At 38.0% G+C, this 576,716-nt stretch overlaps 19 protein-coding genes, 2 long non-coding RNA genes and 1 other non-coding gene across 44 annotated transcripts in view; 11 read left to right on the top strand and 11 right to left on the bottom strand.

Moving 5' to 3' along the window:
* Window positions 1-22,195: 22,195 nt before the first annotated feature.
* LOC131997852 (uncharacterized) lies at window positions 22,196-24,021 on the top strand (the record flags this gene model as incomplete). Its single annotated transcript, XM_059369683.1, has 2 exons — window positions 22,196-23,626; window positions 23,711-24,021. Coding segments are annotated over 2 exons (1,584 nt in total), but the record flags the coding sequence as incomplete, so codon positions are not given.
* Window positions 24,022-88,778: 64,757 nt separating this feature from the next.
* On the bottom strand, window positions 88,779-138,342 carry LOC106086972 (kalirin). 2 transcript variants are annotated; one of them, XM_059370555.1, is made up of 7 exons: window positions 137,680-138,342; window positions 136,977-137,192; window positions 131,264-131,597; window positions 89,877-89,963; window positions 89,702-89,806; window positions 89,488-89,622; window positions 88,779-89,430 (listed from the first exon to the last, which is right to left on the bottom strand). In XM_059370555.1, the coding sequence occupies exons 1-7, from the start codon at window positions 138,030-138,032 to the stop codon at window positions 88,936-88,938; spliced, it is 1,725 nt and encodes a 574-aa protein (XP_059226538.1). In that variant the 5' UTR covers window positions 138,033-138,342; the 3' UTR covers window positions 88,779-88,935. The 2 variants fall into 2 exon arrangements, with proteins under 2 accessions (XP_059226538.1, XP_059226539.1); XM_059370556.1 differs by lacking the exon at window positions 136,977-137,192.
* Window positions 138,343-150,665: 12,323 nt separating this feature from the next.
* Window positions 150,666-166,698, bottom strand: LOC106084320 (triple functional domain protein). Of its 2 annotated transcripts, none has more exons than XM_013247907.2 (9): window positions 166,417-166,698; window positions 166,228-166,311; window positions 165,977-166,168; window positions 160,291-160,383; window positions 159,892-160,210; window positions 159,747-159,833; window positions 152,276-152,380; window positions 152,062-152,208; window positions 150,666-151,667 (listed from the first exon to the last, which is right to left on the bottom strand). In XM_013247907.2, the coding sequence occupies exons 1-9, from the start codon at window positions 166,626-166,628 to the stop codon at window positions 150,924-150,926; spliced, it is 1,983 nt and encodes a 660-aa protein (XP_013103361.2). In that variant the 5' UTR covers window positions 166,629-166,698; the 3' UTR covers window positions 150,666-150,923. The 2 variants fall into 2 exon arrangements, with proteins under 2 accessions (XP_013103361.2, XP_013103360.2); XM_013247906.2 differs by having other exon boundaries at window positions 159,892-160,213; window positions 166,417-166,696.
* A 5,595-nt stretch (window positions 166,699-172,293) lies between these two features.
* Window positions 172,294-196,691, bottom strand: LOC106084321 (kalirin). Its single transcript, XM_013247910.2, has 11 exons — window positions 196,025-196,691; window positions 190,849-191,061; window positions 190,596-190,793; window positions 186,937-186,974; window positions 186,674-186,872; window positions 181,954-182,031; window positions 181,574-181,877; window positions 181,425-181,511; window positions 181,264-181,368; window positions 172,829-172,966; window positions 172,294-172,765 (listed from the first exon to the last, which is right to left on the bottom strand). Exons 1-11 carry the CDS (start codon window positions 196,666-196,668, stop codon window positions 172,316-172,318), a joined length of 2,454 nt encoding a protein of 817 aa, XP_013103364.2. The 5' UTR covers window positions 196,669-196,691; the 3' UTR covers window positions 172,294-172,315.
* A 7,246-nt stretch (window positions 196,692-203,937) lies between these two features.
* On the bottom strand, window positions 203,938-243,723 carry LOC106084344 (guanine nucleotide exchange factor DBS). 3 transcript variants are annotated; one of them, XM_013247960.2, is made up of 8 exons: window positions 243,628-243,723; window positions 218,652-219,715; window positions 208,702-208,794; window positions 208,326-208,629; window positions 208,021-208,107; window positions 207,844-207,948; window positions 204,656-204,799; window positions 203,938-204,589 (listed from the first exon to the last, which is right to left on the bottom strand). In XM_013247960.2, exons 2-8 carry the CDS (start codon window positions 219,662-219,664, stop codon window positions 204,074-204,076), a joined length of 2,262 nt encoding a protein of 753 aa, XP_013103414.2. In that variant the 5' UTR covers window positions 219,665-219,715; window positions 243,628-243,723; the 3' UTR covers window positions 203,938-204,073. The 3 variants fall into 3 exon arrangements, with proteins under 3 accessions (XP_013103414.2, XP_013103413.2, XP_013103415.2); XM_013247959.2 differs by lacking the exon at window positions 243,628-243,723 and adding an exon at window positions 226,443-226,610; XM_013247961.2 differs by lacking the exon at window positions 243,628-243,723 and adding an exon at window positions 226,454-226,610.
* Window positions 243,724-270,203: 26,480 nt separating this feature from the next.
* On the top strand, window positions 270,204-289,782 carry LOC106084338 (glutathione S-transferase). 2 transcript variants are annotated; one of them, XM_013247949.2, is made up of 5 exons: window positions 270,204-270,325; window positions 285,711-285,957; window positions 286,081-286,248; window positions 286,315-286,457; window positions 287,922-289,782. In XM_013247949.2, exons 2-5 carry the CDS (start codon window positions 285,720-285,722, stop codon window positions 288,087-288,089), a joined length of 717 nt encoding a protein of 238 aa, XP_013103403.1. In that variant the 5' UTR covers window positions 270,204-270,325; window positions 285,711-285,719; the 3' UTR covers window positions 288,090-289,782. The 2 variants fall into 2 exon arrangements, with proteins under 2 accessions (XP_013103403.1, XP_059224946.1); XM_059368963.1 differs by lacking the exon at window positions 270,204-270,325 and adding an exon at window positions 270,975-271,061.
* A 3,294-nt stretch (window positions 289,783-293,076) lies between these two features.
* On the top strand, window positions 293,077-298,314 carry LOC131997851 (uncharacterized). The gene has a single exon (XM_059369681.1). It carries the CDS (start codon window positions 293,077-293,079, stop codon window positions 298,312-298,314), a length of 5,238 nt encoding a protein of 1,745 aa, XP_059225664.1.
* Window positions 298,315-298,885: 571 nt separating this feature from the next.
* On the top strand, window positions 298,886-308,235 carry LOC106084328 (putative helicase mov-10-B.1). 3 transcript variants are annotated; one of them, XM_013247929.2, is made up of 9 exons: window positions 298,886-299,113; window positions 299,217-299,374; window positions 300,515-300,798; window positions 300,859-301,129; window positions 301,440-301,873; window positions 303,804-303,916; window positions 303,990-304,718; window positions 307,247-307,626; window positions 307,688-308,235. In XM_013247929.2, the coding sequence occupies exons 2-9, from the start codon at window positions 299,288-299,290 to the stop codon at window positions 307,871-307,873; spliced, it is 2,484 nt and encodes an 827-aa protein (XP_013103383.2). In that variant the 5' UTR covers window positions 298,886-299,113; window positions 299,217-299,287; the 3' UTR covers window positions 307,874-308,235. The 3 variants fall into 3 exon arrangements, with proteins under 3 accessions (XP_013103383.2, XP_059224616.1, XP_059224617.1); XM_059368633.1 differs by having other exon boundaries at window positions 298,886-299,374; XM_059368634.1 differs by having other exon boundaries at window positions 298,886-299,374; window positions 307,670-307,758.
* A 3,852-nt stretch (window positions 308,236-312,087) lies between these two features.
* LOC106084330 (DET1 homolog) lies at window positions 312,088-315,079 on the bottom strand. Its single transcript, XM_059368636.1, has 3 exons — window positions 314,066-315,079; window positions 312,815-313,131; window positions 312,088-312,744 (listed from the first exon to the last, which is right to left on the bottom strand). The coding sequence occupies exons 1-3, from the start codon at window positions 315,005-315,007 to the stop codon at window positions 312,348-312,350; spliced, it is 1,656 nt and encodes a 551-aa protein (XP_059224619.1). The 5' UTR covers window positions 315,008-315,079; the 3' UTR covers window positions 312,088-312,347.
* A 296-nt stretch (window positions 315,080-315,375) lies between these two features.
* On the top strand, window positions 315,376-553,326 carry LOC106084327 (general transcription factor 3C polypeptide 3). The gene is made up of 5 exons (XM_013247924.2): window positions 315,376-318,370; window positions 362,800-362,876; window positions 441,906-441,939; window positions 536,303-536,391; window positions 553,249-553,326. Exon 1 carries the CDS (start codon window positions 315,485-315,487, stop codon window positions 318,329-318,331), a length of 2,847 nt encoding a protein of 948 aa, XP_013103378.2. The 5' UTR covers window positions 315,376-315,484; the 3' UTR covers window positions 318,332-318,370; window positions 362,800-362,876; window positions 441,906-441,939; window positions 536,303-536,391; window positions 553,249-553,326.
* Window positions 321,206-322,400, bottom strand: LOC106084332 (uncharacterized). Its single transcript, XM_013247932.2, has 2 exons — window positions 321,497-322,400; window positions 321,206-321,428 (listed from the first exon to the last, which is right to left on the bottom strand). The coding sequence occupies exons 1-2, from the start codon at window positions 322,318-322,320 to the stop codon at window positions 321,260-321,262; spliced, it is 993 nt and encodes a 330-aa protein (XP_013103386.2). The 5' UTR covers window positions 322,321-322,400; the 3' UTR covers window positions 321,206-321,259.
* Window positions 327,051-525,252, bottom strand: LOC106084326 (mucin-2). Of its 8 annotated transcripts, none has more exons than XM_013247917.2 (10): window positions 524,214-525,252; window positions 440,393-441,937; window positions 432,187-432,201; window positions 359,692-359,996; window positions 357,758-358,134; window positions 354,701-354,847; window positions 353,615-354,270; window positions 343,774-346,183; window positions 338,106-338,795; window positions 332,365-333,804 (listed from the first exon to the last, which is right to left on the bottom strand). In XM_013247917.2, the coding sequence occupies exons 2-10, from the start codon at window positions 440,694-440,696 to the stop codon at window positions 333,201-333,203; spliced, it is 5,508 nt and encodes a 1,835-aa protein (XP_013103371.2). In that variant the 5' UTR covers window positions 440,697-441,937; window positions 524,214-525,252; the 3' UTR covers window positions 332,365-333,200. The 8 variants fall into 8 exon arrangements, with proteins under 8 accessions (XP_059224614.1, XP_013103371.2, XP_013103372.2 ...); XM_013247918.2 differs by lacking the exon at window positions 524,214-525,252 and adding an exon at window positions 448,113-448,414; XM_059368631.1 differs by lacking the exons at window positions 432,187-432,201; window positions 440,393-441,937; window positions 524,214-525,252 and adding exons at window positions 327,051-327,207; window positions 388,516-389,291 and having other exon boundaries at window positions 333,505-333,804.
* Window positions 356,052-356,990, bottom strand: LOC106084335 (uncharacterized). The gene is made up of 2 exons (XR_001220798.2): window positions 356,723-356,990; window positions 356,052-356,573 (listed from the first exon to the last, which is right to left on the bottom strand). It is a non-coding gene; the product is annotated as an uncharacterized LOC106084335 (long non-coding RNA).
* On the bottom strand, window positions 378,754-379,544 carry LOC106084334 (uncharacterized). Its single transcript, XR_001220797.2, has 2 exons — window positions 379,262-379,544; window positions 378,754-379,204 (listed from the first exon to the last, which is right to left on the bottom strand). It is a non-coding gene; the product is annotated as an uncharacterized LOC106084334 (long non-coding RNA).
* Window positions 407,442-407,523, top strand: Trnal-aag (transfer RNA leucine (anticodon AAG)). The gene has a single exon. It is a non-coding gene; the product is annotated as a tRNA-Leu (tRNA).
* LOC131997612 (putative nuclease HARBI1) lies at window positions 499,606-501,176 on the top strand. 3 transcript variants are annotated; one of them, XM_059368640.1, is made up of 4 exons: window positions 499,606-499,955; window positions 500,030-500,453; window positions 500,513-500,657; window positions 500,715-501,176. In XM_059368640.1, exons 1-4 carry the CDS (start codon window positions 499,831-499,833, stop codon window positions 501,098-501,100), a joined length of 1,080 nt encoding a protein of 359 aa, XP_059224623.1. In that variant the 5' UTR covers window positions 499,606-499,830; the 3' UTR covers window positions 501,101-501,176. The 3 variants fall into 3 exon arrangements, with proteins under 3 accessions (XP_059224623.1, XP_059224622.1, XP_059224620.1); XM_059368639.1 differs by having other exon boundaries at window positions 500,012-500,450; XM_059368637.1 differs by having other exon boundaries at window positions 500,012-500,453.
* Window positions 501,075-502,550, bottom strand: LOC131997613 (uncharacterized). The gene is made up of 2 exons (XM_059368642.1): window positions 502,055-502,550; window positions 501,075-501,998 (listed from the first exon to the last, which is right to left on the bottom strand). Exons 1-2 carry the CDS (start codon window positions 502,066-502,068, stop codon window positions 501,221-501,223), a joined length of 792 nt encoding a protein of 263 aa, XP_059224625.1. The 5' UTR covers window positions 502,069-502,550; the 3' UTR covers window positions 501,075-501,220.
* On the bottom strand, window positions 526,710-538,854 carry LOC106084329 (sphingosine-1-phosphate lyase). Of its 2 annotated transcripts, none has more exons than XM_013247930.2 (8): window positions 538,641-538,854; window positions 538,190-538,498; window positions 530,446-530,870; window positions 530,143-530,379; window positions 529,847-530,056; window positions 529,543-529,781; window positions 529,339-529,485; window positions 526,710-527,112 (listed from the first exon to the last, which is right to left on the bottom strand). In XM_013247930.2, exons 2-8 carry the CDS (start codon window positions 538,359-538,361, stop codon window positions 526,887-526,889), a joined length of 1,656 nt encoding a protein of 551 aa, XP_013103384.1. In that variant the 5' UTR covers window positions 538,362-538,498; window positions 538,641-538,854; the 3' UTR covers window positions 526,710-526,886. The 2 variants fall into 2 exon arrangements, with proteins under 2 accessions (XP_013103384.1, XP_059224618.1); XM_059368635.1 differs by lacking the exon at window positions 538,641-538,854 and adding an exon at window positions 538,569-538,587.
* LOC106084333 (enoyl-CoA hydratase domain-containing protein 3, mitochondrial) lies at window positions 540,550-554,336 on the top strand. Of its 3 annotated transcripts, XM_059368641.1 has the most exons (5): window positions 540,550-540,789; window positions 541,010-541,509; window positions 541,572-541,860; window positions 541,923-541,939; window positions 550,921-551,223. In XM_059368641.1, the coding sequence occupies exons 1-5, from the start codon at window positions 540,760-540,762 to the stop codon at window positions 550,991-550,993; spliced, it is 909 nt and encodes a 302-aa protein (XP_059224624.1). In that variant the 5' UTR covers window positions 540,550-540,759; the 3' UTR covers window positions 550,994-551,223. The 3 variants fall into 3 exon arrangements, with proteins under 3 accessions (XP_059224624.1, XP_013103391.2, XP_013103390.2); XM_013247937.2 differs by lacking the exons at window positions 541,010-541,509; window positions 541,572-541,860; window positions 541,923-541,939; window positions 550,921-551,223 and adding exons at window positions 553,271-553,847; window positions 553,911-554,074; window positions 554,133-554,336 and having other exon boundaries at window positions 540,567-540,789; XM_013247936.2 differs by lacking the exons at window positions 540,550-540,789; window positions 541,010-541,509; window positions 541,572-541,860; window positions 541,923-541,939; window positions 550,921-551,223 and adding exons at window positions 553,099-553,206; window positions 553,271-553,847; window positions 553,911-554,074; window positions 554,133-554,336.
* On the top strand, window positions 544,191-548,854 carry LOC131997614 (uncharacterized). 4 transcript variants are annotated; one of them, XM_059368644.1, is made up of 4 exons: window positions 544,191-544,262; window positions 545,633-546,620; window positions 548,217-548,313; window positions 548,377-548,852. In XM_059368644.1, exons 2-4 carry the CDS (start codon window positions 546,215-546,217, stop codon window positions 548,498-548,500), a joined length of 627 nt encoding a protein of 208 aa, XP_059224627.1. In that variant the 5' UTR covers window positions 544,191-544,262; window positions 545,633-546,214; the 3' UTR covers window positions 548,501-548,852. The 4 variants fall into 4 exon arrangements, with proteins under 4 accessions (XP_059224627.1, XP_059224629.1, XP_059224628.1 ...); XM_059368646.1 differs by lacking the exon at window positions 544,191-544,262 and adding an exon at window positions 544,384-544,718 and having other exon boundaries at window positions 545,633-545,739; window positions 548,377-548,854; XM_059368645.1 differs by lacking the exon at window positions 544,191-544,262 and having other exon boundaries at window positions 544,740-546,459; window positions 546,517-546,620; window positions 548,377-548,854.
* A 4,800-nt stretch (window positions 554,337-559,136) lies between the features above and the next one.
* LOC106084343 (putative helicase mov-10-B.1) lies at window positions 559,137-571,030 on the top strand. Its single transcript, XM_013247958.2, has 15 exons — window positions 559,137-559,294; window positions 561,074-561,193; window positions 561,390-561,553; window positions 565,422-565,650; window positions 565,727-565,934; window positions 566,002-566,296; window positions 566,376-566,437; window positions 566,523-566,796; window positions 566,858-567,240; window positions 567,304-567,416; window positions 568,233-568,934; window positions 568,988-569,093; window positions 569,149-569,425; window positions 569,500-569,863; window positions 570,404-571,030. The coding sequence occupies exons 2-15, from the start codon at window positions 561,100-561,102 to the stop codon at window positions 570,685-570,687; spliced, it is 3,555 nt and encodes a 1,184-aa protein (XP_013103412.2). The 5' UTR covers window positions 559,137-559,294; window positions 561,074-561,099; the 3' UTR covers window positions 570,688-571,030.
* Window positions 571,031-574,862: 3,832 nt separating this feature from the next.
* The window catches only part of LOC106084336 (uncharacterized), a 23,046-nt gene continuing 21,192 nt past the window's right edge, over window positions 574,863-576,716 (top strand). The window contains exons 1-2 of the mRNA XM_013247938.2: window positions 574,863-575,140; window positions 575,221-575,384. Of these exons, the coding sequence (XP_013103392.2) occupies window positions 575,047-575,140; window positions 575,221-575,384 (258 nt within the window). The 5' untranslated portion in view covers window positions 574,863-575,046. The remainder of the gene's footprint in view (window positions 575,141-575,220; window positions 575,385-576,716) is intronic.

Here is a 576,716-nt window from a genome sequence, read left to right as displayed (position 1 = left end):
CTATACTAGTTTAGACACATGATTAGGGAGTTACAAGCATTTTAAGTTCACAAAATTTGAGAAATTTTGAGAGTGATGATATTAAAGGAGTTACAAGAATTTTAAGTTATCAGCTGCATGTGCCATTGTTTTTTAAGGAGTTACAAGAATTTTAAGTTATCAACTGCATGTCCCATTGAGGAACAGCGGGGAGAATTCTCTCATATCTATGAGGGCTGTCCGATTCAAGCGTTAGCTTATAGCTAAAGGATTCCGAAAGGCGTGATGCCCGGTCGCAAACTCTTTGTTGAGAAGCCCTCACAAATGCGCGCAGTATTGGTGGGACTTTCACGCCAGGATTCAAGGTCTCCCATAAATGGGCAATGCTTTCCCTTAGGGTTAGGTTTTGACACGCCGAAACTCACGCAGGGATATATCTACAGCTCCACTCACCTGCGAAGAAATTGAAGCCGTTCTGGTCTCACTCAAAAACGTCAAGTCCGGCAGCCCTGATAACATACCTGTTGAACTGTTGCGGTATGGGACACACCTCATAGCTCAAGCGATCACCCCAATAATCATAAAGGTCTAGGATACAAAGGCTGTCCCCTCGGAATGCCAGAAATGGGATCATGAGCACAATCCCTAAGAAGGGTTGTTGTTGTAACCACATTGGATGTGGCGATACTCGTCAAGCTCCTGTAAATGAGCAAGCCTGTTCCGGTCCAAAGGATCGATCGCGGTGGGAAAAGGGTGGCCATTGGTTTTTTTAAGGCGCCAATAACTCGCCTTATCATTTCGAGCATCATAGTATTTGTTCAGCGTCAAAGTCACACCAATCGTCAAAGAATTTGAATAGGGTTAGATACCTTACAAATCTTGCCAGCATTAAGTAAACTAAGGCTACTAAATCTGTACTTTACCTAAAGTAATATTAAAGCATATTTTCAAATTAACAACTAAGTCGGTTAGTCTGCAAAGATGCTTTAAAGGTTTTAATATACACTCTGCCCACTTAAGTATCTCCGCAGATACTCCAAGGTGTCTAATATGATTTCATCATTGTGGCCAACATTACTTTGACTTTTTAATAGCCGCTTTCATTCACAGCTTTTTATTTAATCTGTAACGACATAATTTCCCCATTATTAATGCAGACAATATGACTAGTCTAAACTCCCTGAGTGCCAAAGGCAATGGCGGGCGCAATCAAAAACCAGTGGCAGAGGCATTAAAATGTGAAAAAAAACATACAATTTCATACTAATTAACAGCAAATTAATTTTCTAAGGATAGTTAAACAGAGCTTAAGCTTAACGGAGTAATTTAATGTCATAAATCCTTAAGGATTCTTTATGCCAAGAGACGACAACAGCAGCAACAACTGCTGAGGCATCAGTGAATAGCTAGGGTAGCTGTAATTGAGGCAAACGCCATAAACTCAACTAAAACTGAATGAATGACCACTAAAATGGGCGATTTTAAGTTTAGTGAACAGGTAAGAAATAAAATGAATATTCTTGCACTCAACCTAAGACACTATGCCACGCAAATGTCTGCCACAAAAATCCTTAAGTAGATGACACTTAGAGCTTGGGACTTTTTATATCAAGCACCATTGTAGGGGATGGGCATACTTAGATAGACATTGTGTTTGAAACACCTTGATTCAATGGGGAACCTCAGAACATTTTTTACACTTCTAAAGGGATGGTTCTGGAAGATTGAAGAAGTTCCGAATGATTCGGTGCCGTTATGTCAACTTGCTGATCATCATCTTCATGACCAGCTATTGATTGCAATATTATTGCATAGTTTTTATTCAATCACATGATCTCGTTATTATACGTGAGCACCATTTTATTATTACTCTTAATCTGGTTTTTGTTCTTAAATTATTTGTAATAAGTAAGAAATATGAAGACATGCTCCATTCTATCGCTTATTACCTTCTATCTGCATTATAAAGGGTGATTTTTTAACACCTATAGGAAAGTTTTTCAAAAAAAAAAACAAACAAAAGTTGGATATCATCTCACGGCAGCGCTCACCATTCACACTTACGTTACGATTCGCATCATCTTTGAAGAAGTACGGTCCAATGATGCCACCAGCCCATAAACCGAACCAAATTGTGGCCTTTGATTTAGATGAATTGGTAGCTTTCGCAATGCTTCTGGCTGATCTTCACTCCGAAATCGACAATTCTCTCTCTTATATTTTCGAGTTATTTATTGGCATGCTCCATTCTATCGCTCGAGAGTTGAACCCTCTAGCCAATAAGTGGCGCCTGCTTATTGTCGGACGGCGTCTTCGGTTTCCTCAAAATTTTTTCATAGGTTTGGTTTTATTCTTTAACGACGGGTGGCCACCGTAGCGCAGAGGTTAGAAAGTCCGCCTATAATGCTGAACGCCTGGTTTCGAATCCTGGCGGATACATCAGAAAAAAATTTTCAGCGGTTGTTTTCCTCTCCTAATACTGGCAACATTTGTGAGGTACTATGCAATGTACAAAGTTCTCTCCAAGGATGTGTAGCTCTGCGGTACGCCGTTTGGACTCGGCTATAAAAAGGAGACCCCTTATCATGGAGCCTGGTTTCGAATCCTGGCGGAAACATCAGAAAAAATTTTCAGCGGTTGTTTTCCCCTTCGAATACTGGCAACATTTGTGAGGTACTATGCAATGTACAAAGTTCTCTCCAAGGATGTGTAGCTCTGCGGTACGCCGTTTGGACTCGGCTATAAAAAGGAGACCCCTTATCATGGAGCCTGGTTTCGAATCCTGGCGGAAACATCAGAAAAAATTTTCAGCGGTTGTTTTCCTCTCCTAATACTGGCAACATTTGTGAGGTACTATGCAATGTACAAAGTTCTCTCCAAGGATGTGTAGCTCTGCGGCACGCCGTTCGGACTCGGCTATAAAAAGGAGACCCCTTATCATTAAACCTGGTTTCGAATCCTGGCGGAAACATCAGAAACAATTTCAGCGGTTGTTTTTCTCTCCTAATACTGGCAACATTTGTGAGGTACTATGCCATGTACAAAGTTCTCTCCAAGGATGTGTCGCACTGCGGTACGCCGTTTGGACTCGGCTATAAAAAGGAGACCCCTTATCATGGAGCCTGGTTTCGAATCCTGGCGGAAACATCAGAAAAAATTTTCAGCGGTTGTTTTCCCCTTCGAATGCTGGCAACATTTGTGAGGTACTATGCCATGTACAAAGTTCCCTCCAAGGATGTGTCGCACTGCGGCACACCGTTTGGACTCGACTATAAAAAGGAGACCCTTTTCATTAAGCTTAAACTAGAATCGGACTGCACTCATTGATATATGACAAATTTGCCTCTGTTCCTTAGTGGAATGTTAATGGGCAATATTTGCATTGTTTAATGACGAGTTTTTTTTTCTGGTTGCTGGGGATTTTGTTCGCGGGGCCAGAGTCCGTCACGGTTATTTATTTGTTGGGACTGAGAGAGAAGACGGTAAAAAAAATTTGGAGAAAAAATATTATTTAAAACTCGACTAATTCTCAGGGAAGCTTAATCTAGGTTGGATTGCAGCGAGGCGCACCACTCACTCACTCTTTGGCCACGGCTCGACGCTGTCGTGGGAAATCCTTCGGCTACTTGGTGAGATTCTCCGGGGTATAATTCACTGGCGGCAAAGCACGATAAGATCGTGGGCACTCGGTACTCACTGCGGCGTCACAGGCGGCAAGGCACTGTGTCGGTCACTCCCGAAGGCGGTAGCACTGGTGGTAAGCCGCTGAGGGGTCGCGGTATCTCGATATACCCGGCGGCGAGGCACTGTACGATCGCGGTGACTTGGTTTTGGTATAGTACACGGTAGTGTCAAGGGCGGCAAGACACTGTTTCATTCATATACGGCGGCAAAGCACGGTTAATTCACGGTCACTGGGTATTCACGGCAGCGACGGGCGGCAAGGCACCGTTTATTCACTCATGACAGCGGCACTTATTATACACGGCAGTGTCAGGGGCGGCAAGACACGGTGTCATTCATATACGACGGCCGCAAAGCACTGTTAATTCACGGTCACTGGGAAGTCTGTAACTCACGCGACAAGGCAACGTGTCATTCGTTCACTAAGGTGGCGGGGCACTGTTAAGTAACGGCGGCGATTCACTGTAGCACACGGTTACTTATTATTCTCGGCAGTGTCACGGGCTGCAAGACACGGTGTCATTCATATACGAAGGCGGCAAAGCACTGTTAATTCATGGCCACTGAGAAGTCACGGCGGCGAGGCATTGTAGCGCACGCTACACACATGTCATTCGTTCACGACGGTGGCAGGGCACTGTTAATTCACGGCGACGATTCACTGTACCACACGGTCACTTGTTATTCACGGCGTCATGACGGGCGACAAGCAACCTTGATATTTATTCACGACGGCGGCAAGGCACTGCTAAGATATGGTCACCGAGTAGTCACGGGTAACAAGACACTGTGGGTACACGCTGACTTTGTATTCACGGCACTATGCTTACACGAAACTTAATGACGGCAGCTAGGAGCGTTGTAAGCAAGGTCTCTAGGCGGTTTCACTGGTGGTAAGGTAAGACACTTCATACCCAAGACTAAGACACTTCTTACACACACTCTGCTTAGTCCAACGTGTTGTCGCTTCCGAAGACTACGATTGGAAGGCCCCTTCCACTGGCGGTTGCAGGCTGCCAAACCGCGTTGTAACCACGGTCACTAGGCGGTTTCACGGGAGGCAGGGCAAGACACTTCATACCCAAGACCAAGACACTTTATACCCACACTCTACTTACCCCAACGTTTTGTCGCTTACGAAGACTATGATTGAAAGACCCTTTCCACTGGCGGCTGCCGCCTTTTATACCCAGAACAAAACAACTCTCTAGCTTATTGCTGCGTGCAACTTTTCTTATTTTCCGAAAACAACTTTCTAACCTATATTATGGTTATTGGTTGTTTTGATCAGTTTTCGAAAATAACTCCCTAGTCTCCATGGTTGTTTGTGCTGGCTAGAATATCCTCGTGGAGTAGTGTGGGGAAGTTGTTGTTGGCTAACGGTAACATATTTTCGCCAAGAGTCGTACGTTGATAATGCCAAATGACCTAAATGACTCCGCTGATGGGGCAGCTGACTTCAACGGATTCTCAAACCAAACCTTTGATGTCTTTTCCTTGCGAAAAATTAATTTTTTGTTAGATTTTCATCAATTTTGTTGAATTTTCGGAATTAACCTTCGCGTTGGTTAAGGAGATATGGCCATTTTAAGTTTTCCTTGAAAAAAATTAATTTTACGCCAAGTGTCGTACGTTGATAATGCCAAATGACCTAAATGGCTCCGCTGATGGGGCAGCTGACTTCAACGGATTCTCAAACCAAACCTTTGATGTCTTTTCCTTGCGAAAAATTGATTTTTTGATAGATTTTCATCAATTTTGTTGAATTTTCGGAATTAACCTTCGTGTTGGTTAAGGAGATACGGCCATTTAAAGTTTTCCTTAAAAAAAAAAAATATTTTGGTAGATTTTTATAATTTTTTTTGGAATCACGAACACGATTCTTTTACTCTGCGAAGCTTAGTTAAGGAGATATGGCTATTTTAAGTTTTCCTAAAGAAAAATTAATTTTCTTTGTCGATTTTCATAAATTTTTTTTGATTTTTGGAAGTGATCACGAATTAACCTTCTTTTTGCTCTGCGAGGCTTAGTTAAAGAGATATGGCCATTTAAAGTTCTCTTTGAGAAAAATTAATTTTGTTGTCGATTTTTGTCAATTTTTGGATGTGATCAGGAATTCACCTTCCATTTTCTCTACGGGGCTTTTTTAAGGAGCTTCCTTTTGCTCTACGAGGCTTAGTTAAGGAGATATGGCCATTTTAAGTTTTCCTTGGGAAAAATTCATGTTTTGGTCCATTTTGATAAATTTTTGTAAGTGATCACGAATTAATATTCCTTTTGCTCTATGAGGCTTAGTTAGGGAGATATGCCCATTTTATATTTTTTCTTGGGAAAAATTATTTTTTTAGTCGATTTTCGTAAATTCCTAGAAGTGGTCACTTTCCTTTTGTTCTATGAGGCTTTGTTAAGGAGATATGGCCATTTGAAGCTTTCCTTGGGAAAATTGATTTTTTGGTCGATTTTCATATACTTTTTGAATTTTCAGAAGTGATCACGAAGTAACCTTCCTTTTGCTATGCGAGGCTTAGTTAAGGAGATATGACCATTTAAGGTTTTCCTTGGGAAAAATTCATGTTTTGGTGGATTTTTATCAATTTTTGTAAGTGATCAAGAATTAACATTCCTTTTGCTCTATGAGGCTTAGTTAAGGAGATATGCCCATTTTAAGTTTTCTTAGGGAAAAAATATTTTTTTTTGTAAATTTTCTCAAATTTTTTGAATTTTTGGAAGTGATCACAAATTAACCTGGTTAGATGTTCTGATGCCTGCAGGTTATGCTATTTGTCATAGCAGATCATGTGTGACTTTAGCCAGTTGTCCCATTATATCCTTATAAAGTGCTAGCAACATGCCAGGGCTTTGCTGCACTATTTCTTCCTATTCCTCTGCAGCCACATTTAGTGCATAAGTGCTTTTCTACAGGCGTCTTCTCTCATCCCAATATGTTCGCTTCTTCAAGTTATCCTCACAGCGAGATCCTGGTTACTGTCGTCCATAGTGTAGTACACATAACATTCGTTCTGACCGCATTAGCAACAATTTTAACATTTACCTTCTTTGTTTACTGCCCACATCCTCTTAGGACAATAAACCGAATGCGAATAAATGGTCGAGAGTAAAACTTGGAAATATAATTAAAAGGCTGTAAAAAGAAGGCAAATAAATTCTAACCTGCCAGACTTGGGCAGAGACCAGAAACTTCATAGCCATAGATTGAAGTGAACAAATTTCCTTGTTTTTTATTGCATTTTTGGATTACAGGGAAGACTTCGTGGAGAAAATTCAGCTGGCATATAGACGTCAAATCATTAATGCCTTCACAACGATGCTGCCACAGCTACTGCCACTGTCAACATTAAAAATATTGCCAAAATGGAAATAAAAGCTAAAATCTAGAGAATTAACAAGCCTTGAAATGTCTTTGGAGCTTAACAAACAAAATGCAACTTTATTTGTTTCTTTTCATTTTGGCAAAGGCTAAAGATTTTTGCTCTCATTTCATCTATAGCTGCCTGGTGAAATGAGTTGTGCTGTTGCTGTGGTAATCCAAAGGCATGTTAAAAAGAAAACAAAAAATTTATGACTTTTAACGCCACATAGTAGACATAAAGAAATTGAAATTTTTATTTGATATTAGAGCAGCAGACAACTCCACAACCAACATAACTTTTGTTATGTAATGGAACAAGGACTTCATATTGTGGACTTCATAAAAGAAGAGCAGAGCTGACGTTAGGGATTATTGGCAACATAAACTGGGGTAGAACATATCGCCACTGGATGTTACGATGTAATATAGGTACTGAAAAAAGTTTACAAAAATGGCTTTCTGCTCGGCGAAACTCTCGTCAAAGATCTTTTGTTTCCTTTCCAATTCGGGTTTCTTCACAAACCAAATCAAATCTCCAAGAACATTTTGTAGCATCTTGTGTTTGTTCTCTATATCGTCGATTTTGTCATAGGCGACAGCCAATGACAGCCTTGGCTTCTTGTCCACGGGCTTTCTGCTTGGCTAAACTCTCGTCAAAGATCTTTTGTTTCCTTCCAATTCGGTTTTCTTCAAATTGACGCACGCGTTTAGACTCTTTTCTTTTGGTACCTCCGCCTTTGTCTGAATGTCCCTATCACAACGTAGCGCAGAGGTTAACATGTCCGCCTATGACGCTGAACGCCTGGGTTCTAATCCTGGCAGTAACATCAGAAAAATTTTCAGCGGTGGTTATCCCCTCCTAATGCTGGCGATATTCGTGAGGTACTTTGCCATGTAAAAACTTCTCTTCAAAGAGTTGTTGCTCTGCTGCACGCCGTTCGGACTCGGATATAAAAAGGAGGTCCCTTATCATTGAGTTTACCAAGAGGCGCGTGATGACGGGGCCTCCCTTTTATAGCCGAGTCCGAACGGCATGCCGCATTACGACACCTCTTTGAAGACAAGTTTTACATGGCATGGTACCTCACAAATGTTGCCAGCTTTAAGAGGGGAAAACTACAGATGAAATTTTTTTCTGGTGGTCTCGCCAGCGTCATAGGCGGACATGCTACGGTGGAGAACGTATTTCTGAACACAAAAATCGCCCTCGGCTGTCGAAGATATCTCAACAAGATGGCTGAACAGTTCAAAATTCACCTGTTCTGGGTACCGGGCCACGGAGATATCCCAGGGAATTGTAAAGCGTACGAGCTTGCGAGAGTAGGAACTACTCTACACATTTCAGGGATACTGGAATCTGTGGGTATACCCCTAGCGTCATGTATGCTATGTTTTCAGGACCAGGTCCGAAGGACATCGAATGATAGATGGTCACATGGAGAGGGCTGTGAGCGTTCCAAAACCATGTGGTCTAATCTGGACTTGAAGAGGTCTACTGCTTTGCTGTCATTGGCTAGAACAGATGACTCAGTCATTGTGTCCTTCATGACAGGTCGCGGTCTAATAGGAGAACATGCTGACAGACTGAAGGTTACCAGCAACGACTTTTGCAGCAGATGTGAAGACATCGAAGAAGAAGAGACTTCTGTGTGCGTGTCCCGCACTAGCAGTCAGAAGGAGTTTCACTTTAGATTCTCTTTTTTTTTTTTGAGAATCTGTCTGATATCGGGGATGTGAACATTCGCAAGTTATTGGTTTTTTTAAAGCGATCTGAATGGTTCAACGGTAGGAATTAGAAGGCATCTTTCTTCTTCTGTTCCTTTGGTATCACAATGGACGAGTCTGAGTCTGATGGCGGACTGCCACTTAAACCCAACCTAACCTAACCTAACGTAAACATTGTCCCATATACCATTCAGTCAAGTCAGCGTCACTTAACTGACCGAGAATTGTAATTCGAATCCTCAAAATTTCTTGCTTAGTGTAATGTGTGTGGGTCAGCCTAAGCGACTTTCTATAGGCAAGAATAGGCAATGTTGAATGAATCCCTCAGGAAATAAGGATTTTAGCATAAGTGAAACTATGATCAGGTAAGCGTATAAATACTCGATGCTTGATCAATAATAAAGCAGATCTTGTTCTGACACCAAAGGAGAAACAGCATTTGCTTGAAATTGCTTTTCTTAGTGCAAATACAAACTGGCTCCATGGCAAGGCAAGTGTCAGCAAAACTTTCTCGGTCTGTGGCGTTAATAAAGCGCCAGCAAATAATATTAGTCAGGTTCTGATAGGCAAAAGGGATAAAAAGTGAGGGTTCAACTCAATGTTGAGTTGTAATATCCTATTCATATTCGCTATGTGGTTCCCTTACATTCTGCTGGCCCGGCAAGTGATCCATCGGAGCATTTTCATTGAGGGAGCCTATGCAACACTAAAGTGGGGGTGTGGGAACTGCACTCCTTCATTATTCCACATTTAGTGCATTATTCCATCTATCTCCTACCGGGTTCATTGCAAGTGTCCTGCCAATGCAAGTGTCCTGCAAATATTGGGTTGCCCAAAAAGTAATTGCGGATTTTTCATATAGTCGGCGTTGACAATTTTTTTCACAGCTTGTGACTTTGTAATTGCATTCTTCCTTCTGTCAGTTATCAGCTGTTACTTTTAGCTTGCTTTGGAAAAAAAGTATATTTGATTAAAGTTCATTTTAAGTTTTATTAAAAATGCATTTACTTTCTTTTAAAAAATCCGCAATTACTTTTTGGGCAACTCAATATTACTATTGAAACCAATGGACTTCCCCTGGTCCATGAAACCACCAAGGACTTCTAGACCCTCTCAAACCCCCTTCTACCTTTTTATCATTTAAGATAAGCTACTCGGTTATGGATCATAAAACTTTACTCTTCCACCATTACCATTGTCTGCTGCAGAAATAAAAACGTTGCCCATCATTTAGCCCTTTCTTCTACCTCATGGTGGTGCTGCAGCAATGACAACAAGTGAAATGGCCATTTATACCAATAGATTTTTTATTTTACAATGCCATAAATAAACATGTGGCCATAAAAAATGTTTCAAAGGTTAAAAACTGGCACAATTTTCAATGTTTTCCCAATGTGTTTTATTGTGGTTGATATCTATTGCGAGAGTAAGCAAGTGAAGTAAAGGCTGAAAAAGGAGGTGTGGAGTTGGTAAGAGGTGTACAAGTTTGTGGTGTTATTGGTTAATAGAATTCATAAGACTCATATGGACTTGTTGGGGCTTTCTACAACCGTCTCCCCCCCCATCCTTTTGACTTTGTCATCGTAGATTTAGGCATTGCAGATGGATAGGGCGATAGCGTCAGCATCAGTATCATCGTCAGCGCTTTGTGAATTGGAGTGATCCATGTTTTGTGGCTACAAATGGCACCTCAAGTAACACGCGTTAGAGTCGTAAACTTAAGTCCTTCGCAAATATCCTTGCTAATCCCTTGGGATTTTTTCGGTTAAGGAGAATAATCGTAAAACGCCAACCAAAATACTCATATAACCACATGTGGGTGTGTGTTGGTGAATGCCTAGACAACTCAGGGGTGGGTAAAGGAAATCAAGAACCATAAGGCCTTTAGGAGAATGAATATGAAGATAGATTGGATTTGAATACGAATACTTTAGATTTTAGAAAATTTTTAAGAAAATTCAATTTAGATGAATTTTTTAATATGAAGGGTGTCTACATTCTCAGACACAGAAAACGCCTTCAAGTTGGGATTCAATTGCAGCGATGCACCTTAATCCTCGGTGGCCACTCTGGATATTACTGCGCAAGAAAGCATACCCACTACCCTGCTTCGGACAACACAGATTATCTGCCCTGCCAGCGCAACTCCGAAGGTTTTCCCAAGCTCTAGGAAAGGTTCTAGAGCTTCGAAGCTGCCCTGCCAGCGCAACTCCGAAGGTTTTCCCAAGCTCTAGGAAAAGTTCTAGAACTTCGAAACTCTAGAGGTTCTCCGAAGCTCTAGGAAAGTGCAAAAAGGCTCTCAGAAAGATGAGACAGGCCATTGTTCGACAGAAGAATATTAAATGGACGTCAAAACCCGATTTTCTGGGACAAAGGAACTCCTCCATATCGTCGGAAACTATGGGCAAATATGGGAAATGGGAAATACAGCCGAGTCGGGAAAAAAACCTAGAAGAGCAAAGCTGACAGATAAGGAGAGAAAGCGCAGCTCCTAAGGTTCTCCGAAGCTCTAGGAAAGGTTCTAGAAGCTTTAGAGGTTCTCCGAAACTCTAGGAAAGTGCAAAAATGCTCTCAGAAAGATGAGACAGGCCATTGTTCGACAGAAGAATATTAGCATGAACGTCCAAAACTGATTTTTGGGGGCAGAGGATTTCCTGGATATCGTTGGAAACTATGGGCAGAAACTAAAATACAGCCGAGTCGGGAAGAAAAACTAGAAGGGCAAAGCTGATAGAAGGGAAGAGCATCGAGCCTAAACAGTTTCGTAGGAACTGTATCACATACGCAATGTAGTTCTTATCAATTCCTAGGAGATAACAAGTTTGGCGATATGCCCAGCTGAATTTAGTTCTGAAATAGTTTAGTCTTATGAGTTACCACATGTGGGGTTTGGTGATGTTTGGGCGCACGGTGTGTGTACATTAGAAGAAATGACTGAATCTTAAGGTATATTTTAAAATTCAGCTGTGTTAGTTTGGGGTCGTCTTTAAGTGTATCTTTAAATAGGCATATCGCTGCGTATGTGACCGTATGCAAATTGCAAATTTTGCCCATGAACATTCTACCAAGGAACAGGGGCAAACTTCTCACATATCAATGAGTGCAGTCGAATTCAAGTTTAAGTTCCATGATAAGGGGCCTCCTTTTTATAGCCAAATCCGAACGGCATGCCGAAGTGCGACACCACTTTGGAGAGAAGTTTTACATGGCATAGTACCTCACAAATGTTGAAAGCATTAGGAGGGAAAAACCACCGCTGAAAATTTTTTCTGATGATCTCGCCAGGATTCGAACCCAGGCGTTCAGCGTCATAGGCGGACATGCTGACCTCTGCGTATGACCGTATAGGTCAGTTTATTTGTACATATAGTTTTAGTTTTAAACCGAGACGCTTCTTTTCCTTCCGCCCTTTCCAAGTGTAGCAGAAGTTATGCATATTTTGGTGACCCCGGAGTGATAGGGACGTTTAGCTATCCAGCCCGACCTATAGGGGCTTCGGTATGAACAGGGAGGATGCACAAAACTACCCGCGAAACAGAATGAGAGGTAAGAGAACTACGGCTCGGAAAGACTCCAAGGAGAAAAAGCAATGCGTAAAGGACGATCTTAAGTTGTCATAATTAAACTAGCAGAGTTTCATAGTTATGCCTACTTGCTAAGATGTCTGAACCACTTTTCCCTATCAAGCAGCCGGAGTTCGGAATAAATATGTGTGTGAGAGGCGGGTATGTCATCGAGAACGTGGATAGATTTGCAACCTCTCTTGCGAGCAAATCCACCTTCCCGTTACCTTTCATATCCTTGAGACCAGGGACCCAACACAGGGCCACCCTATGATGCTCGAGTAGTTCCTCCAGAGAGTGACGACATCGATACAGTGCTTGCACCGTTAAGTGCCTTTAGTGCCGCCTGACTATCGCTAAATATGCAAATATCTGACCGGTCGATGTTCCTTTACAACACTAACTCCGCAGCCATGATCCGGTGAGAGACGGATTCCACGCAGTGGATTCCAACACCGGTTCCACTATCTATCTTGGATTCATCTGTAAAGATTTTGAAATCGCCAAGCCTGACCCGCCCTTTCTGCCACTCTGCCAAGGTAGGTGGTAGCACAGGCAGCCCGCTGTCCACAATATCCACTCTCGTCAGCTTATGCATGTCAACCATAACCCCGTCGAGTAAACCTGTGTGCCTGGGCGCCAACCTCCGAAGGTTATCAAGTTGTGACAGTCTTAATAGTTCCCTGGCCTTAACAGTGCCCAGGACCTGGTCGTAATAGTATTCATAGCCCCACTTGCAAATCTCGAAGCCACCCTATTCACCCTATCCAGATCCCACCAATATGCAGCGTACTAAGCCATCAGACGTGGCATCCATAGCCGGTCAGAGCCGGTCGTACCACCGCTGAGTACAGCCAGTACATTAATCCAGACTGCAGACCCCATCTATTCCCAACGAGGCTCTGGAATGAGAGCTGCGACAGTCTTCCTTATCCTAGCCTCCCTATTCAAGCCCCAATTTAACTCAGTATCCAGAATAACCTCAAGTAAATTAGTCGTCCTGGATAGTTCCTTGTGAACACTAACTAAGTCTTCCAGCGTAAGCGCATACCTTGACCCCTAGAGTCTTCAATGGAGAAGTAATCCCACTCGGTGGAACGCCCCTGGTCGCATTCACCTTCACCGAAATGGCTCCAACACTGACCGTACTCTGCCTATGCATACGCATACTTATTATCCACCCCCCAATACCATCTTCTACACCCGCATTCCCCAGAGCCGCCTCTATGGCAGACGGATGAACATTATGAAAAGCCCCTTCAATATCCAGAAACGCCGCCAACGCGAAGTCCTTAAACTCAAGAGTTCGCTCCAGATGATGCTTGACACTATGAAAAGCAGTATCAACAGACCTTCCCCGTGTTGTCACCTGAAAAGCAATCTCCTCCTAGCCTGTCCCTTATGTGAAAGTCTAGAATTCTCTCTAAATTCTTAACGAATAAGTAAGAGGGACTAATCGGCCTTAAATCCTTGGCTGCACTCCATTGCAGCTTACCCATCTTCGGTGTAAATACCAATCTAAAACTCCTCCCTCCATAAGGGCTAATACGAGTACCTGATTTAATCCGACGTACCTGCCGGCCAGGTAGTCAAAGCCCACCTGTAATATGTTAGGATAGATACTATCTGGACAGGGAGACTTAATGGGTCCAAATATGTCCTATGCGCAATGAACATTCTAATGGTACACCAAATCCTCTAACAAGGCGTCTAAGCCATCGTCTTTACCGCCTTTGGTACCCTTTCATCCAGACCCGCAGGACCGCATTCAGGAAAGTATGTCTCCAACAAATGAGTCAATGTATCGTGGGGCGATTCGGTTCAATCCCCATGTGGCCTTTGCAAATTGCGCGTAAACGTGGCATTCTTTATCATAAATTTCCCAAGGCTCGAAGTGTCTTTGACACTCGACAACTCCTCTATCAACCTAATAAAGTCCGTTGTCAATTCTTTCTTATAGACCTACCGTAACTCCCTATAGACCTACCGTAACTCCCTGCTGCCACTGCCTCTGGCCACATAGATTGCCTAGAAGATGATACTAAGACTATAGCTATATGCATTCCGAGCAGCAGTACTATTCAGCAGATAAAAATTGGGAAGGGTAAAGGATTCATGTGGGTTGAAGATAGTAGACTTTATGATCCTTAATTCTTACCCTTCCTTTAGCGACGCTATTGAAGAGTTCCAATGCAATCGTGATACTATCGAAGATGCATAGTCCTATGTTTTCTGTAACTATACTGATCACCTTCTTACTATTCCTCAGCACAAGCTTTGTCGCGAATATAAACTCCCTATAGGAGTCGCCCTTGCTTCCATCGCCCTTACAACCGTCTGCCTTAATCCGATCTGGCAGTTGCTCATCGGTCGTACATAGAGTCGAAGTTAGTTAATCTCCCTCTTACTAGAGCTGGCAAAATATCAATAATCGCAACATTCGATATTTCTAATAATAAATATCGATAGTATCGATACTATCGTTAGTTTCCCATTACCAATATTTCAACAAAAACGAGAAGCAAAAATCAGGATATCGATTTAATATCAATGCACAGACCGAATAAAACCTTAATAAAGGCAGTTTGAAGTACTGATAGAAATCATGGTAAAAAATTTTAGCCGAATAGGATGAAAATTGCGCCCTCTAATATCGATAAACTTCCGGATCGCCTAGTTTTGTTAAATTTTGTAAAAAAAGTAACTTCGCCGATTTTATCGAAAAAAAAATATCAATCGATGTTCAGACAAAAAATCGATATTATCCATAGTGACATCGGTATTTTGCCAGCTCTACCTCTTACACTCTCAGACCGTTAAGGCCGAGACAGAATGAGCGCGTTGACTTTGCTTTTGAGCTACGTACAAATCCCAAAAAAGCAACGCGAAAAGTTAAAAAATATTCAAATTTGATGCTTGAAAGCGAGCATTATTCTGTTCTGCCACACGTAAGTAGTGTTTTTAAACGCCAAAGTAAAAAAATTGTTTAACGTTTGCGAATGGATTTGTTGACATTTGTTTGCAGAGTTGCTTTTGTCAACGCGACGCTTCTCAACGCGCTCATTCTGTTTAGGTCATTAGGGCACCAATAAATAAAGATACGTAAGGCTTCAAAGTCTAAACCCAATCAAAGCGTCAAGAGTCAGCGTCAACTTGTTGTACAAGCATTTCATATGGCCCTCTCATATCGCTGGCCTCTGACGCTAGCGTCAATGGTTTTTTCCCCATATGAAATGAAACAAATTGACGCCGACTCTTGACCCTTTGATTGGGTTTTGACTCCAATTTTCCACTTCGATCTATTCATGTCCATCCAACTGCCCTTTAAAGGCCTCACACAGAATGCCCCCCTCCGTCCCTGCAATACTTTCCGATATGCCAACCAAAAATTTCCTTTGAATGTTTCTATTTTGAGTTTGACAGCGGATATATTTTTTGACAGCATGGCATACAAGTGATGTTGATGGTGGTTGGTAAGTCATGTTGGCAATGGACAAGGCTAGGATTTGCGAGCTTGTGGTCATAAAAATGTTTCTACTTCCTCTACGCTTGGCCTATAAAACATTGTCAATTATGTTTTGCGACCTTATTCAATAAATTATTTAGAATGTAATTTGTACGCGCGAGTTACGACACCCACCTTATTGTCTCCACCAAAACCAGTTACGACACCCACCTTATTATCTCCACCAAAACCACCGAGAACGTTAACCTATTGATTTAGGTCATAATTAACGCTGAATAACCAATAAATATATTTGTCTCATATAACCAATATCATTGTTAGCAATAAGAACACCAACTAATTAATAAGAAATTGTTTTGTAACTTTTATTGTATAATTCCAAGAAATCTAGCTTTTACTTTAATCATCATTTATTATATTGTAACTTAGTTTTCTTTAAGATTTAAAATGAAAATAAAAATTATTCTTTGTTCAGACTTCAAATTGCAAAGAGTTATTTTTTTTTTTTTTTTAACCACGGAGGTTCCACCATCCTTATCTGGCGCAGTCGGCAGTTCAGTGGACAATCTCGTTGTCCCTTGGAGGAAACACGAAAACACACATCAAGCCAACAACGAGATAGTGGGTATCAACCCTTTATCCACTGGAACCTAGGAGGACACAACAAATCACAACATGACGAAATCAACAAGGAGAACGAGCATCACTAACTTCCTGATCGGGCTTATGTAAGTGTTTGTGTGTGTGTGGAAAAGAAAATAATAAAAAAAAAAAAAAAAAAAAATAAATAAAAATGGAACTAAGATTATTTTAAGTAAATTAAGAAAAATATAATATCAAAAAAAAAAAAAAAAAAAAAAAAAAAAAAAAAAAAATCGGAATAGTTGTGAAAAACTCTAAAGAAACATCTTTACCTTTTAAACGCAATTTGAAGGTTAATTTTTTTTTTCTGTACCAACCTTTAGAACAGTGTCGAAGGTATATCGACAAAACAAAAAAAAAAAAAAGAAAAAGAAGAATTTGTGTGGTCAGACCGAGAAGTGAAAGTCGATCCTTGTCATAGACCTTGAATGATCATCATTGGCTTATTCGACAGGAGTACAGAAGGAATATCTGTATAGTGGCACCCACTACTCAATAGTCCACAAATTTCTTCTATTAGATAGAAGAAGAGATAGACAAAATATAAGTTTTTTCCCCTCTCTCTCGAATATATATAAGCGAACAAACTGTGAAATCAAGAAATATCGGTACTTATGCCCGACAAAAAGAATCAGAAACAGAAACTTCGATTTATCCCTTATAAATTGAGAAAATTTACTAGCCTAACCTCCATCGCCGGAAGAGACAGTGAATCCCTCGCAGAGGATCCGGACGAAGGTATTGACAAAAGTAACCAGACCCTCACAAATTCTAACAGTACTATTGACGGAGGTGATTTGACCACTTTTGAAGGTAGCTCGTGTTCCATTTTAGATCAAATGAATCAATCGACGCAACCAACTCAAGGCCCGGCAACCAATCAGGTCGAGATTTTCAACTCACTGAGAATCCCCGACGCGATTAAGGATTTGCCTAAATTCGACGGAAACCAAAAACTCCTGTACGAATTCCTCAATAACGTTGAGGAGATCCTATTATATATACGTGGCACGGACAACACTCCGTATGGCCAGATTTTACTAAGGGCCATACGAAACAAAATTGAGGGACAGGCCAATGAGGTCCTCAATATGTACGGAACTCCACTCATTTGGGATGACATAAAGAATAACCTCATACTTCACTACTCAGACAAACGGACTGAGACATCCCTAATAAGAGACTTACACAATGTCAGGCAGTATAATAAGGCTATCGAGCCATTCTACAGAGAGATTATAGAAATTCAATCTTCTCTTTGTAATAACATACTTATTCATGAAAAAGACCCTGGAGTAATAAACGCAAAGAAATCCCTCTATTCCGAGATGTGTTTAAACTCTTTCCTTAGTGGCCTAAATGAACCACTTGGATCTAGGGTAAGAGCGATGCAACCGCGTTCACTGGCTGAGGCATTATCTTGTTGTGTCAAGGAGCAGAATATATCATACCAGAGGGCACCACAGACAAATAGGGTCGGATACCATACACAGTACAGACCGTATGAGAACCGTTTTCAACAGAACAGGAATCGCAATCAGAATTGGCAACGAAATCAGGATTACGGGAATACTAGACACTTGCCTCCAGTGGACAAGCGACCCCAATCAAACCAGTTCGACCGAAATTTCACCCCTCAGGTCCATTTTAATAGAAACAGGAATCAGTATCTTCCAAACAGCTCGAGATACCAACCTTATGAGCCCAGGCATTTGAACCACGACATACCAAGAATAAAAGCGAGTCCTAGCCAACAGACTAGATTTAATCCAAATCTGAATTTCCATGAGACAACCACATCCAACAATTATCGGCAGCTAGATAAGTACCTAGACAACGACCCAAACAATTTCGTAGAAAATCAAAACTTACACCGACGGCAGGAATTTATCAACAACGGGCACAATAATAACGAGCCAACCAATATTGAGGACGCTGGAAATTTTTTCAGATCAGCCTCCAACAGCCAATTGGTTACATAAATCCAACTAAACACCCGTCGACCTTACCATACGTTTCCATCCTTCTACCCTGCGGCAAACCTTTGAAATTTCTCCTAGACACGGGAGCATCCTCTTCTTTTATAAACCCCGAATATGTCTCGCCAAAGGAACAAATTCAGTGCGACCCCGTAACTATTACTACTGTCTTTAAAAGTTACCAAATAGATAAACAGGTAGACCTGCCAATATTTCCAGAGTTCAACCAAACAGGATCCCTTAAATTCCTCATTTTTAGATTTCATAATTTCTTCGACGGACTTTTGGGCATGGATGCACTTCTTTTACTCAAAGCCAAAATTGACCTTGCGAATAGAACCTTAATTACCGGAAACGCTGTCAACAATATCAGTTTCAAGACAAATCAATCTACCGAAATTAAAGAAATTCAAGCTAAATCTAAAACCCTGATAAAATTGCCTATCAATGAGCAGAATGGCACTGTCTACATTAATCCCATTGAATTAGCACCAAAGCTTTTCGTTAGCTCTGGTCTGTACAATGTCGAGAACGGGTACAGCTCTATCGAAATAACAAACTTATCTGACGGAGACCAGATATTTATGTTAGACGCCCCATTGGTGGCGAGACGGTATGACGAGACCGACTTTATAGAACTGAATAATTTCAACTTGGCAATTAGTAATGATGGCGAGGACGAACTCGATCATCCTTCCGGACCTCACCTGAACGACTTATTGAGAACAAGTCACCTTAATAGCGAAGAACGAAAGAAACTCTTAAAAGTATGTACAGAATACAGTGACCTTATTTATAGGGAAGGGGAGCCACTTTCGTTTACAAGTAAAATAAGACACAAGATAGTCACTAGTGATGATATCCCCATATACACGAAGTCGTACAGATACCCATACGTGCACAAGCAGGAGATTCAGACTCAGATAAATAAGATGTTAGAACAAGGGATTATTCAACATAGCTACTCACCCTGGAGCTCTCCAATCTGGATAGTCCCTAAGAAGATAGACATCCATGGTAATAGGAAATGGAGATTGGTGATAGACTATAGAAAAGTCAACGACAAGACTATATCTGACAGATATCCAATACCAAATATAAATGAGATATTGGATAAACTGGGCAGATGCATGTACTTCACCACCCTTGATCTAGCTAGCGGTTTCCACCAGATTGAGATGGACCCTAGACATATTCAGAAAACGGCATTTACCGTGGAAAATGGGCACTATGAGTTTACTAGAATGCCTTTCGGGCTAAAAAATGCCCCAAGCACTTTCCAACGGGTAATGGACAATATCCTAAAAGATCTCATAGGGAAGGTATGCCTTGTATACCTAGATGATATAATCATATATTCCACTTCACTACAAGAACACCTGGAGGGTATAACGCAGGTATTCAGAAGACTTAGGGAAGCCAATTTTAAGATCCAAATGGATAAATGTGAGTTTCTTAGAAAGGAGATCTCCTTCCTGGGGCACATTATAAATTCTGAAGGTATAAAACCCAATCCGGCGAAGATCGATGCCATAAAAAATTTTCCATTACCTAAGACACGTACGGAAATTAAGGCATTCCTTGGACTCGTGGGTTACTATCGCAAATTTATTAAAGATTTGGCCAAACTCACTAAACCACTCACCCAATGCCTGAAAAAGGGAGCAACCATCCAGATAGACCAGAAGTATAGCGAGGCATTTGAGACATGTAAAAATTTACTGATGAACGATCCCATCCTTCAGCATCCCGACTTTACTAAACCCTTCATTCTCACAACAGACGCTAGCAATATTGCATTGGGAGCTGTTTTGTCACAGGGTAATATAGGTAGAGACAAGCCAATTTGTTTCGCGAGCCGCACCCTCTCACAGAGCGAATGCAATTATTCGACAATAGAAAGGGAATTACTGGCAATAGTTTGGGCAGTGAAGTATTTCCGCCCGTACCTTTTTGGAAGAAAGTTCAAAATTTTTACAGATCACAGACCCCTCACCTGGGTAATGAACCTGAAAGAACCAAACTCCAAATTGATTAGATGGCGACTAAAATTGGAGGAATACGACTATGAGATTGTCTATAAAAAAGGGAAGCTTAACACGAACGCTGATGCTCTTAGTCGAGTAAAGATAAATGAACCATTGGAAGAAAATAGACAAGAACTTTTCAACAACACAAGCACAATTCATAGCGCGGACGAAAATTTGAATGACGGTATTCCCATTTCAGAGAGACCTTTAAATGAATTCAACCTACAGGTGATTTTCGAAAGGGATCGCACAGGGTCACCCATGACCATAGAGAACATTTTTAGGAATAGACAGAGGAGAATTTTGCGTAGAGAGCAGTTCAACGAAGGAATCATGCTAGACATATTTAAGGAATACTTTCCCCCCAATAAGCAGACGGCTATTTACACGAATGATGAAATCTTTGCAATAGTACAGTTGACTTATTCCAAATATTTTTCACAAGCTAAGACATTCCGTCTCATTAGGTGTACCGAAATTCTTGAGGACATAATGACTGAGGAGAAACAAGAGGAAATAATTCGCGACTACCACGAACGATCGAATCATAGAGGCATAAATGAGACATTGTCTCACCTTAAGAGGAAATATTATTTCTTAAATATGAAAGATAAGATCACCAAAACACTGAACCATTGCGAGAAGTGTAAGACCTTTAAATATGATAGGAATCCCCCAAAACTGAAATTTTTAGTTCCAGAAACACCATTAAAACCCCTGGAAATACTTCATATCGATCTCTACAGTATTAACAATAATCAAATACTGACTGTCATAGACAAATGTTCCAAATTTGCTTGCGGATACGCACTTAGTTGCAGGAATAGTATTACGGTTCTTAAAGCATTCAAGAATTTTATTAGTTCCTTTGGTATACCCAAAATGGTTGTCTGTGACCAAGGCTCCGAATTCGTTGCAAACATCTTCAAAGATTTCTGCAGACAATTCCAAATAGAATTACACTTTACATCTTTCCAACAGACTAGCAGTAATTCACCTGTAGAAAGGTTACACTCCACACTTACTGAAATATACAGACTAATACTATCTAAGAGAAAGGAAAAGGGATTCTCAACAGAACACGAGGAAATACTGTCTGAAACATTGATAACGTACAATAACGCTATTCATTCCACGACCAAACACACACCCTACGAGTTATTTTTTGGACGACCATACAAATTCATGAAGACATTAAATTTTTCAAACGAACATGACTATTTAACGAAACTAAATACTTTCCTTGACGAACTATACCCCGAAATTCAAAAACATGTCCGAGACACAACAAAGACAAGAATCGAAAACCTGAATGATTCTAGAGAGGATCCTGAAGACGTCACTGATGGCCAAATCGTTTTCAGGAAAGAATCAAGAAGAAACAAATTGACGCCTAGATATTCAAAGCAAACAGTTGAAAAAGATGGCAAATTTACCATTCTTACTAAAGGGCAAAAGAAATTACATAAATGTAGATTAAGGAAACAACATAAAAAATAAAAAAAAAAAAAAAAAAAAAATAAATAAATAAATAAATAAATAAATAAATAAGTAAAAACTAAAATTTTAATTGTATCAAGAATTATTATAGCCTTTGCAAAAAGAAAAAGAAATGTCCTATACTATTACTACATGTTTAGTACATAAATAAACAAATAAACAATAATTCAGTAAATTAATATGAATATATACTAGGGATAGAACATTGACCAGAACTACCCTCACGCTCTCCTCACACAAACTAACACTAATCTTTCACTTTTAGAATTCCTTCAATTCAGGCACAAATAATCGAGGTACACAACTTGCCAACACACCAAAGCATTTTACCACTGCGTTTAGGCCCCGCAAGATTCGTCACAAATCTCAACAGCTTTATTCACATCATTAATCTTGAAAACTACAAAACAAACATTGACGTTATAGAATACAATCTTGACCTTTTCGAGAAACATATATTTGAACCTAACATCGTAAGAATAACTAAGCTAAAACTTGCAGAATTAAAGACCAAGTTTTTAGCATTATACCCAATTAAAAGACAGAGAAGAGGGCTAATAAATGGACTAGGTTCCGTGATTAAATTCATAACGGGTAACATGGATGACCAAGACGCTAGAACAATAAATCAACAGATAGAAAACATTTACTCAAACCTAAACAACGTTACATATACACTTTCACACGAACATTCAATCAACTTTAAAATGATTGAAAGATTCAATAACATAACATCCCACATAAATAACGAACAGCACACAATAGAAAGATACATGTTGAGCACAACTAACAAAATAAAACAGGAAGAGGACATACTATTACAAACACAATACCTCAACCAGATAAACTACAACATCGACCTTCTAACACACCACTTAACAAACATAGCTGAGGCAGTAGTTCTGTCAAAACTAAATATAATTTCAAGATTCCTCCTCAGCCCGGAAGAACTCGAAAACATAGAAGTCAAATTAAAACAAAAAAATATTGAAGTCAGATCTATCGAAAATATTTATGAAATGCTAGGCATGCAAGCCTACTACAATGAAACAAATATCATTTTTAATATTCTTGTACCGAATGTCTCTGAAGAAGACTATTTTCTATACCACATAATTCCTTTACCAATAAACATAACTAAGTTAATAATAACAGAACCATATATATTGTTTAATGAAAATTCCACACACCATCACAAAACACTTTGCCCATCGATCGAAGGAACATATTATTGCGGTATACCGATCCGACAGGAAGAAACCAAATACTCGTTATGTATTGGAAACTTAATAAACAATAAAGAAGCAAATTGCCCAATTAGTGACGTTGGAAAAAGGGAATCGATCACACAAGTGGAACAAAACCTAATACTTTTTATTCACTCACCAGAGACACTAATAAATTCTACTTGCAGTATCAAAACTCTCACAGTAAAAGACACAGCCCTTGTGCGTTTCCAGAACTGTGACGTCTCAATAAATGGTATAACATACCACGATGATACCGATGCATATTGGGATCAACTCCACATACCCCCGTTACCAAACAGCAACATTTCCGTAAACTCCACAATCGAAATACTTAGTCTTCAAAAACTCGAGGATTTCAACTTTCTAACCAACAACAGAATTAGCAACCTGGAAATAACCACTACAACAGTTCACTCAGTCACAACAACAACAACATTAGTATGCACAATAGTAGTCATTACCATACTCACCATTGTCATTAAACGAAAAAATACGTACAAACACCACTTTCCACCTCCACAGCCTATCACTCCGACCACAACATCTTCATTGTGGCCGTCGCTCTATCTTAAGGGGGGAGGAGTTACGACACCCACCTTATTGTCTCCACCAAAACCAGTTACGACACCCACCTTATTATCTCCACCAAAACCACCGAGAACGTTAACCTATTGATTTAGGTCATAATTAACGCTGAATAACCAATAAATATATTTGTCTCATATAACCAATATCATTGTTAGCAATAAGAACACCAACTAATTAATAAGAAATTGTTTTGTAACTTTTATTGTATAATTCCAAGAAATCTAGCTTTTACTTTAATCATCATTTATTATATTGTAACTTAGTTTTCTTTAAGATTTAAAATGAAAATAAAAATTATTCTTTGTTCAGACTTCAAATTGCAAAGAGTTATTTTTTTTTTTTTTTTAACCACGGAGGTTCCACCATCCTTATCTCGCGTTCAATTTACGATCCCAAATCGACATCTAAACATTGAAAGGGATGAGAGACATCGAAAATCGACTTTGACATCGATGTGGTCGCAACAGCCAACATATCGCCGAAGGAAGGTATTTCCTAAAAAGTTGAGTTATTCCATTTAATGACTTTTTCACTGGGGGGTGGATGGGTGCACATTGGTTGATTGAGGGAGGTGTTTATCAAACATCGATTAGATAGATTACATTTTTTTGGGTGTTTGCTTGGTTTAAGAAACCTATGTTTAATCCCTAGGGAGTGCTAAAACCACAATCAATCAATGGTATATTAAAAAATGTTATTACTTTTATGGTTTCGCGCCAGGAGAAGCAATTTTTTGATGTTGGCAGTTGTAGGGGCCACAAAGTAAAAGAAGTCAAAGTCACGTTTAAACAATGCTTTGGGATACATTATTTTGAAAATATATCTTATTAACAAATTGTTGTTGGGTTTATGAACTTTTTGGTGGAAGGGTTAAATTTCTTATTTTTTTTTTAGGGAAACAAATTTTTTACCACCACCACCAGGGAAGACAACATAGTGCTTTTCGTACAAGATTTAGTGCTGTTTAAGTCATCAAAAACCCGAATAGGTACCATATAGTGCGAAACGCCAAAAGGTACTAAATGAACACTTTTTGTATTTCTAGTTAGTACTTTTTACCCCTTTTATAAATTTGAGATTTTTGGTGTGGCTTTTTGTCACAGGGAGCATTATACTTATTTAGATCACCGAAAACCTGAAAAGGTACCGTATATGTAGTGCCAAATGAAAACAAGTAAAAGCGTGCTAAGTTCGGCCGCGCCGAATCTTGTGAACCCACCACCATGGATTCTGCTAAAATATGGGAGCTATATCTGGTTACAGACCAATTTGGATCGTACTTGGCACAGTTGTTGAGAGTCATAACAGAACACTTTGTGCAAAATTTCAGCCAAATCTGATGAAAACTGAGGCTTCCAGGAGCTCAAGAAGTCAAATCGGGAGATGGGTTTTTAAGGGAGCTATATCAGGTTTTAGAGCGATTCAGAGCGTAATTGGAACAGTTGTTGAGAGTCATAACATAACACTATGTGCAAAATTTCAGCCAAATCTGATAAAAACTGAGGCTCCCAGTAGCTCAAGAAGTCAAATCAGAAGATCGGTTTATATGGGAGCTATATCAGATTATAGACCGATTTGAATAGTACTTGGCACAGTTGTTGGAAGTTATAACAAAACACTACGTCCAAAATTAAATTTCAGCCAAATCGGATAAAAATTACGGCTTCCGGCGGCTCAGGAAATCAAATCGGGAGTTCGGTTTATATGGGAGCTATATCAGGTTATCGACCCATTTGGACCATACGTTACACAGTTGTTGGAAGTGATAACGAAACACTACATGCAAAATTTCAGCCAAATCGGATGAAAATTGAGGCTTTCACGGGCTCAAGATGTGAAATCGGGAGATCGGGTTATATGGGAATTATATCAGGTTCTCGACCGATTTGAACAGTACTTGGCACAGTTGTTGGAAGTGATAACAGAACACTATGTGCAAGATTTCAGCCAAATCAAATGAAAACTGAGGCTTCCACGGGCTCAAGAAATCAAATCGAGAGATTGGTTTATATGGGAGCTATATCTGATTATACACAAATTATGACCGTACTTGGCACAGTTGTTGGAAGTCATAATAGAACACCATTTGCAAACTTTCAGCCGTATCGGATGAAAACTATGGCTTGCAGAAGCTCAAGAAGTCAAGTCGGGAGATCGGTTTATATGGGAGCTATATCAGGTTATAGACCGAGTTGAACAGTACTTGGCACAGTTGTTGGAAGTGATAACAGAACACTATGTGCAAAATTTCAGCCAAATCGGGCAAAAATTGCGGCTTGTAAGGGCTCAAGAAGTTAAATCGGGAGAGCGGTTTATATGGGAGCTATATCCATATCTTAACCGATATGGCCCATTTTCAATCCCCAATGACCTACATCATTACTAATTATCTGTGCCAAATTTCAGGCGACTACCTTTACGCGTTCCACCACTATCGTGATTTCGACAGACGAAAGGACGGACATGGCTAGTTCGACTCCGAATGTCGAGACGATCAAGAATATACTTTTTTATGGGGTCCTAGAACAATATTTCGAGGTGTTACAAACAGAATGACTAGAGTACTATACCCCCATCCTATGGTGGTTGGTATAAAAAGGTACTGAGGGGTCACTTTTTTCATTTTTAGTTTGTGCTTTTTATCCTTTTTGGAAATTTCCAGTTTTTTGGTGACGCTTTTTGTTACAGGAACCATTATACTAGCCTATTTCATTTCACCTAAATTTTGCTACAAACATTCCATTAAGGAATAGGATATACTTCTCTCATATCAATCAGAGCAGTCCGTTTAAAGTTTTGGTCCAATGATCGGAGACCATTTTTTTCCTAAGTCCGAACGGCGTGCTGCTCTACAACACGACGTATGAATGTCTAAAATGGCTCAATGCATCTCCAATGAGACGAAAGCCCCTATTGAATGAAGGGAATCCCACAATTAAGGTCTACCCGGAAATTGATCTACGCGTTCTGACGTTTCAACCAAATTAACTGCTGGACGATCAAATTTGATATATGCGTTCTGACGGGTCAACCAAATCAACAGCTGGACGACCAAAACATTTGATGGTGACGCCTCTATATTTTGCCTTAAATTGTACTCTCGTTGCGTTCTTTTTGGAATTTAAACGAATTCCAAGAACAATTCCAATGCAAAGCCACGATTTTTCGTTAAAACGATAGTGAACCTATTGGCAAAATGTTCAAAAAATCAATTTAGTGCTTTTTTGGTATTTTTTCACAAAATTTTACTCTTTCTTACCCTTTTTACAATTTTTATAACGCTTTTTCCTGGTAAGTTGTTGGCATCACTGTTTGCCTCCCGTTATGATGTTGGCTATTTTTCTATATAACCAAAACAAAAACATTTAGCAGCAGTTTCAAGCTTCTTTATTATTTTCTTCACATAATTTTACTTTTTCTTACCCTTTTCACAATTTTTGTAACGCTTTTTGTTGGTAAATTGTTGGCATCACTGTTTGCCACTCGTTATAGAGTTGACAATTTCTCTATATAACCAAAACAAATACATTTAACAGCAGTTTAGTGCTATTTCAGTATTTTCTTTACAACATTTTTCTCTCTCCTATCCATTTTATAATTTTTGTAACGCTTTTTGTGGCAAATTGTTGGCATCACTGTTTGCCACCCGTTATAGAGTTGACAATTTCTCTATACAACCACAACAATTACATTTAACAGAAGCCTTCAATGCTATTGACTTTGTCTTTTTGGTATTTCTGGAAGGTTTCACAGTTTTCCCCTTCCTTTAGCACTAAAACTGAGAGTGTGTTTGCTTTTGTCCCAATTAGATTTGTTTTTGTTGCATTTTGCCCCTCTTTCAATTGTTGTTGTTTCCTCCTTCAAAAGTTTCATCTCATTAGCCTGCTTGCTAGTTGTACTCTCATTAAACTTTAAATTCACCTCAAGACTACTAATGCACTTTGTTTTTGCCATTGCTTTGGCTTAGTTTTCCTCCTCTTTTTAAAGCGATCGGTCGTCTTTTGTAAGTGCTAAAGAAAAATCTAAGATAACCATAAAATAATATCAAGAAGTAATAAAATTTTGTGATTATTCGCGTTATTAAACATTTCTTTGTACAACTGTGTCTTTTGTTTGTGGCAAAAATGTGCATAAATGTGTTAATTTCTGCTAAATCTATTTCATGTGTTTTTTTTGTTGAGTGGTGAATGTTGATGGTTTGTCTTGCTTTAACGCATGTTAGTGGTGAGAAAATAAATGTGAGTGAATGACTTTTGTATGCATGTGAGTACGAGTATACCCCAAAATGAGTGTGGGGAAATGTGTTTGAAGGTGGTAGCACAACTCAAGCAAAAACAAGTGTTGGTTTGTTTTTTACCTGGAACAACGAAAATTGCTAATTAGTGGAACGAAAGGAAACTGCTACAATGGAATGGATTTGGAGTTGAAAACCATAAGGAATTAAGGTAAGTGCAATAATATGTAGGTATTTATAAATTGTCTTACATATATACATAGCTACTTGACTTTTATTTACCAAACATTAAATGAAATAGGTAATTAAATTTAGGGCAAAGATTTGGTTGAAACTATTATTGTCTTATAAAGCATGAATCTACATAGAGGGCCCCGCATACACACACACACGCGCGCAGTGTTTACTTCTCAACATCAATTGCACGGCAGTGGTTGTACGTAAGGATTGACTCGATGGATTTCTTCATCGGCAAGGGCTGCGGCCTGAGTGTACAACACACTGCTACAACAACAGCAACAACAACTGCTTAACATTAGATGTGCGTAATTTGCTCAGCGGGCTTTTGCATGCATTTGTGCAAGCGAACTTTTCATTTTGAAATTTAACCCATTAACACCTGACTCTCATTTCCTATGAACGATTTTGGCAAAAACTAAGATATTCATTAAACAGACCATTTAGGTACATTGACGTAGTAATTATTTAATTTTTTTAACAAAACAATTTGAAAAATATTAAAAAAAATCGACTAAAATGCAGTTTAAGGGGAAAATCGGAAAAAAATCTAAATTTTTGCATAACCCCCTAAAATCACAACAGTAGCACGAATATGAAGTCCGTTTTTGGAGGCTCAGGGCAGGGAGGCTCCCAAACGGGCCTCCCCCACCCCATCAAGCGAAATAACACCGAATATAGGCAATATGGTACTCAAATTAAAGGAAATTTCGCGTAGAATACGAATACAATGGAAAAAGTTAAAAAAATATCTTACTCCTATGTTAAAGGGGAGAGTTTAGGAAATGGGAGTACTATTTTGCCGTAAACAAGTGAAATGATGCCGAATATAGGCAATATGGTACTCAAATTAAATGACATGTTTTGCAGGATATGAATAATGACAACGAAAAGCAAAAAAAGTGCCAACCAGGTTTTGGGGAAGTGAACGTTTTGAAATTGAAATCATATTTTGCATATAACATATATTGTTAACCGGCCAAGGATTTTTAAGGGTTAATTTTTTAAGAGCCATAGGAAAGTTTTTCAATGAAAAACACATAAAATTCAGAAAAATGTATGACATCTTTATTTGAATCGATTGTTCGGTACAGATAATTTAGTTTTTGACGATTATTTCATGCAAATCTTCACCATGACTGCGCCTCAAATGGCCCATCCGCTTACTCCCATTTCGGCATTTTGGCCGGTATCGCACGAATAAATGCTTCAATGTTGTCTTCCAATGCGTGAATGGAGGCGGGTTTGTCAGTATAGACATGAGCTTTAACAAAGCTCTACAAAAAATAGTCTAAAAGCGTTAAATCGCAAGATCTAGGCGGCCAATTGACCGGTCTCAAACGTGAAATAAAATGTTGACCAAACTCGCTTCTCAATAAGTCCATTGTTACGCGTGCTGAGTTGCATGTGGCAACGTTTTGTTGAAACCACGATAACGGTCACCATTCACAGTTACGTTACGATTCCCATCATCGTTGAAGAAGTACGGTCCAATGATGGCACCGCCCATACACCGCACCAAACTGTGACTTTTTCTGAATGCATTGGTAGCTCTTGCAATGCTTCGGTCTAATCTTCACTCCAAAATCAAGAATTCTGCTTATTTACCCAAATTGCTAGAAATGAGCTTCGTCGCTTAATGGAAGAAGGGCGCGATGAACTTTCTTATCAGAGCACGCGTTTTGATAACAAAATCAAATAATTTGCAAGGGTTTTTCGTTTTTAAGATGATTCATGGTTAAATTATAGACCAAACTGAAGATATTTGACAGTGAAACAAAACACGAAACATGCGTGAGCTGTTTAAACCAGTGTTGCCAAAAATATAATAACGGTAGTTTGGTTTTTAATGACATCAATTAATTGACATCAATCGAAAGAAATATATTTTTCAGAGAAGCGACGAATATATATGAAAATTAATTTAATCCTAAAAGGAAAGCAACGAAAATGTGAAACTACGAAGAAGAAGCATAAACACAGCAACTTGTTGTTGGTTTTTTTTTCTAAAGCATTCGTTATGGGTGTCAATGCACAGCCATAGGTGGGAGTATTAGTGGTGAGAGTAAGAGAAACAAATGGTGCGAGAAAGAGAGTATCACTATTTAGGTGAGGGTGTTGTAGGGGTGGCATGTACGTGGCCCTAAAGACTTGTTGTTGTTTGTATGTTCTAAAGATTTGTTGTTGTTTGTACGGTCGTATGCAGTAGGTGAGTGCCACTTATTGTATAAAAGTGAAAATTTAAAAGAGAGCCGGTCAGTCAAAGTAACTCAAAGTAATCACGTTAAAATAGCTCTCAATTGCGATGGTTTTAGAAGTATGGTATCAACCAAACATTAAAACATGGATTCATATTTCAGTGAGCCTTAACCCCAAAAGGGCTTAACAGACCTGTAGCCTAATTATGACAATATGGGGTTCGAATTCAAGATATTTGAGAGCAGTGTACGAATTTGATATTAAACTTTTTGGGCCAAGTATCTCAAGGGACGTCTATCTTGTTATCAAATAAAAGGGTTTTAGGAGTAGAGTACGTATTGACATGGGGCATATAAAGTCAAGTATCTGAGCATCGACCTCTCCTTAAAATACTTATAAATGGACCTTTAACGCGATCATGACATTTTGATTTTAATTAAAGTCATTTAGAAGTGAGAACATAAGCATTTTAGATCACGTATGAGTCGAGTGCGAATTCGAGTAGTGGTTTACCATTAGCCATAACAAATTATTAGAATGTAAACCCAGGGCTTGGAAAATTTAACCCAAAGAAATATATTTTCTGATATCAGCAAATACTCTTTGCTGATTTTATAATAAAATATTTTAACATTGCAGGAAACAGTTTCAAATTTTGAACTTCTAAACAATAGTTAACGCATTTCTTTCATATTTGTGTGCATTTGTTTTAATTTTAGGCGTACAAATTTGGTTTAAAAGCTTGAATATGATTTTGCTACATATTTGGTTTTAGAAAATTTGATAAAATTGGGTTTTAAAACTCACAAAAATTAAAAGATTAGGTAAAATATACAACTACTCAAAGCATTAATGACATTTAACATTTGAAAATAGCAAAAGATGTTTGCTGTTTTTGCAAAAAATTGTTACTTTCCCATTGCCAGCAGATTATTTTATGTTACGCCGAAAATTTTTAATTTTCATCATCAACAAAAATTTTCGGCGTAACATAAAATAGTCTGCTGGCAATGGGAAAGTAACAATTTTTTGCAAAAACAGCAAACATCTTTTGCTATTTTCAAATGTTAAATGTCATTAATGCTTTGAGTAGTTGTATATTTTACCTAATCTTTTAATTTTTGTGAGTTTTAAAACCCAATTTTATCAAATTTTCTTTTCAAGATGCAAGCATGAACCCTAGAAGCTTAGATTACAAATATAAGGAAAATTTTGTTTTGTGTATTGTAAAAGAGGGCACTTAAAAAAATCGAGTGATTTTTATACCCTATTAATATTAATACCTTGAATCATAATTCAGGGTAAATTTTCCAAATTTGAGTCCTCCAAACCAATGAGAAGTTGTAACTCACACAAAAATACCCAGTTCCAGATTAAAAGGTACTCACGATAATAAAAGTCTTAGAGGGGACTGACTCTTAACTCCACGCGGTTATCCCTGGGTATACACATTTTTATACCTTCCACCATGGGATAGGGGTATACTAATTTCGTCAAAGACCCCATAAAATATATATATACTTGATCGTCATGACATTTTAAATTGATTTAGCCATGTCCGTCCGTCCGTCTGTCTGTCGAAAGCACGCTAACTTTCGAAGGAGTAAAGCTACGCGCTTGAAATTTTGCACAAATACTTCTTATTAGTCAGTTGGGATAGCAAATGGGCCAAATCGGCCCATATTTTGATATATCTGCCATATAAACTCATCTTGGGACTTGACCTCATGAGCTTCTAGAAGGCGCAATTCTTATCCGCTTTGGCTGAAATTTAGAATGAAAAGTTTTGTTATGACTTTCAACAACTGTGTGAAGAATGATCGAAACGAGTCCATAGCTGCCATATAGATATAGCTGTCATACAAACCGATCTCCCGATTAGACTTCTTGAGCTTCTAGAGGGCTCAATTCTTATCCGACTTCGCACATATCGTTGTAGTATGACTTTCAACAACTGTTTCAAGTATGGTCTAAATAAGTCCATAACCTCATATAGCTGCCGTTTAACCGATCTCCCGATTGGACTTCTTGAGCTTCTAGAGGACGCAATTCTTATCCGATTTAGATGAAATTTTGCACATATTGTTTTGGTATGAGTTCAAACAACTGTTCTATGTATGGTCTAAATCATTCCATAACCTGATATTGCTGCCTTATAAACCGATCTCCCGATTGAACTTCTTAAGCTTCTAGAGGACGCAATTATTATCCGATTTGGATGAAATTTTGCACATGTCGTTTTGGTATGACTTCCAATAGCTGTGCTAAGTATGGTTTAAATCAGTTCTTAACCTGATATAGTTGCCATATAAACCGATCTGAGCCTCTTGAGGGCGCAATTGTTATTCAATTTGCCTGAAATTTTCGAGGTGATATTTTTCTACGAATTGTACGGCATGATAAGTACGGTCCATTTCGGTCAATAACTTCATATAGCTCATATATATTTGATAAAGTAATTCAAAGAACTGGACAAATGCGATCTATGGTGGAGGGTATATAAGATTCGTCCCGACGGAACTTAGCACGATTTTACTTGTTTTCAATTACTTTGACGCTCAATGAAATCGATTAGAGAGCAGCCAACGGCGGTCACCTGAGATGGAAAATTACTTCAAATTGTGATACGTGCACTCGGTTAAGCAAAAACAACCATTTTGAGAGCTTACAAATTGAGCAAATGGAAAACTTTTCTCGTCAGATAACATGATGTTTGGAAAATTCACAACTTTAGTGAAAGCGCAACAACATCTTTGCTTTTTCGAGTCCAACTTTTTTCGTTTTGGTGTAGCATTGTGTGCCATTTTGAATTTGTAAGGCTTTACCTTCCGCTCGTTTTCCAGTATATGTTCTTTCGGGGGTTATTTTCAGATCTTTAGCCATTTGATTGCATTTTGTTGAATTCGAACTCCCACTTGCCGAAACTTTTCACAATCATTCCGATACACAACCATTTTATCCACTTTGTGGTGTTTGAGTTCGCCAACAGCAAATAGTTGTGAATTTTCAGCCTAATATACATTTCTCTGAAGACAAATTTTTCAATCAAATTTTCTTTTAGAGAAAAAATTCAACAATTTCTGTAAGATAATTTTTAATAAAATTTTTCCCCCAAAGACATAATTTCTGACAAAATTTTCATCAATGACAAAATTTTTAGTTGTTTTTAATTGTAAGCATAATGTTATTTATGCTTTTTATACCCTCCACCATAAGATGGGGGGTATACTAATTTCGTCATTCTGATTGTAACTACTCGAAATATTCGTCTGAGACCCTATAAAGTATATATATTCTTGATCGTCGTGAAATTTTATGTCGATCTAGCCATGTCCGTCCGTCTGTCCGTCCGTCCGTCCGTCCGTCCGTCCGTCCGTCTGTCTGTCGAAAGCACGCTAACTTCCGAAGGAGTAAAGCTAGCCGCTTGAAATTTTGCACAAATACTTCTTATTAGTGTAGGTCGGTTGGTATTGTAAATGGGCCATATCGGTCCATGTTTTGATATAGCTGCCATATAAACCGATCTTGGGTCTTGACTTCTTGAGCCTCTAGAGTGCGCAATTCTTATCCGATTGGGATGAAATTTTGCACGACGTGTTTTGTTATGATATCCAACAACTGTGCCAAGTATGGCTCAAATCGATCCATAACCTGATATAGCTGCCATATAAACCGATCTTGGGTCTTGACTTCTTGAGCCTCTAGAGTGCGCAATTCTTATCCGTTTGGGATGAAATTTTGCACGACGTATTTTGTTATGATATCCAACAACTGTGCCAAGTATGGTTCAAATCGGTCCATGTTTTGATATAGCTGCCATATAAACCGATCTTGGGTCTTGACTTCTTGAGCCTCTAGAGTGCGCAATTCTTATCCGATTGGGATGAAATTTTGCACGACGTGTTTTGTTATGATATCCAACAACTGTGCCAAGTATGGCTCAAATCGGTTCATAATCTGGTATAGCTGCCATATAAACCGATCTTGGGTCTTGACTTCTTGAGGCTCTAGAGTGAGCAATTCTTATCCGATTAGAATGAAATTTTGCACCACGTGTTTTTTTATGATATCCAACAACTGTGCCAAGTATGAGTCAAATCGGTCCATAACCTGAAGTAGCTGCCATATAAACCGATCTTGGGTCTTGACTTCTTGGGCCTCTAGAGATCGCAATTCTTATCCGATTTGCCTGAAATTTTGTACGACGGATCCTCTCATGACCATGAACATACGTGTTTATTATGGTCTGAATCGGTCTATAGCCCGATACAGCTCCCATATAAATCGATCTCTCTATTTTACTTTTTGAGCCCCCAAAGGGCGCAATTCTTATTCGAATTGGCTGACATTTAACACAGGTCTCCAACATATAATTTAATTGTGGTCTGAACCGGATCATATCTTGATATTGCTCTAATAGCAGAGAAAATCTTTTCTTATATCATTTTTTGCCTAAGAAGAGATGCCGGGAAAAGAACTCGACAAATGCGATCCATGGTGGAGGGTATATAAGATTCGGCCCGGCCGAACTTAGCACGCTTTTACTTGTTTTTAAATACAACCTTTAAATAAAATTTTTTAATAAGGCAAAATTCATATCAACTTTCAGGACCCCAGAAACGTGGTCCTGAAAGTTGATATGAATTTCGTGCTCTACTCTCAAATGCCTTTCATTTAAGTCCCATATTGCCACGATTAGTAAATACGTATGTTCGATTTAGCGGGTTTTTCGGAGGTCCCCCATTCACTTAGCCCTTAAAAAAAATATCAGCATCGTGTTCTACTCTAATATACCATACCATTTATTTAATCCTTTTTTGGGGAAGCGGAGGTGGGGTTCAATTTTATGCTCTACTCCCTCATACCTTCCATTTGAGACCCACACTGATCTGGTCGCCAAATATGTCCGGATGGACCCCCAGAAACTTGGATCCACCTGTGGATATCAGATTCGTATTCTACTCGCAAATACCTTTCATTTGAGTCCCATATTACCATGAACCGTAAATATGTCCGATTTAGGGGTGTTTTGGGAGTTGGTGGTCCCCCAAACACTTGGTCTGACAATTTTATATCCGATAAGTTTTCTAATCTTAAATATCTTTCATTTGATTCCCATATTGTCGTGATTGGTGTATATATATTTGTTAAGTTTTGGGAGTGGGGCGATTCCCTAGGTACCCCATCCGAAATGTAGATACCCATTTTTTGTTTTAGGCACAAAAAATTTGGTTGAAATCGCACCACCCATCCCCGAGATCTGGCTTTTTTGAAAATTACCTTTCCTTGACCTTTCCTTTCCAACAATTTAAACTTTTTCTTTATTTCTTTCTCCCATGTGAATATAGCCCCCTTGTTCTCAATGAAATATTTTGAAAAATTAAATTTACATACTGTCCATCAAGCTGAACATTTACACAACAAATTATCCTTTTGAAAGTCCCCATGATTTCAACTCTAATTTGTATTTTATATGACCATAATCTTTGTTTGTTTATCTTTGATGATGAAGCTCAAAACTCTGGTCAACTTTGTGACACTCAACACAACAAAAAAGGATGTTTGTCGTTCAGTGATGGTCATACGAATTTGTCAGGATTTATTTTCAGTTATGTTCTCTCCTTTTTTTTTGCTTTTATTCTATGCTGTAGCATAGTAGCAGTGATGATGTTATGTTGGTGATTATGATGATACTGCCTTCGATGGCAATGCTGATAAAGTCATATTTACCTATAAATTTATGTTGTTTATTATTATCATGAATAACAACAACAACCAAGTGCAAATGATAACATCATAATACCTATAATTTGAAGTTTATACATTTTGTGTGTGTGCGTATGTGTGTGCATTTAGGATTTTGTCGATTATGATGATGGCGATATATGATATGGGTTGATGATTGCACAAGAGAAAGAGAACTTCGGGTAATGTTGTAGTAAATTAAATGGTAATTAAGGAACAAAAATAGTAAAGTTAAAATTCATACATTTTGTTTTAAGAGGAACGAAACACACAAAATGCTTTACCTAGCTGGTCCAATACTAGGTGGTAGTGTTCAAATATGAATTCAATATTTCTAAAAAAAATTTGTGTAAAGAAAAAAATTTGGAATATATCTTTCTGCAGCTATCAAACCCCGAAAATTTGTTTGGGCATATATTAGACTCTATCTTCTTTTTACCAGTAGCTTAGATTTTTGACCACTTTAGGTGAAGTTAAATATTTTTAGTTCAGAAAGGGGACCAATTTCTAAGAAATCTATCTATATACGCATATAAAGGGTGATTTTTTAGCTCTTATCTTTTAGAAAACACTGGTTTATACAGCTCGCGCACGTTTCATGTTTTCTTTCACTGTCAAACATCTTCAGTTTGGTCTCTAATTTAACCATGAATCGTCTTACAAACGAACAACGCTTGCAAATTATTGAATTGTATTATCAAAATGCAAGCTCCGTTAAGAAAGCTCATCGGGCGCTTCTTCCATTTTATGGAGGAAGCTCATTTTTGGCTCAATAGGTAGGTGAATAAGCAGAACTGTCGATTTTGGACTGAAAATCCGCCAGAAGCATTGTAAAGTCAGTTTGGTGCGGTTTATGGGCTGGTGGCATCATTGGACCGTACTTCTGCGAAGATGATGCAAATCATAACGCAACTGTGAATGGTGAGCGCTAACGTAAAATGATATTTGCCCAAAATGCAAGAGCTTGACTTGCATGACATTTGGTTTAAACAAGACGATGCCACATGCCACAGAGCACGCGTAACAATTGACTTATTGGGAGGCGAGATCGGTGAACGTTTAATTGCACGTTCGGGACCGATCAATTGGCCGTCTATATTGTGCGATTTAAAGCCTTTAGACTGGTTTTTTGGGTCTTTGTTAAAGCTCATTTCTATACAGACGCATGGGAAGACAACATTTAATCATTTATTCGTGAGATACCGGTCGAAATGTTGGAAAGAGTATGCCAAAATTGGACTAAGCGTGTGGTCATGGTCAACATTTGAATGAAATCATCTTTAACCATTAAATTAAAAAATAAAGATTTCATGCAATTTTCTGAATTTAATGTGTTTTTTTTTTGAAAAGCTTTCCTATAGCTCTTAAAAAATCACCTTTAGTATATAAAACTAGCTGTACTCAGCCCGCTTTGATGCGCCTTCATTAGCACCACGCGAAAAATAAGTTTCTTACTTACTACCATATGTATCTCAACAATACAAGTTATTTATCTACTACCAAATACCTTTTATTGAACCCCATATAGCCATGATTGACAAATATTCACATTTTGGAAGGCGTTTTGGGGGGTAGGCAACCTCCTATCACTTTAACCTTATGTCTAATACCATATTCGTAATGTACACTCATAGGTCACCGTATCGCAGAGTTTGGCATATCCGCCTATGACGCTGAACGCCTGGCTTTGAATCCTGGCCACCACCAGAAAGAATTTTTAGATGGCAACATTTTTGAGTTACTATGCCATTTAAGGCTTCTCTCCAAAAAGGTGTCGCACTGCGGCATGCCGTTCGGACTCGGTTATAAAAAGGAGGCCCCTTATCATTGCACTTATATCCCCCTTATCATTGCACTTAATCGGACTGCATTCATTGACATGTGAGAAGTTTGCCCCTGTTCCTTAGTGAAATGTTCATAGGCAAAATTTGCAGTTTACTCCCATATACTTTTTATTTGAGTCCCATATTGTCATAATCGTCTTATATGCCCACTTGTGACGGTTTCGGTTTTGGGGCGGCCCCTTAGTCTACCCTTGAATACCTTTCATTTACGACCCATATTGTCCCGATCGGTCCACTTTGATTTTAGGCGATACTTTTGGGGCGTTTTTGAGCTTGGGGCGTTGCCCTAGGTACTTGGATTCAGTTTTACTCTTAGGGCGACGCCATAGATATTTGGATTCAATGACACCATATTCGTTTTTTACTCCCAAAAACCTTTCATTTGAGTCCCATATTATCCTGAACGGTCCATTTAGATTTTTGGCGGTACTTTTGGGACGGTTTTGGGCTGGGGACGGCTTTCTTGATATTTGGTCCAATTATTAAATATTATATTCTTACTTTACTCCCAAATTCCTTTCATATGAGTCCCATTTTGTTCCGATCGGTCCACCTAAAATTTGGAGCGCAACATTTGGGACGGTTTTGGTCCCAATTTTTAATACCGTATTCGTAATCAACTTTTTTTTTATTTATTTTTTGAGTCCCATATTGTCTCAATCGGTAAATATGTCCTGCTGGGGGGTTTTGGAGTGTTAGACCCTCAGACTCCACGGAATACATCTTTACATCAGATTTGTACTCTGCTTTTATATACCTTTCATTTGATACCCATATTACCCAAAGCGGTAAGTGTCCCGATGGGTGGTGTTTTTGGGGGTGGGGGACCCCCCGAACACTAAGGGTGAAATTTTTATACCAACTTCGTACTCTACTCTTAAACACCTTTCATTTGATATCCATAATGTCCCAATCGGTAAACATGGTGGGGTTCGGGTGGGTTTTGGGATGGGGCGTCCCCCCAGGTTATTTGACCCAAAAACTGTAAACCAATTTCGTGTTTTTGGGGTACCAGAATATGGCAAAAAAATATCGCTTAGATCGGTGCAACAATGTGCAATGGTGATAAGGGGAGGGTCCGTTCCCCCTCCGGATATCAAACAAGTAAAAGCGTGCTAAGTTCGGCCGGGCCGAATCTTATATACCCTCCACCATGGATCGCATTTGTCGAGTTCTTTTCCCGGCATCTCTTCTTAGGCAAAAAAAGGATATAAAAAAAGATTTGCTCTGCTATTAGAGCGATATCAAGATATGGACCACAATTAAATTATATGTTGGAGACCTGTGTAAAATGTCAGCCAATTCGAATAAGAATTGCGCCCTTTGTGGGCTCAAGAAGTAAAATAGAGAGATCGATTTATATGGGAGCTGTATCGGGCTATATACCGATTCAGACCATAATAAACACGTATGTGAATGGTCATGAGAGAATCCGTCGTACAAAATTTCAGGCAAATCGGATAATAATTGCGACCTCTAGAGGCTCAAGAAGTCAAGACCCAAGATCGGTTTATATGACAGCTATATAAGGTTATGGACCGATTTGAACTATACTTGACACAGTTGTTGGATATCGTAACGAAACACGTCGCGCAAAATTTCATTCCAATCGGATAAGAATTGCGCACTCTAGAGGCTCAAGAAGTCAAGACCCCAGATCGGTTTATATGGCAGCTATATGAGGTTATGAACCGATTTGAACCATACTTGGCACAGTTGTTGGATATAATAACAAAACATGTCGTGCAAAATTTCATTCCAATCGGATAAGAATTGCGCACTCTAGAGGCTCAAGAAGTCAAGACCCAAGATCGGTTTATATGGCAGCTATATCAGGTTATAGACCGATTTGAACCATACTTGGCACAGTTGTTGGATATCATAGCAAAACACGTCGTACAAAATTTCATCCCAATCGGATAAGAATTGCGCACTATAGAGGCTCAAGAAGTCAAGATCCCAGATCGGTTTATATGGCAGCTATATCAGGTTATGAACCGATTTGAACCATACTTGGCACAGTCGTTGGATATCATAACAAAACACGTCGTGCAAAATGTCATCCCAATCGGATAAGAATTGCGCACTCTAGAGGCTCAAGAAGTCAAGACCCAAGATCGGTTTATATGGCAGCTATATCAGGTTATGAACCGATTTGAACCATACTTGGCACAGTTGTTTAGGATCATAACAAAACACGTCGTGCAAAATTTCATCGCAATCGGATAAGAATTGCGCACTCTAGAGGCTCAAGAAGTCAAGACCCAAGATCGGTTTATATGGCAGCTATATCAAAACATGGACCGATATGGCCCATTTACAATACCAACCGACCTACACTAATAAGAAGTATTTGTGCAAAATTTCAAGCGGCTAGCTTTACTCCTTCGGAAGTTAGCGTGCTTTCGACAGACAGACGGACGGACGGACGGACGGACGGACGGACGGACGGACGGACGGACGGACGGACAGACGGACGGACATGGCTAGATCGACATAAAATTTCACGACGATCAAGAATATATATACTTTATGGGGTCTCAGACGAATATTTCGAGTAGTTACAATCAGAATGACGAAATTAGTATACCCCCCATCTTATGGTGGAGGGTATAAAAATGTAATGACCTATTTCCACCGGTGACTCAAGCTCTACCATCTGTGAACATTTCATAAAAATCGGCTGTTTTTAAGTCTATATATGCCCATAAAAGGCGCAAATATCACATCGATTTTGGCACAGTGGTATATTATAGGCTTTTCGGCATGCGTGCCCAATATGGTTCATATTGCTTTTTATCTGGGTATAGCATACATACCGATCTCCGGATTTCAGGTCTTGGGCCCATAAAAGGCGCATTTATTACCCGATTTCGCTGACTATACCTGACATATTGACCGATCTTCTGATTCCCATAAAAGGCGCATTTATCATCCGATTTCGCTAAAATTTGGCACAGTGATATATGTTACGCTTTCCAGCATTAAGGTCTTGGGTCCATAATAGGCGCATTTATCATCCGATTTCGCTGAAATTTGCCACAGTGGTCTATGCTAGTATTTTCGTCATGCGTGCCCAATATGGTTGATATCGGTCTATATATGGATACAGCAAATGCACCGAACTCCGGATTTAAAGTCTTTGACCCATAAAAGTCGCATTTATTACCCGATTTCGCTGAAGTTTAGCACAGTGAGTTGTTTTAGGCTCTGCGATATACGTGTTCAATATGGCATTTTTCTTTCCATATTTGGATATAGCTGCCATATATGCCGATGTCCCGATTTAAGGAATTGGGCCCAAACTTTTCTGGGGGCACCCCCGAGAGACATTTCTACACTATGCCGATCTCCCTATGTAAGGTTTTGGGCCCATAAAGAACGCATTTATAATCTGATTTCGCTGAAATTTTACACAGTGCGCTGCATTAGGCTTCTCGACATTCGTACCGAGTATAGTCAAGATCGGGCTAGATTCGGATATGGTTGCGAAATAGACCGATCTCCCTATTAAAGGTCTTGGGCTCATAAAGGGCGGATTTATTATCAGAATCCATTGAAATTTGGCACAATAAGTGGGCTTTTCGTCATCCATGCAGATTTTGCTGAAATTAGGCACAGCGACCTAAGTTAGAGTTTTCGACATCTGCGCCGTATATGGTTGATATCGGTCTATATTAAGATATTGCTGTCATATATTCCGATCACCTGATTTAAGGTTTTGGACCCATAAAAAGCGCATTTATTATCTGATTCCGCTGCAATTTGTCACAGTGACCTATGTAAGGCTTCTCGACATATGTAAGGCTTCTCGTCATCCTTGGGCCCATAAAAGCTGCGATTATTACCCGATTTTGCTGAAATTTGTCACAGTGTGGTAGGCACTTTTATACGATAAAAAGTGCTTTTAAGGAATTCGCCAGAGAGGTCTCTGTTTAGACTATTACAGCTTAACCTGCTAAGGAAAACTCCAGTTAGCCATACCCGTATACTGGATAGCATATTGAAAGAACTGCAGACGGACTAACAAGTAGGGACGGAAACAATAGAGCGCCGACTATATATTATGACACCGACTCTGACGGAATACGTGATGACTGCCGCATTTTTCAGGCAGAGGTCTTTGCGATAACTAAGGCGGCAAAGATTATCCAGAGGTAAAGATCGATCTAACACCTGTATCTACAGCTTTAGTCAAGAGGTATTGAAGGTTTTAGTTGGCACGAGTATAAGATCTAAAGTTTTGGGTCGCTGTCGAGAGGTCTTAAATTGTCTTCAGGGGAATACTAATCTGGCTTTATGCTAGGTTCCCTGACATAAGGATATCATTGGAAATGAGAAGGCGGGATCTGGTGCAAGCCTTGCTCTTGTGTCAATATTGGATGTATTCCCACCACTATCGATAATTTTCCATGGAATTAAGGAGCATTATAAGGATACATGCTTAAATCTCTGGCAGTCATTAGCCGGATTTGAACAAACAAAACTTCTGTGGAACGAACGCTCGTAGTCGAACATAGATAGTAGAGTATGGTTATCGGAATTATAACAGGACATAATAAGTTATATAAACATATATCTCGTATTGACATCAGATATGTTGACATCTAGCGGTGGTGTCATGGGATCGACGCCACGGATGACGTTATTTGTAATTGTATCCACCTGAAATTTTGAGAGCAGTTGCATCCGACAATTGTGTTCCAGAGTAAACAAAATAGCCAATTTGAAAGATATTGATTTGGGTACTCTTTATATTAAGCCATCGATATATACTTTATAGGGTTACAAATGTATATTTTGATATGTTGCAAATGGAACTACAAAATGGTGGATATAAAAACATGTACCGCATTCTTGGCTTGTAAAACATTTGGTAGGTTTTGATGGCGTCTGGTAGGATTTTTCTTAAATTTAGGTAGGAAATAATTTTCTTGAGTGGCATTACAGATAGTGACTTATATTAGGCTTTTCGACATCCGCGCCATGTATGGTTTAGATTGGTCTATGTTTGGATATTGCTGCCATAAAGGCCAATATTCTGGATTACTTGACCAGTGAATTGTGTTCACTAGAGGTCCGTACCAATTCCATCCGATATGGGACCTTATTTCGATATAGCTGCTATAGGTTCATAAATGAAGCATTTTTCACTGGACTATGATGAAACTTGGTTAACATATATACCCGATGTGGAGGGTATTCCAAGTACGGTCTGACTGAAATTAATGCCTTTTTACTTGTTTTTACTAGGGTGTCACAATAGGTCGGACCGAATTCCGGGTGAATTCGCCTTTCGGGCTGGGCTACCCATTCAACCTAAACTTAGATAAAAATTTGCACATATTTTCGGAAATCGAATAGAACATCTTCTACCAACTTTTGGAAAGATTCGAGCTAAAATGGGGAAACTATGGCCATAACTGGATGCTTCAACTGATAAATTAGTTTAAGTGCCAGCAAAATATTGCAAATATTTTAAGAAAACTTTAAAATTATTCCTGCAAAAGCACATGAAGTCTGTTTCATCTTAATATTGAGAGTGTTTGCTGCAATAAACACTTAATTATTTTGATTTATTTCATTTTCTTACCCTTATCTTGAACAAATTAAGAAATGATTTACAATTCAATTCGTTTGAATGCAGACACTCATTCATTCACTCACACACTCACCTGATGTGAAGGAATATGTTGCTTTTGGTGAGAAATTATTCGGTACATACCTATCTTGATTTTCCCCCTGGATCTTCCCCCCCACATAAAGCTGCTATTGAAGCAATGGCAAAACAACCTTAGAATAGACAGGGAGGGAGGATAAGACTTGGAAGACTTATGATGCTGGTATTCTTAAAAATCCCTATGATGATTATATATGATGAGAATATAAGAGATGCACACATACACGCATATAAGCATGCATACACAAACACCCAAATATTTTGTTGACAAATGACAAAATAAAATTGTGTTTAACATATTTTGGATGTAAGACAAGATAATGCCATACATCATACATGGCAAACGCACGCACACACACACAATGATAGACAACCAGTGATCCTAGCAAACACACATCAACAACCACACACACACACTCACCTACAATAACCTGCCTTGAAATGTGGATTTAGAGAATATGCAATAACCAGCCAAAGAGAAATGGAAGGGAAGACCAGTTATACAGTGTACCACGAAAATTTTGATCATATCTAGAAGTTAAAAAAGCTTCAATTAAAATAAAAGCAAACCAAAATATAACTACTTTTCGTCCAACCTTTCGAAATTACCCACCTTAAATCTTGTTTTCAGTTCTATTATTTTTATACTTTTTTCTTTGAGCCACTGTACTTCCACTTGTTCATACATTGCCTTACAATGAATGAATAAAAGAAAGATCGATGTTGTCTTGTGATGAGCATGTGGGAAAAGCGGGGGCGTTTGCCTGGATTGAGGAATTAACATAAGCAAAGTCAAGGTATTAAATTGATTTATTATTTGACAAAACATGTTTTAAACCTACAGAACCCTCAGCAAAAGCATTAACAACACAAGTGAGACAACATCAAAATATAAATGAGGATTTTTACAATACATCAAGGCATGTCTAACATCCCCCTACTAGGGGGGAATAACAATTTAGTCGTACATGATTTTTGACAACCCCATGCTAATGCTGTACATTTAAATTTGGGATATTTTTTTCCCAAAATAGATTTGTAGGTATTTGATCATTATTAAGCATCAGATTTTTTTTTTCAACAATAAGCAGAGGAATGATTTACATGACGGGTCTTGCCATGAACTGGAGTATGCGACTTAATGGAGGCATGCATGATATGAGAAGAAAACTTTAAATTCTAACCACATTCATATATTCACCTGTACTTTTAAATAACAAAATAGGAACACTGCAAAACTATGGCAAAAATTTCTTTAAATATATATAAGGGAGATAGTTTACTTTAATTGGCTATTACTGAAAATTTATACCTCAAGCTGAATGTAGAATTGTTGTCCTAGAGCCTGGACCTTCTGCGCTTCTTCTTTAATCTCTGACACTCACTTTCAAAGTGTCGCTCTTCACTTGATCACTCTATCGGTGTCTTTCTCTTCCCCTTTTGCATATTCTATTGGGTTGCCCAAAAAGTAATTGCGGATTTTTTAAAAGAAAGTAAATGCATTTTTAATAAAACTTAGAATGAACTTTAATCAAATATACTTTTTTTACACTTTTTTTCTAAAGCAAGCTAAAAGTAACTGCTGATAACTGACAGAAGAAAGAATGCAATTACAGAGTCACAAGCTGTGAAAAAATTTGTCAATGCCGACTATATGAAAAATCCGCAATTACTTTTTGGGCAACCCAATATTATGGTCGCCTTCAAAAGTCTACGTTGCTAGAGCTTCTTCATCCAATCTGACAACTTGACCCAGCCAACGCAACTTTTGTATTTTGATGCGTTGAACTATGCTAGGACGCACAGTGAGAGAAAATCTAAATAAACTAGTAAAAATATTCCATGTAGGAACGGATAAAGATATCTCCTACAAAATCGGAATGTTTAAAGCGGAGGTTTTAACGAGATTGTGTGGCAAATTTCAAGGCCCTAGGTTGTCCGAGGTGCCAAAAGGCGCATTTTCCGAATATTTTTCCTATATTCCCGAAGCCATTGGAGATATTAAAGACCTTAAGCAGACTTTTTGGAGGAATTTTTGAGCTCTATCCAGCAACAAATTGGAAATCGGACCACAAACGAAGATTTGGCAGGCCCAACAAATTGTAGAAATATCGAGGTTACCAACTTTTTGGCAGTCCCAACAAATTGTAGAAATACCGAGGTTACCAACTTTTGGGGCTTGCATTTGAGGCGCATTTTCCGAATATTTTTTCTATATTCCCGAAGCCATTGGAGATATAGTAGAACCAAGGAAACTTTTTGGAGGAATTTTAGAGCACAATCCTGCAAAAAATTGGAAATCGGACCACAAATGAAGATTTTGTTGAAATACCGAGATGACCAACTTTAGGGGCCTGCCGAAAGGGCCCGGACAAACTAGGGACAACCTTGAAATTTTGCACACTATCTCGCTAACTCCTCCGCTAAAACTTTTCCAGATTTCAAAGTGATATCTCCACCCGTTCTGACATGTCACATTTTTAACTAGTTTTTGTTTTGGATTTTCTCCCACTGTGCGACTATATTCTCCATTAATGCAGACTGGTGCATATATTCTACGAAGGATATTTCTCTTAAACACTTCAAGTACTGCCTCCTCTGCTTTCGCAAGTACCCATCCTTAGGAGCCATACAACAGCAAGGGTAGTATCAGTGTCTTGTATTGTGCAATTTTCGTCTGTGAAAAGCTGGCTTGACTCCTCAACTGCTTGCTTAATCCAAAGTAGCATCTGTTAGCCAATATTATCCTTCGATCTATTGTAAAACTGGTGTTATTTGTTTCGGTTACGGAGGTGCGGAGTTCGATAAAGTTGCTGACCATCTCAAAGTTGTAGTTCTCAACTTTCTCCATTTTCTTTATCGGCTCGGGATAACAGGGCTTTGTAGGAGTTGATATCATTCACTTTGTCTTATCTCAATTTACTGCCAGACCCACTTTCGTTGATTCTTTTTCAATACTTTCAAAGGCTGCACTTGCTTCTTCTGGTGACCGACCCATAATATTAATATCGTTGGTATAGGCGAAAAGCATATTTGCCCTTGTGAGTAGTGTGCCATTCCTATTCACACCTGCTTCTCGTATAATCTTCTCCAGCAGAATATTAAAGAGATCACAAGATGATAGTCTATGTTCTTGTCTGAAGCCTCGTTTGGTATTGAACTTTTCGAAGAGGTTCTTTTCTATTTTAATTGAGGAGGGTGTGTCAGCAGGCGTTATACTGCAAATCGTTTCAGTTTTACAGAAAAACCAAACTCTGACATGGCTTAAAATAACTTTGAACCTATAGGGCTATCGAAGGCGACTTTGTAGTTAACGGAAAGATAGTAGGTGTTGATTTGATTTGATTTTCCAGGATTTGGTACATTGTAAATAACTACCATAATCGGGCCCAATTATCTCGGCGACTTTAGGATTTAATCTTTAACACTGTAGGCTCGAGAGTATCTTGTATGCGATGGGGAGGAGACTTATTCCTCTGTAGTTGACACATTCCGTCTTGTCTCCTTTCTTGTGTACGGGACATAGTATGCTGAGGTTCCAATTATCGGGTATGCGTTCTTCTAGCCAGATCGCGCAGACAATCTGACGCATGCACCTTATCAGCTTGGTGCCTCCCGGTCTTAAATAGTTAAGCCGGCAACCCATCGACTCCTGCCGCTTTGTTGTTCTTCAGCCGGGACACTGCTATTGAAAACATTCTATACCATCATCAGGGATTTGTTCTGCGGTATCCTCTTCGCCGCCATTATCGGACACTAGAAGTTGGGAAAAATGTTCTTTCTATAACCCAAGTACATTATCTGCATCAATTATCAAGTTGCATTCTTTGTCCCTACGGGAGGGTGTGCCAACATCGGACACTACAAATACAACAAATACATATTTTGCCCACGAACATTCCAAGGAACAGGGGCAAACTTCTCACATATCAATGAGTGCAGTCCGATTCAAGTTTAAGATCAATGATAAGGGACCTCTTTTTTATAGCCGAGTCCGAACGGCGTGCCGCAGTGCGACACCTTTTGTGAGAGAAGTTTTACATGGCATAGTACCTCACAAATGTTGCCAGCATTAGGAGGGGAAAACCACCGCTTAACATTTTTTCTGAGGGTCTCGCCAGAATTCGAACCCAGGCGTTCAGCGTAATAAGCGAACATGCTAATCTCTGCGCTACGGTGGCCTCCCATCATCGGACACTAGCAGCTAGAAAAAACACTATTTTTATCAGTTACCAAATTTCCTTTCCTTCTTCTTCGTTTTTATACCCTCCACCATAAGATGGGGGGTATACTAATTTCGTCATTCTGATTGTAACTACTCGAAATATTCGTCTGAGACCCCATAAAGTATATATATTCTTGATCGTCGTGAAATTTTATGTCGATCTAGCCATGTCCGTCCGTCTGTCCGTCCGTCCGTCCGTCCGTCCGTCCGTCTGTCTGTCGAAAACACGCTAACTTCCGAAGGAGTAAAGCTAGCCGCTTGAAATTTTGCACAAATACTTCTTATTAGTGTAGGTCGGTTGGTATTGTAAATGGGCCATATCGGTCCATGTTTTGATATAGCTGCCATATAAACCGATCTTGGGTCTTGACTTCTTGAGCCTCTAGAGTGCGCAATTCTTATCCGATTGCGATGAAATTTTGCACGACGTGTTTTGTTATGATCCTAAACAACTGTGCCAAGTATGGTTCAAATCGGTTCATAACCTGATATAGCTGCCATATAAACCGATCTGGGGTCTTGACTTCTTGAGCCTCTAGAGTGCGCAATTCTTATCCGATTGGAATGAAATTTTGCGCGACGTGTTTCGTTACGATATCCAACAACTGTGTCAAGTATAGTTCAAATCGGTCCATAACCTTATATAGCTGTCATATAAACCGATCTTGGGTCTTGACTTCTTGAGCCTCTAGAGGTCGCAATTATTATCCGATTTGCCTGAAATTTTGTACGACGGATTCTCTCATGACCATTCACATACGTGTTTATTATGGTCTGAATCGGTATATAGCCCGATACAGCTCCCATATAAATCGATCTCTCTATTTTACTTCTTGAGCCCACAAAGGGCGCAATTCTTATTCGAATTGGCTGACATTTTACACAGGTCTCCAACATATAATTTAATTGTGGTCCATATCTTGATATCGCTCTAATAGCAGAGCAAATCTTTTTTTATATCCTTTTTTTGCCTAAGAAGAGATGCCGGGAAAAGAACTCGACAAATGCGATCCATGGTGGAGGGTATATAAGATTCGGCCCGGCCGAACTTAGCACGCTTTTACTTGTTTTTAAGTAATCTCTTCAAGTTTTCAGGGTGATGGGCTGCTAACCAGACGGCCCAACCCATCTTTTTTATCATTTTACAGGTGAACTCGTGACACATTGTAGCTCATTACCGGATAGGCCTGGATTTTGCTCCGTCAAAACCTGTCAGAACGGTGCGTGGTTTCCAACATCCCCAAGTCACCTATACTCACGTCTTTAATTGGGAACAATTAAAAGCATGCTAAGTTTGGCCGGGCCGAATCTTGGGCACCCACCACCATAGATTCCACTAAAAATTTACCCTTATTAACTGAGATTTTATTTGAATTATTTTGGTCTCAAGAAGTCATATCGGGATATCGGAACTTAGGGAGGCCTATATCACCATATGGGTCTCAAGAAGTCATATTGGGATATCGGTACTTAGGGAGGCCTATATCACCATATTGACCGATTCGGATTAAACTTGACACTAAGATAGAGGTTTGGGTCAAATACTTAGTAGTGATCTTAATTGGAAGTGCCACATTCAGGAGCGTAGTGAGAAGGCTCACAGATTTTGGGCACTACCTAGGCTTGAAATGGGGCCTAAATCCAAAAATAGCCACTGACTCTACAGAAGCCTAATTATACCAATACTTATTTACGCCTCAGTACTTTGGTGGATTGCTATCGAGAAAAAGTGCAAAGTTAGGACCATACAACGAGTTCAGAGAACATGTTGTCTTGGCATAGACGATGCGATGAGGACCACGCCCACTAAGGCACTGGAAACTATTCTAGATATCCGACCCATTGACATACAGATTAAATGTGAGGCAACCACTGCGGCTATGAGACTGAAGCGATGGGAGAATGGAATGAGGATGGGTGCAGATCATACCATCGCGGTATAATCGAGGCGACGATAGGAAACCTGGAAGGAAGGGAAGAGGTTTCCGTTTGGATACCTGAGATGACACTTAAGGGCGAAAGCGAGATACTGCTGCCAGCGGCATTGGTATTGCCATCTGGTAGATTAGGCCTGGGGGTTTACATTGAGAACACATGGATTGAGATCTGTTGCGATTGCCTGACCATAATACGGTCCTGCAGGCGTAGATCCGGGCTATCACAGAATGTGTGAGGTAGTGTGGAATTAACCAGGGCTGCAGAGTCGATCAAATTTGACTTGACTTCAACACCAGGAAAATTGCTCGACTTCGATTCCGAGCACTTTAAAATGCTATGGTTTTATACCCACACCGTAGAATAGGGGTATGCAAATCTCGCCATTTCGTTGGAAAAATTTATAGTGCGATATATGAACTTAACCCGGCTGTGGACAAAAAAAGAATCTGTGCCAAGTTTTAGCTCAATAACTCTATCAGCAGACAGCCAGACAGATAGACGGGAAGACAGACGGATAACCATGGCTGGATCGTTTTAGATTTTTACAACGATCAAGAATATATATATACTTTATAGAGTCGGAAAATGATATTTCCAACATCTTTGCAAAGTATCGTTCAAATCCGTCTATAACCTGATATAACTGCCATATAAACCGATCTTCAGATTTGACTTCTAGAGCCTCTAGAAAGCGCAGTTACCATAAAAATTTGCACATGATATTCTGGTATGACTTTAATCAACTGCACCATGTATAGTTAAAATCGGCTCATAACCTGATATAGCTGCCATATAATAAAATCTCCCAATTGGACTCCTGAGCCTCTGGAGAACGCAATTCTTATACGATTTGGCTGAAACTTTGCACGCGTTGTTTTGGTCTGACTTCCAAAAATTATGGTGTAAACCTGTTCATACATTGATATAGCTGCTATATAAGCCGATCTCCTGATTAGACTTCTTGAGCTTCAAGAGGGTGCAATCCTTATCCGATTTGGCTGAAATTTTGTAAGTAGTGTATTGTGTTTTACTATCAGCAACTGTGCCAAGTATGGACAAAATTGGTTCAAAACCTGTATCCGAAGTGTATTCAAGGTTAAAGACTTATTATTGGGTTGCCCAAAAAGTAATTGCGGATTTTTCATATAGTCGGTGTTGACAAATTTGTTCACAGCTTGTGACTCTATAATTGCATTCTTTCTTCTGTCAGTTATCAGCTGTTACTTTTAGCTTGCTTAAGAAAAAAGTGTAAAAAAGTATATTTGATTAAAGTTCATTCTAAGTTTTATTAAAAATGCATTTACTTTCTTTTAAAAAATCCGCAATTACTTTTTGGGCAACCCAATATCTGCCATATAAACCGATCTTCAGATTTGACTTCTAGAGCCTCTAGAAAGCACAGTTACCATAAAAATTTGCACATGATATTCTGGTATGACTTTAATCAAAATCGGCTCATAACCTGATATAGCTGCCATATAATGAAATATCCCGATTGGACTTCTTGAGCCTCTGGAGAGCGCAATTCTTTTACGATTTGACTGAAACTTTGCACGCGTCGTTTTGGTCTGACTTCCAAAAATTATGGTGTAAACCTGTTCATAAACTAATATAGGTGCTATATAAGCCGATCTCCTGATTAGACTTCTTGAGCTTCAAGAGGGTGCAATTCTTATCCTATTTGGTTGAAATTTTGTAAGAAGCGTATTGTTTTTTACTTTCAGTAACTGTGCCAAGTATGGTCAAAATTGGTTCAATACCGGTATCCAAAGTGTATCCAAGGTTAAAGACTTATTATTGGGTTGCCCAAAAAGTAATTGCGGATTTTTCATATAGTCGGCGTTGACAAATTTTTTCACAGCTTGTGACTCTGTAATTGGATTCTTTCTTCTGTCAGTTATCAGCTGTTACTTTTAGCTTGCTTTAGAAAAAAAGTGTAAAAAAGTATATTTGATTAAAGTTCATTCTAAGTTTTATTAAAAATGCATTTACTTTCTTTAAAAAAAAATCCGCAATTACTTTTTGGGCAACCCAATACTTTTCTCACGATACCTGTTATTCATCTGCTGCATATCTACTGACTCCAGGGTTGCCATGTATGTCACATTCTTGGCTTCAGAAGTATTTTTAAAGAGCTTTGGGCGCACCATGGGTTTCTGGGGGGTGCTTTTGGAAGGCTTTTCGATAACGTGAAACCTGGTTGTAGAGAACTGATCAGAAACATTACAAAACCCAATCCTCATTACAAATTCGGTAAGGCAATCATTAAGTTATCATCCCCCATTTCATAAAAAATTTAATATCATAGTTTCCTTCTCCTACCCTCCATTATCTAACCTTACTGACAAAATGACTCCTCAATCATAGTTGTGCCATATATGGAAACATTTTCTTTTCTCACTCCTATTGTTTTGTATTTTTAAGGATTTTCTACAATAATTTGTTGATTTTATTGTGGCTTCCATCCAGGATATTTGCTATGTCAAATTAAGCATACTTACCATAACATACAAGGACTCATGGTAGGCATATTTAAAGTTTTCCCAAGTACACATTTAAGAGATCATTATTTCAAATTTTCGCTCTAAAATATGTCTAAGCTTAAGTTTTGTTTTTGTGTGTGTGTGTGTGTGTGTGCGTGAGTGCCAATGGGACAAACAAATTCAAATTTTAAACACGTTTAGATGAAGCATGAAAGAAAAAAACAGTAATAACCGTAAAGCAACAGTGTGTTCATGGTTAAAAATTTCAAGGAAGGAAAAACAAAGGCAAAAAAGGACTGTTACGGCTATTTAAATTCGAGGGGAAAACTGTTTACACCAGTTGTGAAGTTTTTTGTTTCCCTATATATGTATTTTTTTGGATTCCTTTATTTGTCTGCTATGCTTCCTTAAAGTCTTATAGAAAAAAAAAAAACACAATAAACAACCAATATTATTGGCACAGTGTTTCATATCTATATCGGGTAAATAAAAATTAAAGTTTTGCGCTTTGTTTGTTCGGAATAGACTCAAAAACGGCTAAATCGATTTTTATGAAATTTTCACAGTTGCTGGAGCTAACCCCCCGGTGAAAACATGGTACTTCATTTTGTGATATCCGCAAGGAGCGCGGACCCTTCCCCGTAACCACAATTTAGAAAAGTACAGATCTTGGAGATGGTTGCATCGATTTAAGCGAAATTTTTTATGATTTTCCCATGAAAATTCCACTAAGGAACAGGGCAAACTTCTCACATATCAATGGGTGCAGTCCGATTCGAGTTTTGAGCTCAATGATAAGGAGCCTCCTTTTTATAGCCGAGTCCGAACGGAGTGCCGCAGTGCGACACCTCTTTGGAGAGAAGTTTTATTGGGTTGCCCAAAAAGTAATTGCGGATTTTTCATATAGTCGGTGTTGACAAATTTTTTCACAGCTTGTGACTTTGTAATTGCATTCTTTCTTCTGTCAGTTATCAGCTGTAGTAGCTGTCAGTAAAAAAAGTATATTTGATTAAAGTTCATTCTATGGCATAGTACCTCACAAATGTTGCCAGCATTAGGAGTCGAAAGCCACTATTGAAAATTGTTTTCTGATGGTCTCGCTAGGATTCGAACCCAGGCGTTCAGCGTCATAGGCGGATATGCTAACCTCTATGCCATATGGTAACCCAAAAACACAAAATGTCAAAAAACTTTGGGGTCAAATAAACGTGGGGAACGCTCTACCCAAACGCCCCCCATATGGACATGTATACCGTTTGGGACAATATTAGTATCAAATGAAAGGTATTTAAGAGTAAAGTTCCAACTTTAAATAACGATTGAACCCCACCTGTCTAAGGGCCTGCCACGTCCAAAAAAATCGTCCAAAAATTACGTGTTTACCCATTGGGACAATATGGGTATCAAATGAAGGGTAATTGGAAGAGGAATACGAAACTATGAAAATTTAAACTCAAGTCATAAGGGGTCCGCACCTCCGCAAAAATCACCCCCAAACGGACATGTGGGCCGATCGGGACAATATGGGATTCAAACGAAAGGTATTTAAGAGTAGAATTCCTAACTAATATAAAATTTTTGCATTTATTCGCAATCACTTTTGGTTGTAGCGAAGCACACGGGGCCAGATAGCATGACACTGGACAACTTTTGTCCAAATCGGACAAAAGTTGCTGCTTCCTGGGTCTGCAGACGTGAAATTGAGAGATCGGTTTATATGGGAGCTATATCAGGTTATAAACTGATATGGACTGACCATGGACAAATGTTTAAAGCCGCAATGGAACTCTGTGTGAAAATTTTCGCTGAATCAGAGAAAGATTGCGGCTTTCAGGGGCTCCAGACGTGAAATCGGAAGATCGGTTGGATTGTACCTGGCACAGTTATTGGAAGTCATAATGAAATACTACATGCAAAATTTCAGCCAAATTGGACAAAACTTACAACTGCCAAGGTCTATATCAGGTTTGAAGGTTTGTTTGAAGTCGCAACAGAACACTACGTACAAAATTGTAGCCCAATCGGATAACAATTACAACTTGTAGGGGCTCAAGAAGTCAAGTCGAACGAAGACTTTATATGGGAGCTTTATACAAACCGATATGGCCCATTTCCAATCCAAAATAATCTGGATAATTAAGATGTATCTGTGCAAAATTGCAAGCGGCTAGCTTTATCCTTTCGATCGCTATCGTGATTTCGACAAAGGAACGAACATTTCAAGATCGACTCAGAACATCAAGACGATCAAGAATATATATGCACTTTATGAGGTCGCAGATCACTATTTTCCGGTGTTAGGTTAGGTTGAAAAGAGGGTGTGGATATTATTCCGCCCCATGGACATACACCTTAGCCAGTAATCGGCTTGCGGTGCGCTCTGAATACTAAAATAGTAACCTTGAATTCAGCTTTACTTACAAATAAAGCGACATAGTACCTCACAAGCTCCCACAAGCCAATCTCCTGATTACACTTCAAGAGCCTCTAGGAAAAGCTCTGCCGCACCGATTTTTCGTAACCGACCTCATAGTCCTATGTGTCCTTTTTACTTCCTTTCAGTAATAGCCTCGTCTTCTCACGATCTGGATCTACCCATAGGATTTTCGTCGTCCTTACGACCTTTGGAATGAGCGCACGATGAACTTTCTTTACAGAGTACGCATTTTGATAATAAAATTCAATAATTTGCCAGCGTTGTTCGTTTGTAAGACGATTTATGGTTAAATTATAGACCAAACTGAAGATGTTTGACAGTGAAACAAAACAGGAAACGTGCATGAGCTGTTTAAACCAGTGTTGCCAATAGGCTAATAGCTTTAAAATCACCCTTTATTATCTATGTATTTGGAATACTGTGCTTTAAATGCGAAAAAGAGCTCCTGGTCATGTCTTGACTTGTTTTTCCCTCCTAATCTCTGTTTATTCCTTTAGGCTTCGATACGGAGAGCATGGGTGGGTATAAACAAATTTTCGGCTCAAGTCTCCCCTTTAACCTGGAATTCTCCTAAGGCATTGACATTCTTCTTCATTACATGTTTCCTTATAGATTTTACAAAGAAAACATTTTTTGAACACTCCAAGTACTACTTCGTATGCTATGGCAAACACAAAGTTTTACCTTGTATGCAATAACCCTCTAATCTTAATAAACAACAGGGTTGACCATCGATTTTATGGCGAAATTGCAAATTGAACACTCCAAATACTATCTCGCATGTTGTAGTAAAAGCACAACCTCGTATACTACAAAATTCCCCATGAATATTTCATTAAGAAGTAGGGGATACCTTTCTCATATCAATGAGTGCAGACCGATTAAAGTTTAAACTCATCGAAAAGGGGCTTTCTATTTTATGCCGAGTTCAAAAGGCGTGCCGCATAGCAATACCACGTGGTTGCAAAGTTTTAACATGGCAGGATACCTAACAAATGTAGCCAGCATCTTTCTGAATGTTTACGCCGGGATTTGAAACCAGGCGTTCATCGTCATAGGTGGTCATGATAACCTCTGTGCCACTTTGGCAAACACCATAGAATCTTAAAAAGTCTGGTTTTGGGTACTACCGCGAATGCTATAACCAACCAACCTTAAAAAAATCGAACTTTTTCTATCTGAAAGTTTTCAATATTCACCGACTTTCGATTCTCGGTTTATATTATCTATGGATTTGAAATACTGTGCTTCCAGAGTCAGAGGGAGCTTCTTGACATGTCTTGACTTGTTTTGCCCCTCTAAATCTCTGTCTATTCCTTTAGGCCGTTTTATGGTGAACGTTTTTACGCACGTTTTTTAAATTACTTACACATCAGCATAGTATAAATTATCAAATTTACTATACATTACGTACACCTACACAGTAGCACACGCACACACACAGATACAATCACAGAGGCTAAAAACAAACATCAGCGTCTAAAGAGCACATGCAAACATATAAATGGTCGAAGTCCTTTGATAGACATACTAACACATACTCATATTGGCATATTGTTTGGCTGGAGTAGGCCTATGTTGTTTACCCATCAACGTGAAGCAATAGAGGAGTGAGCTTTATCTAACATCCTAGCTACATATGGAATCCTGAAAGGGTGTCCGGGTGTATGGGTGCATGTGTGTGCTTCGTTTCTAATGTCTATAAAAGCTTCCTTTTGTTTTATGTTGGGCAATATTGGAGCAGTGAATACCACTTATCTGATAACACATTTTAGCAGTTCCATCTAAGTGTTCATTTGTTTTCCTTTGCTTTGCTTTTTCTGATCCTTGTTGCTATACTTGGTTTGTTTTTTCTTTTCCTTTGAAGAACGTTTATTGTTAACCTTAGACCCCCACCAGTTATTTTTGTTTCACATTTCACATCCACCTCACTTCCCACCTCAATTGAAGGTTGAATTGAAGTCATGCATAAGGTTGAGGGTTAGATCACGGTACACAAAATGTGGAGAGAAACCGAAAAAAAAAACAATCTGATTATTTTATTAGAGGCCAATGTGTCTTGTTGCATACGACGTATGTATGTTGCCTATGTATGAGTAAATTTGGGTGTGTGTGATTTGTAGCATTTAATGTGGATAAGTATAAACTTGTCACTGAGCACTATACTACATACTTCCCATACACTTAAATTTTTGTGAGGAAACTTTCTAGGATTTTTATGAAACAACCGGAGGAAGAGGAGGAATTTGAACCCGACCGCTACGCAGACGATGTTATAATACTTCTTAGAGGTAAGGATCCAAACGAGCTATGCAGAAAGGCCGAAAAGGTCTTGCATATGGCATATGACTGGGCTATACCCAGAGGTCTCAATGTTAATCCAGAGAAGACTGAAATATGCCTGTTCACAAGGAAGTCGAAGGACTTTCTAGGATTTTTATGAAAAAACCGAAAGAGGAGGTGGGATTTGAACCCGTCTGCTACGCAGACGATGTTATAATACTTCTAAGGGGTAAAGATCCAAACCAGCTATGCAAAGGGGCCGAAAAGGTCTTGCATATGGCATATGACTGGGCTAGACCCGGAGGTCTCAATGTTAATCCAGAGAAGACTGAAATATGCCTGTTCACGAGGAAAACGAAGATGGGCCAATTTAACGCACCACGTTTCCTCAATAAGACGATTTCGATATCTGACAAGGTCAAATACTTGGGTGTGATCTTGGATAGGAAACTGAATTGGAAGTGTCATATTCAGGAGCGTACTGAGAAGGCTCACAGATATTGGGCATTATGTAGACGGGCCGAAGGCTCGAAATGGGGCCCAAATCCTAGGATAGTCCTCTGGCTTTGCAGGAGCCTGATTAGACCAATACTTGCTTACGCCTCAGTAGTTTGGTGGACTGCTGTGGTGAAAAAGTGCTACATAAGGACCATACAACAGGTCCAGAGAACATGTTGTCTTGGCATAGGCAGAGCGATGAGGACCACGCCCACTAGGGCACTGGAGACTATTCTAGATATCCGACCCATTGACATACAGATTAAGTGTGAGGCAGCCACTGCGGCTATGAGACTTAAGGCGATGGGAGAATGGATTGAGGATGGGAGCAACTCATACCATCGCGGTATAATCGAGGCAACGATAGGAAACCTGGAAGGAAGGGAAGGTAAGGGAAGGTTTCCGATCGGATACCTGAGATGAACGGAACCCTAGTATTGCCATCTGGAAGATCATGTTACAAGGATAGATCAAAGCTAGAGGACAGAGTGGGCCTGGGGGTCTATGAGACTAAGTGGGTGGGCCTGGGGGTTTACATTGAGAACTCAGGGACTGAGATCGGTGTTAGACTGCCTGACCATAATACGGTCCTGCAAGCGGAGATCCGGACGATCACGGAATGTGTGAAGTGGTGTGGTGCTAACGCGAGGACGTCGATTGTGAACATCTCTACTGGCAGTAAAATTGCCATAAAGGCAGTAACAACCAGGACGGTAAGGTCACGAACAGTCTTGCAGTGTAAGAAGGAGATTAATGCCTTCTCTGAGGATGGGAAAATCCGCATCGTTTGGGTGCCGGGCCATAACGGAGTAAGGGGAAATGGAAGGGCAGACAATTTGGCGGTGAAGGCCAGCGGACTGCCGTCAATAAACTTGGTTAACCCGAAGCCTTTCGGATCGACGCACTCCGAGTTAAGGGAGTGGGCGACGAATGCGCATGCAACATTGTGGAACAGCGAAACGGTCGGTAGGACGACGAAAATCCTATGGGGGGATCCAGATCGTGAGAAGACGAGGCTATTACTGAAAGGAAGCCAGAAGGAGGTCAGTAAAGCTATTGGTATCATAACGGGACGCATAGGACTGCGAGCAAAAAAATGTAAATTTTGCCTATGAACATTCCACTAAGGAACAGGGCAAACTTCTCACATATCAATGAGTGCAGTCCGATGCAAGTTTAAGCTGAATGATAAGGGTCCTCCTTTTCATAGCCGAGGCCGAACGGCGTGCCGCAGTTCGACACCTCTTTGAAGAGAAGTTTTACATGGCGTAGTACCTCACAAATGTTGCCAGCGTAAGGATGGGAAAACCACCGCTGAAAATTTTTTCATTTCATTTATGTAAAAACGGTGCAGCAAGTTATAGCATGTGTAAGGCATGCGGGGAAGATGATGAGACTTTGAAGCATTTCCTTTGTCATTGCCCGGCTTTCGCGTCCAACAGAAAACTGTAGGTAATATCAGACATGAACCCACTTAGGGGAATGGTATTGAAAACAATTAAGAATTTTGTAAGTAGCACGGAATTCCTAACTTAAAATTTTTTTTTAAGAGGTTACGTTATAGTTTTTAGAGCGCACAATAAGCCGATTACTGGCTTAGGTGTATAGTGGCATGGGGTGGATTAGTATATGCACCCTCTTTTCAACCTAACCTATGAAACAACCGAGGCCTAAAAAAAAATTTTGACGAATATTTTGAAATGATCAAACAATATTCATACCAAGTTAAAGGACCACATATTTTTGTGTGAAAATTGAAAATTTATATTCGCATCCGAAGGAAGGGGAATATTAATTTTGTCATTCTGTGTCGAAATATTAATTACCGATCCCATAAAGTATATATGCATATTCTTGATCGTCGTAAAAATCTAAGACAATCTGGCCAAGTCCGCCCGTCGGTCGGTGGAAATCTCGGAACAGTCTTTAAAAAAATGATAATATTGAACTGAAACTTTGCACGGACCCTTTTTTAATAGTTTCCACCATATGATGACGGAATGACGATGTTAGCATATCTCCACTAACATCGTCATTCCGTTTGTAACTCATCGAAATAATAATCTGAGACCCATTTTTTAGTTATGCCCGTCCGTCTGTCTGTCTGTCGAAAGCAAACATACTTTTAGAGGAGTAAAGCTAGGCACTTCATGACCAATGAGAAAGCCTCACGGTCCAATGTCCAGAGGCTTTAGATGTAGAAATAAATTTAGTGCATCAGATGGTGTCGTCCTCAGTGCTGGTCAAACAAGCCATTCTTTGGATCCGGTTGAGTATTGAACAGTAGGTGGACTTTTGAAGCGCCGTCCACCAGACCACAACACCATATAGCATTATTGGTGTGACAACTGCAGCATATACCCAATGCATGACGCGCGGTCTTAACCCCCCAAATTTTGCCAATGGCTCTCTTGCAGGTGTATAGGGCAAGAGTGACCTATCTGGCCCTTTCCAAAATGTTGGATTTCAAGTTCAATTTTCTGTCCTTGCAATCTGTCCGACTTGGCTGAAATTTTGCACAATGACTTTGTCTTTCGGTCCATAGCCGGTCCATATCGTCCAAAACCTGAAATATTGGGTTGCCCAAAAAGTAATTGCGGATTTTTTAAAAGAAAGTAAATGCATTTTTAATAAAACTTAGAATGAACTTTAATCAAATATACTTTTTTTACACTTTTTTTCCAAAGCAAGCTAAAAGTAACAGCTGATAACTGACAGAAAAAAGAAAGCAATTACAGAGTCACAAGCTGTGAAAAAATGTGTCAACGCCGACTATATGAAAAATCCGCAATTACTTTTTGGGCAACCCAATAGCATAAGCATTTTTATCCATTATCCTTTGTTTGTCTATAAAGAGATACCGGGCAAAGAACTTGACAAATGCGATCTATGGTGGAGGGTATAGAAGATTCGGTCCTGCCGAATTTAGCACGCTTTTACTGGACATCCTGAGTCGATCTAGCCATGTCCGTCCATCCGTCTGTCGAAATCACAGTAGCCTTCGAACGAATAAAGATATCCTCTTGAAAATTTTTTACAGATACTTCTTATCGATAGATTTGGATATACCCCCCATATATACCGAACCCCAGTTTAGACTTCGTGAGCCCCTATAGATTTTTTTCTTCAGATTTATTTGAATTGACTTTTAATATCAGTGCCGAGTACGATTCGAATCGGTCTATAAACTGATACAGCTCCCATATAAACAGATACCCAGTTTTGACTTCTTCGGGCCTTAGAGACCTCAATTTTCATCCGATTTGGCTGAAATTTTGCACAAGGACTTGAGTTCTGACTTCCAATATCAGTGTTGAGTACGATCGGTAAGATATAGTCCCCATAAAAACCTATACCAAAATTTGACTTCTTGAGCCCCTAGTAGCGTTAGTTTTCATCCGGTTTGCCTGAAATTTGGCTGAAATCTAGCACAAGAACTTCTTTGTTGATTTTCAACATTAGTGCCGAGTATGATCCGAATCGGCCTGTAAACCAATATATCCCCCATACAAACCGATCCTCGGATTTGACTTCTTGAGCCCCTAAAAGCCTCACTTTTCATCCTATTTGGCAGAAATTTGACACAAAGACTTTTGCTATGACTTTCAGCGTCTGTGCGAACTATGATCCGAATCGGTCTATGTACTAATATAGCCCCCCACATAAACCGATACCAGGATTTGACTTCTTGAGCCCCAAGAATCCTAAATTCTCATTCGATTTGGCTGAAATTCGGAAAAAAGACCATTCATGACAAGTATGATCCAAATCGGAATTTGACTATCTGAGCGCCTTGAAGCCTTAATTTTCACATGATTTGGTTGAATTTGACACAAAGACTTCTGCTGTGACTTCCAGCGTCTGTGCCAAATCGAGTATCAATCGTATCGGTCTTTACTAGCTGGCTTGGTGTGCTTTGTTACATCCATAAGGGTTTGCTGCTCCTTTTTGACATGGTCCAAACTTGAAAGTTATTTATATATTCGTATTTAACTCGTATAATTTTGGGTTTTGGGCCACCAGCCTGGGAATACAACTCAACCTTTTATATAAATTTTGTATTAAATTCTCAAGTGCCTTTCGTTTGAATGCCATACTGTCCCGATCGATCTACACGTCCGTATGGTGGTGATTTATGGGGTGGGGCGGCCCCCCCACCACTGAGACTTGACACCAAATTATTAAACGTGTTTCTTATTTCACTTCCAATGCAGTCCGGCCGAACTTAGCACGCTTTTAATTTTGAGGTGTTTGCGTTGGTTTTGGCAAACACTCATCATACCACCGCATATGCAAGAGGCTCATGAGCATTTGTATTTGCGGTAGTAGTTTTACCATAGACTTCGCTAGTTTGCTTCATAGAGCTACATATAGTACAGTACTGTAAAAGCCGTTTGCGTTAATTAGAGTTGAATGTTTGCGTTAGTTGTGTTGATTCAAAAAAATAGAGAAACATTGCACCACAAATGCGATACACCCATATCTTTGGCCCATAAAAGGTGCATTTAGCTTCCGATTTCGCTGAAATTTGGCACAGTGACCTATTGAAAACTTTTTGACATCCGTGCAACATATGGTTCAGATCGGTATCTATTTGGACAAAGCCTCTAACACCTCTTTGGAGAGAAGTTTTACATGGCATAGTACTTTTTAGAGCTTTTAGTGAAGTGGGGTGCTCCCCCAATCACTAAGCCCTGAAAATATATCAGCAACGTGGTCTATTCTCAATATATGAACCCCATTTTGCCATTGGTCTCAAAATTGGATATCAAATTCCTTTTCTAATCTCAAATACCGTTCACTTAAAACCCTTATTGAAAAAACCAGCAAATATGTGCGGTTTGGGGTATGGGCCCTAAAAACTATGAATATCCAGCCCCACTGTCTTGAAGACCCAAATTGTCTTGGTGAGCAAATACGTCCTACTTGGGGGTTGTTATGGTGGTGGGACGTCCCCTAGACAGTTGATCCCGAATGTTGATGTCAGATTCATGGTCTACTCCCAAATACCCCTCATTTGAGCTTCATTTTTCGATAGTCGGCAAACATGACCTGTTTCGGGGTGTTTTGGGGGATGGGGCGGCCGTTAAGGAACTTGGCTTTGAAAATATATTTCAGATTCGTGTTCTACCATAAAATACCTCTTATTTGAGCCTCATATTGCAAGGGTCAGCAAATACTTTCTATTTGGGTGGTGTTATGGAGTGGGGTGGCCCCATCAACACTTTTCCCGAACATTGATATCAGATTCGTGCTTTACTTCCAGAGACCTTTCATTTGAGCCCCATATTGTTATGGTCGTAAATTTGTCTTCTTTGGGGGATGTTCTCTGGGATGGGCGGCCCCTCAAACGTGGTCCCACATCTGGATATCAGATTCGTATTCTACAATCAAATACCTTTTATTTAAACTCCATATTGTCATGGTCAGTAAATAAGTCCTGTTCAGGGGGTGTTTTGGGATCAGATTCGTATTTTACTCGCACATACCTTTCATTTAAGTCCCATATTGTCATGGTTGGTAAATATGTCCGATTTAGTCCGACAATTGGATAGCAGATACGTTTTCTAATCTTAAATACCTTTCATTTGAGTCCCATATTGTCGTGATTGGTGTATATTTATATTTGGTAGGTTTTGGGGTGGGACGCCCTCCCTAGGTGCTCCATCCGAAATTGGAAACCAAATTTTTGTTTGTGGATTGCTATAAGGGAGCACACAAAATTTCGCCTAAATCGCACCACCCATCTCCGAGATCTGGGGTTTCTGAAAATTAGGGTAAGGGGGGAGGGTTCGCTCCCCCTTAAGATATCAAAAAATTTAGTACACTATTTTCGCCATTGGATCATTATGCACCATCAGTGAAAATTTCAAGAAAATCGGTTCAATCGTTTTTGAGTCTATAAGGAACAAACAAACAAACCTACAAACTAACACAAATTGATTTTTATATATAAGAAGGTTACTTTACTTACTTATGTTTTAAGAGGCTTGTAAACTATAAAATTAACTGTCGCTTAAACAAATATCATGTAGCTATTACATCTAGTTTTAAAGATTTACCAGTGCCAGCTAATCTGTGCTATCGCGATTTCGGATACACTCTCTACATTTTAGAATTTTTCAGATTTTTCCTTGAAATATATTCTTGTAGCCAACAATTTTATCATCATATCCCCTAAAATCATCCAACCCTAAATCTCACTGTTGCAAACCCCATGCGAACTGGGAGCCTACACCAACACAGTCCTTGAATCATTTCACAAATCCTTGTCAATTCATACTCATGCTTGACACTAGAAATAATACTGGTCCACCAACGCTTCTAGGGCCAAATACTCATACAGACAACGAACGCCACTACTACCACTGCCCCCAACGGCTGAAATGGTGAATTCACAAATGTGTGAGTATGTGAAAATATCTACGATGACAACTGATAATGGATCGAATTATTTGAAGGAAAACATGTTTTCAAATAGCAAAAAGGAACATTTGAAAGGAACCAAAGACCAAAGACTCATACTTATGGATGTACTAATGTGCATACTTACACTTGCTTTAACCCTCACGCTCGCACAGAGCGAAGCACAAAAAATTGCTCCAAGAGAAAAGTTAACAAAAAACGTTCAAGGCATTCACAATTATTTGGTGTAACCCAGCAAAGGCAATAGTTAGGGTAAAAAATTGTTTAACGAAGAGAGAAGAAATTTGAACGAGAATTCTCTATAACATGGAAAATGTTTTATATATCCAAACTAGCATCCCGGTGGTCCGCTTCGCTACCCCCAACTTCCAAAAACCCAAGTTTTTACTATAATGAAGTTTTGTAATAATTTCGTATGAAATTTCAGATATCTGCCCCTTCTTTAAAGAAAGTACCAAATTGAGGAAGGCTTGCAGATACGCTAAGATCAGTAACAAAACAATCTGCGCCAAATTTTGTGCAGATCGGTTGAAAATGGTAGTTACTATGGTCATTAAAGTGCAAATCGGGCGATACATATATATGGGAGCTTTATATGAATCCGAACCGATTTTGATGAAATCTTGCAGATATATATTAAGATAAGTAAAAAATCAATCCGCGCCAAATATTGTGGAGATCGCTTGAAAGTTGTAGTTAGTACAGACATTTAAGTGCAAATCGGGCGATACATATATATGGGAGTTATATCAAAATCTGAACCGAATTGATTAAATCTTGCTGATATGTTAAGATCAGTAACAAAACAATCCGCGTGAAATAAGCTATATCGTACTATTTTGCACTTTTTGGTACCAAAATGTACGAATTGACGAATTGTGAATATATAATTTAGTTACCCATTATATATTCTCTTCTTGTACCTACACGCCAAATTCCAGACTTCTAGCTTAATCTGTAACGAAAGTACCAAATTGTACGAGTTATGAATAGATTATTAGTCACCCATGATATTTTTTCTAGTTGTATCTGCATGCCAAATTCTAAACCTTTAGCTCCATCTTTAGAGAAAGTACCAAATTGTAGCAATTTTGTTGAATTTTTAATAGATCATGTAGACACCAACCATATATTTCTTAGATGTACCTAAATGCCAAATTTCAGACCTCTAGATCCATCAATGAAGAAGGTACCAAATGGTACCAATTTTGGTACCAAAATCTGTGAATGGTGAATAGATTATTTAGACAATCATCGTTTATTTCTTAGTTGTACTTACATGCCAAATTTCAGACCTCTTGCTCCATTTGAACAGAAAGTACCAAATGGTACCATAGTTGTATCTACACGCCAAATTTCAGACCTCAAGCTCAATCTGAACCGAAAGTACAAAATAGTACCAATTTGATACCCAAAAGTACGAATTTTGAATAGATCATTTATTCATCCATCATCTAGCTCCAGCTATAAATAAAGTTATACCAAATTGTACCAATTTTGGTACCAAAATAATCGAATTGTGAAAAAATTATTTAGTCGCCCATCATATATTTCTAAGTTTTACCTACATACGAAATTTCAGGCCTCTATCTCGATGTGCACAGAAAGTACCAAATGGTACTAATATTGGTACCAAAATGTACGAATTGTAAAAATATCATAGACACCCATCATATTTATCCTAGTAGTGCCTGCATGCCAAATTTCAGACCTCCAGCTCCATCTGCCTTGAATGCAGCAAATGGTTCGAATTTTGGTACCAAAATATTCGAATTGTGAAAAAAAAAATATTTAGTCGCCCATCATATATTTCAAAGTTTTCCCTAAATGCGAAATTTCAGGCCTCTATCTCCATCTGCAAAGAAAGTACCAAATGGTACCAATATAGGTACCAAAATATATTGGTACTAAAATATTCGAAAAAATTATTTAGTCGCCCACCATATATTTCTAAGTTTTATCTACGTGCGAAATTTCAGGCCTCTATCTCCATCTGCACAGAAAGTACCTAATGGCACCAATATTGGTACCAAAATGTACGTATTGTAAAAAAATCATAGCCACCCATCATATATATCCTAGTAGTACCTGTATGCCAAATTTCAGACCTCCAGCTCCATCTGCCTTGAATGCAGCAAATGGTTCGAATTTTGGTACCAAAATATTCGAATTGTGAAAAAAAAAATATTTAGTCGCCCATCATATATTTCAAAGTTTTCCCTAAATGCGAAATTTCAGGCCTCTATCTCCATCTGCAAAGAAAGTACCAAATGGTACCAATATAGGTACCAAAATGTACGAATTGTAAAAAAAAAATCATAGCCACCCATCACATTTATCCTAGTAGTACCTGCATGCCAAATTTCACATCTCCAACTCCATCTGCCTTGAATGCAGCAAATGGTTCGAATTTTGGTACCAAAATATTCGAATTGTGAAAAAAATATTTAGTCGCCCACTATATATTTCTAAGTTTTACCTACGTGCGAAATTTCAGACCTCTATCTCGATTTGCGCAGAAAGTACAAATATTGGTACCAAAATGTACGAATTGTAAAACAAATCATAGACACCCATCATATATATCCTAGTTGTAGCTGCATGCCAAATTTCAGATCTCCAACTCCATCTGCCTTGAATGCAGCAAATGGTTCGAATTTTAGTACCAAAATGTACGAAGTTTGAACAGATAATTTAGTAACCCATCATTTATTTCCTAGTTGTACCTACATGCCAAGTTTCAGACCTCTAGCTCTATCTGTAAAATAAAGTGCCAAATGGTACCAAATGCGGTACTGACCTACGTCTTTTTTCCCATTACCAGTGCTATTTTTATCAGTTTTTCTTTTCACCCTCATCCCTTTGCAGCAGATGTCTTTTAAATTGTCTTAAATTTCAAAATTCTACATTTATCCAATCCCTCCTGTACAAAGTTCACCTATTTTGTACTATTTTCAGTACCTAAATGTAAAAATTTTCAAAATGTCTTGTAGTCACCCAATTAAGGTTGCCATAGTATAACTAAGTTTCAAATTTCACAGCTCAAGTTCAATTTACAAAGAAAGTACCAAAAAGTACCAATTGCGGTACTAAAAGTACTATCTCCCCCACTTCTGGTACGATTTTCCAAATTTTTTTATAAAATCTTATTTATGCGAGACGCTCTTTAATTTGAGCCCAGGATCATAATTCTAGCCCTTTCCGTTCGCGCTGGGCAAAAATGTACCATTTCGTACTTTTATGTACTTTTTAATACCTAAAGGCACTAATATCACCAAATCCAGCCTTATCCCGTGCCTATGACCCAAGACCAACATTCGTGCAAAAAATGATTCTAGCTTTAGCCGTTTGGGCTGGGCGATGATCAGTCAGTCAGTCAATCAGTCAGTCAGTCAATCAGTCAGTCAGTCAGTCAATCAGTCAGTCAGTCAGTCAGTCAGTCTGTCAGTCAGTCAATCAGGCAGTCAATCAGTCAGTCAATCAGTCAGTCAATCAGTCAGTCAATCAGTCAGTCAATCAGTCAGTCAATCAGTCAGTAAATCAGCCAGTCAATCAGCCAGTCAATCAGTCAGTCAATCAGTCAGTCAATCAGTCAGTCAATCAGTCAGTCAATCAGTCAGTCAATCAGTCAGTCGATCAGTCAGTCAATCAGTCAGTCATTCAGTCAGTCAATCAGCCAGTCAAACAGTCTGTCAATGCCTGTTTTTGACAAAAGAGTTGCGCATTTTAAGACTTCAAGACAAAAATATTGAGAAATTCGTCCATATGGTCCAACGTGTAATATATTCGGCTAGAATAATGAGGGGTTTAGAACAAACTGCAATGCCTGATCAGACTGACTAGTCAGTCAGTCAGTCAATCAGTCAGTCAATCAGCCAGTCAATTAGTCAGTCAATCAGTCAGTCAATCAGTCAGTCAATCAGTCAGTCAGTCAGTCAGTCAATCAGTCAGTCAAACAGTCTGTCAATGCCTGTTTTTGACAAAAGAGTTGCGCATTTTAAGACTTCAAGACAAAAAAATTGAGAAATTCGTCCATATGGTCCAATGTGTAATATATTCGGCTAGAATAATGAGGGGTTTAGAACAAACTGCAATGCCTGATGTCTTATCATTATTTATTCCAAAATGTTCACTGGGTTATGCGCTAATGCCATAATACACATACCCTACAGCTTCACACATGTGGAATCAGAAAAAAAGAACAACGACGTATAATACAATTACCATGCTGAGAACTTAACACAAGAAAAATAGAACTTTTGGCATTTGACACCCAATCCAAAAATGAGGAGGAGTAGAAATGCTGTCGTGCTTACACAAATGAAAAATGCCTCTTAAGAAGCTCCATTCATAAACACACACACACACATACACTCAAACAACAGCCTCCATATGACACTCATGGAGAACAACAAAACAAATGAAAATGCAGAAAATTGTGGGATACTTGTACAAACATATCCACTAACACACACACTCAAACTCACTCACACATACATACATATCAAGGCAATTGCTGTAGAACGAAAAAAGAAATTGTCAAGCCTTCCGGTAAACAGTAAAGGAACGTCATAGGAATACTTTATGTTTAGGCCCAAGAAGACGAAGACAAACTCCAAGAATTTCGAGTTGGATTGTGGGCCTGTCGATGCCATTGTCGCTTGATTTCACTGCTGACACTGGCGACTAGGGCGGTGGGGCTTCAATGTAACCCAGTCCTTTAGCTTCGGCTGTGGGCTTGTGGTGTATGTTCGAGAATGATTACGTTTTTCAACAGCCCCTGATGTGCTTCAGCGCACATTCGCTGACAACAACAAAGTTGAAATCACGTATGATAAAATGTCGAGAAAAAAAAACAAGAAATTTATAAATGATGTACGAAAAAGAAATTTCTTCTTCATTTTAGACAAGAAGCCCTGAAGGATGTTGGCATTTACATAGACAGTAGGGATATCTATGGAAGTAAAGCCTTCTTTAGAATGCTGTCTTTTGTTTGCCTCTCAAAATCTAAGAAAAAAGTGTTTTTTTTTCCCAACATATGTTCATGTGTCGAACAAACTAATGGAAGGATCTAAATGAAAGGACATAAAATAAATAGATGCATGAATGAATTGTTGTATGAAACATTAAATTTTCTGTGTTGAAAATAATGAACATTTAAAGGATAATATTATTCTATTGCCAAACTGGTTAAGGATTGTATTTGGAAAGAAAATTTGGTGTAAATGTATTAAATATTTGAAAAAATATATTTTTTAATAAAAAAAAAGTAAAAGCGTGCTAAGTTCGGCCGGGCCGAATCTTGGGAACCCACCACCATGGATTCTGCTACAAATTTATAGAAAAAAATTTAGTTGAAGGGCATGATTTTATTCTACATACCAAACTTCTGTCAAACCAGCAAAAATTAAAGCTTCTAGGAACCGAACAAGGACGAAGCTTTTACTGAAAGAATAAAAGAAGGAGGTCAGTATAGCTTTTGGTGTCATAGCGGGACCCATAGGACTTCGAGCTCACTTGTGCAAAATCGGTGCGGCAAGTGATGGCTTGTGGGAAGGTGATGAGACGTTGGAGCATTTCCTATGCCATTGTCCGGCTTTCGCAGCTAACAGACACCGGTACTTAGGTAGGGACACCATCGAACGAAACTCTTTTATTTAATTTATAAAATTTTCATTTTGCTAGGAAATTTTGTCAAAATTTCATTTTAAGAGACATTTTGTAAAAATCTCATGTCAACAAAATTTTCGAAAGAAATCAAATCTAGACAAAACAAAATTTGGCAAATGAAATGAAATGTGAAAATTTTTTTTGGAAATGAAATTTTTACAAAATTTTTATTGAAAATAAAATTTTACATAACCTCATGTGTATAGAAAATTTTGTCAAAAGTTAATTTTTTACAGGATTTTTTTTTTAATACCTACCACCGAAGGATGGGGGAGGGTGGTCGTAAAAATCTAAGACGATCTAGCCATGTTCGTCCGTCTGCCCTTTTGTCTGTTGAAATTACGCAACAGTCTTTTAAAATAGAGATATTGAGCTGAAACTTTGCACAGATTCTTATTTTGTTCGTAGGCAGGTTAAGTTCGAAGATGGGCTATATCGGACTTTATCTTGATATAGCCCCCATATAGACCGATCCGCCAATTTAGGGTCTTAGGCCCATAAAAGCCACATTTATTATCCGATTTCGCTGAAATTTGGGACAGTCAGTTGTATTATGCCCTCCGACATCCTTCTTCATTTTGGTCCCGATCGGTCCATGTTTAGATATAGCTGCCATATAAACAAATCTCTAGATTTAAGGTCTTGGGCCCATAAAAGGCGCATTTATTGTCCAATTGTGCCAAAATTTGGGAAAGTTAGTTGTATTAAACCCTTCGATATCGTTCTTTAATTTGGCCCAGATCGATTCAGATTTCCATATAGCTGCCATATAGACCGATCACCCGATTTAGGATCTTCGGCCCATAAAAGGTGTATTTATTGTCCGATTTCGCCGAAATTTGGGACAGTGAGTTGTGCTAGGCCCTTCGACATCGTTCTTTAGTTTGGCTCAGATCGGTTCAGATTTGGATATAGCTGCCATATAGACCGAGCTCTCGATTTAAGGTTTTCGGCCCAAAAAAGCCGCATTTATTGTCCTATGTCGCGGAAATTTGGGTCAGTGAGTTGTGTTAGACCCTTCGACATCGTTCTTCATTTTGGTCCAGATCGGTTCGGATTTGGATATAGCTGCCATATAGACCGACCTCTCGATTTAAGGTTTTGGGCCTATAAAAGGCGTATTTATTGTCCGATGTCACCGAAATTTGGGACAGTGGGTTGTGTTAGGTCATTTAACATCTGTCTGCAATTTGACCCAGATCGGTTCAGATTTGGATATAGCTGCCATATAGACCGATCTCTCGATTTAAGGTTTTGGGCCCGTAAAAGACGCATTTATTGTCTGATGTCGCCACAGTTTGGAACAGTGAGTAGGGTTAGGCCCTATGACACCCCTCTTCAATTTGGACGAGATCGGTCCAGATCTGGATATAGCTTCCATATAAACCGGTCTCTTGATTTAAGGTTTTCGGCCCAAAAAAAGGCGCATTTATTGTCCGATGTCGCCGAAATTTGGATCAGTGAGTTGTGTTAGGCCATTTAACATCTGTCTGCAATTTGGCCCAGATCGGTCCAGATTTGGATATAAAGGGTGATTTTTTTGAGGTTAGGATTTTCATGCATTAGTATTTGACAGATCACGTGGGATTTCAGACATGGTGTCAAAGAGAAAGATGCTCAGTATGCTTTGACATTTCATCATGAATAGACTTACTAACGAGCAACGCTTGCAAATCATTGAATTTTATTACCAAAATCAGTGTTCGGTTCGAAATGTGTTCATTCACCGTAACGTTGCGTCCAACAGCATCTTTGAAAAAATACGGTCCAATGATTCCACCAGCGTACAAACCACACCAAACAGTGCATTTTTCGGGATGCATGGGCAGTTCTTGAACGGCTTCTGGTTGCTCTTCACTCCAAATGCGGCAATTTTGCTTATTTACGTAGCCATTCAACCAGAAATGAGCCTCATCGCTGAACAAAATTTGTCAAAATTTGAACACATTTCGAACCGAACACTGATTTTGGTAATAAAATTCAATGATTTGCAAGCGTTGCTCGTTAGTAAGTCTATTCATGATGAAATGTCAAAGCATACTGAGCATCTTTCTCTTTGACACCATGTCTCAAATCCCACGTGATCTGTCAAATACTAATGCATGAAAATCCTAACCTCAAAAAAATCACCCTTTAGCTGCCATATAGACCGGTCTCTTGATTTAAGGTTTTGAGCCCTTAAAAGGCGCACATATAGTCCGATTTCACCGAAATTAGGGACAGTGAAAGTTCGGCCCGGTCGACCTTAACCCCTTTTGACTTTATTTTCAATAGAAAATTTTGTCATATCTTTTCTAGAAGAAATTCGGTCAAAATCTTATCTCTAAGGATTTTTTTTTTCAAAATATCATTTTCTTAGAAAATTTTGTCAGATTTCATTTCCATCGAAAATTTTGTCTAAATTTAATTTCTAACGAGAATTTAGTTGAAAATTTTAATCAAAGGAAATAAGTCGTTCTGGCTTCTACATTTGGGAATCAACGGCGTTCAGTCTTCTCTATGGATTTCCAAGAAATCCAGTATAAAAATGAAACTAAAATTGATTTTAAATTTACAGCCATCTAAGATGATATGAAAGCAAAAAGGGTGTTGGGTGTAAGGGAAGACAACAAGACCAAATGATGTTCAGCAGGATAACAATAAAAATAAACAGCTGTCATTCGATGACAGTTCAGTTAAGGCCAAACGATATTTGCAGACAGTCAAACTAATGATTTTTTCCCACTGACTGCCAACCAATGCCGCCAAAATGACAACCACATTCCTGGCCACCATAAACCACCACCAGCTAGGCAGCCAGCAGCAATAGAGCAGTCAGCAACAATTGTTATTGCCACCCGGACTACAAGATGATGGCGATAAATGGCAATGGCAAAAGAATGAAAGGAAATTTAAATTGTATTTAACCTCTTAAGATGGAGTAGGGCTAATAAATCCTTTTTGCCTTTTGCCAAAGGAAGAGTGAAAGGCTTCTTGGCGGTGTCTAATGCATACAGGTGATGTCCCCTATGAATTGCCTTTCACCACACATGCATGCATCTATGTGTTGTGCCAAAGTCATTGCGGATCGTTTTTCGCATTCCGTTGTATGACATTAGTTTTCTGTCGTCAACCCGGTTGGCTTTGGCGACAAAGTCATGATGTTACTCCTATAAGGTACTTCTAGGGGGAATTGGTGGTAGGTGGTGTTTGGAATATGTCATGGACACATGTACCTACCAGCGACAGAGATCATATATCTTATTTAAAAAGTGGTGTGACTAAAGTAAGATGCAGTCTTAAGTGCTGTAAAGCAGAGGCGCCAACAAAACCTCGTTTGTAACGCTACAATTAATCATCTAGAAAGGCAGCTGCATATATGGTTATGCAGGTCTTTTTCAACCAGAAAAACTTTTCCTTTAAGCGAGAAAAAAACATGAGAGGACAATAGTTTTTTGTTTTCTCCGCAAGTATGTGAAACTACGCCCCTGAATTCGCACATTATATATTAAAAAAAAGAATCCAAAATTGAAATTCTCCATTCGAACCAATAGCGCACAAGCTTTTCGATACATTTGCAACTATGAACTCCAACCACACCATTCCACAACATGCTGAACATACAACCCAGCATTTGGCTTGATGCCTTATTACTGTGTCTCGAATGCTAGGAAAACTTATGTTTTCCAAATCTATGATTGCTGAGATGGATAAAAAGTGAAGAAAACAGAGAGATGGCGAGAGGGAGACGGATGGGGATGGGGAACAATACAAATTACTTTAACGACAGTGCACAAATGCAATTTTCTCCCTACAAGTCACATCATTCACACACTCACATGTGATGGTGAAGTTACTATTGCACCAAGAGAAATATTCCCATAAAACTAATGCCCTTTGTGAAAAATAATGCCCAGGTTATAATGTGTCTTTCAACATAGCCAGGACTTGTACAAATGTCTTGAAATGTAAAGGATACTACATGCCAAGAATATCTATAATGCTTTATATGTCTTTGATTCAAATGAAGGGGGTTATTGTTGGTGGTCTTTCACCATGGAAAAGACTGAGAGAGATGGGGAATTTAAAGGCATCACTGCTACCTATAGAAGATATTTATGGTGATGGCTTTGCCAATGCCATATGTTGACAGTGCAAGTTAGGCAACGTTCTTTTTTAATGTCATAGTAATCGATTGTTACTTACAATAGTAGCAGCCTTATGCGTCCGCTGTTTTCTAACAGAGGATTACTTTGAGCGACGGAGGCAAGTAGTTTACAGGAAACTTCTCACATATCAATGAGTGCAGTCCGTTTCAAATTTAAGCTCAATGATAAGGGGCTTCGTTTTTATAACCGAATCGGAACGTCGTGTCGCAGTGTGACACCTCCTTGGGGAGAAGTTTTTACATGGCATAGTACCTCACAAATGCCGCCAGCATAAGGAGAGGAAAACCAACGCTGAAAAATGTTTTCTGATGGTATCGCCACGATTCGAACTCAAGCGTTCAGCGTCATAGGCGGATATGCTAAACTCTACGCTACGGTAGCCTTTGAACGCTGCATATATGGCAGCTATATTCATATGTGAACCTATTTCTATGAAATTCACCATTAATGTCGATAGTTATAAGAAAATCCCTCCTGCCAAATTGCGAGAGAATCGGTTAACAAATTACCACATTATTGGAATATTGGTCCAAATCGGACGAACATATATATGGGAGGTAGACCTAAATCTGAAGTGGTTTCGAGCACACTTCTCAGATAATGTGGCAGATATATATATATAAGGCAGGGTAATATATATATATATATATATATATAAGGCAGGTATATCTAAATCTGAACCGATTTTCATGAAACTCAACTCGAATGTCGAGAGTCAAGAGAAAATTCTTCCTGCATACGAGAGAATCGCTTAACAAATGACCATTTTATTGCAATATTACTGCAAATCGGACGAACATATGTTTGGCAACTATATCTAAATCTGAACCGATTTCGAGCAAACTTCTTTGGCAGTCGTTGAGGAAAGCGTTGTACAAAGTTTTCGCAAGATGGGTCAATAAATACGCTTGCAGTGGCTATGGGAGTGAAAATCGGGCGATGGATATACATGAGAGCTATATCTAAATCTGAACCGATTTCTATGAAATTAACCACTAACGTCGAAAGTCATAAGACCATTGACCATTTAATTCGAATATATTTCTCAAAATCGGATGAACATATATATGGGAGCTATATCTAATTCTGAACCGATTTGGAGCAAACTTCTCAGATAATGTGATAGTCGTCGAGAAAAGAGTTGTACAAAATTTTGGAAAAATTGCTCAAAAAATTAGCTTGCAGTGGCCCTAGAACTGAAAATCGGGGCATACATACATATGAGAGCTATATCTAAATCTGAACCGATTTTCATGAAATTCAACTTTAATATCGAGAGTCAAGAGAAAATCCTTCCTGCAAAATTACAAGAAAATCGGTTAACAAATGACCATCTTATTGCAATATTACTGCAAATCGGACGAACATATATATGGGAGCTATATCTAAATCTGAACCGATTTCTATGAAAATCGCCAGTAATGTCGAGTGTCAAGAGAAAATCCTTCCTGACAAATTTCAAGAGAATCGGTTAACAAATGACAATTTTATTGCATTTTTGCTGCAAATCGGACGAACATATATATGGAAGCTATACCTAAATCTGAACCAATTTCGAGCAAACTTACTGTGTTAGTAGTTGAGGAAGCGTCGTGCAAAGTTTTGTGAAGATTGGTCAATAAATGCGCTTGCTGTGACTCTAGAAATTAAAATCGGGCGATACATATATATGAGAGCTATATCTGAATCTGAACCGATTCCTATGAAATTCACCAGTAATGTCCAGAGTCATAAGAAAATCCTTCCTGCCAAAATTCAAAAGAACCGGTTAACAAATGATCATTTTATTGCAATATTACTGCAAATCGGACAAACATATATATGGGAGCTATATCTAAATCTGAACCGATTTGGAGCAAAATTCTCAGATACTGTGGCAGTCTTCGAGGAAAGCCTTGTGCAAAATTTTGGCGAGATGGATCAATAAATTCGCTTGCTGTGACTCTAGAAATTAAAATCGGGCAATACATATATATTACAGCTATATCTAAATCTGAACCGATTCCTATGAAATTCACCAGTAATGTTCAGAGTTATAAGAAAATCCTTCCTGCCAAATTTCAAGAGAATCGGTTAGCAAATAATCATTTTTAACCATTATTACAGCAAATTGGACGAACATATATAGGGGAGCTATAATCAAATCTGAACCGATTTTTTCAATTTCATTAGGCTTCGTCTCTAAGCCGATAAACATGCCTGTAAGAAATTTTAAGACGATCGGATGAAAACTGCCACCTGTACTTTGTACACAAATGACATGGACAGACAGACAGACACAGAGACGGACATAGCTAAATCGATTCAGAAAGTGATTCTGAGTCGATCGGTATACTTATCAATGGGTCTATCTCTCTTCCTTCTGGGTGTTTCACAAACAAATTCACTAAGTTATAATACCCTTTACGACAGTAGTGTGTAGGGTATAAATAAATGACTTATCATAAGTTCTTTTGTTTAAACCCAGAATAACTTCTGCCATGAGGTGAATGGAAAAAATTCCCTTAGCAAGAAAATTTTAATGAAATTTCTCAAAACACCAACAATATTAACAAAATTTTCCATGGTACACAAATTTTAAAATAAGTTCCTATAGAAAAGAAATTTCGACAAAATTTCCTATAGAATTGAAATTTTGACAAAATTTCCTATAGAAATGAAATTTTGACAAAATTTCCTATAGAAATGAAATTTTGACAAAATTTCCTATAGAAATGAAATTTTGACAAAATTTCCTATAGAAATGAAATTTTGACAAAATTTCCTACAGAAATGAAATTTTGACAAAATTTCCTATAGAAATGAAATTTTAACAAAATTTCCTATAGAAATGAAATTTTGACAAAATTTCCTATAGAAATGAAATTTTGACAAAATTTCCTATAGAAATGAAATTTTGACAAAATTTCCTATAGAAATGAAATTTTGACAAAATTTCCTATAGAAATGAAATTTTGACAAAATTTCCTATAGAAATGAAATTTTGACAAAATTTCCAATAGAAATGAAATTTTGACAAAATTTCCTATAGAAATGAAATTTTGACAAAATTTCCCATAGAAATGAAATTTTGACAAAATTTCCCATAGAAATGAAATTTTGGTAAAATTTCCCATAGCAATTAAATTTTGACAAAATTTCCTATAGAAATGAAATTTTGACAAATTTTCCTATAGAAATGGAATTTTGACAAAATTTCCTATAGAAAAGAAATTTTGTCAAAATTTCCTATAGAAATGAAATTTTGACAAAATTTCCTAAAGAAATGAAATTTTGACAAAATTTCCTATAGAAATGAAATTTTGACAAAATTTCCTATAAAAATGAAATTTTGACCAACTTTCCTATAGAAATGAAATTTTGACAAAATTTCCTATAGAAATGAAATTTTGACAAAATTCCACATAGAAATGAAATTTTGACAAAATTTCCTATAGAAATGAAATTTTGACAAAATTTCCTATAGAAATGAAATTTTGACAAAATTCCCCATAGAAATGAAATTTTGACAAAATTTCCTATAGAAATGAAATTTTGACAAAATTTCCTATAGAAATGAAATTTTGACAAAATTTCCTATAGAAATGAAATTTTGACAAAATTTCCTATAAAATGAAATTTTGACAAAATTTCCTATAGAAATGAAATTTTGACAAAATTTCCTATAGAAATGAAATTTTGACAAAATTTCCCATAGAAATGAAATTTTGACAAAATTTCCCATAGAAATGAAATTTTGACAAAATTTCCCATAGAAATTAAATTTTGACAAAATTTCCTATAGAAATGAAATTTTGACAAATTTTCCTATAGAAATGGAATTTTGACAAAATTTCCTATAGAAAAGAAATTTCGACAAAATTTCCTATAGAATTGAAATTTTGACAAAATTTCCTATAGAAATGAAATTTTGACAAAATTTCCTATAGAAATGAAATGTTGACAATATTAATCTGCCCCATACAGATATTAATCTGCCCATGCCACTATAGACATACATCTAAGCCAGTAATCGGCTTGTTGTGCGCTCTAAAAACTGAAAAGTAACCTTGAAAAAGAAAATCTTAGCCAGGAAATCAGTTTTTCTTACAAAATCCTAAATTGTATTTAATACCACTCCACTAAGTTAGTTCGTGGTCGGGTATAGTGTTCCCACCTAAGTATCGGTGTCTGTTGGCCGCGAAAACCGGGCAATAACATAGGAAATGCTCCAACGTCTCATCATCTTCCCCACATGCCCTACACATGCAATCACTTGCCGCACCGATTTTGCAGAAGTGAGCTCGTAGTCGTATGTGTCCCGTTATGACACAAAAAGCTATACTGACCTCCTTCTTACTTCCCTTCAGTAATAGCCTCGTTCTTTCACGATCTGTATCGCCCCATATGATTTTTGTCATCCTACCGATTGTTTTGCTGTTCCTGAGTGTTACACGCCCACGCCCTTAAATCGGACTGCGTCGATCCGAAAGGCTTTAGGGTAACCAAGTTTATCGACGGCAGTTCCCTGGCCTTCACTGCCAAATCGTCTGCCCTTCCATTCCCCCTTACTCCGGTATGGCCCGGACCCAAACGATGTGGTAAGGCAGTCTAAAGCAGATCTGCGTCTCTGGGTTATCAATGTAGACCCCCAGGCCCACTCTGCACTCTAGCTTTGATTCATCCGTGTAACATGATCTTCCAGATGACAATACTAGGGTTCCGTCAATCCAAGACTGTGCCGCTGGCACCAGTGCCTTAAGGTTTATCTCAGGTATCCGATCGGAAACCTCTTACCTTCCTTCCAGTTTTCCTTTCGTCGCCTCGATTATACCGCGAAGCTTTGAACTGAGCTGTTCCTTAATCCTTAATCCATTCTCCCATCGCCTTAAGTCTCATAGGCGCCGTGGCTGCCTCACAATTAATCTGTATGTCAATGGGCCGGATAGCTAGAATAGTCTCCAGTGCCATAGTGTGCGTGGTCCTCATTGCACCGCCTATGCCAGACAACATGTTCTCTGGACCTGTTGTATGGTCCTTATGTTGCACTTTTTCTCCAAAGCGGTTTACCAAACCACTGAGGCATAAGTAAGTATTGGTCAAATCAGGCTTTTGTAGACCCAGTGGACTATCCTTGGATTCAGGCCCCATTTCGTGCCTAAGGCCCGCCTTCATAGTGCCCAACATCTGTGAGCCTTCTTAGTACGCTCCTGAATGTAGCACTTCCAATTAAGTTTCCTATCCAAGATCACTCCTGATCTGACCTTGTCGAAATTGTTTTATTGAAGAAACGTGGCGCGTTAAATTGGCCCACTTTCGTCTTCCTCGTGAACAGGCATATTTCTGTCTTCTCTGGGTTAACATTGAGACCTCCGGGTCTAGCCCAGTCCTAGGCCATATGCAATACCTTTTCGGCCCTTCTGTATAGCTGGTTTGGATCTTTACTCCTAAGGAGTATTATAACATCGACTGCATAGCAGAGGTATTCAAATCCCTCCTCAGCCAATGGCTCCATATGGCGTACCCTGTTACTTTTTCTCCCTTGTATGTATGTCATGGGACCCGCAATTTATCCACCTGTTCCTTAGCATATGGTTTATCCAGTCTCTAAGGACATGGTTCACCCGGTACTGATGTAAGGATTGTATCAATGTGTCGGTTCGCACGTTGTTAAACGCCCCCTCGACGTCAATGCAAATCGCCAATGTGTACGTATTGGCATCGAAGGATTCGTCTATTTTATGCACAACTTCGTGCAGGGCAGTCTCCACCGACCTTACTTTAACAAAGGCATGCTGTTTGTATTTAAGCAGTTCGCTGGATGTCCTACTCTTTATCATGGTATACACAATGCGTTCCATGGTTTTGAGTAGAAGGGACGTAAGACTTATAGGCCTTTGGTGTCACATAACTTGCCTTGTCGGTCTTTGGTATAAACACCACCCTTGCCTACTGCCAGACTTTCGGAGTATATGCAAGTCCTAGGCACGCTTTGAAAATATTGGCCAGATAGTCGGCTTCCTTTTGTAGTAACGCCGGAAATATTCCATCTGGTCTGGGTGACTTAAATGGTTTGAAGCTCCTCATGGCTAACTTGACCATAAATTCCGTTATCATAAACCTTCGATCAACCAAGATTGCGGTGTTCTAGGATGGGGGCTTAAACGCCTATCCCTCAATCAAGTATGTATATGTCTTCGCCGGATATCGCCTCGGAACCATCCCGTGCAGTCCATTAATCATAGGTGACCTCATAGAGGTATCTTCGCAAGATCACCGAGTTCTCAGAAGAACTGCCTCTCAAAAAAGAGAGCCTGCGTTCCTGCATATCCTGACTTGAAAAAAGAAAGTGCTCCAAAGTTTCCTCCCCATGTTCAACTAGATAACTCCCCTCCGGCCACCTTTTCCCGGGAAGTATTTCTTAGGAGGCGGACTAGACTTAGTGGAGGGATGAATACACGCTAGTTATCCATAACGAGATGTTGCTGTAGTGGCGCGAACGAGCGATTTGGTGCTGCGCATGACGTGGCGTTTGCCCATTGTTGGTTCCCGTAGCTGTTGTGGTTGTATTCGGTCATCCGTGAGTGTGGCCGCGGTGATTGTGAGTTCCATGTTGATGCAGATATGTGTGGGGTAGCCCGTGAGGGCTGCCGTGTCCTGTTTGTGGTTGTGTATATCGTCCTGTTGTATGTTTGATGCATACTTTTGTATGCTGGCTTGAGGTCGGCTTAGGGCGATTCTTCTCATCCAGTTGACCAGTCCGGAACTGTTTGGGGTTTAACTGGTAGTAGTCTTTAAAGGCTACGTAGACTGACCGGAGACTTTAATCTGGTACCACGGGTGTCAGGAGCCCCTGAAATTTCGGTTTCAGCCTGACAATGGTGAGGCCCCAGTAGGGAGCAACGTGATGGCTGTGGTTTGTACCCAAATCGCGGGTAGAGCATAAGCTCGGCATGGAGTTGCGTTTTCAACCGGGTGCCGTGACCCATAGATCGGAAGGAGTTTTAGGTAGTGCTCCGCTCCTAACCAAGGAGGTGAACACGTCCAAATACGTGGGATCAAATTGGTACTCATGTGTGGATTACCACATGTGGGGCCGTTGGTAGATGCATTGTATTCACCCTTGGGCCTCGCAGGTTTGGGCCGTGATGGCAGGCATCTGCGTTAAACCATGACATTCGTGTCCACATAAATCCTGAGTTTTGAGGGTGGTAATTCCTTTACCTGGATTGCTGCTCCTCATCCTCATCGAGGACCCATGCGTGCCACCATGCGGCCTATGGCACAGTGTTCGGTTATGACCTCTGTTTAGGTACTCTTCGACTTCTTATCGAACGCCAGAAACTCCCTCGTCCTCCTCCGGTCTATGAAAGGCTAGAGCACCGTAGCGGTCGGGCAACTATCCGTTGAGTCTCATCTTGCCACCAACGCTGCTCTGGTCATCTTATATACTATGTTCAGTAGCTCGACAAATGGCACATAATGAAGACCGGTGACTGTTTCGCCCGTCACAGACGAATCCCTCTTGGCGCATTAGTCGGTCCCCTCTTTTCCTGGAATATCTTCATGTCCGGGAACCCATATCAGCAGCACAACGTGGACTCAGAACCTATCCAGGGACTTCAAACAATCTGCCACACACCTCGACCCCAAGGCCCTGAGCGCCGCCATACTGTCCACATAAATCCTGAGTTTTAGGGCGGTAATTCCTTTAGCGGGATTGCTCCTCCTCATCCTCATCGAGGACCCATACATGCCACCATGCGGCCTATGGCACAGTGTTCGGTTATGACCTCTGTTTAGGTACTCATCGACCTCTTACCATCCACTGAGTCTCAACCATCCGCTGAGTCCCATCTTGCCTCCAATGATGCTCTAGTCATCTCCTGTACCATGTTCAGCGACTCGACAAATGGCGCGAAGGCAAGTCCAGTGACTTTTTTGCCCGGCGCAGAAGATTCCCTCTTGGTGCATTAGTTGGTCCCCTCTTTTCCTGAAATATCTTCATGTCCTGGAACCCATGTCAGCGGCACAACGTGGGCTCAGAACCTATCCAAGGACTTCAAACAATCTGCCACACACCTCGACCCAAAGACCTTGAGAGCAGCCATACTATCCACATAAATTCTGAGTTTTGAGGGCGGTAATTCCTTTACCTGGATTGCTCCTCCTCATCCTCATCGAATACCCATGCGTGCCACCATGCGGCCTATGGCACAGTGTTCGGTTATGACCTCTGTTTAGGTACTCATCGAACGTCAGCAACTCCCTCGTCCTCCTCCGATCGATGACAGGCTAGAGTACCTTAGAGGTCCTGCAACCATCCGCTGAGTCTCATCTTGCAGCGACGCTGCTCTGGTCATCTCATGTACTATGTTTAGTAGCTCGACAAATGGCACGTAGGCAAGTCCAGTGACTGTTATGCCCCTTCTTTTCCTAGAATCCCTTCATGTACGGGAATATCTTCATGTCTGGGGAACCCATATCAGCAACACAACGTGGACTCAGAACCTATCCAAGGACTTCAAAGAATCTGCCACACACCTCGACCCCAAGGCCTTGAGAGCAGCCATACTGTCCACATAAATCCTACATTTTGAGGGCGGTAATTCCTTTAGCGGGATTGCTCCTCCTCATCCTCATCGAGGACCCATGCGTGCCACCGTGCGGCCTATGACACAGTGGCCGCCAAAGTCTACTCCTTCTGTAGGAGAGACGTCTTTACTTCCTGTACCACCTCGTGAAGGGCTGTCTTCACTGACCTGCCTTTAATAGCACGTAGGCATGACCGTTGACTTTTTCGCCCGCCGCAGACGAACGCCTCTTGGCGCATTAGTCGGCCCCCTCTTTGTCTGGAATCCCTTAATATCCGGGAACTCATGTCAGTTTCACAACGTGGACTCCGAGCCTATCCAGAGACTCCAAACAATCTGCCTCACACCTCGACCCTGAACCCGAGGCCTTCAGCGAACCATACTGTCCACATAAATTCTGAGTTTTGAGGGCGGTAATTCCCTTACTCTTGCTGTTATTGACACAGTAGTAGACCCCTAGGCCAGTCCCTGACTCCATTTTGGAGCTATTAGTAAATTTCACCATCTTATCTTGCTCAAGCTCAGCATTTGCCCTCGATTCGTCTCTCCTTTAGAACTAAAGATTTTTCAAAATTTCCTATAGAACTGAAATTTTACCAAAATTTGAAATTCAGAAATTTTCCCAAAATTTTTTATAATAATAAAAATTTTACTACAAGATTTTCTATGAAAATGAATTTTTTCTTTATTGGTTTATTTTTGTTGGCTTGTTAAACGCAATGAGCCTGCATTCCTTAAATTTTTATTTGTTTAAATGCCTTAACAGAAACAAATATTCAAGTATATTTTCTTTATATCTTGCTGAAGCAATAAAGCCTCAAGGAAAATATTGTCTGCTAACAAAGGCTCGAACAACAGAGTCAAGGAACAAGAGACGCACACACTCATGGTCACACAAAGTGCATGGGCCCACACGAAATGTCCTTATGTGCTTGAATTATACAGCTCGAAAGAAAAGGAGAGGGAGGAGCGTGGGATAGTTTGCAATTGGGGTATGTGTACTTAACGTACAGCTTCTTTGAATATGAAATTTTTTTTTCGTATGCAAAAAGGACTGTCCTTTTTTAAGCCAATCCCTTACCATGCATTCATTCTCTCTGCTGTGCTAGGATATGTCTTGGCTTAAAGGATGCTATTCTTGCGCTTCGTTGATTTTCTGGCATGGTCGCTTCTTTTTTGGCCTTCTCTCTCTCTTCATCAGTCTATGTGTGCCCATTTTAACTGCTAATTCAAAAGAAGAAGGCAATTTATCATAGGAAAATATTTGACAATAAAGACAAGTAAAGATAATGATGTTATATAAACTCATACTTATGGACTTGTGCCATAAGCCCTGGCACGAATTTCATATGACATACGTGAGTGTGTGTGTGTGTGTGTGTGTAAGTGTGTGTTGTTTGCAAACGATGGCCAAATGCAATGATGTTGTTAGAGGATGTTTGTTAGTGACAAACACATACGCACTCACTCACATCCCTTGCCATGATGGAAGATGGCAAGAAGCTTATTTTACGCTTCAAATACCATATGTAAGCAGCAACCATTCAAGACCGACCATGATGTATCTGTGTGTGTTGCTCTGAATGGGTCTGGCTGCTGCCATAATGCAATCTGGACGGAAGTGCAGCAGGGAATATAAATAATAATGATGCCAGCCCAACACTGTGTTGAGAAGTTGAGGAACTGTTTGGGTGTGATACTTGCCTCTCCCCAAAAAGGACATCTCTAATGAGAATAACCAAACTCTCGTACAAAGAATGTAACTCACAAACTGAATGATACCAAAATAACCTTTCTAGAGATTTTATATGATTTTACTAAACCTCTGAATGTTGCCAAATCATAATGATGCATAACCATCTTGAAAGTCTAGAAGGGGAGGAAATAGGACATGAAAGTAACAAAATGGAGGGATTCATAAAAGCAAGGGCCTTTTTCTAAAAATATTTGTCAAAATTTCCTACAGTAAAATAAGATCGAATTAAAAAATTCAATAAAAAAAACACAATTTCACAAAACTAAAAAATTAGGTTGGGTTAAGTTCACTCGGAGGCAAGTTTGGCCCATTGTGGTACCCTAGAAAGAACCTGTGGGTCCTCGGACAAGAGTTTATACAGGAATAATAGAAGAACATGAGGAATGAAGAACCCAACCGGGGGTGGAGAACGTTCATCCCCACGCAAGTACGGATGTACCTACGCCGGAGCCTATGGCACTACCCGTCAGAACCAGTGTTCCGGCAAAAAAACCTCAGGAGACCTACCATAGGTACGTCAGCAAGTTCACTCAGATCCCAGAAGACACGGCTCCCCAGAAAGGAGAGTATACGTCCCTGCAGATCCGAACATTAGCACAGCAAGTGCTCGTTAGTCTCGTCCTCATCCCATCGAGGGCCCATGCGCGCCGCCATGCGGCCTATGGCACGATGCCCGGTTATGGTACTCATCGACCTCTTATCGAACGCCAGCAATTCCCTCGTCCTCCTCTGATTGATGACAGGCTAAAGCGCCTTTGCAGTCCGGCAACCATCCACCGAGTCACATTTTGCCACCGACGCTGCTCTGGCCATTTCATCTGCCATGTTCAATAGCTCGACAAATGGCATTTAGGCAAGACCGGTGACGCCACACATCTTGACCCCCACCTTGAGCGCCGCCATGCTGTCCACATAAATTCTTAGCTTTGAGGGCTGTAAATCTCTTACCAAAATTTCTCTTGGGACGACTGTAATGACACACTCGTCCGGAAATCTCAGAGACATACCGATATTGAGTGCGTCAGAGTACATACCCAATCCAGTCCCTTACTCTATCTTAGAGCCATCGGTGTAGATAGAGGTCTCATTCTCCTTAAGTTCACCATTTGCTCTCGATTCATCCCAGACTGCAGACTCAGACATGAATACAGCAAGTGTTCGATAGTTTCCGCCTCAGCCTCATCGAGGACCCATGGACGCCGCCTTGCCACCTTTAGCACGATGCTTGGTTATGACCCCTGTTAAGGTACACATCGACCTCTTATCGAATGCCAGCAACTCACTCGTCCTCCTCTGATCGATGACAGGCTAGAGCGCCTTTGCAGTCCGGCAACCATCCACGGAGTCACATCTTGCCGCCGACGCCGCCCTGGCCATTCCCTCTACTGTGTTCAGTACCTCGGCAAATGGCACAAGACCGGTGACTGGCCCGCCCGGCTCAGGCGAACCCCTCCTGGCGCACTCGTCCGCCCTCACATTTTCTGGAACCCCTGATATTCAGGAACCCATGTCAGCGTCACATCGCGTCACCGGAGCCTATCCAGGGACTCCAAACAATCCGCCTAACATCTCGACCTCATCTTCCTCGACCCCAATCCCTTGAGCGCCCCCATACTGCACAGACCTCTGCCTGAAAGTTCGGCCACTCGTCCGACAGTCTTAGAGACATATTGATATTGAGTGCGTCAGAATAGATCCCCAATACAGTCCTGACTCCATCTTGGAGCCATCGGTGTAGATCGAGGTCTCATTCTCTTGCATCCCTCCCAGGAAACCGCGAATACCCTCACCCCAGTCTGCACTGGGGCCGGGTAGTCGGAGATCCTCCTCAGTCTACTATCCCGAACCAGTCCCTGACTCCATTTTGGAGCCATCGGTGTAGATCGAGGTCTCATTCTCTTCCATTCATCCCTCCCAGGAAAATGAATAGCGAATGTTCTCACCCCAGTCCGCAATGGTGCCATGTAGTCTGAGATCCTCATTAGTCTACCATGCGCATCCATAGCACCCAGAATCGAAATGTGGCCGCAATCATACTCCTTCAGTATGCCGAGCTCCCTCAGCCTAGACACGACCTAGGCGGCGCAGTTCCGAATATAGGCCTCAATGGGCTGCAGATCCAGCATCGCTTTCAGGCGGATCTTAGTGCCCCTGCGACGCCGACGCTGGCCAATCTCTCGATCTTCTCGAACTCCCTCCTACATGTCCTCTTCTCCATGACCTTCCACCATACCAGTGTTCCATAGGACAGCATTGGTCTCACCGTGGGGGGTAACCCCCAATAAATAATCTTGGGGGTTCCCCCCACTTCCTACCGCACATCCTCCTGCAGGAGTAAAAAGCGCACAGTGCCTTACGGCTTCTTTCCTCGGTATTCCTCTTCCCGGACAGTTTCGAATCGAGGACTATGCCAAGGTATTTCGCCTTCTTCGAAAGCCGCAGGATGACCCTGCCCAAGGGTGGGAGTCTGACCTCCAGTCTCTTACATCTACGCGTGAAGAGCGCCAGCTCCGCCTTCCTTAGGTTAGGTTGTAGACACATTTCTGGTAGCCCAACGCAAAAATCTTCTCAGGGACCCTTCCATGATCTCGCTCATCGTCGACAGAAACCTGCCTCGGAACGGCAGCACGACGTCGTCCGCATGAGGTCCGAGGTCCAACAGGATTTCATTAATCACGAGGTTGCATAGAATCGGCGATAACACCCCACCTTTAGGGCGTTCCTCTGGTCACCCGCAGACAGCCGCAGGGTGATCCCGTTCAAGAATAGAAGTCTGAATTCCGGTCTCTTATATCTACGTTTGAAGAACACCAACTCCGTCCACCGTTATTTGGTCCTCAACCCATTTCAGGGACCTTTCGATGATCTCGCTGATCGTCGACAGAGACCTGCCTCGGATCAGCAGCACGACGTCGTCCTCATAAACCATTATCCTCGTGCCATCTCCACCGAGATCCAACAGGATTTCATTAATCACAAGTTTCCATAGAATCGGCGAGAACACCCCTCCTTTGGGGCGTTCCTCTGGTCACCCGCCTTCTGACCACACTATCTCTCAGGTTCGCATTAATAATCCTGCTATAAAGCATATTATTGGTCCACTGGAGATTATGGGGCGAATCCTCGTGCGGTCCAGTGCGGCGCCTATCGATCTCAACTCCACATTATTTAAGGCCCCCTCAACATCCTAAAAGGTCGCCAAAGTCTACTCCTTCTGTAAGAGAGACGTCATGACTTTCTGTACCACCTAGCGAAGAGCCGTCTCTACCAACCTGCCTTTGAGGTATGCGTTTTATGCCCCATTAAAGTTTTTCGGCATCAGTCTCCCTCTCACCTTCAGGTCAATCAGTCTTTTCAGTGTTTTCAGCAAAAACGAGGACAGACTTATAGGCCTATAATCCTTCGTTGTACTATGGTTTATTCTTTCCGCCTTGGGGATAAAGACCAGCTTGATTTCCCTCCATGACCTTGGTATGTAGGGTCATGCCAGGTTCGCTCGGAAAATCCGCTCAAGGCAGGGCAGGGTGATTTCAAGAGACTTCCGCAGCAGTGGCGGGATAATTCCGTAAGATCCGGCCAACTTAATTGGCCGGAAAGTACAGACTGCCCACACTATCTTATTCCCGTCAACGATGTCCCTGATGAGGTCGTCCTTGTTTTTGTTGTTGTTGTAGCCACGTTTGCATGTGGAGGTGGCGATCCTCGTCAAGCTTTTATAGGCGAGCAACCACGTTCCGGTCTATAGGACCGATCGCCGTGGGAACATGATGGTCATTGGTTATTTAAAGGGGCGAATAACTCGCCTTGTCGTATCGAGCATCATAGGCGCTCAGTATTTAAGCCACAGCCGGTGCCACTTGGCCTCACACAGAGACTCTCCACTCAATACCGTGATTGTCTGCCACTGCAGTTGCAGCTACTCCGTATAGAGCATTCCACTATTCGCAATCTGTGGACGCGCCCGGTAGCTCAATAAAAACAAAATTTGGCAAAATTCTAAAATGAAATTTTGTCCAAATTTCCGAAAGAAATTAAATGTTGACAAAATTTCCTACCAAAGGAACTTTTAACAAAATTTTCCAAAGAAATTAAATTTTGCCACAAAAAAGGAATTTTGCAACAAAATGGCTATTCTGCCTACAAAAAGGAATTTTTCGCATGTCCAAATGGACATGGGAAATTTTTTCAAAATTTTTTTTCTAAGAGTTTGAGTTTTTAACAAAATTTCCCTAAAATTGAATTTTGAATACATTTGCCATGTAATGAAAAATTTGTCAAAATTTCCTTTCCTAGACAAGAAATTTAAAATGAATTTCCCATACAACGGTAACATTGCTAAAATTTCTTATCGAACGGAAATTTAAACAAAATTATCCAAAGAAAATAAATTTTGAAAAAATTTTCTATGGAACGGAACAACAAATTTTCCTACAAAACAAATTTTTTTAATTCAAAATATTTTCAAAGGCCCTTCATGTGGAAACCCTTTCGAAGTACATCTCCCTTTGTGGTAGCTTGAATAAAAAAATTGCATAAAGGACATATTGGCTTAACAAGCCATAAAATTAGCCCACACTGATTAAACACCCACACAATATCTTGAAAATACATTAAAAATCCATTTGATTTAATCTTACGCAATAAGTATGACAATGTAATTTCTAATAATTTAAACTGAGTTTTGAGTACATAGAACTTAGAGTATAAAGCAAATGAAAAATATGAAACAAAAAAATCAATAATTACAAAATAAAAGACAAGATAACTGCTGCTACTCCATGCCCTACAAATACTGCCATATAAACCAAATGGCAAAAACGGCAGCCAGTACCAAATCCATGGGCAGTGAGAATTTACCACGCTGTGATTCTTCAATGCGGGCATTTTCAAATATTTTGCGGGCACTGCGTATCCATTGGGTTACCGAAATGGCTTCAGGTGCCGCGAACTCATATTCTTCCTTGATGGAATTATCACGGGAATTTTTGCCACTACCCCCGCTACTGCTGGTGGAGGACAGCGGTGATGATCTGTCTATGGAGCCAGCTCCAGAGGCAGCTTTTAAGAGCAGCGATACACTTTTGGAAGAATTCAGTTTCAATTCTATGCTACGCCAACTGTAGTGATTGCGATAGGCCAAACGGCGTTTACGTATCTCTACACAGACCAAGAATTGATCGAATAGAAACACCTTGGCTTTGAACTTTTTGCGAGAACGGCAACTGTAGGCTTCAAATTCGGTGGAACGACGAAATGCGCCAAAGAGATGAGGTGTAAGCTGAGAATGATATGTTGATTAGAAGAATTTTAAAATGTTATAACAAACCATACTTACCTCGGCAGGCAGTTCATCTATATTGAAAACTTCTTCGGATTGATTAACTACTTCTAAGAGTCTGCGCAGGCGAGTTTCTAATTTACAAACTGAAACCAAAACAGGTTTGCAGTTTATGCCACTTTTGTAGAATTCCTAAGGAAGGTGAAAAATGTTAGTTCATGCATGTAATCATTATTAGGAAATGTATGTTAAGAAAAAGTCTTAATCTTACTGAAATGAATTGCTGCAATAGTAGTGGATATCTAGTCAGTCTTTGTATAGGTTGCACCAAAAAACTATCAATTCCCAGACGATCATTGATTTCAATCTGATAATTCTGTGGAATATTTTTGACCAAAAAAAAAATCTAAATATTTGTTTTTCATAAAATTAAGTTCAACACTTACTTGAAACCATTCCCGATTGTCTTTGCGCAGCTGCATTGATGTCTTTTTGTGCATCGTAAATGTTACATAGCAATAGAAATTGTTCTTCTAAAATGAAATGAAAAGATGAAAGAATTATTGAAGATGTAGAGCACCAAGTAAAGTCTAATCATTTATTGATAAAGGCATAAAAATTGGAAAAAAATTGTCAAAAATTAGTTGCTTTGTGGACTTCCAAAAAGGGTCGAAGATGCATAATAAATTCTCACAAGTAAAAGCGTGCAAAGTTCGGCCGGGACGAATCTTATGTACCCTTCTCGAGTTCTTTTCCTGGTATCTCTTTTAAGGCAAATAAAAGTTAAAAGAAAAGAATTGCTATGCTTCTGGTGATATATAAGTTATGGTTCGTTGCGGACCATAATTGAATTTTGGAAACCATAGCAGAAGTCATTGTGTAAAATTTCAGCCTATTCAAATAAGAGTTACACCACTTAGTGGCTGAAGAAGTAAAAGAAGAAGATCGGTTTAAACGGGAGCTATATCAGGCTATAGACCGATTCCGACCATATTTGACACGTATGTTGAAGGTCATGGGAGAAGTCGATTTACAAAATTTCGTCAAAATTGGATGATAATTGCGACCTCTAGAGGCTCAAGAATACAAGATCACAGATTGGTTTATATGGCAGCTATATCAGGTTTGGGACCGATTTTAACCATACTCAGCACAGTTCTTGGAAATCATAACAAAACACGTCATGTAAAATTTCAGCCAAATCGGATAGGAATTGCGTCCTCTAGAAGTTCAAGAAGTCAAGACCCCAGGACGGTTTATATGACATATCAGGCTATGGACCGATTTTAACCATATATAGCACAGTTGTTGAAAGTCATAACTAAACACGTAATGCTAAATTTTAGCCAAATCGTATGAGAATTGTGCTCTGTAGTGGCTCAAAGAGTCAAGATTCAAGATCGGTTTATATGTCAGCTATATCAGGTTATTGGACAGTTTTTTTAAATCATAACAGAGACGTCATGGAACTTTTCAGCTAAATCGCATAGGAATTGCGTCCTCTAAAGGCTCAGGAAATCAAGACCCCAGATCGGTTTATATTGCAGCTATATCAGGTTATGGACCGATTTCAACCATACTTAGCTCAGTTTTTCGAAGTCATAACGAAGCACTTCATGCAAAATTTTAGCCTAATCGGATAGGAATTACGCCCTCTAGTGGCTCAAGAAGACAAGACCCCAGATCGGTTTATATGGCAGCTATGGACCGATTTCAACCATACTTAGCGCTGTTGTTGGAAATCATATCAAAACACATCAAAAAGCTAAATTTAAGCCAAATCGGATAGGAATTGCGCCCTCTAGTGTCTAGTGAAGTCAAAATCCAAGATCGGTTCAAATGGCAGCTATGTCAAAACATGGACCGATATGGACCAATTACAATCCCAACTGACCTACACTAATAAGAAGTATTTGTTCAAAATTTCAAGCGGCTCGCTTTACTCCTTCGAAAGTTAGCGTGCTTTCAACAAACACACGGACATGGCTAGATCGACTTAGAATGTCATGACGATTAGGAATATATTGGGTTGCCCAAAAAGTAATTGCGGATTTTTTAAAAGAAAGTAAATGCATTTTTAATAAAACTTAGAATGAACTTTGATCAAATATACTTTTTTTACACTTTTTTTCTAAAGCGAGCTAAAAGTAACAGCTGATAACTGACAGAAGAAAGAATGCAATTACAGAGTCACAAGCTGTGAAAAATTTGTCAACGCCGACTATATGAAAAATCCGCAATTACTTTTTGGGCAACCCAATATATACTTTATGTGTCCTAGATCAATATTTCGAGGTGTTACACACGGAGGCCACCGTAGTGCAGAGGTTAGCATATCCGCCTATTACGCTGAACGCCTAGGTTCGAATCCTGGCGTGACCATCAGAAAAAATTGTCAGCGTTCGTTTTCCCCTCCTAATGCTGGCAACGTTTGAGAGGTACTACGCCATGTAAAACTCCTCTCCAAAGAGGTGTCGCAATGCGGCACGCCCTTCGGACTCGGCTATAAAAAGGAGGCCCCTTATCATTGAGCCTAAACTTGTATCAGACTCCACTCATTGATATGTGAGAAGTTTTCCTCTTTTCCTTTGTAGAATGTTCAGGGGCAAAATTTGCATTTACACTCCGAATGACTAGATTAGTATACCCCCATCCTATGGTGGTGGGTATAACAATGCTGACACATTCTCCTTAAAACGTTCCGCACAAAAGTTCTAATTATTGCACCTATCCTTCATGCACGTAGATCGTTCTGTAGTATCCCTTGTTCTTTAATGCTTAGTAGTGGCCATTTGTCACTGAAGGCCATCGTTGCGATAGTTTAGCATGATCGCTTATGACTCTAAACGCATGGGTTCGAATCCTGGTGAGAATATCAGAAAAATTATCTGCGATGGTTATCCTCACGCTGACAACGCTGACAAAATTTTTTAGTTATTCAGTCTCAAAATCTTCGCTGAGGTTAAACTTGAATCGGAAAGTATTCACCGATCTTTAATGCAATTTGGCATGACAATTGCAAACACCATTCCTTACTTATCTATCACCTGAATTGATAAGCAATAAATGGCACACCATTGTCAGCCCTTATATCAATGTCTTTATCCCCTACTCACTTTAAAGGTATACTTCTCACACCCTCTGTTAGTAAAGACTTACGTCTCCCCAACAATCCTGATGCACACCTCCCCAACAATCGACACACAGTTCCTGAACTACAATAGAATGATCGAGTAACCAATGCTTTGCATAAGCTAAACAAGTGGTAACCCAAAACCAATTAATATAAGCTCCCTCGTTGTTTACCCAGCAATCGGGTCAATGTATTGGGTTGCCCAAAAAGTAATTGCGGATTTTTTAAAAGAAAGTAAATGCATTTTTAATAAAACTTAGAATGAACTTTAATCAAATATACTTTTTTACATCTTTTTTCTAAAGCAAGCTAAAATTAACAGATGGTAACTGACAGAAGAAAGAATGCAATTACAGAGTCACAAGCTGTGAAAAAATTTGTCAACGCCGACTATATGAAAAATCCGCAATTACTTTTTGGGCAACCCAATACCTTAACGACCTTACTACCAAAAGAGTGGTTTCCAATTATTGAATGTGGGGGCACATTCAAATACGTGGAAAGGACCCATTTTTAAAAAGAAGAGTTTGGCCTCGCTTTGCGCAGATCTTTTTTGAAATGCTCTTAATTGAAATATTTCACAAAAACAATATCCCCACAACTGTGTTAACATGTTTTGCATTTTATGACTTGAAAGTATCTATTCCCTGATACCAATACTGCATTGCTATATGAATAAGTGTATCCATTGCTATACAAATGCCTTATTTTTGTTTTGTAAACTAAGCGTCAGCATTAATACGTGATAATTGTTCAATATTTTAATGACCGCCTGAGTAAGTGACAAAGTACACAAAACAATAACAAAAGCAACAAATGCGAATAAATAGAATTTTAATGAAATGGTGCAAGTGCTCGGACAAGTGTTTTCAAAGCATTTCAAAATATTCGGAAATATATTCCAAAAAAAAAATTAATTCTTTTCCTATTGTTGTATCGTTCGAACAAATCAATTCAATGCTGTATGGTCAGACACATGGCATGATGGAAACGAAACAAATTAATTTGTTAATGTGTCAACTGATTTGCCACATTTATGGAGTTAATTCATTTTGGCTTTTGACAGACATAAAGTTTTAACGTTTTATTACTCCTCCTCTTCAATAAGCATATCATAATCTTTGCTAATGTTTTTTTGGTGTTATTTGTTGTTATTCTACAGATACCATAAAAGCCACAGCAGACAGTGTCTGTTATTATTAAGGCATTGGGTCTTCATTTGACTATTTTGTTGTCATACCAATTAAAGCCGTCTTGCCTATATGACGTCATTTATGGCGTTTCGTTTTCATTTTAGTTGTGAACAGACTGTGCGAGTAAACCCTCAAATTACGAGATTTTTTTTTATCAAAAACAATTTGTTTAACGGCCATTATTCCGTTTGTTTTTGTTGTTTTTTAGCTTAGAAATATTTGTTTTTTTTATAGGAAGAGTGGAAAAAATCAAACCGGAATATTATTGTTTGGAATGCATTAATCAATTTTGTTTTTAATTTGATTTCCATTCCCCCTTGAACGGCCATAGATTTCAAGTTATTTTGCTTGGGCTCATGGCAAAGTTCTTGAATCAAAGGTTAAGTAAAGCAACCACAGCAATGGGCAAATGGTCCATTACAACTGAAACAATTCAATTGAGGGGAATATTTATTAAAATTAGAGAAAATATTAAACATATTGTAACATTTTGCTTTTTTAGTTATGCTGGATCTATGAATTACCAGTAAGGAAGGGCAAAAGTCGGGCGGGCAAAAATCTGACGAACATATATATAGGAGCTATATCTAAATCTGAACCGATTTGGAGCAAACTTCTCAGATATTGTGGTAGTCGGCGAGGAAAGCGTTCAAAATGCTGGCAAGATTGGTCCAAAAATGCCATTGCGGTGACTCTTGGAGTAAAAATCGGCATATATGGCAGCTATATCTAGATCTGAACCGATTTCTATGAAATTCGCCATAATGTCTATGGTCATAAGAAAATTCTTCCTGCCAAATTACGAGATAGTCGGTTAACAAATGACCATTTTATTTCAATATTTCTCAAAATCGCACGAACATATATATGGGAGCTATATCGAAATCTGAACCGATTTGGAGAACACTTCTAAAAATATTGTGAATGTTTTCTAACAAAGCGTTGTGCAAAATTTTGGCAAGATTGATCAATAAATGCACTTGCAGTGGCTCTAGAAGTAAAAATCGGCGATATATATGTATGTCAGCTATATCTAAATCTCAGCCGATTTCCATGAAATTCACTAGTAATGTCGGGAGTCAAGAGAAAATCCTTCCTGCCAAATTTCGAGAGAATCGGTTTACAAATGAGCAGTTTATTGCAATATTTCTCAAAATCGGACGAAGATATATATGAGAGCTATATCTAAATCTAAACCTATTTGGAGCAAACTTCTCAGATATTAAGGTAGTTGTCGAGAAAAGCGTTGTATAAGATTTTGGCAAGATTAATCGATAAATGCGCTTGCAGCGGCTCTAAAAGTGAAAATCGGGCGATATACATATATGGCAGCTATATCAAAATCTGAACCGATTTCTATGAAATACACCAGTAATGTCCAGAGTCATAAGAAAATCCTTCCTGCCAAATTTCAAGAGAATCCGTTAACAAATGAACGCTTTATCGCAATATTTCTCAAAATCGGACTAACATATATATGGGAGCTATAACTAAATTTGAACCGATATGGAGTAAACTTCTCAGATATTGTGGTAGTTGTCGAGGCAAGCGTTTTACAAAGTTTTGGCAAGATTGATCAATAAATGTGCTTGCAGTGGCTCTAGAAGTGCAATTTGGGAGATATACATATATGGCAGCTATATCCAAATCTGAACCGATTTCTATGAAATTCACCAGTAATGTCGTGAGTCAAGAGAAAATCCTTCCTGCCAAATTTCGAGAGAATCGGTTTACAAATGAGCAGTTTATTGCAATATTTCTCAAAATCGGACGAACATATATATGGGAGCTATATCTTAATATAAACCGATTTGGAGCAAACTTCTCAGATATTAAGGTAGTTGTCGAGAAAAGCGTTGTATAAGATTTTGGCAAGATTAATCGATAAATGCGCTTGCAGCGGCTCTAACAGTGAAAATCGGGCGATATACATATATGGCAGCTATATCAAAATCTGAACCGATTTCTATGAAATACACCAGTAATGTCCAGAGTCATAAGAAAATCCTTCCTGCCAAATTTCCAGAGAATCGGTTAACAAATGAACACTTTATTGCTATTTTTCTCATAATCGGACGAACATATATATGGCAGCTTTATCTAAATCTGAACCGATTTCTATGAAATCTACCAGTAATGTATATGGTTATAGGAAAGTCCCTCCTGCCAAATTACGAGATAATCGGTTAAAAAATGAGCACTTTATTGCTATATTTCTCAAAATCAGACGAACATATATGTATGTCAGCTATACCTAAATCTGAACCGACTTTTATGAAATTCACCAGTAATGTCGTGAGTCAAGAGCAAATCCTTCCTGTCAAATTTCGAGAGAATGGGTTAACAAATGACCATTTTATTTCAATATTACTGCAAATCTGACGAACATATATATGGGAACTATGTCCAAATCTGAACCGATTTTTTCCAATTTCAATAGACATCGTCTCTAGGCCGAAAAACATACCTGCATCTAATTTCAAAACGATTGGATGAAAGCTTCGACCTGTAGTTTGAACACAAATTAAGATGGACAGACGGACAAACAGACTGACAGACAGACTGACAGACTTACAGACTGACAGACATACAGACTGACAGACAGACTGACAAACTGACAGACTGACAGGCTGACAGATTGACAGACAGATTGACAGACAGACAGACAGACAGACAGACAGACAGACAGACAGACTGACTGACTGACTGACTGACTGACTGACTGACTGACTGACTGACTGACTGACTGACTGACTGACTGACTGACAGACTGACTGACTGACTGACAGGCAGACTGACAGAAAGACTGACAGACAGACTGACAAACTGACAGACTGACAGACTAACAGACTGACAGACAGACTGACAGACTGAATCGAATCAGAAAGTGATTCTGAGTCGATTGGTATACTTATTAATGCGTCTATCTCTCTTCCTTCTGGGTATTACAAACAAATGCATTAAGTTATAATGCCCTGTACCACAGTAGTGGTGTAGGGTATAAAAATCTACCATTGATCTTAGAAAATGTTGCGGAAAATTCTTTTATAAAACCAAAGTCACAGGAGCACCATAGGACTGAGACCTATTTATGGCTGAATTAAGAAAATGCAAGTTCGAGCTGAAAAGTAACAGATCCGAATTCTGCAGCTTCGTGGAGAATATATCCAATATTTTAGGCTATGAACGATCCTAGCCTCCCTACATAGTACAGTAGTACAATTTCTCATGAGGAGATAGTTCAACTACTCTTGGTTACACATTTTCAGAAAAACCCGCTAAGGGAGTTTTAAATTACATTACATCAGCCCTGGAATCTGCAAATTCACAAAGATGACGCAACAGAAGGTGGCAGGTGGACGGAACCGTCTCCCATGATCTAGTTTCATGTTTCAATTTTCAGGTGGTATTTTTTTCCTAAACTCCTTTTATTTGATTCCCAGATTGGCAGAAACAGGCTTTATATCCCTTTCAGGAGATTTGGCGGCCCTTGAGATACTTGGCTAAAACTTTTTCAATTTGTACTTTCTTCTCAAATATCTTGAATTTGAACGCCATATTGTCAAAATTAGGTTATTTGTCCTTGTTTGGTTATAGTACTTGTCTAGGTTATAGAACTTGTTATAGTACTTGTCTCCTGGCTGCTTTGCTTGACAAGAAATTGAGCTTTTACTGCTAGATTTTGGTAAGGGCAAGAAAGTCAACTATAAACCGCGTGTCATGCACTGACTGTATACTGCCGTTGTCCGACCTGTAATGCTATATGGTATTGTGGTCTGGTGGACGGCCCTTTAAAAACCGATTTCAAAGCATAACTTGTCTGTGCATCGCTTTCCCTCTAAGGACGACACCATCTGATGTGTGCATAGGGTTACGAAGTCTGCCCGGAGACTTCAAGCTGATACCACGGGTGTGCGAAGCCTCTGCAATTTCCTGACAACGGTGATGACTCAGTGAAGAGTAACATGGTGGCTGTGGTTTGTACCCAACTCGCGGGTAGGGCACAAGCTTGGCATAGAGTTGCATTTTCAACCGGTTGCCATGACCCATAGATCGGAAGGAGTTTTAGGTAGTGCTGAACACGTTCAAATAAGTGGTATAACTGGTACTCAAAGGCGTTGGTAGAAGCATTGTATTCTCCCTTGGGCCTCGTAAGTTTGTGCCTGACGACAGGTTTGCTCTAAATAGTCAAAATTTGTGAGAGCAAATATATACCTTAAGAATAGAAACAATTCTTCACATTAATGTACCAACACTTTATTATATTCTTGCATCAATAACACCATTGAATATAAACTTCATACTTCACCTGAAGTCAATCCCATTAACTGCATTCTTTATATCGATTAGTGTGACATGCGAGGCATGTTAATATAGTGACATGATAAGTGTTTGAACAATTATTCTTGGAAATAATTTTAGCAGCTATCTGGAATTTGATTTGCCTGAACCATTTATCCATTATGACATCACAGTAACCAAAGAAATATCTTGTCTAGTTGGCAAATATAAAGGGTGGTTAAAATTTAAGGGCCGGTGTTGATTTTGAATAACTTTAACGGGTTTCTCGGTTGTGTTTCTATTTCTATGATTCAAATTGTGAAATCAAATGAAAAACTTGACATTTAGATGTGGTTCACATTCAATATCGGCCGTTGAAGTTTAACCATCCTTTTACTTGAGTTACAATTTCTGAACAGAATCTTTGTGAATGTGTGTTTCTGTTGGAGAAGAAGAATAAAGAAGAATGAGTTAATGAATAATGAAAATCATTCAACATGTCGCTTGATTTTTCAACCAATCCTCGAATTTTATTGCCTGTTCTATGATACTATAAACGTTTATTTTCATATGGTCGAGTATATTTCAGCCATGTTTTGTAATATATGGAAATACGTGTGTTAAGATAACAGATTTATGGCTAAATTCATATGTGTCATTTTGCCATGCAATGAATGCAATTGCCCCTTCTAGGCAAATTGCGACATAATCCAAATGCAGCAAGAGAAAAAAGTGTGGTAGGTTGTATCGAATGAAGAACATAAACATTTATACCTTTATACACTAGTATATGCAATCATGATAGTATTGAGATATGTTAATTTTATAGCAAATAAGCAAAACCATTGACAATATGACAGTGCAACTGTATCAAACTCGTTTTCAGCTGGTAATGGCTGATTTTTAATGCAAACATTTTGGCCAAAAGGGCTGGAATATGGTAAAGGGGAAAATTGAAGAGAACTAAATTACCCAGAAAACTTTGTGAATACTTGCAAAGGCTCTGTGAAAACTCAATTTTTTGTATATTCATCAGTAATACGTGTCGGATATATCAGCAGATTTTGTATTGAAACAGCAGATTTTGTTAGTTGACAAAGTGGACGGTGATGTTTGATCAGAGAGATCACTTTTTGAGTATTTCTCTTAAAAATTATTCAAAATTATTTCCTGTTGCATGAATGAATGAACTTTTGCCTATTAATGACTAAAATAACGTTCATTCCATTTCGATTTTAAAACAGCTCACGTACAAACCACTTTGAAATTATATTTTTGTGAAAAAATGTGGGCTAGGTTAAGTTGAAAAGAGAGTGAAGATATAAATCCGCCCCATGCCACTATGGACATACATACCTCTAAAACGAAAATTTTAAGTTGGGAATTACGTGCTACTTACAAAAATGTTTTCAACACCACTGCCCTAAGTTGGTTAATGCCTGGTAATGTGTCCCCACCTAAGTGCCGGTATCTGTTATTAGCGAAAGCCGGACAATGACAAAGGAAATGCTCCAACGTCTCATCATCTTCCCTGCATGCCCTACACATGATATCACTTGCCGCACCGATTTTACATAAGTGACCTTGTAGTCCTATGTGTCCCATCATGATACCAATAGCTATACTGACCTCTTTCTTACTTCCTTTCAGTAATAACCTCGTCTTCTCACGATCCGGATCCCTCCATAGTATTTTCGCCGTTTTACCGACCGTTTCGCTGTTCCACAATGTTACATGCACATCGACTGCTTCGACCCGAAAGGCTTCGGGTTTACCAAGTTTATTGAAGGCAGTCCTCTGGCTTTCACCGCCAAACCGTCTGCCCTTTCATTTCCCTCTACTCCGTTATGGCCCGGCACGAAAACGATGCGGATTATGCCATCCTCAGAGAAGGCGTTAAAATCCTTCTTACACTGCAAGACTGTTTGTGACCTTACCGTCCTGGTTGTTATTGCCCTAACGGCAATTTTACTATCGGTAAAGATATTCAACCGAAAGGCTTCGGGTTAACCAAGTCTATTGACGGCAGTCCTTCGCCCTTCACCGCAAAATCGTCTGCCCCTTCATTCCCCCTTACTCAATTATGGCCTGGCGCACAAACGATGCGGATTTTGCCATCCTCAGAGAAGGCGTTAATCTCCTTCTTACACTGCAAGACTATTCGTGACCTTGCCGTTCTTCTTAATATTGCCCTTATGGCCATTGTACTGTCCGTAAATATGTTCACACTTGACATCCTCGCGTTAGCATCACACCGCTTCATGCATTCCGTGATCGCCCGGATCTCCGCCTGCAGGACCGTATTATGGTCAGGCAGTCTAAAACAGATGTCAGTCCCTGGGTTTTCAATATACACTCCCAGACCCACTCTGTCCTCTAGCTTTGATCCATCTGTGTAACATGACCTTCCATGTGGCAATACTAGGGTTCCGTCAGTCCAAGACTGTTGCGATGGCAGCAGTGCCTCGCACTCGACTTCAAGGTTTATCTCAGGTATCCGATCGAAAACCTCTTACCTTCCTTCCAGGTTTCCTATCGTCGCCTCGATTATACCGCGAGCTGCTCCCATCCTCAATCCATTCTCCCATCGCCTTAAGTCTCATAGCCGCAGTGGCTTCCTCACACTTAATCTGTTTGTCAATGGGTCGGATATCTAGAATATTCTCCTCGCTCCGCCTATGCTTAGACAACATGTTCTCTGAAGCTGTTGTATGGTCCTTATGTTGCACTTTTTCTGCAAAGCAGTCCACCAAACTACTTAGGCGTAAGTAAGTATTGGTTTTTTCACGCTCATGTAGAGTCAAATGAAAGGTATTCAAGAGTAGAGTATGAATTTCGTATTAAAAATTCGGTTCCAGTAACTGGGGGGCCGCCCCAACCCTTAAACTCCCTAAAATAGGTTTATTGGACGAACATGACAATATGGGACTCAAATGAAAGGTATTCGGGAGAGGATTGCGAATATGGTTAGGAGGGAGAAATAGGCTTTATAATGTTTTGATTTCGAAAGGGGGCGGACCCTCCCCCGTTACCCCAAAACACCACCCAAAATCAAAAGTGGACGATCGGGACAATATGGGTATCAAATGAAAGGTATTGGCAAATAGAATACGAATATGGTATTAAAAATTGGGTCCATGTACCCAGCAAGTCGCCCTTACCCCAATAATCCTTCAACCAGACAAATTGAACCTTCATATCAATATGGGGCTCAAATGAAAGAAATTCGGGAGTAGATTACGAATTTGGCATATAAAATCAGATTGAAGTATAGGGGGTCACACCAATCCTCTAGAAAAATGGGCATATTAACCAATTATGAGTATATGGGACTCGGTTTGGTTATTTGTACCGCAGACTCAAAAACCACTAAACCGATTTTATTAAAACTTTTACAGGTTGTGTAGGTTGGTCTAAAAGAAAACATGGCCTAAATAATTTTCTGATATCAGATGGGGGCGGACCCTCCCCCATACCCCAAAAGCACTACTCAAAACCAAAAGTTGGCCGATGAGCACAATATGAATATCAAAGCAAAGGTATTAGAGACTAGAAAACGAATATTGTATTCAAATATTGGATCCAAGTACCCAGCGGGCCGCCCCAACCCCAAAACTCATACAAGCAGATATATTCGACGTTCATGTCAATATGGGACTCAAATAAAAAGTATTTGGTAGTAGATTACAAATATGGCATATAAAATTAGGTCCAAGTAATTGAAGATTGCCCCACCTCCAAATACCGCCAAATGGCCATATTAGCCGACTATGGCAATATGGAACTCTAATGAATAGTATTTGGGAATAGATTACGAATATGAATTGTTGTTGGAAGTCATAATAAAACACCTCATGCAAAATTTCAGCCAAATCGGATGAGAATGCGCGCTATATTGGCTGATGAAGTCAAGATCCAAGATCGGCTTATATGACAGCTATACCCGATTATGAACCGATTTGAATCATACTTAACACAGTTGTTGAAAGTGATACCAAAACACTAATTTCAGCAAAATTAAACGAGAATTGCGCCCTCTATATTATTTTTATATGGCAGCTATATCAAAACATGGACCGATTTGGTCCATTTAGAAGCCCAACCGACCTACACTCACAAAAAGTATTTGTGCAAAATTTCAAGCGGCTAGCTTTACTGCAAATCGGACGAACATATATGTGGGAGCTATTGGTTGGCCAAAAAGTAATTGCAGATTTTTTAAAAGAAAGTAAATTTATTTTTAATAAAACTTAGAATGAACTTTAATCAAATATACTTTTTTTACACTTTTTTTCTAAAGCAAGTTAAAAGTTACAGCTGATAACTGACAGTAGAAAGAATGCAATTACAGAGTCACGAGCTGTGAAAAAATTTGTCAATGCCGACTATATGAAAAATCCGCAATTACTTTTTGGGCAACCCAATATATCCAAATCTGAACCGATTTTTCCCAATTTCAATTGGCTTCGTTTCTAGGCCGAAAAACATGCCCATACCAAATTTAAAGACGATCGGATGAAAATTGCGAACTGTAGTTTGTACACAAAGAGGCCACCGTAGCGCAGAGGTTAGCATGTGCGCCTATGACGCTGAAAGCCTGGGTTCGAATCCTGGCGAGAACATCATAAAATTTTTCAGCGGTGGTTATCCCCTCCTAATAGTGGCTACATTTGGGAGGTATTGTACCATTTGGTATGGCAGCCATGTAAAAATTTCTTCACAAAGAGGTGTCGCACTTAGGCACGCCGTTCGGACTCGGCTATAAAAAGGAGGCCCTTTATCATAGAGTTTAAACTTGAATCGGACTGCACTCATTGATATGTGAGAAGTTTGCCCCTGTTCCTTAATGGAATGTTCATGAGCAAATCTGCATTTTGCCACAAGTGCCTGGGTGGCCGTTCCACCCCCAAAATACCCTGTAAACAGGATATATTTACCAAAGTGGCAAGATAGGACTCAAAAGAATGGCATTTGGGAGTAGAGTAAAAGGGACCTTTGGTTATAGCCAAGTCCGAATGGCGTGCCGCAGTGCGACACCCTCAAAAGACATATGAGAGTTAAAGAAGGCGCAGCGGAGCGGGCCCTGTTCGGCTAGTCCTAAATAAAAAATCATCATATGAGGTTGTAAAAAAATCTTCACCCTAGTATACATATTGGGTTGCCCAAAAAGTAATTGTCGGTAATATAGTAGTAATATAATCGGCGTTGACCAATTTTTTCAACGGCTTGTGACTCTGTAATTGCATTCTTTCTTCTGTCAGTTATCAGCTGTTAATTTTAGCTTGCTTTAGAAAAAATGTGCGCGAAATTTTGTTTACATTTGTTTGTTTGGCTTCAATTTTAATATGGGTACCACATGTATTGAAAGAAATTCATTTAACAAACCGAATCAACGCTTGTGATATGCACCTTAAACGAAATGAATTCGATCCGTTTTTAAAACGAATCATAACTGGAGATGAAAAATGGATTGTTTACAACAACGTTAGTCGAAAACGATCATGGTCCAAGCATGATGAACAAGCTCAAACCACTTCAAAGGCTGATATCCACCAAAAGAAGGTTATGCTGTCTGTTTGGTGGGATTGGAAGGGTGTGGTATATTTTGAGCTGCTTCCAAGGAACCAAACGATCAATTCGGATGTTTACTGTCAACAATTGGACAAATTGAATACAGCCATCAAGGAGAAGCGACCAGAATTGGTCAATCGTAAAGGTGTCATATTCCACCAGGACAACGCTAGACCACACACATCTTTGGTCACTCGCCAAAAACTGAGTGAGTTTGGATGGGAACTTTTGAGACATCCACCATATAGCCCTGACCTTGCACCATCAGACTACCATTTATTTCGATCTTTGCAGAACTCCTTAAATGGTAAAACTTTCGGCAATGATGAGGCTATAAAATTGCACTTGGTTCAGTTTTTTGCAGATAAAGTCCAGAAGTTCTATGAGCGTGGAATACTAAATTTGCCAGGAAGAAGGCAAAAGGTTATCGAACAAAATGGCAATTATATATCTGATTAAAGTTCATTCTAAGTTTTATTAAAAATGCATTTACTTTCTTTTAAAAAATCCGCAATTACTTTTTAGGCAACCCAATATATGACACTTATATAAAATGTTTACCAATTTCAACCATATTCAGTAAACATCATAGTTATCATAAGTCTAACTCAAAGCTCCCTCATTAGAATCCTCCGTCAACTGTATAAAAAGGGTAACTAATGGAGTTCTGCTTAATAATAACTTAAGGCACCAGACCAGCAAATCAAAAAAATATATAATTTTTTTTTCTAAACTTTACTTTATCACTCATTGTATCGCACCATTTGAATGTGTTGCCAAACATGTTCCAAAAAAATCAAATTGATCGCAAAAATCCCCTCCAACAAACAATTGCCAATTAATTGTGCTCAGAGTGGTATAGAAATCGTTCAAAATTGTGTACGCTGGGTAATTGTTATTCTAACAGCATCAGGTAGTTGTCAAGTATGCATGCATTCAGTGTACCATAGCTTGTGACTTTTTTTGTCGAAGTTGAAAAACTATGAAAATATTTAAATTTTAAACAAAAACCCAAATGAAAAAAAAAAAAACCCATTTCAATGGAGACAAAAACCAAATTGTTAGCATGATACACCTAACAATGATGTAACTTAAAATTCAATTGGATTTTATATCATGAATGGATTTTAATGAACACAGCCTGGGAAAAATTAATGTTAACAGTTGATTGTTTTCAGTTTTTTTTCTTCTTTTTACTGCATTATATTTGAGTCTCTTTTTAAAAAGGCAAATTGTTGTTATTATTTGAATGTTTTAAAAGCAATGCTTATTGTGTTTTATTAACTCGATTAATGCGTAATCACGTATTGAATATATGTTGAGGTATGATATTTTTTGCCAGTGCTTTTCTCTTTAAAACAAAAAAATCTTTGCATTGAGCTACAGTTTTTTTTTTTTTTTTTGTAAAATTTTCAATCACACCTAGTTTTATAAACCCCACTTCATTGAATAACCCAATTTGCTCAACCCATAAGCCATGTGAGTTGAATTTTTAAGCATTTCTGTTGAATTATGTATAAATTATCAAAACAAAATCAACAAACAAAACCTCTTTTTGACATTTTGGCAAATTTATGAGCCGTGCTCTTTTGTGCAAAATTTAGTGTTTTAGCAAAAAAACCAAAGAGAAACAACTATTTTAACACTTTGCCCATGATGAATATGAGTACGGAATTCATAATTGTAACATTTTGGTTTTTGATGAATTTGATACCATTTTAAAAATAGCCTTGTCGAGGTTATTGTTTATTAATTTCAGCACATTTCACTTGATATTAGAGAAAGTCTATAAATCAAGACATGCCTCAATATTTCCTTAGTTATGGCCGCTGGCTGATGAGTAATGAAACACAAAGTTGCTTGAAACAAAAAGTAAAGGGTTATTTGTTTAGAGATGCACTTTCTATCTTACTAAATTGACTATCATAGACCCTCAAAATCCATTTCCATGCGACCTGATCTGCGTCATTCATTTTTTATACCCACCACCATAGGATTGGGGTATACTAATCTATTCATTCCTTTTGTTACAACTCGAAATATTGATCAAGGACCTCAGAAAGTATACACATTGGGTTGCCTAAAAAGTAATTGCGGATTTTTTAAAAGAAAGTAAATGCATTTTTGATAAAACTTTGAATGAACTTTAATCAAATATATAATTGCCATTTTGTTCGATAACCTTTTGCCTTCTTCCTGGCAAATTTAGTATTCCACGCTCATAGAACTTCTGGACTTTATCTGCAAAAAACTGAACCAAGTGCGATTTTATAGCCTCATCATTGCCAAAAGTTTTACCATTTAAGGTAAATGGTAGTCCGATGGTGCAAGGTCAGAGCTATATGGTGGATGCATCAAAAGTTCCCAGCCAAGCTCACTCAGTTTTTGGCGATTGACCAAAGATGTGTGTGGTCTAGCGTTGTCCTGGTGGAATATGACACCTTTACGATTGACCAATTCTGGTCGCTTCTCCTTGATGGCTGTATTCAATTTGTCCAAATGTTGACAGTAAACATCCGAATTAATCGTTTGGTTCCTTGGAAGCAGCTCAAAATATACCACACCCTTCCAATCCCACCAAACAGACAGCATAACCTTCTTTTGGTGGATATCAGCCTTTGAAGTGGTTTGAGCTGGTTCACCATGCTTGGACCATGATCGTTTTCGACTAACGTTGTTGTAATCAATCCATTTTTCATCTCCAGTTATGATTCGTTTTAAAAACGGATCGAATTCTTTGCGTTTAAGGTGCATATCACAAGCGTTGATTCGGTTTGTTAAATGAATTTCTTTCAATACATGTGGTACCCATATTAAAATTGACGCCAAACAAACAAATGTAAACAAAATTGCGCGCAGTTTTTTTCAATAGCAAGCTAAAAGTAACAGCTGATAACTGACAGAAGAAAGAATGCAATTACAGAGTCACAAGCCGTTGAAGAAATTTGTCAACGCCGACTATATTACTACTATATTACCGACAATTACTTTTTGGGCAACCCAATATTATTGATCGTCTCGACGTTCTAAGTCGATCGAGCCATGCACGTCCATTCGTCTCTCGAAATCACGATAGCGGTCAAAGGCGTAAAGCTAGCCGCTAGAAATTTTGCACAGATTCTTACTATTACGTAGATTGTTGGGGATTGCAAATGGGCCATATCGGTTCAGATGTAGGTACAGCTGCCATATAAATCCATCTCTCGATTTGGCTTTTAAAGCAAATGGAAACCGCAATTTTCGTCCGATTTGGCTAATTTCGCGTAAGTACGGTGTTTGGTGGTAAGAACGGTCCAAATCGGTCTATAACCTGATATAGCTCCCATATGAACCGATTTCCCGATTTGACTTCTTGAGTCCATACAAGCCGCAATTTTTTGTCAGCTTTAGCTGAAATTTTGCATATAGTGTTCTGTTATGACCTCCAATAAATTTGGTAAGTACGGTCCATATCGGCCAAGAACCTGATATAGCTCCCATATAAACCGACCTCCCGATTTGATTCTTGATCCCCTAGAAGTGGCAATTTTTGTCCAATTTGGCTCAATGATAGGGGACGTCCATTTTGTAGCCGAGTCCGAACTGCGAGCCCCAGTGCGACACCTCTTTGCGGAGAAGTTTTTACATGGCTGCCATTCCAAATGGTAGAGTAGTTCCAAAATGTCGCCAGCATTAGGAGGGGATAAGCACCGCTTAAAATTTTCTTGATGTTCTCGCCAGGATTTGAACCCATGCGTTTAGCGTCATAGGCGAACATGCTAACCTCTGCACTACGGTGGACTCCGGAGCCGGAGTTTAGTACGAATACTAAATGTCTCCGATTTCCTTCAGCCGCACATAATTTGCCTATCTTCCACTCTGTGGTTGAAGGATTGGGGCTACAATCCTTAATGGACACGTATGTTGAAGGTCATGGGAGAAGCCGTTGTATAAAATTTCAGAAAAACCATACTTAGCAAAGTTGTTGGAAGTCATAACAAAGCACTTCATGCAAATGTTCAGCGTAATCGCATGAGAGTTGCGCCCTCTAGTGGCTCAAGAAGTCAAGATCCCAGATCGGTTTATATGGCAGCTATATCAGGTTATGTACCGATTTAAACCATACTAAGCACAGTTATTGGAAGTGATAAGAGAACACCTTGTGCAACAGATCAACCAAATCGGATGAGAGTTGCGCCCTCTAGTGGCTCAAGAAGTCAAGACCCCAGATCGGTTTATATGGCAGCTATATCAGGTTATATACCGATTTGAACCATACTAAGCACAGTTATTGGAAGTGATAGCAGAACACCTTGTGCAAAAGTTCATCCAAATCGGATGAGAGTTGCGCCCCCTAGTGGCTCATGAAGTCAAAATCCCAGATCGGTTCATATAGCAGCTATATCAGGTTATATACCGATTTGAACCATACTAATCACAGTTATTGGAAAGTGATAACAGAACACCTTGTGCAAAAGTTCAGCCAAATCGGATGAGAATTGCGCCCTCTAGAGGTTCAAGAAGTCAAGATCCCAGATCGGTTTATATGGCAGCTATATCAGGTTATGTACCGATTTGAACCATACTAAGCACGGTTATTGGAAGTGACCACAAAACACCTTGGGCTAAATTTTAGCCAAATCGGATGAAAGTTGCGCCCTCTATTGGCTGAAGAAATCAAGACCCCAGGACAGTTTATATGACAACTATATCAGGTTATAGACCGATTTCAACCATACTTAGCAAAGTTGTTGGAAGTCATAACAAAGCACTTTATGCAAAAGTAATCGCATTAGAATTGCGCCCTCTAGTGGCTCAAGAAGTCAAGATTGAAGATCGGTTTATATGGCAACTATATCAGGTTATAGATTGATTTAAACCATACTTAGCACAGTTATTGGAAGTCATAACAAACAACTTCGTGCAAAATTTCAGCCAAATCGGATGAGAGTTGCAACCTCTATTGGCTGAAGAAGTCAAGACCCCAGGACAGTTTTTATGACGGTTATAGACCGATTTCAACCATACTAAATAAAGTTGTTGGAAGTCATAACAAAGCACTTCATGCTAAATTTCTGCCAAATCGGATGAGAATTGCGCCCTCTAGTGGCTCAAGAACTCAAGATTCAAGATCCGTTTATATGGCAATTTTATATAGGCCAATTTGAACCAGTTATTGAAAGTCATAACAAACATCTACTTACTTACTTTAATTGGCTATGACAGAATATTTGATCCATTAGCCGAACGTAGAATAGCGTTCCAAGTGCCTCGATCTTCTGCGCTCATACTAAAATCTCTGACACCAAGTTTCGAGGTGTCTCTCACTACTTTATCTTTCCATAGGACTTTTGGTCTTCCCGGTTTGCGTGTACAACCGTGTTTGCCTTCAAAAGACTTCTTTGCTGGAGGTTCTTCATCCATTCTAATAACATGACCTCGCCAACGCAGCCGTTGTATTTTGATGCGTGTAACTATGCTATCGTCGTCATGCAGCTCGTGGTTCATACGTCGCCTATATTCTCCAATAACGCAAACTGGTCCATATATTTTACAAAGAATCTTTCTCTCAAATACTCCAAGTACTGCCTCATCTGCTTTCACAAGTACCCATTGTTTCAGAACCATATAACAGCACGGGTTGTATCAGTGTCTTGCATAGTGTAATCTTCGTCTGTCGAGAGGTGGCCTTGTTTCTAAACTGCTTACTTAGACCAAAGTAGCATCTGTTTGCAAGAATTATTCTTCGCTTAATCTCAAAACTGGTGTCATTCGTTTCGATTAAGACGGTGCCGAAGTAGATAAAATTACTGATTGTCTCAAAGTTGTGGTTCCCAACTTTCTCCATTTTCTTTATCTGCTCGGTTGTGCAAGGCTTTTTGGAAGTTGAAACCATCCATTTCGTCTTATCTCCATTTACTGCCAGACCCATTTCCACTGACTCTCTTTCGATTCTTTCAAAGACTGCAGTTACTACTTCCGGTGACCGACCTATGATATCGATATCGTCGGCATAGGCGAGTAGCATGTGATTAGTGTGCCATATCTATTCACTTCTGCATCTCGTATAATCTTCTCCAGCAGCATATTAAAGAGATCACACGATAGGCTGTCTCCTTGTCTGAAACCTCGTTTGGTATTAAATGGTTTGGAGAGTTTCTTTCCTATTCTTACTGAGGAACGTGTATCAACAAGTGTCATCCTGCAGAGTCATATTAATTTTGCAGACATGGCTTGAAATACCTTTGAACGTAAAGGGGTATGGAAAGCGGCTTTGAAGTCAACAAAGAAATGGTAGGCGTTGATTTGTCCTTCTCGGGTATTTTCCAGGATTTGGCGCAGTGTGAATGGTATCGAAGGCGGCTTTGTAGTCAACAAAGAGATGGTAGGTGTTGACTTGTCCTTCTCGGGTCTTTTCCAGGATTTGGCGTTGTGTGAATATCTGGTCCAGGGTGGGTTTATCTGATCTAAAGCCGCATATGTGTACATTGATAATCTTTCACACAGTACGCTCGAGAGTATCTTGTATGCGATGGGGAGGAGACTTATTCCTCTATAGTTGGCAAATTCCGTCTTGTCTCCTTTCTTGTGTACGGGACATAGTAGGCTGAGGTTTCAATCATCGGGTATGCATTCTTCTAGCCAGATTGCGCAGATAAGCTGATGCATAGGCCTTATCGGCGTGTCGCCTCCGGTCTTAAATAGATCAGCGGGTAACCCGTCGGCTCCTGCTGCCTTGTTGTTCTGTAGTCGATTCACTGCTACTTGGAGCTCATTCTGACTGGAAGGTTAACATTCTATTCCATCATCAGGGATTGGTTTGCCGCCAACGTCGGACACTAGCAGCTGGTTAAAATGTTCTTTCCATATCCTCAGCATGTTATCAGTGTCAACAATAACAAACATCTTTGTGCGAAATTTCTGCCAAATCGGATAAGAATTGCGCTCTTTAGATGCCATGGATCCGCAGGGGGATATTTTCCTTCTTGATCAAATCAAGTTTTGATAAAATTTCTCAGTAAACGTAGTTTTGTCTAACTAAATTTGTCTAAATTAAATTTTGAAAAATATTTCATAAAAAAAATCAATTTGACAAATTCATTGCATGACTACTATTGACTTCCAATAGCTAATTAAGACTCATTTCCTGGCAAAGTACATATCACCCGCTTTTATTTTGAATGGAAAATCTCATATTACCATACAACCACCCCCATAACTTTTATAAGCCAATGATTCATATGCGTTACTTTGGCCATTTCCTTTATCATTAAACTGGGCCAGTATTACAGGATTACTTACCATAAAATACAAATTTCTACACACCCTTATATTTCGCAAGCGACTCCATGATTTTTTTTTTTTTTTTTTTGGCTTACTGACCATCAACAACGACTTATTATCACTTATGGTTAGTGAGAAAATATTAAACAATAAGTAAATTTAAAACGATTAACATTAATTTATGTGATCTCAACTTCTATGGAATGCCCAGACACATTTTTTATTTATTTTTTTTTTCTTTCTTTTTTCATATTTCAGATCAATTATTGCTTTTTTTTTTTGTTCAAGTAAGTATTCACGAAAACATTTTTAGATATTGGGTAACCAAAATGTTCTCCTTCTGTGAAGATTTTTTTTTTCTTTTTCTATGCAAAATAAAAATGCCTCAAATCTTAAGTTTTGACATCATTGTGAAATTCCTGGAAATGATTTGAAATTGTATCTGCAAACATTTGTCCGCAGGCAAAATAACATCGTTGAATCTTTTAAATGGTTAGGCTTATATTTCGTATTGGACACTCGGCTATGGGTAATAAATTTGTAGAGCCTTAGAACGTTGATACTCAAATCGACACAGTGGGCAATTTTCTAAATGTTTTCTTTCATTCTTGCCAGTTGAAGTGGTGTTGATGTCATATGGAAATATTTACTTTTTTAAGGCTTTTGTTGTTATCTATGAAAATAATATACCATCATTTCCATTTATCTTGACAGAGTTAAGTTTTTTTGCTTTTTGGACTCTAATGGAATTGTTATCTGTTAATAGAATAATATGTGGAACATATTTCGACATTGATTGTGAGTGATTGTAGTTTGCTAATGAAGAAAAATAATCATAGCAAAAAAATATGAAAAATATGTTACAATAAACCAGTAGGGAAAGGCAAAATTCGGACGGAGCCGATTTTATAATACCCTACACCTACCCTTTAAATACAAATGTAGGACTATATCTAATTCTGAACCAATTTTAATGGACCTCGGCGGATGTATTTAGATGGGTTATTGGAATTGCTGTATCAAATTTCGAGCAAAGCAAATATGTTCAAAATGTAATAACTACGGTTGACAAATGACGGGAGATGGAAGCTATATCTAAATCTGATCCGATTTCGATCAAACCTTAGGGATATTGTGGAATTCGTCGAGGAAAACGTTGTACAAAATTTTGGGAAGATATGTCAATAAATGCGCTCGCATTGGGTTTAGGAGTAAAAATCGGGCGATATATATTTATGTGAGCTATAACTAAATCTAAACAGATTTCTATGAAATTCACCCGCAATATCGAGAGTCATAAGAAAATCCTTCCTACCAAATTTCCAGAGAATCGGTTAACAAATGACCATTTTATTGGTGTATTACTGCAAATCGGACGAACATATAAGTGGGAGCTATATGCAAATCTGAACCGATTTCTGTGAAATTTACCAGTAATATCGAGAGTCATAAGAAAATCCTTCCTAACAAATTGCGAGAGTATCGGTTCTCAAATGACCATTTTATTGCTATATTGCTGCAAATCGGACTAACTTATATAAGGGAGCTATATCCAAATCTGATAATATTCACTTTTAACATCGAGAGGCATAAGAAAATCCTTCCTGTCAAATTTCGACAGAATCGGTTAACAAATGACAATTTTATTGCAGTATTACTGCAAATCGGACGAACATATATATGGAAGCTATATGCAAATCTGAACCGATTTCTATGAAATTTACCAGTAATATCGAGAGTCATAAGAAAATCCTTCCTATCAAATTGCGAGAGTATCGGTCAACAAATGACCATTTTATTGCTGTATTACTGCAAATCGGACGAACATATATGGGAGCTATATGCAAATCTGAACCGATTTCTATAAAATTTACCAGTCATATCGGAAGTCATAAGAAAATCCTTCCTGCCAAATTTCGAGAGAATCGGTTGACAAATAACCATTTTATTGCTGTATTACTGCAAATCGGACAAACTTATATATAGGAGCTATATCCAAATCTGAATCGATTTCTATGAAATTCACCAGTTATATTGGGAGTTATAAGAAAATCCTTTCTGCCAAATTCCGAGAGAATCGGTTGACAAATGACCATTTTATTGCTGTATTACTGCAAATCGGACGAACATATATATGGGAGCTATATCCAAATCTGAACCGATTTCTATAAAATTCACCAGTCATATTGGGAGTCATAAGAAAATCCTTCTTGCCAAATTTTGAGAGAATCGGTTGACACATGACCATTTTATTGCTGTATTACTGCAAATCGGACGAACATATGTATGGAAGCTATATCCACATCTTAACCGATTTTTTCCAATTTCCATAGGCTTCGTCTCTAGGCCGAAAAACATGCCCACACTAAATTTGAAGACGATCGGATGAAAATTGCGACCTGTATTTTGTACACAAATTAACATGGACAGACAGACAGACGGACACACAGACGGACAGACAGACAGACAGACGGACATAGCTAAATCGAATCAGAAAGTGATTCTTAGTCGATCGGTATACTTATCAATGAGTCTATCTCTCTTCCTTTTGGGTGTTACAAACTAATTCACTAAGTTATAATACCCTGTACCACAGTAGTGGTGTAGGGTATAAAAATTTACTTTTTGGCGGAAATTTATGAGAGTTTCTGCTGGTTGAAATCTTATACAACCTCCATGGTTAAAAAGTTCTCTAAACACTGTCTTTCACCACATATTGGATGCCATTACATCGATACGGAATTGCACAATTCAAATCTTCAAGAAATCAAATCGAAAGAGCGATTCATATGATAATTACTAGCGTAGTCCCAAAAGTACTCGCCATAACAAAAAAAACACAACAAAATTGGGAAAATTTGTCTAAATTTCTCCACAAAATCTCCTTTCAGCTCGATACACTTTTTCCCGCAATATTCAATAGCTTCGGTAGTCAGTTTGTAGTAAGAACTGTTCAAATGCAAAAATGCAAATTTTGCCCATGAACATTCCATTAAGGAACAGGGGCAAACTTCTCACATATCAATGAATGCAGTCCGACTCAAGTTTAAGCTCAATGATACGGGGCCTTCTTTTTATAGCCGAGTTCGAACGGTGTTCTGCAGTGCGACACCACTTTGGAAAGAAGTTTTACATGGCATAGTACCTCACAAATATTACTAGCATTAGGAAGGGAAAACCACCGCTGACATTTTTTTCTGATGGTCTCGCCAGGATTCGAACCCAGGCGTTCAGCGTCATAGGCGGACATGCTAACCTCTGCGCTACGGTGGCCTCCAGGAATACGAGCTCATTTATGTAAAAACGGTGTATCAAGTGATAGCATGTGTAGGGCATGCAGAAAAGATGATGAGACCTTGGAGCATTTCGTTTCGCGTCTAACAGATACCGGCACTTAGGTGGAGACACAATATCAGACATGAACCAACTTTGGGGAGTGGTATTGAAAACAATTAAGGATTTTGTAAGTTGCACTGAATTCCTAACTTAAAATTTTCCTTTATAGTTTTTTTTTCCTTTTATAGTTTTTAGAGCGCACAACAAGCCGATTACTGGCTTAGGTGTATGTCCATAGTGGCATGGGGCGGATTAATATCTGCACCCTCTTTTCAACCTAACCTAACCTACTGGTTATATAATAGATACTATTGTCCATATTGAAAACCACCTCCTAGCCATTCTTTAAATATTAGTTCAATACATAGAAAAAGCTTCACATCTTTATTATTATTAAATAAGTCCGACGCTTGTTGGTGTCTGGTACAACTCACATAAACCCATTGTGTTCTATCCCCACTTCTGTTCAAATTGATTGTTTCATTGTTGAAAACTTCTAGCAAACTTCAAAACACAGGGTACATTCTTCGCTTCCTGATACATCAACAGAATATAATAAGTTATGAACGTCATTGTACGTTCTTTGAGATAGCATGAGAATTTTTATTATAATTGATGCTAGTTGTGTTGAATGATTTTGACGAATACTTTGTGGGATCAATAACTTATTGTGACTGAAATAAAATTTTATCTTTATAACTTCCACCACACTGGACTGAAATGTCTACAATGAGTCTGATTGTAGACTGCCACTGTTGCTTAGCCTCCATCATAGAATGGGGGGATATACTAGTTTCGACTTTCGGTTGGCAATACTCTGAAATATTAGTCAAAGGCCAATAGAAAGAAGAAGTAAAAACGTGCTAAGTTCGGCCAGGCCAAATCTTGGGAACCCACCACCATGGATTCTGTTAAAAATTCATACAAAATAAATCTAGTTGAAGGACATTATTTTATTCTACATACCCACCACCATAGAATGAGGGGTTTACTAATATTTCGAGGTGTTACAAACGAAATGGCTAGATTTGTATGCCCCCATCCGATGGTGATGGGTATAAAAAATCTTGATCTTCGCCGATGTCATGACATTTTAAGTCTCTTTTGTCATGTCCACCCTATATGCCCACCACCATAGAATGAGGGGTTTACTAATCTAGTCATTCCGTTTGTAAAACCTCGAAATATTAACCTAAACAGATATTTCTTATCGATGAAGGTCGTTGGGGATTGCATGGACTATGTCGTTTCATATTTAGATATAAACCGATTTCCAGTTTTCATTTCTCCTTAGAGACCCCAATTTTCATCCAATTCGGCACAAGGACTTGGGTTCTGACTTCAAATATCAGTGCCGTGTATGCCCCCATATAAACCGATCACAAGTTTTGACTTCTTGAGCCCCTTGAGGTCCCAATTTTCATCTGATTTGAATGATATTAGGCATAAGGACTTATGTTCTGACTTCCAACATCAGTGCCGAGTATAATTCGAATCGGTCTATGAACTAATAAAGCCCCCCCCCACAAACTGATCCCAGATTTGATATCTTGGATCCCTTAAGAACTTAGTTTTCATCTTTGAATGAAAGTTTCATGATTGAAACTTGGCCCACGAACTTCCGTTACGACTTCCGATATCCGTGCAAAATATGCTCTGAATCCGGCAATAAACTGGTATACCCCCATATAAACCGATTGTCGGATATGACTTCTTGAGCTCCTAGAACCCTCAATTTTTATCTAATATGGCGGCAACTTTGGCCCAAACACTTCCATTCTGACTTCCAACATCAGTGCCGAGTATGATTCGAATCGTATTATACTCTTCAATACGTTTCATTTGATACCCATATTGTCCCGATCGGTCCACTTTCGATTTTGGGTGGTGTTTTTGGGTAACTTGGTAGGGTCCGCCCCCTTCCGATATCAACAAATTATTAAAGCCTATTTCTCCTTCCTGACCATATTCGCAATCTACACCCGAATGCTTTTCATTTGAGTCCCATATTGTCATGATCGTTGAATAAACCTATCTTACAGAGTTTTGGGGTTGGGGCGGCCCCCCAGTTACTTGGACCCAATTTTTAATATGAAACTCGTACTCTACTCCTGAATACCTTTCGTTTAAGTTCCATATTGTCGCGATCGGTACACTTTTAATTTGTGGTAGTACTTTTGGGGTAAGGAGGAGCGTCCGTCCTTCCGATATCAAAATATTATATAGCCTATGTTCCCTCCCGGACCAACCTACACAATCTGTAAAAATTTCAGGGTAATCGGTTCACCCGTTTTTGAGTCTATGCAGAACAAACAAACAAACACAAATTCATTTTTATACCCACCACCATAGGATGAGGGTATACAAATTTAGTCGTTTGTAAAACCTCGAAGTATTGATCTAGGTCCCTAAAAAGTAGATATATTCTTGATCCTCTCGACATACTGAGTCGAACTAGCCATTTCCGTCCGTCCGACTGTCACAATGACGATAGTGGTCGAACTCGAAAAGCTAGTCGTTTGGAATTTGGCACAGATACTTTATATCGATGTTGGTCGATGTGGGGATTGGAAGTGGGCCATATAGGTTCAGATTTTGATATAGCTTCCATATAAACCGATCTCCCGATTGGAACTCTTGAGGCCCTGCAAGCCGCAATTGTTTTTCAATTTAGCTGAAATTTTGCACGTAGTCCGTTATAACTTTCAACAACTGTGCCAAATACGGTCCAAACTGGTCAAGAACCTGATATAGCTCCCATATAAACCGATCTCCGATTTGACTTCTTAAGCCCTTGGAAGCCGCAATTATTGTCCGATTTGGCTGAAATTTTGTATATAGTGTTCGGTTACGACTTCTAACAACTGTACCAAGTATGGTTTAAATCGGTCACGAACCGGATATAGCTCCCATATAAACCGACCTCCCGATTTTACTTCTTGAGCTCTTGGAAGCCCCATTTTTGACTTCTTGAGCCCCTGGAAGACTAAATTTTCATCCGATTTAGCTGAAATTTTGTACATATCCTTCTGCTATAACTTCCAACAACTGTGCTAAGTACGGTCCAAATCGGTCAAGAACCTGATATAGCTCCCGTATAAACCGACCCCCCGATTTGACTTCTTGAGCCCTTGGAAGTCGCAATTCTTGTCCGATTTGGCTAAAACTTTGTATATAGTGTTCGGTTATGACTTCTAACAGCTATACCAAATACGGTCCAAATCGGTGTATAATCTGATATAGCTCCATATAAACCGATTTCCCGATTTGACTTCTTGAGACCTTGGAAGCCGCAATTTTTGTCCGATTTGGCTGAAATTTAGTATGTAGTGTTCTGTTATGACTTCCAACAACTGTACCAAGTTTGGTCCAAATCGGTCACGAACCGGATATAGCTCCCATATAAACCGATCTCCGATTTGACTTCTTGAGCCCTTGGAAGCCGCAATTATTGTCCGATTTGGCTGAAATTTTGTATATAGTGTTCGGTTACGACTTCTAACAACTGTTTCAAGTATGGTTTAAATCGGTCAAGAACTTGATATAGCTCCCATATAAACCGACCTCCCGATTTTACTTCTTGAGCTCTTGGAAGCCCCATTTTTGACTTCTTGAGCCCCTGGAAGACTAAATTTTCATCCGATTTAGCTGAAATTTTGTACATATCCTTCTGCTATGACTTCCAACAACTGTGCTAAGTACGGTCCAAATCGGTCAAGAACCTGATATAGCTCCCATATAAACCGACCTCCCGATTTGGCTTCTTGAGCCCTTGGAAGCCGCAATTTTTGTCCGATTTGGCTGAAACTTTGTACATAGTGTTCGGTTACGACTTCCAACAACTGTGTTAAGTACGGTCCAAATCGGTTAAGAACTTGATATAGCTCCCATATAGACCGACCTCCCGATTTTAATTCTTGAGCTTTAGGAAGCCGCAATTTTGACTTCTTGAGCCCCTGCAAGCCTCAATTTTCATCCGACTTGGCTGAAATTTTGTATATGGCGTTCTGTTATGACTTCCAATAACTGTTTCAATTACGGTCCAAATCGGTCAAGAACCTGATATAGCTCACGTATAAACCGACCCCCCGATTTGACTTCTTGAGCCCTTGGAAGTCGCAATTTTTGTCCGATTTGGCTGAAACTTTGTACATAGTGTTCGGTTACGACTTCCAACAACTGTACCAAGTATGGTTTAAATCGGTGAAGAACCTGATATAGCCCCCAAATATACCGAACTCCCGATTTGACTTCTTGAGACCTTGGAAGCCACAATGTTTGTCCGATTTGGCTGAAATTTTGTTCATGCTGTTCTGTTACTGCTTCCAACATATGTGTCAAGTACGGTCCATATCGGCCAAGAGTCTGATATAGCTCCCAACGATCTCCCGATCTGACTTCTTGAGCCCTTAGAAGCCGCGATTTTTAAACGATTTGGCTGAAATTTTGCATATGTTATGACTCTTAAGGTCCAATTTGGCCAATAACCAGATATAGCTCCCATATTTTAGCAGAATCCATGGTGGTGGCTTCTCAAGATTCGGTCCGGCCAAACTCAACACGCTTTCACTTGTTGTATATAATATTGGGTTGCCCAAAAAGTAATTGCGGATTTTTTAAAAGAAAGTAAATGCATTTTTAATAAAACTTAGAATGAACTTTAATCAAATATACTTTTTTTACGCTTTTTTCTAAAGCAAGCTAAAAGTCATAGCTGATGACTGACAGAAGAAAGAGTGCAATTACAGAGTCACAAGCTGTCAAAAAAATTTGTCAACGCCGACTATATGAAAAATCCGCAATTACTTTTTGGGCAACCCAATATTTCGACCCCTCCTATTGTAAACTCGATTACCTACATTCATACAGATTATTTTTTTTTTTCAAAAGGTAGTCCAAAGTTCTACGCAAAAAACGATTTCTCATTCTCTTAGGAGGACAGCAATATCCCACATTATTATAACTTAAAATATGGCGTTTTTCCCCACTTTATTTTGTTTATACACTCAAGGGGATCACGCAACCCTCACAAAATAATTTTAGTTGAGATGCCAAACAAATTGAGGATCTAAAAAAATGCATATGACGTGCCAAATACAATGAATACAAATATGAAAACATTTATGAAATTGACTTTTAAATGTCTAAATTTGACAAAACGCAAAAATAAAGACAATGAATGAAGCACAGCGAAAAAAATGTCATTTATCAATTTGTTAGTCTAACCGTCAAGAGCCAAGGCGCAAATGCTTAAGAAAACACAAGCAATCAAGGTTTATTTGATTCGATTTTTCGAGCATAATTCTTTTAGATTTTTTGTTAATTTGTTTCTTGTGACTCATGCCGAAAAAGAAAAAAAAACGAAACGAACGGAAGGTGGCCAAGATTATCAACATGCATATGCCACTGAGTTATGAGGAATATATGAGGAAAAATTAAAAAATAATAAATAAAAACATTTGCAGATGTTTGGGAAACAAAAATAATTAAAAAAGAAAATTTAATATAAAAGAAAACCAGGTGGTTTGTGGATAACCCAACAAACAAAATGGCTATAAATCAATATAATTTTTTTTTAAGTTTTCATAACTTTTGGTAAAAAAGGATTTTATTTACTAAAACAAAAGTTGTATTTCATCTTTACCACTTTTATTCTCTCAATGTCTTTCTAAATTGCTGAAAAAACTTTTATTACTTAAGTGCTTAAATTGCTTTTGTGCCCCCTTCCTCCACACCCCTGTGCCATTAAGATCTCCTCAATTTACTTTGTCATTAATTTTTATTAATTCTGACATTCTTTTCTTTTTGTTTAAATTTTGATGGATTTTTGGCGCACCCTTAAATCATAAAAATGATGTGAGGGAAGCAAGACAATGCTTCTTATAAAAACGTGATTTTTTTTTTGTACATTTCCGAGACACAACGACATCAGATAGTGTCTGTAAATATGACAACATAAATTTAAGCATATAAGCTCTTATATGCCCCTGAACCTCCCTAAACTATGACGAATTTATGTTAGCCAGTATATCAAATGGCTGTGAAAACAAACAATGGCCTACACCAAATAACTTATAGACCATTTATAAAAGCCAACAGTGGCCTGCTTTTTAAAATATTTTGATTTCGGTGTATTTGGAAAAATTCTTTATGCTCTTTTTATGGAAAGCAATCGTAATTGGTGAAATAAAAAACAAAAACACATTTAAATGTGAAAAGAATTCATTGAACTCAAATGATGTTAGACACCTGTTGTATTTTCCTATGATTCCCCTTACAATGCTACCTATAATCGAATGTTTACAGAAAAAGGTGTTGAGACTGCTAATGACAAGTGACTATTGGTGTGGGCTGGGGAATACCCGATAATTGTTTATCGTTTAGAAGGAAAATTTTAAAGAAAAAATTATCAATTTCATTTCATAAGGTAGTGTTTTTCGCTTCTATAGCGAATTTTGTCAAAATTTCATTTCTATAGGAAATTTTGTCAAAATTTCATTGCTATTGGAAATTTTGTCAAAATTTCACTTCTATAGGAAATTTTGTCAGTATATCATTTCCATGCGAAAATTTTGTCAAAATTTCTTTTCTATGGGAAATTTTGTCAAAATTTCATTTCTATAGGAAATTTTGTCAAAATTTCATTTCTATAGGAAATTTTGTCAAAATTTCATTTCTATAGGAAATTTTGTCAAAATTTAATTTCTATGGGAAATTTTGTCAAAATTTAATTTCTATAGGAAATTTTGTCAAAATTTAATTTCTATAGGAAATTTTGTCAAAATTTCATTTCTATAGGAAATTTTGTCAAAATTTCATTTCTATAGGAAATTTTGTCAAAATTTCATTTCTATAGGAAATTTGTCAAAATTTCATTTCTATAAAAAATTTTGTCAAAATTTCATTTCTATAGGAAGTTTTGTCAAAGCTTCATTTCGATAGGAAATTTTGTAAAAATTTAATTTTTATAGAAAATTTCGACAAAATTCCATTTCTATAGGATATTTTGTCAAAATTTCATTTCTATAGGAAATTTTGTCAAAATTTCATTTCTATGGGAAATTTTGTCGAAATTTAATTTCTATAGGAAATTTTGTCCAAATTTCATTTCTATGGGAAATTTTGTCGAAATTTAATTTCTATGGGAAATTTTGTCAAAATTTTATTTCTATAGGAAATTTTGTCAAAATTTTATTTCTATAGGAAATTTTGCCAAAATTTCATTTCTATGGTAAATTTTGTCAAAATTTCATTTCTATAGGAAATTTTGTCAAAATTTCATTTCTATAGGAAATTTTGTCAAAATTTCATTTCTATAGGAAATTTTGTCAAAATTTCATTTCTATAGGAAATTTTGTCAAAATTTCATTTCTATAGGAAATTTGTCAAAATTTCATTTCTATAAAAAATTTTGTCAAAATTTCATTTCTATAGGAAGTTTTGTCAAAGCTTCATTTCGATAGGAAATTTTGTAAAAATTTAATTTTTATAGAAAATTTCGACAAAATTCCATTTCTATAGGATATTTTGTCAAAATTTCATTTCTATAGGAAATTTTGTCAAAATTTCATTTCTATGGGAAATTTTGTCGAAATTTAATTTCTATAGGAAATTTTGTCCAAATTTCATTTCTATGGGAAATTTTGTCGAAATTTAATTTCTATGGGAAATTTTGTCAAAATTTCATTTCTATAGGAAATTTTGTCAAAATTTTATTTCTATAGGAAATTTTGCCAAAATTTCATTTCTATGGGAAATTTTGTCAAAATTTCATTTCTATAGGAAATTTTGTCAAAATTTCATTTCTATAGGAAATTTTGTCAAAATTTCATTTCTACGAGAAATTTTTTGAAAATATTATTTCTATAGGAAATTTTGTCAAAATTTAATTTCTATGGAAAATTTTATCAAAATTTAATTTCTATAGGAAATTTTGTCAAAATTTAATTTCTATAGGAAATTTTGTCAAAATTTCATTTCTATAGGAAATTTTGTCAAAATTTCATTTCTATAGGAAATTTTGTCAAAATTTCATTTCTATAGGAAATTTTGTCAAAATTTCATTTCTATTGGAAATTTGTCAAAATTTCATTTCTATAAAAAATTTTGTCAAAATTTCATTTCTATAGGAAGTTTTGTCAAAGCTTCATTTCGATAGGAAATTTTGTAAAAATTTAATTTTTATAGAAAATTTCGACAAAATTCCATTTCTATAGGATATTTTGTCAAAATTTCATTTCTATAGGAAATTTTGTCAAAATTTCATTTCTATGGGAAATTTTGTCGAAATTTAATTTCTATAGGAAATTTTGTCCAAATTTCATTTCTATGGGAAATTTTGTCGAAATTTAATTTCTATGGGAAATTTTGTCAAAATTTCATTTCTATAGGAAATTTTGTCAAAATTTAATTTCTATGGGAAATTTTGTCAAAATTTCATTTCTATAGGAAATTTTGTCAAAATTTCATTTCTATAGGAAATTTTGTCAAAATTTCATTTCTATAGGAAATTTTGTCAAAATTTCATTTCTATAGGAAATTCTGTCAAAATTTCATTTCTATAGGAAAATTTGTCAAAATTTCATTTCTATAGGAAGTTTTGTCAAAGCTTCATTTCGATAGGAAATTTTGTAAAAATTTAATTTTTATAGAAAATTTCGACAAAATTCCATTTCTATAGGATATTTTGTCAAAATTTCATTTCTATAGGAAATTTTGTCAAAATTTCATTTCTATGGGAAATTTTGTCGAAATTTAATTTCTATAGGAAATTTTGTCAAAATTTCATTTCTATGGGAAATTTTGTCGAAATTTAATTTCTATGGGAAATTTTGTCAAAATTTCATTTCTATAGGAAATTTTGTCAAAATTTTATTTCTATAGGAAATTTTGCCAAAATTTCATTTCTATGGGAAATTTTGTCAAAATTTCATTTCTATAGGAAATTTTGTCAAAATTTCATTTCTATAGGAAATTTTGTCAAAATTTCATTTCTATAGGAAATTTTGTCAAAATTTCATTTCTATAGGAAATTTTGTCAAAATTTAATTTCTACGAGAAATTTTTTGAAAATATTATTTCTATAGGAAATTTTGTCAAAATTTCATTTCTATGGGAAATTTTGTCGAAATTTAATTTCTATGGGAAATTTTGTCAAAATTTCATTTCTATAGGAAATTTTGTCAAAATTTCATTTCTATAGGAAATTTTGTCAAAATTTCATTTCTATAGGAAATTTTGTCAAAATTTCATTTCTATAGGAAATTTTGTTAAAATTTCATTTCTATAGGACTTTATCAAAACCGATATTCTCATGGGGATTTTGGGAGCGTGAAAGGCCCCAGTGTGGTAGTTGGTGGCTTTAATGGGTCGTATGGTGGATGTTGGGAGATGGGGAAGAAATATTTCACCTCTTCTGATCTTCTCAATATCGATACTACCTACATCAGACCGAGGATAGAATATAAACATCATGGACAGAAGCTCCAAAATCATCCTTGGAGTTACTTGACCGGGTTCAACGGAGAACGATGGTGTTGATTGGGGACAGTAGGATATCCAACTCTATTGCTTCCCTTGAACATCATCGGAATATGGGTAGCGTTGTATTGCTCTATCGTTATTTTCATGGCATGTGTTCTAGGGATATTCGTCTTCTTATCCCTGACGTTACGATGTTCACCAGGAATACAAGACTTGCCAGGAACTCACACCCGTTTGTAATCCATTGGCCAGTCGACCGGACCATGCATTACCGAGAAAATTCATTTTTCGCTCGAACTATTCGTATGTGGAATCGACTTTCAGCTAATGTCTTTCCCACCGACATTGACGTTCAGAAATTTAAGAGTAATATCAATAAACACTACTCCCTCTTTCCGCCCTCCAACCCTTAACTTTCCTAATTGTCAACGCAATGCACTGCTTATATAGGAGACATCCCCTGCGTGTTGATTACCTGAAAAAAAAACTACCCCCTACCCATTGACACTTTTCCCGAATGTTAATATCAGAATCGTGCTCTACTCCCAAAGACCTTTCATTTGAGCTCCATATTGCCATGGTTGGTAAGTTTTTCCCTTTTGGATGGTGTTTTGGGGGGCCGCCCCGAAACCCTTGGTCCCAAATTTGGATACCATATTCGTATTCTACTCTTAAACTTCTTTTATTTGAGCCCCGTATTGTCTTGGTCGATAAACATGTCCGATTTAGGGTGTTTTCGGACTTGGGTGGTCCACTTACACTTGGTCCTAAAATTGGATATCGTTTTCTACTCTTAAATACCTTTCATTTGAGTCCCATATTGTCGAGATCGGCTAACATTTAATTTTCGGTCGCACTATTGTGGTAAGGGGAGGGTCCGCACCCCCGAAGCCGAAAGGCTTTGGGCGAACCAAGTTTATTGACGGCGATCCTCTGGCCTTCACTGCCAAATCGTCTGCTCTGTCATTCCCTCTTACACCGTTATGGCCCGGCAACCAAACGATGCGAATTTTGCCATCCTTAGAAAAGGCGTTAATCTCCTTCTTACACTGCAAGAGTGTTCGTGACCTTACCGTCCTGGTTGTTATTGCCCTTATGGCCATTTTACTGTCCGTAAAGATGTTCACACTAGACGTCTTCAGGTTAGCACAACACCACCACAAGCATTCCCTGATCGCCCCGATCTCCGCCTGCAGGGCCGTATTATGGTCAGGCAGTCTAAAACAAATCTCAGTCCTTGAGTGCTTAATGTAAACCCCCAGGTCCACTCTGTCCTCTAGCTTTGATTGATCTGTGTAACATGGATCTTCAGATGGCAATAGTAGAGTTCCGTCAATCTAATACTGTGCATCTGGCAGCTGTGCCTCGCACTCGCCCTCAAGGATTGTTGTAGGTATCCAATCGGAAACTTCTTCCATTTCTTCCTGGTTTCCTAATGTCGCCTCGTTTATACCGCGATGGTATGACCTGCTCCCAAACTCTCATCACCTTAAGTTTCATAGCCACAGTGGCTGCCTCACACTTAATTTGAATGTCTGTGGGCTGGATATCTAGAATACTCTTCAGTGGCCTGGTGGGTGTGGTCGTCATCGCTCCGCCTATGCCATGTTCTCTGAATTTGTTGTATTATATTTACGATGCATTTTTTCTCCATAGCAATCCACCAAACTTCCGAGGCGTAAGTAAATATCGGTCTAATCACGCTCCTGTAGAGCCAGTGAACTGTCCTCGGATTCAGGCACCATTTGGTGCCTAATATCTGTGAGCTTTCTCGATACGCTCCTGAATGTGGTTCAGTTTCCAGTCGAAGATCACTCCTAAGTACTTGACCTTATCAACCATCGAAATCGTTCTAATGACCCTCATCCTATGTTGTAGGATGTAGTTTCCATTGAAACTAATCCCTGAATTTAACTTCTTATGCTTCTAATAAAAGCCTTAATTTTCGTCACAATTTCCTGAAAATTGGTTCCACTTCATGAGCCTCAAAAATTTTAAGCACAACTCATCGTAGTGTGTATTGAAGATTGGGTCTATTTCATTTCAGTATTATAATTTAGTTTTGAATTAAATTTTTTTGACTTCCTAATACCATATTTCTTTTTTCTCTCAGTGTAATTTTTCAAATAACTTTTTTATTTCTCGTTGCCAATAGAAGATAAGTAATCGAAAGTAATTCAAAAAGTTTGCAATGATAACTTATATCAGACATTATACTTGAGATTAAATCTTCTTTATTTTGCTTAATAATGGAAACCACTTAAGAAAGCTCTTGATAATGACCATAACCACAAAGTGTTGGATTTATTGAATGCTTATGGATTTGTACAAAATTTTTTATCATCTATGCAATAAGCGGAGATTTAGGTTTATCTTTGATCTTCTACGTAGATATCGAAAAGAGAGCCACCCTGAACAGATCCATTGATACAGTCATGAAAGCAGCCCTTCATGTCAGACGACTCCGCTGCTACGAAGAGAAGGTTTTCAACACTGATAGTGCAAACAAAAACAGCTAAAAACGTGTAAAGTTCAGCCGAATCTTGGGTACCCACCATCATGGAATCCGCTAAAATTTACCCTTATTAACTGAATTATTTTGGTCTCCAGAAGTCATATCGGGACTTAGCGTGGCCTATATCACCATATTGACCGATCCCGATAAAATTTGTCATGGGTGTTGTAAGTCATACGATAGGGTTTTGCCCCAAATTTCAGCCCAATCAGGTGAAAATTTAGGCTTCTAAGGGCCCAAAAAGTCAAATCCGGGGATCGGTTTATATTGGGGCTTTATCTGTTTATAGACCTATTCGGTAAATACATGGCATGGATGTTGGAAGTCATGACTCAAGTCTTTGTTCCAAATTTCAGCCAAATTGGACGAAAATACAGGCTTCTAAGGGCTCAAAAAGTCATATCCGGGGATCGGTTTATATGGGGGCTATATCTGTTTTTAGACCGATTTGTATCATACTTGGCATGTATGTTGGAAGTCATAAATCAAGTTTTTGTTCCAAATTTAAGCCAAATCGGACGAAAATACAGGCTTCTAAGGTCTCAATAAGTTAAATCCGGGGATCGGGTTATATGAGGGCTATATCTGTTTATAGACCGATTCGGATCATATTTGGCATGGTTGTTGAAAGTTATAACACAAGTCTTTGATTCAAATTTCAGTCACATCGGATGAAAATTGAGGCTTTTAAGGGCTCAGGAAGTCAAATCCGGGGATAGGTTTATATGGGGGCTACATCTGTTTATGGATTGATTCGGATCTTACTTAGCATGGATGTAGAAAGTCAAAATTTAAGTCCTTGTTTAGAATTTTAGCCAAATCGAATGAAAATTGAGACTTCTAGAGGCCCAAGTAGTCAAATCCGGGAATCGGTTTATATGGTGGCTGTATCCAAATCTGAATCGATGTGGCCCATTTGCAATCCTCAACGACTTACATCACTTATGGCCAGATAGTAACCCACTTATGTCAGGGTTGGCTAAGCTTATAACCCCGACATAAGTGGGTTACTATCTGGCCATAAACTCTGGTTCTAGGGGACTTTAATGCGCATCACATTTTATGGCATTCTCCCCTAGGTAACGACCAGCGTGGCATAGCTTTGACAGAGCAGATTGAAGGTTCCACATTTTGCACAGGGAATGAGGAGGCCACCATAGCACAGAGGTTAGCATGTAAAACTTCTCTCCAAAAAGGTGTCGCACTGCGGCACGCCGTTCGGACTCGGCTATAAAAAGGAGGCTCCTTATCAATGAGCTTAAACTTGAATCGGACTGCACTCATTAATATGTGAGAAGTTTGCCTCGTTCCTTAGTACAATGTTCATGGGCAAATTTGCATTGCAATGAGAATGCCCTCATTAAGATTACGAGGAGATGAAGCAGCTCGCCAGACATTTCCATTGCATCCCCTGATCTCCAGAGTGACGTATTCTGGCAAGCCGTCATCTCCTTGGGGTCAGACCACCTCCCCATAGTTCTAACCATCGACCGACCTCGTACAATCGTCCGCATATGATATGATCTCTATGCCGTCTGAAGGAGGTAGAATGGAGGATAGCTAGAGGCTAAACAGTGCGGGAGATATCAACCCGCCTTGGGGAACTCCCTATTTTACCCTACGGTGCTTCGACTTCTTATCCCTAAATTCCACAAATGATTGGCGACCACACAGATAATTCGCGACTCAGCGTTTCAGGCCTGGCTGGAGGGACGTGTTGGCGATGTCCTCAAATAGTTTGTCATAGCTGTCCGTGTCGAATGCCTTCGATAGGTCCAGTGCCACGAGAACCGTCCTATCACATCGCCTGGGCAGATTGAAGCAGTTGTTGTGCTCTGCAGTCTTCGAAATCCAGTTTGATGCTCGACGAATGGAAATTCTCCTACGAGTTTCGGGAGTATTAACGCCTCAAACGTCTTTGCTATTGGCGCGAGAAGGTAGATCGATCTGTACGACTCCCCCAGACTCGGGTCCCTTCCAGGCTTCAGAAGAGGGATAACTCTGCCCATTTTCCACACATCGGGAACTATAAGAGTGTTCAAGGACAGTTTGAAAGAAACCTTGTTGACCACGTAGGAAGCAATTGGCCAGCCTGTGGTAAGTTATGGTCTCGTCAGCTCTGTGACACGCAGTGGAATAATATTCGGATCTGTCAGAATGCCGCCCTCCGAACTGCGAAGGGCTGTTTCCTCAGTTCTCATATGGACCACCTCCATCAGGAGACAAAGATCCTACCAGTGCGAAGACATACTTACTTGCCGTCTAAACAATACCTTTCGGGCTGTTATCGCAGAAACCATCCAAATCATCGTCTTGTGGATAGACATCCTCCGCCCAGAAGACTTAAGGTAGATCTGCATGATCTAGAGCTTGAGGTTCAGCGCTACAATAGAGAACCTATAGATCAAGCGGCATATCAAGCGGGTCTAGGCAACATTCATGCGGACACGGTAGCAGATGCGGGTGAATGTAGTCCTTGGAGAACGACCGCCTCCCATTGCAAGAAATTGACCTCCCCCGGCAAACCAAAGTAGTTCTGGCTCAATTACGCTCCGGCAGGTGCAGCCGCCTCAACTCTTACAGAGCATAGATTGATGCCGAGGTGCAAGATGTAAGTCCCCATTGTAACCAGGGACCACACGATATACGTTACCTGTTTAACTGCCCAAACAGACCCCTCGACGCAGACCCAGATCCGTGTGGACGCAACCCATCTTAGTCGCAGAGTTCCTGGATCTGAAAATTCAACTGAATCAAGCAGACGAAAGATAGAAAACAAAAAACTGCTACAACAACAGCACCAACATATCTGGAAAGAGGACCGCAGGTACCGCAGAAATAAGATATGCGGGGCGAACCAAAAAGTTAGTACAAGCAGTTAGTGTCCCGCTGGCACGGATACGAATTCGAATAGAGTCGACAGCGGATAAGCCAAAACAAATGGCCAACCGTGGCACTCGCAGATCACCAAAAGATTTACCATAAAAAAACCGACCTAGAGGATTGCTGGTAGCCCCAACACTAGGTACTGATGTGATGGTCCAATACTCCATCCGTCTGAAAATCACGATAACGGAAACATCAACAAGAAATAAAGGAACTGACAGCCCCTAATGACGACCTACGGATTCAGAACGTTAGAACTCTCTCCATGCCTGAACATTTTACTATTGTTCGTATTTTTTTACAATATTTTTAATATACTCCAATTGTGAATAAAGGGTGCTTTTTTAAAAGCTATAGGAAAGTTTTTCAGTGAAACACATAAAATTTAGAAAAATGCATGAAATTTGTATTTAAATCGATAATACGGCCCATATAATTTAATGTTTAAAGATTATTTCATGCAAATGTTGACCGTGACTGCGCCTCAAATGTTCCACCCGCTTAGTCCAATTTTGGCATACTCGAATAAATGTTTCCATATTGTTTTCCAATGCTTCAATTGATGCGGGCTTGTCTTTATAGACATGAGCTTTAACATAAGCCCACAAAATATGGTCTAAAGGCGTTAAATCGCACGATCTAGGCAGCCAATTGACCGGTCCCGAAAGTGAAATAAAATTTTTACCGAACATTGACAATATGTCCATTGATACGCATGCTTTGTGGCATGTGGCTCCGTTTTGTTGAAACCACATGTCATGCAAGTCAAGCTCTTGCATTTCGGACAAAAAAAAAACTTGAATATCATCTCACGGTAGCGCTCATCATTCAGAGTTACTTTACGATTCTCATTATCTTTGAAGAAGTACGGTCCAATGATGCCACTAGCCCATAAACCGCCCTAAACTGTGACTTGACTTTTTCTGGATGTATTGGTAGCTCTTGCAATGCTACTGGCTGATCTTCACTCCAAAATCGACAGTTCTGCTTATTCACCTACCCATTGAGCCAAAAATGAGCTTCGTCGTTAAGATGAAAGAAGCGCCCGATGAACTTTCTTAACAGAGCACGCATTTTGATAATAAAATTCAATAGTTTGCAAGCATTGTTCGTTTGTAAGACGATTCATGGTTGAATTGAAGATGTTTGACAGTGAAACAAAACACGAAACGTGCGTGAGCTGTTTAGACTAGTCTTGTCTATAAGATAAGAGCTAAAAAATCACCCTTTACAACCGTAATGGCTAGATTAGTATACCCCCCATTCTGTGTTGGTGGGTATTTAAAGTTGATAACAATTTAATTCAAACAACTTTGGGACTTCCCATCTTTATCGCAGAATTAAATGAAAAATAATAAATCGTTCACTATTTTTAGATGTTATCGTCACGAAAGTAGCGAACAACGGATTTTTCATATAGTCGGCGTTGACAAATTTTTTCACAGCTTGTGACTCTGTAATTGCATTCTTTCTTCTGTCAGTTATCAGTTGTTACTTTTAGCTTGCTTTAGAAAAAAGTGTAAAAAAAGTATATTTGATTAAAGTTCATTCTAAGTTTTATTAAAAATGCATTTACTTTATTTTAAAAAATCCGCAATTACTTTTTGGGCAACCCAATATATGTTGCCAGCAGGGAAATGTCTGAGAGAAACATCTAATGCAATAAAAAAATTCTATTTCAGATAAATCTCTCCTTTTTAATGAATTAATTAATTTCAGTAGTCAACCATAATTCTTCGAAAGTAGAAATCTAGCCGCTTTCGTCAATGATGATTTCAGTTTTCTTTCATTAACACCTTGACAGCTACCTTAAAGTGTTTGGCGGTGACGTATAAGGCAGACATTCGATCATTAGCATAGAACAAAAACCAAATGTAGAAGAACAACAAAATTGAAATATCACAAATATCTTGGGAAAACAACAACAACAAATTGGTTCCAACAAAATCTTGTTAGCTAAGCATTGCCAAAAAAAAGCATAACTCAGAATGGTTTTTTTTTTCTTCAATAATTTTCAAAATTAAATGCAAATTTTCACATATTGGCAATGTGAGCTCTTGAAATTAGCAACAGGTGTTTGAAATTATTAAAATAAACATAAGCATCTCTAAAGACAAACAAATAAAATATCAGAAAATAAACAACATGTGTTGCATCAATGAATAGACTTACCTCAATATATGAGCTCATCTCATCAAACATGGTCTTCAAGTCCCTCTGATTACCCAGCATCAAAGGCAGAATTTGTTTCTCATGCAAGTCCAGAATTTCTCCAATATTGCCCAACAGCTGTTGCTGTATACCTACACCCTTTAGGGTTTCTGGCAATTTGTCATATTTGTCCAAGTTGCCATAGTTCTCCATGCCCCTTTTCAAATTGTTTATATAATTGCCCTCGGTCTGCAATAGTTCATCGATAATGTAGCTGATTTTACGCGACGAATAGATTTCGGTATGATCGCAAGGTAGGAGATTTTCCAAAGAGATGGTATCCTCATCTTCATGGCTGTATGTTTTGTGGAAAAAGAAGAGCGAAAGTTGAGAAGAGATAAGGTAAAAAGGCATTTTAGAACAAGAATGATGCAACATCGATATTGTTTGTATAAATGGGAAACAAGATGACTTGTTATGTTGAGGTGACCAAAAGGTTATCTTCTAAATAACAACAACTTAATATAGAATAAAGTCGAGCAAAGCCTACCTGTTGATACACTGCACCAAAGAGAATGTAAGTGCAGTATCGTTTAGAGGATGTTAGGGGGAAAAAGCGGGCTAAGATCGGTCGGCCGAATCTTGGCAACCCACCACCATGGATTCTGCAAAAATATGGGAGCAATATCTAGTTACAGAACGAATGGGACCGTACTTGGCGCAGTTGTTGAGAGTCATAACAGAACACAATATGCAAAATTTCATCCAAATCGGAAGAAGTCAAATCTGGAGATTGGTTTATATGGGAGCTATATCATGTTATTGGCCGATTTGAACCTTACTTGGCAAAGTTGTTGAAAGTCATAATAGAACACCATGTTCAAAATTTCAGCCAAATCGGACAAAAAATGCGACGTCTAGGGGATCAAGAAGTGAAATCAGGAGATCGGTTTATATGGGAGCTATATCAGGTTATAGACCGATTTGAACAGTACATGGCTGCGTTGCTGGGAGTCATAACAGAATACTATGTGCAAAATTTCAGCCAAATCGGATGAAAATTGAGGCTTCCAGGGGCTCAAGAAGCCAAATCGGGAGATAGGTTTATATGGGAGCTATATCAGGTTAAAAACCGATTAGGACCGTTCTTGGCAAAGTTGTTAAAAGTCATAATAGAACACCATGTGCAAAATTTCAGCCAAATCGGATGAAAATTAAGGCTTCCAGGGGCTCAAGAAGTCAAATCGGGAGATCGGTTTATATGGGAGCTATGTCAGTTTCTTAACCGCTTTAGATCGTACTTGGCTCAGTTGTTGGGAGTCATAAGAAAACACCACATGCAAAATTTTAGCCAAGTCGGAATAAAATTGTGGCTTCCAAGGGCTGAAGAAATCAAATCGGGGGATCGGTTTATATGGGAGCTATATCAGGTTCTTGACCGAATTGGACCGTAATTGGGACCGGTTTACAATCCTCAACGACCTACATCGATATTAAGTATTTGTGCAAAATTTCAAGCGGCTAGCTTTACGGTCGACCTTTATTGTGATTTCGACAGATGGACGGACGGGCGAATATTTCGAGTTGTTGCCAACGGAGTGACTAGATTAGTATACCCCCATCCTATGGTGGTGGGTATACAAATAGTGCCAAGGGTTTAAGATGTCTAATCGGCGATTGGTTTATATGGAAGCTATATCAGATTATTGAGCGAGTTGGACCGACTTCGCTGAAATTAGAAACAGCGAGTTGTTTTAAGCCTGGGGCTGAATTTTGGTTGTGGTTGTCTTTGCGAATATCTTTTGGAAGTTGTATAAATGGCTTCGAACACTAGACAACGGCAACGGCTCCTGTTGCTGCTCCGTGTGCCCATCTTCGAATCCCATATATGTTTGCTACAGATAAGCATAATAAAAAGACTTTTATGCAAAATGTAGTGTCGCACAATGCAAAATTGTATTGAACTTTTGGCTTTTGAAAAATAATCTCGAGATTAAGATGTCTTCAAAGAGATTTCGCTGAAATTTGGTGCTCAAAAAAAATTCATTTAAATTCAGTCTCTGGAAAAAATTTTATTGATTTTTTTTTTTTGTCAAAATGTTGTCTTTAGAAAAAATTGAATAAAAATGTTGTCTAAAGAAAACTTTTAAAAAAAATTTTGTCATCCCATGCTGAAGTTTTGTCATTAGAGAAAGTTACGCTGAAATTTTGTCTTCAGAAAAATTCCGTTCAAATTTGTTTACAAAACATTTCATTTCATTTCAATTTTGTCCTTAAGAAAAATAATTTTAAGGCGGCCCTGGCCTCAGCAAAATGTTGTCTTTGTAGAATATTATATATGTATAAAATTTTGTCATTTTAAAAAATTTTACTAAAATTTTTTGTTTGTGGGGGTGATCTTCCAATTTAGGGTCTTAATCCCATAAAAAGCGGATTTGTTGCCCCATTTCGCTGCAACTGTGATTTGTATTAGAGTTCTCGGCACCTGAATCAAATATGATCCAGACCAGTGCCCTTTTGCATTTTACTATGAATATGGTAGAGGAGTTGTTATAAAAGAGTACGACTATTTTATCTATGGTGGGTAGTATCCAAAGTTCAGCCCGGCCAAACTTAATGTTTTTTTACTCATTTCGTTTCGATGGGTCGTTAGGGAGTCCGTTTTAACAATTCTTTTGTTTCTCAGAGTAATTCTTACGTTTGTTCCGTATAGACTCAAAAACGGCTAAAGCGATTACCTTGAAATTTTCACAGAGACATAGGCTATATAATTTTTTGATATCGGAAGGGGGCGGACTCTCCCCCTTACCCGAAAAGTACTTCCCAAAAATAAAAGTGTACCGATCGGGACAATATGGGACTCAAATGAAAGGTATTCAGGAGTAGAGAACGAATTTCATATTAAAATTTGGATTCAAGTAACAGGGGGCCGCCCCAAACCCAAAACCCCCTAAAATAGGTTTTTTGGACGATCATGACTCAAATGAATGGTATTCGGGAGTAGATTGCGAATATGGTCAGGAGGGAAAAATAGGCTTTATAATTTGTTGATTTCGGAAGGGGGCAGACCCTCCCCTTTAACCAAAAACACCACCCAAAATCAAAAGTCAACGGAAAGAGACAATATGGATATCAAATGAAAGGTATTGAAGAGTAGAATACGAATATGGTATTAAAAAATGGGTCCAAGTACTCAGGACAAATTGGTCGATCATATCAATATGGAGTATAAATGAAAGGTATTCGGGAGTAGATTACGAATCTGGAATTGGAAAATCAGATCGAAGTGTAGGGTGTCAATGGGCATATGACCCATCATGGCTATATGAGACTCGGTTTGTTTGTTTGTTCTGTAGAATCAAAAAGGGAAACAAAGGTTATATCATTTTTAGATATAGGATGTTAGCTGACCCTCCTCCTTACACCAAAAACGCCATCCAAAACCAAAAGTGGACCAATAGGCACAATATGGGTTTCAAATAAAAGGTATTGGAGACTAGAAAACGAAAATCGTATTAAAATTTTGGGTCCAAGTACCCAGTTCATGTTGATATGGGTTTCAAACGAGAAGTATTCGACAGTAGATTGTAAATATGTCATCAAAAATTAGGTCCAAGTTATGGGAGGTCGCCTTACCCCCAGGTACCTCCATATCAGCCGACCATCGCTATATGGGATTCAAATGAAAGATATTTGAGAGACGATTAGAATGTGACATTAAAATTTGCGTTCAAGTCAAGGTGGCGCTTTTCCTCCTTAAAATATGTCAAATAGGTTATTTGACCCATTATGGCAATATGGGATTCAAATGAAAGGTATTTGAGAGTAGAAAACTAATTTGATATCTAATTTTGGGGGGTACGCCCTAAATTACCCCTTAAACTTAACTTTATTTCCGACTATAGCAATATGGAGCTCAAATCAACGGTATTTGGGAGTAAAGAACGAATTTGATATCTTTTTTTCAGGGCAAAGTGCCGGTGGCGGCCCAGAAGCAAAACACCCTCCAAACGGTTTAAACTTACCGACTGTGACAATATGGGTGTGGACACGAATTTGATATCGAAATGTCTCTCTTACAAATCACTTCTTATTCCTCTAGTTTCAAAAATACTAGATCTCGGAGATTGGTAATACGATTCGTTCGAATTTTTTTGCACTCTAACAGTCACCAAAAAAAAAACATAGTTTCTATTGTTGGGGACGGGTGCCGCAGGGGCCGCCCAAAAGCCGCCAAATTGATATATAGACCAATCACTACAATATAGAGTCATGTGTTTGGGGAGCCGCCCCACCCCAAAATACCTCCCTATTATATAAAAGCTCTTTGGGGTGGAAATTTATTGATTTTCGCGAAATTTATATTCATTTTCGGGACAAAGACCCTGGGGTCCACACCACCGTCAAACACAACTTATTTACCGTTCATGCCATTATGAGACTCATATGAAATGTTTCTGAAACTAGAGCACGAGTTTCTGAAACTAGTTCTGAAAGTAGAGTTCTGTTTGTAACACCAGTCCATGTTTTGATATAGCTGTCATACAAACCGATCTTGGGTCTTGACTTCTTGAGCCTCTAGAGGTCGCAATTCTCATTCGATTTGAATGAAATTTCGTACATAGTGTTTTGATATCACTTCCAACAACTGTGCTAAGTATGGTTTAAATCGGTCTATAACCTGATATAGCTGCCATATAAACCGATCTTCGGTCTTGACTTCTTGAGCCTCTAGAGGGCGCAATTCGTGTCCGATTTTACTGAAATTTTGCACGAAGTATGGTCCTAATCGGTCCATAACCTGATATAGCTGCCATATAAACCGATCTTGGGTCTTGACTTCTTGAGCCTCTAGAGAGCGCAATTCTCATCCGATTTGGCACAAATGTTGTACAGCGGCTCCTCCCATGGCCTTCAACATACGTATTCAATATGGTCGGAATCGATCTATAGCTTGATACAGCTCCCATATAAATCGATCTCCCGATTTCGCTTCTTGAGCCCCGAATCGGACTATAACTTGATATAGCTGCTCCTCCGTTCTTATTCATTATATTTGTTTGCCTAAAAACTCGACAGATGCGATCATGATGGGGGGTATATACAATAAGATTCGGCCCTGCCGAAAAATTAGAAAACATTTTTTTTATAGAAATCATATTCGATGGTATCCCAAAGCTTGGCCAACCTAAAATTATCGGCTTTTTTTCGCGCTTTTAATTAATTTTAATATTTAATCATATGGTCACCTCATTTCCTGTCGCTTAAGTGAAATGTGAAGTCTAAATAATGCTTATTGAAGCCATATAAGTGTTTGTATATAAATCCCATTTAGGACAATTGTATTTAAAAAAAATCTAATTAACAAATAATCATGCAAATAATATTAAAAAAAAAAAGCTTTCAAAACCAATAAGGCATATAAATATATACAAATACATATAGGGTTGCCTTAAAAGTAATTGCGGATTTTTCATATAGTCGGCGTTGACAAACTTTTTCACAGCTTGTGACTCTGTAATTGCATTCTCTCTTCTGTCAGTTATCAGCTGTTACTTTTAGCTTGCTTTAGAGAAAAAGTGTAAAAAAATTATATTTGATTAAAGTTCATTCTAAGTTTTATTAAAAATGCATTTACTTTCTGTTAAAAAATCCGCAATTACTTTTTGGGCAACCCAATAAAAATAAATACTCACAATTAATGAACAAAGATGTAAAATAAATCAAAACTTACTATTCATCACTCAAGTTATCGGGATAACAGGATGTTATGGCGGTGGCAAAACTGGGTAGGCTTATGCCGGTATTACCATTGAAGATGCTGCCCACCGAATGACGGAGTGACAATGTGGCATATTGCGAGGATGGAGCTGATGGCAATGCTGATGAGGATGACGACAATGATGCGGACGATACTAAAGTGGTGGCAGACGCTGAACTAGATGAACCGCTGAAGATGAAAACGGACGATCATTCAAGAACAAACACAAAAAAAAACAAAAAGAAAACACAAAAATGTTTGTCAAACAAAAGCAATAATCAACAAAATTTGGCATATCATAATAACAACAACTCCAAGACATTGTTTGTTGTGGTGTCATAATAATCCACGGTTTTTGAATGTCACTTCATGTTATCTAATCAAAGTAAAGCAGGTTTTGTTTTTTTTTTTACTTTTGATGTTGAAACAAAAAAAAAAAAAAAGAACAAAAAATAAATCAAGCATGCAAGTATTCCCAAATAACTTTTTTATTATTTTCTATTGCTTTTTTATAGACATTCCAAAATTTGTTTAATGATTGTCTATTATCATCATCATCATCATCACCAAACACATGTTAACAATTAAAATAGACTGAACTGCTTATTTAAATGTGTAGTCATTTTTGGTTGATGGTTGTATTTTTTGTTTGCATTATCAAAAATTTGACACATACTTTTCACATTGTTCACTCTGTTGTTTTTGCAATTTGCCATTTGTTGAGGCAGCCACCGCTGCTGTTGGTGTGCCCGGTGGCGTTGCTGTTGATGTTCTATCAAAACTTGCCGCCGCCGCTGCCGTGCCCCCCATCAACGATGGGGAGGCCACTGACTTGGTAGTAGCATCATTTATTTTTAAAGATTTTGTCACATTGTCATCACTGACCAGCGATTTATCGATGCAATCAATGCCCTTGCTCTCTTGCAAGGACCATAGAGCATTTAAAATTTGCACTACTACCACCACGATGACCGTAAAGCCCACGGTGATCAAATCAAACCAGGTTAAATTTATTAAACCGTATAACATTTTGTTATTATTTAGGTTTTCTTTTTTGATTTTTTTTTTGCTTTTTTTATACCATAAATTCTTATTTTAAACTTTTCACGTTTTCTGTTGTTATTTTCGAATTTTACGATTTGTCAAATCACATTTTTCCAAGTGTGGGAATTTACTGTTGTTATTAGTAAAAATTTTTATGTTTTTTTGCCATTAACAAATGCTTTTGTGTATTTTAATCACTCGCATCTTATTTTATTATGATTTTTTGTAAAAATTTATCGATTTATTTTGGTTTTCAAAACACCCGCGCCATTATGTTTTCAACACTAACTCGCCAAGTCAACTGGCTGACTATTAGCGATCTCAAACATTTGGTTTAGAAAAAAAGCTTTTTTTGTTGATTATCAAGAGAATAATGGAAAGCTTACCAGTGTATCGGAAACAAACAGAGCAGTGCATGTTTAAGAGAACAGCTCAAAGATAATACTCTTAAAAGGCAGAAAAATAACCCGCTAAATTTAAATTTCATTATTTTGGCATAATTTCGAATAGAAACAAAATGTTGACAAAATATGCCATAGAAAAGAAATTCTGACAAAAAATCTTAATATAAGGAAATTTAAAAAAATGTATCCCTTAAAAGAGAAAAATTTAAAAAAAAAAAATTCCCATAAAAAGGAAATTCTGACAAAATTAACATAAACAAGTAAAAGCGTGCTAAGTTCGGCCGGGCCGAATCTTATATACCCTCCACCATGGATCGCATTTGTCGAGTTCTTTTCCCGGCATCTCTTCATAGGCAAAAAAGGATATAAGAAAAGAGTTGCTCTGCTTTTAGAGCGATATCAAGATATGGTCCGGTTTGGACCACAATTAAATTATGTGTTGGAGACCTGTGTAAAATGTCAGCCAATTCGAATAGAATTGCGCCCTTTAGGGGCTCAAGAAGTAAAATAGAGAGATCGATTTATATGGGAGCTGTATCGGGCTATAGACCGATTCAGACCATAATAAACACGTATGTTAATGGTCATGAGAGGATCCGTCGTACAAAATTTCAGGCAAATCGGATAAGAATTGCGCCCTCTAGATGCTCAAGAAGTCAAGACCCAAGATCGGTTTATATGGCAGCTATATCAGGTTACGAACCGATTTGAACCATACGGGGCACAGTTGTTGGATATCATAACAAAACACGTCGTGCAAAATTTCATTGCAATCGGATAAGAATTGCGCACTCTAGAGGCTCAAGAAGTCAAGACCCAAGATCGGTTTATATGGCAGCTATATCAGGTTATGCACCGATTTAAAACATACTTGGCACAGTTGTTGGATATCATAACAAAGTACTTCGTGCCAAAATTCATTCAAATCGGATAAGAATTGCGCCCTCTAGAGGCTCAAGAAGTCAAGACCCAAGATCGGTTTATATGACAGCTATATCAGGTTATGGACCGATTTGAACCATACTTAGCACAGTTGTTGGATATCATAACAAAACACGTCGTGCGAAATTTCATTCTAATCGGATAAGAATTGCGCACTCTAGAGGCTCAAGAAGTCAAGACCCAAGATCGGTTTATATGACAGCTATATCAGGTTATGGACCGATTTGAACCATACTTAGCACAGTTGTTGGATATCATGACAAAACACGTCGTGCGAAATTTCATTCCAATTGGATAAGAATTGCGCACTCTAGAGGCTCAAGAAGTCAAGATCCAAGATCGGTTTATATGACAGGTATATAAGGTCATGGACCGATTTGAACCATACTAGGCACAGTTATTGGATATCATAACAAAACACGTTGTGCAAAATTTCATTCCAATCGGATAAGAATTGCGCCCTCTAGAGGCTCAAGAAGTCAAGACCCAAGATCGGTTTATATGGCAGCTATATCAAAACATGGAACGATATGGCCCATTTACAATACCAACCGACCTACACTAATAAGAAGTATTTGTGCAAAATTTCAAGCGGCTAGCTTTACTCCTTCGGAAGTTAGCGTGCTTTCGACAGAAAGACGGACGGACAGACGGACGGACAGACGGACGGACATGGCTAGATCGACATAAAATGTCACGACGATCAAGAATATATATACTTTATGGGGTCTCAGACGAATATTTCGAGTAGTTACAAACAGAATGACGAAATTAGTATACCCCCCATCCTATGGTGGAGGGTATAACAAGTAAAAGCGTCCTGAGTTCGTCCGGGCCGAATCTTGGGAACCCACCACCAACGATTCTGCTGAAATATGGGAGCTATATCTGGTTATAGACCGAATTGAACCGTACTTTGGCAGTTGTGGAGAGTCATAAGAGAACACTATGTGCAAAATTTGGGCCAAATCGGACAAAAATTGCGGCTTCCAGGGGCTCAAGAAGTCAAATCGGAAGATCGGTTTTTGTGGGAGCTATATCCGATTATAGACCGATTTGGATCGCACTTGGCACAGTTGTTGGAAGACATAACAAAACACCATGAGCAAAATTTCAGCCAAATTGGACAAATATTGCGGCTTCCAGGGGCTCGAGAAGTCAAATCGGGAGATTATATGGGAGCTATATCAGGTTATAGACCGATTTGAACCGTACATGACACAGTTGTGGGAAAACATGCAGAACACTATATGCAAAATTTCAGTTAAAGTGGACAAAAATTGCGGCTTCCAGGGGCTCAAGAAGTCATATCGGGAGATCGGTTTATATGGGAGCTTTATCAGTTTATACACCTAACATAAATCACTTTGTCTAATTTCAGCGAAATCGGACAATAAATGCGCCTTTTATAGGCCCAAGACCTTAAATCGAGAGATCGGTCTATATGGCAGCTATATTCTAAACCGATCTGGCCCAAATTGCAGAAAGAAGTCGAAGAGCCTGACACAACTCACTGTCCAAAATTTCGGCGACATCGGACAATAAATGCTCTTTTTTTGGGACCAAGACCTTAAATCGAGAGATCGGTTTATATGGCAGCTATATCCAAATCTAAACCGATCTGGGCCAAATTGAAGAAAAATTTTGGGGGGCCTAACGCCACTCGCTGTTCCAATATTCTCCGAAATCGAACAATAAATGCGTCTTTTATGGGCCCAAAACCTTAAATCGAGTAATCGGTCTATATGACATCTATATACAAATCTGGACCAATCGGGGTAAAATTGAAGAAGGTTGTCGACTGGCCTAACACAACTCACTGTCCCAAATTTTAACAAAATTGGATAATAACTGTGGCTTTTATAGGCCTAAGACCCTAAATCGTGGGATCGGTCTATATAGGGACTATATCAAGATATAGTCCGATATAGCCCGTCTTCGAACTTAACCTGCTTATGAAGAGTCTGTGTAAGGTTTCAGCTCAACATCTCTAGTTTTAAAGACTGTTGCGTAATTTCAACAGACAGACGAACGGACGTGTCTAGATCGTCTTAGATTTTTACTACGATCAAGAATATATATACTTTATAGGGTCGGAAATGGATATTTCGATGTGTTGCAAACGGAATGACAAAATGAATATACCCCCATCCATATAAAAATTGGCACAAATGGCTATAGAAATGAATATTGAAAAAAAAAATTCAATACATAAGAACTTTGGCAAGATTTTTTATAGGCGGACCCTCCCCCCTTACCCTAATTTTCAGAAACACCAGATCACGTTGATGGTTGGTGCGATTTAAGATTTAAGCGAAATTTTGTGTGCTCTCTTATAGCACCCTAAAAAAAATATGGTATCCAAATTTCAGATGGGGTATCTAGGGGGGCCGCCCCGTATCTGATATCCAATTGTCGGACCAAGTGTTATGGCGGACCACCTCAAACCCTAAATCGGACATTTATACCGACCATAGCAATATGGGACTCAAAGGAAAGGTATTTGCGAGTAGAATACGAATCTGATATCCAAATGTGGGACCAAGTTTCTAGGGGTCCACCCCTTCTTCAAAACACCCTCCGAACAGGGGTTATTCACAGACCATGGCAATATGGGGCTTAAATAGCAGGTATTTAAGTGTAGAGTACGAATCTGTTATCCAAATGTGGGGCTAAGTTTTTGGGGGCCGCACCTCCCAAAAGAGAACAAATTTGCGACCATAGCAATATGGGGCTCAAATGAAAGGTCTTTTGGAGTAAAGCACGAATTTGATATCAATATTCGAGAAAAAGTGTCTATGGGCTCACCCCACCCCCATAACAACACCCATATAGGGCGTATTTGCTGACCATTCCAATATGGGGCTGTTATGAGAGGTATTTGAGAGTAGAGCACGAATCTGACATATATTTTCAGGGCCAAGTCACTGAACGGCCGCCCCATCCCCCAAAACACTCCCCATGAGAGTAGACCAGACCAAAATTCGGGACCAACTGCCTAGGGGACGTCCCACTCTCATAACAACCCCCAATAGGAACGTATTTGCTCACCTATAGTATCGAAATTTTAACAAAATTTACGATAGTATCGAAATTTTGACAAAGTTTCCTATAGAAATAAGATTTTGACAAAATTTCCTATAGCAATGAAATTTGGACAAAAATTTCTATAAAAATGGAACAAAACACTCCCCATCAGAGTAGACCAGACCAAAATTCGGGACCAACTGCCTAGGAGACGTCCCACTCCCATAACAACCCTCAATAGGAACGTATTTGCTCACCTATAGTATCGAAATTTTGACAAAATTTCTGATAGTATCGAAAGTTTCCTATAGAAATGAAATTTTGACAAAATTTCCTATAGAAATGAAATTTTGATACAATTTCCTATAGACATGAAATATTGAAAAAATTTCCTATAAAAATTAAATTTGGCAAAAATGTTCCCTTTGAAATCATAATTTCCTATAGAAATAAAATTTTGACAAATTTTCCTATAGAAATTAAATTTTGACAAAATTTGCTATAGCCATGAAATTTTGACAAAATTTCCTATAGAAATGATTTTTTGACAATATTCTTAAAAAGTGAAATTTCCTAAGTCCAATAATGTATCGAAATTTTCTTTGAATTGTCATTTTATCATATTGCCTTTTGATTAACAATGAAGGCAAACCGATTAACACGTCATCATCATTCAAAATCAATTAGCATTCACAGCCAAAACCAAATCGAATGAATTCTCTACACACATGGGCAACAGCAAAAGCAGATTCCCAATAAATGATCGACAACATTGCCCATAAAATTTTCCCCCAAAAAAGAAAAATGTAATCAATTTAAATAAAAGTGAATGAAGCATGTTGCTCCCCACGGCAGGCTAGTGAGGGAGAAAGACAGACAAGCCCCATATCAAGCAGACGCTACTCTAAAACCATTGATGATGATCATTTTGAATGGATCCAATTCGCTTCACAATAGGATTTCACACTTGTTACACTTGGCCTCCCCAATGTGCGCAGCCATCAAACCGCTGAGCTTTAGATTAAGCAGGGAAATTCTTTTATTTACTTTAAATTTTTAGTGGCGGGTCACGATTGACTAAATATCAACAATGACAAAAAATGCACTCTGTGTATTGTAATTAGTTTTTAGTATTTGTTAAACAGTTTAACAAACTTTTGAAAAAAAAAAAAAATGGACAACCTTTAAATTATTTTTATATTCTGTTGCCAGAAATGATGTCACACACTGATGTGTGTCTGTAATTTTTAAATTGACGACTGCAAAAAAGAATTTTACTCACATTGTCCCATATGACTTTTAATGTTAATCTTTTGTTCTTAGTTTTTGTGCTTGGCAAAAAATAATGCCGGGGCGTACACTTCAATGAGGAGTACAAAAATAATGAGTTTTGTAGTTGCATTAAAGATTTTGAAAAACTGTCATGCCGTTTGCACTGCCTTAATGAGTTAAGTTTAAGCTCTTTGGCCTTAGACAATTGAAGATATTCCTGTTTCGGTCAAGGACACAAAGGAGTAAAACAATTCGTAATTTAGGTGACCAAGACCATAAGTATCACTGTAAGGCAGTAAGAAGAATAAATCTTCAAATGAATCTCTATTTCCTCTCTTTCAAATTTGAACACCAAGCTTCATTATATCATTCTCCACTTGACCTTACATCGAAAACATGTATGGTGTTGTTGTTATTGCAGATTAGTGTATTCTATCTTTCGTCTGCATGATTCTGTTGAGTGTTATGGTCCAGGAACTCGGCGACTAAGATGGAGTGCGTCCACAGGGATCTGGATCTTAGAATAGAAGGTCTGGTTGGGCAGTTAAACAGATGACGTGTATCGTGTGGTCTTTGGCTACAATCGGGACATACATCTTGATCGAGAACACGAAGGAGGAAAACTATTCGTAACTAGGGTGACTAAGACCATATGTATGATTGTAAGGCCGTTAGAAGAATACATCCTCAAATGAATCTCTCTCATAAGCTTCTTTTCCAAATTTGAACTCAAAGCTTCATTATATCATTCTCCACTTGACCTTACATCGACAATGTATATGGTGTTGTTGTTGCAGTTTGTTGTGTTCTATCTTTCTTTTCTCATCAGATCAGTATACATTGAGCACAGGTGTGCCACAAGGCTCTGTCCTTTCCCCTTCCCTTAGTGGGTATAGGGGGTATAAACTCCACCATAGGATGGGGGTATACTAATTTCGTCATTCTGTTTGTATCACCTCGAAATATGCGTCTTAGACCCCATTAAGTATATATGTTCTTGATCGTCATGACATTTTAAGTCGAACTAGCCATGTCCGTCCGTCTGTCCGTCCATCCGTCCGTCCGTCTGTCTGTCGAAAGCATGCTTACTTTTGATGGAGTAGAGCTAGGCGCTCGAAATTTTGCGCAAATACTTAGTGTAGGTCGGTTGGGATTGTAAATGGACCAGATCGGTCCATGTTTTAATATAGCTGCCATACAAACCGATCTTGGGTCTTGAATTCTTGAGCCTCTAGAGGGCGCAATTCTCGTCCGATTTTATTGAAATTTCGCACGTGGTGTTTTGAAATCACTTCCAACAACTGTGTTAAGTATTGTTCAAATCGGTCTATAACCTGATATAGCTATATAAACCGATCTTGGGTCTTAACTTCTTGAGCCTCTAGAGGGCGCAATTCATACAAACCGATCTTGGGTCTTGACTTCTTGAGCCTCTAGAGGGCGCAATTCTCGTTCGATTTGACTAAAATTTTGCACGTGGTGTTTTGAAATCACTTCCAACAACTGAGCGAAGTATGGTTCAAATCGGTCTATAACCTGATATAGCTGCCATATAAACCGATCTTGGGTCTTAACTTCTTGAGCCTCTATAGGGCGCAATTCTCGTCCGATTTTATTGAAATTTTGCACATAGTGTTTTGATATCACTTCCAACAACTGTGCGAAGTATAGTTCATATCGGTTCATAACCTGATATGGCTGCCATATAAACCGATCTTGGGTCTTGACGTCTTGAGCCTCTAAAGGGCGCAATTCTCGTCCGATTGGACTAAAATTTTGCACATAGTGTTTTGATATCACTTCCGACAACTGTGCTATGTATGGTCCTAATCGGTCCATAACCTGATATAGCTGCCATATAAACCGATCTTGGGTCTTGACTTCTTGAACCTCTAGAGAGCGCAATTCTCATCCGATTTGGCAAAAATTTTGTACAACGGCAATATGGTCAGAATCGATCTATAGCTTGATACAGCTCCCATTTAAACCGATATCCCGATTTCGCTTCTTGAGCCCCGAATCGGATATAACTGCTTCTCCGTCCTTATTCATTATACCTTGTTTGCCTAAAAACAGATACTGCGCAAAGAACTCGACAGATGCGACCATGGTGGAGGGTATATAAGATTCGACTTGGCAGATAGTAACCCACTTATGTCGGGATTGTAAGCTTGGCTATTAATTGGGAAACAGCTTCCAACCGGCGGTAAGTACACGTTGTATTGCTCTATCTCGGCAGTACCAAACCTGACTGCTACCCTCATTCACTCCATATAGGAGTCACTACCGCTAGGCGCAGGCGAGATGGGTCTATATTGCTCGGAATGGTGTATCACGTAGGTCAATTCCCCACCTCCATTTCTTGAGCGATCCTTACGTAGCACATTGTAACCGTGACAACTTTGCAAGCTGCAGGTGTTGGTCAGCTTTGTCTCCTGGATCGCTGCGACCAATATATCTTTCCGACCGTTGCAGTTTAGTTGCAAAAATGATACACTTCCCGGAACTGGCCTGGCAATATTGGGGCTGGGGTGCTGCTGTTGCGTATATTGCCGCACGGGGAGGTCGGGGGGTCATATAGTCTGACGACGGGGACTCCGAAGTCGACGATGACGGCGCTTGTGATCCACTTGCTGGCTATGTTAGCACAGCACCTTGCTATATATTCTGTGCGACTATACTCCCGAAGTGACATAAGGCCATAGCAAGATCGGAAATGTACCCACTCCATGCTCCGATTACACCTCACCGACACCGACTGATGATGGAGGCGGTTCTGCAAAACCGAACACAACCAGGATCCGGGAGCAGAAGCGTGTGGAGAAGGAATTCCGGGACTTGCCCCTCTCGTGACGAAAAAAAGACGAACACGTACACTAAGGGAGGCCACCGTAGCGCAGAGGTTAACGTGTCCGCCTATGACGCTGAGTGCCTGGGTTCGAATCCTGGCGAGACCATCAGAAAAAAATTTCAGCTGTGGTTTTCCCTTCCTAATGCTGGCAACATTTGTGAGGTACTATGCCATGTAAAACTTCTCTCCAAAGAGGTGTCGCACTGCGGCACGCCGTTCGGACTCGGCTTTAAAAAGTAGCTTAAAACTTGAATCGGACTGCACTCATTGATATGTGAAAAAATTGCCCCTGTTCCTTAGTGGAATGTTCATGGGCAAAAGTTGCAAATTGTACGTACACTAAGGGTGTCTATGGTGTTTTCTGCCTGCGTAAACCATACGATGTGTATTCATTGACTGTCTGGCTGCAGTATGTTCTTGTATTCCTCACCATCACCTAGCCAACGTAGGCGTTGTATTTTAAAACCAACTTATGAACGAAAAGGGTTAAGTTTTTTTAAACTTTACTAAGAAACCATTGTATCGCGTTTATCATTCTACAAGTTTGTAAACTTTAATTTTCAAGTTTCTTACAGTTAGCAAAACAAGTCTAGTTCCTAGCCTCCAACCAGCAACTACATCACAATTTCATCATCTCTCGATCGACTTTGATTTTATCACAAAACATATTTGAAAAATTGCTACTATTAATCTTTTTATTGTTATAAAATTATTAGCCCCGTTGAAATTGCAGTAATTAATCAAAAACACTCCGCCTTCTATTTGTTTTAAATTTGCATTTCTTGCTCATACTCTGGCAAGCCAAGCCAATTTCTAGTCTACTAAATCTCACGAGTGATGTAAACAAAATCACTTTTGAAAGTAAAAGTGTTCCACTGGCACTGTTTGCTATTGAAATTCCTACATCTTAGCCATGCGTCCATGACCATCCATGCAGATGGACATAAATTTTGGAGAATTTTCCAAGTCATTTAGCAAATATAAACAAACATGGTAATCCTAAAAGATGTTGTCTTGTTTTGCAACTAAGTAAGGAAGCTTATGTATGGTATTAGAAATATTCTTTAGAAAAAACTGAAAACAAAAACAAGCCTCTTTTCATAATTCTATGAACTTATGTAACCATAGAGTTTTTATAAAGAAAAAAATATTGAAAAAGTTTTCTAGAGAAATTAAATATTGACTAAATCCTTCATAAAAAATACAGATCGTTGTGGAAAAAAAAAATAAAAAAAAAAAAATTATGGAAAAATATATAATTTTTCAAGTTTTTTTCCTGTTTGTTTCTCTTTCGAGACGAGCTGGATGATCGAAGATGCAAATGGAAAAGAAAAGCCAAAGATAGCAACACACACCAACCACTATGGGACGCGTTTCGTCTTTGGTTAGAAGACTTTTAAACCATCACACCTAATACGGTTGAAAAGTCTTCTAACCAAAGACGAAACTCGTCCCATAGTGGTTGGTGTGTGTTGCTATCTTTGGCTTTTCTTTTCCATTTGCATCTTCGATCATCCAGCTCGTCTCGAAAGAGAAACAAACAGGAAAAAAACTTGAAAAATTATATATTTTTCCATAATTTTTTTTTTTTTATTTTTTTTTTCCACAACGATCTGTATTTTTTATGAAGGATTTAGTCAATATTTAATTTCTCTAGAAAACTTTTTCAATTTTTTTTTCTTTATAAAAACTCTTTGGTTACATAAGTTCATAGAATTATGAAAAGAGGCTTGTTTTTGTTTTCAATTTTTTCTAAAGAATATTTCTAATACCATACATAAGCTTCCTTACTTAGTTGCAAAACAAGACAACATCGGACAAAAATTGCTGCTTCCAGGGGCTCAATAAGTTAAATCTGGAGATCGGTTTATATGGGAGCTATGTCAGGTTTTAGACCGATTCGGACCGTACTTTGCAGTTATTGAAAGCCATAACAGGACACTACGTGCAAAATTTAAGCCAAATCGGACAAAAATTGAAGCTTCCAGGGGCTGAAGAAGCCAAATGGGGAGATCGGCTCATATGGGAGCTATATCTAAATCTGAACCGATATGACCCATTTGCAATCCCCGACGACCTACATCAATACTAAGTATCTGTGCAAAATTTCAAGCTTCTAGCTTTACGCGTTCGACCGCTATCGTGGTTTTAACAGACAAACGAACGGACGGACAAGGCAATATCGACTCAGAACGTCGAGACGATCAAGAATATATATACTGTATGGAATCTCAAACGAATATTTGGAGCTATAACAAACGGTATGACCAGATAAGTATATTCCTATAGGCGGAACCGATTGCCTTCAAAGATAGAGTAGGTTGGTCTGGAAACAAACATAGGCTATATAATTTTTGGATATCGGAAGGGGAGTGGACCCTCCCCCTAACCCCAAAAGTACTAACCAAAAAAAAAAAAAAAAGGGGACCGATCAGGACTGTATGGAGGGTATGCAGGAGTAGACTACGAAATTCATATTAAAAATTGGTTCCAAGTAACTGGGGGGCCGCCCCAACCCCAAAACCGTTAAAATAGGTTTATTGGACGATCATGACAATATGGGACTCAAAAGAAAGTTATTCGGGAGTAGATTGCGTACATGGGCAAGAGGGAGGAACAGGCTTTATAATTTGTTGATATTGGAAGAGGGCGGATCCTTCCCCGTTACCCCAAAAACACCTCCCAAAATCAAAAGTGGACCGTTATGACAATATGGATATCAAATAGAAGGTATTGAAGAGTAGAATGCGAATATAGTATTAAAAATTGGATCCAAGTATCCAGGAAGTCACCCTAACCCCAAAATTTCTAAAAGCTGACAAATTGATCGTTCATATCACTATGGTACTTAAATGAAAGTTATTTTGGAGTAAATTATGAATCTGGCATATAAAATCAGTTCCAAGTATAGGGGGTCACCCCATCCCCCCAAAAACGCCCTAAATGCGCATATTAGCCATTCACGTCTATATGGCACTTGGTTGTTTGTTTGTTCCGTATAGAATCAAAATCGGATGAACCGATTTTCTTGAAATTTTCACAGATTGTGTAGGTCTTTGTGAGAGGAAACATAGGTTATATAATCTTCCTACATCGTATTCCTTATCCCAAAAATACCACACAAAATCTTGACAATATGGGACTTAAATGAAAGTTATTCGGGAGTTGATTGCGTACATGGACTGGAGGGAGGAACAGGCTTTATAATTTGTTAATATCGGAAGGGGCGGACCCTCCCCCGTTACCACAAAGGAACCACCCAAAGTCCAAAGTGGACCGATCGGAACAATATGGGCATCAAATTGGAAAATAGAATATGAATAGGAAAGTAGAATACCAAAGTCAAAAGTGGACCGATCGGAACAATATGGGCATCAAATTGGAAAGTAGAATACGAATATGGTCTTAAAAACTGAGACTAAATACCAAACGGGCCGCACCAACTCCAAAACTCCCCCAAACGGACATATTGGACGTTCATGTCAACATGGGACTCCAATGAAAGGCATTCGGGAGTAAATTACGAATATCGCAAACAAATTAAGTCCAGGTGATGGGTGGTTTGCCCAACCCCAAAAACATCCCAAATGGGCATATTAGCCAACCATGGCTATATGGGACTCAAATGAAAGCAATTTGGGAGTAGATTAGGAAAATGCCATTTAAATTTGTGGTAAGGTATCTAGGTGGCGCTTAACCTCCTTAAATCACCTCAAAGAGGTTATTTGGCCCATCATGACAATTTGGGACTCAAATTAAATCACCTCAAATAAGTTATTTGGCCCATCATGACAATTTGGGACTCAAATAAAAGGCATTTGAGAGTAGAAAAAGAATGCAGTTTTGGGGTTTGTGGGTAAACCCTAACGCACTCCCTTAACTGAACTTATTTGCCGAACGTATCAATATGGCGCCTAAATGAAAGATTTTTGGTAGTAAAGAACGCATTTCATACCTATTTTTAGGGCAAAGTTGCGGAGTGTCTGTCAGTCCCAGCCCCAAAAACCGCTCCAACCCATACATATTAATCGACCATTTTATTTCTATAGATTTACTATAGAAATAAAAACCCGAAAAAATTTCCTATACAAATGAAGTTTTGACTATGGGAAAAACAAAAACTTGACAACATTACAAAAAGAATTACATTTATTTACAGTTTATCAGCTTACATTATCGAACAACAGTTACTCTCAATGTAAAATTCATGTACAACAGCAAAAAAGCTTTCACTTTGCAAAACACTGAATGAAAAAAGCACACTCTTGATCATTTTAAAAAAAGGTAATGCCAATGCAGCGTTTAAAATCTCATCGTAAACATTTTTTTACCACTGTTGACTAGATTTCTTTACTTTACACCTATGATCTATAATAACTGTTATATAATATGTTCCTGTTCCATTTCATCATTAGCCTCTAGGATGTGCTCCAACTCTTTGGAATTTTCAGCCAAACGCATCATTTTCATTCTGAAGTGTTGCGAAATTTGTTCATGAATCAAATTCATCCAGACTTTGATCAGTTTCGGTTTACCCATAAAATCGCACTCCTGCTGGTGGCGGCGATCATAGAACAAGGTGAAGGATTCATCTGTGGGCGATATGCCCAAATGATCGAAGGGATAGGTACCACGCAGTATTAGGCGTTCACGTTTGCTCTCGGCATAGGTAATGCATTCGGGGAATAGAAACACCCGCGCCAAATATTTTCGATTCATAGTATGATCGAAAATACGAAACTCACTAACCTTCTGGTAGCCTATGGGAATGTATTGTTCACTTTTATCATCCAGTGTTCCCATAGATTCAATATCACTCGCACCACTTCGATCTGTGGTGATGACTTCGTGCAGCATTTTGACCCAAATTTCCACTTGCTCTGCATTTGTGGCTAGAAAATTGCATTTGTTTTCATATCGAGGACCGGTGTACAAAGTGAAGCCATTATCAATTATGCCAATTTTCACTGTATCGCAGTAATATTTTCGTTTGAAGTGCAAAATTTTTTCCACAATTTTTGTCACAATCAAACAGTTGTCGAACAGAAAAACTTTGCCATTGTAACTCCGCCAACGGCCATAATCGTGAACTTCAAATTTGCCCACCCTACGGAAGGTAGTTAACTGTAAATGAAAAGATTTGAAAAAATTTAATAAAAAAAATATATATTGTACATATGTGTTGTACATATGTATTGTACATATGTATTGAACAAATGTATAGAACAAATGTGTTGTACATATGTATTTAATAAATGTATTGTACGTATGTATTGTACACCCTTAAATCGGACATACATATTTAGCGATATGGTAAAAATATGTATTGCATATTGTAGATATGTATGTATTGTAAATATGTCTTGTATATATGTGATGTACATATGTGTTGTACATATGTATTGTACATATGTGTTGTACATATGTTTGTTACATATGTATGGTAACTATGTATTGTACATATGTATTGTACATACGTTTTGTACATATGCATTGCATTGTACTACACACAACTTACAATATTTTCTATATCTTCACAATCCTCTATGTCATTAACACATTCAGATTCATTAATGGTTGTCAAGAGATTCCTTAGCTTTGTTTCTAAGCGACAGCAGGTAGTGAGCAAGGCTTTGGTTTGACTATTTTGAGTTTTAAAAAGAGTCTGAAAGTTTTTAAGAAAAAGACAGATGTTAATGAACATTTATAGGGATTTGGTTCGTTTTACTCACCGAAATGCATTGTGTTATAAGCAAAGGATAGCGGGCTAATCTCTGTATTGGCTTCAAAAGAAAACTGCCAATACCCAAACGATCTCCAAATTCTTTACCTAATTTCTGAAAAAAAAAAAATTAAATGAAAATAAAAAAAAAAAAATTAAAAAAATTCTTAAATTTTTTATAAAAATAAAATTTTTACATTTTCAAAAAAAAAAATTATAACATTTTCCATAGATATACAATTTTCACTACTCTTGTATATAAAATTCAATTTGTGTTTGTTTGTTCCGAACAGACTCAGAAACGACTGAACCGATTACCTTGAAATTTTCACAGATTTTGTTGGTTGGTCCGGAAGGAAACATAGGCTATATGATTTTTAATATCGGAAGGGGGGCGGACGCTCCCCCTTACCCCAAAAGTAGTACCCAAAAATAAAAGTGTACCGATCAGGACACTATGGGACTCAAATGAAGTGTATTCGGGAGTAGAATACAAATTTTATATGAAAATTTGGGTCGAAGTACCTAGGGGGCCGCCCAAATCCCAAAACCCCTTCAAGTAGGCATATAGGAAGATAATGACAATATGGGACTCGAATGAAAGGTATTCGGGTGTGGATTATGAATATGGTCAGGAAGAAGGAATAGGCTATATAATTTGTTGATATTGGAAGGGTGCGGACCCCTCCCGGTTACCCCAAAAACACCACCCAAAATTAACCGATGTCCTAGGGGGCCGCCCCAATACCAAAACCCCTTCAAGTAGGCATATTGGAAGATAATGACAATATGGGACTCGAATGAAAGGTATTCGGGTGTGGATTATGAATATGGTCAGGAAGAAGGAATAGGCTATATAATTTGTTGATATTGGAAGGGTGCGTACCCTTCCCGGTTACCCCAAAAACACCACCCAAAATCAACCGATGACCGATCGGGATAATATGGGTATCAAATGAAAGGTATTGGAGAGTAGAATACGAATATTGTATTAAAAGTTGGGTTTAAGGAAACCACGGGCCACTCCAACTCCAAAAGTTCCCCAAACAAACATATTAGACGAAGATATCAATGTGAGTCTCAAATGAGAGGTATTCGGGAGAAGATTACGAATATGACATACAAAATTATGTCTGAGTATTTGCGGGTCGCTCCTTCCCCAAAAGGACCCCCAAATAGGTATTTTACTCGATCGATGCTAAAAAAGACTCAAGTGAAAGGTATTGGAGATTTAATTAGGAACATGACATTAAACTTTGTGTTCAAGAATCTAGGTGGCGCTTTACCTCCAATAAACGCCTCCAATAGATTATTTGACCAACTAAAGCAATGTGGGATCAAATGATAGATATTTTTGAGTAGAGTGTGTTATTCAAATATATGCTCAAGTGGCAAAGAGAGTGTGGTGCACAATCCTCATAAAGACACCCTCCACCAAACGGCTGCATACACCAATCATGACAATATGGGGTTAAATTAAAGGTATAAGGTTATGGACTACGAATCTGATATCTTCATTCTGCTCATATATCTGGCGGACCAACTCACACCAAAACAGTCGATCAATAGTAATGGCCCAACAGGACACTGTGTGATTTAATTAATATGTAAATGCATATTTTGCTCATGAAAATTCCATAAAGGAACAGAGAAAAACTTCTCACATATCAATGAGTGCAGAGTTCAATTCAAGCTCAATGATAAGGACATACTTTTTATAGCCGAGTCCGAACGGCATGCCGCAGTGCGACACCTCTATGGGGAGTGCGACACTTACATGGGATAGTACGTCACAAATGTTGCCAGCATTAGGAGGGGAATACTAAAGAAAATGGTTTAATATGAAAATTTGATTTGATTAAAAAAAAAAACTTAATGATGACTATATAATATGTAGTCATATAGTCATTTATAGACAACTACCACATGATGATCATTGTTATAGGCGTTAAGCTACTCCAAGCGAGTGGTAGCAATAACATTTAAATTAACGCCATCTACTGGCCGTTTTCAAATGGCTTTAGTTGATCCGATTGAAAACAGCCAGTAAATGTAGATGATTTGGAGAAGCCAACATGATCAGAAAGAGGACAAAGTGGTCAAAATTTATTTATCTTTGTTATGACTTCGTTGCGGTTATTTGCGGTATCATTTTTTACTTTCTCACTCTAAGAAGGGTTTTAACAATAATTTTCAAAAAGCACCAGAACTTGGATATGGGTAGGGGCGATTTAAGCGCAATTTTGTTGCCCCACTTACATTAAACTAAATTTAAAAATTTGGTATCAGAATCGCCAAGGAGGGCCACCCACCCCCAAAACCTGCCAAATGGATTTATGGACGAATCACTACAATATGGGTATAAAATGCTGAAGACTCTTGAGAGGTTGATTCCCTGGGATATGTCTGTGGCCCGGCACCTAGAACAGGTGAATTTTGAATTGTTCAGCCATCTCGTTGAAAGATCTGCGACAATCGAGGGCTGTCTGAGAAGATCGTCGTAATGACATTATATCTTAGCCATTCCACCACTTCCTTAATTGCAAGGATCTTCGCTTAATACACAATACAGTGGTCGGGTAACCTTTTCGATATGACCAGTTCTAGATATTTAGAATACACACCAAAGCCCACCTGTTCGTTTAGTTTGGAACTATCCGAATAGAAGTCTAGGTAACTTCTGTTACCAGCGATATCGTAGTTCCAATCGATTCTTTCAAGAGTAGTGGTACAGTAATTTTTATTAAAAAGCGGCTCAGGTAGGGTGAAATCCACACTACCTGTAACATCGGATATTGTATCAAAGATAACACAGTGTCCATAGCCGCCACATGACCAATGAGAAAGCTTCCTTAACCTTACGGCAGTGGTCGCTGCAATTTGGGTAGCCACAATGTCCAGAGGCATTAGAGTATTAAATCCAGTGCATCAGATGGTGTCATCCTCAGTGCGGCTGTGATGCACAAACGAGCCATCCTTTGGATCTGGTTAAGTATTGAGCAGTAGGTGGATTTTTAAAGTGCCGTCCACCAGACCATAACACCATATAGCATTATATGTCTGACAACTACAGTATATACCCAATGCATGACACGCGGTCTAAATCCCTAACTTTTGCCAATGACTCTCTTGCTGGTGTATAGAGCGAGAGTTGCCTTTCTTGCCCTTTCCAAAACCTGTCTGATTTAGCAGATGTGAACATTCGAAAGTTACTGGGATTTTTAAAGCGATCTGGATGGTTCAACGGTATGAACTAGAAGGCATTTTCCTTCTTCTGATCCTGTGGTATCATAATGGACGAAAACGTCTAAGTGAGTCTGATGACAGACTGCCACTTAAACCTAACCTAGTCCTTTGAGATCAAGTCTCTGGGTATCCAACACACCAATAAACAGGACTTTTACTGGGGTTTAAATTAGAAAACTCAAAGAAAAATTGGAATGCATTTTCAACTGAAATTGGCAGACATTTCTAAATTTAGAGTAAATTTCTCCAACATAGGGTCTGGCTCAGCTAGTATTATATATAAAAATCAATTTGTGTTTGTTTATCGGTTTGTCTGAATGTTCCGTAAATTTCAAATTTTGCCCATGAACATTCCACTAAGGAACAGGGGCAAACTTCTCACATATCTGTAAGTGCATCGACATACATCACCAAATACATTTTTTGGCGTTATGGCCGGTACCCGAATAGAGCAACTTTTTTCTCTGAATTGATTAGCTAGATTCTATCCACAATTCGCATAAGAGCCAAATTTACATACGAGACAAATTCGCATAAGAGCCAAATTCGCATAAGAGCCAAATTCGCATAGGAGCTAAATTCGCATAAGGGCCAATATTACCCAAGTTATATAAATGTCAATTCCCGGGCAGAAGACAAACACGATTTTACTACCACCCGAGAAAACATTTATCCTCAGCCCTGATCATGATATCAGAATCGAGCCTGGTCGGTCCCAAAAGCTAGCCTTCACAAGTCAATGTTTGATAATAAAAAGAAGCTAATAGATTTTGTCGCATCAGATTTTCGTATACACCAGACTATATGGTCTTGCGCCGATCAGACCACAAAAAAATTAAATTAAAAAAAAAGCAAAAGCCCGCTAGGTTCGGCCGGGCCAAATCTTGGGAACCCACCGCCATGGATTCTGCTAAAAGTTTATACAGTTGTAGCGCATAATTTTATTGTACATACCAAACTTCTGTCAAACCAGCAAAAATTAAAGCTTCTGGGAACCGAACAAGGATGCTCGAGAGACCTGTTTACATGGAAGCTATATCAGGTTAAAGACCGAATCGGACCGTACTTGGCACAGTTGTTGGAAGTCATAAATTGAGGCTTTCAGGGTCTCAAGAAGTCAAACCTGGAGAGCGGTTTATATGGGAGCTATATCAGGTTATAGACCGATTAAGACCGTACTTATCACAGTTGTTGAAAGTCGTAAGAAAACTCCACATGCAAAGTTTCAGCCAAATCAGCCAAAAATTACAGCTTGTAAGGGCTCAAGAACCTAAATCGGGAGATCGGTTTATAAGGGAGCTATATCAGGGTATAGACCGATTTGGACCATACTTGGCACAGTTGTTGGAAGTCATAACAGAACACTGCGTGTATGCAGTTATAACAGAACACTGCTTGCTACAGCCAAATCGGACAAAAACTGGACCTTATAGGGGCTCCAGAAGTGTAATCGGGAGATCGGTTTATATGGGAGCCATATCTAAATCTGAACCGATATGTCCCTAACGACCTACATCAATATTATGTATTTGTGCAAAACTTCAAGCAGCTAGCTTTAAGCGTTCGACCGCTAACGTGATTTCAACAGATGGACGGACGGACATGGCTAGACCGATTAAAGACATCGAGACGATCAAGAATATAGGTCTTAGGCAAATATTTCGAGGTGTTACAAACGGAATGACTAGACTAGTATACCCCTATGCTATGGTGGTGGGTGTAAAAAACTGGAGTGCACTTTTTGTGTTCAGTAACCTACAATATATGGGGAAATCGGTCTATATGGCAAATGGGAAATTTTGAAATTTGCCAAAGAACATTCCATTAAGGAACAGGGACACACTTCTCACATTTCAATGAGTGCTCGATTCAATTTTTTAGCCCAATGATAAGGGACCTCTTTTTTTAATAGTCGATTTCGAACGGCGTGCCGCAGAGCGACACCTCTTTGGGGAGAAGTTTTTACATGGCAAAGTACCTCACAATTGTCGCCAGCATTAGGAGGGGATTACCACCGCTGAAAATTTGTATAATGTTCCTGCAAGGATTCGAACCCAGGCGTTCAGCGTCATAGGCGGCCATGCTGACCTCTGCGCTTCGGTGGCCTCCGTCAATATGGCAACTATATCAAAATATGGTCCGATCTGAACAACATTCCACAAAAAGGTGTAGAGGTCTACCAAAACTCACTGTGCAAAAAAAAATGCTCGTTTTAAGGGCTCAACATTCTTTATTGGGAGATCAGTCTATATGGCAGCTTTGTCGAAATATGGGACGATCTGGACCACATCTCGCAAGAATGGATAGGGGTCTACCAAAGCTCACTCGGATGAAAAATACTCCTCTTATGGGCTCCACTCTCGTTATCGAGGGATCGGTCCAAATGGCAGCTTTATCTTACACACACACACACACACATTTATCCACATATCACAGGAATGGGTAGGGGTCTACCAAAGGTCACTGTGCCAAATTTTATCGAAATGGGATGAAAAATGGCCTCCACACTCTGCATCGGGAGATCGGTCTAGAAGGCAGCTTTATCGAAATATGGGACGATCTGGACCAAATCTCACAGGAATTAGGGCTGGAATGGATAAGCTCACTGTGCCAAATTTCATCGAATTTGGATGAACAATGTTTCTCTTATGGGCTCAATACTCTAAACTGGGAGATCGATCTTTATGACAGCTATATCCAAATATTGTCCGATCTCCACCACATCTCACAGTAATGGATAGGGGTCTACCAAAGCTCACTCGGATGAAAAATACTCCTCTTATGGGCTTCACACTCGTTATCGAGGGATCGGTCCAAATGGCAGCTTTATTTTACAAACACACACACACACACTTATCCACATATCACAGGAATGGATAGGGGTCTACCAAAGGTCACTGTGCCAAATTTTTATCGAAATGGGATGAAAAATGGCCTCCACACTCTGTATCGTGAGATTGGTCTATATGGCAGCCATATCCAATTATGGTCCGATCTAGACCACATCTCCCAGGAATGGGAGAAGAGGTCTAACAAAGGTCACTTAGACAATTTCATTGAAATCGAATGAAAAATGCTCCTCTTATGGGCTCCATACTCTGTATCGTGAGATCGGTCTATATCGGCAGCTATATTTAAATAAGGTCCGATCTGGACAACGTTCAACAAAAAGGTGTAAAGGATGAGAAATGCTCCTTTTAAAAGCTCAACACTCTATATCGGGAGATCGGTCTATATGGCAGCTATATCCAAATATATTGCGATCTGCACCACATTTGACAGGAATGGGTGAAGGTCTTCTAAAACTCGCTGTGCCAAATTCCATTAAAATCGGGTAATAAATGGATATTTTATGGCGTTAATACCCTATATAGGGAGGTCGAGCGGTCGGTCTATATGGCAGCTATATCTAAATCTAAACATGGGTTAAAAAATTAGCAATTTATTGCCTCAAGAATTTAAGTCAAGAGATCAGTCCATAAAGCGGCTATATAAAGGGTGATTTTTTTGAGGTTAGGATTTTCATGCATTAGTATTTGACAGATCACGTGGGATTTCAGACATGGTGTCAAAGAGAAAGATGCTCAGTATGCTTTGACATTTCATCATGAATAGACTTACTAACGAGCAACGCTTGCAAATCATTGAATTTTATTACCAAAATCAGTGTTCGGTTCGAAATGTGTTCATTCACCGTAACGTTGCGTCCAACAGCATCTTTGAAAAAATACGGTCCAATGATTCCACCAGCGTACAAACCACACCAAACAGTGCATTTTTCGGGATGCATGGGCAGTTCTTGAACGGCTTCTGGTTGCTCTTCACTCCAAATGCGGCAATTTTGCTTATTTACGTAGCCATTCAACCAGAAATGAGCCTCATCGCTGAACAAAATTTGTCGATAAAAAAGCGGATTTTCTGCCAACTTTTCTAGGGCCCATTCACTGAAAATGATTTGCAAGCGTTGCTCGTTAGTAAGTCTATTCATGATGAAATGTCAAAGCATACTGAGCATCTTTCTCTTTGACACCATGTCTGAAATCCCACGTGATCTGTCAAATACTAATGCATGAAAATCCTAACCTCAAAAAAATCACCCTTTATGACTAAAGTCTTATTTTATGAGATCAGAAATCAGTTTTATATACTAAGAATTAGAAATTATAAAAAATGGAAGAAAATGTTTTCAGTTACTAAAATATCTGCAAATTTAGAGACATTTGCGTTTTACATACCTGAAAATATGTTTTGTGCTTGCCCACCAAATCCATACCCCTACGTTTGTTTATAGTGTAGATAACATAAATATGAAATTGATTATCCTAAAATTAATGCTCATTAAAGTTTTTCCATTTAATCATTGTTGTAAGGCGATCTTACCTTAATTAATTGCAATAATTCATTGAAAATTTGCTCCCCATTTAGGCGGTTGGTTTCAAGCATTGGCAGAATATGACTACGATGGAGCTCCTTAATTTGCTCTATATTACCCAGCAATTCAAATTCTTTCCCCCTCAGTTCTTGGGGTAAATCGAGCCTTTCAAATATATCGCTGTAGTTATTTAAGCCACCACATAGACTCTCCACATAGGCTTTTTCTGTCTCAATAAATTCATCTAATATAGGTTGAATAGCGGGTAGAATGGATTCCAATATGGGCTGAGTTGATTCATTAGTACTCAGTTTTTTATTTTCATTACTTCTGTTTCGAAAATAAATTGTAAATCACTTAAAAATATGGCTGTGGTTATAAAAGATAATGGCTCTAGCATTACTTACTCATTGGCGGGGCAGATGGGTAGTGAAGTGCGACTATTGTGTACAACAATTGGCTGGGATTTTGCGTTGGTTTGGGAACGCTGCACAGTTTTTCTAAAGGGCAAGAAAAATAAACAACAAATTTTAATTTTAACAAAGAAATGAGAAGGTATGAACCTGACTGGGGTAAGGCCCAACCTTTTATACCCTACACCACATAGCTCTTAGAAGTGTTTATAAACGCCATACTTTAAAATGATAACAATTTCTGGAAATTACCCGCTGGAGAATTCCCTGCCCTGATAAAAATTATTTTATTATATTCATCATCCAAAACGTGGACAATTTTTTTCATATCGAAGCTTGTTTAGATGTTCACAAAGAGGTGAATAACCAATTTTAACAAAGAAATGAGAACGTATGAACTAAACTGGGAATAGGCCCAATTTTTGATAATCTACACCCCACCGCTCTTAGAAATTTTTATAGACCTCATTCTTTAAAATGATAACAATGTCTTTTAATTCTCGGCTGGAGAATTCCCTGCCCTGATAAACATTATATTCATCTAAAAACATTGGAATTTTCTTTCATATCGAAGCTTGTTTTGGTGTGATCACAAAGAGGGTAATAACCACAGATTTCAAGTATTTCCAAAGACATAACAGAAAACGGCGTGCAATATTTTAATTTAGCCCTTTAGAGGCTTTACGAGTCAAATCAACGGATTGGTTTATAAATGAGCTACATCAGGCTACATGGTAAGGAACATACTTGGAACTTCTGTTATGTCAATGGATTGTGATCCTGGTAACCGAGTTGGCAACATTTCGAAAAGCCCAACATAGGTTATTATGCCAAATTTCAGCAAAATCGCAAAATAAATGAGACTTTTATGGACTCAAAACCTTAAAACGGGAGTTTGGTCTCTATGGTAGCTAAATCCAAATATAAACCAATGGAGGCCATTTTGAATGCAGATGTCGAAGGACCTAACACAGCACATTGTGCAAAATTACAGCGAAATATAGCAGCTATATCCAGATATAGTCCAATAAGGACCATATAGGGCAAGAATAGCGAGAAGCCTAACAAAGTTCTCTGTGCTAAATTTCAGCGAAATTGGGCCCACTACCTTAAATCGAGAGATCGGTCTACATGACAGCTATAACCAAACATAGCCCGATTTTGACAATACTCGTTACGAATATCAAGTAGCCTAACGCAACAGGTTGTATCAAATTTCAGCAAAATTGAATAATAAATGCACCTTAAATCGCAAGTTCGGTCTATTTGGCAGCTATATCCAAATATGGAAAGATTGACACCATATTGAACACAGATATCGAAGAGCCTAGCACAGCTCACTGTGTCAAATTGGGTAATAAATACACCTTTTATGGGCTCAAAACCTTAAATCGGGGGACTAGTATCTGATCTAAACCAAATATGGCACAGAACTTGAAAAGCCTAGCATAGCCAAATTTCAGCGAAATCGCATATTAAATGAGTTTTTTATGGCCTCAAGACATTAAATCGGGAGATCGGTCTCTATGGCAACTACAATATATCCTCTAATAGACCGATAGGAGCCTTATTGAAATCGCATATCGAAGAGCCTAATACAGCTCACCGTGCCAAAATTCAGCGAAATTGGGTAGTAAACACAGATTTTATGGGCCCAAGAACTAAAATCAGAAAATCCGTATATATGGCAGCTATATCCAAATATAAACCGATCTGAATAATATAAGGCCCAGATTCCGAGAAGCCTAACATAGTTCTCTGTGTCGAATTTCAGCGAAATCGGATAATAAATAAGCCTTTTTTAAGCCCAAGACTTTGAATCGGGGGATCGGTCTATATGGTAGATATATCCAAATATAGCCCGATCTTGACCACACAAATTTCGAGGAACCTAACACAATACATTGTGCGAATTTCAGTGAAATCTAATAAAAAATGTCCCTTTTACGGACCCCAGATATTAAATCGGGAGATCGGTCTGTATAGCTGTTATATCCAATTATGGAAAAATCCGGGAAATATTGAACAGGTATATTGTGGAGCCTTACACACTTCACTGTGCCAAATTTTAGCGAAATCGGGTAATAGATGTGCCCAAGACCTTATATCGGGAGATCGGTCTATATGACAGATATATCGAAATGTAGCCCGATCATGGATTTCAGCGAAATCGGATAACAAATGCGGCTTTTACGGGCCCAAGATCTTAAATCCGGAGATCAGTCTATTTGACAGCTATATCCAAATTTAGAACGATGTGACCCATATGAAACATGGATGTCGAGAAGCCTAACATAAGTCAAATTGCAAATTTGCCCATGAACATTCCACTAAGGAACTGGGGGAAACTTCTCACATATCAATGAGTGCTGACCGATTTAAATTCTAAGCTCAATGTTAGGGGGCCTCTTTTTTGTAACAGAGTTCGAACGGCGTGCGGCACCTCTTTAGGGTTTTGCATTACGCTTTCAACATGGCATAGTACCTCACAAATGTCGCCAGCATTATGAGGGGATAATCACCGCTGATAATTTTTTTGACTGATTCGGATCATACTCGGCACTGATGTCGGAAATCAGAACGGAAGTTCTTGTGCCAAATTTCAGCCAAATCGGGTGAAAGCTATGACGTCAAATCTCGGAATCTATTTATATGGGGGGTAGACCAGTTCATTGTTCGATACGAATTATACTCGACAACGATGTCATATCAGAAGTTCTTGTGCCAAGTTTCAACCAAATCGGATGAAAGCTGAGGATTTTTGAGGCTCAAGAAGTCAATTCCGTATGTATGAGGATAAAATGATATTTATGTACCGATTCTGATCATACTCGGCACTGATGACGCAAGTCAGAACGGAAGTCTTTGTACAAAATTTCAGCCATATCGGGTGAAAATTGAAGTCCCTAGGGGCTCGAGAAGTCAAAACTGGGAATCGGGTTAAATTGGACCTATATCTGTTTATAGACTGGTTCCGATCATACATGGCATAGATATTGAAAGTAATAACTAAAGTCTTTGTTCCAAATTTCAGCCAATTGAGGCTTCTAAGGGCTCAAGAAGTCAAATCCGGTAATCTGTTTATATGGGGGTTATACCAGTTTATTGACTGGATCGTACAATCGTAGAAGTCATAACAGAAGTTATTGTGGCAAGTTTCAACCCAATCGGATGAAAGTTGAGGATTTTAGAGGCTCCAGAATTCAATTCCCTGGAGCGGTTTGTATGAGGGCTATATCATTTTTTATATATCGCTTCTGATCATTTTCGTCACTGATTTTGGAAGTCAGAACGGAAGATCTTGTGCCAAATTTCAGCCAAATCGAACAAAAACTAAGGCTTCTATGGGCTCAAGATTTCAAATCCGGGTATCGGTTGGTATGGGAGCTATATCAGCTTGTAGACCGATTTGGATCATACTCAGCAATGATGTCGCAAGTCAGAACAGAAGTCTTTGTGCCAAATTTCAGCCAAATCGGATGAAAACTAAGGTTTGTAGGAATTCAAGAAGTCAAATCCGGGAATCTGTTTATGTGGAGTTTATTGACCGGCTATATAATTTGATATACCGATTCCACTTAATATCGATGTAAGTCGTTGGGGTTTGCAAATCGGCCATATCGGTTCGGATTTGGATATAGCTCCCATATAAACCGATCTCCCGATTTGACTTCTTGAGCTCCTGGAAGCCGCAATTTTTGTCCGATTTGAAATTTTGCACGTAGTGTTCTCTAATGATTTTCAACAATTGTGCCAGGTGTGGCTCCAATCGGTCTATAACCTGATTTAGCTCCCATATAAACCGATCTTCCGATCAGACCCCTTGAGCCCCAAATTTTGTCCGATTTGCCTTAAATTTTGCATACGGTGTTGTATTACGACTTCCAACAATTGTGCCAAATACGGTCCAAATCAGTCTATAACCTGATATAGCTTCCATGTACATCGGTCTCTCGTTCATCGTTATTCGGTTCCTAGAAGCTTCAATTTTTTGCTGGTTTGACAGAAGTTTAGTATGTAGAATATAATTATGCCCTTCAATTAAATTTATTTTGTATAAATTTTTGGCAGAATCTATGGTGGTGGGTTCCCAAGATTAGGCCCGGTCGAACTTGGCACGCTTTTACTTGTTTTTTCTGTGTATGGTGGTGGGTAAATTTAATGCTCACTTTAAGGGCTCAAGAAGTAAAAACTAGGAATGGTTTTTTATGGCACAGTTTTTGGAAGTTATTACAAAACACTTCATGCTAAATTTCAGTCAAATCGGATAATAATTGCGCCCTTTAGCTGTTTAAGAAGTCTAGATCCGAGATCGGTTTATATGGGAGCCATATCAGGTTATGAACCGATTTGAACTATACTTGGCACAGTTGTCGAAAGTCATAACAAAACACTTCATGCTAGATTTCAGCCAAATTGGATAATAAGTGCGCCCTCTAGCGGTTTAAGAATTCAAGATCCGAAATCGGTTTGTATGGGAGCTAGAGCTATATCAGCTTATGAACCGATTTGGGCCATACTTGGCACAGTTGTTGGAAGTCATAACAAAACACTTCATGCTAAATTTCAGCCATATTGGTTAATAATTGCGCACTCTAGCGGTTTATGAAATCAAGATTTGAGATCAGTTCATAAGGGAGCTATATCAGCTTATGAACCGATTTGGACCATACTTGGGACAGTTGTTGAAAGTCATAACAAAACACTTCATGCCAAATTTCAGCCAAATTGGATAATAATTGCGCCCTCTAGCGGTTAAAGAAATCAAGATTTGAGATCGGTTTATAAGGGAGCTATATCAGGTTATAAACCGATTTGAACCATACTTTGCACAGTTGTTGAAAATCATATTACGCCCTCTAGCGGTTTAAGAATTCAAGATCCGAGATCGGTTTATATGGGAGCCATATCAGGTTTTGAACAACAACAAACAAAACAATTCATGCAAAATTTCAGCCAAATTGGATAATAATTGCGCCCTCTAGCGGTTTAAGAAATCAAGATTTGAGATCGGTTTATATGGGAGCCATATCAGGTTTTGAACAATTTTGGACCACACATGACACAGTTGTTGAAAGTTAAAACAAAACAATTCATGCAAAATTTCAGCCAAATTGGATAATAATTGCGCCCTCTAGCGGCTCAAGAAGTCAAGATCTGAGATCGGTTAATATGGGAGCTATATCAGTTAATGAACTATACTTGGCACAGTTGCCTGAAGTTAAAACAAAACACTTCGCGCAAAATGTCAGTCAAATCGGAAAATAGTTGCGCCCTCCAGCGGCTCAAGACGTCTAGATACGGGATCAGTTTATATGGCAGCCATATAAAATCATGGATCGATATGGTCCATTTACAATCCCCACCGACCTATGCTAATAGAAAGTATTCGTACAAAAATTTCAAGCGCCTAGTTTTATTCCTTCAAAAATTATCATGCTTTCGACAGACGAACGGACAGGGCTAAATCAATTTAGAATATCAAGACGATCAAGAATATATATGCTTTGTTGGGTCTCAGATCACCATTTCGATGTGTTACAAACGGAATGACGAAATTAGTATATGGTAGAGGGTGCAGAAATGTAATCCATGGTGAAGGGTATATAAAATTTAACCCATCTGATAACCTTACTTATACTTTATTTATTTTCTTATACCAATTCTCCAATTTACTTACCTCTTTCTTAATGAAGCTCTGCGCAGTGTAGCAAAAGCATTCCTAAAGCCAAAAATGGAATTTGGTTTCTTTATTTCTTCTGATGTCGTCGTTGATTCATGTGACTCATCGCCTTCAGTAATCCGCAAAAGTTTTATATCTTCCGGTGCATAGTTTTCAATTGATGAGCTTTCATCTTGTTGAATAGCAGAACTGATAAAGAGAAATGGGATATAGATAATCTTTCAAATAGATGTAGAATTTGTTCATACCTACTGGCAATGGTGGTACAAGGGTAATCTTCTTCCATGGGTTGTACGGGTTGTTGCAAAGTATTGATGGGAATACAAAAACAACTAACATAAAATAAAACAACAAAACCATAGTGCCGTTTAATAAAATTGCTTTATTTGTAAAATTTTCTATCACTTTGTATAAATTTTTCCCTTTTTTTAACTTACCTATTTTCCATTTCAATTGATTGCCTACGTGCCGTTTCAATTATTAATTTTCTCCTTCTCTGAAATTCATTAGCTTCCTCTGCCATTTCATCACAGTTCATATTCATTCGATCTTGGCCAATATCTGTCTCCTTTTCTAAACATCTTGAGCTGTTTGCTAAACCTAAATTTTCTGTTTTGGATGTGTGTAAACTTTCGGCTTGCAAATCCATTTCAGCCGTTCAGCCTTCTACTACAAAGACTTTCAACTACCGAATGAGCCAGTTTTCTATTAATTGCCCATGAGAGAGTGCAGATATCATTTGTGAACTACACAGCGCTTATCGGTTATATTCTACTTTTATATTTCAACCGCTTTAGCAGAATTTTATCAGATAACCATAGTGAGTTTCTCTTGACAGAGATAAAAATACCCTTCAACGCAATTATTTTTATGCAATAATGAACAATAAGGGCTCTTGCCTTGATAAAGATGAATTTTGGATTACATGTGTATGACGGGTTACCTTTTTAACCGATTTCGATGACTACGTGTAGTCAAATGAAATATAAAGGGTGATTTTTTATGACATATAGGAAAGTTTAAGAAAAAAAAGAAAAACACAGGTAAAAAAGCTATAAGTTAGGCCGGGCCGAAATCGGATAATAAATGTGGCTTTTACAGGGCCAAGACCTTAAATCGGGAGATCGGCCTATATGGCAGCTATATCCAAATCCGAACCGATCTGGACCAAATTGAAGTGGGATGTCGAAGGGTCTAACTCAACTCGCTATCCCAAATTTCGGCGAAATCGGATAATAAATGTGGCTTTTACAGGGCCAAGACCTTAAATCGGGAGATCGGCCTATATGACAGCTATATCCAAATTCCAACCGATCTGGACCAAATTGAAGTGGGATGTCGAAGGGTCTAACTCAACTCACTATCCCAAATCTCGGCAAAATCGGACAATAAATGCCCCTTTTATAGGCCCAAGACCTTAAATCGAGAGATCGGTCTATATTGCACCTATATCCAAATCCGAACCGATCTGGGCCAAATTGAAGTGGGATGTCGAAGGGCCTAACTCAACTCACTGTGTCAAATCTCGGCAAAATCGGACAAGAAATAAGCCTTTTATGGGTATAAGACATTAAATCGAGATATCGGTCTATATGGCAGCTATATCCAAATCAGAACCGATCTGAGCCGAATCACAGAAATATGTCGAAGGCCCTAACACAACTCACTATCCCAAATTTCAGCGACATCGGACAATAAATGCTCCTTTTATGGGCCCAAAACCTTAAATCGAGAGATCGGTCTATATGGCAGCTATATTTAAATCTGCGCCGATCTGGGCCAAATTGAAGAAGGATGTCGTAGAGTCTAACACAACTCATTGTGCCAAATTTCAGAGAAATCGGACAATAAATAAGCCTTTTATGGGTCCAAGACCTTAAATCGAGAGATCGTTCTATAAGACAGCTATATCCAAATCTGGACCGATCTAGGCCAAAATCGAAGAAGGATGTCGTAGAGTCTAACACAACTCACTGTGCCAAATTTCAGCGAAATCGGACAATAAATAAGCCTTTTATGGGTCCAAGACCTTAAATCGAGAGATCGGTCTATATGGCAGCTATATCCTAATCTGCACCGATCTAGGCCAAATTAAAGGAGGATGTTGGTTGACCTAACATATACCAAATTTCAGCAAAATCGGATAATAAATGTGGCTTTTATGAGCCTAAGACCTATATAGGCGCCATATCAAGATATAGTCCGATATAGCCCCTCTTCGAACTTGAACTGCTTATCGACAAAAAAGGAACCTGTGCAAGGTTTCAGCTCAATATCTCTATTTTAAAAGACTGTAGCGTGATTTCAACAGACAGATGGACGGACATGGCTAGATTGTCGTAGATTTATACGACGACCCGAAATATATATAAAGGGTGATTTTTTTGAGGTTAGGATTTTCATGCATTAGTATTTGACAGATCACGTGGGATTTCAGACATGGTGTCAAAGAGAAAGATGCTCAGTATGCTTTGACATTTCATCATGAATAGACTTACTAACGAGCAACGCTTGCAAATCATTGAATTTTATTACCAAAATCAGTGTTCGGTTCGAAATGTGTTCAAATTTTGACAAATTTTGTTCAGCGATGAGGCTCATTTCTGGTTGAATGGCTACGTAAATAAGCAAAATTGCCGCATTTGGAGTGAAGAGCAACCAGAAGCCGTTCAAGAACTGCCCATGCATCCCGAAAAATGCACTGTTTGGTGTGGTTTGTACGCTGGTGGAATCATTGGACCGTATTTTTTCAAAGATGCTGTTGGACGCAACGTTACGGTGAATGAACACATTTCGAACCGAACACTGATTTTGGTAATAAAATTCAATGATTTGCAAGCGTTGCTCGTTAGTAAGTCTATTCATGATGAAATGTCAAAGCATACTGAACATCTTTCTCTTTGACACCATGTCTGAAATCCCACGTGATCTGTCAAATACTAATGCATGAAAATCCTAACCTCAAAAAAATCACCCTTTATTTCATAGGGTCGCAAATGGATATTTCGATGTGTTGCAAACGGAATGACAAAATGAATATACCCTCATCCTTCCGGGGTGGGTATAAAAATACCTAAAATGCAGAAAAATTCATGAAATCTATTTGAATCGATAGTACGGTCCATAAAATTAAATGTTTGGAGATCATTTCATGCAAATGATGACCGTGACTGCGCCTTAAATGTTCCATCCGCTTAGTCCAATTTTGGCATACTCTTTTCAACATTTCGGCTGGTATAACAACAATAAATGCCTCAATAAATGCTTGTCTGAATAGACATGAGCTTTAACATTGCCCCACAAAAAATAATCTAAAGGCGTTAAATCGCACAATCTAGGCGGCCATTTGACCGATCCCGAACGTGAAGTAAAATGTTCACCGACCTCGCCTCTCAATAAGTCCATTGTAACGCGTGTGGCACCGTCTTGTTGAAACCATATGTCATGCAAGACAAGCTCTTGCATTTTGGGCAAAAAAAAATTTGGATGTCATCTCCCGGTAGGGATCACCATTTACAGTTACGTTACGATTCACACCATCTTTGAAGAAGTACGGTCCAATGATGTCACCAGCCCATAAACCGTATCAAACTGTGACTTTTTCTGGATGAATTGGTAGCTCTTGCAATGCTTCTGGCAGATCTTCACTCAAAAATCGGCAATTCTGGTTATTTACATACCCATTGAGCCAAAAATTAGCTTTGTCGCTGAAGAAGAAGAAGCTCGCGATGAACTTACTTAACAAAATTCAATAATTTGCAAGCGTTGTTCGTTTGTAAGACGATTTATGGTTAAATTTAGACTGAAGATGAAGTTGTTCGACAGTGAAACAAAACACGAAACGAAACGTGCGTGAGCTGTATAAACTAGTGTTGCCAAAAAGATAATAGCTAAAAAATCACCCTTTATTTCGTTTTAATTTTTTTAAGTGGTTTATATTTCACTCTCCGAAAAATTCTCTAAGATTGTAGTAAATAAGTCAAAAACGGAATCAAAGCGTCTTAAGGAAGCCTCCCCTTCCGAGTTGGGACTTCTATATAAAAATTCTAAGAAAAGTACTTGTGTTGCAATCTCAAATGGAATTAAATTTTGGATATTTTGAGCCCAAATGTTGCTGCCTATGGAACACTATATCATTACGTACATATAGCACAAGGCCTCTGTGGCGGATGAAAAGAGACAGAGTGTGATGGAATGTGAAAATCCTGTGGATCAGAATATTCACCCACCTGGTTTTCACATAAAGCGTGGACATGAGGTCGATGATAATGAAAATGAGACTATACCGCGAAAAATTTCGAACCTAACCCTCGTATGTTAGCAAAAAGTATTCTTAACTCACCAAAAATTGTGCTAATTAGAAACGTTATAAGTGTGTAAAGTGCATTCAAACCTATTCTCTTATCGTGAATACCCCTACTGTTTAGTGTTATGCCTTAAAGCGCGGCATGACACGACAAGAAAGTAAGAGTGTTAACCACTGCACACGAAGAGGGAATGGAAAGGGGAACGAATCGGTTTTCAATCTGATATAGCTCCCATATAAACCAATCTCCCGATCTGACTTCTTAAGCCCTTTCAAGCTGTAGTTTTTGTTCGATTTGGATTAAATTTTGCACATAGCGTTCTGTTATGACTTCCAACAACTGTGCAAAGTCCGGTCCAAATCAGTCTATAAATTTATATAGCTCCCTCATAAACCGATCTCCTGAGTTGACTTCTTGAAGCCTCATGAGATCATGAGTTCAAAATTCCGCGTCGGCAAAATTATTACAATTGTCTTTAAGAGTAATAGTAGAGAGAGTGACAGAGAAAAACCCGAGAGCAGCAGTAGACAATGAAAATGAAACAACCGCCACACCGAGCAGGCACCCGTTTGCTGAGTTGTTTAATGCTTTTTGTTTGTTTACGAAAAATATTGTTCTTATACCCTTTACCATAGGATGGGGGTATACTAATTTCGTCATTATGTTTGTAACTCCTCGAAATGTTAATCTAAGACCCCATAAAGCACATATATTCTTGATCGTCCTGATATTTTAAGTCGATCTTGCCGTGTCCGTCCGTCTGTCTGTCAAAAGCACATACAAACTTTTGAAGGAGTAAAGCTAGGCACTTGAAAGTTTGCACAAATACTTCTTATTAGTGTAGGACGGTTGGGATTTTAAATGGGTCATATCGGTCCATGTTTTGTTATAGCTGCCATATAAATCGATCTTGACTTCTTGAGCCACTAGAGGGCGCATTTCGAATCCGATTTGGCTGAAATTTTGCATGAGGTGTTTTGTTATGGTTTCCAACAACTTTGGAAAGTGTGGTTGAAATCGGTCCATAAACTGGTGTAGCTTCCATATAAACCTATCTTGGGCCTTGACTTCTTGAGCCTCTAGAGGGCGCAATTATTATCCGATTTGGCTGAAATTTTGCATGGCATCTTTTATTATAACTTCCAACTAATGTACTCAGTATGGTTCAAATCGATCCATAAACTGGTGTAGCTTCCATATAAACCTATCTTGGGCCTTGAATTCTTGAGCCACTAGAGGGCGTAATTCTTATCCTACATGGCTGAAATTTTGCATGAAGTGTTTTGTTATGACTGCTAACAATTGTGCCAAATATGTTTCAAATCGGTGTATAACCTGATATAGGTGCCCTATAAACCGATCTGCAATCTTGACTTTTTGAGCCTCTAAAGAGCGCAATTATTATCCGATTTGGCTGAAATTTTGAACAACGGCTTCTCCCATTGCCTTCAACATACATGTCAAATATGGTCTAACTTCGTCTATCTCCTGATACAGCTCCCATATAAACCGATCTCCCTATTTTACTTCTTTAGCCCCTACATGATTCAGTTCTTACTCAAATTGGCTGAAATTTCACACAATGACTCGTACTGTGGTCTTCAACATTCAATTCGATTATGGTGCGAATTAGACCATAATTTAATGTAGCTCCAATAGCATAGCAATTATTTTTTTTTATCCTTTATTGGCCTAAAAGGAGATGCCGGAAAAAGAACTCGATAAAGGCGATCCATGGTGGAGGGTATATAAGATTCATCTTGGCCAAACAGCAAGCTTTTACTTGTTTTGTCATATATTGACGTGCAAAGAGTGCTTTTCAACAATACGTTTTTACTTTTGGTTATTGAGACTCTAAATGAATTGTTGCAGAAAAATTAACAAATTTTGTCGTCGTTTTTTCGACAAAAGTTGTTGGTTTGACTAATGATGGATGAATAAAAGAAATTCCAAGCCTTTTATTTATTTTATTACTTATTTTATTTCTATTCCTTTTTCTTCCTAATTACCGTACATCAATTAAATCACCCTAAGAAAATGTCTCAATATCTGTGCTAAAACGATTCGAATCGCGGAAGAGTAACAAATTTGCTGCTGGTTTTATTCGCATTTGTGATACTTCGCCATTTTTTCTCATATGCAGTTGTTTGATTCTCATGCGCTCTTCGCTAGCATATGCCGAGATTATGTCCAATATCAACTGCTGCCACTGCTTGATAAGCAAGTGATCGCCCATAAAATCACATTCTTGTTGCTTGCGTTTGTTGTAGAAGAGTGTAAAACTTTTCGATTGCGTACTTATGCCTAAATGCTCTCGGGGATAACGACCACGAAATACCACTTCCTTTCGTTTTATCTCTGTATAGATAATGCATTTGTCATAGGCGAAAACCTTGGAACGATAGCTGCGTTTGAGATGATGATCATGGACATTGAATTCACCAACATTGCGAAATTTTCCTTGAAAGAAAATGTTAAACTGAAAAGGAGCAAAGGTTTAGGAAAATTGGTTTTTGGTAGTATTTTGGCAAGCATAGCCTACCTCATGAGTTTCATTGAGACAAGCTAGGTCGTTGATAACCTCCGAATTGTTAATGGCACTTAAGAGATCCTGAAATTTTTTATCCAAGCGGCAACAAGAATCGATAACTGGCTTCAATGGATACTTATCGAAAAGTTTCTACAATGATAGCAATGATATGAGAGGCTTTACTTATTGTAGTACCAAGAATGAGTTCTTGTCCAATGTCCGCTGCTTGTTATATTGTTTTGTATACCTAAATGTGTCTCTAAACTTGTAGGTATACAGAACGAGATCCCAAGCAGCGAACAATCTCACAAGCATAAGTGAACAATGCAAACGATTGTTTAGCTGTAGAGAAATAAACTGCTGTGTTTTATTATAACCACCACTATAGGATGGGGGTATACTTGTCTTGTTATTCCGTTTGTAACACCTAGAAATATTGATCTAAGAACCCATAAAGTATATATATTTTTGATCGTGATCTAGTCATGTTCATGTCCGTCCGTCGGTCTGTCGAAATCACGATAGAGGTCGAACGCGTAAAGCTAGCCGCTTGATGTAGGTCATTGGGGATTAGAAATGGGCCATATCGGTTCAGATTGAGACATAGCTCCCATATAAACCGGTCTCCCCATGTGATTTCTTGGGCTCCTGGAAACGCATTTTTGTCTGATTTGGCTGAAATATTACATGTAGTGCTCCGTTATAACTTTCAACAACTGTGCCAAGCGCGGTCCAAATCGGTCTATAATCTGATATAGCTCCCACATAAACCGATCTTCCGATTTGACTTCTTGAGCCCTTACGAGCCGCAAGTTTTGTCCTATTTGGCTGAAATTTCGCACACACTGTTCCGTTATGCCTTCTAACAACTGTGCCAAGTTCGGTCTGTAACCTGATATAGCTCCCAAATAAACCGATCTCACGATTTGGCTAGCCCCTGGAAGCCATAATTTCTGTCCGATTTGGCCCATATAAACCGATCTCCCGATTTGACTTCTTCAGCCCTTACTTGCCGCAAGTTTTGTCCGATTTGGCTGAAATTTCGCACATTCTGTTCGGTTATGCCTTCCGACAACTGTGCCAAGTATGGTCTAAATCGTAAAAACCGATCTCACGATTTGACTTCTTGATCCCCTGGAAGCCATAATTTTTGTCCGATTTTTGCTGAAATTTTGCATGTCTTGTTCCGGTATGACCAGTAACTGTGTCAAGCACGGTTCAGATAGGTCTATAACCTTATATAGCTCCCATATAAACCGATCTCCCGATTTGACTTCTTCAGCCCCGGTCTCTCGATCATTCTTGTTCGATTCCTAGAAGCTCTCATTGTTTATGGTTTGACAGAAGTCGAATAAAATTATGCCCTTCAACTAAATTTATTTCGAATTAGCGAACTTTTACTTGTTTTTCTCCTATCCGGTGCAAGCCAGATGTTCCACATAGTATTTCAGTGTAAAATTGTACTGGATTGTTATGGTTATCTTGTGATAACAGATAATAATAATTGCACTATATAGTACTGAAATAAAACACAGCAAACTCCTGCCTTCTCATTATGGTGACATTTTATGGGCCCTTAATACGATGTGAGCCACCGTCTGAGTCAGCATGAGATTAACGAAAGAAAACCATTGTTCTGACCTCCCATGAATGTGCTTCTCCTGATATAGTCAAAGCATTCATGGTTGCTGGCATTGGACGCTTATTGGAGGAAATGCAGATCATGCAATTTGAGTCGGGGAAATGGAATTAAAAAGTAATCATTGTGCAATTACGAGGGCTGCTATTAAGTTTCTGGCCTAGGCAAGTCAGCACGTTTTGACGCACGAAAATCCTTTGTGTTGTTAACAGTGATTTGAGAAAAGTTTTTTGACAAAAAAAAGGAATTAACTCGTGATCATTTTCGTCTGAACATTTTTCACAACTTTCGGGGTGATAATTCACGCCAAGAGTGCATTGACGAAACACCATTCTGTAGTACTGTAAGAAACTGCAATCACATTGCAGCCCGTTGTACATACCGGATTGAACCTATGAAGTCCTTCATCAGCAAGGGCTGTCACCTCAGCGTACGTGTTCGTCCATTTTTCATTATACAATAGCAGAGGCACATCCCGCAGTGCCATCTCCGCACGCTTCTGGTCCCTGCCGGAATTGAAAAGAATCTCGGACCCTGGTTCTGTTCGGTTTGCCAGAACCGCCTCCATCATGACTCGGTGTCGGTGAGGTATAACCGATGCATGGAGTGGGTGCATTTCCGATATTGCTCTGGCCTTTTGAAAAGAATCTCGGACCCTGGTTCTGTTCGGTTTGCCAGAACCGCCTCCATCATCGCTCGGTGTCGGTGAGGTATAACCGATGCATGGAGTGGGTGCATTTCCGATCTTGCTCTGGCACTTTGTCTGGCCTTCGAGAGTATAGTCGCATTGAATATGTTGCAAGGTGCTGTGCTGACATAGACAGCAGTGGGTCACGTGTTGTCGACGTTGCCTTCAGCGTTCTCGTCGTCAGACTATGCGACTCCCCGACCTCTCCCGTGCGGCAATATACGCAACAGCAGCACCCCATTCTCAATATTGCCCGGGCAGTGCCTGGAAGTGTATCATTCTTACAATTGAATTGCAATGGACTTCGAGGCAAGATCGACGAGATAGTAGATTTTATGAGTCGGAAGAACATATTGGTTGCAGCTATCCCGGACACAAAGCTCTGCAACACCTGCAGGCCATACAGTTGTCACGGATACAAGTTGCTTCGTAAGGATCGCTTAAGTAGTGGGTGTGCCGGATTGGTCTTTGTGATACACCATTCCGTGCAGTATAGACCCATCTGGCCTGCGCCTGGTGCTAGTGACGTCTACATGGACTGTATGGGGGTAGCACTCAAGTCCGACACTGCCGAGATAGAACAACACAACGCGTACATACCGCCTGTGGATAGTTGTGTCCCAATAAATGTCCAAGTTTACAGGCCCGACATTAATGGCCTTCTGTCTGACCATAATCGCCCAGTTCTAGGAGACTTTAATGCGTACCACGTTTCATGACATACTCCTCTAGGTAAAGACCAGTGGGGCATAGCATCGGCTGAACAGATTGAATGAGGATGCCCCCACTCGGATTGAGAGGAGGTGCAGCAGCTCGCCAAACATTCCCATTGCATTGCCTGATCTCCTGAGTGATGTATACTGGCAAGCCGTCATATATTTGGGATCAGTTCACCTCTCCGTATTTCTCACAATCGGCCGACCACCCAATTTCATAACCTCTGAGCGGCGGGTTTATCAAGCAGAAGAAGGTCGATTGTACACCAAACGCCGGTTCCGTGAACTGACACTCCCCCCAAATGTGCCGAAAGGAAATTCCGAGACATAATAAACGCAGCAGCCGGTCGAATACCCCAAGTGCGGCCCAATTTCTCGGTGCAGCTAGTGGTACTCGCAGACGGGTGTGGTGATATTCGTTGCACGGACCCTTTAAACCCCCCGACCTGAATCTGCAGATACACAGAGTAGTTAAAGAACATAAGCGGAGTTTTTGGCTGGACCACTTGGAGCAATGTAACTTAGGTACCGGTGTAAGCAAGCTATGGTCTACTGTTAAGTCATTCTCGAACACCGGTAGAAGGGATGACAGAAACTCTGTCACTTTTAGCAACGTAACTGTGACTGATACGAAGGCATGCGCCTGGTTGTTCAACCGTCTAGTTATTGAGCATCCCGAGAGAGCCATTCCTCGTATCAGTGGTCTCAGAGCCGATGGACATCCATCACGATTTACTGTGGACGAAGTTACAAATGTCATCTTTGGCGCCAAATCATCGAAGGCGTTGGGCTCTGCCAGAATCTCTGGTAGAGTTGGAAGAGTAAGAGGGAATTGTACAGGCCTATCTCCCTTCTTCCAGCAGTAGTCAAGACGATTGAGAGACTACTCCTCCGAGCCTCGTTGGAGAATTTCCATTCGTCGAGCATCAGCATGGATTTCGAAGACTGTCATCACCGCACACAGTTGCCATGACTTCTATCAGCCCAGGCCATGTGATAGGACAGTCCTGTCAAAGGCATTCGACACAATAAGCCAGCCAAACTGTATCTACCATGCCAACACTTCCCTCCAGCCAGACCTGAAAGGCTGGGTCGCGAATTATCTGTTAGGTCGCCAGAAATTTGTGGAGTTTAAAGATATAGCAGAAAATTATATGAAAGATCACGAATATTCGATTGATCTAATAATGATTAAACGAGTGTACACCCTAACAAACACCTTGCGTGACAATCGCTCAAGAAATAACTCTTGTCGATTAGTGCTAAGAAATTTTGAATACAAATACGATGGTGGTGCTTCAAACTAAGTTAACAAAATCGTCATCTAAATATAATAGTTCATCTATGCGTATAAGCCCGAGACAAAACAACAATCGTCCGTGTGGGTCCTCAAAGATAAACCAAATCCAAACAAAAATTGGAAGAAGCACTTCGAAGCAAATGATCGCCTGTTTCTTCGGAAAACTGGTCATGAGGCGACTGTGCCGCTTGAGCAATGTATGACGGTCAATTCCGAATGGTTCGCCACAAGAGAAGATCGGCTCATAGATCGGCTCCAATGAGCATCTTTTTGACGAAACTTCGAATTGTTGAATCATACGCTGTACAGCCCTGACTTGGCTCCCAATAACTTATTTTCCACACATTAAGATAAAAATGCATGGTCAACGATTTTCGTCGTCAGAAAATGATGTTGAAGCGCAGAGGTTAGCATGTCTGCCTATGACGCTGAACGCCTGAGTTCGAATCCTGGTGAGTCCATCAGAAAAAATTTTGAGCGGTGGTTTTCCCGTCTTAGTGCTGGCAACATTTGTGAGGTACTATGCCATGTAAAACTTGTCTCCAAAGAGGTGTCGCAAAAGGAGGCCGCTTATCATTGAGCTTAAACTTGAATCGGACTGCACTCATTGATATATGAGAAGTTTGCCCCTGTTCCTTAGTGAAATGGTCATGGGCAAAATTTGCATTTTTCGATAATATTTGTCAAATTGCTTAACTTTAGCAGTCCCCGTACGCTGTATGCGAAGATAAGCTATTTTGTACTATTTTGCTCTTTTTGGCACCGAAGTGTCCCAGGTTAGATTGAAAAGAGGGTGCAGATATTAATCCGCCTCATGACACTATGGACTTACACCTAAGCCAGGATCACTTAGTCACCCATTATATATTTCCTTTTTTTACCTATATGCCAAATTTCAGACCTCTAGCTCCATCTGAACAAAAAGTACAAAATGGTACCGATTTTGGTACCAAAATGTACGAATTTTGAATTTAAATGGTGAATTTGAATGGTGGCAACTTTGGTACCAAAATGTACGTATTGTAAAAAGCACATATCCACCCATCCTATTTTTCCTAGTGGTACCTCTATGCTAAATTTCAGACCTCTAGCTCCATTTGTGAAGAAAGAACCAAATAATACCAATTTTGGAACCAAGATGTACGTCTTTTGAATAGATTATTTAGTCACCCATCACAAATTTCCAAATTGTACGTACATGCCTAATTTCAAACTTCTAGCTACATCTGTAAAGAAACTACCAAATAGTACTAATTTCGGTACTAAACGTACTTTTTCTTATTTACCAGTACTATTTTTCCATTTTTTATCTTTTCACCCTCATCCAGATGTCTTTCAAGTAAAATTTCAAAAATCTACCTTTATCCATCCTCCTTGAACAAAGTTCACCCATTTCGTACCTTTTTATACCCTCCACCATAAGATGGGGGGTATACTAATTTCGTCATTCTGATTGTAACTACTCGAAATATTCGTCTGAGACCCCATAAAGTATATATATTCTTGATCGTCGTGAAATTTTATGTCGATCTAGCCATGTCCGTCCGTCTGTCCGTCCGTCCGTCCGTCCGTCCGTCCGTCTGTCTGTCGAAAGCACGCTAACTTCCGAAGGAGTAAAGCTAGCCGCTTGAAATTTTGCACAAATACTTCTTATTAGTGTAGGTCGGTTGGTATTGTAAATGGGCCATATCGGTCCATGTTTTGATATAGCTGCCATATAAACCGATCTTGGGTCTTGAGTTCTTGAGCCTCTAGAGTGCGTAATTCTTATCCGATTGGGATGAAATTTTGCACGAAGTGTTTTGTTATGATATCCAACAACTGTACCAAGTATAGTTCAAATCGGTCCATAACCTGATATAGCTGCCATATAAACCGATCTTGGGTCTTGACTTCTTGAGCCTCTAGAGTGCGCAATTCTTATCCGATTGGAATGAAATTTTGCACGACGTGTTTTGTTATGATATCCAACAACTGTGCCAAGTATGGTTCAAATCGGTTCATAACCTGATATAGCTGCCATATAAACCGATCTTGGGTCTTGACTTCTTGAGCCTCTAGCGTGCACAATTCTTATCCGATCAGAATGAAATTGTGCACGACGTGTTTTGTTATGATATCCAACAACTGTGCCAAGTATGGTTCAAATCGGCCCATAACCTGATATAGCTGCTATATAAACCGATCTTGGGTCTTGACTTCTTGAGCCTCTAGAGGGCCCAATTCTTATCCGAATGGAATGGAATTTCGCACGACGTGTTTTGTTATGATACCCAACAACTGTGCCAAGTATGGTTTAAATCGGTCCATAACCTGATATAGCTGCCATATAAACCGATCTTGGGTCTTGACTTCTTGAGCCTCTAGAGGGCACAATTCTTATCCGATTTGAATGAATTTTTGCACGAAGTATTTCGTTATAATATCCAACAACTGTGCCAAGTATGGTTGAAATCGGTCCATAACCTGATATAGCTGTCATATAAACTGATCTGGGGATTTGACTTCTTGAGCTTTTAGATGGCGCAATTCCTATCCGATTTGGCTGAAATTTTGCATGACGTATTTTATTTTTACTTTCAACAACTGTGTCAAATAAGGTTCAAATCGGTTCATAACCTGATATAGCTGCCATATAAACCGATCTGGGATCTTGACTTCTTGACCCCTAGAGGTCGCAATTATTATCCGATATGCCAGAAATTTTGTACGACGGATCCTCTCATGACCATCAACAAACGTGTTTATAATGGTCTGAATCGTTCTATAGCCCGATACAGATCCCATATAAATCGTTCTCTCTATTTTACTTCGTGAGCCCCAATGGACGCAATTCTTATACGAATTGGCTTAAATTTTACACAGGTCTCCAACATATAATTTAATTGTGGTCCGAACCGGACCATATCTTGATATCGTTTTAATAGCAGAGCAACTCTTTTCTTATATCCTTTTTTGCCTAAGAAGATATGCCAGGAAAGAACTCGACAAATGCGATCCATGGTGGAGGGTATATAAGATTCGGCCCGGCCGAACTTAGCACGCTTTTACTTGTTGGTACTTTTTTAGTACCTAAATGTACTAATTTAAAAAAAAAAAAAACTCTTATAGTTACCCAATTAATGTTGCCGCAGTATACCAAAGTTCCAAAATTCAGAGCTCTTGTTCAATTTACAAAGAAGTACCATATAGTACCGATTGCGGTACTAAACGTGCTATTTCTCCCACTTCTGGTACGATTTTCCCGAAACTTTTTAACCAAACCATACTTTTTCGTGACGCTCTTTAATTTGAGCCCAAGAATATAATTGTAGGCTTTCCGTTCGAACTGGGAAATTATGTGCCATTTCGTACTTTTTGAAACTTTTTTGTACCTAAACGTGCGAATATCACCAAACCCAGCCTTATTTAGTGCCTACGACCCAAGTCTAACATTCATGTGAAATTTCATGATTCTGGCTTTATCCGTTTGGGTTGGGCGATGATCAGTCAGTCAGTCAGTCAGTCAGTCAGTCAGTCAGTCAGTCAGTCAGTCAGTCAGTCAGTCAGTCAGTCAGTCAGTCAGTCAGTCAGTCAGTCAGTCAGTCAGTCAGTCAGTCAGTCAGTCAGTCAGTCAGTCAGTCAGTCAGTCAGTCAGTCAGTCAGTCAGTCAGTCAGTCAGTCAGTCAGTCAGTCAGTCAGTCAGTCAGTCAGTCAGTCAGTCAGTCAGTCAGTCAGTCAGTCAGTCAGTCAGTCAGTCAGTCAGTCAGTCAGTCAGTCAGTCAGTCAGTCAGTCAGTCAGTCAGTCAGTCAGTCAGTCAGTCAGTCTGTCTGTCTGTCTGTCTGTCTGTCTGTCTGTCTGTCAGTCTGATATTGTTATTTACGCTTATAATGCTGGCGATATTTGTGGGGTACTATACCATATTAAAACTTCTCTCCCTTCCGGCTCGACTATGAAATCGACGTCCCTTTTCATTGACCTTAAGACAGCTCTCATTGATATGTGAGAAGTTTACCCCTGTTGCTTAATGCAATTTTCATGGGGAAATTTGCATTTTCATATTCGCCTATGTTGACCATTTTGGACGATGGGTAAATCCTAAAATAAGAATTTTTCTGACTTACTTTTATAAACTCCTTAAGTAACAAAGGGTAACGAGCTATACGTTGTATGGGTTGCAGAATAAAGCTGTTTATTCCAAGCGTATCATTGCATTCTGTCTGTAAAGTCTGTCAAGAAAAGGAGAATTAAAATTTTACCCATTTTAGACTTTAAGTCTCCTCACCTTGAAATACTTTTTAAAACCATCACACAACTCCAAAGATTTTTGATTATTTATGGCATACAGGACATAGCAATAGAAACAGTTTTGCTAAAAGAAAAAAAAAATGCATTTGAAAATGTAATTTTAAAACTCACCTCCTCACAACACACCTCTATGAATATTTGAAATTCATCAAAGAGCTGTTTCAAATCACCACGATTCCTTTGCAGCATGGGTAAGAACTCATCGCGATGGAATTCAGCAATTTGCTCCATGTTACAGAAGAGAACATATTTTTTGCCCTTAAGTGCCAGGGGCAAATCTTTTCGTTCAAATAAGCTACCATAATTTTTGAGGCCATCCCACAGAGATTCCACATAAGTCTCTTCGGTTTTAATCAATTCATCCAGTATGGGTTGTATACTCTTCTGACCTTTGGCATACATTTCCTGGTGGTCTTCTTCTTCAACGTCACTGTGACACATGGCAAAAAGAAAAGGAAGCATATAAAATCATTGGGACTGGAAGAAGGTAGAATTACCCTCCTTACCTCTGTGGAGGCCTTAATGAGATGTATTTCTCTCCTCGAATCCGAACAGTTTGTGCAGCTGTCAATGAGGCATAGTTTCTGAAAATTTAAAAATTTTATGTTATTAACATTTTAATATTGAGGCTCATAGATTTATAGTTATAAAGGATGCAAATACTTTGGTTCGTCTCAAGAATCAAGAAATGTTAGCTATCTCCTTAGAAGGAGAAGAGCTAGACCCATTGATACGTATACCGATCGGCTTAGAATCACTTCCTGATTTAGCTATGTACGTCGGTTCGTCTGTCTGTCCATGTATTTTTGTGATCAAGTTACAGGTCGCATTTTTTGTCCGATTGTCCTGAAATTTTGCACAAGTCTCTTTTTTGGTCCAAGGACGAACGCTATTGATTTTGAACCAAATAGTTTCAGATTTAGATATAGCTCCCACGTATATCTTTCATCCGATATGGCCTTTTAAGGCTGTAGAATTTTGGTCCGATCTTTACAAAATTTGTCAAGGGGTGTTTTATTCAACGTCCTCACATGTGTGCAAAATTTCATAGAAATCGGTTCAGATTTACATATAATTCCCATATATATCTTTCATTCAATATGGCCTCTTAAGGCTGTAGAAGCCACAATTTTGGTCCGATCTTTACAAAATTTGTCAAGGGGTGTTTTATTCAACCTCCTCACATGTGTGCAAAATTTCATAAAAACCGGTTCAAATTTAGATATAGCTCCCATATATATCTTCCATCCGATATGGCCTTTTAAGACTGTAGAAGCCAAGATTTTGGTCCGAGCATTACAAAATTTGGCAAGGGGTGTTTTATTCAACGTCCTCATATATGGGCGAAATTTCATAAAAATCGATTCAAATTTAGATATAGCTCCCATATATATCTTTCATCCGATATGGCCTTTTAAGACTGTAGAAGCCACGATTTTGGTCCAAGCATTACAAAATTTAACAAGGGGTGTTTTATTCAACGGCCTCATATGTGGGCGAAATTTCATAAAAATCGGTTCAAATTTAGATATAGCTCCCGTATATAACTTTCATCCGACATGGCCTCTTAGGGCTGTAGAAGCCATAATTTTGGTCCAAGCATTACAAAATTTAACAAGGGGTATTTTATTCAACGTCCTCATATGTGTGCAAAATTTCGCCAAAATCGGTTGAGATTTAGATATAGCTCCCGTATATAACTTTCATCCGATATGGAGTTTTATGGCTATAGCAGCCACAATTTTGGTCGAATCTTTACAAAATTTTGAACGAAGTGTTTTTTTAGAAGTTTCAATACGACTGCATTTCATTCATTATTCCATTTAATTTCATTTTTTAACAAGTAAAAGCGTGCTAAGTTCGGCCGGGCCGAATCTTATATATCTTCCACCATGAATCGCATTTGTCGAGTTCTTTTCCCGGCATCTCTTCTTAGGCAAAACAGGATAAAATTAAATTATTATGTTGTAAATTATATGTTGGAGACCTGTGTAAAATGTCAGCCAATTCGAATTAGAATTGCGACCTTTGGGGGCTCAAGAAGTAAAATAGAGAGATCGATGTATATGGGACATGTATCGGGCTATAGACCGATGCAGACCATAATAAACACGTATGTTGATGGTCATGAGAGAATCCGTCGTACAAAATTTCAGGCAAATCGGATAATAATTGCGACCTGTAGAGGCTCAAGAAGTCAAGATCCCAGATCGGTTTATATGACAGCTATATCAGGTTATGAACCGATTTGAACCATACATGGCACAGTTGTTGGATATCATGCCAAAATTCATTCAAATCGGATAAGAATTGCGCCCTCTAGAGGCTCAAGAAGTCAAGACCCAAGATCGGTTTATATGGCAGCTATATCAGGTTATAAACCGATTTCAACCATACTTGGCACAGTTGTTGGATATCATAGCAAAACACGTCGTGCCAAAATTCATTCAAATCGGATAAGAATTGCGCCCTCTGGAGGCTCAAGAAGTCAAGACCCAAGATCTGTTTATATGGCAGCTATATCAGGTTACGAACCGATTCGAACAATACTGGGCACAGTTGTTGGATATCATAACAAAACACATCGTGCAAAATTTCATTCCAATCGGATAAGAATTGCGCACTCTAGAGGCTCAAGAAGTCAAGACCCAAGATCGGTTTATATGGCGGCTATATCAAAACATGGACCGATATGGCCCATTTACAATACCAACCGACCTACACTAATAAGAAGTATTTGTGCAAAATTTCAAGCGGCTAGCTTTACTCCTTCGGAAGTTAGCGTGCTTTCGACAGACAGACGGACGGACGGACAGGCGGACGGACATGGCTAGATCGACATAAAATGTCACGACGATCAAGAATATATATACTTTATGGGGTCTCAGACGAATATTTCGAGTAGTTACAAACAGAATGACGAAATTAGTATACCCCCATCCTATGGTGGAGGGTATAAAAATCGGTTCAAATTTAGATATAGCACCCATCTATATATCTTTTATCCGATATGTTTCAAATTTCATCGAAAAAGGATGACGAATGCTCCTTTTATAGGCTCAATACCCTATATCGGCAGATCGGTCTATATGGCAGCTATATCCAAATATGATCCGATCTGAACCATATTTCACAAGAATGGATAGAATTCTACCAAATGCATTTGTGCCAAATTTCATCGAAATCGGATGAAAAAGGTTCCTTATATAGACTAATAACACTATATAAGGAGATCGGTCTATATAGCAGCTATATCCAAATATGATCCGATCTGAACCACATTTCACAAGAATGGGTAGGAGTCTACCAAAAGTATCTGTGCCAAATTTCATCGAAATCGGATGAAAAATGATTCTTTTATGGCCTTAATACCCTATATCGACAGATTAAATTCGAGTATGGGCTATATTGACCTATATCTTGATAAAGCTCCCATATAGACCGATCCGTTGATTTAAGGTTTTATGCCTATTAAATACGCATTTGTTACACGATTTGACTGAAATTTGTTACAGCGACTTATGGTAAGACACTCGCAATGCATACCGAGTATGGTTTAGAGCTGACTATATTATGATATAGATGTGATCATAAAATAATTTTATTCCTCCCCCTCCCTCTCCCAGAATTTTAAAATTTACGTTGTATTCGACACAATTACGGGGTTTAGAACCCCCCAATCTGGCCTACGGAGTATGGCTCTCGTCTATTAAACCGAAGTCGGAGAGCGGTTCGGAGTCGGAGCAAGGGTGTTCAACCCCGAACGAAACTCCGACTTCGACTCCGACCTCACAAACTCGACTCCGACCTCACAAACTCGACTCCGACCTCACAAACTCGATTCCGACCTCACAAACTCGACTCCGGTCGACTCCACAGCTCTGTCCCCAAGAAAATGGGCTGGTGATGCTAATGGCAGCGATAAATGCCGCTATCCCAATTAAAGGTCTTAGAACCGTAGAAATTTGGCACAATGAGTTGTCTTAGGGTCTCAACATCGAATGTGGGTTAGGTTAGGTTAGGTTGAAAATAGGGTGCGGATATCAATCCGTCCCATGCCATTATGGGCATACACCTAACCAGTAATCGGCTTGTTGTGCGCTCAAAATAATAAAAAGTATCTTCGAAAAAGAAAATTTTCCGCTTATAAAATCCTTCATTGTTTTCCATACCACGTCCCAAAGTTGGTTTATATGTTGTATTGTGACCCCACCTAAGTGCCGGTATCTGTTAACCGCGAAAGTCGGGCAACGACATAAGAAATGCTTCAACTCCTCATCATCTTCCCCACATGCCCTACACATGCTGTCACATGCCGCACCGATTTTGCATAAGTGAAGTCGGAGGCCACCGTAGCGTAGAGGTTATCATGTCCGCCTATGACGCCTGGGTTCGAATCCATCAGAAAAAATTCGTTCGCGAGACCATTCAAAAAAATTTTCAACGGTGGTTTTCCCCTCCTAATGCTGGCAACATTTGTGAGGTACTATGCCATGTAAAACTTCTCTCCAAAGAGATGTCACACTGCGACATGCCGTTCGGACTCGGCTATAAAAACGGAGTCCCTTATCATTGAGCTTAAACTTGAATTGGACTGCACTCATTGATATGTGCGAAGTTTGCCCGTGTTCCTTAGTGGAATGTTCAAAATTGCATTTTGCATTTTGAAGTCGTAGTGCTATGTGCCCTGTTATGATACCACATGCTTTGCTAACCTCCACCTTACTTCCTTTCACTAATATCCTCATATTCTCACATTCCGTATTTCCCATACACCAATCCCCGGGTTTAAGGTTTTTTACCCACAAATTTCATATTTATTAACCGATTTTGCTGAAATCTAATACGGTGACTAATATTTGACCCCTACACTTCCTTCCTGAGTTTATTTATTTTCTGATTTCACTGAATTTTCGAACAATGGGTCGAACTTTTAATACCCAACACCCCATTTATGAAACCGCAGCAGCTATATCGAAATATTGTCCCATCTAGTCCAAATCCACGTCCATGCTGGATTTGGCTTAGATGGGACTTAGTATTGATACATCTGTTACAGTTTCATAAATGGGGCGTTGGGTTATCAAAGTTCGACCCAGCCGAACTTAATGCCCTTCTACTTGTTATTGCTATACTGTTCAAATACTATCACCCCTACTTGAAATTTCCCACACTCTAGATTGGCTATTGTAGTGTGTCATTTATCATAAATTTATATAAACTTACCTGGTCAATTCCTTATTGTTGCGTTTTATTAGAACTTCCACTCTCTCCGGACTGCTATCAAAAGCGGAGTTTTCATCCTTGAGCAAAGCCAATGATTTATTTATTGGTTTTGCCAAAACATTCATTTCATTTGAAACATTATCGCTTGGAATTTCATCCGTCTTGGGTGATATGTCATTATCATTTTGTGGCGGTATTGCTGAAGAAGTAAAAGTATTGTTGTTGGAATATAGAAACGCAATAATGGATAATATGGATAATACCTTCAAAGAAGTCCTTCTGACTCGTTGAATACAAAGAGCTAGAAAAAAATATAATAATCAATTAACGAATAACACAACTTGGCAGAGAAGTTCAATATGGCTGTAAAAATTAATAAATAAGTGAATGACCACTGTTGTTACGCTGGGATTTGACCTCATGTGTTCAGCGTCACAAGCAAACAAGTGTGACAAGACAATAGAATAATGACTGCGCCAACTACATGATATAACAAGTAAAAGTGTTCTAAGTTCTGCCAGGACGAATCTTATGTTCCCTCCACCATAGATCGCATTAGACGAGTTCTATTTCCGGTACCTTTTTTTAGGCAAACAAAGGATGAAAGAAAAAAATGGCTTTGCTATGGGAGCTATATTATGTTATGGTCCGATTAGGACCATAATTGTATTGAATGGTGGAGGCCATAGTAGAAGTCATTGTGAAAAGAATTGAGCCATTTAGGGGTTTAAGAAGTAAAATGCAGAGATCGGTTTATATGGGAGCTGTATCAAGCTATAAACCGATTCAGACCATATTTGACATGTATGTTGAAGGTCATGGGAAAATCCGTTGTACAAAATTTTAGCAATATCGGATAATAATTGCGCACCCTAGTGGCTCAAGAAATCAAGATCCCAGATCGGTTTATATCGCAGCTATATCCGATTATTATCCGATTTGAACCATATTCGGCACAATTGCTACAAGTCATAACATAACACGTCATGCAAAGTTTCATCCAAATCGGATAAGAATCAAGTCAAGATCCCAGATCGGTTCATATGGCAGCTATATCAGGCTATGGACCGATTTGAACCGCATTTTGCACAGTTGTTGCAAGTCTCAACAAAACACGCCATGCAAAATTTCGGATAAAAATTTCGCCCCCTAAGCTCCAGAATTCAAGATCCAAGATCGGTTTATATGACAGCTATATAATGTTATGAACCGATTTCAATCGTATTCGGCACAGTTGTTGGAAGTTAAAACAAACTACATCAGGTACAATTTCAGCCAAGTCGCATGGAAATTGCGCCCTCTAGTGGCTCAAGAAGTCAAGATCCAAGATCGGTTTATATGGCAAGTATATCAGGTTATAGACCGATTTGAACCATACTAAGCACAGTTGTGGGAAGTCATAAGAACTGCGCCCTCTAGAGGCTCCAGAAATTAAGAACCCTAATCGGTTTATATGACAGCTATATCAGGTTATGGAGCGATGTGAACCTTTCTTGGTACAGTTTTTGGAAGTTATAAAAAACACCTCATACAAAATTTCAGCACAATTGGATAAGAATTGCGCCCTCTAGAGGCTCAAGAAGTCAAGATCCCAGATCGGTTCATATGGCAGCTATATCAGGTTATGGACCGCTTTCAATCACACTTAGCAAGCACTGTTGTTGAAAGTCATAACAAAACACTTCGTGCAAAATTTAAGCCAAATCGGATAAGAATTGCGCCCTCTAGTGGCTCAAGAAGTCAAAATTTAAGATCGGTTTATATGGCAACTATATCTGGATATGAACCGATATGATCCATATTCAGCGCAGTTGTTGGAAGTTAAAACAAACTACATCATGCAAAATTTCAGCCAAATCGGGAAAGAATTGCGCTCTCTAGTGGCTCAAAAAGTCAAGGTCCAAGATCGGTTTATATGACAGATATATCAGGTTGTGGACCTATTTGAACCATATTTTGCACAGTTGTTGCAAGTCTCTTCAGTCAAATCGGATAAAAATTTCGCCCCCTAGGCTCAAGAATTCAAGATCGTTTTATATGACAGCTAAATATATCAAAACATGGACCGATGTGGCCCAATTACAATCCCAACTGACCTACACTAAGAAGAAGTATTTGTACAAAATTTCAAGTGGCTAGCTTTACTTCTTTGAAAGTTAGCTTGCTTCCGACAGACAGACGGACGGACATGGCTAGATCGACTTAAAATGTAATGACGGTCAGGAATATTTACGCGGGTTGCCATTTTTATATTTCGTTATGGGACAACCCTTGTGGTACAATCTTCCAAATGACAGCTCTATCGTAAAGCTTGACATTTTTGAGGTAAGGATTCCCTCAGATCCTGAATCCATACTTGCTACTGTAATCCAATCTTTCAACCACCCCAGAAATGCAAGGGCGAACTGAGAAAGTTTCAGAACAAATCCTGGTCAGGCCTCTGGGCTAAGGAAAGTCCTATACGCAGATTTCTCAATGAGTTGGCTGAACAGTTCAAAATTCACTTGTCTGAGTGCCGAGCCACAGAGATATCAGAGAGAATTGTAAAGCGGAAGAGCTTGCGAAACTAGGAACTACCCTACACTTTCCAGGGATTCTGGAATCTGTCGGTATGTCGCTAGCGATATTTAAGCTAAGTTTTCAGGACCAGGCCCACGGGACAACGAATGATAGATGGTCACAAAAAGCGGGCTGTGAGTATTCCAAAACTATGTGGCCTAATCTTGACTTGAAGAGGTCTACTGTTTTGCTGTTGCTGGCTAGAACCGACGACAGGTCACTGCCTAATCGGAAAACATGCGGACAGACTGAAGGTTGCCAGCAACGACTTTTGCAGAAGTTGTCGAGGACGTCGAGGAAGAAGACACTATAGAACTCTTTCTGCGTGTGTTTCCTGCACTGATAGTCAGAAGGAGTTCCACGCTGGTTTCTCATTTCTTTGAGAGCCTGTTTGATTTGACGGTTGTAAATTCGCTCCCGTATAAATGTTCGTCCGATTTTAAGAAATATTTGCAAGAATATGTTCATTAGTTAACAGATTCTTTCAAAACTTAGCAGAATGGATTTTTCTATGATTCTCGCCATTACTGGTGAATTTTATAGAAATCGGTTCAGATTTAGATATAGCTACCATATATGTATATCGTCCTATTTTCACTTTTAGATCCACTACAAGCACATTTATTGACCAATCTTGCCAAAATTTTGTACAACGCTTTCCTCGACTACTTCTACATTATATATAGAGTTTAGTCGAAATCGGCTCAGATTTAGATATAGTTTCCATATATATGTTCGTCCGATTTTGAGAAATATTGCAAGAATGTGTTCATTTGTTAACAGATTCTCTCAAAACTTAGCAGAATGGATTTTCCTATGATTCTCGCCATTACTGGTGAATTTTATAGAAATCGGTTCAGATTTAGATATAGCTGCCATATACGTATATCGCCCGATTTTCACTTCTACAGCCAACGCAAGCGCATTTATTGACCAATCTTGCCAACATTTTATACAACGCTTTGCTCGACGACTACCACAAAATCTAGAAAGTTTAGTTGAACTCGGTTCAGATTTAGATATAGCTCCGATATATATATTCGTCAGATTTTGGATTCGGCACGGCCGAATTTAACGTGCTTTTACTTGTTTCTGTCCGCAAACTATTGGGTTGCCCAAAAAGTAATTGCGGATTTTTCATATAGTCGGCGTTGACAAATTTTTTCACAGCTTGTGACTCTGTAATTGCATTCTTTCTTCTGTCAGTTATCAGCTGTTACTTTTAGCTTGCTTTAGAAAAAAAGTGTAAAAAAAGTATATTTGATTAAAGTTCATTGTAAGTTTTATTAAAAGTGCATTTACTTTCTTTTAAAAAATCCGCAATTACTTTTTGGGCAACCCAATAGAAGACTTATAGGCTTACCTTGAATTAACCTGAGAGAATCGATGTTTATTTTCATTCTCATTTTCACTTTCAATTAAATGCTTTCTCTCCTCCTCAAAATGTTGTTCATCATCCATTGACAATAAAGTTTTAAAAGTTGGTGTTAAGAAAGATTTGTTCGCAATTGGTTTAACTTGAGCTAAGGGCAGATTATCATTACTACGATCATACTGTAAACTATATAAAAATATTTTAAATCAAAAGTTAAGCAGGATTTTTCACAAAAACTTACTCTGAAGAATTTCTAGATTTTTGTTCAAGAATAGCTGCTACCACCTCAGAAATAGCTTGTAATGCATTTGAATCATGTGATGAAGTCCATTCTTTTGCCTTCTTGCTGTCTTGTATACAGCTTGCAGTTGGGCTTTGTAAACTAGGATTTATCGCTTCTGTAGTTGAGTGATTATCTGCCTCACCAAAGTTATCATCAGGTGCATTGTTGAAGCTACTCCATTTGATTTAGTAAAGAAATAACAAAACATAATACTATGTTCAGACCAAAGCTGTTTTAAGTAAACGTCTCGTTTTCCCCTTAATAATGCTCTGAAAACGATACGCTTTTTTTTCTTTACAATTTATAAAGGCAAAACGACTCGTTTGCTACAAAAACGAGTCATTTAAAGAATGTGATTTCAAATAAATGCATAAATTGTGCTACATATATACAGCCCTGGATAATGTCAAAAAATAAAAATCCAATTTTGTCCAAAATAAGTAAAAAGGCGTTAAGTTCGGCCGGGCCTAACTGTGGATATCCACCACTTTGGGTATATATGTAAACCAACTTTCGTCAAGGTCCGGTGAAGAATGCATACCTTATGCCCCATAGCAGCTATATTGAAATATGTTCCGATTTGGATCAAACACTAATAATTCATTGCTCAATTGCGTATAACAAAATATTGGTCATTTTAGTAGCTAAATCTAAAAATAAATGGATCTGAACCATATACGACACGGATGTCGAAAAGCCTAACATAAGTCAATATGTCGAATTTCAGTAAAATCGCACAATAAAAGCGCCTTTAATGGCCCCAAAGCCTTAAATCGAGAGATCGGTCTATATGGCAGCTATATCCAAATCTGGACCGATCTAAGATAAATTGAAGAATAATGTCGAAGGGCCTAACACAACACACTGTCCCTAATTTCGGCGACATCGGACAATAAATGCGCTTTTTATGGGCCCAAAACTGTAAATCGAGAGATCAGTTTATATGGCAGCTATATGCAAATTTTGATCGATCTAGGCCAAATTGCAAAAATATGTCGAGGGGCTCAACTTAACTCACTGTCCCATATTTCGGCGACATCGGACAATAAATGCGCTTATTATGGGCCCAAAACCTTAAATCAAGAGTACGGTCTAGATGGCAGCTATATCCAAATCTGAACCAATCTGGGCCAAATTGAAGAAGGATGTCTAAAGGCCTAACACAACTTACCGTCCCAAATTTCAGCAAGATCGGACAATAAATGTGGCTTTTATGGGCCTAAGACCCTTAATCGACGGATCGGTCTATATGGCAGCTATGTCCAAATCAGGACCGATCTGAGTCGAATTGAAGAAAGATGTCGAAAGGCCTAACACAACTCACTGTCCCAAATTTCAGCAAGATCGGACAATAAATGTGGCTTTTATGGGCCAAAGACCCTAAATCGACGGATCTGGGTCAATTTGAAAAAAAAAATATCGAAGGGCCTAATGCAACACACTGTCCCAAATTTCATCAAAATCGGATAATAAATGTGGCTTTTATGGGTCCAAGACCCTAAATCGGCTGATCGGTCTATTTGGCAGCTATATCCAAATCTGGACAGTTCTGTGCCAGATTGAAGAAGGGTGGCGAAGTGCCTAACTCAACTCACTGTCCCAAATTTCATCAAAATCGGATAATAAATGTGGCTTTTATGGGCCTAAGACCCTAAATCGGCGGATCGGTCTTTATAAGTGCTATGTCAAGATATAATCCGATATAGCCCATCTTCGAGCTTAACTTCCTTATGGGCAAAACAAGAATCTGTGCAAAGTTTCAGCTCATTAGCTCTATTTTTAAAGACTGTAGCGTGATTTCAACAGACAGACGGACGGACAGACGGGCGGACATGGCTAGATCGTCTTAGATTTTTACGCTGATCAAGAATATATACTTTATAGGATCGGAAATGGATATTTCGGCTTTTTGCAAATGGAATGACAAAATGAAAGTCGCCCCACGACGCCATCGGCCTATCGCAGAACAAACGAATGCCCGAAATCCAAATACCTAGAGTTCCCGTCTCTCTCAGTCAGAAAACTGTACTCAACGCAACGCCCTCCACAAGTGCAAAGGTCTCAGATCAAATATGACATTCAGTGCTACTCTTGGAGCACTATTCGTCGCCCCCTATATCAGCACCGACACAATAGCCTATACTTTCTCCATCATCAACACTATCGCAAGAAGGTTTATTAATAACTTATTTACTCACAGCGTGAATGGGACATATATACTCTGAAATCCTGGCAGCAGGCAAGGGTGGTATTTATACCCAAGCCCGGCAAAACAAGTTATGCGACACTAAAGGCCTACAGACCTATAAACCTTACGTACTTTCTACTCAAAAACATGGAATGTATTGTGGACACTATGATGACGAGATATCCAGCGAACAAAGAGCATGCCTATGTCAAGGGAAGGTCGGTGGAGACTGGAGATATATACATCTGGATGCTCTACGTGTGACAGCGAAATTGGCTTTCGAAAGTGGTGTAGGCGTAAATCCAAGACAGAAGTAGGTCTTTTCAGCAGGAAATACAATTTACTTACAGTGGCATCTGTCTCCTTGGGAGGAGAGAATGTTGTTTTGCCGGACACATAATTGAACTTCAAATCCAACATTTTGCAAAAGGCAATAAAGTCAACTCTTGCCCTATACGCCTGCAGGAGGGCTATTGGTAAAAGTTGGGGTTTTTAAACCGCGTGTCATGCATTGGGTATATAATACAGTTGTCAAACCTATAATGCTATATGGTGTTGTGCTCTGGTGGACGGTCCTTCAAATGTCCACTGCTCAATACTTAACCGGATCCAAAGGATGGCTTGTTTGTGCATCACAACCGCACTGAGGACGACATCTGAAGCACTGAATTTAATACTACATCTTATGCCTCTGGACATTGTGGCTAGTCAAATTGTAGTGACCACTGCCGGAGGCCACTGTAGCGCAGAGGTTAGCATGTCCGCTGCACGCCTAGGTTTAAATCCTGGCGAGACCATCATAAAATTTTTAACGGTGGTTATCCCCTCCTAATGCTGGCAACATTCGTGAGGTACTATATCATGTAAAAAGTTCTCCGCAAAAGAGGTGTCGCACTGCGGCACGCCGTTCGTACTCGGAGATCCCTTATCACTGAGCTTAAACTTGAATCGGACTGCACTCATTGATATGTGAGAAGTTTGCCCCTGTTCCTTAATGGAATGTTCATGGGCAAATTTGCATTTGCATTTACTGTCGGGTGTTTAAGGAAGCCTTCTCATTGGTCATGTGGCGGTTACGGACACTGTATTATCCTTGATACAATATCTGATGTTCCAGGCAGTGTGGATTACACCGTATCTACGATATCAGTGGTAATAAAAGTTACATAGACTTATACGTATGGTTCCAAACTAAACGACCAGATGGGCTTTGGGGTGTACTCTAAAGATCTAGAACTGGTCATATCGAAAAGGTTACCCAACCACTGCATTGTGGAATGTTGTGGAATGGTTAAGATAAAATGTCATAACGACGATTGGCATAAATATCTTCTCAGACAGTCAGGCAGCCATCAAATCCCTGGAGAACTTATTTCTGAACACAAAAACTTCCCTCGACTGTCGCAGATCTCTCAACGAGATGGCTGAACAGTTCAACATTCACCTGTTATGGACGCCGGGCCACAGAAATATCCCAGGGAATTGTAAAGCGAACGAGCTTGCGAAACTAGGAACTACCCTACACATGCAATTTTCAAAATATCTCAACTAATGTGAACGGCTGAGAATGGTGACATAGCGTAATACCAACCAAAGCTATTTTGAGCAAACGACTCGTTTTCCTTTTATAATGCCCTGGAAACGACTTGTTTTCCCCTTACAATTTATAAGGGAAAACGACTCGTTTGCCACAACAACGAGTCATAGGATATGTTTAACTAGCCTATGGGGCGAATTATTTATGTAAAATACTGTTATATAAAACATTGTAAGATATCATAAAATTTAATTGATGTTTAGCTACATTTTCCGCACAAAAAAAATAAATCTTAACAATAGTGCCTCATAACATTTTGTCTTGAAGTGTGAAAAAAATGCAATTTTTCTCAAATATCTCAACTAGTGTGAACGGTTGAGAATGTTGACATAGCATAATACCATGTTCCAACCTAAGCTGTTTTGAGCAAACAACTCGTTTTCCCTTTATAATGCTCTGGAAACAACTCGTTTTTCCTTTACAATTTATAAGGGCAAAACGACTCGTTTGCCACAACAACGAGTCATAGGATATGTTTAACTAGTCTATGGGGCGAATGACTTATGTAAAGTACTTTTATGTAAAACATTGTGAGATGTCACAAAATTTAGTTGATGTTTAGCAACATTTTCCGAACAATCGAAGTCAGCGCTAGGCTTAAAGCAAGAAAAAATAATTCTTAACAATAGTGCATCATAACATTTTGTCTTGGAGTGTGAAAAAAATGCATTTTTTCTCAAATATCTGAACTAGTGTGAACGGTTGAGAATGTTGACATAGCATAGTACCATGTTCCGACCAAAGCTGTTTTGAGCAAACAACTCGTTTTCCCTTTATAATGCTCTGGAAACAACTCGTTTTTCCTTTACAATTTATAAGGGCAAAACGACTCGTTTGCCACAACAACGAGTCATAGGATATGTTTAACTAGTCTATGGGGCGAATGACTTATGTAAAGTACTTTTATGTAAAACATTGTGAGATGTCACAAAATTTAGTTGATGTTTAGCAACATTTTCCGAACAATCGAAGTCGGCGTTAGGCTTAAAGCAAGAAAAAATAAATCTTAACAATTGTGCCTCATAACATTTTGTCTTGGAGTGTGAAAAAAATGCAATTTTTCTCAAATATCTCAACTAGTGTGAACGGTTGAGAATGTTGACATAGCATAGTACCATGTTCCGACCAAAACTGCAATGTTGACATAGCAAACGTCTCGTTTTCCCTTTATAATGCTCTAAAAACAACATGTTTTTCCTTTACAATTTATAAGGGCAATACGACTCGTTTGCCCCAAAAACGTGTCCTAAGATATATTTAACTAGTCTATGGGGCGAATGATTTATGTAAAATACTTTAAAGTAAATCATACGCCACCCAGTCTTTTGTTGCTATTGTATAATACTTACGGTGAAATATATGCTATTTTGGGAGTGGCACAACTATTCTCAGATTCCTTTTGCAGCAAGGCGATGGTCTGCTGTTTGGTAAAATCATTTTTACGCGTTACTTCAGCATACAATCTTTCCCTTTGTTGAACTCTGGCTTGCAGAAAAATGTCCTCACTACTTGCATGTTTGGCCGTCTCTTTATGACCCATATGCCATTTGGATACAAATTTTCTTATTTCATATTCCGGTTTGCGTCCTGGCCTGTGCAGTTTTCTTGGTTTTCTCTCTTCCGCATTAATGTTCTCAAAGAGCAGTAATTTCTGTTTAACACCCCATAGAGCGGGTTCAGGTGTGCCGGGAGAATTTTCATTAGTTTCACTGGTATCCTCTAGCAGAAGTGGAGTACTGGAAAATCTACTTTTATAAGTCCTAAATGAAGGTGCCTCTTTGGTTTCTTTTAAATCTATAGGGCAATCTAAAAGGTCGCTATTAGAAGTAGATATGTTGCGAATAATGATTTCATCGTTTGCTGGGAGTTCTTTTGTAGTTCTATTAGTTATCGTCAAATCATCATTTATGGCACTCCATCGTCGCTGATTTGACTCATATTTTGCAAAGGTACGATCTCTTTGGAATACATGGCGAGGTTTATTATTAGACATTTTAATGTTTGGAAATCAGTTTAAATAACCTGAAATTGGAAGAGCAGAATATCTTAAAATGAGAAGGTAAGGATTAAAGTAAGGCAAGGACGATTATAAGTCGGACATCCCCACACCACAGTGGATTTTTGCAGCAAAGATATTGGAAAATTATTTTGCCCGAATTTCAGGTTTGCCGTTTTTATTATTGTTGGCTGTTTTCGGTGTCTTTCATTATTTGGCTTTATTTTTTTAACCAATTAGCACAACATTTTTGTTTTATTGTTTACCACCTTAGTATACAAAATTTTTTTTTTTAATTATTTTATCAAATCAACAACAACAATTTATATCAGTATATTTCATTTTTTTGTTTCTATTCCACATCTAATAGTTTCTTTAGATTGATTTAGACACATATAAACAAAACCTTCGGTACTATGTATTGCTTCAAAAACCAATTGTAAAATGCAATGTGTTTTGTTTAACAAAAAATGGTGAAAAAAAAAACTGATACGAACGTTTATTTACTTTGATATGACGGTTTTCAGAATTGTTTCGTTATCACAAAATATTTGCCGTTACTCCTATGTTTGTCCTATATGTGCTGGTGTATGAAAAACGCCCCAACAATTTAAGTTTCTCACGGCTATAAAACTTTTCAATTCTTCGGCGAGTTCGTAACACCTTCAGGGTTGTTCCTTATTGTGCGAATTTTAAAATACGACTAATGCCGAATGTGAAGAAATCGATTCTAAGCTGAATATTATCTATCATTTATAAACAATGTTATCTTGGTCGTTATCGTAAGCATTTGAAATGAGGTATAAAGTGATTGGGGAAGACCCTACAAGTTTTATTGGTATTTATTATCAACTAGCTGAATCGGGCCCGCTCCGCTGCTCCTTCTTGTACTCTATATGGAACAAAATTATGCTTTGAATATGTATTTTCGACACTTACAGAGCCCTTAGTGAAATACCAGACTCCGAAAGTAGTATATGTATATCGCTTGACTTACAGTATAAGAATAGAAATGCCTTTATCTGAGTCCTTTAAGATCTGATCTCGGAGGGTTTAGGGTCATTAACGTTTGGATGTTTGATATACTCTATTCTTAAAAGTCGTCATTTCAGCCCAATATTGTCATGATGTCCAATTTGGGGGTTTTGGTCCCCTGGCACTTGACCCGAAAAAATATCAGCAACGTGCTCAAATACCATTTCTTTAACCCCCATATTGCCATTGCCATTTAAAAGGAGTTTATGAGGTGAGGCATCCTCAAACACTAGGCACCAAAATTTGTACTCCTTGGGGGTGTTTTGGAAAAGGGGCTGTGCCCCAAATACCTGGTCCCACATTTGGATATCAAATTCGTTTTCTATTCTCAAATACCTTTATATGTGAGCCCCACATTGACGTGGTCGGTAAATATGCCCGATTTAAGGGTGTTTTGGGGAGTGCGATGGTCCCCTCAATCACTTAGCCCTGAGAATATATCAGCATCGTTCTCTACTCTCAAATATCATTTATTTGAACCACATATAAACGTTGGCCTCAAAATTAGATATCAAATTCGTTTTCTAATCTCAAATACCTTTCATTTAACCCCTTATTGCAAAAGTCAGCAAATATATCCGGTTTGGGCTATGGCCCCCTAAATACTATCAATATCGACATCCACTCCCTTTAATATCCAAATTGTCATGATGAGCAAATCCATCTCAAATCCATCTCCCCTAGGCAGTTGGTCCCGAATTTTGATATAAGAATCGTGGACAACTCTCAAATACCGTTAATTAGAACCCCAAATTTTTATAGTCGCAAAAATGACCGGTTTGGGGAGTGTTTTGGGGGATGGGCGGCCGTTCAGTGACTTATCCCTGAAAATATATTTCAGATTCGTGTTCTACTCTAAAATACCTCTTATTACAGCTCCATATTGGAATGGTCAGCAAATACGTCCTATATGGGTGGTGTTATGGGGGTAGGGTGGCCCCATAGACACTTTTGCCCGAATATTGATATCAGATTCCTGCTTTACTCCCAAAGACCTTTCATTTGAGCCCCTCATTGTTATGGTCATAAATGTGCCCTCTTTTGGTTGTGTTTTTGGTAGGGGCGGCCCCCTAAACACTTGACCCCACATTTGGATATCAGATTCGTATTCTACCCTCAACTCCAAATCCAAATTTTGCCCATGAACATTCCACTAAGAAACAGGGGCAAACCTCTCACATATCAATGAGTGCAGTCCGATTCAAGTTTAAGCTCAATGATATGCCGAGTCTGAAGGGCGTGCAACAGTGCAATACCTCTTTGGAGAGAAGTTTTACATGGCATAGTACCTCAGAAATGTTGCCAGCATTAGTAGGGGAAAAAAACTGCTGAAAATTTGTTCCGATGGTCTCGCCACGATTCGAACCCGGGCGTTCAGCGTCATAGGCGGACATGCTAACCTCTGCGCTACACTCAACTACCTTGTATTTAAGCCACATATTGCCATGGTCTGTAAATAAGTCCTGTTTGGGGGTTGTTTTGGGGAATGGGTGGACCCCTAGAAACTTGGTTCCACATTTAGATATCAGATTCGTATTCTACTCCCAAATACCTTTCATTTGAGTCCCATATTGTCGTGATTCGTCCAAATATATATTTGGTAGGTTTTGGGGTGGGGCAGCCCCCCTAGGTAACCCATCCGAAATTAAGATACCAAATTTTTAATTTTAGGGCATTATAAGAGAGCACACAAAATTTCTCTTAAATCGCACCACCCATCACCGAGATCTGGTTTTTTTGAAAATTAGAGTAAGCGGGAGGAACCGCCAGAAGCGTGCGGAGAAGGCACTCCGGCTGCCATGGGATTGCTTATGCATTAATTTCGTTTTTATACCCTCCACTATGGTATGGGGGTATATTAATTGGTCATTTTGTTTGTAACTCCTCGAAATATTTGTCTGAGACCCTACAAAGTATATATATTCTTGATCGTCATGATATTTTAAGTCGATCCAGCCATGTCCGTGCGTCTGTCTGTCGAAAGCAGGGTAACATTCGACGAAGTAAAGCTGGCCACTTGAAATTTTGAACAAATACTTCTTATAAGAGTAGGTCAGTTGGGATTGTCACTGGGCCATATCGGTCCATACTTTGATATAGCTGCCATATGAACCGATTTGATATCTTTATTTCTTGAGCCACTAGCGGTTGCAATTCTTATCCAATTTGGCTGAAATTTAGCATGATGTAGTCGTTTTAACTTCCAATAACTGTGCTTAGTATGGTTCAAATCGGTCCATTGCCTGATATAGCTGCCATATAAACCGATTTGGGATCTTGATTTCTTGAGCCTCTAAAGGGCGCACTTATCCGATTTGACTGATATTTTGCATGATGTAGTTTGTTTTCACTTCCAACAACTGTGGCGAATGTGGTCCAAATCGGTCCATAGCCTGATATGGCCGTCATATAAACCGATCATGGATCTTGACTTCTTTAATTTGTAATTTTTTGTAATTTGTAATTTATTGACACCCGCACAACAAGAACGCATGTTCTTATGATTATAGTACGGGAAATTAATCCTTTTAAAGTTACAATGTTAGACAAAGTATAAATAAATAAATGTAAAAAAAAGAAAAAAAAAATCAAATATAATAAGCTTGAAACTAACAAAATATAAATAGGATGTTAATTTGAGTAATAAATCAGAAATAAGAAAAATATTGGTATACAATTATTTACCGCTCACAAATCAAAATTAACACTTGACATATTTATTTTTAACAAGACTTATCTAGAATCCCTAAAGTGATCTAGTAATTTACCTTTAAATGTTACAACGTTACTGATGGTTTGAAGGTCGTGCGGGAGAGAGTTCCAGAGCTGAACGGCGAATATAAATAGATGCCATTGAGAGACTAAGCTACGGTGTATCATTGGAATCAATTTGTTTCCTCGGTTCGACCTTGCAAATCTGATTCTCTCAAATAAATGAGATGGTGCCTGTGTATATATTATCCTATGTAAAAAGGTCAATGACCTCATGAGCAAAACATCACGAAATGATACACCATATAAGGATCTGGAGAAACGGAAAGTGGAGTCTCGTCGACGAAGACCATATACATAGCGTACCACACTGTTGAAGAAAGTATCGATCTTACGACTGCTTCGAGAATCACAGTTTGCAAATAGCTCACAACCGTAGAGTAGGCTAGGTATAATATATGACTTTGCCAAAAGTATTCTTACCCAAAGAGGAGTAAGTTGTTGAGTGGACCAAAGCGAGCGAAGCTTTGAATACCCTTGACCAACAGCAGCATTAATATGGTCTGTCCACGACAAGGTACTGTTGAAAGTCACCCCCAGGTTCTTTGCACGAGCCACGATCTCTAACCTCTCATTAGCAACAACAACAACAGGATCGCAAGTGAAACGTGAAACCCTTGTCTTAATAACCATGCACTTCGACTTGAGAGGATTAAGGCACAAGCCATTAGCATTTGCCCATTCATAAATTCTGGATAGGTCATGGTTCAGCATCCTGACATGGTCGTCTAAGCATTCCTTCGTGCTACTTATATAGACCTGCACATCATCAGCATACATGTGGGTCTTACAAAATGAGAGCTGGTCTGGCAGGTCGTTGCTATATAAAGAAAATAGAATAGGACCCAAGATTGAACCCTGGGGCACTCCTCGAATAACAGGCAAGGGGCTAGAAACTGATGACTTCGAAACCACGGATTGGGTACGATTGGAGAGATATGACATGATTAAACGAACAGACGAAGACGAGAAATGAAACAGGTTTTTTAATTTTGCTGCCAACATAGTGTGATCGACCGTATCGAATGCCTTTGAATGGTCGAGGAGAACAAGCAAATTCAATTCGTCATTCTCCAAGTTACTCCTGATATCCTCCACCACATCTGCTAGAGCACTTATACAACTACGTCCGGGACGGAAACCTGACTGCTTCTCATATAAAAGAGAGTTCTCATTTATATACGAAAATATCTGTCTATACATTATCTTCTCAAAGACTTTGGACAGAAAACACAAAATGGAGATGGGCCGAAACTCCCTACAATTCTTGGGTAAGGGTATAACTTTAGCGTACTTCCATGCCACCGGAAATGAACTTCTGGTCAAAATGCTGTTAAAAATGTGGGTAATGTATGGCAAAATAAATGGTAATAGTACCTTGAGAAATCTTGGTTCAATGCCGTCGAATCCAACTGCATTTGACTTCACCATGGAGAAACCAAGTACCACATCGTTCTGTTCTATACCCGAAAATTCAAAACCTTCACTGTGACGATCCCCAAGAGTCAACTCAAAGTCATAGAAACTAGGATCTATGGGGTTTGTTGGAATATTGGTGAAAGTAGCATTAAGCTGGTCCACATCCACATCAGTGATGTTATCGGGGGATCTGCGACCGATACCAATGTCGTGAATGGTCTTCCAGGTCTTCCTCGAACCGATCGCAGAGGTAAAACGTCTGAGGTAGTAATTGATCTTGGCAGCTCTTATCAACTTATTGACACGGGATCTGTTGGAGCGATATTCCTCTCGTAGGTGCGACGTCCTAAAACGTTTCCATCTACGGTATGCAGTGTTTCGGGACTCAATTGCAACACGAATATCTGCCGAAAACCAAGGTTTAGTCTTCGAACAAATTTGTCTCATTTTGATCGGGAGCACAAAATCTTGGACAGCGCACACATTTCTTGTGCCACTAGAGTGTGCAATTCTCATCCGATTCGGATTCGTCATGAAATTTTGCATGACGTGTTGTGTTATGACTTGCAACAACTGTGCCGAATATGGTTTAAATCGGTCTATAATCTGATATAGCTGCCATATAAACCGATCTGGGATCTTGACTTCTTGAGCCTCTAGAGGGCGCCATTATTATCCGATTTGGCTGAAATTTTGTACAACGGCTTTTCCCATGACCTCCAACATACACGTCAAATATGGTCTGAATCGGTTTATGGCCTGATACAGCTACCATATGAACCGATCTCTCGATTTTACTTCTTGATCCACCACAGGGCTCAATTCGTATTCGAATTGGCTGAAATTTAAAAAATGAATCGGACCATAACTTGATATAGCTCCCCTAGCATAGCAATTCTTTTCTGTTGTCCTTTGTTTGCCTTAAAAGGGATATCGGGAAAAGAACTCGACAAATGGGAGGGTACGTAAGATTCGGCCCGCCCAAACTTAGCACGCTTTTACCTCTTCTGTTCTTATTTGCTGTCTTGTATCTATGTTTTCTCTATCATTTTATACCCACCACCATAAGATTGTGGGTATATTCATTTGGTCATTCCGTTTGTAACACACCGAAATATCCGATTTCGCTGAAATTTGGAACAGAGTTGTATGAAGACTGCCAACATCTGTGCCGAAAATGGTCCATTGGGCTGTATTTAGGTATAGCTGCCATAGAGACCAATCTCCACCATTAGGGCCTAAAGACAATAAAAGGCTCATTTATACTCCGATTTTGCCAAATATAGTGCAGATCGGACCATATTTACATATGACCGTCATATATTGTATACCGATCATCCGAATTAGTGCTTAATCACATTAACGATGCACTTTTTACCCGATTTCACTCAAATTTCGAACTGTTACAAGTAAATAGCTTCTCGGTACCTGAACCAACCTAGCTTTTACCTAATCTTGTTTGGTAATGCCAAGAGAAAGGAAATAGGATTGTACGATTCTCCCTTGCTCAAATTATTTTAGTTAAATATTTTATTTAAACTTCTAAAGTCCAAGTCTAGAAGGGACCGAAATGGTCTATAATCTGAGATTTGCTCCTATATAAATTGACCGCCCGATTTTATTTCCGACTTTCAGAGAATTTTTCATCATCACCTCCCATTTAGGCATAAGTGATCTGGTGATGGATTTGCCAAATTCTCCAGACTTATTTTTTTTAATAAAAAATTAAAAAATTTATAAAAATTATTTTTTTATTTTATTTTTTTTTTTATTTACTATTTTTTATTGACAGAATATTTTAACCTATTTTTAATTATTTTTTTTTTAGTTAATGGAATATTTGGCATTATTTTGTTTTCTTCACTGCTTAATTTGTGATATATGTACATAAATTATATAACAATCAAAATAACTATTCAATTGTGACTAATACTTAATACCAACTTAAAATATTATTTAAAATCAAATTATAACAATAAAAATAAAAATAAAACAAAAAGACTTGCAACAATAAAAAAAAGAATGGCTTTTTACAAAAAAACAAATACAACATTTATATAAATAAAATACTACTTAGATAGTAAATACTACCAACTATGCCTAACTTTATCGTTGTCCTCAATATTCGGCAGTATAACCACCACTGTGCTCAGCAGCAATCCCAGCACTTGACCATTTAGGATGTGGCATACCAGGTGGTACGATTGGCAGCAACTGGCTCATCAACCTCTGCCTTGGGCACAACCCACATATTGCCAATGCCACTGTCTGTGCTAAAGCGATTTGAATCACGAAATAGTGATAGATTAGCAGGTTTCGGATGTATGTGATCTTCGCCTTGTTCGAGGGCTAGCTTCTCCTTAAAGCGTTTGCGTTCTTCCTTGGCATACAAGGTCATCATTTCTCGTATCAACTCCAGCCATTGCTCTATGAGCGTTTGATCAGCCGAAAAATCGCATTCCTGCATTTTGCGTTGCTCATAGAACAGTGTAAAGGAATTCGTTTTTGGTGTTATGCCTATATGTTCGCAAGGATAACGACCATGAAAGATCAATTGCTTCCCCTTGATTTCGGTGTAGATAATGCATTTGTCGAACATGAATACCTTGGAGCGATAGCTGCGCTTAAGCGTATGATCATGCACATGGAATTCACTGACTTTACGGAATTTCCCTTGATAGGCGGTATTAAACTAAGGAGAAGGAAAGTGGATATGGTATTACGATTGGATTTCAAAAGGGATTTTTAAAAATCTCACCTCATGTGTTTCACTTAGGCATACAATATCATTGATAATCTCCGATTCATTGATGGTGGTTAAGAGAGTTCTCAATTTTTTCTCCAAACGACAGCAGGACTCAATTACGGGTTTCAAAATGAAGTCACGATTCTTGAATAATGTCTGAAATACAGAGAGAAAACAAACAATACATCAATACGGAATTCAATGCATAAAACCAAAAGAATTCTACAAATAGTGATTTTTCTACAACTTTCAGTACAATGGTTGGGGATATCCTCTTTGCAAATTTTCCCACAGACATTCTTTTAAGAAAGAGGGGGCAAACTTCACACATATCAATGAGTGCGATCCGATTTAAGTTTTAAGCTTAAAGATAAAGCAGTTCCTCTTTTTTGTCGAGTCCGAATGGCATGCTGCAGTGCGACACCTCTTTGTGGAGAAGTTTTCACTGCCATGCCATTTTTTTACCCACCACCATAGGATGCACAGTGGGAGAAAATCAAAAAAAAAAAAAAAAAAATATTAAAAAACAAGTTATAGTCCGATTCGGACCATAAATGAATTGAATGGTGATAACATCTTTGCAAATCTTTCCACAGTCATCCCTTTAAGGAACAAGAGGCAAACTTCACACATATCAATGAGTGCGATCCGATTTAAGTTTTAAGCTTAAAGATAAAGCAGTTCCTGTTTATTGTCGAGTCCGGATGGCATGCTGCAGTGCGAAATCTCTTTGCAAAGAAGTTTTTAGAAGGCTGCCATGCCTTTTTCATATCCACCACCATAGGATGCACAGTGAGAGAAAATTAAAAAAAAATAGTAAAAAACAATCGAATCGGACTATTCGGACCATAAATGAATTGAATGCTGAACACTGTAGAAGTCATTGTGTAATATTTCAGTCCACTCGGATAAGAATTGCGCCCTCCAGGGAGGGGCTCAAGAAGCAAAATCGAGAGATCGGTTTATATGGGACCTGTATCAGGCTATATATCGATTCAGACCATATTGCACACTTATGTTGAAGGTCATGGGAGAAGGCGTTGAACAAAATGTGAGCTAAATCGGAGGAAAATTGCTCTCTCTAGAAGCTCAAGAAGTCAAGATCCCAGATCGGTTTATATTGCAGCTATATCAGGTTATCTACCGATTTGCGCCATACCCATCACAGTTTTTGGAAGTCAACACACCTCATGCAAAATTTTTGCCAAATCATATAAGAATTCCGCCCTCTAGCGGCTCAAGCAGTCAAGATCCATTGTCGGTTTACATGGCACCTATAACAGGTTATAAACCGATTTGGACCATACTTCGCACAAATATTGGAAGTGATACCAAAACACCACGTGCAAAATTACAGCCAAATCGGATAAGAATTGCGCCTTCTAAAAGCTCAAGAAATCAAGACCCAAGATCGGTTTTTATGGCAGCTATATCAGGTTACGAACCGATTTGAACGATACTTAGCACAGTTATTGGAAGTGATATCAAAACACTACGTGCAAATTTTCAGTGAAATCCGACGAGAATTGCACCCTCTCGAGGCTCAAAAAATCAAGACAAAAGAAGAAGTCAATTAGGGAGATCGGTTTATATGGGAGCTATATCAGAAGCTATATCAAAATATTATGTACAAAATTTCAGTTAAATCGGAAAAAACTGCGGCTGCCAGGGGCTCAAGAAGTCAAATCGGGAGATCGGTTTATATGGGAGTTATATCGGGTTAACTACGATTTAGATCGTACTTGGCGCAGTTGTCGAAAGTCATAACAGAACATTCAAGATTTCAGTCAAATCGGATGAAAATTTCGTCTTCTAGCGGGTTAAAGAAGTAAAATCGGGAGATCTGGAGCTATATCAGGTTATATACCGATTTGGAACGTACTTGGCGCAGAAGTTGAAATTCATAACAAAACACAACATGCAAAATTTCAAAATCGGTCAAAAATTGCGACTTGACTTTCAACAACTGTTTCAAATACAGTTAAAATCGGTCAAAAACTTGATATAGCTCCCATATAAACCGATCTCCCGATTTGACTTCTTGAGCCCCTGGCAGCCGCAGTTTTTTCCGATTTAACTGAAATTTTGTTTATAATATTTTCTGATATAGCTCCCATATAAACCGATCTCCCGAATTGACTTCTTCAGCCCTTCAAAGCTTAAGTTTTCATTCGATTTGGCTAAAATTTTGCACATAGTGTTCTGTTGTGACTTCCAACAACTCTGCCCAGTACGTTTTAAATCAGTCAAGAACCTGATATAGCTCCCACATAAACCGATCTCCCGATTTGACTTCTTGGGGTCTTCAAAGCCTCAATTTTCATCCGATTTGACTGAAATTTTGAACATAGTGTTTTGTTGTGAATTCCAACAACTCTGCCAAGTGCGGTCCAAATTGTTCTATAACCAGATATAGCTCCCATATTGAAGCAGAATCCATGGTGGTGGGTTTCCAAGATTGGACCCGGCCGAACTTAGCGCGCTTTTTCTTATTCAAATTGCTAACTTCAGGTGAAAATTTCTTCCGGAGGTGTCTAAAAATCTTTTAAGCTGACCTCATACTTTGTGATTTACAAAGAGATTTGTTAACCGAGTTTTAACTTATATACAGATTCAAATTGCTAACAAAATTTACAATATTTTTTTATGTTTGCATCATGTTTTGGAATCCGATTCCTCAATCAAAAGTTATGCGGGTTAGAAATCAAACAATTTTTTTAAATTTAGAATTGTGAGTCTTATATGGGCTTGCTTAACAATTTTGATTTCTAACCCTTATCCGTTTAACAAATCTCTCTTTGCAAATCACAAATTAGGAGATCAGCCTACAAGATTTTTAGACACCCTTGGTGGAAATTTTCGCCTGACTGTCTCATATATAACCTGTTTGCGTCTATAGATCGGACATTCAGAATTGTATTCATTATCATGGTAGGCCTGGTTCTCATTGTCCTATCTATGCCAAGAGTCATTGTCTCTAAACCAGTTGTAAGGTCGTTATGTTGCACTTTTTCTCCATTGCTGCCCACGCTACTTTTTATTGGTCTTATCAACCTAACAGAATGCGCAACAAGTGAGAGCCCTCTTAATATGCTTCTGCATGTGAAACTTTCCTTGACACTTTCAGTTTTCTATCAGTTACTCAACAGTACCGAAATCTCTTACATAATGGCCAGCTTAACATTTTCGTTTTCACTTACCGTTATAAACTGCGTCAACAGCAAAGGATAACGAGCCATGCGTTGAATGGGTTGCACCAGAAAACTGTTAATGCCCAATTTATCATCTAATTCTGTTTGGATCCCCTGTGTCGTCAATTAACAAAAATTACAAATTAATATTAAATAAAAAAATTAAATTTTTCTATAAAAACTTACCTTAAAGTAATTCTTATAAATATCACATAATTTCAAGGAACTCTGTTTGTTCATTGTATACAAAACATAGCCATAAAAATAATTTTGCTGAAATATTATAAAAAAAAATCAGTTGACTTAATAATTTTCCCAAATATAGATTTTCTGTGTTTTACTTTAGTGCAAATCACGATAAATCGTTTACTCTTATCTGTTATCGCAAGTTATCGATAACTATCCACGACAACTTTGCCGTGAAATTCTACCCAAAACATCTGCCTTACATTGGCTAGCACTAAAATAAAACACAGCAAATGCCAACTTACCTCTATGTAGTATAGAAATTCATCAAATAAACGTTTCAAATCATGACGATTTCTATGCAACATGGGTAAAAACTCATCACGATGAAATTCGGCCAATTGCTCCACATTGCCAAAGAGGATGTATTTCATGCCCCTCAAGCCCATGGGCAGATCCTTGTGTTCGAATATATTGCCATAGTTTCTTATGCCCGTCCAGAGATTCTCTACATAGCTCTCTTCGGTCTTTATCAACTCATCCAATATGGGCTGTATGCAGCCGTAGCCCTTATCACGTAGCTCAATTTGCTCCTCATCATCGGCATCACTGCGAGAGGAGATTCAAATGAAAATTTATTATGGACCAGGATAACAAAAACAGAAATCTTATAACACTTACGTCAATGTAGAACGTAATGAGTTGTATTTTTCTCCACGTACACGCAGAGTTTGTGAGCCAGCAATTTCGGTCAAGGGGCGGGAACGGAAATTTCTGAAAAATAAATGAAAATTAATATCATAACCTATATAATGACATCAAAGGGGCTTAAGTTTAGAAACAAGTCAAACACAATATTTATAATAGAAGGTACCCGGTAAATTTCCCAATGACTTGCGAATGTTCACATCCGCTAAATCAGACAGGTTCTCAAAGAAATGAGAACCTAAAGTGAAACTCCTTCTAACTGCTAGTGCGGGACACACACACAGAAAGTGTTCTACAGTCTCTTCGTTCTCGATGTCCCTACAGCTTCTGCAAAAGTCGTTGCAGGCAACCTTTAGTCTGTCAGCTTGACAGTGACCTGTCATGACGGACCCAATGACTGAGACGTCTGTTCTAGCCAATGACAGCAAAGCTGTAGACCTCTTTAAGTCTAAATTAGGACACATAGTTGTGGAATGCTCTAAGCCCCCTCTTTGTGATCATCTATAATTCGTTGCCCTTCGGGCCTGGTCCTGAAAACTTAGCTTACATATCGCTAGAGGCATACCCACAGATTCCAGAGTCCCTGGATGTGTGTTAGATAGTTCCTAGTCTCACAAGCTCATCTGCTTTAGAATTCCCTGGGTTATCTCTGTGGCCCGTCACCCAGAACAGGTGAATTTTGAACTGTTCAGCAATCTCGTTGAGAGATCTGCGACAGTCGAGGGCGGTTTTTATGTTCAGAAATAGATTCTCCAGGGATTTAATGCCTGGCTGTCTGAGAAGATATTTATGCCAATCATCTTAATGATATTATATCTTAGCCATTCCACCACTTCCTTAATTGCAAGGATCTCTGCTTGATACACACTGCAGTGGTCGGGTAACCTCCTCGATATGACCAATTCAAGATCTTTAGAGTACACCCCGAAACCCACCTGGTTGTTAAGTTTTGAACCATCCGTACAGAAGTCTATGTAACTTCTGTTACCAGGGATATCGTAGTGCCAATCAGAAAAAGTGGTACACGAATGTCGAGTTTAACGCAGATACCTGCCATCACGGCCCAAACCTGCGAGGCCCTAGGGAGAATACAATGCGTCTACCAACGCCCCCACATGAGTACCAATTTGATCCCACGTATTTGGACGTGTTTACCTCCTTGGTTAGGAGCGCAGCACTACCTAAAACTCCTTCCGATCTATAGGTCACGGCAACCGGTTGAAAACGCAACTCCATGCCGATCTTATGCTCTACCCGCGATTTGGGTACAAACCACAGCCACCACGTTGCTCCCTACTGGGGCCTCACCATTGTCAGGCTGGAACCGAAGTTCCAGGGGCTCCTGACACCCGTGGTACCAGATTAAAGCCTCGGTCAGACTTCGTAGCCTTAAAAGACTACTACCAGTTGAACCCCAAACAGTTCCGGACTGGTCACCTGGATGACCACAAGCCAGCATACAAAAGAATGCATCAAACATACAACAGGACGATATACACAAACAGGACACGGCAGCGCTCACAGGCTACGCCACACATATCTGCATCAACATGGGACTTTACAACCAACGCGGCCACCCTAACGGCTGACCAAACACAACCACAACAACTATGGGAACCAACGATAGGCAAACGCCGCTGCATCAACATGGGCAAGGCAGGTGCCAGGCCATGTCATGCCCAGCACCAAATCACTCAGTCGCACCAGCACAGCAACACCTCGTTATGGATAGCTAGTGTGTATTCATACCTTCACAAAGTCTAATCCGCCTCCTAAGAAATACTTCCCGGGAAAAGGTGGACAGCCTTGCAACAGTTATCTCGTCTTTAAGGGCCCTATTGAAATCCCACACCCACATTAAATCTCTAATGTCTGTATAGTACGGGGTGTAATTCACCTGGAACATCGGATATTGTATCAAGGATAACACAGTGTCCGTAGCCGCTACATGACCAATGAGAAAGCTCTCTTAACCTCACGGCAGTGGTCGCTGCAATTTGGGTAGCCACAATATTCAGAGGCATAAGATGTAGCCATCAGTGCATCAGATGGTGTTGTCCTCAGTGCACAAACAAGTATTGAGCAGTAGGTGGATTTTTGAAGCGCCGTCCACCAGACCACAACACCATATAACATAATAGGTCTGACAACTGCAGTATATACCCAATGCATGACACGCAGTCTAAATCCCCAACTTTTGCCAATGGCTCTCTTGCAGGTGTATAGGGCAAGAGTTGCATTTCTTGCCCTTTCCAAAATGTTGGATTTGAAGTTCAATTTCCTGTCCAACAAAACACCCAGGTATTTTACGCTTTCTATAAATGGGACATTCTTCACACCCAAGGAGACAGGTTCCACTGTAGGCAACTTGTATCTCCTGCTGAAAAGAACTACTTCTGTCTTGCACGCATTTATACCCAGACCACTTTCGGTAACCCACTTTGCTGTTGCACGTAGAGCTTCCTGAAGTATATCTCTTAGAGTGCGGGAAACTTTCCTCTAACCGCAATAACCACATCATCAGCATAGGCGACCACTTTTATGCCTTTTTTCTTCCAGAGACAATTATATATTGTTAATGGCTATTTTCCAAAGTAGAGGAGACAATACACCCATCTTTTTAGATCCACAGATCCCAAGCCTGCCGTAGTGCATCTTTTAGTAAGTAAGTTATTAACAAACTTTCATACGGTAAAGTTGATGCCTAGAAACTCCAACTCCTTCAAGATTGACGTCGGTTTTGCATTATTGAAAGCACCTTCAATGTCAAGAAATGCTACCATTGTATATTCTTTGACAGCGAGAGAACCCTCGATGTAGCCGAATAGCTCGTGAAGGGCTGCTTTAGTGAATTTGCCTTCAATATACGCATGCTCCTGCCGCGACAAACGATCTCCAGGGATCTTTGCCCTAAGATATGTTTCTCTCAACCTCTCAAGAGTCTTCACCATAAAGGATGACAGACTAATAGGACGAATATCTTTCGCCTTCGTGTGGTAGCGTTTTCCTGCTTTCGAAATGAAAATGACCTTCGTGTCCCTTGATATATAATATTAATATAATATTCGATTCTACTGTCTAGGGTCCCTCATTTTAGTTCTCTACTGTCCCAATCTCTCCTTATGTCCTGTTGGCGGATTTTTTGGGGGCTAGCGATCCCCTCCATGTATTTTGAGCAAATATTTTATTTCAAATTCGTTTTCTTCTTTCAACTACCTTTCATTTGATATACATACTGTCCCAATCGGCAAGCAAGTCCGTTTGGGTGGGGCGTTCCCCCTAGTAACTTAACCTCAAAATTGTTTTAAAAAATTTGTAAACAAATTTTCACTTAAATTGGAGCACAAATCTCTGAGATGTGACGTGTTTGAAAATTGTCTTAAGAGGTAGGATCTTTGCGATTTATCTTGGGACCATAAAACGAACATTTTTCATAAAATTTCGAACAAATCTGGGATAGATTTACCTAAACCTTACCTTACCTTACGTAAGGTTAAAAGAAGGCTATGGAAACCACAATTTTTGTCCGATTTGGCTGAAATTTTGCCCATGGTGTTCTGTTATGACTTCCCATACCTGTGTCATGTACAGTCCAAATCGGTCAAGAACCTGATATAGCTCCCATATAAATCGATTTCCCGATTTGACTTCTTGAGCCCCTGGAAGCCGCAATTTTTGTCCGATTTACCTGAAATTTTGCACATAGTATTCTGTTATGACTCCCAACAATGGAGCTAAGTACTGTTCAAATCGGTCCATAACCTGATAGAGCTCCTATATAAACCGATCACCCGATATGACTTCTTAAGCCCCTGGAAGCCTCAATTTTCATCCGATTTGGTTGAAAATTTGCATGCGGTGTTCTATTTTGCATTTCAACATATGTGCCAAGTACGGTTTAAATCTGTGTATAACATAATATAGATCCCATATAGACCGATCTCTTGATTGGACTTCTTGAGCCCTTATAGCCGCGATTTATATCCGATTTGGCTGAAATTTTGCATATAGTGTTCTGTTCTCAACAACTGCGCCAAGTACGGTCCAATTAGGTCTATAACTAGATATAGCTCCCATATTTTAGCAGAATCCATGATATTGGGTTCCCAGAGTTGGCCCGGCCGAACTTAGCACGCGATTAATTGTTTCTGCTGTTCTCGCCAGGATTCGAACCCAGGCGTTCAGTGTTGTTATAAGCGGACATGCTAACATCTGTTCTGGGCTGGCCTTCTGCCTTACATTTATCCCATACAACATTATATTGGCCCATATGTCAAGGCTAACTTCAAAACTTGCACTTGAACTTCCCAATTGGGCTATCAACTTGTGTCAAATTTTATGGCCACAAATACTCTTGCCCAACTCTAGAGTTAAAAACCATCACATGCCTACATTCTTAAGATATTTTATCTACGTCATAAATGTTTGTGGTAACTTTAATTTATTTCAGTCCCATAATATGAATCATAAAGAAGAAAACTGCAGCCGATAGGCGGGGAAGTATGCGTTCGTGGTAATAATTAAAAAATAGAAAGAATCTCTATCAACAAAAGGAAATCTTATCTGGTTTTTTTATAAAATTTCAGGGGATTCACTTGTCCTTATCAGTGCCATATACATATATTGGCCATTCAATCAAAGAAAATAGACAAACCTTAGACGTCTCAAGGCAACATTGTTTTGTTACGTAGTTGAATTTTTCTGAAGTTTTAGCCAAATGGCTGCGTCCCTTGATAAACAGTTTATGACAGTCTATACGAAGATAAGGGATAAAAGATATAAATAAAATTTGTTCCTAACCTTTGATGGTTGGCTAACAAAAAGTTAAAAATAACCTTGTGGAGATATGAGAATTTTTTTCATTAATTTCATATTATTTATGTTTAACTGTAGTACGTTTATTTACCAATGGTATGTTGACAAAACATACATCATTTGTTATACATGAAAGAATTAAAATAGCCCAACTGAAAGGATTTAAACATTAAAAATCAATTACTTTTACTGAGTGGCGGGGAATTTCCACTGTTATCAATGTCACGCATATATTGGATGAAACATTAGCATTTTGTGAACTACAATGTTTATGTGGGAAATCGATTGATTTTTTATGAGTAAAATTTCTTGGGAAGACAGCACTGCTTAATAGTTCTGTCTAAACGTCATCTGATCGAAAGTGAAAAGTTTTCAATGTATTTCTGTTTAAATGTCGGTCTGTCTGTCTATCAATGCTCCTGTCAGTCCGTCTGTTAGCCCTCCTGTCAGTCAATCTCTCCGTTTCTTCTTCTGATTCTCCATCGGTCGGTCCGCCTGGTTGTCTGTCTATCTGCCCGGCTATCCATATCAAATGCAAATTTTGCCCATGAACATTCCATTAAGTAACAGGAGCAAACTTCTCACATACCAATGAGTGCAGACCGATTCAAGTTTTTAAGCTCAATGTTAAGGGGTATCCTTTTTATAGCCGAGTCCGAACGGCGTGCCGCAGTGCGTCACCGCTTTCGAGAGAAGTTTTAAGGAGAGAAGGCATAGTACCTCACAAATGTTGCCAGCATAAGGAGGGGAAAACCACCGCTGAAGAATTTTCATAATGGTCTCGCCAGGATTCGAGCCCAGGCGTTCAGTGTCATAGGCGGACATGGTAACCTCTGCGCTACGGTGGCTATCCATATCTCAGCTTGTTGGAAGCCACTTATCTTTGGAAGTAGTAAATGCAGTCTGGTTGGTATTGTATATGTGTTATTTTTTCCATGGATTGATGTACATTAGGGTGATCAATTAATCGACTTTTTCCTTAGACCGGTATTCGAACTATTCGAAAAATGAGGTTGAAAAAAACGGTTTAAGTTTTTGAGATTTTTAAAAACCGGCTAAACGTTTTTTCTGATCTAACATAAACGTGTCGCTAAAATTTTGCTAACGAAAAAAATTTTATGAAATTATCTTGGAAGAAGAAATTTTGAATAAATTTTCAGTGAAATTATCTCCTAAGACAAAATTTCAGTGAAATTAACTCCTAAGACAAAATTTCAATAAAAAACTTAATTTTTTTGTTATTTCGTATAAAAAATTTTTTATGAAATTTTTCTTAACTAAATTTTTTCAAAATATTTTTTTCAAATCTTCTCAATGGAAAGAAACTCGATAACATTTTTTAAGACAATATTTCGATAAAAAATGTCCATAGAACAATTTACAACTGAATATTCTATAAAGAGAAATTTCGATAACATTTTTAAGACAAAATATCGATAAAAATTGTCCAAAAAACAAGTTTTAATTGAATTTTCTATAGAGACAAAAATGTTTTAATTTAAGTTTCTTAATCGAAGAAAATTCAACAACATTTTATAAGACAATTTTCGATAACATTTTTTCAAACAACAAATTTTAATTAAAAATTCGATAACTTTTTTTTAAGACCAAATTTGGATATTTTTGTTTTAATTGAACCTTCTATAACAACAAAAATTTTTGTAATTAAAATTTTTAAAAGAAATGTTCTCAAGTTCAAAGCTACTTCAATTTTTATACCCACTACCGACGGATGGGGGTATATTCATTTTGTCATTCTGTTTGCAACACATCGAAGTATCCATTTCCTACCCTATAAAGTATATATATTCTTGATCAGCGTAAAAATCTAAGACGATCTAGACATGTCCGTCCGTCTGTCTGTTTAAATCACGCTACAGTCTTCAAAAATAGAGATATTGAACTGAAATTTTGCACAGCTTCTTTTTTTGTCTATAAGCAGTTTAAGTTCGAAGATGGGTTATATCGGACTATATCTTGATATAGCCCCCATATAGACCGATCCGCCGATTTAGGGTCTTAGGCCAATAAAGGCCACATTTATTATCCGATTTTGCTGAAATTCGGGACAGTGAGTTGTGTTAGGCCATTCGACATCCTCCGTCAATTTGGCCCAGATCGGTTTAGATTTAGATATAGCTGCCATATAGACCGATCCTCCAATTTAGGGTCTTAGGCCCATAAAAGCCACATTTATTATCCGATTTTGCTGAAATTCGGGACAGTGAGTTGTGTTAGGCCATTCGACATCCTCCGTCAATTTGGTCCAGATCGGTTTAGATTTGTATATAGCTACCGTATAGACCGATCTCTCGGTTTTAGGTTTTGGGGCCATAAAAAGCGCATTTATTGTCTGATGTTGCCGAAATTTGGGACAAAGAGTTAAGTTAAGCCCCTCCACATATTTCTGCAATTTGGTCTAGATCGATCAAGATTTGCATATAGCTGCTATATAAACCGATCTCTCGATTTAAAGCCTTGGCCCCATAAAGGCGCATTTTTAATCCGATTGCATTGAAATTTGTGTGGTATATAGTTCAGATCGGTTTATTTTTAGATATAACTACTAAAAAGCTATATTCCGGCCGAACTTAACGCCTTTTTACTTGTTTTATATTTTCATAGAAAAAATTTTGTATGAAATTGTTCTTAAATAAATTTTTGCAAAATACTTCTTTTAAATCTTCTCAATCGAAAAAAAATCGATAACAGCTTTTAAGACAAAACTTCGATAAAAATGATCCACAAAATAAACAAATTATAATTGAATTTTCTATAAACACACATATTCGATAACATTTTTTTAAGACCAAATAAATAAAAAATAGATAAAAATTTTCCAAAGAACAAACTTTAATCGAATTTTTTATCAAGATAAAAATGTTTTAATTCACGTTTTTTCAGAAGAAAAATTTTTTTGAAATCTTTACAAGAAGAAGAAAATTCAGTAATATTTTTGAAAACAAAATTTCGATAACATTTTTTCCAAACAACAAATTTTAATTAAATTTTCGATAAAGACAAAAACTTTTTTTGAAATTTTCTCAATCGAAAAAAATTCGATAACATTTGTTTAAACAAAATTTCGATACATTTTTTCCAAACAAATAATTTTAATTAAATTATCGATAATGACAAAAAATCGATAACATTTTTTAAGACAAAATTTTGATAAAAATTTCTATAAAAAAAATTTTATTCACATTTTTTCAAAACACAAAATTTGTTTTGTTTAATTTTTCGATAATGACAAAAAATCGATAACATTTTTTAAGACAAAATTTCGATAAAAATTTCTGTAAAAAAAAACTTTTATTCAAAATTTTTCAAAAGACAAAACTTGAAATCTTCTCAATCGAAAAAAATTCAATAACATTTTTTTAAAGCAAAATTTCGATATTTTTTTAATCGATTTTTCTATAACAGCAAATATTTTTTAAATTGAAATTTTTCAAAACACTAGTTTCCAGTTGCCAATTTACAGATACTTTATTTTTGTTTATATTTTCATACAAAAAATTTGTATGGTTTTTTTTTTAAATAAAAATTCGATAACAGCTTTTAATATAAAACTTCGATAAAATTTTCCATAGAACAAATTATATTGAATTTTCTATAACGACAAAAGTTCGATAACATTTTTTAAGACAAAATTTTGAAAAGATTGTCCAAAAAATAAATTTATATTGAATTTTCTATAAAAACAAAAAAAAATTATTGATTTTTTTTTTTTTAATATCGATAACATTTTTTTAGACAAAATTTCGATATATGTTTCTTTTAATTGAATTCTCTATTACAACAAAAATATTTTTAATTAAAATTTTTTTAAAGACAATATTTTCGCAATTTTTATTTGGTCTTGAAATAATTCTTATCCGATTGTAAGACAAATTTTTTTAAATATTCTCAATTGAAAAAAATCGATAACATTTTTTAATACCAAATTTAAAAAATTGATAATTGTAACAAAATATAGTTAGAAATTAAACATTAGTAAGAACCCGTTAAATTTTGGCAAGAAACCTATTTATCAAAAAACCGAATAACGACAATTTGCAAGAAACCGATTAGTATATTAGGCTTAAAAAATCGAAAAACCGGTTTTCAAAATACATACATAGCTGCCATATATAAATGCCAATCTCCTGATTTACTTTGTTGAGCAGTTGGGAGCCCAATTTCTATCTTTCTTTTTTTATATTTTCTACGTGAGTTTTATTTATAATTCCTATTAGCCATACAAACTATGGTCAAAAAAGTCTTTTAACTTAATATGGCTTCCATATAAACCCTTCGTCCGATTTGACTTCTAGGGTGGAATTCTGAAGTGATTTGGCTAATAATCTTCTGCTATTACTTTTAAAAGACTTCTCAGTATATCCTGAATCCAGACATATACTAAAATAGTTTTATAACTTATACACCTAAAAAACTCCTATAAGGAGGCCACCTTAGCCAGGCATCATCATGTACCCCTATGACTCTAAACGCCTGGGTTTGAATTCTTGCGAGAAACAATTTTGAAAAACAATTTTCAATGGTGGTTATTGCCTTCCTAACGCTGGCTAAAGTTGTGAGGTACTATGCCATGTCAAAAATTCACCCCGTAAGAGGTGCTGCACTGTGACACGCCCTTCGGACTCGGCTATAAAAAGGAGGTGCCTTATCATTAAGCTTGAACTTCCATCGGACAGAATTCATTGATATGATATGTCCCTGTTCCTTAATTGAATGATCAACGGCAAATTTGCATTCTACTCAATTTGGATTTGTGGCTAGTGAAAGTTATACTCCGGAAACACCTATTACGCGGTTCATGGTTTAAGATCTGCTCGACTTTTGCTTTATTCCATTGTTTATTCACTCGTTTTGTTCCCCAATTCATTGTTTTTCCTTAAAAAAAATCAACTGATTTCAATGAATTGACGAACGAATCGTGTGACAATAAGAAAATAAAAGTTTGTGGTCTAGGCCGCTAGTTTTCACCTTAATTTCAAGCGAATTCCCTTGAACACCTTTGGTACTACACTGCGTATAATTATTTTTATTTAATGACAAACACTCATACGCACCCTAGTCACTCATATAACGCAACAGAAACTTACCTAGGAAAATCTTTGGAAGGTGGTTTAGTTGTTTGTTGCTTGCCTTCCTGCTGTTGCTGGCTGGTTTGCTTTTCATCACTTTGGTTTGTTTCATCATCGCCATGACTTTGTGAATGTTTTAAGAATGGTGCCAAAAGTGCTGTATTCACCGCTGCCACAGAGGACACATGTTCCCCTTTCAAGGATTCTCGATGACTACCGCTATTCAGGTTATTATTATTATCATCCATACTGCTTCTAGTGCCATACTCTTCAGTGGCCCCCTCTTCAAACACTTCTTCGGCCACTTCAAAGCCATCCACATCATCTTCGGAACGTTCCTCATCAATGCTCTGATGGAATGCAGAATAACGCTTATCCATTACGGATACCTCATTGCCCATGCTTGAGGTTTCAGATAAATCATGAATTGAATATGAACCCGAATTCGACGACGATATCGATGATGTGGTGGACTTGGGTGAAGGAGATTTGGTTTTGCGGTAATTCAATCTTCGCTCACTGTTCAACAGCGATTGCGTCGATAGCGATTTGAATTTTGCCGCTTTAAAGCGGTCCGATGTATGAAAGTTTTCAAACATTAAAAGCTTTTGCTTGACATCCAATAAGGCGGGATCTGGTGATTCAGGATCTAAATCTTCATGACTCTGTGGCGCATCATCATCCCCAATTGTTGCAGTACTCGTACTCGTAAGGGGAAAATCAAGTGAGCGATTTTTTTGTTTTGGCTTGTGGTTTACAGAGGCTTCTACGGTATCTGAACTCACTGAATGTAAAATATTTTTGCAACTCATTGTGGTTGCGGATGGCGTAGGCGGCTGCGATAGGCTATTGTTGTGACCATTTGTTGGGGTCTCTGCATTTTCATCACAAATTGGCTCAAAAAGCCTGGAATCTGTTGAAGCGTGGCTGTCAGTGCTTAGACGTCGCCGATTCGAGCCACGTTTGGCAAAATTTCGATTACTTAAATTACGTTCCCGCCGAAAGGGTCGAGGACTATCAATATCGGCCATTGTGTACTGTTTTTATTTTGTGTTAATTGTTCAATCTGTGCTCAGTGGGACCTAGAATGAAAGAATAGATTGACATCGTCAAAAACTTATTTGAGATAGATATTAACATGGGTTATTATGTTATAAAGGAAAGTTTGAGGTTGGAAAGTGTTGGTCCAAGACTCTACAAAATATATATGTTCTTGATCGCCATTGAACTTCTAGAAGACGCATATTTTAACCAATTTTTAATAATGACTTCTGTTATGACTTCCACACCCGAAGACCTCACTCACAGAGAACGATGCTACGACTTCTTAGAGAGGCGCAAAGAGTGTATAGAGGCCAAAGGGGATAAGCAATGCAGAATACCGAAGCTCCTGTACAAAATTTCCTTTTTTCTGTCATGGAGTCATATATACTGTCTTTGAATAACTAGGTGCATGATATTAGGCTATTTTTGCTCCAAAGAAATGATCATACGCACCAATGTTAACAACGAATGATTATTATTATCACAATAATAACAATCATACAACCCCCAGTAACTGCTCCTTACTAACTTGACTAACATTTAAAATATAATTTCAACTTTTATTGCACGATATGTTTAAATTGTAATATTTCCAAATATTGGGTTGCCCAAAAAGTAATTGCGGATTTTTTAAAAGAAAGTAAATGCATTTTTTATAAAACTTAGAATGAACTTTAATCAAATATACCTTTTTTACACTTTTTTTCTAAAGCAAGCTAAAAGTAACAGCTGATAACTGACAGAAGAAAGAATGCAATTACAGAGTCACAAGCTGTGAAAACATTTGTCAACGCCGACTATATGAAAAATCCGCAATTACTTTTTGGGCAACCCAATATATGTATTTGCTTGAATTTTTTTGCAAGTCATAGCTAAATAGGTGTTTAAATGTGTTCGCATCTACCAATTGCTTTCCAAACCAATCGATTTCCATTCTACTAACCAGTAAGAGTGACTCAGACTTGTCAACAAAATACAAAAATAAATAGCAACGAACTTTCAGGTTTACTGAACGTTATTGAAATGGTTAGGACGCAAGAAAGAAAACGAAATAGAATTATTAGAAACTGAAATGTGACTGGAGTCATAAATAGAAGATACAAAAAAATAAGTAAAAGCGTGCTAAGTTCAGCAGGGCCGATTGTTATATACCCTCCACCATGAATGACATTTGTCATAATCTTTGCCCGTTACCTCTTAATAGGCAAACAAAGGATAATGAGGATAATGGATAAGAATAGCTATGCTATTGGAGTTATATCTGGTTATGGACCAATGCGAGATATTGGAAATCATAGCAGAAATCGCATATTAACAGCGCCCTCTAGAGGCTGAAAAAGTATAATCGGGAGATAAGTTTACATGGCAGCTATATCAGGTCTTAGACCGATTCATGACATACTTGACACGTATGTTGAAGGTCATGGGAAAAGTCATTGAGCAAAATTGCAATAAAATCAAATAAGAATTGCGCCCTCTTGAGGCTAAATAAGTCAAATCTGGAGATCGGTTAATATGGGAGCTACAACAGGTTTTATACCGAATCAAACCATATTTGGCACATCTATTGAATGTCATATAAAATGCCGATCTATGACATTTCAGCCAAATCGGATAATAATTGCGCCCTCTAGAGGCTCAAGAGGTCAAAGCGGGAGTTCCATTTGTATGGGACCTATACCAAGTCTTAGACCGATTCAGGCCATACTCTACACGTATGTTGAATGTCCCGCACATCTGTTAATTGTCATAGGAAACAATCATTGTACAAAATTTCAGTTAAATCGGACAAGCATTGCACTCTCTTAAGGCTCAAGAGGTGCAATTGGCAGAACAGTTTATATGGGAGCTATGTCAGATCTTAGACCGATTCAGTCTATTCTGCCAAATCGGAAAATAATTGCGCTCTCTAGAGCCTCAAAAGGTCAAATCGGGGGATTGATTTGTATGGGACCTTAAACCTATTTAGGCCATATTCCTCACGTATGTTGAATGTCACATTTCAATAAAATCGAATAAGAGTTGCGCCCTCTTGAGGCTAAGTAAGTCAAATCTGGAGATCGGTTTATATGGAAGCTACAGCAGGCTTTAGGCCGATTCGAACCATACTTGACACATCTATTGAATGTAATATGAAATGCCGAAGAAAAAAAATTCAGTCAAATCGAATAATAATAATTGCGCTCTCTAGAGGCTTAAGAGGTCAAATCGAGAAATCGATTTGTATGGGACCTATACCAAGTTTTGGAACAATTCAGGCCTACTCTTCACGTATGTTGAGTGTCACAGGAGAAGACATTTTTAATTTTTTTTTTTTAAATTTCAATAACATCGAATAAGAATTGCGCCCTCTTGAGGCTAAATAAGTCAAATCTGGAGATCGGTTTATATGGAAGCTACAACAGGCTTTAGACCGATTCAAACCATACTTGACACATCTATTGAATGTCATATGAAATGCCGAAGAACGGCATTGGATCGGAAGAATCGGATAAGAATGTCGCTTCCTAGAGGCTCAAGAGGTCTAATCGGGAGATCGGTTTGTATGGGACCTTCACCAAGTCTTAGAGCTATTCAGGTAATATTCTTCGCGTGTATTACAGGAGAAGTTATTGTGCAAAATTTCAGCCAAATCGGATCGGAATTGCGCCCTCTAAAGGCTCAAGAAGTATAATCGGAAGATCTGTTTATATGGGAGCTATAACAGGTTATCGACCGATTGAGGACATATTAGGCACACCTGTTAAATGTCATAGAAAACGTTGTGGTACAAAATTTCAGCCAAATCAGATAACTTAAGAAGTCAAATCGGTAGATCGGTTTATATGGGAGCTATATTGAAGAACATAGGCAAAGTCATTGTCAACAATTTTAGCCAAATCGGATAAGACTTGCGCCCTCAAAAGGCTCAAGAAGTATAATCAGGAGATTGGTTTTCATGGGAGCTATATCAGGTTTTAAACTTTTTCAGACCATATTTGGCACTTCTGTTGGATGTCATAGAAAACTTCACTGTGACAAATTTCAGCAAAATTGGATAAGACTTACGTCCGTTAGAGGTTCAATAAGCACAATCGGAAGATCGGTTTATATGGGAGCTATTTTAGGTTACCGACCGATCTTGGCACATCTGTTGAATGCCATAGAAAACGTCTTTGTCCGAAAATTTCATGCCCAGCCTCCTGAAGAGAGAGGACGGGACTTACACTAGCAGAAGTCAGATGATACGTATTTAGCGGGCAACCAAAAAGAGGTCAGCGATCAAGATATCGCAATACCTACATTTGAGGCCTTGTCGGATAATCTCATAAGGTCTTATCTCGACACTACTGCAGGAGTCCCTTGGAGTTACCCTGCCCTGGCTATAACCGATGATTTTCCGGCGATTTTCCTTACATACCAAGTGCATGGAGAGAGATCAGGCTGGTCTTTATCCCCAAGACGGGAAAAAAAAATCACAGTACGACGTAAAATAGTGTGGTCAGAAGGCGGGTGATCAAAAGAACGCCCCAAGGTGAGGCGATTCTATGGAACCTTGTGTTTAATGAAATCCTGTTGGATCTCGGTGCGGATGGCACGAGGATAATCGCTTATGTGGACTGTCGTGGTGCTGGTTCGAGGCAGGTTTCTGTCGAGGATCAGCGAGATCATGGAAGATTCCCTGAGGAGATTGTCTTGGTGGGCTACCAGCAATGGATTGAAGACCAACCCAAGGAAGACGGAGCTGGTGCTCTTCACGGGTAGATATAAGAGAACAGAGTTCAGATTCCCGTCCCTGCGGCTCTCGAAGGAAGCGATGTACCTTGGTACAGTCCTCGACTCGAAGCCATCCTGGAAAAGAAATACCGAGGAAAGAAGCCGTAAGGGACTGTGCGCTTTTTACTCCTACAGGAGCGTGTTCGGTAGGAAGTGGAAGTAACCCCCACTGATCAGTACTGACCTATGAAGCAGTGGTATGGTAGAAGGAGGAGGACACGTACGAGGGAGTTCGAGAAGGTCGAGAGACTGGCCTGCGTCGGGGTCACAGGGGCACTGGATCCGCACCGCAAGCAGGTCTGAAAGCGATGCTGGATATGCGGGGGTGTCACCCCCACTGACCAGTACTGACCTATGGAGCAGTGGTATGGTGGAAGGAGGAGGACACGTAGGAGGGAGTTCGAAAATGTCGAGAGACTGGCCTGCGTCGGGGTCACAGGGGCACTGGAACCACACCGCCGGCAGGTCTGGAAGCGATGCTGGATATGCAGCCCATATTCGGAACTGATACTAAATGAGGACGGTTGCGCCCACATTTCGATTCTGGTTGTTATGAATGTGGAGGTTAGACTGAGGAGGATCTCCGACTACTTGGCACCAGTGCCGACTGGTGTGAGGGCATTGGCGATTCGTTTTCCAGGGAAGGTTGAATGGAGAGCGAATGCTGGACTGAAGAGGATCTCCGACTACCTGGCACCAGTGCCGACTGGGGAAGGGATGAATGGATTTGATTGGATCGGTGGCCTCCATTGTTGTAACACCTCGAAATATTTATTGGCGATCCCATGTATTCTTGATTGATTCGACATTCTAAGTCGACTTCCAACAACCGTGTCAAGTACGATCTAAATCAGTGTATAACCTAACATAGATCCCATATAAATCGATCCGCCGATTTAAGATCTTGAGCCCTTTAGAAACTGGAATTGTTGTCATTTTTTGGCTGATTTGGCAGAAATTTTGTACTTAAGATACACATATTCAAGTTCATTTGTATTTTTCGTTGATCTACAGATCCATTGGTTCTTCCTATTTCAGGTGTGGACGTGAGTTGTAGTGTCACGCGTGAATCATGCATGATTCACGTGAGTAAGTTCCAAATCCAATCACGTGATCGTGCGTGACAGCGCTTTAATTAGAAATTATTCCTGCGTAAGCGTGAGTGAGTGAAATCATGTTCACGAGACACTCATAAAACACGAGACACTCATGACTCACGAGATACTCACGACTCTCGCGATACTCACGACTCAAACGACACTCACGCGACTCTCACGCGACACTCACGCGATACTCACGCGACACTCACGCGACACTCACGAGACACTCACGCGACGCTCACGCGACACTCACACGACATACACGCGACGCTCACGCGACACTCACGCGACACTCACGAGACCCTTACGAGAAAATCACGACTAAAGTTTAAACAAATAACGAAAAACAAAAGTTTTTGCATGCCCTCAAATCATACGGTATTTTTACGTACGAATCTGTTTACAGATGCATAAAAATGGAAAGATCAAATAGCTGGTTATGCAGGACTGATACATTTTACGTATTAATTTTCGTACGTTCAAATGCTGTATAGTTTGAAACGCATGAAAAAAAAGTTATTATTCGCTTCATGGAAAAATATTTGTTTAACCGTTAGTCGTGAGTGTTTCGAGAGTCGTGAGTAGTGATTTTCTTGTGAGTGTCTCGTGAGTCAGGATTTCCTCGTGAGTCGTGATTTGTCTCGTGGGGCATAAGTGTTTCGTGAATCATGTGTGTCTCGTGAGTCGTGCGTGAGTAAAATTTTCGTCTCGTGGACGTTCTTGAGTAAATTTTTTTTTCTCGTGAGCATGAGTAGAAAATCACTCACGCGCACATCTCTACTTTCTACCGAAAAGCTAATGAAAAGCTGGTTGAAAGGGGGTTCATTCCCCCGTTCATCCGTTCTCACTTTGATGACTCTAGCTGTGATGGCTAATAAAAATTTGAATTCAGGGAAAATTGCGAAGAAGAGAAATCAGTGCTGATTAACCTACATCCTTATTTTCTCATCTTCCTTTATGTGGAATTCTTCATCTAACCTTATGTCGATTCCTCTAACCATACATTGTTGCCTCCATACTTTCTTTCATCATGTCTTGCCTCAGTTTTTTTGTTCTTCTTTCTTTAATACAGTCTTACACTACTTGTCCTTTTTGTCTTTAACTACATTGGTGCATTATTTCATCTATCGATCCTTAGGTTTGACCAAAGTACTATTCTAGATTCCTTTAGCCGTTGCTGTTTTAGACTTTCTGCTCACTTTTCAACCTCAATCTGCATGTTGAATTCAAATTTTTAAGAGATCTTCCATTTTTGTAATCTTGTAATAAACTACCATGTGCCCATTCTTAACAATAGTTAGCATGCCTACCAAACGCTCCCTATATGATAAATAATGTTCCTCCTCCAACTGTTTCAACAAGTAACCTACTTTAAATTCTGTTTACATAGCAAACCGATTCACAACAAAATACATTTCCGTCTCCCCATATTTATTAGCTTGACATGCTCGAGTAGCAACTTTGGCTAATATTTCCATATAATTTACACAACAGCACACCTCGCCATAGGCATTTATTCATTAAATACTTGTTCTTGAATTGTCAAATGCTGTCATTATTTAGTAAACCATAGGATTCGGTTTCAATATCCAAGTTTAGTTAACAAAAAAACATATAAAATGCTTAAAAAACACTTTGTCTTATGGTTGAGACGTTTTAAAATGCTTTGCTTTGTTTTCGTTTTTTGTTATTTTCATATTTTTTTTTTTTTTTTTTTTTTGAAATACAATATTTTATGAGAACAACATTGACATCGAAATTCCCAAGCACTCACTGTCTTTATACACATTATAGACATTGTTATAAAAAAAATCGAAACAAAGTGACGACACTTTATAAATATGCCTTTAGAAATGTTATATACGCATTTATATTATTTATAATTTTTTGTTTTCATTAATTCACATACATTTTTCTTACAATAGATAGCTTTAAGACCATGTAAATTAGTTGTCTATTCTATTTTTGTTTTCTTTTCGTACGAAATTTAATGCAATGACTTAAAGCTATTTTTAGCTTTTGATTCACACGAAGCTTACCGCGCGAATTTTCAAAATTAACTAATTTAGAATTTTTTCAGTTCAGCACATTTAGGTGCTTCAGCTGCCTCAATCGTGCAAACACCAATCTACATTAGCATTACTTGTTTGTCTGATAACAGAGAGTAAGAAATGGATAGAATAAAACATGAGAGAGAGAGAGAGAGGGAGAGAGCTCGTAAATCCAAGCAAGATAACACACAGCAAATGCTACCGTTACAGAGACCATATTTTTTCAGTGAGCTGCAATTGAAAAATACCCTAAGTGAGTAGAACCATTGAAAGAGATTATGCTTCTAGCGTAAAGGTTTGCCATTTTTAATTAATCAGGGTTGTAAATATTGTTCTAAAACAAAAAAAAAGTAAAAAAACGTCATGCCTTTGAAACATTTGTGGTTTACTAATAAAAATGTTTTGGCAATTATTATAAAAATAAATTCCCGGAAATGTTAATCAAAAGAAAGCAAAGATAGAGGAAATCAATAGAACTGTTATATGAGAATTAATCGATCATCGGACATTCAAAGATATGTAATCGGTTATTTGTTATCGACCCACAAGCAATAGGAAATTGTAAAGAAACCGGGTACTTTCCCTACAAAAGTCGTGCAGAAACGACTTTATAATAGCTTAAACCAACCAGTGTAGTACTACTTCCGATGAAATGGCTCAGCACATTGAATGAAAGATATATGCGGCAGCTATAACGGAATCTCATCCGATAATGCTAAAATTTTGCGCGCACATTGAGACATAAACAACATTCAGTGTAAAATTGTTTAAAAAATCGATTGATAAGTGCCTTCCTTCTATGCCTTCAAGAAATCACAACAAACAAGTAAAAGCGGGCTAAGTTCGACCGGGCCGAATCTTATACACCCTCCACCATGGATCGCATTTGTCGAGTACTTTTCCCGGAATCTCTTTTTAGGCAAACAAAGGATGAAAGATAAGAATTGCGATTCGGACCATAATTAATTTGAATATTGGAGACCATAGCAAAAGTCATTGGGTCAAATTTCAGCCAATTCGAGTAAGAATTGCGCCCTTTAGTGGCTCAAGAAGTAAAATAGGAAGATCGGTTTGTATGGGTGCTGTTTCAGGCCATAGACCGAATCACACCATATTACACATGCATATTAAAGGACATGGGAGAAACCGTTGTACAAAATTTCATTTAAATCGGAAAATAATTGCGCCCTCTAGTGGCTCAAGAGGTTAGGATCCAAAATTGGTTTATATGACAACTATACCAGGTTATGAACCGATTTGAACCATACTTAGCACAGTTGTTGGAAGTCATAACGAAACACGTCATGCCAAATTTCAGCCAAATTGGATAGGAACTGCGCCCTCTACAGGCTCAAGAAGTAAAATAGGGAAATCGGTTTGTATGGGCGATGTTTCAGGTCATAGACCGATTCAGACCATATTTGACATGTAAATATATAAAAGGTCATGGGAGAAACCGTTGTTCAAAATTACAGCCAAATCGAATGAGAATTGCGCCCTCTATTGGCTCAAGAAGTCAAGATCCAAGATCAGTACATATGGCAGATGTATCAAGTAATGGACCGATTTCAACCATACTTAGCACAATTGTTGGAAATCATAACCAAACACTTGATGCAAAATTTCATTAAAATCGGATGAGAATTGCGCCCTCTAGCAGCAGAAGAAGTCAAGATGCAAGATCGGTTTATATGGCATCTATACCAGGTTATGAACCGATTTGAATCTTACTAAGCAAAGTTATTGGAAGTGATACCAAATCACCACGTGCAAAATTTCAGCCACATAGGATAAGAATTGCGCCCTCTAGAGGCATAAAAAGTCAAGAACCCAGATCGGTAGAGCAGTGCAAATACCGACTGGTATGTTGCATACTCGCACTACACTTTGCCTTGGGAAATGGGTACTAAAACTACCCTTCCCTTAGGAAAAGGGTACTAAAACTACACTTTGCCTTGGGAAAATGTACTAAAACTACCCTTTCCCTTGGGAAAAGGATCCTAAAATTACCTTTCACTTGGAAAGGGTATAAAAACTACTCTTTCCCTTGGGAAAGGATACTAAAACTACACTTTTCCTTGGGAAAGTGTACTATAACTATCCTTTCCCTGGGGAAAGGGTAAAAAAACTAGCCTTACCGAAGGGAAAATACCCTTTCCCTTGGGAAAAGGAAATAAAACTACCCTTTGACTTAAAAAAGGGTAATAAAACTACCCTCTCCCTTGAGAAAGTGTAATAAAACTACACCTTCCCTTCACGAAGGGTACCAAAACTACTCTTTCCCTTGGGAAAGGGTACTAATATTACCATTTCCCTTGGGAAAGTATACCAAAACTACCCTTTCCTTTGGCAAAGGGATACTAAAACTACCCGTTCCCTTGAGAACGGATACCAAAACCACCCATTTTCTTGGGAAAGGGTACTAAAACCACTCCTTCTCTTGGGAAAGGGTACTAAAACTACCCTTTCCCTTGGGAAAGGGTAATAAAACTACCTTTTCCCACGGGAAACTAACCTTTCCCTTGGGATAAGGTAATAAAACTAACCTTTTCCTAGCGAAATGGTACTAAAACTACTTTTTGCGTTGGGAAAGCGTACTAAAACTGCACTCTGCCTTGGTATGAAAGCTATCCGTTTCCATGGGAAATGTAATAAAACTACCCTTTTCCAAGGGAAACTACCCCTTCACTTGGGAAAATGTACTAAAACTATCCTTTACCATGGGAAAGGTTACTCAATTTACCCTTTGCCGTGGGAAAGGGCAATAAACTAAACTACTAAAACTACACTTTCCCTGGGGAAAGTGTAATAAAACTAACCTTCCCGAAGGGAAACTACCATTTCTTCTTGGAAAAGGTAATAAATCTACCCTTTCCTTAAGAAGGGGTAATAAAACTACCCTCTCCCTTAGGAAAGTGTAATAAAACTATACTTTCGCCTCAGAAAGGGTAATAAAACTACTCTTTCCCTTGGGAAAGGGTATTAATATTACCATTTCACTTAGGAAAGTGTACTGAAACTACCCTTTCCTTAGGCAAAGGGTACTAAAACTACCCATTTCCTTGATAACGGGTAGAAAAACCACTTGGGAAAGGGTACTAAACTTCCCTTTCTCTTGGGAAAGGGTACTAAAACTACCTTTTTCCCACGAGAAACCACAATTTCCCTTGGAAAATGTAATGAAACGACCCTTTCCCTTACGAAAGGGTAAAGGAAAGCGTAGTTTCCCGCGGGAAGAGCTAATAAAACTTCCCCTTCCCTTGGGAAAGGATGCTAAAACTTCCGTTTTCCTTGAGAAGGGAAAATAGAACTAAATTTTCCCTTGCGAAAGGCTACTAAAACTAACCTTTCCCTTGGGAAAGACTTCCTTTTCCTTTACGAAACTAAAACTACAGTTTTCCTTGGGAAAGTTACTAAAGCTAACGCTTTGCTTGGGATAGATTACCAAGTTTACCCTTTTCCTTGGGAAAGGTCACTTAAACTTCCCTTATGAAAGGGTACTAAAACTACCTTTTCCTTTGGAAAGGATTCAAAAGATACCCTTTCGCTTGGGAAACGAAACTGAAACTGTCCTTTCCCTTAGCAAAGGGTACTTAAACCACCCTTTCCTTCGGCAAAGGGTACCAAAGCTGCCCTTTCCTTTGGGAAAAAAAAACTAAAACTAACCTTTCCCTTGGAAAACTAAGGAAACTAAAACTAAGGAAAAGGTAATTAAACTACACCGTCCTTTGGGAAAGGTTACTAAAACTACTCTTTTCCTTGGGAAAGGGTACTAAAACTATCTTTCCAATTGGGAAAGTATACTAAAACCACCCTTTCCTTTGGCAAAGGGTACTAAAACCACCTTTGCCTTTGGCAAAGGGTACTAAACCTACCCTTTCCCTTGGAAAGGGTTTTTTAATATGACCCTTTCCCTTGGGAGGATACTAAATCTACCCTTTCTCTTGGGGGATAGTAATAAAAATACCCTTTCCCTTGGAAGAGGGTACTAAAACTACCCATTCCCTTGGTGGACCACCCTTTCCCTTGGGAGACTACCCTTTCCCTTGGCAGAGTGTAATAAAACTTCCCTTTTCCATGGGAAATACCCTTTCCTTTAAGAAAGGGTACCTAAACTATCCTAGTTTGATTGATGTACACGGCATTGTTGAACCTATCAGCCATTCCACGCCCTTCTGACGGTATCAATATCGTAAAATACGTGGACAATTAGACAATCATGGCTTGGGGAACCCTTGCCATTGTATTTTTGTGTTTCTAGAATCGTAGAATCGTAGGATTTTTATAGTTACCATCACTCGAATTGAGTCTCTTATCACTTGTTGTCTCAGTTAGTAACAGACATTTCGGTCTCTGCGACCTACATTCATATGAGGACAACCTAATTTAAATGAACCCACTCCCTGTGTATAAAAGGTTTTGTTAAGGAAATTTATGTCGTTCTCTTTTTGATTTTTTTTTTTGTATTTCATCTTGCCCTTGTGCTCTCATGTTTTTTATTTTGATATTAGAAAGCAATACAAATAAAATGTTATCTCAATTTGTGGCAATTTGCTGCGTTTAATAGCATCTTGGGTAATTATTTATTATCGTTGACATGCGTACACACAACTAAAACTGATAAAAACTGCTATAAAACGTCACACCCAGTCTCACCCAGCAATAGATCTTTACCTGTCTCACTCTTTTATTGTAAGAATTTGTACTCCTTTTGTTTACTCTCTCTAGTATTCTTTTTTTTTTTTTTGAAATGTAAACATTTTTCTCTCTGCTAATGGAATGTTCATGGGCAAATTTGCATTTGCAAACATTTTTCTCTCCCCATCTCTCTCTCTCTCTCTCTCTCTCTTGTTTGTGTGCTTGTTTTATTTTTCAGACATTTAAAGTCTTGCTAGTTTGATAATTTCTTTTGTTTGCCATGATTTTTGTTTTTGTTGAATTTAATTCTGTTGTTGTAAACAATTATGTTGATTGAATTTGATATGAAATAATGAGTCACAGTGAAAAGTGGTTGTTATTTTTTTTTTTAACTTCCATTATCGTTTCTGGTTCCTTTTTTCATACAAATGAGGAGACACTTCTACGGAAATATGTATAATTTGATTGTAAATTAAATGAATTAAAAATTAAATTTAAACAATAACATATCGAATTACAATACAGTAGGAATGGAAATCGCATACAAATGAAAGGAGGCACTGATATTATTGCCTATTTATCGCTTTTGGTTGAAAGGCGCTTAATACATGACTCATTGAATGTTTATTATTAACAGCCGTAGTTTTAAGTTATATGCTAGAACTTGGACCTGCATCAATCATTTTGTACAATACTTTAGTTGTGAGGTAAAAAAGTGCTGCATAATTTAAAAACACATAATTAAATCAAGTGGAAATAATACCCTTTAGCTCCCACCATATAGATGGCGTTGGTAGTAGGAAGATAAATAATTTCGTGATAAGTGGCAACCTTCTAAAACATATGGTTTAAGTTTCCAGCCCTACGGGTTTCTTTGTTACGTCGTCTACTTTTGGTACCACCCTTATAGGTGCCTCAAAGGAGGCACTGATATTATTGCCTATTTATCGCTTTTGGTTGAAAGGCGCTTAATACATGACTCAATGAATGTTTATTATTAGCAGCCGTAGTTTGATTTATATGTTAGAACTTGGACCTGCATCAATCATTTGGTACAATACTTTAGTTGTGAGGTAAAAAAGTGCTGCATAATTCAAAAGCACATAATTAAATCAAGTGGAACTGATACCTTTTAGTTCCTACCATATAGATGGCGTTGGTAGAAGGATGATAAATAATTTCGTGAAAAGTGGCAACCTTCTAAAACATATGTTTTAAGTTTCAAGCCCTACGGGTTTCTTTGTTACGTCGTCTACTTTTGGTAGCACCCTCGTAGCTCGTTTTTATTCAGACCGTAGCCTGTCATCATGGACATTATATGTGTATTCTAGTCAGTGACAATAAAACGATAGAACTACTCGAGTTAAGATTAGACAACGTAATCTTCAAGCAGTCACAGACCCCCTATTTTGCCATTAGTCATTTGTTGCCCTCTAGGCTTTATTTCGAAGAATTTGCTTGTCAAACAGGTTGTCAACAGGTCAAAATCGATAACCCCCTATTTTGCCATTAGTCATTTGTTGCCCTCTAGGCTTTATTTCGAAGAATTTGCTTGTCAACAGGTCAAAATCGATAACATTAAAAATTATTAATTCTTCAAAAATCTTTAGATCTAGAAAACTGGTTGTCAACAGGTCAAAATCGATAACATTAAAAATTATTAATTCTTCAAAAATCTTTAGATCTAGAAAAAAAAAAACAAGTAAGAGCGTGCTAAGTTCGGCCGGGTATAAAAGATTCCCTCCACCATGGATCGCATTTGTCGAGTTGTATGCGCAGTATCTCTTTTAAGGCAAACAAAGAATATTGAATAAGAACTGTTATGCAATTGGAGTTATATCAAGTTATAGTTCGATTCGGACCATAAATGAATGCTGGACACTGTAGAAGTCATTGTGTAATATTTCAGTTCATTCGGATAAGAATTGCGCCTTGTGGGGGCTCAAGAAGCAAAATCGGGAGATAGGTTTATGTGGGAGCTGTATCAAGCTATCAATCGATTCAGACCATATTAGACACGTATGTTGAAGGTCATGGGAGAAGCCTTTGTACAAAATTTCTGCCAAATCAAGTGACAATTGCGCCCTCTAGAGGCTCAAGAAGTCAAGAACCCAGATCGGTTTATATGGCAGCTACATCAAAACATGGACCGATTTGCGCCATACTGCGCACAGTTATTGGAAGTCATAACAAAACACCTCATGCAAAATTTCAGCCAAACCGGATGAGAATTGCGTGCTCCATTGGCTCCAGAAGTCAAGAGCCGATATCGGTTTATATGACAGCTGTACCAGATTATGAACCGATTTGAATCATACTTAGCACAGTTGTTGAAAGTGATACCAAAACACTACGTGCTAGAGGCTCAAGAAGTCAAGACCCAAGATCGGTTTATGTGGCAGCTATATCAAAACATGAACCGATATGAACCATACTTTGCGCAGTTGTTGGAAGTGATACCAAAACACCACGTGCAAAATTTTAGTCAAATCGGACACGAATTGCACCCTCTAGAGGCTCAAGAAGTCAAGACCCAAGATCGGTTTATATGGCAGCTATATCAAAACATGGACCGAATCGGCCCATTTACTATCCCAACCGACCTACACTAATAAAAAGTATTTGTGCAAAGTTTTAAGCGGCTAGCTCTACTCCATCGAAATTTAGCGTCCTTTCGACGGACGGACGGAGGGACTTAAAATTACATGACGATCAAGAAAATATATAATTTTTGGGGTTTCAGACGCATATTTCGAGGTGTTAGAAACAGAATGACGAAAATAGTATGCCCCCATCCTATGGTGGAGGGTATAAAAATTTCGAGTGGTAGTTTGCTCTAGTCTAAGCTTTAAAGCTCATTAAAATACAATTGCTTGTGTTGCACACCAAATGATGTTGGGTTAATAAAAGCCTATCTCTTCGTATTCATTACCATAGCCCGTGAGTCACTGCTTACCCCATATCTTGTGACACGCATTCTCCCACTACCATAATCACATGCATTTTATTTTTACCATAGGAAACTTGGGCTATCTTTAAAACTTCTTGGCTATCTTGGCTAAAACAGTTGCATTGTTTTTATCTTTTAATGATTGAATCGCCAAAAAACGAAGAACTGGTCATATCACAAAGCATTATAATCAGCACTTGAAGATAAACGGCTATTGTTTATAATGCATTAAAAAATGGCCCATATCTTTGTAGACAGCTAAGAACCGAGCTATCGTCAAATATGTGATTACGGCCAAAAAAATTTTGATTTCCTGTATAAAAAGAAAATAAAGATTAAATGAGTTTTCAAACGCCCTGATAGAGTGCTGATCGATTAATAAAGAAAACGAATCAAGAACAAGAAAAGAAGCTTAAAGTTCAGCCGTACCGAATCTTAAATACACACAACCATGGATTTTTCAATATTAACTTAGATGATATGTGAAATGAATAGGTCTTGCGTTAAACCAGATTTTCGTGAAGTAAACTTCTTTTGTGGAGGCCACCGTGGTGCAGAGGTTAGCTTGTCTGCCTATAATGGTGAACGCCTGAGTTCAAATTCCGGGGCTGAACATCAGAAAATTTAGAGTGGTGTTGCTATGCGGCACGCCTTTCGGACTCGGCATAAAAAAGGAGCTTTAACAAAATATTGGTCTTTTTGGTAGCCATCCATCCAAATATAGACCGATCTGAACCATATACGACACGGATGTCGAAACGCCTAACATAAGTCACAGTTTCAAATTCCAGCGAAATCGGATTATAAATGTGCTTTTTTATGGGGCCAAAACTGATGTGATCAGCAATATCCAAATCTATACCGATCTACGCCATATTGTCGAGGGGCCTAACACAACTCACTATCCCAAATTTCGGCGAAATCGGACAATAATTGCGCCTTTTATGGGTCTAAAACCTTAAATCGAGAGATCCATCTATATGCAGCTATATTCAAATCTGAACCGATCTGGACCAAATTGAAGAAGGATGTCGAAGGTCCTAACACAACTAACTGTCCCAAATTTCGGCGACATCGGACAATAATTGCGCCTTTTGAGGGTCTAAAACCTTAAATCGAGAGATCGGTCTATATGGCAGCTATATCCAAATCTGAACCGATCAAAACCAAATTGAAGAGGGCTGTCGAAGGGCCTAACACAACTCCCTGTCCCAAATTTCGGCGTAATTGGACAATTAATTAGCCTTTTATGAGTCTAAAACCTTAAATCGAGAGATCGGTCTATATGGCAGCTATATCCAAATCTGAACCGATCTGTGGCATATTGCAGAAAGACGTCGAGGAACCTAACTTAACTCACTGTTCCAAATTTCGTCAAAATCGGACAATAAATGCACCTTTTATAGGTCTAAGACCTTAAATCGAGAGATCGGTTTATATGGCAACTATATCCAAATCTGAACCGATCAAAGCCAAATTGAAGAGGGCTATTAAAGGGTCTAACACAACTCCGTGTCCCAAATTTCGGCGTAATTGGACAATTAATGAGCCTTTTATGAGTCTACAACCTTAAATCGAGAGATCGGTCTATATGGCAGCTATATCCAAATCTGTACCGATCTGGGCCTAATTGAAGAGGGCTGTCCAAGGGCCTAACAAAACTCCCTTTCTTAAATTTCGTCAAAATCGGACAATAAATACGCCTTTTATGGGTTCAAAACCTTAAATCGAGAGATCGGTCTATATGGCAGCTATATCCAAATCCAAACCGAACTGGTCCAAATTGCAAAAATGTGTCCCCCCTCCCCTACTCCCCTATGGTGGTGGGTATAAAAATGATACGCACACGCTGCCATACTCACAGGCTCACAGGAAGAGAGGCAAAAAATTAAGCAAAAAAAATCTTCCTTTGGGTATAAAAACATCTTTTGCTGTAAACACGACATTTTTGGCTTAAAAGAATTTTAGAATTTTTGCCATTATTTACCATAGACAAAGTTTCTTAAGGTTTTACCATATACGAAGTGACTACTAACATCCTATGGGGCGTTGCCGATGGTAAGAAGACGAGTCTATTACTGAAAGAAAGTAGCAGGAAGGTCAGTATAGCTTACGGTATCATAACGGGATACATAGGACTACGAGCTTACTTATGCAAAATCTGTGCGACAAGTGGTAGCAAGTGTAAGGAATATGGAGAAGATGATGAGGCGTTGGAGCACTTCCTATGTCATTGCCCAGCTTTCGTCCCTAACAGACACTGGCACTTAGTTGGGGACACAATAACAACCTTGAACCAACTTAGAAGTATGGTATGGAAAACAGTTAGGGATTTGGTAGTAGCATAGAATTCCTGACTTATATCTTTCTGCTTCATTGCAGGATTATCAATGCAATCTCAAACCAGTATTAAAAGCAAAAGTCGGGCGGAGCAGTCTTTATAATAACCTACACCACCAAGTTAGATACTGCTTTTTAAACATGGAACTTATTGCAATCTAGTCAGACTATAATTTTGCATCCCTATTAAATTGTGGAATAGTTCTTTGTAAGATTTTCTACTACAGCCTTAAAAAGAGCCATATCGGATGAAAGATATATATGAGAGATTTATCTAAATCTTGCCCGACTTTGATCAAATCTAGCACACGAACGAGGTTGCCTTTTATATATCAGGATTGAACAACCCTTGTGTTGCAGTCTGCCAACTGACAGCCCTATCGTAAAGCTTGACATTTTTGAGGTTAGAACGTTTTGACATACGAGCGCTATTTGTGTTGTTTACATTAACTTAAAAGAATTATGTCCCCCAAAAAATGGAATTTAATCGTTAACATTTTCGCGCGATTATTTTTTACAATTTTCGATGAAGCTCCATCAATGACCAGTCTTTATCGATGGTATGGTGAATTCAACCGAGTTCGTAGTTCACTCCAAGACGGATTTCGTTGAGGTCGTCCAAAATCAGTTGTTGTTCCAAAAACCATTGATGCTGTGCGCCAAGTTATATTGCAAGATCGTCATGTGACCTATCGTGAGATTGAGGCAACCACTGCATATATTCAATATTGCATGAACATTTGACCGTCAACCAAATTTGTTCGCTTTGGATCCCACACAATTTGTCAATGGCTCAAAAAAAAAGGCACGTGTCTATTTGGAAAGAAAGAAATGCTCCAGAAATACGATTGCGGTGCTTCGAATCTCGTCTGTGACATCGTGACAGATGATAAATAGTGGATTTACGCGTATGAGCCCGAAATTAAGCAGCAGTTGTCTGTATGGGTGATTCAAAATGAGCCAAATCCAACAAAAGTTGCTCGTGCACGAAGCACTTCTAAGCAAATGATCGCCTGGTTTTTCCGAAATACTGGACATGTCGCAATCGTACCACTAGAACAAGGCAGAACAGTTAATTCAGAGTGGTACACAGCCATTCCTTTGTCGGTTGTCTACCAAGAAATCAGGAAAACCAACCGCTGAAGACGAATCACTCTTCACCACGACAATGCGTGCTCTCACACATTGGCGCAAACAACTGCATTTTTGAGCACTCAAAACATCTATTCAAGGATAGTCCTGACTTGGCACCAAATGACTTCACTTTATGCCCGTACGCAAAAAATAAAATGAAAGGTCAACGTTTTTCTACACCAGAAGAAGCGGTTGATGCGTTCAGTATGCATGTTTTGGAGATACCTAAATCGAAGTGGCAAAAGTGATTAATATATGTTTCTGTTGACTAATCCCTAAACATAATAGGCAATATGTTCTTGATCGTAATGACATTTTAAGTCGATCTAGCCATGTCCTTCCGTCCGTCCGACTGTCTGTCGAAAGCTCGCAAACTTTCGAAGGAGTAAAGTTAGGCGCTTGAAATTTGGCACGAATACTTCTTATTAGTGTAGGTCGGTTGGGATTGTAAATGGGCCATATCGGTCCATGATTTGATATAGCTGCCATATAAGCCGTTCTGTGGTCTCCACATCTTGAGCCTCTAGAGGACGTAATTCCTATTCGATTTGGCTGAAATTTTACATGAGGTGTTTGATTATTACTTCTAACAACTGCACCAAATATAGTCCAAATCGGTCCATAACCTGATATAGCTTCCATATAAACCGATCTGGGATCTTGACTTCTCGAGCCCCTAAAGGGCGCAATTCTAATTCGATTTGGCTGAAATTTTACACAATTAGTATAACAATTTTATACCCACCACCATAGGATGAGAGTATACTAATCTAGTCATTCCGTTTGTAATAACTCGAAATATTCGTCTAAGACCCCATAAAGTATATATATTCTTGATCGTTTCGGGGTTCTGAGTCGATCTAGCCGTGTCCGTCCTTCCGTCTTATTGTCGAAATCACGATAGAGGTCGAACGCGTAAAGCTAACCGCTTCAGATTTTGCACAGATACTTAACATCGATGTAGATCGTTGGAGATTACAAATGAGCCATATCGGTTCAGATTTAGATATAGCTTCAATATAAACCGTTCTCCTGATTTGACTTCTTCAGCCCCTGGAAGCCGCAATTTTTGTCCGATTTGGCTGAAATTTTGCACGTGGTATTCTGTTATGACTTCCAATGACTGTGCCAAATACGGTCCAAATCAGTATATAACCTCATAAAGCTATTTTGTTGTTATGCCTCTGGCAACATGAAAGGTAATGCTACAACATATGGCCCAAAGATCAACGAATGATCATAAATTCGGTGAGGTTGACGCCCCAAGATTCAGACCGATGGACATAGCCATACTTTACTGGTTCTTGAATCAATATTTGGAGGTGTTATAAAACGGAATAATGAATTTCGTATACCCTCCATCCGCTAATGTATAGAAGTTTATAGAAATTTTTAAAAATGTGCACCTTTATTACTCAGATAAGGTTTTTATAACTAAAGAAATTATGAAGAAAAATTTTTCTACCTGACTTCCTCTACCAAAATATATCGCCAAATTTAAATTCTTCTCCTAGACCCAATAAAATGTTGATCTAATCATCATATTTCCTTTCTCCTATCGATATGGCCATTTCCTGTCTAACCTAAATAGTCTTTTGGTTTGTTGTGTCCTCTTTTTTGGAAGGGAGTAATAAAACTATTCTTGTGTTATCGGCGTGTGTATTTGAGTTTGTATTTGTTTTAGCGATAAACATTAAATATAGATTAATTATATTTGCACACATTACTTGAGTTTTTCCCCCAATGTCTTTTCCTTGGCTAGGTTATCGCCGCATGTATTTTTGTATTTATTTAACCAGCAAGTTTGTTAACTTTTTTTTTTTTTTTGCTATATACACTAAAACGTCATTAAATTGTACAACAACAACAATACAATGAGCAATTTGTTTTTTTTTTCTTTGCTTTGTTTTGCAAAAGTGTTAATTAAGCTAAATTTTTTTGTGAATCGAAGTACTGACTTGGCTGTGACGACTAACAATGCTGTAACCAATTTCATGCGGCTTGAATTTAAAAATATTCTCAAATTCTCAACAATAAAACTTAACAACTTTGCTTTTTTGTTCATCCATATCTGGCCGTACAAGACAATGAGCATTTATGGTTGTGTGATAATGGTTTTCATTTTTTTAATTATCACCAAAACGGAGACCATACCGTTGGAATTTATAGGAATTTGCCTTTTTGGCTAAAAATGAATATTCCTAGAGCTGCAAGTATATTAGGGAAGATCGACTTGAAGAAAAACAAGTAAGAGCGTGCAAAGTTCGGCCGGGCCGAATCTTATAAACCTCCACCATGGATCGCATTTGTAGAGTTCTTTTCCCGGCATCTCTTCTTAGGCAAAAAAAAAAGGAAAAAAGAAAAGATTTGCTCTGCTATTAGAGCGATATCAAGATATGGTCCGGTTCGGACCACAATTAAATTATATGTTAGAGACCTGTGTAAAATGTCAGCCAATTCGAATAAGAATTGCGTCCCTTTGGAGCGCAAGAAGAAAATTAGAGAGATCGATTTATATGGGAGCTGTATCAGGCTATAGACCGATTCAGACCACAATAAACACGTATGTTGATGGTCATGAGAGGATTTGTCGTACAAAATTTCAAGCCAATCGGATAATAATTGCGACCTCTGGAGGCTCAAGAAGTCAAGATCCCAGATCGGTTTATATGGCAGCTATATCAGGTTATGAACCTATTTGAACCTTATTTGCCACAGTTGTTGAATATCAGAATAAAATACGTTATGCGAAATTTCACCCAAATCGGAAAGGAATTGCGCCCTCTAGAGGCTCAAGATGTCAAGACCCCAGATCGGTTTATATGGCAGCTATATCAGGTTATGAACCTATTTGAACCTTATTTGGCACAGTTGTTGAATATCAGAATAAAACACGTCGTGCAAACTTTCATTCCAATCGGATAAGAATTGCGCCCTCTAGAGGCTCAAGAAATCAAGACCCAAGATCGCTTTACAAGGCAGCTATATCAGGTCATGGACCGATTTTCGCCATACTTAGCACAGTTGTTGAATATCAGAACAAAACACGTTGTGCGAAATCTCATTCCAATAGGATTAGAATTGCGCCCTCTAGAGGCTCAATAAATCAAGACCCAAGATAGGTTTATATGGCAGCTATATCAAGTTATTGACCGATTTGAACCATACTTAGCACAGTTTTTGGAAGTCATAGAGAAACACGTCGTGCAAAATTTTATTCCAATCGAATAAGAATTGCGCCCTCTTGAGGCTCAAGAAGTCAAGACCCAAGATCGGTTTATAAGGCAGCTATATCAGGTTATGGACCGATTTGCGCCATATTTAGCACAGTTGTTGGATATCAGAACAAAACACGTTGTGCAAAATTTGATTCCAATCGGATAAAAATTGCGTCCTCTAGAGGCTCAAGAGGTCAAGACCCAAGATCGGTTTATAAGGCAGCTATATCAGGTTATGGACCGATTTGCGCCATATTTAGCACAGTTGTTGGATATCAGAACAAAACACGTTGTGCAAAATTTCATTCCAATCGGATAAGAGTTGCACCCTCTAGAGGCTTAAGAAGTCAAGACCCAAAATCGGTTTATATGGCAGCTATATCAAAACATGGACCGGTATGACCCATTTACAATCCCAACCGATCTACACTAATAAGAAGTATTTGTGGAAATTTTAAAGCGGCTAGTTTTACTCCTTCGAAAGTTAGAGTGCTTTTGACAGACAGACGGATGGACATGGCTAGATCGACATTAAATGTCACGATGATCAAGAATATATACACTTCATGGGGTCTCAGACAAATATTTCGAGTAGTTACAAACAGAATGACGAAATTAGTATGCCCCCATCCATTCAGATAAATTGACCATCCTTTTTTATAACATGTCCACTATCATATCCATTGTGATATGCAAATAGGCGCTGGATCATACTTGATTGAGGTCTCGAGAACTCTTAAACATGTCACAGTTTCAGCAAAATCGTTTAATAAATCCTCTTTTTATAGAATTAAGACCCTAAATTGGAAGATCGGTCTATATGGCAGCTATATCTGAACATAGTCCGATCTGAACCATATTTAGGTCGCATGTCGGGAGGTTTAGAACAACTCACCGTTTCAAATTTCAGCGAAATCGGGTGATAACTGAGGCTTTTATGAGCTTAAGGCCCTAAATCGGTAGATCGGTCTATATGACAGCTATATTTAAATATGGTCCGATCTAAACCATATTTAGGTCCGATGCCGGGAGACGTAAAACAAGCCAAAGTTTCAAATTTCATCGATAAGATAAGACCCTAAATCTGCAAATCGGTCTATATGACAGCTATATTTAAATATGGTCCGATCTGAACCATATTTAGATCCGATGCCGGGAGACGTAAAACAAGCCAAAGTTTCAAATTTCAGCGAAATCGGATGATAACTGCGGCTTTTATGGGCTTAAGGCCCTAAATCGGCAGATCGGTCTATATGACAGCTATATTTAAATATGGTTCGATCTGAACCATATTTAGGTCGGATGTGGGGAGGCTTAGAACAACCCACCGTTTCAAATTTTATCGAAATTGGGTAATAACTGCGGCTTTTATGGGCTTAAGGCCCTAAATCGACAGATCGGTCTATATGACAGCTATATCTAAATATCGTTCCATCTGAACCATATTTAGGTCGTATGTCGGGAAACGTAAAACAACTCAAAGTTTGAATTTTCATCGAAATTGGGTAATAATTGCGGCTTTTATGGGCTTAGGACCCTAAATCGGCAAATCGGTCTATATGGCAGCTATATGTAAATATATTTAGGTCGTATGCCGGGAAAGGTAAAACAACTCAAAGTTTCAAATTTCATCGAAATCAAATGACAGATGTCATGAATTTTAACCATACCTGTTGATAACTGTCAGATCAGATTTGGTCAGAATAAAACAATCGAGAACTTGCTTTGTTGTTGTCTAGCTCTGCAGCGAAATGCAAGCCCTCCGCCTTAGTGGCGGTACCAGTGCAATCTGGAAGACCTTGCCACTTTATTCTTCCTTGTCCCATCATCAGAATGAAATGGGACTCTGAGTCGGACCGTATACTTATCAATGGGTTTATCTTCTCTTTCTTCTGGATATCCAGAAGCAGTGGTGTGGGTAAACATCACAGATTTTTGCAAGAATTTATCATAAATGATCTTACATTTTTGTAAACAGAGCACCAATGTTTTTTATAAAACGAAGTTTGCTTGTCGAAAATTTCGTTTCTGACTAATGAATCATTTTTTTGCGTATGTATATAAATAAATGTGTACACCTCTATTTCTAAATCACAACATAACACTCTGGCTAATACTCTAGAACCATCAGTCAAATCACTGCACTGATCTAAAAAAACTCTCATATGAAAATACCGATTTATATAACGTAGCGCTATCGATAAATGTGCCAATATTTTCTTATCATATCAAACAATAAACCCCGAGAAAGGGTGCTTACCAACATTTGACTTGGTATGTTCTAGACACTTCGAAGTATGTTTGGCCCTTTCATAGTTCATAAACAAATTCGCAATAAAATAAAGGAGTGGTTAAGATTCAAAAAGCATCGATATCATCATTATAAACTATATCATCAAATATTTCTTTATTTCATAAATTATTATGCATGAAGCTAAATTTCTTTGCGGAACAAAAGCATATGTTATCTGATTATCTCTCACTCTCTTTCTTGTCCATTATTTTCTTTGTCTGTGACATGTGCCAAATAACTGTTTGATTTTAATGCAAAGCTGAGAAAGCTCTCACCCTTAATCTCTCGCTCTCTCTCTCTCTCTTCCTCAATGAGAAAGAACTGTCAGTTTTATTTTACATCAAAGAACAACATATTAATCACTCATTTATCTAGAGGTGTTGTATTATTTATATATAAACTTTCAAACATTATCTAAGAAACTCAAAACCACCATGCCATTTCCAGGCACGTCTCGTACAAAGTCTAACCTTTTTCGTTAGTGTGCAGTTATTGTTTAACGATCGTTACATGCAATGCGAATACCGAGTGCGAGTACCACCACCGTTTGTGAACTCATTTGGAAGTAAACTAACTAATCGAATACAAAACAAAACCGACCTCCACGAATATTTCTAATTGTTGTTGTTGTTGTGTTTTTTGCCTGTTTCTACTCTTTTTTTGCAGCTTAGAAGTTGTCATCAATTCAGTAACTGCGATTTGTGTACCCTACACATGGTGGGAGTGCTGAATGTGGTTAGTCAAAGCGTTTATGAGACGTGGAGCTAATGGATTAAGTAATATATGAAACTAAAGGTATCGATTATAATGACTTCAAAGTTAGAAGCAAAATGGATAGTTTCTCCTCCCCATATGCCAGTACATTCGATTTAAGGTTTTTGAATATTTGACAAATTCTTAAATTAATTTGGCCATAAATTCACATTTTGAGGTCACGAAGGGCAGAAATCTTCCTTGCGGAAAACCTTAAATATTCACCTATTGTTGGTATAGCTACTTAAACGCTACTACCCCTTTTTAGTTAAAAAATGTGGCTAAAATCTGCTTAATGCAATACCCTTACCAAAAACAAATTTTCCCACATACCAAAGTGTGCTGTCGGACTTAACTTTAAGCTCAATGATAAGCGACCTCTTTTTTAAAGACGTTTCCTAACGGGCTTAAACTTTTTGGTGAGGAGTGTTTACATATCTTCTATGCATGACATAGTATCTCACAAATTTCGCCAGCATTAAGACGGGAGAACCACCTCTAAACATTTTTTTCATATTCTCGCCAGGACTCGAACCCAGGAGTTAAGCATCATAGGCGAGCATGCTAATCTCTGCGCCACGTTGGCCTTCATTATTTATATGGCCTATTTTCAATGGCTCAGCTCTTGCAATATATTGGGTTGCCCAAAAAGTAATTGCGGATTTTTCATATAGTCGGCGTTGACAAATTTTTTCACAGCTTGTGACTCTGTAATTGCATTCTTTCTTCTGTCAGTTATCAGCTGTTACTTTTAGCTTGCTTTAGAAAAAAAGTGTAAAAAAGTATATTTGATTAAAGTTCATTCTAAGTTTTATTAAAAATGCATTTAATTTCTTTTAAAAAATCCGCAATTACTTTTTGGGCAACCCAATATATACTGACTGATCATTGCCCAGCCCAAAGCTAGAATAATGAAATTCTTCACGAATGTTGGCCTTGGCTCATATGCACGAGATAAGGCTGGATTTGGTGAAATTCGTACATTTAGGTACTTAAAAGTACCATAAAATACGAAATGGTACATATTTGCCCAGCGCGTACGGAAAGGACTAGAGATATGTACTAAGGCTCAAATTAAAGAGCAACTCGAAAAAATTAGGTCAGTCGTACTAGAAATGGGATAAATATTGTAGTACGCTTAGTACCGCAAATGGTACTATTTGGTACCTTCGTCGTTGTTACTGAGCTAGAGTTCTGAATTTTGGAACTTAGGTACATTTTGGCAACCATAATTGGGCGACTATTAGACTTTTTGGAAATTTGTACATTTAGGTACTAAAAAAGTACAAAAAATGTAGGAAATGGGTGAACTTTGTATAGGGCAGATGGATAGGGATAGAATTTTGAAATTTGACTTAAAAGACATCTGGTGCAAAAGTATGAGGGTTAACAGAAAAATGCAAAAAGTAGTACTGATAGCGGGAGGAAACGTTCATTTAGTACCGCAATTGGTACCATTTAGTACTTTCATTACAGATGGAGCAAGAGCTTCGAAATTTGGCATGTAGGCACAACTAGGAGCTAGATGACTGAAATATGGGATGTAGGTAAAACTAAGAAATATATGATGCCAAACTAAATGATTTTTTCACAATTCTAAAATGTTGGTACCAATATTGGTACTATTTGGAAGTTTTTTTGTATATGCAGCTAGAGGTTCGAATTTTGGCATGTAGGTACAACTAAATGATGGATGACTAAACGATCTATTCAAATTCGTACATTTTGGCACCAAAATTTGGGTTGTAGGTAAAACTTAGAAATATATGATGCCCGACTAAAGGATTTTTTCACAATTCTAAAATGTTGGTACCAAAATTGGTACTTTCTGGAAGTTTCTGTATATATGGAGCTAGAGGTCCGAATTTTGAGATTTAGGTGCAACTAAGAAATAAATGATGAGTGACTAAACGATCTATACGAAATTCGTACATTTTGGTACCAAAATTGGTTCATACTTTCTGTTCAGATGGATCTTAAGGTCTGAAATTTGGCATGTAGATACAACTAAGTAATATATGATGAACGACTAAATGATCTATTCAAAATTCGTGCATTTAAGTACCAAAATTGGTACCATTTTGAAACTTCTGCTCAGACGGATCTTGAGGTCTGAAATTTGGCATGTGATCTGGCTCAATGATCTATTCACTATTCGCACATTATAGCACCAAAATTGGTACCATTTAGTACTTTCTTCATAGATGAAGCTAGAGGTCTAAAATTTAGCTTACAACTGAGAAATATATGATAAGGTGAATAAATGATCTTTTTAAAATTTGTACATTTTGGTATCAAAACTGGTACAATGTGGTAATTTCTTTGCAGATGGAGCTAGAGATCTGATCTCCCAAAGCCCCTACCAATTACATGGAAGCTTCTTAGGATGGAAATTGATCGATTTTCAGGAAATAGATATTCGTTTTCACGGCAAAGAACCTGGGGTCCAACCCACCCTCAAACACAACTTATTTACCGATCATGCAAATATGGGGCACGGAGGTCACCGTAGCACAGAGGTTAGCATATCCGCCTATGACGCTGAACGCCTGAGTTCAAATACTGGCGCGATCATCAGAAAAAATGTTCAGCGTTGGTTATCCCCCCCTAATGCTGGCAATATTTGTGAGGTACTATGCCATGTAAAACTTGTCTCCAAAGAGGTGGCACACTACGGCACGCCCTTCATACTCGGCCCCTTATCATTGAGCTTAAACTGAATCGGACTGCTCTCACTGATATCTGAGATGTTTGCTCCTGCTCCTAAGTGAAATTTTCATGGGCAAAATTTGCATTTGCTCATATATAAAATGTATTTGAAAGTAGAGCGCAAGCTTATATTTACTTTAAGGGCCAAGTGTCTGGGTGGCCACCCCAACCCCGATATACCCCCTAAATCGGAAATATTTACCAAAACGGTAATATAGGACTCAAAAGAAAGGCATTCGGAAGCAGAGTAAACATTTGTCCAGGAATCGAACAGGGGCAAACTTCTCACACATCAATAAGTGTTTATCCGAATCGAGTTCAAACTCAATGATGAGGGACCTTTTTTTATAACGAGTCCATACGGCGTGCCGCAATGTGATTCCTCTTTAGGGGGTAATTTTTTACATGACCAATCATGGCATGGTACCTTGCAAATATCTCCAGCATTAAGAGGGGATAACCACCGCCTTAAAATTTTGTCCGATGTTCTCGCCAGGATTCGAATGCAGGCGTTCAGCGTCATAGGCGGACAAAGGCTACAGTGGCGCGAATTCGATATCCGCATTCAGAGCGAAGTGTCCCCACCAATTTTACCCTTTGAACACCCAGCCCTTCTGCCATTTTACCCTACTGCTATTCCCTTTTCCTCTCCCAAACCATCAATTAACCTAACCTCAGACAATGATTTAGAAACTATTCCACACTGATAACAAAAGTAGGGTATTCACACTTCTACACAACCCTATAGAAAACCATTGTGACTTGTTATGGCAGCGTTTTCGCTGTCAATGATGTTACCTTTTTCCCCCTAATATCTCAAAAAAAAACCAAAGAGATAATATTATACACACACATACATACCTTAATATTATTATTGTTTGATTTTAGGTAGTTGTTCTTATTGTTGTGCTTTGTGGTGTTGAGGTAAATAGAAACATGTGGATATTTTTATTGTTGTTGTTTTGACTAGAGTCTATACATTTTTGATATTGCGACTGACTACAAATGCCGATCTGCCATCAGCCAACACCTGTATTTACCATATATTGAGTTAAGAGTTTTTTTTTTTGCTAATTTTGTATGGTTGTTCTGTGGCTGGCTCTTCCAGTGTTAGCTAAGCTTAGAAAAAAATTCACTTTTAATTTGCTATACAACAACAACCACACCACTATCAACATCATCACTAGCAACAACAACACTTCCATATGCCATACCTATCATCTTTAAGTGGTATAAAGTAGTTTTTCTTTATTTTTTTGTTTGTTTTTTTTTTGAATTTTAATTCACTGAAATTATAAAGTGACTCTGTAATTTATGATGTGTTTATATGCAGTTTTTTTCTGATAATCTTTTTAATTTCTTCTATTTCCAGCAATTAGTCAGGTGAGTAGACCATGAAAAGAGAGCATTGAAGAGACTAGAAGAGAGATTGACAATTAATCCGTTACTTGAGTTGAGATCAACAACTCTATATCTGACTGTTGTATTTTTGAGGGTGTAGTTGTACCTTTTTAATTGTGGCAGATGCTATAATGACAGCAGTCGACGACTGGCGATTATTTTTAATTTCTACTCTTTGTTATAGTTGTTGTTGTCATACATTTCTATTTAATATCCACAGCAATAATGACTGAGTGTTACTAATTCGGCAATGCAAAAAACTAAAAAACGAGAGAGTGAACTACACTAACAATAGAACCTAGAATGCAACCTAATTAGCTGATACACTCGAAAAATAAAATTAGTATATGCCTGTAAAACAGCTAAAGCACATTGAGAAGCAATGCATTGAAGTTGCCATGGAAAAAGCATGACTTTGGCTTAATTCTTCATTTATAACAGTGGGAGAGACGATAACTACAACGCACCCTCAGTTTATGAGGAAGAACAAGGGAGCATATATTCTGTGAGTTCTCAATAAAAGTATAAAACCTACGCTCAATCATGGCACTCAACAGTGCAAGATTTTAAGATAAAGATGATAAAGATAACAAGTAAAAGCGTTAAGTTAGACCAAGACTAATCTTATATACCCTCCACCATGGATCTCATTTGTCAACTTCTTTTCCCGGTGTCTATTTAAAGGTAAACAAAGGATAATGGATAAGAATTGCTATGGGAGCTATATCAGGTAACGAACCGATTCGGGCCATACTTGGCTAGAATGTTGAAGGCCATAGTAAATTTCAACCAAATCGGTTAAGGTTACCGCCCTCTAAAGGCTCAAGAAGTAACATCGGGAGATAGGTTTATGTGGGAGCAATATCAGGTTATATACCGATTCAAACCATATTTGGCGCCTTTGTTTAAGGTCATAGAAAAAGTCACTGTTCAAAATTTCAGCCAAATCGGATATGAGTTACTCCTTGTAAAGGGAAAAGAAGTATAATCGGGAGATTGGTATATATGGGAGCTATATCAGGTTATAAACCAAACCATATTTGGCACCTATGCTGAAGATCATAACAGCCAAATCGAACAAATAAAATCAGGTGATCGATTTTATGGGAGCTGCATCAGGTTATGGACCGACTCATATCATATTTGGCACGTATGTTTAGGATCAAAACAAAAGTCACTGTGCGCAGTTTCAACCAAATCGGGCGGTAACTGAGCTTTCTAGAGGCTCAAGAAGTCAAATCGGGAGTTCGGTTTATACGGCAGGTATATCAGGTTATAGACCGATTTTAACCATACTTAGCACAGATTTTATGGATACGGAAGGTAGACTAAGGAGGATCGTCGACTACCAGGCACCAGTGCCGACTATAGTAAGGCCATTCGCGATTCGATTTCCTGAGAGGAGCAAAAAGGGGCGGATGATGTACTTGAGAAGGATGAGAACTTGATCTACACAGATGGCTCCAAGACGAAGTCAGGGAATGGATTGGGGGTCTACTCTGAGCACTCAATATCTCTAAGTCTCTTACACTGCCGGACGAGTGTACGGCCTTTCAGGCAGAGGTCTGTGCCATTGCAGTGGCCGCAAGAGAAATTCTAGTAAAGGACTTACCACCCTCGAAACTCAGAATTTGTGTGGTCAGTATGGCGGCGCTCAAGGCCTTGGGGTTGAGGATGGTGAGTTCGAGATGCGTGGTGGATTGTTTGGAATCCATGAATAGGCTCCGGGCCCACGATGTGACTCTGGCATGAGTTCCTGGGCATGAGGGGACTCCAGGAAATGAGGAGGCGGACGAGTGCGCCAGGAGGGGTTCATCTGCGCTGGGCGGACGAGTCATCAGTTTTGCCTATGTTCAGTTTGTCAAGTGATGGCCAGGGCGGCGTCGGTGGCGAGATGGGACTCGGTAGATAGTTGCCAGGCTTCGAAGGCGCTACGACCGGTCGTCCACCAAAGGAGGGCGAGGGAGTTCCTGGCGTTCGATAAGAGGTCGATGAGTACTTTGACAGGTGTCATAATAGGACACTGTGCCATAGGCCGCATGGTGGCGCGCATGGGGATACCGCACAATGACTTCTGTAGGAATTGCCTCGATGAGGATGAGGAGGAGACTATAGAGCACTTGCTGTGTTCCTGTCCGGGTCTGCAGAAACGTAGGCTCTCCTTTCTGGGGAACCGTTTCTTCTGTGGTCTGGGTGAACTTGCAAACGTACCTGTGGTATGTCTTCTGAGGTTTGTTGAGGGAACAGGATGGTCCCGACGGGGGGTGCCACAAACTCCGGTGTAGGTAGATTCGTGCTTGCGTAGAGACGGGCGATTCACCCCCCGCTTGGGTTCAACACTCCTTCTGTATTTTTCTTTTATTCGTGTATAGTAGGATGTCTCACATTGTCTTTCTCTCTAGGGTACCATAATGGGCCAAACTGGTCTCCGAGTGAACTCACCTTTCTTGGGCATCCCATTCAACCTAACCTAACCTAGCACAGATTTTGGAAGTCTTCACGAAACACAACGCGCCCTCTAGTAACTCAAGAATTCAAATCGGGAGATCGATTTATATGACAGCTACACTGATAGAAAAATGACGGTACTTTGCCAATTATTATTTTGTTCGCGTCATTGGCAATATTCCAGTTCAAATGGAAATAGTAAAAATTTTAAGGACATTCTATATCAAAAACATGATGGGCTCTTGTGTGGGAACGATGCTGTGTTGGTGTATTCATGTGAAAACCAAGGAGGTGGAGTAATCAATAACAGTTTCTTACTACAACCAATAACAGATTGGTATTAAAATCAATACTAGTTTGGTAATAAGGCTTGTTCCAAATGGTACTAATCAATGTGTGTTTCATCCATACCTTCCAATATTGTTTTTGTGCCACACGGTGTTGCTTTACTATCAATACTGTATGGCACTGAAATGTGCACGTTTGATATCAACTTTTCTCTGGGTGTACTATCGGTAACAGAGATGGTATTCCTGTTGATAACTCCTTTTTTTTTTTTGGAGCTGGTATATCTAATGACAATGAGTTATCCATTATTTTACATGCCAAAAATAATGCACGTACTTAGCAAGTTTTTGCTGGTATCCAAACTTTGTTCGATTTTAGGCGTATTTGACAACTTCTGTTAAGGTTATGTATACTTCAGCGATTGTCATTCATTGGGAAATTATCAATAAAGAGTTATTTGTCGAAATTACCAAGCACCTGACTATGCCTTAAAAGTTTATTTTAAGATATGCTTTTATGTTTAAGATTTTTCAAACAAAAAAATATTAGTTAACCCGTTTTGCAATCCATTTAATGTCATGTAGGTGGATATTTATTGCCTTTGACAAACTCAAAAGTGTAAATATTTGCAATTGAATCTCACTTCGAGATAAGAATTTGTTCTGCTTTCAGTACAGATGACAAAGTGTCACTGTGTTATTTCAAAATGTGCTAAATATTTTGTTTGTTTCATTTACTCGACGCTATCGACAAATATATGTCATGTCATGTATTAAAGAACTTGGGTAAAAAGAAAGGAAGAAATTTAGTATAACAGAAGCCGTTAAAAAAAGTGCCACCTCTGAGACAAGACACTGAATTAATGAAAATTAACATGTAAACGAAGTCCACCTAAATAAGAAGTCTCAAAAGTTCAAATTGCATAATTTTGAGAACAAAGTGATTAAAAAAAGAACTTCAAGTAGTAAAGATAAAAATTGCGGCATGTAAGGGCTCAAGAAGTCAAATTAGGAGATGGGTTTTTATGAGAGCTATATCAGGTTAAAAACCGATTTCGACCGTACTTAGCACAATTTTTGGAACTCATAACAGACCACTTCGTGCAAAATTTTAGCCAAATCGGACAAAAATTGCGGCTTGTAAGGACTCAAGAAGTCAAATCGGGAGATCGGTTTTTATGGGAGCTATATCAGGTTATTAACCGATTTCGACCGTACTTAGCACAATTTTTGGAACTCATAACAGAACACTTCGTGCAAAATTTTAGCCAACTCGGACAAAAATTGCGGCTTGTAAGGGCTCAAGAAGTCAAATTAGGAGATGGGTTTTTATGAGAGCTATATCAGGTTAAAAACCGATTTCGACCGTACTTAGCACAAGTTTTGGAACTCATAACAGAACACTTCGTGGAAAATTTTAGCCAAATCGGACAAAATTTGCGGGGTCTTAGACGAATATTTATAGGTGTTACAAGCGGAATGACTAGAATAATATACCCTCATCGCATGGTGGGGGGTATTAAAATATCAGCCTTAGTAATCGCGCACTAATTCTGACAACATTTAAAATTTATGCACATGTCCCCATAAAAAGTGTTCAACATCAAACCCTCTATGCACCCCATCAGTAAACAGTCAAACATCACCATCTTCCTTTAGTCTTTTCCATTTTTGCCAACGGCTCTTTTGTACAGCAGCTTTCGATAAGGGACTGCCATCTATTGTTTACCAAAAACAACTGTATAGCTTTTAGTTTAAAGCACAAAAGCATATGTGCTTTAAATAAAAGTGTATCCCAAAGCAAACACATTCACTCAAATCTAAACATCTGTCAGACTGGCAAAATGCCATATACAAACAAATACAAAGAATTAGTTAAGACCTTTTATATATTGGTTGCCCAAAAAGTAATTGCGGATTTTTTAAAAGAAAGTAAATGCATTTTTAATAAAACTTAGAGTGAACTTTAATCAAATATACTTTTTTTACACTTTTTTTCTAAAGCAAGCTAAAAGTAACAGCGGATAACTGACAGAAGAAAGAATGGAATTACAGAGTCACAAGCTGTGAAAAAATTTGTCAACGCCGACTATATGAAAAATCCGCAATTACTTTTTGGGCAACCCAATAGCTCCCATATAAACCGATCTCCCGATTTGACTTCTTGAGTTCTTACAAACCACAAATTTTTGTCTAAATTGGCGGAAATTTTGCATGCGATATTTATTACGACTTCCAACAACTGTGCCAAATACGGCCAAAATCAGTCTATAACCTGATATAGCTTCTATGTCATTCTTTTTCGGTTCCTAGAAGCTTTAATATTAGCTGGTTTCACAGAAGTTTTGTATGTAGAATAAAATTATGCCCAACTACTAAATTTATTTTGTATACATTTTTAGCAGAATCCATGGTGGTGGGTTCCCAAGATACGCATTTACTTGTTTTCCATAAAACGCCCCTAAGTTGGTTCATGTCAGGTATTGCGTCCCCACCTAAGTGTCGGTGTCAGTTAGCCGCGAAAGCCGGGCAATAACATAGAAAATACTCATAATCTTCCCCACATGTCCTACACATGCTGTCGATTGCCGTACCTATTTTGCATGAGTCCTATGTGTCCCTTATGATACCGAAAGCTATAGTGAACTCCTTCTGGAACTCCCCCTAGAATTTCCGTCCTACTGACCGTTTCACTATTCAACAGTTTTACATGAGCGTCACTCGCCCTTAACTCGGACTGCGTCGCCCCAAAAGGCTTCGGGTTAATCAAGTTTACAGACAGCAGACCTCTGGCCTTCTCTGCCAAATTGTCTGCTCTTTCATTCCCCCTTACTCCACTATAGCCTGGCATCCAAGCGAGGAGGCGCTAATCCTTCCTGCACTCCAAGACTGTTCGTGACTTTACCGACCTGATGTTTAAACTCGGCGTTCTCGCGATAGCACCACACCACCTCACGACCTTACACATTCCGTGATCGCCCGAATCTCCGCCTGCAGGATCGTATTATGGTAAGGCAGTCTAAAACAGATCTCAGTCCCTGGTTTCTCATTGTAGGCCCACTCTGTTCTCAAGGTTTGATGAGCCGCCAGATGACAATACTAGGGTTTCGTCAATCCAAGACTGTGCCGCTGGCAGCAGTGCCTCGCACCTGATCTCAAGTGTCGTATCTGGTATCCGATCGGAAACTTCTTCCATTCCTTACAGGTTTCTTATCGTCGTCTCTATAATACCGCGATGGTATGACTTGCTCCTTCCCTCTATCCATTCTCCCATCGCCTTAAGTCTCATAACCGCAGTGGCTGCCTTACACTTAATCTGTATGGCTATGGGCCGGATATCTAAAATAGTCTTCAGTGCCCTAGTGGGCGTGTTACTCATCGCCCCGCCCCCGCCAAGACAACATGTTCTGTGAACCTGTTGTATTAATCTAATGTCGCACTACCTCTCCATCACAATCCATCAAATTACTGAGACGTAAGAAAGTGTTGGCGTCCCATGCCTCTGTAAAACCAGTAGACTAACCTCGGATTCAGATTCCATTTCGGGCCTAGGCCCATCTACATAGTGCCCAACATCAGTGAGCCTTCTCAATACGCTCCCGAATGTGACACTTCCAATTCAGTTTTCTGTCCAAAATCACTCCTAAGTATCTGACCTTGTCAGATATCGAAATCGTTCTATTGAGGAAACGTGGTACATCAAATGGCCCCACTTTTGTCTTTCTCATAAACGCACAGATTTCAGGTTTCTCTGGATCAACATTGAGACTCCTAAGTCTAGCCCAGCCGTATGCCATCTGCATGACCATTTCGGCTATTTTGCATAGATGGTTCGGAACCTTAGCCCTCAGATGTATTGGAACATCGTCTGCGCAGTAGACGTGTTCAAATCGCTCCTCAGTCAGCATCCATAAAAGGTTATTCATAGTGATCGCCCATAGGAGTGGTAATGAAAAGCCCCCACTCCTATGGGCGACTGCCTGTTCCACTTTCTCCCTTATATTTATGTCATATGGTTTATCCAGTCTCTAAGGACCCAAAAAGGACTGGATCAGTGTGTCGATCCGCTTATTGTTAAAAGCCCCCTAGATGGGAATGCAATCTCTTCTATTTTATGCACGTCTTCATGCAGGACAGTCTCCACCTACCTTCTCTTGACATAGGCTTGCTGTTTGTATTTGAGCAGTTTGCTGGATGTCCTACTCTTGATCTTGGTATCCATAATACGTTCCATGGTTTTGAGTAGAGAGGACGTAAGGCTTAAAGGTCTGTAGACCGTAGGTGTCGCATAATTTGCCTTGCCGGGCTTAGATGTAAATACCACCCTTGCCTCCTGCCAGGCTTTCGGAGTCAGATAGTTCGCTTCCTTCTGTAGTAGCGCCGGAAATATTCCACCGGGTAGGTACTTAGCATGCATGAAAGCTCCTCAATGCTTCCTTTACCGTAAATTCTGTTATGATAAGCCTTCGATCAACCTCAGAATTCCAAGATTTCATTGTCTCAGTGAGTCCCTTTGTATCCTGTGGAAAATGGGTTTCCATCAAATGCCTCAACATGTCCTCCGTTGTATCTGCTCTCACTCCCATGTCGTGTACTAACGTTTCTGTTTGGGCATGGGTTTTTGAGAGAAACTTTTTCATCTTGGCGGTGCCATTACCTGTTCGAAAAAAAGTTTCCAGGATGCTCGTTTTGCTGCTCTGGTAATTTTATTGAATTCCATGAGCCGCGTGTAGTAGACATCCCAGTCAACATTCGATTTTTTATGACATGCTCTGTTGTAAAGTCTGCGTACCACTTTCCCAATTTTCCGTATCTCCCCAGACATTCAGGGTTTTTCTTGGTCTGATTTCCTTTCTCGAAGAGGTCAACTATCTTAGAAAGACCCCACTATTGCAGTCGTAATGATGTTGACATTGTCATCAATGTCTTCTATGCTTGGACATTTAAATTATCTTGCCCAAGTTTTCTTCTGATTTGTATTCCCAATTTTGTCCAGTTAATTTTCAAGCTTATAGTATTCGACGCTGGCCATGCTATTCAAGACCTGATCTGGCGATGGCTTGTGAAGTCGATCGATCAGATTTTCCGAACATATTGTCACATCTAAAATCTCATCCTGGGAATGGGTGATGTTCGTCGGCTCCCTGTTCTTTAGACTGCATTGAGTTTCCTATCACTGTACTGCCTGATGTTGTAATAGCAGAATCTTCATCTATCTAAGTCCTCCGAATCTTGAAAAAGTCGTTGATAGTTCCATCGTCGGATTTCTGTTCGTTAGGCTGATTTGAGTCTCTCGTGCCTGCACTGCCTGATGTTTTGCTATTAGGATCTTTGCATATACTATTGGGTTGCCCAAAAAGTAATTGCGGATTTTTTAAAAGAAAGTAAATGCATTTTAATAAAACTTAGAATGAACTTTAATCAAATATACTTTTTTTGTACTTTTTTTCTAAAGCAAGCTAAAAGTTACAGCTGATAACTGACAGAAGAAAGAATGCAATTACAGAGTCACAAGCTGTGAAAAAATTTGTCAACGCCGACTATATGAAAAATCCGCAATTACTTTTTGGGCAACCCAATATTACTTTATCGTTAGGCGGTATTGAAAGTCTTACCACTGCACTGTCCCATGACTCAATATGAGCATATTTGTCTATCCTAGTCTTTCCAATCTTGAAAAAGACGATCTTGGTCCCATAGTACGCCATGCCTTCAGTCTTAGCTAAACTTGCCATAGAGACTTGATCAATTCCCATCACAAGGATAATTCGTTTCGCTTCTCCTCCCTGTGGAAAACCCATTTCTCCATGACCCTCACCCTTGATAAAAACCGTCGGCTTTGTGTGCTGGGGGATGGGCATCTTTTTCAAAAGGGCGAGCGATCAATACGTTTTGATGACGCAAAGCGCAGCCGTAATGGATTGCCCAAAAAGTAATTGCGAATTTTTTAAAAGGAAGTAAATGCATTTTTAATAAAACTTAGAATGAACTTTAATCAAATATACTTTTTTTACACTTTTTTTCTAAAGCAAGCTAAAAGTAACAGCTGATAACTGACAGACGAAAGAATGCAATTACAGAGTCACAAGCTGGGAAAAAATTTGTCAACGCCGACTATATGAAAAATCCGCAATTACTTTTTGGGCAACCCAATATGTCCCCCTTCGGAGTTATACACATGTTCGATAACCCGTTCGTTGAGATGCTCCACTTGGGACCGATGATCTGGTGGAATCCTACTGCATAAGTCATCTCATCTCTGTTGTGCTTCCTTGCCACTCTGGTGTAAGAGCTACCTCTCAGCTACCATCATCCCTTTCAGTGATGGCTGTGGCATCATTTTGGAAGTCAAAGTTTCTCCATGAAGACTCAGGGGCCGTGCGCGCTTCCGTCGTTGTTGTTCCGATTTTGTCTCCCTCCGCTTTTTCTTCCCAGATTACTTTCTCTTTCCAGCTTCCGTTGAAGTGTCAATGTCAATTCCATCCCTTCCAACATCCTGCACTTGCGCACGTTGCGCTCCCGGTGCGTACTCCCTGTGTCCTTCGTCGTTCCCTGGAATGCTTGTTCGGTCTTCTTGTGAGCTAAGCAAAGCACTCGCTCACTTCTGCCGTCATCCCTCTGTCTTCAAGTCTCGATTCGGCAGCAATGACTGTTTTCTGGATCTGAATCGGAAACACCGCATTTAGTTTATTAGTAATTTTTCGGGTAAACAAGAGCAGGAACTTTTAGTTTAAGTAAGCTTTGTCCTTTTTTGAGTATAATACAATTTTTATACTCTCCATCATAGGATGGGAGTAGACTATCTAGTACATCATTCCATTTGTAGCATCTCGGAAGATAAGATTGATAAGACTTTGTTAAGTATATATACTCCCCATCGTTCTAAATCCGCAATTACTTTTTGGGCAACCCAATAGCGCAAAAATTTAAAACTTTCTTATATGTGACTTATGTTGCTTAATCCTCAGTACAAATTCCCCTGTATTTAATTTAAGATAACAAATTACACGTCATGTCTATTTTCAAATATATTAATTGGGTTGCCCAAAAAGTAATTGCGGATTTTTTAAAAGAAAGTAAATGCATTTTTGATAAAACTTAGAATGAACTTTAATCAAATATACTTTTTTTACACTTTTTTCTAAAGCAAGCTAAAAGTAACAGCTGATAACTGACAGAAGAAAGAATGCAATTACAGAGTCACAAGCTGTGAAAAAATTTGTCAACGCCGACTATATGAAAAATCCGCAATTACTTCTTGGGCAACCCAATATGTAAGCAAGCCTTTTTGTTTTCCTATACCATTGGACAATGAATTCATGAATGAGTTCTTAAAATAGCCCACATAGTTTTGCAAATATGACGCCAATTATCATCAAATGAATGGAGAAATTATCATCAGTTTTGTTGAATCATGGCTTTCGTTGCCATTTCTTCGTCTGAGATAGGTCTGAGTTGTAAGACTTCTTCAAGTCTTGAAAGTGGGATGAAATGAAAAACTTAATTAAGGCTTCGTCGTTTATCTCGTTTTCCTTTTTTTTTTTTTTTGCTTTATCAAGTCATGAGTAAGTACACCAAAGAGCAATTGCATGTTAATTTCTTGGGATTGAATGAAATTCAAGTATCTGGGTATGGCGTAGCAACAGATAGTGGTTGTGCATGCCAAGCTTGAGTTTGCCAAATCATTTGGAGAAGATAGAAAATTGAATTACTAATCAATATTTTGGAAAATCTTAATCTTAGTCTTTATATTAGAAATCATTTCCATAAAGAGGATATGGAGTATTGTATTCAAAGGATACTGAGTACTGGTTACTGGGTACTGATACTTGTGATTGGGTCACCTTTTAACAACTTTTAATATATACTTAGTTCATCTCCACTAATAATTCCCTATGCTGTCATTGAATCATTAGCAAATCCGCCAAATAGGCGTCCAATTCTAGAAACCACATCTTGGCATATTGGATTACCAACGGGTAGTTTTTTTTTTAATTTTTGTCTAATTTTTTTTTTTTAAGCCTACAAATTTGTTTTATTGAATTTCCCCACTTTTCTAAGATTTCATATGGTGAGAGCCCAATTCCGTATGCACCACAAAGGAAATAAAACGCCCCTGTAACCAAATTGTGGTTAACAGATTGAATAACGACCAGTTAAAGCGTTTGACTGACTGCATGACTGTTGATGAGAACGTCTATAAGGGACATTAACCGCTCGGTTTTACATTTCATATGGTGGCATATGTGGGTGTCTGAGAAGATGAACTTCAAGTAACACTGCCGGTAACAAGCTAAGCAACAACAACAATTGTTTAGTTGCACTAACGCCATCAATTATCAAGCGTACATTGTGGCAGGTAAACAAATAAATTAGCAATCCATTAATTGTAACAATTTGGAAATTAAATCTTTCAAATCGAATTTCACGCTTTTCCAATTAACCCAAACAAATTCGATTTACTCAGTGAAATCTAAAACTTTGGAGATTTGTGGCAATTAGTGGAAACAACTCAATAAATATGGATTATTTTAAAGCATAGTATATTAAGTAACACAGAAAGGGGGAAAGAAGCAATTTCCCCCTTAAGGGACATCTTTGCAATATATTGCTTACGATTTCTTGTAGCACTTGTACTTTAAATTAGCTGAACCGGGCCCGCTCCGCCGCGCTTTCTTCTACTTTATATGGAACAAAATTATCTTTGCATTTAACCCCTTATTGAAAAAGTCAGCAAATATGTCCGGCTTGGGGACAATATCCAAATCCACTCCCTTTAAAACCCAAATTATCATGGTGAGCAAATACGTCCTATTCGGAGGTTGTTATGGGGGTGAGACGTTCCCTAGGTTGATATCAGATTCGTGATCTACTTCCAAATACCTTTCATTTGAGCCCCATATTTCCATAGTCGCAAACATAACCGGTTTGGGGAATGTTTTGAGGGATGGGGCGGCCGTTAAGTTGGCCCTGAAAATATCTATCAGATTCGTGTTCTACTCTAAAATGCCTCTTATTACAGCCCCATATTGGAATGGTCGGCAAATACGTCCTATATGGGTGGTGTTATGGGGTTGTGGTGGCCCCATAGACACCTTTTCCCGAATATTGATACCACATTCTTGCTTTGCTCCCAAAGACCTTTCATTTGAGCCCCATATTGCTATGGTCTTAAATTTTGGAAGGGGCGACCCCCCAAACACTTGGCCAACATTGGGATATCAGATTCGTATTCTACTCACAAATGCCTTTCATTTAAGCCCCATATTGCCATGGTCAGTAAATAAGTCCTGTTTGGGGGAAGGGTGTTGACCCCCAAAAACTTGGTCCAACATTTGGATATCAGATTCTTATTCTACTCGCAAATAGCTTTCATTTGAGTCCCATATTGCCATGGTCGGTAAATACGTCCGATTTAGGGGAAAAATAGGACACCCCCCGGGCTGGGGTGGTCCCCCTAACACTTGATTCGGCAATTGGATATCAGATACGTTTTATTATCCTAAATACCTTTCATTTGAGTCCCATATTGTCGTGAATGGTCTAAATATATATTTAGTAGGATTTGAGTGTGGAGCGGCCCCCCTGAATATCCAATCCCAAATTTGAATACCAAATTTTTATTTTTTGGGTACTATACGAGAGCACACAAAATTTCGCTTAAATCGCACCACTCATCACTGAGATCTGGCGTTTCTGAAATTTAGGGTAAGGGGGAAAGTCCGCCCCCCCCCCCCCCCCCTATATATATCAAAAAATGTACCACCCTATATTCTTGATCGTCGTGAAATTTTATATCGATCTAGCCCTGTCCGTCCGTCTGTCTGTGAAAAGCTTGATAACTTCCGATGGAGTAAAGCTAGCCGCTTGAACTTTTGCACAAATACTTCTTATTAGTGTAGGTCGGTTGGTTTTGTAAATGGGCCAAATCGGTCAATGTTTTTATATAGCTGCCATATAAACCGATCTTGGGTCTTGACTTCTTGAGCCTCTAGAGTGCGCAATTCTTATCCGATTGGGATGAAATTTTGCACGTAGTATTTTGTTATAATATCGAACAACTGTGCCAAGTATGGTTCAAATCGGTCCATAACCTGATATAGCTGCCATATAAATCGATCTTGGGTCTTGACTTCTTGAGCCTCTAGAGTGCGCAATTCTTATCCGATTGGAATGAAATTTTCCACGTACTATTTTGTTATAATATCCAACAACTGTGCCAAGTATGGTTCAAATCGGTTCATAACCTAATATAGCTGTCATATAAACAGATCTGGGGACTTGACTTCTTGAGCTTCTAGAGGGCGCAATTCCTATCAGATTTGGCTAAAATTTTGCAAGACGGTTTTTATTGTTACTTTCAACAACTATGTCAAAAAAGGTTCAAATCGGTTCATAACCTGATATAGCTGCTATATCTGGGATCTTGACTTCTTGAGCCTCTAGAGGTCGCAATTATTATTCGATTTGCCTGCAATTTTGTACGACGGATTCTCTCATGACCATCAACATACGTGTTTATTATGGTCTGAATCGGTCTATAGCCCGATACAGCTCCCATATAAATCGATCTCTCTATTTTAATTCTAGAGCCTCCAAAGGTTGCAATTCTTATTCGAATTGGCTGGCATTTTACACAGGTCTCCAACATATAAATTGATTGTGGTCCAAACCGGACCATATCTTTATATCGCTCTAATAGCAGAGCAAATCTTTTCTTATATACTTTTTTTGCCTAAGAAGAGATGCCGGGAAAAGAACTCGAGAAATGCGATCCGTGGTGGAGGGTATATAAGATTCGGCCCGGCCGAACTTAGCACGCTTTTACTTGTTATATATAAGATATTCCGATCTTAATCACATTTGGTTCAGGTGCCGAGAAGCTCTATACAAGTCAAATTTCAGCAAAATCGGAGAATAAATGTGCCTTTTATGGTCTTTAGACAATAAAGCTGAAGATTGGTCCCTATGGAAGCTATATATAAATATAGGCCGGTCTGGACTATTTTCAGGACAGATGTCTTAATACAACTCACTGTTCCAAATTTCAACGAAGTCGGATAATAAATGAGCCTGTAATAGACCAAAGACCCACAATCGGCAGATCGGACTATACGGCAGCTATATCCAAATGTGTTCCGATCTGGGCCATTTTTGATTCGAATATCGGCGGGTCTAATAAAACTCACTATGCTAAATTTCAGCGAAATCGGGTGTTAAATGCGCCTTTTATAAGCTTTAGACCTTAGATAGACAGCTATATCTAAATATGGTCCGATATACACCATATTCGGGTCGAATGTCGAGGCCTATAGTGCAACTCACTGTTTCTAATTTCACCAAAATCGGAGAATAAATGTACCATTAATGGTCTTTAGAACCTTAAACTGAAAATTGGTCCCTATGGCAGCTAAATCTATTGTAAATATAGCCCGGTCTGGACCATTTTCGGAACAGATGTTGGGAGTCTTAATACTCATTGTTCCAAATTTCAGCGAAATCGAATAATAAATGCGCCTGTTATAGGCCTAAGACCCAAAATCGGAAGATCGGTATAAATGGCAGCTTTATCATATATATGTTCCGATATGGACCATAATATGTTCCGATATGGACCATTTTTGATTCGAATATCGGCGGGTCTAATAAAACAGACTATGCTTAATTTCAGGGTGATAAATGCGCCTGTTATAGGCTTAAGACTCTAAATCGGCAGATCGGTCTATGTGGCACCATTATCCATGGATATGGTTAAATCGTCTTAGAATTTTACAACGATCCGAAATATATATTCTTTGTTGGGTCGGAAATGGATATATCGATGTGTTACAAATCCCTTGGTAGTGGATTTAACAACACAAACCAGTAAAAGCATGCTATGTTCGGCCATGCCCAATCACATATACCCTCCACCATGGAACCCATTTGTCGAGTTTTTTTTTTTTCTGGTATCCCTTTTTAGGCATACAAAGGAAGGGAAAGGCTAAAAGAAAAAAATTGCTATGATATTGGAGCTATATCAAGTAATGGTCCTATTCGGACCACAATGGAATCAATATTAGAGATCATTGTAGAAGTCATTGTGTAAGATTTCAGCCAAATCGAATAAGAATTGCGCTCTTTAGTTGCTCAAGAAGTAAATTAGGGAGATCGATTTATAGGGAAGCTGTATCAGGCTAAAGACCGATTCAGACCATATTTGACACGCCCTCTATAGGACCAAGAAGTTAAGATCCCATATCGGTTTATATGGCATCTATATCAGGTTATGGACCGATTTTAACCATACTTTGCACAGTTAGTGAAAATCATAACACGTCATGCTAAATTTCAGCCAAATCGAATAAAAATTGGGCACTCTAAAGGCTCAAGAAGTCAAGACCCCAGATCGGTTTATATGACAGTTATGGGCCGATTTCACCGGTACTTGCCACACATGTTGCAAACCATAACAAAATACCTAATGCAAAATTTCTGCGAAATCGGATAGGATTTGGCACTCTTAAGGCTCAAGAAGTCAAGACCCCAAATCGGTTTATATGACAGCTATATCAGGTTATGAGCATACTTGCCACAGTTGTTGGAAATCATAACAAAACACTTCATGCAAAATTTCAGCCAAATCGGATAAAAATTGCGCCCTCTAGTGGCTCAAGAAGTCAAGATGCAAGATCGGTTTATATGACAGTTATATCAAAACATTGACCGATATGGCCCTTTGAAAATCTCAACTGACCTACACCTATAAGAAGTATTTGTGCAAAATTTTAAGCGGCGACAGACAGACGGACGGACATGGCTAAATCGACTTAAAATGTCATCACGATCAAGAATATATACTCTTTATGGGATCTGAGATGAATATTTCGAGGAGTTACAAACAAAATGATGAAATTAGTTTACCCATCCTATGGAGGAGGGTATAAAAAGTGGGAAGGAAGCAATTTCCACATTTTGGGATATCTTTGCAATATACACCTTAAGATTTCTTGTACCTCTTGTATTTTAAATTTGTACATTAGAGTGCCCCAGAAAGCAAACAAGTTGTTTTTAGAACGCATACCCTTCATTTTATTCCTTTTTACCCCATTAAGCAAAATACGAAATATTACGCCGATCGATTAACGATAACCCTTGCCGACACGACGACCAAGTTGGATGTTTTGCTAGAGCTGGCAAAATATGGATGGCACCATCGATACTACCGATATTTCATTATTTGTCTGAATATCGATTGATATTTTTCCTATCGATACTATCGGCAAAGTTTAATTTTTTGCAAAATTGAACAAATGATTGCGCCTATAGAGGGCGCAATTTTCATTTGTTTGGGCTTCCAACTGACTTTATTAAGTTTGGTTTTGTTCGGTCTCTGCATTGAAATTACCTCTATATAAATCGATCTTCTCTCCTTAAGGGAAATTACTGATAGTATCGATATTTTTTATTAGAAATATCGAATGTTTGATTATCGATAGTTTGCCAGCTCTATGTAGTGCTTTCTAAGGAATCCACTTAACTATATGGAAATTCTTATACCCTTCATCATAGGATGGGGGTATACTAAAATCATTTGTAACTCAAAATAATGATCTGAGACCCAACAAAGTATATATATTATTGATCGCCTTGGCAATCTAAATCTATTTAACCGTGTCTGTCCGTCTGTCTGTCGAAAGCACACTAATTAGGTGCTTGCAATTTTGCACAAATACTTCTTATTAGTGCAGGTCAGATGGGATTTTAAATGGGCCAAATAGGTCCATGTTTTGATATAGCTGCCATGTGAACTGATCTCCCGATATTACTTTCTGAACACCTATAGGACGCAATTTGGCTGAAATTTTGCACAATGACTTCTACTATGATCTTCAACATCTAAACCAATTATGGTTCGAATCGCTCCAAAACCTGATGTGTCTCCAATAGTATGGCAAATTTTATCCATTATCCATTGTTTGCCTAAAAAGAGATACCGGGCAAAGAACTTGGCAAATGCGATCCATGTGCACACTTTTACTTGCATGCACAACAAACCGATTACTGGCCTAGGTGTATATCCATAGTGGCATGGGTCGAATTGACATCCGCACCTTCTTTTCTACCTTACCTAACCAAACCTTAATTGAAGTCTGGATACAAAGCTGATGAAGCTTAACCTTGAGAATGAAATGACCAAAACTCATAAGGAATTTTTAAGAAACAAACACATGTCTAAACATAATGATAGAATTGGGAAGAGAAACATAGAAACATCTTAGTAATACAAAGTTATTCTAAGTAATAGCCCGCTGAATGAGGAAATCGCCACCTAAGTAAGTGAGGACACTTTAAACTAATAAAGACATTTACTCAACCATTTCACTACGTTAAGTTTCCAAAGACCTAAGTCAATATTTAATGATTTGACAATTAAAAAGCTAAAAATCGTTTTTGACTATTTCAATATTTAGCAACTGCCTCTATTTCACCCCCTGGGGAAGTCATATACATTCCCTATGCTAGTTTCAAATATTTATTCTACTAACAGCAATTACCACACTCATCAGCCGTAAAGTGGCCAACATCCAACACCTGCAAATGGATTGAAATCAATATTTTTTTTTATTGACATTAAATAGATCATCGCCGCCAAAGACAACGTCAGTTAATATTTGCGGTCTCATCAATTTCGGGGTAAATACAATTTCGAACAGATTTGATCTTAAAAGCTAGCAAAGAAATAGAAGAACAAGAAACCAATTTTAAATAAACCAAAATGAAAAAAAAAATCAAACATCAAAGTTAAATTTAGTTGGACTTGTGCTACATAACAACACAAAAAACGCCGATACGCAACGACTATGATCGTCACAGCGAGAGGCGAGAGCAGAAAAAATCAAACGAAATCAATTTCGAAATCCGAAGACAGGAAATCGTTGTTGACCATTTCGTTTCATAAAGGTTTTACACCACCCCCACACTGTGGTGGGGTGGTGGTGAATTCGGAAGTTGATGTAGAGAAAAAAGAACCTCTTCCTTTGTGGGTGGTTCAATGAGAGTATGACAATTGATGAGTTCTATTGTTTGAAAAAATGTTTTGCATAAAATTATATGATATCTAAATGAAAGCCATGTAGTTTAAATGGTTTGAATAGTTTAATTGCCTCTTGATTATTGACTTGATGCCTGACGTGGAGTAAATAGTTGCTTTGTAAGAGTTAACTTTTTGTTGTGTTTTGTTGAAAATTATGCAAAGAATTTCTTTATAATTGTTTGTTTAATTTCAATTTAATTCTTCCCATAATTAAAATTGCAATTTTGGGCGTTTAGTGGCCATTAAATCAACGAACTCACTCAACCAAATAATCTGTATGCCACAAAAGTCAAAGAGAGTGAGTGAGCAGTAGTCAGTCAGTCGCATGCAAGTAAATGTGTGTGGGATTTATAACGCCTATCTGAGATCAGAGATGGGTATTGTCAATTGTTGAGTTATATGGAAGGAACGAAATGTTGATTTGTAGAGTGGGTATAAGATAGGAACAAGCATTGCACAGCGTGATATTCGAGGCGACAGGATCAGAGAAAGTATATCAAGTAAAAATTCATTAAGTTCGGCCGGTCCGAACTATCAATACCCACGAGGGGCTTTAGGTTAGGTTAGGTAAGAGTGGCAGTCCTTTACAGACTTACTTAGACAATTTAAGTCCATTGTGATACCACAGTAGCGACCAATCTAGACCATTCTTGGAACGGATATCGAGGAAACTAACACAACTCTCTGGGTCAAATTGCAAATCGGATAATAGCTGCCTCTCTTATGGGCCTAAAATCGGTCTAACACATCTCGCTGTGACAAATTTCAGCTAAATCAGTAAAGAAATGCAGCTTTTATGGTTCTAAGACCTTCAATCGGGAGATCGTTCTATATGGGGGCTATACCAAGATATAGTTCATTATAGTCCATCTTCGAACAGTCGGACCTATTTGGCTAGATCATCTCAGATTTTTTCGGAAATGAGTCATTTCGCAAATGGGATGGCAAAATGAATATACCTCCGTCCTTTGGTAGTGGATATAAAAAGAGCACTGGGTACAATTGTAAATGTCCGTTCTATACAGTCGATCGAGTGAATAGCTGATTGGAAGGTCATGTCACAGGGGCACTAAGATACTGAGATCCGCAACGCAGGCACGACTGGGGGCGATACAGGATTACAGCCCCTTTGGGCCCATATTCGGAACTGCGCCGCCAAGGATGCGCTTAGTGTAGAGGGAGCTCGGCATGTTGAAATAGGACAGGTGCGGTCACAGTTCCATCCTGGATGCTATTGATGCAGAGGGTAGACTGAGGAGGATCTCGGCTTAACTGCCACCGGTACCGCTTGGGATGAGTACATTCTGTACTTGTTTTCCATGCTGGATGTACACCCCATTGGGGCCTATATTCGAAATTGCCCCGCCAATGTCGGGCTTAGGCTGAGGGATCCCGGCATGTTGTAGAAGGACAGGGGTGGCCACTGTTCCATCCTAGACGCTATTGGTGCCGATGGTAGACTGAGAAGGATCTCCGATTATCTGACACTGTTACCAATTGAGAACAGGAAATTCAGGTTTCGTTTTTCAGGGAGGGATGAATGGAGGGCGAAGGCTGTGTTTTAGCGACGTGAGATCTACGTCTTCACTAATGGCTTTAAGATGAAGGCAGTTACTGAGGATCTACTCCGACGCACTCAACATCTATAAGTCTCTGAGACTACCGGACGAGGTCTTTCAGGTGGATTTATGCCATTACAGTAGCCCAAAATATTTATGGATTTATGTGGACAGTATGGCGGCGCTGAAGGCCTTGGGTTCGAGAATGATGAGGTCGAAGTGAGTGGCAGATTGCTTGAAGTCCCTGGATAAGATCTTGGTCCACGATGTGCCTTTGATGTTTGGTTCCCAAATATGAAAGAATTTCGCGGAAGGGAAGGCCGTAAATCGTGCTGGAATGGATCCGAAAGATCTTCAGGCCATGGAGCGGGCCAGGTTCTACAATGCCAGATGTAACACCCAGAAAAAAGAGGATTAGATTCAAATGGATCATACACGGACCATACGAGAGGAAACTCTCGAGAAATGCCAACAAGGTGGATGAATGAGAGCAGGTGGACGCGACGACTTATCTTCGATGTACAGATGTGGAGAGACACACGGCGACGAATTGTGGGATAGAATAGAAAAAAACCTGTAAAAAATATGTCATTTAAGAATGGAAAGATATAATCCTTTAAAATTTGAAATGGTTAGAGCTGGGGTGTTATCATAACTATGTGCAAAATTTCAGCGCCCTAGAAAGTTCGGGCGCCTCTTAACAGGGCCCTAAAGTTGGTCACCTCGCCATTTAGAAAAATTGTGCTAAATCTTTATTTGTAATCCGATTTCCCAAATCGCTGGATAGTGCTCAAAAGGCCAGCTGAGGTCTGCAATATCTCTTCTGGTTTGGGAAAATTTGACTTATAATTTTTTTAGTTTTTGGCCGAGACTGGCTTCGTATTTTGCCAAAAATCAGTGAGCATAGCGCGGTAGCGTTGTCCATTCACGGTAACTTGCCTATTATCATCGCCGATTAAGAAGGATGGCCTAATGACGACGCCAGCATGCAAACCGCACTAAACAGTTGTTTTTGTGGTTGAAGTGTTGTTTCGTTAAGCACGTGTGGATTTTCACCTGACCAATAACGCATGTTTTGACGAACCCATTAAGTCAAAAATGAGCTTTTTCACTGAAGATGATGACACTCTCAAAGTAGCGGTCATCGACTCTGAATTTCGGTAGTCAATTTTTATGATAATGAACGCTCATGATCTTTCCATTTAGGAACAGGGGCAAACTTCTCACATATCACTGAGTGATTCAATGATAAGGGACCTACTTTCTAAAGCCGAATGCGGTGCCGCATGGCGACACCTCCTTGGCTAGAAGTTTATACATAGCAAAGATTCTCAGAAATGTCGCCAGCATTAGAAGGGGATAACCACAGCTGAAAAGTTTTTTCCGATGTACTCGCCCGAATTCGAAACCAGGCGTCCGCCATAGGCGGACATGCTTACCTCTGCTCTATGGTCGACATTACCATGATGAAAAAGTTGAGTTTACTGAATGTAAGAGTGCGTTCAAAAAATTAGTTCAATTTAGCAGGCTATGGTTACTTCCGAGAAACCTGCGTAGAATGGACAAGTGCTCTTTTAGGAAATGAATGAGGAGCTAGAAGTTGCAACCCGATAGTTCATGGGATGTTGGAGAACGAGTGAAACTGAGATGCGCTGATGCGACACAACGAATGAGTTTTGTGAAGGAAGATGGAGCTTGTAGAAGATGGAGCGCCGTTGAATATAAAGGGGGAAGACACAATGAAGATGATCACCTGATATGGGATCCACCACGAAGTAATGCGAAAGCGGTTCCGAATTGCAAATAATACCCCATGGTGACACAGGACGTGTTTTTAGCCAGTAACGTTGATAACAACGGAGTCCGGCATAAGGCCAGAGACGAACTCGTCACATGCGTAAATAATTTTCTCGTTCTGACCGATATTTGTCGTTCAAAGCCCCTTTGCCTTCAAACGAGTAAACATAGCCAATAGTCATTGTTATTAATTTAGGTCGGCTAGAGCCAATGAGCCAAATCGGCCGTTATATAGATATACGTATGTATATCTATATATCAATAGATTAGGATGAAGACTTTTTTTTTTGTAAAAAATTATTTATTGCTGCATGAATGAATAAACTTTTACCTATTAATGACTAAAATAATGTTGATTCCATTTAAGTTTTGAAAAGGGTCACGCACAAACCACATTGAAATGAAATTTTTTGTGAAGTTTTAAAATCATTTTGTGCGTGAGGTTTTTTTTATCGAATCACCCTATATATAAGATTTTGTCCAATCTTAAATAAAAACTCATCAAAATCCTAATGTAGATCCCATATAATTCCCCTAATATTTGAATTCTTTGACTTGTGATAACTTCTTGAATTGCAGAATGACTTATGGAAGTCATAACATCCAATATCCCTGCCAAATATGGTCCGAATCGATTCTCAAACTGATATAGCTCCCATAGAAAACTATCTTCAAATTTCAATAAGTCCCTTAATACCGCAACCCTTTGAAGCCGACCAAAGTAACAACTTAGTATGATATATACTATTTTAAACATTATTTACATATTTTCCTTTCTGATATGACTATTCTATCGTTTTTGCAGTCAACTTTCATAATCATCCATTACTATAAACTCCCATCTCTGCAAGTAAACCCTTTTTTCTATGCTCGCTCTCAGTGTAATCTTCTTTACTCAAATCACCAATACACCTCAACCCCAATGAGACGATGAAGACGTTTTCATTTAAACACACCACACTCATGCTCGAATTCGATGGCGGTAAGCTTCGGCTCATATATAAACCTTAACTTGACCACAACCATATTGTAGTCTTCAGCTGTGTGGCTTCAGAGGCGCAAACACGAATTGACACAGAAAGAATATCGGTAGTGCATAGAATTTTTAATTTTGATTAATAAATTAAATTTTAAAAAGGTAAGATCAAAAAACAAAAAATTCGAAATACGAAAATCGTTTACAAAAATTATTGAAAAAGTTTAAAAGTGATGATAAAGACTTTTGGAAATTTTAAATAAAGAACAATGCTGGAAGTGTTTAATGAAAATTTTGAATATTCAAAATTAACTACCTATGCATGTGATGTAATCAAAGAAAAGTGGATATTTAGAAAATTGTTTCTTAATTATGGCACAAAGGTAATGCCAGTGTTGACTTTTTCGAAAAAAAAGAAATTATTCAATTGGCAGCGAAAGTTAGAAAACAAATGCGGCAGCAGCAAATGCAACATCAATTGTCAGCTGAGAAAACTAAAAAACCAAAGACGAAAAAGAACAATGATTATAAAAATAGAATTGAATTTCGAAACCAAATCAATTTACATTCGCACAACTTTTCTGGCAATCTATCTTACCGATCGAAGATGATGATGATGATAGTAGTGGTGTTGGTGGTGGTGGTGGTGTGGTATTATCTTGTTTCAATTTCGTAATGCAACAACATACTTGAGGATTTGTAATACATGTGTTGATCATTCGGCGCAGGTTCTTCATTCGTTGCTCTTCTGATAATGAATTCGCTTAGAAGTGTAAAGCAACGGAGTTCTCGTTGTTTTCGTTAAATAATTTTTGAATATTTAAATTTAAAAAAAAGAAAAATAACGAGCGCGTTGATAAGTGATAACCGTTTTGCTATAAAGTTTTGCTTTAAAAAGGTAAATAAAATTGTATCTTGTTCTTGCTGGAAGACTGACGAAATATTGTATTTGCCATTTCGAGTAATTACGCTTTGCAAAATAATTTGAAAAGAAATCCTTGACCTAATTTTTAATATGCCAAATCAGTGCGACGAATTTGAGAATTTTATACATTTCCAATTGATTGTATAACGCAATGCTAGGCATGCATTGAATAATTCGATAATTATTCAATAATGAATTCTATACGGAAATCATAAAATTGTGTGAAGTTAAGTGCACTTAAGAACCAAAAAGTGTGCACTATTAGAACTTCATATTCCAAACTTATAGCTAACCTAGTGTTAGCTTTGTGAAAATTTTTAAAGAAATTGTTGTATTAAAACAATATTTTTTTTTTGAATAAATGTTAATCATAATCGATAACTTTACTGCATACAATGCAAATAGGAATGCTTTATATAGGCCTTAGGTGAATGTATACGTCCAGTTCATTTTCTACAAATTATATGAAGTAAACATATCCCGAAGACCATTCATTAGAGAATGGAAGCATATTAACTTCATCATTCCATTTGTCAAACCTTGAAATATTGACCGTAGGCCTTATTAAGAATATATGTATATTATAGATCTTTAGGGTGATGTCCGTCCGTCCGTCTTTACTTTTAAACGATATTTCTTTCCTGAGGTATTCTAAGCAAATTAATTAATAATCAGGATTTTTTCTTAACTCTTGTCCTTGATCTACAATACAGACATGGACAAACTAGACAAGAAAGTTCACATGCAGCGAATACTATTAAATCTGTTACTTGGAACAGATTTATGATATACTCTTAACAAAAATTACTTAGTTCAATGTGACATTTGACACGAATGCATTCTGCGAATCCAAATCACAATGAAGTCTTATCTGCTTGTTTTTCAAACGCATATCTAATATACACTCATAGGAAAAATTCCGCATGACAGCGTGTTGAAGATTGCATCGTGTTCCTCGTTGAATCAAACCCTTTTTATCCTGCGGAAACACCCCATAGAAACATCTGCAAGTTCGCCAAGACCGGGGAAGAACTGCTTCCCTACAATGAAAAAATGCAAGTCCTTGAGGGCAGCCATACTATTCACATATATCCTGAGTTTTAAAGGTGACAGGTCCATGCTCCCGATCTTCTTTGCAGCCAAGGTTATGGCACAGTCCTCTGCCTGAAAAGCCTTGCACTCATCCGGCAGTCTAAATGCCATACCGATGTCGAGTGTCGCCGAGAGTCAGTCTCGCCCTTGACTCCATCTTAGTGAAGACCGAGGTCTAATCCAACTCAATCACAGCATCCGCCTACCACACCTCCCTTTTAGGTAAGCGAATCCGGAGGAACCTCTCTCAAATCGGACTCAGGGACCCTCTTTAGCCTACATCCATGGCATCTAGAATGGAACAGTGGCTGTATCCGCCGTTTTCTCAGCATGCCAAGTTCATTCAGCCTAAGCGTTACCTTAGCGACACAGCTCTGAATATATATCTCAACAGGTTCTACATTTAACATCGAACCCAGACCAGCCTGCGATATGGATCATAACGCCCACGTGATCCCGACACAGGCCAGTCTCTCTACCTAGCACCAGCTCCGTCTTCTATGTGTTGGTCCTTAAACCATTTCTTGTAGCCCGTCTCGAAAGCCACCCATAATCTCGCTAATTGTTGACAGAAATCGCCCTCGAATCTATAGGCCGACGTCGACCGCCTATGCGATCAGTTTCTCACGTTGAGATCCAATAGGACTTCGTTTACCACCAGGTTCCACAAAATCGGCAAGAACACTCTTGTCAACCCACTTTCTCCTATGTCCGCATTAATAATCCTGCCGCGAAGTATATTAGAGGCCCACCGGCAGAAATACACCTGACTGCGATGTGGATCGTGATCCCAAAGCAGGTCAGTCTCTATACCAACAGAGTAGTTCCGTTCAAAGACGGTAGTCTGAAATCTGTTATCTTATATCTCTGAATGAAGAGCACCAGCTCCGTCTGCTATGCGTTGGCCCTTAAACCATTTCTAGTAGTCCACCTCGATAGCCTCCACAGTAAACTCCGCATAATCTCGCTGATCGTCGAATGAAATCGGCCTTGAATCTATAAGCCAACGTCGGCCGCATATAAGATCAGTTTCACACGTTGAGATTCAATAGGACTTCGTTTATCACGAGGTTCCAGAGAATCGGCGAGAACACCCTTTTCCTCTGCCTTCTGACCACCCTTTTTATCAAGTCCGCATTGATCCCGTGATCCTTAATCTCGCTGATCGTCGAAAGAAATCTGCCTCGAATCTATAGACTGACATCGTCCGTCGTTCTCCCTCACCTTCAGGAAATGGAGCAATAGAAAGTGTAGGTATAGGACCTTTATGCAAATTCTAATGGGAATTGTATTTAAATTCAATTCTGTGATTTTTTTCAAAATTTTTATTTGTAGCCAAATTTTATTTCCAGTGTTTTCAAAAATTTTATTTCCAGTGTTTTAAGAAAAATTATGACAGATTGATTGGCCTTCCTTCCTTCCTTGTCAAAACACTTTGACTGGTATGGTGGATCGCGATTTCTGATACGCCATGTATATGCATCAACACCTTTGTCAAATTGATTAAGGTGCTCTACATAACCAACAACTTTTGAGAACGGTGTAGAGCACCTTAAACAATTTGACAAAGGTGTTCATGCAGATACATGGTGTATCAGAAATCGCGATCCACCATGCCAGTCAAAGTGTTTTGACAACAGCACACTCTTACTAAACTTTTATAAGTTTTTTTTGTATGCTATTCTTTGAATAGAAAGCATTGAATTTAAATGATCTCGAGCTGGAATATGTTCAAAAAATCACGACAGGATTTTAAGGATCCTAATAAAAGAGCCCAAACGGACAAAGCAAAACTTTTTCCCTTGTCTGGTTGTTGTTGTTGTTGTTGTGGCAGTGTGTTGTGTTCTTTCTTTCGTCTGTACTCTTGTCTTGTCTATATTTCACACATTTTGCCCTCGGGTCATAGAGTTTAAAAGTGCTTTAAAATTACCTCCACTCATCTTCAGCCAGACTAGTATGATTTTTTCCGCCCAAGCCCAAGACTCACAATTACCATAATATCTATGGCATCGCCATATGTCAATTCTTTAACCTTGATTAGATTTAATTGGATGCGGCTACAAATAAAAATTTTGAAAAAAAATCTCCGAATTGAATTTAAATACAATTCCCATTATAATTTGCATAAAGGTCCTATTCCTACACTTTCTACTGCTCCATTTCCACAGAAATACTGCATGTAGTAGTTGTGCAACTAAAAATAAATTAAACAATTAATTTAAGTATAATCAAATAGAATAACCACAGACAACAATTAAATGGCAAATTTACTCAATTTTCCCTCCTATCCGAAACGTACAATGCGAAACGAACAAACGACAATTTGAAATTTTCACTAGGAACCAAGGCGTTAGCTCGGTAAGCATAGAAAAGTCCATAAACACCAGAGTTCAAATCACAAAATCCCATTTGTATTTTTTTTTGTTTTTTTTTTTTTTTAAATCATATTGACTGATTGGGCAAATGGCCAACTAATCACATACTAAGTTGATAAACAATAAATTAAATCAAATGAGTGAGGAGGGAAAAGAAAGAATTGTTTATTTTGCTTTTTTGTACTGCAGACAATTAGTAGTACTGGGCCTATCCCATTGCTAGTTTTGATAAGTAAACCAGTAAGGAAAGGCTAAAAGTCAAAGGCAATACCCTACACCTACCCTATAATTATAAATTCGGGCTATAAATATATGTATATGAGGGCTAGATATAAATCTGAACCGACTTTTTTCCAACAGATCGTTTGAAAATTGTTGTTACTTCGGCCACATAAGTGAAAATCCGGCGATAAATATATCCATAGGAGCTATATCCAAACCTGAACCGATATTCATGAAATCTTCCAGATATGTTAAGATCAGTAACAAAACAATCCGTGCAAAATTTTGTGCAGATCGGTTGCAAATTTTAGTTACTACAGCTATTTAAGTGCAAATCGGGCGGTACATATAAATGGGAGCTATATCTGAATCTGAACCGATTTTGATGAAATCTTGCAGATATGTTGAGATCAATAGCAAAACAGTCCATGCCAAATTTTTTGCAAATCGGTTGAAAATTTTAGTTACAAAGGCCATTAAAGTGCAAATCGGGGGATACATATATATGGGAGCTATATCTAAATCTGAACCGATTTTGATGAAATCTCGCAGATAGGTTAAGATCAGTAACAAAACAGTCTATGGCCAATTTTGTGCAGATCGGTTGAAAATTGTAGACACTACGGCCATTTAAGTGGAAATCGGGCGATACATATATATGGGAGCTATATCCAAATATGAACCGATTTTGATGAAAACTTGCAGGTATGGTAAGATTTGTAACGACACAATCCGTGCCAAATTTTGTGCAGATCGGTTGAAAATTGTAGCTACTAAAGCCTTTAAAGTGCAATCGGGCGATACATATATATGGGAGCTATATCCAAATATGAACCGATTTTGATGAAAACTTGCAGGTATGTTAAGATTTGTAACGACACAATCCGTGCCAAATTTTGTGCAGATCGGTTGAAAATTGTAGGTACTAAAGCCTTTAAAGTGCAAATCGGATGATACATATATATGGGAGCTATATCTAAATTTGAACCGATTTTGTCCATGAGCCAAAAAAGTGACATGTGCAAACTTTCGTGACGATTGGACAACAAATACGACCTGTACCTTTATTACAAGAATACATGTACTCCCAGACGGACATGGGTAAATCGAATCAGAAAGTGATTCCGAGTCGATCGGTATACTTATCAATGGGTCTAGCTCTTCTCCTTCTTTCTAGCGTTGCCATCAAATGCACACACTCATAATAACCTGTACCACAGTGGTGGTGTGGGGTTTAAAATCTAATCTACAAATCTAGAAAATCTCATCGATTCTTCTTTTATTGTGTGAAAGAATGAAATCCAAGTAATGTCATGGTTGAAATAGGTTGGTTTAGAATGGAAGAGAGTGATACCAAAATATCGATTTGGTATTAGAGCTGGCAAAATATCGATGACACTATCGATATATTATTTTTTGTCTGAATATCGATTGATAATTTTCCTATCGATACTATCGGCAAAGTTAAATCTTTTGAAAAATTAAACAGAAATATGCGCCTATAGTGGGCGCAATTTTTATCCGAATGGGCTTAAATTGTTATACCCTCCACCATAGGATGGGGGTATATTAATTTCATCGTTCTGTTTGTAACTCCTCATAATAATCGTTTAAGACCCCATCAAGTATATAATATTCTTGATCGTCATAACATTTTATGTCGATCTAGCCATGTCCGTCCGTAGGTCCGTCTGTCTGTCGAAGGCACGCTAACTTTTGAACGAGTTAAGCTAGCCGCTAGAAAATTTGCACACATACTTCTTATAAGTGTAGGTCGATTGGGATTACAAATGGGCCATATCGGTCCATGTTTCAATAAAGCTGCCATATAAACATATCTAGAATCTTGACTTCTTGAGCCACTAGAAGCCACCACTCTCAACCGTTGTGGCTGACATTTTGCATGATGTGTTTTGATATGATTTCCAACAACTGTACTAAGTACGATTGAAATCGGTTCATAACCTGATATAGCTGCCATATAAACCGATCTGGGATCTTGATTTCTTGAGCCTCTAGAGAGCGCAATTCTCATCCGATTTAGCTGAAAATTGGCACGGCGTGTTTTGATATGACTTCCAACAACTTTGCTAAGTATGGTTCAAATCGGTTCATAACCTGATATAGCTGTCATATAAACCGATCTGGAATCTTGACTTCTTGAGCCTCTAGAGAGCGCAATTCCTATCTGATTTGGCTGAAATTCTTCAAGACGTGTTTCGTTATTACTTCCAACAATTGTGCTAAGTATGATTGAAATCGGTTCATAACCTGATATAACTGCCATATAAACCGATCTGGGATCTTGACTTCTTGAGCCACTAGAGGGCGCAATTTTTATCCGATTTGACTGAAATTTAGCATGAAGAGTTTTATTATGACTTCCAACAAATGTGTGAAATATGCTTCAAATCGGTCCATAACCCGATATAGCTGCCATATAAACCTATCTGGGATCTTGAATTTTGAGCACCTAGAGGCCGTAATTATTATCCGATTTAATTGAAATTTTGTACAACGGCTTCTTCAAAGACCTTCAATATACGTGTCAAATATGGTCTGAATCGGTCTATATCTTGATACAGCTCCCACATAAACCGATATCTCTATTTTACTCTTGAGCCCCTAATGGCAGCAATTCTTATTCGAATTTGCTGAAATTTTACACAATGATTTCTACTATAGTCTCCAAAATTCATTCCAATATGGTCTGAATCGGACCATAGTTTGGTATAGCTCCAATAGCATAGTTATTCTTTTCTTTTATCCTATGTTTGCCTAAAAAGAGATACCGGGAAAAGAACTCGACAAATGCGTTCCATGGTGGAGGTAATATAAGATTCGGTTCGAACGAACTTAAAATGCTTTTACTTGGTTTTTGCTTTAAAGTTACTGAAATTAACGAAAGTATCGATAGTTATCGATATTTTTTGAAAAATATTTGAAAATATCGAATGTTGCAAATATCGATAGTTTGCCAGCTCTAGTGCGTCTCGCACTGGCAGGCAGAAGGAGTTTCACTTTAGGTTCTCATTTCTTTAAGAACTTGTCTGAATTAGTGGATGTGAACATTCTCCAGTTGTTGGGCTTGTTTTCGTTTAAAATGCTCGTATAGCTGATGTAAAATTAACGATAGCATCGATACTATCGATATTTGTTATTAGAAGTATCGAAAATTTCGAATGTTGCTATTATCGATAGTTTGCCAGCTCTATTTGGTGTCCACTGAGGCTATCGTTTAAACTATTGGGATTCCTTAATCTTCTTTTGCACTTTCGATCTTATACAGCTCAGCTGACAAACCATCGGCTCCTGTTGCCTTGTTTAATAGTTTTAACACACAACCATCTTACCCATCTATCGAACTTCTTGCAAGATTCTGCAAATAAGCTAATCCAAACTCCTTGTCAACGTAATACCTAAAGTCTTGAACAACTCAACTGCCAACCCATCGGCTCCTGCTGCCCTGATTATTCTCCGGTCTGACTGTTAATATTTTTTATCATTCTGGATGGATGGTATATAATCAATAAATCGTCACCCTTACCACGCAAATACCCCAATTTGGGAGCCTATTTTCTATACATATTATGTTTCTGTCACAATATTGACTGCTTATTCGTATGGGAATGTACCTGCATCATAACCATTGGTCTGATGTTTCAGCATTTGGCAACATTTTTGTTGTATGTGTTTGTCTCCAGTTATGTTTCCTTGTCCTAATGAAACCTGGTTTTTAAGCTATATCCTTAAGATCCGGTTATGATGATTTCTACTGTTCTGATTAAGTTGGATCCGCATCTTCTTATGCCACCAGCCCAGCTCAGTGGCAATGTGAATGCCCTTTGGAAAAACATTTGGCAAGGCATTGTGCAACCTGGAATACCATCAAGTGTTAATAAGGCAGAGATTTGCGCTACCCATAATTCCATGTTTCGATGTCGCCAATGTTTGGCGGAACAAAAAAAACGCATTGCACCTAACTGGTTTCTTTAGGCTTTGGCTAAGCACGTTGTTCTCGTTCGATTTGAACCAGACAAAAGAAAACCAGCTTTTTTTACATACCGACCGGCCGGCCGGCCGGCATTTTGGCCCCCAGTAACAGTCTGGGGGCATTGCTAACCGGTTTGTTGTCGTCAACCCACAAACATTGCATTTTTGGGCTTTTGTATTCTCTCACTTTGATTTCCATTATTTCCAATATTGGTTGGCCTCTTCCCTGACTGTTTTAAGAGATTTTTATCTTGGGGAAATGTTTGCAACGTTAATTGGCTTCATTCAATAGCCATGGTTGTTGGTCGTGGCCAAACTACTGATATGGTGTGCTGTGGTGGCATGTTGGCGTGCATACCCTGTCTCTCTCTCTCCGTCTCTGGTTGAATGGCTGCATGGATGATGATGAATAGTTTCAAGTATCTCCAAGAAAGCCAGACTTAAACAGACCCAGAATGGCTCAAGTAACTGCACTTCTGTTGCATGCAGCATGCCCCCATATATTTTAATACTTGGTACAGTTTCATGACAACGCCCTTCAATTTCCATCCATATTTGGTTTCGCGCTTCCAATTTATTCATAACTATCGCAGTCGACTCAAGTAAATCTTTTTTTTTCTTTTGTCGCTAGCTTTGTTCGCCTGCAACCGATGCCCTGATTTGGGTTTTCTTCATACTGTTGTTGGTTTCTTAAGCTCTTGAGGAATTTCTGTGGGTGCAGCTAAACAAAAAAAAACTGAACTAAAGAAACCTCCCCATGAAACAAAAAGAGTTAAGGAAATTATTAATGAAACCCAAATGGCGGCACCGCCATCAGTTCGACTATTACAATCACTCATTGCACTCAAATGAAAGTAGGAGTTAACGTCATTAAAATCTACTTCCGCTGTCAGTTTGAATTTTGTTCATAATTAATTGTTGTGTTGCCATGCTTGTGTCGTCGTTGATGGAAATTAATCTGCTAATGGATATGGTAATCATTTAATTTTCAAAATTTGTTTCACATATGAATTTTGTAATAGATATGGCAAAACAAAATTAACTTGTCTTTCGAACAGTTCGACAAAAAAAAATGTTAACAAAGCTTAGAATAATTTAATAACTTGGAAAAATTTTGTCAAAATTACAATTCCATAGGAAATTTTATCCAAATTTATTTCTGGAAAATGGCATTTCATTTCTATGGGAAATTTTGTATGAATTTCATTTTAATAGAAAATTTGTTTAAAATTTCATTCCTATGGTAAATTTTGTCTGCTTTACATTTCCATAGAAAATTTTGTACAAATTTCATTTAAATAGAAAATTTTGTCACAATTTTTGTTTTCTCAACGAAATTTTGTCGAAATTTCTTGTCTGCAGGACATTTTTTTAAAAATATAATTTCTACAGAAAATTTTGTCAAAATTTCGAATTGAATAGGAAATATTGTGCAAGTTTCGATATTGAAGCAAATTTTGTCAAAATCTCAATACCGAAGAAAATTTTGTAAAAATTTTATTTTTATAAGAAATATTGTCAAAGTTAAATTTTTATGGGAAATTTTGTCAAATTTTAATTTCTATAGTAAATTTTGTCAAAATTTCATTTTTATACACAGAAAGAAAAATGTTCATGATATTAATGATTTTGTCATAACATTTATGAAATGAAACTTTTCATAACATTTATGAAACTTTTCATAACATTTATGAAACACGTTCTCAATTCTAGGATACATATCGTAATATTTATGAAAATCAAACATACATTTTATGTTTTTGAGTATTTATAAGATTTATGACAAAACTATCACGATTTAAGAAAACCTTTCATAACATTTATTACTATTTTTCACAACATTTAAGAAAAAATTTCATAAAATTGGTCATAATACTAGCTGGGCCTTCTTTTACTTTATAGGGAACAAAATTATTCTTGGAATATTCATCAATTAAAGAGCTTTTAGTGAAATACCATGGCATAAAAATAGTATATGTATATCGCTTGACTAACAGTATAACAATATAAATGCCTTTATCTGAATCCCATACAAACTTTATTGGTCTATGAATTCGCTCGAAGCGCTTAGGGTCATTTAAAATTGTATGTTAGATGTGCTCCATTCTTAAAAGACTTTATTTGAGTCCGATATTATCATGGGAAGTTTGGGATTGGGAAGGACCACCCTTTGAGACCTGGGTTGATGGGTGGTCCCGAAAGTGGGTATGATCTTCGTGCTCTACACCCCCTCCCCAAATACCTTTCATTTGAGTCCCATATTGTCATGATCGGTAAATATGTATGACCGATTTTGGGGCGTTTTCGGGGGTGAAGTGGTCCCCCAGACACATAGCCCTGAAAAAATGTTAGCATCCTGCTCTACTCTCAAAAACTATTTATTTAAACCCCATATTGTCATTCGTTTAAGGGGTTCTATGGGATGAGGAGTCCCCAAACACTTGGCCTCAAGAATTGGTTATCAAATTCGTTTTCTAATCTCAAATACCTTTCATTTGAGCCACATATTGCCATGGTCGGTAAATTTGTACTCTTTGCGGGGTGTTTTGGGGAAGGGGCGGTGCCCCAAATACATGGTCTCACATTAGGATATCAGATTTGAATTCTACTCCCAAATACCTTTATTTGAGCCCCATATTACGATGGTCAGTAAAAAGCTGGTCCCGAAAGTGGGTATCAATTTAGTGCTTCTTGACTGACTTCTTGAAGCTACAATTTCATCCGATTTAGCTGAAATTTTGCATAAAGTATTCTTTTATGACGCCCAACGGTCCATATCGGTCTATACTCTGATATAGGTCCCATATAAACCGAATTTCCGACTTGACTTTCTGAGTCCCTGGAAGCCGGAATTTTTGTGCGATTTGGCTGAAATTTTGCACATACTGCTTTATTTTGACTTCCAACAAATATGCCTTGTACGGTCCAAATCGGTCTATAACCTGATATAGCCCCCATATAAATCGATCTCCCGATTTGACTTCTTGAGCCCCTGGAAGCCGAAATTTTTGTTCGATTTTGCTGAAATTTTGCATGTAGCGTTTTGTTATGACACCCAACAACTGTGTCAAATATGATTCATATCGGTCAAGAACATGATACAGCTCCCATATAAATCGATCTCCCGATTTCACTTCTTGAGCCCTTACCAGCCGCGATTTTTATCCGATTTGGCTGAAATTTTCCATATAGTATTCTATTATGACTCTCAACAACTGCGCCAAGTTCTGTCCAATTCGGTCTATTAGTAGATAAAGCTCGCATATATTAGCAGAATCAGTGGTGGTGGGTTCCCAAGATTCGGCCCGGCCGAACTCACCACGCTTTTACTTGTTTCTTCTAATTTTTTGTGCCCGTTAGGGGCGAAGATCATTTTTATACCCACCACCGAAGGATGGGGGTATATTCATTTTGTCATTCCGTTTGCAACACATCGAAATATCCATTTCCGACCCTATAAAGTATATATATTCTTGATCAGCGTGAAAATCTAAGACGATCTAGACATGTCTGTCCGTCTGTCTGCTGAAATCACGCTACAGTCTTCAAAAATTGAGATATTGAGCTGAAATTTTGCACAGATTCTTTTTTTGTCCATAAGCAGGTTAAGTTCGAAGATGGGCTATATCGGACCATATCTTGGTATAGCCCCCATATAGACCGATCCTCAGATTTAGGGTCTTAGGCCCGTAAAAGCCACATTTTACATCCGATTTGGATGAAATTTAGCACAGTGAGTTGTGTTAGGCCCTTCAACATTCCTTGTCAATTTGGCCCAGATCGGTTCAGATTTGGATATAGCTGCCATATAGACCGATCTTCCGATTTATGGTCTTAGGCCCATAAAAGCCACATTTATTATCCGATTTTGGTGAAATTTGGGACAGTGATTTGCCTTAGGCCCTTCGATATCTTTCTTCTATTTGGCCCTGATCGGTTCAGATTTGGATATAGCTGCCATATAGACCGATCTTTCGATTTAAGGTTTTGGGCTCATAAAAAGCGCATTTATTGTCCGATGTCGCCCAAATTTGGGACAATGACTTGTGTTGGGCCCTTCGATATTTGTCTTCAATTTGGCTCAGATCGGTCCAGATTTGGATATAGCTGCCATATAGACCGATCTCTCGGTTGAACAATGACTTGTAGTTATAAGCATTTGGTCTAAATCGGATGATATATATAGAGCTGCTATGGGGCTTAAGGTATGCATTTTTCACTGGATTTTGACGAAATGTGGTTCATATATATACCCGAGGTGGTGGGTATCCAAAGTTCGGCCCGGCCGAACTTAACGCCTTCTTACTTGTTCTATGATGTGTTAGTTTCTCTTACATGATGAGCTTATAGATCGAAAATGTTATACAATGGCTGTAGCTTTCATTTTTATACCCACCACCGAAGGATTAGGGTATATTCATTTTGTCATTCCGTTTGCAACATATCGAAATATCCATTTCCGACCCTATAAAGTATATATATTTTTGATCAGCGTAAAAATCTATAACGATCTAGGCATGTCCGTCCGTCTGTCTGTTGAATTTACGCTACAGTCTTTAAAAATAGAGATATTGAGCTGAAACTTTGCACAGATTCTTTTTTTTTTTTGTCCATAAGCAGGTTAAGTTCGAATATGGGCTATATCGGACTATATCTTGATATAGACCCCATATAGACCGATCTGCCGATTTAGGGTCTTAGGCCCATAAAAGCCACATTTATTATCGGATTTTGCTGAAATTTGGGACAGTGAGTTGTGTTAGGCCCTTCAACATTCTTCTTCAATTTGGCCCAGATTGGTCCAGATTTGGATATAGCTGTCATATGGACTAATTCGCCGATTTGGGGTCTTAGGCCCATAAAAGCCACATTTATTATCCGATTGTGCTGAAATTTGGGACAGTGAGTTGTGTTAGGCCCTTCGACATTCTTCTTCAATTTGGCACAGATCGGTTCTGATTTGAATATAGCTGTCATATAGACCGATCCGCCGATTTAAGGTCTTAGGCCCATAAAAGACGCATTTTTTGTCCGATCTCGCCGAAATTTTTGACAGTGAGTTAAATTAAACCCTTCCACATATTTCTGCAATATAGCACAGATCGGTCCAGATTTGAATATAGCTGCCATATAGACCGATCTGCCGATTTAAGGTTTTGAGCCCATAAAAGGCGCATTTATTATCCGATGTGGCCGAAATTGGGGACAGTGAGTTGTGTTAGGACCTGTGTTAGCTGCTATGGGGTATATGGTATTAATTTTTCACCGCATTTTGACGAAAGGTGGTTTACATATATACCCGAGGTGGTGGGTATCCAAAGTTCGGCCCGGCCGAACTTAACGCCTTTTTACTTGTTCCATTGTATACAATTTTCGATCATTCAGCTCATGTCGAAAATAGGAATTTTTGTTCCGAAAGAATTCTGAACGATGTCTGAATGTCCTGACGTATGGTTTTTTTTTTAATTTTTCTTCCAATAGTTCGGTAGGAATTCTGAACGATGTCTGAACTCCATGTCGGATGTTTTTGTTATTTTGTGCTTCCTTTTTATTTATTTATTTCTTTGAACCATTAGGCATTTTTGTTTCGACAGTTCTGATGGAGTTCAGAACTAATTATGAACCGTGTGTCTGTCTTTTTTTGTGCTTCTTTTTTTGTGGCGCCTATTTTTACCGGTAGAAATTCTTCCCTACATTTCGAAAGGAATTCTGAACGATGTCTGAACTCGTTGTTGAATGTTTTTGTCTTTTTTTGCGCTTTCTTGTTTCCATATTTTTTTTTTTTGTAATCCGTTGTGTGCCACCTTTGCAGAGGTTAGCATGCACACATATGACCCTGAGTGCCTGGGTTCGAATCCAGGCGAGAACATCAGAAAAAATATTCAGTCGTGAGTATTTTATGCTGATGACATTTCTGAGCTACTACGCCATGTAAAACCTTCTCCCGTTCGGAGATTCTTAAGGAATTAACAAAATTTGCACTTTTAACCGTCAGAAAACACATTCGATTACTGTAAGAATTCTTTCTGAATTCGATAAGACAAGTCGTAAAGTACATCCAAATTTAACAAATTTTTATTCCAGTATTCGGTCAGAAATCGATAGGACGAGTCGGAAAAACATTCGAATTCTTAAGAAATTCATATATATTTTTGGTCAAAAATCGATAAGGCAAGTCGGAAGACACATTCATATTCATTAAGACTCAACTTCAGAATTCGGTCAGATTTCTTAACGACAACTCTAAATTTCTTTTCGAATTTTCCATAACTTTGGTTCAGAATTCGGTGCAAAGTGTCGGCGAAAACATCAGATTTCCCTCCGACATTTCGTTCTGAAGTTGTGTTAACAACCATTTCGGATCCGATCATACAATTTTTAACGAAACCCATAAATCACTCAACGAACTCAGGTACTTAGAAGCTGGCAGACGGATATGAAGATTCTATGTACTCAGCGCAAGTTCCTGAGGGAATGTGCTGATTAATAATAATAAGTTGTTAATTTTGACTGCTGTACACAAACTTTTGTTATCAACTGTTTGGCGGAGAATTCTTGCAATAAAATATTAAGATAAGAATAATGTAGCATGAATTGCTAAAAAATTTAAATGGAGCATATAATTGATATATACACGCACTCATAGTTGTTTTTAGAGTGAGCTATGAAAATTGAAAGTGTAAGATTTCATGTGGTAATCTTATCATGAAAAAATTAAAAGTTAACAAAAAATCAGCACAGACATGTGTTGACACTGTAAGAACACAAAAAAATAAAAAAAATAATAATCAAATAATTTCCAAGTCTTTATTATCAAATATTGTTGCAATATTTTTAGATATTAAAAAAAGGAATTATTGAAAATTTATTGTCTGTCTACGCTTTTTTTAAGTTTTAATTAGTTTTTTTTTTCTTTTATATCTCATCATCCTAATTACAGCTTTAAAACATGGCCGATGAAGCTGCACCACCCGCTGAAGCTCCAGCGGCGCCCGCCGAGGGTGAGGCTCCACCACCCGCCGAAGGCGAAGCTGCCCCACCAGCTGAACCCGTCAAGAACACCTACACTCTATTCTACTTCAATGTCAAGGCATTGGCTGAGCCATTGCGTTATCTCTTCGCCTATGGCGGCATTGAGTACGAGGATGTGCGTGTAACACGTGACGAATGGCCAGCCCTGAAACCAAGTAAGTTCATAGTAAAACACACCCAAACTGATAATTGGAGGCCGGAGGCGTTTCTTCCTCCATTGCCATGTTGTTGCATGTTATAACTAAGCATTCGTCTGCGTTTTGTTTGATCTTTTAAAGCTATGCCTATGGGTCAAATGCCCGTTTTGGAAGTTAATGGCAAGCGCGTTCACCAGAGCATTTCCATGGCACGTTTCCTGGCGAAAACTGTTGGCTTGTGCGGTGCCACACCCTGGGAAGATCTACAGATTGATATTGTTGTCGATACCATCAATGATTTCCGCCTAAGTAGCGAACAATGTGTGCCGTTGCATGTCTATGTTGTTTGATTAATCTTTGTATTTTAATATATAGAAATTGCAGTCGTCTCCTACGAACCCGAGGATGATATCAAGGAAAAGAAATTGGTCACCCTTAACAATGAAGTCATTCCATTCTATTTGGAGAAATTGGAACAAACTGTCAAGGACAACGATGGTCATTTGGCATTGAATAAGGTGAGTTGGAAAACTATGGCTGTAGACATTACCCACCAACTGAATGCAAAGTGACTTAACTAATAAAAGGTGGGGACACAATACCAGACATGATCCTACATAGGGGCGAGGTAGGGCAAATAATTCTTAACTTAGATATTCTTTTTTGAGGCTGCTTTTTAGTAAAAAGAGCGCACAAAAAGCCGTTTACTTGCTTGGGTGTATGTCCATAGTAGCATGAGGTGCATTAATATCCGTACCCTCTTTTCAACCTAATTAACAAAAGTCTTGAGAAGGGTGGAGCGGACGTTCGAGTTATTGCTTAGTTCATGTCCAGTTCTCTTGGGACAAGTCCTAATGGTATTTTATGCCGGCACCTGCTGTGTTGGCCTAATCCTGCAGGGCTCTTAACTCCGGGTGAATATAATGTGTCTACCAACGCCCCCAGATATGAGCGAAGCCAGCATGTGTAATGTGTAATTCTTAATAGTTCGATTATTTGGAAGGCCGCGAATAATCGATTAATCGAGTGTACTACTTTTGTAGCTCTCCTCAAGTGGCTGTAAAATTTCGTGCGTAATAGGTACCTATAGCAAAATTCTGAGAGCTATTATTGAGGAGCGAAATAAAACTATTAAACCCCGCTTACACTGCTCTTTAAACCCGGACTCAATGGCTCGATCATCTGTTTTCCTCTTTATAAAGGGTGATTTTTTTGAGGTTAGGATTTTCATGCATTAGTATTTGACAGATCACGTGGGATTTCAGACATGGTGTCAAAGAGAAAGATGCTCAGTATGCTTTGACATTTCATCATGAATAGACTTACTAACGAGCAACGCTTGCAAATCATTGAATTTTATTACCAAAATCAGTGTTCGGTTCGAAATGTGTTCATTCACCGTAACGTTGTGTCCAACAGCATCTTTGAAAAAATACGGTCCAATGATTCCACCAGCGTACAAACCACACCAAACAGTGCATTTTTCGGGATGCATGGGCAGTTCTTGAACGGCTTCTGGTTGCTCTTCACTCCAAATGCGGCAATTTTGCTTATTTACGTAGCCATTCAACCAGAAATGAGCCTCATCGCTGAACAAAATTTGTCAAAATTTGAACACATTTCGAACCGAACACTGATTTTGGTAATAAAATTCAATGATTTGCAAGCGTTGCTCGTTAGAAAGTCTATTCATGATGAAATGTCAAAGCATACTGAGCATCTTTCTCTTTGACACCATGTCTGAAATCCCACGTGATCTGTCAAATACTAATGCATGAAAATCCTAACCTCAAAAAATTACCCTTTAAAATAAGAGTTGTACTGCAATAACAACTCTTTAAAATTGGGTCAGACATCTCTTCATTGCTTACAGAGTTTAGTTATTCTTTTATTTATACGATCGTTTCGATGTTTTCATTTATATTTTGTTCAGCAACACTTTTCGTGACTTTAAATTTCATCATATCCCATTTCTTTTACAGTTGACCTGGGCCGATGTCTACTTTGCAGGCATTTTGGATTACATGAACTACATGGTGAAGCGTGACATTTTGGAACAATACCCCGCCTTGCGTGGTGTTGTCGATTCCATCAATGCCTTGGAACCCATTAAGGCCTGGATCGAAAAGAGGCCACAAACTGAAGTTTAAGACAAATTCCTCCAATTCGCCAACCGCGAACAACAATTAGAACACCAGAAGAGCACGATATATATTTTTTTGTATACAGAGAAGAAAAAAAACCACAACATAGAAACAAAAATCTATTGAAAAAAATCGATAAAAAAAACAGCAACAACATCAATTATACAACAACAACTGTATTGTTTTACATTTAACATTTTGTTCCTTTCTTTTTTTTTGTAATAATATGAGATAATAATAATAATGAAACATACATCAATATAATATCAACAATAATACTTACATACAGACATATTAATAATAAACTTAAATATATACATATATATATAAAAGAAAAAAAAACTAACAACAATTTTTTGTTAACAATTTTATGTTTTTTTTTATTTAATTTCTAATAATTTTATAATGGCATGGAATTCTATAACTGGAATGAAGTTCGAAAAACAAACAAACACTCTTATACATATACATGTGTTTAGTAGTAGAAAAATAATTTGTTAAACATTTTTGTGTGACGGACTAAAATTTCCTTGTTAATGGGGCAACAAGGATTTGGTTCAATTCGTATATGTCTGTCTAGTTTTTTTTGTTTTTGTATGTGGACCTTATGGATAACACCGACCTTAAAGCAATGACATAAAGGCTTAACGATTTCGACTGCTAACGAAGCCCATGGCTGTTTGGGTAATTACAAAAGCCATGGGTTGTTTGATTATTTGATTAGTTTTTGTTGGTAGCTCTAGACTTTAACTTGCTGTAGTTTGTAGATTTGCATGATGCCAAACGCTATTTTCTTACAACCCACATTCACTTACTCTAGCCACTAGATACCAAACAAAACACCTTTACTATGTTAATTCTAGATGTAAGCAAGCAGACTTGAAGCTTTTTGTTCTTTTTAGGTATAAACAGGCTTTAGTTTTATAAGATTAAAACATAAATTTAGTTAATAAACATTTATATTTACATTATTCAAATAACACGATAACTTAGCAAAGCCACCACAGCCAGCTAAAAACTCGAACTCACCACACTCCCCACTGCTCTCAGAGCGCACACAACAACAGCATAGAGGAAAGTAACCAACACACACACAGTAGCTAAACCTCTACCATCTTTTTGATGTGTTGTTCACCTCAACAACCAAGGGCATTAGTAAAGGGGGCGGTGGTGTTGGTGTAAATAAACAACAGCACAATACACACCACCACCCCAAGAACAACTGATAACAAACTCAACTTTATTCCCGAAGAGCATTGAGTATAAAAAAGACTCAAAACTACACTTTGGTCTTAATGTATTTCAAAATTAATATTTTGCAACTAACTTCTAACCACCACCAACAACAACAACAACACTACTTACACTCAACTACAACTCCTGTCGGTACAAAAACAGTAGACCAACAACATTCAACACTATAACAAACAGTATCCCCCACAGGACAAACAGACTCACCCACCTATCTATCAATCGGTTTTCTACATCTCTTTATCGATTGGCTAAAAACCAAACAATTACAGATTTGCATTAATTTTTGTTTTCAAAACATTTTGGTCATCAAATTTGAAACTAAAAATGCTTGAATCAAGTAATTAAAAATTTGTAATTGCAATTGTATTTTTATACGGAGAAATTTTGTTATTTTATTCTAAAAGACAATTTTTAATAAAAATACAACAAAAATTTATGAGCATAATGAATTTTTATTTTTGATTTCAACAAGACAAACTAAAAGGGACAGAGAGGTATATGTGGCAACCCCAAACTTGCCGACTTCTGAGAGTAAACGAGATGGCTGTCAGACAAAAACGAAAGCAACAACTATTTGCTCGTGAGTTGTTCAGCAGCCTTCACTGTAGAGTTTCGTAAAAGTTAATAGAATTGTCGCACAATTTTATATTAAATAAAGATAGATTTAAATAATTGCTAAATTAAACTTGAGTCTTTTATTGGCCACAACAACTATATTGGTGACCCCTGCATAACACGTACGGTCTGAAATACAATTGATTTCAACGTTATTGGAAAAATGTATTCTTCGAAGCAGTGCAGCGGCAGAATTTTTGAATTGAACGGCAATTTGATTATATTTTGTGCATGCATCGTTTTGCTATGACAAATTTTGTTGTTTGCTTATGCATGCCAACCAATACAACTTGCGATAACGAGGGAAAATTATAAAACCCCGTTTACACTGCTTATTAAATCCGGATTTAAGGCTCCCGTCAGCTGATTTTATGAAAGGAAAGCAGATCATCGAGCCATTAAATCCGGATTTAAAGAGCAGTGTAAGCGGGGATTTTTAGGAAGATTCTGGTAGCGGCGATTTCATTTCTCTTCGAGAAGCACGGCAGACTTCAAGAGATGTTCAAAGACCTGGAATGCGTTGGGTACTTATACCAAAGTTTAATAAACATAATCCAGAGTTGTGGTTCGCCCAAATAGAAAGATCATTCGCTTTATATGACGTAACACAAGAAGCTGATAAGTTTGATATTCTTTCAGTTGATCTCGAGGATGAAATACTCTTGTCTGTGGAAGACCTTATAATGGATCCTCCGGCTGTGAAAATGTATACTGTTTTAAAACAACGCATTATTTCGAGATTTGCTGAACCTCCAAATTACGGCGTTTGCTTCAAGGTGGAGAAACAGCTAGTTTGAAACCATCAGAGGTTTTGTCTCATATGAAACGTTTAGCACCTGACAGTGCTAATGAGGCCATTATTGGCACGTTATTTTTGGGTCAAATACCAGACTCGATTCTACCGCTATTGACAATATGGAAGGAAGAAGATTTAGATAAACTTTCAAAAATGGTAGACGAGATGTTGGACGCCAATAATAGCCTACAAATACAACAAAATAGTAAGAAGAAGAATCTTCAACGATCAAGATCTCGAAGCAGTGCCCGAGCCAACAAAGATTCAAGTGAGAATTTACTTTGCTGGTACCACCAAAAGTTTGGCGAAGCTGCTCAGCATTGCAAACCTAATTGCACTCCTTACAACAATGCATCGGGAAACTAGTTTGGCTATCGTCAGTCCACGGGGTTGGCGACAGCGGCAACCATAATCACGTTAAAGAAAATCGTTTACATATTTTCGACAATGATGCATTGACTGCGGCTCTGTGGCGTCTGTAGTCCCACCATCTTTACTTAGGGCAACGCTTAAACGATCCACTATGAAACATCTCGCAGCTAATGGATACGGAATTCAAACCTATGGTGATTGTGTTTTCAAATTAGACCTAGGTTTTCGACGCGAATTCAAGTGGTTGTTCATTATTGCAGACGTCAGATCATCAATATTGCGGGCCGACTTTTTCATTAATTACAATTTGATGATTGATCTCAAAAGAAGATGTCTCATTGAGAATACGACGAAGTTTTGCAGCCTGGGTGAAATTCAGATGCCTGGTATTTTTAGCATTTCAATTATTTCTACATCAACTGGACACTAAAAAGTTGATTGATGAATTCATTGGCATAGCAACTACGACATTGACTCGCAAGCCAGCGGTTGAGCCTGGTCAACCCGTTGCATGTCGCCCACGTCGATTTTCTGGTAAAAAGCTTGCAACAGCAAAGGCAAAAATTTAATTTTTATTAGATGATGGAATATGTCATCCATCAAGAACTCCATTACCCATCGCCTGCGCCGCATTTTTGATAAAAGGAAAAATTCCTGATAGAATCGATTGGAACAATATCCCGGCCCTTGCACAAATACTGAGTACCTATGATACTCGGTATGACAACGCGGGTTATTTGCGCCTTTAAATAATCAATGGACTCCCTTTTCCCGCGAAAATTGATCCTTTGAATCGGAGCGAGCTTGCTTACCTACATTAGCTTGATCGCCACCTCCACATGAAAATGTAGCTACAACAACATTCCTGATAGTACCGATTGGAACTACGATATCCCAGGTAATAGAAGTTCCATAGATTTCTTTACGGATGGTTCCAATCAAGACAGACAGGTGAGCTTCGGGGTCTACTCTGAAGAACTTGGACTGGTTATATCGAGAAGATTACCCGACCACTGTAATATGTATCAAGCGGAGATCCTTGCAATTAAAGAAGTCGTGGAGGGGTTAAGATGTAATGTCACAATGACTAGTTAGCATTAATAATTTCTTAAACAGCCAGACAGCCATTACCTGGAGAACGTATTTTAAAATTCAAAAACCGCCCTCGATTGTCGCAAATCTCTCAACGAGATGACTGAAAATATCAGAATACACCTGTTCTGGGTGCCGTGCAACAGAGATATACCAGGGTATGTAGAGAAGACCAAGATTCATTAATAGAAGGTTGGTTCACTTGCGCAAACATAAAGTGGATAGGCCCCATGAACATCAATAAGGATGGCAAAACTACCGATCGAATCTGTGGGTATGGCTCTAGCGACATTGTTAACTGCAAGTCCGGCCCTGTTAGTTTGGCTGTTGCTCATGCCCAAAAATTGTTTGCAAGTTATTGTTGCTGTTTTGTGCATCATCTCAATTTTACTACCTGCCTAAGAATCTAAGTTCGCATGCACTTTCACACACACGCCTACGCATGTCTGTCTGGTCGCTGTCTAGCCGCTGTCTGTTCCATTAGATTGGGGATGCACGTTAATGTATGTGTGCGTGTGTGTACATAAACCTTTTTTGTACATGAAGCCTTTTTTTATACATAAAAGCAGTTGCATTTTTGGTTGCAATTGCATTTTTAGCTTTGCATATAATTACTAGTCTTTCTCGTTAGCAACAAGCAAGTCAATAAAGTGGTTCAATTCGGAACTTAAATTAGTTTGAAAGTTTGTTGTTGTGTTTTATTTTTTCGGATCAAAAAGTCTGTAAAAACTATTACAGACTCAAACATTGGTGACCCCGACGTGATCTACTTGGTGATCACTAGAAAAATATTATCAACTCGGATAATATTTGTTTTATATTCAAAAGTTGTTTGTGAAAAAGTTTAAATTGCCACGAAAAAATATGCCAGACACAGAGCCTACCAACAATACAAGTGATGGCGGAAATTCAAAAAATTTATTGCCCTACATGACAAAAATTGCATCAATGCTGAAACAGTTGGGAATGTTGAAAAAATCCCTTACAACGGCGCAGCTTAGTGAATATGATGAGGCAGATTTGTCCGTCCGTCTTGACTATGTAGAGCAGATAGGCGCCTCATTCGAAGAGGCTCAGTCAGCATTGGAAGAGATGGTAACGGCCGAAATGGAAAGTGAAGAAAGGATGAAATTTACCGCCTTGTATTTGGATGTCAAGGCCAAATTGACTCGACAGATGAATTCCATCCGTAGATTGGAATCAAATCCCCGGTCTTCGACTGTGCGCCAATTTTCTGTTGATGGAGGTCCATTTTCTGAAAATTCATCCTCGACACGCAAAACACGCCTACCAGAGATCCAGTTGCCAAAGTTTGGTGGAGCTTATGCTGATTGGCCGAATTTCTTTTCACTGTTCTCAACAATTGTCGACAGCAGCGCAGAGCTAAGTGACCTGGAAAAATTCCATCATCTGCGCTCAAGCTTAACAGGTGCCGCCTTGGACACAATTTCATCGTTGGAGCTAAACGAAAGAAATTATATGGAAGCGGTAAAATTGTTGAAGAATCGTTTTGATAATAAATTGTTAAATTTTCAGACCCATATAAAGGCCATTTTTTCGCTGAAAGCTGTGGAAGTTTCCCCAGCCATTGGTTTGCGCCAGCTTAGTGACAAATTTAATTCGCACCTGCGAGCCATGCAGACGATTGCCAGTAGAGACCAAATTGCAGATGGGCTCTTAGTATATTTAGCTGCCACTAAAATGGATAGAGATTCCCAAATTAAGTGGGAGGAGAGCCTGGCTGTGAATGAATTGCCGTCGTGGCAGTCCATGTCAAGTTTTTTAGAGCAAAGATGTCGTATGCTGGAGAACTTGGAGAATTCCGTGGTTTGTGCCGGCTCTATTCAGCAAAACAACAAAAAGCAATCATTTAAAAATCGCCACGTACATGTGGCCTCTGGAAGCTCTTCTCCTTTGTGTGCTTTTTGTGATTCAATGGACCACTACATTGTCAATTGTCCACCTTTCAGCAATCTCTCCCCATCTCTTCGTTTCAAAGAGGCAAAGCGTTTGAAATTGTGCCTCAATTGTCTTCGGAAGGGCCATGTGTTAAAAAAGTGCAATTCGGGCTCTTGCAGGCAATGCTCTTCAAAACACCACACAATGTTGCATATGGACCAAACGCCGTCAGCCCAGCCATCTGTTGTAGTGGAGCCATCTATATCCCAATCAGTTCTTGTTTCGTCAGCTGATTCATCTGGAAGGTCAGCAACCACGGGTGGAACCGTCCTGTTGGCAACAGCTATTGTCCTCGCCAAAAACAAGTTTGGGAATTTTGTGCCGTGTCGAGCAATTTTGGATTCTGCATCCCAGTTGAACATGATTGCAAATCGTTTTGCAAAGACTCTTGGCTTAAATTGTAATCGAGTCTCAGCCACAGTTTACGGCATAGGTGATGGAAGTATGCTGGTTGAAAAATCTGTTGATTTGGTTGTGAAATCATGCCATAGTGATTTCACCACTTCGTTCGCTGCCATGGTGGTACCAAGCATCACTGACTACAAGCCAAAAATAAATCTCGATGCCTCCAACTGGAATATGCCCAAGAACATTCAATTAGCAGACCCTGCATTTAACAAGCCGGATCATATCGACATGTTAATTGGTGCCGAATTGTTTTTCAATCTGATGTCAGTGGGGCAAATAAAAATTGGTGTCAACCTCCCTGTTTTACAAAAAACATTATTCGGCTGGGTCGTAGCAGGTGGTAGTTTTCAGCCATGTAAATCCTGGTCACTTGCTGTGTCGTATTCCGAGCTTGAGGAAGAAGAAGAGAAGCTTTCAACCGTCGTCAAATCCTTTTGGGAAATCGAGACCAACTTTGTTTATGATGAATCCAGATCTGACAATGAACTCTACTGCGAAAATCATTTTCTAACCAACTTCGTTCGTTTGCCTTCTGGGTCATATTCTGTTCGGCTGCCGCAAATCGAAAGCAGGGGTGTCTCATCACTTGGTGGTTCATATCAGCGTGCATTACAACGTCTAATGTCTTTGGAAAGAAAGTTTCGTCGGAGTCCAGAAATAAAGGCTCAATATACAACTTTTATGCGTGAGTATGCCACATTAAGCCATATGTCGTTAATCTCGCCACAGGTACCCGAATCGAAGTACTACTTGCCACACCACTGTGTCCACAAGTTGGACAGCACATCGACCAAGCTTAGAGTGGTTTTTGATGGATCGGCAAAAACCGCAACTGGGCTATCATTAAACGATATTTTGCATTCCGGCCCTACCATACAACCAAAGCTGTTCAATACCTTGGTGAGGTACAGGTTCTTTAAGGTGGCCCTTAGTGGAGACATTTGTAAAATGTACAGGTGCGTTCGAGTGTCACACCCTGACGATTACCTCCAATGCATTCTGTGGCGAGAGAACGAGGCGGATGATATCAAAACCTATAAACTGAACACAGTCACCTATGGTACAAAACCCGCTGCATTCCTGGCTATCCGTGCAATGCATCAACTTGCAATCGATGAAGAAGAGAACTTTCCACTGGGTTCCAAAGTGGTTCGACGTGACTTCTACGTAGATGACATGCTTTCTGGTGGCAATACCATAGCAGAGGTCGAAGAGATAAGGCATCAAGTAACAGCTTTGCTTAAAAAGGGCGAATTCTTGATTCGCAAGTGGTGCTCCAATGATCCAGATGCCCTACGGGATGTTCCTGCAGAAGACTGTGAAACATTGTTAAAATTTCATGACGGTACAGATGTCACCAAAACTCTTGGGCTCACTTGGGATCCCCAGAGTGATAATTTCATTTTCTCTTTTACCCCCATTGATGACTGGAAGGTGGTGACAAAGCGGTCCATTTTATCTTCGATTGCCCGCCTTTACGATCCATTGGGTTTGATTGGTCCAGTCATTACAAAGGCAAAAATGTTTATGCAGCATCTGTGGAAACTCAATCTTCAATGGGATGAAAGCTTGCCTCAATCACTACATTCATTGTGGATTGAATATATTTCGAAATTCGATCTGATGCACCGTTTCACATTTCCACGGCATGTTTCAATGGCGTCGGCATCATTGCAGATTCATGGTTTCTGCGATGCCAGCTTGGCTGCTTACGGCGCATGTGTCTATGTGAGGTCCCAATTCAACAGCGTCATTAAATCTGAACTTCTGTGCTCTAAATCGAGAGCTGCCCCATTGAAGACGCTCACTGTACCAAAACTCGAACTTTCAGCTGCATGCCTTCTAGCTGAGCTGATTGATACTGTGGTGAAATCTCTAGATTTTCACTGTGAAATCCATTGTTGGTCCGATTCGATGGTGGTGTTGTCCTGGCTTCGAGAGCTGCCATCCAACTTCAACGTTTTCGTTGCCAATCGAATTTCTCGAATTCAGTCATATGGGACTCGAATTACCTGGCACTACGTTCCAACAAAACTCAATCCAGCAGACATCTTGTCGAGAGGTGCGACACCTGGGGAGCTACTCCATTCATCACTGTGGAAAGGTGGTCCAAACTTCCTGCTGAATGAAGCATCAAACTGGCCTGATACTGCAAGTTATGTGGATGACTTACCTGAGCGTAGAAGACATGTATTGTTGACGACCTCTCTTACTGATTTGTCGATACAGTGTAAGTATCGCAATTCTTTTTTGAAAATGCAACGAATTTTTGCGTATGTTTCTAAATTTGTATATTCCAAATTGAGTGCCCATACCGAAGTATTAACCCCTGACGACATTAGAGCTGGTACTCGCCTCCTGGTTAAAAACATTCAGCTTGTACATTTTTCTGAGGAATACAAGGCGTTGAAATCAGATAAGGAAATTGCATCGTCTAGCAAGTTGTATTCGTTGGCACCTATTATTGATGAGTTTGGGTTAATTCGAGTTGGTGGGCGTCTCCAAAACTCAACCCTGGACTTTGATGCTCGTCACCCCATTATTCTGCCCAAAAAGCATCCGTTTACTGCATCAATGGTGATGCATTTTCATCACAAGCTACTTCATGCCGGAGCTCAGTGTTTGCTGGCTGCAATTCGACAGCAATTTTGGCCAATTGGAGGACGAAAGCTGATAGCTTCCATTATTTCGAAGTGTGTCCGATGTTTTAGAATGAAGCCGAAATTGCTCCAAAACGTCATGGGAAATTTGCCTTCAGACCGAGTAAGGCCAAATAGAGCCTTTCATACAACTGGAATCGATTTTTGTGGGCCATTCTTTTACAAGTCGGAGGTGAAGAGCCGCCCTCCTGTGAAATGCTATATTTGCATATTTATTTGCTTTTCAACAAAGGCAACCCATCTCGAGGTTGTCCAGGATTTATCAACACCTTCATTTTTGTGCTCGCTTCGACGCTTCGTTGCCACGAGAGGCAAACCCAAAACGATTTGGTCAGACAATGCATCAAATTTTGTGGGCGCAAAAAATGAGTTGGATGAATTAAAGCAGATGTTTTCGAGGCAATCACATCTAAATGCCATTCATGATCAATGTCTTGATGATGGCATTGATTGGAAATTTATTCCACCCAGATCCCCACATTTTGGTGGCCTCTGGGAAGCGGCTGTAAAGTCTGCTAAATTCCATTTTTATCGAGCAGTTGGCCTAAACAAACTTACTTTCGACGAGCTACGCACACTAGTCTGCCAAATTTCTGCAATCTTAAACTCTCGTCCATTGTGCCCGCTCTCCGAGGACCCTGAGGACCTAGATGTATTGACGCCTGGCCATTTTTTAGTGGGTGGTCCACTTATTTCAATACCCGAGCCGAATATGTCATGGATAAATTTCGGTCGTCTCAACAGTTGGCAAAAGGTATCGGAATTGCAACAGATTTTTTGGAGAAAGTGGAGTACGTCCTACCTAACGCTGCTACAAGAGAGATCCAAATGGCAGGCTCAAAGTGACAATATATCTGTTGGTGCCATGGTCGTAATAAAAGATGAAAATTTGCCCCCACTAAAGTGGCAAATGGGACGAGTGGAGGAAACTATAAAGGGCGAAGACGGAATAGTTCGAGTGGTGAATGTTCGAACAAGTAGCGGAATCTTTAAGCGAGCCATAACCAAACTAGCCGTACTGCCGATAAGTGAATCAGTTGAAGCCCCAAGACCTTCAACGGGGGGAGGATGTTAACTGCAAGTCCGGCCCTGTTAGTTTGGCTGTTGCTCATGCCCAAAAATTGTTTGCAAGTTATTGTTGCTGTTTTGTGCATCATCTCAATTTTACTACCTGCCTAAGAATCTAAGTTCGCATGCACTTTCACACACACGCCTACGCATGTCTGTCTGGTCGCTGTCTAGCCGCTGTCTGTTCCATTAGATTGGGGATGCACGTTAATGTATGTGTGCGTGTGTGTACATAAACCTTTTTTGTACATGAAGCCTTTTTTTATACATAAAAGCAGTTGCATTTTTGGTTGCAATTGCATTTTTAGCTTTGCATATAATTACTAGTCTTTCTCGTTAGCAACAAGCAAGTCAATAAAGTGGTTCAATTCGGAACTTAAATTAGTTTGAAAGTTTGTTGTTGTGTTTTATTTTTTCGGATCAAAAAGTCTGTAAAAACTATTACAGACTCAAACAGACATGTAAGCTAAGTTCAGGATCAGGCCCCAAGTGTAAAAAAATTAATGTAAGAAATTTTAACAAAATTTCATTTCTATTAAAACATTGTCAAAATTTCTTTCCTAGGGATAATTTGTCAGATTTTATCACCATTTTAAAACTAACTGAAGCTTGGTATACCAAATTTCTATACTATACCACATTTTGTCACCAAAACTTTTAAATTAAAACTGTTTTAATATTTTCTTCGTGCAAATGCATTCGTTTGTAAGTGTAAACCACCACTAAGGTGACAGCGATTGTACGTCAAGCATGTTTTAAGGTGGTGACTTTCCCTTCACTTTTTGAAGTGTTGCTCATCAATAACGGTAAAAAAAAACTCAGAGTATATCTTGACTTCATTGCTATTGCAAGTAAAAGCCCGCTGCAACAAAGAAAAAGAAAATTCATTTCTTTATTTTTTATGTAAAGATTTCGTTTTGTTTCGAGATATATTTGTGGTGTTTCTATTGTTTTTACGTGTTCAAAGTATCGAATATAAAATGACTGATATATATATGGACCATGCCAGCCGCCTAAAGAAGCTGTGCGAGGATCTTCGTAGATCATTGCAAAGCATGCGAATTCAAGTAAGTATTAATGCATATTTTGATACAATTTTTATGTAATTTTGGCGTCTGATACTGATTTCGATATTCCATTTTATAACTTAACAAAATGTTGCTGCACATAGTTCCTATGAAGTGAAAAGAAAACCAGTTGACAACAAGCTTTGCATTGAAACAGAATTTTCTCCCGGACACTGGGCTTTGTTATCCCAGTTTTAGTTATTTGGATTTCTGGGCGATGATTGGAGCCCCTTTCAAAACTACTTTCGCTCTAAGGGTGGCGATTCTCGTCAGGCTCCTGTAGGTGAGCAAGCTCGTTCCAGTCCATTGGACCGATCGACGGCGCCAATAACTCGTCTTGTCATATCTTGTATCATAGGCACTCAGATTTCTGCAAGAGCCTGTGCCGTTCGGCCTTTCACTGAGACTCTACGCTCGGTACCGCTAATTGTCCGCGACTGCCTTTGCAGCTACTCCATATGGAGCATTCCGCTATTCGCAAAGTTTTATGAGGGTCGCAAAATCTTACCGATTATCGTCCAAATTGGTCAGTGTTTTCAGATTGTTTGCATATATACCGATCTTCCAGTTTGATATCTTGGGCCTTTAAAATGTAAAATTGTTTGCTCCAAATTTAAAATATAAACTTAGAATAGGATACATCCATGTTGTTGTTGTAATAGCCACATTGCATGTGGAGGTAGCGATCCTCGCCAAGCTCCTAAAGATGAGTAAGCTCGTTCCGGTCCATAAGACCGATCTCTGCGGGAACGTGATGGCCATTGGTTATTAAAAGGCAAAAAAAAAACATGTCATATGGAGCATCATAGGTACTTAAGTATTTAAGCTAGAGCTGGTACCGCCAAGCCCCTCAATGAAATTCTCCACTCGATAGCGCTGATTGTCCATCGACAACCTATGGACGCGCCCGGTAGCTCTCAGCTGAGTGTCTTGTGATAACTACATACGACCACCACAAAAATCGGAGCTCAAAGTTCCCGCCTGTGTGGTGTCCATGGTTATCTTGTACGGGGAGGATACAACCATAGTCCATATCCAACAAAATATAGATATAGGTCACATATTTCTTCCAAGTTTGCGCTTTTTTTTTTTTGATCTTCTGAGGTGTCAAATTTAAAGCTCATACAATTTTTTTTATAGCAAATGCAACCTTTGGACTATTTAGACATCAATACCTCAACTTCAAAAGAGTTTTTGGACAATGCTTCCAAAACCAGCAGTGGATATGATGAAGAGTTCAATGATGACAGTGATCAGGAATCCCATAAAAATTCAACCTTTGAGGAAAACAAGGTTAACGAGATAATTGTTATATCCGATGACGACGATGAAGACAGTGATGCCTGGACCATATGTTCCAATTTCGATGATGAATACTATACCTTTAGTTTAGATGATGTTTTGCCAGTTAAACCTGAAAAATTGTAAGTACCATATAAATTGTTTACCTATCCCATAATCAATTTCAATTTATTTTGTTTTAGATTTTTCAAAACCAAAAATCATTTGCCTTCTTATCCACCAAGTGAAAAACTGAAAGTGTCTAATAAGCAAAACTTTTCCTTGGCCTCATTGGGCGATAGTGAAGTTATCAAGAAATACATGAAGACCTTACGTTTAACGCATGACAATGTGAAAGAAGTGCTTCAAACAATGCTTGAAATCGAAGATATAACCGAAATGTTGGACTATACGGATTTAGCCCAGAAAGATGTTACAATCACCTGGACAGAAAAACGCCAATATAAGTTTGCGGTAAGTTCTAGATTCCAAAAGAAAAAAATCCTACATTTTAAGAAAGTTTCAAAATTTCCTATAGAAATTAAAGTTTGGCAGAACTTCCTATAGAAGTGAAATTTATACAACATTTTCCAAAATTTTCTATAGTATCGAAATTATGACAAATTTTCCTGTAGAAATGGAATTCTGACAAAATCTATAGAAATAAAATTTTGACAAAATTTCCTATAGAAATGAAATTTTTATTAAAATCATTCCGACGTAAAGAAATTTTACAAATTTCCCCAATTATTGCCTAGTTTTCGTGTTTTCTTCTTTTTTTCAGATTCAAAAACTTAACATTCCCAATAATGTGAATATTGATGATGTCGTTGTACCTTTCATGGATGATTTGGTGGTCATACCAAAGGCAAGCAGTTTAATTGAAGAAACAACTCCTCCAAAATATATCATAGATCGTTTATTTCCCCATCCGCATGAATATGAAATGGATCAAAGTTTAAGGCGACGCGTTGGCTCTGTTACCAAAGTAACCAAAGATGAGATACATTTCCGTTTCTGTGAAGATGAAAATTTTACTGCAATTCAGAAATTCGCTTTGTCAGGTACAAAGTATGACATTGTAATTCGACCACGTCGTTTGCCGGTTCGTTATCAATACCGTGCCTTAGAATTGTTGGGTGAAAGTGAGGATTTGCGTCAGTATTTATTTCCTCAAGCTAATCTTTTAAAGGCAATAAAACAGGGACCAAGAATGGAGTAAGTATTAAAATGATATACATTTCCTCTAGCCAAAATTTGGCGCAGAACTTTAGGGGTCGATTATGGATGGCAACTCAGCTACAGTTGCGCTGCCAGAAGATGAAACTTTGAAATAAAAAATAGTATAAAATTGAAAATTTTTGTCAGTTTCATTCGTTATCAGTCTTTTGAACGTTCAACTACTAGAAAAAAGTATGCAATTCAATGCAGAAATGGACATTTCTACATTTTTTCCGTTGGCAACTCAAGTTGGGTAGCAGTCCATAATCTGCCTATAAATTTCATTATGAAATTAATTTAAACAATTTTAAGCACAATTGCCTTGTAAAGCATAAATCACTCATTGCATTTTCATGAAATTTTGCGCGAAAGGTTCTCTTATGACTCTTGGTACTACTAATGAATTTGATAGAAATCGGTTCAGAGTTAGATATAGCTTTCATATATATGTAGAGCCCGATTTTCACTTATTGAGCCTTTGCAAGCTCATTTATCCACTCAACCTCACAAAATTTTGCACAACTCTTTCCTCTTTAAGTACAACAATAGCTCCCATATATATGCTCGTCCCTTTTTAACTATTACAGCAATAATTTGGTGATTTGTTAACGGATTCTAACCAAATTTGGCACGAAGGTTTCTCTTATGACTTTTCAAATCACTGGTTAATTTCATTGAAACCGGTCGCGGCACGGGATACCTGTCAGCACCACACAGGCCAGAACATTGAGGTCCGATCTGTGTGTTTCCTGTTCCCGATGCGATCGGTCCTTTGGACCGGAACGAGCTTGCTCACCTACAGGAGCTTGACGCAGATCGCCACCTCCACAGGAATATGTGTCTACAACAACAACATTGAAACCGGTTCAGAGTTAGATGTGACTTTTCTTTTTGCACAGCGCTTTCCTCTATGACTCCCACAATATAAAATTTAAACGAACATTAATTTCGAGGATTTAGCCTGCATACCCAATGTGGTGTAGGGTATCAAAAGATGGGCTCCTCCTCTTTCTTCACCATAGGACGGGGGTATACTAATTTCGTCATTCTGTTTGTAAAACCTCGAAATATGCGTCTAAGACTCCATAAGGTAGACATATTCTTGATCGTCATGACATTTTAAGTCGATCTATCCATGTCCGTCCGCCCGTCTGTCTGTCGAAAGCACGCTAACTTTCGAAGGAGTAAAGATAGGCGCTTGAAATTTTGCACAAATACTTTTTGTTAGTGTAGGTTGGTTGGGATTGTATATGGGCCAAATCGGTCCATGTTTTGATATAGCTGCCATATAAACTGATTTTGGGTCTTAACTTCTTGGGCCTCTAGAGGGCGCAATTCTTATCCGATTTGGCTGTAATTTTGTACGTGGTGTTTTCCTATCTCTTCCAACAACTGTGCTAAAGAAGGTTGAAATCGGTTTATAACCTGGTATAGCTGCCATATAAAGCATTCTTGGATCTTGACATCTTAAGCCGCTAGAGGACGCAATTTTCATCCAATTTGGCTAAAGTTTTGCATGAGATTTTTTGTTATGACTTCCAATAACGGTGCTTAGTATGACCCAAGTTCGTACATAACCTGATATAGCTGACATATAAACCAATTTGGAATCTTGACTTCTTGAGCCTCTAGAGGCCGCAATTCTCATCCGATTTGGCAGAAATTTTGTACAACGGCTTCTCCTATGATCTTCAACATACGTGTCCCATTTGGTCTTAATTGATCTATAGCTTAATACAGCTCCCGTAAAAACCGATCTCCCTATTTTGCTTCTTGAGCCCTTATAAAGCACAATTCTTATCTGAATGGACTGAAATATTACACAATGACTTCTACAATGTTCAGCATTCAATTCATTTATTGTCCGAATCGGACTATAACTTGTTTTATAATTAATTTTACTTTTTTCACCCACTTATATTTTCAGATTAAATTTATTTAATTCAACCATAGCCTCCAATCCGGAACAGTTAGAAGCTGTCAACTGTATATTAGAAGGTCCCAATCCCAATGCTCCATTTGTGATTTTCGGTCCACCAGGTACATACGTATTTTTTTACCTCAAAATTTGTTCTTTTAACAAGCAATGTTCAATTATTTCATTTCTTTGTAGGAACTGGCAAAACCACAACTATAGTGGAATCTATACTACAATTGCGACTTCTGAAACCAGGAAGCCGTATACTTGTCGCCGCCGGTTCCAATGCTGCTTGTGATACCATTGCATTACGAATATGCCAATATTTTAATAGCAATACCGTGTTGCAAGAAATCGAACAACGTGATCCCAAAACTCAAAAATCCCTTATACGCATCTATTCGAAGAGTATTATTGAAAAGGGTTTACATCATATTGATCCGCTGTTGCAGGCCAAATCTAATTGTCAACTTGGTGTTCATTACTATCCTTCGGTGGAGCATATACGTCAACATGGCATTGTTGTTGCCACCTTATGCACGGTTGGCAAATTGGTTACCGGCGATATTGGTGAAATGAATTTCTTTTCCCATATTTTTATTGATGAAGCTGGTGCTTCTACAGAGCCCGAGGCTTTAGTTGGTATTATGGGTATAAAATCATCAAATTGCCGTGTTATTTTATCGGGAGATCATAAACAATTGGGACCAATTTTAAAATCCGAACGAGCCAATCAATTGGGCTTGGGAAAATCTCTAATGGAAAGATTGCTAAGTTGTGAATGCTATGGTATTGATGATAATGCCAACTATGATCGCAGCATACAGGCAAGATTGAAGCGCAACTATCGCTCACATCCGGAGATTGTGAAGATTTTCAATCATTTGTACTACAAAAATGAATTGATTGCAGAGGCGAAAAAAGGTAAGAGTTGAAAGAAAAAGTTTATATAGAAAACAGATCAATGAGTGTTGTCCGATTCAAGTTTAAGCTCAATGAAAGGGGCCTTCTTTTTATAGCCAAGTATTTGTGCTGGAAAAAAACCTCCAGCAGAAATTTGCAAGCTCTCAATTACGAAACTTAAAATATTAATCATTCTCAATTACTAAATTCTCAAAATTTTGCTCATTCTTAATTCCTAAACTCTAAAATTTTTGCTTAATCTCACGCACGCTCCTGCTCTCTTCTGCTGGCAAATAAAGTACAAGAACGACTGCCAGTAACAATTTGTGCAAATTTGCTCCACTGACTTTTCAGAAGTTCGACTCCCCTGTGCTCAGCACGATCTCTAATATCGGTCGTTGCAAGAAAAACTCATGACTCCTATTAGAAATAGAGAGTTGATCAAGCTTACTCGGCGGTGTCCTGTCCCGCGAAGTACTCAACCACAGGGTCTTGGTTACCTTGCAAACCGCGGCGCCAGCGGTTCGTGAAACGCCTTAGAAACCTCCCACCATATCAAAAGTGCACGTGAGTGAATTTTCACTCACGCTTACGAGAAAAAATGTTATTCATGTTGATTCACGTTCACACACGCTCACGAGACAAAAATTTTACTTACGCACGACTCTCGAGATATTCACTACTCACGAGATAAACACGAAACGCGAGACACTCACGACGCACGAGATACTAACGGCTCACGAGAGAGTCGTGAGTGTCTCTTAAGTCGTGATTTTCTTGTGCGTGATGACTTTCTCACGAATCGTGATTAGTGTCGTGAGGAGGATTTTACTCACTTACGCTCACGCACAAAGAATTTAGAATTTAGTAGTTGGATTCAAATTTCACTCACGAATCACGTGACTCACGCGTGTACAACTCACGACTAACCTGCACATCTCTACTAAGAAGCACTGGGGAGTGTTCACTGATTCAGCAGCACTATCGGCGCTTATCAGTTATCCAATCCTGGTTTATTCCTTGATATCTTCGTTCGCCACTACTCCTTGATGGCTCGAGATCTATCAAATTCAGACAGTCGTGAATGTTTCGTGAGTATCCCTTGAGTCGTAATTTTCTTATGAGTGGTGATTTTCTCATGAGTCGTGATAAGAAGAATTTTAATTCAATCACGATCACGTGGGTGATTTATATATCATTTACGAATCACGTGACTAACGCGTGATACGATAACTCACGACTCACGTGCACATCTCTACCAAGAAGCACAGGAGAATGTTCACCGATTCAGCAGCACCATTGGCGCTCATCAGCGATCCAATCCTGACCTACTCCTCGTTCTCCACTGCATCTTGATGGCTCGGCACCCATCAAATCCTTTCCGAATATCATATCCTAGCACGAACTCACATTGCCCGACGCCAGATCCTTCAGCGCCGCCGGTCTATATCGTTACAGTCTAATCAGACAGCCGCCCGACATTGAAAACCTGTCCGAAGCCTTCACCCAACTTAAATTCTTCTGTGTTTACAGAAATTCATGGGAAAAGAGGGGAATTGTTGAGATTTCAGAGATCTCTTTCCGGAGAGATAACGCCCTTCCATCAAGGAGGAGGAACTCCCCTGGTGCATAATCTGTCGCGCCCCTAGCAAATCAGAAGAATGTCAAAATTTCAAGTTTCCCGACTCCCTTCTTCGTTGCCGCATACTCAACATAAAAGTGCAAAGGCAAAAAGAACATATGATTCTGCACCTGCCTCGGGCCATTTCTCCTTGCTGCAAAGATTGATCATCTTGCGGAAGATACTGCTGCTCAGAGCCTGATACCATACCAGGCATCTGCAGGTGATAGCCTGCCGAACTGCAAATCCAAATTTGCCTATGAACATTCCTTTAAGGGACAGGGGCAAACTTCTCACATATCAATGAGTGCAGTCCGTTTCAAGTTTTATGCTCAACGATAGTGGGCTCCTTTTTAAAGCCTAGTTCGAACGGCGTACGGCAGTGCGACACCTCTTTGGAGAGAAGTTTTGACTTGGCTAGTATCTCACAAATATCGCCAGCATACGGAAGGGATAACCACCAAGATTCGAACCCAGGCGTTCAGCGTCATGGACGGACATGATAACCTCTGCGCTACGTTGGCCTCCGAACAATGCTGCCTGAACTATGCTGAATTATCCAGCATGCTGCTCGAACTATGCTGAATTATCCAGCATGCTGCCCATGGCTTAAGCCCTGAATTTTTTCTATGGATTTGCTACAGCATTAGAACGAATTTAGTCCTCTTCTGATCCTTTCCTCAATATTCCGCCTCTAGTTCAATTGCTGGATAAGTCTTAGAATTTCTTGTTTCTGACAACGGTCTGGGGTTTTTTGGTCCACCCCAATGACCAAACAGGTATACTAGGCTTATTGAACTCTTTAAAATCCATCTCATAGTTATTTACATTTAGATTTCAACTAGTCATTACATTTAAGGCTAAGTGCCTTGAATCGTAGTATCAGCACCGTTTTTTATAACAAAAACCTGTTTTTTCACATTTACAGAAGATGTCAATTTAGCTGCCAAATGGTGTAAATTGCCCAATCCCAACTTTCCCATTATATTTCAAGCTGTACACGGTATTACCGAAAAAGATACGGTTACACCCAGTTCACGTAACAATCTGGAATTGAAAGTGCTAATGTGGTTTCTAAGACGTTTGCTCTTTGATGGCATAGATGGTCAACGTGTGGCCCAATCTGATATTGGTATTATAACACCATATCGTTTACAAAACAAATTGATACAATATGAGCTGCAAGATCATGGTTGGACTGGAGTCGAAAGTGGTAGTGTTGAAGCATTTCAAGGCAGAGAAAAACAAATTATTGTTGTTTCGTTGGTGAGATCATTTGCCGGCCTGGGATTTGTTAGGAATCCAAAGGTGAGTATTTCAAAAGGCTTTTTCTTTATTGTATTTTCTTTAGTTTATCTCTCCCTTATAGCGTCTTAATGTTATACTATCACGCCCCAAGTCCTTATTGATACTTATAGGCAATCCTTTGACTTTAAAACGTCATCATGACTTTGCCTACATCATGGATGAATGTCGTAATCATGGCACTTTTCTGCGTAAAAAGAAAACAAAAAAGTCTGCATCTTCCAGAAGAGCATCCTTAGTAAAGTTGTAATTTTTTTTTTGATACAAATTTATAGGAAATTTATTTTATATGCCCATTTATTACTTTTTTTTGTTATATTTTTAAGAAGATATCCATATATTCCTTAGGACATTTACTGTTGACTTTTGTGTTTCTATGTAAGTTTTTGTCTCAGCCCCCTTGAAGCAGGGATTTTTGTTCTTTTTTGTATTTGCTATAGCAATTTTGCGTCTTAACTTTGTGTTGTGTGTGTGCTGTCCATAGGATTTTTTATATACAATTCATAACTTCTACATTTTAACTACTGATATATTTATTTTTTTTTTTTCACTTTACATTTATCTTATCCCAATAAATTTCTTGTCCCACCACTATAAGTGGTCTAATGGTAATATCAATGACATTTTACCTTATCTAAGGGTAAGTATTGATTACTTACTTAGTTGGTTATCACAGTCTGTTTGATCTATTAGCTGAAATAAGAATAGATTTCTAAGCACCTCCTTTTCCTGACATCTTTCTTCAATATATGACACCTAATAGCCAATTGTCATTTCCCACTTAAAGATTAAAAGGGTCTTTCCCATTCCACCTGACAACAAGTCTCGACTGGTGTCTCGACTCGTGTTTCATACGAAGCCGATATTCTCAAACATTATCCCATTAACGCCTGACTCTCGATGCCCTTGACCGATTTTGATGAAATTTCATATATTCATTATTAATAGCATTCATGTTGACGTAGTAATTTTTAAAAAGGTAAAACGAAAAAATTGAAAAAAAATTAAAAAAAAAACAATTTTTTTTTAAATTAAAAAAACAATCATTTTTAAAATATTTAAAAAACAATTTTTTTTTATATTGAAAAAAATTTATACCTAATTAAAAAAAAATCAGAAAAAATTAAAAAAAAAACTTAAAAAAAATAAAAAAAAATTAAAAAAAAAATTAGAAACAAAATAAAAAAAATTAAGAACTAATTAGAAAAAAAATTAAAAAAAAAATGTATAATAAAATGAAAAAAACAATTAGTTGATTCTCTTTTCGGAAAGAAGACGCCCTTCCATCAAGAAGGAAAGACTCCCCTGCTACATAATCTGTTGCGCCCCCAGCATATCAGTAGAATGTCCATATTTCAAGCTTCCCGACTCCCTTAAGGGATCTTTGTTGCCACAAACTCAACATAAAGATGCAAAGGCAAAAGAACATATCATTCAGCGCCTGCCTTGGGGAATTTCTCCTTGCCTCAAAGATCGTTTCCGACGGGGCACCCAATAGCCTCTTGCAAAGGTCGCAACTGCTCAGAGCCTAATGTCGTACCGTCCCCTACAGGTGAGAACTAGTTGAACTACCGTCAAAGTTATCCAGCATGCTGCCTACGGCTTCTTCCAATGGAGTTGCTACAGTAGTAGCAAGCATTTACTACTACCTTTCCTCAACGTTCCGCCTCTAGTTCATTTTTTTTGGACAAGAATCAGCCCCAGGTACCTTCAAAAACGAAGCAATTCCAAATCATTCACGACAGGTTCGCTAATATCGCCTGCTAACGTTTCTTGGCTGTTGTTGTTGTGTGTTATACACTAAGGCGGTAGCCCTTACCGATGAAGGACCGCATAGGGTCAATTCGGTACGTAAAACCGGCTGCCGTGGGATTGACGTTTCATGCTACTGAATTAGTGAACACTCCCCTGTGCTACTTGGTAAAGCGTTAGTCACGTGATTCGTGAGTGAGATCTAAACCCAACCACGTGATCGTGCGTGACCGTGATTGAATTAAAATGCTGGTGCGTGAGCGTTAGTGATTAAAATCCTTCTCACGCCACTAGTCACGACTGAAGAAAAAATCACCACTCACAAGGAAATCACGACTCAAGCGACACTCAAGACCTACGAGACATTCACGACACGAGGTACTCACGAGACACTCACGACTCCCGTCCCGGCACGGGACAACTATGAGCACCACACAGGCTGAGAATTTGAGCTCCGATCTGTTTGGTGTTCGCTGTTGTCACGAGAAGTTTAGCTGCGAGCTATCGGGCGCGTCCACAGGTTGTGCATAGTGGGATGCTCCACACGGAGTAACTACAACTGGAGTCGCGGACAATAACGAGTGGAGAGTGTCAGTGAGAAACCGGGTGCCACCGGCTTTTGTTTAACTACTGCGTGCTTATGATGCTCGATACGACAAGGCGTAATATTGCCGCCTTTAAATAACCTATAGCCACAATGTTCCCGCGGTGATCGGTCGTATAGACCGGATAGGGCTTGCTCACCTATAAGAGCTTAACGACGACCCCCACCTCCACATGCAAACGTGGCTACAACAACAAAAACATGAGAACGTCACCAGCGTAGCAACAATCTTCATCCTTCCCTCCACGAAATACCTCAGAATTCCAATTGTTGAGAATTTTCAGCAATGCACAGATCGCGAAACAATCGGCCACAGGGCCTTTACTGCCTTGCACCGTCCCGAAATTTGTTAGAAGACCCAGACGGGGCATTGAGTAGTCAGATCTTCGGTCCAAGGTCCTGACACCATGTTCCGCGAAACACTGCGACAGGGCCTTTACTGCCCTGCACCCTAACAACAAGCCTGTACAGGGGCGGGTTCATTGATTCAGTAGCACAATCCGCATTTATCAGCAATCCTTTTTAGGCTAGCTCGTTAGCCGCCTCTTTCCCCAGAACACTCGATGACCCAGGAGCCAGCAGAGCTTGACACCCTACATCATGGTTAGAAGGAATTCCTTGCATCTCCCAACCAGTCTCGAAATCCCACGGTCAGTCGGATTGGGCAGCCACTCCTGCATCCACTACGTCTCCCGAATTTTCATGATGGCGAAGACCCTCGTTGTGCCAGTCCAGAAGCCTATGTGATTACCTTTTCTCAAGGAAATCCATGAAAACCTCCGCCACTGTGCTCCTATTCAACTTAAATGGATTCGTGTATACAGAAGACCTTGGGAAAAGCGGGACGCTTTGTCTGGGAAGACAAATTTAGACCTCAAGAAGAAAACAGTCGCGCCTTTATGGACTGGCTCCATGCCCGGTCACTAGCCTCCAGTAGATCAAAGGAATGCCCATAGTTGAAGAGACGCTGGTTTCCCTTTTCTAACGAAGATCGTCTGCCTCACACCCAACATAAAGGTCCTAAGGCCTTAAAACTAACATGGTATTCAGTGACTCCTTCGGTAATCTTCACCTTGCTATAGATCAGCACCGCCGTGGTACCCTGTCGATCATCCTGCGGAAGGCACAGCAGGATGATCGACCGGCCACCGTAGCGCAGAGCTTAGCATGTCCGCCTATGTAGCCTGGGTGCAAAACCTAGCGAGAACATGAGAAAAAAATTTTAGCGGGTTATCCCCTCATAATTCTGGCGACATTTGTGAGGTACTTTGCCATGTAAAACTTCTCCCCAAAGAGGTGTTGCGCTGCGAAACGCCGGTCGGCTGTAATATAAGGAAGTCCCTTACTATTGAGCTTAAAATTAGAATCGGATAGCACTCATTGATATGTGAGAAGTTCGCCTTTGAAATGTTTTTGGGCAAATTAGCATATGCATTGGCTTTCGTCGTGCAGGTTAGAGTTTGAACTCCGTTACCATGGAAACCTCAGCTGGGAGCTATCGGGCTCGCTCCCAGGTTACGGATAGTGGAGTGCTCGAGTAAAGGGATGACTATGAGAATATTCGGGTTGCACTCTGAGCTTCGATTTGTGCGGTGTTCATCACGAGAGGCTCGGCTGAGAGCTATCGGGCGCGTCCACAGGTTGCGGATAGTGGAATGCTCTGTATGCGGGCCAGCTGCAATTGCGGCCGCAGACAATCTGCAGTATCAAGTGGAGAGTTTCGAGGTGGTACTGCCTCTTACTAAAATACTGAGTGGCTGTGATACTCTATATGACTAGGCGAATTATTGGCGCCTTTTAAATGATCAGTGTAGGCTCACCTATGAGAGTTTGATGAGGATAGCTACCTCTACATGCAAATATGTGATTACAACGACCTTGCTTCGTAAACAACGGAAGCTTGCCAAAGATCACTACAATAAAAAAAATATTCCTTTCCATCTTGAAGGGCCTAAGAATTCTTCTATTGACATCCAATAGTAATAAAAATGGTCTGTCACCATCATATCAACTCAGTTCATGTTACGAAAAGCCTCTTCAATGTCCAAGAAGGTCGCCAAAAAAGAATTAAAAAGAAAAGTTTTATTTTATTACAATTTACAACATTTGATTAATAAAAAAACACCGTATACAAGTTACTTTACTTTTTGCCCCATTTTCGTTCTTTTATGCAGCATGAATAGTTACAGTAAAAAATATTACTATACTATATTACTTTATATAAACATAATAAATAGGAGACTTTTTCTTTTTATTGGTAGAAAAACTACCTTAAATTGTTTCCCCGGCCATCATCAAAAATAGAGCATGTATTTCGGAAATTGTTTCAATTTCTTACCGCCCTTCTTATAGCAAAATTATGTGTGTATCACGTTTCTACTCTGGTCTTTGTATTGTATACATGAAAATTTAAAACATAACGTGATATAAATTTTTGTATGCTTATGAAAAACGGCTCATAAGGATGAAATATGAATGTTACCAAATCACGAGGATTATTGCCCATTTCATAATCTTGCCAGGTATCTGAAGATTTTTCCAAATAAACACGAAACTTGAGAAGATCAGTATTGCGATCACTAAATCGTATGGGATCCATGCCTATAAGACGTGGTCGCTCCAAAGTTGAAATGAAACGATCGTCATAGTTGAAAAGTGAATAGTCCAGATAGGGGCTGGTGGAAAAGCTCTGCGAACTTATGGGTAAAGTGGGATTAAAGCGATCAGCAGCTTCAGCCAGGCCACCGGAAAACGATTTTAGGGCTCTATATAAGCAATAAGAAATGTTGGAATAACGTTATTGTTAGAATATTATTTTCAATGGAGGGTATTTACACATCAAATGCTGCTCGAAAGAAATCATTGTTGCTCGGTGACGAAGCATGCCAGGGCATTTGCAATGAACGCACATTGCGGAACTCATCACAGTAATTGCGTAGCATCAACAATAAAGTAACCGAATTTTTATGGAAGACCTTCAATACCTTTTGCTCTGGTATATTATAGAATACATAGAATTTAAAATTTTTGCTGAATGTATCTGCATTGCCCACCAACATTTCTAAAGGCATCTGGGATTGGCGTTTTTCATAGCGCAGTAAGATGTTGTCGCTATCAATCAATTGCATCTTTAGTATTAACATGCGTTCTATCTGAAAATGATTGAAAAAATAGTGATAACATTAGAAAACTTGGAATTTTTTCAAGATATCGGGGGTAACATATCCTTAGCTTGAATTTTGTCAATTGCAGCCTATGGCATAACAGAATTGCTCCATTGATAACTTATTTCCTATTTGTCGTCTACAAATTTTAAAAATGTATTCAAATACATCCAGTGCTGCCCCCACTAGTACTCGTCAGGTGAACAGCAGAGGGTTGCTAAAGGATATCGCCTCGATCGCTGTTGGAGTTGACGTTGTCGCTTTTTCGGAGCGAATTTCTAGGATAGTCGAGGACATCGTCTTTGGACATGGTTCTGAGTCTAAACTATTTAGACTCAGCACTGCGGCAGGACTTGGCTAACTTCAGCGTCCCTGTCAGGGCACTTAAGAGGCATGACTTCCAGATTCTTTTGGATGAAATCTCAGTGGCCGGGCCCAGTCGAATGTGGAACACTATGCGCAATGTCCGCAAATACAAGATGCCCAACGACACTTGGGATGAGTCCCAGAATGTGCAGTTTCTCCAGCGCATGGTTGACATCACTGGAGGGTCTGATCAAGCTGTTTCTGACGAACCATTGCTGTCTGTGTCACAAAATGAAGGTGACCGCCTTCTTGTTGATATATCTGATGTTTTGAAATGTGCCAACATCATGTTGTGATTTCTTCACTGGTTATTCCAATTTAATTAGCGATGGCGCTATACATCTTTGATGGGCCAAGTCTTCCCCTTCACAGGGGATTCAACTTTAAGCGGCAAAAAAAGAAAAATACATCCAGAACTAAAAGTTATGAGCCAACACCATGTCCTCTTCAGCTTTATTTTGTTAATGTTCTCCTAATGAGGGAAAACTCCGAAAACACCACTAGCTTAACCCCAGTACCAACCTATAAAATTCTTACTTCTATTAACAACACTTACCAGACCAAAATGTTTATAAAACTGCTTTAGTTTTTCTTTTCTCAAAAACTCTGTGGGCTCCTCTAAGGCTTTGGTATAGAAAAAAGCCAATATTTTTTGCTTTAAATGTGACATTGGCACCGGATGAGTATGATCCAAGGGATTATTACATAGTAGCTGGTGTTCCATTATACGATCTCTATCCAAATTACTGCCATACGGTCCCACAGTGTATAGCTTTTTTAGTTTACCCTTGGCATCCAATTCAAGTAACTCTATACATTGACGGTATGTAGATAAAATGGCCAATGTACGTCCATACAATGAAACACTGTGATTGTGTGACAGCACGATGAAATCATGTTCTATACGCAGTGTATCTGCCAGGCAACCCTTGCGCAAGTCAACCAGGTGAAAGGTGTAATCATATAGATCAGCATCATCAAATAAATCTGGATACTCTTGATATGCCTGATAAATGGGAAATATGGAACCACCGGCCACCGATGCCAGCAGCACGTAATGGCCATCGTCTAGGAAAAGACTAAACTCACGATTTAAAACATGTCTATTGGTGCTGCCGGCATCAATTAATTGTATGGTGTATTTCTTTTTAAACAAAGTGCTAAACAATTCCTGCCTAATGCGCAACGAATCCAGGGAGTGATCAGCGGCCGTTATACATTCGCCTCGATACGAGCCATACAAATGGGCAGCTTTGCCCACTCCCTGATATTGGTATACCTCTAAGGATCTCTGATCATTGGAGAAAGCCAGTAGCATGCTGCCATCGGGAGTAAATTTGCGTAGAAATGACAATGGCTTGTCCACATTCTGTATGGTCAAGTTGGGAGTGATACTCTTGTAGAGAAATCTGGGTGTTGGCCGATGGTATCCAAAACTCCAATTCGATTCACGTGCCCAAAGATTATGTTGAAGATTTTGCGATGGCTTAGTAAACATAGGTTAGCGAATTGAACAAATTCAAGAAATCAGCAAAACTAAACAAATGAAATGAGAAAATAAATAAACTAAGAAAAACAGCTGATTTGACAAAATTCCTCGTTGTACGAAGGGACGTTTACATGAGAAGATAAGCAGTGCAGATTTGAGAGACCAACATATGAAGGTTCGCGTACTTTATTTGCCAGCAGAAGAGAGCGAGAGAGTGCGTGAGAGCGAGCCAGTCAATTTTGGAATGACATTTTGATGACGATATGGCGTATTGCATTTAAAACTCAATAATAACATAATGTTGTTTAAATTGTTTCATAAGTTCTGAAAATTAAACCAACTTTTTTTTTTGGCTTCAAAATCTATTATATAAAAAAAGTAATTTTGAAAAAAATCCGCGAAAAGTAAACATAGTACCAGCCTTTATGGCATAACCCTCTTAGCAGCTCGTCGGGTGTGATCTGCCTAGTGAATGACTATCGTTTCATGAAAACGGTTAACGGCGTTGTGAGAAAACGGTCACTGTGTGTTGAGTTTGTTGAACAGCTGTTTTTACTTGTTTGCATTTGTTTACATCGCATTTTGTTTCTTTCGGCCAACATGGATATATCGCTTTCCGGATCTTGTGAAGTAGTTATCGAGGAAATTGATAGCAATGATATTCCCGAAGAGGAATTATCCCAATTCCAAGAGACACAACCTCTTAAGGTATTGCAACTAGTCACAGATGACGAAGAGGAAGAGGGCAATTTGATACAGAAATTTGTGCATGGTGAAGCCGACTTTCCGGATTTCTATACAAAACTGGAACCCCATGAGGAACCAGATGATGAAGATGATGGCGAGGAAGACGGCCAACTATCAGCCGATGATACTGAGGCAATGATGGTAGACAATCCAATACCAGAAGACGAAGCCATGAAGGAAATGCAAAATGTGGACACTTCGGTAAATTATAACTATGGTGAGTCGGGCAGAAAAAAGAAGTCCATACGCAGAAATAGAAGAAATGAGACAGATTCCGACGATGGGCCATCAGCCAGTCGTAAATCTAGAGGAGGCGGCACAGGCGGTACTGGTGTCCGCAAAAGATCTCTACTCAATGCAGCGCTCCAGGGACTAATGGGTGAGGCAAATTTAAGTTTTGCCCGCGGCCAAATTCAAATGGCGGAGAAAATTTGTTTGGAGATTATACGCCAAAATCCTTTGGCCCCAGAACCTTTCTTTACTTTGGCGGAAATCTATGAGTCACGGGATACAGAAAAATTCCTAAACTTCCTAACCATTGCAGTACATTTGAATCCCAGTGATCGTTATCAATGGATACGCATAGCTGAAATGCACATAGCCCAGGGAAATTTACAAAGAGCTCGCATATATTACACTAGGGCCATTAAGGTGCACTCGCGGGACTATGATTTGCGCTTGCGCAAAGCCCGTCTACTAGATATGATGGGGGAGAAAACAGCAGCCATGTTTACATATTTGAAAATGATACAACACTGTCCGGCTGAGCGGCATGAGCTGTGTTTGGTAACGGCCAAAAATGTAGCCAGACACTTTCATGGCCTTAATAAATATCATCTGGCCTTGGAGGCCATGGAGAGCGCATATGGAGTTTGTGGTCATCTTTTCTCGCTGGAAGATTTGAATCTCTATATGGAACTATGCATATTGAATAAACACTATTCCAAGGTATTGCAGTGTCTAAGAGAGCGAACCAATCTCGAGCTGGAGACAGAGAAGGAAAATCAATTGGATTTGATATTCTATTGTGTTATACCGGATGATTATGTGCCCGACTTCAGGGCAAAACTTTGTGTGGCTCTCATAAATCTAAAGGCACATCACCTGCTGGGATATCTGATACAAAACATACACGAACACATACCACCATTGGAGAACGATAGATTGAATTTGTATTGCGACATTGCAGAGGCTCTTATGCAGGAACACAAATATGCAGAGGCCATTTCGCTATTGCGTCCCATCACCGATGGAGATCTTATTGACTGTCCCGCCATTATATGGCTGAAGCAAGCAGAATGTTTGCGTCATTTAAATCGTTGCAATGAGGCCATCGACAGCTATACCAAGGTTGTGGAATATGCTCCCTATTGTTATGAGGCAAAGTTTACACTGTCGGCTTTGCTGAAACAACAAGGCCGCCACATAGAGGCTGTGAAGGCTTTGGAACAGTCTGGGGAACATGAGGGCCAACCGTTGCATGCTCGATTATTATACGAACGTTGTATTATGCTGCAGCAAATCAATGAGATCGATGAGTTTCTGGAAATTGGCTGTGTGTTGTTGGGGCGCCACTCTTTAAAGTTTCGCAATCGTGAGGAAATGTTGGCTGCGGCAAATGGCGGTTCGTTTTACAATTCTGAAGGTCTGAAAGTCATACTGCAAATGCGCAATATTATAGGTGATGAAGCTGATAAGGCTTTGGAGATTTCCAAAACCAACGCAGCGTCAGCTAGCGATGATCTCTCCGTACACGATGAATATAAACTATTTTTGGAATTAATGCGCATTGGTTTCCTGCACAAGAACTATGGCATCTTGGAGAGAATGAGTTTTGCGGTGGTCACCACCAAACGTTTCATTAACTATCACGTTGATTTGGAACGCATCATGATTTTGGCCTGCTACTTTAACAATGACTGCACCATAGCCTTCTCGTATCTTAGAGAAATGATACACAAGAATGCCAGTTCGAAACCATTGTGGAATCTTTTGGTATTGCTGATACAAAAGGGTCAAGATTTGCGTTACCATCGCTACATAAATCGTCTGATACCGCGATATCCCCAGGCTAAACCTTTGCGCATATTAACTGGCCACTACCATTTGCATTGCAGTTCGTACAAGTATGCTCTAAATATTTATGTGCCCATATTTAAAGAACAACCCACTGCTCTCTTGGCCCTGTGTATTGCTGGGATATTTCAACAGATCTCTATGCAGAAGAAAGTATTGCGCAAGTGCGCTGCCGTTACACAGGCCTTGGTATTTGCCCATAAATATGGGCAAATGAGATCCTCAGCATTTGCCTTGTCGCCAAACAAAGTCGACGCTACAATGGAGGATTCGGTGACATATCAAGAAATAAACTATAACATTGCCCGAATCTATCACCAGAGCGGCTTGTTTCACTTAGCCATCGAATATTACGAGAAAGCTTTGAATTTCAGCCATCCCCTGTTGGTGGAACACGAAAAGATTTTAGGTTTAAAACAGGAAATTGCTTTCAACTTACATTTGATATACAAATCAAGTGGAAATTTGGCCAAGGCTCGTCATTATTTATATGAATATTGTGTTGTCTAAACATATTGGATGGATGCTACAGGAGGTCATAGTTGTAAGGTGAGCTTAAGAATAAACTATTTTTGAATATAATAAATTATATTTGCTATTATTGTTGAATTTGTATTGTTGGAAGAATTGTTTTTTAGGTTTTTGATATTTGATATGGTTTTTTTTTTGGGTATACAGGTGGGTGCCCGTTTTTCTCTACAAAACTCTTTCGTGGTGCATTGTCGGGTTGTCAAAAAAAATAATGAAACTATTCAGCAGAAGGAGGAAATTGAAGTTTTCAGGCTACTTGTCCTGGATGGGTGGATACTGTCACTTTGACGAGAGCCCAAGTAGCTTGAAGTATTATTATTTTCTCCACCGTGGGGAGTTGGACCCCATAAAGTATATATATATATTCATTTTTAATCGATCTAGCCATATCCGTCCGTCTGTGGAAATACTTTCTATTAGTGTAGTTGAGTTGGGATTGTAAATGGGTCGTATCGGTCCATGTTGTGATATAACTCCCATATTAACCAATATCCCGATTTGACTTCCTGAGCCTCTAGAGGGCTCAATTATTATTCGATTTGGCTGAAATCTTGTACAGTGACGTGTTCTATGACATTTAACACATGCGCCAGGTATGGTTTGAATCGGTCCAAACCATGATATAGCTTCCATATAAACGGATCTCCCGAAAATACATCTTGAGCCTCTAGAGGGTGCAGTTATGATCCAAATTTTCTGAAATTGTGCACAATGCTTTCTTCTATGACCTCTAACATACGTGGCAAGTATGGCCTGAATCGGTGCAAAACCTGATATAGCTCCCATATAAAGCGATCTCCCGATTTTACTTCTTGAGCCTCTAGAGGGCGTAATTCTTATCCGATGTTGCTGAAATTTTGCAGAGTTACTGCATCTGGTTTGAACCGGTCCAAAACCTGATATAGATCCCATATAAAACGATCTCCCGATTTTACTTTTTGAGTCTCTAGAGGGCGCAGTTCTTATGCGATTTGGTTGAAATTTTGCACAATGGTATCTACTGTTGTAGATACCACATGCAAATGTGGTTACAACAACAACAACTATGGTCTACAACATCCAAGCCAAGTATGGCCTGAATCGGTTCATAAGCTAATATAGCTCCAATTGAATAACAATTCGTATTCATTATCTTTTGTTGGCCAATAAAGAGATACCGGGCAAAGACCTTGGCAAATGCGATTCATAGTGGATGGTATATAAGATTCGGGCCGGCCGAACTTTGCACGCTTTTACTTGTTTTAAAACAAATATTTAACTGGAGCAGCAATGTTTAGGAAGGGTCACAAGGGAACTATACTCTTGTGGCAATTTGATATGTAGGAGTTGGGGGCTAAGTTGAGGTTGGACCACAAATGAAGATTTTTAAGCCCGAGCAATTTTTCAAAATGCGTGCCAGGAGTCGCCAGTACCACCTATGGTCTTGAAATTTTGCTATGATCTCGATAACACCTTTTACACCCTACAGTTTTTTGCGATTTTCTCCCACTGTGCATGGGGCAATGCGTCTTGTAGATACAAGACCGAAGCGGAAGGGTTAAGCAAGTCCGCTTATGAAGCTGAACGCCTAGGTTCGAATTCTGGCGAGAACATCAGTAATAATTTTCAGCAGTGTTTATCCCCTCCTAATTCTGGCGACATTTGTGGGGAACTATGCCATTTGAGAAAAATGGTTTCCCAGCCATGTAAAAAAGAGGTGCCGCATTGTGGCACGCTGTTCGGACTCGGGTTAAAAAGGAGACCCCTTGTCATTGAGCTTTAACTTGAATCGGACAGCACTCATTGATATGTGAGATGTTGGCCCCTGTTCCTTAATGGAAGGTTCATTGGCAAATTTGCAGTAAATCCTCCTCTTTAAACTTCATTCGCTATAGCCTAGATTCGTCGAAAGACTCGCTATGAAATAACATCCAATCCTCCTAGAGTGTTCCTCTTCAAACTTGCTAGTCCTCGTGCCGATTAACTCCATCAAGAGACAAATATCGCAAATAAGCAGCTTTTGTTGAGGCAAGCACCGTCCAGAGACATCACCCTGGATCTGATGATCTAAAGGAGATTTTTGGCTCTACATTAGAGTGCCTCTAGAAAAAGTATCGTTGTTGTAGCCAAATGGGGAGGTGGCGATCCTGCTTAAACTCGTTCCGGTCCAAAGGAACGATAGCGCGGGAACATGGTGGCCTTAAAAGCATTTTTAAACATTATGTAACGAAAGCGGGGACAGCTACTGAGTGAATGCTTTTCTTGGAGACCAAACTCAGCCTATAATGTAGGAGCCTATAGAGAGTATTTGTAACTATCCCAGCACGGGATGACTATGTGCACCACACGGGTTGGAACTCTGAGTTCCGATTTGGCAGATGTTCATCGTCAAGCTTATCTGAGAGCTACCGGGCGCGTCCACAGATTGCGGGTACTGAAAGATTTCATATACGGAGTAACTGCAATTGCAGTCACGGTAAATCAGCGTTATCGAGTAGAGAGTCTCAATACTGAGTACCTGTGATACTCCATGGGACAAGGCAAGTTATTGACGCCTTTAAAAAAACAATGTCCATAACGTTTGTGCGGTGATCGGTCCCATGGACCGGAAAGAGCTTGACAGAGATCGCTATCTCCACAAATGTGGCTACTATAACGAAAACTTTTTTAGGTATAAAAATATTTTTGAAGATCTGGACGAGAGAAGGGACATCCGGTCCCCAATATTAATTCCAAGTCACACTAGGTGAATTTATTTTTCCACAATTGTTAGTTTAGTTTAGGAGAGCGGTAAGGGAAATGATAATCCATCGTTTCCTTATGTCTAAAAACTGCATATTGTTGATATTTTATTTCTGTCTTTATTTCCTTTGGATTTGGATACAATGAGAAACAAAAAATATTCAGATCTAAGATTCTCCAGACAAATCAATTGTTATGGCCATTATTGGTCATCATCATGTGACCAGTACTCTCAACATTATCAAAAAGTTGTAGAAGTTCTTCTTCTTTGCGTTTAATTCTGGCTTTAATGTCCTCAATAGATTCGGTCACAGGTAACTGGCGATTTAAAAGTTGGTCCATGGAATAAAGAAGCCTGTAAGACACAATCACAATGAAATCAAAAAGTTCCAAACATTTTTTTCAACAAGTTTTTAAACATACTTTCGTCCTTCTTCAAAAGAATCTTGGATTTTATGTGGCTTCTTGGAGACATATGACTTTTCCAGGAACTCGTTTAAATCTGTGATGTGTTCCTCTTGCCTCTTTGCATGTTGCTCAAATTTCCGTTTGGCTTTCAGCATTTGTTTAGTCTTTAAATCTTTGCGCAGTTTTTCAATTTCATTAATTATGCGTTTCGAGGGAGTGATAATTTTTATATCACCCACCACCAACGAATGATTAAGAATTTCATCTTCTTCTGCTTGAATGCCCATGTCAACACCCAACAGCGGCGGATGTGACAAATGCAAAGGATTATCTAAGCATATGAACTGCTCTTGGGAAATAAGATTTAACCGAGATTTGGAATCTAGTTTAGGCCGAAAAGATGCACCCAGCTTTGGTAGAATATTTGATTTCTTGGCTCCCCTCACATCTCTGCATTTATCTTTGTTGCCATAGTTGAAAGTACCTTTAGGTGCCGGGTTTGGCAATTGGTCTGAGGAGGATTTCACTGATCTTAAAGGACGACTGCTTTGTTTTAAGGGTCTTGCCGTTGGTGGTGGTGTTACCATCATTTTGGACTTTACCACAGTTAAGCGATCATTGGCTATTTTCTTTTGTATTACTTTAGGGTTTTTTGAATTAGCCATTACTGCAATTGATGAAATATTAGTTCCAGGATTGCCTTTTCTTCCTGCTACAATGTTCCATGACTCACAATTTGTTCTAGTTGAGTTTGGATATGTAACAACGAATTTTCTAGGCAACCGTTGTGCTGGTTGCACGTTTTGAATTGGTCGAAATTTGCCTCTGGTTGTGTTCATTTTTCTCGAAATTAAATTGAAGATAATTTATAAGAAATATAAAAAGACAATGTATTGAAGGAATTGATTTTTCAATTTGAAATTTATGTTAACAAGTATTTAAAAGCATGGAAGGAAATTAAAAAAAAAAACAAGTAAAAGCGTGCTAAGTTCGGACGGGTTGAGTCTTATATACCCTCCACCATTGAAATTGCGCCCTCTAGTGGTTGAAGAAGTCAAAATTCAAGATAGGTTTATATGACAGCTATATCAAAACATGAACCGATATGGCCCATTTACAATCCCAGCCGACCTATACGAACAAGAAGTATTTGTGCAAAAATTTTAAGCGTCTAGTTTCACGCCTTCGAAATTTAACGTGCTTTCGATAGAAAGACGGACGGACAGACAGGCGAATGGACATGGCTAGATCGACTTAAAATGTCATGACGATCAAGAATATATATACTTTATGAGGTCTTAGACGAATATTTCGAGGAGTTACAAACAGAATGACGAAATTAGTATACGCCCATCCTATGGTGAAGGGTATAAAAATATTTGATAACTTTTTCCAAACACACTTCAGTGGTTTTAAACACAAATTTGAATTAAATGTTGGTTATTATTTAGTTAGGTTAGGAAAGAATGGCAGACCTTAACATACTCACTTAGACAATTTTATGTCTATTGCAAACGACCACGACCCCCGCACTAGCAATCCGAGCGCGCTACCAACTCGGCTACTGGAGCGTCTAAAATTGAGCTAAGCGGGAAAATTTTTCTTATTATAGATTATAAATAGCAGACTAAATAATAAATAGAACCTGTGTCTAAATCTTGTCGGACTTTAATTTTATATACTTACTAAAATATCGAATACAACAGCAAGACATTTAAAAAATATATATGATAACTACATATAAACCATGACGGATTTTGATGAAATTTTGAACACATATTGGAACGTCAAATAGAATACTTCATGCTAAATTTGTTTAAAGATCGGACCAAAATTGTGGCTTCTACAGTCGTAAAAGGCCATATCGAATAAAAGATATATAAGGGGGCTATATCTAAATGGACCGATTTTGATGGAATTTTGTAAAAGCATTAAGGCGTCTAACAAAGTACCTCATCCAAAATTTTGTAAAGATCGGACCAAAATTGTGGCTTCTACAGTCTTAAAAGGGCATATAGGATGATATATATATATATACAGGGTGGCTGATGAAAGCCGCTACCAAAAAAAAATGTAATAACTTTTTTTCTATTTAATAATAATAATTTAATAATTAATTTAATTAATTAATTAATTAATTTAATTAATAATAATTTAATAATTAATTTAATAATTTAATTTAACATGAATAAAAGAAAAATGTATTCCATACACCGAAAAAAAAATGTAGCAATATTCATCATTGTAGCAATATTCATCAGCCACACTGTATATATATATATATATATATATATATATATATATATATATATATATATATATATATATATATATATATATATATATATATATATATATATATATATATATATATATATATACATTGTGCACAATTCAAGACAATTTGAATCATAATTACACCCTCTAGAGGCTCAAGATGTATTTTCGGGAGATCCGTTTATATGGGAGCTATATCAGGTTTTGGCCCGATTCAGACCATACCTGGCGCATGTATTAAATGTCATAGAACACGTCACTGTACAAGATTTCAGCCAAATCGAATAATAATTGAGCCCTCTAGAGGCTCAGGAAGTCAAATCGGGATATTGGTTAATATGGGAGTTATATCCAAACATGGACCGATACGACCCATTTACAATCCCAACTCAACTAAAGACTGATTTCTCGATTTTATATCTAGTGCCCCTAAAGGCCCAATTATTGTCCGATTTAGCCAAAATTTGGGTCAGTGAGTTGTGTAAGGGTCTTTAACATCCTTCTTCAATTTGGCCCATATCGGTCCAGATTTGGATATAGCTGCCATTTAACCGATCTTCCAATTTAAAGTCTTGGGTCTATAAAAGTCGCATTTATTGTCCGATTTCGCCAAAATTTGGGTCAGTGAGTTGTGGAAGGATCTTTAACATCCTTCTTCAATTTGGCCCGGATCGGTCCAGATTTGGATATAGCAGCCATATAGACCGATCTCTCGATTTATGGTCTTGGCCCAATAAATGGTGAATTTATTATCCGACTTCGCTGAAATTTGGGACAAGGAGTTGTGTTAGGTCCTTTGTCATCCATCTTGGCCCAGATGGGGCAAGATTTAGATATAGCTGCGATATGTACCGATCTGCCGATTTAAGGTCTTGGGTCCATAAATCGCTCATTTATAATCCGATTGCGCTGAAAGACTTTTCGACATCCGTCTCCTATATGGTTCAGATCAGTCTATATTTGACCAATATTTTGTTCTACCAAATTGAACAGTGACTTGTATTTATTAGACCACTCAATGTCTGTGCCGAATTTTGTCCAAATTGGACCATATTTCGATATAGCTGCTATTGGTGCATAAATAATGCATTTTTCACCGATACCCACCTACCACCTGAGGTGGTAGGTATCCAAAGTTCGGCCTGGCCTAACTTAATGCCTTTTTACTTGTTAATAACGCATATGTACTCCACTTCCAAATACCGTTCCTTTGAGTACCATATTGTCCCGATAGGTCCTCTTTTGATTTTGGACGGTACTTATGGTGCGTTTTTGGGCTTGGGGCGGTCCCTTAGGTATTTTACCCCAATATAAACCGATTTTTACGATTTTTTCCATAGAAAACTTTGAAGTATTGATTCAACCAGCACCATTGCGGAAAGAGCTTTACTTCACGAGTCCAATGATGTTGTCAGAATTTCGAATTTCAAAAATCTAAGACAGTTACAGCAATTTCGAACTGACATAGATTTGGGGTGCATTTTTGGATACCAATTACGCGATTTTGAGCCTATTTTTTGAAGAAAACACTCGGTAATAGAGCAAAACCACGTTTTTTGCCTCAAACTTCACTTCTGTATACTCAACTCAAAAAAAATTTTCGCATCAAAATTTTGAAAATTTGGGAAGGTTACCCCCTTTGCTAAAAATAATGCAAAAAAATAAAATGTTAAATTTTAAGGAAGTTTGTTATTTTACGATTCGTGTTTGAATTTCGAACTGCGGAATGCTGGAAATTTGTCTTAATTCGAAAAAATGAAGGAGTTACAGCGTTTTCGAACTTAAAAGTGACCTTGAAAATTTTAGGTCCAAAATAAATCGATTTTTACAATTTTTTCCATAGAAAACTTTGAAGTATTGATTTAACCAGCACCGTTGCGGAAAGAGCTTTACTTAGCGAGTCCAATGATGTTGTCAGAATTTCGAATTTCGAAAATCTAAGAAAGTTACAGCAATTTCGAACTGACATAGATTTGGGGTGCATTTTTGGATACCAATTACGCGATTTTGAGCCTATTTTTTGAAGAAAACACTCGGTAATAGAGCAAAACCACATTTTTTGCCTCAAACTTCACTTCTGTATACTCAACTCAAAAAAAATTTTCGCATCAAAATTTTGAAAATTTGCTAAAAATAATGCAACAAAATAAAATGTTAAATTTTAAGGAAATTTGTTTATTTTACGATTCGTGTTCGAATTTCGAACTGCGGAATGCTGGAAATTTGTCTTAATTCGAAAAAATGAAGGAGTTACAGCGTTTTCGAACTTAAAAGTGACCTTGAAAATTTTAGGCCCAAAATAAATCGATTTTTACAATTTTTTCCATAGAAAACTTTGAAGTATTGATACAACCAGCACCATTGCAGAAAGAGCTTTACTTTACGAGTCCAATGATGTTGTCAGAATTTCGAATTTCGAAAATCTAAGAAAGTTACAGCAATTTCGATCTGACATAATCTTGGGGTGCATTTTTTGGATACCAATTACGCGATTTTGAGCCTATTTTTTGAAGAAAACACTCGGGAATAGAGCAAAACCACATTTTTTGCCTCAAACTTCACTTCTGTATACTCAACTCAAAAAAAATGTTCGCATCAAAATTTTGAAAATTTGGGAAGGTTACCCCTATTGATCCGATTGGTCCACTTTTGATTTTGGGCGCTGCTGTTGGGGTAAGGGAGAGGGTCCGCCACGCGTCCGATATCAAAACTTTTTTTTTGGTCAGTTTTGATTTTGGTCGGTATTTCTGGGGTAGTTTTGGGCTGGGCGGGTACCTAGGTACTGTAATCAAATTTTTAGTACAATATTCGTACTCTATCACCGAATACCTTTAATTTAAGTCCCATATTGGGCCTTTCGATGCATTTTTGATTTTGGGCGGTGCTGTTGAGGTAAAGGGGAGCGTCCGCTCCACTTCTGATATCAAAAAATAATAAAGCCTTATGCTCCTTCCAAACCAACCTACACAATCTGTGAAAATTTCAAGAAAATCGATTAGACATAGATACCTCTGTATTCTGGGTCTTCAAATTGTAAAACGTTCCGGCAATGTCCATCCGTCTTCTATATACTTGTAGACCAATTGTCCGAATTGTCTTGTAGGTTCTCTAATGATGCATTTCTCACTGGATTTGACTCGTTATATAAAATTTGGTAAAGGTGCAGCTTCGGATCGTTGGAATTTCATTTTTTTCAAAACAGTTTTTTCTTTGTTTTATTTATTTTATTTACATTTAAAAAAGTTTTTTTTTTAACTTAAGCTAATAATAATTATTAGTATTCCTAATATGTATTAGTAAAAACTTATTGGGTGTATCACTACACAGAAAAAAAGAAATATTTTCAATAATTGTCTAGTGAAGATATGCAGCTCCTTTACATTAAATTTTTTTCAATCCTCTCCATGTCTTGGCAAAATTGCTTTTCAGTTTATTAGTTGTTGAAGGATCTAAAGAAATGAAAAGAAAAAATTTATGTTGTATTAAAAATATATTAATATAATTTTTTTTAACAAATTTAGACATTTGGGAGATATTCATACCAATTTGTTATTTTTCTTCGATCAACGATTCCATAGAATTTTTTTAAGGACATCGCCCTATGTTAAATGTATTGACTTTTGGATCACATTAAATTGGTTTAAAAGAAATTTTCAAAAAATTAAGTATTAATTTGATAAAATTAAAGTTCCAGATACCAATTACATATTTTTTTTTTGTTAAATTAAAAAATTTATTAAATTATTTTTATTTATTACAAAAATCAGTTAAAATATAAAAAACTCATTCCGTTTATAAGGAAGCTTCTGCAAATGCCATTTACTGAATACTAGTCATTTGTGTGCAATTGCAACAACTAATGGGCGAAATCGTTTTAAGAGCCGAATAGCTATTATATGAACATGCAATTCCATGGCAGCCGGTTGTACGTACTGGATTGATCCGCTGAAGTTCTTCATCGGCAAGTGCTGCCACCTCAGTGTACAACATATGGGGATACAACATCATATTACATATCACATTTTACCCAAATCTAACAAAAATTAAAGTCTCTAAGGGCTCAAACAATCACACGGATTATAGTGGGACTATACCTATTAACAGGTATATACACCAAAATTCAGCCAGTCGGATGAAAATTGAGGTTTACAGCGGGTCAGAAGTCAAAATCGTTGGTTGGATTGCAACCAGAGGCTTTGGTCAATCGCCACAATGGACAACAATTTAAATCATTAGGGGGTTTTCGCAATAAATTCGTTATAAGCACAACGTACGGCTCTTGAAGCCATCACACGTAATATGGCCGATGAGTCATTCTAACCAAATGACGAAACGTGTCCCATAGTGGATGGTGTGTGTTGCGATCTCTGGCTTTACTTTTCCATTTGCAATGCAAATAGTATAATTAAATGATATTCGCCCTAACAGGCAAAAACTTGTGGTAAAAATTCACCAAGGGGGTTAACAAAATGGGAATCTACGAAGAATTTTTTTGTAGGTTTTTTTTAGAGAACTTTAAAATCGGACGATAAAGGCGCTTTTGACAGCCCGAGAAATATTTTGTGGGGCCGACGTGACCAACTTTAAAGTTCCACACCTATGGGCCCCCTGAATTGACTACGGCCCTGGTTTCTCCTGCTGGTGGAAAATACCAGCTCAAGCTTGCTGGGCCCTTGTTATTGTTAGCCCTTACCTTGCAGAAAACTTCCTCAAAGGTTCCTGAACGTGTTCCGTATTAATTATGACGTCATCCGCATATAGTCTTGCTTTCCAGATTTTGAACAACGAATCCCGCGGTGACAGGGTCATAATGCCCAGGGGACATAACACCCAATTTTCCCCCAAAACATGACCTTATATGACGAGAAAAATTTTCAAACTAATTTCCTCTTTCTTAACTCGAGCTAGAATTTTCTAAATCTGATTTCCAGATTTTGAACAACGAATCCCGCAGTGACCGGTCACAATGCCCAATTTTCCGCAAAACAGCCTTATATGACGAGAATATTTTTTCAAACTAATTTCCTCTTTCTTAACTCGAGCTAGAATTTTCTAAAAAAGTTATATTCTTGGGTATTTTTCTATCCATTCGTTGTTAATGGGTTAAGTCAGTCTACCCATATTTATCCATCCGTTCAACAGATAGCCGAAATCACGATAGCATTCGAACAAATGAGGCTATACGCATGAAACTTTTATAGATACTTCTTATAGATGTAGGTCGTTGGTCGTTGCAAATGGTTAGAGATGAGTTTCTACCGAGTAAATGCCCAATGCCTTTTTGTCGAATATCGTCCAGATCGAATCATATTTGGATATAGCTGCCATATAGACCGATCTCCCAAAATAGAGTATTGAGCCCATAAAACGAGATCAGGACCGAGATCAATCTGGACCGATCAGGGCCAAATTGAAGACAGACCGACCGATCTCCCGAAATAGAGTATTGAGCCCATAAAACGAGAATTTTTCATCCGATTTTGATAATATTTGAAACACCGAGTTTTGATAGACCTCTACACCTGGACGATATTCAACAAACAGGTGCAGAGGTCTACCAAAACTCACTGTTTCAAATATCATCAAAATCGGATGAAAAATTCTCGTTTTATGGGCTTAATACTCTATTTCGGGAGATCGGTCGGTCTGTCTTCAATTTGGCCCTGATCGGTCCAGATTTGAATATAGCTGCCATATGAACCGATCTCTCTATTTAAGGTTTTGGGCCCATAAAAGGCGCATTTATTGTGCGATTTTGCCGAAATTTGCGGACAGTGAGTTGTGTAAGGTCCTTCGACTTCCCCCTTGAATTTGGCCCAGATCGGTCCAGATTTGTATATAGCTACCATATAGACCGATATCTCGATTTAAGGTTTTGGGCCCATGAAAAGACACATTTATTGCCCGATTTTGCCGAAATATGGGACAGTGAGTTGTGTTAGGCTCTTCGACATCCCTTCTCAATTTGGACCGGATTGGTCCAGATTTGAATATAGCTGCCATATAGACCAATCTTTCAATTTAAGGTTATGGGGCCATAAATGGCTCATTTATTGTCCGATTTCGCCGAAATTTGGGATAGTCAGTTGGTTTCGCCCTTCGACATCTTTCTGCAATTTGGCCCAGACCGGTCCAGATTTAGATATAGCTGCCGTATAGACCGATCCGTCGATTTAGGGTCTTAAGCCCATAAAAGGCGCATTTATTATCCGATTTTGCTGAAATTTGGGACAGTGAGTTGTGTTAGGCCACTCGACATCTTTCTTCGATTTGGCGCAGATCGGTCCTGATTTGAATATAGCTGCCATATGAACTGATCTGTTTATTTAAGGGTTTGGGCCCATAAAAGGTGCATTTATTGTCCGATTTCGCCGAAATTTGGGACACTAAGTTGTGTTAGTCTCCTCGACACCTTTCTACAATTTGGCCCAGATCGGTCCAGATTTAGAAAAAGCTGCCATACAGACTGATCTCTCGATTTAAGGTTTTGGGCCCGTAAAAGACACATTTATTGTCCGATTTCGCTGAAATTTGCGGCAGTGAGTTGTGTTAGGCCCTTCGACATCTTTTTTCAATTTTGACCAGATCGGTCCAGATTCTATATTTAAGGGTTTGGGTCCATAAATGGCACATTTATTGCCCGATTACGCTGAAATTTGCGACAGTGAGTTGTGTTACGATCTTCGACATCTTTTCTCAATTTTGACCAGATTGGTCCAGACTTGAATATAGCTGCCATATGAACTGATCTGTCTATTAAAGGTTTTGGGCCCATAAAAGACACATTTATTGCCCAATTTCGCTGAAATTTGCGGCAATGAGTTGTGTTAGGTTCCTTGACACATTTCTGCAATTTGGCCCAGATCGGTCGAGAATTGGATATAGCTGCCATATAGACCAATCTCTCGATTTAAGGTTTTGGGCCCATAAAAGACACATTTATTGCCCAATTTCGCTGAAATTTGCGGCAATGAGTTGTGTTAGGTTCCTTGACACATTTCTGCAATTTGGCCCAGATCGGTCCAGAATTGGATATAGCTGCCATATAGACCAATCTCTCGATTTAGGGTTTTGAGCCCATAAAAGACACATTTATTGCCCGATTTCCCTGAAATTTGCGGCAGTGAGTTGTGTTAGGCCCTTTGACATCTTTTTTCAATTTTGACCAGATCGGTCCTGATTTGAATATAGCTGCCATATTAACCGATCTGTCTATTTAAGGTTTTGGGCCCAAACAAGGTGCATTTATTGTACGATTTTGCCAATATTTGCGACAATGAGTTCCGTCAGGCCTTTCGACATATTTCTGCAATTTGGCCCAGATCGGTCCAGATTTGGATATAGCTGCCATATAGACTGATCTCTCGATTTAAGGTTTTGGATCCATAAAAGGCGCATTTATTGTCCGCAATTTGGCCCTTTCTGAAATTTGGCCCATATCGTTCCAGATTTGAATATAGCTGCCATATAGAGTCTTGTAAAAGGCGTCTTAAAGTCTTGGCCTTTTAAAAGGCGAATTTATAACCCGATTTCGTTGAAATGTGACGCAATGATTTATGTTAGGCTTTTCGGCATCCGTGTCGTATATGGTTCAGATAGGTCTATATTTGGATATAGCTACCAAAAAGACCAATATTTTGTTCCGCAAAATTGAACAATGACTCATTAGACCACTCAATGTTCGTGCCGAATTTGGTCCAAATCGGACCATATTTCAATATGGTCCACTCATCTACTGTTTCACTAATATGAATTGCATGTACACCAACAACAAACCCCTACTTGAAGCAAAAGCAACAACATTATTTCATAAATTATATGCCTTAACCTATAGTTTCTTAGAAAATACATTGCTTTCTGCTGAAGTACTTTGGACTAAAATGAATTGAAATGCTGTAAAATGTTTTAAAATACAGACTTTTGCATTTCATTATAATACTATGACGATAATGATGATCTTTAGAAAATCACTCTATAACAATATTTGCTTTAAAACCTCTTAAAAAAAAAAGCTTAAATGAAATGATGAACCCAATTAGCGTTGCCAGATGCCCTTTTAGCAGCCATGATGATGATAATGATGATGATTTCTTTAGGTTTAATCAATGCTTAATGAATTAAAAAGCCCATGAGTTGTTTTTTTTTATTTTTATTGATAAGGAATACTTTGAATTTTTATTTGTTTAAATGTATATACGATTGTATGTAAGTTTATAATATTTTTAATATTATGTTAAACTACTTGCACTACTACAAAACAAACAAAAGAATAGAAAAAAAAAAACAAAATGGAAGGGAGGGGGTTAATATTTTAAAGCCGGCAATTGTGACAAAAAGTTATTGTTGCTTTGTTTTTCAACTATAAAAACACTTTCTTATGAATTATAATTATATGTTGAGAATATAAAAAATATGTAGTTATATATTTTCAATCATAAAATATAAAAGTTTTCTTTAATTTTTATTTATTAAAAAAAAAAACTAACATATAAGATTTGGTTTAGTTGTGAGTTGCAGCAAATGTTTACATTTAAATAATTAGAAATGTTCTTTTTAATATTTGCAAAGCAATTAAAAAAAAAAGAAAAAAATTAAACGTTTTAGTTATTTTTTTTTGCTCTGTTCAGTTAATAATGTCTAGATATTATATTAAATCTGTTTTAAACTATCAACGGTATTCACAAAACTTAATGAAGCTTTGAAATTGGTTTATTTGACATATTTCCATTTTAGATTTTTCCAATAAATTTTTTTTAAAGCTCCATTAAGTTTTGTTAATACGACCGTCAAAGTTTTTTGATAAAAACATTTCGTTTCATTTTGTGTTTTCCTTTCGCTTTTATTAATAAATTTTGTTCGTTAATTTGGTGGTTATTCTTCCAAATTCGCTTCATTTCGAATCATAACATCGTTGATAATTAGTTTTTGTTCTTGAAAAAAGAGAAACTGTATAAACTTTCTTCTTCTTTTCTATGTGGGTTAGAGAAACATGTCTAAAAAACTAAATAAAAAACTAAATGAATTACATACAAATATTATTCACTGTCTCTGCAATATCAATAATCAATCGGTTAAGGGTGAATAATTAGAAAAATATAGAAATCTTTCTTTGTTTTTATAAATATTTAATATTATTTAGATTTATTTCACATAGGGTGTATGTATATGTATAAATTATTATAGGTATACAGTTAGCTAAATATTAATTTTGGTTAGCATTTGATTTTATAACAAAATATATATATATGTGTGTGTGTATACTTTTAAGGCCCAGTTCAGAACAGACCAGACCAGACCAGCCCAGCCAGCTTTGAAACCAACAATTATTGCACATGAGGCTTCTTGTAACAGCATACCACCAAAGTATGCCTACATTAGTGTATTATACTGCATATTATTGCACTACCATTACTATTCGCTTAGCCCCATCTTAACGAGACTTTTACAAACAGATACGTTTAACCCCACAATCCATACAAAATTTAGCCTGATCTAAGAGAAATTTACTGCCACATTCATGACAAAATTTAGACATTTTCATACTTGAACTCATGGTGGAGTTTGAGCCATACAATTGATTGGTTGAGCTCATGGGTGTTGGCTCATGACTTGTTGCATGATGATGTAGATGATGCCCATAGTGCTGCTGTTGGTTGGCTGTTGTTGGTGCTGTTGCTACTACTGGCGAGGTTAGTCCTCCCGTGGTAGGATGTATAGGTACATCGAAATTATTATTGCGTTCATACCGTAACATATCCTCCATGTTGTTGGCGGCATTGCTGCCAGTGTTGCTGCTGGTGTTATTGTTGATGTTATTATTGTTATACATTTGTGTCACATGTTGTTGTTTTTGGTAATTATTATTGCCACCGATCGGTGGTAAGGCATGCTCCGAGCTACTACTGGATGAGGCACTCAATTGACGGGCACGTTCCTCTGTAAGTGGACGACTAAGCACTACATTCCCTCCAGCGTTAGCAGGCAAGGTTCGATTGCGACTAGAATTGCGTGGATTGGTTAGTTCGGATGAACGTTGGCGAGAGAGACTGAAAATAGGCAAAAAAAAAGTTATTTGCAAAATTATTTTCCAATGTTAGCGAAACACCACCACAAATATTCAAATTAAGCAGTCAGAGGCTCCTGGCCCTGAAGAAATTTCAATGTTGGCGCTCAGGCATTTAGGGGATGAGGGAATAGAGTAGTTGAAAGAAACCCCTAATCGCCCGATTTTGACCCTAGTAACACCAGAAATGTGAATAACTTGAGAATGAGTGACGTGGCACCGTGGCGCCGAGGTTAGCCTGTCTACCTCACCAATGCTGGTGATATTTGTGAGGTAGAAGTTTAACTTAACGCAGATGTCAACAATGGATGCCATGATAGTACAATCGTCCGCATATGATACGAACTCTATGCCGTCTGGAGGGAAAGGAATGGAGAATGGGTAAACTCAAACGGCATGTCTACCTTCATTCCCCAATGCTGGGGACATTTGTGAGGTAGACGCATAACTTATCGTAAATGTCAACAATGGATGCCATGATAGTGCAATCTGGAATCGAGGATAGATGAAAGTTGAACAGTGCCAGAGATATCACCCTGTCTTGGGGAACTCGCTGTTTCACTTAACAATGTGTCCTGAAATACTTGGTGTCACATTTGACAGCTCTTACACAATCTTTCCACATGGCGCAGCAATCTGCGATGAGGTCAAAAGTACAAACAAGGTCCTCAAGTCTCTTGCCGGCAGCACTTGGTGTGTAGACAAAGAAACCTTGTTGACCACATACCAAGCAATTGGTCTGTGATAAGTTATGCAGCGCCAGTGTGGTCTTAGCTATGTGACACGCAGTGAAGTATTATTCAGATCTGTCTGTATGTCGCTTTTCGAACTGCGGCGGACTGTCTGCTCAGTTCTGACGTGGACCTCCTTCATCAGGAGGCAAAGATCCTACACGGCTGTTATCGCAGGTACCATCCAAATCATCCTCTTGTGGTAAGGTATCCACCGCTCAGAAGTCTACGATCCGTGGCGAGAGGTTCAGCGCTACAAGAGGAAACCTCTAAAGCAAGCGGGTCTAGACAACGGTAGCAGATACGGTGAATAGCTAGCAGGTGAATGTGAACCTTAGAGAACGACCGCCCCAAATTGAAAAATTTACCTCCGTCGACACACCAGAGTAGTTCTGGCTAAATTACAATTCCGCAGATGCCACAACTCCTACAGAGCTAGGATTGATGCCAACGTGCAGGATGAGTGTCGCGTGACCAGGGACCATCAGCATGTCACGAAGGTCATTTTCATTCGGAAAGCAAGAAAACCTTACCACACGACGGCGAAAGATTTTCGTCCTATCAATCTGTCATCCTTTATGCTGAAGACTCTTGAGAGGTTGATAGAAACATATCTTAGGGCAAAGATCCCTGGAGATTGCCTGTAGCGGCAGCAGCATGCGTATAGTAAAGGAAAATCCACAGAAACAGCCCTTCACGACCTAGTCGGCTACACAGAGGGTTCTCTTGCTGTCGAAGAATATACAATGGTAGCATTTCTTGACATTGAAGGTGCTTTAAATAATGTAAAAACGACGTCAATCATGAAGGCGTTGGAGTTTGTAGGCATCAACTCTACCGTAAGAATATTTATTAATAACTTACTTACTAAAAGGCGCCCGATAACCGAGTTAGTAGCGTGCTCCGATTGCCAGTGCAGGGGTTGTGGGTTCGATTCCCACCAGAGGCCTTGTACTGTCGCTACTGTGGCATCACAATGGATTAAAAAGTCAGTCTGAAAGGACTGCAACTCTTACCTAACCTAACCTACCTACTACAAGATGCATTACAGCAATCTTGGAATCTGTGGATCTAAACATATGGGTCAGCAGAGGAACACCTCTAGGAGGTGTGTTGTCTCCTCTACTTTGGAATATAGCCATTAACAATATATTATTGTCTCTGGGAGAAAAAGACGTAAAAGTGGTCGTGTATGCTGATGACGTGGCTATTGCGGTTAGGGGAAAGTTTCCCAGCACTCTAAGAGATATACTTTAGGAAGCCCTTCGTGCAACAGGGAAGTGGGCTACCGAAAGTGTTCTTTTCAGCAGGAGATACAAGTTTCCTGCAGTGACACCTGACTCATTGGCAGGTGAGAATGTTCCATTTATAGAAAGCGCAAAATACCTGGGTGTTTTGCTGGACAAGAAATTGAACTTTAAATCCAACATTTTGGAAAGGGCAAGGAAAGCAACTCTTGCCCTATACACCTGCAAGAGGGCCATTGGCAAAAGTTGGGAGTTTACACCGCGTATCATGCATTGGGTATATACTGCAGTTGTCAGACCCATACTGCTATATGATGTTGTGGTCTGGTGGACGGCGCTTCAAAAGTCCACCTACTGCTCAATACTCAACCGGATCCAAAGGCTGGCTTGCTTGTGCATCACAGCCGCACTGAGGAGCCGCACAATGTGATGCGCTGAATTAAATGCCTGTGGACATTGAGGCTAGACAAATTGCAGCGACAACTGCCTTGAGGTTAAGGGAGCTTTTTCTTTGGTCATGTGGCGGCAACGGACACTGTTTAATCCTTGATATAAAAATCCCTGGAGAACGTATTTCTGAACACAAAAATCGCCCTCGACTGTCGCCATCTCGTTGCTCTCAACGAGATGGCTGAACACTTCAAAATTCACCTGTTCTGGGTGCCGGGCCACAAATATATCCCAGGCGGACGAGCTTGCGAGACTGGGAACTCCTTATACATTCCAGGGATACTGAAATCAGATGGGTATGCCTCTAGCGACATGTAAGCTAAGTTTTCAGGATCAGGCCCGAAGGACAACGAATGATAGATGGGGCTGTGAGCACTCCAGAGTCCTAAACTATGTGGCCTAATCTAGACTTGAAGATGTCTACAGCTTTGCTGTCACTGGCTAGAACAGACATCTCAGTCATTATGTCCGTCATGGCAGGTCACTGTCTAATCGGAAAACGTGCTGACAGACTGAAGGTTGCCAGCAACGACTTTTGCAGAACATACGTGCCAAATATGATCTGAACCGGTCCATAACCTGATATAGCTTCTATTGGGTTGCCCAAAAAGTAATTGCGGATGTTTCATATAGTCGACGTTGACAAATTTTTTCACAGCTTGTGACTCTGTAATTGCATTCTTTCTCTGTCAGTTATCAGCTGTTACTTTTAGCTTGCTTTAGAAAAAAAGTGTAAAAAAGATATATTTGATTAAAGTTCATTCTAAATTTTATTAAAAATGCATTTACTTTCTTTTAAAAAATCCGCAATTACTTTTTGGGCAACCCAATATATAAACCGATTTCTTGATTTTGCTGAAATTTTGCACAATGAGTTCTGCTATGGTCTCCAACATCCAAACCAAGTGTGCCCGAATGGGTCCATAATTTTATATATGTAGCTCCAACAGCTTAAAAAGAGGTACCGGGTAAAGAACTTGACAAGTGCGAACCATGGTAGAGTTTTTGTAAGATTTGTCCTGGCCGAACTAAGCTCGCTTTTACTTGTTTTCGTTAGGCTGAGTTAATTTGTGTACATTTTTTAGCACCATCTATGGTGGTGCGTACCACAGATCTGTAGCGGTGTATCGCATTTGCGGTCCACCGCATAAATACTGACTTCTGAGTTTAAATTACCACCGCGAATACTAATACTCATGTTTGTATATTCTAGTTAAAATAAACACCCTTTCTCATCATTGCAAGAGGAACACCGCAATTATTATTCGAGCCAAAGTGTTTGATTGATGCGGAGTTTCCATTTTCGTCTCACTCATAACACCGCCATCGACAAAGACGATGTTAAAAGCGATGGTACACGATGAATGAAAATTAATGTACGAGTATACATACGATCGCCATTCATATCAGTGTGCTAAGCATAACACCGCATCAATTGCGTTGGCCATACATATTTACACCTCATTATTATGAGTATACCGCAAATCACTGTCTGATTCTCTCTCTTTATCGATCGAACATATCTCTCTGGTCAAATCGCTTTAAAAGCCGAATAATCCTTTTGACTTCCTAGCGAGGTGCATACATATCACAGATGTACAAAGCTTTTACTTCATCGAGGCCCTCCCAGCTGCTGCAGAAATCTTTTCTATCCTATTGTCAGTAGGCCAAATTAATCTATTGAAAATTTGCAACTTTTGCACCCAAACGTTGCTCTGATCTCCCTCTATATAACTCTTATAAGTTTTAAAAGGGTCACTTATAGCTCCAATACATATAAGGAAATCTTTGGTTAAAATGTCAAAATTAAGTTTTCTTTTATGATTTTCTAGTTAGTAAAAACAGGTGTTACTTACCTCCCATAGGCTGAGTCTGCACTCGTTTTCGAACTAACACCCAGTCGTGAGTTCGGCGACGACAATGGGTAACCATCCAAACTACTAAGCTCATCGGAATCGGCATAAGCATCACCACTGGGCGTGCCAGTGGCCTTGTGAGCTTTGCCACGATTATTGCTTTGTTGCATCATCATTGCCATCATGTCCGCGGCAGTCGTCTGCATTGAGGATCGATCTTGCTGGTCCAGTGATTGCCGCAGGTTGGCGTGGAAATCTTTTTGCATTTGTTGTATAAGATTTTTAGCGTTATTCAATTGAACATTGGGTAAGTGATGATGATCTAGAAAATGACCATTAAAGTGATTACCTCCTCCGACTCCGATATCTGCTGCTGCGGTTCCTGCCATTGCTCGACTGAGGCCAGATGATAGATTGCGGCCATGGCCATGACCAGCATGGCTGTGCTCCAAGGGCTGGTGTTGTTCATCATCATCACTGATTTTACTGAACTTATTATCGCTGGCATCGACTTCCACCTCCACCACGCATTGCGGATTGCCCGTCATGTGACGAATGGAATTGGGGGATATGGGAGACTTGTCCAAATCATTTTGTTCGGTTTCAATACTAATGAAAATTTCCCGCTTCTGATTGTTGCCCAGCATATCTTCCACTTTGGTGAGGTCACTATATCTATTTTTGGTAGTTCTATTTTGGGAGGGAAATGAATCGAAAAGACCTTTAGGATGCTGGGGTAAATTGGGGAATTGAAAGTGTGAGGATAAATGGGGATTATTACTGCTATTGCTATTACTATTGTTGTTGTTGTTATTGCTATTGTGTGTGTTTAGGGGAGGGAATGTTTGGGTTTGATTATGGGAGTTGGTATTGGGAATCGGGGACTTTTTTGCTTGTGCGGCGGCAACATCGTTCACATTGGAATTCGGCATAAACATCGATCTTTGTTTTTTCGATGTCCGATTCAAAAGAAATTCTCTACAATCTTTAAAGATGGGGAATTGTTCTTCATCATTTTCAAATGATGAGAGGAATTCCTCGAAATCAAAATCTTCAAATTCGGCCGGCAAAGAGGGTGGCGGTATAAAAGGCTCCTCCAAATTGTTCATTTGGGCCCTGAGACGTTCGAAGGCCTTCTCATGCTCCCTCATAAAGTTATCACACTCCATGGAGGAACGATTGGCGCCCTCATCATCGGCCGAGCAGGAGTCGGCCTCTGGCGAGGCATCGTATAGAAATTGATTGCGGCCCAAACGTATGCGTCGCTTCAACAGATTTCTGCCTTCGGCAGAGTTACGTTGACTCAATGCCGCAGGTTGCTGTGGTGCCTGTTGTTGCTGTTGTGCTTGTGTTGCTTGGGCGGAGTTGGCATGGGCCTGAAGATTTTGATTTGCTGGATTATTGGTATTTGGGTCCGTTTTAACGGAAGGCAAAAATTTCATAGGCGGTGCCGAAGACTCTGAGGAAGATGATGAGAAGTGATCGAGGCGAGCATCTGAGGTATCCGAATCGGAATTTTTAAATTCATTTCTTAGCTTATTCAAATTTACCGGCAGATTATCACATTTGTTGATCAACTTCGGATCAATATAGTCCGAACCTACAGAATTCTTATGCTCTTCACTGGCCTTGTGGCTGGTGGTCGAGAATAACGAGCTAAGGGCTACCGGCTTTTGAGATAACTGAGAGGTTTTGATTTGTTCAAGGGGCAGTAGGGTTTTTGCATTCAAGGGTATCAGGGGCGTAGAGGGCTTGGTCAAGGAGGGTGTGCTTGGTTTGGTCAAAGGAGTATTGGGTTTTGACAAGGCTATGGTGGAGGGCATTGTGGTCACAGGCGTCGAGGGCTTGGTCAAATTGCCGCTGTGGGGTATTATGAGTGGTGTTGAAGGTTTGGATAGTGGGGCCAAACGAACAGAGTTGTATTTGGAAGATGTGTCAGCCGCAGCTGCAGGTGTTGAAGGTGCTGTGTTGTGGTTGTTGCTGTTGTTGTTGCTGCTGGTGGTATTAGGGTAATTATTTTCACAATTCTCATTGGCCTCGTTGTGATTGAGATCCAACAGGTCAGCCTTGATGTTTTTGGCCGAATTTTGTTTGCTGAGATTATTACTTTTGTCCTTTAACTCCTTGGCATTGAGTGGACCATATAGGTTAGAGGCACTGGCTGCTGCTTCTGGTTTCGCAGCGGTGACTGGCTGTGTTAAAGAGTTGCCATTTTGATCGGCTATTTCTTTTTTTGCCCCTTCACCTGCAGAAATCCTATTCGCTTCCATTGCAGCCCTATTCAGTTTTTCCAATTCATGTTCGTATTTCAGAAAAACAGCCAAGGAATCAGTTTTACTGACATATCTGGAAGCCGTTTGGGGGGCACTCTCTGTGGTCTCAATTGTAAGGGGAGTTGTCAGACTGCTGTTGTTACCGCTGCTACTGGCCTCATTGGCAGCATTTATATTCAGTTTAAGTGGTTGCTTTCGATTGGAAGCTGAGGTATCCCTACGCACCACCCGGGGACTCTTCGTCACCGCATAATCGTTGACGCACACCGAACGCACTGGCATTTCGTCGTACTCCTCCGGTTTCATGAAATTCGTCGATATGGGACCCTCATCGGAGAGACCACGTTGTATGGTGGGCCTATGCTTCTGGGCAAACAGCGGTACCCGTTGTGTCAGCAACGGTGAACGTCGCGGACATCGCAGCGAACCAGTGCGTCGGAAACTCGATGATCTGGCCAGTGTGGGGGTTTTTGAGGTTTGCTGTGGTATTTGTGACATGGTCATGGGACTAGAAGTGGATGAACTACTAAGCGTTAGTGAAGTGGACATTTTGTTTGCTGCTGCCATGGCCGACGATGCGGCCGGTGTGGCCGGCAAACTAGGCAGTTGTGGTGTTTGTGGTGTACTCGTTGGATTCGTTGTCTTGGCTGTGTGTTCGGGCGAGTCTGTGGGTGAACATAATTCCTCAAGTTGTCGTTTAGCTGATAGAAATGGGTCATAATTATCTGGCAGGCCACTGTAATGTGTGTGAGAGAGAGATAATTGAACAGGGATTAATATGTGTTTTAAATAAGAGTATGGAAAACAAGATTAGAGAAGGCAATATAATACCCTTAGAAGACTTTGAAGTTAATGATGACTGCATTTGGTACCTAAATTTCAGATCGCATGAAATATTAACAAGACTTTGATTTATAAGAATTCGCATGAATATTTTAAAAACTTTGAATGTTAAATTAAATTTTTTATACCCAGCACCATAGGATAAAGATAATATTCATTTAGTACATCCGTTTGCAACACATCGAAATATCGGATCGGCGTAAAATTCTAGGGCGATTTAACGATTTCTGTCTGACTGTATGTTATAATCACTCTACAGCTTTGAAAAATTGAGATATTGAGCTGATATTTGCACAGATACATCTTTTGGGTGCACACAGGTTAAGTTTCTAAACGAGCCAAATCGGACCATATTTAGATATGGCTGCCATATACACCGATCTGCCGATTTGGGATCTGAACAAATAAAAGCTGGATTTATTATCTGATTTCGCTGAAATTTGAAACAGTGAGTGGTTTTAAACCTCCCGACACCCAACTCAAATATGGTTTAGATCGGACTATATTTAAATACAGCTGTCATATAGACCGATCTGCCTATGTAGGGTCTGAAACGCATAAAAGCTGCATTAATTATCCAATTTCGCTGAAATTTGAAACAATGAGTTGAATTAAGACTTCCGATATCCGACCCTGATATGGTTCAGATCGGACTATATTTAGATATAGCTGCCATATAGACCGATCTGCCGATTAAGGGTCACTCGAATTCACTAAATTTTGAAACAATGAGTTTTTTATGCTTCCCAACCAAATATGGTTCAGTCGGACTATATTTAGGTATAGCTGCTATATAGACCGATCTGCCAATTGAGGGTCTGAAACCAATAAACACTGCATTTATTAGCCGATTTCGCTGAAATTTGAAATAGTGAGTTGCTTTAAGCCTCCCGACGTCCGACTTAAATATGGTTCAAATCGGATTACATTTAGATACAGCTGCCATAGAGACTGATCTGCCGATTTAGGACCTGAAACACATAAAATCTGCATTTATTACCAGATTTCGCTGAAATTTTAAACAGTGAGTTGCTTTAAGCCTCTCGTGGCCTGATCCAAATATCGGACGATATTTAGATATAGCTGCCATATAGACCGATATTCCAATTTAGGGTCTTAATCCCATATAAAGCGAATTCATTGGCTGATTTCGCTGAAACTCTTACTTGTATATGAGTTCTCAGGACCTGAATAATAATGAACGAGACCAGCCCCTATTTAGATATACATAACTATGGATATGGTAGTGGAGTTATAATATAATAAGATGATTAATATATCCATGGTGGTGGGTATCCAAAGCCCACCACAGGATAGGGGTTTATTTACTTCGCCATTCCGTTTGTAACACTTCGAAACATTGTTCTAAGATCCCATAAATATATATAAAAATAAAGCCAGCCGCTCGAAAATGATAACAAATGCTTCTTTTTGATGTAGATCGACTGGAATTGTAAGTCTTGTTAATCTCTTTTTCTTCGACGTCCTCACAGCTTCGTTACTGGCAACTTTCTGTCTGTCAGTTATGGTGGTCACCTGTGGCGCGCCTTGCGCTACTTTCTCTTGGGACACACAATTTCTCCACCTGTTTCTTAGCATATGGTTTATCCAGTATGTAAGGACTGGATCCACCCGGTACTTTTCTAAGGATTGGATCAATGTGTCGGTCCGCACATTATTAAACGCTTCCTCGATGTCAATGCAAACCACCAATGTGTACGTCTTGGCATCGAAGGATTCTTCTATTTTACGCACAACCTCGTGCAGCGCAGGCTCCATCGACCTTCCTTCATAGGCATGCCGTTTCTATTTAAGCAGTTCGCTGGATGTCCTACTCTTTGTCATGGTGACAACAATACGTTCCATCGTTTTGAGTAGAAAGGATGTAAGGCTTATAGGTATAGGCCAGGTGGAGCGCAAGATCGTTTTCCGCTCTGATAATTGTAATTGTATTCCTTGAGCCGTGTGTGACTTCTTCTATTACCTCTAATATACGTGGTCAATGTGGTGTGAATTGGTCCTTAACCTGATATAGCTCCATTTAAACCGATTTCCCGATTTTATTTCTTGAGCCACTAGAGGGCGCAATTCTTATACGATTCTACTGAAATTTGGCACAATGACTTCTGTCATGACCTCCCACAGCTCTGTCAACTATGGTATAAATCGCTTTTAAACCTGATATAACTCCTATTAAAACTTATCTTTAAACTTATATTTGCATAATGACTTCTCCTATGACCTCTAATTTACGTGGCCAATATGGTCTGAATCGGTCCTTAACCTGGTAAAGCTCCCATGTAAACCGATTTTATTTCTTGACCGCCTATATGGAGCAATTCTTATCCGATTCTACTGAAATTTGGCACAATGACTTCTACTTTGGTTTCCAACATTCAAACTACGTATGCCCCGAATCGGTCCAAAGAATTCGACATATGCGAATCATGGTGGAGGGTATATAATATTCGACACGGCCGAACTTGTTTTTTTTTTATAATAGAGTCAGAAATCTTGTCCAAGCTTCAAAATCTGTTTCCAGTTTTACATACCTTATTACAAACGAATCACTGCGTAGCAAGCGTGGTGGTGATGTTTCATTAGCCACCTTAATCCCCTCTATACTTTTCAGGGAGACATCAGTGTCATTAGATTCTTCAGCATTCTCCTGAGATAAATGCTTTCTCTCAGATTCCTGATTCTCTTTGCTTTTGTCATTATTAGAGTACGTGGAGAACTCATTGGAATCAGATTCTTCAGCATACTCCTGTGATACTTCCTCTCTCTTAGGTTCCTGGTACTCTTTGTTGCTGCCGTTATTAAACTCTCTTGGATGTTCTTTTGTATCCTCCTGAGAAATTTCGTAAGCCGATGAAATTCTAGAAATTTCTATGAACTCTCTATTTAAGGGCACAGCCTTCATGGGTAAAGTAGTGTTGCTAGCATAGGATTCTGAGGGCACACGTTTACGTTGAGGTCGACCAATGCTTAAAGTTTTAACGGGACTAATTTCCAATTTGATGGGTCGTTTATAAGCTAAGCTGGAAGAGTCCATAGAGCGTGGAGTGGCATTGAAAAACTCACTTTGTGTTGGAGGAGGAGTTGAAGCTCGAATTTTACTGGGTCGTGGTGTTTGTGAAGCAGAAACAGGGATTTTGCATTCCTTTCCTTTGGTTAGTGGAATCTTCATGGTTGTTTTAATTTCCATGTTTGATGATATTTTAGATTGAGAATGTAAATCCTCAGAAGGTGTTCCAACTTTTGAGGAGCGTGATGATTGTGGAGTCGAAGCGGGGGTTTTAATGTCTTGTACTTTAGTTGATGATATCTTTTTGGTTTGGATATTGTCCTTCATTGTTGATACATTTGGCTTGACTTTCCTTATGGGTGGACTAAATCTTCGAAAGCTGGACTTAGAGTTTTGAAAATCTTCAGCACTCATATTGGGATGTTCTGGAGGGGTTATGAATTCCTCCTCTGTATCAGAATCAATTTGAATGAATAACTCTGTTGTTGAGATGCAGGATTTCAAACTTTTATGTTGTTCTTGGGGATTCTCATCTTCTTCTTGATCTCTGATTTCAGGTATTTCGATGGAGTTTAAAACATTTTTTTCTGTTTGTTCTTTAGATAGCCCTTTTGGAATATCCCCCATTTTCTTGGCAATTTGTTCGTTATCCTCATTTTCCGATTGTCGTTGCATTTTCTCTAAAGCTTTGTAAGCTCTTTGTAAAATCTCTTTGCTAGAAGTCTGGGAAGCTGCTTTTGGCGTGGAAGCAAACGAACTATTTTTGTCTGATATATCAAGTTCCTGGAAAGTTTTCTTAGACAATGCAGTTTGAAATGATTTATTAATTTTTTCTTGGGGGAAATCTTTTAAACACTTGGAGTTTTCTTGATTTCCCTTGGAATATTCTTTAGGAACCATTGGGGAAAACTTATGAGTTGTTATATCTTCTTTGGCTAATGAAGAATTATCTTCATCTTCCTTTATATATTTATGGAGTTTTTCTTGAGGAAAATCTTTAAAACGCTTGGAGTTTTCTTGATTTTCTTTGGAATGTTCTTTAGAGAACGTTGTTGAAAACTTATGTGAAGAATTTTTTTCATTTTCCTTTGAATACTCTTTAGAAATAGTATTGCCATAGTTTAGAGCTGCCATATCTCCTGCGATTAACGAAGAGTTTTCTTCGTTTTCTTTAATATATTCTTTAGAAATCATGGACCTATGCAAATTTTCTTCTGTAAAAGAAGAATTATCTTCAGTTATAGTTCTGCCAAACTTATAAGTTGGTCTAACTCTTTCGGCTATTGAAGACTGCCGAATAATATCTTTCTTCTCAGGAGCTTGACGTTTAGTTGCCAAAGATAATTTCTTCAAAGATGATTTTTCTTTGGAAAGGGATTTTAACAGATTTTTCAATTGAGGCCTTATTTTAAGTTCATCCAAATACAATTGCTGCAAATCTTCATCTTCGTCATCATCATTGATATACTTTTCATCAAAGATAGACTCCTGCCTTTTAAGCTTTGGCTGCCTTGTCTCTGTATAGCGTTTATCGTTTCGCACCAAAGTAGACTGCTTAATGCCCGTTTGCTTTTTGACCCGCGTGGATATTTTAAACTCTTCTTTCAATGGCTTTTCTAGTCTTTGTGTTTTCTTTATCTCTTTTCTAGAAGATATGACTTTTTTAGATCCCATTACTCGATTTTCTTGCATTTCTTTGCCATGGCATTCATTCATATCCGTATAATGGGGAGCAATTCTAGGTGCATGCTTGCTAGCTGCTTCCTTTTCTACTTCTTGGCTTTTGTTGTCTTCTGTAATAAAATATTCTTCCATGGAAATTTTGGTTTGTTCTTGTGATAAAGATTTTGATTTTTCACCCAATTTTTTAGGAGGTGAAGCATAAAAAGTCAAACTCTTGGCTAACTCAACTTTTGTTTTCGGAGATGGGTGTTCTATAAGGTAGATATTCGCAAAATGTATAGAAATTGTAGTTTTATAGATATTTTTGGGTTGGAAGCTTAATTGTAAGATCTTAAAGAAACGTTGTTGTTGTATTGTAGGTTCCCCGACAGTAAGAACTTTAGTTCAAAACCAACTGAGTTCAACTTAATCAAGTTCGTGAACCCAGCCTCAGTTATATAAGTTGTTTTGAAAGCAATCGGAATCAGATAAAAATCTATGGCATATTATTCATTTGATATTTAAAGCCAATAAAATTACTCCCCCCTGCCACAGGATGTATTGAGGAATTGGCGTCTAAACAAGCATGCGCCAATATGGAAATGCTACGCAAACAGGCAAAAACTTCGTGTGCCAAAGTACTTAGAGAAGAAAAGTTTCTTTACGAACAGCGTTTACTACGTGCTAGAGTTATTGCTTCTCTGAGGGAAAGCAAGAGCTTTTGGTCATTCGTAAAAAGAGTAAGGGGTAGCCCATCGGCAATACTAACTCTTGGTAAAGATGACCAGTTATTCACCGACCCGGTTGGCAAGGCTAATCTACTGGCTGAAATTTTTGCAGGAAACCAGTCACTCCTCGTGATTGAAAGTGTTGAGTCAAAAGGTTTCTTGAAGATCTCGATGTTAATCAATCTCCAGGCCCGCATGGTATATTAGCACTTGTCCTTTGTAAGTGTTGCTCGTCCACTACGCAAGCTTTTAAATCTTGCGTTGGAAGGTTGCGAACGTTCAGCCCATCGCCAAAAAGGTGTTTTCAATGTAAAACCGACGTCAATCATGAAGGAGTTGGAGTTTCTAGGCATCAACTGTACCGTAAGAAAGTTTTTTATTAACCTACGTACCAAAAGATGCATTACGTTAGGCTTGGGATCTGTGGATCGACCTAAAAAGATGGGTCAGCAGAGGAACTCCTCAAGAAGGTGTACTGTCTCCTCTACTTTGGAATATAGCCATTAACAATATATTATTGTCTCTGAAAGAAAAAGGTGTAAAAATGGTCGCTTATGCTGACGACGTGGCTATTGCGGTTAGGGGAAGTTTCCAAATACTCTAAGAGATATACTTCGGGAAGCTCTACGTGCAACAGCGAAGTGAGCTACCGAAAGTGGTCCCGGCACGGGATAGTTGTGAGCACCACTTTAGCTGGAACATTGAGGTCGGATCTGTGTGGTTTTCATGCTGTCACGAGAAGTTTAGCTGGGAGCTACCGGGCGCGTCCACATGTTGCGGAGAGTGGACTGCTCAATACGGAGTAGTTGTAACTGCAGTCGCGGTATCGAGTGGAGAGTCTCAGTGAGAGGTGGGGTGCCACCGGCTCTTACACAAATACTGAGTGCCTATGATACTCGATATGACAAAGCGAGTTATTGGCGCTTTTTAATAACCAATGGCCATCATGTTCCCGCGGCGATCGGTCCTTGGACCGGAACGAGCTTGCTCACCTACAGGAGCTTGACGAGAATCACTACCTCCACATGTGGTTAGGTTAGGTTACGTAAGAGTGGCAGTCCTTAACAGACGCACTTAAACAATTAAACAATTCATTGTGATACCACAGTAGCTACAGACCAAGTCCTCTGGCGAGAATCAAACCAACGACCTATGCACTGGTCATCTAAGCACGCTACCAACTCGGCTACCGGGGCGCCTTCCACATGTGGTTACAATAACAACAACCGAAAGTGGTCTAGGCATAAAACCGTGCAAGACAGATAATATTTCTTTTCAGCAGGAGATACAAGTTACCTACAGTGGTACCTGTCTCCCTAGGAGGAGACAATGTTCCATTTACAGAAAGCGCAAAATACCTGGGAGTTTTGCTGGACAGGAGATGGAACTATAAAATGCAAGAAAGGCAACTCTATACACTTGCAAGAGATCCATTGGCAAAAGTTGGGGGCTTAGACCGCGCGTTATGCACTGGTTACATACTGCAGTTGTCAGACCTATAATGCTATGTGGTGTTGTGGTCTGGTGGACGGCGCTTCAAAAGTCCATCTACTGTTCAATACTCAACCGGATCCAAAGGATGTTTGTGTATCACCGCCGCAATGAGGACGACACCATCTGATGCACTGAATTTAATGCAACATCTAATGCCTCTTGACATTGTGGCTAGACAAATTTCTGTAACTACTGCCGTGATGCTAAGAGAGCTTTCTCTTTGATCAAGTGGCAGCTACGAACACTGTCTTATCCTTGATATAATGTCCGATGTTCGGCCTCGACTGTCACAGATCTCTCAACGAAATGGCTGAACAGTTCAAAATTCACCTGTTTTAAGTGCCGGGCCACAGAGATATACCAGGGAATTGTAAAGCGGACGAGCTTGCGAGACTAGGAACTGCCCTGCACATCCCAGGGATACTGGAATCTGCGGGTATGCCTCTTGCGACATGTAAGCAAAGTTTTCATTACCAGGCCCGAACAACAACGAATGATAGATGGTCACAAAGAGAGGGCTATGAGCATTCCAAAACTATGTGGCCTAATTTAGACTTGAAGAGGTTTACCGCTTTGCTGTCATTGGCTAGAACAGACGTCTCAGCCATTGTGTCCGTCATGACAGGTCACTGTCTAATTTGAAAACATGCTGAGAGACTGATGGTTGCCAGCAACGACTTTTGCAGAAGCTGTGAGGACATCGAAGAAGAGAGACTATAGAACACCTTCTGTGTGCATGCCCCACTTTAGATTCTGTTTGATTTAGCGGATGTGAAGAACATTTGCAAGTTATTGGGCTTTTTAAAGCGATCTGGATGGTTCAACGGTAGGAACTGGAAGGCATCTTCCTTCTTCTGTTTCTGTCGTCTGATGGCAAACTGCCACATAAACCTAACCTAACCTAGATTATCCCCTCTTTTTTCTCCCTTATCACACTGAAAAAAATTTATCCTAACTCTAAAGATATGCTGAACTTAATTTAAAAATACTCCATTTTGCTATGTTTAAAGCAAACATTTTCTTTGATGAAATTTTTGTTCCCATTTTCCGTTTGTAATTAAATAAACATGATTGCTTTATGATATACCAGGGTTCATTCAATTTGTTATGCTACTTTTAAAAGAAATAATGATGCCAATTTTTCTATAAAAATCCAGTAGATTTCTTTGAAGGCATATTAGGTTTTTAACTTGTTGCCAGCACCATATTATTCTCCCATATCTCCTCAATGCTTGCGATTGCGAACTAAATGATCCATAGCAGCGCAGGCTCAAATCATTCATGTCTTTTAACCATAAAGTTTCAAGGCGAATAATTAAATCCAGAGTTCTTTACAGTTCCTTTGAAATAATGAACTTTACTTGATGATGATGGGTTGTACATGTTTACATGGCCCTGCAGCTGGTTAATTAGCTGTTCGAGAAGTGTAGAACTTCATATGGAAAAGAACAAAAAATAACAAATAAATGGTAATGGAAATGAAAGCAGCAACAAATGATGCATACTTGGTTGCACATAATATGCAAAATATTCTTAATTGAATGAATCGCTGAATGAGGGTGTTATAGTCGTGCTCTACAGATTCCTGTGGGTTACCAAGGGCTTGGGGAACTCGCACTCGCTAGCAACGAAGCCAGAAGACCGCTGACAACAGCATAATTAAACCGATGTAGCAGCATAAACACTGCCATTCATAACATGTTGCTGCTCGCGTTATAATCTTAAGTATTTGTTTATGTTTCAAAGTTGCTGAGGATTGCCTTTTACTGCAAAAGTTCAATGCCGTTTTCAGTAACCGCAACATACGGAACAAAGAAATGAAATTTGATATCTTGGAAGAAGAAAAAAACATCTAAACAGAACTTCAACATAAACTGTTAGCATGGGGTAGACAAAATCTTGTATTTGCCGTTAGGCACATGCATGCATTTGTAATCTCATAGAAGAAACTTTGTTGCGATACTCAAGTGTAACTAATATTGCCCGTTTGAAACCTTTAAATAGGTTTTAATGCATAAATAAGGACAACTGAGAAGACCAGAGAAAATTAAGTAGTACAAAAGCCCAAATGAAGTCTAAAACTGTTGCTAAAGAGTGAATTAGTTGACTAATGAATTTGGTACAGGTATAGCCTGCTGTAGATTTGAAAAAGTCTAGGTATAGTGACAGCCTGTCATCGAAATTATTTAGATGTTTTCGTCCATTGTGAGATCACAGGAACGGTAGAAGAAAGACGGCTTCTAGTACCGTGCCTACCGTTGAACCATCTAGATTAGGTTAGGTTAGGTTTAAGTGGCAGTTTCCCAACAGACTCACTTAGACGTTTTCATCCTTTGTGACACCACAGGAACAGAAGTAGAAAGATGGCTCCTAGTTCCTACCGTAGAATCATCTAAAACGCCTTAAAAAACCCAACAACTTGCGAATGTTCACATGTAAAGTGGAACTCCTTCAGACTGCCAGTGCGGAACATACAAAGCAAACGTTCTATAGTCTCTTCTTCCTCGACGTCCTCACAGCTTCTGCGAAAATCGTTGCTGGGAACCTTCATTCAGTCAGCATGTTTTCCGATCAGACAGAATGACTGAGACATCTGTTCTAGCGGCGGTATGAAATAAGTCCACAATGCAATAAAGCCCCAAACGTTTTTTGGGGCTTTATATCATTTTGAAAATTTGGGCTAAATATCATGGAATAAGACCCCAAATTTGGAAATAAAATAAAGTCCCAAACCTATTTTTTGCGGCTTTATTTTGTTTTAAAAAAATTTACAATAAAACGGAGAGAGAGCAGCACATTTTGATCGCCCTCTTAATGGCGAATTATTTAATTTTAAAATTGGGACTTTATTTGATATAAAATAATGCCCCAATTTTAGGTCCTTATTTTATTTTAGTTTGGGGTCCTTTTTCATTTTGTTATGGCCTTATTTCACTTTTACTTTTGGGGTCTCATTACATTATGAAAAGAATCCCCATTTTTGGGACTTTATTTTATTAACAGTTTGGGGCTTTATTACATTGGGGCCTTATTTCATACCGCCGTCCTGGCTAGAAAGGAAGCAGACAGAATGACTGAGCATTTGTTCTAGTGGCGTTACGAAATAAGGCCCCAATGCAATAAAGCCCCAAACGGAAAATTAAATAAGACGTCAAACTTTTGTACATAAAACAAAAACAACGGTAATTGGAGGTTTATTGCGTTTTTTAGGGCTTTAAATCATAAAGACCCAAATTTGGAAACGAAAGAAAGCCCCAAGCCATATTTTTGGGGCTTTATGTTGTTTTAAAAAAATTTATAGTAAAATCAGAGAGGGCATCATTATTTCATTTTAGTTTGGGGTGCTTTTTCATTTCGTTGTGTCCTTATTTCACTTTTACTTTTGGGGTCTCATTGCATTATGAAATAAAGCCCCATTTTTGAGACTTTGTTTCATTTACAGTTTGGGGCTTTATTGCATTGGAGCCCTATTTCATACCGCCGTTCTAGCCAGGAGGGCCCTAATGCAAAAGGATTGGAACGCTACTTCAGGCAGTTTTGGGCTTGTGAAAGTGAAAGTAAATTGGTTATTTATCAATATTTTCACGAAAAATTTGCACTCTCATAAGAGCATTCCAATATTTTTGCTACGTAGATTGTTGTATACACGGATGATATTGTGGTTGCTTCACGTGGCCTGAAAGAGCATTTGGAATTGTTGGGACGGGTTCTGAGGAGATTGACGGAGAATGGATTGAAATTGAAATTCCAAAAATGTAGATTTGCTTTTGCTGAGATTGAGTATCTGGGGTACAAGGTGTCAAAGGATGGGATAAGGCCTTCTCACACACATGTGGTTGCGAAAACTTCTTATCCGGGCCTAGGAGCACGAAGGCGGTACAAGTCATTTCTATGGTTGTGTTCGTACTTCAGACGATTTGTTAGGGGGTTCTCTGATATCGCAAAGTCGCTTCAGAACCTGACAAAGGATTGATTTTCGGTTATGTGCGGTTCAGAATAGGGACCAGGTGATTGTGGACTTGAAGTCGAAGTTGGAGGGATCGGGTATAAAGAATTATAATATGGTGAATGGGGTTGTTTATAGTAAAAAGGGTGGGGATTTCCGTTTGTATGTGCCGACGGAGATGGAGGAGGTGAAAAGAAACGTTCATGAGCGGATCGGGCGTGAGAACTATTGGTTTCCTTACATGAAAGCTAATCGAGGGATTTGTGAGGAATTGATGTGGCGGTTCATTCCCCTCAAGCGAATGGTCAGATTGAGCGAGTTAACAGAACTCTCATAGGAATGTTGGCTAAATACTGTGAACTAGTGGCGCACGCCGATTGGACTAGGCAACAAAGCAAGATAGAATTTGCTTTTAATAATACTGTTAATAGGTCGAGGGGCGTGCCGCCGAGTAGGGCATTGTTTGGGGTGAAACAAAAGAGAGATGTCGTAGATAGTTAACGGAATACTTGGACGAGAACTTTTCAGGTCCGGGGGAGGGTATTGAGGACATTAGAGCACAGGCGGAGGCGAAGATAGAGCGGGTGCAGAGATATAATGAGGAGCGGTCAGGGGGAAAAGGGAGGCGGATTGGCTCTTTTGAACAGGGTGATTTCGTTGTCATCGGGAATGTGGACGTTACCGTAGAGGTCAATAAGAAGTTGTTGCCTTAATACAAGGCCCCGTGTGCAGGGCGCAAGTTTCTACCAAACGACCGATATGTTATAGGAGATATCGAGAACTGCCAAGTGACGCAGATTCCTTGCGAGGAAAATAATGAGGCATCTAATATCAGGCTTGGAAGAACTAGAGACTATTATGAAGAGGAAGGATAGTTTAGGTGTGGCGTACGTGACTAGAGTAAGGTAACGAGTTGATGTTGCTTGATTGTGCGCATGCGTACTAACATAAGACGATCTGTAAATATGTATTGTTAGTTTTAGTTCTGTATTTGTTAGGCTGATGCAAAAAAGAAGACAACGCAGGCTTTCCTGTGCAAACCGTAAACTAGTCTACACTAGAGAGTTCTTAACTATAGTCTTGGGTAAAAGTTTTGTCTTAGTATTAGATCGAATATCTCAATGGTTTGACTGTTATAGGCCAAAAAATCAAAAAAAAACGTAACAAAAGTCTAAGAAATCAAAATCTGGAAGCTCGATTTTCAATATACGTATGGTCTAGTGGACTTTTTTGCTCAGTACAATTACAAGAATCTAAAAAGCAATGGGCTACTTAATATGTTAAAATCAACCCACCCTAGTGTAGGCGCTTGAAATCTTTATTAGATTCAGCTAATCAAACACAGGTCTTCCTTCTTACTTAGTTCCCAGTTATATTGTAAGGGAAGATTTCATATATCGGGCGCAGATATGAACCTTAAGATTAATTGGTCTATAAATGAAATACAAAAATCATTTCCTGATCTGTAGGAAAAAGAAGATTTTTCACAACTAAACTTCCAACCAAATTTGTTTCTACTCTTAAATTTGCAATACCTTCGGTGTTACGTTGATCATCTAGGCTAGGTTGAACTGTCGCAACTCCACCACCTATTTCTTTGTGAGCGGTTTCCATGCCATTTTGTGGCGCTTGCTTCAAAATTGTGTGTCTCATTGATTTCAGGGACAAATCACTGGGTGTCTTTTTCTTTGGCGGCACCCCCGGCATGACATCCGCTTGAAATTTATGATCAGCTAGCACGCTTTTGCTTTGCTGTTTGGATGGATGCTTGGCCGTAGCTGCCGCTGCAGCTGGGGGAATATTGGATTTTTCTTTGTTTTTAGTTGCAGGCTTGTCTTTGTCAATTTTCTTGGTGTTAGTGGCATTGGTGACGATGTCAATGGTGGTGGAGCTGACGGATGTTGTCATCTGTTCACCCATCAAACGGAAATCTGGCATTTCCATTTCGCAATTTTCTATTGAATCTGAAGCAGCAAGATCGTCCTCTTCTTCTTTGACATTAGCCAACGGCGTTGAAGGTGGTTGTGGACTTTTGTCACGTGAACGTTTTTGCTTATTACTATGGAAAGACAATGTAGATGAGGATGTTGTTTGAGGAGGAGTAGTAGGAGATGTTGATGGTGCTGCTGCTGATTTCTCAGATGCTTCATTAATATTTCCTGTTGGTTTCGTTGAGGTCGTTGTTGTTTTGCTGCATATTAAATTAAGAAGATTTTTTTGGAGGGGTTTAAGGTTTTTTCAAAGACGTTATCGCAGGCATTGAAACAAACTATTGTAACACATATATAAACTCACAAACTTGGTGTATTGGTGTGGTGTTCTTGGCGTGAATATAAGAAAATTTCTTAGGTTTTATTATTGGGTGGCTGTGGCTAAATCTACCATGAACAATTTTTGCTAAACTAAATAAAACAAAAAGGAAAAATTCAAATTACAGGCGAAAAAGTCAACAATTCAATTACATTTTTTTTCTTTTTTACCATTATTTTCAAGTGCATCATTAACAAAAAGTCTTCTAAGATATCGCAAGTTGTACTCTGATCTAAGCTTAAGCCATTTAAGCTTTAAACATTTCAAATTGTTACTGTAAAAAAATATACGAAAATCTTTTTGAATCTTACCTTTCACTGGTCATTGATGATGTCATAGACATGGACATTAAACTGGTATCATGGGATTTCATGCCAATCTTTAATGATTTAGGACTGTCTTCGTTTTCATCTCCCGCTGCACCGGAATATTTATCGCGATTCATAGAGCGTTTAGTTCTGAAATTAATATGTTATAAAAAAAAGATTATAGAGAATTAGAAAAAAAAATTGTTTTTAGTATAGAATGTCAAAACAGAAAATACACTGAAAACTTATTGGGAAGTACTGAACGAATAAAAAAAAAAGACAGAAGGAGTGGAGAAACCCGAGCGGGGGGTGAAGAACTCTCATTTCCTGGAATCCCCTCATGCCCAGGAACTCATGCCAGCGTCACATCGTGGGCCCGGAGCTTAACCAGGGATTCGAAACAGTCCGCCACGCATCTCGACCCCAAATTAACAACTGTGCTAAGTATGGTTCAAATCGATTCATATCCTGATATACCTGCCATATAAATCGATATCCTGATTAGATTCTTGAGCTTCTAGATGGCGCAATTCATATCCGATTTGGATGAAAATTTGCACATATCGTTAAGGAAAGACTTCCAACAACTGTGCCAAGTCAGTTCATAACCTGATATAGCCGCCATATAAACCTATCTCCCGATAAAACTTCTTGTACTTCTAAAGAGCGCAATTCTTATCCAATTTGGTTTAAATTTTGCATAGTTTTGGTATGACTTCCAACAACTGTACCAAGTATGGTCTAAATCGGTTGATAACCTGATGTAGCTGCCATATAAACCCATCTTCCAATTTGACACCCTAAGCTACTGGAGGGCGCAAAATTTTACTCGATTTATCTGAAATTTTGGAGGCGTTATTTTTCCATGACTTCTAACAGCCTTGTTTTTCCATGACTTCTAACAGCCTTGACAAGTACGGTCCATATCGGTCAATAACTTGATGTAGCTCATACAAATTTGAAAAAGTTATTTAAAGAAGTTGACAAATGCGAACCATGGTGGAGAGTATATAAGGTTTGGCCCGGTCGAACTTAACACGCTTTTACTTGTTTCTGATGATCGCGACAGGATTCGAACCCAGGCGTTCAGCGGCATAGGCTGACATGCTCACGTTTGCGCTACGGTGGCAAAAAAAAATATACATATATATTTTTAAATTTTGTGTCATTCTATCATTGTATAACAATTACCTAAATTGTCTACAAACTGTTATACAGGAATATATTTTTGTACCAATTACCGTACAGTGGAATAATATAAAATTTGTTTGTATTTTATCATTGTATAACAGTTACCTTAATTTATCTCCAAATTTTTATCATAGTATTACAGCAATCACAACTATTAGCGAACTGTTATACAGAAATATATTTTTTATTTATATTACAATTTATATTTTCTTCATAGGATGTAAAAACAAATAGTAATAAGTCTGCCATTTTGTTAGGAAGTGTTCTACAAAAAAATGTTTGGGGCGGAATAAAAATTTTACACCCGATATTTCTATATGTCATTTTAGAATGTGCAGATAGTCATGAAACATATTATAACAATTAACGCAATTATAAAACAACTATTATACACAAATATATTTTTAAAAATTGTGTATTCTCTCATTGTATAACAGTTACCACAATTATCTTCAAACTGTTATACGCGAACATATTTTCGACCATCACAATAATGAATAAGAAATAAATAAAAATAAATGGTATAACGGTTAATGCAAACCGCGACATTGGTAGGCTATTAGCAAAGCCAGCCCAGCTTTCTCGGGATTAGCGCCAAGGCGTGATACGACTTCTAAGAGCCATCCATGAACATCTATTTTCCGCAAGCCACGACGTAACGGATAGGCTATCCTGGTCAGAGGGTCTAGTCAAGAGAAAATCGTGATGAACATAATGGTCAAATCGTGAATAACATAATGGTCTAAAGATAGAACAGTCCTTTGATGCTAAAATGTACACATTGGCAGCATTGACATCGAGGGTTTCAAACAATGTGGGGACCGATATATTTACCCAAACCTTAGACTAATGTCAGGTGGGGACCAGGCTCTGAGAGACTGGAAAAGCCGCATGGTAATAGTTGCTCCGACTTCAAACTGCACTCAGACTAAATACTCCGCCCGAGATTCATACTCCTCATTTCTGGTTGTAGTTCTATGAATACCTGCTACTATTGTAGACTTGAGTTCGAGTGCATTCTTGGCTTGATTAAACTCTGGTATTGCCAACCAGTAGGTACAAGAATGGAAAGAAACTAGGTGAGAGAACGGGTCTGGATGTTTATGGCGAATACCCAGAGACAATATAAATGCCCGGATTTCCGCTCACAGGACTGTTCTTTAGCCAGATAGCCGGGCTATTATACAGTGTGTGAGTTATTGGACCACAACAGCCAATGCGTTGCAATCAAGGCCTGTTTTGGGCCGTATCGGAGTAAGGGCGAAGAAAGAGCAGATGTTAGAAATAGAGGCTGGGCATCAGTGAACTTGGTGATTCTGAAGCAGACACAGTGCGTGGACGATAAACGCGCCTTTAGCATCGTGAATCAGTAAAACCTTGGGAGTATGACAAAAGTTCGACTGAAAAGTGAGTGAAAGTAATAAGTTACGGGTTTCGATATAATGACGGGACACATAATACTACGGTCAGACTTATATACAATAGGTGTGACAAATGACAATGAATGTATAGCATGTGGAGAAAGGACAAAAAGTTCAATTTTCAATGCAAATTTCCGACTTTCGCTGGTGAAAGAAACCGACACAAACTTGCATTAGATACAAAGTTGTATTAGTACAACAGTTGTGATAAGTGACAATGAATGTGTAGCATGTGAAGAAATGACAAAAGGTTCCATTTCAATAGAAATTACCGATGTTCGCTGGTAACAGCATCCGACACTATGTTGTATCTATTAGATAAAAAACCAGATCTGAACCAACTTAGAGGTTGGTATAAAAGATTCACAATATCATGTTTTAAGCAACCTTCTGTGCCTCTTACAAATAAAATGTTTTTTTTTTGTTTGTTTACATAAAGTCAACTTACTTTAAGCAAGGCGCTCGATATTTGGTTCTTGCCTCCAGACGTGCCTTTGCCACATTCTCCTCAGTTTTATTAGATGCCTGTTGTTTTATCGAAGCTTGTAAGGCCTTCTCCTTGCACCATTCCACGTGGCGATCATAGGCCTTTAAACCAAAGCAACGATCACAGTGAGGACACTGTTCGGAGGGTAATTGAGTTTGCATGGCTCCACGACGTGTCAGAGAGCGTTCTGAGGATCTTAAACGATCACGACTAAAATTGCTGGAAGTGGTCATACCATCGTTGGCTGATGATGTTGACAATTTACGCATTGATGAACGTGCTGTAGATCGAATAAATTCTTCCGAGGGTTTCTTGCGTTGCATAATGGGGGAGGATATCTGAAAAATGAAATGAAAGGGTTAATTAAATGGCGTTTAATTTAAAATATGTATATAAAAAAATCGAAAAGATTTGAAAGAGAATACAGCTAAACTTGGTTATACTTCTCATATATTCCAAACCAGGCGTTCAATGTCGTAGGTGGACATGCTTACATTTGAACTAGAGATGTGCACGTGAGAGAATGTTCGCTTACGCTAACGAGAAAAAAATTATCCCTACAAACAATTTTGCCGTATTAGTGGCGAAACACTCTTCTACGATATCATTGGACAATCCATTGCATGTGTGGTAGTTTTAACAACTCTTCGCGACGAATTTCTTACAACCCATTGGGTTATAATCATCCTTATGACTCATGAAACACTCTTCTAGGTTATCATTAGACAATCCATTGCATGTGCGGAAGTTTTAGCAACTCTTCGAGACGATTCTGTTACAACCCACTTCGTTACGATTATTTGTATGACTCGTGAAATACTCTTCTAGGTTATCATTGGGCAATCCATAGCGTGTTCGGGAGTTTTAGCAACTCTTACGCAACCCATTGCGTTATACTCGTCCAGAAGATTTGTTTTGAGTGGACAACTTCCACAACACTAAATATAATTCTTACTTGACTTGTATGACGATTGGTACTTATTTGACGAATGTGACGAGTAAAACAACATTTTTTGAGTTTTTTCGTAGTTGTTACGTTCTTGATGACCAACTAATCTTGATATGCGTTTTTAGACCTTCTAAGCGAATAACGCTTAGACCCTTTTAGAGCAAATGCAAATTTTGCCCATGAACATTCCACTAGGGAATACTAGGGGCAAACTTCTCACATATCAATGAGTGCAGTCCGATTTAAGTTCAAGCTCAGTTATAAGAGGCCTCCTTTTTATACCCGAGTCCGAACGGCGTGCCGCAGTGCGACACCTCTTTGGAGAGAAGTTTTACATAGCATAGTGCCTCACAAATGTTTCCATCATTAGGGGGATGGGAAAACCACTGCTGAAAAATTTTATGATGGTCTCGCCAAGATTCGAGCCCAGGCATTCAGCGTCATAGGCGGACATGCTAACCTCTGCACTACGGTGGCCTTTTAGAGCAATATTTTAAAAATATTCCACAACACTTTTTTATAACCACTACCATAGAATGGGGGTATACTCATCTAGTCATTCCGTTGGTAACTGAGTCTATCTAGCCATGTCCCTCCGTCTGTCGAAATCACGATAGCGGCCGAACGCGTAAAGCTAGCCGCTTGAAATTTTTCACTGGTACTTGCTATTGATGTAGGTCGTTGAGGATTGCAAATGGGCCATATCGGTTCAGATTTGGATATTGCTCCCATATGAACCGATCTCCCGATTTGAATTCTTGAGCCGCTGGAAGCCGATTTGACCGATTTGGTTAAAATTTTGCAGATAGTGCTCCGTTCTGGCTTCCAAAAACTGTGCTAAGTACGGTCCGAATCGGACAATATTCTCTTTCAAATCTGATTATTTGTCAATGTTACAAAATTTTCTTTCTCTTTTTTGCTAACTGATTTGCTTCTTTGAACTCACCTGCTGTTGTGGATTTGGTGATTGTCCCCTTTCGCTTCTCGTCCTTGTCAAGGTGATGCTGGAACTTTTCTCAGGTAAACCGAAATTTTTCGGCAATGGATATGTAGCCAATTCAGTTCCTTCTCTCCTTTGACGTGACGAATCAAAAATGTTACGCCTCTTGGTGGCCATTTTCTCGCATATGCCCACATGTTTACGCAGAGTTACGGGATTGAAAGTCCGCGAACAAATTGGGCATGGAGCCAGCTGAATGCTGACTGAAGGATCTGGAGTTTCCGTAGGCGTTGTGGTATTGTAACTGTTAACTGGAATTGGAGAAAAAAAGATATTTCAAATATAAATTGGTATTGTAATGATGGGTTTATTTGTATAGTTTATTAGTTTTTTTTTGTTAACTAAATGACATTAAAATTTTTTATACATTTTATAAGGGTGGGACCTAATCGTATGCGTACTCGTATTAAACCACAAATATTCAATAAGATTGGATTTTTAATGACAGCATCTGAAGGCATTCAATTCTACCACTTTTTTAATTGAAAGGATTTTCCCTTGATACACAATACAGTGATCGGGAAACCTTCTCGTTATATCAGTCTTAGTTTTTATAATCTCCACCCAGGATTCACTAATAGAAGGTTAGGTCACATGCAAAAACACAAAGTGGATAGGCCCCATAAACATCATTAAGGATGTCAAATCTGACGATTGAAAATGTCATCATATAGGAGAAAACGTAAACAAAGAATGAATGTAAAAAGAGAACAAGTTGACATCCTCAATGCCAAGTACTGCCAAATATTAAAAAAAAGTATATCGGCTGATCGCTTGGCTTAACCTTATTCAGTGAATCCTGATCTCCACCATAGGATGGGGGCTTAGTTATCTAGTAATTCTTGCTTGGTATGGTCCTCAACCCATTTCTGGTAGCCCATGGCGATAATCTTCTCAGTGACCCATGCTTGATCTCGCTGATCGTCGGCAGAAACCTGTTTCGGCACAACAACACGACGTCGTCGGCATAAGTAATCATCTTCGTTCCATCGACCCCGACATCCAACAAGATTTCATTTAACACAAGGTTCCACAGAATCACCCTGGAGCGTTTTTCTGGTCATCCGCCTTTTGTCCACACTGTCACATTAATAATCCTGCCCTGGAGCATATTTTAAGTCCACTGGGAGAGTATGGGGTGAATCCCCGGGCAGTCCAGTTTGGCGACTATTGAAGGCTCCTAAATATTCGAGAATACCGCCATAGTGTACTCTCTCTGTCGGAGGGACGTTTCGACCTCTGGTACCACTTCCTAACGAGCCGTCTTCACCGACCTGCCTTCGAGGTATGTGTGTCGAGCCCCACTGAAAATTTTTTTTTGAAAACTTCCAAATTAATAATCCCCATAAATATGGTTTCTGTAATAAAACCATTCCCAAAGGTAGCCAACGGAAAAATACACATCAATAAAAAATACATTTTCCTCTTCCTCCTTACATTGAATGTAAACAGACTGGCTATAACAAAAAAAAACTCCCCGAAGGACAATTTAGCATAAATTTATGACAGTTAATTGTGTAAGAACAATCATGAAAGTGACAAAACTTTTTGTTTCTCACCAATTTTCTTTAAACCTGAGAATCATAAAAAAGTCGTCAACGATTTTCCAAAGATGATTCCAAATGAAGTACCTTCACTAACAAAAACGAAGTATGCAAACCCATTTTTACATTCACTATCTCATTTTGTGGACGCGTCATGTGGCTTTTCGGGAATCATAAGACTTGACACATTTTCCGTTTTGAATTTGTATAATTTAAAAAGACGAAAAAATTTAAATTTTTTCACACAAATATAATGTCAAAGTGGTTTGTGTGAAACCTTTTTTGAGATTTAAATGGAATAAACGTTATTTTAGTCATTTATAGGCGAAAGTTCATTCATTTGTGCAACAGAAATAATTTTTAAGAAAAAATGTCAAAAAGTCATTATCCTACCGTATATACATTTTGTAGAAATTATGCTCATAACGGGCGGTACATGAAATTGACAACACGAGTTCCCAAAATTATTTCCGCATTTTGTTTATATTTTTTACAACACCTGTTCATTATAACGACACCATTTGCCACGTCTTGAGTTTGCAACGTCTTTTTTTTTTAAATCTTCTTCAAGTACAAGCTTAAAATATTCGTTCGGATCAAGAATGATTGTATTGCTCTTGATAGTGATTAAATTATTAGTCATCAATATAATCTTCCTCCACAGCAATACAATCATTTTGGATCAGCTAGAATATTTCATTATTGTACTAACATAGCTAATATTGAATGATAAGAAAAACATGCATTCATTTTTAGGCCCATGGTCTTTTTTTAGCCCACATGTTACACTATCAATTGCAAACATTAATAATTATGGAACTATAGTTTCTTCTATGTTTAAGATTATTATTATTAGATTATTGTTGCTGGTAAATATGGTTAGTAAACACATCTTTGATTTAAAAACATTTACTTTTTTATAACAATATAAACAAATATTGCAAAACAAACAAAGACACATTGCAACGCATAGGAGATAACAAGAATTTAACAAGACCTTATCTTTACAAAAGAAGACTAAAAAAAAACAAGTAAAAGAGATTCCAATTTAATGAAAAAAAAAAATAATCTTGTATAGACAATCATTACGAAAATCACAAAACGAAATTGTAAAAAACACAATCATTGAACTAAATTCAAATTGAAATTGTGTTCATATGCAAATTGAAAGGTAGAAATTTTCTTATCATTGATATGCTAAAAATCACACCCAAATGCCTTGAAATGCATGTTCGTAGACATGCATTTCAAGCAAAGCCTCAAAAATAGAAAAATAAATGAAACCCTCTTCAAACATTTGTGAAAGTCATGCATTAAAGCAGCCTATTCTGTAAGAAACCATAAAAATTTCAAATAAAAAATTTGTTTGCAAATTTTTAAGCAATTTGCCAAGAGCGTTTTTAATATAAGCTTTTATTTTTATTTTCAGTTTTAGTTATTTCTTTGCCATGACTTCACTTTAATTCACACTGTAGTACACAATTTTCTTTATTTTTGTTTTTCATTTTAGAGAGATAAAGTCTTGGTAACCCAATGATAAAATAAAGCCTCTATGGGGAAAAGGAAGCCGCAAAGAAAAAAGTGAAGGTAAGTTGCATTAAAAAACTTATGTTTAAACTTAATGTTTGTTATATTAAAAAGATAATACATTTTGATTATGCAAATTTTTTTATGCTTCTCCTTATCATAGTTGTTAGTATGGAATGTAACTATTTCAGTATTATATATAATTAGCTTTATTATGTTTGCTATAAGACATCTTAAAGAGCGCCGCTACGAAATGTTATAAGTTTGTGGGAAATATCAATTTGGTTATAATTTTAAAGGCATGCTTTATTTTTAGTGATGTTATATCAATTTAAAACAATTATGAAACGGTGGAATGTAAAAGATACTAAAAAAATAAGTAGACATGCATTCCTACTGTACCCATCTACTATTCACAAGTATGGGAAAACATATTTAGTAAGTTGTAGTTTGTAATAGACGAAAAAGCTTAATATTGATAATTGTTATTTTCGACAAAGTACAACTATAAATATGCCCATGAACATTCCATTATGGAACAAGGGCAACTTTTCGACATAGTTGAACTAAGAAAGATTCACAAATCTCATTTTAGTTGAAATTTCTTCACTATCTCTTAAATGTTGCAACCTCTGTGAGACCAACAAAATGTTGACATACGTTCATTGAGTATTTTATCTTCCATAGAACAACATAAACATCATATGAACATTTTATGCTGGTTCTATTTAAGAACATCCAGTTCCCACACTTTTCTCCTTATCTCTGACCTAGTTTTGTAAGATTCATCACAAGCTTTAAAAAATTATTTCCATTAAACCCACTGTGCATTTCAAAAAAACCCTCTTGCAATTATTCACCCACACTTGTAACATTCAATAGCGTGATAGCCATATTGAACAAAATCTCTCCATACGTGTTTTATTGCTATTCAAGAAATTTAATAAACAAAAACGCCAGCAATTTACATGAATGTAATGTGGGGTCTAAACTTTCACGAAAACCACCATCAAATCTTAAAAACATATCATAACATGATACCAATGACCCATAAAAAATCCATCATCAATGTTGAAGCATTCATTTGGATTCCAATCGTGGTTGTTCTACAATTCTTTTCTCCCTCCTTCCATCGGACTAAAGAATCTCAAAAAGTTGTCACCCGTAATACCTCATCAGAATATTTTGTCTAACGCCAAAATCAAATATCTATGATCTGCTTAGAGGAGATTTGAATAAAAAGATTTGTTCGCCATTTACATGAATACAATAACTAACCACCTTAACATTATGGCTTGCTGTGGGTGTTATAAAGATTGATAGGTGGGGACAAGAGGAACAGACACTTTGACTGCTGCTACATTTGGCGGTAGATGTTAAAAGAGACCAATGTACAAATGCCGTAGCGCATGTTTCAATCAAATGTGATGAAAATAACAAAGAATAGAAGAAGAAAAAACACGCAAATAGAATTCCTATTGAAAAAGTGTTAGTGAAGTGTCGTTCGTTTTGGGTTTCTAGTAAATGACCAACAGAATAGAAGTGGGTGTCAATCAAAATCTATCAAAAAGGCATGCAAGCAAAAAGGAAACATAACAACAACGTAAAAGTGTTTACAGTGGGGAGTTTATAAAAAAGTTTTACACAGAGTGATACAAAAATAAAAAACAAGTACAAACGTACAAAGTTCGGTCGGGCCGAATCTTAGGTACCCACCACCATGGATAAATTAAAAAAAATTAATTTTATGGGCTTTTATGGCAGCGTTGTGTAAATATAGTCCGATATAGGCCATATTCGTTTTAAATATTGGGGCTCCTAGTACAACTTCCTGTCTCAAATTTCAGCGAAATCGGACAAAAAGTGTGGGTTTTACGGGCTAAGACCCTTAATCGCCAGATCGGTCTATGTGACAACTATATCCAAATATAGTCCAATCCGGAGATCGGTTTATATGGAAGCTTTATCAGTCTATATACCGATTCCGATTATGCATGACATCATAGTTGGAAGTCTTTGCAGAAGTCGTTGTGCCAAATTTCACCTAAATCAGGTGAAAAATGAGACCTCTAGGAGTTCAAGAACTCAAATTCGGGAATCGATTTAATTGGGGGCTATATCAGTTTATAGATCGATTTGGATCATACGTGGCATCAGTGTTGGAAGCCTTAGCAGAAGTCTTTGTGCCAAATTGAGGCTTCTAGAGGCTCAAGAAGTCAAATCCAAGTCGGTTTATATAGGGGGTATACCAGCTTAAAGACCGATCCGGAAGTCGAAACGGAAGTGCTTGTGCCAAATTTCAGGCAAATCGGATGAAAACGGAGGCTTCTAGACACTCAAGAAGTCAATTCCAGGTATCAGTTTGTATATAAATTCCAGGTATCGGTTTGTATGGGGCTATATCAGTTTATTGACCGATTCGGATCATGCTGGGCATTGTTATTGGAAGTCAGAACCCAAGACTTTGTGCCAAATTTCAGCTAAGTTAGATTAGTTTGAAAAAAGGGTGCAGATATTAATCCGGCCCATGCCACTATGGACATACCCTAAGCCAGTAATCGGCTTGTTGTGCCCTCTAAATAATAAAAAGTAACCTCGAAAAAGAAAATTTAAGTCAGGAATTCCATGGGCTTATTAAATCCCTAATTGTTTTCCATACCACGCCCCTAGTTGGTTTATGTCTGGTATTGTGTCCCCACCTAAGTACCGGTGTCTGTTAGCCGCGAAAGCCGGGCAATGAAAAATGCTCCAACGTCCCATCATCTTTCTTGCATGTCCTACACACGCTATCAATTACCGCACCGATTTTGCATAAGTGAGCTCGTAGTCCTATGTGTCCTGTTATGATGCCGAAAGCTTTACTGACCTCCTGTCTTCGTCGTTCTGCCGACCGTAGCCCACGCTTTTTACTCGGACTGCGTCGACCCGAAAGGCTTCGGGTTAACCAAGTTTGTGGATGGGAGTCCTCTGTCCTTCACCGCCAAATCGTCCGCTTTTTCATTCGCTCTTACTCCGCTATGGGCCGGCATCCAAATGATGCGGATCGTGCTATTCTCAGAGAAGGCGTTAATATCCTTTTTTGTGACTTTACCGTCCTGGCTGTTATTGCCCGTATGGCAAGTTTACTGTCCGTAAAGATGTTCACACTCGAGGCCCACGCGGTAGCACTACACCACCTCACGCATTCCTTGATTGTCCGGATCTCCGCCTGCAGAACCGTATTATGGTCAGGCAGTCTAAAACAGAACTCAGTCCCTGGGTTCTCAATGTAGACCCCAGGCTCACTCTGTTCTCTATTTACTTTTCGCCGACGTTTCCAAAAACAAATATTTTTAACTTATGGAAAAATATTTTTTTTTACCGTGATTCGCAAGTTTTTCGTGTGTCGTATGTGAGTAAAATTTGTGTCTGTTTAGCGTGCGTGAAAAATCACTCACGCATCATCTCTTTTTAGTTGTTTCCATAGACTTGAGTTTTAGTAAGAATGCACTGTGTCAGTTGTACAAATATTAGACCTATACTGCTATATGGTGTTGTGCTCTGGAGGACGGCACCCCTCCGATTGTTCAATAAAAAAATATTAATAATTGATATTAAGAAAAATATAATTTCTCAACTCGGCGTTTGGCCTTATACTGCAGTTGTTAGAACTATAATGGTATATGGTGCTGTGGTCTGGTGGACGGCAATACTAAAACTTATCGATTGTTTCATAAGGAAATATCAACTGCTGCAAGGTATTTTGAACTAAATCCTATTTACTCCCCTGCTACATTCACTTATAATGAATCTCATGTTTACAAAGTTCCACTGTAAACTGTTATATGATGGCATACATACTCCCATCAATTATGGACTCCATTGGCACATCGAGTCTATACTCTTTAAAATGTCAAGCAGGTGTTAAAGAAGAAACCCAACTGCCGCCACTGGGCTGGCTGGCTGTCCACCATTCATAATAGTGACATATTAAGAACCAAATGGTTGGTGACATGACACTCGCTCACTCTCTCATTGTTGTCGTCATCACTGCGTTGTTGTTATTCCATACAGCTTACAGTACGAGTATAGTGTCAGTTAGTTCTATAAACACCATTTGTCGTCTCATCCAACAAGTGTGTTGTACTATGATGTCTGTCCGTTGTATTTCAAAACACCCCACATAACATTTATCACGAAGCACCACACAACCTGCAGTGTTCTAAACTTTTGCCATAAAACGAACCACTTTTACTCGATCGATCAACAAAGAATTGGAATGTGCGTGTGCGTTGTGCACAAGTCCAAGTATGGTGTAATTATTAATAATTTATTTCAATTGATTTCCCATAAGGAAATCACCAACCTATGTCCCATGAAGGAGAACAGATAATCGATCAGCACCATTTGCTCAAAAACTTTAGTCTCACCGAGATAATCTCCTTTCAATGATGTAAGACAAACAATGTTGACATACAAATTTGGTGATGGCTGGATTTCCAAAAATAGTTGATTTCCAATTTTATTTTGATTGGTTTTTTTTCCTAGTGAAGATCATCAAAATGTGATGCTGAAAGTTTTTCAGAGTTGTTGTTGATGTTTTCTCCATTAAGGGAAGTTTGTTGATGACTTGACAATAGTATGGTAGTAGTTGACGAACATTATTTATGCCTCCATGTCGAATTCGAAGATGTATTGATTGTTAGGCTGTGAAGTTTTCACACAGTGTAATAGTGATGTATTTATAGTTGAATAACAAGAAGATTCTTCAATGAATGAAATACTAACGCTAGAGACGATTTTAAACATAAAGCCCATTGACATATGGATAAACTTTGAGGCAGCACTCACAACTAGGGGATTTAAAACGATAGGGGAATGAACTGAAGGCAAGAGAAATTCGCATCATCGTGGGATAAACGATGTGATCATAGGAGAACAAAAGAAATAATACCTGAGACCACAATTGATAAAAATGACAAGCAGTGCGGTAAAGTCAAAAATCGTGCAGGATTGCAAAGCAGTACTTAAAGATTACGCTACATATGGCATGTTCCACAGCAATTCTTCGATTAGAAATAATGGAACAAAGGCGCGAACAGCCTGGCACTAGGAGCGAGAAGTTTATTTATTACACGTGTCATAAAGGATTACAGGCGCCGTTACATGTTTTAACGCAAGGAAAAAATCTTTTGAATATTTGGATAAATTTAGAAAGTACGCTAGTCGTGAAAATAGAGAAAAGTATGTATACTTTAACAAACGGTATAAAGAAATTTGTGAAAATGCCAAAGCCCAATATAATAACAGATTGGAAAGAAAGATAGACGAGGTAAAAGATTCTCATGATTGGTGGAAGATCGTTAGGGAGCTGAGAAACGAAGAAAGGTGTGGTAGCATACCCGTGAAAACGGAGGACTTAAAGAATTATTTCCAACAACTGCTAACCCACACAAAAAATTTTCCAGATATTCATTACGCCTATATACACTGGAGAGATGATGACTTGGATAGGGAAATATGTTTGATGGAAGTTAAAAAGGCCTTAGGCAAAGCAAAGCTAAATAAAGCACCAGGAGAAGATCGTGTGCCATACGAATTTTATAAATACGCAACTGATGAATTGCTACAAGAAATAACATGTACTTGCAACGTTATTTTCGAAAAAGGAGAAGTAGACAAGTCGTTCGTTAGAAGCATTATTTACCCAATATTTAAAAAAGGTGACAAAACTCTTCCCAATAACTACCGTGGAATATCATTCATGAATTGCTTACCAAAAGTGATGATGGGTATTGTCAAAGATCGACTGGCTAATTGGTCAGAAAAACATGGAAAAATAAATGAATATCAAGCTGGATTTCGTAAAAATTACTCTACCGTTGATAATTTGTTCAACTTATCCTCAATAATACACTTAAACTGGCACAAAAACAAAAAAACCTATGCTTTCTTCGTAGATTTTAAAGCTGCGTTTGACCGAGTATCTCGAAAAGCCATGATATACAAACTTCATACCATAGGAGTATCAACAAAAGTAGTTAACTTTATTGAAAAAATATATGAAGAAACTAATTTTTCTGTATGGACAGGCCAGGAACTCTCCAGTGATTTTAATACAACCACAGGTGTTAAACAGGGCTGCTTATTATCTCCTCTCCTATTTGCTTTGTACCTCAATGACCTACATGAATACATTGGTGGTGGTACCACAGTGGATGATCAAAATATTCGACTTCTGATGTATGCCGATGATATCGTCATCCTAGCTGACGAAATAGACGTGATGCAGCGTATGATACAAAAACTGGAGGAATATTGCAAAATGGTATTTCGGAAGGGAGGAAAGCTTTCGAGTAAGGAAAAGTGGCTGTATAATGGAACAGAGATCTCAATTACATCGGAATATTCTTACCTGGGGTTGACATTTACACCTAAACTCTCACTCCGGAAACAAATACAGGAGAGAAATCAATTAGCCAAAAATAGCATCAACACCACTTGGAATTGTTTCTTATCAAAACCTAATGTGTCCATAAAAACAAAATGGAAACTCTTCTTGGCCATTAGTAGGTCTATACAATCATATGGATCACAAATATGGGGGTTTTCTCACTTTGATGAAGTTGACCAACTGACACTATATTTTTTAAAGAAGGTATTAAAAATGCCAAGTTTTACTCCAACGTACATAATGATGTTAGAGACTGGTGTCGAAAACGGGCATATATACACTTTGAACAACCATCTTAACTATATAACGAGAATTTTGTATGATTACAAAGATGATAGGCTACCTAAAATACTAGCCAAAAAAGTGATGAGACACGAAATATTTTGGAAAACGCATATAAATTCTTTAACTCTGCAAAATAGTACAGAAGCTTTCACGCCAAATCTGTCAAAACAATGTTGGTTACAAAACATTCAAAATCTCCTCCAAAACATACGTGCAACAAAAACAAATGATGCACTTTCAAACGCAAATAATACACACCGCTTCTACAGTAAGCTCCAACCTACTTTTGGGGGATTATACTTTGTCGAACCCTTGAGGCAGGACGAACTGATGTGGATATTAAAAGCTCGAAGTGGGATGTTTTCATTAAATTCCAACAGGTTCCAAACAAATTCAAATCCAATATGTTCAATGTGTAATACAGTTGAAATAGAAAACATTCAACATTTCCTGGGTCGATGCCCAGCTCTCAAAGAATTCCGATTAATGTTCTTCCAAATGCCCATAATTAATGAATCTGATTTAATAAATATTCTCAATGGAAATGTTATACACTGGAAAAGTTTAGCCAGTTATCTAAAAACTTGTATGTTATATAGAAACCAGTTATTGTCTGAATTTAATATATAAAAGAAAGGAAAAACAAACTCGTAAATCTCTAGTATATACACTATATTTTAATAATGGACAGACGACCGAAGGTCAATGTCAAGAAAATATATACTCAATTTATTCTTTTAGAATGCTATGTTTATATTGCTATATTTATATGAAAACATTAATGAAATTAATAAAGAATACTACTACTACTACTACTACAGGCGCCCCCACACAAGATAGATGCGGTTAGTAAGGCTGTCTGCAGGTATGTTAAGAGGATGACTAGACATTGCAGCACTGAAGAAAGGTCCTATCGTTGGGCAACGAACGTTTTACGGGACTTGAACCTACGCAAGAGCAAAAACTGGAAAAGCGAACATCGATTCGGATCATTCCATTGTTGTTGCAGTGAAGTGTCGTAATCGTCTAGGCCACAAACGTACGATCTGACACTGTAAGGAATTTGGAAATGCAACAGTTGGCAACGACATACTCACATCGATTGGCCCAATTGCCAATTCAGAGGAGTTGGGAGAAAAGGAGGGAAAGAAAGGGATATTTTACAGATCAAATCCGGCAAAATTTAAAGTTTCCAGGAGGCGAACAAAGATAATCGAGAGATCGGTTTACACGGAAGCTCTATCAAATTAAAGACAGATTTGGCGCGTACTTGGCACAGTTGTTGGAAGTCGTAACGGAACACCACGTGCAAAATTTTAGACAAATTGGCTACCAGGAGATCCATACAAAAAATCGAAAGATAGGTTTATTTGAGAGCTATATCAGGTTATAGACTGATTTCAACCGAACTTGACACAGTTGTTGGAAAGCGTAGCAGAATACTGAATGTAAAATTGAAGCCAAAGCGGAAAAAATTACAAACTGCAGGGGCTCAAAATGTCAAATCTGGAGATGAGGTTATATAAAAGCTATGTCAGGTTATAGACCGATTTCAACAGTACTTGGAAGTTGTTCAACAGTTGTTGGAAGTCGTAACAGAGCACTGCATTCAAAATTTTAGCCAAATCGGACAAAAGTGGCCGCTTCCAGGGGCACAATAAGTCAAATCGGGAGATCGGTTTACATGGGAGCTATATCAGGTTATAGACCGATTCGGTCCGTATTTAGCATAGTTGTTGGAAGTCGTAACAGAACACTACGGCTTCAAGGGGATCAAGATGTCAAATCGGGAGATCGGATTATATGGGAGCTATATCAGTTTATAGACCTATTTCAACAGCACATGGCACGGTTATTGGAAGTCGTAACAGAACACTGCATTAAAAATTTTAGTCAAATCGGAGAAAATGGCCGCTTCCAGGGGCTTAAGAAGTCAAACCAGAAAATCAGTTTATATGGGAGCTATACCAGGTTATAGGCTGATTTGGACCGTACTTAACACAGTAGTTAGAAGTCATAACAGAATACTACAGGCAACATTTCAGCCAAAGAAGTCAAATTGGGAGATCGGTTTATACGGGAGCTATATCAGTTTATGGACCGATTCGGACCGTACTTGACACAGTTGTTGGAAGTCTCAACAGAACACCACATGTTGCTGCTTCCAGAGGCTCAAGAAGTCAAATCGGGTGATCGTCAGTCGTTGAAAGTCACAACAAAACAATACATCCAAAATTTCAGACAAATCGGACAAAGATTGCGGCTCCCAGGGGCTCAAGAAGTCAAATCGGGAGATCGGTTTATATGGGAGCTATATCAGGTTATAGTCTGATTCGGACCGTACTTGGCACAGTTATTGGAAGTCATAACTGAACAATACATGCAAAATTTCAGCCAAATCGGACGAAAATTGCGGCTCCCAGGGGCTCAAGAATTCAAATTGGGAGACCGGTTTATTTGGGAGCTATATTTAAATCTGAACCGATGTGGCCTATTTGCAACGACTTACATTAATATTAAGTATCTGTGCAAAATTTCAAGGTGTTCGACCGTTATCGTGATTTCGACAGAAGAACGGACGGACATGGCTAAATCGAGGTGTTTACAAACGGAATGTAGTCATTCCATTTTGTCTATTTGTGATATTCATTAATTTCATGGAAAATTAAATCAATTTTTCATTTGTTGATTTTTTTTTTTGGAAGTTTTGGAGTTGTCTTTTGCAAAAATATGTCTTCTTTAAAAAAATTACTTCTGTGTTCCTATTTGAATGCGCCACACTGTTACAACAGTTAAGTAGGTATATCGTATATCAGTTCAATTTCCAAAGAAGCCAAGACTAATGATTTTTTAACAGGTCACATTCCTCCTGAGTTCTCAAAATATGACCGCAGATGGGAATCTCTGGGTTATAAAACAGCAGAACGTGGAGCTTTTGTTAATAATTTAATTATTCGCCTTAATTTTGTATACCTAGTAGAAATGTGGGTAAATTGAGAGCATTGAAGTTTGGTTGGCAAGTAAAAACCAGTTGTTTTAGCCATTTAGTAAGGTGATTAAATGACTTACTTCTCTTATTTCTTGGTTTCTGGAAAACTATTTCTTAAGCACATAAATCAAGTACAAATAATGCCCCCACTTGGCCAATATCATATTTTTTTTGTTTCAAGTACTAAATTTATGCATTCTAGACAAATTACAACATCACTAGATCTCATCTTTCTCGGTCTTATAAAGGCTCTGCTTATGGAAAAAGGTCACTCGGGCAGTCTAGATACTATACACTGGTGCGAACATGTGTATTTTTGTGATCATATTTTTAGTGTTTTTCTTTTTTTGTTGGGCGGTATGAATTTTTTTGTTTCCAAAAAACATATATTTTTACTAGAACAGAAACATCTTCCTGGAATTATATGTCGAAATCCACAAGTTGTTCAACATAAGTTTTCTTTTGTGGCAACATGCTGTTGTTCATACCACCACGCATTATGCCGCCAACAAAGTGGACTGTCGAAATTGAAAACAGCACAAATGTTTTAAGAACTTTTGGACGGATGTGTCACTCGCAGCATGTTTCGCTAATGCCCAAATTAATGCGGAATTCAATATGCGGCAAAATTTACATAGAATCGCTTTAAAGTTTGGAAATAACCAAACAAAAAAGACGACAAGATTTTTTTTTGATGAAATAAAATTTTACATTTTTTTTACTGTAAATTCATGCGACATATTTTAGAAAATAATTTGAAAGTAATTCTTATACATAAAATTCAATTTGTGTTTGTTTGTTCCGTATAGACTCAACAACGGCTGAACCGATTAACTTGAAATTTTCACAGATTGTGTTGGAAAGAAAACATAGGCTATATAATTTTTAGATATCGGAAGCGGGCAGACCCTCCCCCTGACCCCAAAAGAACTACCCAAAAATAAATGTGGACCGATTGGGACTCAAATGATAGGTATTCAGGAGTAGAGTACGAATTTCATATTAGAAATTGGTAACTGAGGGGCCGCCCCAAACCCAAAAATAGGTTTATTGGGCGATCATGACAATATGGGACTCAAATGAAAGGTGTTTTTGAGTAGATTACGAATATGTTCAGGAAGGAGCAATAGGTTTTACAATTTTTTGATGTCGGAAGAGGGGCAGACCCTCCCCCTTATCCCCAAAACACTAAGCAAAACAAAAGTGGATCGATCGGGACAGTATGAGTATCAAATGAAAGGTATAAACGAATATGGTATTAAAAATTGGATCCAAGTATCCAGGTCCCCTAACCTCAAAACTCTTTCAGGCAGACAAATCGAACGTTCCTATCAATATGGGGCTCAAATGAAAGGTATTCGGGAGTATATTACGAATCTGACATAAAAAATTACGTCGAAGTATAGGGGGCCACCCATCCCCCACAATAACGATCCAAATTTACCAATCACAACTATATGGCACTCGGTTTGTTTGTTTGTGTAGGTTACAGTAGGGAGGGGACACCCTCCCCTTGCCCCAAAAACGCCACCCAAAATGAAAAGTATACCGATCGTAAGATTATGGGTATCAAATGAAAGGTATTGGAGTAGAATACGAATATGGCATTAAAATTTGAGTCTAAGTACCCAGCGGGCCGCCCTAACCCTAAAACTCCTCCAAACAGACATATTGGACTTTCATGTCAATATGGGAATCTAATGATAGGTATTGGGGCGTAGATTACGAATCTGACATACAAAATCAGATCGAAGCACAGGGGGGCACCCCCTCAACCAAATGAAAGGTATTTGGAGTAGATTACGAATATGAAATTAAAAGCCAAGTGTTTTGGGGTACGCCCTAAAGCACCCCCTAATCCGAAATTAATTTCGGACTATGGCAATATGAAGCTAAAATCAAAGGTATTTTAGAGTAAAAAACGTATTTGATATCTTTTTTCAGGGCCGGTGGCCGCCCCAGCCCCAAAACACTATCCAATCGGTTCATATTTACCGACCATGACAGTATGGGGCTCAAATTAAAAGGGATTTGGGAGTGGAGCACGAATATGATATTTAAGTCTAAATGTTTAAAAAGCACTTCTCATTAGCCTAATTTTAAAAAACTGGACATTCTTTGTGCGATTCGTTCGAAATTTTCTTTCATTTTAACAGTCACCAAAAACAAAACATGATTTCTATGGTTGGGGTCGGGTGCTTCGGGGGCTTCCCAAAATCCGCCAAATGGGTGTCTGGGTGGACACCCTACACCCGAAATACCCCCTAAACCGCAAATATTTCTCAATATGGTAAATTTTGACTCTTAAAATCAAATTTAGACAAAGTTCCTATGAAAATAATTTTTTTTTTCAAATACTCAAAAAATTGGGATTTTTACCAAATTTTCGATGACAAGAAAAATCCAAAAAAATTTCTTTACAAATATGTTTCAATCAAATATACCATGACACTCGAAATTTCAATTTCATTTTATCGACAACACATGTCTGTGATCTCTAAATAAAACTTTCCAAAATAAAGGAAATAATCTCAATTATTACTTTTACTTTTCTTCACACTTTTTACATTTCCCCCAACTTCCTGCTCTAGAAAGTGACTCGAGCCAAATATTATGTTTTCGATTAAACTCTAACAAATATAAAAAAATAATTAATTTTTGATAAGATTTATAAGCTGACGACCATAGAAAATTGTATGGAACTCAATATGAAAACATTGAAGCATTAAGCCCCATCATAAATCTCATATAAATCAAAATTTTCATTAATTAGACAAATCTTGTTGAAATGCTAACAAACATTTTTATTATGTTTTTCTTTATGGGGGCCAAATGAAAACAAAAAAAAAACAAAGACTTCCTCTATGATTTCATATAGGCATTACACCATGGGGGAAGAGCCTATGCCCAGAGCCATTCCGATGGGCAATGAGTGTAATCAATTTGCACAATGCCTCACTGCTGAAACATATGCATACATATATGCAGTAGGAAAATCTTGTTAAATATATTTTAAGAAGATCATTGACCATTTCGCCACCCGAAAGTGCATCATCAACATCAACATAAGTATCAGTAACTTCATCACACTGTATGGCTTATCTACTAAAACAATGAGCTTTATGGAGACGTACAGGCTAGTTGGCTGGCTAACTAAGAGGCCACAGATTGTCTTAGACTCAACATAGATATATATTTATGCTGATGCATCTGCTGTTGTTGATGATGATGATCTTCAATGCAAAATACTCAACACCAATTGTAAGTGGCAAAAAACTGGATGAGTCATACATTTGTTTGAATTCCTTAAAAAGTGTTTAAACATTTGGTGCTAATTTATAGAGGAGCAAATGATCAGGTTTAGAAAAATATTCAAACTTGGAATGGTTAAATTTTGTGGCTTTAAATCTATAATCGCAAATGCTGCGGCGGACAGTCAGCGATTTCAAGAGTTGTGTCTCAGCTAGGGGACAGGTGCCATTGCCTTTTACTTAAATACTGAGTGCCAATGTTATTGGCGCCTTCGAATAGCCAATGCCCAATATCAGCGTCTGTTCCCAAGTTAAGGGCGGCTGGAGGCAAACGTTGTATCTTGGAGCAAGCGGCTCTCGACGTCGAGGGATATATGTGCGATCTCACATAACTCAGGTGGTTGGAGCAGTGTGCTAGTGACCCCCACCCTGAAAACTAAAAGGACTACTCTGAGAAACAAAAGAATGAAAACCCGGACTCCCTAACGTTGAAGAACAACGCAAATGAAGAAAACAGACTATGATCTGCGGATCTGCACCTGGAATGTCCGAAATCTTCATAGAGAAGGTGCAGTGTACGCACTGGCGGATCTATTGGAGAAGCACAAGGCAGATACTACCGTCTTACAGGAAGTGAAATTGACCGGGAAAGGCGTCTCGACAACATCAAACGGTGACGAATGATACTATAGCTGCCATGACACGAGACTTAAATTTGAACTTGACATCATAGGGGCCGCTCAGGACTGCCACCAACAATCCAAGGGCGAGCTTTCCCTGCTCATAGACAATCGATATCCTAATTCCGTAGAACTTTGCTCGCAAAGCCTTAGCAACCCTGCAGCACCCAGCGCTAGCCCATGCCTGCAGAGTCCATCCGAGATCCAAACCTGACCAGCTCGTTGGCCGCTTCGTTCCTCGCCCGGAATCCAGCACAATCTAACAGCGGCCCCCAAACGTCCGAGACGCTTCTTGCAATTCCCATCAAGACTCGACTTACATAACCCGCAGCCAGGGCCTTTAGCGCCTTTTGACTGGCCACTTCAATTGCGACAGTCTGAGAGGGCCGCCGCTCTTGACTCAAGATCACATCCAACGCCCTAAGGATCGCAAAAACTTGAGCCTGAAAGACATTGGACCCTTCCGGAAGACTATAGAACTCCCTAATTTCTGACTCAGGTTCACATACAAGATTCTGAAAATCCCAAAAATGTAAGCCTGGACCCTTTAACAAGTCTATAGGACTCCCTAATTCCTGGGAATTCAACAAAAATCCCTGTTCCGTTGCCACCATCTAGCTTGAACCCGCTGTATCCTGTAAATATAGGAGCCCGAGAATGAGAGGTCGCCCAAAGTTCAAAGCTCCCTCCCTAAGAAGGTAACTTCCACACCACCGTCAAAGAAGGATACGTCCTTCACATAGTCCATCGCGTCGCCAATGCCGCGTTGTCGTTCCACACCAGAGACCTTCCGCCGAAAAAACGAATGCTGGAAATGCGAAGAGCGCCATGCCCCTGAATCCCTCAGTCTGGGGGCAGTCCTCAATGCCGCTCAACCCATGTACAAGTGTAAAAGTCTCCGATCAAGTATCGCATTCATTGCTGCTCTCGGAGCCCTCCTCCTCGCCCCCGATATGGGCACAGTTGTCATACACTGAACCTTCTCCAACATACCGCGTAATACCTGCCCTCTCAAGGGCCGGTGCCTCACTAAGCGGTCCTTAACGCCGCACACTCCAAGTACAAAGTTCTCAGATCAAGTATCGTATTCTGTGCATCCATTTTGAAGCGCTTCTCCTCGCCCCCGATATCAGCACCGCTGCAATACTCTGCATCTTCTCCAACATACAGCGTAGACCCGCCCTCTCAAGCGCCAGGTGCCACACTAGGTAATCATAGGTTTTGGATTGGCTAAACCACCGTCCACTGCGGAGGGGACTTATGCCATAAGTGCCCTCTGATTCAATTTTAAGCTCAGTAATAAGGGGCGGCGTGCCGCAGTGCGACACCTCTTCGGAGAGAAGTTTTTACGTGGCATAGAACCTCACAAATGTTGCCAGCAATAGGAGGGGAAAACCACCGCTGAAAATTTTGGACCCAGCCGTTCAGCTTTAAAGGCGGATATGCTAACCTCTGCGCAACGGTGGCCTTCGATTATTTAGAAATAAATAATGTCAAAGGAGTAAAGGTGTGCAAACTTATAGTGGGGTCCCATGATCTTCAGAGCTGAGGGCGACGGCTGCGGAGTCGACTTTTTGAGGCCGGAGTCGCAGTTGAGCACGTAAGCCCCGACTCCGAACCACTCTCCGACTTCGGCTTAATACTCCGACTCCGAGGGCTAGACTCCGCATCCCGGGTTTATAGATTAATGTGCCATAAAATATAATAGTTTTTTTTTGTGAATTATTGATTTCTATGTTTAATTTTTTATTAAAAATAATTTCTAGCATAAAATTTCCCTACCCTGACTACTAGTAAACTTGGAGGATATATTCTTTCTACACTATATGTTGGTATTGTGGTGTTTTGTTTGTCATGCTGCCTCTCATGGATGCATGGATGCAAGCTGACTGGCTTCCTTAGATTCATTTATAATTAGAAATCGTAAAATATCAAATGAGAATGGGAGGAAGATTCATACAAGACATAATAAATTCTCCCAGCACTATTGTGGGTCAACTTGAATCATCATCACCATCTTCCACATCTTCGTCATTATCATTGTTGGTGATCTCATGAAGATGAAGCAGACGACTTGTTACTATTTGGCTTAAGCAAAGGCGGCTACAAAGAAAACCAAATCTAAATGGGTGACATAAATGGGAAACTTTTTTTTTTGTTTTGTATTGCTTGTGTTTTGGTTAAACCAAAAAAGTGATGATTTTTTCCACTTTCCAAAAATATTGCTCTGGCTTTTACACTGCACCACATAAATCTTTTTGGCTAGAGGTAGGAAGGGGGACAGAAAACAACAATAATGTAAAAGACCCACCAGCTGGCAGCTATAATGGCTAAAACCATAATGGATTACAAAATTGTTATGGAACAAAAAGTGACAATAAATGAGAATTTTTTCTCATTTTTTTGGACTGCTAGCAGATAACAATTTACAAAATTCATGTAATAAACAACAATGAATTCCCTGGGCATAACATTAACTAAATTTGATTATGACTGCAGCTCTGATGAAGATGTTTATGGAGATGACGAACTACGTCTACTTCATCACTCCCATTATGAGAGCAACACATTTTTGCTTGCATTATCAAAATATTCGCATTGCATGTCAGTTATGTAGCCAGACAAAATTATCTGATTAATTCCAAAAATTGTTGCGACCGACTAGGGTAAGCGCAGATTTTTTCCCATTCGCCTCTTTGTGTGGGGTCTGACAGAACTTCAGCAAAGTTTTCAGTACAAAATTATTATGGCTGAGAAAAAAAAATTAATTAATATGAGAAGCAATGCTGGTTATCAGATAGACCTACTTGTATGCCGGCATTACATGATATTACACTTCAATTCAATGACACTGTTGGAAATTCATTCATGTTTGCATTACTTCAGTAAGAATTTGACATAGAATTTTCTTGGCCCTAAATTGCGCTTATCTTATCTGGGTACAAGACCCAACCAGTGTTGCCACTTACGACAATAATTTCCTATTAAAATTGAATAAAAATCCAACCAAACCCTGCCAAGACCTACTAAATGTTCTACAAGCAAAAAATTGCGGTATATGTTTTTATAACCACCACCATCAAATTTTAGATTTTCAACCCTACAAAATATGCGTTCTAGTTTGTCGTAATATTCGTAGACGATTTAGTTATGGCCGCCCGTCTGTCTGTTGAAATCACTCTACAGCCTATACAAATAATACGCGTAGTTCAATGATGGCCTATATCCCCATAAAAAATCTCGAGTTCATAAAAGTTTGGATAGTTTTGAGCCCATAAATGTGTATTTACTGTCCAAACTATCAATAATCGCAACATTGGATGTTTCTAATAATCGATATCGATACTATCGTTAATTTCCCATTACCTATGTTTCAAACGAAAATGAGAAGTAAAAATCGAGAGATCGATTTATATAGAAGCAATATCAATGCACAGACCGAATTAAATAAGTCAGTTGGAAGTTACACAGATAAAAATAATTTTGAAAAACAACAACTTTTGGTCAAAAAAACAACTAAGAAAATTGTTAAATTTCCTACAACAATTTATTTTGTATCTCAACGACTCAAAGTACAAATTTGTTCTTGAAAGGCACTCTTTGCAAGCCAACATATAACAACAACAATATATCCATAAGCAATGCAAAAAACCATCTAACCAGCCTACGCATGTGCTTTGCTTCGGATGGTGATGTTTTTGTTTTCTTTGTTCGGCTTGCGCTGCTTTGTCTTGTTCATTTTGCTGCTACTCTCGGGTTTTCCTCTGTCAATCTCTACTATTACCCTTAAAAACAAATTTTAATCATTTTGGTGCCGCAGAGTATTGAACTCATGATCTCATGTTTGGAAGTCTTGCACGCATCCTCTATCCTACCAACATCATCTTCTTCATGATGAAATAAATCAATAAGTACTGCTGCACTGTAATACGTGTCTCAATTAATGTAATTAAAAAAAGGTAAAAAAAAATTCAATTTTTTTTGGCCAACCGGGGGACATAAACCTTTGTTTGAAAGTCATGAATGGCATGGGAATTTTGTGCTCCACATGGTGGTACGCCCATTTTTACAACTACCTCAACCAAAAATTTTTTTCTGTGCATATGAGAGAAATAATTGTACAAAATGTTAGCCCAATCGGATGAAAATTGCGCCATCTATGTGCGCAATGTATCTTCGGACACATTCAGTGTCGGATCGCTCAATTTTGTTTAATTACGCAAAATTTTGGAAAAATATCAAACGATATTCAGACATAAAATAAAATATCGATAGTACCGATAGTGCCATCGATATTTTGCCAGCTCTACTCAACATTCGAATATGGACCCGATCTGAACATATCGCTAGCCTCTTTTTTGATACCCCCTTTTCCCAATTTTGAGAGCTTTAGTACATAGTCTTTTTTAGACGTAGTCTTTATAAAAGTAACAAAATACTCCAAAAACTATCAAAAAACTAAAAATACTGATGCATGTGTTAATATCACCATACTCTCTTCGATATTTTACTAATATATGTAACACCTACAGACTTCTTTTTTCTGAGAAACCTCTAGTGAAATTCGATTTGGAACATTTCTTTTATTGAGATCATCCTCTTTAAGTGAAGATTATGGGGACAATATGCAATAAATTAAAAAGAAAATAGGAAATTTACCAAAATTTAAGATACTTGTTTTTATGCATATATTATTGATGGTAGTTATGTGAATTATATTGTGTTTACAGATTTCATTTATTTGGAGACTCATAATTTAATTTGATGTGGGATATTTCTTCCTTTGACACTATGCTCCTTAAGTAAAGGGTGATTTTTTTGAGGTTAGGATTTTCATGCATTAGTATTTGACAGATCACGTGGGATTTCAGACATGGTGTCAAAGAGAAAGATGCTCAGTATGCTTTGACATTTCATCATGAATAGACTTACTAACGAGCAACGCTTGCAAATCATTGAATTTTATTACCAAAATCAGTGCTCGGTTCGAAATGTGTTCATTCACCGTAACGTTGCGTCCAACAGCATCTTTGAAAAAATACGGTCCAATGATTCCACCAGCGTACAAACCACACCAAACAGTGCATTTTTCGGGATGCATGGGCAGTTCTTGAACGGCTTCTGGTTGCTCTTCACTCCAAATGCGGCAATTTTGCTTATTTACGTAGCCATTCAACCAGAAATGAGCCTCATCGCTGAACAAAATTTGTCAAAATTTGAACACATTTCGAACCGAACACTGATTTTGGTAATAAAATTCAATGATTTGCAAGCGTTGCTCGTTAGTAAGTCTATTCATGATGAAATGTCAAAGTATACTGAGCATCTTTCTCTTTGACACCATGTCTGAAATCCCACGTGATCCGTCAAATACTAATGCATGAAAATCCTAACCTCAAAGAAATCACCCTATAGAATATTGTAGGAGATTTTGGTTAAATTTGAACATATGCTAAAATAACACTTAAAGGTGTCAGCAAAACAATTTTCGAAATTTATATTTTAATTTCCTTTAAAAGTTTTATATCTACATGTATAGTCTATTGTAAAAATTGTGTGAAATTCGATGGAGAATATTTCTTCCTTTGAGACCTCAAAAAATGTTTTGAAAAATATCGATTGTTACGAATATCGATAGTTTGCCAGCTCTACAGTGAGGCCCAATGCAAAAGTATTAGGCCTCTAGACGTCCAAAGTATTAGTCCTCTAGACGATCAAAAAAAAAAATGGCAACACTGGACCCAACTACGGTGGGTATTAAATAATCTTAACCGTTTCTTAAAGATGTGACCTTCTCTTCACTGTTCAGATCCATAGCTAAAAGTTTCCCTTATGAGCTGAGTGGTTATTACTCAGGAAATGCTATCGAAACAAAATCCGTGAACGTCAAATATGGGAATGATTGGAGCCCATTTCATTCTTTATGACTTTCTCTAAAATTCAGCTATGCATGAGTGACACCTTTAGCAGTTGTAATTTAGGTCTTTTTTAGCTAAGTTTTTTTCATTTCACACTTAACCTTTGTTATGACTACAAATGGTATTTTGCCCACAAAATTAAACCAATCATATAACCTCCAATTCATTACATTCGATTTATCTTCAACACCATAACGCTTGCCGTACAGCAGATATAAAACAAAAAGTTCAAATTGCTACATTTTACACCATCACATATTGCTAAATAGCTCTTCCGGCGCAGCATGAAATTGGGAATGGTGCCGCTGGTGATGTTGATAGACACCATCATCATCATCGGCATTGCCATCATCGTAATGATTATCATTGTTAACAGTAGCAAACTTCATCATTAGTCACGCTCAATTGCACACAATGATCAGTTTAACGATGTTGATGATGGTTACCAAGAAGATCGAAAAACAACTCCCGTAGAGCGATAAATACTACAATTGGTTATACTAGATGACTGTTAGACAGACTTAAGGGGCTATGGCACAATGACTGCGATAATATTTATGGGAGAATGAAAGTACAAATGAAGAACTAATTACTAGTTAAGGTAGATGTTAATATATAACCATAGATCATTGAGGCAGTAGATACAATTGGACCACTGAACATTTTTGGATGGTGATATAAGATTTTTGTTAGGTTTGCAAAAGTGAAAACTATAATGTCTAACATATTTTTAGTAAAGAAATAAATATACTTCAAGAATGAGAGTTAGTTAACTTTTATGAAATCAAGTCTAAAGATGTATTTTTCGTATGACCTAACCAATTTAGTATTTCTGGAAGTTGTACAGATCATTGAATACATAAAGACATTGAAAGTGTAAAACGGATGTGAGTATAAATATGAAAATTTATCGTTGAGAGGGATTTAAAGAAAAAATATTCAAAAGAGTTATATATATGCTCAATTTATATATATTTGTATATAAATTCAGAAATTCCATTTGAAATTCAGAATATTTCAATGTAAGTTCAGATATTTTATTTAAAATTCGGAATATTTCAATTAAAATTCTATAATTTTTTTTGAAATTCGGAAATTTTATGTGAAATTCAGAATATTTTAATTAAAATTCAGAATATTTCAATTGAAATTCAGAACAATGTAATGATTAATACGTATAAAGGCATTAAGTTTGGCCGGGCCAAATTTTGGATACCCACCACCTAGAGTATATATGTAAACCCACTTTCGTCACAATCCGATGAAAATTGGATAACTTATTCACCCAAATTCGGCACGGGCATTGAGTGCTCTTATAAATATAAGTCACTGTTGAAATTTTTATTTAAAATTTCAACAAAATCGGTTAATAAATAAAGCTTTTATGTGCTTCAGACCCTTAACCGGACTCTATATGACAGCAATATCTAAATACAATCCTATTTTTACCATATTTGGGTAGGATGGCGGGTGGCCTAAAACTAACTTTTATGGGCTTTAGACCCTTTATCGGCAGATCGGTCTATATGACAGCTATATCTAAATATAGTCCGATCTGAACCATATCTGGGTTTGGTGTTGAGAGGCCTGAAACTACTCACTGTTTCAAATTTCAGCGAAATATGTGAAAAAATAAAGCTTTATGGGCTTCAGACCCTTTATTGGGAGATCGGTCTATATGGCGGCTATATCTATTTATATTCCGATCTGAACCGTACTTAGGTCAGATGTCGTGAGGCTTAAAATAACTCACTGTTTCAAATTTCAACTTTTATGGGCTTCAGACCCTTTATCAGAAAATCGGTCTATATAGCAGCTATATCCAAATATGATCCGATTTGGCCCGTTCAAGAACTTAACCAGTGTGCATCAAAAAGACGTATCTCTGCCAAATTTCAGCTCAATATCTCAATTTTTGAAGCCTGAAGAGTGATTACAACAGAGGACGGACAGACACACGGACAGACACACGGACATCGTTAAATCGTCTTAGAATTTTACGACGATCCGAAATATATATACTTTGTAGGGTCGGAAATTGATATTTCGATGTGTTGCAAACGGAATGACTATCCTACGTAGGTGGATATAAAAAACTGTGAACTATGTTATAATTCGGAAATGTTTTGGTTAATTTAATTTTCTAAGATTACAAAGATCATAAGAAGTTATTCCATTGAAACAAAAACTTGAGGATAAAAAGAAAACAATTAACATTAATAAATTAAAATAAAGATACCAACAATAATAATAAACAATAACATAGATACGAACCTTAAAGTTTTGCAATAAGAAATGAGAAAAAAGAAAATGGCTAACATCCAAAAGCTATATCTTCCAGCGATAGAGCTTCTTCCTGGAATGTTGAAGAATGATGGATGGCGCGACTGCAGTCGCCAACACTAATAGTTAATACAGCTTCGTTTATGACTGTCCAATATTTGGAGGTGCAATCGCTGCTGTCGAGTATTTGAAAGTACCACGATCGGAGTATGCATATGACATTTCACATCGGTTTTAATTTTACTCCCTAATATTTCAATAGCCTTCATTTGAGGTGAATATGAAGCCAACCTTAAAATAGATGCAGGAGACAGTGAAATATCTCTTCCAGCCTTTTGTGGCATGGAAACATAGAACATCAACTAAAACAAATTCTGAAAACTGGTTATTCATGTCCACCCACTTTGAGAAAACCGATTGAATGCCCCATACCGTCTATACATTTTTATGTTGTGGTAAACATTTTTTAATTATTACATACTTAGTTAATAGTCTTTAGTTATTACAATGTTCTGAATTTTTGAAATATTCGGAATTTTGAATGGAATATCTGAATTTCAATTGACTTATTCTGAATTTCAAATGGTATATCTGAATTTCAATTGACTTATTCTAAATTTCAAATGGAATTTCTGAATTTCAAATAGAATATCTGAATTGGAAATTGAATTTCTGACTTAAAAATTTAAATTTCTGAATTGCACTTGAAAATGGTGTAGTTGTAATAGTACCCATCCTTATGAAGTTGAATTATGCATTCAAAGCTGGTGTTGCTCAGTAACAAGTTTTAAAGAATATTATTGAATGAAAATGCTTTCTTAATTGTAAAAAGCCAAGATGTATAAAAATATAAGTCGTTTACTATTGATTTTCCTGAAAGTTGTACATGAAAAATTAGAATTCTAGTATACCAATTACAACAGGAAGTAAGAAACTATTATTGATCATTATAAAATGATTGAAAATTCATAGGGCTTAAATAAATATGACGCCAGTTCATTTGAATTCATCTAACGTTAAATTAATATTCAAACTACAGCTGTAATTTCTACCCTTAGAATTAACAGATAATTGTCATATTCAAAATAATGTATTGATAGCCAAATTAATGTTTTACTTTAATTCAAGGAACCAAATATGACATAATGTTTTGTGGAATCCGCTGCATTAGAAACAACAATACAACTTTGCTTTTTGACTTCAAATGTTGTCGTATATACACTAATGCGCGGAATGACAAAAATGCTATAAATTATTTTTCTATTGTGTTGAGGTTTTAGTATTTGCCACAGTTGTTCCTGGTCTGAAGTAATTTTTAGGGACAATATAAATGCTATATAATTGTGGATAGAGATAAGCAGGGTCTAGATTCTTTCTTCTTTTAATCTCATGCAATCTGCTTTTTATACCATCCTCCATAGGATGGGGGTATGCCAATTTAGTCATTCAGTTTGTAACAAATCGCATCTGAGACCCAACAAAATACATATATATTCTTGATCCTCTTGACGTTCTGAGTCGATTCTGCCATGCCCCTCCGTCTGGCTGTCGAAAGCATGCTAACTTTCGAAGGAGTAAAGCTAGGCGCTTGAAATTTTTCAAAAATACTTCCTATTAGTGTAGGTCGGTTGGGATTGTAAATGGGCCATATCGGTCTATGTTTTGATAAAGCTGTAATTAAACCGATCTCGGATCTTAACTTCATGAGCCTCTTTAGGGCGCAAATTCTATCCGGTTTGGCAAAAAATTTGTTACAATATATAGTGGAGGGTATAAAAGTCCTTAATATCAAGTAAAACAAGTAAAATCATGCTAAGTTCGGGCCGAATCTTCAGTATCCACCACCATGGATTCCGCTAAAAATTTGCCTTTATTAACACGCTTCGCATTATGGTCTCGAGTAGTCATATCGGGAAATCGATATTTAAGCGGCTGGTATCTTCTTCTATTATTGTATATAAAAATGAAATTGCTGCGCTTTGTTTGTTAGGTTGTTTGTCAGTTCCGTATAGGCTCAAAAACAGCTGAAACGATTTTTATGAAATTTTCACAGATGATAAAGTTTAGGCCTCCGGTGAAAATAGAGTACTACATTTTTTGATATCCGAAGGGAAAAACGTCAGATCTCGGCGATTCGTGCACCGATTTAAGTGAAATTTTGTATGCCACCTCATAATACCCCCAAAACACGAAGGTGGTATAAAATTTTGGCGTCAACTAACCTAGGGGGACGCCCCATCTCAAAACCCACCTGAACGGACATGTTTACCGATTGGGACAATATGGGTATCAAATGGAAGGTATTTAAGAGTAGGGTACGAACGCACCCCACCATCAAAAACACCACCCAATGTGGAAATAGCCACCGCTGAAATATTTTTCTGATGTTCTAACTACGATTCGAACGCAGAGGTTTAGCATCATGGGCGAATATGCGTGCAGAAATTCGAATGGCGGACGTCATGGACGGACATTCGAATCTCTGCGCGAATATACGCCCATGACGCTAATGACGTGGATGCGGTCGTTAGTTTTTCTTTTGGTCGTTAGTTTTTCTCTTAGTAGAAACCCCAGCAATTGGGTTGGTAGCTCGGACTACTAATCCAGAATCGTTGTTTTCATTCCTATCAAAGGGTTTGGTCCGAATCCTTCGGTCTAAGTGAGTCTAAATTCAGAGTGGCACTATAACCTAAGCTATGTCTTCAGTAAAGATGGCGGATTTTTGTGAGGATTTCGACCACGTTAAACATCATTACTCAATGGTGTCCCTTGGACTTGGCCATAAACCGGGGATTACCAAGGACTTCCTTATCACTGAGCTTAAGCCTAAATCGTTTAGCAATCTTTTATATGAAAGAGATATCCTCGTGTTCCTTAATGGAATGTTAGTGCCACAATTTTCGAGATCCTTATTTAAGCCCTTTTTTGCAATCTTTGGTTTTTAGAAAGTACCGATTATCTGGTAACCACATATTTTTCCAACTTGAGACAATACTTAATTAGTTCATAATCAGTCAGTCAATCAATCAATCATTAATTTTTCTTTTGGCTTAAAAAAAAAAAGCAAAATCATTTACCATTGTTGTTGGCTGTGGCAACATTATTGACTACCTCATTCTCAGTAATGGCAGCCAGGTTAGTAATGGAGTTAGTAGTAATGGCATTTGGATTAGGTTTATGTGGCATGCTATTGCTAGTGGTTAGATCGGAAGTTGTTGCAGAGCTATTCAATTTTCTGACAACAATAACAATTTTTGATAGACGTTGCTTTGATGTTGCATTACATGTAGATGGTAATGATAATGATGTTGTTGTTGGTGTTGTTGTTGTGGTTATTGTTGGCAATAATGAAGTGTTGCTGCTTGTTATTGCTGCTGAAGCTGTCATGTTCGAAATGAGTTTGTGGCATGCAAATTTTTCATTTTCATTTAGACTTTCATGGCGTTTAAAATTGCGATTTTCTAAAATATTTCTTGTTCCATGGTTAAATGTTGCGGTTAGTTGATGACTTAATGAGGCATCACAATTTGAGAAGCTATTGATGTTGCTGCCACTGCCAGCAGCAGCAGTAGTAGTGCGAACATGGCCAACAACATTTGCATGGCTATGATGAAGAAGGCTTGTACTGCCACCACCATCATCATCATCATCAGCAATATACTTGCTGCGGTTTATGCAGTTGTTTGGGCTATTGATTTCTTTGTTGCTAATGCCGCTGGAAGTGGTTGCGGGTCCAGAGGTGCTGTCAGTGCTATTGCAACTTAATGCCAATATAGGGACTTTATTGTTATTAGCATAATTGTGATTGTTTTGGAGATTAAAGCCATGCTGTGATATATCATTTAAAGACAAGAACTCACTGGCAGATGATGATGTATGCGGCGAAGAGTTGGGCTTTTCATTTTCGCTTTGCAACTCTGTTACAGGACCTGTTGCAGGTAATGTCGTTGCATTATCCTTTTCTGTATTTTGTGAACGTTTCAATGTAAAGCTTTTAACCACTTTGCTTATTGTGCTCTTTTGATTTGTAGATTTTCCATTTTCCCCCTCCGTCTTAGCCAAAGCTGCCGTGCTTGTAGGCAAAGGCCTATCATCATAATTTGTGATTGCCAAAGTTTGGCTGGTTGTAACAGAATTATCTGGCGATTTTTCACTAAGCGTTAAATCCAAAGCTGCATTCAATTGCTGGTATTCCTCATAAATACTGCAACGTTTATTGACTTTATTGGCTGCTGCCAATGCTTTTGCATTTTTACTGGATTTGGTTTTGAAAATTTTATTCCACATTTTCTTGCTCATTTTGGGTAAACAACAAAAATACTTTTTTTCTCTTTTATAATAAAAACACTATTTTGGCTTTAAGGCCCCAAGTTAAATGTCGAAATTTGAATTCCTTTTATGTTTGAATTTTTTTATAGAACCACAAATTTTTTGTGGATTTTTTTTTGAACTTTTCCCTTTAACTTAATCCCATGGTATTTTCACTGCATTTTTTTTCATTATCTCCACAATTCACTCATTTTTCGCTTTGTAAGAATAGAAAAATTCCCAGCAAGTAAGCAACAACTTTATACCACGACGCCACGATTTCAACTGAATCCAAAAACCAAAACAATCGTTCATTCAATCTTCAATTTGCTCTTTTCTTCTTTAATATGTGGTGGCATAGCTTAACTTCGCTGCTGACTGCAACGTAAACATTGTTGTTAGCGGCGTACAGTGGTGCAGTTTTGAAATTCATAAAAACCAAAAATAATTTATTAAAAATTAAGAAAATTTTCTTTAAACCATTAACTCCTGACCCTCAAGTCCCTGGTCCGACTCGGATAAAATTTCATTTTTTAAAGCATTTAAATTGACGAACTATTTTTTAAACTTTTTTAACAATTGTTTTTTTTTTAAATCAAGACAAAAATTTTCTTATTGTTCCATAAGTCACTATGTTTTTACAACAAAAAAAAAATCATTTTCTTACTATTTTATTTTATTTTGCGAAGAAAAGTGGAATTTAATGACTTTGACCCACGACCATAAGATGAATTTTTTGACCCACCACCATAAATGAATTTTTCGAAATAAATGGCCCACTATGGCCAACTGGGAAATAGTGGGCTAAAACCGTTTACAAGAAATATAATATGGACCACGCTCTTTCCGATTCTATTCAATTTGGAGCCCTAAGTATTAAAGAAACCGAGATATTGGTCATTTTTGGCTAAATTTGGTAATTTTTTCATATGATGCCCCATTTTTCGAAATAAATGGCCCACTATGGCCAACTGATAAATAGTGGGCTGAAACCGTTTACAGGAAATATAAAATGGGCCACGCTCTTTCCGATTGTATTCAATTTTGAGCCACAGTGGGCCATTATCTCTGCAAAATGGGGCATCATATGAAAAATTACCAAATGTTGCTAAAAATGGCCAATATATTTGTTTTTTTTTAATACTTAGGGCTCCAAATTGAATAGCTTCGAAAAGAGCGTGGTCCATATTATATTTCCTGTAAACAGTTTCAGCCCACTATTTCCCAGTTGGCCACAGTGGGCCATTATCCTGGAAAAATGGGACATCATATATAAAAAAGGCCAAATTTAGCCAAAAATGGCCAATATCTTTGTTTCTTTAATACTAAGGGCTCCAAGTTGAATAGATTCGGAAAGAGCGTGATCCATATTATATTTCCTGTAAACCGTTTTAGCCCACTATTTTCCAGTTTAGTTTGCCACAGTGGGCCATTTACTGTGAAAATGGGGCATCATATGGAAAAATAACCACATTTTGCCAAAAATGGCCAATATCTTAGTTTCTTTACTACTAAGAACTCCAAATTATAAATTCGAAAAGAGCGTGGTCCAAATTATATTTCCTGTAAACAGTTGTATCCCACTTTTTCTTAGTTGACCATAGTGTGCCTATTTCTTCTATTAGTGATGAATTAAATTCGACATCCATATTTCTTTTACGACTTGTATTTTAATTTGATTTTTATAATAATTTAATTTTTCGTCATAGTGGTGTTTGAATTTTTTTTATGTTAAAATTTTTTCATATTTGTATTTGGTTGTTATTACTTTTGTATTAGGATTTTCTGTATAAGGATTTTTTGTATTGGGCTTTCTGTATTATAATTTTAAATTTCACATATAGGTGGCGCTCTATCGTGAATTTTTATATTATAATATATTTTCAAATACATAATAGCATTATAAGTCTGACAACTGCAGTATATAACCAGTGCATGACACGCGTTCTAAACCCCCATCTCTTGCCAATGGCTCTCTTGCAGGTATATAGAGCAAGAGTTGCCTTTCTTGCCTTCTCAAAAATGTTGGATTTGATGTTCAGTTTAATGTCCAGCGAAACACCCAGGTATATGGTACTCTCAGTAAATGGAACATTCTCTCCTCCCAAGGAGACAGGTGCCACTGTAGGTAACTTGTATCTCCTGCTGAAAAGAACTACTTCTGTCTTGCACGGTTTTATACCTAGACCACTTGGGGTAGCCCACTTTGCTGTTGCACGTAGAGCTTCCTGAAGTATCTTTCTTCCAACCATAATAATCACGTCACCAGCATACGCGACCACTTTTACACCTTTTTCTTTCATAGACAATAATATATTGTTAATGGCTTTATTCCGAAGTAGAGGAGACAGTACACCTCCTTGAGGTGTTGCTCTGCTGACCCATCTTTGTATATCTACTGATCCCAAGCCTGTCGCTACCATTTTATATTCATTGACATCGGGAGAACCCTCCATGTAGCCGACTTGATCATGATGGGCTCTTTCAGTGGACTTGAGCTTACTATATGCATGCTGTTGCCAAGACAGGCAATCTCCAGGGATCTTTGCTCTAAGACATGACCTTATAAGACTGGAAAAAAATTGTTTCAAACTAATTTAATTCGTCCATTTTACGCCACCGTAGCGCAGAGGTTAGCATGTCCGCCTATGACGCTGAACGCCTGGGTTCGAATCCTGGCGAGACCATCAGAAAACATTTTCAGCGGTGGTTTTCCCCTCCTAATGCTGGCAACATTTGTGAGGCACTATACCAATATAAAACTTCTCTCCAAAGAAGTATCACACTGCTGCACGCCGTTCGGACTCGGCTATAAAAAGGAGGCCCCTTATCATTGAGTTTAAATTTAAATCGGACTGCACTCATTGATATGTGAGAAGTTTGCCCCTGTTCCTTAGTGGAATGTTCATGGGCAAAATTTGAATTTTACGCCAATCCAATTTTCTTTGGAATACTTCTTTACTAACTCGAGCTAGAATTTTACTAAGACAGCTCTATTTTCCAGAGTTTTTTTCAACCCATTGGTCGCTAATGGGTTAATAGGGTCTGAGCTGCTTTAACATGTCAAAATCCAGAACAATTTTGATTATTCCCTCATCCCAATTGTGTACACTGACCTCCCCATGGTGTCACCTGGGTATTCCATCATCATGTTCTATACTTTCGTATTTAAATGCTCTTCTTTCATTACTTTGGAGTTTTACAATGACTCCATTTATGTTATGCACTTGCAACACTGTGCCTTGTGAGCAAAACCAAAGTTGACTTGTGTTCAACGTCAAAACCTCAGCATTCGATTTAGCCCCAGCGCAGCCATTGACAGAACACGTTGCTCACCCTATGTTTGTGGCTATATGACGGCTAGCAGGCACCATTGAAGCTCATACGAGTCAACATACGTTTTGTCTCTTTTTTGTTTTGATTTTCATCTTCTGTTCTCCAATGAATTTCAATTTTTAAAGAATTAATTAAATTATCTCTCTTTTTTATTTACTATTGGTGCTTGTTCGAGTCGCTCTTCCATCGTTGATTTTGTTTTGTTTTGGTTATTCCATTGCGCCCTCGCTTAGAAATTGAAATTAATTTATGGCGCAGCATTTTATTTGTTTCTATGTGTCTCTCTCAATTCCATTAATGCAGTCAATAATTGTTTATCAATTTACATTTTTATAGGTAATAAAATCGAAAATATTTTTTTATTATCAACTCTGCAATTTGTTTGAGTAATAAAAAATGGGTTTACCGTTTATAGCGGTTATAGCAGTTATTTAAATATTTTTTTTTAATCGTTACGCCTGCTTTAGATTGTTGGTAACGTAGACATAGTTAAAGCTACTTATATGATTTAAAAGTAAAAACAAAAATTTAATCAGATCAAAAGTAATTCCGTGTTTGGATTCGGTATGAGAAAAACACCATTTAGGCGAAGCAATGGCTGAAAAAGTGTTACGGGGACTACGCTTCATGGTTAATGATAATAAAACGTACATATGCTGACTTCAAAGGTGGTCGTGGAGACACAGATGATGCAGAACTTTGTTTTCGCTCATTTGTCGGAAGTTTTAAAAGTGCGTTTGTTTAAAAGGGTGATTTTTTTGCTACTATCTTTTTGGCAACTCTGGTTTAAACAGCTTACGCACGTTTCGTGTTTTATTTCACTGTCAAACATCTTCAGTTTGGTCTTTAATTTAACCAAGAATCGTCTTACAAACGAAGAACGCTGACAAACTATTGTATTTTGTTATCAAAATGCGTGCTCTGTTAAAAAAGTTCATCGGCGACGAAGCTCATTTTTGGCTCAATGGATACGTAAATAAGCAGAATGGTTGATTTTGGAGTGAAGATCAGCCAGAAGCATTGCAAGAGCTACCAATGTATCCAGAAAAAGTCACAGTTTGGTGCGGTTTATAGGCTGGTGGCATCATTGGACCGTACTTCTTCAAAAATAACTTTGAATGGTTAGCGCTATCGTGAGATGATATCCAACTTTTTTTTTTTTTGCCCAAAAAGTAAGAGCTTGAATTGCATGGCATGTGGTTTCAACAAGACGAATGCCACATGCCACACAGCACGCGTAATAATAGACTTATTGAGAGGCGAGTTCGGTGAACATTTTATTTCACGTTCGGGATCGGTCAATTGGCCCCCTAGATCGTGCGATTTAACGCCTTTAGACTATTTTTTGTGGGGCTATGTTAAAGCTCATGTCTATACGGGCTGGCCCGCTGCAATTGACGTATTGGAAGACAATATTACAGCATTTATTTGTGAAATATCGGCCGAAATGTTGGAAATAGTATGCCGAAATTGGACTAAGCGGATGAAGCATTTAGGCCACCGTAGCGCAGAGGTTAGTATGGCCGCCTATGACCCTGATCGCCTGCGTTCGAATCCTGGCGACACCATCAGAAAAAAATTTCAACGGTGGTTTTCCCCTCCTAATGCTGGCAACATTTGTGAGGTACTATGCCATGTAAAACTTCTCTCAAAAGAGGTGTCGCCATGCGGCACGCCTTTCGGACTCGGATATAAAAAGGAGGTCCCTTATCATTGAGCTTAAACTTAAATCGGATTGCACTCGTTGCAAAATTTCATGGGCAAAATTTGCATTTGGATGGACCTTTTGAGGCGCAGTCACGGTCAACATATGCATGAAATAATCTTCAAACATTATATGGACCGTACTATCGATTCGAGTAAAGATTTCATGCATTTTTCTGAATTGTATGTGATTTTTTTTGAACTTTCCTATAGTTCTTAAAAAATCACCCTTTATTATCCAAAACAACTTGACTCTGACTTTTAAGTTTAAAGTCAAGCCATTCCCAAATCTCCCCGAACGGTTATATTGACCGATCAGGAGAATAATGGATACAAATGTACAGAACCCGCCTGATATTCCATGAAGGGACCTAGTCCTTGACATCCGGTTCTTCCTCCATAACCATATTAGCGAAGAAGAGTATATATCTGTTATTCAAAATTATGACTTAAGGTCTGGCGACCGCCTGACAGGCAAAATTTCCGAACGAACAAGCTGAACAATCTGTGAAAGATGCGAATTTAAGAGAGATGAAGATAATTGAGAGAAGTGTGCTATATAGAGTTTCTAACATCCAATTTGAGGTCAAATGGGGGGGGAGTATCCCTGCTTAAACTCTACCACGCGAACATGTAGCCCGATAAGGATAAGGAATAATGCGATTAGAATGACATATGAGATTTGACATGTCAAGTCATAGAACAAAATATTGCGCTAAGTTTATTCGGTCTTCAAATAATTCATACAATCGCATTTTGTCCGCCTGCAGACCGGGAGTTATATCAAAATAAATACACCACAAATCTAGAGAGTCGTAGTAGAGTCCTTCATACTGAATTTTGTTAAAACTGTAAATCAAATTCTTACTTTATTGTAATGTTAGTCCAAATCGGGGGAACATATATATGGCAGCTTTATCAAAATCTAAACCGTTTTCTTTTAATGTCTTCGTCTATAGGCCTCAAAAGTTATCTATGCCAAATTGAAAGATAATTGGGTGAAAATTGCGGTCTGTACTTTGTACACAATAGACAAAAAGTCAGGCGTACGGACAGCTCGAAGAACATTTCCAAATCGAATGAAATAGTTGTTCTGAGTCGATCGGTATACTAGTCAGACATACGAAAAGATAGACGAATAGGTAGATGGACTTGTTTAAATCAAATCAGATACATAGTAGTTTTGAATCTATTGGCTATACTATTTAATGGTTTTATCTCTTCTCTTTGGGTGTTACAAACAAATATACTTAGATGCTGTTTCAAAGTAGTGGTGTAGTATATGATAAAAAGGGGGACTCGAGAGTGACCCGCCGTTTCTTAGGATTTTTAGTTTTTCACATTGATACAACATCGTTGGCATGTTGGCAAAGAGCAATAACTTCACGTAGTCCCATAGAAAATAGCCTAAAGGCGTAAAATCCCAGGAACGATACAGCGAATCGGCTGGGTCATTTCTTGAGATAACACCTTCATCAAACTTTCTCTTCAATAAAACGATTGTAACATGTGTTGTGTGGCTTGTGGCATCGACCTATTAAAACCACATGCCGTCTAGGTCTTTATCTTCCAATTCAGGCCAAAAATAATCAGTGTGCCTGATACGGTAGCGTTGTCCATTCACGTTAACGTAACATTTGGCTTCATCGATGAAGAAGTATGACCCAATGACGTCGCCAGCATACAAACCGCATCAAACAGTTATTTTTTGTGGATGAATTGTTGATTCGTGAAGCACATGTGGACTTTTGACGAACCCATTAAGCCAAACATGAGATTCGTCTCTAAAGATAATTTTTCTTTTAAAGTAGCGGCCACCGACTCCTAATTTCGGTAGTAAATTTGTATGACGATACATCCTTCTAGAAATTCATACCATTCCCTAAGGCCTAAGAACTCAATGAGGGCATTTTAAGTAGATTTAAATTTATCTGTTTAGCGGCATAAACTAAAACTGACTCCCTGGTTGCTTTGATTTATGGCCTTACAACTGCTTATGCTTTTTGGGTTGCAGATATAAAGAGCTGACAGTTTACTACATGTTGTACTCTCCATTTCTCAGGGAATAGGCACACAGCCGTTTATATCTGAAATATCAAATGTCTTTAATTTCCTTATTGTCTGGACATTTTACAGAATTTTCAATTAGTTTGCCTATTTCGTTTTTTCCTTTCAAGTTAATGTTAATTAAAATGCATAGGAACTCTTCAAAGTAAATGCATCAATTTATCTCAATGACATGGGACTCGCACACAGACAGAAAAAGAGGGAGGCAGGCCTAGAAACGCAAAGACAAATAAAATAGTGATGCCACTGGTTGCTGTTTAATTTCAATTTAACACAATGAACAAAATGTATGAACTGGAAAAATTGAACAAAAAAATTAAAAATCTATCAAATGCAGAAATATACACCCAGAGAAATAAGTTATTAGCAAGAGAGAGTAAGTTTTTAGAAAAAAGAGATTCCTTTCCTTTCCTCTTTTGCAGGTTTTCTGTTGAAATAGCTAACATTTTTATATCCACCACCATAGGATGGAGGTATACTAATCTAGTCATTCCATTTGTAACATCTCGAAATATTGATCTTCGATCCCATAAAGTATATATATTCTGGATCGTCTCTACATTCTGATTCGATCTAGCCTCGTCAGCCGGCTGGTTCGTCTATCGAAATCATGATAACGGTCGAACACGTAAAGCTAGCCGCTTGAAATTTCGCACAGACAATTCTTATTGATGTAGTTCGTTGGGGATTGCAATTGGGCCATAATGGTTCAGATTTAGATATAGCTCCCATATAAACCGATCTCCCGATTTGATTTCTTTAGCCCCCGGAAGCTGCAATTTTCGTCCGATTTGGATAAAATTTTGCACATAGTGTTCTGTCATGACTTCCAACAACTGTGCCCAGTACGGTACAAATCGGTCTATAACCTAATACAGCTCCCATATAAACCGATCTCCTGATTTGACTTATTGATCCTCTGGAAGCCGCAATTTCTGTCCGATTCGTCAAAAAATTTGTATGCGGTGTTCTCATATCACTTCCAACAATGCCAAGTACGGTACAAATCGATTTATAATCTGATATAGCTCCCATATAAACCGATCTCATGATTTGACTTCTGGAGCCTTTGAAAGCCACAATTTTCGTCCAATTTGGCTTAAATTTTGCATGCGGTGTTCCCTTATGACTTCCAACAATTGTACCAAGTACGATAGAAATCGGTCTATAACCTGATATAGCTCCCATATAAACCGATCCCTCGATTTGACTTCTAAGGCCTCTAAAAGCGGCAATTTTTGTCTAATTTAGTTAGAATTTTGCACATATTGTTTTGTTATAACTCCCAAGAACTGCGCACAGTATGGTCCAAATCGGTCTATAACCTGATATAGCTCCCCGGTCTCTCGATATTCCTTTACTTTCTGATTTGATTTAGCCATGTCCAAATGTGTGTCCATATATTTTTGTAGTCAAGGTGCAGGTCGTATTAATTGTCCAATCGTCACGAAATTTTGTACATGTCACTATTTCGGCTCAAGAAGAAACGCTATTGATTTTCGTAAAAATCGATTCATATTTAGATATAACTCCGATATATATGTATCGCCCGATTTCCACTTAAATGGCCGTAGTAACTACAGTTTTTAACCAATCTGTACAAAACTTGGCACGGATTGTTTTGTTACTGATCTTAACATGTTTACACTATTTCATCCAAATCGGTTCAGATTTGGATATAGCTCCCATATATATGTATCGACCGATTTGCACTTAAATGGCCGTAGTAACTACAATTTTCAACCGATCTGCACAAAATTTGGCACTGATTATTTTGTTACTGATCTTAACATATCTGCAAGGTTTCATCCATATCGGTTCAGATTTTGTTATAGCTTCCATATATATGTATCGCCCGATTTGCACTTAAATGGCCGTAGTAACTATAATTTTCAACCAATCTGCACAAAATTTGGCACTGATTGATTTGTTACCGATCTTATCATATGTGCTGGATTTCATCCAAATCGGTTCGGATTTAGATATAGCTCCGATATATATGTTTCGCCCGATTTCCAATTAAATGGCCGTAGTAACTACAATTTTCAAAGGATCTGCACAAAATTTGGCGCGGATTGTTTTGTTACTGATCTTAACATATCTTTAAGATTTAATGAAAATCGGTTCAGATTTAGATATAGCTCCTATATATATGTATCGCCCGATTTCCACTTAAATGGCCGTAGTAAATACAATTTTCAACCAATCTGCACAAAATTTGGCACTAACTGATTTATTACTAATCTGAACATATCTGCAAGGTTTCACCCATATCGGTTCAGATTTAGATATAGCTCCTATATATATGTACCGCCTGATTTGCACCTTAATGGCCGTAGTAACTACAATTTTCAACCGATCTGCATAAAATTTGGCTCGGTTTGTTTTGTAAATGATCTGAACATATCTGCAAGGTTTCATCCATATCGGTTCAGATTTTGCTATAGCTCCCATATATATGTATCGACCGATTTGCACTTAAATGGCCGTTGTAACTACAATTTTCAACCGATCTGCACAAAATTTGACTCGAATTGTTTTCTTACTGATCTTAACATATCTGCAAGATTTCATCAATATTGGTTCAGATTTGGATATAGCTTCGATATATATGTATCGCCCGATTTCCACTTAAATGGCCGTAGTAACTACAATTTTCAACGGATCTATACTAAATTCGTCACGGACTGTTTTGTGACTGATCTTAACATATCTGCAAGATTTCGTCCAAATCGGTTAAGATTTGGATATAGCTCCTATATATATATGTCACCCGATTTCCAATTAAATGGTCGTAGTAACCATAATTTTCAACCGATCTGCACCAAAATTTGTCACGGATTGTTTTCTTATTGACCTTAACATATCTGCAAGATTTCTTCAAAATCGCTTGAGATTTAGATATAACTCCCATATATATGTATCGCCCGATTTGCACTTTAATAGTCGTAGTAACTACAATTTTCAACCGATCTGTTCGAAAAAAGTCGGTTCAGATTTAAATACAGCTCTCATATACATATATCTATTGCTCGAATATATAATTATAGAGTAGGTGCAGGGTATTATATAGTCGGCTCCGCCCGACTTTAGCCTTTACTTACTGGTTTAAAAGTGTTTTTGATGTTTTATTTTTCCAGAGGAAGCCTAAATTGATATTACCAACATGTAAAATTGGAATAAAATGCGTGTATATGGCAAAGGCTTGAAAATATTGCCTATATTTTACACCCCCCTTACTTTGATTACACTCGGAAGATATCAATAAATGACACAAACTGATCCATAAAACTTGACACAATGACAATAATAAATACTCCATGTTTTAAGTTAAAGACCTTTTCAACTTTGAAATAAAAACCTGAAATTATTTTTATTTTTGTCAAACACCACTTCATTGATGTTTTTCTTCACCCCCGACCAAAAGATAAAGAAATAAACTTCAATTGTGTGTGACAGCCCAAAATGAGAAATGAAGTGGATTTGAGTGGAGTCGATCTTTACATAATACTGAAAACGTGTGTATGATCATAATTCCCTTTTATGGCACAGGAAACTCAAAAAATGACTCTATTTTTGTGTGCTGATCCTCTTAGGTTGTCAATTACTAAAGTAGAGGAAGCTAGCAAGGCTGCAGGCTAAAAACAGCCACCATAACGCTTCACTTTCTTTGAAGATGGAGCAGTTGAGATGCAAGCTGAACCATACGTTTCGGTTCAGTTCACTCCACTTTGCTTGAATTTGGTCTTTCTGTATATACTAAACAGCTCAAGAGTTGGAGGCATTTTCTTTGCCATAAGAGCTCCGCTACACCCTCCCAACGACAAATATGTCAACAGTTTGTCTGTCATTCAAGATTGCTTCTTTTGTGCCAAAAGACCAATCACCAGTGCCACAGCAAGTTGCCTTAGAAGGTTACCTTGATGGCGAAACCGAAACCGCCAAAGAAACTGGTCGTCCAACAGCAAACCAACAACGTTCAATTTCAATTTTTGCGATTTTTTTTTTTTTTGTCTTTTCAAAGTTGTTGCCGTTGTAGGTGCTGCCGATGATGGACAATTGCAGTTAGCTGAGGAGAAGGCAATGTTGTTTGGCTATGGTGCCCTGAGATGGAGCTGCTACAAATCTCCACGGATTTTTTGTTTTTGGCATTTTCCTTAGCATTTTCATTCATTCAGCAATTCTTGGTGGGTTCCCCTGACACCATGACCATGTGTATCATTACTTACGCAAAGACATATTGCCAGAGCTTGGAGTGTTTTAAAAATATGCGCATTTGACTTAAAATGCTGCCTATGGCAGTGGTGATGGTGGTGGTGATGTTGGCCTTTCCTATAACATTCTCTTTCCTGGCTCGTTCATTTGGTTGGCGGAATGCAGTGTCAAGAAAAATATTGTTCCCCATTATTTTAAGAATGCCGCACCACATCCGATTTCATTTTATTTATTTCTTTTTCATCTTCCGCTCTTGTTTTTAGTTTTTTTTTTGTCCACCCACGCCATTATTGTAATTTTTTTTTTGTGTTTTATTTGTATTTCTATTTTATTGACACTGGAAGTTTTTGGTTTTAGGGGATATCCCCTAAACAGTAGGGGAAATTTCGGATAAACTTTTGGGGTAACAAACATTTTGAAGTATTTTGATGCGAGGAGAGGCTGTAGGAAAAAAGCTTCACCACTTGTTATTTACGCTGCCCCCAATTTGTGTCGTAATAACCTTCAGGATCTGAATGCCCATCATTTTAACGGCTTTCTTTTGTTAGAAACTAGTTGACGCATCAAATGTCAGCCATTGTGCAATGCACCTCCTAGACAAATTGATAAGATTTATTGTTATAATTGCCACAAAAGCACCCTCTCATAGAGCTTACAAAATTTATTGCTCACATTTAAAGAAAAACAAAACCCCATGGAATAATAGAAACATCCCAATTCCCCCATAGTTTTGACATGCCAAGGAAAAAAGCCGCATTTTTCATAGCAAATGGATTATACCTTGGCTTATTTGCCAATCTCTAATGGCATTTCCACGTTTCGATGCATTGCGAAAGCCCTTCAAAGAATTCCCGACTTTTCTAGAACATTCAATGAACTTTTCCCGCAGGTCACCTAAATATGTTGTCGACATTTAAGAATTATCACTCAAAAAAAAAACAGCAAATGGCACAACAGCCACAATTGCGTAAAACTGAGTTGCCCATGTTCCCTTTATGTTGTTGGGGCAAGTCTATAATCTTAAATTCAAACAGGTGCTGGTTTCAAAAAAATTGAACAGCCTTGTATACAAAAAGTAGAAATCATTTAAAGCGAGAAAACAAAAACCAGAAAAGAAGTTCTATTTAATTGAAGTAACATTGCTGGGTGTTCTAAAAATACACGGAAGCGTAACATTAAAACAAAAGAGAATTTCAACACTTTTTTTTTGTAGTGGCCACAATGGGAAAGTTCAAATTTAAAATGTTAGGAAACAAAAAAGTCAGAAAACACCGACCAACCGAACGACCGGCTGACTGACTATCGACTTGGCAGCACCCAACATCACAACACAGAAAATGTTACACCATATAAACCGTAGAAGAACACAAGCATTAATGTTAAACATTGTGTATGTGTTTGATGTTTGGTAACTGCGACCCACTGTGAACTCTACTTTGTTGCTAAACGGAGGAGGCATATTAATCCCTAGATAGGGTATTAAAAATATAATGGGTGAAAACGTATAAATTTTTATAAATATGCATTCCCCAAGAAAAAGGGTAATAAAACTACTCTTTTTCAAGGGAAAGGGTAATAAAACTACTCTTCCTCAAGGGAAAGCGTAATAAAACTACCCTTCCCCAAGGGAATGGGTAATATAACTACCCTTCCCCAAGGGATGATAAAAATACCCATCCCCAAAAGAAAGGGGTGATAAAAATACCCTTCCCCAAGTAATAGGGTAATAAAAGTACCTTTCCCAAGGAAAAGGGTAATAAAAGTACACTTCCACAAAGACAAGGGTAAAAACAGTATCCTTCCACAAGGGAAAGGGTAATAAAACTACACTTTTTAAAGGGAAAGGGAAATAAAACTACCCTTCCCTAAGCGAAAGCGTAGTAAAACTACACTTCCCCAAGGGAAGGGTAAAAAAATTACATTTCCCCAAGGGAAAGGGTAGTAAAACTACACTTCCCCAAGGGAAGGGTAATAAAACTACCCTTTCCTAAAGAAAGGGGTAATAATACTAACCTTCCCCAAGGGAAAGGGTAATAAAACTACCCTTCCCCGAGGGAATGGGTAATAAAACTACCCTTCCCCAAGGGAATGGATAATAAAAATACTCTTCACCAAGTGAAAGGGTAATAAAATTACCCTTCCCCAAGGAAAAGGGTAATTAAACTTCCCTTCTTAAAGGGAAAGGGTTATAACACTAACCTTCCCCAAGGAAAAGGGTAATAATACCCTTCCCCAAGGGAATGGGTTATAAAATTTCCCTTTCCCAAGGGAAAGGATAATAAAACTACCCTTCCCCAAGGGAAAGAGTAGTAAAGCTATCCCCCTTCCCCAAGGGAATGGGTAAAAAAAGTACCCTTCCACAAGGGAAAGTTTAGTAAAAGTACCTTTCCACAAGGGAAAGAGTAAAAGACGTACCCATTCTTAGGAGAAAGGTTGATAAAAGTACCCCTCACCAAGAAAAAGTGTAATAAAAGTACCCTTACACAAGGAAAAGGTAAAAAACTACACTTCCTTTATAGGAAAGGTAATAAAACTACTCCCAAGGGAAAGGACAATAAAACTACCCTTCCCCAAAAGAAAGGGTGATAAAAATACCCTTCCCCAAGGAAAAAGGTAATAAAAATACCCTTCCCCAAGGAAAAGGGTAATAAAAGTACCCTTCCCCAAGGAAAAGGGTAATAAAACTACCTTTCCCCAAGGGAAAGGGTAGTAAAACTACACTTCCCCAAAGGAAGGGTAATAAAACTACCATTCCTCAAGGGAAATGGTAATAAAACTATGCTTCCCCAAAGGAATGGGTAATAAATTACCCTCTCCCAAGTTAAAGAAAAATAAAACTACCCTTCCCCAAGGGAAAGGGTAGTAAAGCTATCCTCCTTCCCCAAGGGAAAGGATAATAAAAGTATTCTTCCCCAAGGGAAAGGGTAAAAAAGTACCCTTCCACAAGGGAAAGGTTAGTAAAAGTACCTTTCCACAAGGGAAAGGGTAAAAGACGTACCCATTCTTAAGGGAAAGGTTGATAAAAGTACCCCTCACCAAGAAAAATAAAAGTACCCTTACATAAGGAAAAGGTAAAAAAAACTACCCTTCCTTTATGGGAAAGGGTAATAAAACTACCCCTTCCCAAGGGAAAGGATAATAAAGCTACCCTTCCCAAGGAAAAGGGTAATCAAACTACGCTTCCCCAAGGGAAAGGATAATAAAACTAGCCTTCCCCAAGGGAAAGGGTAATAAAACTACCCTTCCCCAATGGAAAGGGTAATAAAACTACCTTTGGCCAAATGAAAGGCCAATAAAACTACCGTTTTTAAAGGTAAAGGGTAATAAAACTACCCTTCTAAGGGAAGAGGGTAATAAGACTACCCTTCCACAAAGGGGAAAGGATAATAAAACAACTTTTTCCCAAGGGGAAGGGTAATAAAACTACCTTTCCACAAGGGAAAGGGTAATACAATTTACCCTTTCCCAAAGGAAAGGTTAATAAAATTACCTTTTCCCAAGGGAGAAGGTAATAAAACCACCCTTCCCCAAGGGAAAGTGTAATAAAACAACCCTACCTCAACAGAAAGGGTAGCAAAACTATCCTTTCCCAGGCGAAAGGGTAATAAAACCCCACGAGCAAGGGTTGTATAGCTACCCTTCAATAAGAGCAAGGGTAATAAAACTACCCCTCCCCAAGGAAAAGGGTAATAAAAATACCCTTCCTAAAGGGAAAGGGTAGCAAAACTAACCTTCTCTTTCCCAAGAGCAAGGGTAATAAAACTACCCCTTTTGAAGGAAAAAGGTAATATAACGACGAAGGAAAAGGGTAATGAAACTACCCTTTTCGAAGAAAAACGCTAATGAAACTACCCTTTTCGAAGAAAAACGCTAATGAAACTAGCCTTTTCTAAGAAAAGGCTAATGAAACTACCATTTTCAAAGCAAAGGGGTAATAAAACCACCATTTTCAAAGAGAAGGGGTAATAAAACTACCCGTCCCTAAGGGAAAGGGTAATAAAACTACCATTCCCCAAGCGAAATGGTACTAAAACTACCCTTCTCCAAGGGAAAGGCTAATAAAAATACCCTTCTCCAAGGGAACGGGTAATAAATCCACCCTTCCCCAAGAGAAAGGCTAATAAAACTACCGTTCTTCAAGGGAAAGGGTAACAAATTTACCCTTCCCCAACGGAAAGGGTAACAAATTTACCCTTCCCCAACGGAAAGGGTAACAAATCTACCCTTCCCCAAACGGAAAGGGTAATAAAACTAACCTTCGCCAAGGGAAATAGCTTAAACGTACCCTTCCACAAGGAAAAATGTAATAAAACTGCCATACCTCAAGGGAAAGGCTAATGAAACTAGCCTTTATCAAGGGAAAAAGTAATAAAACTACCTTCCGTTAGGGAATGGATTATAAAGCTACCCTTTCCCAAGGGAAAGGTTAATAAAACTACCCGTTCCTAAGGGAAAGGGTAATAAAAGTACCTTTCCTTTAAGGGAAATGTAGTAAAACTACTCTTCCCCAAGGGAAAGGGTAATAAAACTATCCTTCCCCAAGAAAAGGGGAATAGAACTACCCTTCCCCAAGGGAAAGGGTAATAAAACTATCCTTCCCCAATGGAAATGGTAATAAAACTATCCTGCCCCAAGAAAAGGGGAAATGAAACTACCCTTCCCCAAGGGAAAGGGTAATAAAACTACCCTTTCTAAAGGGAAAGGGTAATAAAACTACCCTTTCTAAAGGGAAATGGTAATAAAACTACCTTTTTCAAAGGGAAAGGGTAATAAAACTACTCTTCCCGAAGGGAAAGGATAATAAAACTAGCCTTCCCCAAGGGAAAGGGTAATAAAACAACCCTTCCCCAAGGGAAAGGATAATACAACTACCCTTCCGAAAGGAAAAGAGTAGTTAAAATACCCTTCCCCAAAGAAAAGGGTAATAAAAGTACCCTTTCCCCATAGAAGGGGTGATAAAACTACCCTTCCCCAAGGGGAACATTTTTTTTACCCTTTGCCTCAAGGGTTTTATTACCCTTTCCCCCAAGAGGGATAGAACCCACTTATGTTAGGGTATATTGTTTCTTCAAATTTTTTATCGTTTATTGCACTTTGCCATGGGGAAACGAATAAACTAAATTTACCAAATTGTTTATTTACATTTTCTGCTTGCAATAGAGTACTGCGTGCGTTCGCTAAAAACAAAACTCTGTTGTTTATTTTTAAAACTTATCCATTTAAATATCAAATCGGATAGGCCACTAGACAAACAGTTCGATTTGGTTCAATACAATTCAATGCAATGCACAATGCTACCTACCAATGCACAACATAGGCATATACACTTTTTTTCCTCAGAATTTTAGTATCATAGAAACAAAAAAAAATTATGGGGAAAGTGGTAAAAGGAGGGGAAAGTTGCCTTTTTGGCGGTGCAATTAAACAAAATTTATTATAGCCGAGACAAATCAAATTGCTGCTGCTTGTGCTGCTAGTTGGCGGCGGTCGACATATTCCAACAAAACATCGAAATTTATGTAGGCTTCCATGTGAGTTGGTTTGTTGCAGCATAATGTCCATGTCTATGCATTTTTATTATGGTGGAATACTTTAAGGGTTTGATATGCCACTGTTTTTCATGGTTCATTAACACAATGCACACAGAAAAAGCTAATGTCATATTGCTGCAGACAGACGCCAAGTGTGTGTAGGGGCTGGTGGGGTTATTTGGAGTTATGTGATGTTGCAGATGATGATAATGGGGTTATTTTTTTTCTATAATTGAAATGCAGCTGACAATTATTACAAATTATTTTTTGGGTAGTTTGAACAGGTTCCAAAAAATCTTAGAGAGTAGCAGTGACTAATTATTGCAACTATGCCAAAAGAAAATTTACTGCTTTAAAGGCAGTGAAGATAGAGTACTCAATGTATTACAGCTTCTATAGTTATGCAAAAAGAGTTATATATGTTTTTTTTACCCTCCTCCATAGGATGGGGGTATACTAATATAGGCATTCCGTTTGTAACACATCGAAATATATGTCTATGACCCCATAATGTATATATATTCTTGATCACCATGACATTTTAAGTCGATCTAGCCATGTCCCTCTGTTTGTCTGTCTGTGGAAAGCACTCTAACTTCCGAAGAAGTAAAGCTAGGGGCTTGAAATTTTGCACGATATAGCTGTTGTAGCTCCCATATAAACCGATCTTCCAAAAAAATACTTCTTGAGCCTCTAGAGAGCGCAATTCTTAATATTAAACGCAACTATGATGTTTTCTATGAAATTCATCAGATGTGCCAAGTATGATCCCAATCGTTTTATACCCTGTTATAGCTCCCACATAAATCGATCTCCCGATTGTACTTCTTGAGCTTCTAAAGAGCGCAATTCTTATCCTGACTAAAATTTTGCCAAATGACTTCTCCTATGACCTCCAACATATGTGCCAAATATGGTCTGAATCGGTCGATAAACTGATGTTGCTCCCATGTAGTCCGATCTTCCGATTATCCTTCTTGAGCATCTATAGACCACTGTTCGATGATTTCTAAGCAGCGGTTTTCCCCTCCTAAAACTGCCAACATTTGTGAGGTACTATGCCATGTCAAAACCTCTCTCCATAGAAGTGTCGCACTACGGCACTCTGTTCTGACTCGGCTATAAAAAGGAGGCCCCTTATCATTGAGCTTAAACTTGAATCGGACTGCACTCATTGATATGCGAGAAGTTTGCCCCTGTTCATATAAACCAATTTCCCAATTTATTTCTGGAGTTCATGTATACTACTAATAGGGTCTTAGACCACTTTTTAACAACATGAAACTTATTAAATCAATTTAACTTTCTGCAATCTTGCAACAAAATAAATGTTATGCATTGCAGTGTGTCATTACAACATTTGTTCCATTCTGCTTCCAACATTACCTAAGATAACCCAAATTTATCTTTTCTCACAAGCGCCACCAACCAGTCAATTTGTGCAATACGAAATGTTTATAAATTTATCTGAAAAATGTTATTAGCAAAGACACCAACCTTGTTCAAGGTGAATTTAGGTATCGAATAAATTCACCACACTACAACTCAGTTCACCACGCAAAGACTCAACTAATAATAAATAATGCCCACATTCATATCAGCAATAAGCAATGCCACTGGCATGTGGTAGCGTGGCCGAGCGGTCTAAGGCGCTGGTTTAAGGCACCAGTCTCTTCGGAGGCGTGGGTTCGAATCCCACCGCTGCCAAGGTGATATTTTTGTTTTTTTATTTCTTTTTTATTATAGTTTTTTTTTTCTTTTTTTGTAATTCTTTTTTTCATGGTTATTAATATTTTTTCGTTATTTATTTTTGTTATTTTTATTTGTTGACGTTTATTATTAAGTTTTATTTTATTAGTTCATTTAAATTAAATTTAATTTAAATTAAATTTAAATAATTTATTTTAAGTTTGTGTAAAATTTTTTTTTTATTTATTTTTTTGTTTTAATTTTTATATTCACATGTTTTGCGCAAAATTTATTTGATCTTGAAATAATTCATACAATCGGATATTTTCGGGCTGCGGACCATAGGATAATCTGTCTCTATTACAAATAGAACACAAAAAATCCTTGTTTTTTAAAGTTAGGCAGAAAAAGGTGTTTTTTTTTTTGCTTTGTAATAGCATTTGACTGGATTCCTAGATCGCGATTTCGTTTGGAACCACCCAAACTCGTCGACAAGAAAGAAAATTACTCCACATCAGATGTTTCTACCGATCTTCTTGAGCCGCTAGAGGGCGCAAATCTTATCCGATTTGGCTGAAATTTGTTATAACTTCTAATAACTGTGACAAATATGGTTCAAATCGATCCATAACCTGATATAGCTGCCATTAAAACCGATCTGGGATTTTGACTTCTTGAGCCTCCAGAGGGCGTAATTTTTATCCGTTTTGGCTGAAATTTTGTTCAACGGCTTTTCCCATGACCTTCAACATACGTGTCAAATATGGTCCGAATCGGTATATAGGCTGATACAGCTCCCATATAAACCGATCTCTCTATTTTACTTCTTGAGTCCCTAAATGGAGCAATTGTTATACGAATTGATTGAAATTTTATGAAAATGACATCTACTGTGGTCTTCAACATTCAATTCAATAATGGTCCGAATCCGATTTCTATTTGAAAAAGTCATTCAAAGATCTTGGCAAATGCGATCCATGGTTGAGGGTATATAAGATTCGGCCCGGCCGAACTTAACACACTTTTACTTGCTTTTTTTTTAATTGTTTTAAATATATTTATTTCTTATCTTTTTTTATTATTTTTGATTTTTTTTATTATTTTTTATATATAATATTATTTTATTTTATTTTTTATAATATTATTTTATTATATAATATTATTTTTTAAAATGTATTACATGAGGATAAAACAAGTAAGAGCGTGCTAAGTTCGATCGGGCCCAATCTTATATACCCTCCATCATGGATCGCATTTGTTGAGTTCTGCGCGGTATCTCTTTTTAGGCAAACAAAGAATATTGAATGAGAACTGTTATGCTATTGGAGCTTTATCAAGTTATAGTCCTATTCGGACGATAAATGAATGCTTAACATTGTAGAAGTCATTTCAGTTCATTCGGATAAGAATTGCGCCTTGTAGGGGCTCAAGAAGCAAAATCGGGAGATCGGCTGTATCAAGTTATTGATCGATTCAGACCATATTAGACACGCATGTTGAAGGTCATAAGAGAAGCCTTTGTACAAAATTTCTGCCAAATCGGATGAGAATTTCGCCCTCTAGAGGCTCAAGAAGTCAAGATTCCAGATCGGTTTATATGGCAGCTATATCAGGTTATGTACCGATTTGAGCTATACTTAGCATAGTTATTGGAAGTCATAACAGAACACCTCATGCGGAATTTCAGCCAAATCGGATGAGAGTTGCACGCTCTATTGGCTCAAGAAGGCAAGATTCAAGATCGGTTTATATGACAGCTATACCAGATTATAAACCGATGTGAATCATACTTGTCGGAAGTGATACCAAAACACCACGTGCAAAATTTCAGTCAAATCGGACGAGAATTGCGAACTCTAAAGGCTCAAAAAATCCCAAGACCCAAGATCGGTTTATATGGCAGCTATATCAAAACATGGACCGATATGGCCCATTTATAATCCTAATCGACCTACACTAATAAAAAGTATTTGTGCAAAATTTAAAGCGACAGACAGACGGACGGACGGACAGACGGACGAACATGGCTAGATCGACTTAAAATGACATGACGATCAAGATATATACGTTATGTATATACTTTATGGGGTCTCAGACGCATATTTCGAGGTGGTACAAACAGAATGACCAAATTAGTATACCCCCACCCTATGGTGGAGGGTATACAAATTAAATGTATTTGTTTGAAACACCAAATTACTCGTGCTGCACTTGCTCTCAGAATCACTTCTTATCTAAATTTGTTATATTATTTTTTTTTATTCTTTGTTCTCCGACAACTTTTAGCCTATCTTTAAAGTACATTTTAATAAAACCTTGTCTTTCATTTGCATTTATTAATATTAATTACTTTAAAGTGCGAATAACGCCTTCATCCTACAGCACAAAACTATTGGATTGCACAAAAAGTAATTGCGGATTTTTCATATAGTCGGGGTTGACAAATTTTTTCACAGCTTGTGACTCTGTAATTGCATTCTTTCTTCTGTCAGTTATCAGCTGTTACTTTTAGCTTGCTTTAAAAAAAAATTGTAAAAAAAGTATATTTGATTAAAGTTCATTCTAAGTTTTATTAAAAATGCATTTACTTTCTTCTAAAAAATCCGCAATTACTTTTTGGGCAACCCAATATAACAACTAAGAATGTGTTGTATGGAGATTTTCTTTCTTTTGTTTGACCATTGCGTTTTGCGACGTTGCTTTACCTCTGGTTGTATGTTATCTAAGCTCTGAGCTAGAATGAAAATATTGCGCATTGCTTCTGATCTTTGACTAAGCCACCTCCAGTAGAGCACAAAATTGAAAAAAAAATAAATAAAAATAAGAAACAAAATAAAAACAGAATTAAAACCGGCATAAACTGATTATTATGGCAACAAAAAATTCATATATACCGGTGACTTAGGCGCAATGCTTCGGTAAAGCTATCAAAAAGCATGAAGTCTGCCTAAAAGCAGACAAACAACAACGTAGTCGGCGACAGCCCAGAAACCAGAGAGATTTCTGGTTTTCTTCATGGGCTTAATAGAAATGTCAATAAATCGTTGCTTATCAACAGCTTAAAAATAAAAGCACCTTATACGCTTGCTGGTATTTAATAATAGGAACAAAAATGAATATAAATTCCAAAAATTAATATGCATTTATTTTTGTTTCTGCTGTGGCAACTGTTCCAGCAGCCAGCCAAGCCTTGTAAGCGGCAGCAATCTTCCACTGCTGACCTTGACTTTGATTTAATTTGACACTAATCCATTTGAAAATAAACTGGCAAAACCTTATAATTGCTTAAGTACTTGTGGTGGTAGCATTTTTTTCCCTTGTACTTCCCAGCAAGTGTTGTATAATAAACCAGCATCAACTGATCTGGTCTATGGACCATAAGCTGTCTGCGAAAAGTAAACAGCTAAACTCTTTATATAGTGAAGTGAAGTCTCAAATGCAAGTTAATAACACGTTAATGGTTTCATAAGAACTCATTGCAAATTCACAAAACAATGAAATGAGTCAGATTTAATAAAGACAAATTATAAATTAATGACTCTAATGGGGTTCAAGAGCTGCAGGAAACAATCTCCATGTAGTTGGGGGGCAAGGAAACTACCTTGAACTCGATAAGTTTGTAATATAAGAGCAAATTTGAAATGAGAATTTTAAATCGATAGGAAAGAAAACACAAAAAGATTAACTAAAAATTAAAGGTTTTTTCATAGATCGAAGGATTTTTGTAATGTTTTCGAGCCCAAGAAGAGGGTACTTGTTCCTGTTCGTGTGGTATCACAATGGACTAAACTGTCTATGTGTGGTTGATCACAAACGGCCACTCAAACTAAACCTAACCTCGAGGCAAAGAAGCAAAATTTTGAATAAATTTTGCTAGCCTCAATGATATTTTAAACTTCTTTAAAACATTCTGTTTTTAATAATAATAAGACGTAATGTTTAAAATATATCAAACTAGAGTTAAAGACAAAAATGTCTTAATATCAAGTAAAAAATCATTCATCAAAGTAAATGTTTCTTAAAATCTTTAGGCTAGATTGAATGGGTCGCCTACCAAAGGTGAGTTCACTCGGAGGCCAATTTGGCCCATTGTGGTACCCTAGTGAGAGAAAGGGAAGAAAAGGGAAAATGTGAGACCTCGTACTAGAGGTTATACACGAATAAAAAGAACAAGTAAAAAGGCCGAACTTTGGATACCCACCACCTCGGATATATATGTAAACCACCTTTCGCCAAAATCCGATGAAAAATGCATACCTTATGCCCCATAGCAGCTATATAGAAATATGTTCCGATTTGGACCAAATACTTATAAGTACAAGTCATTGTTCAATTGTGTATAACATATTATTGGTCTTTTAAGTAACTATATCTAAAAATAAACTGATCTGAACCATATACGACACGGATGTCGAAAAGCCTAACATAACTCACTGTGTCAAATTTCAGTGAAATCAGATTATTAATGTGCCTTTTATGGGGCCAAGACTTTCAATCGAGATGTCGGTCTATATGGCAGCTATATCCAAATCTGGACCGATTTGGGCCAAATTGGAGAAGGATGTCGAAGGTCTTAACACAACTCACGGTTCCAAATTTCGGGGACATCGGACAACAAATGCGCCTTTTATGGGCCCATAACCTAAAATAGAGAGACCGGTCTATATGGCAGCTATACCCAAATCTGGACCGATCTGTGCTATATTACAGAAGTATGTCCAAGGGCTTAACTTAACTAAATGTCCAAATTTCGGCGACATTGGCTCCAAAACCTTAAATCGAGAGATCGGTCTATGTGTCAACTATACCCAAATCTGAACCGATCTGGGCCAAATTGAAGAAAGATGTTGTCTAAGGGCCTAACACAACTCACTGTCTCAAATTTCAGCAAAATCGGACAATAAATGCGCCTTTTATGGGCGCAAGACCTTAAATCAAGAGATCGGTCTATATGGCAGCTATATCCAAATCTGGACCGATTTAAGAAAAATCGGATAATAAATGTGCCTTTTATGGGCCTAAGATCTAAAATCGGCGGATCGGTCTATATGGCAGCTATATATCAAAATCTAAACCGATCTGGGCCAAAATGAAGAACAATGTCGAAGGGCCTAACACAACTCACTGTCCCAAATTTCATCAAAATCGGATAATAAATCTGGCTTTAAAGGGCCTAAAACCCTAAATCGGCGGATCTGTCTATATGGGGGCTATATCAAGTAATAGTCCGATGTAGCCCATCTTCGAATTTAACCTGCTTATGGACAAAAAAAGAATCTGTGCAAAAATGTCAGCTCAATATCTCTATTTTTAAAGACTGTAGTGTGATTTCAACAGACAGACGGACGGACATGGCTCGTCTTAGATTTTTACGCTGATCAAAAATATATATACTTTATAGGGTCGGAAATGGATATTTCGATGTGTTGCAAACGGAATGACAAAATAAATATACCCCCATTCTTCGGTGGTGGGTATAAAAAGACCGGAGGAGTAGAGAAACCCGAGCGGGAGGTGAAGAACCGCCCTTCCCTACGCAAGCACGGACCTACCTACGCCGGAGCCTGTGAATCCGCAATCCAGGAACCATATACCGTGTCCCACTTCGCCACCGACGCCGCACTGGCCTTCCCCTCTACTGTGTTCAGTAGCTGGACAAATTGGTCTATAACCTGACATAGCTCTCATATAAACTGATCTGCCGACTTGACTTCCTGAGTCCTTACAATCCGCAATTTTTGTCGGATTTGGCTGAAATTTTGCATGCGATGTTCTATTACGACTTTCAACAAATGTGCCAAATACGCTCCAAATCATTCTATAACCTGATATAACTCCAATGTAAAGCGGTCTCTCGATCATCCTTCAACTAAATTTATTTTGTATAAATCTTTTGCAGAATCCATGGTGGTGGGTTCCCAAGATTCGGCCCGGCCGAACTTAGCACGCTTTTACTTGTTTTACTTGCTTTTTACATCTACTATGTCCCACCTCGCCACCGACGCTGCCCTGGCGATCCCCTGCTTCAGTTCAGTAGCTCGACAAATGGCACATAGGCAAGACCGATGACTGGTCCGCCCGACGCAGAGGAGGGGTTCGTACGCACTCGTCCGCCCTCTCATTTCCTGGAATCCCCTCATGCCAAGGAACCCATGTCAGCTTCACATCGTGGGCCCAGAGCCTGTCCAGGGATTCCAAACAGTCAACTACGCATCTCGACCACACCATCCTCGACCCCAAGGCCTTGAGCGCCGCCATACTGTCCACATAAATTCTGAGTTTCAAGGGCGGTAAGCCCCTTGTTAGAATTTCTCTTGCGGCTACTGCAATGGCACAGATCTCTGTCTGAAAGACCGTATACTCGTCCGGCAGTCCCAGAGACACACAGAGTAGACCCCCAATCCAGTTCCTAACTCCATCTTGGAGGTCTCATCCTCCTCAAGTACACCATCCGCCCCCCATTCGTCCCTCTCAGGAAAACGAATCACGAAGGCACTCATTCCAGTCGGCACTGGCGCCAGGTAATCGAAGATGCTCCTCAGTCTGCCCTCCGTATCCATAACACCCAGAATCGAACTGTGGCCGCAACCATCCTCTTTCAGCATGCCGTGCTCTCTCAGCCTAAGCGCGACCCTGGCGGCGCAGTTCCAAATGTAGGCCCCAATGGGTTGCATATCCAGCATCGCCTCCAGGTCTGCCTGCGGTGCGGATCTCAGCGCCCCTGTGATCCCGATGCAGGCCAGTCTCTGGACCTTCTCGAACTCCTTCGCACGCGTCCTCTTCTCTACGGCGTCCCACCATACCAGTGCTCCATAGGCCAGTACTGGTCTCACGATGGCCGTATATATCCAATAAATCATCTTGGGAGTCACCCCCCATCTTCTTACCGAACATCCTCCTGCAGGAGTAAAAAGCGCACAGTGCCCTACGGCTTCTTTCCTCGGTGTTTCTCTTCCAGGACAGTTTAGAATCGAGGACTATGCCTAGGTACTTCGCTTCCTTCGACAACCGCAGGGTGACCCCGTCCAAGGACGGGCGTCTGAACTCCGGTATCTTATATCTACGCGTAAAGAGCTCCAGCTCCGTCTTCCCTGGGTTGGTCTTCAACCCATTTCTGGTAGCCCATTGCGACAACCTCCTCATTGACCCTTCCATGATCTGGCTGATCGTCGACAGAAACTTGCCTCGGACCAGCAGCACGACATCGTCCTTATAAGCGATAATTCTCGTGCCGTCCCCATTGATATCCATCAGGATTTCATTAATTACGAGGTTCCACATTATCGTTGAGAACACCCCTCCTTGGGTCGTTCCTCTGGTCACCCGCCATCTGACCACACAATATCCCAGGTTTGCATTAATAATCCGGCCATAAATCATATTATTTGTCCATTGGGAGATTACGGGGTAAATCCCCGTGCGGTCCAGGGCGGCGACTATCGCCCCAATCTCCACATTATTGAAAGCCCCCTAAATATCCAAGAAGGTCGCCAAAGAGTAATCCTTTTGTCGGAGAGACGTCTCGACCTCCTGTACCACCTCTTGGAGGGCCATCTTCATCGACCTGCCTTTGAGGTATGGGTGTTGTGCCCCACTGAAGTTCACCGGCGTCAGTCCCAGTGTTTTCAGCAAAAACGATGACAGACTAATAGGCCTATAGTCCTTCGTCGTACTGTGGTTTATTCTTCCGGCCTTGTGGATAAAGACCACCTTGAATCTCTCAGACAAGGAGACAGCCTATCGTGTGATCTCTTTAATATCCTGCTGGAGAAGATTATATGAGATGCAGATGTGAATAGATATGGCACACTAATCACAAGAGAACACATGGTACTCGCCTATGCCGACGACATCGATATCATAGATCGGTCACCGGAAGAAGTAACTGCAGCCTTTGAAAGAATCGAAAGAGAGTCAGTGAAAATGGGTCTGGCAGTAAATGAAGATAAGACGAAATGGATGGTTTCAACTCCCAAAAAGCCTTGCACAACCGAGCATTTAAAGAAAATGGAGAAAGTTGAAATCCACAACTTTAAGACAGTCAGTAACTTTATCTACCTCGGCACCGCCGTAACCTAAACGAATGACACCAGTTTCGAGATTAAGTGAAGAATAATACTGGCAAACACTGGTCTAAGTAAGCAGTTTAGAAACAAGGCCACCTCTCCACAGACGAAGATTACACTATACAAGACACTGATATTTACTACCCGGGCTGTTATATGGTTCTGAAGCATGGGTACTTGTGAAAGCAGATGAGGCAGTGCTTGGAGTATTCGAGAGAAAGATTCTTCGTAAAATATATGGACCAGTTTGCGTTAACGGAGAATATAGGCGACGTATGAACCACGAGCTGTATGACGACGATAGCATAGTTACACGCATCAAAATACAACGGCTGCGTTGGCTAGGTCATGTTGTCAGAATGGATGAAGAAGCTCCAGCAAAGAAATCTTTTTAAGGTAAACACGGTGGTACACGCAAACCGGGAAGACCAAAAGCCCGATGAAAATATCAAGTTGTGGGAGACACCTCGAAACTTGGTGTCAGAGATTTTAGAATGAGCGCAGAAGATCGAGGCGCTTGGAACGCTATTCTACGTTCGGCTAATGGAACTTCCCTCCATGCCCTCGATATGTAGGACCATGCCAGGCTGGCCCTGCTCAGGCCATGGCAGGGTGACTCCAAGGGACTCCTGCAGCAGTGCCGGGATAATTCCGTCAGGACCGGCCGACTTAAATGGCCGAAAAGTGCGGACCGCCCACCCTATCTTCTCCTCGTCCACGATGTCCCTGATGAGATCATCCGTTAAGGCCACATGTGTAGGTATTGCGATGTCCTGATCGCCGAGCTCTTCCTGGCCGCCTGGGAAATAAGATCGTTTAAATGTTTAAAGTCATGCTAAAATTTTTTCAGTGTAAAAGGATAAGAGACTCTTCCCCTTATTACACTTATTAAGGTTTCATCTGCTTATACAGGTCACAATTGCCTTTTTAACCCACTTAGAGACCTTTGGGAAATATTTCAAAGAAACTTCATCATACCCAAAATGTATTGAATTACTGGGGAATTACTTCAAATCCCCTTAGTTAAACTTTCAATTTTCGCATGTCGCTATACGAATTACATAAAATGATTATTAGTATGTATTTCCTCCCTATAAGATAATTTGAAGTGGTCTCCCAACTTGATAATTCATCTATTGTTAGTATCTTAATTATTTTTATTTATAATGTTTTGTGTGCATTTTGTTATTAACACACTGGAACATGTGTGTGACGATGACGACGACGACGACAACAATCATGATGGAGTCTTTCTTTAATCCCCGATTGAAATTTGCCGCCTTATATGCATGAAGTAGCCAGAGTTTGAGGGTTTCCATTTAAAGTGCACCAAGGCAGCTTGCCATATAGACGGAAATTGTATTTTTTTTGTTTTTTGGTGGCTTTCGTTTGAAAATGTTCAAAGTGAAGGAAATGCATTTCCAAACAATTCCAAGAAATTTTTAAACATGTACTTGAGCATCAAGTTGGGCTCTGAGGTTTAATTCAATGAGTTTTCCATTTGGTTTTCCTCAAACTGCAACCATATTTTCCATGGTTTCTGCCACTGCTGCATTCGTTAGTAGCGACAACAGGAAATGGCATAGAAAATTTTTATAAAAATATTCCCAGGTTTTGTTTTAACAAATTTATTTTAATTATTGGGGGTTTTGTTAAAATTTCTAAATTTCCTTCACGAAATTTGAAATGGTTATTAAAATATAAAAAAAAATAAATCAACCATATGTGAAGGTGTTTATTGTGGCTTCCATCACATTTCAAATGGGGAAGGGGGGGGGGGGAATATGCATATTAATTTGTTCCATGTGGTAAAGGCTCTTGTGTCTCCTACTTCACCATTAATTAGCATGCAGTCAATGTCTTTTTTTCCCAAAATCATGGCTAAGAAAGACTTTGAGGCTAATTAGAAATCAATCGAACTCTAAGAAATTTATTAATAATATCCAACTAATTAGCAGCTATTGTTTTATGTTTCTTATTAACTCCGTTGTACGGGAGGAGATGTGGCATGCTAATCCGTCACATTTTTTTTTGATGTTTTTGGTGATAATTACCATGGGCAAATCGTTAAACCAATGACCCTAAAAGTTTACATTCATTTTTTTACTTTCCACCATAGGATGAGGGTATACTAATTTCGTCATTCCGTTTGTAACACTTCGAAATATTCGTCAAAGACCCCATAAAGTATATTATTCTTCATCCGCATGACATTAAGCCGAAGTTCGTCCGTCTGTCCTTCCGACTGTCGGTAACTAACGAAGGAATAAAGCTGGGTGCCTGAAATTTTCCATAAATTCTTATTAATGTAGGTCGGTTGGTATTGTAAATGCGTCAAATAGGTCCATGTTTAGATATAGCTCCCATTTAAACCGACCTCCCGAATATATTCTTGAGCCTCTAGAGGGCGCAATTTTTATCCGATTTAGCTGAAATTCTGTACGACGACCTTTCCTATGACCACCAACAGATGTGCCAAGTATGGTCCGAATCGATTTATAACCTGATATGGCTACCATATAAACCGACCTACCGAATATACTTTTTGAGCCTCTAGAGGGCTCAATTCTTATCCGATTTGGCTGACATTTTCCACGATGACCTTTCCTATGCCCTTTAAAAGATTTACCAAATATGGTTCAAACCGGTTTATAACCTGATACAGCTCCCATTAAAACCGACCTCCCGAATATACGTCTTAATCCTCTAGAAGGCGCACTTCTTATCCGATTTGCTGAAATATTGCACGATGACTTTTCCTATGCCCTTTAAAAGATTTACCAAATATGGTTCCAATCGGTCTATAACCTGATATAGTTCCCATTTAAACCGACCTCCTGTACATACGTCCTGAACCTCTAGAGGTTGCAATTCTTACCCGGTTTGGCTGAAATTTTGCACGAAAATTTTTCTATACAGATTTACAAAATATGGTTAAAATCGGTCAATAACCTGGTATAGCTCCCATTTAAACCGACTTCCCGAATATACCTCTACAGCCTCTAGAGGACGCAACTCTTATCCGGTTTGGCTGAAAATTTGCTCGTTGACTTTTTCCATGCCCTCCAATAGATTTACCAAATGTAGTTCAAATCTGTCTAAAACCTGATATAGCTCCCATGTAAACCGATTTCCCGAATATATTTCTTGAGCACCTAGAGCGTGTCATTTTTATCTGATTGAGCTGAAATTTTGCAAAATGACCTTTCCTATGAATTTCAACGGATGTATGTCCGAAGTATGCTTTTAATCGGTCGAAACCTTTATATAGCTCCCATACAAACCGATCTCCCGATTATATTTACTGAACCACCAAAAGGCGTAATTCTTATCCGATTTGGCTGAAATTTTTTACAATGACGTAATTCTTATCCGATTTGGCCGAAATTTTGCACGATGTCCTTTCCCATGACCTCCAACAGATTTACCAAATATGGTCCGAATCGGTCTATAACTATTTTAACCGACCTCCAGAATATACCTCTTGAGCCTCTAGAGAGCGCAACTCCCATCCGGTTTGGCTGAAAATTTCCACGATGGTCCGTGGCGGTCTATAACCTGATAAAGCTCCCTTGAGCGAGGTATGGTTCGAATCGGTTTTTTACCTGATATAGCTCCCATATAAACCGAGCTCCCGAATATACCTTTTGACCTTCTAAATGGCGCAATTCTTATCCTATTTAGCCTCTAGAGGGCGCGCAACTCTTATCCGGTTTGGCTGAAAGTTTGCATGCCTCCAACAGATATACTAAATATGGTCCGAATCGGGCGAAAACCTTATTTAGCTCCCATATAAACCGATCTCCCGAATATATGTACTAAACCCCCAGAAGGCGCAACTCAAATCTGATTTGGCTGAAATTTCGCACATTGACTTCTCCAATGATCTCCAAGTATAGTCTGAATTGGTATAAAACCTAATACAGAGGGCGCAGTTTTTATCTGATTTGGCTAAATTCTTTTGAATCGACTTCTCCTATGACCTTCCACATACGTGCTAAATATGATTTGAAACGGTCCATAAACTGAAATAGCTCTTATATAAACCGATCTCTCGATTTTACTCGTAAGGCCCCTATAGGGCCCAATTCTTATCCGATTTGATGAAAATTTGCATAATGACATCTACTGTGGTCTCCACCATGCAAACCAAGCATGGCCCGAATCGGTCCATAACCTGATATAGCCCCAAAAGCATAGCAATTATTATCCACTATCCTTTGCTTTCCTATATGGAGGTACCAAGCAGAGTGCTTGAAAAATGCGATCCATGGTGGAGGGTATATAAGATTCCGCCCAGCCAAACTTAGCCCTATACAGAAAAAAGGAATTTTGAGAATCAGACTACAAATGAAGATTTGGTAACCGGAACAATTTTTTTAAATGCCAAGTTGACAAACTTTAGGGGCCTGCCAAGGGGCGCCCGGACCACCACCAGATGGACCGAAGGTGGATTGTGGTACCGGATGCGGAATCCACTGCGCAGAAATTCACATCGACTGGGGTCTTGTAATTGCCACATCGCTGTCAAGAAACATTTACCGGTCCGATGTGTGCATATTTAGTGATAGATAGTCAGGCGGCGCCCTAAGACTTTTATGAGTACTAGAACTGAATATAAAACGCTACAACGTTTTGAGGTCTCTCTGGAGCGACAAGGTGACACAAAGTAACCCTATGCTGGGTCCCTGGTCGCAAGGATGTGCCAAGTAACAAAAGGCTGATTTGCTTGCCGCACTCTCAATAAAAGAAATTCAACCGCTCCATCATATGTCTACAACAAGTCGAATATCTAGAATAGTCTCCAATACAATATGACCCCGGTGGATATCTGGACATCTATGTCTGGTATCATCCTCATACAACCTAACCTATTTCAACAAAAAAAAATCAATAATTTTTTTACAAAAAATTCATTTTTTAAAAAAAATGTATTATTACAAAACATTTTATTTTTATAAAAAAATTTATTTACTAAAAATTTAAAAAAATATAATTTTTATGAAAAAATATTTTTACAAAAAAATTTTATTTTTACAAAAAAAAAAAATTTATTTGTATAAAAATATATAATTAGAAAAACAATGGTCTAAAGCCGGACAATATCCTGCAATGGAATCGCAAAAATTGTTATTTAAAAAATAATATATTTATAAATAATCTTTTTTAATTTTATTTTTTATTAAAAAACAAGTAAAAGCGTGCTAAGTTCGGCCGGGCCGAATCTTATATACCCTCCACCATGGATCGCATTTGTCAAGTTCTTTTCCCGGCATCTCTTCTTAGGCAAAAAAGGATATAAGAAAAGAGTTACTCTGCTATTAAAACGATATCAAGATATGGTCCGGTTCGGACCACAATTAAATTATATGTTGGAGGCCTGTGTAAAATTTCAGCCAATTCGTTTAAGAATTGCGCCCATTGGGGCTCACGAAGTAAAATAGAGAGAACGATTTATATGGGATCTGTATCGGGCTATAGACCGATTCAGACCATAATAAACACGTTTGTTGATGGTCATGAGAGGATCCATCGTACAAAATTTCAGGCATATCGGATAATAATTGCGACCTCTAGGGGTCAAGAAGTCAAGATCCCAGATCGGTTTATATGGCAGCTATATCAGGTTATGAACCGATTTGAACCTTATTTGACCCAGTTGTTGAAAGTAAAAATAAAATACGTCATGCAAAATTTCAGCCAAATCGGATAGGAATTGCGGCCTCTAGAAGCTCAAGAAATCAAATCCCCAGATCTGTTTATATGACAGCTATATCAGTTTATGAACCGATTTGAACAATACTTGGCACAGTTGTTGGATATCATAACGAAATACTTCGTGCAAAAATTCATTCAAATCGGATAAGAATTGTGCCCTCTAGAGGGTCAAGAAATCAAGACCCAAGATCGGTTTATATGGTAGCTATATCAGGTTATGGACCGATTTGAACCATACTTGGCACAGTTGTTGGGTATCATAACAAAACACGTCGTGCGAAATTCCATTCCAATCGGATAAGAATTGCGCACCCTAGAGGCTCAAGAAGTCAAGACCCAAGATCGGTTTATATGGTAGCTATATCAGGTTATGGACCGATTTGAACCATACTTGACACTGTTGTTGGATATAATAAGAAAACACGTCGTGCAAAATTTCATTCCAATCGGATAAGAATTGCGCACTCTAGAGGCTCAAGAAGTCAAGACCCAAGATCGGTTTATATGGCAGCTATATCAGGTTATGAACCGATTTGAACCATACTTGGCACAGTTGTTGGATATCATAACAAAACACGTTGTGCAAAATTTCATTCTGATCGGATAAAAATTGCGCACGCTAGAGGCTCAAGAAGTCAAGACCCAAGATCGGTTTATATGGCAGCTATATCAGGTTATGGACCGATTTGAACCATACTTGGCACAGTTGTTGGATATCATAGCAAAACACGTCATGCAAAATTTCGTTCCAATCGGATAAGAATTGCGCACTCTACAGGCTCAAGAAGTCAAGACCCAAGATCGGTTTATATGGCAGCTATATCAAAACATGGACCGATATGGCTCATTTACAATACCAACCGACCTACACTAATAAGAAGTATTTGTGCAAAATTTCAAGCGGCTAGCTTTACTCCTTCGGAAGTTAGCGTGCTTTCGACAGACAGACGGACGGACGGACGGACATGGCTAGATCGACATAAAATGTCACGACGATCAAGAATATATATACTTTATGGGGTCTCAGACGAATATTTCGAGTAGTTACAAACAGAATGACGAAATTAGTATACCCCCCATCTTATGGTGGAGGGTATAAAAATTTACAAAAAAATCTATTTGTATGACACTTATATTTTTCTAAATTTTATATTTTTATAAAAATTATATTTGTATAAAAATTATATTCTTATAAAAATTTTATTTTTATAAAAAAATTATTCGTAAAAAAAATATTTTTATGAAAATATTATTTTTTTTAAACCATTGTTTTTATTAAAACTTTTATTTAAAAAAAATATTTTCATAAAATTTTTTTTATAAAAAATTTTATTTTTACAAAAATTTTATTTTTACAAAAATTTTATTTTTACAAATATTTTATTTTTACAAAATTTTTTTTTTTACAAAAAATTTTATTTTTACAAAAAATTTTATTTTTACAAAAAAAATATTTTTATTAAAATTTTATTTTTAAAAAAATTATAATTTTATAAAAGAAAATAAAATAAAAAAAATCGATTTTTATAAAAAATTGTATTTTTATGAAATTTTTTTTTAATTATTATAAAAAAATATTTTTTAGTGTAGATACGATACCAGATTTCAATCTACAAGAAAACAAAAAATTCTGTTATCCATCTGAAATCACAAAATTTTCATTAAAAATAAAATTTCGACGAAATCAAATTTCCATAAAATCGAAATTTTTATAAAAATCGTTTTTTTTTTTCAGAAAAAAAAGTTTAAGTCTATATTTAAACACTTGCTCATCGAAATGAGTTGTCTTATGATTGAATACATCGTCTTCATCGTCAATAACATTGTGACGATTTTTAGTTATTTTGACCTTATATAAGTCTTTTCTCCCCTTAGGCTGTAAAATCTTTGCCATAGAAATCAAATAATGACAGACACAAAAAGTATAACGAAACTAATAAGCGTTTTTTTTTTTAATTTCACTTTTATTTCCTCTTTCGAAGAAAATAAAACCACAAAAATCATTAAAAGCAATTTTTCTTTCCAATTCTTTTTTGTCAAGAAAAAGAAAGGCAGCAACAACAACAACAAAAGAGTAAAACCAACAAAAGCGAGAAACAAGCAAACCATTATAGATGACATCAGTCATACTTAAGATTTATCAAAAATACAAACAACAAAAATTATTTGCAATAAAAATTAAGTTTCTTAAAGACTTAGAAAAAAAACAACAGCAACAATAATGATGAAAAAAAAACAATGTTAATTGTTCCGTTCATCATCATTCGTCTCGTCTCGCAGCAAAGTAGAAAAAATAAGTCTTAAACGTGGGTTGAATTTTTGAAAACAACAAAAAAAAATGCTGCAGCAAATTTTGCCAAGTTATTGATGACTTTTGAGGCTGTTGAGAAAGACTCTAAAAATGAATCTTGTTTGACTTTGACTTAGCAAACAAATAGCTCCCCCTTCCATCTAAAGTATAACAAAATTATTTTATTTTGCTTATTTTTTTGGTGACTGCCATAATTTTTGGTTTGTTGTTTTTTTTTTTTGCCACAATTGTCGGCAATTATTGCCAGTGAAAAAATTGTGGTCACGTCTCCAAACAACAACGTGTTTAGAGTTACAAACCAAAATGTTGCTGTGACTTGCTGGACTGGAATCGAAAATATAGGACACTAGTTTGTATCGAAAGTGACATACTACCCCCAAACTACTGCCACTGTAGGGCCACAGTAGCTTTTTAACCTGCCATCAACAATTATGGTTTTTATGTGGTACACTGAAATCAACTCAAATGTGTACTCACTAAAGTGGATTTATTTTGCGGTTTCGTTTTGCATGTCAAATTAAGACAGCATTTCATTTAAATGATATCACTTGTCAACGAATTTGCATAGTTTTTTTTGGAGCAATGCATTTTGTGTAGCAGCTTCATAAGAACATTTTCACATGAAGGGCGCGGAAAATCAGCTTACGATTGCAAGTATCTATGAACTTTGTTTGCTATTTTTTAGTTTACGAGTAAAAAGGTATTAAGTTGGACAAAACCGAACCTTAGATACCAACCACCGCGGATATATACAATACATATCAACTAAATTTCTTCAAAATCCGGCGAAAAATGTGCCATTTATAAACCTATAGCAGCTATATCGAAATATGGTCTGATTTGGACCAAACTCGGTAACTATGTCTAGGAGTTCAACTTAACTCACTGTTCCAAATTTCAGCGAAATCGGTTAATAAATGCGCCTTATATGTGTTAAAGATCGAAAATCGAGACATCGTTCTATATGGCAACTATATAAATATATGAAAATATAATCCAATCTGCAGCATATTCGATTGGATTATTATATAATTATTATATATTTTGAGTCCGAAAGACATGCCGTTGTGCAACCCTTCTTTGGGGAGAAGTTTTTTATATATATACCTCAAAAATGTCGCCAGCATTTGGAGGAGAAACCACCGCTTTTATGTACCCAAAGCCTTAAATCGGTAGATCGAATCTATTTGTAGAGGCTTTTGAATGCGGCTTTTATGGGTCCTAGGCCTTAAATCGTGAGATCGGTTTTCATGGCAGCTATTTTCAAATCGGCTTGAATGTCGAGGATTTCAGCGCAACTCACTGCTCCAAATTTGAACGAACTCGGGTAATAAATGCGCCTATTATGGTTCGTAGAACGAAATTTGGTAGAACGTTCCATATGCCAGCTATATCCAAATATGGTCCAATCTGGACCATACTAAGCAGGGATGGTGCGGGGTCTAACACAAATCAACAAATGTCACAAATTCATTTAAAGCAATAACTCTTCTACTCCTAATCCGGCTGATACTGCAACTCCTTCTCCTGTTCCTACTTCTACTTCTGCTTCTATTCTTGCTCCTTCTTATTCTACTCCTACTCCTATTCCTATTCTTACGCCTGCTCCTACTTCTGCTTCTACTCCTGCTCCTTCTTATTCTACTTCTACACCTATTCCTATTCTTACGCCTACTCCTACTTCTACTCCTATTCCTACTCCTTTTCCTATTCTTACTCCTACTCTTACTCCTACTCTTACTCCTACTCTTACTCCTATTTCTACTCCTACTCCTACTTCTATTCCTACTTCTATTCCTATTTCTATTCCTATTTCTACTCCTACTCCTATTCCTACTCCTACTAGGAGTAGGAATACTCCTACTCTTACTCTTATTCCTATTCCTACACCTACTCCCATTCCTACACCTGCTCCTTCTCCTACTCTTACTCTTACTTCTACTCCTACTCTTCACTTGAAACAACTCTCAACTCTACCCTCCACTGTACTCTCCGCTCTACTACCAACCTATCGCTTTACACTCCACTCGACTCTACTCTCCGCTCTCCACGCCACTCTTCACCCTACACTACACTCAACACTCTCCACTCCACCTTACTTTCGGCTCCACTCTACTTTCTACTCTTCACTCTACTCTTCATTCTACTCTCAACTCCACTCTCACCTCTTCTCTCCATTCTCCTTCCACTCTATTCTTCTCTACCGTCTACTGCACTCTACACCCCACCCTACTCTCCTCTGTACTCATCACTCTACTCACCACTTTACTCTCCATTGTACTCTTCACTCTACTATCCACCCACTCTACACTTCACTCTACTCTCCACTGCACTCCACTCTACACTCCACACTACTCCCCACTTTACTCTTCACTCCACTCTTCACTATACACTCCACTTCACTCTACTATACTCTTCACACCACTTTATTCTCCACTCTACATTTCACTCTAATCTCCATTCTCCTCTGCACTCTACCCACCACTCCACTCTACTCTCCAGTCTTCTTTCCACTCTACTCTCCACTTTACTCTCCACTCTACTCTTCACTCCACTCCACTCCACTCTTCTTTCCATACTCTCCACTCCTCTTTATTTCCCACTCTTCACTTCACTCTACTGTCCATTTTCCTTACCCTTCCCTCTACTCATCACACCACTCCCTTCTACTTTTCACTCAAGTCCCCGCTCTACACTCAACACTTCTCTCCACTCCGCTCTACTCTTTTCTCCACACCACTCTCCACTCTACTCTCCACATACTCTTCACTACACACTACACACTCCACTCTATACTCCCCACTCCACTTTACTCTCCATTCTTCTATCGGCTCCACTCTATTCTCAACATTTCTGTTGGAAATTTTATTTCCCTCCACTCTACTCTTCATTCTACACTTCACTACACTCTCACTTCTTCTTTCCACTCTCATTCCATTTAATTCCACTGCACTTTACTCCCCACCCTGCGCTCTATTGTACTCTCCTCTCTTTTATCGACTCTACTCTAATCTAACCTCTTCTCTCCATTCTACTTTCTACGTTACTCTCATCTCTGCCCTTCACTCTATAAACACTGCACTCTCTACTCTACTATTGACTCTATTCTTCACTTTACTTTCCACTCTAGTGTGCAATTTAGTCTGCACTCTACCCTCCAAGCAACTCTCCACTCCAATCTTCACTCTACTCCACTCCAATCTTCACTCTACTTTCCGATCTACTCTCCACTTTATTTTCCACTCTACTCTAATTTCCACTACCTTTCTACTCTCCATTTAAGTCTACTCTCCACTCCGATCTATTCTCCACTTTAATCTCTTCACTCTTCTCTCCATTCTGCTCCCCACTTTACTTTCCACTTTACTCTCCACTCCTTATTTTAGTTCCTAGTGGTGATTAGAGTGAAGACTAAAGTGGAGAGTAACACTAACACTAAAGACTAAAGTGGAGAGTAACACTTTAGTCTTCACTCTACTCACCACTGCACTCTACTCTCCACTGTACTCTACTCTTCATTCTACCCTCCACTCTACCATCCATTCTACTCTTCTCTCCACTGCACTCTGCTCTTCATTTTACCCTCTACTCTACTCTTCTCTCCACTCTACTCTGCACTCTACTCTACACCCTACTTGCCACTCTAGTCTGCACTCTGCCCTCTACGCTACTCTCCACTCCATCCTATTCTACTTTGCCAGCTGAGGGACACGCAGGGGAATTACATCCAGACGACCTGTCTTCTCAGTTCTCCTCCAGCATGAGTCAAGAATCCTTCCTTGGCTGCAAACACAATCATATGTTGCCCAAGCAGTATCTTCTTCTCGTAGGCTGTTATCTTAGCAGCCATCATAATCACCTTCTTGTGGATAGGCATGATCTAAAGCGAGAAATTGGACTCACTTCGTCTGTTCAATGAACAGTGTTCATCTGTCCAGCCATCTTATTCGACGACTACATAGTAAAAAAAAATTGACCCAAAATTGAAAATGTTTCCTTTTTTGTAGGATTTTAGCAATGGAAACGGACCAAAGAAACAAAAATTGAAAATAAAAATACTATCTTTAAACTTAATTTCCTATCTACAAACGAACACCATCCGTTTCAAATTGCAGTCGCTGATTGATTCTTATTTTACTATACAGACGACTTTTTAATTTAAATTTTGAACAATTATTCTTTTTAACCAGGCATCTTATCCCCGTTTTTTCGCACGTATTCCAGCTCGAGATCATTTAAATTCAATGATTTCCATTCAAAGTATAGCTGTTTTCATACCAAAAAAGTATGTCAAGCGTCAGCACAGGTATCCTAAAATTCGTAGGACTTTTTCTGGAGAATCTTAACGAATTTCTGACTAGTGTGACAAAGAGTCAAACTTGGCTAGTGTTGTTTTCATTTCGTAAACGCATTTTCGCAATTACTTCGATACTCGTATAAGAACAGCCTACCAATGTACGCCCATTTGAAGTCTCCACTTCAAAACGATATCTGTTGATGGCCTCCTTTACCAAGTTTTCGAAACGCCATGGTTGATGTGTTGTACTCTCTGGTTCATTTTCCATTACGTTAAAGAATTTTTAATGAATAAGGTCGTATTGAAAGAGAAATAAACTCATCATGAAACAAATATTCTCGTTCGGCAAACAAATTTCGAATTTCTTTACTTTCAAAACTGATAAGCACTTGTTTTTTAAATGCTATATATAGTCATTATCCCCTCAATAACCTATCAAGTGTAATCGAAAAATCTTCCCTATAGCAATTTGGCTACTTTTTCAACTTGGCACAAGGTTACTTTTTCAGAGTTTTGTTAATTCCTATGCCCGAGGTGTTATTGTTCAAGAGTCATAATAAGATTTTGTTTTTGTTTGCTTTCGCTTGTTTTTATCTTTGCTTACAAAATTTACATACAAACCGGCAATCTCAATTAACAAATGTAATTATCCCAAGTATAATAGCTGACATTGGAGATACTATATTTGCAACTGTTTACGAGTATTATAGCAAAAGCTCAACTCAAATTGTAGCCATTGTTGCTGTTGCTGTTACTGTTTTAGTTTCAATAGATAGATTTTTTTCAAAAATTTCATTGTGAGATATTTTTGCAAAATACACTTTGTGGGGCGCTAACCATTCATTGACTGAGGTATAGACAATAGAAAAAAATATTTGGGATTTTATTTTGCCAAACATACCTCAATAAAAAGGCAAACTGCAAATTACTACTACAAACGCCAATGGCAGACAAAAATTCCAAATCATGATTTGTTTAAGATTTTTGAAACCGGTTTCAATCAGAAAGCTAAGCGCGTCTCTTTTTAAAAGATAGCATTCCAACATTGAACGTCCTAGAGTACGAGGAAAGGGGTGCTTACCCAAAAGCCAATAGATTCAACAACAATCTTGATGATGATGTGATATCATACATTGTTGTTGCCTCCCCAGGCAAGATGAAATTGTAAACAACTTGCAAACTAATGTTTAAAATTGCTTATAAAACGATTTATGTTTAAAAGCACAATGCGAAAATTCCTAATAATCAAAATATTACATATGACAAGTTAATGAGTTGTAAATGTAAATGGAAGGGAAAGGGAAAAGAAAAAAGTTGTATTTTTTGTATCAGCTAAATAGAAAACAGATTTCTCTGTAATTAAGGAAGGATTGCCAAATTGAGATATTTTTTGCTAGCTGGGTCTTATTTGGCAAAATAGATATTCAAGTTTAGGTTGTAGGTTTTTACATTTCTCTAAGTGGGGAATAACTTGCCGTACTTATGGTTTGTTTATAGATGGCAACCAAAGTACAGTTGCATTCCCAACGGTCCAATTTGTTAAAGAAATTTTAATTTTTATATTGAATTACGTATTTTTTTCTCGAATTTCTTAGTAGCTGAACTCTAAAAATACTGATTATAAATGAAATTGGCAAAAATTTCCAACTTTATACTAATTTTTACTTCGTGGTTCAATCCATAATCGACTCATTAATATTCAATGAACTAGTGGCGATATTTGTGGGGTACTCAACCATTTAGAACTTCTCTTTACTTGAATTGAACAGCACTTATTGATATGAAAGAAATAACCTCCCAGTTCCTTAATGGTTCCCTATATTGAGACTTTTTCAGTCAAAAACATTTGTATGCATGAACTGTCTGAAATTAAATTCATATAATCTTACTCCTCCTTAATTTAACGCATATCTTCTATGTTACCGAGTGTAATAAAACTCGTTCCCAATTCAAAAGGAAATTATTTGGTCTTATACCAAGTCATTTGGCAAAGCCATAATTATCCTCAATACCAATCTTCCGTTCAATAGACTCTGAATTTTATTTTTGACTTGATGCTCATTAAATTATCCACATTGTTGTATTTTAAAAGCAAACTCATAGATCAATCATAGATCACGAATTATAATTTTATCGCACTAAGGTAACTGACCTCTGTCGTGTTTATATTTTCTAATTTTTTGTTTTGATTATAGTTTTGAATTAAAGTTTGAATTTGAATTTGATTGACATCATATTTGAAAATTGCAATAAATTCAACACGTTCGCCGACAAGGTCTGCCGTACCTGCTTGCCTGTCTGCCCACTTAGTATGTCTTAGTCGTGCCTTATAAATCTAGTATCTGTCAGGGCCATCAAGTGCTGGCAAATCGATTTATTTTGTTTGTTTTTCGATAAAAACAGAAATGACAATTGAATGGTAATTAACTGGATAGCATAAAAACATAACCAAATGTTAATATACACACATACATATGTAAAATAAAAAAGGTTTTTTTTAAGGGAGTTTAAAATTTTCCAAAATGAAATATTCAGACAACATTTTTTACAGAAATGAAATCTGAAAATTTCATGTTTGTAGGAAATTTGGTCAAAATTTTACTGGAATAGGAAATTTTGTAAAATTTTTATTTATTTAGAAAATTTTCTCAACCTAAAATTTTGTAAAAAATTTTGACAAAAAATTTATATTTTAGAATTTTTTCCCAAGTTTATATTTCCAAAGAAAGAAATTTTACTCTTTATAGGAAATTTTGTGAAAATTTCAATTTTGTCAAAATTTCTATAGAAAATTTTGTTAAAATTTTATTTCTATAGGAAATTTTCATAGTGCTTTACAATTATCCCAACTAGAGTAAGAGTCGGAAAGCACACATCTGAATTTGAACAGGACTCTTTAATACGACTTCAGATGATTCATAAGCGCAATAGAAAAACAAATCAAATCTTTCTTCCCTTATTCTAATCTAACTTATCCAACGATGCTAATAGCAACATAGCCCATATTGTCGTGATTGGTCTACAAATAAATTTGGTGGGTTTTGGGGGTGGGGCGGCCACCTTAAGTACCCCATTCGAAATTTGGATACCAAATTTTTGGTTTTAGGTTTCTAAAAGAGAGCACACAAAATTCGCGTACCACCCATCTCCGAGATATGGCGTTTCTGAAAATTACGGTAAAGGGGGAGAGTCCGGCGCCCGCTACGATATCAAAAAATGTGGTAACCTATTTTCACTACGAGATCATTATGAGCCATCTGTGAAAATTTCAAGAAAATCAGTTGCGCCGTTGTTGAATCTATACAGAATAGACATACAAACACAAATTGATTTTTATATATAAGATTTTGAAAAATTTCATTCTAATAGAAAATTTTTTAAAATTTAGTTTCTATACGAAATTTTGTAATAATTTCGTTTTTTATAGAAAATGATTTCAAAGCTAAATTTTTATAGAAGATTTTGTCAAATTAAATTTTTTAGAAAATTTTATCAAAATTAAATTCCTAAAGGAAATTTTGTCAAAATTTCATTTCTATAAGAAATTTTGGCAAAATATATTTTTTATAGGAAATTTAGTCAAATTTCAAATTCCATTATTAAAGGAAATTTTGGTAAATTCAATTTTTAAAAGAAATTTTTTCAAAATTAAATTTTTTACAAAAATTTTTCAAAATCTTATTTTAAAGATAGAAAGTGGGCCACCGTTGTGCAGAGTTTGGCATGTCCGCCTATAACGCTGAACGCCTGGGTTCAAATCCTGAGGAGACCATAAAAAAATGGTGGTTTTCCCCTTCTGCTGGCAACATTTGTGAGGTACTATGCCATGTAAAACTTCTGTCCAAAGAGGTGTCGCATTGCGGCACGCCGTTCGGACTCGGCTATAAAAAGGAGGCCCCTTATCCATGAGCTTAAATTTGAATCGGACTGCACTCATTGATATATGTGAAGTTTGCCCCTGTTCCTTAGTGGAATGTTCATGGACAAAATTTGCATTTTTTATTTTAAAGATATGTTGACAAAATTTAATTTTTATAGAAATTTTTTTTGTGACTTGTCGGATAGTTTCGGCTTTTTAGGTCAGGAAAATCACAATTATTTTCGATAGTTTTGTTCAATTTATTTCCAATATTTCGGTTGACTATGTATAACCGGTTACGAAGCTATAAGTTAACAAGCCGAGTTGGTAGCGTGCTTGGATTACCAGTGACCAGATGATCCTTTCAATCTTAATAAAATTTACAGAATGTTATAAAACATAGGTATGAAAAATGTATTATGATACTTACTTGGTTTATGGCGGGCTGTTAAAAAAAATATAAAATTTTGTCCACATTAATGCCAATACTATCTTTTTTTCAAGACAACACAATCTACCAAATTATCAAAAGTCAACAACGTGCTCCGGACAAGACAAGTACAGAGTATATTAGAAAAATATGTGTAAACAACAACTTAAACAATGCGTTAAATATATTTAGTTCGGAAATTGGACTACGTAAATTTTATGCAGAATACGAATTCAAAGCAAAATAGAAAAATAACAAAAATAATTAAAAAAATAACTGCTCGTAATAACAACCTAAAAGTTTTAAATGATGTTTAAACAAAGCTATTTGTACTACAAGAATTAAGTAAAAAGCTTCAGCGGTCGATTAAAGAGAGTTTTAATATTTTACTAATAATTTATGTGTTAATAGAGTATCAATGGAACTCAATAGACAATTCTTTTAATTGGCTACGAATTTCTACTTCTTTGAAAAATTATTGGTCTCAAAACTTTTCTTTAACAACTTCTTAGAATTGAAAAGGAATTTTAACATAAACGCATGCACCTGCAAGAGTGTCAATTGCAAACGTCAAGGTTTTAACCAGCGCATTGCATTGACAATATGTTGAAGTTATCAGACCTCTATACGAAGGTTGCCTTTTATATTTCGGGATTAGAGAACAAACACAAATATTAATCATCGAAAATCGCTTTATTGTTTTTCAAAATATTACCTATAAAGATCTATACACTTTTGCATGCGTTTGAACCTGATTGAGGTATCTACGAAACATACCTTCTGAACATATCAACGCTTCTTCATGTTTCAAAAAACGTTGACCTCTCATTTTATTTTTTACAAAGGGGAATAAAAAGAAGTCATTCGGTGCCAAGTCAGATCAATGTTTTGAGTGCTCAAAAATGCTGTTCTTTGAGCGGACGGTGAGAGCTCGCATTGTCATGCTGGGGAGTGATACGTCTTTGGCGGTTAGTTTTCCTGATTTCTTAGAAAACAACTATGTACCACTGAGAATTTACTTTTTTGCGATGTTATAGTACAACGATTGCGAAATGTCAAATTTTCCGAAAAAAATAGGCGATTATTTGCTTGGAAGAGCTTCTTGCGCGAGCAACTATTGTTGGATTTGGCTCATCCTAAAACAACCATACAGTCGCCTGCTGTTTACTTTCGGGCTCATACGCGTTAATCCATGATTCATCATCTGTCACGATGTCATAGATGTGTTTCGAAACAACGCGATCGTATTTTTGGAGCATTTCTTTCGACCAATCGACACGAGCCTTTTTTTGAGGGATTGATAAATTGTGTGGGATCTAACGCGAACAAATTTTTTTGGCGGTCAAATGCTCATGCAATATTGACGGTATGCTGGTCCTTGTCTCAATCTCACGATAGTTCACATGACGATCTTGCAATATCAGTTGGCGCACATCATCAATGGTTTTTGGAACAACAACTGATTTGGGACGACCTTCACGAAATTTGTCTTGGAGTGAACTACCTCCTCAGTTGAATTCACCATGCCATCGATAAACACTGGTCCTTGATGGCGCTTCATCTCCAAAAATTTAATTAAGTTCATCGATGCACTGTGGTTGAGTCAACCCACATCAAAAATTTAAAAAATAATTGCACGAAAATTTTCACGATTTAATTTCATTTTTTGGACGAGATGAATCTTTGAAACATCACAAATAGCGATCGTATGTTAAAACGTTCTGAGTACGTATAACCTCAAAAATGTCAAGCGTATAACCTGAAAAATGTAGGGCTATCAGTTGGCAGATTCCAACACAAGTGTTGTCCAATCCCGAAATATAAAAGGCAACTGTGGAATATAAAGGGCTATTATATTTTTGGCAACACTGGTTTAAGCAGCTCACGCACATTTCGGTTTTTGATTGACTATCAAACATCCTCAGTTTGGTCCATAATTTAACCATTAATCGTCTTACAAACGAACAACGTTTACAAATTATTGAATTTTTTTTATCAAAATGCGTGCTCTGTTAAGAAAGTTCATCGCGCGCTTCTTCCATTTTATGGCGAAGCTCATTTTTGGCACAATTGTCGATTTTGGAATGAAGATCAGCCAGAAGCATTGCAAGAGCTACCCATGTATTCAAAAAAAGTCACAGCTTGGTGCGGTTTATGGGCTGGTGGTATCATTGGATCGTACTTCTGTAAAGATGATGCGAATCGTAACGTAACTGTGAATGGTGAGCGTCACCGTGAGATGATATCCAACTTTTTTTTTGCCCAAAATACAAGAGCTTGACTTGACGGGGTTTCAACAAGACGGTGCTACATGCCACATAGCAGTGAACTTATTGAGAGGCGAGTTCGGTGAACATATTATTTCACTTTCGGAACCGGTCAATTGACCGCCTAGATCGTGTGCTTTATCGCCTTTAGACTATTTTTTGTGAGGCTATGTTAAAACCCATGTCTATACAGACAAGCCCGCTTCAATTGATGCATTGAAAGACAACATTGAAGCATTTATTCGTGAGATGCCGGCCGAATTGTTGGAAAGTTTATGCCAAAATTAGACTAAGTGGATGGACCATTTGAAGCGCAGTCACGGTCAACATTTGCATGAAATAATCTACAAACATTGAATTATATGGACGTACTCTCGATTCAAAAAAGATTTCATGAATTTTTCTGAATTTTATGTGTTTTTTTTAAACGTTCCTATAGGCATTAGATTGCTGCGACTACTGTCTTGGGGTTAAGGATAAATCAAATGGATTAAATTATTCTAAAACTTGGTATGAGAAAATGGGTCTGTAAAACTCAAACACTCGATGAAATTTGCCCAAAGTTTCACAGGAACATTTTCCTGCGGCAATTATCAAGTAGTGCGGATATGCGATTACTCCAATGCCAACTTTTTTTTAGAGATGTTAAAAATTCATTCAAGTAAATTTTTAACTTATGACTGTAGTCCAGATTTTTATCCAAAATCCATATTTTGACATTTATTATTCGGAAAATAAGGTGAAGTACTGCATACACTCTCACGGAATCGAAGGTTTCAAGTAATTTTATGTTTTCAAAATCAAACTTTATTGCAAAATACTACCTCATTTGCCAAGTAATAGATAGGAGAATTTCGATTTTGCATAAAAATCCGGACTCTACATATAACACAACTTATACTGGATAACTGTCATACGAAAGCGTTGAAGGTTTCCGTTAAACTAAAATTTAGTAACAGATATTGTAACTGTTAATTAAATAGTCTTGTGAGAGGTAATGTTCGATAAAATGAATGTGAGAGTGAAGTAAATGAAAGATTCGAAAAAAAAATTAATAAGCCATTTGGCACATTTTTGACAAATTGAAGCTCTAAACCAAGGCTCTGTTATACAACAAGATCATAAAAAAAGCCTACAAATCATTGTTACTAAAATTGCCGCTTTTTCTTTTTTTTAATCTTCAGGATAAACATTTTTTTGTTATTTTTAATTTTTCCCTATTGTTTTTCTTTGTAATTTACACAACTCATGTTACCAAACTGCAAGTAGTAACAGTCGCATTCATACCAAACAATTGTTTGCAAAAAAAAAAAAACTATTACAAAAACCACACATCATCCCACAAAATTAAAGCTTTCAAATCTTATTTGCCAATGAAAAATAAAAAAAATTAAAATAAACAAACAAACAAAAAAAATGCAAACCACAACTTTTCGGTGCTAAGTAAGAAAAGTGTCATGTAATAATAACAATAATGAAATAAAAAAAACAAAAGTCATTGCACTAGTCTACAATGGGAATGTAAACAAAGCTAACGAATAAAACAGATTTTTTCACAATTAAAATTAATGCACAGTTGTTGACATGTTCATGAAAGCAATGAGTTATGGCGTTATAAAGGTTAGGGCTAAATTTAATAAAAAAAAATAAGTATAAGAGTTCAAGTATACCAGTATAACAGTTTTCAAATAATTATACAAATTGTTATACATTACAATTAAAGGCCACCTGGCTGAACGTCTGGACTCGATAACATCGACATAACGTTTCGGCGGTGGTTTTCACTTCATAATGCTAGCATCATTTGTTTTAGTAAAATTTACTCAAAAGACAAAATTTCAATGAGATCTTCTCAAAAGACAAAATTTAAGTGAAATTTAATCGAAAGACAACATTTTAGTGAAATCTTTTCAAAAGACAAAATTTCAGTGAAATTTTATCGAAAGACAAAATTTTGGTGAAATCTTTTCAAAAGACAAAATTTTAGTGAAATGTTATGCAAGGAGGGAATTCGAGAAGGTCCAGAGACTGAGATCCGCACCGCATGCAGGTCTGGACGCGATAATGGATATGCAACCCATTGAAGCCTATATTCGGAACTGCGCCTGTTAGACTGAGGGAGCTCGGTATGCTAAAGGAGGATGGTTGCGGCCACAGTTCGATTCTGGGTGTCATAGGAGGATCTCCTATACGTTAAACATTCCCCATACGTTTTCCTGGGAGTACAGCGAACACTGTACTTGACGAGGATGAGACCTCGATCTACACCGATGGCTTCAAGATAGAGTTAGACCCTGGATTGGGGGTCTACTCTGACGCACTCAATATCGGTATGTATCCGCAAGAGAAATCTAGTAAGGGATTTACCGCCATCAAAACTCAGGATTTATGTAGACAGTATGGCGGCGTTCGAAGCCTTGGGGCCGAGGATAGTAAGGACGAGATACGTGGTTACGTTGACATAGATTCCTGGACATGAGGGAATTCCAGGAAATGAGAGGGCGGACGAGTGCTTCAGGAGGGGACGCCGGACGGACCTGCCACCGGTCTTGCCTACAAATGGCATTGTCGAGCTACTGAACACACTAGAGGGGATGGTCATAACGGCGTCGTTGGCGAGATGGTACCTGGTGAATGGCTGCCGGAAATCAAAGGCTCTCTGGCCTGTCATCGAAAGGAGGAGAACGGGGGAGTTGCTGGCGTAAGATAAAAGGTCGATGAGTACCTTAACAGGGGTCATAACCGTTTCTTCTGCGATCTGGCTGAACTTATGAACGTACCTCTGGTAGGTCTCCGTATGTACATCCCTGATTGCGTGGGGATGGCCGTTTCTTCACCGCCCGCTCGGGTTTAACATTCCTCCTGGCCTCCGAGTGAACTCAACTTTTGTGGGCAACCCACTCAATCTTAACTAACCTTATCTAAAGACCAAATTTCATTAACATTTTTTCTAACGACAACATTTCATTAAAATTTTCTCTGAAGACAAAGTTTCATTCAAATTTTGTCTAAAGGCAAAATTTCATTGAAATTTACTCTAAAGACAAAATTTCATTGAAATTTTCTCTAAGGACAAAATTTCATCGAAATTTTCTCTAAAAATAAAATTTCATTGAAATTTTCTCTAAAAATAAAATTTCATTGAAATTTTCTCTAAGGACAAAATTTTATTGACATTTTCTCTAAAGATATAATTTCATTGATATTTTCTCCAAAACAAAATTTCAGTGAAATTTTATCTTAAAACATAGTTTTTGAGAAATTTTATCTAAACATAAAACTTTTGGGAAATTTTCTAGTGAGACAAAATTTTATTAAAATTTTCTTTCAAGACAAAATCTTATGGTAATTTTCTCTGAAGATTGAATTACTGTAAAATATTCTCGAACAAAAAAATTGAAGAGAAAAATGTCAAAAACAAAATTTTAGTAAAATTTTATTTAAATCGTGGAAAATTTATTTAAATTTAGGAAAATTTCTGCCATCAGACTCACTTAGACGTTTTCGTTTATTGTGATACCATAGGCACAGGGGAAAAAAGATACCTTTAAAAGGGTAACTTTTTAAGAGCTATAGGAAAGTTTTCCAAAATAAAGCACCTTAAATTTAGAAAAATGTATGAAATCTTTATTTGTAACGACAGTACGGTCAATATAGTTTAATGTTTGAAGATCACTTATGTAAATGTTGACCGTGACTGGGCTTCAAATGGTCCATCCGCTTAGTCCAATTTTGGTATCTCACGAATAAATGCTTCAGCCTTGTCTTCTAATGCGTCAATTGAAGAGGCTTGTCTGTATAGACATGAGCTTTAAAATAGCCACACAAAAAAATAGTCTACATCGCACGCATCTAGGCGGCCAATTGACGGGTCCCGAATGTGAAATAAAATTTTCACCGAACTCGCCTCTCAATAAGTCCATTGTGTGGCATGTGGTACCATCTTGTTGAAACCACATGTCATGCAAGTTAAGCTCTTGCATTTTGGACAAAAAAAAATTTGGATATCAACTCACGATAGCGCTCACCATTCACAGTTACGTTACGATTCGCATTATCTTTAAAGAAGTACGTTCCAATGGTGCCACCAGCCCATAAACCGCAACAAACTGTGACTTTTTCTGGATGCATTGCAATGCTTCTGGCTGATCTTCATTCCAAAATCGACAATTCTGTTTATATACGTACCCACTGAGCCAAAAATCAGCTTCGTCGCTCAATGGAAAAAGCGCGCGATGAGCTTTCTTAACAAATCACTCATTTTGATAATAAAATTGAACAATTTGCAAGCGTTGTTCGTTTGTAAGACCATTAATGGTCAAATTATAGACCAAACTGAAGATGTTTGACGTGAAACAAACCACGAAACATGCCTGCCGACCAGTGTTGCCAAAAATATAATAGGTAAAAGCATCACCCTTTAGTTCCTAAGGGTTTAACCATCCAGATCGCTTTAAAAAGCCCAACAACTTGCGAATGTTCACAACCGCTAAATCAGACAAGTTCTCAAAGAAATGAGAACCTAAAGTGGAACTGCTTCTGACTGCCCGTGCGACACACACCCACACAGCAGATGTTCTATAGACTCTTTTTTCTCGACGTCCTCACAGCTTCGGCAAAAATCGTTACTGCCAAACACGTTTTCCTATCAGATAGTGACCTGTCGTGACAGACACAATGACTGAGACGTCTGTTCTAGCCAATGACAGCAAAGCAGTACACCTCTTCAAGTCTAGATTAGGCCACATAGTTTTGGAATGCTAACAGCCCCCTCTTTGTGACCATCAATCATACGTTGCCCTTCTGGCCTGATCCTGAAGACTTAGCTTACATGTCACTAGAGGCATACCCACAAATTCCAGTTCCCCTAGAATGTGTAAGGTAGTTCCTAGTCTCGCAAGCTCGTCTGCTTTACAATACCCTGGGATATCTCTGTGGCCGGCACCCAGAAACGGTGAATTTTGAAATGTTCAGCCATCTCGTTGAGAGATCTGCGACATTCAAGTGTGGTTTTTGTATTCAGAAACACGTTCTCCAGGTACTTAATTGCTACCTGGCTGTCTGATTATTTCTATTTATGTCACCACTTCCACCACTTCTTTAATGTGCAATGATCTCCGCTTGATACACACTGCAGTAGTCGGGTAACCTTCTCGATATGACCAGTTCTAGTTTTAAATTTCTAAACTAAAATTTCTTTTAAATTTACTCTGAAGACAAAGTTTTCTCTGAAGATAGAAGTTAAGTGACATTTTTTTTAACAACAACATTTTAGCAATTTTTTTTTTCGTGGAACAAAATTTTCAATGGAAAATTTATTGGAATGAAATATATTTTTTTTAATCAAAGAAAGTTTGATTTAAATCAAAGAAAATTTGATGTAAATCAGAGAAAATGTGATTTAAATCAAAAAAAATTTGATTTAAATCAAAGTAATTTTTAATTAAAATTAGGAAAATTTTACTGAAATTTCATCTACAGTAGTGCAAATAGATGATACTAAGTTAAATTAAATAAGCAAAGAATATTTTTAAGTCTCTGCTGCATCAATGAATTTTTGTATTCTGGTACAACAACAATACCAACATTTTAGCAAATTTTTTTCGCAGAACAAAATTTTAGTAAATTTTTATTAAATCAAAGAAAAATTTATTGGACTCAAATAAAATTTTGTTTTAATCAAAGAAATTTTTAATTAAAATAAAGAAAATTTTACTGATATATTATCTACAGTAGTGCAGATAGATGATACTAAATTAAATTAAATAAGAAAAAAAATATTTTTAAGTCTCTGCTACATCATGGATTTTTTTTGTATTCTGGTGCAACAACAACTACCAATGCAAAAAACATAAAATGTGTGAGTGTGTATGTGTGTGTGAATAAAGAAAACAAAATCAACTATTGCAAAAGAACAAAATGAATTCAAAGCTACTTACATTGATCTATATAATCATCGTCATAAAGATCATCCAATATGTACATGGTGGGTATTTCTCGCGGTGTATGAGTGGCTGTCCTCGGCGTGGTTATGGTTGCTAGTGCTGGCGTTGTTATGGCAGCAATAGCAACAGCAGCTGTTGATGGTGTCGTCGGTGTTGTTGCTGTTGCCATACCTGTCATTGTTGATGTTGGTGTTTGTGGCTGCAATGTGGGAGTTAATGACATTTCGCCGGATGACAATGGCTCATTTGTTTGTTGATGTTGCCGTGGCGATGATGGCAATGCCTCAGAAACATCCATTATGGGGAAAGGAAGGGCGGTGAAGGGGTGGTGGATTATATATTTTTCCGAGGAAAAAATTGTCGCTTGATTTTGGAATTTTTCAAACAATAAAATAAATAAACTGCCACTGCTAGCAGCTATAACAAATTAATGGTGTGAAGTGGTGGCTATCGATGTTGTTGTTGTTATTGATGTTGCTGGTGGTGGTCGATAAAAATTATGCACCAAGTGAACTGATTTTTGGAGAGAATAAATAACGCCAAAAATCCACAAGAAAAACAAAATAAATATTTTTGGGTTTTGTTTTTTTTTGTTTGTTTTCAAAGCACAAAAAATGGGCAACTTATTGTAACCACATGCAATAAAATGATGCCCCACTCCCTACTGAAGAAGCCACCTCAACCATGAGGCCCCTCACAACACGCCAGCGAGAGGACTAGGGCGTTGGATATGGATTTGGATTTATTCGTTATGCTCGTTCGTCTTGTTAAAAACCACAATCCATGGAATGTTGCATTTGGCATTTGATTACATGATAAATTCAAATTGTATTTTTTGTATTTTTTTTACAACACAAATTCACAAAATAATCTTTTTTTCTTCACTTCTCAATTGAGAGATTGCGAAAAATTATGCATTTTCTGGCATTTTTACAAAGACGTTCGTGTGGGTTTTTTTTGATTTTGATTTTATTCAGAGGAAGTTTTATTTCTCCACTAATTAATCACTGATTTTATTATAGAGGAGAGGGAAAGAGAAGCCTTTAGATTTTTTATTGGTTTTCTTGCAAACACTAAACACGCTATTGCTATATTAAAACTTTTAAATTTAACTTAAAATAATAAGGAATGCCACTTCACTTTAAAATTTTTTTATTCATTCACTTTTTCAATTGCATGTATGGCGAGGCAATTTTCTTAATTCATGGATATATTTTTTGTGCAATTTTGTTGCTTACTTTTAAACTTTTTTTTTGATTTTTTTATTCGTGCCAACTACGAGTACTACTTCTTTGTGCAGCAACAAGTTTTGAAAATTCTTTCCAAAAACTTATGTTAAAATCGTGTTTGTTGTGCTTGCGGATAGGTGGTTGTTTTAGTTTTGGTATTTTTGAGTTAATTATTATTTAAATAAAATTTCATATGGCCTGTTGTATGGGTGTCGGTGTATGACTGGATCGATAGCTCACTAATATGATTTTTTTTGTTTTCTTATCTTTTGTTTCAGATCTCAAAACTTTGGCATTCGTTTTGGGTAATCTGTAAGTAAAGAAAGAAAATATTTATTTAATTAGCATATCTTAACAATAACGTTAAATTTAAGACTATAAATTTGAAGCCCTTTAAATATGAGACTTTAAAGTGATATATAAATAGACCTTTTAATGAAGATTTTTTGTGGGCTGTATGATTTTATAATTAAGTAATTCGTAGACATATTTAAATATTAAAGTGACTACTGACGCTATTTTATGTATCAATAGTTTGGGGGAAGGGCTGGGGAGTTATACTACTGGAGGTAATTTCCAGTTTAGGCATTTTTTTTATAAAATAAGGGCAGCCAGCTTTGCAACGGCTTTGTATACCCTACACCTTAGGATAGGGATATATTAACTTAGTCATTCCGTTTGTAACATCTCGAAATATTGATCTAGCATCCCATAAAGTATATATATTCTTGATCGTCTCGACATTCTGAGTCGAACTAGCCATGTCCGTCGGTCTGTCGAAATCACGATAGCGGCCGAACGCCTAAAGCTAGCCGCTTGAAATTTTACACAGATACTTAATATTGATGTTGGTCGTTGGGAATTGCAAATGGGTTCAGATTTGGAAATAGTTTCCATATAAACCGATCTCCAGATTTGATTTCTTGAGTCCCTGGAAACCTCATTTTTGTCCGATTTTTCAGAAATTTTGCTTATAGTGGTCTGTTATAACTTTTAACAACTGTGCCAAGTACTGTCCTAATCGGACTATTACCGATTTCCAGATTTGACTTCTTGAGCCTCTGAAAGCTGCAATTTTTATGTTATGACTTCCAACAATTGTGCCAAGTACGGTCCAAATCCGTCAAGAACCTCATATAGCACCCATGTAAACCGGTCTCTCGATCACCCTTGTTCAGTTCCTAGAACTTTAATTTTTGCTGGTTTGAGAGAGGTTTGGTATGTAGAATAAAGTTATGCCCTCCAACTAAATTTATTTTGTGCACGCTTTTACTTGTTGCATTTATCACCATGAGATGGAGCTGGGTATAAAGTATTACCTGGGCTGGTTTACTTCGCTACGCTCTAAAATGGCTTTGAGAAACAGTTTTTTTAATGTTTTGACGCTGTATGAAGACTTTCGGACTGGTCTAAGTAACAAATCGGATACAACATTAGAACCCGCAAATTGAGTCCTAATCTTTATTTGAGTCCCATATTGTCATTATAGTCCAATGTGCCTGTTTAAGTGGGGTTTTGGTTCTAGGTACCTGAACACAATGTTTATTATCCAATTAGTACTCAACTTCCGAAACCTTTCATTTGCGTCCCATATTGTCGCTTTTGGGGTAAAGGAGGAAAAACCGCCCTTACGATATTAACAAATGTCTTTGAGCACCCTTTTAGGACACGATGTCTAAAAGATGAAGGCCATCGTGGCGCAGAGGTTAGCATGTCCGCCCTATGACGACGAACGCCTGAGTTAAAATCCCGGCATGAACATCAGAAAAAATTTTCATCGGTGGTTATCCCCTTACAAATGCTGGCTACATTTGGGAGGTATTCTGCCATGTTAAACTTGTCTTCCAAATGGTGTCACTATTCCAGAGTGGTTTTTGAAGCTTGTTTCATTGCAAGTATCACCGCTTGATGCACACTACAGCGGTCAGGTAATCTTCTCGATATAACCAGTCCTACTTCTTCAGAGTAAACTCCAAAACCCACCTGGTCATCTAGTCTGGAACAATCCATATAGAAAAGTCTATGTTAATTATATTAGCAGGGATATTGTGGTTCCAATCGGTAATATCGGGAATAGTGGTACAGTACTTATATATATATATATATATATATATATATATATATATATATATATATATATATATATATATTCCCGATATTACCGATTGGAACCACAATATCCCTGCTATATATATATATATATTCATTCAGGCAATGTGTAATCCACACTATCTATACCATTGCATCAAGAATAGCACAATCCATAGCCGCCTCACGAGCAAATAGAAATTCTTAGATTCACAGCAGTGGTCGCTGCAATTTGTCTGGCCACCATGTTCAGAGGCATTAGGTGTAGCATTAAATTCATTGCAGTATTGAACAGTAGATGGATTTTTCAAGCTCCCACCTCCTGACCACAATACCATAAAGCAATATAGGCCTTACAACTGCAGTATACAGCCAATGCATGACAAGCGGTCCAAACCCCCCAACTTTTGCCAATGGCTCTCTTGCATGTGTAGAAAGGCTCCACTGTTTCTCAACGCGCTTGGTACTTGTGGTGTGAACAATTCCTTCTCAAATGCTGTCGAAGTATCTTCTGAGTTCCCTGCTTTACCACAAGCTTACACCTTGAGCTTAATCCTACCAAATGTCCCATTATCGGGTCTCATCTCGGAACCTTTCCATTCACTTATGTTCAAGATTTCCAGCAATACGTCAGACTTTAGATAAGTTTTCCTCAGCAACAACTGCAAAGTCATCTCCTAAGTCTAGGCACGCCATGTTCTCCAAGCAGGAAATCGGGAGGACCGATATTATAAATCGGGATAAATCGGGGTTCTCGAAAAAAAAACCAAAATCAAAAATCAGTTTTAATTAACAAAAAAAAGAAAGAACGCCAGAAGTTCGGCCTGGTCGAATCTTATATTCCCTCTTTCATGGATCGAATTAGCCAAGTTTTTTGACCATTTTTTTTTATACAAATCAGGCGATTAATTATAGGTGATATATCCACTATCTATGATGCTGATCTCCTGAGTTGGGTTTAATTGGGGCTATATTTAAAAATGAAACGATTTGAGCTATTTATAATACCAACCGACTTACACAAATAAGAGGGTTTTTTTTGCAAAAAATCAAGCTTTAGCATTCTTTTGACCGGCAGACGGAAGGACAGGCATTACTATCAAGAATATATTTGGCAATAAAAAAGAGGGGCCTTATCATTGAACTTAAACTTGTATCGGACACTTATTGAAAAAAGAGAAGTATCCCCGCTGTTCCTTAATGGAATGTTCATGGGCAAATTTGCAGTAGTATCCTTAGAGCCAACAGGCAGAGGGGCTAATGACAGATAGACACATGGATGGGCAGATGAATCTAATTCGACTGCTTTCAATATTCAAAATTGATTGCACAAAAATTCACTTCGTAACATTAACTATGACTGTCAATGTACTTCCAATTCGTTCAATATTTGTATACACTCCAAAAGTTGTGATTTTCCCATTATTGTCACGAATAGTCAGGACAACCACTGATAGTCGGGATAATCCCGACTATGTGACAAGCCTATCTGAGTCCCCAACAACTTGTATACACCTTTAGCCTCATCTTGTTGAATCTGAGTTGTTGAGCTCTTCGGCGCTGCCTGAGTTTAGTAGAAACATTGCATGCCTCCGGTTCCATTACCAAAGATTCTTGGACACACAATAATGTTTTTCCCTCTAGTTCTTAGTTCTTTTTTTGAATGACTGGTGAACCGTTGCCGGTTAAAGCTAATTTTTCCCTGGCCAAATTAAGGGAGTCTTCTATGGTGAGAGTCTTAGGATCCGGCGCACCAAGCCTCCCAGTAAACTTTCCATTTCTTCAAGAAGCCTATGTTTTTACCAGACAAAGCTAATGACCAAGGCAAATAGCAGACATGCGAAGATAATATTGGACCTGTGTTGTCTTCAAGACTATTCGTCCTAACTGTATATCAGATTCATACTCTACTCTTAAATACCTATCATTTAAATCCCATATTGTACGGATCACTCTAAATGTCCGTTTGGATCGGGCGTTCCCCCTAGACATTTAAAACCAAATTTGAATATACGATTTTTGTTTGGGGTTGGTATTAAGGTACAAACAAAAATTCGCATATAACGGTCCACCATCTTTAATATATCTCAAAATAATAGCAGCCCTTAGCCTTCGGTTGAGTTTATGTATAAAGGGCCCTTGCAAATAGGTAAGCCTAAGATCTTCAAACCTATTGGGCTTTTGCTCTACTTAACTCATAACATCACATTATCTTTGTATTTTCCAAACCCAGATTGGCTGTTGTTCTGTATTTTAGGATCAGCCAAGCCTTAACACTTCTATGGATATAAAATGTTAAGATATTGGGTTTTAAGTTTTATGAGAATCTTAGGATCCGTCGCACCAAGCCTCCCAGTAAATCTTCCATTCCTTCCTATGTTTTTGACAGAGAAAGCCGATGATCAAGGCAAATGGCAGATATGTCTTCAAGACTATTCGTCTTAACTGTATATCAGATTCGTACTCTACTCTTAAATACCTAACATTTAAATCCCATATTGTACGGCTCACTCTACATGCCCATTTTGGTGCGGCGTTCCTCCTAGGCATTTGAAACCAAATTTGAATATCCGAGTTGTGTTTGTGGTTGCTATTAAGATACAAACAAAAATTCGCATATAACGGCCACCATATCTGATATATAGCAAAATAATAACAGCCCTTGGCCTTCGGTTGAGTTTATGTAAAAAGACCCCTTAAAAATAGGTAAGCCTGAGAACTTTAAACCCTTTTGGGCTTTTGCTCTACTTACCTCATAAAATCACCATAACTTTGAATTTTCCAACCCTAGATTGGCTGTTGTTCTGTATTTTAGGATCAGCCAAGCCTTAACACTTTTATGGATATAAAATGTTATGATACGAGGTTTTAAGTTTTATGGAAATGGTGTAAACAGGTATTTACACCATTTATGGAAATGGTGAAAAACAAACGACAAACATGGTTTTATAAAACAAACTCGTATACAAACTAACAATTACCAAGAGTTCAATTAGTCAATGACTGATGAATGTGTCGTAAATATTAAGTGTTGTTATCATTTCTAAAGGTTTGCTAACCTTAAGCCATATAAAGGTTTTACGTCTCCATGTCTCGACTAAAAAATTACAATAATTGGCATTTACATATACTAAGTGCGGCTCATTTACTATGTAATGTGGCCAAATAGGGAAAAACACTCGTCCAGGTCAGTGTCTAGAGATATTGAACGTAGAAAAATTTGCCAATATGGAAATTTTTAGTTACATATTATGGTCAAAATAACAATTTTATGGCTAAAACTAAAATTACAAAACTTAATTTGAAAATTTTAGCTGTTGGAAGTAACTTCACTTTGAATTTAATGACAGTTAATTGTAGTTGATTAACTTTAAATTAAAGACTATCGATATAAGGCTAATTATCCTTGTTGATACACAATTTAATAGCCAAATATTGCTGTCGTTGTGTTATATTATATGGTTATATTCAAGTTCGTATTTGAACTTTGTCATATCATTGCCAATAGCTTTAACTTGAAAGCTTTACTTTCATTTCTTTATGTGAATCATTGCCAAGGAAATTTCAATTAATCTTGCAAAAAAAACTACAAACAAAGTGCATGCATTTGTGTATACTGGTAGTTACATAAAACTTAAGTTAAATGTATTCAATATCATGTAAAAATTTCCTCATTTCCAATTAAATGACTAGGCCATTGCAAATGATACAAAACGTTCTCACACTTCCAATGGCGTTGGCTTAGGAGTGTAAAGTAGAATTAATATATTTTTAATATTTTGGGCATTTTTATATATCAAAAAATTACTGCAGAAAATAAAATTTTCCAAAATTTGGTAGAAAAATAATGCGAAAAAAAATCCAAAAAAAATTCTTGTAAAAAAATTAAAAAAAAATTTAATTTGAACACAATTAAAAAAAAAAAAATTCAGCCAAATTTTGAAAGAAAAAAAAATTGTACTTAATTTTCTAAAACTTTGTTTAAGCATATTTTTAATAAAAAATCCATTTCGAAAAAAATTGTCCTTAAGTCGATTTTGTCTATTTTTCGTCCTAGTTAAATTTCAGTAAATCATTTGTACTTTTTGCCCCACAAAAACTTAGATTGACTACAGCTCCCCACAAAACACATTTTTTTTTTACTACGCCCATGTACTAGTATTGAAGAGTTCACATTAGCATACAAAATTTTTTTTTTAATTTTCTATAATACAAATGACAAGTGATTTTCTGTTAAGAATTTTTTTTATTGTTTCTTTGTATTGTTTTTTTTTTTTAATTTTTTTTTTCCTTTTCACTTCTAAGTTTCCTTGGGCGTTAACTTGACGAACAAACATTTTTTCGTGTATAGTCATAAATCAAGGTTTGGTTTACTATTTAAAAAAATTAGCACATACTCGTAATTTTCGCAAATTTGTCCACTAATGGCGCATAGCTTAGGCAACGTCAGTAAAACTTTATGTGCTAAGCTAAAGGCACATTTCGATTCAATATATAAATATCGTTGGGTATTTAATCTCCCATATTTGATAAACTAACTAAAAAAAATACACAGCATTTTATATTTCACTTCCAATCGCAAAGTGATTTCATTTTTTCAATTCGTTTCAATTATTTTCTTTTTCACTTCCATTCTATAACTAAACAGACCGACCGACGACCGACCAACCACGCACTGCCTTAGACATAAACGTTTTATTGTAAAATCGAGACTAATTGGTTGAGAAATAAAAATTCGTAGCTTTAGCTTCTTTCCAAAGAAGAAACGCAAGATCGATGATGTAGCAGATATGAGACAATCTGGTGGCACAAAATGTTCGTTGTATGAGTACTCCTTAGTCGCCATAGCAAGCCGCAGACGCGTTGCAATGTAGTTAGATTCTTGTGTTAATTTCATTTAATATGTTCGTCATTGAGGTTCCTACGTCTTACGTGACTCTAAATGCTGTATTCCTTCATATTATCTGTTGCTTACACCCGCTCCGTTATGACGCCCGCAATAGACTACAGCTATTGCGAGGGAAAAAAGCCGGCATTTGAGATAGGAACAGTGGGAAAAAATCAGAAACTCTATAAAAAGCCATTCCGGTTGAACTTTTCTGTAAGAAAAGTCATCCCGGATGAACTTTTCTATAAGGAAAGCCATTCCGGTTGAACTTTTCTATAAGAAAAGTCATCCCGGATGAACTTTTCTTAAGATGAACTTTTCTTAAGATGAACTTTTCTTAAGATGAATTTTTCTATAAGAAAAGTCATCCCGGATGAACATTTCTATAAGAAAAGTCATCCCGGATGAACTTTTCTATAAGAAAAGTCATCCCGGATGAACTTTTCTATGAGAAAAGTCATCCCGGATGAACTTTTCTATAAGAAAAGTCATCCCGGATGAACTTTTCTATAAGAAAAGTCATCCCGGATGAACTTTTCTATAAGAAAAGTCATCCCGGATGAACTTTTCTATAAGAAAAGTCATCCCGGATGAACTTTTCTATAAGAAAAGTCATCCCGGATGAACTTTTCTATAAGAAAAGTCATCCCGGATGAACTTTTCTATAAGAAAAGTCATCCCGGATGAACTTTTCTACAAGAAAAGTCATCCCGGATGAACTTTTCTATAAGAAAAGTCATCCCGGATGAACTTTTCTACAAGAAAAGTCATCCCGGATGAACTTTTCTATAAGAAAAGTCATCCCGGATGAACTTTTCTATAAGAAAAGTCATCCCGGATGAACTTTTCTATAAGAAAAGTCATCCCGGATGAACTTTTCTATAAGAAAAGTCATCCCGGATGAACTTTTCTATAAGAAAAGTCATCCCGGATGAACTTTTCTATAAGAAAAGTCATCCCGGATGAACTTTTCTATAAGAAAAGTCATCCCGGATGACTTTTCTATAAGAAAAGTCATCCCGGATGAACTTTTCTATAAGAAAAGTCATCCCGGATGAACTTTTCTATAAGAAAAGTCATCCCGGATGAACTTTTCTATAAGAAAAGTCATCCCGGATGAACTTTTCTATAAGAAAAGTCATCCCGGATGAACTTTTCTATAAGAAAAGTCATCCCGGATGAACTTTTCTATAAGAAAAGTCATCCCGGATGAACTTTTCTATAAGGAAAGTCATCCCGGATGAACTTTTCTATAAGAAAAGTTATCCCGGATGAACTTTTCTATAAGAAAAGTCATACCGGACGAACTTTTCTATAAGAAAAGTCATACCGGATGAACTTTTCTATAAGAAAAGTCATACCGGATAAACTTTTCTATAAGAAAAGTCATACCGGAAGAACTTTTTTATAAGAAAAGTCATCCCGGAACTTTTCTATAAGAAAAGTCATCCCGGATGAACTTTTCTATAAGAAAAGTCATCCCGGATGAACTTTTCTATAAGAAAAGTCATCCCGGATGAACTTTTCTATAAGAAAAGTCATCCCGGATGAACTTTTCTATAAGAAAGTCATCCCGGATGAACTTTTCTATAAGAAAAGTCATCCCGGATGAACTTTTCTATAAGAAAAGTCATCCCTGATGAACTTTTCTATAAGAAAAGTCATCCCGGATGAACTTTTCTATAAGAAAAGTCATCCCGGATGAACTTTTCTATAAGAAAAGTCATCCCGGATGAACTTTTCTATAAAAAAAGTCATCCCGGATGAACCTTTCTATAAGAAAAGTCATCCCGGATGAACTTTTCTATAAGAAAAGTCATCCCGGATGAACTTTTCTATAAGAAAAGTCATCCCGGATGAACTTTTCTATAAGAAAAGTCACCCGGATGAACTTTTCTATAAGAAAAGTCATCCCGGATGAACTTTTCTATAAGAAAAGTCATCCCGGATGAACTTTTCTATAAGAAAAGTCATCCCGGATGAACTTTTCTATAAGAAAAGTCATCCCGGATGAACTTTTCTATAAGAAAAGTCATCCCGGATGAACTTTTCTATAAGAAAAGTCATCCCGGATGAACTTTTCTATAAGAAAAGTCATCCCGGATGAACTTTTCTATAAGAAAAGTCATCCCGGATGAACTTTTCTATAAGAAAAGTCATCCCGGATGAACTTTTCTATAAGAAAAGTCATCCCGGATGAACTTTTCTATAAGAAAAGTCATCCCGGATGAACTTTTCTATAAGAAAAGTCATCCCGGATGAACTTTTCTATAAGAAAAGTCATCCCGGATGAACTTTTCTATAAGAAAAGTCATCCCGGATGAACTTTTCTATAAGAAAAGTCATCCCGGATGAACTTTTCTATAAGAAAAGTCATCCCGGATGAACTTTTCTATAAGAAAAGTCATCCCGGATGAACTTTTCTATAAGAAAAGTCATCCCGGATGAACTTTTCTATAAGAAAAGTCATCCCGGATGAACTTTTCTATAAGAAAAGTCATCCCGGATGAACTTTTCTATAAGAAAAGTCATCCCGGATGAACTTTTCTATAAGAAAAGTCATCCCGGATGAACTTTTCTATAAGAAAAGTCATCCCGGATGAACTTTTCTATAAGAAAAGTCATCCCGGATGAACTTTTCTATAAGAAAAGTCATCCCGGATGAACTTTTCTATAAGAAAAGTCATCCCGGATGAACTTTTCTATAAGAAAAGTCATCCCGGATGAACTTTTCTATAAGAAAAGTCATCCCGGATGAACTTTTCTATAAGAAAAGTCATCCCGGATGAACTTTTCTATAAGAAAAGTCATCCCGGATGAACTTTTCTATAAGAAAAGTCATCCCGGATGAACTTTTCTATAAGAAAAGTCATCCCGGATGAACTTTTCTATAAGAAAAGTCATCCCGGATGAACTTTTCTATAAGAAAAGTCATCCCGGATAAACTTTTCTATAAGAGAAGTCATCCCGGATGAACATTTCTATAAGAAAAGTCATCCCGGATGAACTTTTCTATAAGAAAAGTCATCCCGGATGAACTTTTCTATAAGAAAAGTCATCCCGGATGAACTTTTCTATAAGAAAAGTCATCCCGGATGAACTTTTCTTATAGAAAAGTTCACCCTGGATAAATTTTGTTTTAGAAAAGTTTACCCTGGATAAATTTTCATACAGAAAAGTTTATTCTGGATAAATTTTCTTGTAGAAAAATTTGCTTATAGATAAGTTCATCATGGATGAAATTTCTTATAGAATAGTTCTTCCGACTTTAATTCGTTTTCAGTTTGCGTGAAGTATTTCCTATAAAGGAGTTTGTATGGATTTTTTCCTGTGGAAAAGTTCATCTCGCATGAATTTTACTATAAAAAAGTTCATTCTGACTGAATTTATCTATAAAAAAATATTTTTGCTTAGATAAGTTCATTCTGGTGCACATTTCTATATAGAAGAAGTTCATCCTACATGAATTTTGTAGCGGAAAGTTTCAGTAAGTTTATACTAAATAAATTTTGTATGAAAAATTCAACGTTGAGAAATTTTTGTATAGAATTCATCATTTTGAAAAAATTTTCATATAGATAAGATAATTTAGGATGAAAGTTTATTGCGGATGAATTTTCTTATGAATGTTTTATAAAAAAACACATTCTGTATTAATTTTGCAATACACAAATGCTTTGAAGGCTTCTTTCCTTCCAATAATAAAAGTAATTCATTATGGACGAATTTTCTTTTATAAAAGTTAATTTTAATTTTTTATGGAAGATTTCATTCAGGGTCAATTTTTTTCTGGAAAAGTTCATCTTTGATGAATTTTCTTATAGAATTATTTATTGTGGAAGTTTACTTTGTATGAATTTTTTTATTGGAAAGTTCGTCCTTATTGGGTTTTCTTTAAATTAATAACTCATCATCGTTTATTCTTCATATAGCCCACTGTGCAACTAACACATGCATGGATTATGCGGCGTTTTATTGAACTTTTTCTGTTCCTCTAGTAAGACTCTCAAAATTTGCTTCAGTTCTCATTTGTGCAGATAGATACAAGGAGATATTAATAATTTTAAGCTAAAAGCTTTTATAATTGAAAAATAAGAATGAGAATTAATAATTTCGTGGACAGCTTAGTGGAGAAATGGCGTTGCAGATTTTAAAGCAGTTTATAAAACTTTCCTAAGAAAAGTTAAAAAAGTTATCCGTCTGTTATAGCTTTATCAATCTGCTCCGTGTTTAACCGAGCTGATGACGAGTTTGGCTGTGTTTAATTGGTTCGATCCCAACCAGAGACTTTGGATTGAATTCAGAATGCCACTATTACCGCAAACCTATTCCAGAGTTTTTAGAGTGTTTTAACACAATATACTACAAATTGGCTATCTAAGCAATGCGTCTAGGTGGATATAAAGGGTGTCTTTGGTTCCAAAGGAGTTGCTGCTTAGATTCAGTTATTTAAAGTTTATTCATATCATCGAGTTAAAATTTGAATCAGACAGCACTCAATTGTATGAGAATAGTTTCTCCTTGCTCTAGAATGAGATACTCTTACGGGGAAATTTTGTAATGGGTTTATAATTAGTTCTCATAAAAAAATTCGAAAATCCATCATTTGGTTTTCATATTCCACCAACTGTTTCGCTGTGCTAAATTTTCAAAATGATTAATTTTGGAAGTCATGGTGCCACAGTTCCATATTTGTCACATTTATTTTTTGGCCATTTTGTCTTAGGTGACACCGATTTATTCCAAGTTATTTAAAGCATACGGTCTATACATGGCTTTAAGGTTCATTTGGCAGAAAAAATCACATAATTAGCGTCAGTTTAAACAAGAAAAATTACAGAGCAAATACAAAAACATCCAAGAAACCAGCTTTAGCCACAAACGAACAAAACTCATGCCTTAAATTGTAAGTTCCATGCCTCATTAGCTGCACTTCTGGTGGTATACGGCTCAAATGACAGAAAACCCCCACAACCGGGCGAAATCAAATCAAACCAAACGCGAAGCAAACATTTATGTTTTTAACTTGGTTTTGGTTTCGAGTTTGTATTGAATTTTTCCTTCATTATTTGTTTAAATTTTTTTAAGAATTTAAATTGATTATTATTAAACCGCCCACAATCGTCTGGGCTTAACATTTAAATGTCACACTTTTGTGGTTTCCTTGCCTCAGCTTTGTTTATGGCATTATGGGTGTTGTGGCTTTTGCTCTCCCCATGCACATTGGGTTTCCACTACACTTTTGGCTGAACTCAAATGTAAATAATTATTAAAACAATTATTAAGCCAATTACCAATAGTACATAAGTATCGCATTATTATAATTGAATGCATAGATGGTTAATTAAATGGTAGATGAGGCGGCTGAAATCACATGACATTGGATCTATTAATATTGAATGTAATTCAATAGCTGGTAGGTTTTTCCATTTCACTGGTAATGAAAATAGGAGAGAAATTGAAAATGATTACGAAAAAATGGTTCATTTAGAAAGTGATTGCGATCGATTTGCTTAAGTCATGGCATGAAAACTAATTATTGGATTGGTTTATATTTAAAGCTAAAAATAAATGTGACAAATATGGAACTGCGGCCTAATGACGTTTAAAATTTTAGCTTTTATAAATGAAAACAACATGGATCTTCGTTTTTAAGGACAAAAAAAGTTAAATAATATATATTACTAGCCGAATCGGGCCCGCTCCGCTGCGTCTTCTTTAACTCTCTAATATCTGTTTAGGGTGGGGACACTTCGCCCTGAATGCGGATATCGAATTCGTGCCTTTGTAGCCTATGACGCTGAACGCGTTCGAATCCTGGCGAGAACATCGGACAAAGCAGTGGTTATCCCCTTTTAATGTTGGCGACATTTGCGACGTACAATTTCCAGGAAGAACTTTTCCATAATAATTTATGCTGGATGAATTTATGAAAATGAATCCAGGATGAAGTTTTCTTTATGAAAATACATCCAGGACGAACTCTTCTATTAGATAATTTATGCCGGATGAACTTTTTTATAAAAAGATTCATCTATATGAACATTCTATGAAACATGTCATCCAGGATGAACTTTTATGTAGAAAAATTCATCCACAAAGAAGTTTTCTATAAGAAAATCCATCTTCGATACCCCAAAAAGACGAAATTGGTATAAAACTTTGGGGTCAAATTACCTGGGGGGATGCCCCATCCCAAAACCCATCCGAACGGACATGTTTACCGATTGGGACAATATGGGTATCAAATGAAAGGTATTTAAGAGTAGAGTAGGAACTTGGCATAAAAATGGCAGTGTCGGAGGGTCCCCCACCCCTAAAAACACCACCCAACAGGACAATTTTACCGCTTTGAGCAATATGGGTATCAAATGAAAGATATTTAAAAATGTATTCCTTGGTGCCTGAGGAGCATGGTAAAGTTGTCGGCAGGGTCACAACCATTGTGTCAATATGGTACTCAAATAAAAGATACGAATCCGATATCAAAATTTCCTCTTCCGAAAAAATCCCGTCTATCAAAATGGAAAAGTAGTCCGAACAGGGTAATACTGGTATGTGTCTCAATTGAAATGTTTTCGATAGAGTAAAAACAAGTAAAAGGGTGCTAAGTTCGGACGGGCCGAATCTTATATACCCTCCACTATGGATGGCATTTGTCAAGTTCTTTGAATAACTTTTTCAAAATGAAAAACACCAGTCATAGAAAAACACCACCTCCAAAATTTCAGGCAAATCGAGTAAAAATTGCGCGCTCCAGATGCTCAAAAAGTCAAACTGGGAAGCCATTTCATAGGGGAGCTATTTCAGGTTATATACCGATATAGACCATACTTTGAACAAATGTGGTTCAAGTACCTAGGGAGCCGCCCAAGCCCAAAACCTCCCCAAAAGTATTGCCAAAAATCAAAGATTGCCGATCGGGACAATATGGGACTCAAATGAAAGGGTTTCGAGAGTAGAACACGAATATGATGTCAAAATTGGATTCAAGTACCGACGGCGCCGCCTCAAACCCAAAACCGCACCAAAAAAACAGCCCAAAATCAAAAGTGGACCGGTCGGGACAATATGGGACTCCAATGAAAGGTATTTGAGAGTAGAGTACGAGTATGATTATCGAATATTAAAAATTGGATGTAATTACCAAGGGAGCCGCCCGCAACCAAAAACCGTCTTAAGTGGGCATATTAGGCGAACATGTTAATGTGGGACTCAAATAAAAGGTATTCGCGAGTAGACAACGAATATAGTATTAAAAATCAGGTTCAAGTGATAGGTGGTTGCCTAGCCCTCAAAACATCAAAACACCTTCAAAAGTGTGAATATTTGTCAACCATGGCTATATGGAGTTCAATGAAAGGTATTTGGAAGTAGATAAACAAATTGCTATGTCCTCCGTCTGTCTGTGGAAATCACGTTAACTTTCGAAGCAGTAAAGCTAGGCGATTGAAATTTTGCACAAATACTTTCTATTAGTAGTGACATTTGGCTTCGTCGACGACGAAGTATGGCCCAATGATGCCACCACCTTAGGGTGGAGGTAAACTAACTTCGTCACATCGTTTGTTACATCTCGAAATATTGGCCTAAGACCCTATAATGTGTATATATTTACATTTTAAGTCAATCTAGCCCCATCCGTCCGTCTGGCTGTGGAAAGCACGCTTAGTTTTCAAGATAAAGCTCTTACATACAAACCGATTTGCTACATTAATTTTTGAAGGCCTAATAGGTAACATTCAGTTCTGGCTAAAATTTTAAATGATAAGTTCTGTGACCAAAATGTATGGCAATTATGGTACTGATATAGATCCCATACAAACTGATATCCCGTTTTGGCTTTTTAAGTCCCTAGAGCTTGCCACGATTATCGATTTCAGTGGCGGAGACTCTATAAGATACATAGTCCTTGTTAACAGCAACAAAAAATTTGCAACGATATTTTATATTGTAACTTAATGCCTTCAATTAAAGTTACATTAGTGATAGAATCCAATCGAAATCCATAAAAGTTGTGTGATTGACTTATCAATATAACAACAACTTACCAGTTTATAGTCTGCTCCACTCTACACATTTTACATTTGAAAAAAAAATAATGAACAAATTATCACAACTTTCGCCGTCCCTACTTTATCTTTCACTGACCTTAAGACCTATGATCCCCAGCCAATCGAAGGTACATAACCCAAAATTGTGATAAAAAACACAAACCTTAAATATTAGAAAATATGCAAAAAAAAAAAAAAACCCTTATCTGCATCGTTATCATAGTGCGTATTTGTTTTTCTCATATTTTCCATATTTATTTTTATTATCGCATATCGTAGATTTCCAAGCACATGTATAAAAAGTATATGGAATGGTTTGAATGACTCACACCCAAGTTCTCAGGGTTACATTGAGTTTTGCATAGGATCGGCGGTCATTCTAACAATTTTATTATCACTTAAAATTTGAAGCAGTAAATATTCTTAGAGTTTGTCTAAATGTGACCATCGTTAAATGACTGTGTCTATCTGTCTGTCCGTTCTCCATCCATTCATAGATAAGGAGCCGAATTTATTACTATTTGAGTAAGTGTAGCATCTATCCACACCACCACTACATGCCTTCAAAAATATACATATGAGTTGAGCAGATATCATGTGTTGCGACAACTAGAAGAAGGTAATTGTAACAAGTATTACACCATTTCCATACATGTAGAAATGAACGATATTAAGTGCTATGTGCGGAGATACTGAAATGTCTACTTCCCTGTACTCTTAATAGTAACCTTGTCTTGGAGGTACTTTTGCTTTTTATATGTTCAGCAACATGTATGTTTTCTAAAATGATGACATTTTGCGACCAGCCTTATTTTCTAATGTTTAGACGATTCTAAATAGGCTTTGTAGTCCCTCTAAAATCAATGCTTATAAAAGAGTTTAGTTTTGGAGAAAGCTTCAGATTAATGACGTTTTGTGTTCTTCGCAAGTTCAATCTTCAGAAACTGTTGGCCACTACTGGTTATGGCCAATATAAAGCGAAGAAAAAGATGGGGCAAATTGCCAAAAAAACATATACTAAATGAAACTCCGATTACACTTTTGGAGTTTATTTATTCGGAGATTTGATAACTACAGTTTTTCTAGTTCCTCATCAGACTTGGTAACATTATCGGGCAGCATCACAACCATTGTACCTAAACCTATTCAGAAAACAGCAGTAGATTAAAAAACACACAAAAAACTGGAATTATTCTGGAAGAGCTTCCAGTTTATATTGCGCAATGGCCTAATAAGACCACAACTTTTGACAATACAAAATGTTCTAGACATTTGTAGAGGGATAGTCTTTACCCATCTATATTTATAAAAGAGACGAATTACTGACAGATCACTGCCCAGCCCAAACGGCTAAAGCTGGAATCATGAAATTTTACTTGAATATTGGTCTTGAGTCATTGGAATAAGACGGCATTTGATGATATTCGTACGTTAAGGTACTAAAACATACCAAATAGTAAACAAATTGTGACTATTTACCCAGGGTGAATAGAAATTGCTAGTAATACATTCGAATCCGGTTAATTTAAAACAGGTAGTAGAGGCACAAGAAGCATAATCGGGAGACCAGTTTATATGGGAGTTGTATGAAGCTATAGATCGATTCAGACCATATTGGACACGTATGTTGAAGGTCATGGGAAGCCTTTGTACAAAATTTCAGCCAAATTGGATAAGAATTGCGGGCTATAGAGGCTTATGAAGTTAAAATGGCAAATCGGTTTATATGACAGCTATAACAGGCTATGGACCGATTTTACCCATACTTAGCACATCTATTGAAAGTTATAACAAAGCACGTTGCGCATAATTTCAGGAAAATCGGATTAGAATTGCGCCCTCTAGTTGCTCAAAAATAAAGATCCAAGATTTATACCGATTTAAACCATATTTGGCACAGTTGTTGAAAGTGATATCAAAACACCACGTACAAAATTTCAGCCAAATCGGATGAGAATTGCTTCGTCTAGAGGCTCAAGAAGTCAAAATCCAATATCGGTTTATATGGCAGCTATATCAGGTTATCAACCGATTTAAACCATACTTGGCATAGTTGTTGAAAGCTATAACAAAACACCTGCAAAATTTCAGCCAAATCGAATAATAATAGCGCCCTCTAATGGTACCAGAATTCAAGATCTAAGATCAGTATTTGTGCAAAATTTCAAGCGGCTAGCTTTACTCCTGCGAAAGTTAGCGTGCTTTCGACAGACAGACGGGCAGACATGGCTAGATCGACTTAAAATGTCATGACGATCAAGAATATATATACTTTATGGGACCTTAGACGAATATTTCGAAGACTTACAAACAGAATGACGAAATTAGTATAGCCTCATCCTATGGTGGAGGGTATACAAATGGCAGATAATATACTATAAGCGAAATTCCATACATTCAAAGAAATTTATTAGTATAAGCAGCAAAAATGTTTGCAATAATAGCAGAAAGTCTGCTGAAAGTGGGTCAGTAGTATTTTTTCTGCTGTTTTCAAAAGGTCAAAATTTAAAGAAAGCTCAAAAATCTCGTAAATAATACAAAAATATTTCTATTCCATCTGAATGATAATGACATCTGCTGTGATCTGCAAAATATATACCAAGCATGGTCCAAATCGATCCAAAACTTTATGTGGGTCGTATATAAAACGATTGTACGATTTGAGTTTTTGAGAAAGCAATTCTTATACAAGCAAAAAAAAAATCCATGGGGACTTGTTGTTATGACCTCCCATTATCTTTTCTTAGTACTTGCTAATAAAGAGGAACAGTGTAAAAGCCATTCTAGGAGGAGGGAGGTTATATAATTTCGGCCCAGCCTGACTTAACATATCCCGAAAATTAATATATGATTTGTATTCTACTCCCAAATACCTTGAAATCGGTATATATTGTATATATCTGATGGAATTATTATTTTGGAGGTGGATTGATTAGCCCTAAAAGTGATTTTCAGTTTCGTACTCTAATTTCACATACCTTTCATTTTAATGCCATAATGCTCTGTTCTGTCTGTCCGCCTATGACGCTGAACGCCTGGGTTTAAATCCTGGCGAAACCATCAGAAAAAATTTTCAGCTGTGGTTTTCCCCTCCTAATGCTGGCAGCATTTGAGAGGTACTATGCCATGTAAAACTTCTCTTCAAAGAAGTGTCGTACGGCGGTCGGACTCGGCTATAAAAAGGAGGCCCCTTATCATTGAGCTTAAACTTGAATCGGACTGCACTCATTGATATGTGAGAAGTTTGCCCCTGTTCCTTAGTGGAATGTTCATGGGCAAAATTTGCAATGTCTATGTACCACTTTGGGCCGGTTGGGGAGGTTCCCCTGTATACCACATCTCAAATGTGCATGAGAGATAGGTGTTCAGGGATCCAAATCAAAATTCGCTATAATCGTCCAACCCATTGCGGAGATCTTGTTTTGTTAGAAAATTGGTGTAAGAGGAGGGTCTTCCCTCTTCGGATATTCAAAAATTATCTTGCATATTGAAAATTTGGGATAGGGGGAGGGTCCTCTCCCCTAAGATATTGAAAAATAAAATACCTAATTCTCACCAATGAAAAATTTTACATCTGTGAAAATTTCAAGAAAAACGGTTGAGCTGTTTTTGGGTGTATATGCAACACATAAAGCCGCTATTACACGATATGTAGTTGTCTTATGACATGTCATTATGACATGTAATTTAAAATGTTTGTTAAAATTGTCATACAATTCATAATTTTTGCTATTACACCTTTATGTTACTTTCGTATGACACTGCCTAAAAATGTGAGCAAGTCTGACTTTCTATGCGTAAAAATTTTTAAAGTTGTAAGAAAGGTAGTTAAATCATAAATTTGTGAAATAATTTCATTTGGGGCTGATTTCTTTATGTTTTTGTTAGAAGAAATAGAGCACGCTCTAAACCAAAAAATAACATGTGCTATTTTGACAAGTGATTTTCATATGTTGGTTTAATTTGTATCACTCTACATGCGCTAAATTTGACATATCATAACATGCCTACATACCGTAGAATAGAGACGTAAACAAACAAACCAACAGACACACCTATGTCTCCTACAACTGGTAGTTTGCCTGCCAAAACTTTTGGGTTGCCCAAAAAGTAATTGCGGATTTTTTAAAAGAAAGTAAATGCATTTTTAATAAAACTTTGAATGAGCTTTATCAAATATACTTTTTTTACACTTTTTTTCTAAAGCAAGCTAAAAGTAACAGCTGGTAACTGACAGAAGAAAGAATGCAATTACAGAGTTACAAGCTGTGAAAAAATTTGTCAACGTCGACTATATGAAAAATCCGCAATTACTTTTTGGGCAACCCAATACCTTTAATTTTTAAAAATTTTGATTTTGAAAACAAATTTTACACATTTTAAGATTTTGAGAAAAACGTTATGAAATTATAAAAAAAAAATATTTTTCCTAACATTTATTTTTAAAAATCTTTTAGTTTTCTTAGTTGCAATGCTTTGGCTGTTACGATTGTTTGATATTTACGCTTTTCACACATTATAGTCGTGGACACTTCTCATGTTCAGGGCTAACCATGTTAGGGTTCTATTATCATTGTCTACTCATACATATTGCATTCTTGGCTTTACTTTTTTTATTTAAGTAAATATAGAATAAAATAAATATGGTTTTGAATGTCGAATGCAGAAAAATGTAGACTTAAATTTTTTTTGAATAAATAGACATATGCAATTTACGAACTTAGTGTATAAGTTTGCAAGAGCAGTGAAAATGATTAAGACAGTCCTAAATGAAATTAAACCTGCTGAAATTCATAGAAATGATACCAAATTTCTGGTTAGTTTATCTTTTTTAGCGGCTACCAAGTGAACCTAAGTACAAGTTATCTATTTTCACTCATTTTTAATGGATCGCCAGGTAATCAAATTGATAGCACGCTTGGGTTGACAATGCGGGGCTGGTGGATTGATAAACACCAGAAGCTTTAGTTTGTTGAAACTTTGATACGTCCGTCTGTGGACAGTATTCCTTTTTGAAGTAGGTCGTTGGGTGGCTCATATATGCAATACCACAAACAAAAAACTTCGCACCAAACGGCGCCAGGCTTAAGCCATTAAGAATTTTTACATCGTATAGATTTTTTCACAATACTTTGCGCCGTGTGGTTGGTTAGTCATAAAGAAATGATTCTTTATATTCGTCACAAATTCTTGCAATATTATCGTTAGCTTCGGTTAGGTTTAAGCGGCAGACTCACTTAGACGTTTTCGCCATTTGTGACACCACAGGAACAGAAGAAGGAAGATGCCTGCTAGTTCTTACCTTTGAACCATCCAGATCGCTTTAAAAACCCAACAACTTGCAAATCTTCACATCCGCTAAATCAGACAGGTTCTCAAAGAAATAAGAACCTAAAGTCGAAATTCTTCTGACTGCTAGTGCGGGACACACATACAGAAGGAGTTCTATAGTCTCGTTTTCTTCGATTTCCTCACAGCTTCCGCAAATGTCGTTGCTGGCAATTTTCAGTCTGTCAGCATGTTTTCCGATTTGACAGTGATCTTTCATGACGAACACAATGACTGACACGTCTGCTCTAGCCAATGACAGCAAAGCGGTAGACCTCTTCAAGTCTAGATTAAGCCACATAGTATTGGAATGCTCACAGCCCCCTCTTTTTGTTCTTCCGGCCTGGTCCTGAAAACTTAGATTACATATCACTAGAGGCATATCCACAGATTCCAGTTTCCCTTGAATGTGTAAGGTAGTTCCTAATCTCGCAAGCTCTTCCGCTACACAATTCCCTGGGATATCTCTGTATTCAGCCATCTCGTCAAGATATCTCCGACAGTCGAGGGCGATTTTTGTGTTCAGAAATACGTTCTCCAGGTATTTAATGGCTGTCTGAGAAGATATTTATGCCAATCGTCGTAATGACATTATATCTTAGCCATTCCATCACTTCCTTAATTGCAAGGATCTCAGTTATTTTGCGCTTTCTGTAAATGGAACATTCTCTCCTCCCAAGGAAACACTGTAGGAAACTTGTATCTCCTGCATTTCGAACCGAACACTGATTTTGGTAATAAAATTCAATGATTTGCAAGCGTTGCTCGTTAGTAAGTCTATTCATGATGAAATGTCAAAGCATACTGAGCATCTTTCTCTTTGACACCATGTCTGAAATCCCACGTGATCTGTCAAATACTAATGCATGAAAATCCTAACCTCAAAAAAATCACCCTTTACCTAGACCAGCATACGCGACCACTTTTACACATTTTTCTGCCATTAACAATAATATATTGTTAATGGCTATGTTCCAAAGTAGAGTAGTCAGTACACCTCTTTGAGGTATTCCTGACCCATCTTTTTGGATCCACAGATCCCAAGCTTGTCGTTATGCGTATTTTAGTAAGTAAGTTATTAATAAACTTTTAACGGCGGAGTTAATGCCTAGAAACTCCAACTCCTTCATCATTGACGTTGGTTTTACACTAGTCAAACACCTTTAATGTCAAGAAATGCTACCATTATATATTCCTTGACAGCGAGAGAGAACTCTTTCTGTAGCCGGCTAGACCGTGAAGGGCTGTTTCAGTGGATTGAGTTTTACTATATGCATGCTGCTGCCGCGACAGGCAATCTTCAGGGATCTCTGTCCTAAGATAAGTTTCTATCAACATCTCGAGGGTCTTCAGCATAAAGGATGGCAGACTAATAGGACGAAAATCTTTCGCCTTCGTCTGGTAGGGTTTTCCTGCTTTCGGAATGAAAATTTTCTTCCATTCCACAGGTATATACAAATGACATGCTGATACAAGCAGAGTATATCTCCCTAAGCCAAAGAACCAGTCTATCAGGCACAGCTTGTAATTCAACCGGTTATATATCTGGGCCTGGCTACTTAAAGGAGTCGAAACTTCTTATCGCCCTAAGGATTTTCGGCTCAGACACAATTTCCTCAATAACCTCCGGCGAATGCATACCAATGACAACCTCTTCTGGCGCCACGTTGTCCGTTGGAGAATTTCCAGGGAAATGTGTATCAACGAGTAGTTCTAGTGTTTCCTCACTAGACATTGTCCATACTTTCTTTGACTGCTGAATATACCCCACCGTAATAGGTCTCGAGAACAGAATCTTCCTTAGCCTCGAGGTCTCAGATGTATCCTCCACGGAGCTGCAGAATTTTACCCAAGATTTGTTCAGAGCCTTTCTCAGCTCACCCTTATATTTTCTTAACTCAGCCTTAAAGATGTCTCAATCGTGTGGTGCTTTTGTGGCTTTCGCTCTGTTGAAGAGTTTTCTGCAAACCTTCCTTAGACCAACCAGCTCTGGGGTCCACCATGGCAGTCGCGATTTTCTCCTTGGCTTGGCACTAGGACATGCTGACACAATCTAGTCATTCAGGGCCTTGATCATTATGCGCTTGACCATTATGTCTATAACCACCGCAGTTGCCACTTCCTTTTCTGGTCTAGAAGGGATAGACATGCAGACTTTACCCCCAGTATAACCCAATCCGCCTTTGTTCTGTTTAGCCGAGGGACCACTTTTGCAGTATTTTCTTCAAGGCTGAATCTTACGATGATCAGAGAAGCTGTGGTCATCCAACACTTCCCAGTCGCATATTCTGGCGCTTACGTCTTCCGATACGAAGGTAATATCTAGTACCTCCTGCCTACTCCTGATAATAAAGGTCGGTTTATACCCTTTATTAAAAATCGGCAGATATATAGGGAAGCCAGCCCGAAATGCGACTTAGTTATTTCTAGGCTGGCTACTACTGCATCTTCAGTGCTTGTATCGTTAACAGAATCTTATAAAAGAATTTACTTGTCGAACAGTTCGGAGGACATTTATGCCCTTCAACACTTACTACTAATCCCACTTATATAAGTCCATACATAAATATAGCCCCCATATAAAACCGATGCCTGGATTTAATTTCTGAAATTTGTCGATTTGGCTGAAATTTGGTATATGAAGTACACCTATGCCCTTTAACATGCCGACGATTGATATAAATTTCGTGAGCCCCTAGAATACTGAATTATTTCCTTATTTTATTTACACAAGATAAATGAAATATGATGGTGTATATCCAAGATTTGACTCAGCGGAACTAAGCCTTTTTTTACTTGCAAAGAGACGCGTGGTTGACTGACTTATCTCTACGCAGCCCAAACGGCTAAAGCTAGAATTAAAAAATTTTGCACGATTGTTGGTCTTGGCTCGGAGGGTCGAGATAAGGCCAGGTTTGGTGATATTCAATTGTTAAGGTACTAAATAGTACCAAATAGTACGAAACTGGGTACTATTTGTCCAGGGCAAACGGATAGGGCTAGGAGAATGTTTTTGGGCACAAATTAAAGAGCGTCTATAAAAAATAAGTCTTGAAGAAAAAAAATTTGGAAAATCGTACCAGAAGTGGAAGAAATATTGTAGTACGTTTAGTGTCGCAATTGGTACTTGTTTGTACTTTTTACGTACCAGAAGTGGGAGAAATAGTACGTAGGGCTGGGAGAATGTTCTTGGGCTCAAATTAAAGAGCGTCTCGAAAAATAAGTCTTGAAAAATATTTTAGAAAATCGTACCATAAATGGGAGAAATAGTACGTTAAGTGCCGAAATTGGTACTTGCTGGTACTTTTTTTACGTACCAGTAGTGGGAGAAATAGTACGTTTAGTACCGAAATTGGTACTTGTTGGTTCTTTTTTACGGTACAGCATGGTAACCTAAGATGGGGAAATAAATGAGTTTTTGGAAATTTCTCTATTTTGGAATTAAAAAAGTTCCTAAAAAGGTTCGAAATGGGTGAACTATGAACAGAGCGGTTGAATAGAGTTAGAATAATGAAATTTGACTTAAAAGACATCTGCTGCAAAATAATACGGCTGGAAAGCAAAAAATTAAAGAATATTACTGGAAACGGGAGAAAAAGCAAATTTAGTACCGTAATTGGTACCATTTGCAATTTTTTTTTTACAGATGGAGCTAGAGGTCTAAAATTTGTCATATAGGCTAGTTTACATATATTCAGTTTTAACAAAAACTAAAACACAATTACATATGTATATACAGCTATACTTAAGCTTATACCTCGAATAGATACTACATGCTTTTCGCTGACTATCCTATATATTTTTGAAATATATAAACAAAGTTATGAAGCAACGCATGATTTTTTTGCATTTTTTATGACTACAATCACAACTAACTCATTTTTATTTCACTACACCCTAATATTCTATGTGTTAACACTTTTTACTCCTATATATTCAGCAAATATTCGCATACATACTTTTTTGTTTCATAAAAATACATTTTTTTGCTCTTATTTCTCCTCTTGTGAGTGTTTTGTTAACGTTCGTTTTTCATTCGATGTGGGTCTGTAGGGTTCTATGCCTTTTTTTGGTAGATATCACTCGTTTCGTTTCGTACGTTTCGTTGTGTCTGTACCAGGTTTCAATGACGTTCAACACATTGAGTGTAGCAGTAGATTCCAAGTTAACAGAAGGGCAAGCGAGGATGGCTGAGGAGATTCAAAAGCAGAACCGCCATGAAAACGAGTATATGACGTTAAGTTTGTTCTACTTTTTCAGCTTCCAAATATAAATATACGAGTATAACCTTTATTATTTCATTTCATTCGTTGGTTTTTTTTCCTGCTTTATGGATTTTGCAAGAACAAAAAAAATGAAAACAAAAAACTTTTTTTTTGTGGGCTGTTATTAAGTAAATGAGTTGGTTGGTTTCATTTTTTTATGGTTTTAATGTTGTTTTTTTTTCTTTTTTCAAAAAAAAAGATGATCTTTCAAGTGACTATTGTCTGTTATGGTCAAACATACAGGGTGGCTGATGAAAGCCGCTACCAAAAAAAAATGTAATAACTTTTTTTCTATTTAATAATAATAATTTAATAATTAATTTAATTAATTAATTAATTAATTTAATTAATAATAATTTAATAATTAATTTAATAATTTAATTTAACATGAATAAAAGAAAAATGTATTCCATACACCGAAAAAAAAATGTAGCAATATTCATCATTGTAGCAATATTCATCAGCCACCCTGTATGTATATATCTTACTTATATCATCTGCATGGCAAGGACGCACTTGGGCTTGGTTTAAAAATGGCATGAAATTTTCAAGAAAGCTTAAAATACTTGGAGGTTATTAATAATGAGATATTTCTAAGCGAATTGTCTTAAATGCTGTAAGTTGATGATATTATTAAAACTATGTAAACTAAACTTATAATTTGATACCTAATATAATCTTTTATCATATCTTCTTTAACAACTCCGAAATCTCCAAATGCTACGAATGCTCCCAATTAACTTGTTTTCGTGCCGATAAAAAAACGATATTTGCTGCCCGTTTTGCTACTGAAACTACTGAAGACGATATAACTTCATATAGTCAAAGTAAGATAGGCTCTAATCATGAGATATGTTAGGTCAAGTTTAAATGGCAGTCTAACATCAGACTCACTTAGACGTTTTCGTTCATTGTGAAACCACAGCAACAGAAGAAGGAAGATGCCTTCTAGTTCCTACGGTTGAACCATCCAGATCGCTTTAAAAAGTCCAATAACTTGCGAATGTTCACATCCGCTAAATCTGACAGGTTCTCAAAGAAATGAGATCCCAAAGTGGAACTCCTACTGACTGCTAGTGCGAGACACACACACAGAAAGTGTTCTATAGTCTCTTCTTCTTCGATGTCCTCACAGCTTTTGCAAAAGTCGTTGCTGGCAAACTTCAGTCTATCAGCATGTTTTCCGATTAGACAGTGACCTTTCATGACGAACACAATGGCTGAGACATCTGTTCTAACCAGTGACAACAAAGCGGTAGACCTCTTCGAGTTTAGATTAGGCCACATAGTTCTGGAATGCTGACAGCCCCCTCTTTGTGACCATTTATCATTCGTTGTCCTTCGGGTCTGGTCCTGAAAACTTAGCTTACCTGTCGCTAGAGGCACACCCACAGATTCCAGTATCCCTGGAATGTGTAGGGTAGTTCCTAGTCTAGCAAGCTCGTCCGCTTTGATATTCCCTGGGATATCTCAGATGAATTTTGAACTGTTCAGCCATCTCGTTGAGAGATCTGCGACAGTCGAGGGCAGTTTTTGTGTTCAGAAATACGTTCTCAGGGATTTAATGGCTGCCTGGCTATCTGAGAAGATATTTATGTCAATCGTCGTAATGACATTCCACAACTTCCTTAATTGCAAGGATCTTCGCTTAGTACACACTGTAGTGGTCGGGTAACCTTTTCGATATGACCAGTTCTAGCTATTTGGAGTACGCCCCAAAGAATTTGGCTTTTATGCGGATTGTGGTTAGCCTCTCATCCACCGGAGTAAGGCTTGAGACAAGGTGTTTCAGCCTCCGATTAACCACAAATCCACAGCCAAATTCATGCCTCGTGTTTTGGCCGCTATATGCAGTCAATTCAGCGCTTGTAGAAGCACAAAATGAAAAACAGTAAATCATTGCCCCTACTGTGTTCGTTTAAAATCGTTAAATATTCTATCATTCGTTAAACGTCGCGCCAAAACAAAAAAACAATGATTTCATGCAAAAGAGCAACTCTATATGCGGAAGAGTATGCACCCGCTTACGCCAATGCATCGAAAATGCGCTACTTTCAGCACCAAGAAAGTTTTCATGGTAATGCTTATAGTATGCACACAGAAATGTTAGTGCTTTCAATTTTTTGCTGAGCTTTGTCATGGCACTTCCAATATAAGTTATTCATTGCTTTGCCAAACATGTTGTAGAGAGAAATCTATAAACAGAACAATAAAGATAACAACAAGTATACATTCACTAACCATATCATGATCAAATATCAAGCAATAATTTACTTAAATCATACACAACACTTCTGTCACATGTATATGTCTATATTTTACGAGTGGTATATGTTAGCAATATTCACGATTAGCCAGGAATTAAACTTAAACGGGGCTACTTACATCTTCTACTAATTACTAAATATCCCATGAACATTTCATTTAGGAACAGGGGATACTTACTTACATCCAATTAAAGGAAAATAGTGGCCGATTGTTTTAGATCAGCAAACTTCGACTATTACTTATACGTAATACGTACCTGGAAATAAAAGAAAAAATATATTTTTAAGATTTGCTTGATCACGTTTTAGGAAAATATGTGTAATGGAAGCCAGACGTTCATTATTCTATACAAACAACTAGGGACGGACTAAAATTGGCCAAAGCCGATCTTTTGATACCATACACCACAATGGATGTGCACATGCCTCCTTGGCAGGAGAGAATGTTCCATTTATTGAAAGCGTAAAATACCTGGGCGCTTTGCTGGACAGGAAATTGAAACATTTTGGGAAGGGCTATTAAGGCAACTCTTTCCCTATACTCCTACAAGAAAGCCATGGGCAAAAGTTTGAGGTTTAAACCGCGTATCATGCACTGGGTATATATTGCAGATGTCCGACCTATAATAATATATGGTGTTGTGGTCTGGTGGACGGCGCTTCAAAAGTCCACCAACTGTTCAATACTCACTCGTACTGAATGGGACGCACTAAACCCGACGACTCACTCGCACTGAACCCGCCTCTGGATATTGTTGCTAGACAATTTGCTGTGGCAAATGTTATGAGGGTATGGGAGACTCACTCACACTGAACCCGCCTGGATATTGTGGCTAGACAATTTTCTGCGACAAATGCTATGAGAGTAAGGGAGCTCTCCCTCTTTCTTTGATCATGTGGCGACTAAGGGGGCATTCTCTCTCTCTCTCTTTGATCATGTGGCGGCTACGGACACTGTGTTATCCTTGATACAATACCCGATTTTCCAGGTAGTGGGGATTATACATTGCCTTAGCCTCTTTTTCATTAAAAGTACTGTACCACTATTCCTCATAGAACCAATTGGAACTACGATATCCTAGGTAAAAGAAGTTACATAGACTTCTTACGAATGGTTCTAAACTAGACGACCAGGTGGGCTTTGGGTTGTACTTTGAAGAACCAGGACTGATCATATCGAGAAGGTTATCCGACCACTGTATTGTGTATCCAGCGGAGACTCTTGCAGTTGTGTAATGGCCAAGATGTAATGTCATAACGACGATTGGCATAAATATCTCCTCAGACAGCCAGAGAGCCATTAAATCCCTGGAGAATGTATTTCTGAGCTCAAAAACCGCCCTCGACTGTCGTAGAACTCTCAACAAGATGACTGAACAGTTCAAAATTCACCTTTTCTGGGTGCCGGGCCAGACAGATATCCCAGGGAATTGTATAGTAGACGGGCTTGCGAGACTAGGAACTTCCTTACACATTTCAGGGGATGTCTCTATTGACATGAAAGCTAAGACTTCAGGATCAGGCCCAAAAGGCAACGATTGACAGATGGTCACAAAGTGGGGGTTGTGGCCATTCCAATCTGATGTGGCCTGATCTGCTCTTGAAGAGTTCTACCTCTTTTATTTCGCTGGCTAGAACGGACGTCTCAGGTCACTGTCTGATGGGAAAACATGCTGACTGAAGATTGGAAGTAACGTCTTCTGCAGAAGATGTGGGGAATTCCAAGAAGAAGAAACTATAGAACATCTGATATATGTGTGTCCCGCACTAGCAGTCAGAAGGAGATCCACTTTAGGTTCTCATTTCTTTGAATTGTTGGGCTTTTCAAAGCGATCTCGTTGGTTCAATGGTAGGAACTATAAGGCATCTTCTTTCCCAAGTTACTGTGGTATAACATTAGATAGCAGTGGATAGAAAGCATGGGAGAAAACGTTGTTGTTGTAAATGCATTTTAAAAAAAACTTAGAATGAACTTTAATCAAATATACTTATTTTACATTTTTTTTTCTAAAGCAAGCTAAAAGTAACAGCTGATAACTGACAGAAGAAAGAATGCAATTACAGAGTCACAAGCTGTGAAAAAATTTTTCAACGCCGACTATATGAAAAATCCGCAATTATTTTTTGGGCAACCCAATACATAAGTTGCCCAAAAATGGAATAAATGTTGGCACAGAACGATTTTAGGAGGTTTCATGAATGAGATATTTACCAGTAGGCATACGGAGAACACATATGTATATTTTCCAGTGGACGGTGCAGTCAATGCAGGAAAACCCAAAAAAGCATAAATGTGGTCACAGCAAGATTTATGGAAATTTTATGAATAAGTTATGGATCAGTAGGCAAATGGAAATGTGTGTGTCAGTGGATGTTTACATTCCATATTCGTTTTTCATATAATATAGAAACAGTCATATATACATAAGCGGAGCAATAAAATTGGCATACCCCATGGAGTTTAGGACATCAAAAAAATAAGCTTTGCCCAACTTTAACTCGTCATTACTTGGTTTTACCTAGAAGAAACCAATTCATCATGGCTAACGCTTTTATACTCTGCCATAAAACATAATCTGATAATAATAAATTTAAACAGGTTTCTGAGCGAAAAGTCCAAATATCTAAAGTTCTTGTTATTCTCCAAATATGCAAATATTTTATCATGGAAAGAAAGTTATAACTCATTTTGCAGTTCATGTTTGCTCATGAAAAAAAATTCTTAATTAATGCCATCTCGAAATTCCCCTCATAGTTATTCATAGCTTTTAGATTTTAACCAAAGATCTCTAAACTGCCATGACAAAGTGGCCATATCTATATATTGACAGGTTTCAAAGTTACCGCTCTTTTAACAAAATTGTATTGAACAAGAGATATGCCATGTTAGCCGCACCTAAATTTGACCAAAATAAACAAAAAAAATCAAAAAACGTGTCCGTCCGTCATCATAACAGAAACGAGTATTTCTTTATTTTGTGAATACTAAACCTGCAGAGGCCTATAGGGGCAAAGAGTGAGGATGAGAACGAAAGGTGGTACAAGACTTCAAACAGATGACAATCTGTTAAAAAACACACAAAAATTCGATTTTTTATTAGTCAAGTAAAACAAACAAAACGAGAAAAAATGAAATATGGTTTAAGACTTTTGGGCACGAGCAAGCCCTGTTTCGGCCTCCATATGAAAATTGGCCCCTCTGTTGTATAGTTTTTTTACACAAAATGCTAACCTCTGTAGCTGTCCCTACATTGGCTGTGTGGCAGCTAATTGTTATCGACCATTTGGTATCTTTTGGTTTTCAGTATTTGCACAGCTCCCCTACAGAATCTCCTCCAATATGCTTATGCTTACGCCTAGGCTTGGCAGAGACTCCCAACTTTAAGTCATTGATTTTGAAGTGACTGTGAATGTTTGTCTATATTTTTTCAATAGGTTTGTTTATTTTTTTATTTTATTCTGGCCACTGGAACGATAGAAGCGTGTAGTATGTCATTCCAAATCATGTTAATAAAAAAATACGACTACATCGACAGTCAGCGCTAAAACAAAAGCATTTTTGTGTAAGTTCCACTCTAGAGCTAGCTGCCAAGCTGTGCTGGAAGATGATGTCATTTTCGTTGTATTAACTTGGACTTTTCACATCTAAAATGAATAATAAAAGTGGTATAGAAATCCATAACAAGAGACGTGACGTGATGTGTGAGGAGCACTCTGAATGAGCAGCATTAGTCTGCCAGTCGTCATAGCCAATGACCAGTCAACGCCGCCAAGCACCTGTCTATCGAGAGTGGAATGCGAAATTGTATTGATGAAAAGCAAAACAAAAGTTAAATGCCAGTAAACAATAACCACTTACATTGAAATAAAATCAACAAAAATTAAGAAATTCAGAAACAAAACAATATAAAAGCATTCATATATGCTAGAATTTACACGCTTTCGTTCTTAGTAAAAGTAAAAACGTGCTAAGTTCAGCCCGGACGAATCTTGGGTACTCACCACCTCATCATATTTGAATTATTTTGCAACATTCAAATTGAGAGTTATTTGCGGCTTCTATGGTCTCAAGATGTCATATCGGGGTATCGGTATTTGAGAAGGCCTATAGCAGTATATAGACCGATTCAGATCTTACTTCACACAGAGGCTGGAAGTCGGAACAGAAGTCTTTGTGCCAAATTTCAGTCAAATCAGGTGAAGATTGAGGCTATATATACTCAGAAGTCAAATCCGGGGGTACATTTACAGGGGTGCTATGTGTGTGCCATTAGAAAGACCAATTCGGATCAAACTTGACACAGGTGTTGGAAGTCAGAAAAGATGTCCTTGTCTTCAATTTCAGCCAAATCGAATGAGAATTTAGGTCTCTAGGGGCTCAAGATCAAGACGTTAATAAATCTCCGGGTCCGGATGGTATATCAACACTTGTCTTTTGTAAGTGTTCTTCGACGCTTGCTCGTCCACTACGAAAACTTTTCAACCATGCTTACCGAAAGTCCAGCTCATCCCCAAAAAGGGCGAGGCAAACAACCCTGTGAATTACCGATCAATTGCGATATGCACCGCACTCTCCAAGGCTATGGAGAGTAGAATTTACCACCATCTTGTGAGGTACTTAGAGTCCCACGGCCTTCATAGCGATATTTAATATGTGTTCCGCACAAATCGCTCTATAGGAGACCTAATGGCATTTCTGTCGGAACGTTGGAGTCGCTCTATCCACCAGTTTGGAGAGAAGTTGTGGTTCTGGATATCTTCAAGGGAATTGATGGGGTCTGGCACGGTGCACTTATATTAAACCTAGTCGCTTTTGAAGTCGGTAATAACTTCGTGCGATTTATATCGAGCTTTCTCAGAGATCGTCCCATACGTGTTGTTGTAGGTTGTCATCCAATGAGTATACATTGACCGCAGGTGTGCCTCAAGGCCCTGCATTTTCCCCTTCCCTTTACTTATTGTCATTGACGATCTTTTGGGTCAGAATTCGAATTCTAATCTAATCATTTGCCAATGACAGTAGTCTATCTCATTCATATTCATTGGACCATAAGTCCAATCCTCAAGAAATTGGGAACAGGCGCATTATGGATGAGACGCTCTCCCCGGATTTGTTGTCCATTTCCGAATGGGGTAGAATGAATAGAGTAGACTTCAACGAACAGTGCTGTTTCTTGTCTCACACGAGATTCACTGACCCAATACAATCGTCAATATCTATCGACGGTGTATACATTGAGCAGGCAGATGCTCTTGATGTTTTGGACATGAAGATACAGTATGATGTCCGTTGGTCAAAAGACGTATCCGAAGTGTCGAAAGAAGCATTCAAGTATTTGGGCTTTCTAAAGCTATGCAAGAAGCAATCCACCTCTTCTGATCTTCTTAATGTCTATACTATCTACATCAAGCCGATCAGACTCTCATATATGGGCAGGAGCTCCAAAGCTATCCTTGGAGCTACTTAACCGGGTTCAGCGGAGAACGATGATGTTGATTGGCGACAGAAGGATATCCAACTCTATTGCTTTTCTGGAACATCGTCGGAATGTGGTTAGCATTGTTCTGCTCTATCGTTGCTTTCGTGGCGTGTGTTCCGAAGATATCCTACTTCTTATTTCCGACGTTAAGATATTCACAAGGAATACAAGACTTGCCAGGAACTCACACCCGTTTGTTATTGATTGGCCAGTTGACCGAACCATGCAAAACCGAGAAAATTAATTTGTCACCCGCATTATTTGTATGTGGAATCGACTAGAAGACATTAGCTGGAAGTCGATTTCTCATACGAATGATTCATGAGTGTTTTGTGAGCGTCTTGTGAGTCGTGAGCGTCTCGTGAGTGCCACATTAGTCGTGAGTATCTCATGAGTGGTGAGTGTTTCGTGAGTCATGATTTTTTTCTCATGAGTCGTGATAAGTGTCGTGAGCCGGATTTTAACCACTCCTATGTGTGACGACCATAAACAACCCATTACATATGATGAGGTGGGATTTGAACCCGTTGCTACGCAGACGATGTTTGTTATAATACTTCCAAGGTGTTAGAATCCAAGTCAGGTATTCAGCGACTGGGCTAGACCTACGGATCTTAATGTTAACTTAGAGAACACTGAAATCTGCCCTTTCACAGGGAAGACGAAGCTGGGCGGGTCAATTTGACGCACCACGTTTCCTCAATAGAATGATATAGATATCTGAAAAGATCCAAAAGAAGGCTCATAGATGTTAGTCACTATGCAGACCGGCCGTAGGCTCGAAATGAAGCTTGAGTCCGAGGATAGCCCACTGGGTATACAGGAGCTTGATTAGACCAATACTTACTTATGCCTCAGTAGTTTGGTTCATTGTGATGGAGAAAAGTGCAACGTAATACTGTAGGTTCAGAGAACATGTTGTCTTGGCATAGGCGGAGCGATAAGGACCACACCTACTAGGGCACTGGAGACTATTCTAAATATCCGACCCATATATATACAGAATAAGTGTTAGGCAGCCGTTACGGCTGTGAAACTTAAGGCGATGGGAGAATGCATAGAGGATAAGAGCAGGTCATACCCTCGCGGTATAATCGAGGCAACGATAAGTAAACTGGAAGAAATAGAAGAGATTTCCGATCAGATACCTGAGACGACACTTAAAGTCGAGGGCGAGACACCGATGCCAGCGGCTGTTACATAACTCTGGCATTTCCATCTGGAAGATCATGATACATAGATGTATCAAAGCTAAAGGACAGTGTGGACCTGGGGACCTACATTGAGAACCCAGGGACTGCAATCTGTTTTCGACTGCCTGACCAAAATACTGTCCTGCAGGGGGAGATCCGGGCGTTAACGCGAGGACGTCGAGTGTGCACATCTTTACGGACAATAAACTGGCCGTCAGTACAATAACAACCAGGTTGATAAGGTTATGAACACTCTTGGAGCGAAATAAGGGGATTAACAGCTTCTCTGAGGGTGGCACAATCCGCATTGTTTGGGTGCCGGGCCATTACGGAGCAAGGGGAAAAGAAAGAGCAGACGATTTGGCTGTGAAGGCTAGAAGACCGCCGTCAATAAACTTGGTTAATCCAAAGCCTTTCGGTCGACGCAGTCCGAGTTAAGGGCCCAAGCCCTTGACGTTGGCAGGGCACTAAGCAAAAGCGGAACGATCGGTAGAGCGATGACAATTTTAGGGGAAATACGGATGGCGAGAAGATGAAGCTATTGCTGAAACGAAGTAAGGAGATCCGTATAGCTTTCGTTATCATAACGGGACACATAGGACTACGAGCTCCCTTCTGAAAAATAAGTGCGGCAAGTGATAGCATGTGGAGGGCATGTGGGGAAGATGATAAGGCCTTGGCCCACTTCCTATGTCATTGCGAACTTTCGCTGCTCACAGACATGGTACTTAGGTGGGGACGCAATACCAGACCACAACTAACTCGAGGGCGAGGTATGGAAAACAATTAGGGATTTTGCAAGGACCACGGATTTCCTGACTTGGATTTTCTGTTTTCCATGTTACTTTCAGTATTTAGAGCGCACAACAAGCCGTTTACTTGCTTAGATGTATGTCCAAAGCGGCGTTGGCGTTTTAATATCCGCACCCTATTTTCAACCTAACCTAACCTTACCTAATGTTTAACCTTATTTTTGCCTGGCCAGCAAAATTTCCCCAATAAGGAAATATAAATGAATTTATTGTCTTTTAATAAAAATATTACTCTATTAGCACTGTGGGTTCAATGATTCCCTCATTTACAGCATAGCAAAGACCTGTTAGGCTATTAGCAGCGGTTTGTTAAAACTGTTGTTTACCTCTTGATTTTGCCAAACTCCTTCATCTATTTGCTGTTGAGCCAACAAAAATTTACATAAAACTAAAGTAGTCATCTCCGCTAAGAAGTCCAATAGCACTCGTGCCGGTGTGCCCATGTTAATTTATCAGCCAAGTTGGTTAATGGCTCGCCGGACCTTAGTTTCTACAACTATCATTGGCCGGTGGTCTGTTGCTATTGATACCGTAATAAAATCATTATTAAATTTTTTTATTTTTTTTAGTTTGTATTGTTTTCTAGTGGAATTTATCTATTAAGCCAGACTTTTAATTTGTTGATAAAATGCATGCAAGCGTAACATTTGGGATGTAAGCTTACATTATTAATTAGGTTTAAAATTGGCGTGGATACATGCAACCGATAGATACCTAGACATGTTTAAGTGGCTCTATAAGATGATGATGATGAGATAGACAGAAAAATGTTTTGCTTCTAAGATAGTTTAAGGTTTTATATGAAGTTAAGGAGCCCCAGTAGCCGAGTTGGTAGCGTGCTCGGAGTGCCAGTGCGGTGGTCGTGGGTTCGATTCCCACCAAAAGCCTTGGTCTGTCGCTATTGTGGTATCACATTGGACTTAAAATTGTCTAAGTGAGTCTGTGAAAAACTGCCACTCTTACCTAACCTAACATAATCTATGTGAAGTTAAACAAGCAAAACGGCACTAAGTTCGGATAGGCCGAACTTTGGTTACTCACCAACTCGGATATGTTAAAAAACCAAATGTCTTTAAAATCCAATGAAACATTGACCATACAGAAATACCAAGAATTCATTCGGTTGATTGGTCTACATAACAGTTATAGCTAAATCGTTTAATTTTTTTATCTTTTTATACCCACCACCATAGAATGGGGGTATACTATCCTAATCATTCATTCATCTGCGTTCCCATAAAGTATATACATTCTTGATCGTCTGGACGTTTTGAGTTGATCTAGCCATGTCCGTCCGTCTGTCGAAATCACGACAGCGGTCGAACGCATAAAGCCGCTTGAAATTTTGCACAGATATATCTTATTGATGAAGATGTCCGTGAAGATAAAGTTAACTTTAACTAGCAGAGACACAAACCCATTCAATTAGCAGCACACTGTTACGAGCTTAGCAGAGCTGTGCTAACAATTTAACAGAAAAGATCTAGAAATAAAATCAAGAAAAATAATGAAAAAATTCATAAGAAACGACAACAAGAGCACTAAAAGGACCACAAACATTGCGAATTTTGTAAAAAACTATCTAACAAAGTAATAAATGCATAAGAAACAAATCTTCAACACCAAAAAGTCCAAAGCGAAAAGTAGAAAAACTAAGAGGGGTGCCGGGTATCCACTTATAGTGAAGGAAGCTCTTGATGCCTAGGATCTAAATCAAAAAGCAAAATATGCAAAAAGCCGCCAGTATTTGAGATAATTGCCATTTAAAGTTAAAGTTAGAATTAACAGAATGGCCCACTGTGCAAAAACTAAGAGGGGTGCATGGTACCCACTTATAGTGAAGGAAGCTCTTGATGCCTAGGATCTAAATCAAAAAGCAAAATATGCAAAAAGCCGCCAGTATTTGAGATAATTGCCATTTAAAGTTAAAGTTAGAATTAACAGAATGGCCCACTGTGCAAAAACTAAGAGGGGTGCATGGTACCCACTTATAGTGAAGGAAGCTCTTGATGCCTAGGATCTAAATCAAAAAGCAAAATATGCAAAAAGCCGCCAGTATTTGAGATAATTGGCATTTAAAGTTAAAGTTAGAATTAACAGAATGGCCCACTGTGCAAAAACTAAGAGGGGTGCAGGGTACCCACTTATAGTGAAGGAAGCTCTTGATGCCTAGGATCTAAATCAAAAAGCAAAATATGCAAAAAGCCGCCAGTATTTGAGATAATTGCCATTTAAAGTTAAAGTTAGAATTAACAGAATGGCCCACTGTGCAAAAACTAAGAGGGGTGCAGGGTACCCACTTATAGTGAAGGAAACTCTTGATGCCTAGAATCTAAATCAAAAAGCAAAATATGCAAAAAGCCGCCAGTATTTGAGATAATTGCCATTTAAAGTTAAAGTTAGAATTAACAGAATGGCCCACTGTGCAAAAACTAAGAGGGGTGCATGGTACCCACTTATAGTGAAGGAAGCTCTTGATGCCTAGGATCTAAATCAAAAAGCAAAATATGCAAAAAGCCGCCAGTATTTGAGATAATTGCCATTTAAAGTTAAAGTTAGAATTAACAGAATGGCCCACTGTGCAAAAACTAAGAGGGGTGCATGGTACCCACTTATAGTGAAGGAAACTCTTGATGCCTAGAATCTAAATCAAAAAGCAAAATATGCAAAAAGCCGCCAGTATTTGAGATAATTGGCATTTAAAGTTAAAGTTAGAATTAACAGAATGGCCCACTGTGCAAAAACTAAGAGGGGTGCATGGTACCCACTTATAGTGAAGGAAGCTCTTGATGCCTAGGATCTAAATCAAAAAGCAAAATATGCAAAAAGCCGCCAGTATTTGAGATAATTGCCATTTAAAGTTAAAGTTGGAATTAACAGAATGGCCCACTGTGCAAAAACTAAGAGGGGTTCAGGGTACCCACTTATAGTGAAGGAAGCTCTTGATGCCTAGGATCTAAATCAAAAAGCAAAATATGCAAAAAGCCGCCAGTATTTGAGATAATTGGCATTTAAAGTTAAAGTTAGAATTAACAGAATGGCCCACTGTGCAAAAACTAAGAGGGGTGCAGGGTACCCACTTATAGTGAAGGAAGCTCTTGATGCCTAGGATCTAAATCAAAAAGCAAAATATGCAAAAAGCCGCCAGTATTTGAGATAATTGCCATTTAAAGTTAAAGTTAGAATTAACAGAATGGCCCACTGTGCAAAAACTAAGAGGGGTGCAGGGTACCCACTTATAGTGAAGGAAACTCTTGATGCCTAGAATCTAAATCAAAAAGCAAAATATGCAAAAAGCCGCCAGTATTTGAGATAATTGGCATTTAAAGTTAAAGTTAGAATTAACAGAATGGCCCACTGTGCAAAAACTAAGAGGGGTGCATGGTACCCACTTATAGTGAAGGAAGCTCTTGATGCCTAGGATCTAAATCAAAAAGCAAAATATGCAAAAAGCCGCCAGTATTTGAGATAATTGCCATTTAAAGTTAAAGTTAGAATTAACAGAATGGCCCACTGTGCAAAAACTAAGAGGGGTGCATGGTACCCACTTATAGTGAAGGAAGCTCTTGATGCCTAGGATCTAAATCAAAAAGCAAAATATGCAAAAAGCCGCCAGTATTTGAGATAATTGCCATTTAAAGTTAAAGTTAGAATTAACAGAATGGCCCACTGTGCAAAAACTAAGAGGGGTGCAGGGTACCCACTTATAGTGAAGGAAGCTCTTGATGCCTAGGATCTAAATCAAAAAGCAAAATATGCAAAAAGCCGCCAGTATTTGAGATAATTGCCATTTAAAGTTAAAGTTAGAATTAACAGAATGGCCCACTGTGCAAAAACTAAGAGGGGTGCAGGGTACCCACTTATAGTGAAGGAAACTCTTGATGCCTAGAATCTAAATCAAAAAGCAAAATATGCAAAAAGCCGCCAGTATTTGAGATAATTGCCATTTAAAGTTAAAGTTAGAATTAACAGAATGGCCCACTGTGCAAAAACTAAGAGGGGTGCATGGTACCCACTTATAGTGAAGGAAGCTCTTGATGCCTAGGATCTAAATCAAAAAGCAAAATATGCAAAAAGCCGCCAGTATTTGAGATAATTGCCATTTAAAGTTAAAGTTAGAATTAACAGAATGGCCCACTGTGCAAAAACTAAGAGGGGTGCATGGTACCCACTTATAGTGAAGGAAGCTCTTGATGCCTAGGATCTAAATCAAAAAGCAAAATATGCAAAAAGCCGCCAGTATTTGAGATAATTGCCATTTAAAGTTAAAGTTAGAATTAACAGAATGGCCCACTGTGCAAAAACTAAGAGGGGTGCATGGTACCCACTTATAGTGAAGGAAGCTCTTGATGCCTGGGATCTAAATCAAAAAGCAAAATATGCAAAAAGCCGCCAGTATTTGAGATAATTGGCATTTAAAGTTAAAGTTAGAATTAACAGAATGGCCCACTGTGCAAAAACTAAGAGGGGTGCTGGATACCCATTTATTGTGAAGGAAGTTCTTAATGCCTAGGATCTAAATCAAAAAGCAAAATATGCAAAAAGCCGCCAGTATTTGAGATAATTGGCATTTAAAGTTAAAGTTAGAATTAACAGAATGGCCCACTGTGCAAAAACTAAGAGGGGTGCAGGGTACCCACTTATAGTGAAGGAAGCTCTTGATGCCTAGGATCTAAATCAAAAAGCAAAATATGCAAAAAGCCGCCAGTATTTGAGATAATTGCCATTTAAAGTTAAAGTTAGAATTAACAGAATGGCCCACTGTGCAAAAACTAAGAGGGGTGCATGGTACCCACTTATAGTGAAGGAAGCTCTTGATGCCTAGGATCTAAATCAAAAAGCAAAATATGCAAAAAGCCGCCAGTATTTGAGATAATTGCCATTTAAAGTTAAAGTTAGAATTAACAGAATGGCCCACTGTGCAAAAACTAAGAGGGGTTCAGGGTACCCACTTATAGTGAAGGAAGCTCTTGATGCCTAGGATCTAAATCAAAAAGCAAAATATGCAAAAAGCCGCCAGTATTTGAGATAATTGCCATTTAAAGTTAAAGTTAGAATTAACAGAATGGCCCACTGTGCAAAAACTAAGAGGGGTGCATGGTACCCACTTATAGTGAAGGAAGCTCTTGATGCCTAGGATCTAAATCAAAAAGCAAAATATGCAAAAAGCCGCCAGTATTTGAGATAATTGCCATTTAAAGTTAAAGTTAGAATTAACAGAATGGCCCACTGTGCAAAAACTAAGAGGGGTGCATGGTACCCACTTATAGTGAAGGAAGCTCTTGATGCCTAGGATCTAAATCAAAAAGCAAAATATGCAAAAAGCCGCCAGTATTTGAGATAATTGCCATTTAAAGTTAAAGTTAGAATTAACAGAATGGCCCACTGTGCAAAAACTAAGAGGGGTGCAGGGTACCCACTTATAGTGAAGGAAGCTCTTGATGCCTAGGATCTAAATCAAAAAGCAAAATATGCAAAAAGCCGCCAGTATTTGAGATAATTGCCATTTAAAGTTAAAGTTAGAATTAACAGAATGGCCCACTGTGCAAAAACTAAGAGGGGTGCAGGGTACCCACTTATAGTGAAGGAAACTCTTGATGCCTAGAATCTAAATCAAAAAGCAAAATATGCAAAAAGCCGCCAGTATTTGAGATAATTGCCATTTAAAGTTAAAGTTAGAATTAACAGAATGGCCCACTGTGCAAAAACTAAGAGGGGTGCATGGTACCCACTTATAGTGAAGGAAGCTCTTGATGCCTAGGATCTAAATCAAAAAGCAAAATATGCAAAAAGCCGCCAGTATTTGAGATAATTGCCATTTAAAGTTAAAGTTAGAATTAACAGAATGGCCCACTGTGCAAAAACTAAGAGGGGTGCATGGTACCCACTTATAGTGAAGGAAGCTCTTGATGCCTAGGATCTAAATCAAAAAGCAAAATATGCAAAAAGCCGCCAGTATTTGAGATAATTGCCATTTAAAGTTAAAGTTAGAATTAACAGAATGGCCCACTGTGCAAAAACTAAGAGGGGTGCATGGTACCCACTTATAGTGAAGGAAGCTCTTGATGCCTGGGATCTAAATCAAAAAGCAAAATATGCAAAAAGCCGCCAGTATTTGAGATAATTGGCATTTAAAGTTAAAGTTAGAATTAACAGAATGGCCCACTGTGCAAAAACTAAGAGGGGTGCTGGATACCCATTTATTGTGAAGGAAGTTCTTAATGCCTAGGATCTAAATCAAAAAGCAAAATATGCAAAAAGCCGCCAGTATTTGAGATAATTGGCATTTAAAGTTAAAGTTAGAATTAACAGAATGGCCCACTGTGCAAAAACTAAGAGGGGTGCAGGGTACCCACTTATAGTGAAGGAAGCTCTTGATGCCTAGGATCTAAATCAAAAAGCAAAATATGCAAAAAGCCGCCAGTATTTGAGATAATTGCCATTTAAAGTTAAAGTTAGAATTAACAGAATGGCCCACTGTGCAAAAACTAAGAGGGGTGCATGGTACCCACTTATAGTGAAGGAAGCTCTTGATGCCTAGGATCTAAATCAAAAAGCAAAATATGCAAAAAGCCGCCAGTATTTGAGATAATTGCCATTTAAAGTTAAAGTTAGAATTAACAGAATGGCCCACTGTGCAAAAACTAAGAGGGGTTCAGGGTACCCACTTATAGTGAAGGAAGCTCTTGATGCCTAGGATCTAAATCAAAAAGCAAAATATGCAAAAAGCCGCCAGTATTTGAGATAATTGCCATTTAAAGTTAAAGTTAGAATTAACAGAATGGCCCACTGTGCAAAAACTAAGAGGGGTGCATGGTACCCACTTATAGTGAAGGAAGCTCTTGATGCCTAGGATCTAAATCAAAAAGCAAAATATGCAAAAAGCCGCCAGTATTTGAGATAATTGCCATTTAAAGTTAAAGTTAGAATTAACAGAATGGCCCACTGTGCAAAAACTAAGAGGGGTGCATGGTACCCACTTATAGTGAAGGAAGCTCTTGATGCCTAGGATCTAAATCAAAAAGCAAAATATGCAAAAAGCCGCCAGTATTTGAGATAATTGGCATTTAAAGTTAAAGTTAGAATTAACAGAATGGCCCACTGTGCAAAAACTAAGAGGGGTGCATGGTACCCACTTATAGTGAAGGAAGCTCTTGATGCCTAGGATCTAAATCAAAAAGCAAAATATGCAAAAAGCCGCCAGTATTTGAGATAATTGGCATTTAAAGTTAAAGTTAGAATTAACAGAATGGCCCACTGTGCAAAAACTAAGAGGGGTGCTGGATACCCATTTATTGTGAAGGAAGTTCTTAATGCCTAGGATCTAAATCAAAAAGCAAAATATGCAAAAAGCCGCCAGTATTTGAGATAATTGGCATTTAAAGTTAAAGTTAGAATTAACAGAATGGCCCACTGTGCAAAAACTAAGAGGGGTGCAGGGTACCCACTTATAGTGAAGGAAGCTCTTGATGCCTAGGATCTAAATCAAAAAGCAAAATATGCAAAAAGCCGCCAGTATTTGAGATAATTGCCATTTAAAGTTAAAGTTAGAATTAACAGAATGGCCCACTGTGCAAAAACTAAGAGGGGTGCATGGTACCCACTTATAGTGAAGGAAGCTCTTGATGCCTAGGATCTAAATCAAAAAGCAAAATATGCAAAAAGCCGCCAGTATTTGAGATAATTGCCATTTAAAGTTAAAGTTAGAATTAACAGAATGGCCCACTGTGCAAAAACTAAGAGGGGTTCAGGGTACCCACTTATAGTGAAGGAAGCTCTTGATGCCTAGGATCTAAATCAAAAAGCAAAATATGCAAAAAGCCGCCAGTATTTGAGATAATTGCCATTTAAAGTTAAAGTTAGAATTAACAGAATGGCCCACTGTGCAAAAACTAAGAGGGGTGCATGGTACCCACTTATAGTGAAGGAAGCTCTTGATGCCTAGGATCTAAATCAAAAAGCAAAATATGCAAAAAGCCGCCAGTATTTGAGATAATTGCCATTTAAAGTTAAAGTTAGAATTAACAGAATGGCCCACTGTGCAAAAACTAAGAGGGGTGCATGGTACCCACTTATAGTGAAGGAAACTCTTGATGCCTAGAATCTAAATCAAAAAGCAAAATATGCAAAAAGCCGCCAGTATTTGAGATAATTGGCATTTAAAGTTAAAGTTAGAATTAACAGAATGGTCCACTGTGCAAAAACTAAGAGGGGTGCAGGGTACCCACTTATAGTGAAGGAAGCTCTTGATGCCTAGGATCTAAATCAAAAAGCAAAATATGCAAAAAGCCGCCAGTATTTGAGATAATTGCCATTTAAAGTTAAAGTTAGAATTAACAGAATGGCCCACTGTGCAAAAACTAAGAGGGGTGCAGGGTACCCACTTATAGTGAAGGAAGCTCTTGATGCCTAGGATCTAAATCAAAAAGCAAAATATGCAAAAAGCCGCCAGTATTTGAGATAATTGCCATTTAAAGTTAAAGTTAGAATTAACAGAATGACCCACAAAAATTAATATTTTATCACATTTTCTTATATATCATATATATGTTATTTTGTATAACATTTTTTCTATTCGTGCTTATAAGGCCGGTATGATTTAAAATACTATTTAATATATATTATCACATATAGTTCATTTGATTGTTAATAAAAATTTAAAGCAACTTAAGCTTATTAATTTCGGTTAAATTAGTGTTTATTAATTTTAAGGTACTATTAAATGTAGCTTATTACTAGAAAACTTTTTAAACACTAAAAAGATAACATATATGATTTTGCCTATTTGTCGTTGATTCAAGAAATGAACAAAAAGTTGATGTTTCCCAATTAAATACATACTCAGAAATTCTAAAATTACAATATAATTAAAGCTAATTTTATAGATTAGATGTGTGGAAAATTTAGCTTTGCTACATTTTTTATCAACACATAATTAAAATTATTAATATTTATAGTACGTAATATAGTCATTTAAAATGACTCCCACCAAAAATTTAGAGATCTCTGATTTCTAGAACGATTGCTTTTAGGGTTGTAAATATATCCCTCTAAATAGTTCTAATGCTTAAGCTATGGCCAGAACCCATGTTACTTAGTTTATGTTTTTTCGCAGCTATTTCAATATTGATTGGAATCATTAAAATCTATCATTTTAAAGTAACCTAGTTCTTTGAGTGTCGGCATAGTTCACATTGAAACGGTTTGATTTGGGGTTCGGTGTAATAATATTCTAAACATCCTGAACATATTGGACGCTTGCATGAAGTACAGATGTTTTCAGGTTGTAAAGATGCACCGCAATGCAAACAAATTTGCTGCATATCGTCTGCATTTTCTATGAGAACATTTCTGATATGGTTTCTAAATTGTTTTGGGTCTAAACTCGCCATTTGTGTTTTGTTTACTATTGATTCCACGAAGTAACTTATAAAGACGCCACAATTGAAATTATCTTTTTGATGTGGGTGTTCTATAACAAGTCGCGTCCAGGACGAATCTTGAATTTTTTGTTGGAAAGTTTTAAATATAGTATCTCCTTCGTTTGCTATGCTTGGTGCTGGGTTCAAATAAGAGAATTCTTTCGTATTGACATTAAGATATACCAAGGTAAAGTGAGAGCAATGTAAAATTGGGATAAATATTTGTTCATGTGAGTTGATCGGAATTGTGGTTTCTTCGGAACCATAGAAAAAATTGTAACCTTCTTCACAGGTGGTTGCGTGTGCCCTCGGAGGTACCATTGATAATATTGTTATTGAAATAAATGTGTCTACTATTGAATTGTATAGCTCTTCTCGCCCTTCAATGCTTTTAAATTCAACAACATCTAATTCTGAAATTAATGGGAAATTATTGCCTAATTTTTCGTGGACATTTTGGAACTTCAAAACCACAAACCTCCTTTTACGTTTAATATTCCTAGGCAAATTAATAAAATTTTGTGTCATTACAGTGCAGCATAGTTTTTTATTAAAAATTACTTTTTTCTTTTTGGGTGTTCGTTTCCAAACGTCCTCTTCCAATTCTATATTATTTTTAACTGTCTGTTTAGGAATAATCTTCCCTTTTAAAAACGCTTCATCTATTTCGGCTTGCTTTGCTCTCACGTAAGTAAGGGATTTACGGACGTACTCTGTTGCGCGTATATTAGCGCCGCCATCTAAATTAACATTTTTTACCAAATTGAAATAACCTTCAGCCGGGCTATTGGCAACGCTTGTCCTTGTCTTGTCTACAAAACTGCCCATTAAATTCGTCCAAAGTGGTGCGTACGGAACATATTTGTCTAACATAACATCAGCAAGTTTTGGACAATAAAACTTATTTGGAATAAGTCCGTCTTTGGTATCTTTCCTAGCTCTTACATTTTTTAAAATGATTTTTCCTCTTCTGTAGAAAGGACTCCGTTTAAACAACGCGTTCGGCACTTTTAAATTACTCTTTTCGCTTGCCACAAATTCTGTATTTGATACCAAATTTTTAATTTTTTTTAAAGAATTATGAGATTGCTTTACCTCTTCGGTATAATTCTTATTAACACATATAATAAATACATTCTGTAGCCAAGCGTAAAATTCCTTTAAATTACTGGTATTTACTGCAACGCTTAGTTGCCATTTAAAGAAATGAAAAACTTCATCTTCTACTTGGAGTTTTTTTAAATCTTGCACGACTATTTTCATGAAATGCGCACAGCATATTTGGACTATTACAAACTTAGGTCTATGCTTCTTCCAACAAGACCAATAGCAATTTGTTAAATAGCTCTCCATGGTGCATATATTTTTTTCCCTGTTAAAAACACCTAAAATAGCATTTATAAGGGCTAAACTCCAGTCGGTGCAAAATCTAGGAGCAAGAGGCCAGGGAATATTATTTTCTTTGCAAAAAATCTTAATTGACAAAAGCCAGCGCTCCACATCTGCGCTGAAATGGCTACACATAAACCCCTCTGCAATTGGAAATAATATTCCGTGATGTTTTCCGGTGCTCGGTATGTGTAATACCATTGCATATAAAAAAACCCGTTTGGTTTCTTTGTCAAATTTTTTTAATACACTTCCAGTTGCATCCAAAAAAATTGTATTACGGCTCAGTTTTAAAAAATATTTTTTGTTTACGGACGCCATTTCTAACTGCTGCTTAGAATAGAGGTAAACTTCTTGTGGAAGTTTTACTGATTGAATAAAATCTTTCCAATTTTTGTCCCTACTCATTTTAACCAGGTCAACAAAATTATCTTTGTCTCTATCAAGTGATCGCATCTCCTCTGCTTTTAACTTTCTTGCTGCTTCCTTTGATAAGATTTCTTGGTTGTTCCCTACATTAGTTAGATGTTTTGATCGGGCACACAATTTTATGTCGCGCCAATTTGAAGCCCTCAAAGTTCTAATTTCTTGTCTGGCCAATAATCTTCGAACACCTCTTAATTGATGTTTTTTTATTTTTGTTGTATGAATTGTTTCCTCTTTTGTGGAGAAAACTAATATTGAAAGAGGTGTTTTACAGCTATTTATCTCAAATTTATATTTATTACATCCATCTTTTTCGTATACACACCGTGCGTACAAATTTAATTTCGATTGTTTTTTGCACCAATTGTGGTTAGAAAAATTAATGCAACATACGTTATTGATAATTTTAAACTTTTGGCGCACTAAGTCCTCCAAAAATTTTAATTTTTGTTTATAAAAATAACTTTTAAAGACTTGTTCATCGTCTGTTGAAAAATGCAATTCTCCGTATGGTTTGTATGGCCCGCACTTTAACTCCTTTTTTGACTTCTTTATCAACTTAACCTCTCTGTTGGGCATTTTGCTACACTTTTGCCTTTTTCTGACCACTTTATGCTCATCCAGTTTACTTTCTGACCTTGTGGTGATATCTATAGTTTTTTTGGTCGAACAAAGCTCGATTTCGTTGTCGAAATTTATTGATGAATTATTATAAAATTCACCAGTTCCAAAAACTATATTCTCTAATGTATTAATATCAATTTCAGCTGTCGATGGAATTGAATTAAAATGTAAAGAATCGAAGAGCAGAGAATCGTCCAGCGGTTGTTGTTCACCAGCAATGTTTCCAGAAATATCCAAACATACAACATCTGTATTTTCATCAACTTTTATAGGTTGTTCGGTAAAAGCTCTGGATAGAGGTTCCATATGAACTATCTGGATACTTGCTGCCGTAGATAAATAAAACGGGATTTCTGATTTCTGCTTGCAATCGAGCTCAGGCATAACAGCCGTTTCAAGCAAAAGGTCTTTGTTTTGATGTACATTTTCGTTAATTGTACTTAAATTCTCTTCGAATTTTTCCAAATCATCTAATTTAAAAGGATTTCCATGAACTTCAGTAGAATGGAAAGCCTAGAATTCAATGTGCATACAAAAATTATAAGATAAAAATATGTATAGTTTACATTTTATATATAGAAATCTATGTTTTTACTTACGTTCAGGTTTTCGCTTTTCCTATCGACTATGCGATTTTTGGCCGCAGTTGATTCGAAGCTTTTTTCTTGGTTTAATTGCATAACTGATAAAATTTCAGTATAATAAGAAAATAAGTTTTTAATTTGGCAGTATTTTTCAATTTTTTTAAGAAGTTCTTTGAAGGAATCACATCCAAATTCCTGCAATTTTAAGAATAATTTTCTTAAACAAGCTGTAGGTGTTTTTTTTTTTCTTTATTTTAACAAACGGAATGCTGGAAAATATTGTAATACTTTGTTTAAATTTAAATTAAATTGAAAAAAAAAATAAAAAATAACATTTTAAATAAGTAAGTACGGACTAAAGCCAAACAAAGCCAACCTTTCGAGGTGATCAATATATCGATGGCTTAATATGAAAAGGGCCTAACTCAATTTTTTGTTACTTGACAGGAAAAAGAAAAAACTAGACTTTCATATTTTTTGAAATCGTTATAAATTTGTTATTTGCAATTGTATCTACCTGAACTTTGGAGACAAGCTTAATCCGACATTTGTTTTTCAAAACAAATAAAAAAACGTAACTGGAAGGAAAAATCTTGTTATACCTTTTTTTGAAATCGTAATAAATCCGTTATATGCAATTGTATCTGTCAGAAATTTTGAGGCAAGCATCGATATATTTACATATATGCTGGCTAAATAGAAATGGAAACTGATTTCTGTTAAAATCAGCAATCGCACAAAATTGCGTTATGGACGCTTATTCGAATGGAGGCCACCGTGGCGCAGAGATGAGCATGTCCGCCGATGACTCTATACCCCTGCGTTCGAATCCTGGCAAGAAAATAAAAAAAAACAAGTAAAAAGGCGCTAAGTTCGGCCGGGCCGAACTTTGGATACCCACCACCTCGGGTATATATCTAAACCACCTTTAATCAAATCCGGTGAAAATTGTATACCTTATGTCCCATAGCAATTAAATATCGAAATAAGTTCCGATTTGGACCAAATACTAATAAGAACAAGTCATTGTTCAATTGTGTATAACAAAATATTGGTCTTTTTTTTCATATACAACATGGATGTCGAAAAGCCTAACATTATTCAATGTGTCAAATTTCGGTTAAATCGGATTATAAATGCGTCTTTTTTGGGACCAAGACTTTAAATCGAGATATCGGTCTATATAGCAGCTATATGCAAATCTTCATCGATCTAGACCAAATTGCAGAAATATATGGAGTGGCTTAACTTAACTCTCTGTCCCAAATTTCGGCAACATTGGATAATAAATGCCACTTTTATGGGTCCAAAACATTAAATCGAGATCGGTCCACATGGCAGCTATATCCAACTATCAACCGATCTTAGTGAAATTGAAGACGGATGTCGAAGGGCTTAACATAACTCACTGTCCCAAGTTTCAGCAAAATCGGATAATAAATGTGGCTTTTATTGGCATAAGACCCTAAGTCGGCGGATCGGTCTATATGGGGGCTATATCAAGATATAGTCCGATATAGCCCATCTTCGAACTTAACCTGCTTATGGACAAAAGAAGAATCTGTGCAAAGTTTCAGCTCAATATCTCTATTTTTGAAGACTGTAGCGTGATTTGAACAGACGGACGGACAGACGACGGACATGTGTAGATCGTCTTAGATATAAATAAATTAATGAATTAGTATCACCGAAACGTAAAATCGGGTGGAGCCGCCAAAAAACCCACTTCACTGGATGTACCTACAACTCTTGTAAACACGTAGAAGACCCTTTCGGATGAATAATATATACAACGTATGAATTCCCTGATGCAATTTTATTACTAATCTATTGGGGCTACAAATAATTTTTTTTAAGAATGCATTTTTGACATATTTGGGAAAAAGATTGTGGAAATACGAAAAAACTGGTTAAACCTAAGATATATATAGCACCTATATTGAAATGTGATCTAATGTCAGTGAAATTTCTCACACATTTTTGAAACATCAAGAGTAAAATCTTTTGTGCAGATTAAGATTGTAGAACACAAGTTTAGATAAAAAGCAAAAATTGTGATAAAATACAATTTAATTACATTTTGAATAAGAGACAAGTATTATAACTTTGTTTAAATGTAAACCCAGTTCACTAAAAATTAATAGAGTTCATAACTGGCCGAAAAGTGACTATCGTAAAGCAACTTTTATCAGAAACATAATGACAAAAAAAAAACACAAACAGACAAACGAAAATGACAAAATTGAGTCAGTTATTCAAACGAGTCAGATCAGTATATGTTTGAAAACTTCTACTTTTTGACATAGTTAACAAGTTACAAAATACACTGACTAACTTTTGGGAAGGCCAAAAACACCTCATAACAAAATTAAAATATTTTCTAACATTCCACAAAATTTATTTTTTTAACTATTTCCACTTGTAATAAAAACATTAAACTTACCGCAGCTCGGAAACGAGCATAAGCTCTCTTTTTCTGGCGGGAACATGCAAGGATTGATCTTTTACCAAATATCAGTTTACACTTTTTAACTTTTTCAAAAAAATCATCCATTAATGAATTATCATCACTCCGACTGGTAAAGTCTCTCAAAGACACGGTCTTAGTTTCTTTTAAATTTAAATAAAATAATTTAGCCAAAAAACCAAAAAACACTTTTTGCTCTTCCATTTTTTCACTTGCAAATTTTACTCTTGATCGTTTGAATATCACATACAGAATGACCGTTGACATCTTGTAACAATTAGACAAACCCCTTTTTTATGTCCCTAATGATGTAGACATTTCACATCAATTCATGGAAATGACAGCGAGAAAGAAAACAACAAGGAAAAACCCCAATTTAAAGGATATCGATCATATATTCAATTTTTCTTATTGAACATATATGCAGATTTATGAATATGGTAATTGCAAAGACGAAAATGAAATTATCGTGGGCGTCGCGGAATATTGAATAACAAAAACAATTTTCATTTTTTAACCCTTCCTACGCACAAAGGGTCAAGAAGAACATCGAAAGGAACGAAAAAGTGTGCAGGTGTGTAATTGTTGTTGTAATGTGTAATTAATGTTGTAAACAACATTCTGTGTGTGCTGATTTTGGGTTTTCTACCTAGTTTTGGCGTCTCTTGATAATGAAGTTATGATCGCTGCCAATAACAGCATGTAAGGAACAATCGTATAGGACCCAATAATGATATTAATGTGGGTGCCGCCAGGTATCCGACAAACATTTATTCATTAAAACTCTAAAAATTACGAAAACAATCAGAACGAAAAATCCAATTTAAAGGAATTCTTAGGGCATAGTAGCGAATATATGGGAAGATTGGAGAATTTCTTTCTACAACCATGGACAAATAAATGGTACGACAAATGTAAATATATAATATGCATAAATATAACTCAGGCAACATCCACGCAAAACTTTAAATTTGTTTTTAAACCAATAAAGTTCCTAATGTCTTTACATTGATTTGTCTATGGAACAACACTGTTATTAACACAACAAACAAAAACAAAAATTTTACATATTTGATACAAAAAAAATTTACTAAAACACATGTATGGATTTAGTTTGAGAAAAAAAAAAATACGAAAGCTATAGCTCTTCGAAAATTCTGTGATGTTTCTGCTTTTTGATTTAGATCCTAGGCATCAAGAGCTTCCTTCACTATAAGTGGGTACCCGGCACCCCTCTTAGTTTTTGCACAGTGGGCCATTCTGTTAATTCTAACTTTAACTTTAAATGGCAATTATCTCAAATACTGGCGGCTTTTTGCATATTTTGCTTTTTGATTTAGATCCTAGGCATCAAGAGCTTCCTTCACTATAAGTGGGTACCCTGAACCCCTCTTAGTTTTTGCACAGTGGGCCATTCTGTTAATTCTAACTTTAACTTTAAATGGCAATTATCTCAAATACTGGCGGCTTTTTGCATATTTTGCTTTTTGATTTAGATTCTAGGCATCAAGAGCTTCCTTCACTATAAGTGGGTACCATGCACCCCTCTTAGTTTTTGCACAGTGGGCCATTCTGTTAATTCTAACTTTAACTTTAAATGGCAATTATCTCAAATACTGGCGGCTTTTTGCATATTTTGCTTTTTGATTTAGATCCTAGGCATCAAGAGCTTCCTTCACTATAAGTGGGTACCCTGCACCCCTCTTAGTTTTTGCACAGTGGGCCATTCTGTTAATTCTAACTTTAACTTTAAATGCCAATTATCTCAAATACTGGCGGCTTTTTGCATATTTTGCTTTTTGATTTAGATCCTAGGCATCAAGAGCTTCCTTCACTATAAGTGGGTACCATGCACCCCTCTTAGTTTTTGCACAGTGGGCCATTCTGTTAATTCTAACTTTAACTTTAAATGCCAATTATCTCAAATACTGGCGGCTTTTTGCATATTTTGCTTTTTGATTTAGATCCTAGGCATCAAGAGCTTCCTTCACTATAAGTGGGTACCATGCACCCCTCTTAGTTTTTGCACAGTGGGCCATTCTGTTAATTCTAACTTTAACTTTAAATGGCAATTATCTCAAATACTGGCGGCTTTTTGCATATTTTGCTTTTTGATTTAGATCCTAGGCATCAAGAGCTTCCTTCACTATAAGTGGGTACCATGCACCCCTCTTAGTTTTTGCACAGTGGGCCATTCTGTTAATTCTAACTTTAACTTTAAATGGCAATTATCTCAAATACTGGCGGCTTTTTGCATATTTTGCTTTTTGATTTAGATCCTAGGCATCAAGAGCTTCCTTCACTATAAGTGGGTACCATGCACCCCTCTTAGTTTTTGCACAGTGGGCCATTCTGTTAATTCTAACTTTAACTTTAAATGCCAATTATCTCAAATACTGGCGGCTTTTTGCATATTTTGCTTTTTGATTTAGATTCTAGGCATCAAGAGTTTCCTTCACTATAAGTGGGTACCCTGCACCCCTCTTAGTTTTTGCACAGTGGGCCATTCTGTTAATTCTAACTTTAACTTTAAATGGCAATTATCTCAAATACTGGCGGCTTTTTGCATATTTTGCTTTTTGATTTAGATCCTAGGCATCAAGAGCTTCCTTCACTATAAGTGGGTACCCTGCACCCCTCTTAGTTTTTGCACAGTGGGCCATTCTGTTAATTCTAACTTTAACTTTAAATGCCAATTATCTCAAATACTGGCGGCTTTTTGCATATTTTGCTTTTTGATTTAGATCCTAGGCATCAAGAGCTTCCTTCACTATAAGTGGGTACCCTGAACCCCTCTTAGTTTTTGCACAGTGGGCCATTCTGTTAATTCCAACTTTAACTTTAAATGGCAATTATCTCAAATACTGGCGGCTTTTTGCATATTTTGCTTTTTGATTTAGATCCTAGGCATCAAGAGCTTCCTTCACTATAAGTGGGTACCATGCACCCCTCTTAGTTTTTGCACAGTGGGCCATTATGTTAATTCTAACTTTAACTTTAAATGCCAATTATCTCAAATACTGGCGGCTTTTTGCATATTTTGCTTTTTGATTTAGATTCTAGGCATCAAGAGTTTCCTTCACTATAAGTGGGTACCATGCACCCCTCTTAGTTTTTGCACAGTGGGCCATTCTGTTAATTCTAACTTTAACTTTAAATGGCAATTATCTCAAATACTGGCGGCTTTTTGCATATTTTGCTTTTTGATTTAGATCCTAGGCATCAAGAGCTTCCTTCACTATAAGTGGGTACCATGCACCCCTCTTAGTTTTTGCACAGTGGGCCATTCTGTTAATTCTAACTTTAACTTTAAATGGCAATTATCTCAAATACTGGCGGCTTTTTGCATATTTTGCTTTTTGATTTAGATTCTAGGCATCAAGAGTTTCCTTCACTATAAGTGGGTACCCTGCACCCCTCTTAGTTTTTGCACAGTGGGCCATTCTGTTAATTCTAACTTTAACTTTAAATGGCAATTATCTCAAATACTGGCGGCTTTTTGCATATTTTGCTTTTTGATTTAGATCCTAGGCATCAAGAGCTTCCTTCACTATAAGTGGGTACCCTGCACCCCTCTTAGTTTTTGCACAGTGGGCCATTCTGTTAATTCTAACTTTAACTTTAAATGCCAATTATCTCAAATACTGGCGGCTTTTTGCATATTTTGCTTTTTGATTTAGATCCTAGGCATCAAGAGCTTCCTTCACTATAAGTGGGTACCATGCACCCCTCTTAGTTTTTGCACAGTGGGCCATTCTGTTAATTCTAACTTTAACTTTAAATGGCAATTATCTCAAATACTGGCGGCTTTTTGCATATTTTGCTTTTTGATTTAGATCCTAGGCATCAAGAGCTTCCTTCACTATAAGTGGGTACCATGCACCCCTCTTAGTTTTTGCACAGTGGGCCATTCTGTTAATTCTAACTTTAACTTTAAATGGCAATTATCTCAAATACTGGCGGCTTTTTGCATATTTTGCTTTTTGATTTAGATCCTAGGCATCAAGAGCTTCCTTCACTATAAGTGGATACCCGGCACCCCTCTTAGTTTTTCTACTTTTCGCTTTGGACTTTTTGGTGTTGAAGATTTGTTTCTTATGCATTTATTACTTTGTTAGATAGTTTTTTACAAAATTCGCAATGTTTGTGGTCCTTTTAGTGCTCTTGTTGTCGTTTCTTATGAATTTTTTCATTATTTTTCCTGATTTTATTTCTAGATCTTTTCTGTTAAATTGTTAGCATAGCTCTGCTAAGCTCGTAACAGTGTGCTGCTAATTGAATGGGTTTGTGTCTCTGCTAGTTAAAGTTAACTTTATCTTCACGGACATTGATGAAGGACGTTAGGGATTTCAAATGGGCCATATCGGTTAGGATTTGGATACAGCTCTCATATAAACCGATCTCCCGATTTTACATATTTAGCCTCTAGAAGCCGCAATTGTTATCCAATTGGGCTGAAATTTTGCAAGCAGTGTTCTGTTATGACGTCCATGAACGACGCCAAGTAGGGTTGATATTGGTCTTTAACCTGATAGAGCTTCCATATAAATCCATATTCCGATTTGACATCTTGAGCCCCTGGAAGACTAAACGTTTCTTCGATTTGAATAAAATTTTGCAAGTACTGTTCTGTTACGACTTCCAACAACTGTGCTAAGTACGGTTGAAATCGTTCTATAACCTGATGTAGCACCCATATTAACTGATCTCTCGACTATCCTTGTTCGGTTCCTAGAAGCTTTCATATTTGCCTGGTTTGGCAGAAATGTGATACGAAGGATAAAATTATGATTTTCAACTCATTTTATTTTATGTAAATTTTTTTTTATTTATTTTTTTTAGTCAACTAACACGCAGAGGATGTCCCCTATATATGCATTGCATTGTGTTGGAGAGGATAGTTAAGGATAGGAGGGGAAAGAGGGAGTAGTGTTTATTGATACTTGCTTTTAATTTCTGGATGTCGTAAGTAGCGAGAAAAACATCCGCCGGAAGTCAATTCCACATACGAACCGTCCTTGCGAAAAATAATTCTCTCGGTAGTGCATGATCCGATTAGCTGGCCAATCAATTACAAACCGGTGCACGCTTCTAGAAAATCTTCTGACAAACAACCTCAAGTCAGGAATCAGAAGAGTGATTTCCAAAGAACACACCCTTCCATCTCCATTCAACACCAACACCCGCCTCTGGCCACGGTCAAGCAGCTCCAGGGATGATTTTGGAGCTCCGGCCCATATATGCGAGTTATGCTCCATCTACGGCCTGATATTCATAGGGTAGATATTAAGAAGATCAGCGGGAGTGAAATATTTCTTACAACGCTTAAGAAAGCCCAAGCACTTGAATGCTTCTTGCGACACTTCGATACATGATTTGACCAACGGACATTACATTGAATCTTCATGCCCAGAACATCAAGAGCCTCTGACTGCTTGATATCTACACGATAGATATTGACGATTGTAAAGTGTCAGTGAATCGTTTGTGGGACAATAAACAGCACTGCGTTTTGCGTGCATTAAAATTTACCCTGTTCATTCGACCCCTCTCAGAAATGGCCAGCAAATCCTACCAGAGTGTTACGTCCATAATCCGCCTCCTGTCTTCAATTTCTTGAAGACTGGGCTAATGGTCGAATGAAAATGAATGACGGAGGTTGCTGTCATCCGCGAACGAGTACATCGGATTCGAAGTCAGACTCAGTAGATCGTCAATGAAAATAAAAAAAATAAAGGGAGAATGGACAGACATTGAGGTACTCCTGCGGTCAATTTATATTCGTCTGATGAGAACCCATCTACAACAACTCTCATAATGCGATCTCTGAGAAAACGAGCGAAGTAATTACCGACACCAAAAGCAACAAGCTTTGAAAGGAGTGCACCGTGCCAGACCCTATAAAATGCCTTGGAGATATCCAGAGCCACGACCTTAGTCTCACCGAACTGGTGAATAGAGCTACTCGACAACGTTCAGACATGAATGTCATCAGGTCACCCGTGGAATGATTTCTGCGGAACCCATATTGTCGGTCGCTAAGAAGACCATTGGACTCGGAGTATCTCACAAGATGGTATTTGACCATGATCTCCATAACTTTGGAAAGCGCAGAGCATGACGCTATTGGTCAGTAATTTGCAGGGTCAGTTGCCTCACCCTTCTTGGAGATAGCCTGCACGTTCGCAATCTGTCAATGCGCCGGGAAAACACCCGCATGGTAAGCAAGGTTGAAAAGATTGCGTAAAGGACGACAAGTTACGATATGCCATCCGGGCCCGGGGATTTATTTACGTCCAGATCTGCAAGAACCCTTTTGACTCCATGGGTTCGAAAATATATCTGAGGCATGGAACTAGATACGTCTTCAATAATGGGGAGTGGTTGATCGGTTTCCGGCAGGGAAGAATTTCCCTCAAACACTTCAGTCAGCAGGATAACCTTATCAACCTGGTCAGTGAATATAAGATGAGTTGCCCTTTACTCTTTTCACAAACGACTAAAAACTTTTACTTCCCCTTGGACAAGAAAGAACTTTGGCACGAAGACGCAGTTCGTGCAGAAACTTTTCGCGTCTAAGTTCTCTGGCACACGAAGTTCTTGTCTGTTTGCGCAGCAATTTATTACTGGCATTTTTATTTGTCCGCCAATTTCTGAATGCCTCCTCTTTTAAACTGACGGCATTGCTGCACGCCTGGTTAAACCAAATTTTTTCCTTCGAAGAAATCATTCAGCTCAGCCCAACGAGCTTTTTCGTACATACAAATTGTCCGCTTTGGGGCTGTAGATAAAGAGGCACTAAGGGTAGAATACGAAAAAGATGCTGAAATAATGCAATGATCGGAATTTCCAAGAGATGCAAGTACATTAACTTCGTACTTTTCAGGATGCGAAGTTAAGAAAAGGTCAAGAGTATTCAATTTTACGCAGAATCCATAATGATGGGTTTCAAAGATGTTTTAACTTTTTACGATTTGAAAACAGCAGAAATGTTTGCTGCTTTAGCAACAAATTGTCCCACTTTCAGCAGACCTTCTGCTATTGCAGCAAACTTTTTTGCTGTTTTTACTAAAAAAAATTTTCTGAGTGTACATTTCGTGTCAATAAGCTTAAACTTGAAACGGACGCCACTCATTGATATATGAAAAGTTTGCCCTTGTTCATGTCACTCATCGCTTTCGCTGTGATAAGTCATTGTCTAACTAGATCGAATATACATATAAACATATGAAGATTTCTCGTTAGGTCGGCCTCACATGAAAGAGATGTGTCCTCTTTAGATGCGTTTGTAGTTATAAATACAATATTGCAGCCAAAATTTAAGAAAATAAGGTTTATAAAGATGAGTCCTTAAAATCCTGAAAGGAGATAACGAAAAATGTTTAGCGCCTTAAGAACAAAACTAAAAACCAGCTTCAAAATGTCTCCATAATGTACATCTTCTTCAAAATTAATTCTCACTGTCAAATTATTAAAAAAAACAAACGAAAAGACTTATTGATAAACTTTTAATGAACTCATTGAAATGATGGAAACTTAAATAACACTCAAAAACTGTCAAAACAAAAGTGCTTTTTTGAAATCTTTCAACACATTTGAAATATATGTACAATAGTTCAATTCTAACAACTACTCGTATTTCATTGTTTTTTTTACCAAACATGTTTAAAAGATCTATATTTCCTTATATGTGATAACGTTCCCATACCTTGACAGGTGTTGTTTCAAAATTTGGATATTATTAACCAAAAAACCATAACAACAATTAAACAAAACTTAAGCATACTTCATATATGATTCAAACAAATATGATTTTTTTTTAATTTATGATTTTTATATGGCAACAATAAACATTTTTTAAGTGCTTTAATGTTAAGCGCATATCTTCGTTCGAGTGTATCTCGCTCGATTCACCCACCTTGTTAAAGAGCTATTTCCGTGGTAGACACTCAAGCGTGGAAGACATATTTATTATTAGCAAATAGCAAAAAAGAACTCCCATGAACCAACATGGTTGTTTGAACAGTTAATGCGAATAGTGATTGTGAATTTGTGGAAATGGACGTTATGTTGTGTGTATTGGGAAAAATTGGGAACACCAAGTTTATGAATTATTTTGGAAATATTTAAGAGAAAGCACATGATAATGAATAACCATTGATATACAAGATTTTAAAGTAAAGTATAGAGGTAATTTTGAAATTAACCAATTTCATTGTGATAGTTTTTTTTAAGAGCACTTACACTTTGTCCAATATCGAGATTGTTTATTTGAAGAAACATAACACATCGAATTGCGCAATCAATGCCTTTTTGGGATTTACGTTTAAACACTTATGGCCAACAGTTTTAAGCAATCTTCAAGAAAGAGAATTCCCAACTCTGATAGAAAAAAGACGTTGCAATTTGATGCACCAATGGTGCCATTATTATACACAGGCGTTGTTGAAATATAGTCAACATGTGGGGTCGATTAAGTGAACGCGCTTTGCAGTTTCATTCACCGTTTGTTGTTAACATCATTCCTACAAAAGGGTATATTTATACCAAGCTTAATATCAAATGAGTATTAACAAGTAAGAGCGTGCTAAGTTCGGCCGGGCCGAATCTTATATACCCTCCACCATAGGTAGCATTTGTCGAGTTCTTTGCGCGGTATCTCTTTTTAAGCAAACAAAGAATAATCAGCCTTATTACGGTTGTCGAAGACGAAAATCGAGAGCAGTCGAAGTCGTTGTCGATTTCGATTATTTTTGGTATTATGTAACTTTTTCGACTCTTGTTATTTTGTAATAGATTGAAAAGTAAAAGATGTGCTATACTGTCAAAACAATGTTTACTTTTTACATAATTGTCCGCCAAAGGCAACATTGAAATTTTCTCAATATAAAATAAAATAAATATAATAAAACAAATATGTTAAGTTTGGGACATTTTTTTTCTTCGGATGAAGACGACGAGGCATATACAGAATGTGATATGAGTGCTTTGCGTAAGGAAATAAGACAGAATTCGGACATATTTGCAATGCCCAATTCAAAGTAAGTTTTGAAATTGAGAAATGAGTTAAAATTTATAATCCCTATCTGCACTTAAGTTTCATTGGCCTTTTTAGATTGAATAAAGATGCTTTTAAATACGTCTTGGAAAGCATATCGGGTAAATTGCAAGACCCAATAAAGTCGTCTGCTGTTCCCAAAGAATTGAAGTTGGCGGTAACATTGCGCATACTTGCTGAAGGCAGTTACCAAAAAGGAGCTGGCAACGACTATAATGTTGGGCTTTCACAGTCTTCTGTAAGCAAAATTTTTACAGAATGCATTGATGCAATGCACAGTGAAATTTGTCCAAAATGGATATCGGTTAGAATGACGGAAGTGGAAAAGTTTGAAATAAAGGATTATTTTTATAAAAAGTTTAAATTTCCCGGCATTATTGGATGCATAGATGGAACGCATATCAAAATTTTGGCTCCAGGAGTTGGTGAAAGATTTAAATATTATAATCGAAAAGGATTTTATAGTTTAAATGCTACCGTGGTAAACCAAAATCCTATTTTAAATAAGAGCCGTAGTCTATTTCAAAGATTTCATTACAGGTTTGCGACCATAAACTTAGAATCAGATATATATCCCCCAATCATCCCGGCTCAGTTCACGATTCATTGGTGTGGAATACAAGCGACTTAAAAGAGTTTCTAAAGACCAACTATTTAAATGGCGAAACTAATACATGGCTGCTTGGTATTAAACATTTTGTTTTTATAGTGAAAACCAACATAAATTTGTCATATTTTGTAGGAGATGCAGGCTACCCTCTTGAACCCTACTTGATAACTCCATTCAGGTCAGCGGAAGACGGAACTGCAGAAAGCCGCTTTAATTACATACATTCACAAGCTAGAAATGTAGTGGAGCGTACAATTGGTGTCCTCAAAAATCGTTTTCGATGTATTTTAGGAGCGAGGCAACTGCATTATAAACCGAAAATGGCTGGAAAAATTACTTCTGTTTGTGCTGCTTTGCATAACATATGTATTCATTACAAAATTGAATCCGCAGTTGAGCCCAATGAAAGCACAGAAATTCCTAGCAATGAAGCAATGTCGAACCTCAATGAAACTAGCGAAGACGCCACTGCTTTAAATATAAGAAGGAGAATTATGCAGTCTTTGGATATTTATTAAAGTTATTTAAAATAAAAGGTACTTCAGGCACTTAGATTATAAAATAAAATAAAAAAGGAACACAAAACAAATTACATTAGTTCAGTCTTTTCAAGTTAAAAACTAAATGAGATCAGCAAATTACTCCCGAATGCCGCTCTTCCATTCATCCAGCTCTATTCGCCTTTTTTTTATTTCGATTTCCTCCGTTCTTGCTTTTAGCAATTTATTTCTGAAGTCTTCTTTGCTCTTTAACTCCTTTTTATATAATAAAAACTTTTCTTCTTCCCTTTTTTCTGCAGCTTTGTAAATTTTAAGCTCTTCTTCTTTAATTTTGAAGATTTTTCTATTGTATCTCTCCACATTTTGTAGAGAGTCCTTCACTTGAGAGTATAGCTCGGTTTGGACTTTTAGCTGGTTTTCCAGCAGCGCAGTCTTCTCTGTCTTGTCAGCCTTTGTTTCCACTTTTTTCCGAATTCGCGGTGTCGAGATATACTCACTACTCTCATTTTCCTTTGTGGTGTCCATAGGGCAATAGCTGGACTTAAGTGGAGTATTTGAGACTCCAATTTCTCCATCCGAATTTACTATGGAGTCTAGCTGCAGCAAACTTGAGGCAGCTTCCTCCACTGTCGTCAGCACAAATTGTTTGTGTGGCCCTCCTCCCGTTGCACGGCATTCTGCCTTGTTGTGCAGCAGCTTCTTTTTCAAATTACATTTGAAGTCTGCCCACACCTTCATCCATTCCGTACCTTGGCGCATGGGAGGCCCAATGGAATTTAATTCAATGGCAATTTTCGCCCATTCCTCCTTGGTATTTACTTTATGTAGGCCGCTGTGGTACGCACGCGCAAGATTTGGATTTGCCTCCAACAATTCCATCATTTTTGCAAACTGTTGTTGCGTGGTTATTTTATTCCTGGAATAAATAAATAATTAATTAAATGAATTTTCTCACAAAACACAAATACTTACATTTTGCAGCTCATCTTTGTAAACAAATGTGAATATATTCAGAAAACGACGACTGATTGTTCATTTTTACGGCGACAACTGACACAAAACAAGTGACGGCGACATAAACTTTATATCAGCGGTCGACATAAGATAAAAGTTTTCTTGGTAAAATACCGCAAATTTACCCAATGTTAAAAATAGATAAATAATTTATTTTATACAATTTTGTTATATTTATTTATTGTCGAATATAAAATGTCAAAAAAATGTGTTAAATTTAAAATTAGTTAACGGCGTGTTAGCGGATGAAACCAACGGCTAACAATTGTTGTCAATTGAATGCGGCGACGTCTCTAGTCGTATGGAAAAAATTGATCGACTGTTTTAGCCAACATTGACAGTCGTTTTCGTCTTCCGTGTTACGAAAATTGTAACAGATTGTACATTTTCGACAACCGTAGTACCGTTTTCCAAAAAAATCGACATTCGACTACGTCTTCGACAACCGTAATAAGGCTGAATAAATAAGAACTGTTATGGTAAGGCGATATATCAGGTCAAAGTCCGATTTAGACCATAAATGATTTGAATGCTGAACATTGTAGAAGCCATTGTGTAAGATTTCAGTCCATTCGGATAAGAATTGCGTCTTGTAGGGGCTCAAGAAGCGAAATCGGAAGATCCGTTATATATGGGAGCTGTATCAAGCTATAGATTGATTTAGACCATATTGAACACGTATGTTGAAGTTCATGGGAGAAGTCAATGTAAACAATTTCTGCCAAAGCTGATGAGAATTGCGCCCTCTAGAGGTTCAAGAAGACAAGATCCCAGATCGGTTTATATGGCAGCTGTATCAGGTTATGTACCGATTTGCGCCATACTAAACACAGTTGTTGGAACTCATAACAAAACACTTCACGCAAAATTTCAGCCAAACGGTAAAGAATTGCGCCTTCTAGTGGCTCAAGAAGTCAAGATCCATGACGGATTTATATGGCGGCTATATCAGGTTATGGACCTATGTGAACCATACTTAGTACAGTTGTTGGCAGTGATAGTAAAACACCACGTGCAAAATTATAGCCAAATCGGATAAAAATTGCTCCCTCTAAAAGCTGAAGAAGTCAAGACCCATGATCGGTTTATATGGCAGCTATATTAGGTGATCAACCCATTTGAACCATACTTAGCACAGTTGTTGCAAGTCATAACAAAACACTTCATGCAAAATTTCAGCCAAATCGGATGAGAGTTGCGCCCTCTAGCGGCTCAAGAAGTCAAGATCTCAGATCGGTTACTAAGGCAGCTATATCAGGTTATACACCGATTTGCGCCATACTAAGCACAGTTTTTGGAAGTCATAACAAAACACTTCATGCTAAATTTCAGCCAAATCGAATGATTATGTACCGATTTGCGGCATACTTAGCACAGTTGTTGGAAGTGATACCAAAACACCACGTGTCAAATCGGACGAAAGTTGCGCCCCCTAGAGGCTCAAGAAGTCAAGACCCAAGATCAGTTTATATGATAGATATATCAAAACATGGACCGATTTGGCCCATTTATAATCCCAACCGACCTACACTAATAAGAAGTATTTGTGCAAAATTTTAAGCGCCTAGCTTTACTCCTTCGAAAGTTAACATGCTTTCGACGGACGAACGGACATGGCTAGATCTACTTAAAATGTTATTAAGATCAAGAATTTATATACTTTATGGGGTCTTAGACGAATATTTCGAGGTGTTACAAACACAATGACGAAATAAGTATATATCCATCCTATGGTGAAGGTTATAAAAACATATTTGGTGCATAGGCGCTGTGATGCAACGTGCTAAGATAATGTAAACACAGAATCGTGGGAAGAATTCAATTCTCAATAGCACACAAAATCTTTTTGCAATCTTTGAAATAACCTTGTGCCCTACATGTTTACAGAATGTAAACGCCTTTGGTCGTTTCATTCACAAAAACTGTTGTTAGGTTAGGTTAGGTTGATTGGGTTGCCTACCAAAGTTGAGTTCACTCGGAGGCCAGTCTGGCCCATTGTGGTACCCTAGAAAGAAGGGGAAGAGAAAGAAGATGTGAGACCTCGGACTAGAGGTTATACACGAATAAAACAAAAACAGGAGGAATGGTGAACCTGAGTGGGGGGTGAAAAATCGCCCATCATCACGCTAGCACGTATGTATCTAAGCCGTAGCTTATGGCACCGCAGTTCCGAATATAGACCTCAATGGGCTGCATATCCAGCATCGCCTCCAGGCCTGCCTCCGGTGCGGATCTCAGTGCGCCTGTAACCCCAACGCAGGCCAGTCTCTGGACCTTCTCGAACTCCATCGCACGCGTCCTCTTCTCTTCGACATCCCACCATACCAGTGCTCCATAGGTAAGTACTGGTCTCACGATGGTCGTATACATCCAATAAATCTTCTTGGAGGCTACCCCCACTTCCTACCGAACATCCACCTGCAGGAGTAAAAATCGCACAGTGCTTTGCGGCTTCTTTCCTCGGTGTTCCTCTTCCAGGACTGTTGTTGACTTACGAACATTTGTAGTTGATCAGATAACATCTGTGTGTTGATCAGAGATGGCCTGTCAGAAACAGTGACGTATATGACATACATTTCCGACGTATATTACATACGTAGAAAACGTCGTAAACCTAGCCAAAAAACTAGGTTTCTGACAGAAAAAAAAATTCGAACGAAAATATGTCGAATTTTTGATCTGATTAACTAAAAATTTTGGCATAAGTAATTTTTTCCTCCTGGAAAAAATCGGTTCAGAATTAGAAAAAGCTACCGTAGGTTTACACGATTTTTACCAATATTGTTATAAAATTAATGACATCTGAGGTAGTGTCAAGTGAAATGGTAGATGGCGTGTTAAGTATGCTAATGTGAGGTAATGTCAAGTGAAATGGAAGTGTTAAGTATTTTATTGAATAAGTAATGTTATTTTTAAGTATTGTTATTGAATAACATAATTAACACTCCATGTACCATTTCACTTGACACTTCCTCAGATGTCATGCATTTTTAACATATGTCGTTTACAACAGCTTTCAAAAAGCAAATTAAAACGGGAGAAGCAAATAATTTTGCAAAAGGATACAAAATAATTGCAATTTCTAAATATAATTGATGAAAACTAATAATTTATTGATTTTTTGCTTCACAAAAAAATCCTTAAACGTTACTTTATAAATTGACTTGAAATTTGCGTATATTTCCAATTTATTGTGTGAAAAATGTAAATGCAAAAATTTAAAAAAAAACTTAATATTTCTTTTATTGCGAATTTTTTTACATATAAACTCTTCTATATACAACAAATAAGTGACACTAATATTTGTTAAAAATCAAACTTTTACACTGAGTTATTAAGGTTTATGACGTTTGCGACTTTTTCTACGTTTTATACAAGTATACGACGTTTTCGACTTTTACAACTTTTTGACAGTCGGAAACCTAAAAAATCGTCTTACGGACCATCTCTGGTGTTGATTCACTTTTATGATCCAATGTGGTCATTTTGTCAACGCCTGGCTTGGTTTTTTCTATGGGTGAACTTTTTAGCAGAACCAGAATTCGGTTACCTTCACCTTAAAAATGTTAAAACAATCTTCGAGTTCAAATCCCTCTTCAATTAAGATTCTCAGCAAAGGTGTGCACGTGAGTCATGATTTTCTCGTAAGTCGTAAGTGCCTCGAAAGTCTTGATTTTCTCAGGAGTCGTGAGTGCCTCGTGATTGACTCGTGAGTCATGAGTGTCTCGTGAGTCTTGCACGAGCGTACGCGAGCGTGCGTTAACAACATTTTTTGTGAGTAAAATTTTTTGAAAAATCATTTACGCGCACATCTCTAATTCTCAGTGGTCCAGTAGCTCAGTTGGATGTGTAAGCTTATGTAAAGGCTTACAGGTCTATAGGCCTTCAGGCATAACTAGACTTGTTGGGTTTGGTTATAAACACTATTTAAAATGTTTGGTTATAAATAGTTCGATTTATTTTGTTAACAAAAAAGGAAATTGTAGTAATTTGCCTTGCTATCTTATCTCGCCTTGACTATTTTCCCTTGCTGGACTTATGGGCCATGGTTTTCTTATCAATTTGTTATCGGTTTCGATGGCAATGATCATAATCAGGGTGATTATAATGCATTCCACTCATAACTCTCTGTCTGTCTATATATTCATTACTTGTGACAGTGAGGAAGTAGGTGCTTAGGGATGGCCAATAAAAACGGAATATAACCCAAGTTTACAGAAAAGAAGTATACCCAGTCCCTTAATGAAATGTTTATGGGAAAAATTTATGTCATTTATCTTGTTTTCTAATTTTTATATTTTTCTGTCAATTTTGTTTAAAAGCAGTATTTTGAAAAATTGACAAAAATTAGTTTTTTTACATTTTCCAGTAGTTGATTTCCATTTTGTTTTATGTATTTTAAAAAACAAAATGTGTATCCATATCAACAATAAGTTCCTAAAGTTTGTTGTTTTGTTTTCGCCCTACATTCTTTAAACTCGAGATTTCTTTGTTTAATACTTTCTAAGCCAAGGCTCATGTTGCTTAGTTCTTCATATTTTATTTCCAATATTTACCTTCATACCTTATATACATGAGCTTATATGTACGTGTACGGTACATATGTACATACATGTGAAAATAAACATAAATTTTAACATGATATTTGCATGACCTGATGTAATTATTGGAAATGGAAAAAAACGCCAAAGTAAAGACCGACGAATAAACGCCCAACTATTAAATATTCTATCAAGCAAATAGACTGAAAATGGTGGTGTTTTTTTTGTTGAATGAGGAACGAAGGGTCACCTGAAAACTTTGTAGAAAAGGCAAACATTTTCATTTTCTTGTATTAAAAATAATAAAACGGACGGACGGACACAAGCTTGGATATCAAGTTCATGCTCTTTATATTTTCACAAAAGCCTTTCTTTTGTTTCCCATAATATCCCGATAGATCCAAATATCCGTTTGAGAGTTATCTGGTTCCGAATCTGGTTGTTAGATTCGTATTCTACTCCCCAAGGCCTTTCATTTGAGGGGGTGAGACGGACCCTAAGACACTTGGCGCTAATTTGGAACATCAGATTCATACATTGCTTCTCAAGGCCTTTCGTTTGACACCAATATAGTTATGATTGTGTCAGATGTTAGTTTGATGGGTTTTGGGTGCATGAGCTTCTTCCCGCAGTACCTTGACCCCAAACTTTTATATCAGCTTAATTTTTGGGTTACTACAAGGGTGAAAACTAAAAATTAGCTGCAATCGTAGTTTCTGTCAATGATCATCAAGATCGTGGATAGGTCACTGTTGAGACTGTCGAGGCTACTGTTGGGCTACGGGCAATTGGACGGAACCACTCTGCAGTTGACGAAGGAGGCAATATACTCCTTGCTTCTTAAAAAAATTTAAAGAAGTGAAGATTGAATCAAGAGTTAGAGTCATCCTAGACAAGTTTCTGTCAGTGATCATCGAGATCGTGGAAAGGTCACTGTGGAAACTCACGAGGCTACTATTGGGCTACAAGCAATGGGGTGAGGTAGACCGATATCGGATTTAAGACTACCGTCTTTGGACGGAACCACTCTTCTGACGAAGTTGGCGAAAAACATGGGCCTCGTCCTTGATTCGAAACTGTCTTGAAGGAGGAATGCGTAGAAAAGAAGCTGGTAGACCCCTTCTACTCCTGCAGGAGGATACTCGGTAGGAAGTGGGGCGTTAACTCGAAGATTATTTACTGGATGCACACGGCAATTCTGAGAACAGTGCCGACATATGGGACACTACAAGAAAGATTAAGGCCTGGGTCTGAATCACGCAAGGTTGGAATTGGAAGCCTTTGAGCTCAATGTTTGGACCTGTGCTGCCAATGTTGCGTTCAGGCTGGGACGCTCGGCGAGCTGAAGGTATACGGGTGCAGCGATAATCCTAGTTTTAATACAACCGAATTTACGAAGACATTTGTGGTTCGATATTAATTTTAGATGATTTGGATTTGTGACAAAATTTGCAAAGACTTTGCTGCAAAATGGAACGACTTTGCAGCTTGGAAGTCAAAAAATGTGAAAAAAGTGTATTTTCTGCATATTTTGGGCAAAAATATTTTCATTGTTTATTTTTTTATTTTATTTAAAATATTCAAAATAGACAATTTTTTATTAAAAAATTTGAAAAACCCCTCGAGTTCTAAAATTCTATATGTCCCCCAAAAAAAATCTTTTGTGCATCTAAATATATTTGTAGACTCAACAGCAAATTTACTAAAAAATGTCAATTTTGAAACCATCTTTGCCCGAAGGGTAAAAAAAAATGCCGGCAGAATTAATTTTTGGTTTTTTGAGGACCCTGTTATCTACAAAATTCGAAAAGAATTACGTAGATATCTCTAACCATTCCAAATTTCACAGAGATATCTATACCCGTTCTCACACAACATATTTTTTATTAAATTTTTTCGTGCGTAAGCGTGTGTGAATACCATTTTATTCTTGTGAAAGTGAGTAAAAAATTATTCACGTACACATATCTATGCCATACTCTCTTTATTGCCTTATCAGGCTCTTCATCCTGGAAAGACGGATTTCTCCGATCAATGAGTGAGTAAAATCTCGGCTCACGAGAAAAATCACGACTCACGACGCGAGTTGACATAAAAATGTCGCGTGTGTATGAAATTTTTTATTGTGAACGTGAGTATAAATTCATTCACATCCACATCTCTATGCCTTACTCTCTTCTTACGCCTCTTCATTGCCTTATCAGGCTCTTCATCTTAGAAAGACAGGTTTCTCCGCTCTGTGTGAACTTTCTGACGTATCTTTAGGAGCCCTCCTTAGATATGTGCACAATACGAGATGGTTTCAACAAGAGACGCGATGAAAATTTACACGCGCGGTCACGGGTGAGTAGAAAAAGAGGACAACTGGTTGTTACACACCAGATAGACACTCAAATGGTAGTGGACCTGTAGTGATTGAGCAAAGTCACCGCTCATGAAAAAATCACGAGCCACTCACGACATGACTTAACATAAAAAAGTCGTGTGTGAATTAAATTTCGTTCTTGTGAGGATGAATAAAAAACCATTCACGTACTACTCTAGTACCTACTCTCTTTTTACATCTCCTCACCGTCTTATATTGCCTCTAGGTCTAATCTAGAGACTCACACTTTTTCTTTGCCTTCTCACCCAGACTTCTTTTTGGCTAGAGATTGGCAATTGAATTGAACTCAACTTTGTGGTGGGTTTTTATTTTTTAATTGTTAACACAAGCTGTTGTACAGTGCAAAAACTGTTATACTTTTATAAATTAATTTATTTTTTTTTTCAATAATGTAGAATAGTGTATAATAAAGAGAGCAAAGGTACATCTATTCAGTTTTAGCAATTTTAACACGTGCAACTACTTTTAGCAATGTTGTATACTGTTATACTATATTTTCTGACTTTTAAACAAAAAACACTATTTATGGTGAAGCAGATTCAAAGTAACTGATTTAATCGAAGATTGATATAGTTAAGACAAACTGTTATACGCGCAAAAACTGTTATACTGTTATAAACTAATTTTGTTTTTGTATTTTTTTCAAATACAAAGCAAGATATAATGTAGAGTAGTTTAAAATAACCAGAGCAAAGATAAATCAATTCAGTTTAGCTATTTTAACACATTCAACTACTTTTGCAAAATGTTCTACTGTTATACTTCAACATAATACTACATTTTCTGACTTATAAACAAAAAACACTATTTATGGTGTAGCAGACTCAAAGTAATTGATTTAAACGCAAATATATATCATATATCAGATAAAGAATACAGAAATAACTGCCACACCAAATATGTTCCTAACTCAAATAAATGTACAAATGTACTTATGTCACAAATATGCCATTATTAATATTAGGAATATCGAATCAATGATTTTTTTTGGAAATGGGAACGCTGTTCATAATAACTCTAAAAGCCTCCCTTACCCCGCACTCTCAATAAATAAATACAATTTGTTAAGATTATTCTACAACATTCTACTAACAAATGTCACAAAAAAATGTAAAAGGATTACTTACAGGACATGCGCCTTAAACTCTGAGGCGAATGTGACTTATAACAACTAGCAACATGAGTGTGGAGTGCATTCTTTCCAACATTAACCAAACAAACCAAGCAACTATCGATACCCGCTAAGTCCTAGAAAAGCTGTTATAAGTAAGTCTCCATTACTACCTACTCCAACTACCAAAGAAACAAACTGTTGAGTTACTAACTGCCTGGAAGAGAACACACAAATTTGCTATAGCAACAACAATATTTGGTGGTTTGTTATACGGTTTCCATTGAAGAAAAACCGGGGAAACAAATCACTAGTGTGGGATGTTGTTTTTTTTTCTTTCTATACATTAGCTTGAATAGAAATGCTAGGGCTATGGGAAATATGTGAGGACGTACTACTATATAAATTCTCTACATTATCCCCTAGAGACGTTAGCTATAACTATGTATCTGTGCCTATGTGTCTGTGTGCAAAGGACATTAGAAAAATGTTTTGTGTTTAAGGAGTGCCTTGGCAATGCTTCTCATGAATGAGCCATTGAGCCTCCGCCTGCAATCCTCTCAACTTTGCTTGACTTCTCTATGGTGGCGCTGTGTGGTAGTCATAATAACTATGGAAAACATGTCATGCACTACGTCATGCCACATTTTTAGAACATTTACGCACCAAGAAAAATTTGAATTTGAATTATCCCCTTTCTCACATCACTTGGCTAGAGTTGGCATGCAAATGTTAGGTAATTAAGCACTCTTTTGCCTTTTACCTACCATTACATGGGCTGATGTTTGCTTTATACCTTTACTCAATGTGGCCAATGTTTTATGTTTAATCGATAAATTCCAAAAACGAGCAAAGAAATTTTAATTGCTGGAAATTAAAAAAAAAAAACAAGGATAATTATGACCTACCTCAGTTGGAACCATGTTTATCAAAAATTCTTAAATAGCAGAGTTGTGGGTGTTAAAGCCCAGTTACATGTTTAAATAAATTTCGATTTTTATAAAACAAGTATTGATAATGCTTAAATCCACCATCTGAACAGATATTGTTTGGGTCTTAATCAGATTGTTTAAATTCTCCACCTGGCCTTTATGTGTATGCAGATGATAATCCTCGACAGATATTGTTTGGACATTAGTCAGATTGTGCAAAACCAATCATTTTTCTAGTCGAATCTTAAAATATTTTCAAATAAGGTATTTACGTTTTTTTTTATACGAGTGCCCCCGGACGTTTGCCCAAGCAACGCACCTCAAGTTCGTGTTCCAGAATGTAAACATCCGTGATAATATAGACATTTTTTAAAATTGTCGATAATTTTTTAATCGGAACAATTAAAAAATTAATCAAAGATTTCAATCAGCTTTTTTTGGATCGATTAAAAAATTAATTGAAAATTTTAAAAAATTCAATCATTTTTTTATTGAAAAAAATTTAGTTTTTAAAAATTTTAAAATTTTTTAAATTACTTTTTCAAAAACGTTGATTGGCATTATGATTTTAATGATTGAACCATTTGCAATTAAAAAATTAATTGGATCAATTAATTCTTGATTGAAACTATTTTTATTTTTCTCTGTGAATTGCTGCCGTTTCTCTGCACAACACACTTCTAAACCAAAACACGAAATTTTTCGGAGAACCCCCCCGGGGAAGTGTTTTTATACATGTGGAAACGGACCTCAAGTTAAATGTGCCAGGAGGTAAACATCTGTGTACCTAATATAGAATTAGAATTGGAATTTTAAAATATTTCAATAATTTTTTTTGGATCAATTAAAAAATTAATTGAAAATTGCTAAAATTTCAATCATTTTGGTAATTGATTTTTTCAATAACTTTTTCAACAACTGTGATTGATATTATCATTGTTGTGATTGAAGAGTTTCATTGAAGATGAACAGTCGGGGTAACCCAACATTCTTCAACCGGATCAGGGAACAAGCAAGTTATAGATATTACACTTGTAATGAACAGTGACTAGGTTAAATTCTCAAACTGAAACGGCTTAATCCACAGTTACTTTTAGGACCACTACAAGATAAGTTTTCAGTTTGATTATGCTCATCATCATAGAAAGGAAGAGGCCGAACAAAAACCCTAGGAATGGAGACAGACCAGGATGGTATTTATCCACAAAGCAGGAATAATAAACCACAGCACGAAAAAGGATTATAGGCCCATTAACCAATGGGAAGACAAATAGACCTGAAAACTTCAGTAGGGCCCAACATACATACCACATGGGTGGGTTCGTTAAAACGGTCCTCCACGAAGTGTTAGGAGATGTCAAAATATCTCTCAAACTTTCTTGATACCGAGGAGAAATTTAATAGGGTGAAGAAGTCCAACCGAATATCTCTCGGTGGCAGAATAACGTTATATCCCGCAGCATTGTAAACGCGTACTTGGGAGATAGTGTGATCCAGAAGGCGGGTGACAAGGGGAACGCCTAAAGATAAAAGAAGTCCTATTGGATGGCAACAAAGATGGCGCCAGAATAATCGTTTATGCGGCAATGCGAGCTACTGATCCAAGGCAAATTTATGTCGACGATCAGCGAGATCGTAGAACGGTCACTAGAGAGTCTGCGAGAAATGGATTGAGATTAAACCCAAAAAGGCGGATATATATAGGATACCAGATTTTAAGCTCCCTTCTTTGGGCGGGACCACTATGCAATTGCTGAAGTTGGCGAACTACCTCGGCCTTGTTCTCGATTCAAAATTGTTCTGGCAGAGGAATAATGAGGAAGGAAGACGGAATGCTTCGAACTAAGAAATTCTAAAAGGATCAAAGTTTGATCTAGGTCGGAATTACGGGAACGTTGAGAACCAGGCGGGTGCGCGAGCTTGGAAGCGACTCCTTGTTCCTATTGCTCACTCCATGGAAAATGCCGCGAAATCCGTACTTGGGTACCAGAAGCCTTCCCAAAGAAACTCATGGTACGACCAAGTTTGTCGAGATGCTACTGAAGCCAAGAATGCGGCATAAAGAGCAACCCTGCAATCAGTAGCAACACGCCAGATGAAGGAGAGGTATCGGGTGTAAAAGAGGGAGAAGAAACGTCTATTCCGCAGAACGAAAAAGAAAATGGAAAGACGTAAGTGAGAGCGAATTGAGATGTACAGGAGTCAGAATAAAGTCCAGAAATTCTACCAAAGAATTAAACATCAAACCGATGGCTTTGGTCCAGGCACATCCTCCTGCAGAGACAAAGAAGGAAATCTGGTAAGTGGCACTGATAATATGCTGAGTATATGGAAAGAACATTTTACCCAACTGCTAGTGCCCGACGTTGGCGGCGAAGAGGATGCCGAACCAATCAATGATGATGGTATAGAATATTTACCTCCTAGTCAGAATGTGGTCGAAGTAGCAGTGACCCGACTAAAGAACAACAAGGCAGCAGGAGCCGACGGGTTACCCGCTGAACTATTTAAGACCGGAGGCGACACGTTGATAAGGCGTATGCATCAGCTTATCTGCTCAATCTGGTTAAAAGAACGCATACCCGATGATTGGAACCTCAACATACTATGTCCCGTACACAAGAAAGGAGACAAGACGGAATGTGCCAACTACAGAGGAATACGTATCCTCCCCATCGCATACAAGACACTCTCGAACGTGATGTGTGAAAGATTAAAACCTAAAGTCAATGAGAAAATTGGGCCCTATTAATGCGGCTTTAGACCTGGTAAATCCACTTGGACCAGATATTCACACTGCGCTAAATCCGAGGAAAGACCCCAGAAGGAAAAATCAACACCTACCATCTCTTTGTTGACTACAAAGCGGCCTTCGATACTCCTTTACGTCCAAAGGTATTTCAAGCCATGTCTGAATTTGGTATCTCTGCAAAATTAATAAAATTCTGCAGAATGACACTTACTGATACACGTTCTTCAGTAAGAATAGGAAAGAATCTCTCCGAACCATTTAATACCAAACGAGGTTTCAGACAAGGAGACAGCCTATCCTGTGAGCTCTTTAATATCCTGTTGGAGAAGATTATACGAGATGCAGATATGAATAGATATGCCACACTAATCACAAGAGAACACATGCTACTCGCCAATGCCGACGACATCGGCATCATAGGTCGGTCACCGGAAGTAGTAACTGCTGCCTTTGAAAGAATCGAAAGATAGTCAGTGAAAATGGTCTGGCAGTAAATGGAGATAAGACGAAATGGATGGTTTCAACTCCCAAAACGCCTTGTACAACCGAGTAGATAAAGAAAATAGAGAAAGTTGGGAACCACAACTTTGAGATAGTAACTTTATCTAACTCGGCACCGCCATAACCGAAACGAATGACACCAATTTTGAGACTAAGTGAAGAGTAATACTGACAAACATATGCTACTTTGGATTAAGTAAGCAGTTTAGAAACAAGGCCACCTCTCGAGAGACAAAAATTACACTATACAAGACACTGATAGTACCCGTGTTGTTATATGATTCTGAAGTATGTTTACTTGTTAAAGCAGATGAGGCAGTGCTTGGAGTATTTGAGAGAAAGATTCATCGTAAAATATATGGACCAGTTTGCGATAATGAAGAATATAGACGACGCATGAACCACGAGCTATATGAGCTGTATGACGACGATAGCATAGTTGCACCTATCAAAATACAGCAGCTGCGTTGGCTAGGTCATGTTGTCAGAATGGAAGAAGAAGCAAACACGGTGGTACACGCAAACCGGGAAAACCAAAAAGCCCGGTGGAAAGATCAAGTGGTGGGAGACACCTCGAAACGTGGTTACAGAGATTTTAAAATGAGCACAGAAGACCGAGGCGCTTGAAACGCTATTCTATGTTCGGCTAGTGGAACAAATATTCTGTCATAGCCAATTAAAGTAAGTAAGGTGGTGAAGTTGAGACTGTTACCTGACCCCATCTTGTCTACTTTTTTGCTGTGAATCCAATCTTTGGATATGCATATTTCTAGCCAGGTTATGCATTTCGCATCTGGACTGAAATAGGTCAATTGGCAACTGTTGTTTTACCTTGTTCTTTTTCAACTGGCTGTCTGTTACATAGATTTTGTCATGACTTTCACGCTGGATAAAGGGGAGTGAAGATAGTGTCAATAAGTCATAGTGATTTTAGCACGTCCAACAATCCTTTCCAAATTGTTATACTGTTATACAGCGCTCAAAAATTTAAATTCAAATATAAATGACATTCAAAAAAGGAATGTATTATGAAAAAACACAATGCTACAAGTTTCAACGCAAACTGTATACGAGAAAATGGACAGAAAATAACTTGCGACATCAAGGAAGTTTCAAACTTAAATTGTATTCTTTCCAGAAAAATACTCAGGAGTTTTCCAAGAGCACTTTTTAGAAAGCTTAATGCGTGTATATATAGTTTACCAAAAATTTTTTAAATAAAAGGCTTTGTCAACCAATCGACGAAATACAAAAATGAACTCAAAATTATATTAAATCTAAATAAACTTCCCCAAAAAGTGGAAACGCTCAAAAGGTTACAAACAAAGTTTCTGAGAAATATTATAAAACTAGTTCTTCAAATATAAATATCTTTATACATACTATCGCCTGAACTTAAGTTTATTATTCCCACTATTGACTTTCTCAAGTTTTATTTGTTAAGAGAATTACAAATAATACATTATATGAATGTTCACATATATTTACATACACATATAGTACGTACTTACATACGAGTATATGTCAAGTATATATAAACAAAAATATCTTGAAAGTAGAAGAATAGGGGAGGCGAAGGTAATGAAGTAACTTTTGCACAAATGAAATATTACCTCAATCCGCCTCATTCTGTAGCCGCTGTTTATGTGTGTTGTAGTTCAATATTTCTTACTTTAGTTATTGAATAGCAAATAAGAGAAGAAGTATAAAAAACAAACACAAATTCAATACGAATATTGAATTGCTGATATTCGTGTTTATTTACCATATTCCATGAGTATAATAATTTACCTTTATAATTAGTAGAGAACCGCCAGGTAGTTGGGTGATCCACCTACCAAGTCTACTGGCGAAAAAAAACAAAATCGCATTAGAAACATTTACATACTCGTCTGTCATGGGCACAACTAAGTGCCATGCTGACATTCCATATACTTGTACCATAACATAGTTGTGTAAAACAAAAATGAAGAATAAATAGAGAAATATTTGTGTTGCAAATATTTACCTTAGCACTTAGGGAACCAACATTAAAAGCTATGAAATATCATGCGAAGTTATAATAGACAAAAAAGAAATCCACAGATATAGAACTTCATTTTATGATGCCAAATCTTCCATATTTTTTAGAAAAAATTTCCTTGTGTAAAAGATTTGTTACTTCATATTAAGGAATGTTTATCTTTAATGTCAGTTTAATAGATTCTTTACTTTCCTTTTTACTATGAAAGACAAAAATCTTTCTTTAAAAGTCAAAATATCATTGAAGACAGAAATTAAAATTTACAATAGATTTTTATGTATATACAAAGAAACAATGGTGAAGCCCAAGATAAAGAACTTCATTTAGAATTGACCAATTTTTCATCCTTTTAAGAAAACATTTGCTTTGGTGAAAATATTAATGCTTGATATTAAGGAATATTTTCTTCAATTGTAATTTAATAGACCCGTCATTTGCCGTCTTATTATTAAAAACGAAAATCTTTTAATGAAGGTCAAACTAACGCTGAAGATTAGTCCGGCAAGGCAAGTTATGCGGCACCAAATGCCTATAGCCTTACGTCTTTTCTACTGAAGACCATGTAATGTATTGTAGATCACATCATAAAGAGCAAGACATCCACCGAATTGCTCAGATGAGAGGTGTGCAAGTGAGTGGTTTTGTAACGCGTGAATTACTCATAAGCCACTTGATTCGTGAGTGAGATTCATATCATGAATTAAAATTCTTTGTGCGTGAGCGTAAGTGAATGAAATCACGCCCACGAGAAAAATCTCGACTTGTGAGAAAACTCCCGACTCAAGGGAAAAATCCCGACTCACGAAACACTCACGTGAGTATCTCGTGAGTCGCACTTGTCTCCCGAGGCTTGCGCAAATTGAAACTTTGCACAGATTTTTCTTTTTTTTTTTGTCCACAGGCAGGTTAATTTGAAAATGGGCTATATCGCACATTATCTTGGTAAAGCACTCACATCGCCAGATCTCCCGATTCTTAGGGTCTTAGGCTCACAAAAGTTATATTGGGTTACCCAAAAAGTAATTGCGGATTTTTTAAAAGAAAGTAAATGCATTTTTAATAAAACTTAGAATGAACTTCAATCAAATATACTTTTTTTACACTTTTTTTCTAAAGCAAGCTAAAAGTAACAGCTGATAACTGACAGAAGAAAGAATGCAATTACAGAGTCACAAGCTGTGAAAAAATTTGTCAACGCCGACTATATGAAAAATCCGCAATTACTTTTTGGGCAACCCAATATATATTATATTTGGATATAACTACGTGGTAATGGATTTGGAAAACAATAAAATGGTGAATATATCCATGGCGGTGGCTATCCAAAGTTCGACACGGCACGTTTTTTGATTGTTTTTAAAAATTGTTTTTTTGTGTTCCGTATAGACTCAAAAATGGCTTCAAATTTACACAAATGGTGTAGAATGGTTCTGTGGTTAAACTAGGTTACTACATTTTTCCATAACTAATGGGGAACGAACCCTCCCCTTAGCCTACTTTTTAAAAATGCCAGATCTTGGAGGTGTTTGGGTCGATTTAAACGAAATTTAGTTTGAACTCTTTTAAACAACCGATAAGAAAAGGCAAAAGTCGGGCGGCGCCTACTTTATAATACCCTTCACCTAGCCTATAAGTATGAAATGCACCAGTAATGTTAAGTCATTAGAAAATTCTTCCTGCCAAATTTCGAGAGAATCGCTTCGAACGAACAAATATATAGGAGCTATAGCCAAATCTGAAACGATTTCGAGCAATCTTTAGAGACATTGTGAGCTATACCTAAATCTGAATCTGAATTTCTATGAAATTCATCAGTAATGTCGAGAGTTATAAGAAAATCCTTCCTGTCAGAGAGAATCGGTTAAGAAATGACCATTTAGCGGTAATCTTACTGCAAATCGGACGAACATGTATATGGAGCTATATCTAAATCTGAACCAATTTTTTCCAATTTCAATAGTCTTTGTTTTTAGGCCGAAAAACATGCCTGTACCAAATTTAAAGACGATCGGATGAAAATTGCGCCCTGTAGTTGGTACACAAATTAACATGGACAGACGGACAGATAGAAAGACCGACAGACAGACAGACAGACGGACATAGCTAAATTGAATCAGAAAGTGATTCTGAGTCAATCGGTATGTTTATCAATGGGTCTATCTCTCTTCCTTTTGGATGTTGCAAACAAATGCACTTAGTTATAATACCCTGTACCGCAGTCTTGGTGTAGGGTATAAAAATGTTGTATCCTAATTTGGGTGGAAGACCGCCCCAACCCAAAACCCGCCATAGGCATATATAGACTTATCACCACAGTGCTTAAAAAAATGTTTTAGAGATCGAAAGAAGACGCAGCAAGACGGCATCTATACAGCTCGTATTATCCAAAGATAATATTCTGGTGAAATTTTCTGATTTTATACTTGATTTTAGCCCCCAATCAACCACAATTTTTGCTGGAATTGACCGAAATTTAGTAAGTGACCTACAGTTAAGAAACTAACACCCACACCAAATGCCAACCCCATATAAACCAATCTCTCGAATGAACTCCTTTCCCAACTTTCTTCAAAAAATACTTACCATACTTGCCTTAGTTTTTATCTCTATTTTTAGTTACTATTTTATAAATAATTAAAATATTATCAAAATTTTTCCCATGCTCAAAACAATTGAAAATTCAATGACATGCGATTGTGCCATAGACAGTAGTGGTTATCTCTCAATTGGCTATGATTCAGTAGATATTAGCTAGAAGTTTAATTCAATTAAGTGTTTAAAACGATTTTTGAAAAAAAAAAATCAAACCCAACTGGTTTCTAACCATGACTGGGAACATTACGCATGCGCCACCTCCCACGTCATTCATCTTTCCATTCACAAACAAAAGGGGGATTAACACCATTTTCTTAGGTATTCAAAAATAACAGCTGATTTCACAACGCATCATTATTGAGCTGCCAACACTTGAATGCCAAGCAGCGTTTTGTAATGGAAACTTAACGAGCTGTTTTGAAGTCTATTTTACATATAACGAGATTTTGTCCAACATTCATTTACAGCTACGTGGGTGTAATTGAACCAGATGAAGTAAAAAAAGCAAAGCGCAATTCATTCATAAGCGAAAATTAAAAAAAAAAACTCCCAATACGATAACTGGTATGGCAACGAAGAAGAATGGCATTTCCGCAAGGTGTTGGGGATAAATAAATATTTTAATAAATGGTTAGTGGAATTAAATTAGCACCGAATACACATATCTATATATGTGGTGGCAAGTGCTAGAATGAATAGGTTCTTTAGCTGTTTATAAATGTCTTTTGTTTTAACAATGAAAAAATCAAAATAAATAAAATCCCCATAAATCTTGTGGATCCAGTTGTTAAGTCTGACATAAGAGTTATTTTTATGCCATAATTTATGTTTAACGAGCTTCCAATGGAGATGATTGCTAGACATGGCCCCTTTTCTGTTAGAGAAGTTTTAAAAAAAGACATTAAATATGCATAGAGTGAAAATAAAATTTGTAAATATTCACCTAGAACGATATTTTAAAATCTCTGAAACTACGCGGAAGAGTAAATTTCAATAATACATAGGAAATTTATAAGGGAACAACACTAAAGCAAAACAAAACAAGAAGTCAAGATCTAAGATCGGTCTATATGGCAGCTATATCAGGTTATGTATCGATTTGCGCCATACTTATCACAGTTTTTGGAAGTCACATCTAAACACCTCATGCAAAATTTTAGCCAATTCGGATGAGAATTGCGCCCTCTAGCGGCTCAAGAAATCAAGATCCAAGATCGGTTTATATGGCACCTATACCAGGTTATGGACCGATTTGGACCATACTTAGCTCAAGTGTTGGAAGTGATACTAAAACACCACGTGCAAAATTACAGCCAAATCGGATAGGAATTGCTGAAAAAGTCTAGACCCCAGATCGGTTTATATAGCAGCTTTATCAGGTTATGAACCGATGTGAACCATACTTAGCACAGTTGTTGAAAATGATATCAAAACACTTCGTACAAAATTTCGAACGGGAATTGCACCCTCTAGAGGCTCAAGATCGTCTATATGACAGCTAAAGAGTGATTTGTTAAGAGCTTGATAACTTTTTAAAAAAAAAAAAAAAAAAACGCATAAAATTTGCAAAATCTCATCGGTTCTTTATTTGAAACGTTAGATTGGTCCATGACATTTACTTTTTGAAGATAATTTCATTTAAATGTTGACCGCGGCTGCGTCTTAGGTGGTCCATTCGGAAAGTCCAATTTTGGGCAACTTTTTCGAGCATTTCGGCCGGAATAGCCCGAATTTCTTCGGAAATGTTGTCTTCCAAAGCTGGAATAGTTGCTGGCTTATTTCTGTAGACTTTAGACTTGACGTAGCCCCACAAAAAATAGTCTAAAGGCGTCAAATCGCATGATCTTGGTGGCCAACTTACCGGTCCATTTCTTGAGATGAATTGTTCTCAAAATGGCCATAGAATCGCGAGCTGTGTGGCATGTAGCGCCATCTTGTTGAAACCACATGTCAACCAAGTTCAGTTCTTCCATTTTTGGCAACAAAAAGTTTGTTAGCATCGAACGATAGCGATCGCCATTCACCGTAACGTTGCGTCCAACAGCATCTTTGAAAAAATACGGTCCAATGATTCCACCAGCGTACAAACCACACCAAACAGTGCATTTTTCGGGATGCATGGGCAGTTCTTGAACGGCTTCTGGTTGCTCTTCACTCCAAATGCGGCAATTTTGCTTATTTACGTAGCCATTCAACCAGAAATGAGCCTCATCGCTGAACAAAATTTGTCGATAAAAAAGCGGATTTTCTGCCAACTTTTCTAGGGCCCATTCACTGAAAATTCGACGTTGTGGCAGATCGTTCGGCTTCAGTTCTTGCACGAGCTGTATTTTATACGGTTTTACACCAAGATCTTTGCGTAAAATCTTCCATGTGGTCGAATAACACAAACCCAATTGCTGCGAACGGCGACGAATCGATATTTCACGGTCTTCAGCAACACTCTCAGAAACAGACGCAATATTCTCTTCTGTACGCACTGTACGCATTCGTGTGGTTGGTTTAATGTCCAATAAAGTAAACTGAGTGCGAAACTTGGTCACAATCGCATTAATTGTTTGCTCACTTGGTCGATTATGTAGACCATAAATCGGACGTAAAGCGCGAAACACATTTCGAACCGAACACTGATTTTGGTAATAAAATTCAATGATTTGCAAGCGTTGCTCGTTAGTAAGTCTATTCATGATGAAATGTCAAAGCATACTGAGCATCTTTCTCTTTGACACCATGTCTGAAATCCCACGTGATCTGTCAAATACTAATGCATGAAAATCCTAACCTCAAAAAAATCACCCTTTATATCAAAACATGGACCGATATGACGCATTTACAATCCCAACCTACCTACACTAATAAGAAGTTTTTTTGCGAAATTTCAAGCGGCTAGCTTTACTCCTTCAAAAGTTAGCGTGCTTGTGACAGGCAGACGGACGGACATGGCTAGTTCGACTTAGACGCATATTTCGAGGTGTTACATACAGAATGACAAAATTATCGATGCCAAAACGTACATCCTGGCGGTATGCATTGACATCGAGGGGGCTTTTAACAATGTGCGGACCGGCACACTGATTCAATCCTTAAACCAGTACTGTGTGAAACCGGTCCTTAGAGACTGGATATACCATATGCTAAGAAACAGGTGGATAAATTGTGTGTCCCATGGCATAAATATAAGGGAAAAAGTGGCCCACACGGGGCATTTTATCGCCACCCTTATGGGTGATCACCATAAATGACCTATTACGGGTGCTGACTGAGGAGGGATTTGAACCCGTCTGCTACGCATACGATGTTATAATGTTTCTAAGGGGTAAGGATCCGAACGAGCTATGCAGAACGGCCGAAAGGGTCTTGCATCTGGCATATGACTGGACTAGACCCAGGGGTCTCAATGTTAACCCAGAGAAGACTGAAATATGCCTGTTCACGGAAGACGAAGGTGGGTCAATTTAACGCACTACGTTTCCTCAATAAGACGATTTCAATATCTGACAAAGTCAAGTACTTAGGTGTGATCTTGGACAGGAAACTGAATTGAAAGTGTCACATTCAGGAGCGTACTCACTTGGCTCGCAGATTTTGGACACTATGTAGACGGGCCGTAGGTTCGAAATGTTGCCCGAATCCGTGAATAGTCCACTGACACTACAGGAGCATGATTAGACCAATAGTTACTTACGCCGCAGCAGTTTAGTGCCCTGCTACGGATTGTTTTGTTATTGATCTTAACATATCTGGAAGATTTCATCAACATCGATTCAGATTTAGATATAGCTCCCATATATATGTATCGCCCGATTTCCACTTAAATGGCCGTAGTAGCTACAATTTTCAACCGATCTGCACAAAATTTGGCACAGATTGTTTTCTTGCTGATCTTAACATATCTGCAAGATTTCGTTAAAATCTGTTCATATTAAGTTATAGCTCCCATATATATGTATCGCCCGATTTGCACTAAATGGCCGTAGTTACTACAATTTTCTACCGATCTTTACAAAATTTGGCACGGGTTGTTTTGTTATTGATCTTAACATATGTACAAGATTTCATAAAATCGGTTCAGATATAGCTCCCATGTATATGTATCGCCCAATTTGCACATAAATAGCGGTAGTAGCTACAATTTTGGACCGATCTGACCAAAATTAGGCACGGACAGATTTGTTACTGTTTGCGAGATTTCATTAAAATCGGTTCAAATTTGGATGTAGCACCCATACATATTTATCGCCGGATTTGCACTTATATGGCCGTAGTAACAACAATTTTCAAACGATCTATTTGAAAGTCGGTTCAGATTTAAATATAGCTCTCATATACATATATATTTCTATATTACCCGAATTTATAATTGTAGTGTAGGTGTAGGGCATTATATAGTCGGCTACGCCCGACTTTTGCCTTTCCTTACTGGTTCTATAAAGGATGGGTTCGTGGGAAAAACTAAAACGAAATGGATGAAACAAATCAATTTTAGCTAAAAAACTGCTCCAATATTGGGTTGCCCAAAAAGCAATTGCGGATTTTTTAAAAGAAAGTAAATGCATTTTTAATAAAACTTAGAATGAACTTTAATCAAATATACTTTTTTACACTTTTTTTCTAAAGCAAGCTAAAAATAACAGCTTATAACTGACAGAAGAAAGAATGCAATTACAAAGTCACAAGCCGTTGAAAAAATTTGTCAACGCCAACTATATGAAAAATTCGCAATTCCTTTTTGGGCAACCCAATAATTCATGGGGGCTACATCTATCAACGGAACTATGAAGACAACACAATGTTTCGACTCACTTCTTTTATGAATCGGTTATGATTCTTCTATCCAAATCGAGGAAACAAGCCTAAACACACAGATTATTTTACACTTAGTTGGCAACCTATCGGCTCCTGCTGCCATACTGTTCTTTAGCCGAGTTACTGTTATTATATGGCCCACCAGGGGCTATCGTCATTCTGTTTGTCACAACTCGGTCTATATTTCGAGTTGTTACCAACTAAATGACGAACCTATAATGCATATGTATGTATTCTTACTCGTCTCGATATTCTGAGCCAATCTATTAAAGTCCGCCTGTCGGTTCATTTGCGCATAGTTTTAGCTCAATATCTTCCATTTTCAGGGTGTAGTATGGTTTCAAACGAAGGAATGTCGGACATTGCACTTGCTATATACAATAAATCAACTACAGCTTCCCTTTAAGCGATTTTTGCTGTTATCAAAAGTGCACAAAATTCAAATATATTTTTGAAAAATAAACTCGTACCTTCTATTTTTTGCTGCTGATATACTTGCTAGTAATCCAAAATGCTATGTTAAGCGAATATTCCAAATGATGCCAAATATTCAAATTATTTTGTTGTTGTTAACACCGATATTACACATATTCACACAGGCGCTCAAAAATTCACAACTACTAGGCTCACGTAATGCAGCTGTGCTGTGCCGGCTCTAAAACATACTTGGTTTTGCCAAATAAAAAACTTTTAGATAGGAAATTCAAATTCAATTTATTTTTATGCAAATAACGTTCTATTTGGAGATAAGATTCACCGTAAAAGAAAATCAACGACAATTTTTGTTATTATATGCAATGTTGTGGCGAACGATAAAGGTAGAAAAAGATTAACACACACATATGAACATGCAAAACGTTTTTTTTTTGTTTGAAGAGGGGTCGATGAGAGGTTGGCACAAACACTAACAACACTTTATATTGCATTGACGACGACGGAACGGTGAAGGAGCTTATAATTTTGTTGTGCTTGATGTTTGGTTATTATTATCACTTAATTTTCTCTCTATCCCTCTCTCTCCAATTTTGTATGCAATTATCTTAAAGGTGATATTCTATATACTCATAGGTAAATATTTTTTTTAGCAATTAACATCTTTACTTTCATAATTGTATGCTTTAATGCATTTGATTCACAAGTGGTACTGTATTTTTTCATTGAATGCAGTGCTCTAGAGGATACCGTTCTCGACGAAATTGAATGACAATTGTTTGGGATGTTGGTATAGGTTGGTTTCAAACAGGTTGTGTTATTTTACGTTTTCATTGCAAAAGATATTAAGTCAATTTTTTTTTAATCTGAAGCTAATTGTTTATTGAACGAAGCATTTATAGGTATTATATTTAGCATAATTTTAATATAGGTATATATTTTTTTTACAACTTTAATTCTGTCACTTAAGGTATTGACTAATGAATGTACTAATGTTTGTTTATTCACTACCCGAGCTACCGACCGCGACGCTCACAAATTCATGTGCTCCAACCGTTTGTTCATAGTCAGTAGTTGTGAATGAATAAAGTCGCACCGACCGGTTGTTAAAATATATTTCGATGTTTGTGTTCGGTTATCGATTTATATATCGATGATACTAAAGCCAACACCGATTAATGCAATAGCATTCATTCACAATGGATGTATTATTCGTTCAGGCTCCCACCATTCGTAATGGCGCTATTACACGGTATGTAAATAGTTGTGTTATGGCACGTCACTTATTGTATTAACATCTAATTTAAAATGCTTAACAGCCGTATTCATAAAAAGTTATGGAGGCTTAATAAACTATTAGGAGCATGTGTCGAATAATAGCAATCTCCTAAGGTGAGATGTAAAAATGACGTGTTTTTTACACTGGTGAGAAAAAAAATTCGTTTTCCTGTGCCAATCGACCATTTTTTTCTAAGAGCGTGTGTCGAATGATAGCAATCTCCTATGGTGATATGTGAAATGACGTAGCGGGTTGTTTTTTACACTGGTGAGAAAAAATTTTCATTTTGCTGTGCCAATCAACCATTTTTTTTAACACTGAGAAATTTTGACGTTTGTCATAAATCAAAAGTAAACAAGATATGCACGCCACATAATAATACAGGAAAAATCCAGAAAATAACAATTATTTGCGTAATGAATATTTTCCATTACTGCTAGCTTTCATATTCCAAATGCGAACATTGCAATATGGAGATATGGAGTTGCTTACATGGAAATGATCATGACATAATTACCAGGTAGTGTACCGAAAACAGCTGAGTACAATTTTTTCGCGCGAAGTGAACTATCTGTCAACGAGTTTTGGTTGTGTGTATATAAATACATATATACGTACATATGTAAATTTTTTTCAATATTAAAAGTTGTTTTAAGAGCTTCACTAACTCTTAACATGACTACATCACATGAGAATCAACTAATGACGAGAGTGTATTGGTGTGTAAAACTGGTGGCGCTCTTATGTCTGTGACACTCGAGATTTGCCATTTGCGACCATTTATCGCCTACAAACATAAAAGACAATATTTGTGTGCGTGGGATATGAAATTAAACAAAAACAAGATTTCAAAAATATGAGTTCACACAATTCTTTAACAAAAACGCATTAATTAATGTGAGTTGAATGATATGCGTGTCTTATTGTAAGAGACAGCAGCCGTTATTTAGGCAAGTTTCAACCATGACACCCCGGCTGTGTAATGAATTGTGGTCATGCACTTAAATTATAAAACTTGGCGTCTTTTGTGTGTAATAATTAATAAATCTTATTACAAAAGTTAAGCAAAGCTTTTTCAATGGAAATACCTATTTTGAACTAATGAACATTTCACAAACTAAAAGAGATCCTGGTGTGTGGAGTTGCAAAACAATACTGCCAGGTGGTGTTATTTAGTTTAACAAGTGAAACACACCTTTATCAAGAAATTCCTTTATCTAACTGCTTTGACCAAAGATTAAAACATTCAATAGGCTCGTTTTTTCTTCAAATTTAACTGCATAAATACATTTTACAAAAATATGGAATATTACCTCAAGTCAACAAATAGTCAGTAAACATACAAAAAAATATACTTAAATACAATTAAATAACGTTGTTTGTGTATTTGTTCCTCGTTTCTAGTTATCTCTAGGAAAGTTTAGGTGTCATCTTACTTTTGTGGCGGAATGTAGTAAATGCTGTTTAGATAGCAACGCGTCACTTCACCCACAATCGAACGATCGGGAAGAGCTTGAGCCATGCCGTACAAAGCCATTTTACCCGAAACAGGCTCTTTAGGATCTTTCATAATTAAAGCAACAGCCGTGCGGACATCGGTAATAAATTTATCAGCAACACCGGGAGCAGTATGCAAATCGGTAACGCAAATATGGACTCTGAAAAAATATAAGGAAAAATTATATAAATATAGAGAAAAGGTACAAGAAACAAGTAAAAACGTCCTAAGTTCGAACAGGCCGAATCTTACGTACACATTACCAAGGATTCCGCAAAAAATGTACCCTTATTCACTGAGTCCGTATTTGAATTATTTTTATCTCAAGAAGTCATATCGAGACATCGGTACTTAGGGCCTATATCACCACATTGACCGATTCGATTGTAGTAAGCCATAAGATAGCTTCTTGGGCCAAATTTCAGCCGAATCATGTAAAAATTTAGACTTCTAATGGCTGAAGAAGTCAAATCAGGGGATCGGTTTATATGTGGGCTATATCTGTTTATAGACCGATTCGGATTATGCTTAGCATGGTTGTTGGAAGTCATAACTCATGTCATTGTTCCAAATTTAGGACAAATCCGAAGCATAACATAAAATAAAAATAGAAAAAAGTTTAAAGAAACATGTAAAATCGTGCTAAGTTCGATCGGGTCGAATCTTGTGTACCCACCAAATTTCCAAATTTCAGACGAATCATGTGAAAATTTAGACTCCTAATGGCTGAAGAAGTCAAATCAGGGGATTGGTTTATAGGGGGGCTATATCTGTTTATAGACCGATTCGGATCATGCTCATGTTGGAAGTCATAACTCAAGTCATTGTTTCAAATTTCAGCCAATCCCGATTAAAATTTAGGCTTCTGGGGGCTCAAAATCAAATCCGTGGGATCAATTAATATGGGGGTTATATCTGTTTATATACCTATTCGGATCATACTTGACATGGATGTTGGAAGTCAAGTCTTTGTGCCAAATTTCAGCCAAATTGGATGTAAATTGAGGCTTCTAAGGGATCAAAAATTGGGAATCGGTTTATATGGGGGCTACATCTGTTTATAGGTCGATTTCGATCGTGCTTGGCATAGATGTTTAAAGTCATAACTCAAGTCTTTGCTCCAAATTTCAACCAAATCGGACGAAAATTGGGGTTTCTATTGGCTCAAGAAGTCAAGCCGGGGTATCGGTTTTTATGCCCATTTGCAATCCCCAACGACATACATCAATATAGTTTATCTGTGCAAAATTTCAAGAGGCTGGCTTTACGCGTTCGACCGCTATCGTGATTTATCATCTGTTGAAATGGCAGATTGTTGTCTTGGCTAAGTTATATTTAATTTTGTCTTCGCGGACATTTCAAATGGCCATGTAGGCCGATCGGGCTAATAAATCAATCATTTGGAGTATAGAGCACGAGGTAAGACAATATGGAACTCCCGGCAGGAGATAACTTTGAGCACCACACAGGTTGGAACTTTGAGCTCTAATCTGTGAGGTGTTCTTCTTCAACACGAAGGGATTAGCTGGGAGCTACGTCTGCGGAAGTGGAATGATCCATATGGAGTAGCAGCAGCTATAGTCGCGGACAATCAGCGGTAACGAGTAGAGAGTCTTAGTGAGAGGCTGGGCAGCACCGGCTCTTGCTGAAATACTGAGTGCTTATTATGCGCGTTACGACAACTCATCTTGTATGGACCGGAACTAGCTTGCTCACCTATAGTAGTTTAGCGAAGATCGCCACCTTCACATGCAAATGTGGCTACAACACCAACCACAACAATATGGGACTCAAATGATATATACTTGGGTTAGAGCCCAAAACTTCTAACCAAACTTGGTGTTAAGAGTATGGGGCAACTCCTCAGACCCAAAACTCTCTCCAGTGGGTTTATAGAAAGGTAGAGCATTACGACAAAAACACCCACAACAGCTAAGTAGGATGAGAGTGAATTTTGTAAGGGTGCTTCATAGAGGGTCGGGTTCAGCTTAGATCTAGTCAGTCCAGCCCTAGGTATCTAGAAATAAATGGGATCCTAAAATACTCCTTTTTCTCCAATATATAATTACTTTCTGTCCAAGCAATACCTTCTGGGCTGTAATCGCAGGGACCATCCAAATTATAATCTTGTGGATAGGTATCCACCGCCCAGATGTCTTAAGGATCTAGAGCATGAGGTTCAACGCTACAAGAGAGAACCTCTAGGTCATGCGGCAATCAAGCCGGTCTAGATAAGATTCATGCCGACACTGCGGAAGAATCTTGTTGACTACATAGAAGACAGTTAGCCAGTCATTGATAAACTCCGCAGCCGCCCAGTTGAGCGACACGCAGTGGAATGTCAGAATGCATAACATTTCACAAATCAAACAAAAAATATACTTACCCCGAAGGAAATTGCAAAGCATTCAAATTCCAACCCATATCGCAAAGAGCACCGGACAAACGATATATATCGAACACATGAGAACCCATGGCAACAACAGAAGTTTCTGGTTTGCCATAAATAAAAATGCCATCAATTTTCCTTAAACTAAAAGAATACAAAATAAAAAACAAAAAAAAAAACAAATGCTTGAAATTTACTCACGCTTGTTCAATATGGCGAGTTGTGTCCAAAATACTTTTAGTGGTCTCCAAGTAACCATTGTAACCAAAATGCATCATTGTAGCCCAACAAGTGGCAATAACACCACCTGCTCTAGAACCATTTACAGTGGGTGAACCATAAACACCGCCTGGCCAGTCAGTAGTAACAGTATATTGATGATTCAAATACTTGACATCAGAATATAATACTAAAGATGAGCCCTTGGGAGCCAAACCATACTAAGAAGAGAGAGAGAAGTTTTCATTTAAAAGATTTGATGTTTAATTATGACTCTGATTCCTACTTTATGTGTATCTGCTGAAATACTGGTAACGCCTTTAACCTTAAAATTAAATGGCTTCACTGAATAGCCAGCATTGCGAGCCAACGCTACCACAAAACTGCCCAAGCAAGCATCAACATGGACGGGAATATCATATTTTAAGCCCATAGCTGCAATAGCTTCAATATCATCAATGGTACCGTAGGGGAAATTAGGAGCAGAGCCACCAAGCTAAATCAAATATTATTCATTTCAAAGGAAATAATTTTTTTTATTTAATAGACGGATGTGTATATGATTTGATGTGATTTTCTTACCAAAATTGTGTTGCTATTGATAGCTCTTTTCATGGCTTTCAAGTCCACTTCAAGTGTCACAGGATCAACATCTACATAACGAACATGAATTTTGAAATATTGACCAGCCTTATCAAAAGCCGCATGTATAGTTCTGGGCACTACCATATTGGGCCGCGTAATGCCTTTGTGTTCACGAGCATAATCACGATAGGCCTTGCAAGCCATTATAATGGATTCCGTGCCGCCAGTTGTCATCTGTAATGAAAACAATAGCTTTACACAAATCTATTCGATAACCTGCAAGAAAACTTTAAAACACACCGTGCCACAACATTTCTCATTGCCTTGAAATAGGGAAATGGCCATGCGCACAACCTCAGCTTCCATTTTACAAATACCTGGGAAAACATCGGGATGCAAGGGATTTGTATAGGATGCTCTACCATAAACTTCGGTAACTAATTCAGCCAATTCTGGCCTATAGCCATAGACAGAGCCCGAAACACGACCATTACGCCAATCATAATTGCCCTGCGCCAGATGTTCGTCCATCATTTTCAAAATTTCCTCACTGCTGAAACCATTTTCGGGCAATTCCTTGCAGTACTTTAATGACTGGGTGAGTTTAGTGATGTTTTCCCTGAAATCACCTTCAGCCTTGGATAATTCCGATTCAATTTTACGACGAACTGCGGGTACTTTTTTCAAATAACGAAAGAATTGACGTTTGCCGCGTACATAAATACCTGAGAAATAGAAAGAAAGGGAAATGAAATTTTGGTTGATGAATAACGGAATTTTTAAAGCATGACTTTATATAAAACTGCCCTCTTCATGACGCTCACACACGTAGTTAAAGTTGGCAAAATATCGATGGCACTATCGATATTTTATTTTTTGTCGCAATATCAATTGATATTTTTCAATTTATAGGCAGAGTTTACAAGGCACATCATGATCGTACTCATCGTGTGTACGTGTTGATTACAGCTTTTGTCTAAAACGGTACATTGATTTTTTTTCTTTGATTTTATTTAATTTTTCATACTTTACTTCTCATTTCATAACCTTATTTGTCACAGAACGTGTTTTTCGCTATCTGCCAATTATTGATTACACATTTCTTTGTAAACGGTAATCAAAAGACTTCATTCATCGAAAAAAATCAAATGATTTTGATTTTTCAGCCATGACTGATTGTTATGTGTACATGTGACGAATACACCTTTGTTTTCACCAATACTATCACAATGACCATACATCAGATGTGCCATGTAAACTCGGCATTAGCAAAATTGAACAAAAGTAAGCGATCCGACACGGAATTAGAGCTGGCAAAATATCGGTGGCTCTATTGATATTTTACTTTTTATCTGAATATTGAATAATAATATTGAATAATATACTATCGGCAAAGTTTAATTTTTTGCAAAATTAAACAAAAAGATCCATTGCGCCTATAGAGGGCGCAATTTTCATCCGACTGTGCTAAAGTTTTATACCATAATTTCTCTCATGATCTTCAACTGACTTTATTAAATTTGGTTTTATTCGGTCTGTGCATTGATATGCTTCTATATAAATTGATTTCCTGGTTTTTACTTCTCATTTTCGTTTGAAATATAGTTGATGGGAAATAAACGATAGTATCACTTTCGATATTTAATATTATTAGAAATACCGAATATTGCGATTATCGATAGTTTGCCAGATTTACACGTATCATGGCGAAACAATGAAACGTGGTCTCATTTGTACAACAACCACAAATAATATGGTGCGATCCGCCATATTGTTGTTGTTGTTGTAGCAGAGAGTTATACACTGAGGCTGCAGCCCTTGCCGATGAAGAACTCCATCGGGTCAATCCGGAACGTACAACGGGACTTACAACGCACACAAATTTGTTTACGTACACACGTTAACAAATTTGTGTGCGTGTGTGCATACGTGTGCGTACATGAGCAGAGAATATGCTAGAAAGACGGTAACAAAAATCGGACATCTTAATACCGTTAAACCCTGCCGGCTGTCAAAACAGCTGTTGGCGTGAGACCACCTTTTTAAATTCTCCTTGTACACGTACATAGTTCTTATCCTCAATTGAAACATACGGAAACGCAAAGCAAAAAAAGGCGATATGCATTCTTTATTCCTGTAGAAAACTGTGCTTTAAGAACCCGGTTGGTTATCCCGTAAGCCTGGTTGAATCCTATTTTGCAAAATCTCTATAGTCTTAACAACTGCAAAAACTCCTGAAAGCTGAATAGAAAATTCTTTGAACAGGGGCCGATTATATTTGGTTTGGTTCAACAATTTTTTATGGCTGAAGTCTAAAATGTTAATATTTGGAATATAAAAACTGCTACGCAGATCTGGCTGGCCCACATTAAGACATAAGTGATATATCGTGAAGACAAAAATTCAACTGCGACGGAGACAATCATTTTAACCTTTATGACACACTAGCTGGCCCCGTGTGCTTCCCTGGTCCAAATTTGAAAATAATTTTCTCGTATATCCTTTTCTCAAATACCTCTCATTAGAATCATTTATGTCCCGATTGAGCCAAATTTTTATATAAGTTTCATATTCTACTCTCAAATACCTTTCGTTTGAGTTTCATGTTGTTCCGTTCGGTGTACATGTCCATTTGGGGTATAATTTTGAGATAGGAGCAACCCGCCTAGGATATATCCCAAATTTTTATAAGCTTCGCCTTTACTCCCACGGTTATTTGACCCAATTATGATACCAATTTTGTGTTTCTGGGTTACCATAAGGGGCATACAAACAAGTTCGCTTAAATCGATGCACCCATCTACGAGATCTGGCGTTTTTGAAAATTGGGGTTAGGGAGAGGGTCCGCCCCCCTTGCGAATATCACAAAATGAAGAACCCTATTTTCACCGAGGTGTCTTTTTTGAGGTCTATATGGAAAAACAAATTTACAAAGCCACAAACAAACAAACACAAATTCATTTTTATATAAATAGATGGATGATATGCAAACTCGTATCATAGCTCCAAGTACAAAAGAACAAAATGTTATACAATCATGCCCCATTCCCATATAATAATGATACAAAGGAAATCCAAGGAAAACTACACCATGATATATTGCTGCCATGTCTATTTATTCGCAGAAATTCTTTTAAACTTTTCATTCTTTTACTTGGATCCCCTGAAGCTCTATTCATCAATTTATTTAAAGGCCCATCATTTATAATTCTTATCATTGGTAACCATGACTTTCTTTTATTTTTTCGTTTATGATAACGATAATATGCATTCTCACCTATCTTATCTATGATTCTAATAATCATACATTTTTTTCATTATCGGCAGGAGTTGTGACCAACACTTGGATGTATATGTAAACCAAAAACAAGGCATTGTGCAACTTTCGGGAAATATGTCATACGAATGAGCATGCAATTAGAAGCTGGATTTTTCAATTACCCGTACATTGCAAGTAATTGGAGAAGAAATTACTTGATAAGCATCTCAAAGATTTTTTTTTTGTTTAGAACCTGACATTAAACCATGTGGTCATAGAAATGAATCTTACAACCTATAACTACATATGTAAAAACATTCTATGAATTGTAGCCAATCTAACCATAGAGCTTCGAGAGAAGAAGAGCCTCAGATCAAGGAATTAAGGCGGCTATACTGGTCGAATCATTGTTTAGCCAACACAACCAGAAAATAAAATAGTAGATACTTTTTAGAAAACTATTATGGCTTCGCAGAGGAAGAAACTTTTAATCTTCTTTAGGCAGTCCACATATGACTGACGACTACACAAGTAATTCGTATTCCGGTTTGGCTGAAGGGAAGTGTTTGCGATGTCATGGCTATTCGATACGGTTAGCGACAGGTCTCGAGCCGAGTTTAACCTGGTAGAGACCTTGGTCATGTGCGGTGATAACGTGCAAAGCAGCCGTTGTGCTATGTAATTTGCCAAATCTAAGCTAATGCTTCAACAAGGCTCGGAAGCATTAGTGCCTCAATTGTTTTGGCTACTGCCTTGAGAAGAAAAATCGGTGTGCTTCTCTCCCATCCTCGAATTTTTACCTAGCTTCAGTAACAGGATGAATAAAAATCTGCAAAGCAGCAAGAATAAAATCGTCCAAAGACCTTGGTCACCTTTTTCCCTCCTTATTCATTTGCATTTTCCAAAATTAGTGTAGAAACTTTGTTGTACATGGCTCTTCTTATTGTCCTGCCACTCTCGGAATGCTAAATAAATTGGAGGTTGTTGTGGTTGTATCCACATGTTTGCATGCAAAGGCCTAAACAGAATGGAGGCATTGAGGAACGTCGCGTTGAAGAATGCAACTAGGCAAACAAAATAAACTACTACGACTAAATACGTATGGCAGCACAGAATGACGCTCGCTTTCAAGCGTCAAAGTTGAAAATTTGTTAACTTTACCGCGCTGCTTTTCTGGTATATGTCTGCAGAGTTGCATTTTCCAAAGCAACGCTCAAAAACAAACCTCAACACTCATTCTGTTTTGACCTTAAGAGTAGCAAGCGTTGGCAAGATCATCTTTGTAGCTGTTGGTAGTGTTGTTGTTCTTATTGTAATAATACGTTCTACTAAATATCCTGAATCCTTTTTCCGGAGCGAACGCCATTTTCCAGAAGAGCAGAATTGAGTTGAAAGTAATCCCCCGTTTTGTGGACATTCCGTTATATACGTATGATTGCAGGTTGGATGGGGGAATCGAGGTTGAAGTCTTCATTGAGTTTCTAGCGCCTTTCAAGCGGAGGTCTTAGCTAACTTCAAGACTCTGGAAAATATTTCGGTTTAAAGGTGGCTACACTGTCAAAATATCACGATATACATGGCCCGTCAAGTGTCACTCTGGAGTTTTTGGAGCCGGGTTAAGAGTGATAAAGAAATGCAAGGATCATTTTCGAACCATTGAAAAGGCTATCAGGCTTTGCAATGTCCCAAACCTCCATAAACTGGCGGAAAATTAGGCCGCGGGCGGACTAATGGCATAGTTTGTTAATTTTTGTTAAATTTAAGCTCTGTACTGAATCAGTGAATCCAATCCTTTACGCAAATAGAGCATAGGCTGAGACAATGTGTTGCAGGTGCTGTACACTAGTTTTATTACAGAGCAGCACGACACTTACTTTGGGGTTGAGGAAGCATGACCTTATGCTAGGAGTCCGGACTTGATATAACAATGTCTTTGACATCTCACTGAACATTTACCCGGACTTCTACAGCGTTTTTGGGGATGAGTGATATTAAGGGACAGTCGAGTATCTTTCTGTCACTGCCCTGCAATATTCCCACAACCAAACGATGTTTACGGCTAACTTCGTCATTCAGTATGTAACTCCTCGAAAAATTGGTCTAACACCAAATACTTTCATTCTTGATCGTCATGACATTTTATGTCGATATAGTCATATACGTCTATCCGTCCGTCCATATCTGTCTCCGTTAGTCGAAAGCTTGTTATCTTTCGAACGAGGAAAGCTAGATTTTTGGTTTTGTAAATGGGCCAAATCTAAATATGTAAGATATATTGTTTCCATATAAACTGATCCCTAGATTTTACTTCTTGAGCCTCTAGAGGGCGCAATACTTATCCGATTTGGCTGAAATTTTGTACGTGGTGTTATGTTGTGGCTTTCAACAACCTTGCTAAGCATGCTCCAAATCGTTTCATCATCTGATATATGTATGTAGCTCCTATCTTCTTATATATAAAATTCAAATTGTGTTTGTTTGTATGTTTGTTTGTTTGTTGGTTCCAAGTACCTGGGTGGCCGCCCCAGCCCCAAACCCCTTAAAATAGGTTTATTTGGCGATCATGGCGATATGGGACTCAAATGAAAGGTATTCGGGAGTAGATTACGAATATTGTCAGTAAGTATGAATAGGTTTTATAATTTATTGATAACGAAAGGAGGCGGACCCTCCACTGTTATCCCAAAAACACCACCAAAATCAAATGGGTGGACAATATGGGTATCAAATGAAAGGTATTGGAGACCAAAAAACGAATATGGTATTCACATTTAGGTCCAAGTACCCAGCGCAATATGTGTAAACATAAATGATTATTCGATATTCATTCACGATAAGAACTCATCTCGGCTCTCCGAAAAACGATTAATAGATGCTCTTTTTCTCTTTTGTTTTTAGAAGCATTTCCAAACAAACATCTGTACCGGTCAACTTTCAATTCCAGACTGAATGTTATTTAATACTCAAATTTTAATCAACATAAAGAGGTGAGTCCTAGAATTTAACATCAAATAATAATGACTGTGGTGCATGGATAATGAAGTTAAGCACGGTTAATAAAGCGAGCACTATTGATGCTCGGTTAATAGAGGCAAACCACGATCAATAGAGGTCAAATCCGAAAAGCACAGCAACACATGTAACCTTTTGAAAGAGGCTCAACTGTAGTAATAAATCAATTGAGAACATAGTTTTATGATTATTGACATTTGAATAATAATTTTTTTGTTCATGTTATACACACAAGGGGTAAGGTACTAATTCAGTAGTTCAAGTTTGTATTGCTGATTAAATTTTATTTCTATAGGATTTCGTTGGCAACATGACGATTAAACAATTAGATTAGAAATAACAATGCAACTAGCTGAAGCTATTTGAGAATTTATTGTGTATACCATAGTATATTGCTTGTTACTTGAGTTGACAAGTATTTTATTAAAGACATATTACTAGATTACAAGTCCATGAAAATATTTGGACAATTATAAGTTGAAAATCCCACTTAGTTATTTACCTTCGTTGGAAGCTAGACTAGGTTTTACCTTAAAGTTCAGCCGGGCCGAATCTTTATTTACTCTACCATTGATGGCATTTGACAAGTTCTTTTAATGACCTTTTCAAATACATAGGAGCTATTTCAAATTATGAACTGATAGTGACCGAACTTGCCCAAGAAGTCAATTCAATATACTAAGTTAAAAACCGATTTATATCAGACTAAGCGATTTATTTATATCATGAAAGCCGTAACAAAACTCTATGCAAAAATTCAGCCAAATCGGATAATAAATGCGCACCCCAGAGGCTCAAGAAGTCTTATAAAATCGTAGATCGATAAACTTAGGAACTATGTTAGATTATAGACCGATTTGGACCATACTTTGCCAAAACAAACTGCCATGTGTAAAATTTCAGGCAAATCTGATAATAAATGTGCTTTCTAGAGGCTTAAGAAGTCGAATGGGGAAATCGGTTTATATAGCAGCTACATATATAAAACATGGACAGTGTAGACCCATTTATAATCCCAAACGACACTTAACTTTACTTTTTCTAGCTTCACTCTTTTAAAAGCTAACGTGCTTCGACAGACGGACGGACAAAGCTAAATCGACTTGAAATGTGAAGAGGACGAAGTATATATATATGTACACTTTGTTGGGTCTCAGATCAATATTTCAATGAAATACAAACGGAATGAGAAAATTAGTATACCCAATGGTGAAGGGTATACAAATATTCAACCCCTTAGGAGTAATTGTCGTAACGAAAAAAATAATTAATTTTTGATAAACAACAAAGACGACCCAAATCGTGTAAGAATATCACAATGAATTTGTTCTTTGTTTAACACTTACCTCAGCACATACCCGCTTTTTGTGTGTGCGTGTGTGATTCATATTCAAAAAGCTTGAAGAGTTTTAATCAATTAGCAGAATGTTAACTCGTCTCGTTCATTATCCTAAACGGGCAGTTGAAGAAATATGGCTTGTAGAAAAATAAACAAATAATATGCTATGGAAAACTAGAATAAACTGGCTGATTTTATCATAGAGAGCTAGAAAAACAATGGCAACGTATGGTCGTTTCAGAAATCCCCTTTCATTGTAACATGCCTTATGAATTTCTAAAAAGCTATGCTAGCTGTTTGGTCGTTAGATGACCTTTGTCTAAATAATATACTTGATTCCAAGGTACTGTATTCGTTTGTACATAATTAAAAACGAATGCAACAAATCATTAGGTTAAGATAAAATCTTCCTTGCTCTTGATAGCCATACTTACTTTCATCCTGATTGATGAAACTCCACAGCCACACTGAACTTAATACAGCTGTTGCTGTTATTGTGGCAACCTGCCAAGGTTCACGATTGGCAAACATACGATTAATGTGTTCTGTTACTAATTTACCGCACTCCATGGTTCCACCACCGCTGCCACCAGAAAAAGGTCTCATGTCTCAAATGCAAATAAGGTTTCTTATCTTCAGGTACTGAATATATAAATTCCAATTGATCGATTAACAAAACAACACCGAACGACACCCACCAGCCCCCAAATAGAGCACTGAACGCTTTAAAGGAACGAAATCAACTGAAATGGCAAATACAATTAAATATGTTCGAAGGGGTTAAAATACGAAAAATTGGACATAAATACATACATATGCACTTGCTTATAAAAAAGATTATCAATAATACTGATAAAACCTAAAATGATAATTCCTCCAACATACCAAGAAAAACTTTAAACTTTGTTCAGTTGCTGTAGTAGGAGGATTAGTACACCCAGATCACTTCACGATTGTTACAACGAAGGGGAAACAATCTAAAATAGTAAATTTTACCACATATTCATCCATACCAGTGGCAAAAGGTAAAGTATGGAATTAAGAAGACATTTATTAATTTATTATTTTTAATTGTCGAGTTCTATTAATTGAATGTAAACACAGCTGATCGTAAGGGATGCCAGTGTTTTTCATTTAAAAACCGATAGATAAATCCCACAAATTGTAATCGTGTTTTATTTTATGCTGAGTTCACATGGCACATCCGATGTACAGTCATTGTAACAGTATTGGTGAAAACAAAGGGGTACTCGTCACATACACATAATCATCAGTCATGGCTGAAAAATCGAAATCATTTGATTTTTTCGATGAATGACGTCTATCGATTACAGTTTACAATGAAATGTGCAATCATTAATTAACAGATATTGAAAAACACGTTCTGTGACAAATAAGGTTAAGGAATGAGAAATGAAGTATGAAAAATTAAATCAAATCAAAGAAAAGAAAAAATCAATTACAGTTTTTTGCAAAAGCTGTAATCAACACGTACAAACGATGAGTACGATAATGATGTGCCGTCTAAAATGGCCATTAGTACTATATAGAACATAAATTTGAAATCGTGAACTGGAAAGGACTTAAATAAAACACAGCAGATATCGGACAGGGTGAGTCATGAGAAATAAATTATGTGTTCTATTATATCTTATTTAGTCCTATCCAGTGCAAGTCAGTTGTTCTGAATAAATTATCAGTTCAAAGTTTTACTGGTAAGTTATCGATAACATGCAATGCACAGAGCTCTGCCAGAAAGAACATAAAATCGTCTGTCCAATCCGGTCCCTGTCTCCATTTTGGAGCTATCTAGAGACCCAGGTATCATTCGCTTCAAACATAGGTTTTGCTTCCCATTCTTCCCTCCCGGGAAAGCGAATCCCGAGAACAATCCACCCTTGAGGCATTCCCCTTATCGCCCGCCTTTTGACTACATTATCTCCGATAGCCCTGTCACGTAGCATACAGTCACACAGGCAAAAACTCAGTTCGAACCCCGTGTGGTTTAGGGCGGTGACTGTCGGCCCTCGGTTATTAAATGCCCTTTCAGTATTCAGGAAAGCCGCCATCGCGTACTCCTTTAGTAGGAGAAACGTCGCGACTTCTCGTACCACTTCGTGGAGTGCCGTCTCCTCCGACCTGCCCATAAGGTATGCCTGAAGTTTTCCGACGTCAGACCCTCCCTCGCCTCCAAGTCTTTTTTGTTAATAAAATTGTTTTGTTTATAGTGTCAAATGCTACGTTTTATAATAAGCATAATTGCCTCTTTACATTTACGATACATTTATTCTATTAACATTTACGAGAGCATAACCAGGCCTTTTATATTACCTTTCCTTTTATTGGGTTGCCCAAAAAGTAATTGCGGATTTTTTAAAAGAAAGTAAATGCATTTTTAATAAAACTTTGAATGAACTTTAATCAAATATACTTTTTTTACACTTTTTCTAAAGTAAGCTAAAAATAACAGCTGATAACTGACAGAAGAAAGAACGCAATTACAGAGTCACAAGCCGTTGAAAAAATTTGTCACCGCCGACTATATGAAAAATCCGCAATTACTTTTTGGGCAACCAATGTGTCGTTGTGTGAAAAATCGTTCTATTTTCTTTAAATGTAAACGCACCATAGCTTTGCAAATAGTACTAACTTGAAACAGCTGTTGGTATTTACATATTTTTGACGTCAACAAGAATATCAACTGAAGAGGTATCATCTAACTTATTGCAAAAGGGGAGGAACAATATTTGACCATGAAAAAAGTTTCTGATATAAAACTTTTAATTTTGTTAATCTTGTAGTAAAATCAATTACTATATTATGTCCAACGATAGATTTTAATGTTATTAATTACTTTTAATCAAAAAGCCATGGTTTGCCTTTGTTCGGAAGAACTAACGAAACATCTTTAATTATTAGTATCCCTACTATTTTTTACCTGTTGAAAATGTTGACGATATTTGCATACAATTAAGTGATAATATTTAAAAGTCGGAAGGATAAAATGCTAAGTCATCGGTTTTTATTAAATAGGGTAATATAAATCGCAATAATTACTTCTTCATTTAAATTCTTTAAGAAACATTTTTCCTGTAGTGTCTCGAAACAGGAACACAAAATATACAATCCACGAATTCTATACATCATTTTAGCATTCGTACAAAGTGCATATATTTTTCTTTAGTGCAACATAGTTTTTATTGTATTCCATTTTGAAGAGTTTAAATGTTGAATCATGATTTTACACATTTCAGACATCATTAAGTGCTATAGCCAACAATTTATGTGCCTTTAAGTCTGCAATGTCAATGTCAAACTTCAAAATGTCCAATAGCTCTGCGCCAACTCAACGTCACACATCCCAATATTGTCAAATTTCGGAATCGGATGGCATTCGTGAAATTTGTCTAAATGAACCTAAAACTCGAAACACCCTATCTCTGGGCATGATGAAAGAAATTTTGAGTGCCTTAACTCAGTCTTGGGATGATAAGCAACTGCGTTGTATTGTAATATCATCAACGGGCCCTATTTGGTCATCGGGACATGATCTTAAGGAATTGTTACCGGAAAGGGGAGAAGATCAACAAAAGGCAATATTTGATAAACTTACCGAAATTATATTTAGCATACGCAAAGCTCCTGTACCAGTGATGGCAAAAGTGAATGGCACTGTTGCCGCTGGTGGTGTTCAATTAGTGGCATCTTGTGACATAGTTATCTGTTCCGACAAGAGTTCCTTTATAACACCTAGGTAGATAATTGGACAATCATATAGTTTTGGAGTTTCTAAAATCGTTCTTCTGTTCACTTTAGCGCTAATTTTGGTATATTTGCCTCAACACCTGCAATTGCTATGTCACGCATTATGTCACATTCTAAATGTTTGGATATGTTAATGACGGGCCATCCAATAACTGCCAGAGATGCTTATATACAAGGCATGGTGAGCCGTGTTGTTCCCGAAAGTGAATTAGACAATGAGATTGTAAAAATAACAAATGCTATCAAAGAAAAGAGTCGCGCAGTTCTGGCATTGGGTAAAGAGTTCTTCTATAAGCAATTAGAGTTATCAATTGAAGAGGCCTATAAGCTAGGTTCCTTGGTAATAAAAATATATAGTAGGTATACAAATATTGTATTGAATAATTACATTTTTTTATTTAGAAAATGACTGAAAATCTGTCGTGTACCCATATGGTCCACGTTGCCGTTGGAGTGAGGAGTCGGACTGGCGGGCGCTGGTCGCTGGCATTCGAGCACCGGCTTTTGGCTCAGTCTTTGGGGCGCGGTTCTTTGCCAATCCAACCCTCTGGCAAGGTGACAAAAAAACAAAATAAACAACCAGCTGTCGGTGGTACGAAACGGACGACAATAGAACATTAACAAAACACCCACTGGAACGAACTGGAGGACATTACGGCTGTGGAATTGCCTGGCGCCTAAAATCCTTCATGGCGCCTCAGGACTTTGCCCACCCCAACCATGGCACCCCTCGTCCTGTAATATTAAGGGTACCCCGTAATCCATCACCTGTCTATCTTTGCCGTTGCTCAGTCACTTACCCCATATTCCGATGCTTTAGCCTTCCATCATCCTTTAGAAATCACCAAGGCAAGTATTTTTGATAATCATTCTTGTACAGATTTCAGTATTTTATTGAGTAAGTAAAAGAATATTCACATGGTAAATAATGTAAAAAAAAAACAAATAATCAAAAAGGCAAAATTCAATTACAAAAAAAAACAAGATTTAGAATATAAAGAATCGTTTTCAAGCAAACATGAAATATATTAGATTTTGAAGGCAAACGTTAACACTGCTTCTACACATTGCCATTCACAAAGACAATATTAACAATCTTGAAATTTTTCTCTATTTTCAGAAGAATGGGTCGGTCGCCTCGTCAGCTCTAGATGGATGACCAAGAATCGCCAAAACGGTACTGCGGCCTTGATGCGGGCCTCTGCGGCCAATAAGGTCTCTTCAAGTTCTCGTCGGTCCGTCCGTCTGGTTTTCGGTGAGTATTGTCAAGTTTTAAGTGTATTTGTCGCAGTCTGTTTTTCTTGTCTAAAAAAGTATTCTATGTTTCTTTTAGGGTCTTTTTTTTGTTGTGCTACCTTTTTAGCACCGTAGGACCAACATCAGCTGATTGGAGGACGAAAATGTCCTTTAACTGCGTTGCTACCTAACCTAACCATGAGCTCATGTTTGGTTATAGCCTGTAACCCAAACAACGGGTGAGTAAAAAAAAGCACTAATGTTGCCCCTACCTAATCTATTTCGATTGTATACTTTAATACAAAAAAACCCTTTTTTAAACAAAAATAAAGCAGTCCAAGGGTCGAACGTCAGTAAAGCAGTTTGGTTTGCTAGTCTGGAGAAACTAAAAAGAGTACCTTAGGAACGCTGGGGAATGCAACAGCGTCTGGATCCCTCGCTGGTGGATGGTGTGCGTTGCGGATGTGGCGGTGACCAGTGTGGCGGTGACCAGGGTGTCGGTAGCCGATGTGGCGGTTGTTGATGCAGCGGTTGGTGATGGAAGCCTTCTTCTTTGTGCGGCAGTGGAGGTGGAGGAGGCGTGGATTTTGATTTTTATGTTTTTGACTTTTAGTTTTGAAATGTCCACTTGTTTATTTTAATTTTAATTTCTATTTCTTTTCAGGTTTTTAATATATTCCTTTTTTCAGGTATTTAACGTTCATTTCATTTCAGATTTTTGACAAAGTTTTTCTTCTCTTTTTTTTTACGTTACCATTTCAATTGGCTCTTTATGTATCGTCTCTTCACTTTTCAGGCATTTCAAATTTTCTATTTCTTTTTTTTTTTTTTTTTTAAAAAACTGTCCTTTTTATTTTGTTTAAATCCGTTTTTTTCACATTCATATGAATTTAAATAAAACACATTTACCAAATTTATTTCTGGTCTTTTCTTTTACGTATTTTTCTTGTTGATCACTCCACCTCCGTACGCTGCCAAGTCCCAATCGAAAAAGAAAGAAGCTTCCTTGGGTCACCGGCCGGCTTGGCTTGGATTCGCCTCCATCATCAAATTTGACTTCCAGCGGGCACCAACAAAACATATGGTGGTAGCCATAATTGTCAATTGGTGTCAGCTGGCTGTCTCTTTCGTTGACAGAGGCGAATTAAAACCATCAGATGGCGCTGGCGGTCTTCTATCCGCTAACAGATGTCGCTAGGGTCGCACATTCGGCCGCACACTACAAACCAAGCCATCCTTTGAACATCACTGTTAAAGGATGGGAGGGAGAAAAATAACAATTTCTCTCAGTGTATTCCATGCCATAAAGTGTATATGCTCCTTACGCCAAACCTATCTCACTGTGTGTAGGTCCCATTAATAATGTGTAAGTCTTCCTCAACTAGTATACCTTGAGTTAACCATTTTTATACCTTACGGATATACCTTCATCAAATTAATTGGTAGCAATTGCAGCAGACGGACGACGCGGGAAATAATTTTCACCAACAAAGCAAAAAAAAAAAGGTAAGTATTGTAAAAAAAAATGTGTTAAATCAAAAGCTAGTAATAAAAAAAAAATGATTGTTCAGTGTCCCGAAGTGCGTGCCCAACATTATAGAAATAAATAACAAGAAAATTGTGACCGGCGGGCCAAAGTGTTTGTGTGTGTGTGCTAATGAACGGCAAAGTAAAAAAACAAAAACTACGCCTTTTACAACGTACTGGCCCACAAAATAAATAAAATGAAAAGAAATCATCAATGCCACATGCCCCTTGTCGCCAGTGGTAGTGAAAATATAAAAAAAAAACAATGCAAAAATAATTAAATGTGCTCTGAGCCCTGTGTGTGTGATTGAAAGAAACAAACCGGCAAACACAATCACCGGCGTCGGCGTATATCTGATTTCATGAATGAAATGGTGAAAAAACAATATTCCAAATGAAACGCCTTGCAAATCGGAAAAAAAATTTAAAAAAAAGGTAAAGTGAAAATAATTGCGGTTCGAATGGTGAAATAAAAAAGAATCCTAACCACAATTTAAAAAAACTCCAACCAACGTGGTAAAAGAAACGGTTCATTATGTGACAGTGTGCGTGATTCCATGAATATGAGTGCGTGTGTTATAATGAAATCACATGATCGTACGGTACCCCTGCCATTGTGTGTAAGCCACTCAATTCATGAATGGTGGTGGGGGTACTAAGAAGTGACTCAATGACTTTCAAACCAAATGTCCTCAAAAATTTTCGGTGGCCATAACGAAAAAGGTGAAGTGACGTTATTGTGATTGAATTTAAAGTGTCATGGTTCTACACAAAAGAAAATGGTCTTGATATAAAAACTCAAAAGTGAACTTAGTTCGGCAAAGTTACCAAAAGAAAATTAATAAGAAGGGAAATTATGGAAAATAACTCAATGAGGAAAATTACAAAAATGCACGAAAAATGTGAAAAAACCAAATTCTGCCAAGAAAATGAAAAAAAACAAAAAAAAATTAAGAATTTTGTGTGAAAATTTGAAAAAAAAAAGAAAAGAAATAATAATAAAAATAAGGAAAACGGAACAAAGAAAAATAAATTTCTCTGAAAACGGAGCGATATTAATATAGCCGAAAACAAAATTTTAAATAGAAATGCAGAACAAAAAAGTTTTTGTCTTTTCCTTAAGCTGGCAAAAAAAAACAAGCAAAAAAACTTATGAAAAACTAAAATAAAATTGCGTGTTCTATTCGAAAAACAAAAAAATCAGGGCCAATAGGAGGGAATTTTAAAATATCAGAAAATCTTAAAAAAAACACTAAAGTGAAAAAGAAATTTATCCAAAAAAAATCCTTCAAACAAAACAAACCACTTTCATAACTAATTTGATCTTTTCTTCTTGTCTATCTTTCCAGGAAACCCACGTCATGGACCTGCGAACTCGCAACGGCTGCCTCGCTTGAGAGCATGAGCCATGCCATTTGTGGTCTAACGCTGTGGTGTGCCCAAGATAAACGAACTGGTAAGTATCAAATAGATGGTGCACCTTGGTGTATCCTCTATGACTTCTCCTAGCCGCCTCTCATCACTCACCACGGCATCCCTCGCCCCATGTCCAAGATGCCATAGCGATAGAAAGACGGGTCGACCCGACATACACCGAGGTCGTCAAGAGGCTCTACCGTGGTTGAGTGATCTCCTGGGGCCGGCATCGAGAGATGACAATCTCTCGTCCGGACAAAACGCCTTCCGCCGCAACTCGCGTTCCATGTCCAAGATGCCATAGTGATAGAAAGACGGGTCACCCATTGCGAGGTTGACAGCGAGCTCTCCGGCGGTCGAGGCACCCCAGAGGTTGGCAGAGAGAAGTAGCACGAATCAGCGCGTAATCTTGCGCACATCACACCACGGGACCCCTCTTGGCGGTTCAGCACTCGCGAGAGCGTAAGACCACGAGTCCACTCCAACAACCTCACCTGGACCATACGGGTAAGTCCATGGTAAGTATTAACACCCTTTTACAGCGCCACCCTAAATCAAAAATTGCAAATATACACCCCATTGCACAATTTGTGCACTCGCCCAAGGATGTAAGCCCATGGCTTGGAAATATACGCACACTTGTATATTTGCCCACTACTGCCTTGAACACACACACACACCCACCATTCGAGATGAACCTGAGGTATAATATGGGCACGAGGCAAAAATCATTCGGACCTCTGCAACGATCACCACTTAAGTTAAGTATAAATCATAAAATACAATTCAAATCTAAATTCTCTTCTAATTCATTTAGGTCATCTTATGCTACAGTTTACCACAAGACGACGGCTGTTCTACAGCTTGTTCCTTACTGCTATAGAGATCCCTGGGACTTAATTCCTCTGCTATCTATCACAGGTGAGTATGTAATTCAATTCATATCTATCATATCTTAACCTATTTCCCCATAGGGTACAACTAAAACTAACTAAACCTACATTAGACCATGGCTTAATATTGGAAACTCCCAGCTCTTCGGGTGGTTCCTCAAATTCCAGCTCGTTTACCCGCGGTGCGAATTGTTGCCTGTGCGCTTGTGCCGCTTGCCTTTGGTTACTTAGCAGCAACTCTGCTTTCCTGCATTCCTCGCGGAAATGTTGCAGGCCATACATACGTATGGGGAACACTAAGGCGGCCATAGGTGGCTTTAGATTGCTTTTCATCATCTCCACCATTACTTGCTCATCCATGGGCTTTCTCTGCTGGTGGCGCAAGCGCAGCATGGCGTTGCAGAACTCTTCGAAAGACTCATGGGCACCCTGTCGACGGTCCATCATTTTACGCTGGATATCGAAATCGCTCTCAAATTTTCTGAATTGGGCTAAGAAAGCTTCTTTGAGTTCTGGGAAGCTTCGAATGTGGTCTAGTCTGCGCTGCATCCAGTACCAGTCCTCTGCTGGCCCCTCTAGGAACTGGGGAAACTTCACCAGAATCTCTTCCCAATCGCATTGGTAATCGGCCCTTAACTGCTCCAGTCTGAACATGAAATCTTCAGCCCCAATCGTCTTCGAAGTGCCATCAAATTTTAGCCTCCATTTCTCGACATCGAACTTTCTCGCTGCACTCCGGTATGTAGCTGCAGGTGACTGTGCTGCCTGCGCCTGGTACCCATATGCCGGCTGCGACGGAGGTAATCCTACCCCCATCGTTTGCGTTAGTGGCCTCGATCGGTCGAGCGGTTGCTCATGCGGCAAGTAAGCATTACTTGATGCCATTTGATATTGGGGTTGCGACCATCCTTGGGACGGAGGTGCATAAGCATGTGGCGCTGGCTGTTGCTGATTCGAACCCATGTAGTTAAGCGGTTGCTGGTGGTCACTAGCTCCGGGCTGGGCTCTAGGCAAATCCTGGGCTTGCTGGATAACCTGCGCTTCTGCACGTGCTTGAACTGGGCTTGGCAACGTATTCCGATTAGCTGCACTGTTTAAGTTGGCCATGCTCTGCTGTACCAGTTGTGGCACCAATAATCTTAATTTCTCGTCGAGCAGACGAATCATCTCCATTTGGCCTACACCAATCGCGGAATCAATAACGTGCTGCAAATGCTCGTCTGCATGCGTCTCACGCCTGGCCTCTTGGTTTTGCCTTACCGCCTCTTGCCTCTCCAGGTTTATATTTCGGGCTGTCAGGCTGCTGAACTCTGGCGTAGTTGGCGTCGAATTCAATGCGTCTGACACCTGTGTTACTGACACAGCTGGGCTTGAAACGGCTGAAGTGACCATCATTGCGTTGGCTACGCTTGTTGTTGTTGTGCTGGCTGTAGCCTGTGTAGTTGTAGTTGTTGACGTAGTTGTCGTTTCCATTTGAAGGCTGTTCGGAACAGAAGGTTCAATGGAATAACTATTCGCTCTAGTGACTACCATTTAAAAACTAAAAATCCAATGATGCAAATTCAAAATATAATACCCCAAAAACTCAAAAAATAAAGAACTAACTTCTATTATATCCTTCTAGGTTCGTATCCAAAATATGTTATCACGGATGGGGTTAGTGACTTACAGCTGCGGCTTCATAAACAGTTGATAAAAATTGGCAATTCCACACATAACAGGTAATGGCTATACACTCAAAACAATCAATCTCTCCAAAAATTAATCATTCTTGAAATTTTCAGGTGTCTATATTGTCCATTGCTGTTGATTGGTAATTGGGATCGTGACTGCTGCCTTCGGACTGTGCTCCATGGCGACTACATAAAGCTTTGCAAGTCTTTACCATGTAGGACTCACAGGAGCTAGGATTTAAATTTATTCGGAATCGGACGGACAGGCAGAAAGTCATAATTTGGGCTATTGGCTTTAAAACTATTGTGGAAGAAGGTGGAAAGTGTCTACCATTGTCTCCCGAGGAAGTCGCATGGCTCATCTGGACTCACAGCCACTTCGACACCAGACTTACTTCCCATGGAGGCTTTGGACGACACTCTGTTAATACAAAGTATCAGTGCCTCTTCAAGCTTAGACGTCGCACTCGACTAGCTTGTCTTATAATCAAACTGCTGTCGGGACTTACGCAAAACATAGAAGGAAACCACAAACACAAATATTAACAGCCACACAATTGAAACGGTCAACCCGATTGCTCGGGCCCCACGTTGGGCGCCATTTTTTTGTCGTGTACCCATATGGTCCACGTTGCCGTTGGAGTGAGGAGTCGGACTGGCGGGCGCTGGTCGCTGGCATTCGAGCACCGGCTTTTGGCTCAGTCTTTGGGGCGCGGTTCTTTGCCAATCCAACCCTCTGGCAAGGTGACAAAAAAAACAAAATAAACAACCAGCTGTCGGTGGTACGAAACGGACGACAATAGAACATTAACAAAACACCCACTGGAACGAACTGGAGGACATTACGGCTGTGGAATTGCCTGGCGCCTAAAATCCTTCATGGCGCCTCAGGACTTTGCCCACCCCAACCATGGCACCCCTCGTCCTGTAATATTAAGGGTACCCCGTAATCCATCACCTGTCTATCTTTGCCGTTGCTCAGTCACTTACCCCATATTCCGATGCTTTAGCCTTCCATCATCCTTTAGAAATCACCAAGGCAAGTATTTTTGATAATCATTCTTGTACAGATTTCAGTATTTTATTGAGTAAGTAAAAGAATATTCACATGGTAAATAATGTAAAAAAAAAACAAATAATCAAAAAGGCAAAATTCAATTACAAAAAAAAACAAGATTTAGAATATAAAGAATCGTTTTCAAGCAAACATGAAATATATTAGATTTTGAAGGCAAACGTTAACACTGCTTCTACACATTGCCATTCACAAAGACAATATTAACAATCTTGAAATTTTTCTCTATTTTCAGAAGAATGGGTCGGTCGCCTCGTCAGCTCTAGATGGATGACCAAGAATCGCCAAAACGGTACTGCGGCCTTGATGCGGGCCTCTGCGGCCAATAAGGTCTCTTCAAGTTCTCGTCGGTCCGTCCGTCTGGTTTTCGGTGAGTATTGTCAAGTTTTAAGTGTATTTGTCGCAGTCTGTTTTTCTTGTCTAAAAAAGTATTCTATGTTTCTTTTAGGGTCTTTTTTTTGTTGTGCTACCTTTTTAGCACCGTAGGACCAACATCAGCTGATTGGAGGACGAAAATGTCCTTTAACTGCGTTGCTACCTAACCTAACCATGAGCTCATGTTTGGTTATAGCCTGTAACCCAAACAACGGGTGAGTAAAAAAAAGCACTAATGTTGCCCCTACCTAATCTATTTCGATTGTATACTTTAATACAAAAAAACCCTTTTTTAAACAAAAATAAAGCAGTCCAAGGGTCGAACGTCAGTAAAGCAGTTTGGTTTGCTAGTCTGGAGAAACTAAAAAGAGTACCTTAGGAACGCTGGGGAATGCAACAGCGTCTGGATCCCTCGCTGGTGGATGGTGTGCGTTGCGGATGTGGCGGTGACCAGTGTGGCGGTGACCAGGGTGTCGGTAGCCGATGTGGCGGTTGTTGATGCAGCGGTTGGTGATGGAAGCCTTCTTCTTTGTGCGGCAGTGGAGGTGGAGGAGGCGTGGATTTTGATTTTTATGTTTTTGACTTTTAGTTTTGAAATGTCCACTTGTTTATTTTAATTTTAATTTCTATTTCTTTTCAGGTTTTTAATATATTCCTTTTTTCAGGTATTTAACGTTCATTTCATTTCAGATTTTTGACAAAGTTTTTCTTCTCTTTTTTTTTACGTTACCATTTCAATTGGCTCTTTATGTATCGTCTCTTCACTTTTCAGGCATTTCAAATTTTCTATTTCTTTTTTTTTTTTTTTTTTAAAAAACTGTCCTTTTTATTTTGTTTAAATCCGTTTTTTTCACATTCATATGAATTTAAATAAAACACATTTACCAAATTTATTTCTGGTCTTTTCTTTTACGTATTTTTCTTGTTGATCACTCCACCTCCGTACGCTGCCAAGTCCCAATCGAAAAAGAAAGAAGCTTCCTTGGGTCACCGGCCGGCTTGGCTTGGATTCGCCTCCATCATCAAATTTGACTTCCAGCGGGCACCAACAAAACATATGGTGGTAGCCATAATTGTCAATTGGTGTCAGCTGGCTGTCTCTTTCGTTGACAGAGGCGAATTAAAACCATCAGATGGCGCTGGCGGTCTTCTATCCGCTAACAGATGTCGCTAGGGTCGCACATTCGGCCGCACACTACAAATCTTAAGCTGAGTGATTCACAAGAAGGTGTAAAAAGTTTCATGGAAAAACGTAAGCCGGTATGGTCCCATCTCTGATAGATACCCATAATCTTTGATTAAAAAATTATAGAAAATATATACTAAAAATGGTTGTGGTTGATTGCATTTATTTTCTCGTTCATTCATATACAATACTTTATTTATACACATGCATAAGTGTATATAAATACATACCAATGTAGTAAGGCATTTCTGGATTAAGTACCTTGCTTGATATTACAATAAAATGATGTTTATATTTATTTTTAATATGAATAAAAAATAAATGCTCAACCGTGTTTGATGTGAGGGAAGCGTCATAGGAAGAAAGATGTATACAAATATTCTAAAATCAAAATTCAAGGTTAAGATCCGATGATCGCTCAATACTTACCGGTAAAATTAAATCTTAATCTAAACACTATTGAAGAAAACTTAGTAAAAGTTGGTTAATAAATATGCTTAGCAAATAAGCTCCTTTGTGGTGTACCGCAGGGTTCTATTTTAGGACCACTGTTATTTATTCTATAAGTTAATGATACGGCTTGTAGGAGTTGCGATACATTCATGTTTGCTGACGATATCTTTCTACTTTTTAATGGCAGTTCTACTACACATGAAATACTGGAGAATAGTATTTATTTGGTGCTAGATAGGGTTCTAAACTGGGCTTCAGCCAATTATTTGAAAATAAATCATAAAATCATAAACCAACTCTGTTTTTTTTTGGAGGACTAATAATCTGGCACCCCTACACATATTTGTTGGTAACTCCGTGATTGAGTTTGTTGATCGGCATAGGTGTTTGGGGATTATTGTTGACTCCTAGTTGTCTCTTAAATCTCATATTGACGCATTGTCTGGAAGGGTTTGGGTGTGTCTCCGTAAGATGTATGCTTTTGCCATTTTTCTACCTTTCCGTGTAAGACGAACTCTTGGCCATTCTTAATTATTGCCTCAAGTGCCTTATGGTTTGGAGGTTTTCTCAGGAACAATCCAAGGTAATTTGGATTAGGTAAAGCATATTGTCGATTCCGTAGTGAGGTTTGTCTATAAGGTTCGACGAAGGGATCGCATTGCTTTGTGATGCTTTCTTAGTTGTTCTTTTAAGAATTTTGTGGACTACAGGAATTTCATATTATTTTACAACGCTTTTACCAATATTACACAGTTGCCAATAAGAAGTATGTTTATTTTTTCTCGGTCCACCAGAAATCCACAGTTGTTCTTTTTTCTAGAATAAGGATAAATATAATGACAAGATCGTACTTGATGAGAATAGCACGACGTTGGAATCGGCATCCTCATGAATTACGCATTGTTTCCCATTCTAACAACGTTTTTCGATTAAAATTGCTTAAGTTGTTTGCCTCCGATGGTTAAATTAAACATTTGTTTCCTCTTGCATTGCTTTTCTACTCTGACTAAACTTCTCTTTTTTGATTCTGATCTGGTTATCTATATCTTGACTTATTATGGACTGGGACCAATGTTGTAGCTCTCAATTTTTCGGCGTCTTTAACTTGCTGTCTTTTTCTTGAAATTTTGTGGCTGGGAAGCCAAAGGCTTTAGTTAATTTTATGTATATTCTTTTTTATTTTAGGTTTAGATTTAACTAGAACTTTAGATTAACTTTGGTTGTTTTACCAATGTAATGTTTTTAGAGGCCTTATAGTCTTCTTATTACAAAGAATGGTTAATAGAAATTAAATGAAATAAGCGGAAATCGAGCGTTACATATGTAAAGGTAATATAACTACAAGCGGACGGTTTAGAATAACATTTGACTGATGTGTGAAGACCAGGAAACTTGATGGTCATTCGTTATTGAAAGTCGCCAATAACTTGCCTTGTCGTATCAACCATCATACACACTCTGTATTTAAGCAAGAGCCGGTGCCGCCCAAACTGCTGCAGACTCCACTCAATGTCGCTGATTGTCCGCGACCGCAGTTACAGCAATTCCGTATGGAGCATTACACCATCCGCAACATGGCTAAGATTCTTATGATAACGATTAACACCACATAGATTGGAACACACAATTTCAGTTGTAGACCATGGTATAAAAACCCATTTTGTTGCAATTTTTTGCATATAACATTTTAAAAAGTTTTCAAGCCGTTATTTTCGAACAGATGCTCAGATCTTGTTTTTCCAAAAGCAGGGTTGTTAATATTCATTATCAATAAAAAATCCCAGCTGTTAATAATTGTATTCCACTCAACCATAATAAAATGTTAAATTCTTTAAGAACATCATTTGCAAAGGTATTTAAATAAGTAATTAATCTGCGTTTCGCCTAATTGTAGTCATTTACATTAATTACTTCAGCCTGCTGTTGGGTGTTCCAAATTATATTTCCATATTGGCTCCTGTACCAGAGCTGCTCATCAATTCACGGAAGTTACACAATGCGATGGAGTGCGAGAAATTTGTCTAAATGAACCAAAAACACGCAATTCTCTATCAATGGACATGATGAATTCCATACTGGATGCCTTGACAAAAGACTGGCAAAGCAAAGAGCTGCGTTCCATAGTTTTGACTGCCAAGGGAAACATTTGGTCAGCAGGTCATAATCTTAAGGAATTGGTGCCGGAAAAAGGTCCCACCTATCAAACCGAAGTTTTTAGTAAATTAACTGAGATTATACTAAACATACGCAAAGCTCCTGTTCCCATAATAGCAAAGGTAAATGGTTTGGCTGCTGCGGCCGGTTGCCAGCTGGTGGCCTCGTGTGACATGATAATAGCATCGGAAAATAGTAAATTTTCTACTCCGGGAGCCAATTTTGGTGTATTTTGCTCTACACCAGGCATAGCAATATCACGTGTAATGCCCAGACCTCAAGCAGCCTATATGGTTATGACCGGATTACCGTTAACCGCCCAAGAGGCATTTAGTGCAGGTATGAAAAGCTAACTAAAATTAAGAACAGCTAAATAACATTGATTTGTTATTTTCTTCAAAGGCTTGGTTAGCCGTGTGGTACCTGAGAATGAATTGGATTCTGAGGTTGGACGCATAACCGATGCCATCAAACATAAAAGTCGTTCTGTTATTGCATTGGGCAAAGAGTTTTACTATAAACAACTGAATTTATCTGTAGAAGAAGCCTACAGACTGGGTGCTCAAGTAATTCGTTTGCAAAAGCCAAAATATTTTTTTTATTTAGTTTTCTTTAATTTTCTAGAAAATGACTGAAAATCTGAGTCTGAGCGATTCTCAAGAAGGTCTTCGTAGTTTTGTGGAAAAACGTAAACCTCAATGGAAACATGAATAATGGAAATTTTTCTGTGTATACAAGCAAATGTACATATAACATATAATGCATTTATACTTTTTATGTTTAATATTAAAATAAAGTGATTATGCATCTCAGCAGACAAAACGATAACCACTGTTGCAGCATCATACTTCTCGAACGAAAGCAGAAGGATCCTGGGTAAATGTGCACTGTTCCCGGTACGTAAACGCGATCGCTTTGAATGCGACATCGTTTCCAAAAAACAACAAAATTTAAATAACGAATGAAGTGAGTATGTACCACTGACTTCATTCGTTATTTAAATTCGCAGCGAAAATGCCTATTCACACAGACTGAAACTTGAGCCCCGATCTGTGTGGTGCTCATCCTTGCGACGACAAGCTTAGCTGTGAGCAAGATATATTCATTTACAGGTAGTGACAGTGGCCCAACAACAAAATATTGACTGCACTATCTGTAAAAATCAGTGATTAGTGCAATTTTGATTTTTAGTTTGTTACTAGTTCGCACCATTTCGTTCGTTCGTTCGTTGTTTGTGTATGTTATAAAGGGTGATTTTTTTGAGGTTAGGATTTTCATGCATTAGTATTTGACAGATCACGTGGGATTTCAGACATGGTGTCAAAGAGAAAGATGCTCAGTATGCTTTGACATTTCATCATGAATAGACTTACTAACGAGCAACGCTTGCAAATCATTGAATTTTATTACCAAAATCAGTGTTCGGTTCGAAATGTGTTCATTCACCGTAACGTTGCGTCCAACAGCATCTTTGAAAAAATACGGTCCAATGATTCCACCAACGTACAAACCACACCAAACAGTGCATTTTTCGGGATGCATGGGCAGTTCTTGAACGGCTTCTGGTTGCTCTTCACTCCAAATGCGGCAATTTTGCTTATTTACGTAGCCATTCAACCAGAAATGAGCCTCATCGCTGAACAAAATTTGTCAAAATTTGAACACATTTCGAACCGAACACTGATTTTGGTAATAAAATTCAATGATTTGCAAGCGTTGCTCGTTAGTAAGTCTATTCATGATGAAATGTCAAAGCATACTGAGCATCTTTCTCTTTGACACCATGTCTGAAATCCCACGTGATCTGTCAAATACTAATGCATGAAAATCCTAACCTCAAAAAAATCACCCTTTAGTTCTTAACTATAATACACATACATTACAAAAACTCGTTGAGAGATAGTGCACTTCGCAAGAAAAATTTTTACTCAGAGGTTTACGGTACGCTTACTTGTAATTATGTCACGGCTGTGAGCTACCGGGCACGTCCATAAGTTTTGGATAGTGGAATGCTCCATACGCAGAGAGAATTTTCCTTCATAAATGTAATGCTCGGGTTTCATAACCTTTTGTTCATAAGTATTATGAAATGACTTATTATATTAATGAACAAATCATAAAGACTATGAAAATTCTTAATGAATGAAAATATATGAATATCATAGTTTATGAAAAAAAATGTTTTATTTCTGAAACTTTGTTTCACCTATGTAAAGAAACTTTTCATAATATTAATAATTTTTATCATAAATATAAAAAATATGTTATTGAAATATTTATGCATAGGTATACAATGAAAATCGTCTCATTTATGAAAATTTGATGGGGGAATATTTCAAGTCAAGTTCAAGTATACTACTTAATGTATACTTGGAAAAGGTACGGCATTTTGCCACTATTTCACGTTTGTTTGTTGTCCATTTTTGCTCACATGCTTTCCTTGTGTGCAAAAGAAAGAATGAAAAAATACACACGCATACCTACATGCATATCTTAGAACAATGCACAACATGACAACTGCACAGTTAGATCTCTGCGTCGTTCCAATGTGGATTTAAAAAGGTGGTCTCAGCCGGCCAGGTATGACGGTATCAAGATGTCAGATTTTTGTTTGCATTCTCTTTGTTGTCATCTTCCTTCTCCCATATTCTCAGCTCATGTACGCACACGTATACACACACGTATCCCACACTCACACAAATTTGTTTGTGTGTGTGGGCAAAACGTCGATCAGCTTGATGGTAAGATGGCGGATTGCACCATATGATTTGTGTTTGTTGTACAAAAGAGACCATCTTTAATTGTTTCGCCATTGGGTGTTTTTAACTTTGCAGTGAAGTAAAAAATAAGCACGGCCGATAATATAGAGTTTTTTGTACCAAAAAAAGTTTTCCAACATGAAATAAACCTGAGGATACGCGATATTTCATTAGTATTCCATAATGTAACAACTCATTTTTACATTCTAAGGAGCATCTCGAACTAACTATAGCCTGTACGAGAAATTGAAGCGTAAGAACTTAGTAAATAATTTGCAAAGTGAAGCCATTGGTAGACCTTCAAAATTTACATAAAAAGGTAACCGTGAAGCAATATTTTTTTTCAACTGGAGAACACTTGTGTTCGTGTATAGCATCAGTTTTATGTATCGGAGCGATCAAGCCTTCCCAGAAGCTGATCAACAATCGCTACCCCCTTCCACATACAAGTGTGACTACAACAACACAGCACCTAGATTTATGTATAAATTTTACCTCAATAAATTTAACTAAATATCCAAGCTTTTGGTTTTATTTTTCTTTTTTATAAATATAATGAAAACAACTTATAAACAGTAGAACAGAGTTCGATGAATATAATAAATGTTATTATATTCTTTTTTTTGTTTTTTTTTTCTTTCGAGACGAGCTCAACGATCGGAGATGCAAATGGATAAGAAAAGCCAAAGATAGCAACACATACCAACCACTATGGGTTGCGTTACGTCTTTGGTTAGAAGAATTTTCAACCATATTAGGTGTGATGGCTTCAAGAGCCGTGCGTTGGTATGTTGTATTTGAATCGTATTAATAGCGAAAACGCATCTATGATACAGTTAACCACACTCGGCAACCCTGACTAAACAAAAAATTTAATAATCTCCGCCCTAACAGGCAAAAACTTAAAAAATGTATTATTATAAATTTTATGAAATTTTTCTTAAATGTTAAGAAAAATACTCAAATGCTATGAAAGTTTCATAAATGTTATGAGAACTTTTCTTAAACTATGTTTGATTTTCATAAATATCATGACATGTTTCATTGAATTGAGAATTATGAAACGAGTTTCGTAAATGTTATAAAAAGTTTCATTGGGACGTGTTTAAACATTTTTGTTAAAAATGTGTTGACAAAATAATTAATATCTTGAACATATTTCATTCTGTATAAGGAGTAGCTGCAACTGTAGTCGCTCAAAATCAGCGGTATGGAGCGAAGAGTCTCAGTGAGAGGACGGGCGACACCGGCTCTTACATAAATACTGTGATGCTCGATATGACAATGCGAGTTATTGGCGCCTTTAAATACCCAATGACCATCATGTTCCCGTAGCGATCGGTGCTTTGGACCGGAACGAGCTTGCTCTCCTGCAGGATGATCGACGATGTTGACTACCTCCACATATAGACCGTGGCTACATAAACAAAAGTGAAACAACAACACACAACATAGACAACAGCTTTGCAGTTAATTGAAGCAAAATTTGTACTAAAGCCTAGTACTGCTTGCGACTTTTCGCCCAAACAACTGTCAAAATGCATTATAAAAAATTGTAACGAAGAAAATGCGAACACATTCCGTACAAGTGGTACTGAGTTCTATGACATATGACAAAAATTTTAATCCGTCTTACGAAACTACCTTGAGTGGCAAATGCCGTACATTGAAATGTCAAAGTTGTCATATAAACTACGTTTTACAACTTCAAATGTCTTTTAAAGTAGTATTTTCATCATTAGAACACTGTTTTGTTGCTTATATGTGGAATATCGGATCAAATAGAACATTTTTAAGATTTTAGTAAAAATCAAATCTGTGTTATCAAGTCTTTGACACTTAAAGCCTAGTACTGACTTCGACTTCACACGAACAACTGTCAAAACGCGCTATAAAAAAATGGTGATGAAGATAATGTTTTGATTTTGAAGGTATGGCTGGTACTATGTCCGCTTTTCACCGGTGAAAACACATGTTTTTCACGATTACTTTTTTGAAACAAAAAAAAAACTCAATTATAACATAATACTTCTATGAAAATTTGTTCATAAGTAATGGCTGGTACTATGTTCGTTTTTCACCGGGGAAAACCTGGCGAAACAATAAAAGGTGGTCTCATTTGTACAACAACCACAAACCATAAGGTGCATTCCGCCATCTTGCCATCAAGCTGATCGACGTTTTGCAGACACACAAAGAAATATGTGTGCATGTGTGTATACGTGTGCGTACATGAGCGGAGAATATGCGAGAAAGAAGATAACAAAGAGAATGTAAACAAAAATCTGACATCTTAATACCGTCAAAGCTGGCCGGCTGCTAACAGCTGGAGTATTATGAGCAAAATAGTAGCCACATGTGGCTGCGTTAGTATAAAGCTCGCTTCAATTAATTACAAATGTAATTAAATGGTGACGAAATGGGTACCAATTAACTCTGTTTCAATGCTGTTGTCTGTGTGTTAATTGTGTTTGTTGTTGTTTGGTTTTTGTTTGTGTTCTGGTATTTTCGCTGCTAATGTAGTCAAAACTAGCTTTGATGCGTTTATTAAAGTACTAGACTTATAAATGGTCAGTTCGTACGAAAATAATATACATATAGCTTATAGTGCGTTTTGAAAGTTGTTCCGGCAAAAAATCGATTTCAGTAATCGAAGCCTTCATACTGAGATTGAAACGTAATAAAGTAGCATCGTCTAAAGTTTCTTCAAGTGTCATTGAATGTATAACCCGCTACGTTGCACTAACGTAAAATGCAGTCAGCTGTTTATAAGCCGTGCAATAAACTTTTTTTTATTGGCTAGTAGCATCAAAAATTGGGGATTTCCACGTTTGCATCATCCAGAGATACACATCACCCAGATGTTCAGAATAAATGATTTGTCTTATAGGTGTTGATTCATTAGTCGCACACAGTGAAGTGCTGAGATTGGTGTGGTTGTTAAAGTGTGGTTCAGTAATTTATTTATTTTCTTAGTTTTCGGTAAAGCTCAGTGCTGTGCTATTGAATAAGAAACATTTTAAACAGGTAAATGCAGAATTACAAGTGAACGATAAAAAAAGAATAAATACACATTAAAGGAAAATGTGAAATACAAAGATTTGTTACTGAGAGAAAATAACAAAAAATTTGTTGTTTTCACACATAATTGGAAATGTGTTTTCATTTCTCAGAAATCATTTTTCATTGTTGGTTTGGCTAGAAAATATTCTCATCAAAATGTTTACGTATACGTACATACATATGTATATAAAGATTTGTCAATGTAAAAATAGCTTATAACTGAACTCATCGAAAATAAATGCTAGTAGCCTCTTTGTCGATATCAAACGGTTGTTTTTCGTTCGTTTGGGCTTCTTTCTCCGATGAATATAGACAGTTTTTAGTATTTATTTTTGATGAGTTATTAGCTCTTTTGACTTTGATGAATTTGTTTATTCATCTTAATTATTACCTTTTTGCTCGAATTGCAGTGAAGCCAAAAATTCGTTTCAAGATAGACAAACAGGCTATAAAAACCATCTATATGGACGAAATTGGTTTCTTTTTCGATATCGACAAACAGGCTGTTTTTTATGAAATCTATTTTGTACATTTTTATAACATTCAATTTCTATCTTGAGTAGCATCTCTCAAACAAAAAATGGGCAGGGTTGCCAGGTTAGCCAAATATTAGTCTCAAAAGTAGAAAATACCAATTTGCTGATTTTTACTCCAATGTAGATTTTTTTTTACTCTTAAACGCATCTTTCTTTTTATACCCTCCACTATAGAATGGGGCTATACTTATTTCGATATTACGTTTGTAGCTCATAGAAATATAGATCTGAGACTGTTCCACTAAAAATTTGAAGGAGAGTAAGAGCCATTTTACTCTTTAAAAAATTTGCAAGCAAAAGTACGTGAACGACTTTCAGTAAAAATTTGCAGAAAAACAGCTGATTTTTGTTTTGGTTGTTTTTTTTTTTTATTTGCTTTGCTTTTATTTAGCCATAATATCCAGAAGCATTAGATGGTTAGTCCAAGGTATCTTTGTCAACACAACAAGTGTACTTTTGTACACGGTGATGGCATGTAAAGCAGTTGTAGTCCTATGCAGCCTTCGAAATGCATTCTGATGCTTAGCGAATGGAAATTGTCTATCGAGAGGAGCGGGAAGGGTAGTCCCTCATGCGTCTTGGCTACTGATGAGAGAAGGGATATCGGTCCGTACGGCTCCTCCTTGCCCGTGTCCTTTTCAGATTTCAGTAGCGGGATCAGACTGTCCATCTTCCAAACATCGGGTACTATAATAGTGTTCAGATAGACTGAGGACAGATGTAAGGTAATCCACTCCAGGCAGATCCAGATTCTTCAGCATCAGGGTAGAGATTGTGTCTGGAACCAGTGCTTTGCGCGACTTGGCGCCACGGATGATGCACGGTTGTTGTTGTTCACCGAAAGACTCCCATCAGGCCAATGCGGTACGTGCAACGGACTGCCATGGGATTGCACGGTAATTTGTGATGGGTGTCCAGCGGCACGGAGATCACGGATATACAAATGGCTCCCCTTCTAGCCTTTTCACTCTCGGGTCAACAGTCCTAGTCCGAACAGTCCTAGTATATAACGGAGTTTGGGTCATAAATTGTTTAATGTATACAATAAATACATATTTATTGATCATATGATTTAGATTAGAAAAGTACTTTACTCAATCCAACGCGAAATTGTTCTAATAATTTTATGCTTATTCAAATCTACAACCCATTATTGTATTTCATATTTATATAATTTTTATGCTTGATTATTATCACACCTATGCAGCACATTATTTTTATCAAAAAATAACCATGACCGTTAAGGACGAAAAAACCTTTAAATCCGTCGCTGAACCTGTTGAGGTATCCAAAAAAGATTTAAAGCCGCACAATGTTGAACAATGGGGTATGTATGCATGCTTGATATTAATTCACATATTCACAAAACTAAATGCGCTATAAATTAGATTTATTTCAGAGTTCTATAAAGGAATTCTCAAATAAACCTATTTTAATGCTGAATTAAGTTTTGCGAATATGGGCATAAGTTATTATAATCATTTACATATATACTGACATCTATTTTTCTCTCCTGCTACTAGAAATAAATTTGATTGGTAATTTTTTGCTGACATTCTTTCATCGTAAGTTAATTGGTCCACACAATAAATGGACTTGTTTACAATCATTGGTTCAAAAGGAATATCAAGAGTTCTTGACAGCCGATTTAAGCAACCGTTTGATAAGTCTCAATGGCACAGATGATGTAAGTTAAAACGTCTTAAAAACATTTCTATAAAATAACCCAATTTCAAAAGTTTTATGTTAACGAAAAAAAAAAATCTTACAAAAATCAAATTTGGACGAGATTTTCAACGAAATCTTCTTATATATAAAAATTAATTTGTGTTTGTCGGTTTGTGTGTTCCTTATAGATTCAAAAACGGCTGAACCGATTTTCTTGAAATGTTCACAGATAATGTAGAATGTCCTTGTGGTGAAAATAGGGTACTACTTTTTTTGATATCTGAAAGGGAAGCGACTTGTCGGACCAAGTGTTTTGGGGACCACCCCAAACACCCTAAATCGGGCATATTTACCGACCATGTCAATGTGGGGCTTAAATGAAAGAAATTGGGGGAGTAGAGCAATATTTGATACCCACTTTCGGGACAAATTTCTGCCTCTTTCGCAAAATACCCCACAAACAGCAATTTTTTACTGACCATCGCCACATGGTGCTCAAATAAAGGTATTTGAGAGTAGAATACGAATTTGATATCCAAATGTAGGGCCATTTATTTAAGGCATCATCTCTTCCCCAAAACACCCCCAAAGGGTAAAAATTTTTCGACCATGCCAATATGTGGCACAAATGAAAGGTATTTGAGATTAGGAAACGAATTTGATAACCAATTTTGGGACCATGCGTTTGGGGGACGCCCCAAAAATAAATTATGACGAGATTAAAAAAATAAATAAAATTTCAACAAAATTTAGAAAAAAAATAAAATTTCGACGAATTTTTTTTTTACTAAATTTATACGAGATATTTTATAAAAATAAAATTTCGACAAATTTTTTTACAAAAATTATATTCAATTTCTTCTTTGAAATTGAATATAATTTCGAGATGGAAATGTTCGAAAAATACCGAAAAAATTTTAAAGAGCGCAAGCAGACGAATCAAATATACCGGCCCGACGCTTTGCTGTTGGCCAATGTGCCCTAAGCACAAAAAGCACTTGCGGTGACATTCAAAGAATGTGCAAGTGCACAATAAAAAAAGTTTGACAATGTTGATGTGTTGGTTGTTCTAAGCATTTAGTTTGCATCGCACTAGTGGAAAGTAAAGCTTTCTTCTTTTTATCGCCACTCCTATGGGTGACCACCATAAATGACCTATTACGGATGCTGACTGAGGACGGATTTGAACCTGTTGGCTACACAGGCGAAGTAATAATACTTCTAAGGGGTAAGGATCCGGACGAGCTATGCAGAAGGGCCGAAAGCGTCTTGCATATGGCATATGACTGGGCTAGACCCAGACGTCTCAATGTTAACCTAGACTATTAACCGAGACTATTCTAGATATCCGACCCATTGATATACAGATTAAGTGTGAGGCAGCCACTGTGGCTTTGAGACTTAAGGCGATGGGACAATGGATTGGGAATGGGAGCAGCACATACCATCGCGGTATAATCGAGGCGACGATAGGAAACCTGGAAGGAAGGGAAGAGGTTTCCGATTGGATACCTGAGATGAACCTTGAAGTCGAGTGTGAGGCACTGCTGCCATCGGCACAGTCTTGGATTGACGGAACCCTTTTATTGCCATCTGGAAGATCATGTTACACGGATGGATCAAAGCTAGAGGACAGAGTGGGCCTGGGCGTTAACATTGAGAACCCAGGGACTAAGATCTCTTTTAGACTGCCTGACCTTAATTCGGTCCTGCAGGCCGAGATCCCGGCGATCACGGAATGCGTGGTGTGGTGCTAACGCGAGGACGTCGAGTGTGAACATCTTTATCGACACTAAAATTGCCATAAGGGCAATAAAAACCAGGACGGTAAGGTCACGAACCGTCTTGCAGTGTAAGAAGGAGATTAACGTCTTCTCTGAGGATGGCAAAATACGCATCGTTTGGGTACCGGGCCATAATGGAGTAAGGGGAAATGAAAGGGCAGACGATTTGGCGGTGAAGGCCAGAGGACTGCCGTCATTAAAATTGGTTAACCCAAGCCTTTCGGGTCGACGCAGTCCGATTTAAGGGAGTTTGCGACGAATACGCATGCAACATTGTGGAACCGCGAAATGGTCGATAGGACGGCGAAAATCCTATGGGGGATCCAGATCGTGAGAAGACGACGCTATTACTGAAAGGAAGTAAGAATGAGGTCAGTATAGCTATTGGTAGCATAACGGGACACATAGGACTACAAGCTCACTTATATAAAACCGGTGCGGCAAGTAATAGAATGTGTAGGGCAACCTCACCTTAACTAACTTAAGGCTTATCTCTTTTACTGCGCTTGGGAGACTTAGAGGACTTATTGAGCTCTGTTTCGAAACAAAAGCGTGCTCTTCACTGTACTCAATAGTCTTTGGGTATGTAGGGCAACTTAATCAATTTGACAAAGGTGTTGATGTTGTTGTAGCCACCTTGCATGTGGAGGTAGCCATCCTCACTAAACTCCTAAAGATGAGTAAGCTCGTTCCGGTCCATAGGACCGATTGCTGCGGGAACACGAAGATTATTTAAAGGCACCAAAAAACCTCGCCTTGTCATATTTAGCATCGTAGGCACTCAGTATTTAAGCAAAAGCCGGTGCTGCCCGGCTTCTCACTGAAACTCTCCATTCGACACCGCTGATTGTCCGCGACTGCAATTGAGAGCTCAAAATTCCAGCCTGTGTGGTGTTCATAGTTATCCCGTGCCGGGGCAAAGGTGTTGATGACGTATCAGAAATCGCGATCCACCATGCCAGTGAAAGCGTTTTGTTTTATTGAATAGTGAACAATGAATATGATTTCAAGCTAAAAATGTTCGAAAAATCAAATATTTTTTTTAACAAAAAAAATTTCTCGAAATTTTGTTTTGAGATTTTTCGAACATTTTTAGCTTGAAATCATATTCATTGTTCACTATTTTCAATTGAAAAAAAATTGAAAATAGTGAACAATGAATATGATTTCAAGCTAAAAATGTTCGAAAAATCTCAAAACAAAATTTCGACAAATTTTTTTTGTTAAAAAAATATTTGAAACAACTAAAAATGTCAACATAATCTTTTATAAAAAAATGAAGTTGTTGCGCTTTATTTGTCTGTTTCGTATAGACTCAAAAACGGCTAAACCGATTTTCATGAACTTTTCACAGATGGAGTTGGAGCCCCCGTTTAAAATAGGGTACTTTATTTTTGGATTTCCGGGGGAGCGGACCTTCCCCCGCTCCCCCGCCGATTTAAGCGACATTTTGTATGCGACCTTATTTGGGGTATTATAAGGGTACAAAAAACGAAATTGGTATAAATTTTGGGGTCAAATAACCTGGGGGGACGCGTATCCCAAAATCTACCCGAACGGACATGTTTACCGATTAGGACAATATGGGTAACAAATGAAAGGTATTAAAAGTAAGTACGAATTTGGCATAAAATATCACCTTAGAGTCGGGGAGACCCCCACCCAGAATTTCGACGAAATTTTCTATAAAAATAAAAGTTTCTTTAAAAATAAAATTTTGACGAAATTTTCTATACAAATTAAATTTTGACGAAATTTCCTATAAAAATAAAATTTCGACGAAATTTTCTATAAAATAAAATTTTGACGAAATTTTCTATAAAAATACAATTTTGGCGAAATTGCGACAAAATTTGCTCTAAAAATAAAATTTCGAGGAAATTATCTATAAAAATAAAATTTCGACAAAATTTGCTCTTAAAATAAAATTTCGAGAAAATTATTTATAAAAATAAAGTTTCGGGGAATATTCTATATCTTGTATATATAACCCGATGAGATTTCCTATATTGACCTTAATCCTTATACTGGCCTTAACTCTTTATAAATTGTAAGTAAATAAATTGTAAGTTAAATAAATAATTTTTCTACATTTTTCTTTAGATTGGTGTAATGATGAAACGTTGTGGCTTTCTAAAAAAAATAGATTGCGATAAACTTCCAGCTGTCTACACAGTAAGAAGCACTTTACTGTTAGAGTTCAGGATAAGAAAATTAAAAGAACATGATAAACGCAGAATAAATCCTGCACAAAATTCGCTAAGTACATCAGCTGGTCCGGAAGATATTTTAAGGAATTTGATTGAAGGAGAAGATATTCCCATATTGGAGGGTAAGTATTGACAATGTCAGCTGCTTCACATGCTATTTTAATAAATAAATAAATGCTGGTCTGTCTTTCACTTTAGAGAACTACAAAATTGATGAAAATTCTCCCCAACTTGGTTTGCAATATCAAGGTACACTTGTCCAGAGACGACTTTCAAATTACCGTCCCACCAATTTGAGTTGTTATATATGTCAACTGAATTTTTCCACTATGGATAGCTATGAAGAACATATACAAACACACAATGTTGAAAATGATTTCGAGTTTTTAAAACAATTAACGGTGAAGTATGTTTTATTTATTTTGCTTCCTTTTTACAAACTTAACGAAGACAATTGCTGTCTTGCTTTACAGTGAATCTCCCATATTTACAGTGTCCTACAGGCTTTGCGAAAACTCCCATGTTTTCTGTTTTATCATCGAAACCAATATGGAGAATTTGATTATTGAGAAGATAATTATCGTTCAAACTCGTTCTATGTTTAACGTGGATAATATGCGTGGTTCCTATGCTATGCCTGCAAATGGTCGTGACGAATTTTACCTAGATTCTCACATGTTTACCATGTACGTTGAACAACCTATTATAATCATATGCCATCCGAATGACAATAAGGATGAACGTTTTATAGAAGAGCATCATTTTATGGTAGGTAGAGAAGATAATCCTTATAATTTTCAATTACTTCAATAATTTGACAATTCTTAAACATGATGCATAATTTAAGCGTGCCTTGGAATTCCCCAAAGTGAATTTTGCTATTAAACCCAATCGATTGCCAATGAATAGGTAAGTGTTTAAAATAATTGCACTCTTGAACAATTTCAAAGCCATGGTAGGGGAATTCATTCGGTTGATTTTTTTTATTTTATAGAACTTTTAAAACAAAATTTAAATTGCCCGATTACTTCCCACCGATGGAAATATGCAACATCTCAAAGGATGATTTCAGTCATAGCAAGCTTATGGAAATCTCCCATAAATTCAAAGACTATATAAACGAGGGAAAGTCATTACAACCACAAAGCGCGGGTCACATATTTACCACTCTTTTGCAGATTGAAGATGTGGATACCACCAAAAAGTACTTGGGTCTTTTGCACCGCAATGTTTGGCTTCGCAATTTTGGGGACGACTTTAGCATGAAGGTAATTCTTACCACAAGGTGTACAAATTGAATTTTATTAAAACACTGTCTAACGTTTGCAGTTAAATCCGAAACAATCCATGAACGTCGAAAGTATTTTGTCAGTAATGGACGAGGTTCTCATTGTAACAAAAGACGATATCAAAACTGGTGAAAGTAGCCTTACAGAAATAATGATGCAAAGCAGTGAAGATTTATCGAATCAGGGGATTTATGTGGCTCAGATTATTGACATCAGTTCTGGACGAGTGTCATTTAAATATTGCAGAAACGGAAGATCCCCACTTAGTTTAAAACGCCCATACACTATTCTATTCCGTCCATCACGTTTGCAGTTGCGCTATCAGTATTGTGCTTTGCAACTATTACCAGAGGTTATGAAATATCTGAAAAAATTTCTTTTCCCCGACACTATTCTACCACAATTACCTCCCAATAATTTTAGGTATAGACTGAAAATAATTGTCGAATGACGTTGTCCTTATTTCAGCTTTCTCTGTTATTGCAGCTTGGATTTGTACAACAAATCTATTGCGTCTAATCCAGAACAAACACAAGCAGTAATCAACATTGCCACGGGACCACGAAATGATGCTACTTATGTTATTTTTGGACCACCAGGTAATAAATACTTTTTAGAAGATTTGTTTAAGGTCGGAATACCAGAAGTCAAGTTGAAAAAAAAACCATTTGTAAAGATTTAACCAATGGATTTATATATCAAAAATCCTAGAAGTCGATGGTCAAAAAATGTCAGATATAAAATTCCCAAAAATATTTTAATAGGCATTCTTGTGCGTTTGTGGAGGCCACCGTAGCACAGAAGATAGCATGTCCGCTTATGACGCTGAATGGCTAGGTTCGTATTCTAGCGAGACCATAACAAAAAAATTCAGCGGTGATTTTCCCCCTCCTAATGCTGGCAACATCTGTGAGGTACTATGCCATATAAAACTTCTCTGCAAAGAGGTGTCGCACTGCGGCACTTTGTTCGGATTCGGCTATAAAATGGAGGCCTCATATTATTGAGCTTAAAACTTTAATCCAACTGCATTCCTTAATGGAATGTTTGTGGGCAAAAAAAAATTGCAAAATTCTTGTGCCGACTTCATACTACCGGCACATAATGCTTAACCTTGGGCGACATTCGTTTTACTCGCAGCCCATTCATCCGTTATTTAACCCACCGAAGCATAGGATCTCTGTTGTACTTACGGATATGCAACTTTATTTGTAAGCAATCTCTCTTTGTCCTGTGTTGCTAGCAGCCTCTCTGGCAGGATTTAAATTCTTAGTGTTCAGTCCGATGTTTACATGTCAACATTTTATCATCACATACCGTAAACATACAAACGTTTCTTGCATATTTGAATCAATCTGAACTCAGTGAAATTCTATATTTTAGAAATACATTTGAATTCTTCTATCTCACCATAGGTACTGGCAAAACAACCACTGTCGTTGAATCCATACTTCAGGTATTAAAAAGAAATGAAACAAAAATTCTTGTAACCGCCCCCTCAAATAGTGCCTGTGACGAGTTGGCTTTACGTTTATGCAAGACGCTATCAACAATAGATCTGTCCCGCGCTATTGTAAGAATCTATGCTGCAACAAGTGAATCGCGAATGGATACAGTTGATGAATTACTTCTGGAACATTCCAATATGTATAAGGGCCACTTCTATCCTGATGTTCAAGTACTACATGAATATCGTATTGTCGTTTGTACTTTGTCTGTTGTATCCAAACTGGTGACTGGTAAATTTGGACGTACTGAAAACGGCAAGGCTGTATTTACCCATATGTTCATCGATGAAGTTGCTGCTGCAACGGAGGTTGAATCTCTTTCTGCTTTGTGTACCATACTCTCACCAGAGTCAAGTCTAATCATTTCCGGTGATCATAAGCAACTGGGTCCAATTATTAAATCGAAACGGGCCGAAGATTTAAATTTGAATGTTTCTTTAATGGAACGTCTTCTCGGTCTTGAGTGCTATCGTGTAGAACCCCATAATGGAAATTATGATCAAAGCATACAAACTCGTTTGCGTAAGAATTTCCGTTCTCATCCTGCAATTGTTAAACTTTACAGTGACATGTATTATGGCGGGGAGTTGGAGGCAAAAGCCAAGATTGGTAAGTTAACTCCATAATGCTGCGCTTTCCATAATTAAAATATTAAATTGCAGGTAATGTTTCATTGGCTAAACGCTGGCATTCGGCTCCAAATAAAAACTTTCCCATAATCTTCCACTCCACCAATGGGAAAATGTATTCTGACAAACAATCATTTAGGTTAGTTTAAAATTTTGTCTCAGATCCTGATAAAAAAGTGCAATAATTTTTACAGCTTATACAATTCAGACGAAGTGAACATCGTTATGAATTATGTCAAAGATTTCATGTATTTTGGCATTGATGGTAAACCTATATTGGAGTCCGACATTGGTATTATATCGCCGTATAAAAAACAATATCAGCGTATACGCGAGGAATTGAATATGCGCAAATGGTATCAAATTGAGACCGGCTCAGTAGAAACTTTCCAGGGGAAGGAAAAGGAAATCATCATTACATCATTTGTTCGATCGGGCACCTCGTCCTTAGGTTTTTTACAAAGTGATAGGGTAAATAGAAACCCATAACTGAAGCCGAAAAACACTTCAGCAATTATTAAATTAAATTAACTTTGTTTTTTCAGCGCTTAAACGTAACCTTGTCGCGAGCTAAGTCACTACTCATCTTGGTGGGAAATGCCGCAACTTTATCTGTTGACTTTAATTTTGAGTATATCATCAAAAAGTGTAAGCACCATGGAACCTTAGTTGGTGACGGTAAAATATCTACCAATAGGACGTTAGAGGCGATTACAAAAACAATCAAGAATCTTAAGTTAAATGATCAAAATCTAACGGTGCCCACACTCAAACGAAGATCTCGTGGTTCACGTGGTCTCCGAACAAAGAAGAAAGCGGAAAGTATTGCCTGCCACATTACAGATTGGATTAATTCATCAAAATCAGAGTCTCCAGAACCATCTCTTCACCAACAGGCAATCGAAGCAAGTTAGTATTCTATTTATAATTTTTGCCGTATATTGACATTTTTACAAAAGTTTATAGTCGCAAATATATTCGTCTTTTCTAAACAAAACAATTTACTATACGAAAAGATCATCGTTGAAGACTTTTCTATACGAAAAGATCATCGTTGATGACTTTTCCATACGAAAAGATCATCGTTGATGACCTTTCTATACGAAAAGATCATCATTGATGACTTTTCTATACGAAAAGATCATCGTTGATGACTTTTCTATACGAAAAGATCATCGTTGATGACTTTTCTATACGAAAAGATCATCGTTGATGACTTTTCTATACGAAAAGATCATCGTTGATGACTTTTCTATACGAAAAGATCATCGTTGATGACTTTTCTATATGAAAAGATCATCGTTGATGTCTTCTATGCGAAAAGACGATCAAACTTATTCCTGTTCATTTGCGCGAGATATTAGTTTTCGATATAGTTAATGAAACTAATGTATATGATTTATTTTTTGATATATATATTGTAATGAAATGTATTATTTTTAATTTTAGGAAAACAATTACCTAAAGCTGTTCAATCTGTCCAAACAGAAAAACGTGTTCCTACAACCACACCCCAGAAAATATTAAAAAAAGCAGCAAGTGTAATCAAGAATGGTAACAAGACTTCTAAAATCAATTTAGATACCATTTGCAATGAAATTGTTATGGGCAACATTGATTTGAAACCCAGCAAAGAAATTGTTTCGAATGTAGCCAAGAGACGTAGGCGATGCAGAGCAAAGATATCCAGCGCAAAATCTGATATGAACAAAGAAAACAATAAACCTATCTAAAAATCCTTAAATTCGGTTCAATTTCTAAAAAATTAATACCTACCTGATAAATACTGTTTTAGAATATGGCGTGTAGAATATTGTGATGTAATAAATCTGTACTGTTAAATCGGAATAAATTAATACGTATTCATAGATTTAGATTAAATTTCTAAAAAATAAATGCCTACCTGATAAATCCTGTTTTAGAATGTAGCGTGTAATAAAACTGTGCTGTTAAATCGGAATAAATTAATACAAAGATTTATTTTAAAAAGTAAATCTGGTCTATGTCGTCTCATAACAATATTTTCTACTGTTAATTTAACTTTAATATAATAATATGAAAGTTCAATATACGAAATGGTTTTTAGTTTTTATACCCTCCACCATAGGAATGGGGTAAAATTCGTCATTCTGTTTATAACACCTTGAAATATGCGTCTGAGACCCCATAAAGTATATATACAGCGGTCAAAAAAAGTATTCATCATTCAATGTTTTTTTTTTTAATAAGTCTACAAAAGACAATTGGAATAAAAACATATTAAACTAATGATGCAGTAGTGCTTGTGTGATATATATGTACACAATTTCATTGTTTTTAAAGAAAAAATAGTATTTATTGGAACAAAAAGGGCCATTTTACAGCTGAACACAAAAAATTAAACAAAAAAAGTATTCATCATTGCAAAAAAAACAAAAAAATAAATAACATAATTTAAAAAAATTAATACTTTGTTATTCGACCACCGCGTCTTATAACTTCTTTTAAACGGTTTGACATCGATTGGACTAATTTAGCGGTTATATTTTGGTCTATATTAGTCCATTCCTCCATTATCACCTGTTGCATTTGACTCTTGCTCGAAAAATTGCGCGTTCTCAATTTGCGTTCGAGATGTTCCCAAAGATGTTCAATTGGGTTCAAGTCGGGACTTTGAGGAGGAGTTTTAATGACTTTGGGGCAGTTATACAGCATCCACATCTTGGTATTTAAAGCAGAATGTTTGGGGTCATTATCTTGATAATATTGAAAGTTATTACCAAGCCCAAGTTTTACAGCACTATCTTTTAAATTCCTCTTTAAAATGTCAATGTAATACTTATGATCCATTACTCCATTAATAATTTCAAGATTTCCCGCTCCTGAAGCCGCCATACACCCCCAAACCATTAAACCACCTCCACCATGTTTTACAGTAGCAACTGTGTTTCGTTCTTCAAGCTCTGTATTTGGTTTTCTGTACACTATGACCTTTCCATCGCACCCAAAAAGATTAAACTTGCTCTCGTCTGCAAAAATGACTGTTTTCCAAAATGATTCGGGCTGTTTTACATACATTTTTGCGAAGTTTAGCCTTTTCACTCGGTATATTTTATTTATAAAGGGCTTCTTACGTGCAGTTCTTCCTCTGTAACTATGCCTTTTGAGTGTATTTCGAATTGTTTGTGTAGTAACTTCCTTCCCTAAATATTCCATAGTGTTTTTTCGAAGAATGGTCGCATTTGTCTTCGGAGTTTTCTGAACTTGCCGCACTAGCCAACGCACATCTCCAACTGAAAGTGCTTTTGGTCGACCAGATCTTGGTTTATTGTCAACAGTTTTCGTTTCTGTCCACTTTCTGATGATGGATTGTATAGTAGATCGTGGTCTATTTAATATTTCACTGATAGTTTTTTGAGTTAAACCATTCCTGTGGTGTTTTATTATCAAAACTTTTACCTCATCAGAAACCTCGTTTTGCTTACGACCCATTTTGACAAAAACTATATTTTCAATGAAATTAAATATTTGCTGTCAAGGGCAAAGCCTCCTTTACTAAATAAAACAGAAAAGGGGGATTCCCAAATAATATTTGAATTTGACTTTGATGATAGCACATCAATGATGAATACTTTTTTTGTTCTGTTTTTGGTGTTATTATATAAAATTGCATTTTTTGCGCTAATTAAATTTATTTTTTGAATTTATTTTAAAACATATTACGAAAAATAAACTATTGCATAAAACTGCATTATTTGTTTACTTTAAATTTTCTTCAATTACCCAAAATAAGTGAATTTATTATCAATTTTGCTAATGATGAATACTTTTTTTGACCGCTGTATATTCTTGATTGTCATGTCATTTTAAGTCGATCTAGTCATGCCCGTCCGTCTGTCTGTCGAAAGCACGCTAACTTTCGAAGAAGTAAAGCTAGCCGCTTGAAATTTCGCACAAACACTTTTTATTAGTGTAGGTCGGTTGGGATTGTAAATGGGCCAAATCGGTCCATATTTTGATATAGCTGCTATATAAACCGATCTTTGGTCTTGACTTCTTGAGTCCAAGTTTTGATAAAGCTGCCATGTAAACCGGTCTTGGGTCTTGACTTCTTGAGCCTCTAGCGGGCGCAATTCTCGTCCGATTTGACGGAAATTTTACACGTAGTGTTTTGGTATCACTTCCAACAACTGTGTTAATTTTTATTCAAATCGGTTCATAATCTGGTATTGCTGTCATATAAACCAATCTTGGATCTTGACTTCTTGAGCCAATAGAGCGCGCAATTCTCATCCGATTTGGCTGAAAATTTGCATGAAATGTTTTGTTGTGATTTCCAATAACTGTGCTAAGTATGGCGAAAGTCGGCACATAACCTGGTATAGCTTCCATAAAAACCGATCTGGGATCTTGACTTCTTGAGCCTCTGGAGGGCGCAATTCTCATTCGAATTGGCAGAAATTTTGTACAACGGATTCACCCGGTGGAGGTCTTTATCGGCAAGGGCTGCCGCTTCAGTGTTACAACAATTAGCCATGAGAGAAGGCATCCTCATGTCCACTAGAAATTCGTATATTGAATTTCAACCTACCTTTACTAAATGCCATTATTGGTACCATTTCCCATGTTCGGTTTCATTTCTCTTGTGTGGAGGAACGCGGACTTACTTTTGCTTGATTCCAATAAATATGGGTTGATTCCAATATACTTTTAGTACAGCGGACCCATGTGTTTCTTGGGCAGGGCATATATTTATGTACCTACACGTGTTGCAGTATAAACATTTAACATTCATATTCATTTTCTATCTGGTTTTCCCCATTTTTAAAAACTCAAGCTAGAATATTCTGTGGTAACAGCTACTATCACAATATGTACTACTCATGCAATTTTCATTTGCCATATACACATTTTTTTCAACCGGACCTTAATTTTCGTGTGGATTTATATTTGGTATTCCCCTTTTTATATTTTGTGTTCATATGTCATTCATGTCCTATGTTAGTGTAGGTACGAATCTTTCTCTCTCTCTCTCTCTCTCAATCTCTCTATCTTTGCTACATGACGTACTCGTACATTAGAATGGGCCTCTTATCTATAAATGATTTTCATATAAAAAAGTTTAGACATTTGTGTACTGTTATTAATCGTAATATTATTACTATTTTATATAAAGAAATGCTGTTTTGACTGTAAATTTAGACTTGCAGTTAAAAAATGTTATGTAAATGTTATTAAGCTAAAGGCCTATAAAATTATTGCGAAATCCGACTGACTTTGTTCTTCGTCAGAACACAAACGAAATTCAAACAACACCAGGCAACAGCATTGTAGCAGAGTTGATTTATGCCCATTTCGTGAGCATTTTATTACAATCGCAATTGATTGAAGCGAAATTTATATTGACACAGCGACATATCGCTACTATTTTGCTCATAGAATAAAATGTATTGGCATTTTTTTCGTCACCATGCGTTTAGATAGTTGTTCAGCGAAAAATTGAAATCAGTACTGGCTAAAAGCTGGGAACCACATTAAAATCTACTAAGTTTAAACATGTACCTACCGTAATGTGGTGTACCATATTTTTTTCTTGACCCCTTCGAATAAATACCTGAAACTGCAGTAGGGTGGCCAAATATATGATAAAAAACAAATATTTTCCAGGTGCAGAAATCTTGTTGATTAAAATATTTTTAGAAGATCAAAATCCGCCAACAGCGACATATAATAAAATAATAAAACAACACATTTATCATACATAACAGTTGTGTTCTGTATTGTTTGCATTAATGTAAACATTACCTTGTTTAGGGCAAGTTACTGCATGTACAGCTGGCAACTCTGAGTGACAGAGAGAGTGCTGTCAGAAAACCGCTGTCTAAAGGCAAGATTATATTGAGTTTGATATTCATACTTTATTCGAATAGTTAACGGCAAGAGCAGAGGTACCGAATTATCGCTTATAATTTTTGTTCTGTTTGTGAAAAAGTGCAAGTGCCTAACTTTTCAATTTGTATGCACACATGCATAAATTGGCTTCATTTAAATGATTCGAAATACGAAAATTGTTTAAAAAATAAGTTAAACAAAGCAAAAGAAAAACTCCAACAATGTCCAGTGACGAATCTACATCTACGCACATCTCCGATATTTCCAGCCAGGCTGAAAAGGAAAAATTAAAGCCACATAAGGCTGAACAATGGGGTATGGTTAAAAACAAAATCATATGCACTTAAATACAAATATAGATTACAAACTTTTTGTGCGTATTTTTTTCTAATTAGAAATAAATGTGATTGGAAACTTTTTGTTGACACTGTATCATCGAATGAAGATAACACCTAAAAACGATTGGCTTTGCCATAAAACCGATATTCGCAAGGAATTTGAGCAATTTGCTACGCCAGATTTGATGCAGCGTTTTAAAAAAGCGAATGGCACCGATAATGTAAGTAAATGCCTGTGCACCCGTGCAGTTATACATTCATACATATATACTTCTATATGTGAACGTAAAAATATTTCTACAAAGATTGATTGTTCGTAATTGTGTATCGGCTAGAGATAAAGATTAATTTAAATGTATGGACATGAGCACTAAAACGTCATTAAGGCAATGTACTTAAAAAAATATTGCAGCGTTGCAGGATAATAAGAATAAATAAATTCGTCTTTTGGAGGCATTGTGAAGAATAGAAACAAACTTGGTTACTTTTACAATATTATCTGCAATCATAACGAAACAAAAACACCTTTCTCGGGTTTTGCCAATTGTTAGTCAACTCAAGTGAAGTAGGGGAATTCCATTTCCCATTATCATTCTTTTAACCTGTGGAACACAACAAAAAATGAGAGAAAAACATGAAACTATTGGGTTGCCCAAAAAGTAATTGCGGATTTTTCATATAGTCGGCGTTGACAATTTGATTAAAGTTCATTCTAAGTTTTATTAAAAATGCATTTACTTTCTTTTAAAAAATCCGCAATTACTTTTTGGGCAACCCAATATTATGAAAGAAGATGAAAAGAGAATATACGCACACACGTACACCACGTATACGTACAAACATATATGTATATATAACCTACAAACTTCTCTTTCTCTGCAATGAAAAAAACAATCTTTTGCATGATTTTTATGCAATTGTTCTACCGTATGAGTCCCGAAACACTCTTCTACGATGTCATTTATTGCGTGTGCGGATGTTTTAGCAATTTTTCGCTACGATTCTTTTATAAAAATGATTTTTTTTTGCCTGTTTTTTTTTTACCTTTTAGAGTGAGGCTTATTTTTATATCTCTTTCTAAATTATTTCTTTTCCAAATCAAGATTAATAATCGAAGATTTTATTTGCAATGATATTGCCTGACTGGGATTTGAACAGCCAACCTTACGGTTGTGAGGCATATGCTATCCCTCTGTGCTACCGGCCTTTATTCATTACAGAAGGCTAAGTAATCATACATTCTCTTGTGTGGTGTGTACGGTTTTTTGAGTTAACGTCTAAAACAACATCAAAAAATCTATTTTTAAACTCTATATTATGAACTCTGCTTTACAACCCTTGGCGTTATAATCGTCCGTATGACTCGTGAAACACTCTTCTAGGTTATCATTGGACAATCCATTGCGTGTGCGAAAGTTTTAGTAACTCCTCGCGAAATTTGTTGCGTTATAATCGTCCAGAAGATTTATTTATAAATCGCATCAGTTAACTTCTTGCGATTGTTTTTATTTTCATGCCTAGTGCGTTTAGGACTGTATTCAATTATGTTATTC

The sequence above is a fragment of the Stomoxys calcitrans genome, chromosome 5, assembly GCF_963082655.1.
Source record: "Stomoxys calcitrans chromosome 5, idStoCalc2.1, whole genome shotgun sequence".
Classification (NCBI taxonomy): domain Eukaryota; kingdom Metazoa; phylum Arthropoda; class Insecta; order Diptera; family Muscidae; genus Stomoxys; species Stomoxys calcitrans.
The sequence above is the reverse complement of the archived record's forward strand: the minus strand, read 5'-3'. Positions and strand labels throughout refer to the sequence as shown.

What these genes read in the sequence shown, in the direction of transcription:
- LOC106086972 (XM_059370555.1), bottom strand. Translation starts at nt 138,032, where the DNA reads ATGTTATACGGTTTAATAAATTTAACCTGGTTTGATTTGATCACCGTG. An exon ending in GATAACTTGAGTGATGAATA is followed by an intron (nt 131,598 to 136,976) that starts GTAAGTTTTGAT and finishes CAAAACATACAG; the next exon opens with CCATGAAGATGAGGATACCA. An exon ending in TATTGCAGCAATTCATTTCA is followed by an intron (nt 89,623 to 89,701) that starts GTAAGATTAAGA and finishes CACCTTCCTTAG; the next exon opens with GAATTCTACAAAAGTGGCAT.
- LOC106084320 (XM_013247906.2), bottom strand. Translation starts at nt 166,628, where the DNA reads ATGGATTTGCAAGCCGAAAGTTTACACACATCCAAAACAGAAAATTTA. An exon ending in AGAGCTTCATTAAGAAAGAG is followed by an intron (nt 160,384 to 165,976) that starts GTAAGTAAATTG and finishes CTTGCCCTTTAG; the next exon opens with AAAAACTGTGCAGCGTTCCC. An exon ending in GTGAAGATATAGAAAATATT is followed by an intron (nt 151,668 to 152,061) that starts GTAAGTTGTGTG and finishes TTTCATTTACAG; the next exon opens with TTAACTACCTTCCGTAGGGT.
- LOC106084321 (XM_013247910.2), bottom strand. Translation starts at nt 196,668, where the DNA reads ATGTCTAATAATAAACCTCGCCATGTATTCCAAAGAGATCGTACCTTT. An exon ending in TCATTAAGGCCTCCACAGAG is followed by an intron (nt 181,878 to 181,953) that starts GTAAGGAGGGTA and finishes CATGTGTCACAG; the next exon opens with TGACGTTGAAGAAGAAGACC. An exon ending in TACTTAAGGAGTTTATAAAA is followed by an intron (nt 172,967 to 181,263) that starts GTAAGTCAGAAA and finishes CTATCATTGTAG; the next exon opens with AAACTTTTCGATAAGTATCC.
- LOC106084344 (XM_013247960.2), bottom strand. Translation starts at nt 219,664, where the DNA reads ATGGCCGATATTGATAGTCCTCGACCCTTTCGGCGGGAACGTAATTTA. An exon ending in AATTTCTATACTACATAGAG is followed by an intron (nt 208,108 to 208,325) that starts GTAAGTTGGCAT and finishes ATAATATTTCAG; the next exon opens with CAAAATTATTTTTATGGCTA. An exon ending in TGTTGACGCAGTTTATAACG is followed by an intron (nt 204,800 to 207,843) that starts GTAAGTGAAAAC and finishes TCTGTATTTCAG; the next exon opens with ACATTATTCAAGAATCGTGA.
- LOC106084338 (XM_013247949.2), top strand. Translation starts at nt 285,720, where the DNA reads ATGGCCGATGAAGCTGCACCACCCGCTGAAGCTCCAGCGGCGCCCGCC. An exon ending in ATGGCCAGCCCTGAAACCAA is followed by an intron (nt 285,958 to 286,080) that starts GTAAGTTCATAG and finishes GATCTTTTAAAG; the next exon opens with CTATGCCTATGGGTCAAATG. An exon ending in GTCATTTGGCATTGAATAAG is followed by an intron (nt 286,458 to 287,921) that starts GTGAGTTGGAAA and finishes TTTCTTTTACAG; the next exon opens with TTGACCTGGGCCGATGTCTA.
- LOC131997851 (XM_059369681.1), top strand. Translation starts at nt 293,077, where the DNA reads ATGCCAGACACAGAGCCTACCAACAATACAAGTGATGGCGGAAATTCA.
- LOC106084328 (XM_013247929.2), top strand. Translation starts at nt 299,288, where the DNA reads ATGACTGATATATATATGGACCATGCCAGCCGCCTAAAGAAGCTGTGC. An exon ending in AAACAGGGACCAAGAATGGA is followed by an intron (nt 301,874 to 303,803) that starts GTAAGTATTAAA and finishes TTATATTTTCAG; the next exon opens with ATTAAATTTATTTAATTCAA. An exon ending in GATTTGTTAGGAATCCAAAG is followed by an intron (nt 307,627 to 307,687) that starts GTGAGTATTTCA and finishes TCTCCCTTATAG; the next exon opens with CGTCTTAATGTTATACTATC.
- LOC106084330 (XM_059368636.1), bottom strand. Translation starts at nt 315,007, where the DNA reads ATGTTTACTAAGCCATCGCAAAATCTTCAACATAATCTTTGGGCACGT. An exon ending in TTTATAAACATTTTGGTCTG is followed by an intron (nt 313,132 to 314,065) that starts GTAAGTGTTGTT and finishes AATCATTTTCAG; the next exon opens with ATAGAACGCATGTTAATACT. An exon ending in TTTCGAGCAGCATTTGATGT is followed by an intron (nt 312,745 to 312,814) that starts GTAAATACCCTC and finishes TTGCTTATATAG; the next exon opens with AGCCCTAAAATCGTTTTCCG.
- LOC106084327 (XM_013247924.2), top strand. Translation starts at nt 315,485, where the DNA reads ATGAAAACGGTTAACGGCGTTGTGAGAAAACGGTCACTGTGTGTTGAG.
- LOC106084332 (XM_013247932.2), bottom strand. Translation starts at nt 322,320, where the DNA reads ATGAACACAACCAGAGGCAAATTTCGACCAATTCAAAACGTGCAACCA. An exon ending in TCTTTTGAAGAAGGACGAAA is followed by an intron (nt 321,429 to 321,496) that starts GTATGTTTAAAA and finishes TGTGTCTTACAG; the next exon opens with GCTTCTTTATTCCATGGACC.
- LOC106084326 (XM_059368629.1), bottom strand. Translation starts at nt 388,954, where the DNA reads ATGAGCAAGAAAATGTGGAATAAAATTTTCAAAACCAAATCCAGTAAA. An exon ending in CACCAAATCCACAACAGCAG is followed by an intron (nt 358,135 to 359,691) that starts GTGAGTTCAAAG and finishes TTCATTTTTCAG; the next exon opens with ATATCCTCCCCCATTATGCA. An exon ending in TCATCAATGACCAGTGAAAG is followed by an intron (nt 354,271 to 354,700) that starts GTAAGATTCAAA and finishes TTTAATATGCAG; the next exon opens with CAAAACAACAACGACCTCAA.
- LOC131997612 (XM_059368637.1), top strand. Translation starts at nt 499,831, where the DNA reads ATGTTAAGTTTGGGACATTTTTTTTCTTCGGATGAAGACGACGAGGCA. An exon ending in TTTGCAATGCCCAATTCAAA is followed by an intron (nt 499,956 to 500,011) that starts GTAAGTTTTGAA and finishes TCTGCACTTAAG; the next exon opens with TTTCATTGGCCTTTTTAGAT. An exon ending in ATAGTTTAAATGCTACCGTG is followed by an intron (nt 500,454 to 500,512) that starts GTAAACCAAAAT and finishes ATTTCATTACAG; the next exon opens with GTTTGCGACCATAAACTTAG.
- LOC106084329 (XM_013247930.2), bottom strand. Translation starts at nt 538,361, where the DNA reads ATGAGACCTTTTTCTGGTGGCAGCGGTGGTGGAACCATGGAGTGCGGT. An exon ending in ATGAGAAATGTTGTGGCACG is followed by an intron (nt 530,380 to 530,445) that starts GTGTGTTTTAAA and finishes TTTTCATTACAG; the next exon opens with ATGACAACTGGCGGCACGGA. An exon ending in TTTCAGCAGATACACATAAA is followed by an intron (nt 529,782 to 529,846) that starts GTAGGAATCAGA and finishes CTCTCTTCTTAG; the next exon opens with TATGGTTTGGCTCCCAAGGG.
- LOC106084333 (XM_059368641.1), top strand. Translation starts at nt 540,760, where the DNA reads ATGCTAAGTCATCGGTTTTTATTAAATAGG. An exon ending in ATCGGTTTTTATTAAATAGG is followed by an intron (nt 540,790 to 541,009) that starts GTAATATAAATC and finishes TACACATTTCAG; the next exon opens with ACATCATTAAGTGCTATAGC. An exon ending in AGTTCCTTTATAACACCTAG is followed by an intron (nt 541,510 to 541,571) that starts GTAGATAATTGG and finishes TGTTCACTTTAG; the next exon opens with CGCTAATTTTGGTATATTTG.
- LOC131997614 (XM_059368644.1), top strand. Translation starts at nt 546,215, where the DNA reads ATGGTAAGTATTAACACCCTTTTACAGCGCCACCCTAAATCAAAAATT. An exon ending in TCCTCTGCTATCTATCACAG is followed by an intron (nt 546,621 to 548,216) that starts GTGAGTATGTAA and finishes ATATCCTTCTAG; the next exon opens with GTTCGTATCCAAAATATGTT. An exon ending in GGCAATTCCACACATAACAG is followed by an intron (nt 548,314 to 548,376) that starts GTAATGGCTATA and finishes TGAAATTTTCAG; the next exon opens with GTGTCTATATTGTCCATTGC.
- LOC106084343 (XM_013247958.2), top strand. Translation starts at nt 561,100, where the DNA reads ATGACCGTTAAGGACGAAAAAACCTTTAAATCCGTCGCTGAACCTGTT. An exon ending in GTCTCAATGGCACAGATGAT is followed by an intron (nt 561,554 to 565,421) that starts GTAAGTTAAAAC and finishes ATTTTTCTTTAG; the next exon opens with ATTGGTGTAATGATGAAACG. An exon ending in TCTGACAAACAATCATTTAG is followed by an intron (nt 569,094 to 569,148) that starts GTTAGTTTAAAA and finishes TAATTTTTACAG; the next exon opens with CTTATACAATTCAGACGAAG.